At 53.1% G+C, this 562,621-nt stretch overlaps 9 protein-coding genes across 31 annotated transcripts in view; 5 read left to right on the forward strand and 4 right to left on the reverse strand.

The window, feature by feature from the left end:
• Positions 1 to 7,241, reverse strand: part of SMTNL2 (smoothelin like 2) — a 16,547-nt gene extending 9,306 nt beyond the window's left edge. The window contains exons 1-2 of the mRNA XM_045986118.1: positions 6,755 to 7,241; positions 178 to 268 (exon numbers count right to left, since the gene is read on the reverse strand). Of these exons, the coding sequence (XP_045842074.1) occupies positions 178 to 268; positions 6,755 to 7,141 (478 nt within the window). The 5' untranslated portion in view covers positions 7,142 to 7,241. The remainder of the gene's footprint in view (positions 1 to 177; positions 269 to 6,754) is intronic.
• A 17,032-nt stretch (positions 7,242 to 24,273) lies between these two features.
• GGT6 (gamma-glutamyltransferase 6) lies at positions 24,274 to 30,284 on the forward strand. 7 transcript variants are annotated; one of them, XM_045986364.1, is made up of 5 exons: positions 24,274 to 25,080; positions 26,357 to 26,624; positions 27,160 to 27,362; positions 27,450 to 27,563; positions 27,798 to 30,284. In XM_045986364.1, the coding sequence occupies exons 2-5, from the start codon at positions 26,485 to 26,487 to the stop codon at positions 28,829 to 28,831; spliced, it is 1,491 nt and encodes a 496-aa protein (XP_045842320.1). In that variant the 5' UTR covers positions 24,274 to 25,080; positions 26,357 to 26,484; the 3' UTR covers positions 28,832 to 30,284. The 7 variants fall into 7 exon arrangements, with proteins under 7 accessions (XP_045842320.1, XP_045842321.1, XP_045842317.1 ...); XM_045986365.1 differs by having other exon boundaries at positions 26,412 to 26,624; XM_045986361.1 differs by lacking the exon at positions 24,274 to 25,080 and adding an exon at positions 25,087 to 25,491.
• Positions 30,285 to 30,514: 230 nt separating this feature from the next.
• MYBBP1A (MYB binding protein 1a) lies at positions 30,515 to 42,796 on the forward strand. Its single transcript, XM_045986356.1, has 26 exons — positions 30,515 to 30,741; positions 30,933 to 31,028; positions 31,672 to 31,755; positions 31,837 to 31,911; positions 31,998 to 32,105; positions 33,044 to 33,219; positions 33,303 to 33,470; positions 33,652 to 33,769; positions 34,788 to 35,083; positions 35,304 to 35,414; positions 35,890 to 36,015; positions 36,183 to 36,350; positions 36,440 to 36,545; positions 38,122 to 38,218; positions 38,292 to 38,443; positions 38,707 to 38,787; positions 38,860 to 39,009; positions 39,090 to 39,266; positions 39,341 to 39,498; positions 40,058 to 40,298; positions 40,465 to 40,590; positions 40,669 to 40,737; positions 41,149 to 41,262; positions 41,377 to 41,478; positions 41,737 to 41,873; positions 41,976 to 42,796. The coding sequence occupies exons 1-26, from the start codon at positions 30,544 to 30,546 to the stop codon at positions 42,526 to 42,528; spliced, it is 3,987 nt and encodes a 1,328-aa protein (XP_045842312.1). The 5' UTR covers positions 30,515 to 30,543; the 3' UTR covers positions 42,529 to 42,796.
• SPNS2 (sphingolipid transporter 2) lies at positions 42,662 to 72,456 on the reverse strand. Of its 5 annotated transcripts, none has more exons than XM_045986358.1 (13): positions 71,935 to 72,456; positions 60,515 to 60,580; positions 52,467 to 52,603; positions 48,829 to 48,980; positions 48,591 to 48,657; positions 47,713 to 47,855; positions 47,388 to 47,540; positions 47,108 to 47,297; positions 46,730 to 46,795; positions 45,189 to 45,287; positions 44,955 to 45,118; positions 44,342 to 44,533; positions 42,662 to 43,869 (listed from the first exon to the last, which is right to left on the reverse strand). In XM_045986358.1, the coding sequence occupies exons 1-13, from the start codon at positions 72,302 to 72,304 to the stop codon at positions 43,479 to 43,481; spliced, it is 2,190 nt and encodes a 729-aa protein (XP_045842314.1). In that variant the 5' UTR covers positions 72,305 to 72,456; the 3' UTR covers positions 42,662 to 43,478. The 5 variants fall into 5 exon arrangements, 4 of the variants coding, with proteins under 4 accessions (XP_045842314.1, XP_045842313.1, XP_045842315.1 ...); XM_045986360.1 differs by having other exon boundaries at positions 43,731 to 43,869; positions 44,342 to 44,388; XR_006815996.1 differs by having other exon boundaries at positions 43,768 to 43,869; positions 44,342 to 44,502; positions 71,935 to 72,441.
• A 6,343-nt stretch (positions 72,457 to 78,799) lies between these two features.
• Positions 78,800 to 112,499, reverse strand: SPNS3 (sphingolipid transporter 3 (putative)). 8 transcript variants are annotated; one of them, XM_045985949.1, is made up of 12 exons: positions 112,176 to 112,499; positions 109,227 to 109,292; positions 105,202 to 105,338; positions 104,578 to 104,729; positions 103,882 to 103,948; positions 103,123 to 103,271; positions 102,202 to 102,354; positions 98,943 to 99,132; positions 86,280 to 86,345; positions 81,504 to 81,602; positions 81,243 to 81,414; positions 78,800 to 80,361 (listed from the first exon to the last, which is right to left on the reverse strand). In XM_045985949.1, the coding sequence occupies exons 1-12, from the start codon at positions 112,354 to 112,356 to the stop codon at positions 80,288 to 80,290; spliced, it is 1,506 nt and encodes a 501-aa protein (XP_045841905.1). In that variant the 5' UTR covers positions 112,357 to 112,499; the 3' UTR covers positions 78,800 to 80,287. The 8 variants fall into 8 exon arrangements, 7 of the variants coding, with proteins under 7 accessions (XP_045841905.1, XP_045841911.1, XP_045841908.1 ...); XM_045985955.1 differs by lacking the exon at positions 112,176 to 112,499 and adding an exon at positions 107,904 to 108,162; XM_045985952.1 differs by lacking the exons at positions 109,227 to 109,292; positions 112,176 to 112,499 and adding an exon at positions 107,588 to 107,831.
• A 34,274-nt stretch (positions 112,500 to 146,773) lies between these two features.
• Positions 146,774 to 247,858, forward strand: UBE2G1 (ubiquitin conjugating enzyme E2 G1). The gene is made up of 6 exons (XM_045983815.1): positions 146,774 to 147,219; positions 216,507 to 216,609; positions 225,229 to 225,326; positions 230,732 to 230,910; positions 234,686 to 234,807; positions 244,866 to 247,858. The coding sequence occupies exons 1-5, from the start codon at positions 147,174 to 147,176 to the stop codon at positions 234,770 to 234,772; spliced, it is 513 nt and encodes a 170-aa protein (XP_045839771.1). The 5' UTR covers positions 146,774 to 147,173; the 3' UTR covers positions 234,773 to 234,807; positions 244,866 to 247,858.
• Positions 247,859 to 252,413: 4,555 nt separating this feature from the next.
• ANKFY1 (ankyrin repeat and FYVE domain containing 1) lies at positions 252,414 to 325,173 on the forward strand. Of its 3 annotated transcripts, none has more exons than XM_045985525.1 (25): positions 252,414 to 252,467; positions 268,655 to 268,847; positions 272,675 to 272,793; positions 286,476 to 286,611; positions 290,876 to 290,999; positions 291,956 to 292,105; positions 293,346 to 293,511; positions 299,171 to 299,375; positions 300,647 to 300,715; positions 300,930 to 301,129; positions 305,438 to 305,535; positions 307,132 to 307,360; positions 308,241 to 308,339; positions 308,544 to 308,697; positions 309,292 to 309,460; positions 310,188 to 310,306; positions 310,935 to 311,091; positions 311,573 to 311,773; positions 313,139 to 313,315; positions 317,766 to 317,913; positions 318,286 to 318,376; positions 318,641 to 318,765; positions 320,164 to 320,310; positions 321,388 to 321,478; positions 321,760 to 325,173. In XM_045985525.1, the coding sequence occupies exons 1-25, from the start codon at positions 252,458 to 252,460 to the stop codon at positions 321,890 to 321,892; spliced, it is 3,510 nt and encodes a 1,169-aa protein (XP_045841481.1). In that variant the 5' UTR covers positions 252,414 to 252,457; the 3' UTR covers positions 321,893 to 325,173. The 3 variants fall into 3 exon arrangements, with proteins under 3 accessions (XP_045841481.1, XP_045841482.1, XP_045841483.1); XM_045985526.1 differs by lacking the exon at positions 252,414 to 252,467 and adding an exon at positions 252,600 to 253,360; XM_045985527.1 differs by lacking the exons at positions 252,414 to 252,467; positions 268,655 to 268,847; positions 272,675 to 272,793 and adding an exon at positions 281,981 to 282,099.
• On the reverse strand, positions 325,174 to 336,871 carry LOC123929630 (neuferricin). 2 transcript variants are annotated; one of them, XM_045985528.1, is made up of 4 exons: positions 336,462 to 336,871; positions 332,261 to 332,401; positions 329,668 to 329,854; positions 325,174 to 328,355 (listed from the first exon to the last, which is right to left on the reverse strand). In XM_045985528.1, the coding sequence occupies exons 1-4, from the start codon at positions 336,709 to 336,711 to the stop codon at positions 328,139 to 328,141; spliced, it is 795 nt and encodes a 264-aa protein (XP_045841484.1). In that variant the 5' UTR covers positions 336,712 to 336,871; the 3' UTR covers positions 325,174 to 328,138. The 2 variants fall into 2 exon arrangements, with proteins under 2 accessions (XP_045841484.1, XP_045841485.1); XM_045985529.1 differs by lacking the exon at positions 332,261 to 332,401.
• A 295-nt stretch (positions 336,872 to 337,166) lies between these two features.
• ZZEF1 (zinc finger ZZ-type and EF-hand domain containing 1) lies at positions 337,167 to 435,676 on the forward strand. 3 transcript variants are annotated; one of them, XM_045985522.1, is made up of 55 exons: positions 337,167 to 337,637; positions 351,193 to 351,337; positions 354,670 to 354,864; positions 356,424 to 356,595; positions 358,141 to 358,340; positions 359,691 to 359,901; positions 363,238 to 363,354; positions 364,269 to 364,447; positions 365,922 to 366,020; positions 368,463 to 368,554; positions 369,085 to 369,233; positions 372,748 to 372,859; positions 373,811 to 374,026; positions 375,000 to 375,100; positions 375,550 to 375,719; positions 376,705 to 376,838; positions 379,606 to 379,676; positions 380,586 to 380,700; positions 382,795 to 382,954; positions 383,788 to 383,909; positions 384,006 to 384,128; positions 385,067 to 385,233; positions 385,313 to 385,394; positions 386,118 to 386,319; positions 387,455 to 387,603; positions 389,568 to 389,808; positions 392,171 to 392,250; positions 394,827 to 394,920; positions 395,386 to 395,854; positions 396,416 to 396,580; positions 399,541 to 399,660; positions 400,277 to 400,438; positions 401,840 to 401,969; positions 403,579 to 403,717; positions 405,059 to 405,224; positions 405,865 to 406,127; positions 406,944 to 407,104; positions 409,276 to 409,429; positions 410,732 to 410,871; positions 411,193 to 411,470; positions 412,277 to 412,451; positions 412,975 to 413,107; positions 416,548 to 416,741; positions 418,126 to 418,245; positions 419,539 to 419,727; positions 420,343 to 420,479; positions 421,627 to 421,762; positions 421,864 to 422,223; positions 423,889 to 424,032; positions 424,420 to 424,588; positions 424,762 to 424,860; positions 425,225 to 425,390; positions 430,151 to 430,304; positions 430,730 to 430,801; positions 432,357 to 435,676. In XM_045985522.1, the coding sequence occupies exons 1-55, from the start codon at positions 337,284 to 337,286 to the stop codon at positions 432,435 to 432,437; spliced, it is 8,928 nt and encodes a 2,975-aa protein (XP_045841478.1). In that variant the 5' UTR covers positions 337,167 to 337,283; the 3' UTR covers positions 432,438 to 435,676. The 3 variants fall into 3 exon arrangements, with proteins under 3 accessions (XP_045841478.1, XP_045841479.1, XP_045841480.1); XM_045985523.1 differs by having other exon boundaries at positions 420,379 to 420,479; XM_045985524.1 differs by lacking the exons at positions 424,762 to 424,860; positions 425,225 to 425,390; positions 430,151 to 430,304; positions 430,730 to 430,801; positions 432,357 to 435,676 and having other exon boundaries at positions 424,362 to 424,493.
• Positions 435,677 to 562,621: the final 126,945 nt, after the last annotated feature.

A 562,621-nucleotide genomic window follows, 5' to 3' on the forward strand; every position in this document is an offset into this window, starting at 1 on the left:
GCCTCCCGAGAGCGCCCGTTTCCCTGTGTGTTTAGAAAGTTCTGCTTCACCCTGAGCGAAGCTGCCCCTGACGGTCTCTCTAGCTGCTGGGGTCCAGGTTCAGGTGCCCTCCCATCCAAGCGCCGGCCGGGCACAGAGGCAATCTGCAGCCCCCCATCCTGTGCCGTCGGCCCCTACCTGCCCCTGGCTGGTGCCCATTCTCGATGACGTACGAATCCGAGGCCCTCTGCGTCTCTGGTTCGCCAGCTTCGTCCTGGTGGTCCAGGCTCTGCCGAGACACACGCCCAAGGAGGCCCCGTCAGGCAGGGCCCGCTGCCCTCCCCCCAGACCACCGTCTAAAGGCCCCCCTCATTCTGGGGCCGAACAACACACACGTTTGAGACAGAGCCCCCAGAAGATACCGCAGCGGGCCCGGATCCCACGGCAGGCTGGAGCGCACCCAGCCCCCACCGCGGAGCCCCTGGGGTCCAGCCAGGCAGACGTGCCCAGAGTGCCAGGGACAAAAGATGAGGAGCAAGGGTTCCGAGCTGTGTACAAGGTGGCCCAGTCTTCTCCAGACCGCTCCCCAGGCCCCGAGAGCTGGCACTCCAGGCCGGGCAGGCCCATTCGTGCCAGCCAGGCTTGCCAGCCAAGGGCTGCCAAACCCAGCAGCACAAGGTCCTCTGGGCCAACATTGGGCACAGCACACCGAGGACTTTCGTTAGACCCAGAGCTATGACATGTGCATGGAGCGGGGGGCCTGCCTGGTTCCTCGGGGCCCCTTCTTCCCCTCCGCACAGCAGCAGAGCCAACCCCAAGGGCCCGCAGGGGCCTGGTGTCCCAGCCGCACTACCGACCGCCATGCTGCTCGGCTCGGATCAGCCCCTCCGGGTCTCCGTTTCCCGGCTGGAGGCGGAGGCAGCGCCACGTGTCCCCTCTGAGCGTCCCACAGGCGTCAGGACCTTTTTCTGGGCCTGGTCCTTACACCAGCGTGCTTCTGCCTCCCACAGGCGCTAGCAGCCCTCGTTCGACAGAACCCAGGGGCTCGGAGAAGGGGCCGTCCACGGACACACGTGAGGACCCCCTGACATCTGTGGCTGGGGGGGAACATTCTCCACGGGGACCCTGCCCTTCTCACAGGGAGGGTCACGTGGAGGCCCAGACCCAGGGGTCGGCCTCGCAGGAAGGGGATCCAGGCCGACCACTACCAGGGCATCTGGAGAGGTTGGCCATCCCCTTCCCCGACACTTCCAGGCTGTCTTGTGGTCTGCAAGGTTCCCAGATGACTAACACAGCCCATCCCGGGCCCCGGACGGCTCAGCTGCTCCCACAACCAGGGCTAGCGGCGGCCACTCTGCCAGAGGGAGTCCGTTGGGGTCGAGCAGGTGGGGGAGCCAGGACCTCGAGCGCACACCACCCAGCCATCCTGACAGTCACGCCTCTGGCAAACTTCCTCCAGCCCAGCAGGTCGGGGAGGCCTTCCCAAGCCAAGTCTGGAGTAAACCCAGCAGACGAGGAGGGGAGGCCATTCCCAGCGGAGCAACTCATGTCTGCAGAAACAGGCTTCCGGGCACAGAGCATTCCGATCGAGCGGCAGGAGACACACCGCGCAGCCCTTGGTGCTGGCCCATGGGGAGGGGACACAGGCCCCGGCTGCAAAGGCAGGACCAGAGTTCTGTGGGGAGGGAGAGGAGGTGGAGGATGGGGAGGGGCGAGGCCTCTTCAAAGCTTGGGCTTTGGATCCTAGCAGAGGGTGTCCAGGAGGAAGAGGGGAGTGTCGGTGGGAACGCAAGGATCCGGGTCTAGGATACACAGAGGGTAAGGTGAGGCCTGGGGCAGCCGGGACACGAGGTCAGGAGACAGCTCGGTATCTGCGCCCGCAGCTGCAGAGGAAGGACAGAGGACCGGGGGAACAGGAGTCCTGCCTCCTGAGCACAGCAGAGGAACAGACGGCCCAGGGCGCACGGGGCCTGGGGTGGGGAGAAGTGGCATCTCAGAGGGGAGCAGCAGAAGCCAGGGGGAGGTGGGAGCATGGGAACCAAGGAGGCAGATGTGCCACAGCACCCATGGGTGGCCTGGGGTCAAGGAGAAGGTGGCGATGAGATCCAGACCCTTCCTGCTGGGTTCACGGAAGAAGAGCTCGCTGGTGAGTTCAGGGACTGAATCAGCTGGTTGGGGGAGAAGCTGGAGGAAACGCTGGTTGTGACGGGAGACCGGGCAGTTACACGGGCTCTTCCAGATGGATGCGGTGGGACAGGGGACCCTCTGCGGGTGGGGTCCCGCGGAAGTGAGAAAGGGTGAGAAAGGCCAGAATTCGGGTGACCCCTCAGCTCCTGACTCAGGAGGGCGGGGGAGGGGCCAGGCCCCCTCGCAGGTGCAGTGCAAAGGGGGGGGCACTTGGGAGCTCCTGCAGAGGCACCTGTGGGCTGATCTGAAGCCAGCAGCAGGGGGAGGAGAAACAACCCGTCCACCCTGAACCCCAGCCCCCACCCATCAGCAGGGCCAACTCTGCTCCGGGGTCTCCGTGTCCCCCCACCCACCCTACTCTGGTCCAACCGGTGCCACAGGTCCAGGTAGGAGCCTGGAGGGACAGGCTGATGGTGAAACCATTTCTTAGGAATGTGGGTCTTTACGGGGGGCCCCCAGACGCCTGCCCCTGCACGTCGCAGGTCCCCCACCCCTGTGAAGCCCCAGGGAACCGGCCGCCAACACCAGACAGGAAACGAGCTCTGGACCAACCAGATTCCCATCAAGGGGTCTCAGCTAGACTGCAGCCAGGGTGGGGGCTGAGCCCAGACCCCCTGGGTCCCCTGCCCTCCCTCGAGGAAAGGGCTGTGCTCTGCCCATGTCCCAGCCCAATGGACTCCTCGGAGCCTACCCTCCACCCCGTCATCACATGACCCAGAAGCCTAAATCCCCATCCGACTATAGGCAGTGGCGGAACAAAGGTTTGGGACCCAGGTCTCCCAACCCAACTCAAGACTCGCCACAAGTGCTCTGGCCTTCCAGAAAACAGAGGACAACTCAGCACGAACTTGTCCCCGGAGCCTGGGGCAGGACGGACCCCTGGCCCCCACTGGACCTTAGCCCAATCAGGGAGAGGAAACGGGGTAATGATGGAGTAGCCACCCCAGCAGGATCTCTGTGCACAGAGCCCTTAAACCAAGGAGCTGGGCTGGAGCGAGACCTTGCTGGGGTCCCCAAGCACACCCCGGGCCTCCAGCTGGCTCTTCCAGCATCGGGGGGCAGCCTGCCTCAGCCCCATGGGGGGCCCTGGGGATAGGAACTGGTCCTGCAGAGTTCCCCACCTGGGCTCTGTGTGATGGGGATGGAGGCCCCTGTCCGGGAATCCAGGGCTGAGGACATTCATGGTGGGGAGGGCTGCAGGGCAAGCGATTTCAGGGTCTCTGGGGACAGTCCTCTCCCTGGGAAGTTTGGAAACACTTTTGGGAGGGCGGGCACATTTCGGGTGTTCTCCGTTCTGCCTGACTCTCCACACCCTTAGCCCGCAGGCAGCCCTGGAGTGACCAGCGCCAGGACTGTGGCTCCCCCCCTCCCTCCCCCACATGTGGTTCTCAAGACTCCGTCCCAACGCAGGCCTCCCGAGAGCCGCGACCTCTGCTATCACACAGTGCGTCTGGGAGAGGAAGGCAGATAAGGGAGTCTGGTTTCTCTCGCAGGCGGGCCTGGACCGGAGCTCCTGGCAGCTATCCCTGTGGGCCTCCCCCGCCTCCACCACGAGAGAACGCAATGGCTCCGGCTCGGCCCAGGACACTTCCAGGGAACAACTCCGGCCTGGCCTCAGGCGGCTGCTGTCCACCGCAGGTCCCTGCCGGCCGATGTCACTGTTGAAGAACCCAGTCCACCCAGCACGAGGGGCCCACCCAACCTGCCCAGCCCCACCCCGCTTGGTTTAGATACAGAAAAAGTGAGGTCCACCTCCAAGGAGATGCTCCTGAGGCCTCAGAGTGGATGTGACCAAAGCAGCTCCCATCTGCTCCAGGGATTTGGGCTGCCTACGGGAAGTCCTCCCTGGTTGCTCCCACGCGTGTCCAGCCCTCTCCCTCCTGTCAGACCTTCCCTGGCTACAGCTCTGTCGTCTCACTACCTGGCAAGGTCAAGGTGTGTGCACTGGGAAGTGGATTAACCCACTCTCCCCCCATTAGGCTCAGGGTCCATTTCTAAGCTAAGTAGGACCCACCTCCAACTCTTACAAACCCCCAGTTTGAAGCAGCAGAAAGCCAAAGGCTCTCTAAATCTGGCTGATTACAGAGGGGTGGGGTAACCCCAGACTGCACGGCGCCCGACCCACTGCAGCCGTAACGGGACCCTCCCCCCCGGACACAGACACGGGGTGTGAGAGACAAGGGGCAGCCCCATGCCCAGACTGAAGCCGACTCCCCGTGCGGGCCCGAGCTGCTCATCCCCCCACGTGAGTGCACGTGAACGTGCACGCAGCTCCGCACAGCCCCTTTCGCTGCCAGAAACGGGTCCACGCTCGTGAGCCGTGGGGACCGGCGCTTCTGAAGCCAGGCAAGGGGGAGCTGTGCCCCCAGATGCGACCCCGCCCCTCCTCCACCAGGTATCAGTGATGTTCGTCTTTCTGAGGCCTGCAACCCACGTTCCAGCTGGGTGTCCATCCCCATCCCTGAAGAGCCACAGCGGCCCTGCTGGCCTGTGACCCCAGCCTAGAGATTTCGGGGGCCCTGGTATCTCCTGCACGTCACCCAGGGCTCCTGCTTGACCTTCTCCTTCTGCCCTGCAGCCCTCCCCCGCTGCCACCTTCAACGGCCAGCTCTGGCCTGGTGTCTCCCTGACGTCCAACCTCGACCACCCTTGGCACCCCAGATCCGTGACTCCACCTGCTCTGGGACAGCGTCCCCTAGATGTCCCACAGACCCTCCCACGCAGCATGACCCCACCAGAGCTGTGACCCAGCAGCTCCCCGGGCAAGCTCCTGTTTGTGCCCAAATGCCACCTCACCATGCGGACTCCCCCTTTCAGACCTTGCCCCAAGGCAGCCCCCGGGCCCCATGTCCCTACCCCTGCCCCCGTTCAGGCTGTCTTCTCTCCTGGGGCTGTCCCACCTTAACCCACCCTGTCTCCAGCCACCCTCTATCCTGCCATCCGTCCTTGCGGGAGCTTGCAGATGGCTAGTGGGAAGACCCTGTCCCTCTCTGCCCGGCACCCCTCACCCACCACCCCCATATCCAAGAGGACCAGCTCACCTCTGGCCGATTCCCACCGAGGCAGATGACCGGGGAGCCCCCCGACACGCGTATGAGCAAGCATGTGCAAATACACACTCATCCACGCATGACGCAGATGTTATTTTTCTGAAACCTCGGGCAGCTGCTTCCACGAGCGTGTATCAGAATACAACTTCAAAAACGGCCGATGACACAGTTTATTAGGCACGTGCAAGCTCACAGTGGTGACTGTATGCCACGGATGTGTCGTGTGTTGTGCTCACAGGACAGAATTAACTGTGTCTGTACTTGCAGACACTTTGCACAGAGCACTGGCCCGCCTGGGGGCTCTGCCACCCCCGAAGGTTGAGGAAGGTCTCGCCCCCAGGGACAAAGCCTGGTTCCCTTAGCCAGCACCCAGAGGGCCCTCACAATTCACCCTCCCCCTCTCACCCACATCAGGCTCCCCTCTGGCCAGGCAGTCCCTTTGGGTTTGCCGAGCCTGCGTGCACAGCCCCATCCCACCTCCACCTGCCCGAGCAGCGGCAAGCCCTGGGCCTCCGTCTGGCACACAGGCCTCCTGGGACACCCACTGGGCAGGCACATGGCTCTGGCCGCCCATACACAGTTGGCACTGCGCCATCTGGGGCCATCTCCCACCCAGCTGGGACCTCCTGGGGCAAACGCTGAGCTGATCCCTCTCTGCCTGGCCCCCCGAGGGGCAGCCCAGCCCACACAGGAGATTGACTGCATGAGGGATTGAGCCAAGGAGGGGCAGCAGGTGCAAAGGGCTCAGACCCAGACCCTGGAAACCCAACCCCAGAGCACATGCCTGAGCAGAGTGGAAAATCCCACCTAAGGGCCACTGCACACAGCATGGAAACATTCTAACCCGCCTCTCCTGGAGGCCCCGTGCTCAGGGAAGTGACGGGTCCACACAGGCTTCTATCACCGCACCCCACCCCACCCCCACGAACTCCCTGCTGGTCACTGACCCCAGGAAGCTAGGGACTGCTCAAGGCTGGTTTCCCCGGATCCCTTAACCCCCTACCAGTTCCCAAATGAGGTGGCCCCAGCCACATTGTGTCCTCCTCGCCTCTGGCTCACATACTCAAGGGGCCTGAGTTCTCAGTTTGAGTTAATTAATAACCTGAGCCGTCAGGCCTCAGTGAGCGGCAACGCGGGGGGCCGTGAATGGAGGTGGGGGTTGCTGACCATTCGGACTCGCCGGCGGCCAGCAGGCGATGTGGAAATGGTCGGGGGCCCTAACTCAGCTCCTAAGCCCTTAGCGTCACGGGACAAAGGGGAGAGGGAGACCGAACTCTGGGCAAGCCAGGGCCTGGTTCCAAAGAAAGGAGAGGGCCCGAGACAGGTGCAGCGGGCAGGCTTCTCCGGCCCTCTCCCACGGCGGAGCGGTGGCCGGACCCCCACACCGAGTCCCAGCGGCCAGCGGCCCGTGGCTCCCAGCCCAGCAGACGCGCGCGGGCGGGCGGGCGCACGCACTGGCGGCGGAGGGGCGGCCCCAGGGCGCGCAGCCCCAAGACTCCGGCGCCCGCGCACCGTAGCCGGCGCTCCCCGAGCCTCACCTGGCTGCGGCCGGACAGCGAGAAGGTGGCGTGGCTGGCAAAGCGTGCGGTGCCCAGGCGGGGCGCGCGGCCGGGGACGGCGGGCGGAGGGCTGGGCGTGCCCGGAGTGCCGGCCGCGGGGGACGGCCCCGTCCCCAGAGCCTCCACCTGCCGCGTCAGGCGCTCGAGCTGCGCCTGCAGCCGCTGGTTATCGCGCTGCAGGTCGGCCACAGTACGCGCCAGCGGGCCGGCCAGGCGCAGCGCCTCGGCAACGCGCCTCTCCACGCCGCGCTGCAGCCCCTGCATGTCCTCGTGCAGCGCCCGCACCGCGCCCTCCAGCGCCGCCTCGTAGCGGCCCAGCGCCTCCCGCACGGTGTGCGCCTCCTCGGCGTCTGGGCCCGGCTCCATGGCCGAGCGGAGCGCGCGGGGCGAGCGCCGGCCTAGCGGGGAGACAACGAGCTCCTCCGCCGCTGCGGGCCGCGACTGGCCACCCCCGGGCCGGGCTCGCCGGAGGGGCGGTGGGAGGGCGGGCGGAGGGCGGGGGGGCCGGGCGGGCCCGCGAGCCCCGGGACTGGGCGCCGCGCGGGGGCGGGGCCTCGGGGGCGGGCCCGGGGCGCGCGGGGCGGGGCGGGCGCGCGGGGCGGGGCGGGGCGGGGGGTCGCGGAGGCGCGGATCCCTGCCCTCCCGGCGCCGCAGTCCCTAGGGGCAGGGCCTCTGGCGGGTGGGGGCGGGGGGGTTGCGCTCCGATCCGAGACCATCCCCCTGTCGACCCCGGAGGAGCTGCGTGCGGCCTGGGCGAGGGGCGGCCGCCCCACCGGAAGAAGGCCTCGACCCCCAAGTGGACTTTACCCTGGAAACCCCAGACGCGGGTTCTGCGTTCCTTTCGGGCTCTCACCCGCAGAGTCTGGTCCCGCTGGGGGTGGGGACTCCTCCTCCCCTGCTCAGAGAGACCTGAGGGCAGCAGGAGCCCCCAGAACCGCCGTCCCGACCCTCGCCCTGTCGGGGTCCCTGCCCTCTCTGCGCTGCGGCAGGCCCTCCCCCGCACAGACTCACGTGGCTGAGCTCTGCCTGCCATCTCCTGTACCTGTTGTTAAGACCAGGAGCTGGAGACCCGCGGGAGGTCCCCTCCCAGCCCCACCCTGTGTGGCTCCACCTTTGTGTCCTCCTCGCCTCCGGTCAGAAGGGGCTCCAGGCTCCGCAGGGGGCCCCTAGTGGGGGATCCTAGTAGGGGATGCAGGAGGTGCTGAGGTCTGGCAGAGAGGAAAGGGAGCACTGAGGGTGAATCTCCAAATCCGGATGAGTGAGTTTTGGGCCCTGTCTCTCCATCAGTCTCAGTCACCGGCCAGGGTTCCCAGCACTGCTCCCTCTCAACACTGCTTTCCTGCCTAAACCCAGACATTCCTCCCTTCCACCTCCCCCACCCAACAAGCCTCCCGAGAGAGTGAAGAGTGCAGACAACTGTTGCTTCAGGAAGACCAGAGTGATGGTGGGCAAAGATCCTCCGAGTTCCCGTGTCATTGTCATCTGCTTCAAAATAAAAACGGGGTGGGGGGCGCCTGGGTGGCTCAGTGGGTTCAGCCTCTGCGTTCGGCTGGGGTCATGATCTCAGGGTCCTGGGATCACGCCCTGCGCCGTTGGGTTCTCTGCTCAGCAGGGAGCCTGCTTCCCCCCACCCCCAGCCTGCCTCTCTGCCTACTTGTGATCCTTGTCTGTCAAATAAATAAATAAATAAAATCTTTTTAAAAAAAATAATAAAATAAAAATGGGAACATCCCATTCTTTCCGCAAAAACCTTTGGGAAACTTTCCAGACTAGCCTTCTCCTTACTAGGCCAGGCCCACCTGAAGGAGGCCCAGTGGCTGGGCAGGTTCAGCTTGTTGCCTCAGGAACAAGAGGTCTGAAGGGCTTGTTCCTGCCATGTCAGGCTTCCCAGACTGTGGATCAGCCTGGCAGATGCTGAGCTGAGCACAGATACCACCCCCCCACCCTTGCTCCCCTCCACCATGGGACCCGAAGGAATGCTGGGTTACCTAATCCAAGGAGCCTTCCAGCAATTATTTCATGAGAAAGTCAAGTGCCAAAAGGCGTGCATGTTTTGTGTGTGTGTGTGTGTGTGTGTGTGTGTGTGAGAGAGAGAGAGAGATAGAAGTCGAGCATGTGTTCCAAGTAGCTGTCTGCACTGGGGTGAGTCAAACCGCTCCCTGCCTTCTTTCTCCGGGCAGAACCTTTGGGAGAGGCTAGGAGAGGCTGGGAGAGGCTGGGAGAGGCTGGGAGAGCCCCCCCTCCACCCCTCTGCCAACCTTCATGACCCCTGCAGGTCTGAGCATGGGAGCCCGAGGTTCAGGGACCCCGATCTGAGCCAGAAAAGCCCATTCCCTTCCCTTCCCATTCCTTCCTTTGAAGAAGCCCTTTCCCTTCTTCACCCATGGAAGAACCACGTGGTGAAGTCCTGGGGACACTGGCGAGAGTGACCTCCCGGGCCTGAGCCCGCAGCATCCATGGGGGTGGGCATGGGCAGGGGTCCACCCACCCTTTCCCACCTCCCACCACAGTGAGTTGTCTGCTGTCCCCATCCACCAGGAGAATATTTGGGAGGAACTGCTTAGGGGCACGGGAGGGCTCCCTCTGCCGCTGAAGTGGGGGACTCTGTCAAGGGCAGAGATGGGGCTCACTGTGAGTTCTGGGAAAGCAGACAGTCCAAGAAGCAAACTGTCCCCCCTTGGCCGCTCTCCCTCCGTAGTCACACCACTGAGTCAGTAGCTGGAGATGAGCCTGGGAGAGGAGAGCAGCACCAGGAGCAGGAAGAGGGGGCAGAACCCTCCTGCGCCCGCCGGGCTGGGACCACCCCTCCAGCCTCCGCACCCCGGGTCCGTGCTCACGGATGCTCGAATACATGTGCAGCTTCGCTCCTCAGGGGGCAGGGCCTCCATCTCAGCCGTCCATCCATCCCCACACCTGGGACGGCACTGGCCTTAGAACGTGCTCAGGAAGTCCTGGGTGACTCCTAGATGCCTGGGCAAAGGAGGCTCACCGGCGAGCCCGTGGGCTGCTAGGTGGCTGGACAGCAGAAGGAGGGAAGAGAGGTGTGGGGTATGGGGAGGTGTGGGGGTGCCATTCGCTGAGATGGGTCAGACGGTGCATTAGAGGGAGCGGTGAGCCCTGGGGACTCACAGAGGCCGCACGCAGCCCATCTCCAAGGTCACCTCGGCCTTTGCCCTAGGGAACCCTCCACGCCCCTGTGCCAAGAAGAGCTCAGGTTGGAGGGTCATGGGTCAGGGCAGATGCGCCTGCCACGCCCTCCGTGTAGACCTCAGCTCGCGGGGCAGGGCAGTTAACTGGCCTGGCTGTCCAGCTCCGTAGCCCAGAAGGTGCCAGAAAGCAGCCGCATCCCACAACGCTTGCTCCACAGCCACAGGTGCCAAAGGGGGCACGCTAACGAGGGCTCCTGGAGGTACACTCCAGGCCTGGGTCAATCCCCGGGCAGACATATCCCCCCACACTCCTTCTCCCAAATCTTCAATCCGCCTGGCCTCCGCCCTGGAAATGGCCGCCTTGTTGTGAGACCCGTAGGAGTGGGCACGCAGGGCATGTATGTACCCTGCCGGGCTCAGGGGCCAAGTACAGAGGGACTGGGTGGGGGCGTGCAGGAGCCCAGCCCCAGGGCAGGCAGCCTCGGAGTCTTGTGTCCGGCCGGGACCCTGGAGAGGGGCAGGTGGGGCTCTGCCCACAAGAAACAGCACCACTGGGGTTGGTTCTGGGGCCCTGAGGCCCCTGGGAGTTTGGGGGGGTCCCTGGGTCACTCCACCCAAGCCTCAGACTTCATGGCTCCATCCCAGGGGACACTCTGCAGCTGCCCGCCAGCATGGCCTGTTCATCTCTTCCCATGCACCGGAGGGCGCATCTGTGTACCTACCCCTGGGGGTGGTCTGCGGGAGCGGGGACATGTGGACGTCACGGGGTCTGTAGTGCTTGCTGCGAGGAGGGCACGTGTACCCGTTTGGAGGAGGGACCTTCATGCACGTGCTTGCAGGGCCGAGCGTGCCTTCCTACACACACCCCGTGTGTGCATCTGGGACATGTGCTGACACGGACACGGGGACATGTCCTGTGATGCCAATACCACGCAGGGGTGCGTGCGCGCCCGTCACGCGCTGCCCGAGCGGCCCCACACCCTACGCGTGTATCCCCATGTCCGCTGCAACCTACATGCTTGCTTCCTCCCTGTCCCTTTTCTCTCCACCTCCATCCGGTCCCTGGACGATGCACTCCCATCCAGCTCCGGCCCCGCCATTCACTCCTGCGGCCGAGTGGCTGGTGGAGCTGGCAGGGACAGACGCCGCAGAAGGTGCAGATCCCAGGACCCGTGGACTGCTGTGCTCTGCTGCGCAGAAGACGCCAAGGGCGGCCCTGGCTTGAGGACGTGGTGGTACGGGGCAGAGTGGGGTGGGCCTCTGGGTCCCGGTGGGAGAGGAACTTCCCACGGACCTCTGCTGGGGCTCAGGCTAGCCAGAGAAAAAAACAACACCCCCCCCCCCAGCCTCAGCGGCTGAGGTCCTCGCGCTGACCCAGGGGCTCTGCAGGGTGTGGACTGGAGACAGCTGCTTCCAGCCCAGATAAGGCCGTCGGGCTCACATTTTCCATTTCCAGGAGCCTCAGGCCCTAAGCCCTGGCCCTGTGGCCTGGGGAGGTCTCCATGGGCTCACCCTGGGAACTGCAGCCCCAAGAGGGGACACCGAGATCTGGGAAGAGCCAGCACCCCGCCACAGCTTGTCCCGGGCCCCTGGGCTCTGGGGTTAGGATCTCAGGGGCAGGGCAGCCCAGAGCCCTCACAGCTCACATCCTCCAGAAACCAGCTGGGGTGGGAGGAAGGAGAACTGCCCCCCCCACCGTGTGGCCCCACCCCTGCTCCCAGGAGTCCCGCTGCTCCTGCCAGGGAGGACCCCCTCATCCAGGGGCCAGCAGTTGTCTTTGGGGGCAGAACTGGGCCTCAGGCTCTGGGCTCCCTCTGCCTTCTCCCTGCCCCCTCCTCCCCTTCCCCCCAAAGGCCTGTCCCCTCCAGCCCTGCCTGGACGGCTCCCCTCCCCCTTCCCAGACTATTTATAGAGCCTGGCTCAGTGGCCTCCAGGGGAGAAGAGCCAGAGGTCCAGGGCTACGGCTCCTGGGGCCTTCCCAAGGGGCCCCCGCAGGCTGGGCAGTGTCTCCTTTCAGCCCAGCAAAAGGCCACTAGCTCCGAGTGAGTGGCGGGGGTGGGGAGGTCAGGCCTCGCTGGTGGGGGAGGGGGCCTACTGGAGCCTCCTGTAGCCACGCAGGCCTTGCTCAGGAGCTTGCTGGAGACATGGGAGGCCCCAGGGCCCACCAGCACCTTCTCACACCTCCCCTGCAAGCCCCAGAGTCACCTCGCTCTAACAAAACCGTCCCTCTGACCAAGGGTCCCCTCCACCAACAGGGAACGCCTTCTGGTGCTGTGGACGGCCCTTCCAGGACAAAACTCCTTCCGCACACGGGTCGCACTCCTCCCTCTCTCCGAAGCGCCCTTTCGGCTGTCCTGTCTACCACTCCTGCTCATTCCTCATTCTCCACGTCCTCAGAGCCCACCCAGATGATGCCTCCTCTGGGAACACTGCCCTGATGAGGTCTGTCCCCGGTCACCTCTGCTCCCCGCCCCGCTGTGCCCATTGGAACACATCCCTTCTCTCTGGCCCTGTCTCCGTCCTCCGATGTGCAGCTCATGTCTGTCTGGAGTGGAGATCTCTGTTTGGGGTGCAGGGCTGGAGGCTCCTAGAAAGGCAAGACCCCGCCTCACTCATGCTTCTGCCCCACCCCAGCTCCATCAGACACCACGGTCGCAAGAGTGAATGAGGGGCCGGAGCTGGGTGAAGGGGTACACGGACCCGGGACTGGACGGAGGTGGACAGAACAAGGGAGAGAAAGGAAGCAAGAGAAACCCGTCCTGTGTCCTCTGAGCCCCACGGGATGGGCTGGTGTCCCTGGGGCGGGAAGGCGGCAGGGGCAGCCCAGGCCAGGTCTCAGTGACACAGCGAGGCCTTGGGCAGCAGCCAGATCGGTCACCCTCATTCTTTCCAGATCAAAGTTCCCCAAGGGAACAGCCTGGAACCTGATACTGTCCCTGGGGGGGGGGGGGGGGGCTGGGCCAGCTGGCCCCACTCAGGAGGAGGGCGTGGAGAAGCAGGACACCTGTCCCCAGCCTCAGGGACAGCAGGCCAGCAGCCCGGGGAGGGGACCAGATGCACCAGACCATCACCAGCCCCACCCTCCCGTGAGGGCTCAGACTCCTGTGCCCCAGGCCTCCGAGGACTCCAGGCCCCTGGGGGCTCGGCGCCTCTCCCACCAGCCCTCCCCTGCAACCTCTCCCCTCTCCCAGGGCTCCCACCACGGACCCCCTCCAGGTGTATCTCTCTGACTCCTTGCGCCCTACGTCCGCATCTCTCTGGATCTCTGCCTCCCTGTGTCTTTCCATCCTCCAGAACGAGGGATGACCGTGGGGCGGCGTGTTAACCCTTGCTTCTCAGAACAGCAGTATTCACCTTCCTCTTCATTCTCCAGGTTTTCCCTGACGGCAGGGTGGGGCGGGAGAAGGGAAAGGGCAGAACTACCCACCCCCCGGCCAGGCCTCTACCACGTCCTAGGCTGCTACGTCCGTCTGTCCAAGTGGGCAGGGAGGAGGCGGGCCGAGCGGGTCTGGGAGGCCTGTGTCAGTGGACCGGGCCCTAGTCTACAGCTCGTCCATCCCCCTCCTCCTCCACCGTGGGACGTCCCGCCACAGTCAGAGTGTGACTTCACACCCAACATGTGCAAGTACACACACACACTCACACACGTGTGCACACTCACACACGCTCACAGTGCTTACACTCACACATAAAACACAAACAAGACACAATGCCCCCTCGGGCCAGCCCCTGCTCCAGTGAGGAGGAAAGGCGGGGGGGTCTCCCGGGCCCCCTTGCACTCCCCACCCCAAGCAGGGTGACAGCAGGCTGACACAGAGAGGGACAGAGCCCGCCCTGCAGCCAGGGAGCTCCAAGTCCAGCCGGGCGAGGGTCCCAGCAGCTGTCCCCACGCACGCGCGAGCACGGGCTGCTGCAGCAGGTGGACCCAGAGGGGGACCAAACAGCCCCGTTTGCGGGACAGCTGCTCTTCCCCGCAATGGCTCCAGTTCCTCCAGACCCTCTCAGCGTCCCCCAGCCCCCAGTCCCTGAGCCCCCCTCCTCCCAGTGCCCCCAGTTCCTCTGAGGACCTCGCAGCCTCTGCTCCCCCCCAGGCCCCCAGCTCCCATTCCCCTGTGACCAGACAGAACAAACCGTAGCCAGGCCGGTTAGGGTTCAGTGGTTTCTGTCTGGGGACATGACCGGGTTGCAGAGACAACAGCAGGACGGCTGTACAATGTTGGGAATGTGCTTACTGCCGCCCACCATACGCTTAAAAACGCTTAAAATGATCAACAATGTGTATGTTTTACCACAATTTGAAACATTTAACAGCTTTTTCCATCTACGCCGTCCTCCCTGCCCCACACTGGCTGAGCACCCTCCCTCCCCACTCCAGCCTCCCAGCCCCCCCATCCCTCTGATTTCCTCCATCCCTTCCAGGACCTCCAGCCCCCCAAGCCCTCCACCCACCCGAGTCGCTCCCCCTGGCACCATCCATTTCTTCCAGCCCCTACCAGCCCTCCAAGCGCACCCCACCCTTGCCCGCCATGTCCACCCCACCCAGGAGAACCTCTCGGCGACCCCTGCTCCAGGCCCTCTCCTTCTGTCAAAATTTTCCGGGCATCCCAGGAGCTGTTTTTCCTCTTGGGGCTTGTATGAGTTGGGAATCATGGCAGAAACCTGCCCGCTGTGTGGTAAACAGGTGTCACAGGATGTGAGACCCAGATGGGTCCCGTCCCAGCACTAAGACCTGAGGACAGGAGGTGCCTGTGCCTCCCAAGTTCCAGAGGAGGGGGGGCACCAAAGCCAGACCCTCATGGGAGGTGGTGAGAGCCAGACCCTGAGCTGACCCCCTCCCCCGCCTTGAGCTCACAGAAGAGGCTGACGAGGCTTAGAGCGGTTAGAAAGCACTAGAAGTATCAGTTCTCTGGGGAGACCTGTCTTGTGAGTCCAGCGACAGGGACGAGGCGGGGATGTGCTGGTTCCTCACCGTAGTCGAGGGACAGCAGCTTCACGGGGACCACGGGGAAAGTCAGTAACTGCTCCAGGTCCAGAAACGAGGGGCAACACAGAGAACACAGCTCATGCTTCAGACCTCCGCGAAGGAGGACCTCCTTTCTGCCTTGGAAGGGTTAACAGCCTCAGACACGGCCCGCTCCTACTGTAAGCAGTTCGAGAACACAGGAAGCATTCTGCCACATGAGAGCAACAGGCAGCTGGACGGAGGTCCCTGGGAGAAGAGAGATCCAGGTGCCGGCCCTTGCCTGCAGGCAGGCTGGGAGGGGCGGGTGCCCGGACACCGCCCCCTCTCATGGAGGGGAGCGGCTGGAGGTCACAGGCCAAGAGCAGAGGAGGAAGGGGACTCCAGAGAAAGAGCTCCGGGGGTCTGCAGAGCGTCTCCTGGAGGTTTGCTGAGCACTGACGTGCTTGTCCGTGGGAGGAAAGAACCACCACGAAGTAGCAGGCCAAGCCATGTGCGGGGCTTGCACGGGCGGCAGGAACAGTCCGGGGCACCAGCAGCCAGAATGCAGAGGCCGCACGGTACGGCGGGCACGGTTGGAGTCTCCAGAAGGTCATGCATTTCAGCCAAAGGAAGGGCAACCTACAGAACCGGAGAAAATGTTTGCAAGCCCCGTATCTATCTAATAAGGGGCTAATGTCCAAAATACATGAGGAACTCACAACTCAGTATCAAAGAAACAACCCAATTAAAAATGGACAAAGGACCCAAAGAGACATTTTTCCAAAGAAGATGTACAGGTGGCTGAGAGGCGCGCTAACCACGGATTATCAGAGAAACGCTCATCAAAGCCACAGGGAGATACCATGCACACCTCCTGGGAGGCCCATTCTCAGGAAGACACCGGGCAGATGTTGGCGCCGACGTGAGGAGGGGACCTCGAGCACTGCTGGTGGGCATGCCAAGGGCTGCAGCGGCTGTGGACACCGTGTGACTACGCACCCCATAGACAATGGGATGTTATTCAGCCTCGAGAAAGAAAATCCCTTGGGGCTCCTGGGTGGCTCAGTGGGCTAAAGCCTCTGCCTTCAGCTCAGGTCATGATCTCAGGGCCCTGGGATCAAGCCCCGCATCCGGCTCTCTGCTCAGCAGGAAGCCTGCTTCCCCTCTCTCTCTGCCTGCCTCTCTGCCTACTTGTGATCTCTGTCTGTCAAATAAATAAATAAAATCTTTTAAAAAAAAGGAAAGAAAGAAAGAAAATCCCGCCATTTGAGGATTCATGGCCAGGCGTGACACGACATGTCATAAGCCAGAGAAAAACGCATCCTGCATGGTCTCCCACGTGGGGGTTTTGGCGGGGGGGCGGGAGGTCAAACTCGCAGAAACAGAGAGTAGAAGGCTGGTGGCCAGACTGGAGTTGCGGGAAATGGGGAGAGGCCGGTCAGCGGGGACGAGCTTTCAGTTACAGCACGAGTAAGTTCTGAGGGTCTAACGTAGAGCACGTACGGCACAGTGACTGTAGCTTAAACTACAAAGCTGAATTGCGTCGTTGAAATTTGCTAAGAGAATAAATCTCAAGCTTTCTCACAAGTACAAGAAAGGTAATGATGTGAGGTGATGGGTGTGTTGATTAACTTTGTGGGAATTCTTTCACAATGTATATGTACATCAAATCAGCGCGTTGTGCACTTTATTTTTTTAATTAATTTTTTTTAGTAATCTCTATCCCCAGTGTGGGGCTCGAACTCACGACCCTGAGATCAAGACCAGAGCCACCCACTCACCCCCTCATGTTGGACACTTTAGATATGTTACTATTTTATTCGTAAATTATAGCTCAATAAAACCGCCAAAAAGAGGGGGAGGGAAGGGAAGGGAAAGAAAAGAGAAGAAAAACAAGAACCATGCATTAGTAGCATAGCTGACTTGTCCCAGAATAGAAGTTGCTTTAACAAAGCTTCCAAAGAAGCCGAAAGGATAAAACTGGCTCCAGGTTACTTAGCCAGGAGCCAGAACAAAATCCATTATTTTTTAAAGAAATACACCAGAATACAGCACTAAATAATGTAAAATCTAGAATATTCAGCACCTATTAGAACATTACCAGGCCTGCAACAGAATGGAAAAAGGTGACCCATAAGAAGGAGAAAAAACAATTATTAGACACAGACCCAGAAAAGACAGGGATGAGGGAATTAGTAGATAAAGACTTTAAAACAGCTGTTTAGACTCATAACCACCACTGAGGAAAATTTGGGCAGGATGAGGAGAGAAATGGAAGATTTACAAAAAAGACCAAAGTGGGACTTCTGGGGCATGAACGCACTACACCCAAAACGAAAATGCACCTGATGGGATTACAGTAGGATGAGACACCCCCAAAGAAAAAGTCAGGGGACCTGCAGAAAATGTGACGTAACCTGCCCCAAATGAGCCACCAGGAGAAAAGCCACGGGAAAAACTGGGAGCAGAGTTATGGTGCCGCGTCCAGCGGTCTCACATACATGTAGCTGGGAACCCGGGAGCAAAGGAGAACATTGTGGAACCGAGAACAGATATTTCAATACATCATGCTTTAACATTTTCCAAAGGAAATGATGACCATCAACCCATAGACCCAAGAATCTCAACGAAATCCAAGCAAAGGAACCAAGAAAACCACCCCAACCCACATCGTAATCAAATTGCTAGGGGGGAAAAGGCAATGTAAAATGAAAATCTCAAAAGTGCTCCAGGAGATCCCACTTGTCGCCAAGATGGAATGAATGACAAGGACTGAGTTTTCCCTCTTACCCCCATGCTCTAAAAATAGACAAAACTTGTGAAATAATAGTTTTCATAGCGGTGACGTCGGGAAGGTGGGGTCTGCCGTTGCCCCCGCTCATTGTTTTGGCTTCAGTGTCGTAAGGGTCTCAAGGAAGGGGCACATGTCAGGTCTGAAATAAGTGGAAGAAAATCATAAATATAAGAGCAGAATTTAATTAAGTGGAAAACAGAAGCATAATAAAGTCAATCATGCCAGAAATTAATCCAAAAGCTGATTCTTTGAAATGATTTACAACATGGGAGGGAGGGAGGGAGGGAGGGAGGGAAAGTCTAGGCAGACAGATCGGGGAAAGAAAACACACAAATTATCAGGAGTGTAACAGAGGACATTTCCACAGACCCTACAGGCTTCAAGAGGGTAATGAGGGGGATAGTGTGAACTATAAATTCGACTAAACGAAATGCATAAATCCTCCAAAGATACAAAGTGTCAAAACCCACTCAAAAAGAAGAGCCAACCCTTCTTAAAAGAAAACTCCAGGCACCAGTTACTTCACTGATGAAGTCTACCAGACATTTAAGAAAGAAATGCTCAAGGAAACATTTAGGAAATTTTTGAAAGAAAGGAGCTACCCCTGGCCTGTTTGTTCCTGATACTCAAAATAGATAAGAACCTCACACCAAGACTTGAACAAATCAAATCCAGTAACACATAACAAGATAATGCCTCATGACCGTCAAGGGTTTATGCCAGGAAGGCAAGCCTAGGTTAGCATTTGAAAATTAATCAGTATAATTCAAATTAATAGTGTGAACCAGAAGAACTATAGGGTTATCTCAGCAGATGCAGAAAAACCATTTGATGAAGTACAACATCCACTTTAAATGATTAATTTTTTTAAAAAAAACCCTTAGTAAACTAGGGACAGAATGGAACTTCCTCAACCCGGTAAAAAGCAGACAGGGGAACCTTACAACTAACACTGTTCTTGACCATAAAAGGCTAAAGGTGTCTCCTCTAAGATTAGGGGACGAAAGACCAGCGTATCGTGTCTCACTTCTCCCGCTGGAAACTGTGCTAGGGGCTTTTGTCAGTGCAACAGATAAGAAACAGAAGGCGTGTATACTAGATACAAAGTAAAACTCTTTGTTCCAGAAACGGAAGTGTCCACTTAGAAAATCTTCAGTGAAACTCAAAGAAACTGCTGTAACTAATAGACGAGCTTAGCGAGGTCTCAGGACACGAGATCAAGGTCAACACACAAAAATCAATCGGATTTCTTCACCCGAGCAAGACATCACTAGCAGGGCCCTGAGATGTTCTCTAAAATACCGTCTACAATGGCAGTCACACAGCAGAAAGTACCATTCGTGACAGCGGAAAACGGAAAGACGCACCTAAGGAAACGTACAGCAGGCTTGCACATGGGCAATCGTGAGGGACCGCGAGCCCAAGTGGAAAAAGTCCTAAGCAAATTGAGATAAACGGGCTCATGAATCGTAAGATGATTTTTGTCAGTTCAGTCCGGTTGGGCCTATCGAGCACTGCCACACCCGTCAAAGCCACTGCAGGCTTTCTTTCCAAAAACTGCGAAAACGATTCTAAATGCTAGCCGAGAATCCTTTTAAAAAAGAACAGCTACGCTGGTGGTCTCAGAATCTAGCTGATTTTGATACATAAGCTGCATCCGTCGAGATAGTGTGCTCAGTGTGTTTGGGAAAGATGGAGGTATGAACCGACCAGGGCTCGCTGCGGGCAAGAACGGAGTCCACACATCAGCTCACATGCGTGCAGTCCGTGGACTTGCAACGAGGGTTAGAAACGAGGAAGATGGCAGTTTTCTCCCCACCAGGGGCACTGGAATAATTGGATATCTACATGCAAAGGTAAAACGAACTTTGACCTGTACCTCATGCCATTCTCCCAAATTAATTCAAAATGAATCATAGACCTAACTAAAACTAGACCTAAAACTGGGGTACCTGCTGGCTCATTGGGTTAAGTGTCTGCCTTCGGGTCAGGTCATGATCCCAGTATGGTGAGATCGCGTCCTGCATCAGGCTCCCGGCTCAGCGGAAGCCTGCTTCTCCCTCTGCCTGCCCCTCCCCCTGCTCGCGAGCTGGCTTTCTCTCTCAAATAAATAAAATCTTCAAAGAAACTTTTAAAAGGAGGGATGAAAACATGCTCCCACAAAGACTTGCGTGGAAATGCTTGTAACAGCTGTCTTCATAATAATACAACATTGGAAACAACCCAATCCTCACCGATGAGCAAATACATTGTTGTCTATGGATACAGTGAACATCGCTCATCAATAAAAAAGTACGAGTACTTGCGACAACACGGGTGCCTCTCAAAGGCTCTCCCCTACGCGAAAGGCGTGAGAAATGGAAGAGGGTATATTGTATGGTTCCACTGGTTACAGGTCAATCCTCTAAACAGGAGGCCTGGTAAAGACAATCGCAGAGGGACAGAAGTTAGCTCGGTGGTTCCGAGGGCCAGGGGTAAAAGGCAGGCCGAGGGGCACAAGGAAACTTTTTGGGTGATACAGACGTCCTGTGTCTTGGTTGTGGTGTTGTTAAATACATTAAATCTGTGAATTTTACCTTCTATGCATTATACCCCCCAAAATCTGATTTTCAAAATGGGATGCATGGCCGACTTGCTAGCCACCGGCGGTGTTGCGGGCGAAGTGAAGACGGTTCGCCGCCCAGACACCAAGAGCCCCAGGTCCGCGGGGAGAAGGGCCGGTGTCTGTGGGGCTCCCAGGGACAGGTGCACAGACCGAACCCGGGCGCCCCGGAGCCTACAACCGCGCGCCCCCTGGCGGGAGGCCGGATCCTAACAGCCAGGTGGGAGGCGCCTGCCGCAGAGAGCGCAGGAGGCTGGGCCACCTGCAGGCTGGGCCACCTGCGCGAGCCCAGGGGGTGCGAGTGAGGGGCGGGGGGCGGGGGGCCTGCAGAGAGCCTGCAGAACAGGCCCGCTCTAGATGAGTCAGCCTCGCACGCACACCAAGCCCGGGAGAGGCCGTGTGCCAGCTCAGACGGTGCGGCTGGGAGACCTTGCTTGCCCCCTCCCCTACTCCACCCCAGAAGAAACAGCAGTCTAGTGGGTGAGGAGGAGGGTCTCAGGGTGCAGGGCTGGGCGGGCAGGTCTGGAAGGAGTGGGACGCACATACACACACACTGTCTCATGCACAGGGGCACACATGCCCACACACACGCTTGTCCCCCCTGTTGCCAGAGACCTACCCAAAACAGACTGAGAAGGTGTAAAGAAGAAGATTTTAACCTTGGAGATGAACTTTTCAGTTTTGTTTTGTTTGGGGAGGCATTGCGCTGTTTCTGCATTTTTCATTGCGGTCAAATATCCCTGACATTGGGGGCACCTGGGTGGCTCAGTGGGTTGAGCCTCTGCCTTCCGCTCAGGTCATGATCTCCGGGTCCTGGGATCGAGCCCTGCATCGGGCTCTCTGCTCAGTGGGAAGCCTGCTCCCCCTCCCCCTCCCCCCCCCCGCCTCTCTGCCTACTTGTGATCTCTCTCTCTCTCTCTGTCAAATAAATAAATTTAAAAAATATATATACCCGACATCGAATTTACCGCTGCTGGCCCTTGTTAACGGTTCAACCCTGTGGCAGCAAGTTCACTCACACCAGCGTGCGTCTGTCTCCAGAAACTTCTTCACCCCTGACCGCAGCCCCCCACCCCTGGCAACTGCTGTCCTTGTCTCCATGCCTTTGGCCATCCTGTACTACTTTCTTTTTTTTTTTTTTAAGATTTTATTTATTTGACAGAGAGAGTTCACAAGTAGGCAGAGAGGCAGACAGAGAGAGAGGGGGAAGCAAGCTCCCCGCTGAGCAGAGAGCCCGATGCGGGGCTCGATCCCAGGACCCTGAGACCATGACCTGAGCCGAAGGCAGAGGCTTAACCCACTGAGCCACCCAGGCACCCTGTATGGCTTTCTTAATTGCAGTTACTGAAATGAGACTTTCGTGACTTGGAGTGACCTGGGAACTGTTTGCGAGAGAGACGGTCCAGAAAATGCACAGGCTCGTCCTGTGTTCAGTTCGGGGTGGTCATGGACCGTCCTCGCAGAGCAAGCTGCTCTTTCTTCTCAAGATCTATTGATTCCAATAATGGCCTTTTGAACCACTTGTCTCTTCTCACCTGTGTTTTAAGTTCCTGCTGTTATGTTCTAAATTCACCAATAAAGAGTGAGCACTGGGCCCCATCCTCAACCCCCAAAGAAGCAGAACCTCCGACCCCCTCACCGTGTGGGCCAGGTGTGCTATGTAATTTCCAGGTCCTATAGGTAGTAGACCTCTGTTTCTGCAAAGCTTCTTTTTTTTTTTAAGATTTTATTTATTTATTTGAAAGAGAGAATGAGCAGTGGGAATGGGCAGAGACAGAGAAAGGGAGGAAGAAGACTCCCTACAGAACAGGAAGCCCAATGCAGGGCTCGATCCCAGGACCCAGAGATCAGAACCTGAACTGAAGGCAGACACTTTCCCGACTGAGCCCCCAGGTGCCCCTGTTTGTGCAGTTTCCTGGTGGTTCTGGGAGATGTCTCACAGTTACAGTAAGATTCACAAAGGCCGTTCCAGCCACAGCATTGCTGGGTGACAGCCCGAGACCAACACCAAAGATCATCGTAGTCCCCCTTCCGACTCATGGACCACGGCGGCATTCAGAAATGATTAGCTTAGCACCAGCATTTAATAACCCCAGAAAGACGTGATTATTTCATTTTCCAGGTGCACGATTCCGGCGGCAAACGGCATACACTCATTCTAACGCTGCCTCCTCCCTGTCCCGGCGTTCTTGACTTGCTCAAAACCGTTTTCAGGGGTTCCTGCAACTGGAATCACCTGGAGTGATTTTTTTTTAAAAGATTTTATTTATTTATTTGAGGGAGAATGAGTGAGAGAGAGCATGAGAGAGGAGAAGGTCAGAGGGAGACGCAGACTCCCCAAGGAGCTGGGAGCCCGATGTGGGACTCGATCCTGGAAGTCCGGGATCATGACCTGAGCCGAAGGCAGTCACTCAACCTACTGAGCCACCCAGGTGCCCTGGTGTGATTTTTTATACCGATACTCCGGTCACCTCGCACAGAGTCACCTGCCAGGAAAAGCCGGTTTTTCTACCCTGACATTTCATCCCCTCCCAGTCTATAACCCGGGTCGAATCCCAACGTGTCCCGTGGGCTGATTACACAGCCAACCTGAAGAAACGTGTGTGCACACACGCACACACGCAGCCACGCATGCCTACGCACGCACACGCATGCAGGCACCCCGCAGGCCTGAGCTGGAGCTATGCTGAGTAGGAAAGCCTTGCCTGGAGCCTGAGGAGCCAGAAGGATTGCTGACCGCTGACCCCACACCCTTCCTTGCTGTGGGGACGCGTTCTGGGCAGAGCCACCAGACTGTGGGGGAAGGTGCGTGGTCGACTGGGGGACCACCCGGCCTCAGGCAAGATACCCACCGAGTAATGGGTCTGGGAGGGTCTAAGTCCGACAGCACTTGCCGGGTGGGCCCTGCAAAGCCTCATGATGACACAGCTCCCTGGCAGAGACAGTGACTCAGCTGGTGTCTGATGGCAGTGGGAGCGGGGAGACCAGGGTCCTGGTTTGTTTTTTTTTAAGATGGAGTGTGAGGAACACAGGCGACATAGGGACGTGTTGAATCTCTGGACGCTCCGCCGGACACTACCGTTACACTGTGTGTTTTGACTAACTGGAATTTAAGTTAAAACCTTAAAAATAATAGAGGACGCACCTGGACGGCTCAGTGGGTAAAGCTTCTGACTCGTGATTTCGGCTCAGGTCATGATCTCAGGGTCATGAGATCGAGCTCGGCTCAGAGCCTGCTTAAGTTTTGCTCTCTCTCCCTCTGTCCCTCCCCCCACAGGCAAGGTGCACACTCGTGCCCTTGATCTCTCTCCCTCTCAAAAAAAAAAAAATAGTGATTCCCGTTGCAAAACTCACTGGAGGGCCAGATAAGGCAGCTGTTGTCAGTTGTGGCTACACGTTGGAAACACCTGGGAAGCCTTGTAACCGTATCTTTTAAATGCTCACCTAAAGATTCTGACTTAACTATTTAATGGGTCTGCCTGGGTTTTAGGAGCTTTTTAAGCTCACCAGGTGATTGGGATGTGCACCCACGACTAAGAGAAGGAGTGAGTGCACCTTCGGTCTGATCACCGGAGGTGAGCCACCTGCAGGTGTGCGTGTGTGGTTGCTGGTGTGACTCCTGCAGACCGCTGTAGCCTGGGGAGATAGAAGCCCTACGGCGGAGGGGTGAAGAGCTTCCTGGACCCAGTTCCCGCGGGGGTGGGGGCAGGTATTCCCACACCAGCAGGTTCCCCTGCCTCCACTCGTTTCCGATCCTGTGTACCCAGAGACAGGGTCAGAGTCCATGGGGTAAGACCGCTCCCTACCCTGCTTCAGACCTGCGTAGCAAGTGAGTTGTTCCCTGTACTTTTTTTTAAAGATTTCATTTATACGACAGAGAGAGACACAGAGAGAGAGGGAACACAAGCAGGGGGATTGGGAGAGAGAGATGCAGGTTCCCCGCGGAGCAAGAGAGCCCAATGTGGGGCTCGATCCCAGGACCCCAGGATCATGGCCTGAGCCGAAAACAGATGCTTACCTGACTGAGTCTCCCAGGTGCCCTGTTCCCTGTACTTCTGAGCAAATGGCTATGGATCAGAGGTTCCCACGACTGCCTCCTCAGGTCAGACAACTTGACGAGAGGGGCTCACAGAGCTCAGAGAAACCCTTATTCCTGGGATCGTCCTTTATTACAAAAGCCCCACTCTACCAGCCAGCACCCCCACATGCCCACGGACCGCAAGTTCTCCGAGCCCTGTCCTGGATATTGTGGAGGCTTCACGACAAAGCACGACTCATCAAATCCTCCACCGCTGGTGAGAGATGCAGCCTCCAGCCCGTCCGCGTAGGTCCCCAGCAGTCAGGGGTGGGGCTGGGAGTTCTCCCGGCCAGGCCACTGACTCCCCTCATTAACAAGCGAAAGTCACCTACAGGTCTCTCAGCATTTAGGAGATGGCAAGGGATTAGGAGCTCTGTGGGCAAACAGGATGACGAAACCTAAATCCTGACCTATAAATCACAGGCCCGGGAAGGAACCCACAGCTCTGGAAGGTCCAGCGTGTATCAGGCTTTCAGCAAATCTCCTTGTTTGAGTCTGAGGACAGATGTTGCCCATCCTGTTTTATGGAAGTGGAGTCAGGACTCCCAGAGGCTACACCACGTGCCTGGCCACGTGGTGAGTCCGTGGCGGAAACTGGCTGAGATCCAGGTCTCCTGAAGCCAATGCCACTCCCCAGCCCTGCCGAGAGGATGGGCTGCCTCAGACCGTGGCGCCGCCCAGCCTGACCACCAGGTGTTCCCGGAGCCCGTCGTAGCCTCTAAGTGGAGCGTGGCTAAGAGGTAACTGTGGGGTGCGGTGCTGTCCGGGCCCAGGGCTGCAGGAGCAAGAGAGGGTGCAGGAGGACCCAGGCAGGGGGAGTCTAGGTCCCAAAGAGCTCGTCAGGCCAAAGATCCCGTCTGCTGAGCGAAGGAAGCGACACTGGGAGCCCGAGGGCCGGCTGCAGGTGGCAGGACACGGGGGCGCCACGGACTTCCACGGTCCCCGGCAGCCTTTTCCTAGGAAGGAAGGACAACCTTCACCCTGAGATTATAGGCTTCCCTTAGTTTACGAAAGGAGAGCAGGTCTTCGAGATCACTCCCACACACATGCTGGGCAAAAGGGAAAGGACGCAGGCCTCTGCCACAGTCTACACATGGCTCGTTCGTTTTTGATCCGTCTGAGAAATCAGAAACCCCGGACACCCGCCGAACGTGAGTGCAGGGGGACATGGGAGGCAGGGAAGTGGAGGCCGCAGGTGTTCATGGCTTTCTGTGGGTCAGTGCTACGCAAAGTGTGGCCCGGGATCACCTGGGAAAGCCGATTCCCGGTGCCTCCCGCAGACCTACAGAGTCAGAACGCGGACGGCACAAGCTCCCTGAGTGATTCCGATGCACTCAGAGGGAGACGGGAACCACTGGGGAAATCAGGAAGCTGCGGGAGAGGAGGGGCCAGTGAGGCTGTGGGGCCCTGGGCCAGGCAGAGCCAGAAGCGGGGGCAGGGATGGCTTTGCCCTTGCAGTGGGGAGGAGAGAACCCAGTGGGAGCGGGTTTGCAGTCGGGGCTGGCCGCGAGACTGTGTGATGCGGGAAGCAGGGTCTGGCTGTGAGGCTGGGGCTGGGGTGTGACATGGTCCCATGGAGATGGGTCAGCACAGAGCAGGTGCAGGGAACTCGGGCCAGGCTGTGAGCCCAGGAGATCTGCCATGCCACCTGTTGGCAAGAGCCTCAGGACACACCATGGAGTCCCCTTTCCCACCCTCCAGGGCGGCTCCCTGGACCAAGAAGGCCAGGCTCCCCCACATGGCCCACACCGGCACCTGGTTCCCGGCTGAGCCCTGACCCAAGCCACACTAAGTCCCGAACAGGCTGGGGCATCTGGGATCTGCATCCCCGGAAGGCAGGGGACCCACGGGAATGCTGGCTGGGTCTCGGGCCACGGCTGTGGTCCCCGGGGCTGGGCTCCTCCTGCCTCCCTGAGCGGTACCCCCTCTCAGGCCCCCCAGCCCTGAGAGTCCCCAGGCCTGTGCCCTGATGGGGCAGTCTCAAACGCAGCCTCCCTGGCCCCATGCCCTGCCCAGACCTGTTCTAGATTCCACACCACCCTTCCCCAAGGCAGCCTCCACCTCCCACCAGCCAGGCGCAGGCAAGGCCAGGATTCAGCGGGAAGGCCGGCAGGCGGCAGAGCCGGTGTGGGCACCGCGGGGCCATGGAACCGGAGGCAAGGCCCGTGCTCTACCGACAGCTGCTGCTCTGGGACCCCAGCTTGGGGTCTGAGGACGACGAGAACGATGAGGAGACCTCTGAGTTGGTCGTTTCCAATTCCTGGAGGCTTCACAACTCCTTGGGGTGAGTCAAGGAGAGGTCTGGGCACCCGGCCCCTCAGGCCTGAGGCTGGGAAGTCCCTCCCTCTGGAGCCCCTAACATGGGGGCGGAGGGCAGATACCCCCATGCTTGGCTCGACTTGGCTCCAGGAACTTTCTGGGTGAATGGGGAGAAGCCAGGCTGAAGCCCCAGACCAGGTCTCCACCGGCGAGTCTGAGGTCTGTGCTCGGATCAGCCCCAGTCAGCCATGCCCGCTGCTCTGTCAGAGGGCCCCACCCCAACCCCCTGTGCAGGAGGCACCTGCTGGGCAGGCTGGGGTCTGGCCACACCTGGCTGGGCCCTGCTCCTCAAGCCAGACGAGCCCCCCCAGGCCTCCCTCCTGCCGGTCTCAGTCCAGAGACTCCCTCCCTGGCTGGCCTGTGTCCCCGAGCCCCTTCCAGTTACCATGTCTCCTCTATGCGGTACCAGGAGGTCTTTCTGGAAAATAGCCCCTCGGCTCCCTCAGAACTCTGGGTCGTGCTCTGGTCCCAGGCCTGACACAGGACACCCTTCTCGGCAGGAACGAGGTCGGCGGGCTGCCTGGGGCCTGGGCCCGCCTCGGTGCTGCCCTGCTGCTGCTGGTCATTGGCTTCTCCCTGGCCGCAAGGCAACTCTACATCAGGGGTGACCCTACAGGAAGCCAGGGCCCGGCAGCCCCCCGGCCCGGCGGGCACTCCCACGCCCCCGGTGTGTACCACCACGGTGCCATCATCAGCCCTGCAGGTCAGAGCCAGGAGCCGCTTGGGGGAGGGCAGGGCCCAGGGCACTGGTCGCCGGCCACGCCCCAAGACAGTGTGTTCCTGGCCGTAGCCACGTGCTCCCACCTGGGCCGAGAGCTGCTCGTCGCCGGGGGCAACGTCGTGGACGCGGGAGTGGGAGCAGCTTTGTGTCTGGCGGTGGTGCACCCTCACACCACGGGGCTAGGTCAGTGCCCTGCGGCCCCAGGCCTGCTCCGGAATCTGTACCTTGGGTCCTGACACCCCAGGCCGCTCAGTGGCAGGACCTAGGCTGTGAGCCCTGCTCCCTGGTGCATGTGGTCTTGACCCTGGGCCTAGTTACTGACCCCTGTCTCCAGGCCCAACCTCAGGCTAAGGTAGCAACCCCCCCCACCCGGGGGCACCGAGCGAGCCTGACCCCATGGCCCTCTGTCTCCTCCAGGTGCCACGTTCTGGGCCCTCTTCCACAACAGCTCCTCGGGCAGCCCAACTGCCCTGACGCCGGGCCCCGCGCAGCCCCTGGCCCCCGGCCTGAGGCTGCCGTCCGCCCTGCCCAGCCTGCACCTGCTGCACGCGCGCTTCGGCCGCCTGCCGTGGCCACGGCTGCTGGGGGGCCCCGCCTCGCTGGCTCAAGACGGCTTCCTGGTGGACACAGCCCTGGCCACAGCTCTGGCAGCCCGGGGCACAAAGGGCCTCTGTCCACTACTGTGCCATGCCAATGGGACCCCCCTGGGCCCCGGGGCCCGAGCCACCAACCCCAAACTCGCAGCCGTGCTGCGCCAAGCGGCTCAAGCCCCAGCCCCGGACCTGGCTGGGGACGCCCTACTGAGCCTGCTGGTCGGAGACCTGGGGCTGCGGGGGCCCCAGTCCAGGCCCACGCCCACCCTGGAGCCCGCGGTGCAGCGAGCCATACCCCAAGGCGTCCTGTCCACCACCCCCGGCCCCTCAGCCTGCCCGGAGCTGCTGGCGATGGAAGGGGCAGCCCTGGGCTCAGGAGAGCCCGGCCCCGAACCCTGCCCGGTGCGCTCACCAGCTCCCGCGGGCCCTGCGGGCAGTGTCCTGGCCACTGTAGACAGCGGTGGCTCGGTGCTGCTCCTCACCTCCTCACTCGGCAGCCCCTTTGGCTCCGGACTCCTGTCCCCGAGCACTGGGGTTCTCCTTAGTGACCTGGTGGCTAAGCCTACAGCCAGTGCCTGGGCCTGCCCCCTCCTCCTCCAGGGAAGCTCGGATGACACAGAGGCTGACATGTTAGGGCTGGTGGCTTCGGGAACTCCTGCAGTGGCCGGGGTTGTGACTCGTGCCCTGCTCAGTCACCTGGCTGGGCCCCAGACCCAGGCCCAGCACCAGCGACGGCAGGGACCAACACTGAGCACTAGCGTTTGTGGCCAAGGGACCCTGCTCCAGGTGGCTGTCCACGCAGAGCATGCCCATGTCTCCAGTGTCCCTAGTAGCTGCTGCACCGTCCAGGGGTTCTAAGTGGGGGATGTGTCTAGCCGGGGGTGGGAGGCAGGAGCAGAACAGACCCAGCAATGAGGACGTGCATAGCAAGCGTGCCTAATTACGGGCTCGCTGCTAGCTCAGGCCCACAACGTCTGGCCCGGTCAGTACCCTGGACTCCAGATCGGGTTCTTTTTCAGCTAAGGAGACTGAGGGTATTGGGGAAAGAGCCCCAGACTCCAGTTCAGATCCAGCTCTGAGAAGGACAGGTACTAGGGTGCCAAGCCCCTGCCTTGGCTCCAGACCCTGTGGGCAGGGCAGGCAGAGCCTGGGGTCCCGCCCGCCTCTCTGTCTCCCCCTTCAGGCCACCCTCTGCCGATGTCTCTCAACTGAGCTGCAAACAAAATAAAGATCAAATCTCCCGGAGGCCTGCACCACCCCACTTCCCAGTTTCCCATCGGCCTGTGAGGTGCTCGGTGTCATGGCCTCCTCGTTGGGCATCATCGCAGACCTGCCCCGGACAGGCAGAGCCTGGGCCACAGTCTTCCAGCTTCCCCTAACCCTGTCCGCCTTCTGCTCCTGGGGCACCACAGACAAAAGGTAAACGTTTGCATCTCACTTCCTAAAACAGCAGAACAAAGAAGGGGATGAGAGGAGGGGCCCCAGGGGCCTGGGGTCAAAGGGAGCTGGAGCTGAGGATGTGGGCCTTAAGGGGTGGGTGTTGGCCCTGACATTGCCAGCCTCCCATGCCCCCCCAGGGCTGGGGTCCCCAGGGATGACAACCCTCCAGAGACAGCCATTGCGCGCAGGGTGACCCGCTGTGCTCCTCCTGCCGGCCCTTGCCAAGTCACCCTGCTTTCCTGGAACTCATTCCCCCAGCCCAGTGAAGGGTACCCCCGGCTACCCTGCTATGTCCGCCCTGTCAGTCCTTCTCCCCCACACCCATCACCCCCGACCAGCTCCGGACCAGCGGGACTCCCACGGGCTGGCTCCATCCACCCCACCAGGGGCCCCTCCTGCTTTTCCGCTGCGATCCTGCGACCCCCGCCCCACGCGGGCCGAGTGATCTTTTCAAGGCCTGCCCGCGCACAAAACCCTCCGACGTCCCCACTGCGCTCAGGCTGAAGTCTGAGGGGCTCCCGGGTGGCTCGGTGAGCCAAGCATCCCGCCTTGGTTTCCGCTTCGGCCGTGGCCTCGGGGTCCTGGGATCGACGCCGGCGGCACTCCGCAGGCTCCCTGGGGACCCTGCTTGAGACGTTCTCCCTTCTCCCTCTGCCCGTAAAATAAATAAGTAAATCTTTAAAGTGAGTCAATAGGGGCGCCGGGGTGGCTCTGGCAGTGAGGCGTCTGCCTTCGGATGGGGTCTTGAACCCGGGTCCTGGGATGGAAGCCCCCCCCCGCCAACATCAGGCTCCCCGCTCAGTGCGGAGCCCGCTTTTCCCTCTCTTCTCGCTACCTCTGTCGCTATCTTGGTCGCTCTCAAATAAATAAAATCCTTTCAAAAAAAGTAATAAAATTAAATAAACCCCGGGGCGAGCGCACCAGCCCCACGAGCCCAAGCCCCGCCCAAACTCCCCGCCCTCAGACGGCTCTGCGGGCCCCCTGCGCGACAAGGCCCCGCCCCCGGCCAGCGAGCCCCGCCCCCTGGTCCGCGAGCCCCCGCCCCCGCGGCCCGCCTAGCGCGCACGCGCCGCGACCTGACCCGGAAGAGGCCGTCTTCAGAGCCCACGTGTTCGCGGCGCGAGGAAGACATGGAGTGTCGGGTCCCTGCCGGGTCTGCGTCCCCCGGGGGGGCGGCCACTAGCGGCCCGCGGCCGACAGACCGGGAGGGGCTGCTGCAGCAGAGCCGCGAGTTCTTGGACTTCTTCTGGGACATCGCGAAGCCCGAGCAGGAGACGCGGCTGGAAGCCACGGAGAAGCTGCTGGGGTACCTGCGCGCGAGGCCCCAGGTGCGCCGGCGGGCGGGGGGCGCCCGGCTGACAGGGCAGGGGCTGGTGGCGCGCGGCGGACAGGGCAGGGGTAGGGCAGGGGCGGGGGGCTGCGCGGCGGCGGGCAGGGGCAGGGCAGGGGCGCGCGGCGGGGGTGGCGGTGCGCCCCGCAGGACCCCCGTACTCACTGCCGGCCGCGCTCGCTCCGGCAGGGACCCGAGAGGACGTACGCCCTGAAGCGCCTCATCACCGGGCTCGGGGTCGGCCGAGAGACCGCCCGGCCCTGCTATAGTCTGGCCCTGGCGCAGGTGAGCGGCGGGTCCGTAAGGGGTAGAGCCGGGCGCTCGGGGCGCTGGGGAGTGGGGAGGGCGGGCGTCCGAGCCGAGCGCCGTCCCCGCGCGGAAGTGGGGAAACCGAGCGGGGCCTGTGCCCAGGGACGCCCAGGCGGGTGGGCCGAGGGTTGAGCAGTTTTTTTTTCTGGGGACGTGGGTGGACCAGCCTCTCTCTGGGGGTCCCTGACCGGGCAGAGTGAGCTCTGGGGTGGGTTACCGTCCCTTGGCGAGGTTCGGCGCGCTCTTCCCTCCAGGGGCACGGAGGGGCTTAGAGGCCTCCGCGGAGGCATGTGGGCAGCCGAGAGGGCGTTCCAGACCCAATCCCTTAGCAACCTCGCTGGGGGTGGCTCAGAGCAGGCTGTGGAGAGGGGCTAACGGAGTCTCAGCCAGTGGAGCTGTTTTCTGAAGCCTCATGGGCCCGGGGCGGGGAGGCGAGCCTGAGCTCCCTCCAGCAGCCATGTTCACTGAACACCAGCACTGCTTGGGGTGGGCACCCAGAGGCCCCGGGGGCCTTGCGCCAGAAGTCGAAGGGAGACTTGGAAGGAGCCTGGGGTCTCTCGGGTGGGGCTGGATCTCCCCTCCCTGAACCGCTTGCCCTCCTGCTGGAAACCCCCGGCAGCTGCTGCAGTCCTTCGAAGACATCCCCTTGTGCAGCGTCCTGCAGCAGATCCAGGAGAAGCACGACTTGCAGAAAGTTAAGAAGGTGAGAGCAGCCTGGGGGAGATGGACAGCCCCAGGCTGGGGTTCCTGGGCCTTTTTCACTGATGTCTGAACTCCTTTCTAGGCAATGATGAGACCTGCTCTTTTTGCAAACCTCTTTGGGGTGCTAGCTCTCTTTCAGTCCGGCAGGCTGGTGAAGGTGAGAGCTTTGGGGGCAGGGGGCATGTGGGCGGGCTGGAGTGTGGCGTGCCCTGCTCATAACCGTGTTCCCTCTCTGGGCACCAGGACTCCGAGGCGCTGATGAAGTCCATAAAGCTGCTGCAGAGCCTGGCCCAGCACCACAACCACCTGCAGGAGCAGCCCCAGAAGGCCCTGGTGGACATTCTCTCCGAGGTACGGGCTTCCCGCCGTGGGGCCCCAGGTGGAGAGGCTGAGAGTGGAAGCCTGGACACCACAGAGCAGCGGTGTCCCCGGGGAGGCGTTTAATCTAGCAGATCTGGAGTGACGTTTCCACACATGATCGGTGCGGAAGTTGCAGAGGCTCCTTACGTTCTTCTCCTGTCCGGTCCCTCGTGTATCTTGTTCTCGGAGCCATCTCCGCTCAGGACTGCGCTCCGAGAGCTCAGCTGCTGTCAGTTGGACGGCGCCGTTCTAGAGCAGCACCTGCCACATGGCAAGCGAATTAAACATGTTTGCTATTTTTGTTTTGGGCAGAGCTGACCCCCAGGGCCCCGTGGCCCTGCTGGGGAAAGGGAGGTGGGCCAGCACCTAGAACCCTTAGCTTTGGAGGAAGAGGCAGGGGCATGAACTCAAGTCCCAGCTCTCCACTCGGCGTAGCTCGTACAGGAAATGAACTCACCCTCGGGGCCCCTGGGAGGCTCAGTGGGTTCGGCACCTGCCTTCAGCTTGGGGTCCTGGGATCAAGCCCCATGTCGGGCTCCTTGCCCAGTGGGGAGCCTGCTGCTGCCTCTGCGGCTCCCCCGACGCATGCCTGCTCTCGCAGTTGCTCTCTTTGATAAGTAGATATTTAAAACGAGCTAGTCCTGAATCAACAAAAAGAGGGGTAGTTAAGAGAGTAGTTAGTCAGCATCGGTGGGGCAGTTGTTAAAAACCCAAGGCCCCAGGATTGGCCGTGGAGTGAGCTCCGTAACAAACAGCTTCTCAGGGTTCTGGTGCCTAGCAGGGTGGGGACGGCTGTCCCACCTCAGGTGGCACTGTGGGGGGCCTCACAGAAGCCTAGCAGGTGCAACAGGGCCACGGGGCTCACCTCAGGGGAAGTGGCACAGGTGCTGGACGGCGCGACCCTCCCCCAACCTGTGTCCCCACACCAGGTCCCAGAAGCCACGTTGCAGGTGATCCTGCCTAAAGTCCTCAAGGCGGACTTGAATTCAGTCCTGGGCTCCCCCGAGCACCTGGAGCTCTTCCTCTTGGCCCAGCAGAAGGTGCCGGAGAAGCTCAAAGAGCTGACGGGACCAGTCAACCTGTTCTCAGATGAGAACATCCCCAGGTGTGAGGGCGGGGAGGATGGGCCCCCCGGGGACCTGCTACCTGGTGGGCTGGCGCCCCCTGAGTCCCTCCGCCCCTCCCCAGACTGGTGAACGTCCTGAAGACGGCAGCTGCCTCCGTGAAGAAGGAGCGCAAGCTGCCCGCCGTGGCTCTGGACCTTCTCCGCCTATCACTGCGGGAGGGCAAGTTCCCGCGGTTCTGGAAGGAGGTGGTGGAGCAGGGCCTCCTGAAGAAGCAGTTCTGGCCGGCCAGGTGCGTGGGGGCCCAGCTCAGCGTTGGGGGGGGACCAGGTGCGTGGGGCCCAGCTCGGGGTGGGGGTGGGGGATGGCCAGGTGTGCGGGGCCCCAGTTCGGGGGCGGGCCGGGCTCGGGCCCCAGCTCCGCCGGACTCGGAGGGCGCCGCAGGGCTCTGAGCGGGCTCCTTGCGCCCCCAGCTACCTGTGCTTCCGCCTGCTGGGCGCGGCCCTGCCCCTGCTGTCCGAGGAGCAGCTGCCCCTGGTGATGCAGGGAGACCTGATCCGGCATTTTGGGGAGCACATGGTCACCGCTAAGGTGGGTATCCTCCCCCCCCCCCAGCACTGCCAGGAGGGCGGGTGCCTCGGGGGTCAGCCAGCTTCTTGGGAAGAGGGTTGCTCTTGGCTGCGGCGTCCCCAGTCTCCTGCCTTGGCAGTCCTGCTGGGGAAACGGGGGCCCCTTCCCTCTGGGTGAGGTGAGCCACCTGGCTGTCCCCACCCTTCCCTTCTGAGTGGACTTTGGTGGGGTCAGTCCTTCCAGCCTTAGGCCCCTCAGCGCAGGTGTGTGTGGCCAGCGGCCCGCCCAGACCTCCCGACCCCCACCTGGCGCTCCAGTGAGGGGAGCCGTCCTGGTCCGTGACTGTCGAGTGCCGTGTGCGGCCCCATGCCGCGTCCACACTGGGCGGGAGAGACCTGTGCTTGTTAGGAGTTGAGGCTTGGGAGCCGGGTTGCCCCCTGGCCCCAGCCTGCCTCGCCTCTGTGAGCCCGGCGTCTTCGGCAGAGCCTCCACGAAGATGACGGGTCACGTCCCCTGGAGCGCTCACGGCGGGCGCCTGGGCATAGGGTGCGGCCACCCCCCTGTTCTGGCTGCGGCGGGGGCAGGGCAGCCGCACCGACAGCTCCACATCCCACAGGCACCATTTGGATCCCTGTGGCTTTGAAAAGTTAGTGGCTACTCTTCTTCATCTGTGAGATGACAGAAGGGGCCCTCAGTGAGGGGTTGTCATGAAGATGACACTTGCAGCTACACAAAGTCACGTGGTGGGCGCGTGGCATGGTGACACATCCAGGAGCTGGACAAGGGGGCTGATGCCCCAGCCGGGACCCTGCTCCGCCCTCCCTGAGCCGGGAACCCAGCCTGTCCTGGGGGGAGTGGGGGTTGGCGGCCCACTGTGATGCGCAGTGGGCGTGCTGGGGTTGCGGGGCGGGGGCGGCGTGGTCTGGCCCTGGACGACATAGGGCTTTGCCAGGCCTCGGTGTCACCTGTTGGAGAACAGGGTGGTGGGACCGTTGGACCCTCCTGGCAGGTGACCCCGGTGTTGGCCTGACTCTCACAGCTCCCAAACCAGTTCAAGTTCGCTCCGGAGATGAACGAGTACGTGGCTGCCTTCCTGGAGGGCTGCCGGGATGACCCCGAGCGGCAGTTGGCCGTGGTGGTGGCCTTCACCCGCATTACCAACCAGGGCCTCCCTGTCCTGCCCACATTCTGGAGGGTTGTGCGGTCCCTGAGTCCCCGTGCCCTCAAGGGCTACGTGGCCTGGCTACAGACCACGTTTCTCCGGCCCGACCTGGACTCCCTGGTGGACTTCAGCACCAGCAACCAGAAGAAAGCCCAGGACACTTCGCTGCACGGGTGAGTGGGCATGCGGAGCTGGGGGATGGGGAGCTGGGCCGCGTTCCCACTGGATGGCTGCCCCGGGAAGGGAGGGGAAGGGAGGGCCGAGCTGCCACTCTCCCTGAAGGCCCGAGTTTCCTTGTGTGTTCCCGTGCTGGTGGCCGGGCTGGGAGAGCTCTGCGTTTCCGTCTCCGAGGTGGGCAGAGTGGTACGGAACCAGTAACCCGGCTCCCCGCAGGCCCGAGCGAGCTGTGTTCCGGCTGCGCAAGTGGGTCATCCTTCGCCTGGTCAGCATCGTGGACGCCTTGCACGCGGAGAAGGAGGACGACTTGATTGAAGAGGTGGCCAGGTGGGACAGGCTCTGCCCGCAGCCCCCTCGTAGGAGCCCTGAGGTCGGGTTGCCAGGGGGAGTAGGCCATTCTTGCCCCTTAGGCAGAAGGCGGTTTAGGGAAAAACCCCAGGAGCCCCTGAAAGGAAAGGTTAGGGTTAGCCGTGGGCCCTGCAGACACCTGCGGGGCTAGGGAGGCCCCAGCACTGGGTTCGCCTCTGCCAGGTGCTCTCAGCCCTCACCACGCGGCCAGGGGGCGGAGGAGGGGGGCGGCAGCCTGCGTCTGCAGAGGCCATGGTGTGCTCTGATGTGGCGGCCTCATGTGTGGCCTGCTTCCGAGGGACAGACTCCAGTTTCGCCGCGGTTAGGCCAAGTGCGGCTTGGCTGGAGATCGGACTTGGGAAATGTTGCTTGTGCCACTACCTGTCCCTGGGCCCTGGGTGATGCCATCCTGGGCGGGGGCTGCTGAGACCCGTGGCGCTCCTGCCTTCCCCAGGTTTTGTTTCTTCCACTCGTTCTTTGAAACAAAGAAGCCCACGTCCCAGATCCCGGAGACAGAGCAGCGGTTCTCCTTCGCTCTGGAGAGCCGGACCCGGGAGGTGGTCAGCAGCGCCTTCTTCAGGTGGGCCGTGGGCAGCCTTGGAGCGGGCGGGACGAGCTCGCTTGCTTCCTTGGTTCTCAGCCGGGAGCACGTGGAGGCCCAGTGAGCTCCAGCGGGGCGGGGTGTGGGCGTGCTGGGAGGCGGCTGTGTCCGCGGCCTGGCCGGTGACCCCAGCCCCGCTCTCCCAGCCTGCTGCAGACCATCAGCACCCAGTTCAGGCAGGTGCCAGCGCAGACCCCAGACGGGCAGCCCTGGACCCACCGGCTGGTACAGTTCGCAGACTTGCTCTTGAACCACGGCCGCAACGTGACCCCCCTGACGCCCTTTACCACGCAGCAGCGCCAGGCCTGGGACCGGTGAGGGGCTGTGGTTTCCAGGGGGCAGGTGGGACGCCCCAGGGCCCAGGAGGCAGCAGAGGCCTGAGAGCCTGCCTGTGTCACCGCAGGATGCTGCAGACGCTGAAGGAGCTGGAGGCCTGCTCTGCAGAGACCAAGGCCAAGGCCAGTGCTTTCCAGCACCTGCTCTTCCTCGTGGGCATCTACCTCTTCAAGGTACGGCGGCCTGGAGGGGAGCGGGCCGCGGCCTGGGGGCTCTGCGAGTCGAGACTGGCAGTGTGGGCCCTGGTGGGGTTACAGTCCAAGGAAGAGCCGCTCCGTCCACTTTCTGGGCCTCCGTCGTGTGCCGAGCTGCCCGTGCAGCATTTCTTACTCCCCCAGTTTTGCAGCAGGTGCCGCCTCGTTTGCCGGGTGGGGCGGCCAGAGCTCCCGGCCGAGTAACCTGGCGCAGGCCACACAGCCGTGGCCTGGGATGGGCCCTCGGGTCTGACTGCGCTCTCCCGACGGACCCCCAGACTTGCCTGCCCGCGCAGAGGTGGGAGGTGTGTCAGAGGACACGCGGCCTTCCGGGACGGGCCTGCTCCCTCAGCGCTTGCGGAGGCCGTAGTCCACAGTCTGTGAGGAGCGAGGCCCTGACCTCCCCCCAAACCTCACCCATTGGCAGCCGCCGTGGCAGATGGGGGTTAGCACGTGTCCCTGTGGCTTCCCAGTGTGGGGCTCTGTGCCCCATGGTCGTGGCCTGCACGTCTGTGTCCCCACGCCGATGACGGCGTCTCTCGATATCTCCGTCCTCTCCACCCAGAAGCTCTTAGTGAAGCTGGGGCTCAACCCTCGGGGTTTGTCCTGGCTCCTCCGGAGGCCCGCCTCCCCTCAGGCTGCGGGACGGTCTCGCGCTTTCTGGCGCTGCCTTCTGCCCGTTGGGCCAGTGTCAGGGTCGCGGTCTGTGCTTCCAGACAGACACCCGAGCCCGGCCTGCAGGCGGGTTGTGTGTGCGCGTGTGTCGGTCTCTGAGGTGTGGGTGTACGCATCTGTGGTGTGTGCGCGTGCTGGTCTCCACATGTCCGTGCGTGTGGCCTGTGTCGTTTTGCGTCTGCACCTGTCTGTGTGTGGGGTGTGTGGCCTGTGTGTGTGCGTGCAGCGTGTATCGGTCTGTGTCTCTAGCGGTCTGTGCCGAGGGTGTGTGTGTGGGCTCTGTGCACGTCCGTGTGAGGTGTGTGTGGGCTCTGTGTGTGTCGGTCTGTGCACAGCACGTGTCTGCATGTGTGTGCACACATGGGGCCTCAGTGTCCCTTCGGGTCCTGGCGTCGGCCTCTGATGGCAGCCGGGTGGCAGTGGGCACAGGATGCCCTTGGCAGCTGCCCCCCAACTGGGCGCTCAGCTCACCCCGGAACTGCGTGTGCAGCCGTCCTGGATGAAGGGTGTGGGGCGCAGACGGCCCAGCCCAGCCGCACTCTGCCACCCCGGTCAGGCATGGAAGCTGCGTGCTGTGCTGGGACGGGCCCCACAGGGGGCTTCGGCTCCCCCAACTCCTGGGCAGGGCAACTTCTGGGCTAACCCCGGCACAGTGGGGGCGAAGTGGCCTGGAATCTGCTCCAGTTAACGGTCCTGGTGCTCTGTAGGGACATCGCAGTCAGCGTGGGGGGACATTTTAGCGTCATCGGGCTCCCAGGCCCCACAGTGGCCTGTTGGGTGCTGAGGCCGTGGGTACCTGGGCTGCTCAGTCCTGGCTGGGAGGGTCTTAGAGGGGCCAGGAGTGGGGCCTGCCCTTGATCCTGTCCTCGCCCTGCCCCAGTCCCCCGCGGAGAGCTGCGAGCTGCTGGCAGACATCCAGACCTGTATCCAGAAGAGCCTGGGAGAGAAGCCCCGCCGGACTCGCTCCAAGGCTGCCAGTGGGTCACTGCCCCCGGGGCTGGGCGGGTGGGCACGTCCTCACGGACCCAGCTAAGCCTCTCCCGCCTGCAGCCCCCCAGGAGCCGCCGTGGGTGGAGGTGCTGGTGGAGATCCTGCTGGCCCTGCTGGCCCAGCCCAGCCACCTGATGCGCCAGGTGGCCCGGACCGTGTTCAGCCACGTGTGCGTCCACCTGACCCCACGGGCTCTGCAGCTGATCCTGGATGTAAGCCGGGGCGTGTGGGGAAGTGGGGTCTGGGACAGGGCTTGCCACAGGACGAGGGCCCCCTCGTCGTTGCCGTAACGTGCAGAGCGGTTGGGAGTCTCGCCAGACAGTGCTGTGCTCCCTGCCCCCCAGGGTGTGCCCTCCTCTCCGGGTTCCATTCTCCTCCCTGAGATGGGGGCCTCTGGGCTGAGACTGGACGGGGCCTGGTGTGGGGGGCGGTGTCTGCGGCGACAGGTTTGTCAGCCGTCGGGGAATCTGTTCAGGTGCTGAATCCTGAGAAGAGCCCGGACGAGGACAACGTGGTGGTCACGGACGATTCCGAGAAGCAGTCGGAGAGCGGGGAGGTACGTGGCAGGAGGGGTGGGCAGGCGGAGGTGGGGCGAGCAATGGGAGGTGTAACGCAGGGGATCCCGCAGGACAAGAGCTCAGACAGTGAGGACGATAGACCCTCGGCCAGCGAGGACGACAGTGACGACGAGGACAGCAACGAGGAGGACCGGGACGGGGACGTGGACCAGGGCTTCCGGGAGCAGCTCATGGCCGTGCTGCAGGCAGGGAAGGCACTGGTGAGCAGTGGCGGGGGGGTGAAGGGGGGGGGGGCGCCTGCAGCCAGCGGCCAGCTGCTCAGCGGGCGTCTGTCCCTCAGGGTGCGGTGGACGGAGAGGATGACGACGATGAGGAGCTGGGGGACGAGGCCATGATGGCCCTGGACCAGAACCTCGCCAGCCTCTTCGCCGAGCAGAAGCTGCGCATCCAGGCCCGGAAGGATGAGAAAAACAAGCTGCGGAAGGAGAAGGTGCTCCGGAGAGACTTCCAGATCCGGGTGAGTGCGAGAGCCGCCGGCAGTGCTATGCCCCCGCACGCCCCGCCCCCGCTGACCTGTCCCCGTGGCCGCAGGTCCTGGACCTGATCGAGGTGCTGGTGACTAAGCAGCCCGAGAACCCGCTGGTGCTGGAGCTGCTGGAGCCGCTGCTGGACGTGATCCGCCGCAGCATGCGCACCAGCAGCTCCAAGCAGGAGCAGGACTTGCTGCACAAGACGGCCCGCATCTTCACGTGAGTGCGCGGCCGCGGGCGGGGCTGGCGGGCGCAGAGGCTCAGAACCAGAGCCTGGCGGGGGTCCCCGCAGGAAAGCAGGGTGTGGGTCTGTCGGCCCCAGCATGGACGGGGCCGGACCTGAGGGCCCGAGCGAGCTTCACGGAGAGGCTGGCGAGGCAGGACGGACCTCGACACCCCCCACCCCCGCATGTCCTTGCCAGCCCCAGGTCGCTTTTGCTCAGCGGGCTGTCCCCACTACCTGTCGGGGTTGAGTTTGTGGATGACCTGGTCCTCATGCCCTGAGCACCGCGGACCCGAGTCTCAGGGCCCAGAAGCCTCTGTCCTAGGGGAGGCAGGTTTGCCCGTGCTGCAGGCTCAGCCCCTGACGCTGGTTTCTCCTCTCGCTCACCCTCAGCAGAGCTGCAGGTGGCCCCGAGCCCATCCCTGCCGCCGCGGTCAGACCCCTGCCCTCTGTGCCCTCCCCGCCTGTGAACTGGGACGCGTGGGGGGGGCAGGCTCTGCTCGGTGGGGTGGGGGGGGTGTGGTGACCGGCTCCTCCACCCCTCCCCCGCCGCAGACACCACCTGTGCCGCTCCCGGCACTACTGCCACGACGTGGGCCGCGGCGTGGGGGCTCTGTACGCACAGGTGGAGCGGCTGGTGCAGCAGGCAGGCCGCCAGGCCGACGCCTCCCTCTCCCTCTACTACTTCAACGCGGCCCTCTACCTGCTCCGCGTGCTCAAGGGCAACAGTGCTGCCGCCGCCACCTGCAAGCCCCAGAAGAAGGAGAAAGCCGGCCCCAAGCCCAGGGGCCCCGAGGTGAGCAGGCCCCGGCCCAGGAAGGCTCAGCCGCTGGAGCGTGGCTGTGGGGTCACGGAGGGGAAGTGGAGGCCGTGACTCCCGGGAGCCGCCTCCCAGCACCCTGAGGACGGCTGTGCCCGTCACTTTCTCCGGCATCACGCAGCTGCTCTCCCCCGTGGCGCAGGTTAGTGGCGGCTTGGATCTGAGCCTCGTGACCCCGATCTTCTCCTCAGCGCTGACCTCCTTCTTGACCAAGCGCAACAGCCCGCTGACCGTGCCTATGTTCCTCAGCCTCTTCTCCCGGCATCCGGTGAGTGTCGGGGCCGGCCCACCCCCGGGACCCCTGCGCGGCCCGGCCCAGCTCATTGTCCTGTCCTGCCGTCCGTAGGTTCTCTGTAAGAGCCTGCTTCCCATCGTGATCCAGCACGTGACAGGCCAGGCACGGCCCCGCCATCAGGTAGGCCTGTTCCGGGACCCCAGCCCTGGACCCCAGTCCCAGGCCTGTCAAAGTTACCCGTGTGACCGTCTCCGCCCGGGTGTTTGGGAGGCCCTGGAGGTGCTCTGGCGAGGGCACAGGATCACTGTCAGGAGGAAGAGCTTCACCCCCTGCTGCTGCCACCCCCCATGTGGCCTGAACCCCGAGCTCCTTGACGTGTGCACTCAGATGTGGCCGTCCCCCAGGGCTGGGCTGACGGGCAGGCTGCAGGAGGGCACCGAGCTGATGTGTGGGCCGGGCACTGTCCCCGCCGCCCCTGGCCTTGGCTCCTGCACCTGCCTGGGGAGAGTGCTGGGCCCAGGTGGTGGCCGCTCCTGGGGCCTGTGGAGTCCACCCATGGCTCGCTGAGGCCCCCATCCCGCCCCCAACCAGGCCCAAGCCTGTGTGCTGCTGCAGAAGGCCTTGCCCACACGGGAGCTGCGGCTGTGCTTTGAGGACCCCGAGTGGGAGCAGCTGGTCAGCCAGATCCTGGTGAAGGTCACGGAGGTGAGGGCTGCGGGCCTCACCGCGTTCCTGCTGGGGTGGGTCGCTGGGGCTGGGCTGCCCTGTTGGGGCCTTTCCCCCCTTGGGGCTCTGGTATTGAGCCAGCATTTCCCCTAGAACCTGCGGACATTGGGGGAGGCGCAGAGCAAGTCGGAGCAGCAGCAGGAGCTGTCCTCCCTGGGGCTGCTCAACACCCTCCTCAGGACCGTCCATCAGGAGGTGGGTGGCGCACCGAGGTGGCGACGGAGCCCGGGCTGGGCCGAGGGGCGCCTGCCCCACAGGAGGATGGTAGGGAGGGCCGCACCTGCAGAGGGAAGTGCTCGTGGGCTGGGCGGCAGCTGGGGAGGTCAGTCCCCCAGTCCAGCCCAGGACGGGATCCTTAGCAAGGATGCTGGTGGTGGGAGAATGTGGGACCCAGAGCCTGGCAGGGGCCCTGTCTCTGGTCCCTGCGGCAGCCACGGTGTCCCTTGCCCGCAGAATCTGACCGTGGACCTGACCGGCGTGCTGGGCGTGCTGCAGAGCCAGCAGCAGAGGCTGCAGCCAGGGGGGCGCTCGGCCGGCTGCAGCCGCCTCTGCGACCTCTACTGGCAGGCCATGAAGGCCCTCGGAGTCCAGTAGGTCCTGGGGGGGCCTGGCGACTCCCTCGGGCGGGGAGCATGGTGGGGAGGACCACACCTCTCACTGGGCACGCCCTTACTTTGCATCCTGTCTCCAAGGCGCCCCAAGTCAGAGAAGAAGGAGGCCAGGGAAGTCCCCAGGGTCACGCAGAGCCCCCTTAGTACGAAGAGGAAGAAAAAGGGGTTCTTGCCGGAAACCAAGAAGCGCAAGAAGCGAAAGTCGGAAGGTGCGGTGCCGGCGGAGGAGGCCAAGCCCATGGCCTCCGGGAGCGATCAGCCCCCCAGCACAGGCAAGAAAAAGAGGAAGAAGAGGAAGGCCCAGGGGCCCACCCAGACCAATGGGACACCTGCCACCAAGAGGCCAGCCCCAGATGCCACGAGTCCCAGTGCTCCTGCCAAGACCCCAAAGCTGCAAGAGAAAAAGCAGAGGCCCTCCCAGGTGAATGGAGCCAGGCCTGTGTCCCCCGCGGTGCCCACCGGCAGAAAGCAGCCTCAGAAGGATCTGCCCGAGAAGGGGGTGTCCGGCAAGTTGCCGCAGTCTGCGCTGCCGCGGAAGAAGGCCAGGTTGTCTCTGGCCAGCAGGAGCCCCAGCCTGCTCCAGAGCGGGGCCAAGAGAAAGAAAGCGTCCCTCAAGAAGGCCAGGAAGCCCTGAGCTCCGTGACCCCTGCATTTGCCCCGCAGCAAGTACCGGCACTGGAAGGACTCCCGTGTCCGCTGTCCCCGCGTGCCCCTGCTGTCCCCATGCGCCCCCCGCCCCAGGTGGCTGTGCCCTGGGAGCCAGTATGGCATGATTTAAATAGGTTTATTCCTTCATTTACAAGAGGAACATATTTGGCTTCTCTCTTAAGACTCTGAGATTCACGATCAGCAGCTCTGAAAAATAAAGGAGCAGTTTGGCTTCCGGAAGGAAGAGGAGGCAACACTTGGACGTGGTTCTTGTACAACAAGAAAACATCACTGGGGCCCCCCGTCGGGGCCGAGCTGGTCTTGGGGGTCCCACCCCCATAGGTGCCCCAGAGCTTGGTAAGGAGCGGGGTGCCGCTAGCTTGCACACGCACAAGCCACGCCAGCTAACTACAGGGCAGCGCGTCGCCGGGGCCGGCCACCTCGATTCTAGCCAGTGTGCGGAGCGCGTGGGGCAGGGTAGGGCGAGCTCCGCCAGCGGGCAGGTATGGGGGCCGTGGTAGGGCCCCCGAGCACTGCGGCAGCCAGCCTGGGGTGCGGGCCTCACTCCTGGCCCTTTCCTGGGACAGGAAGCCTCATGGGGTGGCTACTTCCTCCAGCAGCTAGCACCCTGGGCCCTGCCGCTGGGGTGGGGGGCGTGTGGCTCCCACACCCAGGCCTGGGGCACAGGTCAGGTGCAGTGGCCTCCAGGGCCTTCAGCCCTGGAGATGCCGGCTCCCCGGCCGTTGGCCCCACCGGGGTTCCTGCAGACAGCAGAGACCAGTGTCCTTTGCAGGGACAAGCCAGGCTGGGAAGCGCCCAGCCACGGGCACGCGGCTCTGCCCGCTGGAGTCCATCGTCCCCGAGGTCAGAGTGGCCCCCGTGTCCCCAAGCATGAGGTTGGACCCTCCTCTCCACAGTCCCGGAGCCGCTAGGCCTTCAGAGACGCCACGCAGGGAAATCCAGTCGTCCGGCCCCGGGGTCTGGGGATGGCAGAGGCTTGCCCGGGATCCTGTAAGGCAGGGACAGGCCAGGCTCTCCCCATAAGCCCATTGGAGGCTGTCTTCGTCCCGGGCCCCAGGGGGTCTGCAGCCCGGCCTCGGGGCTGGGAGTCTGTGCAGTTGTGTGGCTCCCCCACACACATCCTTCCACGCTCGCTGAGGACACGGCCTCTCGGAGCCACGGCCACTCCACAGCCCCAGACCAGAGAGGGTGGGTGCCCAGCCTTGGGTCACACACAAAGCTTCGAGACAGCCCAGTAGGGCCGGGGTGCCGTGGGACACCTCCCAAGGAGGGTGTCAGTGAGGGGTCTTCATGGTCCCAGAGGCACCTAGAAAGAGGGTCCAGGTCACAGGGAGCTTTGGAAGGGGCCAGTCCAGACTGTCCCTTTCGTCTTCCTGCTCTTTGAAGAAATGGGCTTGTCCCTGGGCTTTGGGGGCATCAAGGGGATGAGGGGGAGGGCTGCTGGGAAAAGCATCCCCCAGAGGCCGGGCTCAGAGGAAGGTCAGCTTAGGACCTGGCACGCTTCTTGAGGGCTGGGGAGCACAGTCCCGGATGGAGTAGGGGTTCCCGCCAGTCCCAGCCCCGACCTCTGCCCTCATCCCTTCTGAGGAAGGAAGTGGGAGCCTGCCTGCCCCCCTGACCCAGCAAGTCAGCGCGGGCCACATTTCAAGAGGAAGATGGCCATGGTCCTGGAGTTGGTAGGAGGTGCCTCGGGAGAAGCTGCTCCTGCTTCTGGAACATTCCCTGGGGCCCCCACCCCACCCCTCCTGCCGGGAGCTGCTCAGCCCGCCTGCACTCACGGCCTCAGACTTTGACAGATGCAGGCGGCATCACCAGCTGGTTCACCCTGGGGGAGAGACGGGCGGGGGTCAAGGTGGTGGATCAGCGGCGGCCGGGCCCGGGCACTGCTCTGGCACATCGCATCTCGGGGGCCGGCTGGCCGGACGTGCCGGGCAGGGACCTCGTCAGCCCCAGGGGAAGGTGGGAGAGCCCAAGGGTGGGGAGAGGAGATAGAGGAGCAAAGAGGAGAGAAGAAAGAAGTCAGAAAACCAGAGGAGGATGCGGACCAACTACTCAGCCCCCCTCCCTGAAAGCCTGTCCCCAGCCTGGGCGTGCGAGCCGTCCACAGCCCCTCCTGCAGGCTGGACAGACAGGGATCCCTCTGGCAATCCTGGGGGGCCAGGGGACCTGCTAGCTATCCCCCTCCCACAAGCCTGGGCAGTCGGGACCCACATGTGCCAGCTGTCCCCAACCCACCCCCCAGCCCTGCAAGCCCGGGCAGCCAAGGGACCCTCCTGAAAGCCTGGGTGGCTAGGGGACATGCATGGGCCAGCTGTCCCCCTCCCGCAAGCCTGGGCCACAAGGGGACCCCATGTGTCCCCCGCCAGCAGGTGCCCGACCCCGCCCACTCACTGCTGCTCAGCCTTGGCGCGGTCGCCGAGGAAGAAGAGGGCTGTGGCGAGGAAGAACATGCCGCCCAGGACCACCACGAAGGGGCAGAGCATGAGCGCATAGCCCAGGCTCAGGAACTCCCAGAGTGGGGAGTCCTTGGTGCTCTGGCGGATCAGGTCCGAGATCTGTGGGGGCGGGAGCGGGTCAGGGGGCGCCTTCCACCTCATGAGGCCGCCCCCAGCCGCCGGTACTCACAAAGCCGATGAGGTAGGGGCTCCCGGCGTCCCCCAGCAGGTGGGAGGTGAAGCTCTGCAGGGCGACAGCCGTGGCTCGTCTCGTGGGGATGACCACATACTGCAAAGAGGCCACAAGTCAGATGCCAGAGGGCACAGCGACCAGCCGCGTCCCTTGGGTCCCCATACTCCTAGGGTCCCTGGGAACAGGCTGCCTGAGGTTTTGCCCTGGGTGTGTGGCCGGGAACCTATGCGGGGGTCACAGGAAACGGAGGCCTGGCACACGGACGACACGGGGGCTGCGGCACTGGGGCTGCGGCACTGGGGCTGGAATCCATAAGCCGAAGACCATGCTGGTTCCCCTCCACGAGGACATGGCAAGGCCCAGGCTGGTCTGCCTGGGGCGGCCCTCACCCCGATTCCCCGCTGCCCCCAGAGCCAGGAGCCCCCCCAGGCTAGGTAGGTCCTCCGAAGCCTCAGAGCAGCGGTGGGGGGGCAGCCCACGGGTCTCCTCCTTACAGGGCTGGGGGAGGGGCAGCTGGATCCGATGGGACTGCGTGGCCCCGTTTCCAGCAGTGATCAGTCATGCAACTGTGACAATAAAATGGGACAGGATTTCCCTGGGACCCAGACCCTGCCAGCAGCTGGGGCTGCCCCCGGGGGCAAAGGCAGGCACGGGAGTCCCACCCAGCACCACAGACTTGCTCCTCCCTTCACTCTCCTGGCTCCACGTGAGCCCAGGGCTGTCAGGCACCCCCAATCCTACCCATGGATGGAGGGGTGGCCCCCCAGTGAAGCAGGGTGGGCTTCCTGGAGGAGAAAAGCCAGTAGGAGGCCCCCACGCCAGGCCAACTCTGATCCCCTGGGCTGTCCCATAGTGTGGCCCAGACCCCAAGTGACATCCCTCTCCCGCCTCCCAGGGAGGCCTGCCCTGCTGGCTCTCTCCCCACAGCAGGCCCTGCGCTCCCTTCTCCCAGCCCCTCTTGGCCCTGAGCAGGGAGGATGTCCCCCCAAGCCTCCCCACCACAGTGCCTGCTGCCAGTTATTGGGGCCACACCCCCTCCCGGTTCCTCCCAGGGGCACAGCCCCTGCCGCTGCTCAGACGGCCCTTTGTCCCTGGCTGGCTGGTCGGGCGCCCATTGTTGGCCTGTGAACACCGCCTCTGTCCACCCAGCCCAGCCGCGGGCTCTCAGGCAGGCGCCCCCGGGACCCAGGCTGGGCTGGGAGAGCAGGACCCCTGGAGCTCGGACCGGGTGGGGGGGGTACACACTGGCAGGCTGCACCCCTCAGGCCAGCCTGGCAGTGCCAGCCTCCCAGCCACGCGGAGCCTGCCGACACCCCTCCCCCATCCGGCCCCAGCCTATCCCTCTGCTCTCCCAGGGCTCGGCTTTCAGGCCCCGAAGCCTGGTCCCTTCCCTGCCTCCAGGCCCACCTCCCCAGCTTGCCTGGCCTTCTGTCCATCCCCCACAGGCCTGCCAGCCTTCAACCTCTTCACCACCCCCTCCAGCTGCCCCAGGAGTCCAGAAGCCTGGCTTGGCGCAAGGGAACCCCGGCCGGCCTCACCATGAGGATGTCCGCGGTGATGGCCCAGTTAGAAAAGAGCAGTGTCTCCCCAACAAAGATGCAGATCTGTCCAGGAGAGACCACAGCGGCTATCAGGGCCCTCCACCTGGGGGCTGGCAGGGAGCCCCCCAGGCTTCCCACCCCTCCCCGGGGCCTACATGTCAGGGCACTCAGGCTCCCAGGACTCTGCAGAATACAGAGGGACCTCAAGGCAGGCTGGCAGCTCGAAAAGACACCCAGGGCCCTGGACAGAGCAGGGGGAAGGGCGGGCAGTCGACGAGGGCCTCCCCGTGGGAAGGAGCCCCACAAGCCAGACTGCACTTCCCACACCCTCGGCCCACCCCCACCCCCCATGCGGGCGCCCCCCGCCGCACTCACGTAGGCGCCCACGATGCTGCTCTTGGCCGCCACAAAGATGAGGCAGATGAAGATGGCGGAGCCCAGCATGCCCACCGCGCACACCAGCGGGTCGGCCCTCTGGGTCCGCAGGCGACACCAGCGCGTGGCTCCCGCGCCCGTGAGCACTCCCAGAAAGCCAGTGAAGCAGGTGATGGCCCCGAAGATGAGGCTGCGGGGACAGAGGGCAGGGGGCCTGGGTCGGTGCGGGCGGCGAGCCGGGGCAGGAGGACCGCCGCCCGCGCCCCCGGCCCGGCCCCACCTGTCCTTGGCCCCGCACGGGGGGCTGCTGCACGTCTCCGCGGTCTTCTGCACGACCTGCGCGCGGTGCAGGTACAGCGGGATCCACATGCCCAGGGCTCCGGTGGCGAAGGACACGGCCGACGTGGCCAGGGAGGAGAAGACGTAGCTGCGACTGGAGAGGGGCAGGGGCAGCGGCACTGAGCGAGGCCCCCGAGCCTGTCCCTGCTGTCCCCATGCACTCAGGCTGCAGGGGTGAGGGGCACTGGCCCGTGGGCAGCCTGGCAGGGAGGGTCCTCCGCCCACCCAGGGCCCCTGCCCGCCAGAGCCCTCCCGGCTGCACTCACTTGCGGATCAGGGCTTTCATGTCACGGAGCCACGAGCTGTGCACCCTGACCTGCCCCCCGAGCTGGTCGGCGTGGCCTCTCTTGGTTGCTGGGACCAGGATGAGGATGAGCGTGCCTGTGATCATGCCCACAATGGGCGATACCTGGTGGGACGGGAGCACGAGCTGGGACCCCAGGCCCCTGGGCGTCATCTCTCCACTGAGCTCCCCGGGGGCTCCCGCTGGGCTGTCCAGGGGAGAAGGAGGATGGACGGACGGAGAACGAACAGACTGCGGGATGAGTTAAAGGGTGGAAGACAGAAAGACGGATGGTGGACAGGACAAGGACCGACATGCAGAGGGACCGACTCTGGAGCCAGGAAGAGGGTGGGGGCCCGGGTGTGTTCCCGCTGCTGATCAGGAGGTGCCCACGCCGTCATCCCCGAGGGCAGCCGAGGTCGGGAGCAGAGCCTCTGGGACACCCGCCCCCACCCGCTGGACAGGCCCATCCCCACCCCCCACATGCGCCCCCATCAAGAAATTCCACGGAGGCTGCTTCCTTCCTGCTTTTGAGGAAAAAACACTTTGTCTTAAGCTTCCGTTCCTCCGCTGGACGGGGCATCTCTGTTTCCTCTGATCGCGCCGTCCTGGGGCCTTTGCCGACTTGCCTGAACCCTCGCTCGGGGCAGGAAGGGACTCCAGACCCCGGGGGCCCCCACCCCGGTAACCCGGGGCTGGGCTGGAACGGGATGCGCCCTCGCAGACCCAGAGCGTGCAGACACGCGGGAGGCCATCCCTTGTCCTGTCCGAAAGGGCCCGGCTCCCCCACGCCCCCAGTATGCTGGTCTCAGGGGGCGAGTCCCTGGGGACCCTAGGCGGGGGCTGCGGCGGTGTCCTTACCCGGAGGGCCCAGTGCCAGTCTCCGGCTGCCTGCTTGACGCTGGAGCCCGTGATGTAACCCAGGCCGCTGCAGAGGAGACGGCACGGTCAGGCCGCAGGGGGAGGTGAGGGGTGCCCACCGGTGTGTGAGGCAGCATCCACCCCCCACCCCGGCCCCCTGCTGGCGTGGCCCAGAGGACGGCCGCCACGTGGCTGGGTCATGGAGTCCCAGCCTCGGGGAGAGGGGAGGGGCCCTCACCTGCCCAGCGGGATGGCGAAGTAGAAGACGGACAGCATGAGCGTGCGCGTGTTCTTGGTGAAGAGGTCGCCGATGATGGTGGGCGCGATGGTGGAGTAGCTGGCTTCTCCCAGGCCCACCAGCCCCCGGGACAGGACCAGCAGCCAGAAGTGCTGCAGGAGGGCAGACAACGTGGGCTCCCCTCCGTGTCCAGGCCGGGGCAGCAGGCAGCGGCTGAGCCGGGCCCCAGCTGCTCTGGCCGGGATGGCTGCAGGGAGACGGCCACGCGTGTGGCCCAGACGGACTCCCGGTGTCTGCCCTGCCTCCCCCGCAAGGGCAAGACCTCCTGCCTGGGCCCTGCCCCACCTCGGGAGCCACACGGCCCCCCTCACCCCCAAGCCAGGCAGCCGGTGGGCTCCGTGCTCACCCCCCCCACACACACACAGATCAAAGAGCGAAGCCCAGCTGAGCCGGGCAGGGAGGGGCCGTGCCAGCTGCCAGGGGTCCTCCCCTTTGATGTGGACCCAGCCCCTCCGTCCCCCCGGCGGCCCAGGGCCTGAGAACCCAGCCCGGTCATCTTTCCCCGGCCCCACCCTGACCACCCATCCGGCCGGCTTCGCCCACACGCTGCCCTCCTCCGGGTCTCCCGCTTCCCTCCCTCCATCCGGGCCCGCCCCCTGCAGCGCCAGACGCCCGTCCAGCCCCGCGCCTTGCCTCCGTCTCTGTGTCCCCCACACCCTCGGCGCAGCCTGTCTCTCCGGGGCTCCGCGGCCCGGTGCCTTCGCCTACTTTGCTGCTGGCTTGTCCTGATGTCCACGAACATGTAGGGATCGTGCGTTTGGACCCTTGACGACATGCGTGGCGAGCGTCGTGTGTCACCTTCCTTCTACTCTGATCGCGGGGTCTATGTGACCCGATGCTCTCTGGCCCGGCAATGGCCCCCGCTGGCCTCTGGACTGCGCACCTCGCTCGGGAAGGCCTGCCCCGCCCGAGACCATGACAGTGCTCCCTACTGCGCCGTCTGCTGGGTCTCAGAGATCTCCTCATTGCCCTTGGCTCCGGAGCGCAGGGGCCATCCCACGTCCCCCCAGAAACCCGTGACACAGCACTCCATTCGCGCCACGGCCCCACCTCGTCCCCACGCACCGGACACCGAACGGCCCGTGTCCCCCGTGTGCATTCAAAACACGCACCTCAAAGCGTCCGTCCCATGCCCCTGCCCCACACTTCGCCTGCCCTCCTTCACGCACTCCGGAGGCCCGTTCGCTCGGCTTGACGCAGAGGCGCTTCACGGTCCCGCTGCCGAGTCTCTCTCCGGGAACGCACCTGCTTCGTCCTGCGTGTCCCCCTCCTGCTCCAGCCCCTCACGAGCGCCGTGCCGCGCCGTGTCCATGGGCCGGGGTTGCTCTCCCGGGCACGCAGGCGGCTGGGGCGCACGTGGCAGGCTCCGCGGAATCCTGGCGCTTTGCTCTCCGGAGGGGCCCCGTCACCGCACCCGTGGCAGCTTTGATCACACTTGGTAGCGGCCGCCTTCCTCACTGCTGCCCATCGGAGGGGTGTGAAACGGCATCTCATTGTCGCGGCGATTTGCATTTCCCCGGGGACGGGAGTCAGGCACAAGCTCCTCCTGGAGTGGCGGCCTTCTCCACCCTCTGCCCGCTGTCCTGCCAGGTTCTTCGACCTTCTCACGCGGATTTATGGTTCTGGACTTTTACACTCTGCTTTCCACTCTATTTTCATCTGTCTGGACTGATTTTGCGAGACGGTCTCCCTTCCATCCAGACGGACTGGCAGCGTGGCCCGAGCCGCGTGTGGCGCACCTGTCCCCGACCCTGGGCCCCCGCGGGAGGGCGTCTCTGTCGGCCCACTGTGTGGGTTAGCATAGCGCACCGTGGGGACCGACGGGGCGAGCCCCTTCCACGGTCACTTCTCACTGGGTTCTTGGCTGTTCCTGGGTGTTTCTTCTGCCAAATCAACTTCAGAATCACACCACCAAGGCCATGGAGAACCCCCATGGGGCTCGGACCGGGAGTGCAGGAGTCCACAAACTGGGGTGACCCGTCTGTCCACCTCCGCCCACCCTCCTGCACCCCCAGAGCTGCCGGCACGGCGGTCCCAGACTCACGGCTTCATCCCAGAAGTGGCGCGGTGGGTCAGAGGACCAGGGCCCTGGCCCTGGCTCCAAAGGCCCCCAGGAAGCATCTGGTCCATGCCCCATTTTTGACTGTGACCCATAGCCCACCAGTACCTGATCCTCCTCCAAGAAGCTGGACCCCAAACCTGCTGGATTTCTGCCTCTTCTCTAGCCTCTCCCCAGTCCGTATCCATGTGACTCACCCCTGCCCTCAGGACAGAGACCAGACCCTCTAATGAGGCATCCGAGGTTCTCCATGACCTGGTCCCTGCCTTCCTTTCCGGCCAAAACACTCTCCTTGTTTGGGGACCTGCCCACACACCCCACCATTACTGCTGCCGTGGGTTTGTGCCCTCTGCCTATCCCACCCACCAAAAAGCCTCACCTCCCTGCCTGCCTTTCCAGCTCAAATCCCACCTCCTCCAGGAAGCCTTCCCTGGCCCCATGGATTTCCAGGGACTACTGTCTCCTCGGTGAGAACTCTCAGCCCTTTGCACATCATGAAGGCTGTGAATGTGGGGCCCCACCCCGTCTTCTCACACCCAGCCTGCGTGCTCCCGAGGACAGGGAACGGGTCTTCTCCTTTATGCCCGAAGCTGAAAGCTCCTGGAAGACAGACCCTGGTTCTCTCCTTCCTCTGTCCTCCTCCATGGCAACCGCCACGCTCGTGTCCTTCCTCTGCTGGAACACGCCTAGTGATGGGAACTCACTCCCTTGCAGAGCAGCGTGTCTCCCTCACGGAAGAGAGGACAGAAACTACTGTTTGCTGAACCCGCCATGTTCCAGGCTCTGGGCGCAACGAAACTTCAAGCTGAGAATTCCTTCCATTCCGCAGATGCAGAGACTGAAGCTCTCCAGGTCACAGGGCTGAAGGGACCACGGGGTCGGGACATTCAGACTCAGGACCGTGGCAGCTGGTGGAGAAACATCTTTCTTATGTGGAGGTGATGCCGGACGCCCTTGAACTCTGACCCGAGCAGTCAGATGGTTACTGGTCAAAGCAAACTATGTACGGGATGCCTGGTGGGTCAGTCAGTAGAGCACATGTTTCCTGGCCTCGGGGTCATGAGCTTGAGCCCCAACTTGGGCACAGAATTTACTTAAAAAAAAAAAAAAAAGTGAACTGTGCAAGGCACAGAGAGGTGCAGTGACTCACCTGGAGTCACACAGCAAGATGATGGCAGAGCTCGGACTAGAACCAGAGGGCCCTGACTCCTAGACCGGAAGGTTCTGCTGTCCCTTGCCTCCTCCCTGAATCAGAGGCAGCTCGGAAAGAGGAGGCCACGCAGGGCTCCAGGTCCCCCGGCTCTGGCCAGCACGGGGAAGGCCGTGTCTGCATGACCCGCTTACAAAAGTACCCGAGACCCCTCAGCCCACTGCACTTGGAAGACAGAGGCCTGGGGCTCCAGCAGAGGCTGCCACCCCCGTCCAGAAGAAGACAGTCAAGGAGAGGCGGCGGCCCTGGAGGGAGCAGGCATGCAGGGGGACTGCGGGGACGCCGGGAAGGAAGCCCGACAGGCCTCACCTGCTGGGGGATGAAGGAGCTGGAGAAGGTGACTGCGGACCAGAAGAAGATGCCACAGCTGAGGATCACCTTCCTGTTGAAGCGGTCCCCCAGGTAGCCGAAGACGGGGGCGGCCACCATGAAGCTGCAGATGAACACTGCACGGGAGAGGGAGAGCATGACGGGGTGCGCGTGGCTGCAGCCAAGCCTGGGGTCCGGGGCCCAGAAGGGGTGGGGGGGTCCTACAGCCCCACTCGGTCCAGTGGGCAGCCCTCGCGGAACTCGCCAAACAGTGAAGATGGATTTGTTGAGTGTGGTACGTTCCAGGAGCCGTGCCGGGAGCTCACCACCCGGCATCACGGGTGTGCCCCAGCCCATCGCGCCTCGCAGAGGTGGGGAAACAAGACTCTCCCAGGGCCCCACTGGCAGCCAAAGTCCCGTACGCTTTGATCCCGACTCCGGAGCCTGCTCCTTGCACCTCCCACACTGCTGCCCTTATTAGCCTTGGGAAAGAGGGTCGGAGAGGGGAAGGGACCTGCAGGTCACAAAGCAGGGTACAAGCGGGCCTGGAGCCCCAGTCTCTCACCCTCACTCCCAGCGGGCTGTAGATGCTACCCTGACCTCCACAAACACGGCCTTTGTTCATTCACTCATCCTTCCATTCAATGAAACAGACAAAAATTCCCGCCCTCTTCAGCAGGAGAAACCGAAGATCAAACAAAAACTGGTGTGTCAGATGGTGACAAGTGCCAAGGAGGGTAACGGGGCAGAAACAGGAGACGGGAAATATGTGTCTGAGAGACAAAGCAGGGGCTACAACTTCAAACAGAAGGGTCAGAGGAGGGGACACTTCAGCACAGTCCTGGAGGAGGTAAGAAAACAAATCATGTAAACACTGGGGCAAGAACAGCAAGTGCAAAGGCCCTGGGGCAGGAGTATGCTTCGTACATCTGAAGAACAGGGAAGAGGCCAGAGTGGCTGGAGCAGAGGGATGGGGGTATGGGGGGAGAGGCCAGATGGAGCAGGGCCTCGCAGCCCAATGTGGTGACTGTGGTTTCCACGGCTGAGAAGGAGAACACTGGGGGATGCGGAGCAGGGCAGCGACGCGACCTGGTTTTACTCTTCCAGAACAAGAGAGCAGCGGCGTCTCCAAGGACTCCGTGGGGACGCCGCTGCCAGCACCGGGCTGGGCCTTGGGGCCCCAGGTGGGACAAAGAGGCCCAGCCGGGCAACATAGACCCTAGGGGCCAGGGGTCAAGGCCGCTCCTCCACGCCTCCCCCAGTAGACCGTCCCACAGCTGATGGGCAGATGGCCAGACAAAAGCCAGGGGTGGGCAGATGAGGTGGCCAGTTGGCCGGGCTCTGACCACCAGGCCAAGTGTGCAAGCAGGCTTGGTGTCTCCCTCAGACCTGATCTGGGCAGAGGCAGGCGGGAAGAAGAGAAAGAGGGCGGCGGGAAGGAGGGACGAGGAGATCGCGGGGATAGGGCTGGGTTGGGGGAAGGGGACAGTCTCCCCCTCGTCCTGGTGAGCAGGATGGTGAGCGTGTGGCTGCTGGGGACAGAGCCAGCATCGAGGGCCATGGGTCTGGGCACCAGAGACCGTCCATGGGCCCAGAGTCCGCTATTCCTTCCCAGCTGGGTGACCATGGACAGGCCTCCACCTCTCTGTTCAGGGCCATACTGGTGGCTTTCCAAAACAGTGGGGGTGTGGCGGGGGCCCCGACGGGTGGGGCTTGCCAGCTGGCGTGGTGCAGAGACGCCCACCACGGCTGGGCTGACCTCAGGCTGCCGGAGTCGGGGGAGGCATGCACCACACGCTTCCTTCCGCCGAGCGGGGCAAGGGCGGGCCACAGCCTCACCAACACGGGGACTGCAGGAGGCTGCAAAGCGGGGAGGGAGGGAGGGGTCTGGGTATCTGCTACGTCAGTTCTGAACGCAGGATGCTGAACCCTGGGTCTGCACGATTTAGCCACTCCTGGTGGCAGTGTGCAACCACCGGCTCACACAACTCCTGAAACTCCAACAGCAGCCTCTCACGTGCCAGCCTCCTCTTCTGTAAAACAGAGATAAAACTGCAACCCCGGGGTTGCTCAGAGAGCGGGGTAAGATAGCACCCGAGGAGCCTGAAGCCACGCCCCGCACAGGGCCCTCAGCCTCGGTCGACACTGGGCCCTTGTTTAGGTTCGTCAACACAGAAATTACTTCCTCATATCTAGAAAAAGAATTTTCCTGCTGGGCCTGCCTCCCAGGACCTGCCTGAGATCAGACCAGGATGTGGGCCTCGTCAGGACTCACACATATTAGGGGAGGAGAAGGAACCGTTCCCTCTGTGCCTGTCTGCCCTGGGAGCCGGGGGGGCGGGGGGTAGGCAAAAAGAATCAGATCAAGAGTGGCCCCTGTCCATGGGTTGCCCTGTTGGAAACCAGTGAGGAGGGCAAGGATCGTGAGGAGAGGCTTCGTGGAGGTGGTGACACCAGAGGAGGGCTCTGAAGGGTGCATAGGAGTTTACCAGGATGATAATACTTCAAATAAAGACTATTCTTACTTCACCAGTCTTAGAAGCAATACCGCAGGAAGGTGAAGGTGGCAGGGTGCTTCCCGTTACCAAGAACCTCGCTTCCCATTAGCGGGCCCGAGCACACGCCTTGGACCTAAACACCAGTGACCTCACTGCCCCTGACGCTTCTCTTCACCCCACAGGAAGGTACAGAGGCCAAAAGGAGTGAGGTCATACAGCTCAATGGCGGCCAAGCCAGAGGTTAAATCCCATTTGTCTAACCCCAGGGTCCTCGCTCTGAATCACACTACAGGCCACAGCGCCGGGAAGGGGGACTGCAGGAAGGTGGGCCAGGCCAGAGCAGGGGAAGGTGCTGGAGGAGCCCGTGGACAACCATGACATGTCTGCTCTTCCCCTTCGAGGAGAGGGTGGACGGACCCAAGGGGAGAGCTGCCCTGGGCCATCCCCACCCACCGCCTGCCATAGAGCAGACCTTGGGCTATCTGCCGGCCCGTCTGAGAGGATGGCCGCCCTGTCCTCACAGCCCAGCCCCAGCCGAGCTCCACTGTGTCACCCTGTTCTAGAGCTGGGCCACTGACAGGAGGAAGAACTCGCCCAAAAGGACACAGTGACCCTCCTGAGCCTGCATCCTCGGGGACAAGGGTGTCTGTGGTCAGGAGGGACAGATCCGTCCATCTCTGCAGCCCTCCCCTCTGCTCGGGACAGACAAGAGAGGGGACCCGTCTGGGCCCTCAGGGCGGCATGGGGTTCTGAACACAACCAGGGCAGGGAGAGGAGGGAAACCGCGGCCGGCAGGAGGACCGGCAGAGGACCTGGTCCGTGGAGGGTGTGCAGAGGCTTCTGGCCAGCGGCCACGGGCCGGGGTGAAGCTGGCGGGGCCAGGAGTGTCCCCTGCCCACCACCCCCCGCCCCGCCACCTTCGCTGGAGGAGAGCTTTCTGCGCAGCCAGGCGGCCCCACCCGGTCTCAGCGGGACGGCTTTCCCAGCAGCTCCCACACGAGGACATCCTGTGGTCCGGGTGTGGGGAAGCCCTCGGCAGCTCACGTGTGCTGAGCCCACAGGACGGGGACAATGGGGCCCGTGGGCAGGGAGCCAGGACAGAGGGGGCAGGGCCTCCCTGTGGGACGGGTGGTGCCCCTGCCATGCAGGGCCAGGGAGAGCTCCGGGAGGGGCAGCCCAGGCCCCTGACCTTCTCTGCAGGCCCACACCCAGAGCCCGGGACCACGCTGCTGAGGATTCGGAGCCCCTCTGACCCCACCTGTAGGGCTGCCGAGTCCTTCTCAGGGTGCGCTTGGCCCTGCTGAACTCCAGAAGATGGTCCTGGGGCCAGAGCAGCTGAGGTCTGAGCTGGGGGACCCCGGGCTTCCCCACAGTGGCCCTGGAGCTCGGGTCCAGCCCCCACCGCAGCCTCAGCTGAACGAGGCTATTTTTACAAAGTTCAAATCTGGCCCAACTGTTATTTGGGGAGACTTGCCATCCTCCATCTCCTGTGGGCAGGGGAAGTCACTCAGGCCGGCTCTGCCCACAGGACGTGGCGGATGGAGGCCCAGGCAGCCGGACGACAGGGAGGACCCAGGACAGCTGGCCCCATCACCGCGCAGACTTCCTGCGGAGAGAATGGGAACCACTCCTCCCTCCCGCCGCTCAGGATAGACACTCTGGGCTGGCCCCTCAGGCCTCAGGAAGATGGGTTCTTGGGCCTCCTTGGGAAAGGACCGGGCCGGGGGCAGCCTTGCTGGATGAAGTGGGGAGGGAAAAAGGCCAGAAGGAGACAGCCCCAAGGCAGAGCTGCTGTCTGGTTTCAGTCTGAGCTGGCTCTTCCTCTGTCCCCCGTCCCCACTCTACCCCGACCCCATCCTGGAACATCCTCGTGACCACTCCAACCACAACCCTGGGCTGCCTCCCCTCTCCCATCCACCCCCACACCCAGCCCCAGAGAGAACATCCCGACGCCTCCATCGGACAGGGACCTGCCTATCCCAAAGCCTTCTCTGGCCCCCTACTACCCCAGGACAAGAGCCAGATTCCTTTTGTGACATGACCCTGCCCTCTGCCCAGCCTTCCCTCCCTCCGCTCCCCCACAGTCCAGTCCCTGGAGCCTGAGGCCCGCTCCCCTCCCCCGACTGGCTGCCTTCCAGAGACCCGTCTTCTGATTTGCGAATTTTCTCTTTGACTGGGTCTAATTGCTCCAGTGTTAAATTTCAGTGCCTACCTTTTCACTTCCAGAATTCTGAGCTGAGGTCTTGGAAGGAGCTCCCCGTTCCTCCTCACTAAGGTGCTGCCCCTGTCTTTTAAGTTCGACTCTTTCTGTGCAACCTTGGAAACGGAGCTCACGCAGCTTAGAAGCCCTGAAGGCAGACCTAGTGCCTGTACTTTGCTCAGGGATCAGTTTCCCCATTTTCCAGCCTTGGCTGGCCACCTCCTTGCTGGCTCTGCTCATTTTCTGTTTGACTCTGTCCTTGGCAGGCACTGCCATCTACCTTCCCCAGGGAGCAGCTGGGTCTGTCTCTGGGGGGTCCTACGTGTGGAAGGACCTGGACCCGTCTGGCCCACAGATGTGTGCCCTCACAGACACACTGCCATTGGCCTGGGGGCGCAGCCAGACATCAGGGAGCTTGCCCTGGGCTCTGGGGGGAGACCAAGTCACCCACGTGACACCGGGAGCCAAGGCTGCATGGGCCAATCCTCAGAGCCGGGGAGCCCTGGAGCCGGGGTCCTGGACAGGCAGATAGTCCCATGCATCTGGGCGAGGGCTCTGTGGAGCTTCCTGGTGCCGCTCTCCCTGCTTTTGATGTGTATTTAAAATTCTTCATCGTAAAATGTTTACACTAAAAACACCGTCACAAGCTCCAGCAAAAGATCCCGGCCGCCGGGTGCTCTGGCCCACTTGGCTTCCACACCAGCTCCCACCCTGTTTTCGGGTCCAGGTCTCTGCGTTGGCCTGGGAATCCCCCTGCTCGCTTGGGCTTACAGGCTCAGCTACGTAAGGTAAACATTTCCCGGGCGTATTTCATCCAGCTCAGAGTGGGGGAAGGAAGGTGACTGGACGTCCCACACCCCGAGCAAAAGCCCACTCACCCTGCCGAGCCCCACTCGCATGTCCCCTCCTCCGGGAAGGCCTGCCCACCTGCCCCCAGGCAGAGCTTGCTGCCCCCTTGCTCTGTCCGCATCCCACCCCCAGGCCCCAAGGTGCTCCCTATGCCTGGTGGCGACTGGACATGTTTTCTGTTTCCACTGGAAAGCGGGGACAGAGCCTGGGACAGAGCCCAGCCCAGGGCCTGGCCAGCAGTGGGCTGGGCTGCAGCTGCCCCTCAGGGTGTAGGCTGTGCAGGCTCCTGGTTTCCCAGGGTGGCATGAGCTGTAATCATAGAGGCTGAGCTGCTGCTCCTGCCGGGACTCGGGGCCCGGCTCCCACCTGGCAGCCCTCTGCCCGGGGATTGCCAAAAGCAGGCTCTTCCCAAGCCAGTTCTCAAGATTGGGTCCCGGGGAAACGGCAGGGGCAGGCCCAGGCCTGACCCCCAGCTCCCCTCACTCCGTCTCCGAGCACAGCAGCCCCCGGGGCCCACAGACAAGCAGCAGACTCTGCTTGCGGCCGCGCCCTTGGATCTGGGTGCCTCCACCCGGCTCAGACCTTATCAGGGGCTCAGGGAAGAGACAGGTGCCCGGAGCCCAGGCCTGGTAGCTGATTGGCCTGGTTGCCCACTGAGTCACATCCTGGTCTAGCTTGCCTGGCTTCTAGGCTCCGTGGGCCTGCCCGGTCGCACCGCGGGGCGGGTGTTAAGGCAAAGGTCATGGGGGTACAGACTCTGAGAGACCACCACCCAGAGAGCAGGATGACAGAAGCTCAGACACTGGGGACAAGACCCAGACAAGCCAGTGGCCACCTGTGTGCCCTCCGCACGTGGAGAGTGTGGCACACACAGGGTCCCTATCCCAGGCCCGCAAGTCCTCATGGCTCCTCTCGGCCTCTGCCCCTTCGTCGGGGACATAAAGCTGCAAAGAGAGCTTCTGGGGGTAGCAGCCAGAGACAAGGACGCTGCTGGCTGTTTGTCCCCCTCCAGCCAGGTCCCCAGGGGCCAGTGGGGGCCACCGTGACTTCCCTCTCTCGGCCAGGGAGGTGGCCAAGGGCACATGGCAACAGGCCCTCCCCGGAAGGCTGTGCGGGCCTCAACCTCACCGGTTGGGCTTGAGTGCAGGGAGCCAGGGCAGACCTGGCTCCTGGTCGGTTGGCAAGGCCAAGGCCAGGAGGGGAGGAGACTCGGCCCCGGTCCCCTGGGACTCGGGGGCCACAGAGCGAGGGGCTGGAAAGCTGGGCTGTCTCCTGCCTTCGCACCCCCATCCCCACTACATCTGGCCAAAACACTCCCTTCCAGCCTGAGTGGTGGTTACTGTGGGCTCAGAGCCCGGGAGGCGGGCTGCACCTGTCCTGGGGGTGGCTGGCTGGCTCTGGCCCAGCTGGGAGGCCTGGCAAGAGGGAAGGGCCGGGGACAGGTGTGGGCTCATGTCCTCAGTGCAGTGCTGTGGGCAGTGGTGGGGATTGGCTGCCCTTAGGGCGCCGGACCCCACAGCCCTGCCCCTCACTCAGCTGTCTGTTGGGCTGAGCCCTGTAACCACCAGGCCTTCCCTTTGTGCCCCGAGGACCCTACCTGGGAACGGGCCCAGGCTGCAGGGCCTGGCTGAGTGGTGATGCTCTGGGGGCTCATGGAGGCCACGGAGGCCTGGCACAGCCCTCCCTGGAATGCCACCGAGACAGGTCAGGCAGGTTCCTGGACAGGCCGGCTCCCTCCACCCCGCCCTCCCTAGGGAGCCCGGGCCGGGCAAGGGGTTCACACTCTGGAATGCACACCACGGACTTCCTCCCACACATCTGACCACGACTCCAGGGCCAAAGGGAACTGGAGCCAAAGGAACTGGGCCCTCAGCCACACGGCCAGCTTGGGGTACTGGGTGGGTCAGGCAGGGGCAAAGGACACACGGGCCCAGATAGGCAGGGACAACGGCTCATGGCCTGCCACACTGCCCCAGCCCAAGGGCCGGAGGACATCAGGCCCAGAACTCACCCGGGAGCCAGGCTCTCAGGCCCCTGCCTGGGACTGGCCAAGGGGATTTCCTGCTTTTACATCTGGGAGAGGATTCCCAGCCCAATGGGCAATGGAAGCGGTCAGGGGGTGGGGATGGGGGGAGGGGGTGTGCTGTGGAGACACAGTCACCAAGGCTCCCCTGACACCGTCCTGCGCAACAACCTAACGAAGTCGCTCCAGCAGCCTCAGGCTGGGCCCTGGACCACCGGCTCCCGAGGAGGCCCCAGACCCCAAAGGAAGGGTCACCTCCAGGGCCCCAGACCTGGGCCACACCCCTGTATGTCCCCCCCTCAGACTATTCTTTGTCTGTTTTACAAGAAAGAGGGAGAGGCTCGGAGAGGCTGTCTTCTAGGAGCCTCGGCCGTGAGATGTGGACACGAAGCACACGTTCCTTCCCGAGAGTCAGAGAGAGGCCAGCAGGGAAGGGTCCAGCGGGTATGCTGGGCCTGGCAGGGGGTGGAGGCCTCACCTGACTGCAGCAAGCCGGCACCGCGGTCCTTGACCCCGAAGTGCTGCTGGATGTCCAGTAGGACGCCTGTGAGGGGAAGACAGAGGGTGCTTACACGTCACGTCTGGCCTCCCCACTCCCCCTGAGTCTGCGCCCGGCCCTCTGACCCCAACCCGGCTCCCACCTGCCAGCCTGGAACTCTAGCCCGCCTGTGGCCCTGCCCTCAGGGGAGGCCACAAAGCCCCCGACAGTCACTAAGGAGGCCTTCCAGCCGAGGAGCAGGCAGAGGGGTCCAGGCCGCCCTCACACCTGCTCCCCTGAACATGCACATGCCCGCCCGGCTGTCCTCGGGGTGATCCCCAGCACCCCCACTCTCCCGATACCAGAGCTGAGGCGTGGAGGGAAGAGGGCGGGACTCCAGGCTTCTTGGGGGGAAGGGGACCCCTCGAGGCCATGCCGGCCCTTCTCCCAAGTCCCAGCCATTTCTACTCTCCCACGAGGACTCGACGTGTCGGGGGCGAGCGGCGGTGCAGGGGCACAAGCAGGAGAGCTACCGTCAGCAGCAGCCGCGGGCGGACAGCCACGGCCGCACGGGCCAGCCAGCACCTGGATGCCACTCCCTCTCCCAGCACTCCAACGGGCTCCTGAGCCAGGAGACCCCCAGCCCTGCTTCTCACGGAGGACCCCCGGGGGCTGGCCCCCTACACATGTGCACGGAGAAGGAACAGGGAGAAAAGAGGAGAAGCCCCCACGCCGAGATGACTGGGCCTGCCTCCAGGAGACCACTGGCCCTCACCACGATGATAGTGAGGACGACGGAGCCCACCTCCGTGCCGTAACCGGTTTCGGGGTTCAGGCCCCACGTGACCCTATGAGCCTGGTCCACAAGGCCAGGACTCTCCCCCACCCCCAGACAGACAGGGAAACCGAAGCAGGGGGTGCTCAGCCCCACGCCCCAAGTCACACAGCAGCGAAGTGGGCAGAGCCGCAGCCCCGGGCCTGACGGAGGCGCCCGCTGGCGGCTGTCCCCCCAAGAGCCATTTCCTGGGATGCAGCCTGACAGCCGAGAAACACTGGCCACCTCCTTGTGAACGCCTAGTGGATTTGCCGTAATTACCCATAATGAAGAGGCTGTGTGAGGCCAGTTAATGACTTAATGACCCAGGCGGGCTGTGGCCATGCCCCGAAGGCGGAGGCCGGGGGCCTGTCTGGGGCCTGCGGACAGCGGGGCGGGGCTGGGCTACCAAGGTGGCCCCACCTTGGGTGACCACCTGCGCTCACCTCCCAGCCCCACAGCCTGTTCGTGCCCACTCCCCACCCTCTCTCAAGCTGCCAGCCTCTCCCGTGGCTCCCCAGTGGCTCAGACAAGGACCCTTCACCAGGCCACAGGCTGCAGGTTCAGCCCCTCCAACCCCACGCCAGCCACACTCCTCGAAATACCACCGCCCCATGCCACGCCGTGGCCCCCAGGCTCTCCGCAGCCCCCTGACCGCCCACCCATCCGCATCCACCCTGGGGACTGTGCTGTTCTGGCCGCTCCTTCAAGACTAGTTCAGACGCCTCCTCTGTTGGGAAGTCTTCCCGGTTTCTCCCCTCCCGTCACCCTCAATAAGTCAGGTGCCCCATGCGCCCCTGCCCGCTCTTGCTTTAGCCCTCGTCACACTCGGATTAGCGAGTTCTATGAGGAAGGCGCCTAGGGACATGGATACGAGTTCTCTGGGTTCGCCGCTGCTAGGAGCTAAGGGCCACCAGGTGTGGTCCCCACTAAGGTCTGAGCACCGTGAGAGGCTCTGGACGTGCTCCTTCTAACCCGCTGCTACCTGCATTTCCGACCCCGTGCTGCAGTCACATGAGTCACCGGGCACGTAAGGGTCCGAGAACAGACGGGAGACCAGGTCTGTTAGCAAACACTGGAGCGTGTCCTTCGGCCTCTGCATGTCCCTTGCTCTCATTGGCCCCCGGCCCAGGGCGCGGCATCTAGCCAACCCACACAGCCATTTGCGGACAGAGACAGTGGGTGAGTGGACGCTCCATGCCCCCCTCCGGCAGGAGCTGCTGCAGAGCGGTGTGGAGGGGGGGGGGAATGACAGGTCATCTGCAGCCCCCAGAGGAGACACGTCACAAGTTCCGTGTGCTTACGGACAGGAGCAGTGGGGGGGGTCACAGGAGGGTAGGCCTCTCCCTGGGCCCCTGCAAGACGAGGGCAGGGGGCCACCCTGGGGGAGGCAGGCCATAGCAAGATGGTCATCATGAAGACGGCATATGTCCCCAGCAAATCAAAACACCCCTGCATCTTCCCTGGGGCACGTCCTGCCTAGCCCCCTGACTAACCATGCCTCACCCCTGCAGCTCTCCAAGTCCCAGAGTTTGCCTCTGCCTCCAGGAAGCCTCCCCTAACCACCTCTGATGCACAGGGCTCCTAGGAAGGGGGAAGGACACTTTTCCACATCTAGATGGACATCCTGGGAACTGCTGGGCAGCCAGAGCCCAAGACAAAGGAGTCCAGCACTCCAGGGCCTGGGCTTCTGTCCACAGCCTGAGCTCCAGGAAGAACCCTCCCTGGGAACAGGGCCTCATGGAAGCTGTAAGGGGCCATTTTCCCTCTTAGTGGCCAGGAAGGGGCTACGGCCACAGGCGGGTGAGATCCGCTGGCCGCTGGCTCGGGAAGCATGTGTCACAGCGGCCCGCCGGTCGTCTCGGATTTTCCTCTGGGCCCCAGCCTGGCTCAGGCCCACACACCCCTCCCTTCTTCCCACCGCAGCCTTATTTTTAGCCTCTTTCCTGGAGGCTGAGGTTTGGTGGGGTCACAGGACGGGCCTCCCGCCCAGGAGCAGCCTCCTTGGCCCAGGCCAAGCCCCTCTACCAGCCTGGGGCATGCCAAGTGGGGCCCCCAGGCACCCCACAGCCACAGCTGCCAGTCCAGCCTCTCCCAACCCACAGTCAGGATCATCTCACAGGGGCATCCTCCCTGGCCCAAGGAAATGCACTCACCCACTGACCCCCAGTTACACTCCTCCCAACCACCAAGGGTCTCGCCTCTTATCCAAAGCCAACCGTCCCTCCTGCCCCCTGGGGATGCTGCCCTGGGGCACCCCTGGCCTGGGCCTCCCTTCTGCCTCCTGCACGGCAGCCCCTAGTCTTGGGCTGGTGGTGGAAACGGTACTGACTTGCTCCCTCTGCCAGCCGCTCCTCTCTCTCCCTCCTTCATAGCTGAGTTGGTACAAAAGTCCCCCCTCCCCCCAACTCAGAGTCCTCCTCTCCATGTCTCCCCCGAAACCAGCCTTCCTGGTGGCTTGGCCCCACCCTCCTCCCCATCCCCAGAGTGGCCTGTGGCGCTCCCCAGCCCAGAGCCCCCTCACCCCTGCAGCCCCATAAGTGACCCCCGAGAGTCCCCTTCTTCTGCACCCGGCACCCTTCCGGGGCTCCAGCACCCCTCTGCAGCCTGACCTCGCCTGCACTGCCCATCTCCGCCTGAATCTGGGCTCAGGAGTGGACACTAGGGCCCGGCGGCCGCCAGCTCTGGCAAGAGCAGAGTTACCCACGAGTTCCTCTCCATTCACTGGCCCGACCCCAGGATCAGTAACGCTGCCCACCACGGTGCTCCCCGGGTTAGCCGAGGGTGATGGCTGCCTCTTGCCTCCCCAGTGAAGCCCAGACTTCCAGCACGGGAGGCCGCATGGCCCAGGTCCGCACAACCATCAGTTTAGAGGGGAGACCCCGGGACTCACCAACCCGCTGCCAGGGAGACTGGAAGCCACTGGCCAGGCCGGTCCAAGGCCCCTGTGAGATGTGCGTCCCAGCCTTCAGGCCTCTGAGCCTTGATGACAGCTGGGCCCTCCTCCTGGGTTGCGGGTGTCTGCCTCCACCCGTGTCCAGGGCCCAGACCCAAGGTCACGTCTCCCAATTGCCCCCCCGACTCCCTCCTCTGATGCTCTTGTTGAAGAGTTGGCGCAAGAGCTGGTCACAGATATTCATGGTGTCACCCCCCCACCACCACTGCTGGTCCCCAGGAGACCGCAGAGAAGCCAGTTCCAGATCCTGACCTGCTGCAATCACGGAGGCCTCCCCAATACCAAGGTAGAAGAGGAAATCACACTGACCTTGGGAGCCCCCAGCCCAGATCAGCCTTGGATACAAGGCTGGGACCACATGACCCTGAGGTCCCTTCCCGCCTCGTCAGCCAGGGCTGGGCACGCCCCCAAACACAGACGCCCACACCCCACATTCACCCTGCATTTTTCAGAGCAGCAGACAACTTAGCCGAATTCCCAAGAGCACAGCCTCCAGAGGCCGACCATCTGGGTTAAAAATCTTGGCTTCTCCACTTACCCTGCTGTGTGACCTCAGACAAGTTACTTAACCTCTCTGTGTCTGTATCCTCCTCTGTGATAGGTCTTAATTCTAAGATCTGAGTCACCTGGTTGTGAGGCTTCCATGCATTAATCTGTACGAAGTGCTTAGAACATAGCCTGGCACATAATAGGTCATCAGTAAGTTATGAAATGTCCTCAGGGACGGGCGCCTCGGCCATGACCAAAGAGCAGGGCAAAGTCCCCCCTCATGGTTCTTTTCTCCAAAAAGGGGCAGATGGCAGGAAAGATGGGGGCCAGGGCTGGGAAGGAATGGCCCACGCCTGCCATTGGCTGGTCCGTCTCAGAGGGACTGAGTCGCCTGTGGAGAGCTCAGAGCTGGCGGCTCTGGGAGGATCACCGCCCCTCCAATGCTCAGCCAGAGCTCCCGCCCCGGTAATTATCAGAGCCCGACGGCCTGGCTCTGCTGACCTGGCTCTGGACGGCTAGGGCTGCGAGCCACAGGCGGGCCCTGCGGGCACCGCCCCCCCCCCCCCCCCCCCGCCCCAAGGCTGTCCCTGAGCCGGACCGGCTTTCATGCACAGTCGCTTCTAACCTGCCTCCAGAGCTTCCGTGGGGCCACATCCTGCCTCCATCTCCTGGGGAGGAACTGAGGGACCTCCGGGAGCATCTGGCCGGTGCTCTGAGCCTCGGACCGCCCCTCAGACAGCTCCCCAGGACCCCCCAATCCCTGCTGCCTCCACGCTTGTCATATACACACGCACGTCCACTGACCTCTACCCCATGTCACCGGATAGATCCGTGACATTCTGTCAGAACAGCTCGGCAGTCCTCTCTACAGGGACCATGAGGCCGAGGCCCCCAGTCCCTGGCTGACAAGGCAGGAAGGGACCTCAGGGTCAGCCCCGCAGAGAAGCCCCTCCTCTGCCCTAGAGGACCCAGACCCCAAGCGTGTGGCCCGAAAGAGCCCGCAGCTGCAGTAGCCCCTTCCCGTGGGTGCTAGGAAGGAGCACCCCTCCCACCGCCCAGACCCCCGGTGCTCAGGGCCCTCCCCACTCCCACCGAGTCTCCGTGCCCGGAGTGGGCAGGGACAGGCAGCCTGGCCTCTGTCCCGAGGTTCTAGTCTATCATTTGGGGCCAGCTTTCCTGGAACCGATTTGGCCTTAGTAATTTGGGGGCTCTGCACAGCCACTCCTTCCCTGACACGCCCCCACCACTGCCCGTGGCCCGGCTCAGGGACTGTTCCAAGACCACCGGGGCCACACTTATCCTGACCCACAGATCCTGGATGAGGTCGGGGCGTAGGGGGGAGATAAAGCCTCAGTGGCTGAGACCCACGGTGGCTCCTACCTCTCAGACGCCAGATGGACATTCAGAAGGGAACGTGGGGTAGAGTCTGCCAGGCCAGGCGGGAGCCGGCCAGTGTCCCTCACCTCACCCAACGCCCCTCTCCACCTCCATACCAACTGCCCACATGGTTGCTGGAAACAGGGAGTGACCCAGCAACAGCAGCGTCCCAGACACAGCCCATGATCCTTGCTTCCTGGGAGCCTGTTGGGCAAACCCGCTCTGGACGGTGACGGGACCATGATGAGCACACGGAGCTGGCCGTCAGCAGGGCGCGGCCCTAGTCCGGTCCCCACGGTAGCGGAGGGACCCCTGTGAGGCGACGCCCTCCCAGCCTCCACGCTGCTCACTTCTTGTCCAACGTAGGTGCTCTGCCCCTCACCCAGCTACCCTCAGGGCTCCTGTCACCAGCCTCCCCGCCGCCAGGAGAGGGCCAGGCCCTCACCGTGTGGCCCAGGACCAGCCTGCAGAGGAGACCCGAGAGTCACCTCCGGAACATACAGAAGCCAATCTGCCCCAAGTGGGGCAATGAGACCCCTCCCCTAGGGCTGGGGGGGCAGATGGCCTCCCCCAGGCCATGTCCCCCCGGTCCCTCCCATTCACGCAGGGCCCACAGCCTGCTGTATGCCATGGTAGGGAAAGAAGTGCCTCAGTGGCCCCAGCACCAGGACCCGGCCTTAGCAGGGTCATCCGAACCTACCAGGGCCCCCAGCCTAGAACCGGTGGGCGTGAGGTGGGACTGGGTCTCACAACCACGGCACCTGGCCGCACCTTGGCCAGCCCCCATGCAGATGACTGGGGTTGGCCCCTCAAAATGGGACAGATGTGAAGGCTGTGGTTGGAAGCTGGGAAGCCTTCCGGAAGGAGGCCAAGGCACCATGGAGACCCCCCAGGGGAGACTGGGCTCAGCTGCTAGCAGCCACTGGGGAACTGGCCTGGTTGTCCTGGGGAAGGAGGGCACAGGCAGAGCTGCCGGGGGGGGGGGGCGGGGGGGTGCAGGCAGCAGGGACCACGTGCCTCACACTACCCTTGGGAGCAAGACCCTAACCACAGAAAGGGAGGGACAGAACCATCAATGGTGCACCCAGGGCTCAGAGAGGGTCAGGCTCTGCCTTAGGTGACACAGCCGGTCTGACACAGCCAGGAACAGGAAGCTGGCTGGGGGGACAGGGACAGTCAGGGCCACACAGGGAGCCTGAGGACCCAGCCAGGGCCCTCGTCACCTCCCTTGCTCTCATCTCCTCTGCCACAGGGCTTCAGGCCCTCACCCCCAGGCAGAAACCCAAGCCGCTTCCTATCCGGGGAAGGACGGGAGCCCCTCCTCTCTGACCGTAACCTGCAGCCCTCCTACTCCTCACAAAGCAGGAAACAGAGGCAGAGCTGGCCGGTAATGCCCTGGGTCCCAGACCAAGAAGCATGTTTCAAGGCATGTCCTCTGACAGGCCAGGGGCGCAGCCGGAAGGTGTGGAGACGGGCACTGGTGGTGAGTCATTTGGCCCTGGCGGTCCGGGCCGGCCCGGCCGCTCACCTGCCTGCTGGCCTGCCAGACAGGCCCTCTGGAATGTGGCCCTGGGACACCGCGCCCGGCAGAAGTTGCCGCTGACGTGGCCGTGCCACCCAAGGGGATGAGGCCCCCCGAAGTGTGGACCATCTCTAACCATGAAGTTAGCCACAGAGTGGGGAGCCTGACCTGGCTTCCACCCAGCCAAGTGACCCCGGACAAGGCCCTGGGCCTCTGCCTCCCCATCTGTCAGCCCCGGACAGACTCAGCCAGGCTGACCGTAGCCAGAAGCCCAGGCTGGCAGCGCCCCCCACGCCATCCCACCCCCAGCTCAGGTGTCCTCCCAGGCCCAAGGGCCCTCCTGGGTTTGTGCTGGGGAGCAGCTGCTGTGGGCCACAGTCACGGCTTCTTCGCCAGAAAAGGGCTCCCCCAGGGCAGGGCTCTGCCTCTCCTCGACAGCCCCTACTCTGCCCCAGTTCCAGCGTCCCGTCCACCACAGGCTGGGTCAGAGGCAAAGAAAACAGGGTCTGAGGTTGGGGCAAAACAGGTTGAAGTTGGGGCAGGGCCTCCGCTCCCCACAGCCACTCTCCGGCGGTGCACAAGGCCTGCGCCAGCGCCTCCGGCTGGGCCTGTCTCCAGGAGCCCAGTGATGCCTCCTACACCCTTGGCTCTGCTTCCATTTCACAGGTGGAAGAGGGGGAGCCCAGAGGCAGCCCTGGCACCAGGACACAGAGCTGGAGAGAGGGACCCCAAGACCCTCGCTAGACGGGTCCCTCTTCCTCCTGAGCTATGAGCCACGACCGGACTCAGAGTGGAGAGTAGGGGCCACGAGGCCAGTACGGGTCCCAGGAGCAGAGCCAGGTGCCCGAAGGGGGCCTCACGCTGCCTCTGTCAAATTGAGCTGCAGTGCCCCTGCTTGGAGGGCCCTTGCCCTGGCCGGAAGCAGGGGCCGTGCATGCCCACCGCCACCAAGAAGATGCTGCCCCAGGAGAGGGTGGGGTCCTGGTCCCGCTTGTCTCGCCCTGCGAGCTTTAATAGGTGCCTGTCCCCACGCTGTGCACACAGCAGATGGACCGAAGCATCTAGAGGTGACTGCTGGGCTACGTCGACTTTACTCAGCTGAAGCCACCCCAAAAGAAAGGCCAGGGCTGGGCCCTCCTCACCTGCTTCTGAGGCCTGCTGCCCTCAGGGGGTTCTCATGGGGAGGAAGAGAGGCCGTAATTAGCTGGGAATGTGGGGACAGAGCCAGATGCTGCCGCAGTTCCCAGGATGGAGACCGGCCTGCTGAAGAAGGGAGGGGTTCTCAAAGGGACCTGGAAGGGACTGCGCCACACAAACATGGGCAGGGCGCAGGGCCGGCCCGGCGGGTGCAGAGGCCCGGCGGGGACGGCACTGACCGGGTGCAGCTCTCCTGGGGGGTCTGCTCAGCCCAGGTGCTTAATTAAGAACATCCTCCTGGACTCCCCCAACCCAGGAGATGGAGAGGAGGACGCGGCAACCCGAAGGCTCAGGGGACACCCCCAAGGTCACCCAGCTGGGAAGCTGAAGAGCCTGACTCCAACTCTGGCATCGAAGATGGAGTCCGTGCCACCCACTGCGGTGACCCAGCACCGTGGCGACCCAGCACCGTGGCCCCTGAAACGTGGCCAGACCCTCCTGACGTGCGCTGCAACTGTAGGTCACATGCCAGGTTCCAAAAGTCAGTATGAGGAAAAGAGCAAGCTGTCCCATGAATAGCTTTTATATGGATGACATGGTGACACTTTTAGATAGATCAGGTTGAATAAAATACATTAATTCACTTATTTCTTCTTACTTTTCTGATGTGGCACCTAGGAATATTTAAATTATGTATGTGGCTTGCATGATATTTCTTCTGGACAGAGCTGGCCCCTACCGTAAAGACAGAAAGGCACAAGACAGCTTTAAAGAGAGAGATGGAAACCCTCCGTTCTTTGATGAGGAGGCCAGGGACACGTGGGGGAGGTTCTCAGGGCCAGGTGTGGGCCGAATGTCAAAGACCACTGAGCCATTCAGGGCTCGCCTCCCCTCCCGTGTCCCAGCCGGGCAGCCAGCAACAGGTGGACTCGGGCCTACGATGAGCCCTCCCTGCCCTGCCCTCCCCCACCAAACACATCACACTGTACCAGTTGTCATAGAGACAGGAATCTTCCTACAAACTGAACTCAGGGCAGGGGCGTGGGGGGAGTCTGCCATAAAGAGAGGGAGAGGGAGCCAGGCTTATCCGGAGAGGAAATCTGTGTATGTTGTTGGGTGTTGGGGGAGGGGCCGGCTGGGACAGGGAGGGACAGGCAGCCCAGGCCTGCTGTTTGCACAGGGTTTTCCGGGCCTTCCTCCCCATGGCCCCTGAGCTGCCATTCTCCATCCCCCCCTTACCCATTCACTCGAAATTTCCTATCTCGTGCTCCCATGCTGACTCTGGGACCCGAGGAGGGCTGGGCAGATAAGCTCCACAGCTCCCTGATCCCACCCCCTCCCCTTGGTCCCTGGCAGAGTCAGTGTCCCTGAGAACACCAGGGAGGGGTGGTCTGGGGCCGGAAAAAAACAAGCTGTAAAGTGTCACAATGCCAGAAGCAGCTCCGTTCAGCGTCCAGCAGGAACTGGGAAGTCTCCCCCCAGGCCAAGGCTTACTGGGAGGCCGAGTGCCAGCCTCATCCGACCTCCCGGGCCATCTTGGACATGGGGGGCACGGGGGCCTCAGTCTCATCTGTATTCAGAAGTCCCCAGTGTTCTCTGACTTCTCCCCACTTTAGGGGGACACCTAAGCTCCCAGGTCCCAGCAGCATGTCTGGAGTATTCTTGCTGAGCAGACCAAAGAGCCTCCCGGGCACGGCCCAGCTCAGGATCTGGTGCTACGGGCACCCGCTTCCAGCTCCCTGGAATGGGAGAGAACGGAGCACCAGGGGGTTCTGAGCGTGGGGGGTAGGGGAGGATCTCCCATCAGAGCTCTTCCCTTTAACTTAACACAAAACCCCACTCAACAGAGGAGACTGAGGCCAGGAGAAGGGAAGGGGACCGAGGGCCACACGGTTTACACCAGGACTCTCCTCTCCCCCAACCTACAAAGTTCTCTTCACAGTCTGTCCAAAATTCCTCCTCCTATCTCTCTCTCTCTTTTTTTCTTTTGGTTGTTCCAGATTTTGCTAGGCTGTGCTTGGGCTGGTTCTGGGCCCAGGTGCCATGTGTAGTCACCGCTGTTCTCCTGCGGGGAGCCCCCGAGCCGGCTGGCCAGAGTGCTTTCCTCTCAAGGTTACACCATTCTCACCTAGAGGCAGCTCAGTCCACGGAAGGGCCCTACTTGCAGAGCCCTGAGAACCGGGAAGGGGGAGTGAGCAGCCAGAACCCCAGAAACCCATCTATACCCCCAGTGATCAACCACCTCACCAACAGGAAACAGACCTAAACACTGAGACTAGCCCAAGGTCACACACCAAGCACCTGAGGGGCAAATCTGGGACTAGAAACTAGCAGGGTTATCGACCCCCACCCCGTCCCCAAGGCGGGTTCCCAGAGACGCTCCCACAGGACGCGGCAGCCCCCTCTCCAGCCCCAGCGGCCTGTGCCCTACCCCAGGCCCCAAGCGCCACAGAGCAGGGGGAGGCGTCTTCAGGCCTGTAGCCAGGGCCAGCTGCAAACCGCATCCTGGGTCCCCAGGCGCCGAGGACCCGCCCCGCCCCTCCCTCCGCTCCCCGCAGCCCCGAGCCTTTGTCAACCACGCGCTCACACACAGATCCGCGCCGCCCGCGCGCACACACCCGGTCCCCACTGGCGCACACCCGCAAGGGGCGCGCGCACTCGCCGCTCGCACGCAGGGGAGTGGAGGGGGCGGAGGAAGGAAGGAGCTGACCCGCTAGGGCCCGACAGACCGCCCGGGCTGGGGGAAGGGGAAGAGAGGCCGGGGAACCTGCGGCTGGGGCGGGAGGGGCGCGGAGGCGAGAACATAGAGACAGGCAGAGGAGACTCTCTCGGAGAAGAGGACAACGGATGGGACGTCAAGGGCTGGCGAGGACGCGCGGGCTACTCCGGGGATGGGGACTCCTTTGGCCCCTGGCTCGGCGGGGCGGGGCGGGGTGGGGGGAGCGAGGAGTCGGTCCGCGGACTGGACCTGTGATTGCCCCAGTTGTGCCAGAGCCCTGAGCCCTCAGAAACCCCACGTAAGGCTCGAATACTGGGACCCTGGGACCAAAGGCTTCCCGGGGTGCCTCCAGGCGGGGGTCCTGGTTCTCCCTCCGGTTCCGCGGGGTGGGGGGGCACCCGCTCACCTGCTACGGTGTACCTGTCCAGGTAGTTGAGCACGTTGCCCAGGCTGAGGATGGCGGCAGCTGCCCCCCGTCCGCGGCCCAGGCTGGCTGGTTTAGGCTGCTGAACGCCGGGGCCCTTGGCAGCGGCTGCGCAGCCTGGGGTGCCGGGGGCGCCGGGGGGTCCGGACGGGGCCCGCCTCACGCTGCCCGACAGCGTCTGCACCTCGTCGTCGGCGGCCGCGACTCCAGCGGCGCCCACGCCCCGCGCCCCGCAGCAGCCGCCACCTCCAGCCCCTCGCGGCGCCCCCCGGCGCCGGCGCCGCCGCTCCGCGTCCGCCTCCTCCTCCTCCGCGCCGCCCGCCGCCGCCGAGGCGCATTCCAGGCACATCATGCCGGCCGCGGCGGCGGGGGGCGCGGGGGGCGCGGGGCCCAGCCCGGGCCCCCTCAGGGCGTGCGTGCGCCGCGGAGCCGCCGCTGCACCATCCCGGCCGGCCCGTCGGCTCCTGCGCTCCGGCCCGGCTGCGCGCGGCCCGCGTCCCCCGATGCGCCGCCGCCGCCGCCGCCGCCGGAGCGCTGACAGCTGCGGCCCGGCCCCGCCCACCGCGCGGCGCCCAATCGACGCGCGGCTCGGCCCGGCCCCGCCCCGCACGTGCTGCCCGGGACCGCCGACGGGGGCGCACTGCGCCGCGCGGACGCTGGGCCAGGGCGGGCCGGGGCTCGCCCACTCCCGCGCGCGGCGTCGGAGGAGCGGCGAGAGGGTCTCGGGCGGTGGGCGGTGGGCGGGGCGCCTGCAGCCTCGCGGCCCCCGCCCTGATGGAGTCGGCCTGGGGAGAGCCCGGCCGCGTGCCTGGCGCGGGGTTGGCGGGGGCCTGGCTGGGCGCAGACCGCTGTTTGCCCACCGCCCCGGGGAAACCGCGCTCCAGCTCCCGACCTCTGCCTCGTCCCACTCCCGCGTGCGCGCCGGGAACCTCCCCGAGCCCCCCGCGCCCGACAGGCAGCCCTGGCAAGGGCAGCCGGGCTCCCACGGGGCCTCCCCGAGCTGCGGACTCCCAGCTGCGCACCGAAGGGACGAACCCCGGAAGGAAGACCCCGGGCAGACCCTCAGTTCTTTCTGGGTGTCCGTCTCTCCCGCAGGTAGAGAGGAGGACAGAGTTCAGTCTGCAAGTCTGAGTGGTCGCCGCCCGCTGTGGAGGAGGCCAAGTCCTGCTCCCGGGGAGAGTGGTGTTCAGGGCCACGACCCATCTCGGAGGAGCTGTGGTTCTGTGTCCCACCCCCAGACCCAGCCCCTCCATCTGTTGAAGGCTTTGGCTAAAGTTAAAATCCCATGTCAAGTGCTGAGGGCAGAATGTCAGCACCACACAGAGCCTGGAGCCCCAGAAGTACCCCATGTTTCACAGATAGGTCCCTGCGTCCAGAAAAGACCCCATCACGGACATCCAGCTAGCTGGTGGCCTGGTGGGTGCTGACCCCGCGCTCTGATACCACCCTCATGCGTTGGGAGGGTCCCCACTGAGGTCTGTTCTGGACCCCGTGTCCACAGGCAGGTGCGGGTCCCACGAAAGTGTTGGCCACGGTGAGTCACAGCATACCTAAGAGGTGAGGCAGCACGAGGTACCCTCTTCCTGCTGAGAACGGAGTTAACCCCAGGCTGGTGGTGGTTCTTGGCGCCTTTGAGGTGTGTTCTAAATCCTGCAAAGTGACTAAAAATACGCTTCGGTGTGTTGGGTGTGGATGACTGTCACGGGAGGGCCAGGAAACAGACTCCATTCTGAAAGTTCCTTGCTGCCTCTTTCCAGCTTGAAGCCGGATAAGGGAAATTCTGCTGGGCGCTCTGGGACGACAGGGGCTCAACAGGCCAGCACAGACTGAGGAGCTCCGCGGGGCTGGGACTGGGTCCTGGCAATGTCCCCTCCTAACTATGGGGTGGTGCCAGCGAGGGGACAGCATCCAGTTGTGGGGCTGTACCCAGCTGCGAAGGAGACACAATCACAGCTCAAAGCCCAACCCCAATCCCCCTTCCCTCTCACCCAAAGTCCTCCTCCTTCCAGCCATAGCCTGCCCCCGGGGAGATGGTTTAAGCTCTTGACCAGAAAGGGGAGCACTTCCTTTCCAGCCCCCATAGGCCAAGAGCAGGGGAAGAGGTCAAAGTTTCAAGCCTTTCAAGTTTGGGGCTCCTCTGAGCAGCTCTTCTTACTGTGTGGGGTTTCCTGAGGTTTTAACTCCAAGACACTCTCTAGAGCAAGTATCTGGGGGGATCCTGGGCTGCCAAGGGCAGGATGACAGAGAGGACAAGACTGGCTGTGTGGCCCCGGGCAAGTCACTGCAGTCTCCTGAGAGCCTCTGGCAGTATCGATGCACCACCAGCCAGATGACTTGCAGAGCCCTTTTCTCCAGTGCCAGTGAAGAGACTGAGCCCCAGGGAAGAGAAGGGGTGTATCCAAGGTCACACGCCTGGTGAGCAAAGGGACTTGCACGGAACCCAGGTATGCCTGCCCCAGATGCAATGCGTCCTCTGCTGCCTCACGATGCTGCTCTGAGCTCCACCAGGCCCCTCCCCTGATCTCAGGGATGGCTAAAGGCCTTCCATGTTTGTGCATGATGCCTGGGCCACACCAGGTTTCCTGACCGAGGAACTGGACTTTTCAGAGCCTTTAACGGAGGGCGTACACTGTGAGTCTCCCAGGGGGAGGTGTAGGCTGCCGTGTCCCCATGACCCACAGAGCATCCGGTATGGTGTCTCGAGCTTTGCAGAGCATCCTTGGAAACACCAGCTTCCCCAAAGCTGATAAAGGGGATCTCAGTCCCCTCTGCCCACCCCCCAGGGCTCAGGCCTGTCTCTTCCCTTCTCAAGGGGGCACCCTCACCCTCGGCAGGCTCTCAGCAATCACCCACGTGCCCTGGACACCCCAACCTCCATCTCTAGATGTGGCCTCATCCGCACCCCCTCCCCCACCACCCAGATCTCCACAGCTTCCTGAACTCAGCACAATCAGAACTGAACTCACCATCGCTCCCTTAAGCTGTACCATCCCGGTATCACTTATCTCTTGCCAAATAGCACCATCCTCCTCGTTGTCACTGCAGAGGGCACCCAGGGCCATGGGGGACTCCTTCTGCCTCGACAACCGCCTCTGGGGCCTGTCCACTTTTTGTCTTCCAAACCCCAGTGTCCCGTTGTTCACTGACCCAACTCAACATCTTACCATTTGCAACCCAACACCAACTGCCCCAACACCCCCCTCCAGTCTTTCCTCCTTACTTTTTGCCAATAACTTTCTAAATCACACATGGGACCTCATCACTACCTTGCACACCACCTTTCCACGGCTCCCTACTGCCCCTAGGGTAAAAACATCTAAGTTCCTTAACACAATCTCCAAGACCCATCAGAACCTTCATGACCCATGCCGATCTCCAGCCTCAGATCCTCCTGGCCAGCTCTCAGACTTACCCCTGAACTCATGGATATCTCACTTTCCGGAGCCTGGAAGCTTACAGGAATTGGGGTGCGTGCACATAGTCTCTGGTCTCCCCTCAACGCAATGCCATTCAGGACCACGGAGAGCGTCACCTGGGAGCCCCCTCCCCCTGCCCTTAGACAGGCTCTGCTTCCGGGCTCTACCCAGCTCACTCCTCTCCCTTTCTGTCAAAAACCCAGCATAGGGGCGGCTGGGTGGCTCAGTGGATTAAGCCACTGCCTTCGGCTCAGGTCATGATCTCAGGGTCCTGGGATCGAGCCCCACGTCGGGCTCTCTGCTCCGCAGGGAGCCTGCTTCCTCCTCTCTCTCTGCCTGCCTCTCTGCCTAGTTGTGATTTCTCTCTGTTAAATAAATAAAATATTAAAAAAAAAAACCAGCATAAATCAGGACTTCCTCCAGGAAGGCCTCCTTGACCCACCTGGTAAATGTCCTCCTCTGGGCTACTTGAGTAACCTGTGTATGCTTCCTTCCCACCAAACTCGTTGTGTTGATTATGTTTGTACAAAAGTCTACTCCCCACCCCAACACACCTCACCCCACCCCCCAACTGTGAGCCTCAGGGGCCGTACCCCATCTGATTCCTCCCCACAGCCCAGTGCAGAGGAGGTGCTTGGAGCATGTTTGTTGATTGAATGAGTAAATGACATTTAGCAGGTGCGCAGGAAGGGTGTGTTGATTTGCATCGAGTCCCTGTTGCTCTGAGTGACTCAGACAACCACCCAGATTCCTCTCCTGGCCCCTCTGGAGGAGGCATTTTCTCCCTGACTGACTCCACCCTCCATCAGCGTCCATATGCCGTTTGCCTCCACCCTCTGATTACCTTTCCCACAGGTCAGCACCCAGCCCCAGGGAGATGGCAGCCCCTCTCGGCTCCCGCCGTTGCCATGCAGGGGACTCGTCCAGGCTGCTCCATCCCCCAGCCTGGGCCTGCCTCGCGAGTTATGCTCAGAATGCTCTGTCCCTGCCTCTCTCTCCTTCTCAGAACAGATGGCTGAGTCCCCATGAACACAGAAGTCCCTGTTCTGTCATTTGAACATTTTTAATGCTTTCTAAATGATCGAAGCTTCAGTCTCCTCTGATCCGGGACTCCGACTGTCAGAAACAAAGGATCCCACAAAGGACCCTGAGCCCAGCTTCTTCCCGGTCCCGGTCCCGCCAAAGGTGCATCTGAGAGGGGGCCCGTGGCCTGCCCAAGATGGTTATGACGGACACCATCTCTGCTAGTGTTTGTTTCTTTTTGCTGCTGTTTTGTTTTGATATTCAGAGTCTCTCCTCACTTCCCGGCAGCACCCTGGTTTCCTGGACTTACCGGAGCTAAAAATCAAGGAATGCCCAAGGGTCCCACTGGACTCTCTCGCCCCAGGCTTTAAATCTTGAGTGGGGTGGCAAGAAAACGGGGAAGCTCGCCTGGCACTTTGGGGAAGGTCCCCTGTAAGAGGACACCCCTGATCTCAGGGCTGGCTAAAGGCCTTGCACGTTTGTGCATGATGCCCGGACCACACCAGGTTTCCTGACCGAGGGGCTGGACTTTTCAGAGCCTTTAACGGAGGGCGTACACTGAACCCGGCCTCCTGAATCTGGACTGTGCCCCTTAATTCTCTGAGCTCCAAATAGGCTTCCAGCAAATCCCTCCCTTGCCCCGTGTGGCCACCGGCTCCTTCTGCACACAGCCCCCCAGCCCCAGCGGACAGAGTCGCACAGAAGGGGCACACTTTCCTGTGTTACGGGGAAAGCTTGGCGCCAGCGCCCCCCCCCCAGCACCCCCCTGCCTGCCAGCTCTGTATCGAGAGACTGCATTCAACCCAACCCTCCACATTCCCACTCAGATGGGGAGGAAAGGCGGGCGCTCCAGGGGATGGGACAGACACACCCGTGTCCGGAGTTGCAGGGACACCATCTCAAGGGTTGGTGTGACCATCTCAAGGCCCGCGCCCCACCCTCCAGGCCTGCGGTCCATGTGGAAGAGCGGACCTACCGCCGACCCTCCCCTGCTGGCCCACAGACACAGAGAAGACCACACGCACACACCTGCGTGCCGTGATGACACCTGGGAGCTGGAAAGCACATGTTGTTCGGCACGAGCCGTGAACTCGCGGAGGGAGTGGGTCAAGGTTGAGGGCCTGGGCCTGCTGACCGAACACGCCCATGAACAAGGCTATCAAGAGTCTCCAAGCCTCCGGGATTACTCATAATTGTCCTTTAGGCCAGACAGGTGTGGTGGGTTGACCACTCCTCCGCTCGGCCTGAGCAGCTGGGCACCTGTGGCCCCGGGGCGGTAAGGCCTGAGTGACCGCCCGGTGAGACAGGAGTGTGGGAGTGTGAGCAGCTGGCCAGGACAGCCAGCAGAGCAGGCCCGGTCTCTCCCTCCCAGAGGCCACCAGCCCAGGCCCCCGCCCTGCCCCCAAACTTGAGATGAGAACACCCTAAACTCCAAGCGGGGCATTCTGTCCAGCTCAGTCCCAGCCAGCACCACCCTGCCCAACCCAGTGACCCAAACCCTGGGATGCACTGAGTCAGAGGAACCCCGGGTTCAGGACTCGAGTCCCAGCTCCCAGCCACTCTCTCCTGCCCCCAAAGCACACACAGCCCCACAGGACCACAGCAGCCTTCTGCCTTCCCCGCCCCGTACCTCTGCCGGGCCCACCCTCTCCTGGGGGGTGCCCTTTCCCCACACCTTCTCCTGCTGTTGACCAGCTCCCCCCCCAACCTGCGCAGAGGCTCTCAGGGCACAGAACCCCTTCCTCTGCCCACAGGGGTGGTGTGCCTCACCTGGCCTGGCATTTCCCTGCCTGTGTTGGACTGTGAGATCTAGGGGCAGGGTCGGATCAGAGTCTCTGCCCACCACCTGTTTCCGATCATCCTCCCCAGCCGCTGGACGCTGGGGTGCGGGAGGTAGGGTGACCATTCTGACTCTTGGGAGCCTCTCAGGGGTCCTTTCCAGGGTGCAGGGTGGAAGGGTCAGACCTTGGAGCAGGGCTTCTGCGGGCCTTGGCTCAGCCCGTAAGAATCACACAATGGGGGCTGGAAAAGCCACACTCAACATCCCTCTTGACACACAGCTGGGAGTGTGAGGCACAGGAAGTGTCCCAGGTCACAGCCGGTGCTGCCCAGTGGGTCCTTGGCATCCTGCCCGCCCCCCAGACTGGGCGTCTCCTCAGCAGAAACCGAGTCTGACCGAGGGGCTCACACGTTTGGTCTTCATCTGTTTCCGCACAGAGCTCCTAAAACCCTTGGAATTTCCTCAATGCTGAGAGACCTAAAGGTGCCTTTTGTTTGCTAATGAGGAGGCATTTGGGCCCCACGTAAGGGGGGCTGGTGGCCGGGAGAACTCCCTGTCCCACCCCCTGACCTCTGGCGACAGACGGCGAATGGGCTGGAGGTTGAATCAATCACCAAAAGCCAATGGGTTAATCAATGGTGTCTGAGTAATGAAGCGTCCATGAAAGCCAACAGCAACAGGGTGGCACGTGGGGATGCGCGTGGGTGGGCTCCTGGAGGGGGCGCGGCAGCTCTGCCCCTGCCCCGAAGTGCGTCCTGGCCCTCGCTTCCCCCGGCTGCTCCTGAGTGGCGCCTTTTAGTATACACCGGTAACTGGCGAGGAAATCGCCTGGGCTCCGTGAGCCGCTCTAGCCGATTAAAAGAACCTAAGGGGGGCCTGGGGGCCTTGGGTTTTTGCCCCTGGCCACTCAGGGCTACAGTTGACGACGGGCACCCGTGCTTGGCCAGTCCAGTGGGCGGGGCAGGGGGAGCAGCCCTGTAGGACTGAGCCCTTCCAGGGTGGACTCTGACCCGTCTCCGGGCACACAGGGTCAGAAACGAGTTGGGGGTAGGAGAAAACTGCTTGGAGATGTGGGATCCCCTGCGTACAGTGTGACTGGGTGCAGGCTGTTCCTCACAAGCTCAGGGGCAGCCCATTTTGTGAGCTCCAAGGGTGAAACTTTGGGTGAGGGGCTGGTCAGCCTCAGGGTAGCCACTCCTGAGGGTTAGGGCTAAGGATGGGGGCTGAGCCGGAGGGTCTGGTGCCCAGAGCTCACCCCCCAGCAGTAGGGGCAGGGAGGTGAGCACGGAGCCAGCAAGGGTCAGGAGGGGTGCGTGAGTCTGGTGCCGGGAGGCAGGCCTCTGCTGGCCAGGCCCCGGGGGAGGGGGAGAGACGCTCCTTCTCCTGGGGCAGGAAGAACACGCCTCCCCAGGGCTGCCGGCCTGGAAGCTGCTGGGCTCCTGCTGCGCCCAGCTGCTCTGAGCCCAGCAGCAAGCACAAGTCCCCACAGAGCCAGCCGGGCCCACACGCTGTGCCCCGGAGACGGAGCAGGAGCTGGTGGGGGGGGGCGGTGATGCGAGCACCTCTCCACCCCGACCTGGTCCCAGGGCAGCTGAGTCCGTGCAGGGTCCAACGTGCCTCCCCTGGGGGTTTGAAGCACCAGAGTGGAACCCTTCCTCCGAGACTCCCAGATGACCCCCTTTCTGTTCAGAGGGTGACCGAGGCAAAGGGGTGTCCTGTGCCCTGCTGACCCGCAGAGGGAGTGGTCCTGGCTGGGGAGCCGCCCTCCTCTTCCTCTCCTGCCCCCACTCCCAGTAGAGACACCTGGAGGCTCTGAATAACTCGGTTGTTCAGAAATCCATGGGCTTTGTGCTGGCCACGCTTGAATCAGAGCCCAGGGAACCAGGCACACGGCCCCAGGCTGGAGCGGCCCAGGCCTCCCGCGGAGGGCGCGGACAGCTCAATCCACAGCCCACAGGCTCGGCCAGCGCCCCGGCCGGGTGTGAAGCTGCAGCAGGTGCGGCTCAGCCAGGGTCCTGGAGCCTGGGCCAGACAGGCACTGGGGCACAGAGGCTGCGGGGCCGTAGGGATGGGTGCAGCAGGGGGAATGGGACCTCTTCGCCGGGGCGTGGGGGCCTCAGAGGTCCTTGGCGACGGAGCCTGTGCCAGAAAGCAGGGCTTGGCTCTCGGTGTCCTTGCTGTCAGGGGTCCCTGTGGGAAGGACGAGGAAGCAGAAGGTGCCTTGGGACCAGGCGAGGAAACCCCTCACTCCTGCTTTCAGAACGCGCTCAAGATGCATCTCCTCTCACCTTCAAGGCCACCCCCAAGGTCCCAGCCCCACTGCTTCCCCTGATGACACAGAGTGTCCTGCGATCCCCTGTTTCCACGCTGACTCCCCAGTCTGTTCTGCACACAGCAACTACAGTTGTGCTTTCACACAAGAAATAAAACACCTCGGGGCCTGTCTACAGGAAACGACACAGGGGCTCCCTCTCAAAGCAAAGGCCATAGTCCCTACAAGGCCCCCAGCTGCCTGCTCTGGCCCCATCCCTACCACTGTCCCTCTCACTCTCACTCCCTCTCCAGCCACACTAGCCTCCCTGTCAGGCCTCAGACATGTCAGCCACAGGCTCACCTCAGGGCCTTTGCACTGGCTGTTTGTCTGCCGGGAGCCCCTTCCCCCCAGAAAGGTGCATGGCTCCCTGCCTCACCTCCTCCAAGCCTCTGCTCCCAGGTCACCTGTGCATCGAGGACCTTTAGGACAACCTTTCAAGAGCTGGAAGCCGCCCCCACGTGTTCCCCCTCCTGCCCTGGTCTACTTTACCCCTCTCTGTACATAGCACTGATCACCCTGAACGTACCCTGTCTTCCGCTCTTCCTGTCTGTGTCTCGTCTATCTCCCTGCCCTAGAGCACCCTGGGTGTTCACCCCCCGCATCTGGCACATAGCTGGGGGGACGGGGGACGGGTGGTTAATGGCCACTTTTGAACGAACGTACAAATTAACAAGTGAGATTGCTCAGGGCGGCCTGTGCCGCTTGCTCCCGTGAGGCGCAGCCCCGAGCCTGGCAGGGGGATGAGGGCTGGGGGTACCTGTGCCAGGCTGCCGGGCCTGGGCCTGGTCCATCTCCAGCCGCAGCGCGGTCAGCAGGAAGCAGCCGCCCCCCAGGGCTATGATGAAGGCGCAGCCCAGGAAGCTGTGCTGGAGGCTGAGGAAGGACTGCAGGTAGGAGTCGGGCCGCGCGGCCCTCAGGGTGCCGGAGATCTGCAGAGACAGGCTGCGTCTACCCGCCTGCCCGCCGGCCTGCCGGCCTGCAGCGGCTGCCCCCGCCCCCGCTGGGAACCCCCCCTTACAAGTCCAGTGAGGTAAGGGCTGCCGGCGTCTCCCAGGACGTGGCCCACTGTGATCTGAAGCGCCTCGGCTGTCCCCCGGCACCGGGGCACCACCACGGACTGCAAAACACAGGGGCGTTGGGGGAGCTCTGGAGGAGGGCAGGGCACAGGAGCCCCTCTGTCCCGCCTCCTGCTCCCACCTGGACTGTCTGGGAGCTGCGGCAGGCTGGCCAAGCCAGTGGGACCGCAGGGAGTCAGCGACGCCCTACTACCGGGACATGAGGCCCCTTCGAGGGCTGGGGATGCCATGGCCCGGGATGAGGCCCCACACCTCCAGGGCTTGCTCCGGGGCTGGCAGGGACCAGGCCGGGCTGGGACTCAAGGGACGGGGCCTCCCGGCTCAGGTCGAGGAGGCAGGAGTGCAGGCCCGCATGAACGTGCATGGGTGCCCGGGCGGGGCCCAGAAGGCTGGGCCCTTCTCCCGGGAAGTTCAAGCCACATTGGGCAGACACCAAAGACGGCCTTGTTGGAGAGACCCCCACGCAACCCCTGGAAGAGGGTATGAATTCTGGAACAGAGTGAGCTCCAATCCCAGACCCCCCACTCACGAGCTGTGTGACCTCAGGGTCTGCATCCCCAAACAGGGGTAATTAGAGGACCTACGGGGGGGGGGGGGGACACAGGTTCGTTACCATTCTTCCTGTGGACAGCAGACGGAAATAATGCTCCGACCCCAGAACACTTCCAGACCCTTCTGCCTGGCCCCCGAAATCTGCCTTCCGAGATATCGGGGGCCTGCCCTACAGCCCCTGTGTGTACCCCGACTGAACACGCACCCCCCACCCTACCCTCCCCCTACCCCCACACTGTGGGCAGCAAGGCCCCTGTCCGCCTTCTCTCATGCTCCCTGGAGCACGGCAAGGCGCCAGGCTCAGAGGGGACCCGCCGAAAGTCAGCCAAGCAGACGAGCCCAGTAGAACCCAGCCGGAAGCCAGGGGAGGGGTTCAAGCAGCAGCCACACAGTTCCAACGGGAAGTACTCCCCCCAGAGCCCCTTCCCCAAGACCTAGGTGTCTGTAACCTGAGCCCAGGAGAGAAAATGGAGCACATGTGACGTGGATGAAACGTCTCCTGTCTGCGTCTTACAGATCTTCCACACGCCTACATCCACTCAGCCACGCCAAGAGGGAGGCAGGATGATGATCCCTGTGTCACAGATGAGGGAACTCTCCCCGGCGAGCGTGGGTCACCCCTCCAGGGTCACCCTGCCAGCAAACAGCCGGGCCCACTCCTCCAGGATCTGGCCGTCCACCGCTTTGCTGTTACGAGCAAGGAGGAGCCTGTCCTGTGATATCTGTGCATTGTGGGACGCTTGGAAGACAGAGAAAAGGACAAGCTCAGCTTCCACGCGGCTGAGGCAGAGGGAGGGAGATGGGCGATGCCGGGGGCCCTGGACCAGACACTGAGCCACTCTGTCCAGGCAGCCAGAGAAGCTGGACCTGCCCCCCTGTACCGGGACCTGCCGTTAGGCCAGAGAAGTTGCTGAGCTCAGCTTTGCAACAGCCCCTCATGCCTCCTTCTTGCCCATAATTAGGGGATTATGCGCCACTGGCCTGGAGGGTGGGCCTCAGGGAAGTCCATGCCAGTGGCTTGGACCCTCAGTCAGGTCCCTTCCACGCCCTTGGGAAGTGCTGGGCCCAGACCAGCCCCTGCTGTCGGGGGCAGGAGCGGTGTGTCCCCAACCTGTTCTGTCCTGTTGCTGCCAAATGATGCCGGTGGGGTGGGGGGAGCAGGCAAATCTGACAATTTTAGAAGGACAAGCTTTGGTTCCTAAAACTGCAGGCCCACTCTATTCTGAGATAAAGCACCTCTGTTTCTGACTCTCCTTTCTCAGAAGAGCTGTTCCCTTTGTAGCCTGGGGCATAACCCACACCGGCCAAGGGCCCACAGGACATCAGAGCGGCAACCACCAGGTACGCACTCCCTGGCAGCCTGCCTCCTGTGTTCCCCACTCAGCCCTCACGGCCAGCTGCGCTGGGGAGGGTGGGATGGGGGGTGTGCAGAACAGGGAGGCACTGAGAGTACCGGGATGCAGGAAGAACGGGACGGTGATGCCCTCAGGGGGCTGGGGAAACTGGCTGAGGAGGACCCCAGAGGACAGACCTGACCTGAGAGAGATGGTGAGTTCCACTTCTGCTCTACTCCCTGCTGCTGGCCAGGGGAGCCTAGCTCCAGGCCCCCCTCCTGGGCCTTGTGAGAGAGCTGGAGACGCCATCAGTCAGGAGCGCAGGGAGCTCAGCCTGGGGGGACACGACCCCCGCCTCCCAGGGAGCAGTACCCTCCAGAGAGGGGCTGCTGGAGGTGGGTGAGGGAGCCAGACCCTTTCCCTCATGAGCCTTTAGGAGGCAGGGGCTCTTGGGGCTCAGGGGGTGAGCCTCCCGTCAGAGGGGTGTGGGATCAAGGACGGACCCTGCAGGGGGTTCATGGACTGGGGAGCCGGCTGTGTCAGAGCGGTGTTCTCCCCGGGTGCTCTGATGAGCGTCCCTATCAGGAGCACGTGGAACGTTCGCGTCCTGAGGAGGCAGAATTTGTAACGAGCTCCCCACACCTGGTTCCTACGCTCACTGAGGTACCACAGCCCCAGCCCAGCCAGTCCCTGAGATCTCTGCCCCAGGGAGAACCTGGGTCTCCTTGCGCACCGGAGGGCCGGAGAGCAGGCTATGTCATGGGCTGATGGCGAGCGACCCCCGGGATAGGCAGGACAGGCAGCTGGCTGGCAGGCGCGGGGCCTCCTGCCCTCCTGTGCAGGCTTCTAGTCCGGATCCCACCCCGCTAGACCCCTCTCGCGGTCCCACCCTCCCTGCCCCTGAGGGTCCCCCTGCCTGAGTGCTGGAAAACAGCTTCCTCTGATCCCCCGGGCTCCAGCTACCCCCCAAACCCCCCTCCATGCCCAGCTGCTTGCACTCCGGGCCTCTGTCACCTTCCACACCTGCCCCTCCGCGGCACACGGCCCGCCCCCCACAGCCTGTCCCCCACCTGCCTTTGGCCCAAGAGCACTCCCTCCTGGAGCCTCCCCACTTTCTCTGAGCTCCAAGGACTGCAAAGACCAGTCAGCTCAGACTCCCACGGGGTCTAAAAGCGACCTTTCGCCAAGGGGCTTCCAGAAGGGGGGGACAGAAAGCTTTCCTGGGGTGGAGAGACTGGCTGCCTCCAAGCCCGGGGAGGACCGCAGGGAGCACAGGCCCCTGGGCAGCTCCAGACAGCTCCCCAGCAGAGCCAGCCGGGTCAGGCCACGGCTGGCTGGCCCTGACCCCCCCCCACCCCCGCACCTCCCCTCCCCTGCCCCCAGCATCCGCACAGCCCTGCAAAGGTCCTGGAGGTTAATCATTCCTGCAAACACAGACATCAGATGGGGAGGAGGGACACGGGTGCCGTCCTCGCATATCTGTGGGGCTGCTGTGTGGAAAGCGGGTGGCACCGTGGGGGGTAGAGGAAGCTGCAGGGGTTGGTTCCTGAGATGCCAGTGGGGGGGTAGCTAAGCTCCCATGCCTGAAATGGGCAGCCCAGGCTAGATGTTGGCCGGCACGTTCCCGTGTACGGAGAGCTCTCCTGAAGGCCACCCGGCTGACCCTACCAGGCTGGTCATGAACATTTCTCTTCACAGACGAGGAAACCGAGGCCCAAGGCCATTCGTCGTGGCCAAGTCTGGGCAGGAGCCCAGGTCCTCTGCCTGGAGGGAGGAGCAGAAAAGACCGACCAGCCCTGCAGCTGATACCCACCCCCCCACCGGGCGTCAAAGGGCAACGCTGTCTGCACCGGCTGAGCCTGGGCTATGGAATGGGGAGCAGAACGTCTAGGCGGGGAGTGACCCTCTCCATCAACAGCAGTAATCAAGCAGGCCTGCATGGCCCTTTCAGACTCAGCTTTGAGGGCACAGGAGTCCTTGGGGAGCCAGCAGACGGACGGGGCAGAGCCCTGGCTGGGGCCCTTGTCACATCACACCCACAATAACCCACGAGTATCTCACCCCATTGTCCATATGGGGAAACTGAGGCCCGAGACACAGAGTGGCTTGCCCACGTCACGCGCGGCTAGGAAATGGCAGAGGTGAGGCTGAAGTCCAGGTGTGGACCAGGCCCCAGCCCCGGCTGCCTCAGGACTGCGGTCAGCCCATCGCCAGGCTCCCTGGCTCCCCTGGGTGTGGGCTGCACTATGCCAGCCCCCCAGGAGGCAGGAGGAGGCCCAGGTCTAGGGCCCTGAACAAAGCTCACCAGCGTCCAAAATCCTCCCCTGATGGCTCCTAGCGGGAGGCGGGAGGCTGGACAGGGAAGCTGCACGGAGAGCACGGGGCTCGGTGAGGGCCTCGCCGCACTCTGGGCAGAGCGGCGTCACGTGCTGGACTGGTACCAGCCGCATTACAGGCCGAGCCAGACCCACCCCCCAGCTCAGTGGCTATCACCCTGAAGTCCCCCGTCCCCATCCACACACCCAGAGCCCAGGCCAAAGAGCTGGCTTGCTGAGAAGTGCGGTCAAGGAAGAGGGAGGGCTGGAGACCCAGCCTGGGCTCCTGTTCTGGCACGATACCTTCACATGCTTTGTGACCCTGGTCTGGGCACCTGCCCTCTCTGAGCCTCCACCTGCTCACTGGCAAAAATGGAGGCCATGGTCAGTAGATATGTTTGAGAGTACCAGGATGACCTCGGTCCCCTACCCCACGGTCTCGGAAGGTCCTCCCAGCCCTGAGCCAGACTCCAGCCCCCTCCCCTCAAGAGGCCCCGGGACCAGCCCCCACACCTACCAGCAGAATGTCAGCAACCACTGCCCAGTTGCAGGACAGAAGCAGCTCCCCAAGGGCCAGGAACACCTGTGGACAAGGACCGCAGTCACCAACCCCTCCCTGCATTGGCTCTTCCTGCCTGCACAGAGACAGGGGCTGGCGAGATTAGTGGGGGAAGAGAGGCCTGACCCCATCTGCGGTCCCAGCGGCCTCCAGGGTGGGCCGACACTCCCGTCTGGGCGGGCTGCCCACCAGGACCCAGAGGACAGGGCCGGGCCCCGAGACTTGATGAACGGCCCCCTGGCCCAGGCCTTGAGGTCCGTCCTGGGGCCCAGCAGGAGGGGGCCAGGACTTCTAGGCCCCGTCCTGCACCACCAGCCCCACCGCAGGGTCTGCCAGTGACCGAGACAGGGGGGTGGCCACTGTGGGCCTGTCTTGCCCAGCCCCTTAAGTCCCCTGCCCCATGCCAGGGGATTAGGACAGCCCTCATTCCACTCACTCAGGAAGAGCTTAATGAAGCAGCAAGAGGGGGGGGAAAGTCATTTCTCAGAGCTTCCAAGAGCTTATTGCTGGAGCAGAATTAGTCATTCCTGGAGTCACGGGGCTGTACCCGGGGCAAACCGCGCTCTGGTTCCCGGAGGCCAGCGAACGCCCAGGGCAGAGGAAGTGCAGGAGGCTGGCTCACGCCTCCCACACCCCAGGCACGTCCACCGCCCACCCCCTCGGCCACCTCCATCGGCCAGGGTCACTACACCCTGCTCCTAGGCCTGCACACCAAGCCCCTTTCTGGAGAACCTCCCTCCTGCCTCTGGCCTTCTGCAAGGGGAAACTGGCAGAGGGGAGCCAGAGGGAAGCCCAGGACAGGGCAGCCTTGCGGGGAGGTGACACTGAGCAGAGCCCAGAAGAAGGGGCAGGAGCCCCCAGGAGGCAAGCATCTGGAATACGGACCCCCGTGCTGGGGGACCCCCGAGCTGGGGGCAGCAGAGCAAGCTCCCTCCGTGCAACCAACCCCCGTCTCCACCCAGACCGAGGAACTCTGTAGCCCGGGGCCGGGCACCCACAGGCTGGGGATCGGGAAGTTGCTGGGGCAGGTCTCAGACACACATTTCAGCCTGACGGGGTCCCACCCAGGCCTCCTGCGGCCACATGAAAGCCAGCCCACTCTCATGGCCCTCCCCGAGCCACCTGGACGGCCGGCCGTCCTGTCCTCACACCCCACACCCTGGGCAGGGTGCCCGTGTCTCTCCCCAGCTCCCCCACACCCGCAAGACTGAAATATGCCTTCTCCTTCCTCCAGCTGGAGCAGGGTGGAGCCCGACCCCAGAATAGAGCCTGCGGAGGGAGGCCGCGGCCGCAAGCCACCAGGGGTGCCAGGTTTCCTGAGACACACCTGGAAACCGCCCGGCCACCCAACCACCCAGTGCGGCTTGGCAGGGCAAAGGTGGGGAGTGGGGAGCGGCTGCCTCCTGGCCTCGTAATTACACAGGCTCCCCAGGCGCCAGGAGGGCTCGCGCATGAAGGGGCGGCTGCGGCCCCACCTGCCTTGCCCAGCGACCCTGGGAGGTCACCACTTTCTGGGCCTTGCTACCCCCGACCTGGAGGGCAGTGGGCTTCCCTCGGCTTGTGCCCCTGTGTTCCCTGTGGGCTGCGTGCAAACGGGGTCTTGGAGCTTAGGGGCTCCCGTGGCCAACTCAGACTCTAGTGGACACCCCAACCTAAGGGCACCAGTCTGGCTGGCTGTCCAGCCCCAGGACCTCCTGGACACCCTCCTGTGCCCAGAGGGCCCCGGGTGCCTCTCACCAGCCGGTCCTGAGCTCTGTCTCTCCTCCCATCTGCCGCACCCCATACTCACCCTGTGCGGCCGCGCCAGCCAGGACAGACCCCAGCACAGGCTGCCCCCAGCAGCCTGCCGTGGCTGCCTCTCGTCTGGGAAAGACTGCTGCATGCGGTCACCGGAGCTGGACGCAGGGTGGGGGTCCTCCAGGCTTGCCGTCCGCTCTGCTCCCTAACGTCGCTCAGATCGGCCCCCCTCCCGCCGCGGCTGACCTGCTCCAGGCCTCCCTGTCCTCCTCCCGGTTCCCAGGCCCCACCATGTCTCCAGACCCCGGCCCCCAAGGGGACTGGCAAAAGGGAAATCTGACCGTGCCCTTGTGCCTGTGCAGCGCCCCGCACCCGACTCATGTCCCCGGGAGAGAGGGCCTGGCCACGCTGCCTGGAGACCCCCAGCCCCTGGCTTCCCTGTTTCAGACCCAAGGGGACTCCCTAGAGCTGGAGCAGTGATGATGAATGTCCCGGCCTTAGTCACCCCGGCCAGAGACACCCGCTCACACCCGTACCTGCCGTGACTCACACACATGTTCTCACACACGCTGCAGCCACACGAGTGTGCACAGACGCATGTGTGTGCAAGACCTCACCGTGTGCACACCGCATTTGCACACGTACGCGGACACGCATGACCCGGGACACACAACTCACACCGCAAGCATGCGCTGTGTAGCCAACAGCAATGACTCAGAGCATTGCTGCACGTGGCGTGTGCCGGCCAGACAGCGGCATCCAAGCCGGCCAGACAGTGGCGTCCGTGCCGGGACGGGCCTGGGAACAAGTGAGCGGGTCCGTGTGTGTTCTGGTGGCCTCATGGACGTGCACACCTCTCCTCGTGCACACACAGGTGGGCTTGGGGAGGGAGCAGGAGGGAAGGCAGAATGCCTGCGGGGAGGGGGTGCTCAGCCCGGAGGCAGGGAGGGGCTGTCATCCCGCAGCGGCGGTAACTGAACTCTGAACTGCACAGATCCTAGGCCTCGCCAGGAAGGGGGATAGCAAGCAAGCACCCCCCACGGGCTCCGAAGACTGGGACAGAGCTCAGACCCAAGCTTCCCCTCCCTCAGATCAGCTCCATGCCCCGTGCGGCTAAGCTGGGCAGGACAGGCCCTGGCACACGCTGGCCGCCAGCAAGCTGCCGGGCTGGCTGGCACACTCTGCCCCTGGGCCTGCCAACCGGTAATTGCAGGGACTGGCTTCAGGGCGCGAGGGCCCTGCTCGGTTCCTGGGGGGCCGGCGGCCTGGGAGGCTGGCAGGCGGGGAGTGAGGCCGTGAGCAGGCTGGGTTCTGCCATCCTCCCAGAAGACTCAGCAGACTGTGGCCCTCTAGGTGGGCATTGCTGCCCGTCCAAGAAGAGACAACTGCTAGATCCTGGTGGGGGGTGAGGCACGGCCCTCAGAGGAAGGGCGAGTGGTCCCTCTTGATCTCTCTGAGCAGCCCCTGGCAAGGCTGGCTACTCCAGCTCAAGATGCAAGACAACGAAAAGCCCCCCAGGACTGGGTTGTTGGACGGCCCCCCAGAGCTGGGGCACGTGCACAGCCCAGCTGCCAGGCCACCCCAGTGGCCAGAGGCTCCTCAGTCGCCCCTGATCACAGCTGTAGTGGCCACACATGGTGGCTGAGCCTGCCAGCTCCTCCGGGTGCCCCGTGGGCAGCGGCAGGACAGATCGCCCCATCCTGGGTCCTTGCTCTGGAGTCCTCAGGGCTGAGGAGGGTGGCATCCCCTACCAGAGGTTGAGGCCGTGGTGACCGCTGAGCGGGCACCTGGAGGGAGGCAGAGACTCCGAGTTTGGATCTCGTTCAGGCTGGAAGGGGCCTTACCCATCGTCTGGGGCAACTTCCGGGCACAGACAGAGGGCTGGACGGCACCACTGACTTCCCTTCCCCGCAGAAGGAAGAAGGAGCGAGTCGGAAACAAACTGTTTTTCACCCAAGAACAAAACCTAATGACACAAACATGGCATACTGCCAGCCGAGGGAAGAGAGAGACAGACAGTTCTAGAAGGCAGAACTTCTCCGCTCAGCCTCCCCGAAGGCCCCACTGCTGGGGGTGTAGACTGAGTGGGGGTCCTTCGTTCCCACTCCTAACTGGACTGCTGGGGAGAAGCGGGGAGAAGCGGAGAAGGTGAGTGACGACCCCGTTACGGAGTCTGTTCCAGGCCAGAGGGGCTCACCGGGAAGGTAGGTAGAAGGACTCTGTGCGCACCAGAGCTTTGATCTACCTCCCAGAGGGCTGCCGGGGCCAGGCATCAAACGAGGACTCCCAATGCCTTTCCAGAACCCCAGGGAAGCCTGGGACCTGACCAGAACCTGACCAGAACCCCAGGGAAACCTGGGATTTGACCAGAACCTGACCGGAACCTGACCGGAACCTGACCAGAACCCCAGAGAAGCCTGGGAGAGCCACTCGGTGGGGTCAGAGCAAGCTCAGCATCACAGCAGAGCCCATGCCCGAGCTCGGCACAGAGGATGGAGAGGAATGAGAAGGGCAGAGGAGACCAGGACTCCCTTATCAAAGGATAAGCACCCGGATGGCGCCTTCCCAGCCCACATATTTGAAGGCATGAGCTGCCGAGAAACAGAGGCCCCCATGGCAAGCACCAGCAGCCAGGAACTGAGGCCCAAGGCCCACGGCACACAAGGGTCTACGAGCTGCCGACAACCACCGCGGGAGCCTGGACGTGGGTCCCTGCCCCATCGGGCCTTCAGATGACACCGCGGACCCTGGGCCAGCACCCACCTCGGCCTGGGTGAGACCGTGACGTGGAGGGCCCGCCGGGTCCGGCCCAGCCCCTCACCCCAGAGGCTCGGAGACAGCACGTGTATTGTGTTAAATGGCTGAGTTCGGGGTGATTTGCTGCACAACACGAGATAACTCATTCACTGACTGAGACACTGAATTTCAAGAATAAATAATGAAATCTTCGGGTATCCAGCTGGAAAAAAGACCCAACATGTAGGACTTTTTAACACATTAGGGTAACTAGGGGCACCTGGGTGGCTCCGTCGGTTAAGAGTCTGACTCTTGGTTTGGGTTCAGGTCATGTCTCGTGGGTCGTGAGATGGAGCCCGCGTGGGGGTCCATGCTCAGTGGTGTCTGCTTGATATTCTCTCCCCTGCCCCCACTCACGCTTACGCTCTCTCTCAAATAAATAAAATCTTTTTAAAAATTTAGGCTAACTTTATCCTCCGCAGCAATATTTGAGCCAAAACACAAGAGAAGAAATGCAAAGTGACGGGGAAGGAAACTGACCCGAGGGTATTAGAGCCAGGCGGTGCCACTCAAGGAAGAGTCGACGAGAACACGGCCTCACAGACAGACAGACAAACAGACCCAAGCAGCAGTCTCTCTGGTACAGACGACCTCAGCCCCAACACCGCCAGGTAGGAGCTGAAAGTGAAAATAGTTACAGAACACGAACCGGGAGCTCAGGAGGGAAGACGGGTGGCGGACACGAAGGCAGGTGTCCTCTCCCAACGCTGAGATGCACCAGTTAGTCCAGAATCTTAAAAGTCATTTGATCTTGAACAATCCCTTCTACTTCGCTTCAATTTCTTCAGGTAAATTCATGTAAGTTTACTAAAGGATGAGTCCGTTTACAGGAAATATCCAGCATGAACAGATCTCTGCAGACGGAAAGTGGACTAGGGTACCCAGGGCTGGGGGAGGGGTAGCTTGGGGAAATGGGGAGGGACGGATTAACAGAATGAACCTTCCTTTCTGGGTGGTAAAGTGTTCCAAGCTGGATGTGACGATCGCTCAGCTCTGAATGCACCGGAGCCGGTGAGGGCCCGGGGGGACAGGCCATGTCTGGTGTTGAAATTACCCTCCTACGTGCCCCGGTTTAACAAAATCCTGAGGGAAATATGAACTGTGTACGTCTGCAGAAACACGGGGAGTGACGGTCCCCTAGCCGATGAACGGGGCCCAGGTGCTGAGCGGCGGCAATTCTGGGGACAAGAACATGGGCCACTGCTACGTTCCTTGCTGTGCTTTTCCACGTTGGCGTTCGTGTTTCCAGCTCCCCGTGCAGGAAGACAGGAATGGGGTGCAGTGTGGCAGGCTGAGCTGTCCGCCCCACTGCAGACCTGGTGGTGGAACGGGGGGCACCCACGGCCCGGCCTGGAGCGCTCAGAGTCCCGCCATGGCCTCTGGCCCTGTGCACGCGCACCCCTCGCCACCCGCTCAGCCTTGCGGCAGCCCCTGACCACCAACACCTCCCTCCTGAGGCTCAGACTCACGCCCAGATGTCTGCAGCGAATGTCTGAGGAGGCATCTCGAATTCTACACTTCGAAACTCGAATTCTTAATCCCACCCCATCGGAAACAAAGCTCTGCTCCTCCCTCGATGTCCCGGGTCGGCCTCTGACGGCGTGCAGCACCCCCGGGGTCACCCTGCTCCTCCCCCAGCCCCCCAATTCCCAAGGCACAGGGAAATCCTGTTGATTCTACTTCCAAAACGTATCAGAATCCAACCTTGTCTCCACACGGCCTCCCCCCGCCCCGGGCCCGCGCCACCGCCAGCCCATGCCTGTCTTACCCGCAAGCCTCCTGCCTGGTTTCCCTGTTTCTGACTTTGTCCGTTCTCGTTCTACCGACAACGTGGCCTCCAGGGAGACCCCGTCAAATCCCGAGGAAGTCCGCGGCCACCACGTCATCGTGCTTCTTGGTGCCCGCACCCTGCCAGTCACGGTGGACCCCACCAGCCTGCACCTCGCTCCCACCGATGAGCTATGACAGCAGCGGTGCTTCTCTCCCAGCCCAGGCCTCGGGCGCTGTGGCGCCTCCGTCTGCCCCTCCCTGGAGTGCTGACCTGAGACGGTCCCGCGGGAAAGCAGTCTACACAGCAGAGGACATGTCCACTCACAGAAGGAAGGAGCCCCCGCCCACAGACAGATGGGAGGCAGACGGACGTTCCAGCCCACCGTCTTCCAGGCCCAGGCGGCCACGCGAGGGCGGGTGGAAGCTGCCAAGCCACCCAAGCGTAAGAAGTAACAAATCACTGTTTCGGGGGCGACTTGTTACGCGGCAACAGGTCCCTGCTACAAACCCACAAGATAGACCAGTGCGTGTCTGCGCAGTGACTCCCCACGTCTCCCAAACTTGAGGCCATGGTCATCCACGGATAGGGCTCTGCACCCATGGCTGCTGCCTCTGACCTTACCTCCTCTGCTATTCCCCAGCTCGCCCCTTCCAACCACGTTTCCTTAAGCCCACCGGCCGTGACTTCCCCCGAGGGCCCCTTCGCCAGCCACTCCCTCCGCACTGCACCCTGACATCCACCCGGCCCTGCCCCTCACTCTGCCAGTGAGTGTCCATCTCGGCAAGTCCTCGCTGACCACCTGGCCCAGCCCCAGTCCCTCCTCCTGTCTTCCTTCCCTGCTCTGTCGTCCTCCATAGAACACATCCCCATCCAGTGTACCACTCACTGGACGTGTTTAATGTTCCACCTACATATTTTTGCCTGTTTTGTTCAGTGTGGGATCCCCAGGGCCCGAGACAGTGCCCGGCACGCAGGAGGGGCTTGGGGAGTGTCTGGTGAGTGAGTGATTCTGCTCGTTCCCCACCACCTCGCCCAGCTGAGCTCTGCGCCGTGATCCCCTCGGGGCCCTGCAGGGGCGGGAGGCTGAAGACCCCACGCCAGAGTTTCCCACCTGTGAGGCCAGAGGAGCAGATGGGACTAGGAGCCGTATGAGGGTGGCCCACACCTGTGGGGCTTCAGAGCTGCGCGCCCAGAGGACCCCAGATAGTTACCCCGACATGGCTGCTGAACATGTCCCCTGCTCCATCAGCAGCCCCATCAAAAGACTGACTGTCCCCTTGATTCTGAGCAAGCAGCCGTGGCCCCAGCGAAACGCACTATGTGGACAAAGTCTTGCTGTGGGACTTTCCAGGACGGGTCAGAAAGGCAGCATGGCGTCACCAGGCCCTCACGGGATGCCGGAACTTGGGGGCCTGCCGCCGTGTTGTGAGGAAGCCCTGGCCAAGTGCAGAGGACCCGGACAGCTGGTCCGACTCCCAACCCTGCGCCATGCTGCCCCGTTCACCTCAAGAGAGAAAGAGATAGGTTATCCCCACCCCAACCCACCCAGACTGCAGACTTATGAGCAAAACAAGTGTTTCTGTTGTTTTAAACCACTTGGTTTCCTCACGTGCCCCTAGCCACTGGCACAGGCACGGAAGTTCATCAAGCTCCTTGGGGAATCCAAGAGGTCAGGACGGGCACCCTACGGGCACCAGAGAACCGGGGCTCAGCAAAGCCCAGCCCTCACCCCAGCTCACACAGCTGGCTATGCCGTCGCGGGAACACCATGCGTCTGTCCCCGAAGGCTCAGTGCCCACGGGCACCCGTCCCCTGACCCCTGCCCCTCCGTCTAGACCACGAAGCCCACCCGAGGAGGCATGGCCGACATTCAGGCCGTCCTCCAGCCACAGCGGTGGCGATGCTGGCACCGGTGAACCCCTTCTCCTCCGAAGGACAGGAGCTCTGGGAAGGCGGCCAGGGAAGGGGGTGTGAGCCAAGACCTGCTGTGTGTGTCTGGATCCTGGTTAACAGCCGCGAAGCCCACTTCCCCTGCCAAGGGGCCGGGGCGGAGGGGCGAGAGGCAAGGCTCTGCGGAGGTGGGCCCTGGGCGTGGGTCCCCCCGGGAGGGTCCCAGACCAGACATCATGAGCTCGGGGACCCTCTCTCCCTGGAAACCCAGCGCAACGTTGCCCCGATCCATCCTCGCCAAGCAGCGGGCCAGACAGTCTCCTCAGCCATGCACACCCGTGCCAGCCCCATCCGGCATGACGGCATGGGCACACAGAGACGCACACACACGAGGCCATGCGTGTCCACACATGCGTCTACAGACCGGAATATGTCCGTCCTGCAACGCACGCTCACATGCACACACGTGCCCGCATTTCCAAGCGCCCTTCCCAGGAAGCCAGCTCTGTCTCCCCGGACAGTCGGAGACGGTGCAGGAAGAATTGATCTGGTTCCTGGGAGCTGGAAACTGAGGGGATGCACGGCCGATGGACGGATGGATGGAAGAGACGCAAGTGACTCTTCTTCTGAACACAAGGCAATCCCTCAGCCGTCTTTGGACACCCTTTCTGACACTGACCCTGGACGTCCCCCAAACCTGCTGACAGGCCTTCTGGTGGGCCGCAGCCCGTCCCTGCCCATTAAGGTTTTAGGGATGACATTGTGTCTCATGGCTCCAGACTCCACGTCTAACTCTCCATCAGCACCGCCCCTGGGACTCCTGTCTCCAGCTGCTGCGTCCTCCAAACCCAGCATGCCTGCCCATGGCCTTCTCCCAGGAGGTGAGTCCCTGCCCCTCCTCATCCTCCCACACTCCCCACACTCCTCACGGAGTCATCAGGGAATTTCTCCAAAGTTCCTTGGGATCCACGGACTTCTCTCGCCTCCGTGGGGTGGCTGTGGCCCACGCCTTGCCACCTCGGCTGGGTCGGGGCCATGGTCTAGCGCTGCCCACGCCTGTGTCCACAGAAGCCAGACTGATCTTTACTAAACGTGGGCCAATAACAGAAGAACAACAGAGAATATCACGAAAACCAAAGCGGGCAGCAAACGGACCCCGACCAGAAAGAAAGGACAGACATGCGTCAATAAAACCAGGAGGGAGAGGTGCATGCCTGCTGACCTCACAGACGCCTCGGGTCTGGAAGGGGTTACCACGGACAAGTCAGACACCGACACAAAGGTACAAACACTTAGAAAGCCACCAACTATTGAGAATGACAAAGAAATAAGAAGCTTAATTGATCTATCACAAGCAACGCCGAGTCAGTCATCACAAGACGTCCCACTGGCAATGGCCCAGACCCGACGGCTTCGCTGGTGACTCCTGACAACGTCTAAAGATGAATTAACGCAAATCGTTCCCAAACTCTTCCCGAAAATGGACTTGCCGGGGCTTTCCACAGGGTCGTCCCCCTGATGCCAGCACCACAGATCATGAGGAAACTGCAGGCCACTGTCCCTCGTGGACACAGACGAGGTCCCAGCCACACGGCCCCAAGCCCATGTCAGGGGCACCAGCCAGTGACGGTAACACAACCGAGACATGGTCCACGCCGGGAAGACAAGATGGGCTACCACTCAACAGTGGTGAGTGCCCCGTATTGATAAAGGAGAAGCCGCCCAGTCACTTGGACAGACCATGCCCCCCCTGCCCCGTGCAAATGCCCCTCACTGCCAGTCAAAGCCGGTCCCACCGTTGCATCCAGGCCCCATGCGACCCCATCCTCCTGTCCTCCTGTCCATCCCACCACACTGAGCAGAGGGTCCTCGTGGTTCCCCAGGCCCAGCAGGTGCGTGGCTGCCTCAGGACCCTAGTGACCCCCCAGGCCCCCTTCATGTCCTGCAGGAGGCCTCAGGTCCTCAGCCAGCACTGCCTCCAGGGGAGCCCACCCCCGACGCTCCCATCTCACCGGTCTTCCTTATCTATGCACGCGCCCTCGGAAATACCGCGACATCGCTCGTGTGACTCACCTGCCCGCTGCCTCCCTCTGGGAGGACGTAACCCCCAGCAGCCATGCTGATTTCGTGTCACCCACTGCCCTGACTGCGACACTCAAACCAGCACGCCCCTCACACGCATTTGTTGAGTGAATGAATGATGTGAATTCCTGGTGCTGTGTCCCGGGCCCAGCGCTGAGGAGGATGGGAACCGCCCTGGGCCCCCTGGGGCTGGGAGAGGGGTCAGAGCCTGATCAAGAGACGCTGAGAGCCCCGGGAGCCGAGCAAGGGTGGGGCCCGGTGGTCAGCAGAGGCTCCGTGGACGGATGGGGCAGGGAGGGAGCCACGAGGGGCCTGCAGGGGGGACTGGGCCACGAAGGCCATCCCGGAGTCCACTGGGGGCTTTGGGAGCCAGCAGGAGGAACTAGACCCGGTTCCAGAGGCCCCAGGGAGCCTGGGAAGGTCCGCGGTGTCCCTGGCCACGTGGGAAAAAGAGACCATGACCGTGGTAGGTGAGCAGCGAGGCCAGCAGCCCAGGAAGGCGGCTCCTGGCACAGGGCCCAGAGAAAGACAGAAGGCATGCGCCGTGCCAGGCGGAGGGCACGGGCAGAGGAGCGGAGCGCAGGCCCAGACGTGTGAGGGTTCTGTGACCCGCGCCGGATCTCGAGCCAGAACATCCATCAGACGTCGGAGGCACAGACGGAAGCACGGAGAGGGCCTCTGCTCAGGAGGTCCAGAAGGTTCTGCTCTCCTCCTGGAAGGCTGGGGCCTGGCCTAGGGGGGCTCTATGCTGTCGGTACCACGGCCGGGCCTAAGCATGAGCCCCAGGAAGGAGTGGCGTCCCGGCACCCGAGGGAGGAGGGACTCATCCCGGGCCAGCCCGCCGACCTGCCCCGCAGCCCCTCGCCCCCATGCCAGGCCTTGAGAATCTCTCCAGCTGGCCCTGTCAGCCACGGCGCAGTGTCATCTCCAGACGAGCCGTCCAGCTCTGGAGAGGCGCCAGGCTGCAGAGGGGGAGACAGCTGTGTCCCCTGAATGCAGCCAAGGAGCAGTCTCCAGAGTCAGCCAGGACCACGGCAGAAGCGGGCCTGGCAGGGGTCCGGGCCCCAGCCGCTGCCGGAACAGGCCCGTGGTGGGCCTCCATCTGCCTTCAAGATCGGGCCCACGCAGCCCCCGGCAGCCGGGATGCTGCTCCCACTCAGGCTCCCGCTCTCTCCACCAGGACACCAGTGCCCGTCCAGGCTCTGCTCCTCCCCCCTCGGGGACCACGAGATCAGTACAGCGTCTGAGGGCTGAGTCTCCTCCTGTGTCCCACTGTCTGTGCTGTTGTCTCTGGGCCTCAGTCTTCCAATCTGTGAGCGGCGGGGAGAAGCCCATCCCTGCAGGGCGCTGTGAGGGCCACGTGGGGACACGCACAGAACGCGAGCCGATGGGACCTGTCTATTCCCGGGGACTCAGTCGAAGCCCACCCACGGCTGGACACGGGTGAGCAGTGCCCACACCGAGAGACGCGCCAGTCCCCGCGTCAGGCTCAGGGAGAAGCGTGCCGTCCCCCTCCCCGACCCGGGTGCTGCGGGGCGTGCATCTGAGGAGTGAGGACGCGGGTGAGGGACTCTGGGTGGCCCAACCGCAGACAGAGGACGCCAGCGACACACCCACCCTCCCGCGCCAGACGGCACCGCAAGGGCACCCCAGCACGTCGCCCGGGAGCATCAGGATGACAGGGCCGGGCACGTCCCGAGCGCGTCCTGAGCGCAGGCAGGGGTCCAACATACGCCATAGAGGGGAGATGGGCCTGAGGGTCCCGAGAGGGGAGCCCTGCAGGGTCCAGGCAGGAGCGGCCAGAAGGGAGGCCCCCGTGGAGAGAAGCAGGGGAAGCCGTGCCAAGACAGAGGCGACCGTGTCACCTGCACCGAGAACCAGACGATGCAAATAGCAGGGCTCCAAGACCCACTGGGGCCCCTGCACACAGAGCCAGCAGCATCCGGGCCCCAGCAGAGCAACCCCAGACCCCGGCGGAGGCCGGGAGGTATGAGCAGTGTGAGGCAGTGACGGAACATGGGTTCGTGTCAGACCCTCCCACAGGGGCGCTGGCCCCAGCCACGGCCCATGCGGGCCTCATGCCCCGCCCCACACCCTCTGTGTCCTCGAGCGCCCAGCATGTCTGAGCCGTCAGTCCCAGTCAGGGCCACTCAGGCTTGAAGCCCAGCTCTGCTCCTTCCCAGCTCTGCTGCCCTCGGTAAAGCTCCGTTGACCCGTCTGTGAAATGGGGGAGTCAGACGCTCCCTGGGCAGCTCCAGAGGTGGAGGCCAGGCACAGAAAGAGCCCCCGTGAACAGGGGTGACCCACTCCCCACGCCCCGCACCGCACCAGGGGCCCCCACTTACGTAGGAGGCCAGGAGAGTGACCCGGGCCAGGATGAGAGCCAGGAAGAGGCAGGGGCCGGCAGCAAGCAGGCTGTAGGCGCAGATGAGGGGCTCGGCCCGTGGGTTGACTTTCTTGTACCTCCTCGCAGCCTCCGCTCCCAGGACAACCCCAATGATGCCGGTCACCACAGTGAGTATCCCAAAAATCAGGCTGAGGACAAAGAATAGAGCAGGGTCCGTGAGCCAGGCGGGGTTGGCCCTGTCCTGGGGGTTGGCCCCCAGTGCAGGACCGGGTACCTGTGGGGAATGTGGCTGTGGGCCCCTCCCTCTCCCTCCAAACCAAGGATCCGGGGTCCTCAGGGTCCTGATCAGGGGCCCACATACTCCCCTTCCCTCATCCCCATTCCTGCCTCATCCTGGGGATGTCACCGGCCACGGGGGCGACCAGCCCACCATCCCCACCTCCCGGGAGATTCTCCAACTGCCCACCATCCCAAAGCTCCCCCCTCAGAAATCTCAGCCCCCCCACTCTGGCCCCAACAGGCTCACCTACTCACTCCGCACACAGATGGGAATGGAGGCAGGGGAGTGTTTGTTTGTTGAGCGCCTAGGATACACCCGGTCCTCATCGAGCTTTGCACACACCCTCCCGAATCCCACTGTTCCACGCAGCCTTGGCAGAGCTCTACAGCTGCCCCCTCCTGCCGCACTCCCTTTCCCACCCACTGCCCCCTCCAGCTGCACTTGGCTCCCTGCACCCGCCTGGGGAGAGCCGGCCCCCCAGAACAGACTCCCCACGGGTCCCCAGAGCCTGTGTTCCAAAATACAGATCTCCCAACCCCCACTGGAAACCGTACACTGGCTCTCAGATACCCGCCGGATTTGTGCCATGTGACGCACGTGGTCCTTCCTTCACGGTCTCATCCTGGTTGACCTCAACCCTGTGCCCCCAGCTCCAGCCTCTTCTGTTCCCAGATGAGTTTCTGCCCCCACTTCAGACTTTTACTCCTCCATTGGGTTAAAGCCTCTGCCTTCGGCTCAGGGTCCTGGGATCGAGCCCCGCATCGGGCTCTCTGGTCAGCGGGGAGCCTACTTCCTCCTCTCTCTCTGCCTGCCTCTCTGCCTACTTGTGATCTCTGTCAAATAAATAAATAAAATCTTTAAAAAAAAAAAAAAGGCAAGTTCTATGCTGACCCTCTGCACAACAGGCCTGGCAAAGCAGCAGTCTAGCTCCTACTTCCATGCCCCAGGGGCGAGGAGCTCACTACCCCCACACAGCCCCTTCCCTGCGCACCAGCTCTGAGTTGTGGGAGTTCTCCCAGGGCCAGAGCTGGAATCCTGTGTCCTGGAGCTTCCTGAGCTTCTGTGCCCTCACCCTGGGGCAGACCCCAACCCCGGAGGAGGGACCAACAGCTGAGGTGGGTGTGGAACCCCAGCACTGGGACTTCTACCTGCTCTGTGAGGGGCTGAATAGTGCTCCCCACAATGACTAGGTCCTAACCTCCAGAACCTGTGCGACACAGACTTCCGCGCAAAACAGACTTTGTCTATGGGATTTTGTTAAGGTTCTGGGATGGGGGATTATCCTCCATACTCGAGGGTCCCTACAGGCTACCACCAGCATCTCTGTAAGAGGGAAGCTGAAGGAGACTTGAGACATAGAGGACAAGGCAACAGGACCACGGCCACAGAGACTGGGGATGTGGCCACCTGCCAGGGCGCACCAGTAGCCCCCAAAGGAGAAGAGGCAGGAGGACCGTCCCTGGAGGCTTAGAGGGGGTGCGGCCTCTCGGAGATCAGCTCTGCCCGGGTGAAACCCCTCCAGAGGCCAGGCCTTGGGACCTTGGAGAACAATTCTGTTGCTCTAAGCACACACCTGTGCCACTTGCCACTGGGGCCTAGGACTTCGCTGGCCACACAGGGTCCATGGAGGAGCCTAGACAGAGGACGAGGTCGATGCTGAGAAAGGGAAACTGACTTGCTCCAGGATGCAGAGCCAGAGAGCGTCAGACGAGAGCATGAGTTCTGTCTGTCCCCACCCCCAATGTGTCCAGGCCGCTGCAGGACCCCCGACGTGTCCAGGACGCTGTGGGGCTTTGAGGCCCCCGTCTCCGTCCCCGGGAGAGAGCGAGCTAGTGGTAGAGCTGAGACCAACAGCACAATCTCGCAGGCTGCCTTCCTGCGCTCTGTCCCCGGGGCTCCACATGAGCACCTGCCCTATCCCGGGCCACGACGCTCAAGACCCCAGCAGTCACGGGAGGCTCCAGTGGCTCCAGGATGGGGCACTGGGAGCACCGGCTTCAGAGTCAGACAGGTCTGAGGCTTGGTCTGCGGCCTGGATGGCTCATTAACCTTTCTGACCTCCCATCTCCTCGCTCCATAACACGGGAGCAACAGGTTTTGTCATAAACGCTCAGAGGGCCTTCCAGGTAAATGCTCTCCATTCCAGCCTGAACTAACAAAAAGGCTTAAGTGACGACGGGAAAAGGGAAGGGAGCTCCGGGCGGGCCAGCTTGGGCCAAGGCACAGATGCACAGGAGTCATGGGGCATTCTAGAAATCACGTAACGCTCCTTCGGGCTCCAGTGGGGGAGATGGAGACAGCGGGGAGGCCGGGGAGCAGGAGGGAGACACAGGTGTCAGGGGGGTACACACCATGTCCCTGAGCCTTGAGGAGCTCGGCCCCTGGGGACTGAGAAGCCAAGCGGAGATGAGGAGGAGGAGGAGAAAGGGAGTGACAGGGGCCGGGGCTGAGCTGGAGAGATGTTGGCCTGGGCACAGCATGGGACAGGTGGGGACAGGAGGACCCTACCCTCCGGGCGGCTTCTTCCCCCACGCCAACATTCTGGCAGCTTTCCTGGGACTCTCGGGGCCCCAGATGAGGCAGAGAACACGTGAGTGCTCGTGCAAACTGCCCAGCCCCAGAAGGGATGCGGCACCCCCGGACCTCGATTTGCTATCTGCGAACCGGGAAGGCCTCACGCGGCGGGTCCCATCATCCCACAGGCCCCACAGAAGCCTCACTCCCCTACCAAGTGCCTCCCGGACCCCCACGGCAGCCCAAGAGCAGGAGAACTAGAGCCCAGAGGAGACGAGGCCTGTGGCCCCCCAGAGCCCTCAGACCTCAGCCGGAGCAGATCCGGGCCTGCTGTGCCACTGAGGTCCCGAGTCCTGGTTTCTGCACGGAGACGCTGAGCTCGGGGCCTCAGAGAGGCCTGAGCACTTGCCCGCCAGGAGCCCCCTGACCTGGGCGGCACCTGGCACTCCTGAAGGCCCCTCACCTGTCCTGGCTGTTGCACGGATCCTGGAGGCAGGGAGGCTGCAGTCCGTGCACCACACGGGCCTCGAACAGAAACTTGGGGGCCCAGAAGCCCAGGGCTCCAGTCACAAAGGCTATGGCCGTTACCCCAAGGGTCGACCACACAAAACTCCAGCTGCAAGAGAAAGTGCCCTGGCTGAGACCCCTGGGAGAGGGCTGGGGCTGCGGGCTGGCGGCTCCTGTCACGCGCCACCCCACCCCAGGGACACGCTGGCCCTCCGGGTGCTCCGGATCCTCATGGCTCACCCTGAGCCCTGCACTCCCCCTCCACGCATTCCTTCTCCCCGGTCCTTCCTCCCCGGTTTCTGTGGGACCAGCTCTCCCCCTCCCAGAAGGACCCAAGCCAAGAGCATATTCTCCAGGAAGCTGTCCCCGCTGCCCCCACCTTCCTCCAAGTACCCTCCACCGGCTGCATGGCTCTGTATCAAAGAGAGCTGGTCCTGTCCGCGCCCCACATTCCAGTAAATCAGGAGGCTTGGGTGTGCGGCTGACTCCTGTCTGCCTCCCCGCCCATGCCTGGAACACGGATGGACGCACTCCCACGAGGCCTGCAGGGGTGAGTGATGAACTCCCAGCATCCCCCCGCCAGCCCTGGGAGAATTGTGTCCATTGAATAAAGGAAGGGAGTAAGGTTCCAAGTCTCAGGTCACTCGGGGATAAGGCAGCGACCGAGCCAGCGTCCAGGCTCGCATCGCCTCCTTCCTAGCCCCTACTGTCACACAGCAGGGCAAGAAGGGGGCCTCCATGTGAGGGAGGGGCATCTCCATTGGTGAGCTTGGAGGAGGGAGAAGGCTGTGAGCCTTGGGCCTCCCTGGAGCCCGGGCGAGGCCGGGCGGGGCTGCTGGGCAGACGGGGGTTTTCACAGACGCGTGGGGACACTCACTTTCTCCCCAGGTATCTGACATCCTCACACCAGCTGCTCCTCGGGTCCCCCATGGCTGCCTCTTCCTGCTTCTCGGCAGCTCCCCTGGGTGGGTCTGGAACCAGCACGATAAGCAGGATCAAGGCCACAGCTTCCAGGCAAGGCATGACCTGGGCATGGGAGGGCCCGGAAAGCTCAGGACCACACAAACACGCCCAGGACCCCGGAGCTCCTGCCGGTGACCAGCCACGTGGCCCAGGGTCTGGGGGGGCTCTGTGCCGTGGGGGCGGGGCAGGGGCTCACTTCTTGGCTGCTGGTTATACAGAAAGCTTGACATTTCCTCACCCCTAGGAGCACAGCCTCTCTGCGGAGTAGTGTCCCCTTAGGACTCCCTTTAATGTGTCCAGTAGACACGACTCCCTCGGGGCTCATGAGCCCGATCAGGAGGACTCACCACCTGCACCCGCCAGGTCTGTGCTGCCCCAGGCTGTTTCCACCCTTGGCTGTCCCTCCCCGAGACCCCACGATGCAGCACGTACGCCCCCCCGACCCACGTTATAAGCCGCTTGCTTGAGCTCACACCGCTAGCAAACCCAGCAGCCAGCATCTGAACCCAGGGCCGTGACCTCCACAGCCATGTTCCATCGAATGTCTGAAGCTGCCAAGGTCTGATCCCTCCCATGGCGCCAGCGACCATGCCAAGTGGCTAAGGCCACTGGAGGCTGGAAAGTCCCTGCCGGCCCAGGGGGATCGGAGGGAAGAAGAGGAGGCTGGACTCACTCGGAAGGCCCAACGCCAGCTCCCAGTCAGCTGCAGCACCGCTGACCCCAGCACGTAGCCCAGACCACTGCGATAGAGGGGCAAGGAGGATAGGCAGTGAGGGTGGGGGGCAGGTTCAAGCCGGCAAGGCCAGCCTGAGCTGGGGCCCCCACCCAAGGAGCTGCTGCTGCTCACAGCCCTGTCACGGGAAAAGTGAGCCACGTGAGGCCCAGATGTCCACTGCCCTTGGTCAAGTCACTGGTGACCTCTGGCTCCAGGCCCATCCCCTGCACCACTGCCCAGTGCGGCCCTATCTGAAGACCCAAGGCTCAGCCCTGCCTGAGTCAGGCGATTCCAGGAAACCTGGATTAGAGCTCAGAGGTCAGATTGCAAATCCCACTCCCACCTACACAAACCCACCCCCACCCTCACCAGCCCATGGGTGCCTGGCCCAGCCCCACATGCACTCCAAGCGGGCCTTCCCCAGTGTCCTAGGGTAAAGGGAACACCTGTATTATCTCTAACCCTTAAGACAGCCCAGCAGCCTGTGTCCTCGCCCCATTTACAGATGAGAAAACTGAGGCCCAGAGAAGTAAAGGGACATGGCAAGGAAGGGGGAGGGCTGGGATTCAGATTCTATCCCCAGTCCAGCTTCTGTCCTGGCTCCTGTGGGCCTCAGTTTACCACCTAAGGAAGTGGGTCCTGGGTGGTACCAACCTTCCAACGGGGATAAAGATGTAGAAGACGGCCAGCACCCGGGTCCGCTGGTCCCTCACAAAGAGGTCGCCCAGGACGGTGGGCGCGATGGTGGAGAAGCTGGCGGAGCCTATGCCCACGACCCCCCGGGACAGGAAGAAGAGCCAGGAATACTGGGCAAGCAGACACAAGACCCCAGTGAGTCCCCGGATCACCCATGGGGGGAGGGACCAGAGTGTGAACACGGGCCCCCAGGGGAGGAGGGGACCGGGCTAATGACCCCTGGCTAGCCTCCCCGCAGGGCCGGATCCCCAGCATCACACGGGCGCCCCCTGCTGATGCCTGCTGCCACCGCCGGCCCCATGCCCTGGAAGCCTTTCTTCTGAGCATCAACCTTCGCCCCGCAGGCCAGTTCCCGTGGGCAGTAGCGGTCACCCGCACACGCTCCCCACAGGCAGCAGCGGACGTGCAGGAGAGGAAGGCTCCCATGGACAGCATCTAAGGGGGTCCTCCCTAGGCCCTGGAGGGCGCCCCTGCCGCCAGCCCCGAGCATGGAATGGACGGAGACCAGAGTATCCGCCTTTCCAAGGGAGAAACCAGGCGGGGGCAGGTCCCCAGGGGCCTGGCAGGGGTGCGGGCACCTACCTGGGGGGAGATGAAGGAGCTGGAGAGGCCTGCCCCCGACCAGAGCAGGATCCCAATACTCAGCGTGGCTTTGCGGTTGTGGCGGTCGCCCAGGTAGCCGAACACCGGCGCAGACAGCAGCAGGCAGCAGATGAAGGCTGGAGGGGACGGGCAGGGCCGCATGCATCCCCCGCTGCGGCGGGCGGCGCGGGCCTGCTGGCCCCCACGAGGCACTGCGGCAGTGGGCGGGGGCCAGGAGGAGAAAAAGTACCCCAACCCCGCGACCTCCACCTAACCTATGACCCAACGCCCAGAGTCAGGGGACTGGGAAGGGGAGTGGAGGGGCCGGGTGGGCTCAGTGCACCGCTCTGAGCAGCCCCCCAAGTGCCCTGGAGGCTGTGGCCCGGAGTGAGGGCGGACGCGGCCACGGGTCCGATTTGGAACGGGTCGGATTTGGCTGCCGCACCCCTGCTGGGGCGGTGGGGGCGGCGGGAGGCGAGGGCGGTCTGCCCGGGGCTCGGCCACCAGAAGGGTTTCGTGGGGTCGGCGGCGGGTCCCGGACCGCGTCGGTGGTGCTGCCCACTCGGTGAAGCGGACCCCCCGACCCGCGGCGGGACGAGCGAGCCCGGCGGCTGCCCCGCGAGCGCGAAGGAGCTGCAGCGCGTGTGAGGGACTCGCCGCGCACGGGGACCCTCGCGGCTTGGGTCCCCTCTCGGCAGGTGCCGCGGCCGGCCTGGACCCGCCTCCGCCGAGGCCCCGCCCACACCCGGCCCCATTCGCTGAGCGCAGACGATTGACGCGGCCTGAGCCGAATGAGCGCCAGCCCCGCCCCACGCGGCCCCCGCCCCGCCCCTCCCCGGGCGGCTCCAGTATCCCGCGGAGCCGCACAAGGTTGCAGAAATTGGGCCAGTTTTGACCTACGAAACCTGGCTATTTAATACGGTTCGACCGAATATCCCACAGAGAGTGGTCCTCGGTGTCCGTGGCGTATAGAATTTAACAGCGTCGGCCAACGCGGCCGTATCCGTGTCCGCGGGCGCAGAAGCGCGGGCCATGACCGGGCTGGCACCTGATGCATCGGCCGCACTGTTTTTGCTCCTTTGACGGTTGAAAAGCGGACAGTGTCTCGCTGGTGTTTCAGTCCGCATCGTCCCTATGTCAGTGAAGCTGAGCAGGTTCCCGAGCTCACATCATCTGCCGTTTGGAGTTACCATGCAGATCGTGGGGCTAGACGACCTGGGCTCTCACCCTGAACCAGAGACAAGCCTAATCCTAACCCTAACCTTAACCCTAACCTGTGGGCCTGTGGGCAAGCTCCTTACCTCTTCTGTCCCCCTCCAGTTAGTGATAGGAAATGGTACCTGTGCCTCTCACAGAAGGTTACGAAGAAAATGAAGCGAAACGAAGCGTCGGACAGGCAGCGCCTAGCTTTAGGTGACCGCCTCCTAACTGTCGCCCATCGTGGTCACTAACTGTGTTTGTGGTGTCAACTGCCATCGCACGGAAGAGTGTAGCTTCCGAGGACTCAAACCTATCACTCTTCCTCTGGCTGGGGTTGTTTGTCTTCCTAAGGTGTATCTTCTCTCCCCGAAGGTTGTAAAAATATTTCCCTGAATCCTCTAATAGTTTTATGAGGTCTGGGGCAGGGATCCTTTATAGATATAAACAGCTTCACCCCGCAGACGCCCTGAGATGGAGAAACCTGCCCTAGGGGGAAAGCACCCTCACACAGGTGCACTCCCCGGCTCCTGGCAGCCCCTGGCAGCTCCAGATTCTGTGACTTGGGAGACAAAATGGAAGGAGTGAAGCAGCAGGGGTGAACAGGAGGGCTCTACAGGCAGCTGCCAGGATTCGAATCCTGGCTGTGCGACCTTCAGCAAGCCCACAGCCTCTCTGTGGCTCAGGTTTGTCATGGGGAGAATGGGCACGACCATAACAAGAATCCCTACCCTGTGGAGTTGTTGTGAAGGGTGAATAGGTCGGTCTCACAGGGCACTTGAGATGGTGTCTGCCACGTGGTGAAGGCCACATCAGTGTTGGTTTAGATATCACCCATCAATGGACCAACCCCAGGAGCCTCCTGTCCCATTGGGAGGGGAGGGTCGGTCGGCCGCTGACCCCACCCTCCGCCCCATCTTACAGCTGAGCCACGCCCTCTCAGTCAGGGGCTTCCTGCGCTCTTCGCCCTGTAGACAAGCAGCGGCAGGGGGCTTGGGGTCTTGCATGGGGTCTTACACCATGGCCGGGGAAGGTGAAGACTCCCCCGAGGTCACGGGAGAGAGAGAGCCTGGTCGTCAGGCCTCCAGCCCCCCTGCTCTCTCCACACACCTCTCGGGGCCGCTCCTGCAGCGCTGACCCTCCCGTCACCCACTGCACATGCCGGGCACGAGCACAACCCACCCCACACCTGCGCACACGTGCACGTGCTTCTCTCTCCACGGCATCTCACTTGTGGGGGCCTCGTGGTGACAACCCTGCTCACCAAGCAGGGGGTGGACCAGGGACGGCGGGTCGTGACTCAACGGCCATCATCTGTTTAATCTAGAAGGTTGTGGGGACTGAGCCCAGAGGGTCTCGCTTTGCTCCTCAAAGGTCAGCACCCACTGCTAGCCTCAGCCTCGAGACAAGAGCGGTTGGAAAACACACGTGGTCTAAAGCCAAGGTCTGCTGGCTCTTTGCCCCAGGGCCTTAAGAGAGAAATTTCTGGAACTATGTACCCTTACCCATGTGTTCAGCCGGCGTTTAAAACATTCTTGCCATAAGTTTAAATAGTTGCAAAGGATGTGATGTCCACCACTATTGTATTTTTTGACTATATTCCCATCCAGATCCGTGGGGCTGCGGGTCACATTGGGAAGTGTGATGTGATCACTGACCGCATCCGATCCCTGATGGGAAAAGGCTGCTGTCTCTGCACATTGGCTCCAAAGGGCAAAACCAGTCCTTATTTGCCAGATCAAGCCAACAAATCAGGCTGACTGCCTGTCAGAAAGATGTTAAAATGCTGGCTTTATCGTTGCTAATTGAAATAAATGTGTTGACACCCATCCGTGAGACATCTCCCTTCTGAACTGTAAATCCTGGATAAATTGGCTGTCGCGCCAGCAGGACAGCCAGATAAGGCTTGGCACTGGGCCGCGGGCGTGTGGCCTGGAGGAAGCCTCCCCAGTGAGTTTCTTCTGACACGCTCTCTGCCTGGCTTCCACGGCCTGCCCCGCAGAAGCCGAGCATCCATGGCGATCCCCTCTGTCTGGCACCCCGGGGGCTTTTCCACCCCAGGGCAGGGCACCAAAGAAACACTCAGTATAGGGAAGATGGATGGTCTCTGCTTGAACAGAGGTGGGAAGGAAGAACCAGAGACTTTTTCTCAGATGGGTCCATTTTAGGAAAGAAAAACACAAGCTTGAGGGTCTGTAACTGGATTCTTTCAAAACTCTGGTCGTGTGGACCCCAGAAAGTGTTTGCGCCCCCCAGGGGCCCCACACCCCAGCGTAAGAGACTTGTTCTGAGGTGTTGGGGTTGCAGACTGTTACGGGAGGGGAGCACAGGAAGGAATCATGCGTGGGCTAGTTACGTGTTTGTGTGTGAACTTGGAATGGGAGGTGTCACTGCTCCCTGCTCCTGGGCCTCATATGAACCCATGTGGCAAATACAGACCTCTGTCTGTCCGTCCGTCTGTGTTCTGCAGGCCAGAACTTTCAGGTCCGTGGAGGAAAGCCCACAGCAGGATTGCCCAGCCCCAGCCAGTCTCTGGCGCCGCGCTGAGCCGGGCAGGGCTGAGTGACCTGTCAGCACGGCCTGAGAGGCTCTCCAGCCCCATGCCCCTGCTCCTTCAGCAGCACCGGCGCTCAAACCTGAGACGGCTGCTCAGGTGCCAGGGCTCAGCCCACCTTCTCCATCCTCCCACCCACGCTGGCCCTCATAGCCAATCCCACGCGTCCTCAGTGCCCCTCCTCTGTGTCAGGGGTGTGTGGCGGGGCTCAGCCTGACCCCTGCTCCAGCATGAGCCCCGGGGCCCAGCTCCAGAGCAAGGACTCAGTCCTTACCTGTCTGAAGCAGACCGGCATTGCTATCGCTGATCTGAAAAAAGTTCTGTACGTCCAGCAGCATCCCTGTGGACAGATGGACAGCACTCAGGATGTGGGAAGGGGTCCCCTGGGCCTCTAAGGGCAGCTGGCCCCACCTGTGGGATGGGGCGCCAGCTGACCAGCACAGCACAGAGTGTGGCCCACTGTTCTCGTCCCCTCTCTCCCACGCACATGCAAGCACACACACGTGCAGATGGGGGGACTGGCGCCCAGAGAGACAGACACACATCAACACACATACAGGAACACATACCCCAGAGGCCCAAACGTTCATGCATGAGCACCCACCCTGGGACAGAGAGGCAGACACGCAGATCCACATCCGTCCACACATGGGCATGCACGGAGAAATACACTCACAGGGGCACAGATACACACGCACACACAAACACACACACAGAGTCTGCATGCCACAGGCCTGCTTGCATTTGCACGCATGCGGGGCTGCTGTTCACATCCTCCTCCAAGGGGCCGGCGGCTCCCTGTTGCTGCACAGTGTGCAGCTCACTTAGACTACAGTGTTAATGACTAGGCAGCCCCACTCGGGTACAAACTCCAGACATTCCTGGATGTACATACCTGCGTGAGCACGGACACGCCAAGACACACATGCCCTGGGCTGCACGTGCGCACACACAAGCATGTGCTTCCAGAGGCATGAGCAGAGAGACGGTGCCCCCGAGAGCTTCAGAGACAGGTCCCACTTGGGTCCAACCTCACCCCAACTCCCTGAGGGAGACAGGCCCTTGCTGCACACCAGCCGGGCCTCGAAAGCCCTTCCAAGTTCCCCCCAGGCCGCAGAGCGAGCAAATAGGCCCTGTTCCCCGAGAGCCCCTCAGCCTCGGGCAGCACTTCAGCAGGGTTATTCAGAGCGGAGGCGCCTGCTTAGCTGAGCTGGGAGGCTCAGGCCCCAGCGTCAGGAAGCCGTTAGCAATCCTTGTGGTCATTCGGTTGCGAGCCGGCACCCAAGCTGGAGCCTGCAGGTGTCTGCAGGTCCTCTCGGAGGCGGGGGCCGTAGGGTCCCCACGGGGCTCCAGCCACGCCCACGGCTGTGCTGTGGGCATCCCAGCCCGAGGCAGGCCCCTTTGCCCACAAATGGGGTCTGCAGAAATGCCCGGGCCGTGGGGAGGAAAGCGCCACACCCGCACCTCCAAGACCTGTCAAGCAGGGCCGAGAAGCAGAGAAACCAAGTACAAGATTCTTGTTGAGACGTTTGCTTTGGGCCCAAATGCCGCAGCATGCAGCCGTCCCAGCCTGTCCGTGCTTCCTTCCTTTTTAATATCGTTAATCACACGAATAAGACATATTCGCTGGAGAGAATAAAGCATTAACACTGAGACGCAAAGTGAAGAGTCGGTCACAGTCCGGCTCCTTCCTCGGGGGAAAGGCCATGCCCTGAGTTGTATCTGCTCCTGGGCTCCTCCTAGCCCTCTGGGGCCGGGAGTGGACCCAGCCTCCTCCTCCCCTCAGACCGTCCTCTGCCCTGAAGAGCTGCTCCCCACAAGGCATTGGAGCTGCAGGGAAAACCGCCCGCCCAGGGGTCCCTGCCGCTCACTCTGAGTGGTTTCACTTCTCCGGGCCTCTTCGTCCCAGCAAGTGACCTCAGCCCTGCTTTCCACCCGGCGGGAGGAAGCCCCAACAGGAAGGGCCTCCGCCGGTGGGATTCGGGGCCTCCCCAGCCTACAGGGCCACCGGGCCTCTCTGCCCCTCCAGGCTCAGCTTGGGCCCTCGCCCCACACACCTCCACACCCACTCGGGCCTCTATCAAACCCACTGCAGCAGCCCAGAACTGGAGCCCCGGGCTTGTTCTGCCTGCACCGATCTCATTCCAGTCTTCCCACCCCCAAAATTGTCTGTGGCCCCCCATTGCCTCAACAGAAGGCCCACAATCCCAGCATGGCACCCAGGAAGCCTGTGATCTGGCCCCAAGACCGTTTCGAGCCATCCCTACTGTCTCCCCTCCGGCCACCTTGCCAGAGCACACCCCCTGCTCCTTCACCTTGGCCCACGCTGACCTCTCACCCAGCACCCTCCCCTCACCCCACCTCCTGCCTCCAACGTTCTCAGCTTCAGACCCACCCAAATGCCCCCCGTTCTGAGTTCGGCCAGAACACTCAGTTGCCGTCCCAGGGCCACCCGGCAAACATCCAGCCTGCTCAGTCCTGTGCACACCCTCCAAGCTCCCCAGAGACTGACCCGCGTCTGCAGCTCGCATCCTGCTTGCTCGGTCCCTGCCTAGTGGGCTGAGCCTGTGTCTGGTGCGCCGGGGTCCTGGCCTCAGGGCTGCTGCGGTTGACCCCATACAGCCCCCCCAGCCCGGCCTGGGCTTCCCTTGGCCCCACAACGTGGGCATTCCCAAGCTCTGGAACCAATGGACAGACTCTCCCTGGGTCTCCATGCTCACAGGGTTGTTCAGTCGGTCTTGAGTGACTCAGTGACGAAGAGAGAAAAGGGGGTTACGTCTTGACTGAAGGCATGAATGAGTGAGTTGGGTGAATGTGACTGAGAAGAGCAGGTGGGCGCCTCGGGGCCTCCAGGAAGGAGGTCGGAATGTGCGAGGCCCACACATAGCCCCCGGTTCCAGAGGCACGCGGCCACAGCCTCCCTCAGCGTCCCACCCGAACCTCCGGGCCTCCCCCCGAGGGAGCGGCCCTCCCTGCGGCCCTCACAGCCCCACTGTGTGCACACGCCCGGGTGGGGGCTGGGCTAGGACCTCCAAGCCCCTCCACCCCGTTGGGGCTTGTCTGGAACCCCTCCAGGGCTGAGAAGGGCAGGGCTGCCCTGCACGAGGGGACGGTCTGCAGGACGTGGGGCCCCGTGGGCGTGCGGTGCTGGCCGGGGGCGGGGCAGCCATGAGCCGGCGGCCACAGGTGCTTCCCAGGGTGCCATCCGCCAGGGCCCCCTCACCTGCGATGATGAACCAGTTCATGTAGTTGAGCAGGTTGGCGTAGCAGAGGACTGCGGCGGCCGCACGAGCTCTCCCGCGGGACAGGCTCCAGGGGCCGGACACCGTCCGGGGGGCCCAAGCACCTGCGCCCGAGGCCCCAGGCTGCCTGCCCGGCCTGGGCACCCGGCTCTCCGCCGACATGCTGCCAGCTGTGCCAGCCTGAGTTCCTGTCCCGGGAGGTGTCAGGGCAGAGGCACACGGGTTCTGCACCGAGTCACTTCCTGTGGGTCCCGGCCTCCCGACCTCAGAGCAGCTGCCCTAACTGCTCAGCATCTTATCGCAGGTTCCTGCCGAGCCCGCCCCCGGCTGGCCCCCGAGGTTTCACCAGCTCCAGCTCTGAGGCCCGCAGGGGGGCCTATACTGGGTGGCCGGACATGACGGTCCCCTTGACCTAGACTGTGGCTTCGGCGGCTGCAGTGAGGAAGAGAAGCTTCATGCGACAGGAAATGAGCTGAGTCTTCAGAGCCCTAGTCTCCAAAAGAGGTTCGAGAGCTGCCCGCACAGGGCAGGACGTGAGCCGGGCCGAACCGGGAAGGCTGGGTGCTGGCCGGGAGAGCGGCACCCGGCTGGGAGTGAGGTCGGCACCTGCTCTGCTCTGGAGCCCCACAGCGGGGAGCAGAGGCATGGTGGAGGGTTCATGGTGGAGAGCACAACGGGTTCAAAATCCAGGGGGTGGTTTGGAAGAGGGGCTGGGTACGTACTGGCACAGTCTCCAAGGGTCTGTTTACAGGATGTTTATTGGGGCCGTAACCGTGTGGTAGAGGAACCAGGCAATGTCCAGACCAAACATCTGCCAAGAGCAGAGGGTGTATGGGTCTCCCCCGGAGGCTCCAAGCCAGCCCCATGTCACCGAGGCAGGGTTCCCGTCAGCAATCCAATGAGGAAACGTCAGACACACCCAAACTGCAGGACACGGTATTGTTTTTACTAGACTGTGTTCTAGGGAAGCTTTAGGACCACAGCAAGACTGAGCAGCCTGCTGGTTCTCTCACACATACCCGCTGCCCCCCCACACCCATGGTCTCCCTTGCTGTCAACACCCCCACCACGGGCATGTTGTGATGACTGATGAGCCTATGCTCACCCGTCATTGTAAGCCAACGCCCATCACGTACATCAGGGTTCGGTCTTGATGGTGCAAGTTCTGGGGGTTAGACCAGGGTCTGAGGTCTATCCGTCTTCAGAGTACCGCGCAGGGAAGTTCCACTGCCCTAAAAGTCCTCTGCGTGCTGTCCACGTCCCTGCCCGCCCCTCGCAAGGACTCCTGTTTGGACCGCCCCGTAGCTGTGTCTTCCAGGAAGCCACAGGGTCAGAATCAACAGAGGGAGCCCCTTCAGACTGCCTTGTTCACTCAGCGACACGCATTGACGGGGCTTCCGTGTCGTGTCATGGCTTGAGTCACTAACGTTCATGCTGCATAACACGCCATTGTCTGGATGGACCATGTTTTATTTATCTGCTCATCTGCTAAAGGACATGTTGCTGGACAGCAGGTTCTTTTGGTTGTAAACAAAGCCGTCCAGACCATCTGTGTGCGAGCGCTTGCGTGCGCTCTGGGTTCCACTCCCTTGGGTCAATACCAAGGTCACAACTGCTAGACTACACGGTGCCGGTGTGGAACACGATCTTTTCAGAAGGGACTGTGTTCACTGTTTAAGATTTATTTATTTCCTTGAGAGAGAGCGTGCACATGGGGGTGGGGAGGGGCAGAGGGAGAGAGAATCCCAAGCACACTGCCTGCCAAGCAGGAAGCCCAGCACGGGGCTCAATCCCACGACCCTGCAATGAGGACCGGAGCTGAAATCAAGAGTCAGACACTTAACCAACTAAACCACCCAGATGTCCCTTGAAGGAAGGGTATTATCCAAAATACCAAAGTCCTCAAGAACTCAGGAAGACCAAGGGCTTGTTTAGATTAAAGGAGATGGAAAGCTGTGATAAGTTAGTGCAACAGGGTGTCCAGATCGGGTCCGGCACTGGAGGGAATCGCGTGTTACTGGATCAGCTGATAAGACCAGATGCAGACGGTAGACCCGGACGAAAGATGCCAGCATGGTCGCACTGAAGTTGATGACGGTGACGTGGTTATGTAGATGAAGACCTTATGCCAAAGTGTATAAGGGTAATGACCGCCATGTCTGCAACTGGCCCTCAAGTCACTCAGGGGAAAAAAGGTAGAGACTGCACGAGAACTGATGGGGCAAGATGTGAGGAGGAGAGGAGTTTGGGTAAAGATGGCGTGGGTTTTCCGTACCATATTGTAATTTTTCTATAAGCCAGAGATCATTTCCCAATAAACAAAGCACAAAATGACGAACAACCCAATTAGAAACAGACAGCAGACTTGGGTAGATATTTCCGCAAGGATGTATGAAGGGCCAACGTGCGTGTGAAGAGATGCTCACGATTGCTCGGCCCTAAGGAAAGGCCAGTCAGCACCACAACGAAGGTGGACATCCTTTGAGCAGTTCCCAGGTGGGCTCTGCATTGGGTCTGGAAATGTTCTCACTGGAATAGTGTAATGGAAGATGCTTTGTCTCTTTAAAAACAAAAACAAAAACCCAACGAGAAACCCACTCACACACACTAAGATGACTGGGAGTAAAATTTTTTTCATTTAAAAAAAAAGCAACAGCTTTGGTGTGGATGTGTGGGTAAATTAAAACCCTCATACATTGCTGGTGGGAACGGAAAATGGTTTGGCCTCCATGGAAAACACCGTAGTGGTTCTCCAAAAGGTCAAACTTAGAATTACCCCCACGACCAGCAATTCTGCTCCTAGGTGTATACCCAGAAGGGTTGAAGACAGGGACTCAGGCAAGTATGTGCCCATAAGTGTCCACAGAAGCACTACTTGCCATTGCCCAAAGGCGGAAACGGCCCAAAAGCCCCCCAGCTGGTAAATAGGCAAAATGGCCAGCCCTCTCGGGTCCCCTCCCTCTTCTGGAGTTTGTACTCTATCTTTCAATCAAATTCACTATCACTCGATAAACTTTGCTGCCTACCAAGAGCAAACAAACAAAAAACAGGCAAACCAAATGCAGGTTGTGCATGCAATGAAATATTGTCCAGGCACAAAAAGGGATGGGGTCCTGATCCTCACGGCTGCACGCTGACCATCGAAACACTATGCTAAATGACAGAAATCACGCACCAGGGTCACAGGCTGTGTGATTCCATTTATGCAAAATATTCTGGATGGTTAAGGCCAGACACAGAAAGCAGACTCGTGGTTGCCAGGGACTAGGAGGAGCAGGAAATGCTCGGTGGGTTCGGGGTCTCATCTAGGACGATGGGATGTGTCGGAACCGGACAGAGGTTGTGGTGTCACAACACTGAAAAGACCGAATGCCACTGGATCCACTGGACCGTATGCTCTGAAATGTTTAAAGTCTTCACATTATGTGAAGGTCACCGCAACTTTTTGAAACGCACTAAAGCAAGCCAAGAAAAAGCCAGTCTGGAGACACGTCAGGAACGTGAGCTTTAGGGCGCCTGGGGGGCTCAGTGGGTTAAGCCGCTGCCTTCAGCTCAGGTCATGATCTCAGGGTCCTGGGATCGAGTCCCACATCGGGCTCTCTGCTTAGCGGAGAGCCTGCTTCCCTTCCTCTCTCTCTGCCTGCCTCTCTTGTGATTTCTCTCTGTCAAATAAATAAATAAAATCTTAAAAAAAAAAAAAAAGAACGTGAGCTTTGCAGGTCCACCAGCCAGGGCTCAAGTTCCAACTTTGCTTCTTCCAAGCCGTGCCTAGGGCAAGGCCACAACCCCTCTGAGCCTCAGGGTCCTCACAGGGATAGTCACGCAATGAACCATCGAACCATCGGGGTCAAGTGCGTGGAGCTTTCCCCACTGGCCCAGTGTGGGGCGGGGAGCTCATAGGAGGCATCTGGGGGCTGGCCTTTACTACTGCAGGTCAGGGACGCTCCCACAGCCCCGGGGGTGGGGGTGGTCTTGGCACAGCACGGGGAAGCTCAGAATCAGGCCCTGGAACAAGAGCACGTGCAGCTCCAGGACTGAGGGCCTGCCCACGGGGCTAGGTCACCGGGCGTCCCTTGGGTCCACATAGTGCAGGCTCCTCACCCGCGATCTGGGTCCTGCCAGCACCCATCCCTGCTCCTGCGGCTGTGTGGTTGCTATGCCGTAGACAAGGTCATCCTTGAAAACTGCCTAGAACTCGGCCTGGTGTTGAGGAAGTGCTAGGAGTGGCTGTCCAGTAAAGTGGGGTTTCCCTGGCTTGGGTAGTGGGGACATCGATCCCGGACCCACCATTGGCTGAGGGACAGGCCGAGCTACATCCTCAGGTAGAGCGAGTGAGACCAGACCTGGCGCGTGCATGCAGGTGCCCGCGTCCTGCCAACGACGCGAGAGCTTTGCACGTGATGAGTATGAGACAGAACTGCTGGCGGTCACCGCTCTGCAGGGCCAGAACACCAGCCCACCCTGGGCTTCCTAGCTCCCAGGATGCGTCCCATCAGGCAGGCAGGGCTCAGCCAGGAGGGCAGAGGGTAGGCTCTGACCAAGGACATGGAGGGTCCGGAGGAGGCTGTGCCCAGGGGCGTCCTGGCAGCAAAGCTCGGGGCCAGCAGGACAACACAGTCTCGGATGTTCGGGTGTGGAGCCCGGGCACCCACACTGCTTGGACAGCCCCCCAAGGTCCACTCGGCTTCCGGGTTGGTGTCCATCTATCTGTCGGTGGGACTATCTGTCTGTGCTCCCTGAGGGGTCCGGGGAGCAGACCTGCTCATTCCTCTAGGATTCACCAAGGAGATGGGGTCACCATCGGGTCTCGCATGCCGGAGCCAGGACACCGCAGTCCTTCTCAGGAGCAGAAACAGGGGCACAGGGGCAGGAAGCACTGTTTTCGACGGGCGGGGAAGACAGCCCCCGTCCCAGGAAGGAGCTGGATGGACCCGTGCCGGCTGCCGAGCCCCCACGGCGTGGCCGTCCCCTCCCACCCACCACGAGATGTCTGGCCTGCGGCATCTGCGGGTTCTCCTAAGTAAGGTGTGACATGTTCAAAATCACTTTCCCTGAAAAGCCCGTGGGCAAGAGAAGGGCCTCAAGCAAATGCCCACAGCACCGGTCACAGCAGCTGAAGGCCAGAAACAGCCCAAATGTCCCTCAGCGAGCGAACGGGTCGGCAGGATGCGGCCCATCCGTACAGCAGGACAGGACTCAGCCCTAAGAACGAAGGGCCTTCTGATACCCGCCACAGCACGGATACGGGACATGCCCAGTGACACACGCCGGTCCCAGAGTGCAAGTTCTGTGTGGTTTCACGCATCCTGATGTGTGGACAGATTAGACGGGCATGCCAGGGCCGAGGGGTCGGGGGGCCGGGGGTCAGTATGAACAGGGACAGAGTGTCCATTTGGGGAGACGGGAGGTCCTGGAGATGAGCCGTGGTGCAGGCCGTACAAGGGGAATGGGCTTGGTGCCCCCGAACTGGACATGGACAGACGGTGAACACGGTACATTTTGTGGGATGTGTGTTTTACCACAATTAGAAAGAGTAAATGTGATCACACTATCAAGAAAGGGGCAACTTTCTGGGCTCCGGGTTTCAGGGGACTTGTAACGGACAACCATTCACCTAACGTGGGTCTGCGACGACCTCACATGGCCTCGGGGTACGGCAGCAAAGGGTCGGTCAGAGGGTACAAAAGGTGTGTGCAGAATGACCTTGCCAAGGTAAGCATAACAAAAATAAATACAAAGCAACCTTGGCAGTTGGCTGGCTTTTCCCCGTGCACTGGACTAACACGGTTCATTTGAGAGTATCTTGAACAGAGGCCCTTCCGGAGGGGGTCCTGAGAGAGTTCAAATGCGGGTCCCTTTAAAAAAAATGAAGGTGATGTCCAGCTTCACACACTAGAGACGACAGAAAATCACCTGGGAATCACTCCTCGGAAACTCCCAGAGTCGCTCTCAGAGGACAGACCAGGAAGGGCGCGTGGGTCCCAAGGCACAGCCCACCCAGCAACAGCAACATGAGGACAGGAACTGCCTCCTGGGGGGGGGGGAGCAGGAGGGCTCGGGGTTGGTGAACCCCACAGCACCGGGACAGCATCGGAGATTCTGGGCTTTGCCCCCTTCCTCCCTGAGATCATTATGGTGTTGGCCTTTGGGTACCTTTCTGCGTTTGCATAACAAATTACCCCCAAAACTCTGGACTTTAAAGAACCAAGTTGTTTATTTGTCATTACCTTCCACGGTTTCTGGATTCAGAATTTGGGGCAGCTTGCTGGGCATCCAGCAGGGAGGGGTCAGTGCCTGCAGGCTGGACTGGAGCTGGAGGGCCCACCTCCGAGATGGGTCCCTCACACGCTGGCACATTGGTTCTGGGCTCTGCTGGGCTCCGCAGCAGCGTCCGAGTGTCCTCCCAGGGAGGGGACTGGACCTCCTCTGAGTGAGCAATCCAAAGGGGATGGCACAGAAACATCAGTGTCTTTGTGGACCCGACTTGGGGGCCCGTATTCTGCTGTACCCCATCAGTCACACAGGCCAGCCAGGTTCACTGCAGGAGGGGATGGCAGGGGAGTCATCACCGGACCTGTAGTTCACTGGACAGCAGTTTGCAGGCTGGCGACACACGAGAAGGAAGGTTCCTCCCCAACTGTGCTCACGTGTGTTGATCACGGAGGAAACCGCCCCTGCAAATGCCCCATGGTGCACTCCCTCGGGACCCACGGGTAGGGCTGGCTCCCGGGAGGCTGCCCCTAATGAGGGAGGCCAGGAGGGCAGGTGTCCACTGGGTGCGCAAGCGTCTCCCATGACTGGCCGGCCCCAGCAGTGCCCAGCTGGCAGTCACCTTCCCGAAGAGGAGTGTGACTGGAGGGCGCGACCAGCTCCCGCGGTGGACCCCCACCACGTCTGGGTCTGAGAGGCAGCAGGTGCTGGAAACTGTCCTAACCCGGAGCTCCTGAAGCTAGCAGGAGGTGCGCGGGAAAGAGAGAGAGCTGCACGCTCGGGGCCTCCAGCCCGGGGCGCCCCTCACTGGGCATAGGGCGGTTTCAAAGGGCCCCAGAGCATCCTTTCCTGGGGAAGAGCGGCCCGGGCTTCCACAGTGACACCCTGTGGCCGCAAGTGGGAACCGCAGGCACGAGGCCCCGCGGGGCATGCGGGAGGGCCTCTGAGCTTCTGAGCTTCCGGGTCACTGGAGGCGGCTTGCTAATAGGACATGAGCGAGCATGGGCTACTACAGGGAACTAAGTGTCCCTCCCGTGTGGTCGCACACCACATGGTGGAACCGGCCACGTGGATAGCATATACACACTGGGACAGTGCAGAGCGATACACCCAAAAGGGGTCACCGGGCCGTCCCACTCAGAGAATTACAGGGCGTAGTTTTCCTATCTTCTCTCTCCTTCTTTCGTTACGGGCCAGTAACTCTACGGCAGACACTGCGGGCGCGCTTCCCCTGGGCTGGGCCTGCAGCCGCCGGGGGACTGGCTGTGACGGTGGGACTAGGAAGCTGGGCGTGGAGCCGGCGCGAGCCCCTATCTGGCTCCAAGCCATTCTCTACCCTCCGTGCACACCTACCTGCTCACCGCCTCCGCATGCACCAGATTTCTGGAGTAGCAGAGAAGAAAGGAGAAATCAGTGACGTGCGGGTGTTTACAATCACACACAGAAGTTACGCGGGGACAAAACAAGCCGCACAGGTCTGTGCCCCACACCTGTGGCTGCCGGCCTCACGGCCGCGGGGGTCCCAGGGCGAAGCTGCACTCACAAAGCCACGACTTGGTGCCTGCTGAGGCCCCTCTTCACGTGGGCTCTGCGGACTGGGTAGCTGTTCTGGACATTCCTCCTACTGGTTGTGTTTCCAAACCCCGCTCAGAGGTCGCCTCCTCCAGGAAGCCCGCAGGCTTAGCTGAGTGCTTACTTTTATCATGATACTTGCTGCTCATTCCTGGGCGCTTCTGTCTCCTGCACGGGTGAACGAACCCTTTAAGGGAGAGGTCATGGGTGAGCCCTTTCTGCCTCAGCTGGGGGCCTTGACCAGAGCAGGAAGACAGACAGCTGGACAGCCTGTCTGAATGAGTGAATGAGACGCGCTTCTCAGGCCAGCGGCCTGGGAGCCAGAGCCGACCCCACGTCAGAACGGTGTTTCTGCCGCTCCAGCCTTCACCAGTAAGAGCCAGAACTCTTGGTTTCGAAAGCGTGACCCAACACACTCTTGGGACCTGCTGAGGGAGTCTGGCTTGTGCACGGTGCTCTCCGCTGGGCACACCAGGGGGCTCCCTGTGGGTGGGGGGGGGATGGGGAGCAGGGGGACAGCCCGAGGGCACAGGGCTTGTTTTGGAGGTAACAAAAAGTCCTAAAATTGGCCGGGGTCAGGGCTGCATGCACCTGCACAGATCAAAAGAACAAAACAAGCCACACCTGAATTGCACATTTTAAATAAAGGCATTGAATGGCATGTGGATGGTATTTCAATAAAGTCATTGAAACGTCAACAATATGTTCTCACAGCTTCTGTGGGCCAGGAAGTCGGAAGCACTTCTTGCCCACGTCCTTAGTGGGCCTCCTGGTCATGCCTCATCTACCTGAGACATTGACTCCCGCCTCTTTCCACCCTCCCTGCTCCCGGGGCCTCAGCACAGCTCTAACCATCTCCCGATGCCTCCACCTGGATGTCCGCCAGGCATCGCAAATGCATGGCCCAAACAGACTTCCTGGTTCCTCCCCTTGAGATGCCCTCCCTGGCCTTCTCGCATCTATCGTGGCCCGGTCATCCACGTGGGGCACAGGTCATGTGAGGGAGTCCCTCCCTTCACGCACACATCCAGGCCTTCAGCAAATCTGGCCAACTTGCCTCTAGAACACGGTTGAATCCATCCCGTCTTCCCTCTCCATCGTGGCCAGCCTTGTCCTGGGCCCCCTCCTCTCTCGCCTGTGCCACTGCGGCAGGAAGCTGACTGCCCCCCACCCCTCTGGGTCCACATGCTGTCCCACAGCCCTTGATCTTTGTAAAGTCCCTCCCCTGCTTAGAACACCTTCTCCCCAGGCCTTGCACTGTGGGTGGAGTAAAAGCCCGTTACTGTGTCCTTGACCTGCTGTCTGGGCCTCACATCTCCTCATCCCTCCGCTTGCTCTCTGGGTTAGAGATACACGGCGTTCTCTGTTCCTCAAAGCTCAACGCCATTTCAGGGACTTCAACCGCCCCCTCCCCCTGGAGGGCTGCTCTGGGAGATCTCTGCACCCCAGGCTTCTCCTTACTCAGAGCTCAGCTTCAGTGTCACCTCCTCCAAGAAGCCTTCCCTGACCGCTCCACTTAAGGACGTCACCCGGTCCCTCTCCGTCCCAGCTCCGGATCACGGTCCAACGGTTTTCTTGTTCATTTGCTCGTGTTTCTCCTCTGCTGTCCGTCTCAGTAGCCGCGGTACACCAGTGCAGCGCACCGCCCCCCGGCCGCGTTCATTCGCGTTCCTGTGAAGGAAGGAAGGAGCTGCTGCGTGGTTCTAGGTGGGTCAGGGCTCCTCTCTGAACCCTCTCTAGGAAACCAAGTCCTGTGCCTGGGATAAGCTCTTTGCTTCTGAGGATCCGTCGGCCTTTAAGGCAATTCGGCGCTGGGTGGCCCGAGACCACCAGGTGTCGCCAAACACCAAGGCGAAACCCGCATTCTCGGGCGACCAAGCCACGGGGGCCCAAGTCTCCGCGGGCAGCGTGCCCCTGAGAGGGTCTCCAGGGACACTCCAGTCAGTACATGCCTTCTGGGGCAACCCTTAAGTGGGGGATCTCCAGCGACACGGCCAGCCGGGCAAAGGCCCCGGGGCTGAACTCTGGGTTGTCCCTGGGCCTCAGTCCTCCCGTCTGCCCCGTCGGGGGAAACTTACCGTACAGGTTCTTCTGGCGCAGACCCCTCCTCCATGGCAGCATCGGGGCTGGAGGCAGGAGGGTAGGAAAGGAGAAGCGGATCCCCTTTTCCTCCATCTGTCCCATGGGACGGGGCCGTGTCCTTCCCTGGGCGCGTTCCTGGCACCCACGCCTTGCACGGGAAGCTTCTTCCAACAGGGCGACATGGCGCAGTTTTGTCACACCCTTGATGAGGTGGGGGCCATCACAGCTGGAGGAATTCCTCTCCTAAGAGCTAGGGACGTCCCGGAGTGGGGGAGGGGGAGGGAAATGTCTTCTTCTACACAAGTGAATGTCAAAATCATCGTGAGCTCAGGGCTCCACCAAAATAGGCCATCAGCCGGACTTGCATAGACCGGAGTTTGCAGAGCCCTGGTTTGGAGGAAACACCATATCAGGTCACTCGGGGCTCCCGGAAGAGGGACAAGTGCCCCCTCCGGAGAGGCAGGTCCACCCTTCAGATAAAACACACAAAACTGGTCGGCCAGCGGCCGTGCGCAGAAGCAGGGGGATCAGTGTGGGTTCTGAGAGACAGACCCAGAGCCAGTGGCGGCGGGAAAGCCTGTGGCTTCAGGGCGACACACCCCGAGATCCTGGTCCTTAGTGAGAATGACCTTCACCACACACACTGAAGGGGCTGTTCTCTCCAGCAGGTTACACCTCTCCCCAGGACCCTTGTCCTGATCCCATCCAGCCCCAGAAGAGAAGGGGCGGCTTTTCAGGTGCACATTTGGACGTAGGGCTAAGGATAGTCATAGAACACAGTCTCCGGGGCCCTGTCGAACACCGGAGGACAAGTAGGGAGGGCTCCTTCCCCCAGGAGGGGCCACACAGGCAGAACGAGGTCAAGATGAGCCGACATACAGACCCTTACATGGGGTTCGGCTTTATTGATATAACTCACAAACCACACTATTTCACTCAAATTTCTTTAAAGATTTTACTTATTTATTTGAGAGAGAGAGAGATCACGAGTGGGAGGGGCAGGGGGAGTGGGAGAGGGAAAAGCAGTTTCCCTGCCAAGCAGGAAGCCCGATGTGGGGCTTGATTCCAGGACCCTGGGATCACGGCCTGAGCTGAAGGCCAAGGCTTAAAGACTGAGCCCCCGGGCACCCCTCAGTGAGGATTTTCTGTTTACTCTCAACCTTCCTTATCCTTGTTCTAGGTGTTTCTCTGGTAAACAGCATGAACCTTGCCTCTTTCAATCCAATCTGACAGTCAGTCTGGCCAAGTCGATGCTGTTGCAACGATGGTGGCTCCGGCCGGTCAGAGGGGCCGGCAGTCTGCCCCATGCTGGACGGGAGGAGGGACGAGGGATGGCCATTACCAGCCGTGAGTCTGGGCCCGCCTTTGCCTGCTGTGTGCTTGTGCCGAGCCGGCGTAAGGACCCTCTCCTGTTTCTCAGAGCGAGCGAGCACGGCTCTGCTGGGTGAGGTCACTCACGGTCACACAGCCAGCGCACGGTGTTGCTGGGGCTCCCCTTGGGCTCTGCCGCATCCCCGCACCCTGCAAGGGCAGTCAGGAGCCCCCCCAGAGCAGGCAGAAGTTCGGCTGGGCCAGGAGGATCAGACCATGGCAGAGAAAGAAGCAGGTTTCCCAGTGAAGGGAAGAGCCCCAACGGAGTGCCACGGTGAATCAAGGTCAAAAGAGTGGGGCCCCATTCCATGTCACACAGCACCCACAGGCACAGCAGGGGCTGCTCCCCAGTCTGTCCCCCTCCTGCATTTCTGCTGTCTGTGACGTGCACAGCAGGGTCCGACTGAGCGCTTCCAAGCAGATCTGGGAAATACCAGATTCTGTTCCTGTTTTCTGGTGTGTGTCGGGGGCTGCTTCACACCCCACTAAGTGGGGAGGGGTGTCTCAGAGCGTTTGCCAATGGCTGTTGTGTGAACACTCCCACACCACAAACTGTCCCCGTCACCAAACACAGACGTGGGGAGAGAAGCCCGCGATCCACTCCCACCACCCCGCTGACCCGTCCTGGAGAAGTCTGCCCAATGGAGGGAGGCCCTGTGTTTCCCAGGGGGGACAGAGAGTCCATGCCCCTCGTGCTCCCCCTCCACCTCCAGGAAGACCTTCCGGTTCGGGCGTGTCAGGGTTAGAGAGATTGAGGCTCAGAACTTGCCCCGTGAGTGCAACCAACACACCTTATGGGACTGTCCACCTGTAACTGCGACGCCTGCACGGCCCCATCCACGTCCACCTGCGATGCGGGCACAGCCCACCGGTGTCTGTCCGTACCTGTGCACACTGATCTGGATGTGCATGAGCACACTCACGTGTTTGCGGCGATTCTTGAGCTTGAAGCACTTCGGTAACTGGTGATTTTTTTTAAATGTGATGCTTTACAAAAAATACCCACGTGTGATAGATATTCCCACCACAGTGTCCTCAGCTGTTCATCACAAACAGCTTCTCTCTGTCGTGGGTCTTCTGAGCCCCTTCCGGGCTCTGTCCCCAGGAGCACTTTGTCCAGCATGGGTCACACACATGGCCTGAGACAACCTAGAAACCAGCTGGTGGGGGCGGGTGCTGGGTCAGGTGGCGGTCCATGGGATAGAGCTAAATCCTCAGGTAGGTGGGAATCATAGTCAGGGAGGGCAGCGAGTGGGAGGAAGCTGGAAGCTGGGGCAGGGAGCAGGCTGTCTGCAGAGGGCAGGCGCGGTCAGGGCAGAGTGAGTGGCCGGGCCAGGGGCTCTGGAAGAGGACGTCCAAGAGCCGTGCAGGACCGTTCACCCCGTATGCACACTTAGCGCCACTGCACAGAGGCTTGTGGGAGGCAGGGCTCGGACGGACACATCTGAATCAGCCAAGGGACCAGTGTCCGCCAGCTACCAGCTGACTCCATCACTCAAAACAGATGGCATTTTCTTGGCTCCAAATACGTGTGCTGGTAGGCAGAGCCCCGGCGAGAGGCTTGATTCTAGTTGGCCGGGGAGAGACAGTTTCCAGAGGTGAGTGGGGCTGCTGTGCGTCTTGTTGTCTCCAAATGCAGGCCAGTCTCTGCACTCGCCTTGTCCCCACGATGCCCTCCTCTCTCCTGCCTTCCCCCCATCCCTGCCCTTTCCCTGCTCACTGTGTCCATTACTGGCCCACATTCTCCCAGAGGACTGCTGGCCACTAGGTTCCTGTGTGTAACAGGGAGTGTCTGTGTGCACATGCGATGTATGCCCAAGCCATGGGTGTGCCTGCCCGTGCCTGTGCACTCACGTGTGCCTGCCTGGGTGTGTGTGAGCACCGCTGCGCGTGCCTACCCCATGCCTGAATCCTCCCTGCCTCACGCTGCTTTGCTGGTCTCTGTGTATCACTTACCTGCATGTCAACATGACAGCCTCTCACGGCTGCAAGGTCCCTTGGAAGGAACTTCATTCAATCCTACGGCTGCTTCTCGGAGGGTCCTTATGATATTTGGGTGGGGACCGTTCTCCCTGAATGGGACCAACTTCCAACCCACTGCCCTAGTGTCCCTGGTCCCAAACGTCTAGCCGGCACATTAGTGGCACCCCATGTCACTGTGGTGACCAGAAATGGCCTCACACATCTCCAGTGTCTCGTGGAGGCAGGACAGTAGGTCTCCAGGTGAGGACAATACAGGCTTTGTCTGTCGCTGCATTTTCTCCTTGGAATTTCTGGAAAGGTCTGGCCTCTGTCTGAAAGTCCCAGGGATCATCGCTGGTGGCCTCCTGAAGCCACTTGCCTCATCTACAGACAGCAGCACCTGAGAGAAAGCCCCCCTCACTAGTCCCAGCTCCTCGCTGTGGGGACACCAAGCCAGCCCTAGAAGCAGGAACTGCTGCATGCTCAACCCGGCCAACCCGAGCTGCCTGGCATGTCTGGGAGGCTGGTGGGACTCCCAGAGCTCCCAGAGCTCCCAGAGTGGAGGATAAGCCTGTCTGACCCGCCAGAAAACTGCAGAAACCAAGCACCAAGAATTCTGAGCTTGGCCAGGAGGCAGCTCTCAGGCGTGAGGGTTCTGGGTCCAGGTGTCCGCAGGTACTGAAGGCTGGCCTTGCCGGCCTCCTGCTCCTCCGCTCAGGTGAGGGGAGCCCTGCAGCCAGCGACAGGTGGCGGAGCGCTGTGTAGCACGGGGTGGTGAGGGCGGGGTGGGGGGCGCCCAGGGAGCCGGTGATGTGCGCTGTGTGTGTCCCTCGGGGGCCCTGTGCCCTCTGTTGTCTTGGGTGTCACTGAGGAAGACAGGTGCAGGTTACGGAGTGGGCTGTGTGCGGAGGCTTCCCTGCATGGTGTGGGGGGTCCCAGCTCCGTCCCCGACCATCCTGCACAGCAGTCCAGTAGCTCCACAGAGCTTGGGGCAACCCTCATAAATGAGCCCCAAAAGGCCTGGTCTCACAGAGGGCCCCACTTCGCCCGGGGCAGAACCTGATGGAAGCCCTTGACCCTTCCGTAAGTGCCATTCCTGATCAGAGCACCGGGACGGTTTTAAGTAGACTTTACTGAGATGAAGACTTCCTCTGGAAGTTTGAGCTACGCGCACCACTAGCCTTCCTTCTGCTGAACAGGCTAATGATGCTTCCCCAGGTTTTAAAAGTCCAGTCTAATGATGAGATGATTATCTCATTTTTTTTCCATATTAAAAAATTCTAGGGGTGCCTGGGTGGCTCAGTCGTTGAGCGTCTGCCTTTGGCTCAGGTCATGATCCCAGGGTCCTGGGATTGAGCCCCGCATGGGGCTCCCTACCCAACGGGAAGTCTGCTTCTCCCTGTCCTACTCCTCTGCTCTGTTCCCTCTCTCGATGTGTCTCTTTGTCAAATAAATAAATAAACAAAATCTTTAAAAAAAGTTCTACTCAGAGGACATCCTATGACTGAGTCTTTCCAAAGCATCTCCCTTTGCGGCAGCTTTGAAATGAAACTGGAGCCTGTGGTCGTCCCATGTTCTCGCGCACCTTCCCGCAGGCCGCGCGGACAGAGCTGGGCAAGACGGAAGAGTTACGGAACAGAGATTGCGTGGAAAGACGGCCCACAGCCGCGTGGCTTTAGTCGCTCGGCTCAGGTTTCCAGGTTCCTGGGGGCCTGAAACACACCCGGGCCCCTCCCAGCAGCCCGTTAAAAGGAGAAGCAAAACTCAAAACGCGGCAACTCAGCACCCTCCGCCAGCTGCAGGTGAGACATTGAGGTAAAGCACCTGAGAATAAGGTTCGGTTTACTCAAGTCTCGTTTTGACTGATTTCTCAGGCTTTCCCACGCATCCTGACATGCGGTGAAGTGTCGCCCACTGGGGATGGCCCACTGGGGTGTCCCAGGTGCAGCCACAACCCTGCCCTTTGCGGGTGGCCGGGAGGCTGTAGCCCCAGAGTGTTGCAAGGGGGTAGGAGAAGGGACGGGGCAGGCCTGGGTCTCTACCTCCGGCGGGTGTGGATCCAGGGAGGGGCCTGGTCTCTACCCCTGCAGCAGGGCTGGGGGGAGGAGGTGCAGGGCTCTACCCCAGGAGCTCAATGGGGGTGCATCTCTTCCCCCAGGGAGTTCGGATGGGGGAGAGGGAGGGGTCTACCCCAGGAACTCAGATCAGGGGGAGGGGGCAGGGTCTCTACCCAGAGGGGCTGGCTTCCCAAATCACCTCGAGTGCCCAGCTCCACCGCCTGTCCGCTCCTCTCGGGGCCTCAGATGGTTCGCCCTCTCCTCCGGCCTCTGGGACTGCTGGAAACCTGGCCCCGAGGCCCCAGTCCAAGTGGGTGCTTGCCAGGAGCTTGGATTCTGGAGAGGAGGGCCGAGGTCTGGCATGCCTCCCTGAAAGGGTGTGAAACCCCCACGCAGTGCAGTCATGGGACCACATGCCCACCAGGAGGTGAAGCCCCGGGTGCTCCCATGGGGTGACGGTTCTACTAAAGGACGAGGCCTGGGAGTGGTCAGGTGGTGGGGCTGCCCCCACCCGCTGGGGGAGGCCTGGCACGGTTGCCAGAGTCAGCACACTTCAGAAAAGGACACCCAATTGAATCTGAATGTCAGAGAAGCAACTTTTTAAGAAGTATAAGTATGTCCCATGCATGATTTGGGCTGTACTTACACTGAAAGATCATTCATTCTCTGACACGGAAATTGATCTGTCAACCCTGACAGGGAGACTAAGGTGCCCATCGTGGGTGCTCCAATTTGGGATTGGGAACTGTGGGGGAGAGGGACGGCCAAAAGAAACAGGGGCCAAAGTCAGAGAAGTATCTAGAACACAGAGATCTGCAAAGTGCGACGGCCTCCAGGTCTGGTTGGCCACCTCTGCTCTCAGGCCAGCAGCAAACACACTCTAGGTGGATTGTGACTGGAGCCTGAGGTCAGTGCAGCCCTGCCTCCCCATCCCCCGCCCGCCCCCCACTTCCTCCTCCGGGTGGTCTGGCCACCAGGTCAGCAGCCCACCCCCCAGTCCACACTTCCCTGAGCCAGAGGGACAGGAAGAGCTGCCACGGAAGGACCGAGACCAGGGTGTGAGTCAGGAGTTATGTGAGCTCCGTGCTCGCTGTCCTGCAGGAAACCAGGAGCAGGACACACCCTGGAGATGAGTTAACCTGCTCTGGCCAGACCGGCCAAGTCAACCATCCCTCAGACGGCCATGTGACCACTGTAGTCCGGCGGCCACGAGGAGGACATTCACCCACAAACATTTCCTCGTGTCCTCCGTCCATCCTACAAGCGAACTCCGACTCGTCTTCCACCCTCCCTCCCTTTCCCGTGCCTGTCTCTCTCCCTCCTCTGTTTCCCCCATCAGTTCTGCGTGGCCATCTCTGATGTGTCTTGGGGTCTGTGTCCCCGGCGCCCCCAGGCTTGGCTCACCTGAACCACTGCTGCCTCCTCTCCACCCCACACCTGCCCCAGCTCCACTTTCCATAAAAGCAGGTCTCCTCCTGCCACTCCCCTGCTGCAAATCCCTCCTCCGCATCTCAGGCCAAGTCCCAGCCCTCGGGGACAGAAAAGCAGGACAAACCAGGGTGCCTGGATAAAGCACTGGATAAAGCAAGTCTCTTCAGTCACCAGGAGAAACTGTTACTCATCCCAGGTGCGGGGGCGGGGAAGCTAGCCCTGAGGAGCGCTGAGCCGACCAGGCTGCTCAGCCACCTTGCCTCCGCTGGGGTGAGGGGTGAGGGGAGCATGGGCGGCGCAGTCTGGGGTGGGGGCCAGACCCCATTCCGTGTACAAACCTGTCCTCTGGCTTTCTATCTCAGACGCTCAGCCTCATTCATAATATAAGCAATGTAGATGAACACTACAAGGTACCATTGTTCACCTGTCAGATTGGCTAAATGGAAACAAACAAAGGTGAATGCTGGTCAGCACAGGTGTGTGAAAACAGGCAGGACCCCCCAGAATTAGAGGGGAGTTCCCGGTACAACCCCCTTGGAGGGCAAATGGTGATTTCGGTCTGAAGATTAAATAAACCGACTCTGTCCAATTCCAATTCCACGTTCCAGAAGGTCAACCCCCAGGTATACAGGTGCCCAAAGACACATACAGTCGGCCCCAGGATCTCCACGGAACCACTGGCCTCAAGCTCAGAGCCTAAATAGGAGGCTAGTTAAATAAACCGTCTCCAGCCATACAATTAAATATTATGCGTTATTATAAAGAATGAGGCGGGAGGTACTACAGTTAAATGATACGATCAAGATTTGTTATGAGAAAAACCAAAGCACAGAGCAGACAGCACAGCACCCAAAGTTTGTGCTTTTTTCCCCCTAGATTTTATGCATTTATGTGAGAAAAAGAGAGCACAAATGGGGGCTGAGGAGGGACGGGGGAGACGGAGAAGCAGACGCCCTGCAGAGCAGGGAGCCCAACACGGGGCTCTATCCCGGGACCCCACTGGCAGCTCAGCCTCACCCCAGGGCGCCGCAGGGGAGGACGAGGCCTGGAGCTCCACAGCCAGCCTGGGCGCACCCGCAGGTTCCAGTCACGCAGTGGTACTGCCAGGATCGCGATGCCCCGGGAATCATGACCGTGTTCCTTACGTCCTGAAACCCTATGCCAAGACTGACCCAGAACAGCTCTCGGTAAATTCCCGCTTTACGAAAGACCCAGATTTAGTCTGAGCAAGTGGACATTGTCACGGCCGCAGAGGATGGATTCGGGCTTGTGGCTCCTGACAGAGATGCAAGAGAAGTGAACGTGTCCGTGAGAAATGGAGCTTGCATTGCAGAGAAGAAGGACATGAGTGAATGAAACGTTGGACCCCCTTTCCTCCCTGACAGGAGAGTCGGAAGATGCTAGCGGTGTCTGGAAGTGGGAGCACGTTTTGGCCTTATTGTTGCCTTTGACAGAGTAATTGTGTTTAGACTTGTATTTAAATTGTCTTAAAAATCTTAAAAAAAAAAAAAAAAAAAAAAGGAGGGCCGCCTGGGGGGCTCCATCGCTAAGCATCTGCCTTCACCTCAGGTCGTGATCCCAGGGTCCTGGGATCGAGTTCTGCATCGGGCTCCCTGCTACACGGGGAGCCTGCTTCTCCCTCTCCCACTCCCCCTGCTGTGTTCCCTCTCTCGCTGTCTCTGTCAAATGAATAAATAGGTAAATAAATCAAACGATCTTTAAATTGTTTTTCCCTCTGAAACTAAATCTATAAACCCACCAAAATAAAATAGAATAAAATTTAAAAAGTCAAAAAAAAGGTTTTTTTTAACTTAACTGTCAGAGTCGGTCTAACACACACACAAAGTATCCAGTCTCCCTGTAGGGTAAGTAAGAAACAGCCTGGGTCCCAGGCCATCCTGAGAGGTAGCCACGGGAGAGCGAGTTCCTTTCTTGTGTCTTTTGAATTTTGTGAAATGCTATCAAACTCACCAACATATTAGAAATTCAGTTTCATCGATGTGTCTGTCAAAAAATTTAAAAAGTAGGTCACTTTTTTCTGAGAGCTTGCCATGACAGAAGCTGGAGAGCGTCAGATACCCCTCGGCCTGGGGCAGGCCCGGCCTCTCCCAGACCCCGGTTCCCATCTGCAGAGCAGGAGTTTGGGCCCAGAGGATTCCCACCCTACTCCTCAATCTGACAGTAAGTACTGGGGGTGCAGAATGGCCTTGAGGAGACCTGGCTGCCTACCCCTGAGGGACAGGGCCCTCCTCTGGCTCTGAGCAGGGGGTCCCCTGTCTTCCCACCTGGAGAAGCCTGCCCTCTCCTGCAGAAGCCAGTTCCCCAGGGCCCGGTGGTACCTTCCCTGCCGCCACCTCTCGGCCCACCTGCCTCTCCCGCCAGGCCCTGGGCTGGCCCCGGGAGGAGCTGAAGACAGCAGCCTAACAGGTTCTGTGGGGCAGAGGGAAGGCGCAGCCTTCTCCTTTGACTGAGGTCCCGGCCTCCCTATGGAGCCCTCCCTACAGGATTAGGCTCTGCCTCCTTTGCAGGTCGGCCCTGGCCTGGCCCTCCCTAGCTCCTCCCTGAGCCATGCGCAGGAGGCCACTCTCCCGACCCACCCAGCTCCTTCCTCTAACAGAGGATGTCTGTGGAGGGAGCTGGGGGCCTGAGCTGCGGCATGCACTCTCCAACCCGGGGAGGCAGGACGGAGAAACCCCCCCCACCCCAGCTTCAGACTTCTCTCCGAGGCCCCACCTCCCTCCACAGGCCCCTGCCAGGGCCAGCCCTGGGCTTTGCTTTTCTTTCATTGATGGGAACCAGAGGGAGATCACAATAAAAATTAGAGGAGTCAAAGCCAGACGTGTTTTCTTGCCCTGCATTCTGTCTCTTTTCTGCCTGGTTTTAGAATCGGAGCACCTGTGTTTCTGTCCTAGGTCGGCCCTAGCTCCTTGGCAAAGTCCCTGTCCGGGGGCTTGGGTGGGCTGCACACTCAGACATTCCTGCTGAGTCTGCTCCCAGAAGCCGGGGTCCGAAGGGAGCAAGGAGGAGGCTGGGGAAATGTCTTGGCACTGAGAGCATGGGTGTTCCAGAGCTGGTGGGTGACTACAGCGTGATTATTTACCACAGTTTACATTTGAGCAAACCCAGGCTTAGAGAGACTAAACCACCTACCCGTGGTTAGCCTCGCCCTGCGGCCGGGGCCGTGTCCTCACAGCTTGAGTCACAGAAGGCGCGAGGGATGGAGAAAGCGGCCCCCTCGCTGGCCCCTGTTCCATTCCGACGTTGCCCTCTCTGTGACCAGCAGGAAAACCCTGTTGCTGTCAGCGACGGGCAAGTCCACAGTCCCCAAGCACCTGCCGAATGAACCACAGAAGTTAAAGGTGAGTCACAGATCTCTGCCCCATGACAGTGGGACTATCACAGCTTTCTTTTAATCAAAATAGAGACCAGAAAATAAAGAAAATCGGCCTGTGTGCCTCCTGATGGAAATCCCCAATACCACATAGGAAGAGGTCTCAGAACAAACTTGAGCCCCAATTCGAGCAAATCTGTAGCTCTGACCACCACGTTAGGGAGAACCGGGGGAACGGGAGAATGTGTGAAATGATACATGATGACATGATTGGGGAGATTCAGACCTCAGGAAGTTTCACAGGAACAAATGACCCCATTTCGTCAACAAGCAACTTGCAAGGAAAGACAAAAAGCAAGGGAGGGCATCCTATCCACTAAAGAAGACTTGAGAGACATGGGAACAGCCGAAAGAGATGGACCTTATTTCGATCATAACTCAGCAGACTATAAACTAAAAGTTTACAGTTTTACTCTGTGTTATTAAGATTTTATTTATTCATCTGGCAGAGAAAGCCCATGCGCACAAGCGGGGAGAGGGGCAGAGGAGGGGGGAGAAGCAGGCCCCCTGCTGAGGAGGGAGTTCACGTGGACTCAATCCTGGGAGCCCGTGATCACAGCTTGAGCCGAAGGCAGATGCTTCACTGACGGAGGCCCCTAGGGCGCCCCAAGAGTATAGAGTTTTAAGAGGTAGCAGTGACAAACCATGGCCAGGAATAATGATAATGAGACGGTTGGGATATGGGAGCACTGACTGGTGGTGGTGAGCAGCTGTGATTTGGGGTGTGATGACGGTGTTGCGCTTGTAAAACAGAGTCCTTCTGTTTCGGAGATGCTGAAGGCTGTCGGTGAAATGAGTGTTCGGGTTTGGCTCCGAGGTAGCTTGAGGTGGAGAGAGGAGCAGGCGGCGGGGATGCAGACGAAACGAGGCTTGGCTGTGAGCGGAGAGTTGCCAAACCCACCTGTCCACGGGTGCGCCAGGGCCGTCACTCCACGTGTTTACTCGTGCGTGCGGGATTTTCCACCGTCAGAAGCTGCGGGTAGCAGAGAAGTTGGTGGTGTAGACAGTGGAGCGTCCTCGACGCTCACACCCAGCCTGACACTGAAGCCCTGTCTCTGCCTGAAGGAGCCGAACTAAGGGAAAGGAGGAGTCAAGTGGGCACGGACCTGCCCTGCCCGCAGCCTGACGGGCCAGGGCCAGGCCGGAGAGGTGTGCCAGCTCTCGGGCTGGGAGCTGGGGGCATGGTAATGTGGGGCTCCCCCCAAGCACGCCGCGGGGGCTATAGGCAGCTGCCACACTGCCTTCCGGAGAAGAAAGAGAGAGGGATGCAGGCAGGGAGAAAGGGGTTCGTGCTCTGATCATGGAATTGTATCAGCCTACACCAGCCACAGGAAAGCCCCACAAGGCAGCCAGGGGCGGCAATGCCTTTCTTGGGGGGCAGTGTCTTCTCACATCAAGTGGCAAATGGCAGGTCGGTCTGAGTTCTCGGGGCCTGGCTTTCTTCAGGACTCACAGCACCCAAAGGGGAAGAATTTGGTCTGGAGTTAGGGCGGTCCTCATGGCCTCCGGCCTCTGCGCTGTCCTCGTTTGCACACCCTGAACGACGACGCAAAAATCAGTGCAGGAGTGAGTAAGCGTGATTGTCTGAAAGGCTGAGAGTGTGGAACTGGGTCGGGAATACAGGGGGGTTATCTCTCAGCTTCCTCCCAACCCCCCCAAGTAAATGACTTTGAAAGTGGGCTCTGTGGTTTAGAAATGCCAAGTCTGGCGGTCGCAAGCCCTCGGTTGGAATGTTGAAGAAATCAGCTCACGGCTCTTCTAGTCATCAAACTTGTGCGTGTGTGTGTGTGTGTTTACCACTGCAAAGAATGGGCCTCGGCATTCCTTAGAACAGCTGATTTTATGTCCATCTTGTGCCTGGCTTGGGGGAGGCACGGAGAGGGCTCACACAAAAGACCAGGCTTGTGCAGGGCCTTGGGGGACCAAGCCTGCGAGGAATGTCCGAGCCCAGCCCTGTGCAGAGTCTCACCTTTGTTTTCACACTTAACATGCACAGTCATCCTTCGAGCCTGCATTCCCTCTCCTGAGATGAGAAGATGCAGCTGGCAGGCAGGGAGAAAGGGGGGTTGGTGCTGCAGGGCCGTGGCCCCCCACAAGGGCAGCTTTGCAGCGAAAGCCCCAGCATGTGCCGAATGGACAGAAGCCCGGAGCCCCCGGGGACCCCCTCTGCTGGTGGGGGGAGCCGCACCTTGGGCTTCGGCGGTCTGTGCAGACTTCAGGAGTCGGGGTGGTTTTTCTAGATCACATAGGACAGACGTTCCTGCTCACTGCAATGTCGGGGCCAACGCCCTGAGCCACGGCCCCTGGCTCCAGTCCCTCTTCCGCCTTCAGAGTTGGAACGTCAGGCCTCTGTAAGGCGTTGGCTCCTGTCGTCTGCTTCTAGAGCCAGTCTCTCCTGCCATGACCCACGTGGCAGGTACCGTCGCCCAAGGTCCCCGTGTGCTGCTGGCCGCAGGTCTGGTCATGCAAAGGCATGAAGCTGGCTAGTAACCACCAGGCAATTGGTCAAAGGAACCCATGCTGGGAGATTCACCGAGGGAGAAACATTTTCCGCATTCATTCATGCAACTTGTGTCCAAGGAGTGAGAACTGGGCGTCGTTCCAGGCCTTGGGGATCCGTGGTCAGCAGGAAGGAGGGTATGTCTGTGCCTGTTGTGTCTGTGCCTGTGGAGTCTTCCCTCTGTCTCATGCCCAACGCCCCCGAATGACCACCAGTTGTAACTAACAGCACTCCTTGGGATGCCCTTAGAACAAAAGAGGACTTTAATGAAAGTATTTGGTCGCTTGCTGGATGTCTGGATGGCCAGATGGTCCTGATGGGAGGCCACTGATGTGGGATGTGCTATCACGCAGTGGCCACTGGCCACATGGATCCCCGAACCGTAGCCAGTCTGAATGGAGGTGTACTCTGTGCACTGAGTACACACTGAATTTCAAAGATTTAGTGTAGGAAAGAAAATAAATTATCTCGCAGTTACTTTTTAATATTGATAATATGTTGAAATAATGTTTAGGATATGTGGGCTTTAATCAAATATGCTATTAAAATGATCTCACCTTGGGACGCCTGGGTGGCTCAGTTGGTTGAGCCGCTGCCTTCAGCTCAGAGCCGGCTTCTCCCTCTGCCTCTGCCTGCCACTCTGCCTGCCTGTGCTCGCTCTCTCTGACAAATAAATAAATAAAATTTTTTTAAAAAATTTAAAAAAAAATGATCTCACCTTTTAAATTTTTTTAAAGATTTTATTTATTTGACAGAGAAAGACACAGCGAGAGAGGGAACACAAGCAGGGGTAGCAGGAGAGGGAGAAGCAAGGGGCTGCTTCTCCCTCTCCTGCTACCCCTGCTTGCCCAAGAAGGGAGCCCAATGCGGGACTCGATCCCAGGATCCTGGGATCATGCCTTGAGGGGAGGGCAGACGCTCAACAACCCAGCCACCCAGGCTCCCCTCACCTTTAAAACTTTATTTAACGCGTCTACTAAATAACTGAAAATTACTCCCGCGGCCCGCCCTACGTTCCTGCCGCACACCGCTTCTCCAGAAACCGGGAGAACATGCCAGTGGCAGAGCTGGGCCGCCCCCAGGCAGGAGCAGTGTCCATCCAGCCCTGGCATCTCTCTGCCCAGCAGCTCACGCAGCCGCTCTGAGCTCAGACCTCGGGCCCTCTCGTCTCTGAGAGCCTCGCCAGCCCTGCTCATAGAGGGGGTCCTGTGAGGCCAAGGGCACCTTCCTCCTGGCTCCGTCTCCTGAGTTCAGCTCTGGTGGGGGCCAGATCCAACCCATGGGTCCTGGGCTGCAGAGGAGGTCAGGCGGGCAGGTCCCAGCAGCGACCTTTGGGAGGCAGGAAATCCCCAACTTAGAAGAAGAAGTGGGTTCAGAAGATGTCGGGGCTACCCAGAAAACAAATCCCGTTACAGACGCCATCCGCTTTCTGGCACATGTTTGCAGCATGCGGACCACGAGGTCGTGAAGTTCCCAGTCATGCCGTGCGCACACACATGGGAAGAACCTGGTCTGGGGACACCTGGAGGCTCGGTCCGGAAAGCATCCGGCTCGCTCTTGATCTCAGCTCCGGTCTCGAGCTCAGGGTTGTGACTCTGAAGCCCCTTCTGGGCACCGATCAATCAGTCAATTCTTGTCAGGGCTTCCCCATCAGCCTGGAAGAACACTGGGATCAGAACAGGCTCCTCTGATGTGTTTGTGTCTGCAGTGACGGGGCGTCCCACGAGTCACGCTCACGCTTGTCACAGTGGTCCCCAGGCGTCCCAACTCCCCGTCTCCTCTGTGTCTGCATCTGGGCAGGGGAGCACTGTGGAGGAAAGTCTCCCATCGGGGCGCCCGGCACCTTCACTCGTGTCGCCAAGGTCGGCCGCGCTCCCAGGCTGCCTGGCCGTCCAGGCTTCCTTGCTCCCCAGCCAGCCGTCGCTACTGTTCTCTGTTTCTTAGTCCACCAGCACCCTGTCCCCATCTCGGCCACAGGGTCCTGCCTCCACCCCACACTGACCACCACCTGCTTGCACTTCGGCTCCCTCTGCCCGGTTTCGAAGGAAGATGTCGTCCCCTTCCACTGCGCACTTCTGGGGCGCCCTGGGCAGCCCCTTGCCCTCCTGTTCCCTCCTTCACGGGTGCCTTCCCGTCGACACGTGGCCCACTCTCAGGTCCCTCACCCTGAAAGACAGCACAACCCAAACCCAACAACAAATGCTTCTCTGCTGGCCCCAGCGTCCAGCCGCGGCCCAGCTGTCTTTCAGCGCCTTGACAGCCATCTTTCTGGAAAAGGTCGGCTGTGCTCGCTCTGAGCGCTGGCCCAGTTCCCAGCGGGCCCGCTAGGGCCAGCGCCACCTTCCCTGCTGCTATGACCGCCAAACACTGAGACGGGTGAGGGGCTCAGGCTTTCTGGAAGTGACATCGGAGCACACGGTGCATGTGCTCCAGGAGGACGGCAGTGAACCCGAGCGCAGCTGACTCCCCATGCTGCTGTGCCTCTCTGCCTCCTCAGGAGCTTGGGAGCCCCTTCCCGTCCCGAGGGACCGTCAGTGTCCCTGTGAGGACGCCGGGAGGGCGTGAGGGTGACCAGGCTGCTCTGGAGCCCGTGGGAAGCTTGGAGCCCCGGCAAACACCTTCTCTGGGGGCCCGGAGGCCTCACCCTCGGCACCTTCTGGAGGCACATGGGTTCCTTCCCAGTTTATACGTGGGAGAGCTGAGGGATGAAGAAACTAATGACCCTTTAGGGGGAACCACAGACGTCTCCGTGTGGACTGCTACTTCGCCACGACCAAACAAGCAGGGGGTTTGCCGCTCAAGCCTGGGAGAGCACCTGGGAGGGGGGACGGTGGGAGGATGGGTAACTGAGGACAGTCCCCTCTTCTTCAGGCCACGCACACAGATTTTCCCCAGCTGCTGCCCTGCCTCTTTTCCCTTTCATAGTCCAACTTCTGAACCAGAAGAGACTCCTCCAAACTTCCCACTGCAAAGAGAGTGCCGTGACCTTCTGACCACGTCCCCTGCCCTCCTTTCTTGGGCCCCGGCCCCAAGCCTTCTTCATGCCATACACCACTGGCCCCGCGACTTCTCGCTGCTGCCTCCTCGTAGATGTCACCACCTCAGAAAAGTCCTCCATGACTGCCTTGGCTAGGGTCATCTCCAGGCAGCCTTCCGTGATATCCCATCTTACTTTCCTGACAGCGCTTGTCAGTAGCCGCAGGGATCTTTGGCTGACTGATCTACTCACTGTGAAGCCCCAGTAGAACATGAACTCTGGCTGACTTTATTTTATTTATTTTTGCTGTAGAGAGCGAGCACGAGTGTGAGCGTGGGCAAGTGGGGTGGGGAGGGGCGGAGGGCTGTGGAGGAAGCATCCCAAGCAGACTCCACACTCCATGCAGAGCCTGACGCGGGACTCAACCCCACGTCTCTGACAACATGACGGGAGCCGGAACCAAGAATCGGATGGTCCACTGACTGCCCCACCCAGGCACCCTAGTGCTTTCTCTTTTCTTGGTCAAGGTTGCCGGAGTCTTGTTGACTTCGTCAGCACCGTCTGTTGGCCTTGTTATCTGTCTTTACTGGTTTTCCTGTTGCTTCCCTTTTCTGTCTCATACTCTCGGTTCTGACATGTTTCCCATTTCTTTGCATATATTTTTATAACAGCTTTATTAAGGTCTAACTTCCATGATTTCATACAATTCACCAGGAAAAGTATGCCTAACCCAAGGGTTGTTAGTGTGGTCACAGACTCGTACAGCTATCGCCACAATCTATTTTAAGACAATGTCATCTTTCTAGAAAGAATTCTGTGCCCATTAGCTGTTTCTCTCCATACCCACCCTCCGACCCCATCCTGAGGCAATGACTCATTTACATTCTGTTTCTATGGATTTGCTTATTCCGGGCATTTCATGTGAACAGAATCATCTGTGTCTGGCCTCTTTTAGTTAGAGCAATGTCTTCCAGGTTCATGCCTGCTGGGGTGTGTATCAATGCTTTGTCCTTTTTTACGGCTGTATAATATTCCAGTGCAGGTCTTATCCACTCATTAGGTGATGGACATTTGAATTGTTTCCACCTTTTCACTGTTACGAGTAATGATGCCATGAACATTCCATGTTTTCATTTCTCTTGGGCTATGCCTAGGAGTGGAGCTGCTGAGTTGTATGGAAATTCTATACTGAACCTTCTGAGTCTCAGCCTGTTTTCCACCGTGGCTGCACTATTTCACACTTATTTTTTAATTTTTTATAAAGATTTTATTTATTTATTTGACAGGGATCACAAGTAGGCAGAGAGGCAGGCAGAGAGAGAGAGAAGCAGGCTCCCCGCTGAGCAGACAGCCTGACATGGGGCTCGATCCCAGGACCCTGAGATCATGACCTGAGCCGAAGGCAGAGGCTTAACCCACTGAACCACCCAGGTGCCCCCATTTCACACTTCTGCTGACCACCTATGAAGGTTCCAGTCTCCCCATATCCTCGGGAACACTCGTTAGTACTTTTCTACTCATCGGGGGATGTAAGGCATCCCGTTTCCCTGAAGGCTAGCAATGTGGAGGTCCTTTTAAAGGGCTTATTGGCCATTAGTCGGTCTCCTGGGGAGAAATGTGGTTCAGATCTTTTGCTCATTTTAAATTGGTTATTTGTCTTTTTATTGATTTGTAAGAGCTGTTGACATATTCTAAACAGGAGTCCTTGAATGGATATGTGATTTTTGAAGCTTTTCTCACTTGCCTGGGGTTCTCTTCTCACTTTCTTGCTGGTGTCCTGTGAAGCCAAAGTTTTCAGTTTGGGTAAGTCCAATGTATCGGCTCTTTCTTTTGTTGCTTGTGGCGTCTAGGAAAACACGGCCTCATCTTAGGTCACAAAGATCTCCCTCAGTGTTTTCTAGTTTCAGCCCTTGTCTTTACACACCTGATCCATTTCGAGGTCATTTTCGCATGTGGCGTGAGGTAGGGGTCCTGCTGTACATGTTTTGTATGTGGGCTGTCCAGTGGCCTCAGTGCCATTCTTGGGGCTTTCTTTGCTTTTCTGACTTTTCCAGTAGATGCTTAGCTTGCAAAGTGTTCCGTCTTCTTTCCTGATAAAAGCCTGTACAGTTATAGGGTTAGCTTTAAGGACTGTTTACTTGCTAATCTCAAAAAAAATGAACCAGACTAACAACCCAAGAGAGGTTTCTTCTGCAGCTTTAAGAACACATCACCACACCACTCCGTGCCACGCTACGCCAGATTTAATAAGCATTGGCCTAGATTAATTTTGAAAGATTATCCTGTTATTAATTTAATGGAGTCGACTTATTCACTCAACAGATATTTGCCGAGTGCCCACCACGCAGCATCGTTGCTTTGAGTTCTGAGGACAGAGAAGGAAACTGCTGTCATAAGGCTTATAGACACGTGAACAGGAAAAACACCACGATATGCACGACAGTGCTGGGGCAGGAGATGGTGTACGCGCTGGACATGGGAAGCAGAAAGTAAGATTACTTTTGAGGTTGAGAAAGGAGGGAATTGCTTCCTTCAACAACCTGAATAATGAATTAGCAGGAGTCCTCCAGGGGCCTATCAGGAGAGAATATTCTGGGCCATTGCTGTAGCAAAGGTGCCAAAAACAAACACACAAAGAAACAAATAAAAAAACTCAAACAGCTTGACCTTTTGGAGGACGGAGAAAAGTGCAGTCAGGGGTGGAGAGTGTTCACAAGAGGCTAAGGAGAAGAGATTCAGGACGGAGCTGGAGCCTCACGGGAGGGCAGACCGTGTCTGGGAGCTTCACACAGGGCCTCTGTGGCGCTTCCAGTGGGAATGAGACAACAGCAGGTTTGCATTGTGGATGTTTCTCTGTGGCTACAGAGACTAGATGAGGGGAGAGAGTGTCAAGACCAGTGGCCAGGAGACCCTCACCCAGGCCCTTGGCAGTGGCCACAGGCTTGGATCCAGGAGTGTCCACAAGAATAGGAAGGAGGGAACATTTAGGCCTCGGTAGTCGGTCAGCTGTAGGGGGAGAGGGAGGCGCCAAGGCTGACCCTCTGGTGTCTGACCCAGGTGAGTGGGCACCAATGCTCGTGACGGAGCAGGTCTGGAGAGGAGGCACTGAGCTTCCGTCGCATGGTCAGAGGTGCGCGCGGGCGCCCCTCATGTAAGGACCGTGTCCTCACCCTCTCAAGGGAAGGCTGTTTCACTGATTTTGTGTTGGTCCCCGTGCCGGCAGGCCTAGCCTCTGCTGCCCCCATTGCTGCTTTCCAGACATTTCTCCTTTTTTTTCCCCTGACCCTGAGCTCTTTCGAAGCCAATGCCATCTGGTGGGTCCACTGCCAGTCCTGATGGACCCATTCGCCAGTGACTTTAGCTCCTGCCTCGCAGCCATCCTCTCCATCCCACTGCAGTCATTTTCCTTGGGGACTTCATGACCCACAGGAATGACCTATCCAGGACTCCTGCCTGTCACCTCCTTGACCGCCGCCCCCCGCCCACCAGCCAGCCTGTCCCACCTTCACATGACATAGCCTCGATTCCATAAACAGGTCACAACTGAATTCTGGATTCCAAGCCACGCACTACGACTGACATTTCCTGTCCTCCCAGCTCGTTTGGTCTGGTGACTATGCCACGCAGTTCTTCAACCTCATCAAGACTCTATTGTTTGTATCACTTCTCTGCTACCGATCAGCTCCTTCCAGTTTCCATATTCCTCTCTATACAGACAAGACACAGTCGCTTTCTTCACACACCCTTGATGCACTCGCCTGTCTCCATCTCTCTCCACTTACAGACTGGGCACCCAGGGATCGTCCTTCTCCACGTGCACCCGACCAGCTGAACATCACCAGAAAAAATATTACTGAGCTGGATCTACGAGCTTTCATTTCCTGACCACAAACTGCGTGTAAGCCCTCAGCACCGAGACCCGTGGCCTCTCACCTCATTCAGCCTTTAGCCCACGGCGCTCGGTGTGCTCCACCAAGCTTCTCCCGTCCAGGCAAGCAACCGGAGCCTGGGTTCAAGGTTCAGTGTACGCGTCTCGGCCCACATCCTTCTCAGCAGCATGTGACAGCTGACCATTCCTTCCTCCCAGGAACATGTCCTCCCATCTCAGGTTTCCTCCTTTTGTCCACTTTCTCAGCCTCCACTGCCCATTCCTCCTCCTCTACCTGACCTCAGAGGGCTGGGTGCTCAGATGGCTGGGCCCATTTTTAGGCTTAAGGAAAAAAAAATCTTATCACACTTTCACGTTCTCCCTGGAAAGTCTATGCTGCTTTCTCCAAACGTGTCATCTTTTTTTTTTTTAAGATTTTATTTATTTATTTGACAGAGATCACAAGTAGACAGAGAGGCAGGCAGAGAGAGAGAGAGGGAAGCAGGCTCCCTGCTGAGCAGAGAGCCCGATGCGGGGCTTGATCCCAGGACCCTGAGATCATGACCTGAGCCGAAGGCAGCGGCTTAACCCACTGAGCCACCCAGGCACCCCCTCCAAATGTGTTATCTTGTAGCTTTGGCCTCGTCTCTCTCTTCTCTGCAGTCCAGGTGTAGGTATGTGTCTGCTAATTCAACACCTCTGCTTGGATGCCTAATAAACAGCTAAAAAAGATGTCCTCCAAGTAGATAACCCCACACCAAAACCCATTTTCCCTTCTGCCTTTTTCAAACCAGCTCAGTTATTCCAGGAGTCATAAACCTAGGAATCGTTTTTCCCATTTACCTACATTCAATCTGCCAGCAAGCCCTTCCTTCTTACTCCCAGGATGTATCTCAAATCCATTCCCTATCCCCTTTCTCACACCTGTCACCATCCCCACTCCTGTCCTGGCTTGAGCCATCCCATTTTTCGTCTCATCTTGTGCAGTAGGCTTCCAATGGGTCTTCCAGAAAACTCTTCTCTTTTCTATAAGCACCAAGGGAGAGTTTGGCCATGTAAATTAGATCACACCCCTGCCAAGGCTTCCACCACAACTGAGCTAAAATCCAGACTCTCTGCTGGTCAGCAAGGCCCCCTGCAAGATGGTCCCTGCCCGCCTCTCCTGGGGCCCTCCTCAGTGGGCTCCCGTGGACCCAGCCCACCCATGCTGAGCTTTCTAGCCTTTAGACAAGCTGACCTATTACCTCTCTCAGGGCCTAAACAGTAGCTGCTTCCCCTGCCTGGAATCCTCAAATCCTGTCTCCTATTTGGAATGCAGATCTCAGTCCAAATACCTTCTCTTGGGAGAGGCCTTCCCTGACTACCTTATCTAGTATAGACCCTTTTTCTTGAGTCATTCACTCACCCTATTTCTTTCCATCAAATCCCTGATTGCAATCCAAAGCTGAATTCTTTCATATTTGTTTAGGTTTTTTAACTGACTGTTCTCTCCTACTGGTTACTAGTGCCATGACAGTAGGGATCTGAGCTGATGTGCCTAGTTTATTCCCAGACCTTGTCTTAAAAATCACCATATTTATTATTTTATTTATTTATTTTTTAAAAAAGATTTTATTTATTTATTTGACAGAGAGAGAGAGATCACAAGTAGGCAGAGAGGCAGGCAGAGAGCGAGGGGGGAAGCAGGGTCCCGGCTGAGCAGAGAGCCCGATGCGGGGCTCGATCCCTGGACCGAGATCATGACCTGAGCCGAAGGTAGAGGCTTAACCCACTGAGCCACCCAGGCACCCCCATATTTATTACTTTAATTAAATATTTGATTAATTAATTTATTTATTTTAGAGAGAGAGCGCGCATGAGAGGAAAGAGTAGAGGGAGGAGAGAATCCCAAGCAGACTCCACGCTGAGAACAGAGCCTGACACGGGCTCAACCTCACGACCCAGACATCGTGACCTGAGTGGGAATCAAGAGTCAGGCACTCAGCCCACTGAGCCACCAGGTTCCCCTAAAACCCACCTTTAGCTTATAGCAGGTGCTCAATAAACACTTGCGAAGTAAGTGAATACAACATTAGGTGAATGTGCCAATAGCAGCTTCTGGTGAAAGATCTGCAGAGGAGATAAAGATTTGGGGATTATTATAAGAATAAACCTAAATTAGCAAGGTATGGCAGGGAACTTCCTTAATCTGTTCAAAGGATCTACTAAAAAAAAAAACCCAAAAAAAAACCAACACCAAAAACCAAACTGCAACGTGAGACTTAATAACGAAACACTGAAACAGTCCCTTTAAAAATGGAAGAAGACAAGGGCGCTCACTACCATGTCTTCTAGGCAACTCTGCTGGAGATCCAAGCCTGCATGGAGAGGCAACAAAGAGAAACAATGTTTCAAAAGAAAGACATAGAAATGACATTATTTGGACACATATTATTTTTGTAGAAAATCAAAATAATCTATAGATAAGTGATTAGAGCTTAGTGAGGTTTCTGGATCAACATACAAATATCAATTGCTTTTTACTTTTTAAAAAAGATTTTATTTATGTATTTGACAAACAGAGAGATCACAAGTAGGCAGAGAGGCAGGCAGAGAGAGAGGGAGGCAGGCACCCTGCTGAGCAGAGAGCCTGACTCAGGGCTCGATCCCAGGATGCTGAGATCATGACCTGAGCTGAAGGCAGAAGCTTAACCCAGTGACCCACCCAGGCCCCCCTCAATTGCTTTTCTTTTTAAAAAAAGATTTTATTTGTTTCTTTGAGAGAGAAAGAGCATGAGCAGGGGAGAGGGGCAGAGGGAGAGGGAGAAGCAGGTTCCCTGATGAGCAGGGAGCCCAAAGCAAGGCTCAATCCCAGGACCCCAGGATTATGACCTGGGCCAATGGCAGAAGCTTAACTGACTGAGCCACCCAGGCACCTATGAATTGCTTTTTATTTATTTTTTTTAAAAAAGATTTTATTTATTTATTTGACAAAGATCACAACTAGGCAGAGAGGCAGGCAGAGAGAGAGGAGGAAACAGGCTCCCTGCTGAGCAGGGAGCCCGACGTGGGGCTCCATCCTAAGACCCTGGGCTCATGACCTGAGCCGAAGGCAGAGGCTTTAACCCACTGAGCCACCCAGGCGCCCCATTAATTGCTTTTTAAAATAATTTTTTATACTCCAGGTAAATGCAGATATCTCATTATCCTATGTTCATCTCTACATGTAAATGAAACCAGCATTATTTCACTGCAAAATTCACTGTGAGCACAATTACAAAAAGAGAGCACCCTATAAACATACCAAGGTGTGCTATCACCATACCTTAAAACACCAGATGTAATAAAAGAATGCAACAAATATCCAAGAAAAAAAATAGGCCATCTACAATGCAAGAAGAGTTAACAGCATCGCTGAATGCTAAAAGACAATGGACCAATAATTTCATATTTCTGAAAAAAAAATGATTTTAAACATAAAATTCTATACCCAGCTAAGCTGGCATTAAGTTTTAGATGTTTAAAACTTTGACATTTTTGGACATAGAAGGACTTAGAAAATTTGCCCCATATATACGTCTCAGAATGATCTGATAATACGCTCCAGAAAAACGAAAGAACACACAAAGAAGAATTATGCTTGAGATATGGGATGATGTAGATGGAGCCCAGGAGAGTGGTCCGGGGGAACCCTAGAAGATGTCCTGATGGCAGGCATGGCTCAAGACAACCAGGCCTGATAAGAGGGGTGTGTACAGCCTTCATGGAAGGAGATTTCTAAGAAAAAGGGCTTGATGGAATACAATAACGGGGGGGGGGTGGAATGGGGAAGGTAAGGATATTGATTATACTCCAGACACTGCAAGGAAAACACGGTATCATCAGAAACTCTAGGCCAAAAAAAAAAAAAAGTCTGTGTTAAGGAACAAATGCAATTATAATTCATTACAGTCAACATTTACAAAGTCACAACAGTTGTACACATTTCTCTTGACCTAACAACTACTAACATGAAAACTCTGATTGATATAATGTGACAATTTAATATTAGGAGAATGACTGCTGGAAGGTAACATAAAGTTAAACCGCCATCGGATGCAGCAGCAGGGCAGAGGATCGAAAGCGGCCACGTCAGGAACAGCATTAACGTGGACTATGTGGAATAAAGGAACGTAGCTCCCGGAAGGGGCTTTGAGCCGGACCGGGTCGGCAGGGGCAGCGGGACTTCGGGGCGGGGAGGGCATCTCCAAGAGCCGGAACGCAGCGACGAACTCCGCGTACCGACTGCTCCGATAAACCAAAGTTCGTTTTAAAAGGGAGACGTCCGGTGCAGATGGCAGGGCTGTCGTTCAGCGGGAGCGGGGGCAGCTGCAGGGCCCCCAGGGGCCTGGTTTCTTCCAGCCGGGGGGGGGGGGAGTGGGGTGGGGTGGGGTGATGGGCGCCCTCCGGAGCCCCGCCCGAGCGATCCCTGACCGGTGCCGTCCTCGCCGCCTCCACGCAGCCACCCTCGAGCGCTCTGGGGGCCCGTCCCTACCCCGGAGCAGCCGCGGGCGCGTCCGGCCTCACACGCCGGGGTCTGCGGGGTCGCTTCGCATTCGCGGCGCGCGGGGCGGGGCGCGGGCTCCCGGGGGGCTCTTCGGGCGCTCCGGGGCGGGACGCACCTCCCCGCGCCCGCGGCAGCGTCGGGCGGCTTGGACCGGCGTCCGCGGAGGGAACGGGTGCGCGCCGGCGCTCTAGCGGTTTCCGGCCCGGGCGGCGCTGCTGGGAGAGGGGGCGTCCCCTGCACCCCGTTTGTAACCGCCTGGGCCGGAGGTGGCCCCTCCGCGCTGCCCCTGCCCGGGGGTCGCGGCGTGTTTCCGGTCGGCGCGCAGCCCTGGGCCCCCGGAGTCTCCGCGCCTTCTGTAACGTGAACTAGCAGCTCGCAGAAGCCCTTTTGGGGTCCACTTAAAACGGGGCACACCGGGGCCAAGCTCGGCTCGACCGACCGATCTGCCGCCGCCCCCGTCGGCCCCGGCGGTCCAGCTCACCTGCTGCCATCCGGGCGGCGACGTCCGGGCGCTCCGGGACCTCCCCGTCATGGCGTCCGCGGGGCGTCGCCCCGCCCGACCTGCTCAAGATGGCGGCGGCCGGGCGGTGGCGCGCGGGGGGCGGGGTTCCGCCGCTGGGGGCGGGGCCGGGCCGCCGAGGGGTCGGGCTTGCAGGCGGGCCGAGCCGAGGTGGGCAGCCCCAGAGCGCCTGCGCGGAGCGGCCCTGCGTGCAGTGAGGCAGTGGCGGGGGGAAGGCACCGGCGGGGCCGACGGGCGGGCTGAGGAGGGAAGCGGGCGAGCGGAGTCTCAGTGCGCGCCGCGGCCGCCCGGGCGCCCTCCCCTTCCGGGCGTGAGGCGCCGTGCGGAGCCGAGCCGAGTGGACCCGCGCCGGCAGCGAGGCGCTGCTCCCGCCGCCCCGGCCCGGCCTTCCCCGGCTCCGGCGCTCTCGTCGCGGGGGCCCGCGCTCCTCAGCACCCCCGGCTCCCGGCGCCGCCACAGCCCGCCCTCGGTCCCCCGGAAGCCCCGGCGCCGGCCCGGGCCCTCGGCGGGAGGATGACGGAGCTGCAGTCGGCGCTGCTGCTGCGGAGACAGCTGGCAGGTGAGCGCGGGCTGGCGGCTGGGCGCCGGCCGGGCCGGGCCGCGGGGAGCGGCAGCCGCCGAGTGCTCCCTCCTCCGGGGCGGGCGGGCCGCGGGTGAGCCCGGGGCGCCCGTCCGGCCGGGCCCGGAGCTGGGCCGGCGTCGGGAGGGGGGTCGGGGGCGGGGACGCAGCCCCGCCGCGGGCACAGGGCCCGGTGCCCGCCCCCTCCCCCACCGCCCGGTGGGACGTTGCGGGGGAGGGGCTGCGGGTGCCCGGAGGGGCGGGCCCGGGGGCTCAGGTGCGGCCGGCGTGGGAGGGGGGTCGCCCGGGGAGGGTCGGGGGGGTCGTCTGGGCCCGCGGGCCGCGGGGGGCCGGGCCGGGGCGGGCGGGGCCCGGGCGGCCGAGGGGAGGCGGCCGGGCCGCGGAGGGGAGGCGCGCAAAACTTCTGGCCGGCCGCGCGGCGCCGCGGAGTTGGGGCGGACAACAAAAGCGCCGGCCTGGGCGGCCGCGGCGCGCGGGGCTCGGCGGGCGGGCGGGTGCGGGAGGCCGCCCGGCCTGCCTCCGCCTGGCACGGCTCCCGCCGCCCGCCTCGCTCGCCCGCCCGCCGGGGAGGGTGGGAGCGGGCCGGCCCCGGGCTTTGTGCCGCGAGCGCCGCGGCCCCCCCGCGCCGGCCTGCTGAGCCCCGGGGGCCGCGGCGCTCTCGGGCCGGGCTGGGGCGGCGGCCGGGGCGGCCTCCCGGCGGGGCCCGCAGCCCCCTCCCCCACGGTCCCGGCCTCGGCCGTTTGCGGCTTCCAGGTGGACTTTTTAGGGGGTTGGCTCCGACTCTGCCAGGACGGTGCGAGCGGGGCATGCGCACTGGGGCGGGCGTGCGCGGGGGGTGCGCGGGCTCACAATGCCGCCACACGTGCTGCGGGTGTGGGGAGCGGCCGAGCGGCGGCCGGCCGGGCGGAGGGGGCGCTCCCGGACCCCCCCGGAGCCCCCCAGCGCCCCGGGACCGTCGCCGCGGCCTCAGTCACCCCGTGGCCTCCAGAAGAAGACTGTCGGGGGCTGGTGCAGACCGTGTCAGGGTTAGGGTTATTATTAGACCATGAGCCAGCAGGTTTGGACCGGGAGCAAAGTTGTGGGTGCGCACGGGGACGACTCCAGGAGAACGGGGCAGCTCTGCGGGGACGCGGTGGAGCAAGCGCCCTGCCGCACCTCCAGTCTTTGTAGATGTGTTGTTTCTTCGTCTGTTTGGTGTCGGAGGGAGGATCGGGGTGTGCTTCTTTTTCGTGGGGGGTCCTTCCTAAGGGTCTTTTAGTGCGCGAAAACTGGGTGTGTTAAGACAGGTTCCGGCTCCCGCCTGGCGGGGAGCACATGCACTTTAAAAGGGGTACGAGAAGCCAGGCAGTTGCCAGGAGAGTAAGTGTGACCAGCAGTGTCCGCAGAGGAACGTTCCTGCCCAGCGCTAGATGTCGGTGCCCTCTCGGTTCAGTGTTGCACTTTTTGGCAAGACGAATCCCAAATGTTGATAAAATATTTTCCAAAGTTCTTCATTCGTTGTTGACTCTTTTTTAAGATTTTATTGTTAAGTAATCCGTAGGCCTCGCATGGGACCCAAACCCGCAACCCGGAGATCAGGACTCCCGCACGCTCCGCGGACGGAGCCAGCCGTGCCCCGCTGGTGGACTTTGTGATAAGGCCCCTTAACACATGCTTTAAGGTCAGAGGGGAGAATGTATGGTGTGTCACTTTCCAAGCCTTCTTATAAAGTTACTGAACTGCTGATGAGTTTTTCTTGTCTTCTTGATCAGAAACAATGGACTCTTCCTAATGTCTTCAACATTTGGAGGGTTTTAATTAACACGGACAGAACAGTATGCCCAGGCACTGTATTAAGTGAAACGTCAGAATATCACGTTCTCTGGAAAGACGTGAGAACGACTCTCTAACGTCAAGGCCCTGTTGTGTGTTGTCAGTAGGGCGCCGTTTGAGCTGGTGGCTCTTCAGATGTCGTTTGGAAACAGGAAAGAACGGTCATCTCCTAAAGTCATTGAGCGTGAACTTTGAAAGGCCTAGTCATAAATGCTTTAAAGTCCTGAAACGTGTTGAGTGGAGTTTAGAAGAGGAACCTGGAAGCCGTTCTTGCTGCTGGGATCTCCGAAGTTTAAGCAGCAGTGGTCGTGCTGGTTGGTTAGCTTCAGGAGGCCGACCTGTCAGGGTTGGACTTCATCACGCATTACTTGAGGGGACAGTTTACTCTGTGTCTGTTTGGTTGGAAACTGGCGTGAGGCGCCTGGTTCCCTTGGTTGCAGACCTTCTCCGACTCAGGACTCCTGACGTTTGGGGCAGATACTGTGCGGTACAGCATGCTTAGCAGCGTTCTTGGCCTCTACTCACCAGGTGCCAGTGGTAGTACACCCCTTCAGTTGTGACAGCCAGACCTGTCTCGTTGCCAGTGTCCCCTGAGGGATTAAAACCAACCCAGGTTGAAAAATCCCTGGTTTAGGGTTGTTTGGTTAAGATCATTGTGGCTGTTGTGAAGCAAGTGAGATCACCTGACAGGCGCTCGAAATCAGATAGGCCGTGTGTTTCTTTGTGGGTATTCTTAGACTCTGGCTCCTTCATGGGTTCAGCAGCCGTGCATGCTCCTCAACACTGAGAAATCTGACCCGTCACAGGTACTTCAGAGTTGTTTTATTTCTTGAGAAGGTATTATGTGCACTGGTTAAAAATACAGAGCACAAAATGGTACAGTCTTTCCACTCCCCTGGAGGGCCCTAGGTTCTGTGCTTGGACACAGCCATCACTGGTATTCCTGTGTGCCTTTTCAGAGACATTCTTGAATCACTTTCATGTGTATGTACTTTCCTGAGGACTAGCGGGTACTGGGCACTCTGTGGCCCACTTCACCTAGATTATCTCGTTTAATCCTCCTGATAAGGAAATAGTGGCTTCCAGAGGTTGAGTCACGTGCTCAGTCAAGGGGCAGGAAGTAAGTGCCTGGTACGGATGCATTCAAATTGCGGGCCATCTTATTTTGCAGACTTTTTTGTTTGCATTTATTTACTTACTATTTATTTGTTTTATTTTTGTCTTTGTTGTTTTTAATTGGCTGTATTGCCTCCCAGGGAACAGTAATTACCACAAACATGAAATAGTATTTTATAAATTTTAATATTCAGAGTTAATTTATCCAGTAGCTACCAGAATGATTGTGGAAATGTTCCTATCTTAGTAAAATGTGTTGTACAAAACACTACACATTAAAATTTAAGTGGTCTTCCTTCCTAAAGTAGTGGTGAGAAAACATTGTAGCCATTGTGTGCTTAAGGCCAACAGTCTGCAGAATCAGGGAGTTAAAGTCATAAGCGGAAAGTAGGGCTGAGCTTTTGATGTTGGTGGTTAGCTATGAGAAAAATTTTGGCCTAGTTGGACTTGGAACCATTATTTTTTTTTAAAGTAGGCTCCACACCCAGCAGCCTGGAGCCGGTTGTGAGGCTTGAACTCATGACCCTGAGATTGAGAGCCAGCGCTTAACCAACTGAGCCACCCAGGCGCCCTTTGGACTGGTTGGACTTGCTCTCTACTCTTACTGTACTCAATTTTATGATATGGCAAGCATTTATAAGGAATACGAGGAAGTTTTTGCCTCCTCTTCCCCCCCTTTTTAAGATCACTTGAGGTTTGTTTTTTTTTTTAAATTTTATTTATTTGACAGAGAGAGATCACAAGTAGATAGAGAGGCAGGCAGAGAGAGAGAGAGAGAGGGAGGCAGGCTCCCTGCTGAGCAGAGAGCCCGATGCAGGACTCGATCCCAGGACCCCGAGATCATGACCTGAGCCGAAGGCAGCGGCATAACCCACTGAGCCACCCAGGCGCCCGAGGTTTGCTTTTTTTAAAACATTGGGGGAATAGATTTTTAAGAGTTAGGGTCTTGTAGGCACCTGTCATTCCAGAACTAGGAAGAATTTTTTTATACAGTAACAATGAAATAATTATGCATCTTTTGCTGTAGAAATTTTGATTGTGTATTTTAAAGTAATCCGGAAAACTCCCAAATCTTCATCTCCTTGACTATCCTTATACAGTAAGTTGTTGGGTTGAGTTTGTTAAGTGTGTTTCTTAGGCTTGATGTGCAGTGGAATCACTTGGGGAAACACAGATTCCTGGTCTCATGCCCAAAGAGTCTACATATCTTGATGCTCAGGATAATCCACTTTTGAAAGGAGTTCTGTAGGTGGCTGTGAAGCCAGGGGTTCAGAGCCGTACTGTGGTGGGTCCCCTGAGCTCTTTTCCCCTGCCATGCTCCCTGCCGTTCCTGGTTTGGTGCTGTGCTGTTTCATTAGCAGCCCTGGGCTTGGTAGGACATTCAAAGAATACACTTACAAGGAGGTGTTTGAAAGATTTAATATTTCTTGGCCTTTCTAGAATATATTGGCATTCTGACATACAATTTCATTAACGATTTAAAACAAGCAGAAATTGACAGGAATACTCTAGTGGTGGAAGATTCTGGGTGATGAACACGATGTTTTATACACACGCACACACACACAGACAGACACACATACACATTTTTAAGTTGGCTCTGTGTCCAGTGTGGAGCCCAGGACAAGGTTTGAACTTGCAACCCCAAGATCAAGACGAGAGCTGATTCCAGACTTGGATGCTCCGCCAGCTGAGACACCCAGGTGCCCCTCAGTGGATTTTTTTTAAAAGATGTTACTTATTTTAGAGAGAGTGCGCATGCACACTTGAGATTGTGCACAGCAACGGGTGAAGGACGAGGTAGGGGGGCGGAGGGGGGAGAGAAGCAAACTCCCCACTAGGGGCGGAGCTTGACATGGTCCATCCCAGGACCCGGGAGATCCTGATCTGAGCCAAGAGGAGGACTTGGTTACTTAACCAATTGAACTGCTCAGTAACCCCCCTATAATAGATGCTGTTAATATATATATATATTTAAGATTTAAAAAATATGTTTCGGGAATCTCTACACCCAGCGTGGGGTTCAGACTCAGTCCCGAGATCAGGAAGCTCTACCAACGGAATCCATTAAGGTGCCTCCTAGTTATTAATATTCTTTTTTTTTTTTTTTTTTTTTTAAAGATTTTATTTATTTGACAGAGAGAAATCACAAGAGAGCCAGGCAGAGAGAAAGGAAGGGAAGCAGGCTCTCCACTGGGCAGAGAGCCCGATGCGGGACTCGATCCCAGGACCCTGAGATCATGACCTGAGCCGAAGGCAGCAGCTTAACCCACTGAGCCACCCAGGCGCCCCAATATTCTTAATAGTTGTTTAACTCATATGGAAGAAAATGTTTAAAAATATGGAAATGAAGGGGAAGTCTAAAAGTAAATTTATATTGCATCATACTCCTTAATGTTTAACAGTCTGGGAATTTTTATGTCCAGAAGTGAATTCCTCTATTACGGAAATAGTGGAGCTGTTACATCTTTTACGCTGTCAGAAAAAAAGCGTAAGTGAAACAGAGTGATTGAGGAGGGGTGTTGTATCATTTACCACATCCCCTGTAGTGCAGGAATTGCGTGTGTGACGTGTGGTGGCCCAGACTTTCAGCCTCATTTTGCTGTGTGCGCGCACATCGAGTCATTATGCTGTATGCCTTAAAAGTACAGTGTTAGATGTCCATTGCATCTCAGTGAAACTGGGGGACAGTCTGCCTTAATTTTTTTTTTTAAAGATTTTATTTATTTGAGAGGGAAAGAGTGAATGAGAGAGTGCAGGCAGAGGAGGGAGAGGGTTAAGCCCACTCGCTGCTGCATCCCAGGACCCCAGGATCATGACCTGAGCCAAATGCAGATGCTTAAACCGACTGGGCCACCCAGACACCCCAGTGGGGCAAAGTCTTAATATTTCAGTGAGTAAGTGAATTTTCTTAGCATTAGGGAGTCAATGATTTTTAAGTAATAATTTCTGTCATTCAGTGACTATTTTTGATAATGCAGTGAAATTTAGTTTTTTTTAAACAATAGTAGTTTAATTTTCTATAAACTACCTCAGAATGAAACATACTCCATTAGTCTTTTGTAATGGATGATCTCACTTCCTGAAGTGTTGCTGAGCATATTAAAAGTTGAAGTAAATTCTGCGATCTGTAGCTGTTAGTGTAATAGTCCCTGCGTTTGCTGTAACATACCACCAGAGTCTGTGGTTTTATTATGTAGTTTCTGTGTAAATACACCTTGTGTTTGGCGATGCTTGTGAACGCGGTCCTGAAGTGAAGATGCGTTGAGCATTAGTAGAGCGGTGTCCCGTGTGGGGAAACCTGGAAATCCGTTGACTGTCACTGTGTTGCTGCTTTTGGATTTCCTTTTCTCAGGTGGAGTATTTGTTTACATTATCAGCGCGAGTTTCAGTCCTTGGATTATTGGGTTTTGGGTCCTTCAGTCCAAGTTCTTCTTCCTCTTCTGTTTTCTTTGGAGGGGATACACTACTTTTATGGTTAACTGTAGTGTGAATGTTTTCTTGCTTCAAGCAGGCAAATGCCAAGTGTTTTTTTGTTTTAACAGACCCAGTTTCATTCAGGATTAAAAATTTTGCCTTTCTTAATTATTGAGAAATATTTTTGCTAGAATTTGAAACGTGAAATAATGACTCCAAGGTTCTGTTTAATACCATGTTTGTAGGAAATAACTTCTCAGAGAAAAGGCATAGAATATGCATATGGAAACAGTCTGACAAGGTAAACATGGTCTGTTATATCTGGTTGATGGCATTGTCCAGGTACAGTAAAGTACAGACAGGAAAAAGCAAACATTTTGCAAATTATGGTAATGAACAGATGAGAGTATAAGAATCAAACGCCTCTTTAGGAAATAAGATACGTGCATGTTAAAATATAGCATTATAAATTTTTTCCCCTAATGTACGCTGGTAGTATTAGCCTTTTTGAGGAAAGTCAGAGATTTTTATCAGTGCTGTTCCCTTGTCCGATTCTGGCACTCTGAGAAAGGGCTGGGGAAGATACAGTATCTTTCTGTTGTTGCTCTAGAGACTTATACCTCTTTTTATGGTGTGCAGTTCTAGAAGGTATGTGAAAAGTTAAGTTTGGTAAGAGGAAATTTTCCTTTTACTTATGCTTTCTGTGAGCACCTAGTAACTTAGAAAAGCTACATTTGCTCCTCCTTGACCTCTCTCCAACTTTCTTGTCCATATTCCCATTGGTTAGGGTCTGTTAAAAAAAGTGTAAACAACAAAGAACCCATTTAAATTTTTACCTGGCAGTAAAAGTTTTTAAAGCTGTTTTTGGTTTAATCTTATAAAGTAAGCATTGCTTTTAAAGAACAGTAAATCACATTTAGGATTTTTTCCTAAATGTCCATCATGTTAGGAGGCACCGTGTGGATTTGCTTTTGAGTGTGCTCACATTTTAACTGTGCGTGTAGTCATTTTCTTACTCTTACGTCTTATGTACGTATTAGAGTTTCGGTTTCAAGACAGTGGGGTGCTAGGTGGAGAGTTTCCATGCACAGCATTGAAAGCACGATCTTTAAGAGGACTGTTGGTGGGTTGTCTGGGTGGCTCAGTTGGTTAAGGGTCTGCCTTTGGCTCAGGTCATGATCCTGGGGTCCTGGGATGGAGCCCTGCTCAGCGGGGGGAATCTGCTTCTCCCTCCGCCGCCCCACCCCTCTCTCTGACAAATAAAGTCTTTTTTTTTTTTTTTTTTTTTAAAGAGGAATATTGGTAAACTGGGCATCACCAACCTGAAAAAACTTACGTTTGTGAGAGACAAATGAGAAGGTGAGCTACAGACGGTAAGAATGTATTTGCACATTAAGTGTCTGGCAAGGGTTGCTGAAGAGTATGTAAAGAACTCTCCAAAGTCAGCAACAAAGAACAGTCCTTTTAGAAAATGAGCAAGAGGAGTGAACAGGCATTTCAGGTGGCACATAGGCCGATGAGAAGATGGTTCACGTTATTAGACTTAGGGAAGTGCACGTTTAAACCACAGTAAGTTGTCACTACATACCTACTAGAGTAGCTAAAATTTAAAAAAAAAAGAAAAGAAACACCGATTGCTGTCCAGTGGGTGCAGAGGAACTTGGTCTCCTACGTTTGTTTTTGGGGTGGGGGGATGTGAAACAGAAAGGCCGCTGGGGAAGACCGTTTGCAGCTTCTTGTACAACTGAGCGCCCGTGAGGTGCGCGTTTGGGCATTTAGAGAAATGAAACTACGTCCTTGTAAAAACCTGTGGGCGGTCGTGCTGGCTTTAGCAGAGCTGAAGCTGCAGGTGGCTCAGTAGCCTTCGGGGGTGACTAGCCCGTGGTGCGTCTGTCCCGTGGAGCCCGCGTCCCAGCAGGCAGAGAAACACGACTGGTGACGAAACACGACTGGTGACGAAACACGCGGGACGCTCTAGGGGGAGTTCCGCCGGGTCAAGGAGAGCTCATCTCACAAGGTTACAATACTGAGTGATTCCATTTACATTAAATGCTTTTTATTGTGGGAAAAAAAAAACCCGAATTGGCCATCTTAACTGTTTTTAAGTGTCCACTTCGGTAGTGTTAAGTACATTCACACTGTTGTGGAACCAGATCTCCACAACTTTTTTATCTTGAAAAACCGAAGCTGTTCACCCATTGAACAACTGTTCTTTCCCTTCCCTCTTGCCCCTCGCTCGTAACCATTTTACTTTCTGTTTCTGGGAATTTAAGAACTTCACCTCCTGTCAGTGGGATCTTACAGTACTGGTGTTTCCTGGCTGGCTTGTTCACTTACCGTGACACCCTAGAGGGTCATCCGAGCTGTAGCCTCAGACACGGGGTCCTTCCGTTTTAAAGCTACATTGTGTTCCGTCTCACGCGTCTGCCTCGTGGTGTTTCTCCATTCATGCGTAGGCGTGCCGCTGGCTCACCTCCACCTCTGTCCTCTTGTGGTTATTGCTCCTGTGAACATGGGTGTGCAAATACCTCTTTGAGATCCTGCTTTCAGTTTTTTGGGATATAAATCCAGAAGGGTGATTGCTGGATCATACGGTAGTTCTGGGTGGTTTTTGTTTTTTTTTTAAGTAGACTTTATTTTTATAATAGTTCAGGTTCACAGCAAAATTGAGCAAACACTCCAGAGATTTCTCGTACACTCTCTGCCCCCCACATGTGCCGTGCCCCTCCCCTAATGATCAGTGTGCGCCCGGTGAGGGGCGCCTATGTCACAGTTGTTGAACTTACATTGAGTGGTTCCGTTTTTAATGTTTTTGAGGAACCGCCATATTTTCCCTCGTGGTAACACTGTTTTACGTTTCCGCCACAGTGCACAAGGGTTCCAGATTCTCCACATCCTCGCCGACACTTGTTATTACCCCATCTGTCTGTCTTGAACGGTGGCCGTCCTGACGGCGTTAATGGTCTCTTACAGTTTCGATTTGCATTTCTCTGATGGCTTGTGGTGGTTGAGCAACTTTTCATGTGCTCGTTGGTCCTTTGAATAATCATCTTTGGAGAAATGTCTATTCAAGTCTTTACCCATTTTTAACCAGGTTATCTGATTTTTTGTCAAGTTGTATGAGTTCTTTATGTACTCAGGATATTAGCCCTTTTTAGGAAATAAATAGGATTTGCGAGTATTCTCCCATTCCGTAGGTTGTCTTTCACTCTGGACTGTGTCCTTTGGCATACGAAGGTCTTCGAGTTGGGGGCTCCATTTGTCTGTTTCTGCTTGTATTGTCTGTGCCTTCCGTGCTATAGGCAGGAGACCGTCGCCACACCCAGTGCCATCAGGTGCTTCTCTGCGCTCTTCCAGTGGTTCCTAGTTTCAGGTCTTACGCGAGATCGTCTGTCCATCTCATACCGGTTCACTTCGATCTTCTGCACGTGGATATCCAGGTTTCTCATCACCATTCTTTGAAGAGATAGCGCTTTCCCACACTAAGTGGTCTTGATACCTGTATGGCATTCTTGAAATGATGCAATTATGGAGCTGGAGAACGGATTGCTGGTGGTGTTCAGGGATTAGGGACGATAGTGGTGTGTGGCTGTAGGGTGGTGGGAATCTGAGGGATCTTGGTGGTATCTTGTAGTGGTTACACAGATCTCAAATGTGATAAAATTGCATAGAGCTGCAGAAACACTGAGTGTGAAATCTCCATACAGGGTGTGGGTTGTATCCATGCCAGTTTCTTCCGTTTGATCCACCAAGTGATGTAGAATGTTAGCCCTGGGGAGAAACTGGGTAAAGGGTAGAGGAGGCCTTTCTGTGTTGTGTTTTCCGTTGTCCTGTAGATCTGTACTTCAGAATAAAGAGTTTTTAAAATGTCACTTGTCGCCAAAGCATTTTTATCAATGTTTTTTCATGAGAACTCCCATTTTAAACTTACTATTCATAGTTGCAAGCAACAGTATAATTGCTGCATTAACACTTTGAGAGAGCGGGAAGTTGAAAGAGAAATCTACAGTTTGAGATAGAAATTCCATCTTAATTTTAAATAACCCTTACTTAAACATCTTGTGCTGCCATTTGGAAAATGGAAGAAAGGTATCCGAGTTGATTTATGGAGCGCCTTTGTGCAGTTGTGCTCAGAAATGATGGGGGACGCGAAGATGAAGTGCGAACCCTCCCTTGAGGCGCGGTGTTTCCTAGAGGTTGATGGATGTGTAAACCCAAAGGGTGGAAGGAAGAGAGATTAATGGGGGAGGGGTGCACAGTGAGGTCGGGGAAGGTTTCCTAGGAAAAGAGCTATATTTGGATGCATTAAAATCAGGATGTCCCTTCTCTTAAGAGCGTTGGGTTATATACTTCTAAGAAAATCTTTTGTTTATTGTAAAGAAAATAGTAATTAGAATTGATTGATGGGCTGCAATTTAAAGTTGACAGATTTAAAACAAATAGGTGTTTCTGAGAGACAGCGAACCCTGTTGACAATTTCCAAGAAAAAAGAGTCTGAACACAGCTTTCAAGGGATGGCAGCAATTTGTAATTTAAAACAGCTTTAAAGGACCTAAGCCTGCTCACTTCACTGCCGTAGAAACTTATTTAAGAGAGAGAGGAGGGCGGGAAGGAAGCAGATCATTGAGTGTTCCTCACACACTCTTCCTGATCCCAGGACTTTCCACTGGTGGTCACATTCAGGTCTCACAGCAAATGTGTGAAATACATGTTACCACCTTTTTGAGATAAGGAAATTGAGGTTTATAGTCTATCTGGGAATTTCCCCAAGCTAGCCCTGATGGACCTGGCCGGCAGAAACAGGTCTGTCTGCTGATGAAACCTGAGCTCTTCCCGGAGTAGTAGTTTCTTAAGACTCTGGACAATTTAAGAAAAGTGGACGCACACAGTTTTGGTATAATTTCAGAGTATTCTGATCTCTTGAGTGAAGTTCATTTGTATATACGCTCTGTATATATGTGGGCATACGTATATAGAATGCTGTGTCTTAACATCATTCAGCAAGTTGCGTGACCCATTTGAATGCAGTATTTTTCTTAGGTTCCAGAAACTTGTATTCTGTAGAAAATCCTGTGAGAGCTGCTTTGAGGTATCGGAGAATGTCAGGGAATGCTTACTCCTGCCTGTCCAGTTGGTAGAAGGCTTTGAGGAGTGGGTGGCATTTGACTTTAAAAGCATATGTAAAATTTGATAACACATAAATGAGAAAGTATTTAACATTGAGGGAAAAGAGCAAGCAAGACAGAAGGTTTGTACTGAAAACAATTCAGTGTGGTTGGAGCATATGATAAACTCATCTAGTGGGAAAATAGTATCTGGAAAGGCTGGTATTTGTGGAAAATTTTTAAAATGTTGAAAGTTTTTATTCTGTTTGAGGAGGGGAGAAGTGATGTGGTCAAAGTGAGTTGGACCAATGCTGCTCAAATGATCTGTGATGAAAGACCAGCTCTAAGGAAAATTCTCATTTATTTGTAATAATTGTGAAAAACAATAAAGACGAGTTATTAGAGAAATTAAATTAAAAAGACATAAATTTGAGCCCAGCCTTTGTAATACTAGCTTCATGTGAAGTGCCTCCCATTGCTTGTATGAGCTTCTGGATCCTTCCTCTAGCTTCCCGTGTCACAGACCAGGAATCAGCCCACTGTGAACGGCGCAGGCTTTGAGTGCGATGGCTGTGGACAGGACGCGGGGTGGCACTGGGACTGCGTTCTGTCCATGAGGTGGGAGGTTTTCAGTCCGATGTGAGTGAGGGCTGTGTTGCGTTCGTGTTGGGTCCGCAGCATTCGATAGCCCTGTACATTGCGCGGCGCGCGTCAGGAGAGCCGGGCCCTTATCCCCAGTGTGTGTTTCCCTCGGCCCGCACTGGGCACAGAGATGCTCGCTTTTGTCTGGTAGCTGCCCACACAGATGCCTAGAAGGGTCACTGAAACGTAGCAGGCAACCAAGTAGTAGGTATTGGATGGATTAGAGCAGAATACTTGCTTTTGTGTTCCCTGAGGACTCAAGGGCATGTGAACTAAATCTTGAGGGTAGAAAGTAAACCAAGATCCTTCCACTGAATAAATGTTTAGTTCCTTCTCTGTGCTTGGCTGTAGGGATACACTATACGATCCCTGGCTCCCCTTTCTAGTGGGGAAGGCAAAGTTTTATAGACAAACATTGTTAATAATTAGAAGTGGCTCTTCCAGCACATTTGTGTAGACATTGGTGCCCTTTCGACAAGTGTAGCTTTGACCAAAGGACTCTTGGATCTTCTGTGTCTCAACAGGGTTCAGATTTTTTCTCTCAAAGCGATTTCTTTAATGGGCAGTTCTATCTACTATGGCCATAGTTTTCATAACTTTCTTTTTTGGGGGAAGATTTTATTTTATTTATTTGTTAGAGAGAGAGAGAGAGAGAGAATGAGCATGCGCAAGCACAAGCAGGCAGAGAAGCAGGCTCCCCGCTGAGCAGAGAGCCCGATGTGGGGCTCGATCCCAGGACCCTGAGATCATGACCTGAGCTGAAGGCAGCAGCTTAACCCACTGAGCCCCCCAGGCATCCCTAGTTTTCACAACTCTTAATAATTTATGAATTGCCAGAAAAATTAAAGGTTATACCCACCCCTCCCAAGCCTTTGGCTGTTCTTTATCTTTTTTTTTTTTTTTTTTAATGTTTTCAAAGATTTTTCTCTGGTGTTCTACCTTAGCTACCTAGGCGTTCTGCCCAGGTGGCTGACCACATTTTCCAGAAGAGGAAACTAACTAGGTTTGACTAACGTACAGTAGCAAAACCAAGACAACTAGATTCCATTAATCTCCGAGCTTATCTTTTTTTTTTTTTTTTTTTTTATTCTCCGAGCTTATCTTGAGCAGTATTTGAATTAGATCAACGTGGAGATAATAACAGTGAGTTGATTCAGCTATCCCTTTCTGCTTAAGTCCCAGGGTGTCTCTGCAGTCATATGTCCCTTTGGTTTTTTACTCTTCTCAGGGTGAGTCAGATGTATTTGAATAAATCATAGGTAACCTGAATCAAGATAGTCTAGAGGAAAATGTCATATGTATTTTTTTAAAAATATTTTATTTATTTGACAGCGAGAAATCACAACTAGGCAGAGAGGCAGGCAGAGAGAAAGGAGGAAGCAGGCTCCCTGCAGAGCAGAGAGCCCCATGCGGGGCTCAATCCCAGAGCCCTGGGATCATGACCTGAGCCGAAGGCAGAGGCTTTAACCCACTGAGCCACCCAGGTGCCCTGTCATATGTATGTTTTAAAAGAACTTTGCTTCTTAAAAATGAACATGATTATTGTAGATTTCAGGAAAAAAGAAGTATGTGATAGAAATATCAGCCATCCCTTTAAAGCTTCTGTTAACATTTGATTATTTTTCTTTTTGTTGTATTTTGCCTTTATAGTAAAATGAAATTCTGGAAGGAAGGATCTTTAGTGTTAAGAATTTTAGCGGAAATCATATTCTTTGGAGTTGAGTTCATTGATGTTCCTTTTACATGCTTGATTACTGTTAAGAAACCTAGCCCAAGATCAAGAAGTTGTTTTTCCAAATTTATTTAGCAAGTAAGTGGCAGCAGTAGGTTTCAAACCCAGGTTGCCTTATTACTAAGACTACTGCTTTTTAACGTAATAGCACATTGTGTGTTAAATTCTGAAATCCTGGTGACTTTCGGGATGCAAATTACTATTGCTCATGGCCTCACCTGATATTTTGGGTTAGTTCCTCATCTTTTGTGTTGGGGGATTCTAAAACTAAAATGTCTATTTCAGGCTTATGTAGAGAGGGATGTCGTGAGACTTTCCTTACCCTCTTTTACTCTAGGTAAATAGAGGATTTTATATATTTACTTACTTAGCTGTGCACGGCATAGTTTATGTTGTCATTAGACGTCAGGACTTTAGGACGTGCTGACGTCTTTTTTCAAACTGCTGTGAACATTGATGGTGTGGTGGTTCCCCCGGGAGGCACTGTATTTTTCAGTGTCATCTCTGGTTATTTCTACATCTGTCCCTTAGGATTATACCCTTGCTGCTGCTTCTGCCTTTAGCATTTGCTTGGTGGAAACAGAACAAAACTGTCGTCCAGTTCGGTTTCTGTTTAGCTCTTGCATGTGCCGTGGTGGTCTGGGTGAGTCCCGTGTTTCCTGCTGTTCTCTTAGGGGTCTGAGGCATGTGGTTCGTGGCTGGCAGGGAGGGAGCACCACTCTGATAGGCTTTTTTCTTCTTTCTCTAAACTTTTAATTTTAGAACAGTTTCAGATTTATAGAAAACTTGCAAGGACAGTACAGAGAGTGGCTGTGCGCTCTGTAGCCGGGCCCCCACTGCTGACGTCTTGCGTGAGTGAGGTCCATTCGATGAAGTGAGCAGACCAGCGCTTACACGGTGTTATTACCTAAAGTCTGCGCTTGGGTTTCTCCTGGTTTTTGCCTGCCGTCCATTTCTCTGCTCCAGGAGCCCGCCCGGGACACCGCCCCGCATCTAGCTGGCATTCTTCCTAGTCTTCTAGGAAGTAGCTCGGTGCTGGGAGTTTTCTGTTCTCAGAGTGTTGTTTTTTGTGGAATTTTTTGAGGAATACTAGTTAGATATATTGTAGAATGTCCCTCAAATTGTTTTTTTCTAATGTTTTTCTCATGATTAGACTGGGGTAGTGGGTTTTAGGAAAGAAAGCTGTGGAGATGCAGTGCACTTCCTGTCACATCAGCCTGGTGGCCCACGGCGACCACACGACAGCAGTGGTTGTGTGAACCTTGGTCACTTGGTTAAGGCAGTGTTGGTCAGGTTTGTCACTGTAAAGTTAGTTCTCCACCTTTCGTACCCTTTTGTTTGTAAGCTGCTAAGTCCAGCCCACACTCATGGGGGAAGGAGGACAAGACCCCCCACCTCATGTCAGGGAGAATATTTACTTAATGTTATTGGAACTCTTCTCTCAGGAAGACTTGTCATGGTGTGCGGTCGCAGAGGCTGGCTAATCCTGGATCTGCAGGGCAGCTGGGAGCTCCGGGGAAGCCTTGGTGTTGCAGCTGGGCTCCGAGGGCAGCGGGCCGGCCGAACTCCCTCGTGGGGGATGTCAGCCTTCGAAAACATTAAGTAAGGCCTTCAACCGTCTGGATGAGGCCCACTCACCTTATGGAGGGGATCATCTTTACTCAAAGTTTACTGATGAAGGGCGCCTGGGTGGCTCAGTCGGTTGAGCCTCTGCCTTTGGCTCAGATCGCGATCTCAGGTTCCTGGAATTGAGCCCCGCATCGGGCTCCCTGTTCACCAGGGACCCTGCTTCTCCCTCTCCCACTGCTGCTTCCCCTCCTTATGCTGTCAGATAAATGAGTAAAATCTTTAAAAAATAAAAAATTTATTGATTTAAATTGTGATCTTGCCTGAAAACTGCCTTTACAGAAACACCTGCAGTAATGTTTGATCAAATATCCGTGGCCTGGTCAAGTTGTCACGTAAAATGAACTGTCACGTGTTTTGTTTCTGGTGTCATTTATTTTGTTCTCACATTTTTCCAGTGTTGGTCATTGAGAGTTCTTTCAGATTGTCTGGTGTTCCTCTGACATGCATTCATTTTTTAAAATATTTGAGCACTTCTTCTTTCCTGATGACTCTAGAATGCATCAGACCTGTCTTGTATTTTCTCCAGCCCAGCCTGAGAATCAGCTGTTTTTCCAAGAATGTGAAACGTATCTAGAAACCAAGGTCTGGGCGTTGGAGGCACTTGTTTCTCCTGGAGGGTCCTTCCTTCGTAGGGGGAGGTGGGCCCTCTGTGCCTACACTCACCTGGCTGTGTGCATATCTGCAGTGTTTCCATCGTCTGTGTCTCCCTCAGGCCACACCTAGCCTCCTCCTTGGTTCTGACTCCAAGAAGATGCCAGGGTGCCGGCTGTCCCTTCTGGCCTTCCTTCTGGGTTTTCTGTAGCTCTCCTCTCTGACGCTGAGAAGCCAAGCCCCACCACTTCTGTGAAAGTAGTTCCAGAATTGCTAACTATACCCTTGTGGGAAACAGATTCCCCACTAGAACTTAGCATTAATGCACAGTTCTTGTCCTTCTGTTTCCGGTTTATAGAGTCGGAACCTTGATATCCCATGTTACTCAGGTCTTCCCCTTTCCCTGCCACCCCTTCAGTGAGGTTTTGTCACGTGTTGGTGATACAGTTAGAGTCATTTGTCACAGTCTCCATTCTGTCCGTGTTGATTTTTCGAATTGATTTTGCATATATCACAGTTTATTCTTTGAGATGTACATTTCTGTGGGTGTGACAAGGGCGTCGAGTCTCCTGTCCACCCCTGCCGGACCCTGAGACTAGTTGTATTACCTGAAATTCCCCCAGATGTCCCCATTGCAGTCACTCCTCGCTCCACCAGGCCTGGCAAACACTGATCTGTTTTCTGTCTCTGTAGTTGGCCTTTTCCAGAATATCATATGCAGCTTTTAGGGTCTAGCTCCTTTGATGTAGCGGTGTACATTTTAAATTTGTTCATGCGGGTGCGTGAATTGGTAGCCTGTTCCTTTTTATCAATGAGTGTCGTTCCCTTGTATACCCTCCTGCTGTGTGTAATCCTTCGGACCAGTCCATTTCCATGCTGAAGGCTCTGGTGGTGTTTCCAGTTTTTAGGGACTATGAATGAAGCTGCTGCAAACATTTGTGTACACGTTTTTGTGTGCACATAGGTTTTCCGTTCATTTGCATAAATTCCGAGGAGTATGATTAATGATTGTATGGTAAAACTATGTTTAACTTGGTAAGAAACTGCCAAATTGTCTTCTAAAGTCGCTGTACCCCACATTTTATTTTAAATACGTACTGCTCCCCCCCCCCCCTTTTTTGGTAAGATTTTACTTATTTATTTGAGAGAGAGCACAAGCAGGGGAATGGAAGAGGAAGAAGCAGGCTGTCCTGGCTGAGCAGGGAGCCCAATGTGGGACTTGATTCCAGGACCCTGAGATCATGACCTGAACCAAAGGCAGACGCTTAACGACTGAGCCACCCAGGACCCCTAAACACATACCATCTTAATGCTTTGTTCTTAATCTTGATTTTTCACCCAATACAGTGTAGCCATCTTTTTTTTGGGTGGGGGAGATAATTTTAAAAATTTTTTTTAAAGATTGATTTATGTTAGAGTGCATGTGTGGGAGAATGTGGTGGTGGGCGGGAGGGCAGAGGGAGAGAGACTCCCAGGCAAACTCTGACCAGTGCGGAGGTGGACCCAGGGCCTGACCCTGAGATCAGGACTGGAGCTGAAATCAAGAGTCAGACACGGAACCGGCTGAGTCACCCAGGCGCCCCAGTGGAGCTTTCCTCATGGACTTGCGCATAGAGAACTTACTTTGTTCTTGGACACTTGCACTGTGTTCCACTGTATGGCTAAAACATAATGCACTTTTCATTAAAACAGTTCTTTAAATTATGAAAGTATTGCATGTTCCTGGCAAAAACTATGAGTTCTACAGAAGAGAATAGACTGAAATGTCTGATCTCCTCCTTGCTCCGATCTCTAGAAGGGACTTCAGAGTTGACTTGCATGGTTACCAGTGTGATTTATGTGGAGGGGGAAGATTTGAACGTAGTAGCATCCTTCCCTAATTCTTACTGTATGCTTGTAGCTCTTGTGCGGATTGTCTTTATTACTGTTAATGAAGTGATTCATCAGCCTTACCTAGGAGTCCCTGCTGGGAAAGATACAGAAAGAAGCTGTCCCTGGTTATCTTCCTCCTACAGATTTTGTTAACTGATTTTATTATTTTTATATCGTCAGGGTTTATAACACTTACATTCTCTTTTATAACTGAAAGACTCTTCTGGGCTTATTGAGTCTCAGAAAAGGAAAACGAGAAAATAGCATTTATGTGATTATGTTAATGTATTCACTGTAATACCAAATAATGATTTTGGGTCTAAAGAGGGGTTGTGCACTCTTGTCAGTGAAACTCTGTTAGGGGGATTTGAACTCCCCACCCAAGTCTCCCTCCTTGTGCTCTGGCTTGTGCCGCTCCTCCTCTAGCTCACTGTCCTCGCTTTAGTATTTCTTCCTTTATTTTTTATTTTTTAGAGCTGGAGAAAGAGGTGCCTGGGGGGACGGGGTGGTCACAGAGAGAGACTCTTCAGCTGGCTACACGCCCGGCGCGGTGCCTGATGCGGGGCTCGATCCACAACCCTGAGACCCTGACCTGAGCTGACGAGGGCAGTCTGACGCTCTACTGACTGAGCCTCCCAGGTGTCCCCTGGTAGTTCTTAGTTTTATAAAGCGTGTGTGGGTGGCAAATTGTGAGTCCTTGCACGTTCGAAGATGGCTTTGTTTTGTCCTGCCGTGCGACTGACGGGTTTTCTGGGAGTTCTGGCTTCAGCCTCTTTTCCCCACAGAATGGGGCCGTCCTTGCTCCGTTGTCTGTGGTGCCCAGAGCTCGTGAGCACACAGCCAGTCTCCTGTTTCTTCCTGTGCGGTACTGTTGTCAGGTTCCAAAGATTCCTTTATGCGTAGACTTGTACAATTTTACCCATGTGTGTCTCATAAGTATTCACTGTTTTAGACTCTCAGTGGGCTCTTCTGGGTTGTGGGCTTAGGTCTGTGTTCAGCTCAGAAATGTCCTTTTGCTCTCTTGTTGTCTTTGCATTCTCCAGCAGAACCCATTCTTTGGAACTTCTACTAGTCAGGTGTTGGAGCTCCTTAATCTTGTTTCTTTGCCTCTTTATTTTCATATCGTTCATTTTCTATCTTTTGTTAGTATATTTTGGAGATTTTCTCTACTTTTCCCCCCATGTTAATAACTTGGTTTTGTCATTTAGTTTGGCCAGTAATTTTTTTCATTTGGCAATTATATTTCTAATATCCAAGAACAACTTCTCTCCTTTTCCCCCTCCAGAAGTTTATTTTTTAAACAGATTTATTGAGGTATAATTTGCATGCCGTAAAATCTTCTTGGTGTAGATGTAGAATTCTGTGCTTTTAGTACATTTAGAGTTGGAACCGTCATCACAGTGTAATTTTAGAATGTTTCTACCACCACAGAAGGAGCTCTTGTGCCTGTGAGTGGTCACCTTCCCAGCCCCAGTCAACGACTGATTTACTTTTTGTCCCGTGAACTTGCCTTTTCTGGACATTCCGTGTAAATGAGATAATACATTATGTGTTCTTCTGTGTATGGCTTCTTTCCCTTGGCGTATTGTTTTTACGGTTGATCCGTGCTGTGGGGTATTACAGCTGTTGTTCGAGCATCAGTGTTGAAAGCACTATCCTGCTCTGAATTATCTTCAGACTTTTGTTGAAAATCTGTTGACTGACCTATGGTGCAGATCTCTTTGGGGCCTGTATTCTGGACGTTGGTCTATGTGCCTGTCCTTCAGCCACTGTCGTAGTTTCTTAAATATCTTTGTGTATTAAATCTTGAAATCGTGTGGTGGAAGCCTTCCAACTTTGTTTTTCTTTGTGGGGATTGTTTTGGCATGTTGAAGTCTTTTTAGGTCAGTTTGATGATTTCCACAGAAGAGCCTTGCCGTGATTTTGAGGGGAGTCGAGTGAGCAGCTAGGTGAATTTGGAGAAAGTTAACAGTTTGATTCTTCGTCCTGTGAACGTGGCTTATTTGTCCATTTATTTAGGTCTTTTTACATTTTAGCAAAGTTTGTCGTTTTCTGTGTGTAGATCTTATACCTGATTCATTGAACATATCCATCCAAATTTCATCTTTTTAATGTTGCCATTAGTTAAATTATCTAAAATTTTATTTTCCAATTATTTATTGCTTGTATATAGAAATAAAACAGGGGCGCCTGGGTGGCTCGGTTAAGTGTCTGACTCTTGATTTAGGCTCAGGTCATGATCTCACGGGGTTCTGAGATCAAGCCCCACGTTAGGCTCTGTGCTGCGTGCGGCACCAAGTTGAGATTCTCTCCTCTTGTATTTTGACCATGTGTTGTGCAGCCTTGCTAAATTGAGTTAGCTTTTTTACATATTCTGTAGGGGTTTCCGCATATGTGATGGTCTGCAAATCAACACGGTTTTACTTCTTTGATTTGTGTGCCTTTTATTATTTCTTCTTCTTCTTCTTCTTCTTTTTAAACTTATTTTGAGAGAGAGAGCATGAGTTAGGAGGAGAGGAAGAAGTAGACTCCCGCTGAGCAGGGAGCCTGAGGCGGGGCTCGATCCCAGGACCCTGGGATCATGACCTGAGCCGAAGGTGGAGGCTTAACAGACTGGGTCACCCAGGCGCCCCTCTTTTTCTTGTTACCCTGGCTGTGATCTGCAGGGCAGTGTTGCAAGTACAAGTAATGTCATTTCTCCTTGATGTCATCTTTCTGAAGCTGGCTAGCAGTCCTTGTACTCTGTTCTTGAACTCTTAGCTCCAGGGCTCGGGGTGGGTCAGTTCTGTATTTCTCTGGTGGTCTAACTCCTTCTTTTAGCCCTTCTAGTGATTTTGTAAGCACCCAATTCCTCATTGAATTCCTTCTCCTTAAAGCACCTAGTCTATTTCCTGTTTTCTGCCCTGAACTTTGACTGGTACACTTTACTTTACCATGTGGATCATTCTTAGGGTCCTTGGGAGACTGTTTCTGTATGGGTCAAGTAATGATGAACATTGGATAGCAGAAATGATTATGTTCTGGTCAGTGTTCTTTTTAATGGCTCCTTCATGATCTGATAGCGCTTTTGAGTGAATTACATGGAAGCTTTTTCTGTAGAGAGAATGGGAAGGCAGTCTTATGATGGAGATAGATTATCTAAGCGTGGTTTAAATAAATAACAGTGGCCCTGCCACTTAATTATAAGTTGCTTCTTTCAGTCCCTGGGTGCCCTTTCTACAAATAGTTTAATTTGGAGAGGACAGGAAAAGGTAACTGCTCAAAGCCAGACATTCTCTGAATGCTTTATTATTTATTTTGAAGTGTTCAGGGTGGCATTTGGGTATGACTGCCTTGACCATGTTCTCAGCTAGGTGCCTGAGCCATATTTTGTGAGACAGAAGTTTGCTCATTTGTGTGTCAGAAGGGAGATCATAACATTTCTAGGCAAACTGCCTTTTCACCAGAGGTGGTCTTGTTCTTCGGGCAAATGTTTTGAGTGCTGACTTCAAATACAGTTGACCCTTGAGCAGTGTTAGTGTTCGCGGTGCCCACTCCGTTCACAGCTGGAAATCTCTATGGGACTTTCGACTCTCCCAAACCTTACCTAGTAGTAGCCTGTTGTTAACTGGAAGCCTTACCAATAACTCAAAGACTCGATTAACACATGTTTTGTATGTTGTGTGTATTATGTATTATATTCTGATAGCAAAGTGAGCTAAAGAAAATGTTACTGAGCAAACCATAAGAGAAAATACATTTACAGAACTGTATTTCTCCCTGTCTCCCAAAAACTTTCCAAATACATTTATTGAAAAAAATCCGTGCGTAAGTGGATGTGTGCAGTTCAAACCTGTGTTGTTGGAGAGTCAGCTGTGCTGTCGGGCTGGGGACCCTGGAGAAACGGCTCTTATAAGAAGTTTGTCTGTTGAGCAGGGAAGACGGTCACGTTTGTAATTGGCCGTAAAATATGGGGGTTGTGTTTTATGGAGGAGTTGGGAAGCGTCCCTATGGAGAAGACAGCCAAGCTAAGACTGAAGGTTAGTAGGAACTCGCCAGACCTTTGAAAAGGGTCAGAACAGGCCAAAAGCCTAACGAGCTTGGCAATAGCTTGTTGCCCAGAATAGAATTTTAGTTCCACGTTAAACCACAAGAGGTCCAGAGTGGTTGGGGGTGATGGTGGCAGTCTGGGAGCAGTGTTGAGCCATTGTAAGTGACCACTGAGAGGACGTCTGCTCTCCCCTGGGTCACTCTCTGTTGTCCACGTGGGCTCTGCGTGACTGCAATCAAGGTCTCCAGCCAGCGTGAGCGGTCGCGACCCGCTGCTGCCATATTCTGCGCGGCCTGGCCTAGACTGTCTTGGAGGATTGACTAAAGGCTCTGTAGGTCGCCCCTTCTTCTGGAGGTCTTGGGTGGACATTGCAGTCTGTAATCCCTTGAAATTATAGTCAGAATTGTGCCTTGGGTGAAGGGAGGGGAGGACCTGTCCCTTTAATTAGATTCTCACCGGGTCTTGAGACCACCTCCCAACTGACCCCTAACTGTCCCCACCCCCGACTCCTGCTGGGGTCCCCTTAAGGGCCTCGTCAGGCTGTGGAGAGCTGCACACCTGCCCCGTAGAGAGGGGTCTTGACTGATCCGTACTTTGGATGCCGTCACTGCCGTCTGCCACTCAGGGAGCTGTGCTGTTGGCAGCCCCCGGCATTCGCATGGGTGTTATGAAGGCGGTGCGTTGCAGTGTCCTTTCTAAGGAGACCTTCAGGAGTAGATTCATTTTTTTTTTTTTTTTTTTTTTTTTGCTAGCAATGCAAATAACTGTTTAAATATTACATAATTTTTTTTTAAAGATTTCTTGTTTATTTATTGTTAGAGAGCACGAGCAGGCAGAGTCCCAGGCAGAGGCAGAGAGAGAAGTGGGCTCCCTGCTGGACAAGGAGCCCGATGCGGGACTCGATCCCAGGACCCCGGGATCATGACCCGAGCCGAAGGCAGCAGCTTAACTGACTGAGCCACCCAGGCGTCCCTAAATATTATATAATTGTTTTAAATAAAGATTTTATTTATTTATTTGATAGAGAAAGCACATGCACACAGGAGCAGGGGGAGCGGCAGGCAGAGGGAGAGGGAGAAGCAGGCTCCCCGCAGAGCAGGGAGCCGGATGTGGGGCTCGACCTGAGTCGAAGGCAGACCATTAACAGACTGAGCCACCTGGGGCCTCCCCTCTTTTAAAAATATTGTAGTTATTTACTTGAGAGAGAGAGAGAGAGAGAAAGAAGGACGGAAGGAAGGAGGAGGGAGAGTCATATGCATTAGAAAAAATATATTTATTTGAGAGAGAGAATATGAGGGAGGGGAGGGGTGTAGGGAGACAGAGAAGCAGGCTTTCTGCTGAGCAGGGAGCCCAATGCGGGGCTCCATCTCAGGACCCTTTGCATGATCCGAGCTGAAGGCAGACGCTTAACCACCTGAGCCACCCAGGTGCCCTGTCCTAAGCATTTTTATAATGTCAGTATTTCTGATTCCATTAAATGTCCTTCGTGGTTTCTCTTTCTCCTCTGTTTCTAACTTATTTTGTATTTTATGTATCTCTATAAAGCATATTCTACTTGGGGGGCAGGATAGGATGCTTAAAAAAGGAAAAACCCCTCTGTGTTCAGAGGTTTCCTCTTTGTTACATATTCCTTTCCCTATGTAACACATACTTTTTACTTAAGACTGTTCTGTTCTTTTTCCCATCTCGGGTTAGTAAAACAAACACACCCTTTATGGTAAAGGACCAGTAGTGTAAATGTTTTTGCTGCTTGGACGTCTTCTCCAACACCCTGACCCTTGCGAAATAGTTTTTCAAGGCCGTTGGCATTGAGAACATGTCTAGATTAGGGCCCGACCTATTTTTAGTGAACTTTTACCCTCTCTGCTCAAATATTTTCTTTATCCTTAAGGCATATCTCATTTTGTACTTGTTTTTATGGGGCTGTTTGCCCTTGCCTCTTCGTGTGGGATTAACTGGTCAGTCCGTTATTAGTATCCTATTTTGTGATTCCTGTCCTCTCCTTCCTCAGTCCAGTATAGTCTTCGTAGTGATCCTGTTAAGACACGTGGCAGAATGGTTCCTGGCAGCCAGTGGAAGATGGGACGTGTGTACCGCTGAACAGTTACAACCGTGGTGGCGGGTGATTGGCTCGTATTAGTCCTGATGGACATTCTGCCAGCTTGCCTCAGAGTTCCTGAACTTGTTCGATCAAATTCCAAAAAATAATCACTTGAAGACTTTATTGTATATACTAAATGTGTACGAATCACAGAAATTGAATAACCATTAAGTTTGTTGATAAAATCAGGACTTAGACAGTTTCTACAGTTGGGGAGGAAGTTTGCTTAAATAGTAGTTAGTAGTTATTTGTCTTTAAAAAAAATGGGCAGTATGAGGTCAGGGAGACCTAGCTTAGCAGTAGGCCGCTTGTGAGGAGGAGAGATGTGATCAGTAGGATCATACATGATCAATACATGATCGCTTTTTATGTTAGAATGGGCTAAGTCCCAGTGGCTTAAAACACAGGGGTTGATTTCTCATGGGCTCAGGTCAGCACAGGTCTCTTCTCCCTGGGCTTTCTCGTACGGTGCGGTGAGCATCACAGATGCAGCCAGAGAAGGACTCTGTTTGGTTGGCGGGGGTGGGGGGAAAGGGGGCAGCAGCGGGTAGAGGGTGAAGCAGGCCCCAAGCTGAGCAGGGAGCCCGATGCAGGACTCAATCCCAGGACCCTCATACCATGCCCCGAGCCGGAGGCAGACAGACGCTCAACCAGGGAGCCCCTGAGCTCTGCCCGGGCTCCGTCTGGCGACCCTGAGACCACAACCTGAGCAGCAACAGGAGCCCGACGCTCAGCTACTCAGCCTGGGGATCCCCAGCCGCCCCAGGCAGTCTTTAGTCTTGAACTTCTGCCGCCGTGTCTGCTTCCTCATCAGTACCTTCTTCTCAGGCATCTTTGTCCCTTTCCGCTGGTGACCCCTCCTCTCGTTGCCTTTGGAAGTGTGAGCTGTGTCTTACCTGCTTTGTGGGTGGTGGAAGCTCTCTGACTGTCCAGTCGCTGTCTTGAGGATTACTTTGGCTTCAGTCTGGATGCAGTGCTGATACTCACCCCTGACTACCCCGACACCTGACACTCCTGGGCCAGGGTGAAGAGGGTGGGCGCCTGCAGCCTTCTCTCAGTAGGTGGGAAGTACACCTTCCGATGAGCGTTAAGTTGGTCTTCACATTAATGGCAGGAGATGATATCTGTATCTTAAGGAAATTGTAGTCGTTCTTATAAAGAAGAGAGATTGTAAGTGGCGTCGCAGCTCTGCGTACTATTTGTTGAGACATCAAGAGCGGATGTTACTGTCCCGTTAGCGGTCCTGCTGCGCCGTCATGACTTCCTTAATGTTTTGTATTCAGGTTATGTGAAATACCATCCCTTTTTTGATTTTGGCGTCGTACCCGAGGTTGTTTTCTTAGACACGGTTTGCTGTGTTTTTCCTCCCCCTTCTCCGTGTGAGTCTCTGGAGTCTGTTCTATTTTTACTCATGGGCCTGCATACTTAGGCGGTCTCTGATTTCATGCTCTGCAGATCAACGAGAGATCTCTTGGAAGGCGAGAATTGGGTAATAGGTGACTGTTAGGGTAAACAGTTCTTAGTAAGTTGGTAAACATTCATTGAATCAGGTGCTTTCAGTAACAACAGTTTTTTTTTACCAAATGTCTCATGGTACTGTGACTAAAGATAATTCCAGAATAAATGCAATAGTTGTTTTTTTCTGGGAGTGGTTGCTAGAAGTGATTTTTTTTTTTTTGAGGGGGGAGTATTTTTGAAGCTTTATATTCTCTATGTTTAATTTTTTAGCTCTTTTTTAAGGGACCACTGAAAGTAAAATATATATGAAATATTTACAAATTACTGGAAGCCAGGACTGTTGAATTAAAAAATGTCTTGTAGACCAAACCACATCTTCATTATGAAATGAAAGTGAAACAGTACTGTTTAAAATTCAAATGCAGCAACATTTATTCTTTTCAGGGCCTTAGAACCTGCTTGGGGCTGGGTTGAATTATTTGATTACTTATCCTTTTGTTAACATTGCAGAGAAACCTAATGACGCCCTTTTCCCCCTCAAAGTGATGCACATTAAGTTGCTTGTTTAGGGGATTGAGGCTTGCATTTCTGGCTGTCTGATGTTAATCATTCCACTGGTTCCTTCTGGGTGTCTGGCCTAAGAGGACATCATATCAGACTTTAATTAGGAGTCCATTTACTTTGCAAAGCTGATGTAAAATTTTCAGATAATTTTGTTTTCAAGATAAAGTTTGATCTTTTATTTCTTAAACACATGAATGCATATAGTAAACAAAACTTGTTTGAATCGGAGGAAATTTCTAAAGGCAGCTAGAACACTTAATTCAGCATTTTCCCACACTTGAACTCTTACCACTTCTTAAATTCTGGTTTGTCTGTATATTCAATTTGCTCTTTGACATTGGTGTGCTCAGTCCTTTAGTTTTTTTTTTTTTTTTAAGTTATGTTATTTTTTTCGCCCTGAGTTTTGCGTGCTCCCCTCTCCCCTTTTTTCCTTAATCTGTGTGAGACAGCCATAGTGGATGTGGGCAGATAGCCACATGGAGCTTTGTTTGTTGGATAGGCAGTGGTGCTCATGTCAACGCTGGAGCGGTGTGGAGAAGGAGGACAGGAGATTGCAGGAGAAAGGCCCACTGGGTGTGGGAACATACTTATTTCTGGTTCTCATTACATAAAACCATAGAGAAATGGGTAATTTGTCTGGGATTGGAAATGTTCAGAACATCCTGTCTTATGTACCGGAAATCAGGAAAGCTATCGGAGGTTGATGGGCAGACAGCTCTATCGCTGGGCAGGGTTCCCATTGGACAGGTTGGTCCACGGGACATTTTGGGTGGATAAAATGAGTACTAACCATGGATTAAACGTAGTGTGTTACAGTCTGTGACTTCATAATCCTAATGCCAGTGACAGCAGCAACAGCTGTAACAGCAAAACACCTTAACGGTCACCTTGGAAGATGTGGCACCAGTGTACTCCAGGGTAAGAGTAAAGAATCAAGTATTCATCTTCCAGGACTGTCCTGTGTAACCTGGTAGTTGACAAGAGAAGTTTTTGTTTGTAATAGTAACCCAGCTAATGGAGACGTGAACGAATCAGAGTATCTCCGTGTCGCAGCCAACGAAATTGACGAAGGCAGGGATCGCTGACAACTGTGGAAGCCGGTAGGCCTCCTGCACCCACCGGTCATAGAAAGAGGGACCAGCCAAGACATGTGTCCCGATGGGATGCAGTGGCACCCTGTGCAGTTTTCTTGTAAAAAACCTGACTCTGAACCTAATCAGGCTTTTAAGATTTGCCAATTTATAGGAAATACAAGGTACAGAAGAACATGAAGACCCCGTCGGAGGATGCACTTGTAAAATCCAGAAGTAAACTCGATAGGACAGGGGTCTTGGTTTCGACAAATGAGTGACAAGAAAAGAAGACAGTTCAGGGAACCTATAAATTAAAGACACATATTTACATGGGGGTCTTGTTTGGTTGGATCCTGGTTCTAACCAACTAATTTTAAATTAGCCTTAAGGAGCAAAAGGGGAAATTTGAGCGCAGATAGGTGGTGCTAAGGTTGGAACTCTGTCTCGGGGTACGATAATATGGGGTCGTGTTTTAGAACTTGCCCTGAAATATTGGCAGAAGGAACTGGGACGTCTGGTGCGCCTTTTACGCTGCGGCTGCAGCCACGAGTGCCCGGCTTCAGAAGAGGCTGACCACCAGTGCCAGTGGGTGCCGGTAGATCCGGAAACTGATGAGCGATGAGCTGCCCACCCAGAAGCCTGTGACTGTCCCTTCCCGACTCTCTGCTGGAACTGCTTTGGGCGTTGGTCAGCGGAAAGGGCCTGGAGTGCTCAGATGCCTGAGAAGGGGGCCTGGCCGAGGAGGAGGAGAGCTCTGTGCCCGCGAGTCTGAGAAGGTCGGCCACCGCGTGGGTCAAAGCCCGTACCTGAGAGAAGCGTAATGTGTGCAGAAGGAGCAGATTCTCAGGGGACGCACCCCCAAGCTGAAGGCAGACAAGGCCTGCCTGAACCCCGGGCTGAGCAGGCTGGGGCCCACGGGTGTAAAACCAAGGATGTGCATGGGCCCTCTGGAGAGCTGCTGCAGGCCAAGAGGGAGGAGACCAGTGACACTTCGTGCAAGGAGGGACCCAGAAGTAGAGCTCCTTCGGCCGTTGGTCAGGTTGGTTACTCAGTAACCCCCCCGCCCCCCAGTGAAGTAGGACAGCTGGAATTTACTCTGAAATCTGGGTTGATGGTTAGGGTTAGAGTACAGGGAAACGAGGTGGGCCACACGCCGGTGACCCCTGCGCGGTCGGTACACGCTATGCCATTTTATTATTCTACTTTTCTACTGAAAAGCTGCCAAGTTTTAAAAGTCCTATATGTTGATGCTTGATCCTATCTGAATTGCATCAAATTCAGGTGTGTGAGGAGAATTTGTGATCTCAATTGTTAAATTTTTTTTCTTGAGCGATGTAGTCAGACTAAGACCAGTTGAACTTTTGGGTGATGGTATTTATAGTTTGAGTTATCTGTGAAACTGACATTCATGCCTTATTTTTTCAAATGTAGGGTTACTCTAGTTTGTCATCAATCCCTGTTTGTCTGATGGTATACATTTTGCTAGGGTATACCCAAAACTACAGGAAAAAATATGGTGTAAATGTTCCTGAACTGTAGGGTTATCAGAAGATTCAGGAAAAACCGTGAGTATTGAATTAAGCATGGATGTATTACACAGTTAAAATGAAACCTTCCCCTAACATTTAAGATAAAAAAGAGAGTTAAAAGAAATTTAGGTTATTAACACTATGAGGTTATTTGTGTTCTCTGTAGTTAGAGGTTTTTGTTTTGTTTTGTTTTTTAAGGATTTTATATATTTATTTGACAGATCACAAGTAGGCAGGCAGGCAGGGCTGGATGGGGGGGAAGCAGGCTCCCCGCCGAGCAGAGAGCCTGACGTGGGGCTCGATCCCAGGACCCTGAGATCATGACCTGAGCTGAACCGAAGGCAGAGGCTTAACCTCACTGAGCCACCCAGGCGCCTATGTAGTTAGAGTTTTTTATTTTGTCATCTTCCTCATTTATTCATGGGTCTTCTGGTTGGGCAAAGGATTTTTTTTTTTTAAATATTAGGATTACAATTATTTCCGAGGACCTTTTATTCAGACATTTGCTTGATGACTGGAGCAAGCTGCGTTAAGAACCTTTTCTCATATTTTCGACTGGGCTTCGTGGCTGTACATTCTTTGAGGGACAGACTGGTAGGTCGTGTGCTCAGTGTCCATAGGAGTGACTAGCTGTTTTTCACTGTTTGTTTTCGTGTCACACTGTTGACTCCTCACAGTCACTTGCTTTAACGGTGAGGATAACCTTGACTCTGCCTTCAGTCTGCGGAGGCCATAGTGCTCTTTCAGAAACCTGCTGGGGCACCAGTGCATTCGTATGCCTCAGGCTTTTTCTTTTGGCTAAAGTTTTTCCTGCTTTTTTCCAGAGATGTCCCTGGGGCTTTGGTCCCCAGAGTTTGTATCTGCTGCAACCAAAGAGAAATTTACGAGTAGTTATTTTTTTTCCCCTTTCTGGAAAAACGGTTTGAAGAAGAGTACAGTAAAATCTCATACCCTTATACAGGGAAAGGGGCTTGATGTTGTTTGAAAATTTCATAACTTTTAAGCCATAGGATCATGTAAAAATTATATAACATTTAAAATGCTGACATACTGGGGCACCTGGGTGGCTCAGTGGGTTAAAAGCCTCTGCCTTCGGCGCAGGTCATGATCTCAGGGTCCTGGGATCGAGCCCCATTGGGTTCTCTGCTCAATGGGAAGCCTGCTTCTCCCTCTCTCTCTGCCTGCCTCTCTGCCTACTTGTGATCTCTGTCAAATAAATAAATAAAATCTTTAAAAAAATAAAAAATAAAATGCTGACATACCATAAGTTTAATTCTGTAGCCATTTAACAAACGTTTGGGTACCTTTTTCTCTCGTAGTAATACTTACGATAACAGCACATGAAAGTCTTGCTGGTGCAGCATTTACACTTAGTGTGCGAAGGAGATAATAAACTAATAATCAAGTGACAAATGTGGTGTGTTGGACTGTGGTAAGTACCCTGGCAAGAAAAGGCGGAGAGGGAATGAACAGGTTGGGGGGCGTGGTGGTGTCTGGCGCTCTCTCTGGCCTGTGGACCCCGGGTGGCCCTCTGAGGTGGGAAGACAGCCTGGCAGGGTGCTGGGGCAGGGGGAAGCGGCGGCTTTGGCTCTCACTCAGAGGTAAGACAAGCCAGTAGAAGTTCTTCAGCGTGGGGTGCCGGATGGCACAGTCGGTGAAGCATCCAGCTCTTGGTTTCTGCTCGGATCCTCATGTCAGGGTCCTGGGATCTGAGCCTCGTCGGGCGGGGCTCTGTGCGTAGTGGGGAATCTGCTTGAGATCCCCTCTCCCACTGCTGCTCTGGGGCATGCCTGCTAGCTCACTGGCAAATAAATCTAAAAAAAGGGTGGGGGGTGGGGGGGCGCGGTCTGACTCCTGTTTGAGCAGGCTTCTCCTTGACGTGTGGTGTGAGATGTGGGCTGCGGGAGGACCGGTGTGGGGTTTCTGCACTAGGTCGGTCACAGTGCTGCGTTGGCTGGGACCAGGATGGTGGCAGTGTGTGTGTGTGGGGGGTGATGAGTAGTTGAATTCTTTGTTTTCTGAACAGAGCTTCAGGGTGTACTGGTGTGGATGAGATGTCCTTCGGAGTGGTGCACGTGTGAGACTGTGTCAGGGCACCTGGGGGTTGTTGGCCTGAGCCGCTGAGGGGATGGACGTGGCAGTGAGGTGGGAAGACGGTGGAACCAGGACATGACCAGGGGCTCAGTTTTGAATGGCCCATTAGACGCTGATGCAGAGGAGTCATGTAGGCAGCTTATCAGATAGGACCAGGAGTTCTGGGGTGCTGGGATGGCTCAGTCATTGGGCATCTACCTTTGGCTCAGGTCGTGGTCCCAAGGGCCTGGGATTGAGCCCCTTGTGGTTGGGCTCCCTGCTCCGCGGAAAACCTGCTTGTCCCTCTCCCACTCCACCTGCTTGTGTTCCCTCTGTCATTCTCTGTCAAATAAATAAATAAATCATTAAAAAAAAAAGTTCAGTGACAAGGTTTGGCTCAGAGATGTAACTGGGAAGTTGTTATGTGATTGTATGTCAACCGAGAGGCTGGATGGGATCAGAGAGGAGAGTGTTAAGGAGGAAGTTGGGGGCACACCAGTGTTTAGTGGTCAGAGAAATGAGCAGAAAGTCGTGAAGGGGGTGTATGAGGAGGAGTGGTCAGGGAGGTAAGTGGAAAACCAGAATGTGGTAGCCTATACGCCAACCAAAGAAAGTTTCAAGGAGAGAGGGAGGTGACCTCCATCCAACAAGAGGTCAGGTACGATAAGGACTGATAGAGGATCACAGGAGGTGAATGCTGACTTTGAGAAGGACGGTTTTGGGGGTGTGGTTGGGGCAGATGTCACATCAATGGGAGCTTGAGGGAATGGGAGGGAGGGATCAGGAGCATGGATACAAAGGAGCCCTCCTAAAAGCGCCCATCTCCAAAGTTGGGCTGTGAAGCGGGGGCAGAGAAATGGGACAGTAACCGAAACGTGCTTGGGCTTCCTGTTTTTTTGTAAAGGCTGGAGAAATGATAGCGTGTTTGTCGATGGAATTGAATTCAGTAGAGAAGGGAGCATTGATGACAGAGGGGAAGGTAGGAATTTCTGGAGCGGAGCAGTGTCTTTGAGTGGGGGAAATGAGGTAGGATTTCATGACAGCCCGGGTGGGAAGCCTGCGCGAGGAGCATGGGCAGGTGAGTCCACCCAGAACAACACAGAGAAGGTGGTGGGGTAATAGATGAGGGTATGGGCAGGAATTCGGGGAGGAGTGTAGTCAGTTTCAGTACTTACCCTCTGGGATTTTTGTGAGGACTGACCAGGTTAGTCCTTCCCAGAGGGATCAGGAGTGAACAGACTCCAGGGAGCTGTAAGCCGTTTGTATATGAGGCTGTGGAGGGGGTCAGTTTGTCTATAAAGTTACAGTTATTTCCTTAAATCTCTGCTTGACCCTCTGGGAATACTGCCCTTTCACTCCAGCCAGGGGATCGGACAGTGATTTCTGGTTATGCCCTGGTTTCCTGCAGAGGAGCCCCCGGAGGTGCAGCTACTCAGAGCAGATGAACCTAGAAAAACACGGTTTCCATCCGTTGAATCAGAACCATTGTAGTTTATGTGGGTGGTTTTGAAGGTTTTTTTTAAAATAAGTGAATGAAAGTTCCTTTAACCCAACTGTAACATTGTATAGTAGGAAACAATTCTTTTTCTACTTGGGTTAGGGTAGAGGTAGCAGGGAAATCCCCCTGTACGCTTGGGAATTGTATTGGCAGCTTTAGGACCAGCTGTGAAGCTGGGAGAGTGGGACCTGGGGAGACTTGGAACTCTGCTTGGACTCTCACTGGCTTTAGGTAATATTCTTATTTTGAAAATGAGAATACTTAAAATCTGTAAGTACATGAGTGTGATTTTAGGGTGACAAGGAGGATGTGAGGGTGAAAAGGGAGATAACCCACATCTGGTTGGAGACATCCAGAACTTCTGTGAGAGATGGTGTTGCTCTGACGGAGAAAAGATCTTGGATCCCAGGTTCTGACTGGGTTATTGGGTAAGAAGTGGTAAGACGGGAGCGGGTGGGTTCGCTAGGACAAGACCTAGGACGGCTGGAAACCTTTAGGAGGCTTTTCAGTGATCTGGGAGCACTGGAAACCAGAGGGGGACAGTTAAAGAGGACTTGATTGGAACCAAACGTTGGTGATTGAAAAGAATTTAAAGTTTGCTGTGTGGAATGCCTTCGGACCTAAGTTATTTTCATGTAATTATGTTTTCTGGCACCCCTCCACTGAGTTTTCATTTGAAAACAATGTTCTAAAGTACAAAATATGTGTTTAGACATGGATGCTATAGTCTGTTTACCAGCCAGGGGAGGTGACATTCCCAAAGGAAGGTAAGCGTTGGAATGCTGTGGGCTTCTGTCGGAGGAGGGGACCGCCTTTAGTGAGAAGGCTTCATGGAGGAGGCGATGCTGTGGCGGCTGGAACTAGACAGTGGAGGTGTTGGAGAGGACGTCTCTGTGACCATTCCGTTATTGGTAGGAAAGAGTCTGGATGTGGTAGACATTGTTCAGGTGAAAATGAAATCCTAATGAACTTCTCAGAACATGGCTTCCTCCCCCCAAGCACTGGCATCCCCCCAGCGAATGCTTTGGAAGCTTGTGGGTAGGCGGGTGGGAAAGAGTAGAGGGTGAGGAGTGAGACAAGTAAACGCTGGTAGTTATCAGCCATGTAAATAAATTGCTCTGTAATTGTGAGAGAGAATATGCTCCCAAAGCATAGGAACATAGAAATGGAAAAAGCTATAAGCACAGGAAAACAACTTACTGTGTTCTTAGTTTATAAAACTAAAGTGAATTTTATTAAAAATTGCAATAACACAGGCAAAGTCTAATTTTCTTGTTTTTTTTTTTAAGATTTTATTTATTTGACAGATAGAGAGATCACAAGTAGGCAGAGAGGCAGACAGAGAGAGAGGGGGAAGCAGGCTCCCCGCCGAGCAGAGAGCCCGATGTGGGGCTTGATCCCAGGACCCTGAGATCATGACCTGAGCCGAAGGCAGCGGCTTAACCCACTGAGCCACCCAGATGCCCCAACTTAAAAATAAAATTTCTTGAAATAAATTTCTTACAAATAAATAAGCACAAGGACCCACTCGAAAAACAGACAAGGACAGGAAGTCTATTATGGAAGATCACACAAGGCTTTGAAGAATGTTGAAAGTGCCGGGACTTCACTCACTCACTCACGGAGGCGGGGTTCAAGCTACTTGAGATTCTCTCTTTGCCCCCATCAGGAGCCGTACCATTTAGTGGCAAGGAGCCTGCCCCTCCTCCGGTCCCTCCCCCACCGCGAGTCCCCCACTCTTCCGACCGTCACGACATAGCCCATGAGGAAGAGCATCCCTGTGCAAAAGAAACTGACAGATGGAAAACAGGAAGAAGTGCAACTCAGACTGGGAGAAGAAAACATTAAAAAACAGTCAGGACGCTCTTGAATATTCGGTTTGTCAACAGGAACAGAACTCCATGAAAAAGGAAAGAAACTCTTTGAAGATAAAACGGAAGAAATCTAGTGGAGAGTGCAACAGATAGGCAGCTGTAAGGAAGGGAGCACAGAGTTTTTAGGAAGAGTGAGTAAGTATTTGTGAGTATCATGTGAGTATAGTGGATGAGAAACTTTTTAGAAACTTGGAAGGGGTGGTGCATTAGGAGAATTCAAATGGCATTTTTCTCAATCGTGTCAGTGTTTCTCTAAAATAAGAACCTAAAAATTGGGTGTAAACAAAAAGGTAAAAAATCAAGTCCAATAATGCCAACTTGCTGTATATAAAAATGTATCAATCGGTGTTTCCGTTTATTGCTTGTTGGCCGGTGTCTTTGCCAGTTGTGGTTAAAATGGAGAATCTCTTCCCAATCTTTTTTTTTTTTTAGTGTCATGTTAGTCACTATATAGTTCGTCATCAGTTTTTGATGTCGTGTTCCGTGATTCACTGTTTGTGTGGAATACCCAGAGCTCCATGCAACCCGTGCCCCCGTCGATACCCATCACTTGGCTCACCCATCCCCTAAGCCCCTCCCCTGAAAGCCCCAGTTTCTTTCCCAGAGTCCACAGTCTCTCATGGTTCGTGTCCCCCGCTGATATCCACCCTTCATTTTCCCTTCCTTCTCCTAATGTCCTCCATGCTGTTCCTTTTGTGCCACAAATAACTGAAACCATATGATAATTGACTCTCTCTGCTTGATTGACTTCACTCAGCATCATCTCCTCCAGTCCCGTCCATGTTGATCACTTCCCAGTCTTAAGATATAAGTGATTTCCTTGTGTTTTTAAAAGACAGGTTAACATGCATCTATCGGACATGGGTACAGACTGCTCTGTGCAGATGTTCGGTTTAATTTCTCATTGATTTGTCAGTGCTCTTTACCTGTTTAGGTATTAACCCTGTCGTGCGTGTTTCCTCCTCAGTTTGTCTTTTGGGTTCTTCCCCCCCCCCTTTTTTTTTTAAGATTTTATTTATTTATTTGACAGAGAGAGAAATCACAAGTAGGCAGAGAGGCAGGCAGAGAGAGGGGAAGGGAAGCAGGCTCCCTGCTGAGCAGAGAGCCCGATGTGGGGCTCCATCCCACGGCCCTGGGATCAAGACCTGAGCCGAAGGCAGAGGCTTTAACCCACTGAGCCACACAGGTGCCCTGCTTCTCCCCCTTTTTAAACCTTTCAGAAATTCAGTTTTTGTGTCATCAAGATTCATTCTTATCATTTGTTGCTTCAGGGTTTTCTTTTTAAGATTTAAGGCTCTTCCTAAACCAGGATCATAGAAATGTTCCCACCCTATCCTCCCATATATGTTCGTTTGTACTTTTATGGTTTTGGTTTGTATGTTTACATTTTTTGTATTTGGACTTTTTTGTTGTAAGATTTAGGTAGAGACGGGCTTTTTCCTCAGATGAACCAGCTGTCCTAACACAGTTTTGACTAACCCATTTTTCCCTCTCCTGATTTGAAATGCTGTCATTCCTTATGTACCAAAAATTCAAACCAGTGCTTTTGTCCCTTATCACTTGGGAAGTTCAATTTTGAAATTTTGATTGAAAAGTCAACTTTTTCTGTCTATAAGCTTTTAGGATTTGGTGTTCTGAAATTTGTGTGTGTGTGTGTCTTCCTAGTATGAGCTTTTGCATTAAATGTCCTGGGCACTTTGAAGGCCCTGCTATAAACTTGGGTTTTTCAGTTCTCACAAAATTGTGTGTGTAACCCCTTTTCTGTTTCCTGTGTTACCTCTTTCTGGAACTTCTTTTAATAAGGTTACCTTGATTGGACACTGTGGGGAGGTTAAGCAGGAGATGAGTGGGACACTGTGGGGAGGTTAAGCAGGAGATGAGTGGGAGATGAGGTCAGACAGCTGAAAAGGAAGGCGTGTGTCCGGTTCTCTTGTGCCTTGTGGGCCCTGGTAAGGACCAGGACTGGCACTTGGGTAGAGAGCCATGGAGGGTGTCATTCCGTTGGCCAGCCGCCATCTGACTCCTACTGGAATAGTGTCATTCTGACACAAAGACTCACCTCTCAGCCTTACTGAAGACGTACTTGGAGTAGTAGTTGGATTGCACTTTTCCCACAGCTAGAAAAGTTTGCCCCCAAATGCTTAAAAATTCAAATGGTACAATAGTTGTACATTTTTTTAGATCAGACTTAAAAATATTTTTGTGTATTTTAAATAAGTAAATTTTTAGTGCAGTGTTCTGTTCTTTTTTTTGTGTGTGTACTTTTTTAAAAAAGATTTTTATTTATTTATTTGACAAGACAGGGATCACAAGTAGGCAGAGAGGCAGGCAGAGAGAGAGGGAGGTAGGCTCCCTGCTGAGCAGAGAGCCTGATGCGGGGCTCGATCCCGGGGACCCTGAGATCATGACCTGAGCTGAAGGCAGAGGCTTTAACCCACTGAGCCACCCAGTCGCCCCCAGTGCTTTATTCTTGAATAGCTTATGTGAGCGGTTAATACTGGACTGCATGTTTAACATCGATTTTAATAAGTTTAAATTTTTTAAAATTTAAACCCTTTTTTGCATTGAGATTATTTTTACAAATTTAAAAGCTGTTAAAAATACTGACCACTATTTAAAATGCGAATGTTAATACCGGTCTTCAGATGTTAAGGAAGGAATGCTGGCATCTATTGGCTCTGGGATCACACACCCTGGAATCACCTTGCCAAATTCCCTTCACCGCCACACCCTCCCTTTCCCCCACACGCAGTCTGGATGCAGTGAGTGGTACTGGATTTAGAGATTAATTAAGGGAGATTTGACATCTTTGCCATATTGAATTATGTTTCCAGGGACAAAATCTGACTTCCTACACATCATGTCTTTAGTGGGCATTTTATTTGTTTGCTTATTCACTTATTTCAAAGTGCACCCTGCGTTCTCTTTAGACTGCAGTTCCTACTGGGGACAGGGTCTCAGTGTATTTTGATTAGTTAGTAGTTATGTTTAGGAAACCTGTTAATTTGCTTAATTTTTTGAATGGCCGCTTTGTTAATAGTCTTTATTTGGTTTGTTCAGTTTTCCTAACTGTACAGTAATCATACGCAGATCTCTTTAATTATTTTTTTAACCTGTGTCCATTACCCAGTTATTCTAAAACAGTGTTAAATATTTATATTATTTTTTATTAATAGTACACTAACTTCTGTATTTTTTCTTTTCTCAAGGAACATCCATTTTATTATTCATCTTCATTTCTTGCTTTCTGAGGTAGTTGTCATGGCAGGTGACCTTGTTTTATCTTGCTGTCTGACTTTAATGAGAAAACTTGTGATTTCCTCCTTAGTGGTGTGATGCGCTATGTGTGTATACGAAATCCTTAGTGAATACACACATATTTGCAGCTTAATGTATACTGGGTGGTGTGTCTTTCCCAATGACGTTGTATTGGTACTATATCTGTTTCTGTTTTATTGGGGTTCTCTTCCATTTAGTGTCATAAAATAGATCATGTATACTGCATTTTATGGAGGATTTTCAATAACAGTGAGAATAAATACCTTTTCTCCTTGGCCTTGATGTGATGTCTGCTGGAAGATTGAGCCTTTCTTGAATCTGTGGAAGATTGACACCTTTGAAATTTGTTGGGTTATATTGACTAATATTTTATTTTAGAGAGAGGTGAAGTGCCTAGTCTCTGAGGCCTCATCGTTTGGGTTCAACCTCAGCCTCACCATTACCGAAGCTCTCTTAGGTCGGCCTCCTCACTGTGAAGTGGAGAAGTCAGCGGCAGCTCGAGGCGGGGGGTGCTCGTCAGCCGGTCGGAATGAGCAGTGGTGTTGGGATGTGCTCTTCTTGGCTGTACCCTTCTTCCTTGTGGTCTGGCCAGTCAAGGAGTCATGCATGGTCCAAAAAAGAGGGCCTTCAGGGCTGTGCTCCCACAGAGCCAAGCTCTGGCTTCCTCCCATTGGATAGGCTGCGCGTCTTCTCTACCTGCTGCTAAATGTTTTGGCCCTCCAGCTTGCAAGGTCGTTTGCGGACAGAGTGAGTGTGTTACGTACCCTGCTCCTCTGACGGGCGTCCAGAACACAGCAAATACTATGCGGGAGTGTTTGCTCTTACTGTTTTGGGTTTTTGTCAGTAGTATTTTCTCTGCCGTGCATGCATGATTGGCTTCACGAAATTGGAGACTTTGTGTTCTGGATATGGTTTAATAAAGGTCAGTAACTTCAGGCAGTAGAATCGAATTCACTGTGAAAATGTGTGGGGCAGCTGTCCGCAGTAGCTGGGAAGGGACGGACCTCGTACTCACCCTTGTGGGGGTTACTGAGTGTCTGTCCAGTAGGATCAAGTGGAACTAGAGAGCACTCTGGGTTTTCCCTGAAAACCACCTACTTCGGCTGTGTCACAACATTCAGTAGCTTCACATTTGCTGGAGACTTCTTCTTCTTCTTCTTTTTTTTAGGATTTAATTCATTTATTTGACAGAGAGAGGGGGAAAGTGTGCATGCGCAAATGGCTCAAGCAGCAGGGGGAACTGCAGGGAGGGGCAAGCAGGCTCCCCGCTGAGCAGAGAGCCTGAAGCAGGGCTCCATTCCAGGAACCTGAGACTATGACCCGAGCTGGAGGCAGAGGCTTAACCCACTGAGCCTCCCAGGAGGCCTTCCTGGAAACTTACCTCATACTAATTTTGGCTTCCTCAGTTTCATCTAACTCCTTCTTTATCAGCCCTACTTTCACATGATTGTTTTTTTAGTCCTGCTAATACAGTTTATCTGTTTATTTTTGTTATTTTCAAAATGTAGCTTCTAGGTTTTAGAATTGAATCTGTTAGCTTCTGTTTTCTGAGTAACTTCGTGTTTAATGCCTTTATTCTGATTTTTATTTAATTGTATTTATTTTCTATCCTTGAGAGCTTAATACATTTAATTTTAATTCTTGACTAGGTTGCTAGTATTTAGTCTTGGATCTTCTTCTGGGGATAGCTTTATTTGTGTACCAAAGGCTTTTATCTAGGTGGTTTTTATAATAGGTAATCTGTATTAATTTTGATTTCTTTTTTTTTTTTAAGATTTTTATTTATTTGACAGAGATCACAAGTAGGCAGAGAGGCAAGGCAGAGAGGGAGGGGGAAGTAGGCTCCCCACTGAGCAGAGAACCCTATGCGTGGCTCAGTCCCAGGACCCTGAGCTGAAGGCAGAGGCTTGACCCACTGAGTTCCCCAGGTGCCCCTCCCTCTTTTTTTTTTTTTTTAATAGGTAAGCTCTGTGCCCAGGTTGGGGCTTTAACTCAGCACTCCGTGAGACCAAGAGTTGCGTGCTCTCCTGACTGGGCCAGCCAGGTGCCCCTGGATTCCATCTTTAAATGGAGTAACTGAGGGCGAGGTAGCTCATAAGTGGTCGAGTCTCCTTCACCACGTGGAGTAGTTTGATGGCTAAATTCTGAGGCGTTGTGGCCTAAATCAGTGATCTGCTCTCCTCCTGCTGTGTGGTCAGCCATTTTATTATTTTTGTCTTTCGGTCTTTTAGAACTGAAATGGTGATTGCCTCTATGTCTACCCAGTTTTCTTGAAGTTTTGGCTCCGAATATGTATACTTTGAAGGTTTTGTTATATATTGTTTTATAAACGTATCTTCCTTATAGACCGATCTGGATCAGTATAAAAAGCAACCCTGTTCTGCCACCTTTCATGTTTACTTGGAATTGAGGTTTCAGGAGCTTGTTGATACTGGCCTGGTATACTTGTGTCTTCCCTTCATTTCTAACCTCCCAGAGTCTGGTTTTTATGTTTGTCCGTGGAAACCCCCTCCTGTTGGCTGAACGTCAGGCTTTGTGGGCCTGTGTGGGAGGCCTCGTGTTCATTTGCATTAAGGTCGTGTGTTTGGTTTTGCTTCTGTAATGCTCTTTTCTTCATTTCTGCTTGTTTGTTTTTTTTCTCTGTTTTCGAATGAAAGCATTTGATTTATTTACTTTTTAAAAGAGAGTGCATGTGCAGGCCTGGGCAGGGTAGAGGCAGGGGGAGGGAGAGAATTGCACGCAGACTCCCTGTTGTGCACAGAGCTGGGGCTCCGTCCCAGGACCTGTCCCAGGACCCCAAAGTCACGACTTGATCCAAAGGCAGACACTTACCTAGTGAGCCACCTGGGCACCCCTCTTTTTCCTTCTTAGGGTACATTGTTTATTTTCTTACTTGCTGTCCCCATCTCATTTTGGAAGTTACATATCCTATTTCCTATTTCATGATGTCTGAGGTACCCTTGATGGTAAGGGGCCTCGTTACTCTGATAGCTGCTACGCCCGTTAGATAGGTGCTGCCTAAGAAACCGGGACGTGCTGGTGACTAGAACTCATGGGCTGCATCCAGGTGCGCCACAGGTAAAAACAATCAGACGGTTTGGTGATCGTTTTGCCGTTATTTATAAAGTTGTAGCTTTAATATACTATCTTCTGTGTTTCTCCAGTAGGTGTCTGTTTGAGGAATGCTTGTTTGTTTAGAAGTGTCTGTCTGGCTTTCACAAGTGACCTGATATTTTGGCCGATTGTAGAATTTTTGAGTTACATTACCTTCCCTTAGTGGCCGGTAAACATTATTCCGTTGTCTTCTGGCATCTGGGGTTATTAGTCCAGAGAAAGGTAGGGCCAGCCCAACTTTTTCCCCCGTTGTAGGTGACTGCTTCTGCCCCGTTGGGAGGGTTCTTTCTCTGTCCTTGAAGTGCAGTAACTTCTCCAGGACGTCCGTCTGGGTGGGATTCCCTGGTATGGTTTCCTGTTCCGCGTCAGCCACGTCAGTCTGCTCCGGACCGCCTCCTTCCACAGTGGCTGCTGGGCTCTCCTTCCGACTCTTCTTCCCTCGGAGAACAGCACTTCTGTGCTCGTTTATCTCCCCGGTCTGCCCCTCGTTTTGTTGTTTGTCGAAATGCTCCCTGTGCCCTTTTCTGTTGTGTTCTGTGTCCTGCTTGAGATAGTCTCCTTCCACAGCGCTGTTCTCGCCACCGTGGGGTCTGCCGCTTCCCTTAGTGGCGGTTCTCACGCGGCCCGAGGCTTCGGCAGACTGGCGGGTGCATGTGTGAGCGTCTGCGAGCAGCCCCTTCAGTGTGTCTCGTTTCTCTCCCCCTTTGGAAAAAGCCTTTATTACTTCTTGTGATAAAACAGGTAAAACCACATTGTTTTTGAGAAGATGGGTAAAACCAGTTACAAAGCAGCTAACATCAAAATTTATTCTCCAAGGGCACGGAACAAGTGTTTTCATAGATTGTCTTATCAGGTCATGCTGTTAGATGGCTTTTATTAATGGCACGAAATAGGGAAAAGCCATTATTCACGTGTGGGCTTAAAGGTGCTTCTTTTTGCAATCGGGTAAGCTTCCTTTGTACACGGTAGAAATCTGTTTCTGCTGTGTGTGCTTTTGTGGATGAGTTCAAGACTTTTTTTTCTGTTCTTTCCTATTAATCATTAAATCTATTGTTTTTTTTTTTTTTCTTTTTCCACTCAGTGAGCTGTAAACTAGGAAAAAACCTCATAGAAATCATGCCTCACAGGGCTGTCATCCACGCGGGTTTGTCCTTCTGCCGACTTGCTTTGGTTTTATTCTGAAGAAAGGGAGGTGATCAGCACTATGCCCTTGACCTTCCTTCCGAGTTGAAGGGCACAGTGAAACTGTGTGGAGATTGTGGTTCCTCAGAATGAGACTATGGCTTCTACACAAGACGTGTGTGCTTCAGAGTATCTTAGCTCTGCAGTGACTGGGTTCTCCCGAGGTTCTGTTTGTCCATTTGTCGTTACCCGTGGCCAGCACACCGGCATTCTTGATGTCACTGTGTGTGTAAGCAGTGTAGACGCGCCTTAGGTGTGGCCTGCGGTGTGGCCCAGCAACATACTCAGTATTGTGGAAAGCCTGAATTTCCTACTCCAGAGTCTCAATTATAGCTTATCTTTGTAATTAAAATGATCTGTGTCTTAAGGTTTCCAGACACACACTTAAGTTGAGAGCTTGTTTGCCTGTAACACAGTGTCTTCCTGAGATCTATGGGTGTTTAACTCCCCCATTAATGGCCAGAGACTTAAGGGCGCGCGATGCCAGGCCTGGAGCTCGGCCCGGTCGGACTGCTGGGGCCCCGTCAGTAAGCAGACACCCGTGCCCTTTCAGAGCCGTGCTCCGTGGGGGTGGAGGAGGTGCGCAGAGTTGGGCAAGTGCTGTGGGGGGGGGCATATGAAACAGGGAGAAGGGATGAAAGCGGGAGCGTGTGCAAGTGTGGGGGGTGTGCTTCAAACTCGGCCGACACTGAAGGACAGAGCAGTTAGCCAAAGCCCAAGGAAGGGGGTAGGAGGTTGACAGGACATGCTGGCAGGTTCTGAAAGTCCAGGGCCTAGGCCACCCTGGGCTGGCCTGATCCAGACTCACCTGTGCCACGAGATCCCGCTGGCTGCCTGGTCGAGGACACACTCAGTCACCCCCCCCACACACGTGAGTGAGCATTCCAGACCGAAATGAAAGCTTCACCAACAGTATCTCTGTTTCACTGTTCTTTGCATTAGGAAGAGGGTGTTGCTGGTGCCCCCTGCCCTGCAGATCTATTTTGTGACCTCATGACTCGTGGTTGTGAAACACCTGCAGAGTGCCGTGTGGCCTCTGCTGCCGTGGGAGGGAAGCTGTGGGGCTGTAAGAAGAGAGGGGGAGGGGTGCGACGAAAAAGAGTAAGAACTTCAAGTCAACATGATGCCCATGCTTCGCTTAAACTGCAGTTAAATGTGGGGTGTCCAGAGGCTTGCTAACGAGGAGCCCCACTCCCAGAGGCAGGCAGCCACTTCTGAAACCCCTTTTTGGTACAGATGACGTGGGGCTCCTCGTTTGTATGTAATAGGCTTGTGTTTATTTTTGTTTGCCAACTTCAGACTTTGTTGAGTTGTTGCTGTGACAAATGTTTTCAGTCCCACTTCTCACTGCTGACCTTCCTCACTGGCGCTGGGCACTCGCGGAGTGAGCGCGGGCCGCTCTGGGGCTTGGCCGAGAAGGTGAACCACCCTCCCACCCCCCACCACCGGCAGCTGCTGGCGCTGGGGGTGCCCCGCCCTGTGTCCTGCACTGGGCCTGACCCTCTCACCTCCTCCCGTCTGTTCCCGCCGTTGGGAGCCATGGACAGTCTCCTTGTTTTAAACAGAGCGGTTTCACCCACGTGGTTGTTTTAACGTTTCTTCAGAGGAATTTCACTACTGGGAAGGAGAGGAAGTGAGCACGTGGGCTCACATGGGCCCTGTGAACGGGATAGAGACTGGAAGTGGCCACAGCTTTTTATCTGTGTTCTGATACGTGCAGTGTGTGCTTGTTAGCAGTCGGGGATAATATTTATAGTATTTGGTCTTTTTAAAACAGATTTTAAACATTTCCGTGTCATTAAATGCTCTTTCGAAGTACTTTAAATAGATGCGTAGCAATTTTCCATGTTCTATTACCAGAATATTCCCCAAACTTTGACTTGGAGGTTGTTTTGATTCATACATAATTACAGATTATTTAAATGATAGCTTATGCTTCTGTGGAGATTCCTTACGGACAGCATTCGCATGTTCTCTTGGGTTACTTTCTCTTGGGATAAGTATTTAGGCGTGCTGGCCATTGCGTCAGAGAGGAACAGTTCCTGAGGGTCCCTTTTCTCTCGGTTCTGAGCTGCGGCTGGCACACAGCATGGTGCGCAGGTGAGGTGCGGCAGCACGACGCGCGAGTATCGTGAGCCTTTGTCACCGCACGGTCACAGAGCGGAAAGTTGTTCCTCTTCCCCTCTGATGAGAACTTTCAGGGGTCACTGCCCCCGTAGCTCTACGGGACGGCACGCTGTGCGCCGTGGCCGTGACGTTGGACCTTATCTCGTAACCGGAAGTTTGTCCGTTTTGAGGTTCTTCATGAGTATCCCATTTGCCTTCTGGGAAGGTTGTGCTAATTTATATTCTCACCGTCATTGCCTTCAAGTTCACGTCTTCCTGTGTTCTCACTCACGTCAGGGGCTTCTCAAAATGTCTGATTCCGCCGGTAAAAAGACTGTTTTAATAATTGTTGAGAGAGCTGGAACTTTTCATGATGGTTCTGAGTTTTGTGTGTGTGTGTGTGTTTTGGAGGTTTGTGAGAGCACTTGCTTGTCTCTCGGTTGTGGCTGCTGTGACAGGGAGTTTTTGTTTTTGTTTTGTTTTGTTTTTTAACTTGTCCAGTTTCTTGGGCTTTCCTGTGTTTTCTTTTTCTTTAACACTTAGAATGTTTCCTCCTGGGGTGCCTGGCTGGCTCAGTGGGTTAAGCCTTTGCCTTCCCTTAGGTCATGGTCTCAGAGTTCTGGGATCAGGCCCATCAGGCTCTCTGCTCAGCAGGGAGCCTGCTTCCCTCTCTCTCTGCCTGCCTCTCTGCCTACTTGTGATCTCTGTCTGTCAAATAAATAAATAAAATCTTTAAAAAAAATGTTTCCTATTTCTAAGATCAGATAAGACTTTGGAAAATCTGAAGGTCGCTTGGAAACGGGAAGTTGGGGGAGAAACTTGACAGCAGTTTCTTAAACACAGCTGGCCTTTGGCTTGTGTTGAGAAAAATCCATCCTGGTCGTTTAATTTTGGTTTGTAGCTGTCTTGTTTTGTGCTAGAGAGGCGCTAAATTAGTTGAGGCTTTATAAAAGTACTTTGTAATGTGTAAAGCTTTTTAGATGTTTGAGGAGTTATTACTGCTAGAAGCTTGGAGCTCTGGGTCCTCTGGCCAGACTAGTCTTCCACTCAGAGGGCGTGGTACGTGAGCTTTTTCTCAGGAGTCGTGGAGTGTCACCAGGGGATTTGTCACTATCTGGCATAATTCCGTTAGGAACTTCTGGTGATAGATTAGTCCTTTGGGGGGGATTAACATATTTAATTTTAGACTAACAGGACTTGTACTGATACTTTAAGGTATTTATATGTAGCAACATGTTATAAAAATGTTTAAAAATTACCTTTTAAGAAGTCTACATGGTAGTAGGCCGTGTAGCACAGTGAGCTAATACTGGGAAGTGAGAAATTGGTTTTCGAACTGGCTGCAGGAGAGAGATCAGTATTATGTTGAGGTGATCTGTCGTTTGAGGTCATTGGAATCCTTAACTATTAGAAGAATGCCCTGAAATTTCAAGATACTAAAATCTTTAAGATTCCTATGTCTGAGAAAGTTCCTATGTTGATTGTAAAGAGAAAAATCTGTGTAATTGAACACAATTACTTATGCTTTTGGTGTATTTTTTTCTCCCACCTTTTTTTTCCCCCTCAAAGATTTTATTTATTTATTTGACACAGAGAGAGAGGTCATAAGTAGGCAGAGCAGCTGGCAGAAATAGAGGGGGAAGAGGCTCCCTGCTGAGCAGAGAGCCCGATGTGGGGCTCGATCCCAGGATCCTGAGATCATGACCTGAGCTGAAGGCAGAGGATTAACCCACTGAGCCACCCAGGCACCCCTCTCCCGCCTTTTTAATATGCATTTGTTTGGATATTTCATAATCATATGTGTTGCCCTCCTTACTGAAGAGCGCCTGTGCGGCTGTGCCACTGTCTTCACTGTTCGTGTTGATTTTGTTTGCATGTGTTGTGATTGTGTGTTGCCCGTGCGGCTGTGCTGTTGTCTTCAGTGTTAGTGGGGATGCAGCACAAGAGCCCATCACATCATTTCTCATTTAGACTTTTTTTGTAAATGTTTTGATTCCAGCTTTTCATGTAGGTGCTTAGGTTTCCTGTGTGCATTTCAGTAACTCTGAAAGGATTTCAGAGTTGTGTCCTGGGTTCTCGGCACTCTGCCTTGTGATGTGCCGCACCGCCTTCCATCCCTCTGGTCATCAGGACACAAGGCCGGCAATTCAGGCCAAGGCTTAGGCCTTACTGAGATGTTCGTCCGTTTGAAATTCATGATGCCCATTTGCCCCCCGGAGAAGGGAGAGTTTGGTACGCATGAGGCACTGAAGTGCTTCTGCAAAAATATTCGGTGTGTCGCTTCATTGAGGAGTGTAAAATGCTAGCAGCTTATACACGTACTTAAAAATGTTAGTTTGTGGAAAGTATTTCTAGTTTTGTTTGTTTTTTTTAAACCAACACTGGCTCATCTTCTTGTTCTGGTCTGCATCCGGGAGATCCAGACTAGCCGTTGATTTTCTAGTCTAGGCTGGGACTTCCCGTTCGGTAGAAGTGATGGCCCTCATCCTGGTGGGATCTGATGTGTCCTCGAAACGCCAGCAATCTGGGGTCCATGCAGGTTGCTTCTGCCTTCTGAGCCTTTCGCAGCGATGGTGAGGGTGCTGGCTTCCTGGTACCTCGGGGACGCCGGTGGACCTGTCACCTGCGGAGAACAGAGGAGAACACTGCCCCTTAGGACGTGGGAGGAGAAGGGCAGGTGTATTTCAGAGGCACGTTGGGTCTCGTGTGTGTGTGGCTGGAGCGGCTGCCCAGCGGGTGGCATTGAGTGATCTGGAGTCCCGGGACTGGTGACTGATGTGCGGGCCGGTCCACTCCCGGGCTGGCGAGGGAGCACGAGCAGGGGCGCCCACGGTCAGTGCCTCATCATCTGCCACACGAGGCAGCGGGATGGCCCTGGCCTTCCTTTTGGCAGGCTCCCCACTGATCTGACTTGAACTTTGGGCTTTTATTGTTGCGATGAAATACACAAAACAGAACTTCTCCTGTCACCCCAAGCGTGTCGTTCACTGGCCGTAAGCACACTCCACGGCTGTCTCCGTCATCTTACGCTGAGAGTCTGTACCTCTGGTCCCCCCTGAGCCCTGTGTAGCCCCCATTCTGTTTTCTGTCTCCGTTGGACTGCTCTGGGTACCCCATTTCGGGTCACAGTATGTGTCCTGTGTCGGACGCGGCGTGTTCTCAAGGCTTGTGTGTATTCTAGCGTGTGTCGATTGCTTTTCAAAGGCAGCGTAATATTCCACATGCCGTTTGGCTGTTGTGAGCAACGCGGCGTGAACACTGGCACCACTGTGTGTCGGAGCGCCTGCTTTTCATCTGCGGGGCGGATCGCCAGCGGTGTCGTCACTGGGCCGCAGGGCGACTCTCCTCGGAGCACTGTGAGCGGCTGCTTGCTTGGCATTCCCGCCGGTGGTGCGCAGGGCTGTGCACTGTCCTCCATCCTGTGGTGTCTTGTTTTGTTCTTGTCTACTTGGTCTATTTTTCTTTAAATAATAGGCATCCTAATCAGTGTGAAGGGGCATCTTCCGGGAGTCTGATTTGGTTTTCCCGGGTGGTGAGTGATGTTGGGCGTCTTGTCCAGGGCTCACTGGCTGTCTGTGATCTGCTTTGGAGAAGTGCCCGTGCAGACCCTCCGTCGTCTTTTGAACTGGGTTGTTCGTGTGTGAGTGCGAATGAACTTGCTGCCCTGGGGGTCAGTCCTTTGTCGGGATGGGCACATCTCTCCCATCCCGTGGGGAGCCTTTGACACACAGGGTTTTCGTTTTGATGAAGTCTCATTTACCCTTTCTCCTTTTGGTGTCATAAAAAAAAAATCCTTGCCAAATCTGATATCTTGTGTTTTCTTCAGACAGTTTCATAGCTTTCATCGTTCTGTGCAGGTCTTTGATTCACCGCGATTTCTCAATTTGGGTGCTGTAGGGGTCGGCATCACTGATTGAAGACACGGTCCTTCCCGGCTGAGTGCTGTTGGTCTCGGTGGCGAGAATCATGTGACCGTGTATGTGAGGGTTTGTTGTGGGGCTTTTATGCTAATCCATTGACTTGTGTGTCCTTTCTTGTCACTGCTACACTGTTTCGATTATTTTTTTTTTAATTTTTAAGATTTTATTTATTTATTTGACAGACAGAGATCACAAGTAGACAGAGAGACAGGCAGAGAGAGAGGAGAGAGGAGGAACCAGGCTGCCTGCCAAGCAGAGAGCCCGATGCGGGGCTCGATCCCAGGACCCTGGGACCATACCTGAGCCGAAGGCAGAGGCTTTAACCCACTGAGCCACCCAGGTGCCCCCACTGTTTCGATTATTGTAGCTTCGTAGGAAGCTTTGAAATCAGAAAATAGGAATCTTTATCTTTGTTATTTTTCAAGATTGTTTTGGCCACTTTGGAGTCCCTTGATATTCTCTATGAATATTAGGATGGGTTTTCTTTGCAAAAAATGTCTTTTGAGATTCTGATAAGGATTTTATTGAATCTGTACATCTCTTTGGGTGGACTTTTGCATATTTGAAGAAAAAATGTGGTTGTTTAAGGGTCTCATTTTAAAAAAAAAAATATTTTTTCGGTCTCTTTCAAGTGTTTGTCCTTACTGTTAGGCTGTGTGTTCACATGCAGAGAGCGTGCATGTGGCACGTGGTTTAGAGAGCCGTAGATAAGGCAGCGCGTAGCTGCCTCTCAGGTGCCCACGTGGTTGTGTGACGCATCAGAGCCGCGGAAGCAGAGTCTGGGTAGTCAGCTGAGGTCCAGAAACAGGAGCCCGTCCCTCAGGATGCGCCAGGAGGAGCACTGTAGGAGGCGGACGTCCACCTGGGGGCCTGGGGTCGCAGGAGGACGGCACCGCCTGGAGCCTGGATCTCCATCGGAGAGCGCTGCCCTGGGCCCCAGGTGCCCGTGTGAAGTTGTCGTCTGCGGGCCAGGGCTCCAAGGGCCAGGGCTCCAAGGGCCGGGGCTGGGAGCAGAGGCGTCGGGAAGCAGGGCCTGCCGCGGCGCCGTAAAGGAGAGCTGGTCGTATCCCCCGTTTGCCAGCTGCCTGCGCCGGTGACGGCCCTCCGAGCCCGCACTCTGCGCATTGGTCAGGTGGGCCCGGGCGTCCGTTGGAACTCCCTGGGTTGAAATGTGATCTTGGCAAATGGCGATGGTAGGTGCTTAATACAGATGTTCTCCGCACCAACAAGCGTGGCCTGGGATGGTGGGTGCTTAATACAGATGTTCTCCGCACCAACAAGCGCTGTCTGGGATGGTAGGTTGTAGGTAATACAGATGTTTTCCGCATCAACAAACGCGGTCTGGGATGGTAGGTACTTAATACAGATGTTCTCCGGACCAACAAGTGTGATCTGGGATGTGTGTTTACGTGGTTCTTACTTCAAGTGTATGGTTTCTGCCGAAGCGTTCGCGTGTGCTCTGGATTCCCTTTGCCCTAGATTTGCGCTCTCCTTGAGCACGTACAGTAGTTTTGGGTTCTAACAGTAAACCCAAATTAATCTGTAGAGCCAGATTGTGGCAAACTCAGTAATGCAAAGTGCCGGGGAGCACAGATGAGAGCGTTAACTTACAGTCCTGGTCTGGCATGTGGACAGGGCATTGGATATTGTTTGGGAGGAGTTCAGCAGTTGCCAGCAGGAGCACCCCTGTGGGTGTGCTCGGGGGTGCAGAGGGCATATAATAAGAGGTAAATGGAAAACTTCACCTTTTGAAGTTGGATCACAGAGGACCAGAATTATGTCTGAGAAAGAAGAATAGGGTGGCAGTTTGCAGGTGGGGTTGCTGGGAAAGACCGTGGAGGCTGGTTGGAGAGAGGTTGACCATCGGAGGTCGGCCATGGGGAGCCGGCTCCAGGGGTAGGCGACTGAGGAGAGGAGAGGGAGTGACGTCAAGATAAGTGGAAGAATGGTTTTGGAGGGGCTGTGAGTTTAGGTTGAGCTCTGGTAGGACTGTCCAAACCTGTGAAAGGTAGACTTGGAAGTAATTGCCTACACAAGGTGCAACTTGAAGCCTTCCTTGTGTGCGTGCGCCCAGAGGACAAGGGCAGACGATGGGATCTTGTTGGAGGGCAGATGGAGGGAAAGCAGGGGTGAAGTGAAGGAGGACAGTCATTGGAGCCTGAGGCAGGGAAGGCTGGACGGGAAGGGAGATGCGGAGGGAGGCATCATCCCTAAACCTAGGTGGTGTGCCCAGCTCCGTGGTTGGGGAAGCACAGGGCACGAGGCGAGCAGGATGGGGCTTTGTCTAAGGAAGCTGGCGCACTCCCAGGGAGAGAGGGGTTACACATCTGGAAGGGTACAGTTTCGTGGTAAGACGTCTGTTCACGGGGTTTTGCAGCCGTCGCCGTCCCCAGAAAGGTGTTCGAGTATTCCCTACTCGACTCCTGACGTAAAGGGCTGTTCGAGTGTATGCTGGCTTGATGAGTTGTTGGGCTGTTGGTTCTTCCTCTCTCTTACTCAGACAGTGGCATATGGGGATTCTTGAAATGCCTAAATGTGTGCATGTGTCCCCAGCCCACGCCGGACCTGCCTTGGCTCCGTTCTCTGATGCGGGCTCCGTTCTCTGATGCGGCCGCGCTTTCCTTCCCGGGACGCATTGCCACTTGCTGTACGTCGTACTCGCCTGCGTGCGTTTCTGGGCAGATGGACAGGGCGCAGGACTCTTCTCTCACGGGCAGAGGGAGCAATGGCTTCCTGCTCGTTGCTGTGTCTCAGTGCCTAGCACATCCTCAGGGACATTTCTGAATAGATGAGTTAGTTTAGGCAAGATGACATCAGCTGTTAAAAGGGAGAGCAAAGGGGGGAAGTGGATACAGGCAGAGTATTCACTAGAATTAGCTTTTAATAAAAATACATACCAAGCAATTCTGTGTACTTACTGCTGGTATAAACTGGCTGTTAGTATTCTCACAGCCAAAATTCAGAGGCAGGTTTGGTAAGTTAACACAGTTCATGGAATAGATAAGATAAAAAAAATAAGCCGTTTGCTCCAAAGAAGCCTACACATTGCCGAGCTCAGAGAATTGTTTCTCTTGAATGCCTTCCCTCATAAGGAAGGTGCTATTTGAATATGATAAATAACACCCTCAAGAAACATCCTTCCAGTAAATACAGAGGACAGCTTTCAGTATGGGTGGAAAACAGTTGGGATAGTTTTATCATGTTTTAGGATTAAACCTGGACTAATGATGTTAACAGTAGCAATGATGGAAGGAGAAAGACGCTAGAGACCTTTTGGAAGGAAGGAACATCAAGAGTGGGTGACCAGAGGGTCTTTTTAAAAAAATATTTTATTTATTTATTTGAGAGAGCATGCAAGCGAGAGCACACACAGAGGGAGAGGGAGAAGCAGGCTCCCCACTGAACAGGGAACCCCCATGCGGGTGGGGGACTCAGTCCCAGGACCCTGGGGTCATGATCTGAGCTGAAGGCAGATACTTAACCCACTGAGCCACCCAGGTACCTCTAGGGGGTCTTCATTTACGGTGAGAGGACTGGTCATAAATGGAAGGGGGGCGATCAGAGAGTAAATCCTGACCCTGCATGGTTCAGGAAACGGGGCTTGGGCGGTGGTGAGAAGGGAGAGAATGTGTAGGATGAAAATAGACTCAGTACCCCTCCTGCTGTGAAAATTGCTTTATTTTTAGATTATAAAAATGCTCATAATGCTTTTTAAAAAGTGCCCCTCCCATTTTTTTCAAAAATACTAAAAAGCAGGGTGCCTGGGTGGCTGAGTTGCTTACGTGTCTGACTCCGGCTCGGGTCATGATGTCAGGTCCTGGGATGGAGTCCCAAGTCAGGCTCCCTGCTCCTCCAGGACCTGCATCCTCTCTTCCCTCCCACTGCTTGTGCTCACTTGCTTGCTCTCTGAAAAATAAATAAATAAAAATAATTTTTAAAAAGTACTAAAAAGCTATATATACCAAAAAACATTTTGCAACATCTTCTCAATTATTTTATTTTTTTCAGAAGATTTTATTTATTTGAGAGAGACAGCTGGGAGGGGTAGAGGAGAAGGACAAGCGGACACCGCACTGAGCATGGAGCCCGTCGTGGGGCCGATCCCGGGATGGGGAGACCACGGCTTGAGCCGAAATCAGAAGTTAGGCGCTCAGCCCACAGAGCCACCCAGGCTGCCCTCCAGCATTGTGTTGTCAGAGTGACACTGCCAGGGGCCTCGGGCGGCCTCTCTGTCAGCTTTTCTGTGTGTGACCTTGTTAGCCTTGCGGAACGAAAACGTAAAATGGCTTTCATTTCCAAAAAGGGCCGGTTTAGAGATGAGCAGTTTGCTTTCTGCTGTGACCGTGTCTGTTACCAGTTCTTGCGGTCACTAGGGACTGTGTTGTGCCTCTCTCTCCGCAAAGGCTGTGTGACCAGTGACACTGAATGCACGTGGTCTTGCGCCGGCACTGAGCCTCTGAGACCATCCAGGACCTGCTCTGCTACGTGACTTTCCTGCTGAGTCTCTCTCTCCACCGTCTTCACACCTTTGAAGACTCTGAACGCCCATCGCTGTGCCCGCATGGTGCTCGGTAGTAGCCGTGCCGACTCTGGTTGGAAATGCATTGTGCAGGGGTCTCCCTGCCCCTCAGAGCAGCACTGTGCCATGCCGGCCAGCCACATCTCCTCCGTTGTTACTTCTGCACAGAAAGTCTTACGTGTGGCAGAGGGAGGTGTGGTCACAGTCAAGCTGTTGTCCTTGGTTTTGTTGGAAGGGCTGTGCTCCTCTGGGCCTCTTGCTGGCGCTCACCTGCATCTTCCCAGGACGTCCCGGTTTCTAGAAGCTGTGTTTGGCTCATGTGCAGATCACTATAACTCACGGGGGGCCTGGCAGGTCAGGGTGTGTCACACTCCCTGCATCGCTGGCGGTGCAGCAGGCTTCTCTCCCTTCGCTGGTGTGACTACAGTAGTTAAAAAGCACACACAAATGGTGACTAGAATTAGAAGAACATCAGCTGTCGGTGCTACCTTAGGAAAGGGTTTGAAGAGGAGTTTAAGGTGGGATGGGGAAGGGGCACCAAAAAATGAATCGATGCATATAGTATGTTTCCTGAATGAATTAATGAATAAAATAGGAATTAGTACATTTATACATGTAAGTACATGTAACGTATATGCATATATAAGCGCGCACACACACACACACACACACACACACGGCATAAGTCAGCGCAGCTGTGCACCCTGCCGTCTCCGCCCGGTCACACCTGGTTACTCTCCTCTTCTGAAGAAGTCTTGGCCGGGCTGCTGCTTAGGTGGTCTCTCTATGGCAAGGACCGGGGGGTTGGGCCTGCTTCAGAGAACCAAGAGTCAGCATTGCGTTTGAGACACATTTGTGATGTACTGTGTATCACCCACCCTAGTTTTTACTTTGTGTGTTACCTTTTCTGGTATTTGTTATAGCAGTCCTCTTACACAGGCACCAAAAGTGCATTAAAACTTGGTTGTGTGTTAGTAATTTTTTAAAAAGATTTTTATTTATTTATTTGAGAGAGAGAGTGAGAGAGAGCATGAGAGGGGAGAAGGTCAGAGAGCGAGGCAGACGCCCTGCTGAGCAGGGAGCCCAATGCAAGATTCAATGTGGGACTCGATCCTGGGACTCTAGGATCATGACCTGAGCCCAAGGCAGCCGCCCAACCAACTGAGCCACCCAGGCACCTGAATTCATTCTTTCTTTCTTTCATTTTTAAAGTAAGCTCTAGGCCCAACGTGAGGCTTGAACTCACAAACCTGAGATCAAGAGTCACATGTTCCACCAGCTGAGCCAGCCAGGTCCCCTTAGTAATTTTTTCCTTATCATTCATTTCTGCGTAGACAAAGCTGTTTCGTATCTTGCTTAGTCCAGCTAGAGAATTTTAAAAAAATCAAAACTTAAATTATTTTGGTAAAGTTTATATTATGTGTAAATGTATAATGTGTTAAAAGTTTTGGACTTGCTCCTCTCTTCCCCAGTGGACAATTTTATAAATTCCCAAAGAGCCTGTTATGTTGTGTTGACCTAATTATTCTATTATTCATCTCACTTTAGTTACTCCATCATAAAAATTATGAGGTTTCCTATTTCATTTGAGCCCATTATAACCCTGAGACCAAAATCTGACAGCATGGAAACACCCTGGGCCAGAGGGGTGGGCAGAAAGAGTGAGGGGGAATGGGAAGGCCAGGCTTCCAGGTGCGGCCGGAGTAAGCCCTGGGAGTGAAAGGCACAGCATAGGGAATAGGGTACGCGGTGCTGTGACAGTGTCATGTGGCAGCCACATGTGTGGTGACCGTCATCGAATCACTGAGCTGTACATCTGAAGCTAAGGTAACATTGTGTGTCAGCTAGACTCAAAACATTCTAGACCAATCCCAGTATAGATGCCAGCGTCCTCAGTAAACTCTTAGCAAATGGAAACCTGCAGGACAGTAAACCGCCAGTGGGGTTCTCCTGAGGAGTGTGGTGTCTTCCTGTGAGCCTGGAGCCCTAACGTGGGTGCGTCAGAGGGGCTGCGGGCCTGGGGACTGTGTGGGGCAGTGACCGTACGCGTGCATGTCAGAAGGCGTTTGAAAAGATCCAGCTTTCAGCCTTTACATTTTAAAAACCAAACGGCAACTACAACAAAAAGCAATTTAGAGCCGTAGGAAAAGAATGAAATGCTTTAATGTGTGAATAATAGTTGTTGAAAACCAGCAGTAATTATAGGTATAATCAGAAGTCAGGAATAGTAAAAAGGTGTATATTGCCATTGTTCATATTTTTATTAATGTTCTAGCCAATACAGCAAAACAAGACAAAAAGCAAGACACGAATAATGGAAACGAATCAAATGATGTGTTACCAAAGGCAGATCTCCTTTAAAAATCCAGGAAAATCGGGGCACCTGTGTGGCTCAGTGGGTTAAAGCCTCTGCTTTCGGCTCAGGTCCTGATCGGGATCGAGCTCCAATTTGGGATCTCTGCTTAGCAGGGAGCCTGCTTCCTCCTCTCTCTCTCTCTCTGCCTGCCTCTCTGCCTACTTGTGATCTGTCTGTCAAATAAATAATTAAAATCTTAAAAAATAAAAAGATTAAAAAAAAAACTCCAGGAAAATCAACCGAAAGTTAGAAAGGAGGGCTAAGATGGGCGTCTGAATGCATATTTAAAATTTATGGTTTTATTTAATAAATGAATTAAGAAAAATGAAAAGCATAAAAAAGGTAAGTGACAGGAATAGCATGTTATTTATTTGTAGTTTGTGTATAAAATTCCCCTCACTTAGGTAAGTTAACCCTAATTGAACAGTGGCTGGTTTTTGTTTACTAGATCAGAATGCAGAGTATTGTTTGGGGCTGCAGTGCATCTGAGCAGTTCTAGGTAGGGACTTTACCAGACAGAATTCAGCAGAACTACAGGAACACGTCTTCAATCCTGGGTTGCATTCAGCATCTGTGGGGACCATTGGCTTAAACAAATGCGTGCATTTGTTCCACTTTGTTCACCGCCGCCACGACTGTGAGAGGACTTCCTGCTTGAGCTCTGGCCGGGCCTGGTGCAGAGCTTCGCCGACGGTTGGGAACTCTGTCTGATCAGGCTGGTCACTCTGATCTACAGTGTCTCACACACAGCTTTTTTTCCCGCCGCGTGAAGCATTAGAGACCGAGCAACAGAGCTGGACTCGCCTTGCGTTGGCATCTCAGGCTGTTTGCAAGTGTTGGCTTCCAGCTTCAGGGAACGAGGACAGTTTGCTGGGAGCACCAGGTGCCTTTGGCCCTATATCCCGCACCTTCTGTCGAGTCCGAGTGTAGAGTTCATCCGGGAAGTTGGGTGGGGTGGAGGGGATGGCTGGCGCATCAGCGGGTGTGTCCTCACCTTTCTCCAGGGGCCTAGGCTGCTGCGTCTCATTTCTTTGTGGTTGTTCCCTTATGTCCTTTTAAAGCCGTGAATGCAGTGAAGCCAGAGCACTGGTCGGCAGAGGGCAGAGAGCTGCTGCTGGCGTCGGTTCCAGCGCCTGGAGAGCTGCCGGCTTTCTGTGGAGGTGGTCAGCGGCCAGCTGCCCCAAGCTCAGTACCTGTCCCTGTTTCCCCTTTTCTTTTAACTTATTTTATTTCTGTTTTATTTTTTATATGATAGTGTATTTCCATTTCTTTCCTTAGGGTAGGGACCTGCTGTTCCCCCCAGCTGGAAATAGTCCACATGTCTGTCACACATTGTATCTGGGCTTTGCAGAACACGTGTCTTAGGTCATTACAGACACGCTGAAAAGCGGGTGGAGACTTAAAGCACATGTGTGCACTCACCCATCAGCTTTTATCTCCTGACTTTTTTTTTTAAGATTTTATTTATTTATTTGACAGAGATCACAAGTAGGCAGAGGCAGGCAGAGAGAGATGGGGGAGAAGCAGGCTCCCCGCTGAGCAGAGAGCCCGATTCGGGGCTCGATCCCAGGACCTTGAGATCATGACCTGAGCCAAAGGCAGAGGCTTAACCCACTGAGCTGCCGCCCACTCCCAACTACTTTAAAAAGATTCATCCCTACCATTAAGTTTTTCCTTTCTCCCCTTTGCCTGAAATATACTTTTTCCAGTTATAAAAACAAGTATTACAGAAAATTTAGGGGTTTAATTTTTAGTAGTTTATTTGGAACCCTTTCTAGGTGCCCTGTAGCCAACTTAGGGGTGTGTGTGTGTATGTGTGTGTGTGTGTACGTACAACACAACAAATGATGGAATAGGTGGGGGTTTTCCAGTTTCTTGGTAGATACGCAAGGGGAGGGAAGTGCTGTTTCAGACGGGTGCGAAGCTGAGTGGTGAGTGAGGGCCTGATCACCTTCCCATCCAGGGTTCACCAGTAGGTGGACCTAGATGCTGGAGAAAGGATGGCTTACTTCATAAACTGCTGGAACAACTGACTGGTCCCGTTTACTTCATAAACTGCCAGAACAACTGACTGGTCCCATTTGCGATTGGTAGATGGGAGCCGGGTCCATAGCTCTATGTTTGCCTGAACTCTAAAAGGATCATGATAGTTACCGAGTGTTTATCATGGGCCGAGTACAAGATTAGACACTGGACGTGTGTGAGTTGATTCCTCAAACATGAAGTGGACACTGCTGTCCTCGTTTGGCAGATTTGGAACCGGACTGTGCCCAGACCATTAGCCAGTAGTTGAAATAAAACAAAAGATAAGACTGTTAGAAGAAAGCAGTCCAGAATATTTTAGTCTGGGTGGACAGAGGGGGTTTTCTATGCATGACAAACTAAGGAATCATGTAGATTGTTTTGTTGTTGTTGTTGTTTTAATGTGCATTCCTTGAATTTCTGCTTAGCAAAAAAATGAAAATTTACGAAGCTAAAACAAATCAAGAGAATTTTAAAATAAAATGGCAGTTATCCAGGGCCATAGTGTTTAAAAGGCTCATCCACATCAGTGAGAAGCGGATGACTTAATGTTTTTAAAAACGGCAAAAAACACAAGTAGGTAGTACATGTAAGAGATAGAAATCGTCAGTGGTCCGTGGTCAGCGTTAGCAGTGCTGCAGGGAAGTGGGTGCCCCCCGCGTTCCCACAGACATGATTGAAGGCAGACTTTTCACGGATAATGTGCATGTTCCTTTGACCCACCATTCAACTTACAGGAGTCCAGATTCTGGGTTTACTCCTCAGATGCACAAGGACAGTACAAAGATGTTCTATGGCAGTTTTTATACTTGAAAAAAATGGGGGGAACCAAGTAGCTGATGTTTGTGCTGTGCCTGTGTGACGCACAAGTGACACACAGGTAAAGTGATTCTGTTTTCTGAGCATAAGGTGTTCAAAACCGGAAAGAGTGTGTCTAGCAAATTGTTAGCGGTGTCTGTTTTGAAGGATGAGCAGGGAGAGTGATGATTGCTTACACTTTATTTTCCTGTGCTATTTTAGAATAAATGGCTTTTTAAAAAAATATATAATTAAGAGAACCGAAGCATAAAGGAAGTTGAGAGAACCCACCACTGAACAGTAAGCATTGTCCGCGTTCGGCAGGGTCCGCTGCAGACCCTCGCAGTGCGTGTGCCGGGGGTGTACGGAGCTAGAGTAGGTGCCAGTTAAAAATCGCCCGTCGGTTGCGTTTGCTTGAACGAAACAGAAGCAGCTGGAAGGTGCTGCCGGAGGCAGCCCTGAAGCGGGAGAGACGGTCATCACTGCAGCGTGACTGTCTCCTGTCTTCTGTTTGTCTTGTTTTTTAGGTTAGCCTGTTTTTACATGAGCAGCAGTTAGAATGTACTTCTAACAGCTTGTCGCCAGTCACAGCGGCTCAGTTTCACTTCCGCATTGGCACGGAGTCAGGAAGTGCGCTGGCCGTTTGGTCCAGCTTTCCTGTGCAGCCTTCTGTGTTTTCGTTCGTTTCCCAGCAGTTACGTCAGGAAGGCCCCTTCCCTTGCAAGTCCTGCCTTCACAGGGCTTGGGGACACTCACCGGCCATCGGACCCTGGCCGCCTCCGGTTTCGTGCTTTTCGTGGCCCGCTTGCCCTCAGACTTGCGTGGCCCCTCATCCCGTGCTGTGCACGACCTGTCGTCCACCCCCAGCCCGGCGCCCGCGACACTGCCGCCTGCCACTCAGTTCGTCTCCCGGCGCTCCGTGCCGTGCGCCCCGGGCTGGGCTTGTGCTGGACTGTGCGGTGTGTGGTCTGTCTGTGCGTTTTGTTCCTGATTACAGGAGAGTTTTATGTGCGTATTGGTGACATTTTTGAATTCTAATCCCTTCAGGAATACCAAATCTCCCTTTATTGTCTTCACTCCATTCAAGTGTGTAATCAGTCGTTCACCTTCTTAAAGTTAGGGCCATCATTTGTTTTATTATAGCTTCTAAGAAGCTTTTTTTTTTTTTTTTTAAGATTTTATTTATTTGACAGAGAGAGATCACAAGTAGGCAGAGCAGCAGGCAGAGGGAGAGGGAGAAGCAGGCTCCCCACTAAGCAGGGAGCCTGCTGCAGGGCTCCATCCCCGGACCCTGAGACCATGACCCGAGCCGAAGGCAGCTGCTTTACCGACTGAGCTACCCAGGTGCCGCAATTTCTAGGAAATATTTGTCCTTTCCAATATGACAGTAATCGTATCTTTGTTTTTTCTTCTTCTGTTTCTTTACGTTGTTCCTGCTTGCCTTGGATGTCTCTGTTGCTTTAAAATTAATGTCATCTTTCAGGTCTTTTTTAAAAAGATCATTTCATAGTAATTTCTTTGAGATTCTTTTTCTGAAGTTTTCCTGAAAAAAATTTTTTTAAAGATTTTATTTATTTGACAGAGATGACAAGTAGGCAGAGAGGCAGGTGGTGGTGGGGAAGCAGACTCCCCGCTGAGCAGAGGTCCCGATGCGGGGCTCGATCCCAGGACCCTGGGATCATGACCTGAGCCGAAGGTGGAGGCTTAACCTACTGAAGCTACCCAGGCGCCCCGTTTTCCTGAATTTTTATATCTGTTATTAGGTGGTTAAGGTGAACTCGGGATAGCGATTCGAACCCCTCATTCTTGTGCGGAGATATTTTTCTTTTCTTTTTTTTTTGGTGAGTCTCTTGATGCAGTTGGTGGTAACAAGGCATGGTGAGGAGAGGTGGACTTCACTTTGAGGTTGCTGAGACCACGGGGCAGGCGAATACAAAAGAAAGCAGATGTATTGATAATGAGAAATAGAGTAACTTTGTTTCATTGTGCAAAAACAAGTAGATAAGGAGATAAGACCTGTTAGAGATTAAAACCAAACCTGGTTTTGAAAATTTTATATCTAGAATTTAGTTTGAGCAATCCTTAAGAAAATTGGGCTGAAGTAAAGTGATTGATGACTCACCCGTATTGGCAGCAGTAGGAACAGACTCTCCCCACTCACCTGCCCTGAGCCGAGTGGGTGGAGGTCAGGCGCTGCCATCCCTGCTGGGAATAGCCTGTATCTCTCTCTCCCACCCCCCCTTCCTTGAGTTGGGTGCTTGAGGGTGGAAGACAGCGCAGACCATTGCTGTGCCGTATTGGGGTGGGGGGGGGCGGAAAGGGACAGAGTCCACCGGGGATGTAAGCTCAAAAAATGCCGCTTTCAAAGGAGAAATAGGTGCCTTTAGGTGGAAGGGACAGGACTTGGACTAGAATGAAGTATAGATAAAGAAGGAGATTTGCCTCAGCCAAATTGGTGGGAGGGCAGGAGTGACACCAGGTGTAGGGAACAGAAGAAATGCTGGTAGGGCCTCTCTTCCCTGTTGCTTACTTCTGCTTACTTATCTCCGTTTTGGCTTTGCTTTCGCATACCGCCTTTCTCCTTGAGATTGCAACTCTGGGTTTTGACAGCTCTGGATTGGGACTCCCTTTCTTTAATTCCAGTTTGAAAAATCTCCCAGAAGATCTCATTCTCCTGGCTTGAGTCTGCGTTCCTGGGTGTGGAGGCCGTGCGCGACGGCTCCTGCTAGAGACGCCTGGTGGCCGTGGTGGGTTCGCTGCGGGTGTGTAGTGTCTCCTCGGACTTCAGCACTCTGGTGGACACGGGTTACTCTTGGGGTGGCCTGCAGCCTAGTGAGCAGGTGACTAAGCCTGTGCTCTAAGGCGGGCGGTGTGTGGCTGACACAGGCTGGCGGGGCTGTCCGGGTTGCACCCCGCTTCACTGATGGGAGGGCGAGCTCTGGAAGAGTGAGTGAGTGAGGGGGGCGGGTGAGGAACGGTGCGTTATGAGGACAAGGCTAGGGACACCGCTGACATTCCCATGCAGGTCCGACTGACATAAACACCGCATGATATTGACGAACTGATGAGAAACTTGGAGGAAACTAATGTTTTCTCTGTTAATTTTGGTGAGTTGATTTGTGGCGATTTTAATGTTTTAGATTATAATGGTAATTTATTCTTATAATAAGGTCAACATTGTTTTAATAAACCATCTTGATACTTAGGAGGAATAATTAGTGTCTGGATAAAAAGTTCTTTTTGTAATTTCAGAAGTTCAAAAAGAATCCCGCGTAAGAATAGTCACTTTACAGAAGTGCACCCGTAGCCTGGCTGTGCGCTACGTAAATAAGCTCGGCAGGGACGCACATAGCCTGGGGCAGGAGACCACAGCCACCCAGATGCCACGCAAATCTGTGCTGGGCTACGAATACCAGTGTGTGTTGGCTTTGTAGCAGGTGCCGTGCTCTTGGCAGGGCGCACTTACAGTTAAAGCAGCTTATTTCCCTAAGAGTCAAGTGCAAAGTGGTACATAGTCGGGTCTTTGAACTTGTTTGTCCCAGGCCTGCCGTATCTGCTGAGGCTCAGTAATGGTTGGTTTCCATGTGATCAATGAAAAACAGTAGAGCCCGTTAATCAGACCTTTTTAGTATTTTTCTGGCTTCGACGAATGTCAGACATAAAGTAACAGCAGAGTAGCCTAATGGGCATCAGGAGTCTCCGTGGGCTCCCCTAACCCCAGCTGTCCATCGAGAGCAGCCGTTTCCCCCGTCGCGTAGGGTTTTGGGGCTTGTCACAAGTATCATATGTCACTGACCATTTGTCTGCATCTCTAACAACTGGGGTGCGAACACCAGCAGACGGCCTTACCGCATTGTAAAGAATCAACGATTGTTTCATGTTATTATGGACGTGAACGATATTTTCATGTTATTAAGGTTGCAGTAATTACTAGTATCTTGCTAGTAATACGTGGTCAGCCTTCTCATGCTCACTTGTGTCGCACATTCCTTTTGAAGTCTGAGCTCAGTCCTCTCTTGTTCCCACGTGATGTCCTTATTGAGGGCTCCAGGCCATGCCCTTTAGGATTTTCCGGGCTGTCTGTAACCACATTTCTCTGTGTGTTCCTGAAATTGGTCATTGTGTCCGGGGCGTGGACAGGCTCAGCGTAGTGAGGCAAGGTCACTTCCTGAATGGAGGTTTGGTCATCAGGAGATTCATAGTGGCTGCTTGTCTTCCTTCTTAAAGTGCCTGCACTAAAGTGATAGCATGGCAGTGCATCCATTTTTCATTTTTTAACTGGGCTATTTCTGTAGAGAGCTATCTTATTTGATCAAATTTTAATTACTGTTTGATTACTTGGTAGTATAATTTTGTATAGAAAAGGAAGAATAAATCTTGAATCTTTTGCTGTTGTAAATCGGTTTAACAGGACTGGCTGGCTCAGTCAGTCAAGTGTCTGCCTTCGGCTTAGGTCATGATCTCGGTTCCTGGGGTCGAGTCCTGCATCAGCTCTCTGCTTGGTGGGGAGTCTGCTTCTCCCTCTACCTGCTGTCCCCCCTGCTTGTGCTCTGTCTTTGACAAATAAATAAATAAAATCTTTTTAAAAAATGGGTTTTACAACAAACAACAACAGATAATTAGCATCCAGACATGGTGGAACCAATAGGTGGGTTGCTTTTGATCCCATTGTTCTTTCTAGACTGTTCATCAGTACTGGCTTCATTGATACCCAGATTGTCCCATATGTGACCAGTGGCGACCTAAGTTGGATGAGTCCTTTTAAGAAGACCATGGTATTATTTGACAGCTTCCTTTTTAATTGGTATGTATGAAATGAGCCTAGAACCCATCCTGCCCCAGACTTGTGCTCAGTCGTTTCTCTGAAGATCCTTGGGCCCTGTAAGTAGAAAATCCTGTTGGGATTCATATTCTGGGCACTAGGGATGCTCACTTCTACAGGGCTGGTCATTTTTCCTCCACCTTTTCAGTGGACAGAGCTCACAATTTTTAAAGATGTATCATGGATTCTTACTGACACTTGTGATTCACATTCAAAACTATAGTTCTTAGTTTTCATATGCTTTCCCCATTCCCATTCTCTTCTGGCCTCACCCCGAGTAACGACTCTCGCAGGAGTGCGTTCATGCATTATTGTCCACTTCTTACCCGTCTGCAGATGATTGTTCTCAAGGACATCTTCTGTAGACCACTTTGGCCCGCAGCAATTTCCAGATTGACTGCAGACCTGCATAACGCTCATCTAACAATGACGTGACACTCCAGGATTTACTGAGTTTTAAACTTGAAGTAGTGGGCGCCTGACTGGCTCAGTTGGCTGGGTGTCTGCCTTCGGCTCGGGTCGTGATCCCAGAGTCCCGGGATCGAGTCCTGCACTGGGTTCCCAGCTCTGTGGGGAGTCTGCTGCTCCCTCTGACCTTCTACCCTCTCATGCTTTCTCTTACTCACTCTCTCAAATAAATAAAATCTTAAAAAAAAAAAAATGAGGTAGTGGGGCGCCTGGGTGGCTCAGTGGGAAAAGCCTCTGCCTTTGGCTCAGGTCACGGACTCAGGGTTCTGGGATTGAGTCCCACATCGTGCTCTCTGCTCCGCGGGGAGCCTGCTTCCCCCTCCCTCTCTCTGCCTGCCTCTCTGCCTACTTGTGCTCTCTCTCTCTCTGTCAAATAAATAAAATCTTTTTAAAAAAAGAAAAAGAGGTTTCAAATAAAAAAAATCGAAGTAGGACACACAAAAAAAGAGTGTAAATATTTTGTGTAGCTGCCATTATGAGTACTACTGAAGCCCCTTTTTATGCCTCCTTCCAGATACTACTCATTCCCTTTCTGAAAGAAAAAGAAAAAAGACGGTCTTGTCCTGATTTCAAATACTAGTCATTATTAGTTTTGCCTGTTTTAGAACTTTAAAATTTTGCTTTAGCAGTCATGATTTGTGGGAAAGAGAGCTCTTTCTAAGCTGAAGTTGTGTCCAGGTATGTTTGGAAAGCTGCATGTCCGTGTCTGTCCCACGGAAAGCGTCTTTGCGGTCCTTATGGAGTATAGGCAGAGGCGGGGGTGTGGCTGTGCGTGCGTGTCTTCAGCAGGCCCGGACTCTGTTTGCGGTGTCCACTCCTCCAGGCACTCGGACCGTGCGTGTCTCCCCTCTCCTCTGTATTCGGGCCGTGAGCTTTCACTCTTTACGTTGCAGATAGTCTCTCCTGGTCTCTCCTTTGTGTTAAAGCTTTATTCTGGATTTAAAATGTTCTGTGCAATATCATCTGAGTGTTGCGTTTTGGCTGTTGGAGGTGGTGTAGGAAGGCCACCTCCAACCCGTTATGAAAAAGAATTCTCTGTTTTCTTTTCATTAAGTTTTATTGGTTAATTACGTCTTGCAGTGCATCTAGGTTTGAACGTAGTGTGAAGTACCCTTGTCAACATTTAGGTGTCAGTAGGATGCTTGAACATTTTTCTTTGTCCTTTTCCATGAAAAAACGTGGAATTCCGTCTTCGTATGGCTGCTACACTTCTCCGTCCACAGACTTCTAGAAAAGGGTTCGCCTTGTGTTTTTTCCCCTCACCTTTTCGTCAGCTCAGTGTTGCCTAGGTGGCCCATGACTTTCCGTCACCCTGAGACTCCTCGTGCCTGGGGCATCCCTGGGCTGCTTCCTCCCGCACCCGGCGGACTGGGTTCAGACCTCCCTTTTCCGGAGGACTCTCTGTTTATTAGTCGGCCATTTTCTCCTTTGGCTTCTTCGATAATTTTTCCTTGGGTTACTTCCTACTTCACTTCCTACTTCCTACTTCCTACTTCACTGTCTTCCCGTTCTTTGTCACTTCTGTGGCTTTTTTTAAAATCCCCCCAATACCAGAATTCTCTAGACTTCAGTTGGATCTTCTGTAAAGGCTTCACACTCAGTGCTTGTCCTTGGGTGATGCCATCAGTCTTATGACTGGAGTCATCAGTAGTGTTCTGATAACCCTCCAGGTCCCTCTCTTTAGCTGAGAGTTAAAAACAAAAAAACAAAAAACAGTGTATTTATGCCCATAGATTTTTTTTTTAAGATTATTTATTTATTTATTTGACAGAGATCACAAGTAGGCAGAGAGGCAGGCAGAGAGAGAGGGAAGGAAGCAGGTTCCCCGCTGAGCAGAGAGCCCGATGTGGGACTCGATCCCAGGACCCTGAGATCATGACCCTAGCCGAAGGCAGAGGCCTTAACCCATTGAGCCACCCAGGTGCCCCATGTGCATAGGTTTTTGAAACTAAACCTGTCATCAGGGGCATCTGGATGGCTCAGTCAGTTAAGTATCCGACTCTTGGTTTCAGCTCAGGTCATGATCTCAGGGTCATAAGACTGAGCCCTGCGTTGGGCTCCGTGCTGTGTGGGACCTACTTTAGCTTCTCTCGGCCTCTATCGTCCCATCACCCTGCCCCACCCTGCTCTCAGCTCGTGCTCTTTCTCTCCTGAACACTAAACCTATCATCCTTCCTTTCCCTCACCCCTCACATCGGCACAGCTTCCTGATGCTGGCAGGCTGCTGTGTCGGAAATCCAACGTGATCCAGCAGGATGGGGAAGCGGCGTATCGAAGGGATACGGAGAGGTGTGCAGGTGCACCCGGAGCGAGTGTCCGGGAGACTCAGAGAGGAAAGGAGAGCCCTGTCTTTGGGCCTGGGGTTTTTATTGAGGATTGTGCGTCCAGGAACAGGTTAGAACAAAGACAAGGCCCGGGTGTTACTCCTTAGAGCTGGGGGGCCCTGGTGTCCAGCTGCTTAGTGCCCGTGGTCTGGAGTATATGTACGATGTTTCATCTGCTCAGTTTCACCTGGTTGTCCCTTAGGTGTTATCTGTCCTAGAGAAATCCCTAACTCCTGTCCCTTACAAGGAGGACACACGCTGTCTGCGCTCTGAGGCCTGTGTCCCCGTGGTGGGGGCACATCCGGGCAAGAATCGAGGTGGGAGCAGGAGCAGCAAACAGGTAGGCAGAGCCGCTCGGTTTCCCTGTCCCCTCCTGTGTGTCCTGTTCCGGAGAAGGAGCAGACATCTACCCTGTTGCGCTGCAGAGAAACCTGTGAGTTACTGTTAAAACTTGGTATGAAATTGAAATGACAGAGAAGCAGGTGTTTTAAAGTGTACAGTGTACACAGTGTTTTCACAGTGTTGGGCGAACCGCTGTCTCTTCAGTTTCTAGACCTTTTTCATCACCACAGAGACACCTGCCACGGCCATGTCCCGTCTCCCCCACCTGCTGGCAGCTCTGTTCTGCTTTCTGTCTCTGCACTCACCGTTCCTGGGGGTGTCCCGTTGATGGGGCCCTACGGTGCGTGACCTTAGAGGTCTGCTGCTTTCACTCCGCCCGGTGTTGGGGACCATCTGGGTCGTACTGTGCAGCGGCTGCTCGTTGCTCTTTGTGGCTGAGTTGCAGTGGCTGGTGCACACTCCCTGTCGTTTGTTGCCATAGACGTTTGGGTCGTTTGCATCTTGGGCCGTTGCCGTTGCAGGAAATGCTGGTACAGACACATTTTCGTGGAGCTTTTATGTGGACATGTCTCCATTTTTCTGGGGGATACACCCAGGAGTGAATTACTAGGGTAGACGGTAACTTTGTGTTTAACTTTTTGAGGACATCTGTGTCATTTTAACCCTCACATCGCCAAGTTTGGTTGATTGATTCTTTCTCCTAAATGTCCCTGTTTTCCGTCATGATTCCCAGGGGCATCCTACTAAAGGTACGCTTTCCAGGGTTACCTTGATGGCTTCCTTTTTGGTTTCTTGGTTGTCACTATGGCCTTACTCTGTGTCATCTTCCATGCTCTGCAAGGTTTGTTTTTGAAAATGTGAATCTCATGGTCATCTCACTGTTTTATTTATTTAAAAAAATATTTTATTTATTTATTTATTTGACAGACAGAGATCACAAGCAGCCAGAGAGGCAGGCAGAGAGAGAAGGAGGGGAAGCAGGCTCTCCGCCGAGCAGAGAGCCCGATGTGGGGCTTGATCCCAGGACCCTGGGATCATGACCCGAGCTGAAGGCAGAGGCTTTAACCCACTGAGCCACCCAGGCGCCCCCCCCCCCCACTGTTTTAAAGACAAAACAAGACACAAACCCTTCAAAGGCTTGTCATTGCCCCCTGGATACAGGGCTATAAAGACCCTTTGCTGCCCTGCTTCTGACCTCCTGCCGCTCTCGGCCGCGTTCAAAGCAGTTCCTGATGTCCGTGCTTCAAGTTCTTGCGTAGGCTCCCCGTCTGACCCTCGCAGCAGCCACCCATATCCTCTTATTTCCAATGTCTCTTGTCTTTCTAGAAGCCCCTTTCTGTCTCTTCCTGGTTAGGAGGTGCCCTTCCTCGTGCCTCTGCAGAGTTCTGTGCTGCTGTTGGCCCGTTTACCGTTCATGGGGCTCACCTGTTTACTTCCATGGGAATCGTGCTGAGACGCCACAGGATTCGAGTGTCCGGTGGATTGTGGACTGGAAGTGTCATTACTGGGAAGTTAACAGAAGGCAAAAGATCATTATTTGGTCAATTATTTAGGGACGACCCCATGGGAAAGGGAAGCATTTGTGCAGGTGTGGCATCAGGGTGTCAGATACCAATGGGTGCAGGCCCTGGGGGACCCCTGCTAGGGGCAGAAACCGCACCGGAGGTGAGGTAGCGGACATCTTCAGCGTGGGTGTGCTCGCTCCTATAGAAGAGCAAGGAGGGCATGTGCGGGAGAGTTTTACAAGGTGTGATGTATTGACAAAGGGGAGAAGCAGTGATGTACTTTATGGGACACATGAGGGAATTCTCTACGGTAATTTTGACCATATATGCTAATTTCAGAACTTACCTACCTTCATTTATAGAACCCGACTGGAATTCTGTTGGAATTATGCAGCAAGACTGATTTTCTGGATAAGTTCTAGAATCTCCCACAAGACTTGAATACAGTGTTGAAGAAAACGGTCTGAGAAATGTGATCAAATGAAATATGATTTTTTCTCTAGAAAAAACATTGCTGCCCGTCCCTGCAGTGGTGTGTGCTGCGTCCTGCCCCGGGGACTAGACTCAGGGCACCTCCCTGCATGCGAGCCCCAGCGGCCGACGCTGCTTAGGGAATGTTTACGCGCAGAAACAAAATGCGGTTCCTATCTTCATGTCTTTCCATTTTCAGTATCTTTTTAAAAATGTCTTAGACTAAGCTATTTAAAAGTAAAAGTAAAAATACATTTCTTGCATTTTGAAATAGTGTAATGATTTAAAACGTTAGGTCTGTGTTCCTTTTAGGCAAAAATTTAGACTTCTAAAAAATCTTCAACTTTTGAGAAAAGCCATTTGTATTTAAAGGCAAATTTAAAGGCCAAGTGCCTTTAAGCGATTGTCTTTAAGCTCTGTGTTTCACTGGCATGTTGGGATGTTAACTCCCAGTTGTTGAAATCACAACACCTCTTTATCCCTCAGAGAATTAAGATCTTCTCTGTTCAGTCCTCTGTCAGAGCACTCTGGGCTGCATCACGCTGATGTTCATCATCAGACGCTTGAGGCTGATGGCAGGGCGGGCATGAGAATCACACACCACCGAGGCCTCTGGCGCACTCTTCCCCGGCCGCTCTCTCCAGTGCTTGGCCCCCACTGCTTCCCGTCTGACCTCCCTGTTGCTGATTTCTGTGTCTAGTATGTGTGCTTGGTTACTGCAGTGTTAGTGTTACTACTTCTCAGGAGTGTATGTGGTTTAATATGTATCAGATCTTCTAATTTAAATGCGTACAATTCACTGAGTGTCAATTGTGCCTCATTACACAGCTGTTTAGAAAAATCTGTTCATAATACCCACATCAGTAGGTCGTTATTACGCGCTTGTTTCTAGGAACCGGCAGATGGCACTCCTGACCTGATCCAGCAAGCTCCCTTGTTGGCCTGGGTCTCTCCCCCCCAGTCCCCCGCCCACCGTCCCTCCCCCCATGTTGCCACCACCTCACTGGCCCTCTGCTTCCATCATTTTCCATCCGTGCCAGAGCACCCTCTCTCTGGAAGAGAAAACGGTCGTGGTACCACTGCCATTCCTATAGGCTCTAGCTGTTGTTATCTTCCTCTTCCTTCTCCCCCTTCCCCTCCCTCCCCCTCCTCTTCCTACTCCTCTGTCTTCTTCTTCAAAACCCATTTATTTATTAAGTATTCTGTACACCCCATGTGGGGCTCGAACCCAGGCCCCTGAGATCAAGATGGAGCCAGCTGGGCGCATCTCTGGTTGTTACTGTTAAGCCAGTCCTGTGTGCTGGGAGCTTGGCTGGCATCGGGGTCAGCACACATGGGCAAGTTCTGGGGATTCTGCTCTCGTGCGGAGTCTGCTGAGCCCCACCTGAACACCAGCTGTAGCTGTGTGTCCCAAAGGTGACAGAGGGCTTGTCACATGGATGTGCGCTGGCATAAATGAAGGTTGGCTAAGCTCGGCGAATTCCCGCAGGAGGGTATTAGGGCCTCGGCTGGTGATTCTGAGAGTGTGCCTTGAAGACCACGGTGGAAGAATGACGGGGCTGCTGGTTGGGGTTGGTCGCGGGCACAGTCTGCGAGGGGTGTGCCTGAGTATCTCGGTCCGAATGAGCTCCGCAGCTCCCCTGCCACCGCAGGGTTCCCTGGGATGCTAAGGGCCCAGCCGGAAACACGGTGCAAGGGGGAGGGGTCCGAACGTGATTTGCAGGGTTTGCTACCCCACTGGGGCCCTCTGGTGCAGAAACGGGAATGTTCCGGCCATCAGGTGGCATTTTGCTTCTAGATCCGGATATATTTGCTGAACAGTTCGCACTTTATAACATGTATATTCAGGTTCTGTAATTTATCTGTTGGGTGAAAATTATATGCATAAAAGTTTTGATCAATAAATTTTTTTTTTTCCACAGAACTCAACAAAAATCCAGTGGAAGGCTTTTCAGCAGGTTTAATAGATGACAATGATCTTTACCGGTGGGAAGTCCTTATCATTGGTCCCCCTGACACACTTTAGTAAGTACCACGGAACAGACACTAAAGTAGCTCTCTTAATTAATTCAGATGGAAACTACTTTGGCAAACTGAAGTGAAATTATTTTTTAAAGCAGGCGAAATGGCTGTGTTTAGGTGAAATCATTTGTGCTAATGATCATGTCTAGAGTTTTTGTGTTCTTGAAATTCCAGTGTCTAAAACCTATTGCTTTCTTAAATATATGCTAGTTTCAAAAATTCAGATATTCTTAATACCTAGAATAAATTTATTACAGAAAAGCTATTTTTAAGGTGAACGTATATATAATGTGTTTTTTGCTTGTTTCTTGGTTATTGGGTTAATTTTGGCAGGATGGGGTTAGAAGGAAAGTCTTTATTGAAATGTTTCTCCTCTGCAAAGGGAACGTTGTCATTTCAAAGAGCCGTCTTTGCCACTGCCAGCTCGTCGTCAATCTAATTAAAGCACAGTGTCACACCTGGGAGACTCATACGGAACACGGTTTCGCACGACATGTCTGTAGGCCGAGACTCGCAAGGTCATCGCGCTTGAATCGGGTCCCCACAGAGCTCTGATGAGAACTGATGTTTACCTTCTCCCAGGTCGTAACCGTGATGGTCACAGCTAATCTCTCTGAGTTAGCCCTCATTACCGATGCAGAGTCAGACAACAGGGTGCAGTGGAGTACAAGAGCGAGAGAGAGCGGCGCGATGTCTTCAGCGTCCTGTCCCATGGTTTAGATTCAAAGGCCACAGCCTTATTTCCTGCTCTGGAGTTTTGCAGACTGACTGAAACGTAGGAATAGTCAGTGTTCTAGAAGGTGGGTCGTGCCCACCTGTGTTAGTGACTTGTGTCACTCCATATTGGTTCTGGAAGCAGCAGCGTGGCACAGAATGCAGTGACCTTCTCACTCACCGCTGGGCCCCACAGTGGAGGGGCGATGTGTAGCAGAGTTTCTCGGGCACTAGACTTGCTTCCTCAGCTCTGGTCCTCCGTGGCGCTAAGCAGGCAAGGATTCGCTTACAGTAGTTTCATCTTAGGTGTTCAGAGATGGGGAACCCCTGCCCGCCACCCCCCTGTGCCCAATCATACTTAACCTGACGGAAAAGAAAATTCCAGCTACTTGGTACCAGGGCAGGCTGCCACGGGACATACAGGGCGAGCTGTGGTGTAGACTTTGGTTTTTTGTCATCTGGAAAGGTGATTCATATTTTGTCATGATTGTTTCCAATCAGAATTTTTTTCTGATATATTTCTCAGTGCCATGTTTGTATTGCTGATTGTTGAAAACTAAAAGAACTCAATTTGGTCATTCCATGATGTTAGTTTGGGTAGATAACAGTAGCCATTGAAAACTGTCTTTGAGGCATCCCCCCACAACCTTAATGTAATTATTTGAAAGCAAATTTCTCACAAATTTTGCACTTAAAACTGTACAAATAACCTGGTTTATAAGCCTGATGAAGTTCAGGTGTTCAAGCTAAACACATTGCGTGAAGGTTTACTTGGGAAACACAGCGACAGTCCAGTGACAGAATCTTGTTACCCCTGCTGTTCAGGGGATAATGGGAGGAATTCTTCTGAACTGCTGACTGTCTGGAGGGTTAGTTGGGCTTCCAGGCTGCGCTCCGTCTCTAAGGGCCTCCCAGAACTCTCATACTTTGTTGTGCCGTGGTGGCACATCTCCCCTGTATTTAATGTGTACCTTCACTGTTACCAGAGAGAACCACATTTCAGCACTCACTGTACTGACAGTCCATTCTTTCTGCCAACTGAGAACTTATTTGTGGCCCCCAGTATATCTTTACAAAGTGCCAGCTGCCAGTGTGAGATGTGGGTGGCAGAAACCTTTGTGGCGGGCCCTCTGGAGTGTGGGCTTCCCAAGGAGACAGCTGGCAGCCACTTCCACAGTCCTTCCAATGGGACAGCTGGGAGGGAGCTGAACTCCGTGCCACGCGCACGGTGAACGCCTTGTGAGTAATGAGGCCTTATGGCAGTTGGCAGACGTTGTAACCGTCGTCCGGAATAACCTGGACATGATTCCTTCTTGTTAAGATCTCTGAAATCCAAGTGTGATGGAAGTTATGGGAATGGTTTTTTTGTTTTTAAAGATTTTATTTATTGACAGACAGAGATCACAAGTAGGCAGAGAGGCAGGCAGTGAGAGAGGAGGAAGCAGGCTCCCCACTGAGCAGAGAGCCCGATGCGGGGCTGGATCCCAGGACCCTGGGATCATGACCTGAGCTGAAGGCAGAGGCTTTAACCCACTGAACCACCCAGACGCCCTGAGATTGTTTTTTTAAAGCTCTCAAAACAAGAGGTTTAAGATTTGTTGTTTTACTGAGTCTAGGCCATCCCTTGGGCAATTTTCTACTTAGAATGGTTGAAAAATAGAGCATCACACCAGCACTCCACTGCTCATTCGTCTCATTCAGCCGTTTTCTAGCAGTCCCTGCCTGCAGAAAGCAGACACTTTCGTCACTGCGCAGTCAGTTGACTGCTGATGGCCGTGGTGGAGAGGGGCGCTCACTGTGGGTGTGGCAGATTTGGGATGGATCAGCCTTGTGCCAGAGGAGGACCCATCTGAAGTGGGAACTAAAGAGTTAGGAGGCTTTTGGCTGCAAGCAACACTTCTTCCTAGTGTGGTGTGTGTCGTGTGCAGCAGGAGCTCTGCGGCTGACTGGCTTTTGCCTCCTGTGTGGCAGTCTCACTCACTGCCACCCAGTGTAACTGGGTAAGATGAATGAAGTGGCCGCAGTTGGGAGAGATCAGTTCTGCAGTGGAAGGGATTTGGAACTGGTATCAGCGAGGTCAGAGTGAACCGGACAGGTGTTCTGGCAGAGGTGGGGAGACGTGGGCGCAGTGACCGAGCTGCAGCGTTTCCCAGGGGAGCTCTGGGTCATGGTGTGGCTGAGGAGTGAGGGGAGCACACAGAATGCCAGGAAATGAGGTTGGGCAGGGAGTGGAGGGCTACTCAAAGTTCATAAACACTGCTGAAGAGTTTGGGTCAGTCTTTGGTCCTGAGGACAGAGCACAACCATTGAGAACAGGAGTCACCAGTTAGGGTTCTGGCATACAACCCAAGTACCCTAACTTTGGGATCATGGATTTCACTTTCCTTCACCTTACTTGCATTTTATTTCTGCAACAAAAATCTGCTCTTAACACTGTTATCCTGGAAGTTTGTCTCTAGTGAAAAAGATGGGCTGGGAGCTGGGGGTGCCTGTGGGGAAGGCGCCTCACAGCGTTTGCTCTGGGGGGAGGAGGAGAGTGCGTGCTGGGAGGGGGGCTCCGAGGGTGCTGGATAAGGAGAGGAAAGTGTGTTTGGAAGTAAGCTCCCTGAAGGTGCCAGGAATCCAGTATTTCATGGTGTGCGTTGGCTTAACAGGAAGGAAGTTGCTGGTGTTCTGGTACTCTGGCGGTGTGGAGAGGGCGAGGCCGTGTTGCAGTTGGTGGAGTGGTCTTCTGGGCGTGGGCACGCAGACCTCAGGTGTGAGTGTGAGTTAAAGTGAGTGTGGGCTTAGATGGAACCCAGATCCAGCTGATGAAGTCACCACTTAGTAGTTAGGCCATTTCTGTAGTGGTAGCAAGAATTACTCATGTGCACACCTTCTTGGAAAGCTGTTGTGTCCTTTCTGGAGTGTCGTTAGCCTTCATGTAGTCACTAGAGGGCACTGTGCCCTCTTCCCGTTCAGGTGATCAGGAACCCCGGTATTCCAGCATTCCTGGGACACAGAGCCTGGCTACGAGCCTCAGTGAGTGCAGCCGGTTCGTTTGTCGCTACATGGCGTTGAGGTTCGTGACTGCTCTGCCCAGTCATCCGTGGAGAACGGACTCCCTCGGCTCTCTGCCTGCGGAAGCCGAAACTGGTCTGCGTGGCCGCTGCATCCAGCCTGCGATGACTGGGCAGTGTCCACGGACCAGACATTTCGGGCAAGAGCAGCAGCACGTTTTCCAAGGAAGTTCAGGACACTCGGATACCACCATGTCATTAGAAATTTCTAAATTCTTCGTGAATGGTGAATGCGCACTTTCTTCTATTGCTTCTCCTTCTCTCATCTCAACGGCCAGTATGTTCGGGAAGTGTGGTTTCCTTTATCCCTCACCGCTGGCCAGGGTGTGGGAAACTGGAGAATATGAAGATTGTATGCATTTCGTTGTATTGCCCTTCCTTGAGTGCATGTTGAAGATGTAGAGTTGCTTCCCCAGACTGTGGGAATTAAATCACAGAGTCCCTTTACAGTCGTGCTTCCGACGTGGGCGCATGGGCCCTGCGCTGTCTGGCGAGCGCTACTGCGCATGCAGGCCGCAGCGTCAACACCACGGCCCTTCCCGTTCGGCTTTAGAACATGGGCTGGGGGCCCCGCGCAGCTCCCCGACCCCACCACCTGTCTTAGTTGTGGGACTTTGAACGATGGCTTCAGCTGGGTCTTAGCAGCTTTGCATTTAGGGCAGAAACCCTGTGCCAGAAAGGGTTAGGGATGTTTGGTGTCCTGCACGTAGTAGCAGAACGACTGGAAGCCACCAGACGCCTCACGAATGTGGTAGTACATGGAGAAACACGCCAGATGAGGCAGACAAGAAGCAGGGATCACCAGGAACATTTCCGTAAGAACAGTATCAAGCAGCAGTTCAGATGGCAGCGTACGGCGTGCATCGAAGTCGAGTAAATGCGGCAGAAGGGTAGTCTCTGGCAGCATGGAATGACAGGATCTGGTCCGGGTAAGATTTTCGCAGTTTACTATAAAAATAGTGAGGCTCATGGAAGAAAGTTGAACCAGGCTTAGCTTTCTCAGTCTCTTCAAATATGACCCTTTTTGGTTTCACTGCTCTTTACCATCCTGCTGGTAGGTGTGGGATTCGTATGTGTGATGAGGAGACCGTGTGTGTAATGGGCGTATTTTCAGTTCCCAGATGCTTTGTCATAGGTCGTCATTTGATTCATCACAGTGCCGTCTTTGCATGTTTGAAACACAGTGACTGTGTGGCGTGTTAACGTTTGGGTGATGGTGTCCCCGTCCGAAACACAGTGACTGTGTGGCGTGTTAATGTTCGGGTGGCGGTGTCCCCATGCTGGGGGTTCGCGCCCCTCTTCGTTGATTTGGCTCTTCATAGGCAGTTTGCTCCCACAGGCCGGTACCCCGGAGCTCGGTGTCAGGGGAACAGGCAGGATGGCCCAGCTGAGAGAGAAGGAGCCCACCCATAGGAGCAAAACTGTAAGGAATAACGTGCTTGGTCCAGAGTGGGGAGGGCGCTGCGGACAGAGGGCAGACCATGTGCTTTTACACCTTTCGAGATGCATCTGTTAAGAAAATTTGATGCTTTAAAGATTGAAGTTAATTTAAGAGACGGAGGCAGTTTTTCATGACAGGATTCCAGTTGGCTACTAGAAGTGGGTCTGACCGGCCAAGACGAGGGACTGAGGAAGGTGATTTCCCACGAAGGAGTAGCCTTCCCAGTGGATGGAGTACGAGGGCCTGTGGACGGCTCTCTGGAGGTCCTTTCACACAGATTCTTAGCTGTTTTCTGTGTTTGTGGCTTTTTTCCACCACAGCCCGTAATCATAAAGCATTCCACATCGTGACCCGATGGACGCCACGGGTGTATGTCATAGTGAGTAGAATGCGTGTAGATGACGTAAGCCAGGCTAACCACTTGTGATAGCACCTTGTTTTCTCTTGGATTTTTTTTTTTTTTATAATTTCAAATTTGACAGAGGTCACAAGCAGGCAGAGAGGCAAGCAGAGAGAGAGGAGGAAGCAGGCTTCCCGCTGAGCAGAGAGCACGATGTGGGGCTCGATCCCAGGACCCTGAGATCATGACCTGAGCTGAAGGCAGAGGCTTTAACCCACTAAGCCCCCCAGGTGCCCCTCTACGGGATTTTTATTTGTTAAAAAGACTGGTTAGTGATTCACCCCCAGTTTGAAAATGGAGTCCACACAATTAATAGTCCCCGGGCCCGTCAGGAATTAACCCGTATAGTCGGGGTAGCAGGGGTGACAGGTGATGTAGTGCGTCCCTCTCAGAGCCTCTCCAGTAAATCACTGTGTAAGTTACGAAACGGAGGCCATATGGCAGGGATAAAGTTTGTCCGTTTTCTTCCTTTTTACCCCTGGACATCTGTACCACATTCGGTCTCTCCTTTTTCCAGTGCAAAAGGAAAAGATATTCTTTTTCTTGGTGAGGCCCCTTGCTCTCCTTACTTCTTTCCTCTTCTGATGGCTCAGTTCTGCTTTTTCTAGTGTCTCTAGTCTTTCTGCCAGCATCTTCCCATCTCCTTGTAAACAGATTAGGGTTTTTCCCCTCCTTTTTAAAGCCTTCCACTTGTGCTCTTTCGCCATCTAGTTACCCTGTTCCTTAAACTGTCAGACTTTTCAGATTGTCTTGCTCGTCATGCTTGTCCTTGACACCCCATTCTCTCGTTGACCCTCTGTGGCCTCCTGTTGCTTTTACCACGATTATGTTACCACGATTACCCTACGTGCTGGGAGCGCATTAGCCTTCCCTAGGTATTGAGAGGTATTTGGTATTAATGATCTGCCTCTGTTTTTAAGTCCCTCTCCCCCGAAATCCTTTATGCTCAGAAAAAGGCAATAAAAACTAATACTTGCTTTTGGTTAGAATTTTGTCTGTGTTGAAATGCACAAAGCAGAAAGGAAAAGATCCTCGTAATCCTGCGCGCCAGAAAAAAACCACTGCTGTGTACTGGGGTTGTGTTTGCAGGAGGTTTTTCTCTCTGTGTTGTGTAGAAGCACTCCCCCATTTTCCCTTCGTAAGGACAAATGGGCTTATCCTATAGACACGTGGCTGTTTAAACATTTAGTACTAGATCACCCAGACCATTCCAGTGGCTGTCAGTGGTATTTTGCTTGATAATTTCTTCTGCTGCCAAAATGGTAAGTGCTCAAAACCAGGAATCTCTAATGTCTTCTCTGTTGTATTATTTTACATAAAAGAGTTCCTCATACAGGTAGGTCATCAGTGTTCTTTGTTCAGTGAATGAAAGTCATTCGAGGAGCTAGAATTGTCTTTCTTACTGATCTGAAACAAACACCCTCGCATGGCCCCACTCTGAAGGAGCACACACGGAGCAGTATGAGAACCAGATGTGCAAATAGGTGTTGGGGTAAAGAAATGGAGGGTGTCAGTGTGGCGGGGGCACCGCAGAGAGTTCGGACTGGGTAATCCAGTGACGTCTCAAGAGGTAACGTTGAAGCTGACTCTCTCGCTATAAGATCTTACTCCTGTGAGCCAGTGAGCAAGCAGAGCAGGGGAGGAGCAGTGGGAGAGGGAGAAGCAGATTCCCTGCTGAGCAGGGAGCCTGACGTGGGGCTCCATCCCAGGACCCCAGAATCATCTGAGCCAAAGGCCGATGCTTAACTGACTCTGGGGAGCCACTCAGGCGCCCCAAAGCCAAATTATACATGAGGACAAGGGGAGAAGGGCATTTCAGGCTTAGGAAATGGTTAGTACTGACGTAATGCAGGAACTCAGTCATATGCCCCATGAGGCTGACTTGATCTCATTGGTGTTTGCTGTTGACACAGTATGACTCGTACTGCTTTGACAGTTTTTCACGTACAGTTCCTAAGTGGCACTGACCTAAGACTGCACGAATACAGCAGTTATTGGCCATATGTGCTGTTAAATTAAATAAAATTAATTTTATTTATTTATTTATAAATAAAAATAATTAATTTAATTAAAATTAAATTAATTTAATTAAATAAAATTCAAGGGCACCTGGGTGGTGCATTTGGTTGAGTGACTGGCTCTTTGTTTTGGCTCAGGTCATGATCTCAGGGTCATGAGATCGAGTCCCACACTGGGCTCTGTGCTCAGTGGGGAGTCTGCTTGAGATTCTCTCTCTCCCCCTTCCTCTTCCCTGCACAAGCACTCTCTCTTTCTCTCGGTCTCAAATAAATAAATACATCTTTTTAAAAAATTTAAAAATTGAGTTCCTCAGTTGTACCAGGCCCTATTTCAAGGGCCTTGTGGCTACCACCTTGGACAGTGTGACTCAGGATGTCTTCAGTACGCAGAAAGCTGCATTGGACGGCACTACTTTGGAAAGTCACTGAAACACAGACTCCTTGACTTTGTATCTCGTTCACTGCTAGTATCTGACGTGTAGAGGCTGAAGAAATATTTGTTAAATGATGAGCTGAATAAATGAATGGATGAGTGGAAGGTCAGCACCTCTTTCCACACAGGGAACAAACAAAATGTGTGTAAGTTCTGAGTGAAAAAGAGCTTAATGTGCTGGAAGAACAGCGAGAAGATGGGCTGGAATGGGGGGAAAGGTGGTGGTTGGAGGTCAGCAGGGAGAGCTGACGGGCAAGGCTAAGCCTCTGGATTTTGATGTCAGTGCCATGGGACGGGATAAAGGTTGTCAGCACAGCAGTCATGTAACCTTGTATGGACACCCGTTTGCAGCCAACTGTTTCTTTCATTTTCCTGGCTGGGTGGGAGTCCGGTAAGGTAGCAGGTGTCAGTGTGTGAGTCGGCAGTCTGCTTGAGATCCAGGTTATTAATTCAGTTCATCTGTAGTGTCAATGCCTGCACATGGCTTCATGTTTGTCTGATCATTGTCCTTTGATACGCGGGAACTTACAGGCAAGAACTTGTTGTTTTTCTTCCAGTGAAGGTGGTGTTTTTAAGGCTCATCTCACTTTCCCAAAAGATTATCCCCTCCGGCCTCCTAAAATGAAATTCATTACGGAGATCTGGCACCCAAATGGTAAGTTTATCAAGTTTTACTTTTATGTTTGCTAATGGGGTGGCCTATCACTGAGGTTTTCAAGGTCAGTAAGAAAGATGTAGTTCAGGTGGCGTTCACTCTGTTCATTACGCACATGGCCTTGTATTAGTTTAGAACAGCAGGAGGAATAGAGATCCTATAAAAATATTTATTACTTAGTTTTCAACTCTTTTTGAGAATCCTGATGTTCCAAACTAGAGGCAAGTTACTGGGAGATACTTGACGTGAGCACAGCTCTGGTAATTGAGATAATTTCCAAGGTATTAGGTGACTCACTGGTATTACAGAGAGCATAGGAGTAACCACACCTGGTTTTAAAATTTATATTTCTCATTTTCATTCTTAGACCATGGGCAGCTCCTAACTTTTTTCCTAGACTAGCTGCTAAGCAGGGAACGTCCTGCCCACCTCATAAGTGACCAGCAGGGTCAGACGAGATGCGCACTGTGTGTTGGAAGCTCTGGAAAGCGCCCAGTCCCGCTGTGCCTGAAATGTGGGGACGCTGAATATTTTTGCCCAAAGAGGTGTCCCCATTTAAAACCCGCTTTATGAGGCAGAGGTTAGGCTGCATCAATGTGTTGATACGCAGCCTCCCCGAACTTCTGGCCTTGTTTTGTGTGCTGGAGCCGGCGCGTGTTTCCTCGCTGAGTGCGTTGACCTTCGGTTTCGTGAGGAGAGCTGTGACCTTCTGACTTGGCGCTGTGCTGCGGTCTGCATCTCTAGGCCGCATCGCCGGGAGGAGTTCCTGTCAGCGTCCCAGCGAACACCTGTGCTGGGGGAGGGCGCGCGCGGGCGTGAAGGCTCTGCCACCGGGTGTGGGCGTAGTGGGGCCCAGAGGCCTGTGGAACGCGCAGGTCTTGGGAGATGGACTGGTGACGGGACAGCCACTGGGGACGGGGCCCCCGCGGTGCACCGGGTCCGCTGGCGGGTGTCCCAGGGAGGGACACCGGTTGTTCCTCCTGTGGCAGCACCGAGGCAGGCAGGCGTCTCCCGCAGGCGGCTGGTGCGGACCGTGACTCTGGGGTGCGGATGCCCAAGCGGCCCCGTCTGCCCCGGGCTGCGGAGCCGCTCTCTGCCGAGGCGTCGGCCGTCTGTGCGGCCGCGGCTACTGGAGGAGTGGACGTGAGCGCCGGGCGGCCGCTGGCCATGGGGGAGGCCGTTGTGGGGGCCCAGTGCTGGCGGCCCGGCTGCTGCGTCAGGACAGCGGCTGACACGGGGTGTGTGGTCCGGTCGGGGCGACGTTCACGCTTCAGGCCCGAGGGGAGCGGAGGCGAGCGGCCAGTGACAGAAAGGCCCGACTGCAGAGAGGGCGGGGGTGTCTGTGGTCCGCTGCGGGGACACCGGTTCTGGAGCTGCGGCCTCTTCCAGGCCGTGCCGGGCCACCAAGAGGCACTGCTGCCACGTGGCCGTCAGTTGCAGCGCGGCGGGCCGGAGCGCATCTGGAGGGTGTGGCTGGCGAGCAGAGTTCGCGCGGCGGGCGGCCCCTGCCTGAACTGTGCTCTGAAGCCCGGCAGTCGGTCGTGACTGTGTCTCCTGCCGGGAGCCGCCTCCAGGGAGTGCCGGGCGGGAAGGCCGGCTTGGACGGCAGCAGGTCTGCAGCGGGTCTCCTGGCGCCGCAGTGGGAGGCTCTTCTCCGGCTCCCTGCGGGCAGGCTGGGGAGGCCGTGAGGGCGGAGCGTGGCGCAGGACAGCCCGCCCGCCGGCGCCCTGCAGCACCAGCGCGACCTACCAGGTCACTCGGCCCCGCAGACAAGCGCCCGGAATCACGCGTCGGCGGGGACGCACAAGGCTCCTGTGCTCTTGGCGGGGGCCGCAGCCGCTGCGCCAAGCCGAGAAGCCGCAGCGTTGGACACGCGCCCGCAGAGCGCCGGCCTGGAGCTGTCCTGGCAGCGGCGTTCCCACGCCCAGCGGCGCGGATAGCGGGGTGCGTCACCGCACGAGGAAACCCGCTCCCCTCAGCCGCACGTTCTGGAGCGCGGCGCCATCGCTCGCGGAGCCAGTCCCAGGAGCCCAGCGGGGCGCGATGCCCGGGCAGACCTGGAGCGAGAGGAGGTCGGGTCTTGCCGCTGCGGCTCGAGAAAGGGCGCGGAGTCCGGGGACAGAGCGCTGACACGAACGCGCCTTCTCTCCCGCCGACGTGCGCTTCGGGGTGGATCGCGGTGACGGTTCGCTGTTCTGTGGGCACGCGGGAAGCCGGGGTCGTACGCCTCTATCCCGGCAAGGCGGCCCAGAACGGGTTCTGAGGTGCAACTAGCTGTGTGTGGCTTACTTGTGCTCCGTTTTCTTTTCTTTTTCATTTTTTAAAAACATTTTATTTATTTGACAGAGAGAGATCACAAGTAGCAGAGAGGCAGGCAGAGAGAGAGGAGGAAGCAGGCTCCCCCCTGAGCAGAGAGCCTGATGCGGGACTCGATCCCAGGACCCTGAGATCATGACCTGAGCCGAAGGCAGAGGCTTCACTCATGGAGCCCCCAGCGCCACGAGTTTTCTCGAGGAATCCTTGCAGTGTCTGCTTTGTGGGTGAACGTGAGGGTAGGGCCTTGGCAGTGACCCACGTCAGGGTGATGGCGGCGTGTCTGAGGTCACCGTGCACCGCACCCTCACCGCACCACGTGGTCCCGGTCAGGACAGCCCAGCAGAGGGGCTGGGGAGCACCTTGACGGGAGGAACGAGTTCTCTCCCACGAGAAAGCTGGCGAATGCTGCCCAGCGGGAGCACCCGGAGCGCCAGACTAAGGACGGCGGGCGCGTGAGGTCGGTTGAAGCCCGCCAAGAAGTGGTCGCGGAGGCCAAGGGCGCCGTCCTCGCGGGGTCCGTCGTTGTGACCCAGGAAGGGAGGCGCGGTGAGCATCCCGGAGAGGGTTGTGCAGACCGGTTCCTGAGCAGTGGTGGCGTCCGGTTGGGGGGAGAGAGCGGACACCGTGTTGTGGGCATCTGGAGGGGCTGGGGTCAGTTGGTTTCTGTTGTTTCCGACGCACAGTGCGCAGCTTCGGGGTCCCTGGGAGGGGACCCGTGGTTTGCGGAGTGGAGGCGCGGCCAGCTGCGTGTGGGGCGGGGATGTAGAAGACGGGATTGGAACTCCGAGTGGAGTAGACACTTGCGAGCGACTTAAAAGAAACAGTATTCGTTATCTGCTGGGTGTTTGGGTCAAGAATGAGAAAATTTCACATGCAGCACACCGGTCCTGAGGAGTAAAGATAAATGTTGCAACTGAATGCAGCGTAGGGCCGGCAAGTGAGCCTCCTGTCAGTGAGGGTGTCAGTGAGGGCGGGGAGAAGACCACTGTTGGGGCCGTAGAGTAGCGGGCGAAAGTTACATGTGGAAAATTAAGGAAGCAGTTTGGCAAGAAAAAAAGCGAGACGTTTGAGTCTATAAATGAGTAAAGAATAAGAACGGACATGGCACCAGAGAAAATACACATATTTCCTATACTTAGAGAAATTTCACCCCCAAAAGCATTTAGAAAAACCAGATTATTTTTCACCTTTTTATTTAAAGACTTATTTATTTTAGTGGGAGAGGGAGAGACTCTCCAACAGAACGCCCACTGAGCCCAAAGCCCAACACAAGGCTCGATCTCACGACCCTGAGGTCATAACCTGAGCTGAAACCAAGAGTTGGATGCTTAACCCACAGAGCCACCCAGATGCCCCACCCGTATTTCCCATTTTAAACTGTAATTTGGTAATAGGCCTGAAGCCTAAGAACCTTTCATTTAAAAAAATTATGTTTAAAATGAAAGGACTCAACGTTAAACATTCAAAGATGCTAGATTATGACAGTAATTTCCAATGAAGGAAAATGGATCTTACATTGATTATGATAGAGTTTTATAGAAACATTTAATACCATGTTTTCAAAGAAAATGACTTGGAAAAAATCCTCTTTAGGTAAAGCTTGAGAAGGTTATCCAAAGAAGATGGTAACAGCATCTCGTGTTGGACGTCGCAGTGTGCTCACAGCCTGTTAGTTTTCTTGCCTCTCGATATACTGACTGCACGCAGCAGATTTTACTGGGGGGGGGGGGGGCTGTGGGGGTGGGAAGAGGAGCCCAGATGAGCCTGCAGTGCACAGGGCTGTCACTGTCTGCACTTGCATGCCCGTGTGCCCAGCACACACTCGGGAAGGGTTTGTCAGGGAGCAGCAGTGTGCACAGACCCCGGCTCGGCTTCCCGGAAATTTTTAACAGCCGGGGAAGTGCCCAAGTCAGGAGATGAAAAATAACCTTGAGAATGATACTGATCACAAATCTGGGGCGCGTGGGGGCTCAGTCGGCTGGGGATCTGCTTTCAGCTCCGGTCATGCTCCCAGCATCCTGGGATGGAGCTCCACAGGGAGCCTGCTTCTCCCTCTCCCTCTGTCTGCCCCTCCCCCTGCTTGTGCACGCTCTCTCGTTTGCTCGCTCTCTGCTAAATAATAACATAAAATGTTTTTTAAAAATCTGCTAGACTTTAGGTAGGAAGTTAGGAATAAAACAGACATACATATTGCCATTGATTATTTATGGGATTTGGACATTTGATTGAAAGACTTTTTACACCAAAATTTCTTTACTTTTCTGTCTTCTCTTACATTTTCTAAGTAAGCATACTTTATTTTACTATTATTTTGTATTTTGCAGTGGAGCAAACTTCACCATAAGAGATTTGTGCTGATTCTGGTAGTTTGAGCAATAAGGAGTGTTTGTGTGATGAAAGTGAGCTGGTGGAGTTGAAGCTCACCTTTGTTTTGACCGGCAATTAATTTGTGACTGGATTTTAAATCCTAGTTTTATGGAAAAGATGCCTCCTGAATTTCATTTATGTTGATGTATTTTTACTGGCAATATAACATGTTCCTTTTGTAAATTGAGTGCACTTCTTTCCCTGAAAATGTAAGTTTGCCTTTCTGTGATTTGAAAAGTACATTATGAGGTTACTTGTCATTGTTTGCTTAGGAGAGTCTCTGGATATTTGACTATTGCCCACTTAGATCTGTGAGTTAGTGGGGAGTCTAGGCCATCATTACACAGAGACTCAGTTCTGGTGTTTGGATGGTGCACTTTATGTACAAAGAGCAGGTTCGTTGTCTTCACTGCATGTAAATGCTAGATTCCGTCTGTGGGCCGGCTATCTTGGAGTCCTGCACAAGTGGGGAAGACCACGTCTGTGTCTGTTGGCTCCAACACGTGCGTCCTGTTGGTAAAACCTGTGGTCTTCCTGAAGCGTGAACAGGGTCCATTTTGGAAATCGTCTTCTGTATATATTCAGTGTTTTTTGAAGGACTGTGGGAGCCAGGGCCACGTCTGTAATAGGTACTTTATGTGTAACCATGTTATTTGAAATACTTTTTTTTGTTTTGTTATTTTAAGTACTTTAAACAGGACTCTTACTCTCTAATTTTGCAGTTGATAAAAATGGTGATGTATGCATTTCCATTCTTCATGAGCCCGGGGAAGATAAATACGGTTATGAAAAGCCAGAGGAACGCTGGCTCCCTATTCACACTGTGGAAACCATCATGATTAGTGTCATTTCAATGCTGGCAGACCCTAACGGAGACTCTCCTGCTAACGTTGATGCTGCGGTAAGGTGGTCACGCCCGGATCTCCCCTGCCCTTCTGCTACACTTGATGAGGACAGTGTGTGTGTGTTCGCGCGTGTGTGCGTATGTGTCTGTCTGTCTGCAGATCGATTTACATACAGTTAAGTTTCTCCTCAATCTGTAAAAAAACGGTTACAGATGTAACTGAGCTTTACCCCTAAATACTCGAACCTCATCTTTTAGGAATGAGGACCCTGTCTTTCATAGCTATAAATACTCTTCCCTGAGATTTCACCGGTTGTGGAGATGTTATGTTTTCCCCTAACCTTTTTCATGAGTCTTTCGATGCCCTAACTCTCCACGTGTACGTACTTCCGTGGCCTCTCCTGAGAGCAAGGGTATCCTTCCTTGTAACCGTAGCACAAGTCTGCCTCCGATAGTACTGTCCCATGCACGGGTGTGTGCTCCAGTATTGTTCCTCGTACCTGGTTTCTTGTTTTCTTTTTTTTAAATCCAGAATCTGGAAACCCACATTTCATTTTATTTTCATGTAGGTTTTTTTTTTTTTAAGATTTTATTTATTTGACAGAGAAATTACAAGTAGGCAGAGGAAGAGAGGGGGAAGCAGGGGAAGCAGGCTCCCCGCCGAGCAGAGAGCCCGAATCGGGGCTCGATCCCAGGACCCTGAGATCCCGACCTGAATCCAAGGCAGAGGTTTAACCCACTGAGCCACCCAGGCGCCCCTTGTGTTCGTTTTATTAGTCTCCTTTACTCTGAATAGTCTAGGGCCTCAGCTTTCTCTTCTCCTTTAAAAAGCCTTTCATTCTAATTCTCATTCTTAGAACTTTTGTTAGTATGTATCAAAGCCAGGAGATGAAATTCACTTTGCTGCTTGCCTAACTGTTAGGCTATGACTAACCCTGGGGTAAGGTCGTATTTATTAGTCTATGTGGGAAAACACTAGTTCACGTGGGAAAACACTAGTTCGATAAACTCTTTTTAAATGTATGCCTTTGATTTTTTAATTTAGTGATCAAATTGAAGTAAAAAATTGACAGAAAGCCATCCTAGCCTCTTACTTAGTAGAATGTCAGTCTGATCACTGTCAGAGACGTTGAGGGAGAAGGCATCCTGGGGAGTCATTTTGAGTGAGAACTGATTTTTGTTCACTTTGATTCGTGCTCAGCTATAACTCTTTGCAATAAGATCAGAACTGACAAACTGTATCTTAATCTTCATGAAGGTTAAAGTTAAGGATCAATTCAGAGCAAGTATCTGGGAAATGACTGCAGAAGTCACTCCGTCTTCCAAGCAGTTGGGTCTTGGAACCACAGGCCTCCTGAGAAAGGGCCGTCCTGGCCTGATGCTATGTGAAGCTGAGCCGTGCAGGCGGGACTCAGATCTGCACACCACAGGCCATGCAGCGCCGGTCCTGTTGTCGTTAGAAAGCCGTCACTGCCCTTGCTGGCATAACCAGTCATCTCCAAGTTAAGCCATGGTTTCATTTACCTTTCACGCTTGCATTGTACACCTTGCCATATTTTCATAGGTTTTCTGACCTCTCAGTCCCTGAAAGCTACTCCAGGAAACCGGCATTTTTCTTGGTGATCCCTCTCCTGGACCCCTCCATCTGTGGGCTCTGGGGTAGGTTGGCTCAGCCGCTGTGCAGCTGCCTTCCTTGGACGTGCCCTTCCTGCTCTTCCGTTTCCGGATCCCAGTTCCTTTTCTGGGTTGACTTCTTCCTGTTTTTGTACCTCATCTGAGAGTCGAGCTACAGGAAGGCTGGGTGGAAATGAAGACCTGGGTCCTTGCCTGTCTGGAAGGGTTTATGCTGCTCTTACCCTTCAGTGACAGTTTGTAGAATTCTGGAGGAGGAATACAGAATTCTCAGAATTCATCTTTTCACATTTATTGTTGCTGATGAGGAAGTTGATGCGTGGCTGACTCCTCTGCATTTATGGGTGACCTTTACTTTCTTCCTCTGTTTTCCCTGCTCCCTTCAGATTCTTTTTTCTTTTATTTTTTAAATTTATTTATTTATTTTTTAATATTTTATTTATTTGACAGAGAGAAATCACAACTAGGCAGGGAGGCAGGTTCAGATTCTTTTTCTGATTCTTGGTCTTCGGAACTTCATGTTGTGTAGAGTTTAAGATTTTTTCATTTCTATACAGTATCCCCCCTTCTCTGTGAGGGGTGTGTTCCGAGACCCCTGGCAGATGCCTGAAAGCAGTGATCAGTACCAAACCCTATCTGCATTAGGATTTCTCCTATAGGTACATATATGATGAAGTCTAGTTTATGAGTTGGGCTCAGTGAGAGGTTTACAGCCGTAACTGGTAATAAAATAGGGCAGTTAGGGTGGTGCACTGTGATGAAAGTCGTGGAACCATGGGGCTCTCAGTACCTTGGTGTCCTGCACGCGCCCTCCTTGTGAGGGTGGGATGGGGTCACGTGCCCGCGGGGCGAGCGACTCAGTCAGCAGTGCGGTCTGAGGCTGCTGTTGACTTGCCGTTACATCCGATGAGGGACTGTCTGCTCCTGAACAGCCTGGGGTGGGCCGGGAGACAGCTGAGCCCACAGGGGCGTAGCCACGGCTGGGTGGTGGGGGGCCTCCTGGGGTCAGCGTGTACTCGCAGGGCTTCAGCTCACGTGCAGTATTCTCTCCTCCTTGTTTTTCATCAGGTTCTTAATGGAGTGTGTTCTCGCTGCTTCTCTGGTGTGCAGCTGCTGCCTACACTGACTCTTGTGTTCTGTTTCATCTCCGCTGCTGCTGATTCTAGTCCCTGGTGGATGCTCATTTTGGCGGTGTTACTCTTAATTTGAAGTAGCTTGTTCTTTTCTGCATTGATTATCTTTTTTGTAAAATCTTGTCACTGTTTGATGAAGTTAATAGTTCTATCTTGTGGGAGTTCTAATTAAATTTTTCAAAGTTAAATTCTGGTCATTCTCTGAGGCCAGTGTTTTCTTTTGTGTTTCTTTTGTATTTTGAAGACTGTGCTAGAACCCGTGGGCTTTCTGCACAGTGCCGCGCGTGTGACCCCAGACGACCGGACGCACAGGTCCAGGAGAGCACGTGCACGCACAGAGCGCCTGCTCGGCTCAGGTGTGAGGGCCCGAGCCCGTCTGAGCCCCAGGCTGAGAGGAAATTCTGTCCTCTGCTCCACACTAGTGGCCCTGTGCCAAGAGCTCTTCACATATGTGTGCATCTGTGCATCGTAACGGTCATCACGGTTTCAGAAGAGTGTTAGACTTCTGGATTTAGGCAGTAGGAGAATGCTGAACTGTTGAGCTGGGTCTCTGTGTCTAGTCCTGCATCTCGGTGATGGTCTAAACTCTGCCTGCTGTTCGGTGGGCCCTGCCCCTCCTTTGCTCTGGTTCCACAGAGACCTCTGTCTTCTGCTGCATGCTTCATGCCCCTGCCGTCTGCTTTTGGTCTTCCGGAAGAAATTTAGCCTTTTGTGTCGGCTCTAATTTCTGGAGCCTCCGGAGGGAGCCCGCAGCCCTTCCCGGGGCCTGAAGAGCTAACATGTAAGGCGCGACCGCCTTTTCCAGTAATGAAAACCATCTGTGTTCTTCATGGACTTCTTTCTTTAGGAGAATCATGCCTGCACAGGTGACTTGCGTGAGTGATTTCTGCTCTTACGTCGCAGCAGAGTCTGGCAAAAGTATTTGACTGCTTTTTCCGACTTACCAGCTTTTCAGTGTTTTAAGAACATGCATGTTGCCAAAGTGATACATTCAAAATTAAAGCTAGTATTTGAGATTTTAAGAAGAGCTTGGATAAAGTCACTTCATGTTACTTTTGTATCTACAGAAAGAGTGGAGGGAAGACAGAAATGGAGAATTCAAAAGGAAAGTTGCCCGCTGTGTAAGAAAAAGCCAAGAGACTGCTTTCGAGTGACATTTGTTCAACAGCTATAACTTCATTATTTCAGGGTGAGTTCATTTTAAAATCCTACTCTTTGCCTTGTGATAAGTGGCATATACGTTTTTTGGGAATTGTGTGATTTGGATATTTGAATTGCCTTATTTCACTAGCTTCATTTTTTAGTGGGAGTGTCCAGTGGTCTGTTGTTTTCTCAACAGAAACCGTGTAGCCCACCTGCGTTTTGCTCCAACAGACTCTGCATCTTCATCTAGGTGGTTGTGTTACACTGGCTGGCATGGGTCGTGGTCTCTGTGTTTTCACTGATGGTGAGAGGAAAGTGCCTATTTCAGTGTGGTTTATAGCAAAGGATGATGTGAATTTTCATTTCCTAATTTTTTTTTAAAGGAAGATCGTATTTTGTAATGAACTGGCAAGACCATTAAACATCTATCTTCCGTGTTTTCTTAATTTTTTTTTAAGCTTTTACTCATTTATTTGAGAGACAGGCAGAGAGAGAGAGAGAGCAAGCGAGCACAGAGGCAGAGGGAGAAGCAGACTCCCCATTGAGCAGGGAGCCCGATGGGGGACTTGATCCCAGGATCATGGGATTATGACCTGAGCCAAGGCAGATGCTTAACCCACTGAGCCACCCAGACGCCACTACCTTCCGTGTTTTCGTTGGTCTTTATCTCCCTGTTTATTACTAATAGGGCCAGTAGGACAGTTCTCTCTTGTGTCGTACACTCTCGGGTTGTATACCATGTCTGGAGGCTTTTATTGCGCCTGGTAGGGAGTCCAGGATAGATGAGGATGCTTTGGGGACCACTGACCAAATGTGTGACATTTTAGTTATTTGGTTTCTTTTCTTCCATTTTTTCTTTTTTTTTTTAAATGTTGGGGTGATAAAATTATTTAGGACTTGGAGCATGTAAAGGATCACGAGTTATCCTGGACCTGCCGCCTGTTTTAGCCTGTGTTCCCCTCTGCCCCAGCCTCTCTCCCACGCCCAGTTCTGTGCTTACCATGGTTTTCTGCTGTCTTTCATCCATTTGGTCCATCCTAAAGAGCGTGCCCTCGGCCTCTGAACGCCGTGTGTGGAGCTGCTGTGTGCACGCTGCTCCGAGACTTGTCCTGTCACTGGTCTGTGTTAGGTCTGGTTGTAACATCTGTTGTCACTGTCACGTGGGACCTCAGTCGCTGAGTCACCATCTTGCCCTCACTGCTGACTGCGGTTATCTTCCGGTGTGGGGAGAGGTCTCTCATCTGCGTGTCCGCTTTGTGTCTGCTGCCAGAGCAGGCGCGGCGGACTTGTTTCTTGGTGCACATTCGTGAGGAGAGCTCTCCGGCTGTGTGCATGGGGGTGGGGTTACTGAGTTCGGGTCTGTGCACGTCACTTTGAGTGAATAAACGCCAAGTTGTCACCAGAATTCTGCATCTATTTTCACTCCTTTTTGCAAGGATAAGGTTTCCATTTACTCCGGAGCCACCCCTGCATTCTCTGAAGTTTTCTGTCTAGAAGCGGCTGGGTGAGCCCTTGCTCTGATGGGTGTGGCCGGCGCTCCTGACTGTCATTTCATGTGTTCGGCTCTTTGCGAAATTCCTGTTCTTTGGGCTGTTCTGTTAGCTCTGGACTTGTCCCCTGGTCAGTTCCCTTTGTGGAACCTCGGGATGAACAGAGACTTTTTGAGAGAGAGTGTGTGCAGGGAAGCCAGGGGAGGGGCAGAGGGAGAGGGAGAGAGTCTCAAGCAGATGGCACAGTGCACAGAGCCCGATACAAGGCTCATCATGACTCTGAGCTCATGACCTGAGCCGATGTCCAGAAGCACGCGCTCAACCGAACCACCCAGATGCCCCGATGAATGGAGATTCTTAATCTTAATGCAGCAGCATTAGACCTCTCCTGCACAGAGCTAGGTTTTGTGTTCTAGCTTCTCTGACACCAGAAGACTCGCGTTGCCTCTTGTCTGGTGAAGGTTTTTATGGTTTTCCTGTCGGTATCTGTGTTGAAGCTCTGAAATTGCTGGGCGTGCGGGGCGCGGCTGTGCCCGTGCCCCAGGTGGAAACAGCGGGCCACGTCCATTGTGGGCAGGTTCTGTCACCCCTGACGCTCAGGGTCGGCTGTCCTAGGAGATTCCATTTCCAGGTGAGTGTTCATCTGTTTCGGACCTGAATGTGTTCTGTGAGTTGGCCTGTCTTATCCCTAAACTAGCTTCACATTGTTTTAATTTTTATTATTTCTGTGATGACTATATCAAATGCAAAGGTACAAATCAGAAGAAAGACTGAGTCTGCCTACCACTTGTCCTATTTCCGTGTTTGAGATCCCTGGTTTCTAATCTCCTCATAATAACTGGAAACGCTGACCGTCAGCCCTCCTTTCTGTTATGACCAAGGATAGCAGTGACCCGCAGCCTTCACATTGCTTTCCAGTAGCTGTTCTTGTCCAGCCTGCTTACGTTTTGTTAGTAATCCTGTCCTTGTGTCCTTACCTCACCCTTCCCTCCCATCTACTCCATGGTCCCTGCTTCCTGCCGTTCTTCCTGGACCGCGTCTCAGTCTGCCAGGACTGCGGGCGTTCCTGCCGGTCCTTCGTCCGGGTGCTTGTCCTGGATGTCCCACCGTGCCTGTCGTTCTCCCTGCTCCTTGCATTGGTGCTTGCGTGCCTGTGGCCACATACTATGGGTTTCTTCCCACATGGTCTCCCCGTCAGAGATGGGCTGGATGGCGACAGAACTGCAGATACTGAAGCCCAAGTACACGCGTGATTCCAGCTCATAAACTACTTAATAGATTTAAGAAATAACCAAGAATTTTATTATATTTACCTTGGTAGTATATTTCAGATTAGTCAAATACATACTAATGAGGGGCCACGGACAAATTTTGTAAGGAATTTTATACTTTCCTTTGCTGGCGAGATTACCGTTCATTTATGTCTGCTCATAGCACACATGTGTTTGGGCGCCTGGGTGGCTCAGTGGGTTAACCCTCTGCCTTCGGCTCAGGTCATGATCTCAGGGTCCTGGGATCGAGCCCCACATCGGGCTCTCTGCTCAGCAGGGAGCCTGCTTCCTCCTGTCTCTCTCTCTCTGCCTGCCTCTCTGCCTACTTGTGATCTCTGTCTCTGTGTCAAATAAATAAATAAATCTTAAAAAAACCCAAACCACACACGTGTTCATAATTACCAACAGTGACATCCACTCATCAGAAAGATGGAGGCAGGAAATAACGTTGATTCAAAATACCTGATGGTGTAGCACAGGTTGAGTGAAAATACGATACACTGTGAATGAGGGCACTGGACTGAGAGCCTCCCGCGAGAGAGGAAGGAAGCAGTACTGGCAAATCTTGACCGACGCAGGCCAGTAGCAGAACATCTGCCTGTGTCGCCTGTCCGCCAGATACATTGTGATGGCTCTGTGTTGCCGCAGAGGTCCTGGCAGCCAGAGTCCTTGATAGAGCAGAATTTTAACTAAAGTTAATATACCAGTTGTGTGAATGATCACTGTAGTTACTATTTAAGCTCAGGCTTTTGTGTAAAAAGGATTATCCTTGAAGTGTGTGTGTCTATCGTTGGTAAGAACTGAATAAAGGAGTTAGTATCTTGTCAGTTCGAAGCTCACCAGGAGGACCATTTGGCTCACCTCTGGGCAGTGACGGACATTCCTTGGGAAACACTGATCAATGCATATTAATGCAGACCTGTCCGACCAGCATGCAAGTCCCCAGCCCTGTTGTGTGTTAGACGTTCCTAGTTGTTTCCCTCGTTGTTCCTGTAGCTCTCCTCTCTCTGGGATGCATCTCCCCATCATTCGGGGAGGGTTTGAGTGGCCGGGAGGGAACTAGTTTTCACACCCGGGCCCTGGCACACATCTCCTCATTCTGCCACGTCTCAGTCCCCTCCTCTCATGAAGCAGTTGCTCTTCCAACAGATGCTCCCCCCGCTCCAAGCCTGACAGCACTCAGGGCCCTAACTCGCAGTCATGGACAAGTGTTTTCTTACTCCTCTTGTTCCCATGTTCCCACAGTAAACCCCTGAGCCCAGTCATCTCTGGATTAACTGAGAGTGAAACCATTTGAAAATCGGACTTTAAAAAAATTTGCATCAAAATCTATGACTTAACTCAGGCCTTCTAAAGATTATTTATTTATTTATTTGACAGAGATCACAAGTAGGCAGAGAGGCAGGCAGAGAGAGGTGGGGGGAAGCAGGCTCCCCGCTTGAGCAGAGAGCCCGATGTGAGGCCCGATCCCAGGACCCTGAGATCATGACCTGAGCCGAAGGCAGAGGCTTAACCCACTGAGCCACCCAGGCGCCCCAACTCGGGCCTTCTAAAAGCAGGTCTGTGTGGTGCTCCCCCCACTCCCACGCATGGAGCGTGGTTCGCTGCTGTCAGACTCAGGTGCCTGCGTGACCCTCTTGTGCCCTTGTCCTTATGTCACTGTCCCGTGGGAGGCTATGTCGCAAGAACCTGGGGCCTGGCCTCAGGCATGGCCGGGCAGGCCTTGCCACTCAGACTGTTCATAAAGCCTGGTTCTCTTGGTGGCTCGTCAGTGTGCGGTTTCTGCGTGTCCTTGGCAGCTTCCGTCGTGCCATAGACTGTAGATGTGAAATATAACTCCTGCGATGAAGCAAAAGTAGATTTAAAATTGTTCTTAAAAAATCTACGTCCAGACCCACGACTTGTGCTTTTTACAGATGGAAGTATCACCACTCAAGAACTTGATGCAGACGTTATTTCACTTTCTAAAAAATGTGGGTTTGCCCTCTTCCAACTTCTTACTGGCCCTGGTGCAACAACAGACCCTCCTCCTGACGGAAGCGCTTTTCTCGCTCTCCAGTCCCTCCGTCAGGCCCTGTGTCTAGGAGTTTGATTCCTTGGGTGTCTCCTAGAACTGGGGTCCTGTAGTATGTGTCTCTTTATTGCACTTTTTCTTTGTATTTATACCTCGTCCTCCATAAAGACCTGAACAGCCTCAGGCGCGTGATGGGAGGAAGAGAAGACAGAGGGGAGGAGTGAACCTCCCATCCCTCGGATGAGCAGTGGGACCACATCTGGGCCACCAGACGGCAAGACTTTGTCCACTGCTCTGCCTTAAGGCCAGAGGGATTGTTGTAGCTCTCTAGCGCTGTGTTCCAAATTACCTAAAATCCTCTGGCTTAAAACAGTATTTTTTAAAAAAGATTTTATTTGAGAGAAAGTGAAAAGAACAAGTGTGGGGGGGTGCGTGTTCTCTCCACTAGTTAGTCGAGACCGGGTGTGGAGTAAGAGATGGTCCCAAGCTGACTGCGTCCTTGGTGGGTTTCATACCACGTCTCACCCAGGCTTCCAGCCATCACAGCTCCTGCCGTGTTGAGTCTTTCTGACCTCCTGTGTGGCTGCAAGACTGTGGAGGAAACACTTGGCCCAATCCACTGCAGGGCTTTTGGAGCGCGGCCCCCCTTACCAGCAGGTAGCCTCACCTTGTTAGCCGTCTCCAGTAAGGCAGCAGATTAAGTACGAAAAACACAGCTATTGTAGAACAAAATAAGGGAGAATAGCAAGGTAGGGAAGGACTTGTTAGGCACAGCAAACACCTGAAAAGAAAAATCAACAGATCTGCGTCAAAACTGAAAACTTAAATATTATGACAACAATAAACTTTTAGAAACAATGGTCTGGGCAAAGACCACCGTCCATCTGACGTTCTGGATTCGTGTCTAGAACCTACACCAGCTCAGACAAATCGGTGAAAAACAAGCAGTACAAAGCACAATCAGCTGCCTCGGTACTCAATAGACCCAGGAAGAAAGCTAATTGTTACGCGTGTGAAAAATAACTGCGTTTGTAATCAGAAACAAGAGGGTACAGGGAGGTAATATCACATGGACTGGATTGTCAGAAATCAAAATGTCCGAGAAACCCAAGTGCTGGTGAGGATCTGGGGAAGCGGCTTCCTTGAGGTCAGGTGAGAGTGCAGGCGCGTCGGCGTTGGAGAGCAGGTCGGCGATGCACGCACGGTCAGTGTAAACCGTGCACCCACCCGGTGAGGTCGGGTGTGGTGGGAGACGGGCTGGCCCGGGTGTGCAGACACACACGTGCGCCACGGGCCGTGCTGTGTGTCATCGTCACAAGGCCTGTCAGCGGCGTGCTCAGCTGACACCGATGAAGCGGAGAATTACAGCAGCTAGCTGCGTGCGTGGTACGGACTTAGCTGTAGGCCACTGGGTGGTTCGGTCTCAGGAAACAGTCTCGAGTAGGAGAAGTAATTTGCAAAAAAGAAAAAGCAGCATCGAGTAAGGTGCTGTTCGCGTAAGTTGAAAGTACAACGCACTTGCTCTGCGGTAAAGAGCTTTCTTAGAGCAGGGACTTGAGGAAACACACGAAAGTCGCAAAGTTCGCCGTGGCACTTAACTTTGGGAGGAGGAGTGCGCTGGGAGCAGGGCTTTGCCTTGTCCCCTTAACATTTGGCTTGTTTTCTGTCCTGCCCTCAGGAGACTAAACTGACCGGGACATTGGGGACAGCGTGTTGGCCCCAGTGGCTTCACACAGTGTTGGTTCTTAATCTGTTTAACTTGACACTGTTGACCGTCCCTCTGGAAGTGTTTTCCGTCCTCACGCATGGGAGCTAGGGCTCTGCCCTGGTGCCTTCTTGGCCCGACTGCTCCCTGCCTGCCTCTTCATCCTGGCCCTCTTCTGTCCTCACTCCCGTCCCCAGCCGCAGGGACAAAGCCGGCATGACAACACTCTGGAGATGGAAGCTTGTCCGTGTGAGGAAGTCAGTCCTGGCATGGCCCCAGTTCTGTTCCCAGATGGGACCCCTGACACATGGTAGCTTCATCTTCAGAGATGTGACTCCTCCTGACACTCACGTATGCCTCGGGCGTGTAATAACGTCTCGTCCGTGTCTGGCGTGTAATAACGTCTCATCCGTGTTGGGTGTGTAATAACATCTCATTGGTGTCTGGCGTGTAATAACGTCTCATCCGTGTTGGGTGTGTAATAACATCTCATTGTTGTCTGGCGTGTAATAACGTCTCATCCGTGTCGGGCGTGTAATAACATCTCGTCCGTGTCGGGCGTGTAATAATGACTCGTCCATGTCGGGCGTGTAATAACGTCTCGTCCGTGTCGGGCGTATAACAACATGGGCAGAGACAGAGTACGTTTTAAAAATGTAATATGGTTTTCTGATACTTTGCTAGTTCATTATGATTTATGTGTATCAGTGTGCTAACATAGGTCTGCTTTTTAACAGTGGTGTATCATTAAGGGTGAAGGTCCGTATCTTGAAATGGGAGCTAACACCAAGAACAGCTGGCCCTGAGCACGTGTCCATTCTCATGAACGAATATTGGTTCCTTTCCTTCCACTTGCACAGGTGTTGTTGTCTTGAGAGAGCGTGGCATATATGGCGCACGGCTGCCATGGGAGGGTCCTGCTGAGATGGGAGGGCCCTGGAGTAGACAAGACGTTCATGTAGAAGGGCCACGTGTCGGGGCAGAAGGAAGAAACAGAAACCTGTGGGCTGGCTGGTCACAGGAGGGGAGCCAGACTGTGTGAGGTACTTTGGGCCTCAGAAAGGAAGTGGCTTTGGGTGGTCACGAGGGCCCTGGCAGGAAGCAGAGGGGCGCCGGGGTCCTCTGTAGAAGGTAGTGGGAAGCTCCCCCTTACACAGGGACTGCTCTCGGTGAAGAATGTTTGGGATTACTGGAACATTTATTCCTGAGTGTGGAATTCCTTGATTTATTATCCTTAACATCAGAAGTGTTTTTTATTTGGAAGCATGCTCGCCTGGTTTGTACTTTTTTAGACTTTAAAAAAAATTAAGTTGTGTAGCCGCATAGGAAATTCATTTGATTCTACTTTTAGAAATAAAGACCAAGGTACCGATGACCTGTAGAGGTGAACCATCTTCAGATTTGTAGGGACTAATAGGAAGTTTTGAGATTAAAAAAAAAATAAAGTTATTTCATAAAGACATACAATTGATGTAATTTCAATTAATAGAAAATGTGTGTGATTTTAGTAACAGGTCGATGTGGTTGGAGATAGGACAATGCACAATGTCAGTGACGTCGGAGGTCAGCAGCATCTGTTTAAATGGATAGGGTGTGGCCAGGAGAGCGAGGAGCGAGTCTCACATTTATCTTTTTAGAGAAAAGCCCTCAGACTTGCTTTTTCTGTACTGCGCCTTTTGTTCCTTAGGGGAAAATGGATTTTTCTGTTCCTGCTGAAAAAGTTAATGCTATTTAAAACTGGGTTGCTTGATTTTAGGTGTTTAATGACTTTGAGCAGTCAGTCCCCTCTGGAGTATTTTCTTTTTAAAACCTTACACAGACACAGTTCTAAATGACTGTTTCAGAGCCCTGAACTTTTGTGTTCGAGTCCTGGGGGAATGATTAGCGTCTCTGTCCCCAGCTCTCCTTTAGCCTTGAGAGGTTAAATGGCCAGGGAGTGGTTTGGGTGTAGTTGATCGAGTCCTTGGGAAAACATGCAAGTAACATCACCTAAAAACTACATGACGCCTGTTCTGTGATGGTGTTTCTTCATTTCAGTAACGTCTTTCCATCTTCCAACAGAACATCTGTGCACACTTTGTGTGTCTTTGTGCCAGTGGAAGATCCCGCTTCTGGGGACGGTGATACGCACGTTTCTGGTGCGCTGCCAGCTTTGCCAGGGCCGAACGTGTCAGCTGGCACAGCCCCTTTGGAAGGAAATTGAGCAGTCGTTCTGCCTCGCAGGCGCTATTTTTGTGCCCAAGTCAGGGAAATGGGCATATGCAGGGCCATGCATGGACAGGCCTGCTGCTTGGTTTCTGCCTACAGCAGAGCTCTGATATGGTTGAACTTGGGTGTTGATAAATTAGTTCAGGACATTGGAAGACACACTCTGGTGTGACTTAAATTTTTGTCCTAACTCTGAGTATACCTGACTTCTTTGTTAGGAACTTATTACGTCCTTGGAGTCTCCAGCCACCTTCTCTTCAGGTTCTTGGTGCCCAGCAGCCTGCTTGGCAGACAGAACAGGTATATGAGTTTCTGGAACACCTGGACCTGAGAGAAGAAGACTGACGCTTTCCTCCCTGCTCCCCTCCCCTGCTGCTCTGTGTGCTCAGAGCACACAGTAGTACAGGAGCAGCTCTGAATGGAAGTCCAATCATTAACTTAGACTTTTTTTCTTAACTTGGACCTAGTTTTTCTCAGTTTTTGAGCAGGAAACCCTGCCCTTATTAGCGGTGTCACCTCATCTCAGTTTCCCTGTGCAATAGGGGGAAGTTCCTTCCTGTGGTGCCTCTGAACACTGCACGAGAGAAGTTTGTTTTTAGGTAGACGGGGTTCTTGACGTCTGGGCTGGCTGAGGGCATAAGACTGGCCAGATGCAACGTAGTGGAAGTACCTGTACTTGGAGTAGACGGTCTGTCATGGGCGGCCTCACATGGAAAATGGGTTTGGACTGAACCTATGGGGTTGGATAAAATTCAACAAGTTGGGAAATGTGGCAGTCTTTTTTTTTTTTTTTAATATTTTATTTATTTATTTGACAGACAGAGATCACAAGTAGGTAGAGAGGCAGAGAGAGAGGAGGAAGCAGGTTCTTTGCGGAGCAGAGACCTGATGCGGGGCTCAATCAGAGGACGCTGGGATCATGACCTGAGCCAAAGGCAGAGGCTTAACCCACTGAGCCACCCAGGTGCTCAAGACTGAAATGCGGCAGTCTTACGTTGTTTCTCTGAATATCCTTAAATACTTAATAAATTTCCCAATCGCACAACTTGTTTCTGTGTTTGACTCTAGATCCAATGTAAGTTGAAAGACATTTGGGATATCGAAAATGATGTAAAGTAGGGAAGTGCAATAGAACCGTCTACGCTGACAGGTAGAAATACTGTACTTTCGTACCGTCCAGCGTAGTAGTCACTAGCTATATTGAGCACTTGAACTAAATTGTAAATTTTATTTATGTAATTTAAAACTGAAATAAAATGGCCCTACATGGCTGCCATGTTGGATGAGCACAAAAGTGAGCTTAACATGAAATTAAGAGCTTGTTTCTGAAGAACTAGAACAGAAATAAAAATGTCTGACCGGTTGATTCTTTTGTGATCTGTAAATTCATTATGTAATGCTGTTATTTCGTTGTAGGTCTCCAATTGAGAAACATGGCACTGTTTTCCTGCACTCTACCCACCTATTGCTGGACTTCTGTTGTAACAAGTTGGCGGACACTGGCTGGAGCTGGGCTGCAGTAGAACAAGCCAGTACCCGTGCTGACGAGAGCCTAACAAGTGCCAACTTACAGGGGATTGCGCAGTTTGAATTCTCATGAACTGTTTTAGCCTTCAGGAAGACTTGTAAAGACCTGTACATAGCACAACATGATCCGGATAATATATATACCATTCATGTACATCCACCAATACACCTTGTACCAAATAATGCTCTCTTGTAGTAGGACAAGAATCGTGTAAATTCTCAAAGATTTTAGCAGGTTTTCTTTCCCTATTCATTGTTTCTTATCAGTTTTAAAAGACTCCTTAAAGCATGTCAGATGAAAAACAATTAGGATTAAAAGTTTCCATTTAATTTCCTTTAAACCATTGAGGCTTCATTAAACTCTTTTCACTTACTAAACTTTTGTATCTTCTTTGTTTTGACACACTCCCCTTTGCTTTTCTCTCTTCTCTCTGCCGGACAGTTTTCAAGTCATTTAGTTCCAATACTGAAATACTTACTAAGCAACTACTTGATTTTTAACGATGACTTCAGAGCAGTGGTCATCACTAGGTGCTTGTCGTTTTGTGCTCTGGTTGCACCGTCTCTTGGATCCGGTGTAACAATACCACATTTTGGCTGTTGAGAGCTCTTGAACTCCGTCATCCCTGAGAACTACAGAGAGTTGGTTCAGAATTCAACTTACTGAAATTTGCCCCAGACAGAACAAATTCTGGTTGGTTTGGCTTTTGCCTTCCCGTTGGTCCCTGGGCATTCAGTTTGGATGGATTAGTGTGCACGGCTGCAGGCTTTCTGCTTAACTCGTGAGTTTACTCTTACAGATGCTGGGGACCCCCCACCCCTTTCTCCACGGTCCTCCGCGTTTCTTTCTTCTATATTGCAGATTTTTCTCATTTATTGTACAAAGAAATGGCGATGTATATTTTCATGTAATTTGATTTTGGAATTCTGTCACCTTATGTAGTGAGTTCTTCCAAAATATAATTTTTTTCCAATAATCGTCAAGTTGTTGACTTTTATTGTATTGAATGAAGGTTATAATACTGAATGCCAGAGAAGTGCAGTTTAGAAAAATCTCAGGTTGATTCCTTATGCAAACAGACTTAATACTTGAAAATCCCACGCCATGGCAGTGTATGTACTGGGCTCTATCTAGGTTCTTATGTGGGTCTCAAAGCATTACAGGGTGTGAATGCTTTGCTCTCTGATACATCGATTCTGTCACTGACACAGTGCACTTGGATTTTATTCACGTTTGAGCATAAGCGTACTTCATATCATGTCTTCTAAAGCAGCTTCAGGAAGTGATGGAGTGAACGTGTGCAGTGTGGCCCAGGTTCCCCGTGTTGGGTGTGAGGTTGGGGCTGGGAAGTGTAGTAGTTGGCGGGTAAGGGACAGAAACGGAAGCAGTGCCCGATGGGACACGATTCTGTGAGGATCGGCGCATCTCTGGCCTGTGGGGCTCCGAGAGACGCTCTGGCAGAGAGTGAAGGGTCCCTACAAGTCGCCCATCCCTGTGGACTCTGCATGTCCTTTAAGCGGAAGTAAAATGGTTGAGGATGTAGACGCAGCAGAGAGCGATTTTTTCTGAATCCCATCTGTTCTGCACTCTGAAGCATCGTAGAGACCCATCAATGTGTAATGACTGAATGTGAAAAGTGTTTGATCCATTGGAGCTGATTTTCTTCAAGAACTTCATTTTGTGACTTTTCTTATTCAGAGGCTATAAAACTTGCTGCCCAGAGTGCTGGTGCTGCACAGCCTCCTGGGATTTGAATGCAGTCCCTTTTACTCTCAAATCAGAAATTTCACATGGTTGCAGGTGGCGGAACGGAGTCTGAATTTTGCTCTCCTCTTGCTGTGATCCTGCTCGTGGTCTGTTGGGTTCGAACCTGGGGTTTGACTCCTCAGGGAGCAGCCAGTGACCTACTCACTCAGGGACAACTCTCACTGAACCCTAAGTGCCACTTTCATGCAGGTACTTCGGTGTGACCGTGTGTGTTTTGGGGCTAGATCTAGGGGAGTGGAAGGGCAAGCCAGGAACCAGTGCCCCTCCCTTCACGCTCCTTTCCACCTGGCGCCCTGGCGTGCTGCATGTGGACACATGGGCCTCAGGAGGTGGTGTGGCCTGTTCTCTGCCAGGGGCGTCTCCTGTGCCTTTCCCCGTGTTCATCTGACAGTGAACTTGACACCTCCATGTTTGATACTCAACCACTCTCAGGTGGCACTGATCCAGGTGGCTTTTGTCCCACCAGTGTCTCATCATTAGTGTGAGGCGAGTCCTCTCTGCTTTAGGAAAGGATTTTTCTCCCTAACTCTGTGCCAACTATCAACAACATCTACACAGTCTTATGGGTTTTAGAACTGTTGGCTGTTTCCTAAATTGATTCCAAGTTCTTGTAAAGGCTTATAGATCTCAGTCTGTGCTCATAATGGGACGGATGATCTCAGTGGCTTTCTGGCCTCTCTTCTGTGAGTTTAAAATCCATGCGAGATTGGTTTCCTTGTCATCACAAGGCAGTCTCTTTGCGAGGCGATGCCACGAGTTCTCTGATCACTTGGGTGTCCTGGTATCTTCAATGGCCTTCATTCTCGGGTGTGGTATTTTATTCCGTGTGCTCACTCACCCTCTACAGATCTGCACATTTTGGGTTGTGGTGCCTGTGTATCTATCTTTGCCCGTCTGGTCTCCAGTTGGTGGAACTACCTTCTTTGTACCTGCCACCACCGCTCAGCATCTTTGAAATTTGACACAATGTTGCTTCATTCCAGCTGTTTTTAGTTCTGTAACTTGTTGATTGTATTTAACTATGTGAGTTCTGTTGTGATGTTTGCTGTATTGTAAAGCCCCTGCGCCATGTGGTGGGTGCTCTGTAAATCAATAAATGATGACTTAGAGGCTGTATCACGAGCTATTTTGGTTTTAGGATGCAGGTCTCAAAAGCAACTTTGTGGGATTATTCCTAAACAGCACATGATACCAAAAGGTCCACCGGGGAGTCTTGAAAAAGAATTCTTCAAACTGCATTTAAAGAAGGAACCAGGGGGTGGGAAGTTGATTTCCAACCTGATGTAACAGTCTTAAAACTTCTAGTAGGGGACCAAGCACTCTTCCTCACCAGCGCTGTGTGCCTGCTGACTTAGGGCGTTTTGAGGGATTTCCTCTTTAGCTGGAACTGGCTCTACCGCAGACATAATGAGCCAGAAGGCCAAGAACCAGACTCGGAAGGGAAGTGGGAGAGACTGCAGGCACCATCTCAAGCGCCACCGACCCTCCTCTGTACAGACCGGCAGATGCGGCCTGGATACCTGCCCAGGGTCACTGAGTCAGGGACAAAAAGAGGCAAGACAGTACTTTTTCCTTCCTCCCTTCTTTCTTTTCTCTCCCTTAACAGGATGCCGCCGTCCAGCCTTCCACCCTGCACCCTCACACATAGCTCCTTCACAGCTGGGAGGGGGTGTTCGCTGGGACCTGCGCTGCCTGTGGCTGTGAAGGCCGCCTCCTTACAGAGAGAAGAACGAAAAGGCAGATCTCTAATCAGAACTGAGTTAGAGACAAGAAAGTCCTTGAGAGCGGACTGGAGGTCATTTTCAAAATCTAATTTTCCTGATAAATACATTTGGAATAAATTATAAAAGAGGCCAGATGATGTCCCTGAACCTTAGATGCCAGTTTTGTGCACAGTCATCTGCCCAGGGTTTTAGCAACAAGCGGCTTCAAGTGCAAAGAAACAGTGTTGGACTAGGTCTGCTGTGTGCAAGGCTCTGGGCTTGAAGGAGGGGCCCCCTGATTTCCCCCCCTCACGCTCAGAGAGGCCTTCCCAGAAGCCTGCAAACCCCAGCAGGAATACAGTTTGCAGAGCAAATTATTTCCAGGATAAGGTATTTTTGGCTATTCAGTTTCAGATACGTGTAACGTGAATGCCAGGGTAGGGTTAGGGTTTTGGTTTTGTTTTGTTTCATTGGACCAGCATGTCCCACAGAGCCGTAGTGAGAGGAGAAAAGATTGTGAATCCTATTCACACTGGCAGAATAAATCACAGGAGAAGGAAAGACTTTCACAAAGAAGCAGACAGCTCTTAAACTGAGGGTCTACGCAAAAGTCCTAGGCAAGACCCTTGATTTTTCTCCCTTCCCAGCAGTATCCTGTTAGGAATAAGCATCATTGTGCTGTGTGTTCACAGCGGCATCTCCTTCATTCCTAAGGAGCGCCAGAAATCCCATTCCTATTTCTCAAGCTTCTGCTTTGCGGCAGGCTTGCGCGGGTGTGTCTCCTAAGGGACCCAGCCCCTTGCTTACAAGGATCTTCCAAAGTAACGCTTTCTCACACGGAAACACGTGCAGGTCAGTGTCAAAACCGTAGCGCGAGTACGTTTCACGGCTGGAATTCTGTTCCACGACCTCCACGCCTTGCATCAGGTCACCGACCACGCGCACGTTAAGGCCGATACTCGAGTCCAATTCCGTGGACCCTGAGAGATCCCGTCCCTTCCCCTTTCTACCGCGACAGGGCGCTGCTCCCCCAGGAAGAGCCTGATCCCACGTGCCCTTAAGGCCTCAGCATTTCCCGTTCACGAGCCTCCTGTTCCCTGTCCCGGATAACTCCACACTCTTCGCCTGAGCAAAAGCTGAGCCAGGTCTACGGTGAGCCTGGTTCCAGGGCTGAGTTTTCAGACTGTCCCTCTCTCCGGTCGTTCCAATGTTGGGAGCACCCTGGAGCCTGGGGGCAGTTGGAGTTCGTCCACCCAGTGCTAGCGCGGCGTTGTGTCCCGGGTTCTCGCCACTAAGGCCTCTCCGTGGCTCAGGGCTTTCAAGCCTATTAGGAATCCAGAAGGAGGACAGAAGACAAAGGCCCAGGATCAGGGTCTATTCCGGGTCCTCCTAAGAGGTCCGCGCATGCAGCGTGGAGGGTTTCCCCAGGGAGGCCGTGAGGAGGGGGTACTCCAGCCCCTGAGTGGGTTTCCATTCGGCTGTGGGCGTCTAGTCCCAGCCAGCTGGAAGGGCCCAAATCTGTTTCTTCCCGCACGTGTGTTGCTGTCCCTGGTTTTCGTCACATTCTCACACGGGTCCTGACCCTCCGAATCCTTAAGAGCGTGCTGAGACAGTGGTGGAGTCGTGATGGGAGCACGAGCTTGCAGGCCCCTGCCCGCACCAACACAGCACATCAGCTGCCGAGCCGGACTTGCACCCAGTTCTCCTGACTGCCGGTGTGGCTCACTCAGAGGCAGCCGCGCCTCGAACACCGAGCACTCACCGTGTCACGTGCCAGGCTGATGCTGGTGAGACCGGGGAAGTGGTCTTTCGCCAAACAGGCATCAGCTATGATTCCATATCCCAGACACTCCCCTCATTTCTTGGCCAGGACCCAGCATGTGTCTGGAGGGCGCGCTCAAATGGCCACGGCTGCTTGTGGCCTAAGGGGACAGGCTTTCCAGGCCACACCGATGATCCCAGTGGCTCAGTGTGTGGCACGCCTCCAAAGCACTCTTCACAGACGAAGAAGCTGGGCACTCTGGTCTGGCTCGCACGCCCCGCAAGTCCTCCCCTAACCCTTGGTGGTCTAAGTGCTCCTTGCTCGGCCCCGCGCGGCCACCTGCCCTGGCCCACGTCCCGCCCACCTTCAGTATCCCCCCGCAGCTGGAGCAGCATCTCCCTGAGCACGCCACTGTCCTGACGCGCCTCCACACCCTCTCCGCTTCCATCTCCCGCGTGTCCCTGGGCCAGAATTCCTCCCTCTCCCTCAGAACGTACTGCAGATCCCTTCTCGACTCCCCCTTCCTACCCTCTGGTGCTTACCTTTGATAGCACCCAGGGCTTCTCCAGCTCGGGACCCCTCTGCTGTTCTCAGACTTCCATACCTCCCTTGGCTCGTCTCCCAGCCACCGCGTCCCCTGCGGTCCCCATGCTTCCAAAGATGCGGCCGCCACCGTTCTCTCGCTTCTACTTTGGCTACAGATCTGTCTGGAAAGGTCTCTGCTATTGGGTCCTATTACTCCTTAACCCTGTTTTTTGCTGTGGGAGGTCCCCAGAGTCACTGAAGGTTTGGCTCCTGGCTTAGGGTCTCCCTGCTTCCCTACCTCTCAGTCCCAATAGTCCATTTTCCCGGCTTCTTACTGTTCGCTGGGGCAGGTGTGTTGCACTCCCTGTCCTGGACCTTATCACTTCCCAGGGCTACCGAGCTTGGAGCTGCCCTTTGCCACCTGGCACACGGGCCTCCCCACCGACCCTCGACAGGACAGGGACCTGGATTTCACGACCCTACCCCCTGGCCCTATCGGTCTGCACCTGTCCGCTCCACCTGTCTGGCAGGGAATCCCAAGGCTGGGCCAGCATCGTCATCCGTGCTCTCAGCCTACGGGGGGTTCTGCTCGGAAAGCACCCCGTCCACACGCACAGGAGGCACGCAGCGCGGGCCCTTCAGGCCAGATCTTGCGTCTCTCTCTGGTCCGTGAACTCATGTCATCGTCTGGTCTCCTGACACCTCTCAGCCCATTTGGGTCCCCTTCCTTAGGCTTTAAACGACTAAGCAACGGCCTCTGGTCCCTGGTGGGGTCCACAGAGGGATCCTGGGGTGTGCGCTGAGGTCCACTTGGGGTCATCGGTTGGGTCCACTGTAGGATCTGTGGAGGGGCCATTGGTATGCGGTGTGGTAGGATGCATAGTGGGGTCCGCAAGGGTGGGGTCCAGGGTGGGGTGTGCAAAGGTTCTACCGTGGGGTCATTGGTGGAGTCCAAGGAGGGGTGCATGGTAGAGTGCCTAATGAGGTGCGCGGTGGGGTTCACGGAGGGTGCATAGTGGGACGTGCAGTGGGGTGCATCGTGGGGTGTGTGGTGTAGTCCGTGGAGGGGTGCACAGTGGGGTGCACGGTGGGGTCCGCGGAGGGGTGTGCGGTGGTGTGCGCGGTGAAGTACGCGGTGGTCTCTGCGGTTAGGTCCGAGAAGGGGTGCGCCGTGGGGTCCGCTGAGGGGTGCGTGGTGGAGTGCGCTCTGGGGTCCGTGGAGGGGTGCAGAGTGGGGCGCGCGGTGGAGTCCGGGGAGGGGTGCATAGTGGGGTGCGCGGTGGGGTCCAGGGAGGGGTGCATAGTGGGGTGCATCGTGGGGTGCGCGGGGGTCCGGGGAGGGGTGCACAGTGGGGCGCATGGTGAGTCCCCGTTCCAGTCGTCGCCTCTGCCGCTACCTCAGCTGCCCGGCAAGACACGAGCCGTGAGAGCAGCGTGCCCGCCCCCGCCCGTCCCCCGGCCGGCTCAGTGCAAGCACTAGTGTCGCTCGCCGCGTCCACCCAGCAGGGCCCCGCGGAGCCTCGGCCGCGACCGAGGCCGTCAACGAACTGCGGCCCCGGCCTCGAAAACACCACCGGAAGAGAGGCTGCCGCGCGCCGCCCGCGCCCGCCTCCCCGCGCGCCCCCGCCCCCTCCGAGACTCTCGCGAGACCTGCGGCCGCCCGGGCGCGCCGCCCCGTGAGCGCCGCGCACTTCTCGCGAGGCTGCGGCAGGGCCGGCCCGACATGGCGGAAGGTAGGCTGTGCGGGGGGCGCGCGGGACGGCGCAGGGCGGAGCGGGCGCTGCGGAAGCCCGGCCGGGCGTGGTCGCACCGGGCGCCGCGGGTGTCGGGGGCGCGCGGCGGGTGTCGGGGGCGCGCGGCGGGCCGGGGTTCTGGGCGCGGCTCCCGGGGCGACGCCCCTCGGGCGTCCCCGACCCCGCGGGCCGCGGCGGCTGCGGAGCCGGGTCCGGACCGTGCGGCGGGGCGCGGCCGTGGGCGTGAGCGGGGCGCCCTTGGGGACCGGCCGCGCCGGCGGGGTCGCCCGCTGCTCGGAAACCGAAACCGCTGTCCGGCACGTCCGGCCTCCGGGACGCTGCCCCCAGGGCGGCGGGGGTGCGGGCGCGGCCGGGGTCGCCCTCGTCCGGCCCTCGCGCTCTCCCGGGGCGCCGTTCGGGACCCCGCGGGCGGAGGCGCTGAGGTCTCTCGGGCCCTGCCCCCCGCGCGCCGCGGGCAGGCGTCCGCGCTGTGGAGGCGGGTTGTGCGGGGGGAGAGCGGGCAGGCGGCGGCGCGGGGTCCTTCGGGGGCCTGCGGGGTCCGCCTCTGTGCCGCCCCGCTGTTGCGGGAAACGCGCCTGCTGTGACCCGGTGCCCTTCGAGCGGCCGCAGGGCGCTGGTCACGACCTGCCCCGTCGCTCTGGAGCCCAGCGGGGCCTGAGCCCGTCGTGGCTTGGGTCTTGGGTCGAGGCGGCCCCGACGGCGCGCAGGCCTCCCGCCCCGGCTTGGGCTCGGGGACTAGCCGGTGAAGCCGGCCTGCCTTGCCCTGCGCGGACGCGGGTCTGATGCCGAGGTCCCGGGCACGACCGGCGTCGGCACCCCGCTTTCGCCTCGGTCCTCCCCGCGTTAGACGCCCTGGACGGGGGCGCGCAGAGGCGAGTAAAAGGGACGGAAGCAGCAGCTCGTTTTGGGGCAGATCGCGGCCGGCAGCCCGCGCGGCGGCGCTTGGTGCCGGAGCAGCGAGGAAGGGCGGGAGGGAGGGGAGCAGGGGGCCCTCCCGGGAGGCCCGGGGTCTAGCCCTGTGCGCTGGAACGGGCGCAAGTGACCCGGCTGGGAACGGCGCTGCGGCCGGCGGTCGCTTAGCACTTTTGCTCCGCACCTGCTTGCCCCGCGGTCAGCTTGCAGGCGGGAGGACCTTGCGCAGGCTGTGAGCAGCGACCAGCGAGCCGTGCTTTGGGTGCGTGGACACGCGCAGCCCGGGGCCCGGGCGCCTGCAACGACACCTCCTGGAGGGTTCCGCCGCCAAGGGGTCATGAATGAGCGCGCCCCCCGGGGATGTTCCCGCCGGGCGGCTTTTCTGCGCCCGTTCTGTGTTTCAGTTTCCCGTCCCGCGGTTTCAGGTTTGGGGAAACTGTGTTGCCAAACGTCGGGAAGCCTTGAGTGGGGCGGGGAGGCTGCTGGGGGGAGGAAGGCAAGGGTAGCGGGAAGTCGTGCTGCCGGTGTTGTAGTCCGTTTGTCAGGGCCGCTCCGCCGGTTCTGAAATCCCCGCGGACAGACAGACCACATGCGGAAAGCTGGGCCCGGGAGCAGCGGGACCGTCTGTGAGCGTGCACTGTGCGGACCGGCTGCTGGTGGTTCTGCGTGCGGTGCCAGGGCGCGAGGGTGTGGGAAGTAGTGCCTGGGAGTACGGTGGAGCCTGAAGAGACCTGTGCGCAGGTCCTCTCTTAGGGACTCCTTTAGAACTCAGCCTTTTCTTCTTCCCGTGTGTTCGCGGCTGGTGGTCTGACTCTGAATTAGTTTGTTTCTACCCTACATGTGCAGCTCTCCTACTAATTTAAAATTGCTTCATCACTCAAAAAAGTCCTTCCTACTTGGACTTCCTGCTTTTCCCTTTCTCCTTGCTTTTGCTTCCTCACCACCCACTTTTACAGTTCCAGTGTTCCCTCTGTGACACGGATGAGATCACGTCTCCTTTACTCTTCTCAGCACGCTCACCCCGCACACACACTCTCCGCTCCTGTGGGTCTCGTGATCTTAAAAAAACATTCCAAAGCCTTCCAGGGACCCACAGGTCCCAGCGGGGTCTGGCCCCTGCTTAACCGTGCAGCCCTGTCGCCTGCTTCTCTCCCCTCTCTGTGCTTTTTTTTTTCTAAATTTATTTATTTGACAGACAGAGATCACAAGTAGGCAGAGAGGCAGGTGGGGGGGGGGAGCAGGCTCCCCGCTGATCAGAGAGCCCAATGTGGGGCTCTATCCCAGGACCCTGGGATCACGACCCGAGCCGAAGGCAGAGGCTTTAACCCACTGAGCCACACAGGCATGTGCGCCCCCCCCCCCCCCCCCCCCCCCCCCCGTGCGGTCTCCATGCTCTTGCTGCACTGACTTCCTTGCTGTCCCACATGCGCTCCCAGCCCGTCCACCTCTCCATCTGTCCCTGCGGTGCCTTGGCCTGGAACAGTCACAGTCTCTCCTTGCCGCTAAGTGGCTTATTTGAGTGTCTGTTTAGTTCTCACCACATTTAGAGATGTTCCTAATTATTCTTTAAATTCCTTTTTTGTACTGTAAACCCCATGAGGGTGGAGACTTCCATTTTGTTCAGTGCTGTGTACCCCAGCTTGGAATCATATGTATGGTTGAAGGGATGGCTGAGTTTATTGAGCGTCATTTACCAGACATGCAGCAGAGTAGCCTGAATACACCCTCAGTCTCTGGTCGGGTGTGCTGGCGGGACCGGCTGTTCTGAATAACGTTAGGCTCCTGCGATTCCCCAGCCTACTTTTTGTCCTGCCGGTTTTTGGTCTTAGCAATCCAAGTAGAGTGCTTGAGAGCTCTTCTGCATTTAGATGAGGATTTGAACCCTAGTCCCGAGAAAGCTGTTAGCCCGGCGAGCCAGTTAATTGCTCTCTGTCTTAGTTTCCTCAGCTTTAGAAGAGGGGGTCCTCTCTGTCTCAGATGTGGCTGAGGGGGGTCAGAAGAAATGGTGCACGAAGAACACTGCCGGTGCAGTGCCCGGCGTTCTGATCCTGGCCTGTGCTCTTTTCTTCGTCCCCTCTTCAGCTCTGCTCTCCTTCCCTTCCTCAGTAAAATGAAGGTGAAAACTGGAAAAGATGTAATGGGTTACTAAACAGAAAATTGATCATGAACTTTTATTAGCTTACTGGAATTTGGTGAGGAAAAGACTTTGGACAATTCAAATACTAGGTGAGTACATTTCGTATTCTGGACAATCACTGGCTGATACAGTAGCCACTGGCCCCATATGGCTACTACTTTCCTTTAAATTAAGTAAAATTAAAAATTCAGTTCTGGGGCGCCTGGGTGGCTCAGTGGGTTAAAGCTTTTGCCTTCAGCTCAGTTCATGATCCCAGGGTCCTGGGATCGAGCCCTGCATTGGGCTCCCTGCTCTGGGGGGAGCCTGCTCCTCTCCCCACTCTCCTACCCCCGCCTGCCTCTCTGCCTTCTTGTGATCTCTGTCTGTCAAATAAATAAAATAAAAAATAATTCAGTTCCGTGGTCACAGTCGCTCAGTTTCAGTGTACTCACCTCAGTTTCAGTTGCTTTGTAGCTGTGTGCTTGGTGGTCCCCTTCCTAGCACACAGCCCAGATGGACAACACTTGCTTGCATCATAGCAGAAAGTGCTTTGTCAGTACAGGCTGGTAGAAGGAGGGAAAGAGGAAAGTTTGCTCTCTTTTCAGTTTTCAGATTTATTCCTTTCCTTATTATTCTACTCATTCAGTGAGTATCTGTCCCACTCTTTGTTTTGGTCTTGTTTGTTCTTTCTTTCTTTCATCAACATCTAAGGTATCATTTGTTTCAGGGGGACGGGTCTGGGATTCATCATGTCCCAGGCTTTTGACAATTATGCATTCCCTGGAGATCTCCTGACCACTGTCCTTTCATGAGCCTTGCTTCCTTTTTTCTGCCATTCCCTTTTTCCACTTCTGTCACCTGTGGCACCTGTTCACTTCCTCCTTGGGGATTTTCTTCTCCCCCCACGAAGAGAGAAGGTTTACCAGTTCACTGCAGTGACTACGGATATGTGGGAAGAGAGCTGCAGGGTTCCGTCACTGGCAAGGCAAGTGAGAATACCCAAGGGTTAGACTCCTGTTTAGTCGGAGTAGGTCAAGGGTCTGGGGTATTTAAGCTCTGCCTTGTGAGGCAGAGGATGGATGAGCGTGGAGTGGGAAGAGGGAGAAGCGGTGCCAGACCTCGAGCGTCTTCACAGGAGCGTCTGCAGTGTGGGAGGGAGGTGAAAAGCATGTGTAGGAAACTATTGTAAGGCAGAAGGTGAAAAACGCTAGAAGTTACTTTGAAAATCCAGATGGGAAGAGATTTTCTAGGAAAGTGGTAGGGAGTATGTTTTGGGTAGTCAGGGAAGGTCTTTGCTGCAGGAAATAGTGTTTGACCTGTGATTAGGAAAACAGACCTCTCTTGGACATGGGGGGATGGTAGTGAGAAGAGGTCACTTCTTGATGGAAGGAATAGCGGGATACGAGGTTGGAAAGTATGTTAAGGGACAGATAATGAACGGATTGATAAGGTGTTTGGATTTTACGCTGTGGACTGTGGAGTGAGGCTGCTGAGTGATACCCACCGAGGTAGTGACGGACTAGAATTGTTGGTGGCACGTGGGCAGGACTGCAGTGCAGAGGACAGATCTGGGGGACTGTCACAGTTGGGGATGAGTTTTTTGGTAAGGAGCTTTGGGCTGGTGACCGATAGGAGCAGGACTTGCAGAAGGTATGGAAGAGGGGACTTTGGAAACTTGTTTGCATGTTGACAGGAGATAGCAAAGATGACTCAGGGTTCTGCATCTGGATGACTCAGATAATGGCTGGGAGGAGGAGGAACAGATTCGAGAACAACTGTCTCGACCTCCTTTGTGGGTGTACTTTGCCGTGTCCAGTGGTTGTGTCTTAGCGAGCGCAGTTGGAAGCATTTCCAGTCAGACTGGCCTGTGGGTAAAAATTAGCCAGTTAACTAATATTTATTGATTATCTCTTATGAAACCAGCCCTATGATAGGGCTACACAGAGTGAGGTTTGGAAGGATGTTTGTCATGCCACTGACTTACAGACAAGACTTCACAGAGTTGGACTCCCTTCAGGAAAGTGTCTTTCATTTCTGTCAAGTGGAAGCTGCTGTGCCAGGGGTGACAGAGTGACCAAGACAGTCTCAGCCTTGATGGGACCTTGGAGCAGACAGAAGGGCACAGTTTCTCAGAAAAGAATGTGTATTGTGCTTTATGGTCACAGATTTTCTCTTGCGTCGGTGATCGATGGCACCACTAATAAACACGCTCTCATGTCAGTGACCTGCACTCAGCCGCCAAACCTGTGGGTCCTGTGAAGCTGGCTCTTCTGTGTGTTCCTTTCTGTCTGCGTCTGTCCCGATTCAGACTGCAGCTCTCAGCATGGTGCAGTCGCCCGGGTTGCTTTTAAAAACCCAGGTTTGTGCATCACTCAGCTTCAGGGAAGAGCGGTGTATCCACAACACATTTTTTTTCAAACGGAGTCATTATTGGATAAAACATGGTCTTACTGAATCAGTTTTTTAAATTAGTCTGTTTATATATGCGTGTATGTAAATGTATAGCTGTGTATGTGCACACAGCTGTAGATATGCATAAGATAAGGTAGTGTTTCCTGCCTAAGGAAAGAGTCCTGGGTAGTGAGTTTATTTGTAACTAGTGTAATAGGATTTTTTAAAGCAAACTTGGGTGAAACAATGGCTTTTGTGCTTTGTCAAAACATTCAGGTTATGACAGTTACATTCGCTAGGTTTTTAAAAGGGCAAGAAGTCAGAATGTGAGGTATCTCTTAGCACCCTCATGTTTTTAATAATATCCGGAGAGTGAGAGAGAGGCAGGAGAGAGCAGTCCGACAGGGGTCCGGTGGCCCTGACTGACCCTTCGCGTGTTCCAGATGGTATTGACCTCCCCTTTCCCTTTTCCTTTCCAGGGGGATGTGTTGTGCACCTGAGTTCTCAATAGTGAATATACCCACTTATTTCATACTCTTTATTAAATGGTTGTCTTAGGGGCACGTGGGTGGCTCAGTCGGTTGAGCGTCTGCCTTTGGCTCAGGTCATGATCTCGGGGTCCTGGGATCAAGCCCTGCATGGGGCTTTCTGCTCAGTGGGGAGTTGGCTTCCCCCTCTCTGTCTGCCCCTCCCTGCTCATGCTCACCCGCATGTTCTCTCTCTGTGTTGGATAAATAAAATATATAAAAAATATAAAAAACAACGGTCATCCTACATTTAGCACTCTTGATTAATGAACGGACATGAACCACTGAGGAAAAAAATTCCCATCTGTACTGGGACAGGGTTAGAGAAGTCATAGCGGAGGTGAATCATCACCAGGGAGCTCTTTGTTGGTGCTGATGCCAGCAAGGAGGATAGTAGTTTCTGAGAAGTTGATGTTTGGATGAAACACTGTAATGTGGAAGAGCCTAACATATCCCCGAGACAGTATTTAGTCTTGTAGATCTCCAAATAAGGTGCTGTCACAGCTTTTACAGTTATTTTTTTCTTTTATCTCATGGACATGGTTAAAGCAGTAAAGATAAAGTCATTTAGTAAGTAACGCATTCTGTAAAGAACACTAATTCACAGTTAAAATTGGGGTTCGAGTACCAAAACTAGAGAAGTGTGAAGAAATTGAAACGTCAAGATTTTGTTCATCTAAAAAAACTTGATGAGTCCAGTTTGGGTTAGAAATTACGTTTAGGAGGGGAACGGGAAGAACACATTTAATTCCTGGTTAGTGAATTAACGGTAAACGTTTGCTGTCCTGATACTGGAGCCACATTTAGGCAGCATGGCGCTGTGGGACGAGCACGGACTTCGGCTTGAGGTCTTGAATCTTCGGTTGGTCTCCCGCTAACTGTGTGGTTTTAGACCATCCATTGAATCTAAGTGAATTCTGTTTTGTCAAGTGCTGTGCTGATTGGAATATGTTGGTTAGAATATGAGATAATGAGTTAACTGGTATAGGAGACATCAAAAAATACTAATTCCTCTTTTTTATTGCAAAGTGTTACAAGAAAGCCTACATTTTATTCACTGTGTAAAACTTTGTTGTTGACACTACTCAGCAAGAAGCTGCTAGGACTTTAAAATATTTTACTGTGTGTAGTCTTTCGTTTGTAAAGGAAAGCATATAGTTTTCTAGGGCTGCTGGAACACATATCCCTGAACTAGAAGGCTTCAAACAACAGAAATGTATTCCTCATGGTTCTGGAGGGCGGAAGTCTAAAATCAGTGTCACTGGGCTGAAAGGAGAGTGTCACTCCCGCTGGGAAGAGCCTAGCTTCCAGGGTGGTTGGCATTCCTCCGCTTGTCAGTCTTCAAGGCTGCGTCTTCGTATGGCCTTTCCTCTTTGTGTCCAAGCTCCCTCTGCCCGTCCTCCTAAGGATGTGTGTAATTGCTCGGGACCTGCCCGCCTCGGCTCTCTCATCACACCTGCAGAGCCCCCCCTCCCCTTGGCATGTAAAGGTGATATCCGCAGGTTGCAGGGATGAGGACATGAATATCGATGGGGGCATTTTCCAGTGTACCACGGTAGGCAGTGTCATGGAATTTGATCATCCGAGTCATCAGATTTCTAAAATTCTGTTTGTGTGCAGTTTCGGAATGCTGAGACCGTGCCGTGCAGTTCAGAGCACAGCCAGTGGATTACCAAGATAAATAAGATGTGTCCTGCCCTCAAGAGATGTCTTAGAGGAGCCAGAACACCTTGGTAGGAAGCTTATCCTTTTCTGGACAGTAGAGACTGGCTGAAGGCGTTCGGCTTGGTTAAGCCACGTTTCAGGAAGATGAGTGACGATGTGTGTGGAGTACAGTGATGAGGGAAGCAGGACACGGATGCTGGCTGCACGGGAGTGAGTCAGATGAGAAAATGCTGGTGCGATGGTGTTGAGAAAGAGGAAGATGTCAAGGTGTGTCCCAGAGGGAGTGTGCTGCGAGCTTTATTGAGGCATAATTGGCAAACAGTGAGATTCACCGTTTTCAGCCGACATTTGACAAATACTTAGAGTGGTGTAAGCGCCATGGCATTCATGACCTAGAACATCTCTGCAGTCTTCAGAAGTTCCCTTGAACTCCTTTGCAGTCCGTTCCATTCCTGCACCTCTGGCAGCCACCGATCTGCTCTCTGTCACTGTGGTTTGCCTGTTCTATAGTTTGGTGCGGGATTCTGCGTTATGTCGTCTGCGTTATGTCGTCGTTTGTGTCTGGCTTCCTGTCCTCAGCATGTTGCTTTTCAGGCAGCGTGTTGCCGTTGTCAGTAGTCGGATCCTTTTCACAGACGAGTAGCGTTCCACTGGATTTCTGCACTGGCGTTTGTGTGCATCCGCCGGCTGGAAACTCAAGTTGTTTCCTGTTTGTGTGCACGTGTTTCCACTCCTCTGGGTCAGTAGCTGGGAGTGGAGCCGCTGGGTCACAAGGCAGGTGTGTGGTTGACTTCAGAGCCATGGTCGGCCTCCTTTCCAGAATGTGCTGCTCCGCATCCTCCCTCTCCGCGTCCACGCCAGCACTTTCATTGTCGCTGTCCTGCGGGAGTGCCGGGGCAGGCCAGGGTGGCTTTAACTTGAATTTCTCCAACAACTAACGACACGCATCTCTTTATTCATGTACTTTATTTGCCATGCACTTACCTTCTTTGGTGAAATGTTCCCACTTGTGGCCCTTTTTTTATTGCATTGTATTGTTGTAGCGAGCTCTAAGAGTTCTTAATGTGGTCTGTAGAAACCTTTGCTGGAAATAACACTTTCTACACGTTTTCTCCTTGTCTGTGGCTTGCCTGTTCTTTTTCTTAGTGTTTAAAGAACAACTTCGGAAATTTGTAATGTCCAGTTTATCCATCTTTTTCTCTTAACTGATTCTTTTTTTTTTAATTTTTATTTTTTTAAAATTTATTTGACAGATGGAGATCACAAGTAGGCAGAGAGGCAAGCAGAGAGATGGGGGAAGCAGTCTCCCTGCTGAGCAGAGAGCCCAATGCAGGGCTGGATCCCAGGACCCTGGGATCATGACCTGAGCCGAAGGCAGAGGCTTTAACCCACTGAGCCCCAGGCGCCCCAGAAGGAAGAGTCTTATGCAGACCATTGCTGGTTCCTTTTCTGGCTGTCTCATGGCTTGCTGATTAAATATATGTAAGTCATTATTTTAAGCTAGTCATCGTGAAAGCAGGTTTTTGTGCAGCATTTTTCGTCACGACTGATGAGCTATCAGGAGGCTCATCGAGACGTCTGCCCTCAGACTGCGCTGGTGAAGAGCACATGGTGCCTCACGCAGACTGCCAGAGGTCTTCACTGATACTTAGCATGGCCGTGTTGGTGAAACGGTAGGTTTTATATGTTATAGAAACTTGCTTTTTCTAAAGCAAAGTTGGAGGAAGAGAAGGAGGGAACTTAGCTGACACCAGCCACTTGATGAAAAGGTAGATAGTAACCCTTTAAACCGGGCTCTGCGCTAAATGGTTTAATGTGACTTCATTCCTCCTTGGCAAAACCCTGGGATGTCACTGTAGTTCCCATTTCCACTGAGAACACTGCAGCACAGAGAGCAGTACCTGCCCGAGGTGACGCGGCTAGGAAGTGGGCAGCCCCGGCCAGCGAGGCTCGAGTCATGCTCTCGAGGACGAGCTTGTTACCTTCTGAAGGGTTGGAATCATAGCAGACACTTGCTGAGCACACACCGCAGGGCGGGTGCCCTTCTGAGGTCACTGTACGTGTTAGCACATTTACAGAGGAGAAAGAGGTATTCGGTGGCGGTGTCCCAGGTGTCCCCATAGAAGAGTGGGGCCGGAGTCGGATCCCAGTTGGCCTCGCTCCACAGCCTGCAGGTGCACCGCCTTCAACCCCGGGCTGCGCTGTGGGCTGTTTTCGATATTGCTCCAAATGGTGACCTCGTGCTTTTTCCTATGCGAACTCTTAACTGCTTGGGACACTTCAAGGGCACATTTGCACGGTTGCAGGCACACAGTATGCCCACTCAAGAACGTCTTGGCCGAGCGTGCTGTCAGCTCCGTGACAGAAGAGACAGTGTGACGATGGCAGCGTCAATGACAGGTGCACCTGTGACCTGAGTTTCCCTGCAGAGATGCTGTGGAGTGTCTGTGGTTTGGCAGATAAAAGCCCTAAATCACCCTGAAGCCCTTCCTTTATCTTCCATCTTCCCTGATGAGAATCTGCGTGTCCTGGTGGTGTCCAGCCCCTGGAATTCCGTGTCAGCAATTCTGGAGAGAGATTAGGGCTGTTGCAGTAGGTTTCGGAATTGGGATTCCAAAGAAATTTACAGGGATTCCTTGAGAAAATGATCAAAACCGAACTTTTGTGATCTCGTTTTAAGGGTTAGGTAGAGGAATCAGCGACTTTTTACTCGGGAAGGCAGATGTGCTCATGACGCAGTACCCAGATTCTTGTTCCCTCCTGCCGTGAGCGCCCTGGGGGTGCTGCGGCGGTGCCACGCTGTTTGCAAGGGGTGACGCTAGACTCCCTTCTTCAGAACTCTCCAAGAGGCAGGTCCTGATCTCCTGTAACGGTGCCTAGTAGGTGCTTCTGAACACTGCAGAGTGATTGTTTCAGTGAAACGGACGCGCACTGCTGTCTGGTAGCAGCTCTGGTGGAGCAGAAGGCCTAGGTTGGCTCGAGTGTGGAAGGTTCATTTTGCTCTGTGGAAGGAGCACCAGGGGTCTGTGGTGGCAGGCTGCCCCGTCAGAGGCGGGTGGGCTGCACCCGGAGCTGCCGGCTGGCACTAGCAAGGGCAGGTGGCCACCGGCCGTCCTTCTCATTTGGCTTAAGCAGAGGCGGGTGAGGGGCAGGCGTTTGCTAGTGAGCCTAGGCCTTGCCTGCTAACTATTTCTGTTTCTCAGAGTTGAGTATCACTTTGTTTGACAAACCTGTTGACTGATACAGTTTTAAGGGAGAATCTGACCAAGGAAGTAAAAGACTGAAGCCTTTTCCTTGTATTTTCTGGACCCAGTGTGCTGAGATAACGTACAGGCTTTATCTCAGTTGTTTGAGGTAAAACCCCACTTTCCTGGGACATAGTCCCTTGCTCTGGCTGAAGCCAGGTGGCTTCATGATCTATTTGTTTGTTAAAGATTTTATTTATTTGTTTGTTGGGGGTGGGGAGAGAGAGACTGTGTGCATCAGGCAGAGGGAGAAGCAGGCTCCCCTCCGAGCAAAGAGCCCGATGTGGGGCTCAGTCCCAGGACCGGGCTCGTGCCCTGCAGCTGAGCCCCCCGGGCCACCGGCTTCCTGGTCTGTTCGGGTCCCCTCAGAGCACGGTCTCTACCTGTAGCTTCGTAAGCAGAAACCCCACGTGCCGAGGTGGCCTTCTTTGCCTTGGCACCGGCACGGCACCGGCACTTCGTCCTTTCTGAGCGTGACTAGATGATGTCGGCGTCTTCCGACGGACCAGCGCATGAACGGAAGAAGGCTGCTCAGCGGCTCTTCCGTCTGCTCAGTCGTGTGCCCGGGGCAGCCGCCCTGCATGTGACTTGGGGAGCTGTGCTGGGCTGAGATTTTCCTCCTGGGCGCTGGTTCCCGTCCCTGCGGCCTTGCGAGTCGTCCGCCTTCCCCAGCCCGCCCCAGGTCTGCTGTGCGGGTCACGCCCCGTCCACTTCTGACAGCCCGAGCAGGTTCTCCAGCAGAGCCTGAGAGGAGGGGTGGGTGGCCGGGGGCCATGGATTCCGCCACTTTCTCTTCCCCTGGGGCATCATCTGCGAGTTGAACTAAAAGAGATGGTCTTTAGGTTCCTTTCAGTCAGAAGTTTTGTGATCTCTAGAAACCCTTATATTTGGGTATTAGAAAATTGTTTTCCCCAATCTTTAAAACACGTATAAAGCCATATGTTTGCTTATAAGTGCACATAGAATTAAGAGTCAAATATTGCAAGGCTTACAGCAAAAAATAAATGGTCCCACCGCTCAGTCCCGCATGCCACACCGCGCTCTTCTCTCTCTGGTGACCTCTGCGTGACAGTGCGCGTGCTGCCGTTTCCAGACTCTGACTTCTTACTGAGCGCGTTAGGGGTTGCCGCTCGGAGAGGTTTCTTCAAAGCACAGCCTCCCTCGCACCTCCCTGAGTGAGTAATACTGGCGCTTCCGAGTGCAAGAGGCTTTGCGGTTCGCCGTGGGCACTGTCAGCGCCGACTTGCGGTCCAAGGTGACGCGGCGTTCGAAGCGGCTCGTTGTGCGTTTCTCAGTATTTGCTCGTTTTCTTGGACTTTGATCACTTCACACTTCTCATAACATCCCTTTGATTTGCCAGGACTTTCATCGATCAGTTTTGGTTCCGAGGTCAATAATGCATTTGAATCCCATTCTGATTGTCAGGACTCAAAAAAAATTGTGTAAACTTTGTAACAGTTACAGCTGTGTATCTGGGAATCTATCGCTGTGGAACGCTGGCAGCGGAGGAGATGCTGGCGATCGTGAGGGCACACGTGAGCCACAGTACCGTTGTCACTCAGTCCTGCAGGAGCACTGGGAAGCAGCCCCTCGACCCCAGTTGATAGGTGAACTGAAGCTCAGAGAGATGAACTTGCCTCCGGACCCACGATTCAGACTCCTGTGAGTTTGGCTCCAAAACCCACTGTATCAGCTGTTTTCGTGTATATCAATTGTTTCCAACTTTTTTTTTTTTAAAGATTTTATTTATTTATTTGACAGAGAGAGAGAGAGAGAGAACACAAGCAGGGAGAGTGGGAGAGGGAGAAACAGGCTTCCTGCTGAGCAGAGAGCCCTATGTGAGGCTCCATCCCAGGATCCCAGGATCATGACCTGAGCTGAAGGCAGAGGCTTAACGACTGAGCCTCCCAGAGGCCCAAGTTTTCAACTCTTTAATTGCAGCATAAGATACATGCGGAAAAGAGCAAATCATAGTGTGTGTAGAACTCAGTGCACTCCCCAAACAGAATGTGCACTGACTACTCAGACAACAGGGGTGTTAGTGGCACCCCAGAGGCCCTCACTTTCCTCCCCGGTCCTGCCCTCCTGCTGTTCCTCCCCAGGTGGCTGCTGTCCCAACTGCTGATGCCGTACATTCATATGGCTCGGGTGGTCACAGGTTTGAACAGAGCGTATGTCCTTTCACACTTCCTGTTACACTTCTGGAAGTTCAGTCGTGGTTTTTCTTCCTGTTTCTTTCTGTACAGGAAAAAAAGTATAAATCTCCTACCTTATACAAAATGTGTTAATGCAGTGCTTTGTGCTACAGACTTCTCCCTTTGAGGTCAGTGATGAAAATCCTTGGCGTGTCAGTCAGACCCGCTGTGAAGGGCGCTCCAAACCCAGTGACCCCGTCGAGAGTAGGAGCGTGACTGAGCCCTTGCTAAGGGCTTCCGTGTACCTGTAGATGCTGTGTGTTGATATTTTTAAATACCGTAGGAGGATCATTATCGGTCCTGTTCTCCTTTACTTCGCTGGTGGCTTTGAGAGCGATGTTTTGTTGAAATATGTGTGGGCCAAATGATGGCCGTCCTAGTAGATGTGGGAAGAAAACAGTTCGTTATCTGTATTTGTGTTTGTACAGATTTCTCCTAAAATACTGTTTTCTGCTTATGAAAGCAGAGCATGTTTGTTACAGAATCCCTGAGATGTGTGGAGCCTTGCAGTAACCAACCCCCCCCCCCCCGAGATCTGCTGATATTTAGTGGTATTTGTCATTGTACTTACCACGTATGTGAATATTTATAATAAAATTAGAATTACAAAATATATTTAGTTTCACTGCCTGCTTTTTTCTGTTAATATATTATTTATCTCTGAATACATACAGACTATTACATATTTCTTAGAAAGTGTTCGTTGCGTAATAACTTCACAACCAAGTATCATACTTAGTTTATTCAACCTTTCTTGTGCTTTGAACCAGTTTTTGATTGTTTCCATGTTTGTAAAGAATTAGCTATTGGACAGCAGGGGGTGGGGGAGGGATGAAGATGGGGAGAGGCCAGGAATCCTCTCTTATAAAACCGGATTGTCCTTGTTCAGCTGAATTGACCGACTGTTTAGTGATCCTTTGTGTATCCGACCCTGTGCCGGGATCTGAGATGTGGATGTGAATTCTTTCACGTTGGACAGCACATACGATGAGTGAGGGCCTGAACTGAGTCATTGTGGGTGTGCGGATACAGAAGACAGAAGGATTCCCAGAGAATTTTATGTGGGAAAAAGCCCTGACTTTTATAGGGTTGGGGTCCTATGAGTGAGAGAGAGACATTTAAGATGACTCCCACATTTTCTCTTCACATAACTGGGCTAGACGGTGGCATCATTTATTAGTTTAGGGACCATACAGAGGCAGAGCACATTTGCTCAGAGTTTTGTCCTGGGCATAGGGAGCTTGAGGTGCCCATGGCCCACTAGAGAGCAGTGTCTTTTAGGCAGATGGCGAGATGAAGCTAAGAACAGAAATCCGGACCACAGAGATGTGTCCCTGGATCGTCGGCACTGGGGTTGTGGCCCAGCTGCAGAGTCTGACCAGTGGAGCTGCCTTGGGAGGACAGACAGCTGCGAAGAGGCAGGGATAGAACTCTGGGGAGCATCAGTGGTCCACGGTGGGAGGCACACAGGGAGGCATGGGGAAAACGGAGAACCAGATTTGGAAAGAGGGTGGCATCATGGTTGCTGGAAAAAAAAAAATCTTCAAATGCAGTGTAGTAGGAGAACCATCCAGTGTCTGTTGGACTGGCAGTTCGGTCATTGTAGAGAGGCGTTTCAAGGGGATGGTGGGGACACAGGAGGGAGTGACGGGAGAGTAGGGTGAGGAAGGGGTGTATGGTAGCCAGATGTGCAAGGGCACAGGGGGTCAGGTGAGCTGTGGAAGGAGGGTTTTGCTTTACTAGGGTCTTGAGCAGGTGTATGTGCTGAGGAAAAGGACCCAGTTGGAAGAGATGGAAGTTGCTGAGAAGGGAGGTTGATGCCAAAGCAAAGGGCCTGAGCAGGGTCCGGAGGCTAGGTGGAGGGATTGCTGCTTGCGTAGGAGGGAGGTCCTTGCCCTGAGGAAGCACCGGGTGGCTGGGAGGAATTGCTGGTGCGGCCAGAGTTGTTGACAGCTCAGTTTTCTCAAGACACGGAGAGTGAGGCAGGTTGCGTGGGACGTGGGCTTGAGGGCAGTGTCAGGATTTGCAGTGTCTGAAGGGGTGGGAAGGGGGAAAGGGGCCAAGTCCCAGAGGCAGGAGCAGCAAGTGGTCGGAGATCCGGCTCCCTGGCCGTGATCTGTGTAAGCACTTGTGAGCACGGTGCCATGAGCCCCAGCAAGGCTCTGGAGCATGGGGAATGGAGAAGGGAGGTTTTGTGACCATGGACTTCCCCAGGGAAGTCTTCCCTGGTGTCCTAAGTTACACTTAGTGTGGATTCTCACACCTCTGCTCTTTCCTTCTCGTGCGCCTAGAACTGTTCTGTGTTTGATGGTTACCATTGTTATTGTAACCCTAAAAGTTTGCTTTCCCCAGCAAACCGAAAGCTCCGAGGAAAGAGACATCTGAACTTGCTTATCATTGTGCAGTGTCTAGGACCTAGTAGACGCTCAGCAAATGTTTGTTGAATTTGAGAACCAGCCTTTTTAATCTGGCCCAGCATGCCTGTGGACGTGACTTGCTTTCATTGGAACCATCATTGGCTGCTTCTTTCCTGAAGGGGGGAGGTCAGGTGGCGTGGCATGGTGGGTGACAGACCACAGGCGTGAGAGTGCGGAGGCGCTTACCAGTGCCCCTGCCCACCAGCTGCAGGTCCACCTGCTAAGTCTTAGTGTCTCTTTGCCCAGCATCGTCACCCGGGCTGTCCGGCTGGTGATTGTGCCGACCTCACGGGGTGTTTCTGAAGCTTGGGGAGAAAGAGTTTGCGTGGCACATGGAGGAATCAGTTTTCACTCCCAGTGGCTTGAGAAGACAGTCCTGGGTGATTTTGGTAATCTTTCCTTGAGACTCGGGGCTTTATGATGAAGGATTTGCAGGGCAGGAGCCTTGAACATTTTCCGTGTGTCTGTTCCTTGTCATTTCTTGAGTATCGATCGTTAGAGAAACTCCTGGACCACGAAGGTCTTTCTGGCCCAGTGATGCCGTGGCAGCCGTTAACAGAGCCGTTACGGGTATCGTCAGGAGTATCACTAAGAAAGGAGTGTCACCAAGAAACCGTCCTTTCGTGGTGGTCCTGTCTGTGGGGTGCTGTCTGCGCCACACCTGCCATAGTAAAGCTGCGGCTTTGTCTCCCTCGCAGAGGAGGTGGCCAAGTTGGAGAAGCACTTGATGCTTCTCCGACAGGAGTACGTGAAGCTGCAGAAGACGCTGGCGGAGACGGAGAAGAGATGCGCGCTTCTGGCTGCACAAGTGGACAAGGAGAGCAGCAGTGAGTCCTTCATCAGCCGCCTGCTGGGCATCGTGGCCGACCTCTACGAGCAGGAGCAGTACAGGTGAGCCGCGCCGCCGGCCGCCCCGTAACCGCTCGCTCTCTCTTTCTCCCCGGGCTTTTCCTCTCTAAGCAGGATGCCGGCAGCCCTGTAGTCCCTGGAGTGTAGGCTCTTCGGGGCAAGATTTTGTTTCTTTTATTTCCTGCTTATTTTTAGCACAGAGCGTAGGGAGTCGTGGTGATCGCATCGACGAGGTAGACAGGAAGTAGCTCACGTGTCCGGGGATTCAGGGGGAAAGGTCCCTTCCTTTTGGGATGACCCAGGAAGGGGTCTTGGCGCAAGCGGGCAGGCTAGCATGATCGAGGACGGCGCCTGGAGCCGCACAGCCTGTGTTAGCGGCTCAGCGGGCACCTGCTGGCTGTGTGGTCTGAAGCTGTAGGACGCGCTTCAACTCCTCACCCATGAAGTGGGGATTCTGTAGCCTCCTGCTGTGTTCCTGTGAGGACTAAATAAGTCCGTGTTTGAAGTACTTAGATCGATGTCAGGCACATAGTAGCTGTTGTTGCTGAGATTCGAGGTGAATGTTCGAGGCCGGGCAGGGTTCGGGAGATGAAGACAGCCATGTTACCAGCGGGGAGTCTGAGAGCAGGCCGAGATGTGGGAACCTGCAGAGCGCGCAGGGGACGGGAGGGACCGTCTTGGGGTACATGTCCCTGGAGGGGACGCTGGGAGAGGCAGGAAAGGTAGGGGGATTTGAATTGGGCGGCCAAGGGGGGACATTGGGACTTGATCCTCTGGGCAGTGTGGGATAGTGTTTCGAGCTGTTGGACTGTTACCGTCAAAGTGGTGTTTCAGGGAGGGGAACCTGCTGGCATTGTGTAGGCAGCACCGTGCAGAGAAGGGAGCCCCACAGCGAACGGGCTGTTGTGCGTTGTCCAGACCAGAGAGGAAGGAGGGCTGAGTCGGGACGGTGGCAGTGGGTATGGAGAAGAGACATGGGCATGGACGTGCACGCAAGGGAGTTCAGCTACAGAGGAGACGGGCAGTCAGGCTAGCTAAGCCTTAGTACAGTCCCAAAATAAATGATGACATTTAAGATAGATCAAAATCTGGGTGCGCCTAGGTGGCTCGGATGGTGAAACATCTGCCTTCGGCTCGGGTCATAATCCCAGGGTCCTGGAATCAAGCCCTGCGTCAGGCTCCCTGCTCGACCAGGAGTCTGTTCTCCCTCTGCCCCTACCCCTGCTCAAGCGCTCTCACTTTCTTGTTCACACGTGCTCTCTCTCTCTCTCTCGTTAAAAAAAAGATCAAAATCTAGAACTGCTGTCTTTCAACTTAATTATTTATAAAAGAAAGAAAAATTTAATACCCCAAACAGAGGAAGTACATACTCGGAGTAAAGGGCAGCCTTTTAAATTGTGAAGTGTACTTGTGAAGTGTAGTTCATCGTCTCTCGTGTTCCCCTCTTTTTTCCGTGGACCAGTGGAAACTGGTCCCCTGGTGTGGGAAGCCTGACCTGCTTCTGTTGTGGGCACTTCTTCTCCAGTCCCTGAGAGCTCCCATCGTTGGTTCACGTTCTCTGTCACTTCTCCATCACGTGAGTCCAATGTACCGCGGCCGCTCCGGGTGGCCGTGGCAGGGAGCCGGGCGCACAGTGCGGGTGCTGCGGCTGCAGTGGGCCTCCCCTGCGCGTCCGAAGCCCGTCCCTCACCCGGTGCAGCCTGGAGATCAGTGGGCACAGGGCCTTCCGGGAGGACTTGGGCTTCGGACATGGAGGACCTGAAGTTGGAAGATCACTTTCTAAAGCAGACGGTCCTTTAGCAAAACAAGGAGAGACCCACCACGGAGCTTTGTCCGCAATATGCATTCTGTTGAAGAATTTAACTAGTATTTGTATGTGCATCTCAGTAACTAGAGTAATTGAAGAGTGGGTGTTAAAGGGTTTTTAAATTGAGAAATGCGGAAGAAATTGGTCACTTTAATTTTACTTCAGTTCAGGAGAAGGCTTTTGTCCCTTCAAATAGTTAAAAGTGATGGTAATACATCATTCTTCTAGCGATCAAGCTTACGGGGTTCTCTTGGTGTTAGAGAAACTAGCAGGAAGCTCTTTATTTATGCTTTCTCTCCAGTAACAACATCCTAGTATGCGTATTTTACAGGGAAAAGCTCTTCGACTGGGATGGAAATTTTAAAGATTTCTATTTGAGAGAGAGAATGTACAAGCGGGAGGAGGGGCAGAGGGAGAGGGAGAAGCAGACTCCCCACTGAGCAGAGAGCCTGATGCGGGACTCGATCCCAGGATAGACGCTTCACCGACTGAGCCACTCAGGTGCCCCTAGAATGAAAATTTAAAAACATTACTAGCCTCCTAATTGTTTCTGCGTAGAGTTCTCAGAAACTTATCCAGTCTTCCATTTTTGAATTGTATTTGTAGAAATTGTTATTATTAGAAATTATTAGTGAGGTCCTTGTCTGTATTTCCATTTCCCCTGTTTGGCCTGACATTCATGAATATGTAGAAACATTCCTTTTTATGATTTTGTGACTAGAAGTCAGTCAGTGGCTGAAACAGGAAACAATAAATCTTCATTTAAGTTCCTACAATTTAATACTTTATACATAAATTCAGAGTTTAAAAATCATTTGTATTTTATGAACAGCTTCCTGTTTTCATTGAGTTTTAGAAATTTAACAAAGGATATGATTTGTTGTATTTTAAGTAAAATATTTGTTTCTTTTTACTGATTGATTAATAATGGTCTGCTGTTTTGAGTAGTTTGTAGTAATTGGAAATACCGAGTATCCTTCACTCTTCTGATCTAGCGTGATTAGCGGCTGCTCGGTCTTCAGAGGAGCCGGAACTGCTCACAGGCCTGCGGCCTGGATGGTGTGTTCATGGATACACCGCGTGTGCATCCACACTAACACAGAAACCATATTCTCCTTGGGCTCCTTTAAGTGGATGCATTAATTCATGTCATAGTTTTTTTTCTTTTTGTTGTAGTGACTTTTGTGTCTTTAGCTTGTGAAGGTTTCCAAGCCCACACATTTTGAAGGGGCGTATGAAAACAGAAGAACTTGTACGTACACAGGATGGTTTTAATTAATGACTCCGGATTAGTGCTGCCAGCAAAGCCATGTGGCACATGGCTGTGTCGGCCCAGTGGGTCATCTGGAGGTTTTTGTTAAATGCCCAGACACTTTCCTCCCTCAGCATTTGACATTTCAGAGTCAAATATAAATATTTGAATATTTGAAAAGCTCTTTTCACAGTAATGGTTTGTCATAAATATGGAAGTGTGTTCAAAAAAAATATTTCTCCCACCCCATTTCTTTCTAAATGGTTGAGCAGAACGCGTCCCATAGTAGGTCGGAGTGTTTCTGTCAAGAATGGGAGTGTAGACGTTGGTTTCACGTTCCGGACGGCTTGGTCACAGCCAGTTTGTAGTGTTCTGCATCCCCTTGCTTGACCGTCGGTGGGTCCAGTGTGCAGCTCCGTGGTCCCAGAGCCTGTGTCACGGTCTCCACGTTTTCCTTCTCTCCCTGATGATCCACCTTCGTGTAGTCTGCATGAAACCTCTTCTAGGTTTCATGTGAATATTAATCATCCTGTCTAACCAGTAGGTCTGCCACCTTCAGAGTCCCATAGGGAAAAGCAGAACGTCCCATGTGAACCACTGCTGGAAGCTGTCAGTACAGCGTGTGAGGCGACGTGTGTCATACACACGGCCCATTAGATTCAGTGCTGGCGCAGGGCCATACCTGCGCTGGTTCTTCTTTTCCAGGTAGACGGGGATCAGTCCATGCGTGTTCCTGTCATTTCTGAGTCCTTGCTGTACCTCGTCGTGGTGACGTTTCTCTTTATGTCTGTGTGTGTTTTTCTTCCCCAGTGATCTGAAGATAAAGGTTGGGGACAGGCACATCCGCGCTCACAAGTTTGTGCTGGCGGCCCGCAGCGACAGCTGGAGTCTGGCTACTTTGTCTTCCACCGAGGAGCTGGACCTGTCAGGTGAGCCTCTGACCTGCCTGTGGGGGACGTGTTAGTGCTTCAGTGGAAGTGGGAAACTTTCTTACTGCTTGGTGGTGACCACGAGCCGGTTGAGTAATGAGTGAAGTCAGCGGGTCGAACACAGCACGTCTGTGTGATCCCTGACCGTAAGTCCCACATCCGTGGAGACCGGCAATATTCTTGTGTCTGTACAAGATAGATGTCTGTCCAGAAGCTCTTTTCCTATAATGTTATAAATATGGGAGCATGTGTAGAAGGAAGCGTTTGCTTCTACTTCTAGAAAACGTCTGGGTGTTCAGTTGCTCAAGATTCCATCCTAGTTGCCAGGGGCTCTTCCTGCCGTGTGGGACTGAACGCGGAAGCAGGGTTCCTCCCAAGGATGGAGTCGTCGTCCTCTAGTGGTGAAGGGCGACCACCAGACTTCAGAATTGGTTTGATGTTTGATGTATGACTAAATTGTTTTGTGCCCTGTTGTGTTGTGTAGAATTTGGGTAAATAGGGTGGTAAGTAGACTTTAGAAGAACCACTTCCAAAAGTTTGCTTCAGAATTGCATTTTCATTTAGAACTTAACCTGCTCTTTTAAAACCGAATTTTAAATTTAATTCTTTTATGAACAGTCATGAGAATTATAACACATGGTAAGGCTGCTCCCAGGCAGTGGGGTAATGAGTTAGTTGCAGATTTTATTTATTATCTGTGTGAAAATGCTGCAGAATTACGTCTTGCTGCAAAAGGTTTGCCAGTTCAGAAGGTGCTGTTTTCCATGTGCGGTGCTGGGAGCACTGAAACGATTACAGCCGTGTCTTGCCCATGGAGAAGCGGGTTACGCAGGTCGTATCGGCCCAGGGCTCCGCCGACGCCAGTGCAGCGGCTTCATGTCGCCGGCGCAGACAACCCACGTAGGCTGATGGCCAAGCGGTGCTGTGGAGCCTGGGTCGGTGTTCACCGCAGGCCAAGCGGTGCTGTGGAGCCTGGGTCGGTGTTCACTGCAGGGGCTCGGCAGGGCAGACGGTGGATGCTTTTCCACTGTGAGTGAACCCCGTTTCTTGAGGATCGTTTCTAGGGTTTAACCTGCGACTTGTAGTTCAGAGTTGCAGACACAATTATCTACGTGTGGATACACTTGTGTGTGCGACTGCTTGGGAAACAGCGCACTGCTGTGCAACAGAAGTCTCCGAGCACAGCTTTCCCTGGAGGCCATATATCTTCAACCCCCGTACGGCAGAACAGTGGGGAACTTTTAAAGCCCATTCACAAGGGGCATGAGAGGGTCTCAATTTCAGTGGCTGACCAGATAGTTTACAAAGACTAGAATCTAAAGATGATAAGACACGGGAAAAAGTCTTCCAAGAAAAAGGTTCGGAACGCGTCGTCATTTTCGGCTGTCTGTTAAAACGTTATCACAAATTGATGGTCCCAGTGGTCTGAGGCCCATGGAATTGGTACTCTCGCCCATGGCCAGTCATACTATGAATGGCTCTGAGCGTCTGAGAAAGCAGAGAGCTGAGCTATACAGGGGTCTTCCTTGGGACTGCATTGTAGGACTGTCCGGTGGATTCTGCCGTAGGTAATTCAGCAGCGAAGGTAGTATCAGAGTTTCTTGTGTAATTGTGAAATATTGAATGCAATCAAAATGAGTAAGAATGGAGAACAAGCAAAACCACTTAAGAACACAGGCACTTGCAGTAAGGTATAAAAGGCCTAATTCAAACATTAAAAATTTGGTTTTACTTTTTTAGAACATCATTAACATTTAAGAGCAGCTTTAACTCAGTGACTGACTGCAAGACTGCATCACTGTGAATCAGAAGATGAGGAAATATTTAGTTTAAGAAAGTATCATGTTGGGGCGCCTGGTCAGCTCAGTGGGTTAAGCCTCTGCCTTTGTTTCGGGTCATGATCCGGGGTCGTGGGATTGAGCCCCACGTCTGGCTTTCTTCTCAGCGGGGAGCCTGCTTCCTCCTCTCTCTCTGCCTGCCTCTCTGCCTACTTGTGATCTCTGTCTGTCAAATAAATAAAACCTTAAAAAAAAAAAAGAAATACCATGTTTATGCCTCTAAATGTCCTTGGAGCCCCTGCTGTTGTACGTCCCGAGCGTGGTCTGAGCCCGGCTGTGCTGTCAGCGGTCAGAAGTGATCCACAGTGGAGCAGACGTCCTCTGGCTTTGGTGGGCGAGGCTCTTGCCAAGGTGGCCGACGGTGGAGCCTGTGGCATCGTCACTTTATATGATTTATCCCTGAAATTTGTCCCGGGGCTAAGTTCAGGGAGGTGAGGCGAAGGTCGACCCGTTCCCGGCTGCTGTGTGTTTGGCCTGGCCGTCCTGCTGCGTCGCCTAGAGCGGCGCGGGTGTGGCTGCCCAGACTGGGTTGTAGCCCCCACATGTATGTCTCCGGAGCCGTGTGTGTGTTACACGACATGCGCTACCCCCACGTGGCCGACCAGCGGTAGGAGGGAGGTTGGAAATCGGCTCTTGTGAACAAGTGCATGAACAGCGCAGAGGCGACGTTTTAGCTGGTTGAACTTTTCCACGCTAATGGAGTGGATAACATCATTCCTTGAGGATGTGGGTGTCTTTCTCAGAGCTGTTCCCTCCGCTACACGGACTGGGGTGCTTCGGGTGCTGGGGATGCAGCCGTGACCAAGATTTAAATTCCTGTTTGCATGGAACTTACATTCTCGGATTGGTTTTCCAAGTTCCACGTTTTCTTTTGAAGCTCTTGTGTAACGGGTACTCCTTCAAACTCAGAATAAGCACAACTTTGTGCTCATCGTTGTACGTATTTCGGCCTGTGTTGGTGGAGAAGCAGCAGGGCATTGAAGGTGCAGGTTTAAACCGCGCATGCATAGATGAGCGTTTCCCTAACCCTCACGCTGCTCAGAGAGTACGGTGTGTCGTGTCTGGTCCGGTGCGCAGGTCTGACTGTGGGAACGTGTCCGACCCAAACTGAGGGACATTCCACAGCGTCACCAGCCGGTGTCACCCAAGGCCATGAGGGTCATGAAAGACCAGGCGAGAATCGGTCAGATCCGAGGTCGAGGGCACGGTGAGTGGCAGTGTGGCTTCTGGACCGTCGAGAGGACGTTAATGGGGAGACGGGCGGCATTCGGGAAGGTCTGCAGTTAGATGCTGCCACTGGGTCAGTCCCAATACCCTGGCTTGGCTTGTTGTCCTGTGGCGGTGTGAGCGTTACAGAGGAGGGTGAGGGAGGCGTGTCTGGGAACTCTGTAACCTTCTTGTAAGTCTGAATTGTTCTGAAGCACAAAGATGAAGGACATATAAACATGCTTTTTATTTTTTTATTGTTTGAACCCTAAAGATACGTTTGTTGAGATACTGAGTGGCCACCTGGCAAGAGAGAGAGTCTCAGTCTCTCCAGGCCTGTGGAAGAGCTTCTTGGGAAGCGAAACTGCTTGCCTCAGGCGGAGTGACTGGCTTCTCGCCCTCTGAGAGGCTCCACATGCGGGACAGGGCGCCCGGACGTGGGGCTCCGCGGTGCTTTCTTCAGCAACTGCGTGCCGTGAGGCGTCCGGCTTCCCTGGGCTGAGTCCTGGTCCTGTCAGGCTTTTCCCAGACCCAGAGGGCCCCGTCCTCCCTCCTGTGGCGCAGGGTTGGAAGAGCGGAACCCGCCCCGGAGGCTTCCCTGGGCCTGGGGAGCGAGCGCAGCGCACTCGTGGGCGGCCGCTGGGCTGCCGTTAAGGCAAACCCAGCCAGACGGGATCTGTCTGCGCCGTGTCAAGTGCTCGCTCCAGGTGGCTCCGCCCGGGTGTCCCTTCATGCTGTGTCCTCCGGCTGTGGCCGCGGGAGTCTGGAAGGATGCCCGTCAGCTTTTGGTACCCTCCTGCCATCGCGGGGCCCCAGTCCCGTCCTCCGCGCTGGCTGACTGAGCTCCGTGTGACTGGCGGTGTAGAAGTGACAACAGGGGGACACCTGGGGGCTCAGTTGGTGAAGCGTCTGCCTGCGGCTCAGGTCGTGTCCCAGGGTCCCGGGATCAAGCCCCGCGTGGGGGGGGGTCTCTGCTCCGCTGGAGCCCGCTTCTCCCTCTGCCTGCCGCTCCCCTGCTCGTGCGCGCGCTCTCTCTTTCTGACAAATAAAATCCTAAAAAAAAGAAGTGGCAGCAGTTGCTTCGGAGACAGGTTTGCCGACGCGTGGCGACTTCCTCCCCGGTCCTCTTCGGAGCAGCCAGCTGCCGCGTCCTGCAGTGTCCTGCGGCCGTCAGCCTTGTGGGCTGCTGCTGGCGGCCCCCACCCCGCGCCAGAGAGTGCCCGGGAGCCTCAGAAGGTCTGTCCCTTCTGTGGTGACGGCCGCACTCTCTCCTGGTGTTGCTCTTGTGCTTTTCTCACACTGGCTGTGTTGACTTTGTGTTTTTATGGAAGATGGTCTTCTACTGCCTGCAGCAGCCGCGGTCTAGTGGATCATGGCCTCGGGGACCAGGCTCTGCGCCCGTATCCCCGCACTCGTGTCTGGAAGGGCGTTTTCAGGCGAGTTCGTTTCTTGCCTCCCTTTCCACGGATGAGGAGACTGTGAGGTTCCTGTGGAACCGCAGTCACTCGAAGCACTCCCTGCTTGCACAGTCAGAAGGATGCAACCTGGGGTGGGAACCCAGCCCTTTTGGCTGCAAAATCCGCACCATTAACCACAGTGTCATGCAGCCTCTGGCTTTGGGTCTCTTTTGTTTCCAACGTCATTGAGGTGCAAAGGAAGTGAAATAAATTGCGGATAGTAGAAGTGTACAGTTTGATCACTTTTGACCTAATTGTGAAACCACTGCCACGTGGACTGACAAACACTTTCACCTCCTTAAAATTTGCCTCCCATGCCTTTGTAACCCATCCCTTTTCCATCCACATCCCAGGCACCCAGTGACTGACTTCGTTCCTTATAGGTCAGCTTGCATTTTCTGAATTTGTGTGAGGACGGACTCACGGAGTGTGCATTGCGTGTTGTGGCTTCATTCATGCAGCGTATGGATTGTGACGTCCGCCTACGGTCTCTCTGCCACGGTTTCAGGCCCCGTTCCCTGTCCCTGCTGAGTGGCATCCGCGTGTGCGTGTGCTGCAAGCTGCGGTTTCGGGGACCTGCGGGTGGATGCTGGGTTGGTACAAAGAGCCTGTGTGCTCGACTGGATGTGTCTGCGTGTCTGTGGGGTGAGTACTTAGGGGTGGCTAAGTTTAGTGTTGGGACCTCCTGAAACTGGATGAGGTGGAGGTAGCCTGCACACCCCATGAGCAGTGTGCGGAGGAGCTCCGGGGCTCCAGAACCTTCCTGACCTCGTAGGCACGTCACCATACGAAGGGATGTGGGGTCTGGTGTGGCGCTGAGGACCAGTCACGGTAAGCATTGTCTCGTGTTCTTGGTCATTTGTGTGGCTTCTTTGGGACGTGCGGGTTCACATCTTTTGCCCTTTGAAAAATTGGGTTGTCTTCTCAGTTTGGGGTTGTAAGCATTCTGTATAAATCTGGATGCAGGTTGCTTGTCTGAAAGCAAGGACTCTGCCTTGCTCCTGGTTGCAGAGGGAGGCAGTGAGGTCTTTCATCACTTTACACCGCTTTTGATTGTAGGGTTTTCATAGACGTGCTTTACCAACTTGAGGATTCCTAGTGTTTTGAGATGTTCTAGGATGTGGTTTTGAGTTCTGTCACTTTTCTCTGTCTACTAAAATGATTCTTCAGTTTTTATTCTCCTTTATGCTGTTAATATAGTGAATTACGTAGATTTTTTCCAATGTCAAACTAGCTTTGTGTTCCTGGTCTAAATGCCACATGGTTACTGTGCATTGTCATCTAAGTTGTGGACTTTACAGTTGCTGTTGTTGTTGTTTTTTTAAAGATTTAATTTACTTGTTTGAGAGAGAGAGAGAAACAGCATGAGAAGGGAGAGGGTAAGAGGGAGAAGCAGGCTTCCCGCTGAGCCAGGAGCCCGATGTGGGCCTCCATCCCAGGACTCCAGGATCATGACCTGAGCTGAAGGCAGTCGCTTAACCAGTTGAGCCACCCAGGCGCCCCTGGACTTTGCAGTTTTATTATCCAGTTGTTTGTTTATTTATGTAAGATTTTGTTTATTTATTATTTATCAGAGAGAGAGCACAAGCAGGGGGAGCTGCAGGCAGAGGGAGAGGCAGACTCCACACCGAGCAGAGAGCCCGATGCGGGACTTGATCCCAGGACCCTGAGATCATGACCTGAGCTGAAGGCAGAACTTAACTGACTGAGCCACCCAGGTGCCCCGGATTATTTATTTTTGATCTTCTGTTTTAAGACAAGGGCTTAAAGTCCCATGTTTCGTCTTTCCCTCTGAGCACTGCTCTAGCTGCATCTTGCAGACTGTGGCATGTTGTCATTTAGGTCCGGTATGTTCTGATTTTCTTTGTGATTTCTTTGACCCGTGAATGATTTGGAAGCATGTTTCTCAGTTTCCACATGTTTGGGGTTTTCCTAGATACTCTGTCACAGCTAATTTCTTTTCTTTTCTTTTCTTTTTTTCGAATGAGAGAGAGCAAGCCATGCACATGATGGAGGGTGGGAGGGACAGTGGGACAGGGAGAGAGAATCTTAAGCAGGTTCCACACCAAGCACAGAGCCTGATGGGGCTCTGGATCTCACGACCCTGAAATCGTGACCTGAGCCGAAACTGACTGAGACACCCAGGCGCCCAGGACTAATTTCTAATTTAATTCCTTTATTATCAAAGGACATGCTTTTTGTGACTTTGATCGTTTTAGATTTATTGAGACTTGTTCTGCCGCTCCGCGTATGGTCTGTCTTGGTGAGCGTAAGTGCACTTGAGAAGAAAGGGTGTTCTGTGGTTGGAGATGGCGCTTCTTACGTGTCTTTTAGGTCAAGGTGTTTGGTGATGGTGTTCGGACATTCTGTGTGTTTTCTTCTTCTCTTGTGTTCAGTTCTGTCAATGCCTTGAAGGTGGGTGTTAATATCTCCTGTAGTTTGGGGATTGTCAGTGTCTCCCTTCAGTTCCGTTCATTTTCACTTCATGGGTTTTGGGTCTTGTCATTATACATTATACACTTATTATGACTTCCTGATGAAGTGTGGCTTTTATCATTTTGAAATGCTGAAGTTTATTTCTGCTGGTGCTCTAGGTCTCGAAGTCTGTTTCTGACGGGAGATCGTCCCTGCGGCCTCCCGCGCTTACTGTTTGTCTTTGTTTGCTGTCACCTGATGTGTATCTTGCTGTTCAGACGTGGCCCCTGTGGGCAGCACACACGGAGGTCTCGCTGTGCTGTCTCTTCTGTCTCTGCTGTCTCTGCTGTCTCGGCGGAAGACTCACACCGCCAGCATTTAATGTGGTTACGTCTGTAACGAAGGTACCGTTCTGTTTTCTGTTTGACCCAGGTTTTATCTCTTTTTTCTGGGCTTCTCTCTTTCTTGCTTCTTTTGGATAATTTGGATATTTAGTATTCCATTTGGAGTTTTTAAAAGACTTACTTATTTTTAGTGACAGAGCGTGCACGTGCACAGGTGGGAGGGCAGAGGGAGAAGGAGAGAGTCTTCAGCAGACCCCACCCTGGGTGCGGGTTCCGCTGGGTCTCAGGAGCTGAGGTGACTTCACAAGCTGGAACCAGGAGTCGGCAGCTCACAGACTGTGCCACGCAGGTGCCCCCCGCCCCGTATCTCTCTAAGAATTGGTTTATTTGCAGAGAGAACTCCCTGCAGATTTACTGACTGCTTGCTGCACTCTCTTCGTGCCATGTTCAGTGGTGGGTTGCGGGCAGAGTTCAGCGGTGTTTTGGGCTCGAATTCCCTGTTCTGGGAGCTGTACTGTGCGCCATGGGGTACTTACCCACCAGACGCCGAGAGCATGCCCCGTTCCGCCGCCCAGAAGCACTGCTGGACGCCGTGAGGGCTCGCTTGGGAGGCAGGATGGGCCCTGGCTGAGAACTGCCGTGGGGATCATACACGTGCCACCCACTTTGTGCAGAGGGTCCGCAGTGTGTCCGTCACTGCCGTCTGTCTGTACTCGGTAGCCGTGTCAGTCTGGCCCGTTCCCGCTTCCACCACGGCCCTTTGGGGTAGAGCCTCACACGCGTTCGTGGGTGTCCCCAGAAAATCCCACCCACACGGCTGCTCGCGCCTCCGCAAACTGAACAGTGTTCAAAAGTCCTTCACGTTTACTCAGATATTTCTCTTTCTTTACTTCTTCCTTAATTTGTCAAAATGCGCGCTTCCCTCTCATATCCTCCCTTCTTCCCGAAGAACGTCCTCCAGCGTTTCTCGTCGACCAACTGTGAGTGACAGACTCCTTTCCCTCCTTGGAGGGCATCTTATTTCACCTTCACGTCTACAGGATACTTTCCCTCGATACAGACACTGGAGCTGGCAGCTCTCTTTTCTGAAGGAACTTTAAAAATGTCGTTCAACTTTGTTCTGGCCTCTGTGCTTTCTTCTGAGAAATCTACAGTCATGGCGATCTTTTGCCTGTATGTAATGGTCCTTTCTCTCTAGTTGCTTTCAAGTCTTTTATTTTATTTTTTAATTTAAAAAAAAAAAAACTTTTTTTTTTTAAAATATTTTATTTATTTGACAGAGAGAAATCACAACTAGGCAGAGAGGCAGACAGAGAGAGGAAGAAGCAGGCTCCCTGCAGAACAGACAGCCTGACGCAGGGCTCGATCCCAGGACCCTGGGATCATGACCTGAGCCGAAGGCAGAGGCTTTAACCAACTGAGCCACCCAGGCGCCCCTAATTTTTAATCATAGTAAAATATGTGTAACATAAAATTTACCGTCTTCAGCATTTTAAATTGTTGACTAGTGTTGTGTTCACACTGCCGTCAGGTAATCTCCATAACTCTTTAATTTTGCTACACTGAGACTCCTTACCCATGAAACAACTCCCGTTTCTCCCCGTATCTGGTTCCTGACAGCTACCATTCTGCCTTCTGTTCCTATGAACTCGACGACCTTCATTCCCTCGTGTAAGTAGAATCACACAGAATCTGCCCTTTTGTGTTTGGCTTATTTCACTTCACGCTCGGTCCTTAGGGTTCATCCATGTAGCAGGTGTCAGAATTTCCTCCCCCCAGCCCTTGCTTTTGTTTGTTTGTTTGTTTGTTTAAGATTGATTTATTTGGCAGGGGAGGGACAGAGGAAGAGGGGGAGAGAGAATCTCAAGCAGACTCTGCACCAAGGGCAGAGCCCGGCATGGGTCCAGGTCCAGACTGGAAGCAAAATCAAGGGTCAGACGCTGAGCCGGCTGTTCCACCAGGTGCCCAGCATCGCCTTCCTGTTGAAGGCCGACTGATAGGCCACCGTCTGCATAAACCGCACCGCGTGTATTCATTCCCCCACCGGTGGGTACTTGGGTTGCTTCTACCTTGGCTGTTGTGAGTGATGCTTCTGTGGACGTGGGTGTGCAATAGCTCTTCAGGATCCTGCTTTCAGTTTTTTGGGTACATACCTAGAAGCGGAATTGCTGGGTCACATAATAATTCCATTTTTCATTTTTTGAGGAACTCTCATACTGTTTTCCATAGGGACTGTACCATTTTACATTTCCACGACCAGTGTACAAGGGCTCCACTTTCTTCACACCCTCACCAAACTTGTGATTTTCTGTTTGTCTGATAGTCGCTCTTGTAGTGGGTGTGAAGTGATCAGGACTGTCTTTAGGGTTAGTTTGTAGCAGTTTGATTATTAGGTGTTTAGGTGTAGATTTTATTCTCGCTTGGAGTTATGTGATCTTAAATCTAAAACTTCATGTCTGTCACCAGATCTGGAATGTTCTTGACAGTCATTTCTTCAAATATTTTTCTTTCTTGATGCCTTTATTCTGTATCCCTCCCTTTTTTAAAGATTTTATTAATTTAATTGACAGAGATCACAAGTAGGCAGAGAGGGAGGAGGAAGCAGGCTCCCTGCTGAGCAGAGAGCCCGATGCGGTACTCGATCCCAGGACCCTGAGATCATGACCTGAGCCGAAGGCAGAGGCTTTAACCCCACTGAGCCACCCAGGCATCTCTATTCTCTCCTTTTCAGACTCCAGTGACACAGATGCTGGACCTTTGTTTCTACTCCACAACTCTCCCTGAAGCTCTTGTTTCCAATCTTGTTTTTCTCTCTGTTCTTCAGATAGGATTATTTCTGTTGGTCTGTCCTTGTTGACTTTTCTGCTGCTGTTTTCTTTCTGCTGTTGAGCCCATTGAGTTTTTAGTATACAACATACTATACAATATATAATACGTACAATATACAATATATTGTGTTCTTCACTCTGTAATTTCCATTTGTTCCTGTTTTAGTTTATATGCTGAAAATTTCTAAAATTTTACATATGTTTTCCTTTTCTTTCTGGAGCATATTTACAACAGATGCTTTCATGTGTTTGATAAATTCAGCATCTGGTCATCTTGGGGTTAAAATATGTTGTCATTTGCCTTGAGAAATGGCCATATTTTCCTGATTTTTTTCAACATCAGTGAATTTGGATTATATGGTGGATTATGTTTTGTAGACTCTGGGTCCTGTATCATCCTCTGGAAAATACTGGATCTCTTCAGATTCAGACTGAAGGTTGTTTCCCCTTCTGTGGGTAGTGGTTCGAACATCCCTGCAGCTTTTGAAGCTGGGCTGGGGCTCCTCCACACCCGAGTAGCTCCGAGGTGAGCGTGAGCCCATGCAGGCTCATTCAGGATGCGTGAAGAAGTCTCCCTTGCTCTTCAGCTACCCCGGACCCCCCTTCTGGGTACCCATGTACAGGAAGGTGGAGTTTTTGCTAGAGGATGAGGCGTATTTGTGGTCAGCATACCAGTGTGGATCCCTGACTGGGGTCTGTCCTCAGGCTGAAGCCATACGGGAAAAAATGGGGCAACTCAGCCAGGACCATTCCTTCTTCGAGTTCTCCCTCTACAATTCAGCTACTGTTTTGTACTTTTTAGAATCCCCAGGTGGTTGTTTTTGGTGCTCTGTCTAGATTTTTTAGCTGTAATTAGTTGAAATGGGATGGGTCGTCACCCTGTTGGGGCAGAACTAGAACGACTGTCCTTTTGTTCACTTTTGACAAAAGGATGATTTAGAAGTATGGTTTGGGCTTTATTTTTATTTCCTGGAAGTTCTAGTTAAGGGTGCATCCTTGAAATGAATAAAGAGCTGCTTTTACTGATAAAAGATGCCATCTGTCACAGTCTTCTAATTTTATGAATCAAAAACTTCTGTGTACAGTAAATGAAGAAAACATTGTTGGAAACTTGAAGAGAGGTGAGTTAAACCAGAGTCATAGTAGGATATTCAAAATACTTTCCCAGTTTTTAAGATTAAATACGGGATTTAAATAACGAAATTGATTTCCTCAGTCTGCTTCATTTAATGGCTAATTGCCCACCGATAAATTTATTCCCATTCCTTCCACATGTCTTATAAAACATTTTTTTTAAAAATCAAAACAACAACCAAAAACCTGGCCACATAGAAAAATCGCAAGTTTTCTACACAGCGCAGCTCTGCGCATCCTGGACTGCTGTGAGGTCAAGTTGGGTGTCTTCGTCTTTTGATCCCTGCAGTCATGGAGTTTTACCAGCTTGTGTGCTGGGCCTGCTGGGGGGTGGCTGCCTCTCGCCGTAGGGACACCACACAGGTTGTGGAGGCCAACCGGCTTCGTTTCTCAGAGTCCACTCCTTCGTGTCTCCTCCTGGTTTACAGGCTCTGGAATTGGAGATCCACTGGTGTGAGTAATTTGGTAGCAAGAGACTGCATGGTTCGCCTAAGAGCACACCCTCCTACTGGCTCAGTGCTCTCTGCCCAGCCGGTACCCATGACTGCTCAGTCTCATAATGAATTTATTTTCAGTGTAGTTTGGAGATGAAAGGAGGAGTCAAGGCAGGAGTGGGAATGCTTGGAGATGACATGAACTTCACTGCATCTGAAATTTTGAGGGCTCCCAGGAGATCCCTGCTCATCATGATTTTTAAGAAAATTATTTAGGTTTTGGGGCATCTGGGTGGCTCAGTGGGTTAAGCCTCTGCCTTCGGCTCAGGTCATGATCTCAGGATCCTGGGGTCAAGCCCCGCATCGGGCTCTCTGCTTGGCAGGGAGCCTGCTTCCCTCTCCTTCTGCCTGCGTCTCTGCCTACTTGTGATCTCTGTCAAATAAATAAAATCTTAAAAAATAAAATTATTTAGGTTTTGGCTTATCTGTTGTCAAGTTTATTGATTTGGATAATTGAGGGAGGATTGTTAAAGGAAACCTGCCAGATTTTAAAACGGAATCAGTTTTGCCTGGTGGCTCATTTGGTCAAGCAGCTGACTCTTAATTTCAGTTCAAGTCATGATCCCGGGGTCCTGGGATCAAGCCCTACATCATGCTCCACACTGGGTATGAAGCCTGCTTCACAGTCTCTTGTTTCCTTCTCCCTCTATCCCTCCTCCTCTTAAAAAAAAACAAAAAACAGGGAAATAAAAAATAAGCCCAAAGAAAAATTAGTTATAGATACTAGTAGGGTTAATATTTTAGCATATATGTCCTTCCAGTGTCTAAACAGACAGATAGACAGGTCCCTTGTGTGGCTTATTCGGTGGAGCTTGTGGTTCTTGGCCTTGGATTCATGACTTTGAGCCCCACGTTGAATGTAGAGATTACTGGGAAAAAAGCAAGCAAACTAGACTGATGGTTGGTCTGTTTTTGGCCTTTCCACCCTGAAAGTCCTCAGCGTTGTCCGGTCTTAGAAGCTAAACAAGGTTGGACCTGGTTACTATTTGGATGGGAGACAGACACTGAGCTCTGTGCGTGCACGCGCGTGTGTGTGTACACACATGTGAGTACACACACACACAGATCTCAAAAAAAATGAGATAATTAAAACATGCATTTTTAGCCTTTTCTTTGTAAAACCTGCTATATAGTTTGTATCTGTTTAGGTTGATTATTCAGATCTATCTAAGTAATTTTAATTGATGCAGAATTTTCCAGTGTGAGTATATACTATATTATTAGCTTACCAGTATTGGACTTAAGATTTTTGTTCCAGTTTTTGTTGCTGAAAACAATACTGTCTGTATGATGACTAACATAACACAAAAACAAAAGCAAAAAAGCAATACTCTTGACTGTCTTAGTATATATATTTCTCTGTATTTGCTCCATTATTAGGCTAATAATCTACATGTGTAATTGCCGTGTAAAAGGTTACGTACTTTGTAGGAATCTTTGAGAGACAAAAAAAATGTCTTCTAGTTTTGTGTTTGTTTACGGAACATTTTTAGTTATCTTCGTGAATTACCATTCGTATCTGTTGCCCATTTTCCCATTAGTTGTCCATGTTTTTATGCTTATTTGTAAGGTCTTTTCATTGGAATGTAAACTTACGTATATTCAAAATATTTTCACCCAATTTATTTGATTTCCATCTTTTTTTTTTTTTTTTTAAGAGAGAGGGGTAGGGAAGGGGATGGGGAGAGGGAGAGACAGAATCTTAGGCAGGCCCCACGCCGGCGTGGGCTCGCTGGCACGACTCTGGGATCCTGACCCGAGCTGGACTCCGGAATCGGATGCAGAACTGCCTGCCCCGGCCCCACTGGACTCGCTTCCTCGGTAGTTCAGTGTCTGCACTTAGGGCGTTTGTGAGACTTGGTCTGGGTCAGACACCGCCCAGGGTGCTTCGCTGCTGTTCCTGGTGCCACATGGCGCCGCTGCCAGACCGGGAGCCTCGTTCTCAGCGTCTCTCTTTCCCCACCAGATGCCGACCCTGCGGTGACGAGGGCGATGCTGCGCTGGGTGTACACGGATGAGCTGGAGTTCCAGGAAGACGACGCGTTCCTGACGGAGCTGATGAAGCTGGCGAACCGGTTTCAGCTGCAGCTCCTCAGGGAGAGGCAAGTCGCGGCCGTCCCCAGCGCCCCTCCGGCCGGTGGCTGGGCTTAGCCCGAGCCGCGCGCTGCTGCTGACGGAGGGGACTGTGCCGCGGCGGGGACAGGGCTTTCCCTCCCTTGCTTGGTGTGATTTGGCCAGAGCTTTTCGGTTTTCTCTTTCCTTTCACTGATTTTTTTAAAAACCCGGGATTACATGTTTGTGAGCTGGTAAATGAGTATGAGCCGCTTCGGATGACGTGCCCAGACCCCAGCTTTCCCTCCAGTGCCGCTTCCTGGGACAGTCGTCCTGCTTTGTGGTGTGACACACGTCCTTGGGGAAGTCCTCGGTCAGATTCTTCTCGTTAGAAACTCGTTTGTGCGGCTCGCGGACAGCGTTCCCGAGTTCTTCCTTCATTGGTTACTGCTTTCTGGGTCCCACGGAGGCAGCCTGCTGGGTTTTGTTAATACTGCGTTTTCTCTGTTGCTCCCCCAAGTCGGCCGTCCAGAGAAAGAGAAAGCAAATTGTCACTGTATGATGTCGTGCAGATGCCCTTTGGTTTCTGCGGGGGGTGCGGCTGGCCGTCTGTGGGCAGCGCGGCTGCGGGATGTCTTTCACGTCACTTGGTGATCTTTTGTATCCCCTCGGGTGCCGCAGGGTGAGTGAAGGGTGGTTTCAGCCCCTGCTGTGCTGCCCTCATAGGGCCTGGAGCTGCTTCCTGTCTCCACCGTGGGGCGGGTGCAGTGTGTGCACATCCCAGACAGCGTAGGGCTCTGTCCGGGGGAAGTGCTGCTCCTGTGGGTATGTCGGGATGTCGGCGGTTTGGGAATGCTCCACCAGTTGGATGAAAGGGAAATTTTCAGTAAGTATTATCAGAAAGATACTTTTTTAAAAGAAGAACTAATAGTAAATGCTAAAAATTCACAGTTACGATAATAGTTGTTTTCCTGCTTATAAAATACAAGCTCAGTGTATGGCACTTGGAAAACATTGAATAATATAGAGAAAAAACCCTAAGTCACCTAATTCAACCAGCTAATGTTTTGTTGTTTCTCCTGTCAGTACTCCTATTCTCACACATGGGAGTGATAATGAAACTAGATAGAGTTCATGAGATGCTTAATTCTTGCTTGATTTTGTACTTTTTTTTTTTAAAGATTTTATTTATTTATTTGACCGAGAGAGAGAGATCACAAGTAGGCAGAGAGGCAGGCAGAGGCAGAGGGGGAAGCAGGCTCCCTGCTGAGCAGAGAGCCCGATGCAGGGCTCGATCCTAGGACCCTGAGATCATGACCTGAGCCGAAGGGAGAGGCTTAACCCACTGAGCCACTCAGGCACCCCTTGATTTTGTACTTTGAAAATTGTTTTTGTACATCTATATCCTTTTAGTGCTTTAAAATTAAAAACATGTATTAACAACAGAATTCCTTCAGAGGAATGTTAGTCTGTCCTGCTACTGTTGAAAGAGATGATAAGAACTAAGAATCTGAATTTTTAAATAAGATAACATGATCTTCCGCGTAACCGTAATGTGAATGTAGACTGATGTTCCGTAATGATGTCGGTTACTAGTTACGCACTTGCCAGAGACTGAACGGCACCCTGGGAACCCCAGAGTGCGGTGAAAGTGAAGTGTCTGCCACTCGTAACAAAACATCTGTCTTCAGGAAACACATTTCAGTATCTTGGTATGAGTGTCAGTCAGCAGCAGAAAGGAGAAGGGGATTTGTCTGTACAAGTGCTGTGTAAGGGGTTCTGCAGACACGGGTCAGTGGTCCCTGGGGTAGGACGGTGGGACGGTCGCACCTGGGTGTCTGGCGCTGTACACTTGAGACGTGTCACTGCGTCAGCAGAGGACTTCTCTCCCCGAATGCTCTGATCTCATAGCCCTTCACGGTCACTTGGTGCACCATGGCTCAGAAGTAAGTACTGGTGTTCGTTACAGTTACTTTCTGAGGTGCCCTTTGATTGACAAGTGCCCTGTGGGCGGAGCTTCCGTACACCACGGCACCTGTGCTGCTTAGAAACGAAGAACTTAGGCATCCCTCTCGGAATGCAGTGGGTGCCCGCGCTGACGGCTGGATGGGGAAAGGTCAGCAAGATTGTCACCGGGAGCTCATTCTTCTCAGGGCCTTGTTATGACGCCTCCTTCCTTCCCCATCTCCCTCCCTTGTGCACCGCCTTCCTCCACCTCAGTGAGCTGCTCAGAGGGAGACTTATCTGCTGGCTCGCACATGTTCTCACTGCAGTACGAAACCAGCCTGTGTGATAAACGCTGATGCTGCCTTGAGAAGGCCCCCAACCCGACAGGCACAGCAGCCATGCACGCATGCTGTGCGGGGCTCTTAGCTCCCTTTGTCTTGAAAAATGCGTGGAGATCCTCTGTTACTGTGTGCAGCAGGAGGCGAGAGGCACGGGGGTTCCATGGACCTCCGTCCAGGTCTTTCTTCCCGCACAGTGCAGTGCTCTCAGTGCCGTTCTGCCCCCGTGATCAGAAGAGGGTTTCTGTGGGAGCTGCAGGACAGACGAAGCCACGGTAGGCTGCCAGGCCTCTGTGATGCCTTTGGAGGGGAGCATCACTTGTAAGCAGATGTGCGGGCAGCGGTGGAAGGATGGTGCCGCTGGCCTCCTTCCCCCCAGTCCCAGTCCTGCAGAGGCTCCCCGCGGCCTCCAGGAGTTTGGGGTCGGCTTCCCAGTGTTGCATCTCCTGGGCCAGGGTGTGTGTCAGCTTTGTGCCAACAGGAGCCTGCTGGCCTGCGTGACACATTGGGTGCTTTCTTATTAGTGGATGTGAGAGCCTCGTGGTGGTGGTGCTTGGTAGCAGGCTGTTTGGACGTCTGTGCAGCCAGTGTTTCTGTCTGGCGTACTCTGTAAATCAAGTGAGGGACGAATGTGTCATACACGTGGGCGTACTGCTCGTACTGTAGTTGCACTGCAGGTGTAGTGGGGGTGCACCGTGTGTGTCCTGCGGGTGTAGTGTGTGTGTACTGCGTGTACCGTGTGTACTCTGGGCGTAGTGTGTGTGCACTGTGGCTGTAGTGTGTGTGTGTTGCAGGTGTAGTGTGTGTATACTGCAGGCATAGTGTGTGTGTACTGCGGGCGTAGTGTTGTGTACTGTGGGTGTAGTGTGTGTGTGTTGCGGGCATTGTGTGTGTACTGCGGCTGTAGTGTGTACTGCAGGCGTAATGTGTGTGTACTGCAGGCATAGTGTATGTACTGTGGGTGTAGTGTGTACTGCGGGCGTAATGTGTGTGCTGTGGGCGTAGTGTGTGTGTACTGCGGCTGTAGTGTGTGTGCTGTAGGTGTAGTGTGTGTATACTGCGGGCGTAGTGTGTGTGTATTGTGGGCGTAGTGTGTGTGTACTGCGGGCATAGTGCGTGTGCTGCAGGTGTAGTGTGTGTGTGCTGTGGGCGTAGTGTGTGTGTGCTGTGGGCTTAGCGTTTGTATACTGCGGGCGTAGCATGTGTGTGCTGCGGGCGTAGTGTGTGTACTGTGGGTGTAGTGTGTATATACTGCGGGCGTAGTGTGTGTGTATTGGCGTAGTGTGTGTGTACTGCGGGCATAGTGTGTGTGCTGCACGTGTAGTGTGTGTGTGCTGTGGGCGTAGTGTGTGTGTGCTGTGGGCTTAGCGTTTGTATACTGCGGGCGTAGCATGTGTGTGCTGCGGGCGTAGTGTGTTTATACTGGGTGTGTACTGTGGGTTCACTGTGTACTGCGTGTATCCTGTGGGTGTACCGCGGGTTCATTCTGGGTGTAATGGGTGAAACTCAGTTGTCTCTCCACATCCTCTAGTGGGCATTTACAAGTCAGCTTTATTGAGTGATAATTCCCAAACCATACAGTTCGCCATGGGAGGACTTTTCGGGGTGTGGATTTATTGAGGCGTGCGTAGAGCCTCCTCTCGGAAGCTGCTTTGAAGCTTCGCCGGTGGAAACCGCACACGTGTCCTATGCAGTTACACATTAAAGGAGTGAATTTGACCCGTAATGTGTTTGGTTTTGTAGGTGCATGTATGTGATTACTGGGGTTCGGGGAATCACGTGTAAGTCAGTCGGGGTTATGTTTCACGTGTCTATTTAGAGGTTATTTTGATTCTGACCAGAATGGCCCGGGTGATATGATGCTAGTCTTGAACTTTTAGCTCAGCCGTGAATTCACCCCGACTCCCCTGCCTGCTCACACGTTAGCGTCACTGGGTTAGACCACCGGTACTCCGCTCACGGCCTCGGTTTGCTCATTTATGAATCTGTTCGTCCTGAAGACTCCGTTCACCGTTAATTTCTCTCGCAGATGTGAGAAGAGCGTCATGTCTCTGGTGAACGTCAGGAACTGTATCCGCTTCTATCAGACTGCAGAGGAGCTGGGCGCCGGCACGCTCATGAACTATTGTGCAGAAATTATCGCCAGCCACTGGGTGAGTGCGAGGCGGAGGGGTGTGAGCACAGCACCCGCGTGGTAAGCCGGAGACCTGGGCTCGGGCCTGCTTCTGCGGAACGGTCCTCTCTGCCTCCTGCTTACGTTAGGTGACCAGAGAGATTCTTCTGGGCTCTGACGTCTCCTGATTGCAGAGTAGAAAGGCAGGAGGTAATTCAGGTTAAGAAACAGGCTTGGAACGAAGCGACTCCTGCCTGTGTCCTCTGTCCGCAGAAGCTGCCTGCAGACCTCGGGCGCTCGGCAGTGCTGTTTCCGGGCGGCTCCGGCTCTGCAGCGCGGGGGGAGCGTCCTTAAGTTTCGGTTTGCCCTGCCTCGGAAGTGTTCGTCCTAGAAAACGGTTTTGGCATTTCTCTGTTGTGTGCTTTGCGTTTTTAAAAGAATCATGCCTAGGGCTGTGTTTTATGAGCAAGTTTCTGCACATCATTCTGTGCTTAATGGTATTGTGAAGAAAGGTGTCTAAAATAATTGGGTTGTAAAGAATTGAGACAGGAGTGGTGCTCTTTCTGCTAAGATAGAAATTTAGAGGTTTGCGGTAATGGAGACCGCCTGTGATCCGTGGGGACTCACCTCTAGAAATTCTGATGAACTCTGCAGCTCTCATCTTTGTAGGGGTAAGGACGGCATTGCCCCTGAAGGCCTCCTGGCAGCGTCCTGGGTGGGGGTCAGGGTTGCTGTCCTGTGTCTGGAAGGCATGGCGAGGTGCAGTGGATGGTTCTGGCCCCGGGTCCCAGCTTGGACACTTACTCCCTGTGCGAACCAGAGCAGGAATTCCCGAGCCCCTTCGTACTGTCCGTCCTTCTGTGTCATCCGGAGAGGGGGAATGCTACGCCCTCACAAAGAAGGGACAGACATGTTCTGAGGGCTTCTTCATGAATGTCTGTTGTTGCTACTGCTGACATGTTGGGTCTGCTCTGCTTTCCACTGTCCTGCCCTCAGGACGATCTGCGGAAGGAGGACTTCAGTAGCATGGGCGCCCAGCTGCTGTACAAGATGATCAAGTCCAAGACCGAGTACCCGTTGCACAAGGCGATCAGGGTAGAGAGAGAGGATGTGGTCTTCCTGTATCTGATCGAGATGGACTCACAGGTACTGTCGTGCTTTTGCCCAAACCGAACCTGCTTGTTTTTCTCTAAAATGTCCCTCACTCCTCCAGGCCGTCACTGGCACGGTCTCTCATGTACCTGTGTCCGTGCCATCTGAGCTTTTCCTCTGATGCTCCTGAAAACCCTTCCAGCCTTGGCCCGTTGGCCGTTTCCAACACGGCTTTCATGTGTGTAGGTCATTGCTGGAGCAGTACCTGACTTCCAGGTGCCAAAACCTGCTTTAGTTTTCTTTTGCTGCTGTAAGAAATTGCCACAAACCTAGGGGCTGAAACCTGAAGGGCGGACGGGTCATCTTGCAGTGTTTTCGGTTGGGAGTCCAGTGCCGGCCCATCTCCGTTTCGGGAGGCGGCAGGGTGGGGTCCTTCCTGGAGGCTGACGGAGAGAATCCCTTTCCTGATCGTTCAGTGTGGTGGCAGAGTTTACTTCCTTGTGGTTATAGGACAAGTGTCCCCATTTTCTTGCTGATTCTCAGCCAGGGGCTCTTCCGGGCCTCCTGAAGCCACCACATTCCTTCCTCTTCTGGCCAGGGACGGTGTGTCACGTCCTCGCATCCCGTCTCTCTGACCTGCTCTTCTGCTTCCCTCTGTCCCTTCTAAGGACACGTGTGACCAGCTGGGTCTCTCCTGGGTAACCCAGGATGCATTCCCTCAAGGTCCTTAACCTTAATGACATCTGCAAAATCTCTTTTGCTGAGGATCGTGGCACAGGCTCCAGGGACTAGGACAGCGACATCTTCAGGGGCTATCACTCTGCTGACCGCACCGCCCAGCGAAGAAATGCATTGCTCCTAACAGAGGGGAGCATAGCGTGCCTTGTCCTGGGTGTCTGGTGTCCAGGGAGTCATCAGGCTGTGTGGGGAATTTGATACTAAGCCACAGTCTTTTATGAAAATGTTAGCTGTTCGCCGTCGGGCTGCGACCCTCAGCCCTGCCTTTGTGCTCCCACAGCAGTGTCTCCATTTCCGTTTTGGTCCTGTACTGTCTTCCTTGGTGTTTGTGTCTGCTCTGGGATCCCTGTTAATTCTTTGTTCCCTGGGAGGCTTGTGCCCTGAGGAGGCCTGAGAGAAGTTCGTGAATTTATTGGGACCTGGAGAGTATACAGTGTTAGAGCACTAAATTGGGTATTTATATAAAAAGATGGTATGTTAGAGTCCAACTGGGAGAGATTAAAATCAGTTGTATTCACTACTGGCTGGGTGCTCATTTACAAATTTGTGTGTGCAGCTCCCTGGAAAGCTGAATGAAGTGGACCATAACGGAGACCTGGCTCTAGATCTCGCCCTGTCACGACGACTGGAGAGTATCGCCACCACGCTGGTTAGCCACAAGGCTGATGTGGACATGCTCGACAGGAACGGCTGGAGCTTGTTGCATAAAGGAATCCAGAGGGGTAGGAAGAAGCGGTATACCTTGTCTTCTTCTCTGCGAGTGGTTTTATTTTCATCTGGGTCATTCTCGAAGGTTCTCTGACCCTGTGGCACACATTGTGAAAAGCCTTTTCAGGCTGCACATGATGAGAATCTGTGGTCGGCGGGTAGGTGGACCCAGGGCCCGCACCATGTTCTTAGGCTCTTGTGGGGGTCAGCAGTGCCCCTGGACGAAGGACCAGGGAGAGGGCACCTCCAGAAGGACCTTGAAGCTGTCCGCTGCGGACGTGCATCACTCTCTCGAGGGCTTGTGGCAGGAGGACTTTACTTGTATCAGAGACTGTGAGAGGGAAAGGATCAAAACCACGCACGTCTAGACATGTTCTTGGCTTCAGAATTTTCTCTTGGACGGGTTAGACTTCTATCCTGGCAGAGTGATGCAGCTTCATTTTGTTTTCAGAAGGTTCTGGAATTGTAGCTGTATTGGGAGTATGTTGTTCATAGTGGGAAGAATATGGAAGTGATAGAATTAAGGTCAAAACACTTTACTCTTAATGCTACAGGGGAAAAAAGTGCTAGTCTTTTTTGTTTTATTTTTCCCGTGGCCTTATTGATTCTTAAGTCCCAAACGGTCCTGCTTGCGTCTGCTTCGCAGTAGTCGTATCTGACAGGGTGAGAAGTGGTCTGGAGGCAGCGTTCCAGCACAGAGTGACAGCTTTCCCGACTGCCAGAAGCTTCGACTTGTAGATGACCTGGGTGAAGCACTTGGCCACAGCCACTCTTCCGTTTACGTGCGGACAGCAGAGACAGAATGTACTGATCTCCGCACATCCGAGTCCTGTGCATTCACCCCTGCGGTCATGTGACCATCATGACCGCGCTCTGGTATCATGCTCTTTCCGTGCCGTTACACCATCGTTCTTACGTTTGCTGTTCTCATTCATACGCGTATTCTGTTGCTCACAAGTTGCTCCTGGCTGGTGTAATGTAGTCACTTCAAATATGGGCCTGTTGCAGCTGTGGCTTTGCTCTTTTTGGGCAAAGGTTTTAGTAAAAATATCCCTCAGAACGATGTGTCAGAGTGTTAAGCTTGTTGGCTGGCGGAGAGGAAAATGTTGCTCATCAGCGGAAGGAGCTCCTCGGAGAGGATGTCAGCGCCGAGAGCAGACGCGTTTCCCGGGCGGCGCTCCGCACTGTGTGCAGCCGTTGGGCACTTGGCGCAGCCGTTGGGCACTTGGCGCACCGGGCGCGTGTGCAGTGGGGAAGGTTCCCACCACATGGGGAATTATGTTTCCCATACTGTGTGGTGTCTGAGATGTTTGTTTTGGAAACAAATACACTTGTTACTAAAAAAAAAATCCCAGAATTCTGTTTCTTTTCTCTTAGGGAGTTAAATTCTTATGTGTGTTGAAAAAACATCTTTGATGAGTTATTAAATATTTTGGTGATTGCTTAGTTATGAGAGTTGCCAAGAACTGGCAATGCCTTTCTGATGCTTGTTTTCAGGCGCTTTAATCTTCCTCTCTGAATTGGTCCGTTGCCTGAGAGCCTGTGCACGCCAGTACGGCTAGCATCGTCTTGATGCCGCCAGCGTGGAGAGCGGGGCTCGGCGTGGTGGGCTGAACGCTGGCGCCGGAGCTTGGGTGGGCTGGGGTTCTGATCCAGACTCGTGTGCCTGCTTGGGGGCCTCTGACCCGTCACTCAGTTGCCACTGGGTCTCCTCTCCCTCTTGCGCGGAGTGGGGATCCTTGTCGTTTTCCAGTGTCGGCAGCATGTGCAGCACGGTGACTGCCAGGTGGTGGGGGCAGCCCCTGGCCGCTAAGCCACCGTCAGCTCCAGTCCCCATAGTCCTTCTGTAGCCTGCGCCATCAGGCTGTGGACCTTCCGAAATGACTTCATTGAGTAGCGTACTTCATTTTAGCTGTCGGCCTTACTTGAAGTTCATTGTCATTTGAGCAAAGATCTCTGTTTTGAGAGATACGGGCCTGGTTCTGGGTGCCCACCGGAATCTGTGCTGGTCAGTTCCGTGAAGAATGACACGGGCAGCCGGTGTCTGTGGGCGAGTCCGCGGGAGGCAGACAGGTGGCTGGAGGTGAGAAGGTGACTGCTCGCTGCTCGTGGTCTGTTCACAGACGGCGCCACTGCCTGGGGCGGCACGGGGCCGGCTGCATTCGTGGCGAACGTCACTGGGTTCCCAGAACACAGCCGTGCTCCGGAAGCTGCACAAAAGGAAGAGCTCCATGTGGAGTTTAGGTTTGATGTTGCTGCTGTCAGGGATATGCTGATGTGGACGAGTCATGCTGGTGAGGCCTCGTGCACCTGCTGTGCTGCCGGATGAGGACGATAGAGTGACCGACTTCCAAGTACCAGATAGTCTCGCTGTGATTGTTGTTGGTTTTGTCAAGATTGTATTTACGTCTTTGACAGAGAGCGCGCGAGAGAGGGAGTACAAGCAGGGGAGTGGGAGAGGGAGAAGCAGGCTTCCTGCAGAGCAGAGAGCCTGACTCCGGGATCGATCCCAGGACCCTGGGGCCATGACCTGAGCCCAAGGCAGCCACGTAATGACTAAGCCCCCCAGGTGTCCCCTATTGTAATTGTTCTTGGTAGAAATCTCTGTAAGATGTGTTAGAAGTTTTCTCCCTGACAGAAACTTCATAAATGGTGTTTTTGGTATTTTCCGTTCTCTCCCTTTGCTCTGCTCTCTGATGGCCGTCGTCTTTTCCCCCTGGACTGTGCACCCACGGGTTTTCCTTTAATGGAAACCGTCCCCAGTTTTCAGTGTCCAGGAACTCTGAGATAGCTTCTTGTGTGGGGTGCATGTGTTTATGTGCGTATGTATGTATAAGTAAGAAGAAAGGCTTTGGCTCTTGTTAATCAAGTAAATCTAATCTAAAAGCTCTAAGTCTTTTAAGAGGGCTTAGGACAGACAGTTCTGTTTCACTGTCCCTCTGCCATCCCAGTGCCAGTGGTTGGGTGTCCTGGACCCTCGCTTCTGTGGGCCGTCTCGCCAGCTTGACCTGCTTTGTTCAGTGTGTCGAGGCTCCTCTGCACGCTCTCTTGTTTCGGGGTTACTGTGTTTCCCTCTTAGTCTGGAATGTGTGAAACCCGAGCCCCTCCCCCAGCATCACGCACCTCATCTTCTCATCTTGAGGCCTTTGTCCCAGCAATCCTAAGTTTTCTTTCCAAATGCAAGTGGCGTTCTCTGGGATATTGTATTCTCTTGCTAGTGTTTGTATGTATTCTCTTAGACGGAGTCTTTGGGGGGCTGGTGTGTACCGCTCCGTGTACACGTGTATGAATAGCAAAGGCCCCCAGCGCAGCCTCCGACCCTTGCGTTACTGTCGTGCTCAGAGTGCTGCCGATGGCCTGGTGCGCAGCAGTCTGAGTTTTGGTCCTTTGCTCATGATGTCGGTAAAGAATGCTCTTTCCCCCAGATCCCGGGAAAAAACTGGGGGCTAAAGAAGGGGCTGGTTAGAGAAATCTTAAGTTGCCTGAAGTCATAATTGATAGAATCAGAGCCAGTCTGTTAAGTGGGACCTCGTCGCCTTGACCAGTCAATCCGTTTTCTTCCCAGACATTCTGCTGGTGCCTGTTTTACATAAGATGGCGCAGGCACAAAGTTAGATCAGACGCGGATTAGTCAGCAGCTGATTGGCCGCCCGCGTACCTCCATGTCAGGGCTGACATTCTCTGGCAAGATGGTCCCTTGGAGGAAAGTACAGAGCCCATGTCAGGCTCCGCGCTCAGTAGGGAGTTTCCTGAAGATTCTGTCTCTCCCTCTCCTGCTGCCCCATCCCCTGCTTGCACACGTGTGTGTGTGCGCACTGTCTCTCAAATAAATAAATAAAATCTTTTAAAAAATGAGCACAGGAATACAGATAAGACTTGAGAACTTTGCCACTCTTGAAACCCTAAGCCTTATTCTACACGTTGAGACTGCAGGGTATAGTTGAAAATGAATGATATTGCAAGATATAGAAGAAAACTTGGCATAAGTGACTTCGAAAAGAGAAAATTGTCATCTGGAGGTTGGGATTAAAAGAGTGTGGGTCTGTCTCCAGCACTCACAGGATTGGGAACAGATGAGCGTGTCTGGATGCAGAGACGAGAACGATCAGCCGTGCAAAGGACACCGGCGTCTGTGATGTGTGTAGCCGAGTGGTTCTGCAGCACCTTCGGCCGCTGGGCGTCCACCCCCAGACTCCGCACGTGTGGCGTAGGAAGTCCATTGTCACGGCAGGCGCTCTGCTTTCGGGGACGCTGCGCACTGAAGAAGGGTGTGATTTGCAGGAAATTTATCCCGTAGACATTGGTGAAGCGGGGACAGAATCCACAGAAAGTGTCCCTGAATCCCGCTGGGACGACTTAGCCAAGTCCTGTGTCACACCCACCAGTTACACCTCCCCTGGCAGGGGAAGGATGTTTGCTCTGGAGGACGTCCCTGCAGTGAGCTCCTCGGGGGCCCCCTGGAGGTCCCTCCTGCTGGGCAGAGTGCCTCGAAGCCAGCGCCCTGCCTTTGTAACTGGGTGGTTTCTTTGTTCACAGTTCGGTAGCTTAGGGAGCTTTGCTGCCCTGGCCTTCTTGTCTTAACTTTTCTTTTCTTTAGGATTTTATTTACTTATTTATTTGAGTGAGAGAGAAGCACAGGTGGGAGGGGTGCTAAAGGGAGAGGCCAACTCATCACTGAGCTGGGAGCCCCGTGGGCTGTGTGTCTAGTGAGTGCTTTTGCATGCTTTGAGTTGTAAATGGAACCAAATCCAGGAAGATTGAATTTTAAGTGATCGTAGAGCAAATTTAATTGCTCAGTCCCTGTCAACCTCCAGGTTAACTTGACAGGCGTACTTTAACTGCTTTTCCACAAATATTTTTAATTTGAAATCATCAGATTGCTTGGCTCTAAGTTCAGCCGTGCATTTGCAGAACTGTACACCTTTAGTACCTTCTGGTAAACTTAATTCTTGGTAGTTTCCGTGTTTCCTCGTACAGAGCACCGTGAATAGACAGCAGTTTAAGCTGCCAGAGTTACTGGATCTCATGTCCGTTATTCAGAATTAGTTTGGTGTCTGTACGCGGTCCCAGGCAGACTCTTGAACCTGTAAATGCTCCAAGACCTAGGGCAGTGGAGGGGACTTCGGAGGAAGCTTCGTTTTGGCAGCCACTTAGTTTACCTTGTGGAGTTTTTGTAGAGCGCTGTGTGCAGATCTTGGTTCAGATGCTCAGTTGGAAACTTGTTGTCAAGACCGTCATGTCTGTGCATAGTAGGTGGCGAACATGTCAGGGCCATCCTCCGGTCAGGAACCTGGGTATGAGCGCAGTAGATTGGTGGCAGGAGTGGACCATGGTCAGGAAATGAGAGGGGCATGGATTGTGCTGGGGAGGAATCTCGAAGCTGTCCGTGAGAGCACAGAAGCCTGCTGTGCTTGGGTAGTGCCCTGGAGGTGAGGGGCAGGGCAGAGGACAGCAGCGAATCAGAATTGAATGAAGCCTTTGGAGTTCAAGGTTCTGATTTCCGATCTTGAGGACAGGTTTCCACTTAGAGGTGTCCCAGAGGTTCTGCCAAGAACTGTTGCCCGTTGTCCCTTCTCTCGTCTGCAGTTTTTCTGACTTTCCGAGGAAGCATTGGCCAGAATAGGCCGATAGGTCTTGTCTCTCTCACCGTTGTCTCTGTTGTTTCTTTTCCAGGAGATCTCTTCGCTGCCACCTTCCTCATTAAGAATGGGGCCCTTGTCAATGCTGCTACGTTGGGTGCCCAGGAGACACCGTTGCACCTTGTGGCATTGTGTAGTGCAAAGAAACACTCGGCAGCTGCGATGTCTGAGATGGCCCAGATCGCAGAGGCCCTTCTGCAGGCCGGCGCCAACCCCAACATGCAGGACAGCAAGGGCAGGTGAGCGCCGTGTCCGCAGCGGTGTTTTCTGGGGCACACTTCGGCACACAACTACACAGCTAGCAGTCGGGCTCACCACTTAGTCTGCTTTGTTGGACCGATGAGAGGCACGACGAACCCAGAGGCGTTTGGAGAAATATTTCCGTGCTCGGAACTGAGGTCCGTGGACTTGTAAGCAGTTTGTGTCTTGTTCAGGGGCTCACCGGTCCAGCTCCTCCAAGGGCACTTCGTCCCAGCGTCCTCGTCAGAGCTGATGGGGAACTGTGAAGGGGAGGCGCACCCTGTCTGAAGGCGGTCTGTGGTGTTTCCGTGCGGTCTGGGTATGGAGAAGTCCTCTGGGTTAGACCCGGTTCTCGCTGCGGGTAACGACGCCGGCTCCTGTCGGCTTTCCGCAGCACGTCTGACAGCTGTTGTCCTGTTCCTCTGTCCTCTGTCCAGCAGTGCCTTGTGGGGGATCCCCTGTGGTTCTGAGTCCACGGGAGGGCTGCCTCCCATTGGGGCGGCAGTGTGGGAGGACAGAAGCGACCTCCAGCAAGTGGGACCCACTCTCTAGTCACGGCTCAGTATTTTATACCTTGGAAGAGCCTCTCACAAATGGAGGATGGAGCTCTGTGCAGTTGTCGGAGTGGGAGGATAGCTGTGTGTGGAGGGATCCCGCAGCGAGGAAAGATGGGTCTCTGTGACCCCGCTGTCATGTCACGGTTACTTTATTTCCCCAAGTAATTGCTTCCTGTCCCTCTTCTGTTGACTGTGACTTCCTCCAGCTGCAGCACCCGCTGGTGGCGTGTGCCTCTGAGATGGTTGCTGGGGGGGTGGGGGTGGGCTTCAGGACCCGTGAGGGCTGAATAAAGGCCGTGAAGGGCAGTTAGAAGCGCCTCCTTCAGTCCCTGCCTGTTGGCACGTGGTGTCTGAGCATAACCCAGAGTTATAGGAAGAAAAACGTCCGCTTGTGGACTCGTGGAGGGTCGGTGGGGAGAACGGACGCTCACGTGTAGAGACTGCTATTTCCGAACTCGAGTAGCTACTCAGTGAGCGTCAGCCGTTGACTGGAGGAAACCTTACAGATCTCCCTTCTGTGGGTTCCTGTCCTCGGCCCCTGGCTAGATGGAGCCCTAGAAGCAACTCCATTTTCATTCTCGAAGACTCGGTTGTGATTTTGGACAGCTGTTTTCCAGGGCACAGAGAGCTGCTGTTGCAGAAATGCGGGGTTCTCGTGGGTCGTCCTGAGCCGCGCCTGTTTTGCGCTGACCCCTCTTCTCTCTCGTCCCTAGGACGCCCCTGCATGTGTGCATCACAGCCAGGAACGAGCACGTCTTCAGCCAGCTGCTGCAGTGCGAGCGGTACGCACGGGGAGCGGCGGGAGAGCAGCCGGGAGGGCGGGAGGCTGCGAGAAAAGTAATTCTTGTACAGTGTCTTCCAGTGTTACGAAGTTTAGTAAGTAAGAGCCAGACGAACAGTGGTCATGCAGAGTATGCAGAAAGGGAAGGTGAGGCTGTGGCCGCTCCTGGTCTGCTGCGGACTGTGTGAACCGTTCGCGTGGCTTCCTTACTTCAGGCTGGATCTGGAGCTGAAGGACCACGAGGGCAGCACTGCCCTGTGGCTCGCCGTGCAGTACGTCACCATGTCCCCCGACCACTCCGTGAACCCCTTCGAAGACCTCCCGGTGGTGAACGGGACCTCCTTTGACGAAAACAGCTTCGCGGCTCGACTCATCCAGCGCGGCAGCAACACCAACGCCCCGGACGCTGTTACAGGTGATGCAGGGGTGCCCCCGCACTGGGGCCCAGGAAACACCACGTCCGCATTTGTACCAAAAAGTTAGAAACCAAACGGCGTGGTCTTACGAGAGATCATCTGCGCTTTTCACTGTAGTAACAGCCCGAGGCTTCTTTTTTTCTTTTCTTTTCTTTTTTTTTTGACGTCAGGCTTCTAGCAGTTTAGCCGTACTCTGGTCTGTGAGGCAGAAACACGTTTGCTGGGTGTGGGGGGTGTCTTTGCAGGGCTCCAGAGCTGCTTTTACACCCTTAAAAACCGTATCTCTCAGAATTTTGGTTTTGCTGGGTTATAGCTGTAATGCTTAACATTTTAGAAATTAAAACTGAGAAGTTTGTAAAAGCTGTATTAGTTTAAAAAATAACAAACCGTTCTATGTTTAAGATGGCAATTTTTTTTTTATGAAGAATGGTGTTTAAAACAAAATGAGGCAGGAGAGTGACTGGTTTCCTGTGTCTGCATCTGTAGTCAGCGTTTTGGGACAAGTAGTTTCGGTGAGAGCGTGGGAAGGAAACGCGCCCTCACGCGCGGACGTAGCTGGAGGAGGGCGGCGCACTCGGAGCCCTCTTGGGGCAGGTGGGCGTGCTTCCTGGGGTCTGCAGCGAGCAGAGCGCCCGGGCGGTAGCTGAAAGTCCGTCGTAGCATGGGGCCTGGAAGCGTGCCCACCAGCTGCTCGTACTCTGGGATGCCAGAACCCGCGGCCCGTCTGCCTGCGAGCGGCTCCGCTCCAGACGTGGTTCCGTAACATCGTGACTTGGTCATTCGGAAAGTGCTGGTTCGCGGAGTTATGGCGTCTTCAAATGCGTGTGTATCTCAGAATGACGTGTCTAGTGTCGCCGCTGATCGCATCAGAGAAGACTGTTGTCTTCCGGTACCGATAAGCGGTCAGACCTGTGGTTTTTGGTTAAAGTTTCCCAAATTCTGATATTCACTTGAAAGATCCACATTTTGTCATCCGGCACAAATACTGCCGGTTGTCGTTAGAGAGAGAGGCTCGCATTTGTGTTCCTTCTCAGGAGAGCGTCTGTCGGCTGCTTGGTTTGGGGAGCCGCGGCCGTGAGTCCGGCCCCCTTGCCGGAGCCGCTGTGGGGCGCGCTGCGCCGCGGCTGTGGGTTTCCGCGCGCTGCTCACTTCCTCGCGCAGACGCGTCTCCTCTTTCATGTGAGTATGTGTTTATCCTGTGCTTTTCTGCTCAGACTTTCACTGTTTTCTGAATGAATATCCTTTTATTGGCTTGTCCCTCTTACAAAGGAAATGTCATACGGTTCTGAAAGGAGAGGTACTTGCTGAAATTTAAGAAATTTAGTAATTTCTACTGCTTTATCAAGAACCCACCCCTTTCTTGGCTGGTGTGTGGTGGTCAAGAGCAATGCAGGGACTGCAGGTTCGTGCTAGGGCCGCTGTCACTCAGCTCAGGCCTCAGCGTGACCTGTCAGCCATACCGGTGAGCATGGGGACGAGCAAACATCCCGTGGTGGTGTTATGGTAACAACTTTGACATCACGGGCCCCTGAGAGACTCAGGAACCCCCAGGAATCCAGCGACCACACTTGCAAAGCCACTGTTTTAGGGCGGATATTTCCTTGATCTGACTTAGTAAGATGTGTGGATATTTGAGGAAGGGTCCCTTTGTGATTGGTGTTGCTATGTGTGAAGCGTGGGTGGGCACCACTGAGGAGGGGGGTGGGCCCAGAAAAGGGGGGTGTGGAAAGAAGTTAATAACTTAAATACAAATGAGGGGCGCCTGGGTGGCTCAGTGGGTTAAGCCGCTGCCTTCGGCTCGGGTCATGATCTCAGGGTCCTGGGATCGGGTCCCACGTCAGGCTCTCTGCTCAGCGGGGAGCCTGCTTCCCTCTCTCTCTCTCTCTCTCTCTCTCTGCCTGCCTCTCCATCTACTTGTGATCTCTCTCTGTCAAATAAATAAATAAAATCTTAAGAAAAATAAATAAATAAAAATAAATAAATACAAATGAAAGTAGATCACCCCTCGGGTGACATGAAAGCTGAAGGCACCACACCAGGGGATCAGGAAAGTCTCTGGAAAGGAGATTGTTACTAAATTACTCTTAATTTATAAAGGCGTATTGGTTATTGGCCGTAATTTTATGGTTTCTAATGTAATCATATTATATGAGCATCACATTATATAAGAAATTGGTTCCTTGATGTTTAGGACTTGACCGTGGGGTTGATTTTTAAGATTAATTTATTTGAGAAAGAGAATGGGGGAGAGAGAAGAAGCAGGGGGAGTGGCAGGCAGAGGGAGAAACAGGCTCCATCCCACGACCCCGGGATCATGGCCTGAGCGGAAGGCAGACTCCCGACTGACTGAGCCCCCTGGGCGCCCTGCAGATCCGGTTTTACCAAAGCTTAACACGTACTTGACAGGGACCGCGTTATGTCCGTGTGGCGCGCACGCCTGTGCTCACGTCCCTGCACTACGCGTGCTGCTCTGCCACGCACTCTCCCACGTCACTGGCCGTGGGGCTGCTCGGCTTGCCGGTGAGGGAGGAGGATTACAGTCCTGCACTGTGGGTGTGGATCTGTCCATCTCTCGCTGGCCGTCAGCTTTACTCTGTATACTTCAAGTTTCAGTGCAAGTTCAGGATGACCATTTTTCCTTGTTCCGGTCGTCCTTATGCATGGAATGGGTTCAACGCCCTGTTTCTCAGCATAACACTTTGGCAGGTGGAGGTCGGCGTTGTTTGACAGGGAGGGCTGTGCTCATGTCTTGTGTGCCCCAGAGTGACTGCAGAAGTGAGGACGGGACCGTCATTAGGGCTCACTTAAATTACAGTGGCTCTCTGCTAGGGATGCGGTCACGGTCCTGGAGGGGAAAGGGGAAGGGGCATGAAAAAGCATTTGTCCTTTCTTTAGTTCTTTCTTTTTTAAGTAGTTAATGTGCGATTACTGGTTTCTGGAGTAGAAATCAGTAATAAATCACTTAGGTTTCCGGTGCTCATCACATCAAATGCCTTCTTAATGCCCATCCCCCATCTATCCCCTCCCCCACCCACCTCCTGTGGCAACCCTTTTTGTTGTCTGTCATTAAGAGTCTCTTATGCTTTGTTTCCCTTCCTCCTTTTCTCTTCCCCTTTTCCCTGTGTTCATCTGTTTTTTTCCGTTAAATTCCACGAGTGAGATCATAATTGCATTTGTCTTTCTGTGATGACTTATTTCACGCAGCATAGTATAGTCTAGGTCCATCCATGTCATTGCAAATGGCAAAATTTCATTCTTTTTGATGGTTGAGTACTCCAGTGTGTGTGTGTCTGCGTGTGCGTGTGTAAATACGTACCACGTCTTCTCTGTCCATTCATCTGTCTGTGGCCATCTCTCCCCAGTTTGGCTCTTGTGGACGTTGCTGTTATGAACATTGGGGTGCACGTGCCCCTTCGGATCCCTGTGTCTGTATCTTTGGGGGTAAACACCCAGTAGTGTGATGGCTAGGTCGTAGGGCCGCTCTGTTTTCACCTTTCTGGGGACTGTCCATGCTGCTTCCAGAGTGGCCACGCCAGCTCCCGTTCCCTCCCGTAGCGCACGAGGTTCCCGTTTCTCCCCACCCTTGCCGACACCTGTCGCTTCTTGTGTTGCTGATTTTAGCTGCAGCCCGTTTCTTTATCGTTTTAGTCCTGGTGTGCAGTTTGTGTTCTCAGATAGCATAGCTGCAGCGCACAGGATTTTGCGTTTATCTGAACCGGAAACGGATGTTAGTGGAAAGGGAAACGCTGCTTTGGGGCTAGAACTATTCTACGAGGGAAGGAAGAAAAAAGATGTTTTTTCCCCTAAGATTTTTATTTAGAAAACAGTGCTAAAAGCAGAACATTTCTAAGCCACTTAAGGCCCTGGGGTCAGATGTAGAGGGCATTTTCTGGTGGAACTGAGCGCACGTTGTGCTGCATGTGGCCGTTCTAGGTGCACAGGTGCTCAGACGACCGTTGCCTTTCCTGCGCCCCAGCAGCATCTTAGCCGCACCGGTTCCACAAGGCTGGGGTGCTGTTGGCATCCAGCTGCCATGTGGTGTGCAGAACAGACCCCTCACAACAGAGTCCCCTGGCCCCGGGCAGCGTCCAGTGGCAGACTCTGGAGGAGTGAATGTCTCCTGACTCCCAGACCAAGTCTTGGTTCCACCGAGACATGGGCCTGTCCAGGGTTTGCGTCTACATGCAGAGAGGGCCCGTGTGGGTGTGACGTGGGTGTGGGGTGTGGGCTTGCCTGTCGTGAAAAGGTGGGCGAGGAGGGGCTCGTCCTTGTGCAGGTGGAAAACGCGTGTGCTCCCTGTGTCCCAGGGAATTGCTTACTGCAGCGGGCGGCTGAAGCAGGGAACGAGGCAGCGGCTCTCTTCCTGGCGACCAGTGGCGCCCAGGCCAACCACAGGAACAAGTGGGTAAGTGTGCCGGGCAGCCGGGGGGCGGTGTGGGTCCGTGCCAGAAAGGCAGTGGTGGATGTGGGGGGAAATTAGCTCTTTTCTCAGTTTTTGTCTGAATAATACATGCACTTGGTTAGAAAACCAGACTGAAACGGGTAAAGTTTTGTCCCCAGATACGGGGTGCGAGAGACTGGTGCTTACTGACTCTGGTGGGATCATGAGGGTCACTGAGCATTCCCAGTGCCAGTGTGGAGGGGAGGGGGCTGGAGCAGAAGATGGTCCCACAGAGAAGGACACTGTTGTGAGGCCCTCCACACCGCGACACCTTTTGATGGGGAAGGGTTCGGGAGCAGGGGACCAAGTCCTGTGACACAGGGACACAGGACAGTCCGTGAGGCCCTCCTCACCGCAAAACCGTTCGATGGGGAAGGGCATGGGGGTGGGGGCTGAGTCTGGTGACACAGGGACACAGGACTGTCCGTGAGGCCCTCCTCGCTGTGACACAGGTCGATGAGAAAGGATGCGGGGGCGGGTGGCCGAGTCCTGGGACACAGGGACACAGGGGGACACAGGATGGCCCGTGAGGCCCTCCTCCACTGTAACACCGGTGGATGGGGTAGGGCGCGGGGGTGGGGGGCCGAGTCTGGTGACACAGGGACACCGCAATGGCAGGTGCACATACAGTGCCTGAGCCTGGAAAACTGAGAGGCGGCAACAGGAACACGTTAGTTAGAAATACGGAGGTTGCAGAAAATCAGCTGAGAGGTCAAAGTGGAAATTTCTTTCCAGGGAAAAAGGAAGTGGGATGTTGCTGTGTCTCACAAGGAGCCTTGTCGGGTCTTGACTCTAGACCGATGAGGTGTATTCTCCGAGAGAGTAAGGAGCAGGCCGGCGTGTTCGATTTGAGTCCGTCTGTTTGAGTGGCAGGATGCTGTGTGTGTACGTCTGGGTGCCTGTCCTTCTGTGACTGTTCTGTCCCTGGAAGGACGCGGGACTCTGGCACCGGAGTTTCCTTGGGGAGAGAGGTGGGTGGTGGGGGCAGGGCCGGGAGGAAACTTGCCGTCGTGTGTTCTTGTGCCTCTTGAGTAGCGAGGCGAGTGTGTGGGTTGGCATTTTAAAGTGTTTTTAATGTCAGAAAGTAGGGGAAGGAGGACTTGATCCGAGCTCAAGACGGGGTTGATGGGAGCCGGGCAGAGAGCCCAGTGGGGGTGGGGCAGAAGGGGCGCGGCGACCCCTCGATAGTCCTGTCCCCGCGGGGCCGCAGTTGAGGCTCTGCCCGCCTCCCCGGGGCTGGCTTCCGCGGCATGTCGGGCTTGTGTAGTCGTAACTGTGTGAAGGGCGGTTAGGAACGCTGCCAGACACATACGAGAGGACGAGCCAGGGCGTTTGGAGGGCTCTTGGCCGACGTTAAAGGAACAGAGGCTGATGGCACAGGGAAGGGAGGGACAGACCCACAGGTGTGGGGCATGTCACTGTCAGCTGGTGACAGGATGAGCCGAGGGTGGCGACTGCCCCCGGGAACCCAGGTTTTGGCACACACGCTGTTGTCGGCGCTCCGGGACGGGCACTCCCCTCCTGAGCGTGCTCTGAGGTGTGCCGTTTGCTTGTGTTCAGGGAGAAACCCCGTTGCACACAGCCTGCCGCCGCGGCCTGGCCGGCCTCACCGCGGAGCTGCTGCAGCAGGGCGCCAACCCGAACTTGCAGACGCAGGAAGCCCCGCCGCCGTCGAGGGAGGCCGCGTCCGCCAGCAGCCCCACAGACGGCATCTACCTGCAGACCCCGCTGCACATGGCCATCGCCTATAATCATCCCGACGTGGTGTCTGTCATCCTGGAGCAGAAAGGTGGGCGGTGGGGCCTGCCTGCACCTTCGAGCAGCAGCTCCAAGTCGTGAGTTGTGGAGTCGATGCTGCTTCCGCTGGGGAGTCTTCTCGCCCAGATCCTTCCAGGTCGAGCGAGACGAGCGTGTTTTCTCTGGCTCTGACCGCTGTCGCCCCGCGTATAGCCTTTAGGACAGGGCTTGCCCATTCCACGCCACCTGTCGAGTTATGGCTTTAGAACCGGGGACTGCCTCTCATGTGGATGTTTTCCCAAAGCCCTGCGTCGGCGTGAGCAGTGTCCGAGGACCCTGCGGCCCCAAGTCCTGCTCGGGCCGGCTGTCCTGCCTCAGCCTCCCTGACAGGAGCACCGTGGGAGGAGTGGGAAGGAGGGCCAAGGGCAGCCTCTGCCGTGGGGAGGCCCACTTCCCCAGAAAGGCATGCTTGGGTGCTCCCCTTTCCTGGCCTGGCACTTGTCTTCCTCTTGCCCTGTCCCTGTGACGGTCAGTGTGCCTCCGCTGTGTGCCTCTGGAAGGGAGTGAGGCTGTAGGTAGAGGCACATTCTGGGGGTCCTCACAGGAGTGTTGCGGTGGTGGGAATTCCGTGCCAGGCTGCGGTTTTGACCCTCTCTTCAGCAGTCAGGTATCGTGTGTGTCCATAGTGGGTTTGTTTTCCTTCTGTGAAGATTCACTATTTTAAGCCTTAAAAACTTACTTTTTCCCCTAAGCTCTGCTCCAAAATACCAGGCTCCCAGGCTTCCACCCCCCACAAGAAGAATCGTGAACTCTCTGTGTAGAGGTGATTCTGTTCTAGCCAGTCAGTTAGTTGGAAGCTAAGTAGCTCTTATGCTCTTGAATGTGGTCCATGGATGGTGAAATCAAGTGTGTGTTTCCTTTAAAAATTTTAGCTAATGCTCTTCATGCCACCAACAACTTGCAAATCATTCCGGACTTCAGCCTCAAGGACTCCCGAGACCAGACGGTGCTGGGCCTGGCATTGTGGACTGGTAAGGGATGCCGGAGGCTGTTGGCGTCCAGACGGACCTGCGTCCCAGGGGTGGGGGGAAGGGAGGGGCTGCGCGCACCACGGGGTTTGGGTTAAGCCTGTAACACCCCGTGGAAGCTGCCGGCTTTGAGACGTCGAAGGGGCGTGGGTGTGTTGCGGCGAGATGTTGGGCGCGTGGGGCAGTCGGGGCCTGTTTGCGTCCCAGGCATGCACACGATCGCAGCACAGCTGCTGGGCTCCGGGGCTGGCATCAACGACACCATGGCGGACGGGCAGACCTTGCTGCACATGGCCATGCAGCGGCAGGACAGCAGGAGCGCGCTCTTCCTCCTGGAGCACCAGGCGGACATAAACATCAGGTGGGCGGCGCCGCGCTCTCCCGGCAGGACCTGCTCCCAGCACACTGGGCCCCGGGGGCGGTGGAGGGGAACCCTCCAGGACCAGGCCGCAGTACCGCACAGAGCTCGCTGAAAGGACAGTCCAGAAGCCGTTGTTTAGAGAGCGATCTCGTGCTCCACGAAGAACATTCTAGCCAATGAGCTGTCCGAAGGCTTGGGGGAGAAATGCAGAGTTCAGTTTCTAGTGTTCCCGTATTTCCAGAGGAGTTTATCTTTATCTCCAGTGTCAGGAGACCCGGAATGGCTGAGGAGAGGGAGCGTTCGGTCAAGTGCGCAGACGTGGGGGCAGGTTACCGAGCTGCTGCAGGAAGCAGCTGTGCGCCCGAGTGCACACCAGCACACGCGGGCACTGCGTTACCTTCTGGGGGCACTAGGGTGACTTGGCTGTATTTTTTAAAAAGGCAGAAGGGACAGAGGCTGCTGACGGGTTAAAGTGCTCTGAGGGAGTGTTGGTTCGTGTGAGTGACGTGTCTTTCGGCCTCTGGAATGCGCTGGGGCATGCGTTATCTTTGGGCTCTGGCTACAAATGTTGGCTTTGGGTGCATGTCCTCGCAGGACTCAGGATGGGGAGACGGCCCTTCAGCTGGCCATCAGAAACCAGCTTCCGCTCGTGGTGGACGCCATCTGCACCCGGGGCGCGGACATGTCCGTGCCGGATGAGAAGGGGAACCCCCCGCTGTGGCTTGCCTTGGCAAACGGTCTGGAGGACATCGCATCCACCCTGGTGAGACAAGCTCAGCTCCAGCCTCCGTTTCCGCGTGGGGGTGTTTGTGTCCGAGACTGATTTGGGGTCTATACCTAGCAGTCGCGAGGAACAAGAGAGCTGCCAGCAGCCAGTCAGGTCAGGGATGAGCAGTGGAAAGGCCTGTTCGAGAACTTGCAGTTCAGCGTGATCTTTCCAGCACTTTCTCTTAGGCTGTCTTTACCAGGACCGCCAAGACGCCAGAGAGCTGGGGTGCCTCCTTGGAAGGCCTTCGGTGTGGGCTGCCCTCACTGATACCATGGTGGCAAGTGCCCAGAGCTCTGGTTTGTCTCCCTTACTCAGAGGACAGGCCCCAGGAAGTCCTCACCGAGCTTTCTGATGTGCCTGGTCCCTGCCAGGAGTGCACTGTGCAGCCGGGGCCTCACGTAGCTGGTGGCGACATTCCCTGTGAGTTTCAGGCATGTCCCTGAGGCCAGGGGAGTGCGTCTGTTTCCTGTCCTCCTGGGACACGGCTCCCAAGAGCAATGATAAAGTTGTCTTTCTGTCTTTCTTGTGTTTCCCAAATCCATCCCACAGGACCTGGCACAAAGCAGATTTTAACCTGTGTTCTACAGATCAGTATCATTAGTAGCAAATTGTCAGCTATATCTTGCCTGAAAACAGTGAATCTGATGGTATACCTAGAGCTCAGAGCGGGTAATAGAGTGACTTTGCTGGGCAGTGTTTGAGTCACCTGTGTTTTCTGCAGGTCAGACACGGCTGTGATGCCACGTGCTGGGGCCCGGGGCCCGGGGGGTGCCTGCAGACGCTCCTGCACAGGGCCATCGATGAGAACAACGAGTCTACCGCCTGCTTCCTTATTCGCAGGTCTGAGAACCCCCAGTGTCTCTCGTGTCCTCTTCCTCAGCTGTGGTCTTGGCGTGCCTTGGCGGGTCTGACGTCCCCGGTGAAGGCTGTAGGAGGGCCCCTGCTGTATAAAGTCAGCCAGTGAAGGCACTTGACCCGCTTCTGAGGAGAAGGGCTTGTGTGCCCACCTCGCAGTCTCGAAGCTGAGACTTCCTGCTCTGAGGGCCCTAGAGGCTCCCGTAGTCCCGTCAGGCAAGTTCACACAGTGCAGGCAGGAGGCTGGGGCGATGAAAACCAGATGGCCCCTCTGGGGACCCCCCCGTGCCCCTGCCCGCTGAAGGTGCATGAGCCCTAGCAGGCCCAGGGCACGCTCGGGGTGCAGCGTGCACGGCTGGGACCTTTAGAGCAGTGGTTCTCAAGATGATGACCACACACACATCCCTGGGGGGCCTTTGAAGAGTTCTGATGTCCAGGCTGCCCCCAAGACCAAAGGAAAATCGGTGGGGTCAGACCCGGACGTTGGGTTGTGACTGAGACAGCTGTCCTGGCCGCGGCAGCAGCGCGTTGGGCGGGTAAGGCTGCTGCTGTGCACTTGCCGGTGAGACTCTGGCCGGGTTGGGAGCCTGGTCATGTCCCCCCTCGCTTTCAGTGGCTGCGACGTGAACAGTCCCAGGCAGCCCGGTCCAAACGGAGAAGGGGAGGAGGAGGCCAGAGACGGGCAGACCCCCTTGCATCTGGCTGCCTCCTGGGGGCTGGAGGAGACGGTACAGTGTCTTCTGGAATTTGGTGCCAGCGTAAACACACAGGTATGGAGAATTTCTCTTTCCAGGGAGAGGGATGCTGACGGCAGAATTAGGGAGTAATCTCTTACCTGCCAGGGGCCTTGCAGACTCTGGGTCCTGGGCCTCGGCTTGGCCGTTAGTGGGGCTCAGGGACAGGTGGATGAAGTGACTTCCCCTGGGTCACACAGTCTGCCCCGTAAATTGTAAGACTTTCAGGTGAAGATTCTCCCACTTTGTGCCTTTGTCCTTTCTGCAGGGTGAGGAATGTTTCTTCAGTCCGCTTCTCTTTGCCTCTTACCTCTGTTGGCTGTCCATCTCTGCCAGGAATTTGTCCGAGACTCAAGCTGAGCACTGTGCTCAGATGTCCCGGAGCTCCGTGGAGCACCCGAGTCATATTCCTTGGTGCTTGTCAGTGTCCTGGCCCGTGAGGACGTAGGCTGCCTGCCGCCGAGCGGGCAGTGGTCTCAGGCGAGGCTGACTGTTGGTTCATCTTCTGTCCCTGCAGGACGCGGAAGGGAGAGCGCCTGTACACGTGGCCATCAGCAACCAGCACAGCGTCATCATTCAGTTGCTGATCTCCCACCCCGACATCCACTTGAGCGTCCGCGACAGACAGGGGCTGACCCCTTTCGCCTGCGCCATGACTTACAAGAATAACCGGGCAGCGGAGGCCATCCTCAAGCGGGAGTCTGGGGCTGCCGAGCAGGTGAGGGACCCACACCCAACACTGCGCCCAGTGCCCGAGCTCGGGGGACCCGCGACGCGGAGACTAACCGATGTCCCCAGCCAAACAGGTCTCTTGTCCATGAAGACACCTGTGCTGAAAGTGCTGTCCCCCTTCCTGAAGTCCAGCCGTTCCGGCAGATTGTTGGTGCTGGCGGAGAGCGGGGTGCTCTGCCCCGTGTCAGCCCCACGCTGGTGCCTCGCGCACAGGGAGGCGGGCGTGGCCAGGCCCCGGCAGGGGCATAGTTCTGCGGTGTGCCTTGATGGTGTCCTCTTGTGCCTCTGCTTGGTCTCCGTGTCCCAGTGATGAAGGTCTCTGGAGCTGTGAACTGAACAGCAGGAGCGGCTGGCGTCGGGGCAGCTCTCTGGGGAGAGCGCCTTGGAGGAGCGGGGCTCCGTCCGGGCCGCAGGCTCGTGCCCGGCCTTCTCTGTGCTGCTTCAGCAGCTGCTCGGGGCGGCTGGCGAAGGGCTGGCCGCAGGGCGTCTGGGCGGGACTGGGGTCCCCATCGGGGTTCACGAGTAGCCGCCTAGGGCTGTGACATGGGGACGTGGCAGCTGAACAGAGTGACATCCTGTCGCGGCAGACGAGCCCCGCTCGGGTGCTCAGGCTGCCCCAGCCTGGTGGCTTCGTGTTGGCGTGCGGGCGGGCGGGCTGCGGGCGCTGCTGCAAGGTCGGGAGCAGGCAGCCCCTCATGTTTCCTCACATACAAGGGAGACGGGCACGGTGGACCGGAGTCCTTTGTAGAAACACCGCCTGGGACAGCAGCATGTGCTGTGTGTGTGACTGTGTGTGCGTGCGCTGCCCCCTCACTTCTCACCGAGCACTCGGGGACACGATGGCTTTCATAGCCACAACTTCTCTCTGGCCCGTTGCACGGAACTCCGGTCTGCAGCAGGCTGGCGGCTGCCTCCCCGCTGCGTACTCTTACCCTATAGCCCGATGGAGGAGGAACCTTATGCAACTGCTTGGGGTCGGGCTGCTGTTGCCGCTGCGGTGGGGGGTCCTGGGGGCTGGTCTGAGCCAAGCAGGGGACCCCACAGCTAGTCTCTGCATTCTCCTTTCTCCCCTAGCGCCCCCTTCCTTTTCCCATCCGCAGGTCATCTCTTTCTCAGTTTTCCAAATCAGCTTCTGCTGCCGGAGGGTGCCAGGGCCTCGCACACGTGGTCAGGTGCCCATGTGCAGGGAGGATGTGTTGTGGCGGGGTGCGGGACACGTGCAGTGTGTCGTCTCTCGGGAGGGAGCCTCCTGGACCGGAGGGGCTGGCCACACGTCGCCTCTGGCCGGTGCTCAGGAGGCTCCCTTACGAGGGGAGCCCACTAATGTTTTGGCTCCTTCTTCTTGCCTTAGGTGGATAACAAGGGCCGGAATTTTCTTCATGTGGCAGTTCAGAACTCTGATATCGAGAGCGTCCTGTTCCTGATCAGCGTGCAGGCGAATGTGAACTCCAGAGTCCAGGATGCCTCCAAGCTGACCCCTTTGCACCTTGCTGTCCAAGCGGGCTCGGAGATCATCGTCCGCAACTTGGTAAGTGCCGCGATCAGTGCCTGGGACCTGCGGGCCGGGTCGTGCCGCGTGCAGGAGCTCTCATCGGTGCTGTTCTGGCGCGTTTTCTGAAGCGTTGGCATGAATTTGGGGAGCTAAGCCAGTGCCCTTGGGGGAGCCCTGTGTCAGTGGCAGTGCGTCCTGAGAGCCCAGCCGGTGCCGTGTGCAGGTGCTGGTGTGACGCCTTGAGGGAAAGCAGGATCCGGGGCAGGCCCGGCCACAAGGGCAGGGAGGCCCGCGTCTGCACCGGCGCCAGGCATGTGCTCTCGGGGCCGCTGGCACACGCTTGTGTGCTCTCCTCAGTATGTCACATTATGGTAGTTTCCGGGGTACGTCACAATGGTTCAGTATTCGTGTGGGGTGCAGAGTGACCGCCACGGCAAGTCTAGTTAACATCTGTCACACACGGGTACCCACGCTTTCTTCCGATGAGAACTTTTAAGATTTACTCCTCGCAATTTCAGGTACGCGGTGTCGTGCTGTGCGTTACTGCCCCAGAACTTAACGTGTTTTACTTGTTTTTCTTTTTAAGGTTTATTTATTTGAAAGAGAGAAAGTAAGCATGCACAAGCAGGGGCAGCAGCAGAGGGAGAGGGGGAAGCAGGCTCCCCACTGAACAGGGAGCCCCATGCGGTACTCGATCCCAGGACCCTGAGATCATGACCTGAGCCTAAGGCAGATGCTTAACTGACTGAACCCCCCAGGCGCTCCGGCCTTATGTATTTGTAACTGGAAGATTGTACCTTTTGACTCCCTTCACCCATTTTAGCACCCCACACCCCCCCTCTGAAAACCAGCAGTCTGTTCTCTATCCTGTGAGTTTGGGTTTTTGATTTTTAGATTCTCCATGTAAGTGGGGTCATGTGGTGTTTGTCTTCTCTGCCTTATTTCATGGAGCCTAATGCCTTCAGGGTGCACCCGTTTTGTTACAAAAAGCACGAGCTCGTTGTCTCTGGCTGAGTAGTGCCCATCGTGTGTGCACGCTGCGTCATTCCCTGTCCGTCCGTCATGCACCCTGGGGCCGCTTCCTGTCTTGGCTTTGCCTGTAAGGCTGTGGCGGACGGGGGTGCAGGTAACACCCAGTGTTTGTCCCGCAGCCCAGGAAGCGCATGCGCGCTGGAGCCCTCCCCAGGGCTGCGGTGTGTGGCGTGCGGGCGCGGCTGTGGGCCCAGCCGGTGCTGGTCGGGCCGCCCGTGCCTCTGCGCGGGCCCAAGCTGTGCAGGGTGTCACAGGCGCCCGTGTAGGAGAAGGCGGGTCCCCGACTCGCAGGTGGCTGCCTCTGCTGTCTGTGGAGAACTCAAGGAGGCCAAGAGCAGGTCCAGACTATCAAGAGTTCCCATGCTGGTTGTGCTGGTTGGTTTGTGTGATACTAAAGGCATTTTAAAGCTTTTTGACAGTGTGTACAAGAAACTTGCTCCTTTATCTTTTTTTTTTTTATTAAATAGTGATTTTCCTTTCGACGAATACCCAGTAGTGAAATTACCGGGTCACATGGTGTTTCCGTTTCTCGTATTGAGGAACATCCTCGTATTTGAGGAATGTCTGTGCTGTTCTCCGGAGCGGCTGCGGCAGCCTGCATGCCCGCCCGCCGCGCACAAGAGTCCCCGTTCTCCGCTCCCTCGCCGGCCCCTGCTGTCTCCCGCGCTGCTGATCTTAGCCCTTCTGGCCAGGGTGAGGTGGGGTCCCATCGTGATTTTGGTTTGCTTTTCCCCAATGCCGAGTGATGCGGCGCGTATTTTCCTGTGTCTGCTGGCCGTCTGGACATCTTCTCTGTGGCACTGTCGGGTCCTTCTGCCTGTTTTTACACTGTTCACTTACTTACTGGGTGTTGAGCTGCGGTGAGTTCTGCCTGTAGTTTGGATGTTGGCGCCTCACCAGACGTGTGACTTGCGCATACGTTCTTTCGGTAGGTGACACCTTTTCATTCTGTTGATGATTTCCTTTGCTGTGCAGGAGTTTTTTAGTTTCTGGCCCAGCTTATTTATTTTCGATTTTGGAGTCAGATCCCGAAATCACTGCCAAGATTGACGTCAAGGAGCTGACCACTCCTTAATTCTCAAGACCACCCAGAGAGGTGTAGGAAAGTTTTCACATCTTACAAAGCAGAAAATGTAAGCTCAGAAGTTTCCCTCGAGATTATGAGGTGGTCAGTAGGTGACTGGGATTTTAGCCATTTCTGTTCAGCTGCAAACCCTGTCTTTCCTAGTGTGACACAGTGCCACCCAGGCCGCGGCGCGGTCTGAGCAAGGACGTGGAGACTAGAGTCGTGTGGGCGCTTTCACTAGGAAGGTTCGGCTGGAATTTGGGGAGGGTGTTGGAGCTGTGGTTGGAAGGGCAGGTAGGGTCCAGATTGGAGGGTGTGACACGGCAGACCTAGAACTGTGAGCAGCCTTTACCCTTTGGTGCGGAGAAGTCAAGCAAGTGTGTGAGCTGAGAGCACGTGCAGGTGAAGGGCTTCGTGTCCCCTGGCCGGACCCTGAACCTCCCATCAGACCCAGTACCTGCTGCCCGACTAGCCAGGAGGGCACTTGATTGGCGTTCAGTGTCCCGCCTTCTTTCTTTCTTTCCTTTCCTTTCTCCTTCCCTTCTTCTCTTCTCTTCACACAGTATGAGCTTTGAGCTCACAGCCCTGAAACCAGGAGTCACGTGCTTGACCAGCTAAGCCAACTGGGCACCCCTGTCCCATTTTTGTTTTTGAAAAAGACTTTTTCGAAAATATGACTTGTTATGTGTTGGAGCTGAGGGAGCAGGTACCTCTGCAGTGGGCTGTGGGGGGCAGTTCCGTGAGGTGGGCTGGAGAATGATGATGGGGTCTGGTAGCACCAGGCCCAGACTGGGTGTGGGGACCGGCCACGGAGGCATAGGTGGGCCGCAGAGTCGCAGACAGTCTCAGGCCATGTGTCCTTCCATCTGAGAGCTGGGACAGGTTAGAGGGCCACGGCCCCTTCACCAATGTCGAGCTGCTGCCTCCCTGAAATAGGTGGTGGGAGGGCCTAGAAACAGCTGAACAAACCGTGGCTGTCGGATTCACGTTGGAGCCTGTTCGCATCTAAGAGTGCCTTCACCCAGACCTCTCCCCTCCCCAGTTAACCATCCTTGAGATTAGCTCTGAACCCCAGCACACGCAGCACTTGTGGCCATGGATCCGCCTCTGAATGTCCTCCCGGACCTGTGCGTGCTCGCCCTGAGCGCCCAGAGGTCGCGGAGGCTGGGACTTGGAAGGCAGGGTCCGAACCAGAGCCACGAGGCAGAGTGTCCACACCCGCTGGGAGCCGGCCTGGCTTCCGGCTGCGGGGCAGGCACCATGGACTCTAGCCGCAGCTTGGAAGTCTGTCCAAAAAAGAATGAGTGGACAGGATATTGTCGAAAGGTCCTTCCTGCTTTTGCTTCTGTAATTCTTTGGGTTAATTTCTTTCTTTTAAAAAATGACATAGGAGGGGTGCCTGGGTGACTCAGTGGGTTAAATAAAGCCTCTGCCTCAGCTCATGTCATGGTCTCAGGGTCCTGGGATCGAGCCCCGCATCAGGCTGTCTGCTTAGTGGGGAGCCTGCTTCCCCCCACCCCACCCCTGCCTGCCTCCCTGCCTACTTGTGATCTCTGTCTGTCAAGTAAATAAATAAAATCTTTTAAAAAAAGATGACATAGGAGGGGCACCCAGCTGGTTCAGTCAGTGGTGCGTGTGACTCTTGATCTCGAGGTTGTAAGTTCAAGCCCTATGTTTGATGTGAAGATTATTTAAAATCTTAATAACAACAGAAAATAATATAAACAGAGTATATGCTTATTGTGGAAAACTGCAAAGCATGTAAGGATGTTGAAGCAGGTCACATCTCCCTTATACCCCTAACACCTCTGAGTTTGGTCTACGTGCTTTTACACACCTTCAGTGTGTGTGTGTCTGTCTGTCTCTGCAGATGGGATCCTTCTGTCATCCTGTCTTCTAACTGGCCTTTGTTTGACTTCCTGTATCTTAGATGTCCTTCCGTGTGAAACCACAAATCTTTATCATCTTACTGGGTGCTGTTCTGTTGTTTGGCTGTTCTGTAATTTTCGTAACTGAATCCTTCTTGTGGTCTGGTTTTGCTGCTGTGAGCAGTGGACATCCTTACGCAGTACGGTGAATGTCACTGTCATCCTGTGTGGTCTGTAGCGCAGAGTCTTAGAAGTCTTTGTGTCCTAAGAAGTCCTTAGGACACAGAAGTCTTTTTGTGTCCTAAGGAATGGCTTCTTCACATACCGATAATTGTTGCTTTCTGCTTGCGGCGGGTTTCGCTGGCTTCTACCTCCCCCGGAGCCTGTGCGAGGCCCATGCGGTCCCAGCGTTGCGGGCCGGGTGGGTACGTGGATGTCCGGAGATGGGCGGGCTTGCCGCGGTCGGCAGGACCTGTGCCGGTTGCGGTGGAGAGGCTGCTCAGGTAACCAGCCCGCACAGCTTCTTGCAGGAGCCAGAGTGAATGAGCTGACGAAGCATCGCCAGACGGCCCTCCATCTCGCCGCCCAGCAGGACCTGCCCACCATCTGCTCTGTCCTCCTGGAGAACACAGTGGACTTTGCTGCTGTGGATGAGAATGGAAATAACGGTGGGTGCCCTCCGCAGTGCCCCTAGTCTGGAGGTCGAGGTGCCCCGCATCCCGGCCTGCCCTCCTCAGGGAGGCTGGTTTCCACAGCAGCAGAGCTGTGGCAGGGAGGGCTCTGGGCTGGGCTCCCATGGACTGTTCCGGGCAGCTTCCTCCCAAGCCCTGCAGCGGTTTCTGGTGAAACCCTGAAGTCTTCGCTCTGGGCGACCACAGAAGCAGAGAGCGCGGTCTGCCGGGGCTGCGTGCACGACTCTGTCCTGCGGGGGCAGTGAGGCCGGGCAGCTGTGGCTGCGTCTTGTTCTGAGGGACGTTGTGAAGAGGCCATGTTTCCCATGCGGGTCCTGGGCTTGCCCAGTAAGAGGGTTTACCCTACAGCTCTGCATCTCGCGGTCATGCACGGTCGGCTCAACAACATCCGGGTCCTCCTGACCGAGTGCACCGTGGACGCCGAAGCCTTCAACCTGCGGTGAGTGTGTGTGGTCGGAGCAGAGGCCTGGGCTCCACACCACCTGGCCTGCCCTCACCGCCGTGGTCCCCGTGCCTCGCAGGTCCTCGCTGTAGAACTAACTGGCCAGTAGCGCACTTGACCGACTTTGGTACCTCAGAGTACCTCTACTTTGTAGAGAAACTTTGACGACCTAGTCAGTGTTCTTAAATTTATCCAGCGTTACGGGGGTCAGAAGATTACATCTTTTGTGCATGACCCCGCTTTCCCCACTTGCTCTGTCAGCGGCCAGTCGCCACTGCACATCCTGGGACAGTACGGCAGAGAGAATGCAGCAACCATCTTCGAGCTGTTCCTGGAGTGCATGCCCGAGTACCCCCTGGATAAGCCAGATGCGGAAGGGAACACGGGTACGTCAGCGTGCGTGGCCGCCGTCCCTGCTCCCTGGGCTCCCGCCTCCCGGAAGGGCAGGAGCCCGGGCGCACATGTCATCCTTGGAGGGTACCTGCCTGCGCATCGAGGGGGGCTCTCGGAGCGTCTGTCCCTGGAGCCCCCGTGGCGTTCTGCAGTGCCTGATTTGGGACACGTGCATGTCGGAAGAGTCTGGAGAACTCCCAAGCCACACTCCCATCCGCACGCCTGCCTGCCTGTGTTTCCTGTCCTCCTCTGCCCTTTGTCTGGCCCTGCACGCACTTCCAGAGTGGGGTGTGCTGCGGTGTGTGTTGATGGGCTTCAGAAACGTGGCCCATTATGCACACAGGGGCAGGAGTCTCATGGAGGCCCTCCCGTGCTGCTGCTCCGGCTGCCCACGGTCATGGCGCTAACTCGTGTGGCTGTCCCCGCCTTTCTGAGGGACTCTTGCATGTAGATGCTTGTGCAGTGTCCGCAGCCCCCCTGTTGGTGCAGGCAGCGTGTCCCCATTTTTCGAGTCGGGAAACAGGTGAAACCAGCCTGGGCTCCCAGAGCCCTGCGCTGCTGCCTCCTTCCCATTCTCCCTCCCACCAAACAGCGCCGCCTCGGCCTTTGGCAGCAGCGTGGCGTCCGAGGAGCGTCTGGAACCTTAGACGGGTGCACGTATCCTGTCTGTTCTTGGCCTTGGCATGTGAACGTGTTGTGCTGAGCCTGGGTCTGAGGGAGTCGGCTGCAGGAGTGGGCTGTGGGCCCGGCACCCGCTGCTGTGTGCCGCTGCCTGGGAACCGGAAACGGGCAGGCGGGCACGTCTCCTCAGGCTTCAAGTGCACACACCTGGTTCCCACTGCCTCGCTCTGTTCTCGGTGGTGCCACTGGGTGCTTTTGTGACCTCTCTCTGCCTCATCCCTCATTTGAAATCATTGCCCCCGTCCACCTGCACCGTTGAGAGGACGAAGTGATGGGTGGAGTGCAGGGTGTTAGTGAGGGAAGCGACGGGCCAGCAGAGGGCTGGCGCCTGCATGGGAGGCCTCCCTGGGGTGGAGGGTGAGCCCGAGCTGACTTTTCTCTCTACGTGTTCAAGTGTTTGGGTGTCATGTAACTAGGGCTTTGGCCCCCTGCGCGCGTGCCAGAGTGGGGTAGCTGAGACAGGGGCCTGCCTTCCGGGCCTCTTCCCGCATCTGGTCTCTGCTCACATCTCTGGAGCGGCGCGCTCACCGGGCTCCGGAGCGGCCCTGCACGCCCCGGGCTCCTGGCCCTGGACTGGACAAAGCTGCGTCCCCTGTGGAGGTTTCCCAGAGTGTCCGCAGGGCCTTTGCTGACATGCGCGCTGCCGGGGCCTGTGCTCCCCTCGGCCGTTCCCGGGTAGGAAGGAGCCCTGCTGCTGTTTCGTTTTCCAGTGCTGCTCTTGGCCTACATGAAAGGGAATGCCAACTTGTGCCGTGCCATTGTCCGCTCTGGGGCTCGCCTTGGGGTCAACAATAACCAGGGAGTCAACATTTTCAACTACCAGGTCGCCACGAAGCAGCTTCTGTTCAGACTGTTGGGTGAGTGGCTCCTTCCTGCTCCTCCAAGGCAGATGGTCCCTGTAGGTCGTCTAGATGTCCTGGTGACCTCTGAACCCCAGAATGCGCCCGTGCGTTCCTGGCCCTGTATGCAGCTTCCTGTGAGGGCCGTGATGGGAGAGGGGCTGTGAGCAGTCTCTTCCCAGAGTGCTCTGGGGCCCCATCCACCCCTGGCGCCCCGATCCCCCCAGAGATCCGTGAGCTCCCGGGTCACCCGTGCACGGGTCCAGCAGTCCCTGCACATCTGCGTCCAGGCTCTCCGTGTCCTCTGGGACAGCCTTCTGCTTCCGCCCCCACCAACCCCACCCACCCCGTTCCTTCTGTGGCCAGGAGAGCGGCGCTCTGCTTGGTCTCATATTTGCCAGCGTCACCCCATCCCTGTTGAGGTGGCAGCGGCGCCGGGTGACCTGTCCAGCGTCCCCGAGTGGTCCACAGCAGAGCCGGTGCCCACGCACAGTGCGTCTCGCTCCCGGCGAACCTGCCGTTTGTAGCGCACGTGGGCCGCCTTCTCAGAGCTCAGGGCAGGAGCCGCCCGGGCGCCAGTGTGGAAGGTGCTGGGCGGTGACCAGCCTCGTGCCGTTCCTGCTGTGAGCTCAGGCTGCGTGCATGGGCAGGGCGCTCTGGGCAGCGGAGAGCTGGCGTTCAGCCTAGAGACGAGTCACGGTTCTGTTACGTGTGCTGGTCACTCCTGGCCCAAATGCTCCGCAGCCGACACCAAGCCCTCGGCCACTCTTGCCTCCTCCCGGCCCCTGTCGCCTGTGGTGCTTGCTCTAGGTCCATCCCTTCCCCGCTGGCCCCTTGCCGTGGGGCCCCTGCTGGTCTTCCCGGCCTGCGGTCTCTCTCCCACTGTGCCTCCCGCTCTGGCTGCCCCCGACCGCCTGGGTCCCCCGCAGACGCTGTGCTTTCACAGCGGTGAGCACTGCCCTTCCTGCCTGGCAAGTGCTGGGGCTCCAGAGCCTTCCCCCGTGTTGCTCCTGTGCCCACGTCACTGCGACGGCCCCCAGGTCGCCTGGCACGGTCACTCTGATGGGGACGGGGCCTCTCCGCCCATCCTTGCAGACATGCTGTCCAAGGAGCCTCCATGGTGCGACGGGTCCACCTGTTACGAGTGTGCCGCCAAGTTTGGAGTCACGACTCGCAAGCATCACTGGTAAGACCCCAAGGTCGCCCTCCAGAGGGGCGGTGGCTCTCCTGTCCCTCCCTGCTTCTGCCTTTCTCTGCAAGAAGCCATGGACTTGCCACAGCCCCGCGCTGGCGATGCCACCGTGGCTGGTGCGCGCAGGAGGGTGGGGGCTTGGCTGTGCCAAGAGCCGAGGGGCTGGGCCCGTGAGGACGAGCCTTCCCCGCCGGTGCTGTAATGTGTGTGCGGGGCTGGTGGCACCACCGTGGCCGCTGGAGGCCCCCTCACGCCCCCTTGCTTTGCTTCCACAGCCGCCACTGCGGACGCCTTCTTTGCCATAAATGCTCGACCAAGGAGATTCCTATTATAAAGTTTGATCTGAACAAGCCCGTGAGGGTTTGCAACATTTGCTTTGATGTACTGACTCTGGGGGGGGTCTCTTAAGGATCCCCCAGGCCACATCCCGGTCGCCTCGCCGGCAGCTGCTCTGCTCAAGAGCCTGACCCACCCAGAGCAGGGGCTGGCTGTCCCGTCTTCCTGCGGAACAGACTGAACGATGAAGGACCCTGGGGGGATTGACCCCATTACAAGGATTCCACTGGGTTGTCCGTGCGTCCGACTGTGATCGAGGCCACTGGACGACTCGGTGGACCAGGCCGTGTCGTCTCAGCGGCACCTGTGACAAGAGTTGGACCCCATTCTGCTTGCAACGTACAGGGACACTCGGAAAACCCCTCCCCTCCCGGTAGCTTAGTGTCGGTGTGGAGCAATCCCGTGGTCTTCCCGCGCCGGTGGCTGGGCGGGTGGGGCCCCGCGATTCGGGGGGGGGGGGGGGCGGCTGGCGGCCTGATGAGTGCTGCCTTCGCGCTGGGTAAGTGGCAGCACAGTGTTTCCTCAAAGATTATAGGATCCTCTTGCCCCAAAGCTTGTTTTTTAAACCTAAGCTGGTATTTTTAGTGAGCTGCCCCTTTAAAAAGGTAAAATCTTTCTAAACAGGGTTCAGAGATGAGAGCTGAAAAATCGTGGCCTTAACCGACAGCTTTACCTGGGTTCAGGAGTGCAGCGTCTGGTTCTCTCGTGCACGGAGGCCTCGCTCTGCCATTGAGGTGCGCTGGCGGAGACGCACTGTGTGTTGCACGTCATGTAGAGCTGCTCCGGGGGGTTCGACATCCGCACCTGTACTCAGAGCCCAACTCACACACGCACGCGCTAGTGACTCTGACGGTCGGCCCTGATGGGGCCACGGCGCACACGGGGCTGCCGGGCACCCCCGGGAGGCAGCGGGTCACCCGGGCCCAGCGGTGGGGTGTTGGGGGGGATTGTGTGGCCTCAGGCCGGCAGGCACAGAGGCTTGCAGTTCCCAGCAGCCCGTCCAGCGGGTGCGAGCAGGTTTGGAACACGCTGGCTCGTCCGTGGAATGAAGCCCCCGAGCTTTGGGGGCCTTCGTCGCTGCTAGTTGCTAACCCTGTGGCGCTGAAAAGCTCCTTTTGAAGGTTTGGCCAGTTTTTGAAAAAAATGCACATTTAGAGAAACTTCTACCACTGCTTTAAAGGAAGAAACTCTGAGATGAACACGTGTGCCATGAGTTACTCTCAGAGCTTAGCAGCCTCAGTCGTAACGCCGACTTTTCAGACCGTGAGCAACCACTACACTGTTTTTGCGCTAATGAAGTGTGGGTGTACGTGTAAAGGGACTAAATATCTCGGCGACAGCTTGCTCTTCTTGGTTTGTTTTTTGGACGGTGGTCTGTCATCTCTGTTGCTGTAGATTATACAGTTTGTTGCCTAAATGTGTGTGTAAAACAAGCTGATTAGCCAGAGTGCTACTTTTTAATATTTCTGTCATTTATGAGATATATACGCTTTCTATGTTAACATGAGCTTGTGCACAATGTTTAAAAGAATCAGAAGAGTCCCCTGGTCCTCTAAAGTCTGTGACGCGTTTCCTGTAGAACGTCTGCAGAGGAACAACTAGTCTTGGCAGACACTTGCCCACATGAGGCCCGTGGTCAGCTGAGCAGGGCCACGAGGAAGTAGGGCTTCCGTGAGGTAGCCTGGTTCTTTAGCTGGAAAGTAAGATAATTATGCTTCAGATGTGAGTCGAGGCAGTTGGTTCTTTCGTGCTCGCTCTTCCCTCATTCAGCATGGAGCGTGGAGGATGGGAAGCCCATCAGGGATTGGGCTGACGTCCCGCTCCTGCCGTGAACCAGTTTTAGCCGTCTTGCCTCTCATTGCACTTAAGTCCTCAAGTCCTGTCTCAAATATGCCGAGGCCAGCTCCTCTTTGTTCCGGTCCGGGGATGGCAGAGGTGCCGGCGGCCCCGGAGCGGGCGAGCGTTTTGGGAGTTCCGCATGGCTTTGCTGTGTCCTTGCACGTGTGGCGGGACCACGGGGTGCTCGCTGGGCTGCACGCGGCGGGTTCCGTGGTGGCTGCCTGTGGGGTTCCTGCGTCCCCGCCCCTGCTGGCACTGGCCACGCTGCACGACTGCAGGGCTGTGCCCGCGTCACTTCAGCCCGCAGCCCAGCTGCTAGCGGCCGCATCTCACTTGCAGTCCTTGAGAGTTGCTGGTTGCCCCGAGGTCCTGCATGCGCGTCTGCGTGCTGCTGCGCCGCGTCAGCTTGGCTGGCCTCCTGCCCGGCGCCAGGCCTGCTGCACAGCGACCTCTGCCTCTGCCCGTGTGCGCGCCCACGGCCTCACCTAACTGGCTGCGACCCCCAGCGTGGGAACTGGCCACCCAACTTAAGTGCCTACACTTGGGACTTTTCCGGTTCTGGTGATCCGGGGTGGTGTCTGGGTGGACGATGGGGCAAAGCCAGTGCTGCGTCCGGGGTCTGCAGCCTGTGTGGTGTCACCCCGCCGCGCGTGCTCTGACAGTGGGGTCTCTGCGCCTGCTGGCCCTCTACCTCATCCTCGAGTCACTGTGGCCGTGCCTGCGTAGAGGCCAGCAGCCCGGCGGGTCAGCTACCGCTGTGCACGCGCCCCCGCCTGGCCCGCCGCCTGGGACCGCGCCGGCCTGGTCCTTAGGCGCAAAGTGGGGGGGCGCGCCTCAGGAGGGGCCGCGTGAGGCTTAGACCCGAGGGGCGCTCCGGGCCCCCAGGCGACAGTGGTACCATGCAGGTTAGTGGGACGCAGTCCCGACGGGCACCGAAGGTCTTCCGGGACCAGGACTGCTCCCCTCATGACGGGCCCCTCCGTGGGGGCGGGGGCCGGGAAGCCGTGCTATCATTGAATGCAGTGATCACGAGGAGCCAGTGCTTGGCCAGATGCAAACTGAACACTGAAGCAGCCCCCCAAAGTCGTCACACAGCCTTAAAGATGTTCTCTGGAAGATCGTGCCCACGCTGACCTGTCGCACTCGGCAGACGGGGTTTTGTAGCGGGGAGACCCGACTTGGCACCCGCTGGGCTTCGTAGCTGGTCCTCTTGTGGCAGAGGCCTGCGGCTGGCTGTTGCCGTGATAGCTCTGCGACGGCGGGGGGAAGGGTGGTCGCGGGGCAGGAGCAGGAGGCCCGCGTTTGGGGGGATCCCTTGGGCTTCCTGCCACACAGGTGGTGCTCCGTGGCGGATGGCGGCCTTGGGGTGGGACCAGGAAGGTGCGGATCAGTGGCATTCCCTTGGAGTCTGCGTCATGGAATGTATTTTTCAAATACAGATACCACATTTTCTGTAACCATTCCTTACAATAAAATGAGGTAAAATTGTGCATTTAAAATGGAAACTTCAGCAAGACATTTGTAGTCACTTTTTAATGCGGAAATACCAATAAGCATTAAAAATGGATTTTTAATTTCTGACATGTGAACCCACTTCTTGAGTAGCTCACCCACTAGGAAGGTTGGAATTTCCAGCACTTTTCAGAAGCATGTTGGTAGCCGTGGTCCCACAGCAGCTGTGCTAGGCCTGAGCGGCCAGCCACCTGGACAAGCGCAGGGCCGACGTCAGCCCAGGCAGCCATGCTTCCAGGCAGGGTTCTGCTGGCCCTGGTCTAGCGGGCGGATTCTGAGAACACTAGGGGAAGTTCGGGGACCAGAGCTGAGGGGCTCACGGAGCCCCTGAATGGATCCTGCAACTCTTGCCGCGCCCCAGGCCCTCGCGAGTGCTGGGCTCACACGTTCTCTTCCCTGGTCTTCCATCTTCCAGCCTGTTCCCCTGGGGTCAGACCCACCATGGAGAGCTCATTCTCTGCTGGCTTCTCTCACGGCTGACAGGCACAGTCAAGTACCTCCAGGGCACGAGCCCGCATAACCCTCACAGCCGCCCTGGAGGGGAAGGCTAGTCGGAAGGTGTGTGAACCCACGAGAACCAGGCGGCACAGACCCCGGCGCTGCCCAGTGTGGGGAGAGCACTGGCTCTCTGTTCTGCTGTTCCTGATGCACGGACAGTACTGGCAAGTTCCCTGACTTCTGGGTCTTAGTGCCTGCATCCGTGGAGTGGCAGTGGTGACCACAGTCCTACCTGGCTCACAGTGCCCCTGAGAGAGGTCATCAGAAATGGGTGATGTGCCCACCTCTGATGCAAGGACACAAGGTCCCCTCCACTGGGAGCTGATGGGGGCTCAGGGTTTGCTTCATCTTACTCTGAGGGGCACGACGGATTTTGGGGGTCTTCTAGGTCCCAGAGCTAAACAAGTTGGGGGTGGACAACGGTCTGGAATGGCTCCCTCTGGGGGGGGGGGGGGCAGTCCTGCCCCAGAGGGTGGGACGCAGACATGGGGGAACCGCTCAGCTCTGCTCTGCGGCCTCCCAGGGCGGGCAGACAGGTTGAAGGACAGATGAAGCCCCCGCCCAGGATCATCTCCCTCAGGAGCCGTCTTCCCCGCCAGAGCTGCCCTGGGGGCCTGCCTCCTCCACCAAGCTCTGCCCCGGGGCCACCTCTGGAAGGAGAGCTGCTGCCCCAGGAAGCACCAGGCTTCATCGCAGTGAGCCCAGCTCGCTGCCCCACACGAGGAGCAGGAGCACTTCAAGGTCGAGTCCGTGGCAGTGGCGAAGAGGAAGTGAGCCGCCTGCAGTTGGGGTAGCAGGTGCCTGGGGCCCTCCCTAGCCGCACTCGGCTGGGATGACCGGGCGGGGTGGGTGTCTCATTCCCCACGTTTCCATTTCCAGTTTGTTTTGGGAGAGTCTGCACGTCTCTGGGCCAGCCCCCACTGGCCCTTGTTCCCATCCCGAGGATGGCCACTGGGGCTCTAGTGGGCCTCCAGCTGCCCACCTACCCTCCATGAGGTGCGCCTCCCGGCCCCCCCACCCCCCCCACGGCACCCAGGTGCCTGAAAGGATAGAGCGGTATGGAAGGACACACACAGCACTGAGTCGGGGCAAGAACCTGGAAAACGAGGCTCCGCTCCACTGCTCGGTGCTGCCCATCTGTGCACTTACCCCGGGCTGGGTACCGGAGGTACAGGACACCAGGCTGGGGAGCCCTCGGTCCCCGTGCAGGGAGAGCGGCCAATAGGAAACTCAGAATGTCATCTCAGAACAAGGCTGCCACAGACACAAAACCCAGCTGGCAGGCCAGGGTGCGCACATGGCGGGAGGTCACTGAAGGTGTGGGGGGGGGCGCCCCGGCCCTCCAGGGTAACTGCTCACAGTAGCGCAGAGGGCAGTGTGGGAGGGAGGACACGGATGCTCGCCGCATCCAGGCAAGAAAGGACAGCTGGGAGCTGGGGAGGCTGCTGGGGTCGTCACGTGGTGTGACAAGGGGTCTATGGCCACAGAGACATCAGGTGACCCAATTCTAGAAACGTGGGGTCAGGGTGCCTGGGAGCGCTCCAGGGAACCGCCAACCTAACGCAGCTGAAGTGGGAAGACCTGGGGGTGCGCTCATGGGCCCAGAGGGGCGCCTGGGCGAGGAAGGGGATCAGGCCAGAGCCAAGGGAGGGTTTCTCAGAGGTCCTCAAGCGTGGCCAGTCCAGGACCGGCGTGGCTGAGGGGTGAGGAGGGCAGAATCCAGGCTGCCACACAGCGGGGCGGGGGCCGAGGGGCGTGGGCTGCGAGCACAAGCTGGAGCTCACGGGTTCAGCGGTGGCCAGAGGCGCATCAGAGCCGGAGGAGAGTTTCCTTTGGGAGGGAAGAGCGGCAAGGTGGGAGGGGTTGGGGGCGCAGGCGCGGTCCCCAGGAAGAAGCTCCGGTTGGTCGGTTGGCGTGGGGGTGATGGCCAGCCCTAGAGGGGAGTGGCGGCACGGTGCAAAGCCACTTTCTCATCAAAAAGCAGGCTTCCCCCACCTAATTCTGAACGTTTAAGACAAAGATCGTCCTCTCTTCAGGCTGTCGCTTGGGGGCCTCTGGATCTGCTGCCCCCTCTGGGATCGGCCCGCCCCGTTTCGCCCACGTCTCCAACTAGACGTGGCTCCGCTCAGGGTGGAGGTAAGGTCGGGGCTCGGATTAGCCGGGGCGACCCAGGGCTTCTCTGGACGCGTCTGCCCATCTCTGAGGTGCAGGGGAGTGATGCTGTCCCTCCTTGGCCAGTGCCCCCAGGACCCTGACTGGGGGCGGGGGGGAGGCCTGGCAGGCCCGTTAGTTTTGAGTGGGTCAGATCTGGGTGCACACCTGTCCGAGGGTTCTGAAGGGTGGTGAGCGGGTCACAAGCAGGCTGACCAGGAACGAGCAGGTTGGCGTGCTCTGGCCTCAGCCATGGGAGCGTCAGCGTTCAGACCCAGGCAGGGTTCTCTGTGGCTCCCCGCCATCTGGGGCACCGGCTCACGGTGGGAAGGAGCAGCTGACGGCCAGGGGTGGGCAGCCCGTGTACTCGCCCAGGCCGGGGTGGTCCAAGTCCCCACGGTTTGTGTGCGCGGGGAGGCCAGGTGCCTGGCCGCTGGGGGGTCCAGTTGTTCTCACACACACACAGTGGGGCTCCTTGGCTCCTGGCTTGTACAGCTTCCGGGGGACCCCGACCCAGTCTCTGCTCACGCCTCCGCTGAGGACAGAACAAAAACAATGGCTTAGCAGCAGGAACTCGTGAGTCTCTGGGGGTGGGGAGCGGGGGAGGCCACCTGGTGTGTTCCCAAGGTGGGGGTCTGCGGCGTGCATCCCCTGACCTTCCTGCTTTCCTGACTTCCTCCAGCGTCCCCTGCCATGGGCAGAGTCCGCCACCCTGTCCCGGTGCTCCCGGCCCTGCCCTGCACCTTCCCAGGCTGCCCACGGCTAACACGCGGAGAAGGCTCGCCCCCGCTGGCCTGTGAGCGGCACCCTACTGCCTCTCGCCCTCCCTCCCCACCCTCCCCCACACCCAGTTCCTGTCTGAACTCAGGCCTCCTTTGTCGCTTCTGCAGGGAAGTAAAACAACAGACGGGGCTAAGGCAGAGGGGCAGGGTGGGCTCACTGGAGGGACGGCAGTGACGCCGGCAGACAGGCCCTCGGGTGGGCAGGCCAGGTTCCTTGAGCCCCTCTATGGAGAGCAGGCCCTGTCTCTTCAGAACCAGAGAGCAGCTTTCCTCGCGACTCTTCGGCCCGCTCCCTGAGCTACGGTGGAGGAAGCGGGACAGATACAGGGCCTGGCCTGGGGAGAGCCAGCAGCCAGGGCTGTTGGCTCTTGTCACACAGGGGATCCGCCTCCGGGAGAGCAAGGGGCCTCCGCACCGATGTGCACAGCTTACACCTCAGGGAGGCGCAGCCCGACCCCTCTCGGGAAGCGCTGGGCTCGCACTCGAGGCCCTTCAATCTTGCTCTGTGGCGAGGGGGCCGGGGTCCGTCTTCTGCACCAGAGTTTAGGGGCCTGATGATTCAGGCAGAAAACACTGTTTTCTCCTTCAGCTCCCCAACAAGCCTGGACTAAACCCTGGGGCATCTGTCCACTGGGCTCCGCTTGCCGATCTTTGCGGGAAAGGGCTTCTCAGAGACACTCGGCAGTTGCCATGTTTCTAGAACACGGCTCGGGGCATCGAGCCACAGCCAACCCCACCTCCTTGTCCCCATGTGCCACAGGCAGCCCCGATTTGTGTGGACCAGGAGCGACAGAGGCCTTGGATGGGTCGCCAGGACAAAGTGGCTCTACCTGGACCTTCTTATCCCCAGGCCGGGTCTCTGGGCAGTTCATGCAAACCACAAACACACCCGGGTCCCCCCCCAACCTCCCCTGGTTGCCAGGGACCCCAGAAGCCTCAGACACGGAGGCACTGTTGAGACCCGCTCCCCAGAGCACCTATGCTCTGGAAGAGCCCGCCTGGGTGGGCAGCCGGGCTACGGCGTCACCGAGCCTAACAGGACGAGCCGCACAGACTTCCATGTACCTCTCCGGGGAGCACCAGAGCCGGCTGCCCCTGCTAGAGCTCCACTCGGCGTTGCACGGTGGGAATGTCTGCTTCTCTTCCAGCGCCCGCTGGCCTGCCTCTGCGCCTTGGGCGATCATGGCCTCCACGCGGCTCAGTGCGGGGGTGGGGAGGCCGTCCTCTCCGTAGAACCTTCCTGTCACCCTTCCTGCAGGGACGGGAGAGCCAAGGTCAGGGTCGCGGAGGGAGGGACACAGCACCTCGCGCCCACGGTGAAGCCCAAGCCCCCAGGGTTTCGGGCTCCGGACTGAGAACCCTTGATGTCTGACAAGACCCCGCAGAGGTGGGCCTCCAGCCGCGGGCTCCCCACATGGGGGCCACCGACCCTTCCCACGGGCAGACGGCACTTTCCCGGGGGCAGAGCCGCATGTGACTCCTTCCTTGGTGCTCCACAGTGCCGGAGGCACGCGGGACATGTTCCATCGACACACAAGGGACCAGCTCCTTGCGTCTAGCGCTCTGCTCACCCACCGTCCACTCCAGCAGGCCTCTCTGGGGTCGGCTCTAAAGGGGCCACAAAGCACCCCCACAACACTACTCAGTCCATTTTATTTACACGCAGCCCTATCTGGAATCGTGTGGCCGGTTTACTTGTTCAAGAGTCTATCCCCCACCCCCAGCGAGGCCCCAGCGCTCAAAACAGCCCAGTGCAGGGCACTCGTGTTCCGCGCTTGTTAGGCCACATGGGGATCAGGGCGCTAGTCCCAGCCTGTAGCCCGAATCGGTCTAGCGGAAACCTCTTCTGGAGGATCTCTGTGTGCCTGGTGACAAAACAGTCATGCTAGGTTTTAGCCATGAGACCCCCAGAGCGGCAGGAGTCCTAGAGGTAACAGAGAAAGAGTTAGAGAAGCCGTGTCCTGAGAATGGGGTCACGGCTGGCGAGGGCTCCCAGCCAACACCGTATGCAGAACACAGAGACTCATCTGCCTCTCGTGTGCCTGAGGCTGGGTCCTGGCTGCGGAGTCGCCCTCCCGCCCTGACTGTCATGCGTGCGCGGGTAGTAAGCCTCCTCCCCTGTCGGGGCTCTTCCAGGCCTGTGCGATCCTGCCCCCACCCGCCTCCTGCAGAACGAGCCAACAGCTGCAGGACCCGCACTCAGCTCCTCCCGGGTCCGGTCCCCATCACTTATCCACGGCAGGCATTCAAATACACACCGACCCCCGTGCGGAGCCCTCCCAACTGCCCGCCTGCATGCACGCTAACCCTGGCCAACCACGGCGGAGCTCCCCAAACGCCAGGATGACACGCCTGGTCAGGCCGCCTGTGCCCACTCTCAGAGCTCTATTCTTACTCTTTGTGTTAGGACTCCCTTTCCTGACTAACCTGGTAGTATTTCAAGCAACTTACCGGGGAAAAGGGAGAAGCCAGCCTCCTGGAGGTCTCCAGAGTGCCCAGTCACTCCAGCGCACACATGGCTGTGGCTGCAGGAATGACCTGGGACAGCCGGCTGGAAACACAGAAGGGGGTGTGCAGGCCTGGAAGACAGGAGCCAACCGAGTGTGCGCGCTGGGGGACTGGACACACAGAGGACCGTGCAGGTTCTGGGCAGCTGGATGTGGATGGAGCAGAGTAGTTGTACCAAGGCCAAGGTTCTCCAAAATGGAACCCAGGTGGTCAAGACACAGCAGCCGTCAGAGGCATTAGGGGCAGAGGAAGCGCATGTCCCGCTGAGACCGTGGGGCTGGTGAGGGGCACTGACGTTCCGCAGGAAGTCAGCTGCGACCACCTGAGCTCCGGAGAGGGAAGAGGGCCCAACAGCCCAATCTTCAGTGTTTACAAAGCACTCCAGTGTTTAGACTCTAACATGTCTTTAGGACACTGTTAGGTATCTGTTTTGAACATGACTCTGTCCTTGCTTGCTCCTTGCTGGTGACCCATGTAGTGCTGGGCACAACTGGTTCAACGAATACTTGGGAGGCAGCTCCTTCCGGATGGACACAGACTTAAGGCTGGGTTCCTGGCAGGGCTAAATAAAAGTGTTTGTCAAAACCACCCACAAGCGTAGGCTTCAAGCCTTCCTGACTGGGTGCGGAAGCCCCATGCCTGGGACCCAGCCAGGCTCCCGGAGCTGGTTGTCTGAGGTGCTGCAGGCAACCCCCGGCATGGGGGCCACAGAGGCCAAAGCAAACGGCCGGGCCATCTTCTCCCAAGATCACAAGGGAGGGAAACAAGTGTCCCGGACACTGCCTACTGAGACTCACGGCCACACTAAGAACCAGAGTTTAAGAGGAAAATGTCATGGGTATTGTGTGGATTTTAACCTTGGTCCAATCTCCAAAGAACTCTAAGTCTTTTAAAAAACTGCAGAACGGGGCACCTGGGTGGCTCAGTTGTTGAACATCTGCCTTTGGCTCAGGTCATAATCCCAGGGTCCTGGGATCGAGCCTGTATCAGGCTCCCTGCTCCACGGGAAGCCTGCTTCCTCCTCTCCTACTCCCCTGCTTGTGTTCCTTCTCTGGCTGTGTCTCTCTGTCAAATAAATAAAATCCTAAAAAAAAAAAACCTGTGGGACAGCTGAATGGAATTTGTGGAAATGACCCGTGGGATTACCTACCAACGAATTTGTAATTCTTCTCATAGAATGAAAGCCAATTTTGAAGGGTCAGCACCTCCGAAAACGATAAGTCAGCTATGTCGTCCACCAGGCCCGCTTCGGAGTAGTCCCCAGTCACAAATGCCCTGGATGCGTCTCGGCCTGCAGGTGACAGGTTTCCAAACAGATGACCTTGTTGGTCACAGGCACCGTTACCAACTCAAGAACCCATCTTCTGAGAAACATGTGGGAGCCCGTACTCCTGATCTCCAAAAACAGCTACCCCCCTCGCTGGCGCAGATGCTCCTGGATCTGCAACACGCTGTGGCGCTTACCCCCAGCGTCGTGTCCTCTCAGCAGCGCTCGGCCCAGCTGATCGTGCCCTTCGGCTTCCACGACAGGACCCTCCTGGCCTCCCCCTCCCTCGTGGGCTTGTCTTCCACCAGCTTTCGGGCTCGGTTCTTGCCCACCTCCTTTGCTCTAACTGCACCCCCCTGCCCCCAACAATCGCCTGTGGTTCCAAAACCACCTCTAGGCCAGCGGTTGCCAGGTTGGTATCTTCGGCTCAGACTTCTGAGCTCCAGAGTGGTACATCCCATCATCTAGTCAACAACACCTAGATGTTCCACAAACATCACAAGTTCAAAATGTCCACCCTCCACTCATCAGCACCCCAGCCCCAGGAAACCTGCATGTCTTCTAGAATTTCATAGCTCAGGAACTATCAACCAGATACTCAGTCCAGAAATGCAGTCTGCGACAGGGACACCTCCTTTAGCCCTCAAATCCCAGCAGTCCCCGAGTCCTTCAGTTTCCCAAGTAGCCGCCATCAGTCTGCCTTTCCGCATCTGCCACGAAGCAGGCCCAGCCCACCACTGTCCCTCATCCAAACTACTACAGTAAACCCCCAGCGGCTCTCCGTACGCTCTCTCCATACAACACGGAGACTGCTATTTTAAACATGAACTGGTGTCATTCTCTTGCTGAAAAATCCTCAGTGCCTTCCTCTGGTGCTGGAATAATGTCCAGATCCCTCAGCAGGTTACTCAGGGCCCTACGGCACTGGCCGGCAGCCTTGCCTTGCCACAAGTCAAGGGGGACTGAGTGTCACCTGAAAAATGTCGACGTGCCATCTGGTGTGCCTTGAGCTTCCCTACTGAGCTTAAACCCAGGGTCACTTGATAGAATGGAGCGCTGAGTCCAATCCGAAGTTCCAAATTGTCCCATTTCAAAATGTCTGCGCATCTCAGTATGTTCTATAGAAATGGGGCCCTTGAACGCTATGCAGCAAGGAGAACTCTTAAAAGATGGTGTCTAGGGCCAAGAATGATGATAGCCATTTACGGCCAACATCCAAGAGCTAATACTGGCTTTGTGACTCAGCAAGCACTGGACAGAAGTGTGTGTGGCTAGTGGCGGCGCAGGGCTTATAGTGAGGTCCAGCCAAGGCATTGTCATCTGAATGATTACAGCAGAAATGCTAGCCAATTCTTTTGGGCTGGAAAAAAAATGTATCTAAAATCTGTATTTTCATTAAAAAATATGTATTTTCTACAGTTAGGAAAATCTTTAATGTGCTTACTCTGATTTACATATCTAATAAAAAAGATATTCCCTGACAGCTGGAAAAATGGGTCAGTGATAATATTAACCACACGCTGTGCTCCTCTTCCTCACCCTCCTCCACTCTTACGTTAGGGCCTCCAGTAACACAAGTATTTCTTCCTCGTGACACCTGTCACAAAAATAATTCATCGACTGTTGATGTAGTAACTATCTACTGTCTGCCTTTTCTATTGGTCTGCAAGTTTTATCACGGCAGAGAACACACCAACGCAGGACTGATTCCCCGGTGTCTGGCGGTGCCTTCTCTTTAGTAATTGTCAGTAAGCCCCGGCTGAATGAAACCCATGCACTGACGGTCAGTTTTCAGTACGTCCATTCTCACTAATTACTTTCAGTAATTCAAACGGGGAAAGAATCGTGTTTCCAACCAATGGTGCTTGGAGAACTGGATAGCGACACGCAGAGAATGAAAATGGACCGCTACCTCATAACATATTTAAAATTAACTCCGAACAGATCAATGGCATGAATGTATGAGCTCAACCTGTAAAACTCTTAGAAGAAAACACAGGCGTAAATGTTTGTGCCCTTTGGTTAGGTGATGGTTTCTTAGCTAGGGCACCAAAACCACAAGCTAACAAAGAAAAAAAAAAAAAAACTTGACCAAAATTTTTAAATTTTGTGCATTAAAGCACACTATAAAGAAAGTGAAAAGACAATCTATGGCAGGGGAGAAAATATTGACAAACCACGGATCTGGTCAAGGTCTAGTATCCAAAGTACATAAGGAACTCTCACAGCTCAATAATAAAAAGGCAACCCAATTAAAAAGCGGGAAAGGATTTGAACAGACATGTCTTCACGGAAGACACACAAATGGTCAACAAGCACATCAAAAGATGCTCCAGGTCACAGTTATCAGTAATCAAAGTAATTGACCAAGTAATCAAAACCGCAGTGGGCTACCACACCAAACCCATTGAACGATATAATCGAAAAGACGGCCACTTCGGCAAGAGTGCGGAGAAACTGGAACGCTACTACACTGATGGCGGAGTACAGCCACTTTAGGAAATAATCCCGCAGTGTCTCAAAAAGCCAAACACAAGAGTTGCTACATGAGAACTGAAAACACGCGTCCAAACAGAAATGTGCACACGGATGTTCACAGCAGTGTTTTCATAGCAGGCAAAAAATGGAAACAACCCAAAGGTCCAGCAAATGGTGGTGAAATATACAAAACGTGGCATACGCATACAACGGAACATGACCTGGCCATAAAGTGGAATGCAGGACTGACTGGCGACAATACAGCCCGGATGAACTTTGCAAACGCCACTAAGCGCAGGAAGCCAGACATGCGTGTGGCTCTCCAAACACGCAGATCGGGAAGAGGGAAGCCCGCAGCGGTTGCCAGGGGCTGGGGGCAGAGGGACTGGGCAGTGACTGGTGACGGATACAGGGTTTCTTTCAGGAGTGACAGAAACTCGTGGAATTAGATGGGGCTGATGTTTGCACAACCTTCTGACTACACGGAAACGTAGGGAATTATATGCTTTAAAAAGGTGGGTTTTACGTTGTGTGAATTACACCTTAACAGACAATGATACCGACCCTGGCGGCTGGAATGCACCTCTCTGCCTCCCTGCTGGGCTGTGCGGGTGGTGGGAGCACGGGCTTCTGGACCCTCAGCACCTGGCCCAAGGTGGGCGGTGGCGGGGTCAGGGCGTGGATGCTGAGTGAACGACGGGCACAGACGAACTCGGCAGACGCTAGAGCGTGGCGCAAACAGCAGCGACCCCGGGAATGAAAGGGTTCACACTCCCGCTTGTGCACCCTGCCACGCAGCTGCAACTAGCCCTGACCGGGTTGTGCGGGGCCCCACAGACTGCCTTCAGCCCGTAGGGGAGCGAGCCCTGACCCTAGGCCCAGCTCCTGGCTAGATCACTGTGCCGCTCGGGTCAGTTCCTTCCTTGCTGGGCCGTTTGAGGAGCCTGGCAACGTGGGCTGACCCGAATTCCTTCTCTGTCCAAGTTCTCCCTGGAGCCGGGTAGTGCCTCGTACTTAGGGGACAGAGGTAGCGTCCCAACACCAGCCGCCACACCTGTATGTTCCTTTTCAACCCCCTCCCCGGCTGGTGGTCCTGGTCCAGAGCCTGTCAGCTTATCAGCTCCGACGCCCGCGGCCGGAGGACACGGACAGGAGACCTTCCACCGACCAGCCCCCGGGGCCTGCCACGCGCGCAGCTTCCCAGATCTGAGCGTCTGCAAGGGCGACCAGCCCCTCTGGCTCCGGCCTCAGCATCGCCAGCGGACACGAGAGCGTCCGTCCTAAAGCAAGGACGAGTCCCACTCAGGGCAGCGTTTTTGGGGAGACCTGGGGAGCGCTAAAGGAAGGTGACTTGGGACAGGCACATCCTCAAGAGACGACTAGGGTCGGGAGCGGGCCTCGGAGGGCGGGGACGCGGCGTCCTTCCCGGCGGCGCCCGAGCCCCGCGGCGCGGCCCCAGCGGCAGGCGGGAGGCCCGTCTCTCCAGCCGACGTCGCGGAGGGCGCTCGGAAAAGGCAGGGCGGGGCGCGCCGGGCTGGCGAGAGACCCCGGAGGGCCCGAGCCGCGGAGCGGGGCGCCCGTCAGCCCGAGGGCCGGCCGCTGGTACCTGCAAAGCCGCTATAGTGGGCCCCAGGCTCGTAGTGCCTCCGGCCGGAGGACACGTCGTAGACACGGCCCAGCAACGCCAGGTAGAGGCCCGGGTCCCCGGGGCCGCCGCGGTAGCGGGCCAGCTCCTCGGGGACGAAGAGGCGAAGGCCCGCGCGGCCGCTCCACCAGCACAGCCACCGTGCTGCCGCCGCCGCCGCCGCCGCCGCAGCCAGGCCCAGCAAGAGCCCACGCCCGCCGCGCCGCAGCATTGGCACGGCAGCGGCCTCCACGCCCGCCACGGCCAAGATGGCGGCGACGCAGGCGTGACGTCCCCGGCCTACGTCACCGACGCGACGGCCTCGCGCCCCCGCCCGCGCGCCCCAGGGGACAACGGGGGACTGAAGGGACACCGGCTTGGGAGAAAGACCACTCTCCGGCTCCACTCCCTGGCTTCACTTTTTTTTCAGCGTAGGGAGTGAACGTGGAGAGAGACGGAGTCTGCGACCGGCGAAGGCCCGGCCTCGCCGGTTCCCGCCCCCAAAAGAGATGGCGGCACAGAAGGCGGCGGGATGACGTAGACGTTAGGACCGACTGGCCCTCTGGGAACTCGGGGTCCCACCCGCCGCCGCAGCCCTCCTCCCTCGCTGTCTTACGGCATCTGCCTGAGTCCGCCTGACGGCGCCTTTGCGACGGCAGTCCTCGCTTGACGGAGAGGAAGCCGGAAGTCGCCGCCGCCGTCGTCCCCTCCCCGTCCCCGCCCGCCGGGTGCCGCCGGAGGTTGACAGGTCGAGGCGGGGAGGCGGCGGCGGCGGCATAGCCGGACGCCCGACACGGAGACTCCATGGGGAACGCTCCGAGTCACAGCAGTGAAGACGAAGCGGCTGCCGCCGGGGGCGAGGGCTGGGGCCCGCACCAGAGCTGGGCGGCCGAGTCGGGCACGGTCGCCGGCTCGGGCTCCGCGGCTCCGGCGCTGCCGCCCGCCGCGGCGCTGCTGGAGCCGGCCCGACTGCGAGAGGCGGCGGCGGCGCTGCGGCCCGCGCCGCCCTGCGAGTCTCTGGTGTCCAGGCATCACGGCGCGCTGCTGCGCTGGCTGGAGGAGCGGCTGGGCCGCGGCGAGGAGTCCGTCACCCTGGAGCAGTTCCGGGAGCTGCTGGAGGCTCGCGGCGCAGGCTGCTCTGGCGAGCAGTTCGAGGAGGTGAGGACCGGCCGGCGACGGCGGGGCGGGGGGCGGGGCGGTGGCTCTCTACGGGCCGGGCGGGACCCCGTGGGGTCCGCGGGCTCCGAGGACCGGAGCTTGCTGCGCTGGCGTCCTCTACTCGCGGGACACGGCTGCGAGTCTCTACGCTCTCCCAGCGGTGCGGAAAGCCTAGACGGGGCCGTCCTTGGTTTGAGGAACTGGACAAGCCCAGGTGTCTTCGCAGGGCGTTGCAGTGCTGACGTTTGTGCTGCTGCCCGACCGCCTGCGGGGTCTTCTTATCGGGCTCCGGGACGGAGGCCTGGGGATCGAGGGAGTGGCGGTGAAAGCCACTGTGTTGCACCGGCCGGGGGATTTTCCAGAGCGCCCTCAGAATCCGGCGTGGGCGCCCAGCGAGTGTGGGAGCAGGACGACAGGGCCTGGAGAGCTCGCCTTCTGAAACTACCAGTTCCAAAATGCACACTTGTTTTGGGTAGTCCGGGAGCCCCGTTTTAGACTCATTGAAACCTCCAGGTAACCTGAAGCTGACGGGCGGGTGTCACGCTTCCTGCCAGGACTTGTAATGACAGAGTTTTGGGCATAGTCACCAACATCATCTCTGTTGCATCATGAGCAGCAAATTGATACGGAAACAAAATATTCTTTTCTCAGAAGGGATGTTAGGAATTATTTGTACTGTTTCATTTTACAGTAAAAAGAGAGCTGCTCCAGGGTCTCCCACTGACTCGTTGGCAGCCCGAGACTTAGCACTCAGCTCTCTTGATTTGTTTGCTTCTTTGTCTTAGATCCCACCGCCTCCTTCTTGGAAACCCATTTCTTTAACTCCAGAGTGTTAGAGCAAATAGATGCTTAATTTGTGGAAGTGAGTAAGCCACGTAGAATCTTCAGCGCCCGTGAAGGGTGAACTGACAGGTGCTTGTAATGCCATTAGAAAGTGATGTGCGCTTCACAAACCGAGGCTTTTAAAATATTTTAAGAACGTTTTCCTGTATATAGTCAGAATTTAAGTAATAGAGTTTGTATGTTTCTTATATTTTCTTTAAAAAGATATCTGTAAGACATCCCAGTTCTTGAAAATGGGGTCATACTCATTAGTGAAGGGTCTCCATATGTATTTTTTCTTTTTTTTTTTTAAGATTTTATTTATTTATGTCAGAGAGAGTGAGCAGAGACAGAATGGCAGGCAGAGGCAGAGGGAGAAGCAGCCTCCCTGCCGAGCAAGGAGCCGGATGCGGGACTCGATCCCAGGACTCTGGGATCATGACCTGAGCCGAAGGCAGCCGCTTAACCAACTGAACCACCCAGATGTCCCTATGTATTGTTTCTTAATTCCAAGAGTCCGTGTAATACTTTCGTCTCTAGCTCTAACTGTACTGAGAGAAAATGAAGTTGTTTTGGGAAGTGCTGTGTAGATGTGTTGAAGGAGTTGGCACATTTCAGAATTGTCCAGAAGGCAATGGAAGGAAACAGTATTTACATGGGAAATGTCTGACAGAAATAGAGCTACAAGCAGAGTTGATAGGAATCCCATAATGTGAGGCCAAGAGTCCGTTTTGACAGTGTTTTATTTATTCACTTAGAGAGAGAGGGAGAGTGAGAGAGCACAAGCAGAGGGGAGGGGCAGAGGGAGAAGCAGACTCCCCTCAGAGCAGGGAGACCTATGCAGGACTCCATCCTGGGACCCTGAGATCATGATTTGAGCCAGAGTCAGACGCTTAACCGACTGAGCCACCCAGGCGCCCAAGGCCAAGAAGTCCTTAAGGTGTAGTCCAGAAATCACGCAGGGGCTCTGATATTATTCACTGAGCAAATCTTTGTTGGGCATACACTGAGTACCGGGCACTTGGATGACAGTGGACAAAGCAGAGTCTTGCTCTTAAACACTCTTCAGTGTGTTGTACTGAAGGGGACTCACGCGAACCCAGCAGTTATAGGCGTAGTGAGTATCAGCCAAAGGAAAGTGTAAGGAAAAATATACCAAGAGTATTTAACCTCACCTAGGAAGTCAAGGGAGATTTACCCGGAAAGTCGCATTTCAGCTCAGATCCGAAGGGTGATAGATAACACGGGAGGAGCGGAGGGTTAGCAGGGAGAGAAAATCCCACGCACACGTCCAAGTCCAGAGAGTGGAGAATCTGGAAGAAAGGTGTGATGTATTAGGCTTAGACAAAACTGCTGCAAGGGACAGAAAGGTCAGTGCATCAGTGGTTTAAATGGTAAACAAGCTTGGGCGCCTGCCTTCAGCTCGGGTCGTGATCCCAGGGTCCTGGGATGCAGCCCCACGGTGGGCTCCCTGCTCAGCGGAGGAGTCTCCTTCTCTCTCTCCCATTCCTCCTGCTTGTGTTCCCTCTCTCACTATTTCTCTCTGTCAAATAAATAAATAAAATTAAAAAAATAGTAAACCAGCTTCTGGGCGCCTGGCTGGCTCAGTTGGTTAAGCGACTGCCTTCAGCTCGGGTCATGATCCCAGTGTCCTGCTTCTCCCTCTTCCTGTGCCTGCCCCTCTGCCCACTTATGCTCTCTCTCTGTCAGGTAAATCAATAAAATCTTCAGAAGAAATAGTGAACAAGCCTCTTATGAAAAAGTCCAGGTGGGCGGTCCAGGTTTGACTTGGCCCTTTCAGTCGTTCCCCGGGGACCTGGCTCCATCCTTCTTGTGCTGTCCTCCTCCACAGGCACCTTGCACCGGGTGACCGGAATGATTCCTTCAGCTGTCGCTTTGTGCATTACAGCCTCAGGAGAAGGAAATGGGAGGAGAGGGCCACACTGCCTTTCTTAAGGGCAGAGGTCACCTCCCGTTGGCTCAAGCCCAGCGACAGGGCCCCACTGAGCTGCAGGGGAGGCAGGGAACGACTTTTATTCCATGGCCATGGATTTAGCTGAAGAACGAGGACATGATTACTGAGAAAGAGGAGAACAGATACTGGGTTCCAGTTAGTGGTGTGACGCAGGTAGCTAGATCCCGGAACGCAAAGGAGGAGAACGAAGCTGGAGGAGTGGGCAGGAGTCAGGTCCTGGGGAGACCTTTGCAGCCTCTGTCATCTAGGAGTTTGGGAACCGGAGCTTTAAGCCAGATCCATGGTGCTGTGGCTGCCTTCCAGGGAGCCGGTTGGAGAGGGGCTCGCAGGGTCTAAGCAGGTCAGTTAAGAAGCTATTATGTCAGTTCAGGTAAGAGACTGGGTGGCTTGGGCTGGGGTGGTGGCAGCTAAAATGGCACCAACAGTTTTTTTTTTTAAGGTTTTATTTTTTTATTTGACAGAGATCACAAGCAGTCAGAGAGGTAGGCAGAGAGAGAGAGGGGGAAGCAGGCTCCCCGCCGAGCAGAGAGCCCGATGCGGGGCTGGATCCCAGGACCCTGGGATCATGACCTGAGCCGAAGGCAGAGGCCTTAACCCACTGAGCCACCCAGGCGCCCCGGCACCAACAATTTTGAGAGCGATTTAGGAAGTAAAATAAGCAGTCCTTGAGACCTATGTGTGGGTAGAGAATTAGAAGGGGAAAGGAATTCAGGATGGCTCCAACATTACTGGAAAGGTGATAGGGCTGTTTCTTGAGAATAGAAACCTTTTTAGGAAGGGAAGATCTGGAGAGACCAGATGAGTTTGGTTTGGCTATGCTGAGGTTACTGTGTCCATGGGCAGCGACGTGGAGGTGTGGCAGCCTGGGAGTCGGAGAGAACAATGCTTGAGACACAGTCATCTGTTCGCTGGGGTTCTGTGAGAAAGTAGCCCATTGGTTCCTCCCACTGTGAAGTGTGTGTGTGTGTGTGCTCCATGAGAACCTGAGTCCCTTAGTCCGTGGACTGTTGAACATCGTTAAATCCGAGGTCGTTGAGCCACCGTGACTAAAGAGATACGTGGGAAGAAAAACCTGAGTGGTTGTCCCTTCTCCACTGTGAAACACAGAGTCATTGTAGTCACACGTGTGGCAGAAACAAACCTTAAGGACTCAGAAGCCCAGCAGTAAGACCTGGTGACTTGGGAAATGTTGCAAGGTCGTATTTTCCTTCTGTAAAAATCCCTGGGGCCACCTAGAGCTGTGTCGTGGGGTCTTAAGTACCCATACTGTGAACTCACAAACTACATGCTGGGAGTTTCCTTCACACCTGCAGGGCTCTCTCCCCTCACTGCCTACAGTGTGTGCGGAGACTTAGTGTCTAGTGATTCGGGCCAGCTGTGCAAGGCTGGTGGCTGACCCCAGCCCCACAGCGAGGACGAGACTGAAGGCCCTGTAGCGTTCAGGGACTCAAGTAGGATGGGAAAGTGAGTTCTGCTGCCGACACTCCAGTGGAGTCCTCTGACTCCAGGCCTTCCTCCTCTAAGGACCTGGTTCTCTGGGATTCTTTTTCCTTAGTCTCTCTTTTTTTTTTTTTTTTTTTGGTCTCAATTCTTTAATTTTCCTCTGCATGCTAAGGGAGACCTAGCAAGAATAATTCCAGTTTGAGAAAAAGCATTGTGTATTTTTCTTGAAGCCTGTTCCCCTTTGTTAGGTCTGGTGTGGAGACGGTTAGGGGCGTGGCCTAGTCCTAAAGTCTGGTGACTTGCCCTTGCTGCTGGTTAGCGCTTGTTGCTGAAGAGAGCAGCTCTGTCTTTCTCCACGTGAAGGCTTAGCCAGGGTTTAAAAAGCCATTGGGAATAACTCGCAGTGGTTGTCCTATCTGTAAGCATGGAGTAATTATACGGGGAAATGTCCAAGAAGATAAACATTAGCCATGGTTGTGATTCCGTGCTCTAAAGCAAGTCTGCCCTTGGATGTCAGTAAGCGGATGTTTGTGTCCTAGTTAATTTTAACATAAGCTTGTGATGATGTGTTGTGATACTTTAAGGGTTTAAGGGAGATGATAATAAAACGTCTTCATAGTAGCAACTAAAACGATGGTGTGTGTTTTTCCCTCCTTTCATTTTATGACACCCAGCACGATGGAGCAGGTCCCCGTTGGTATACAGTATTACCATAACGCTAAGTGTTTCCAAGTTTCATATGCTGGTTCTTGGGCTCCAGATCGGCGTTCCCATCCGTGTCCCCCCGGGCATCTTGCCTTCACGTTCCCATGACGTAGTTGCTTGAGGTGGTACCCTAAAGAAGTTGCTGGACTTGTACTGTATTGTAGATCAAAGTCTGAAGCTTTATCATTTTATAGCGGGACATACCTTCCTTGTGCTAGGTGTGGTCCATGGGGAAGGACTCTGGTTTGGTCGTAGGGAGCAGTATCTACTTGACCTTTATGCAGGTGAGGAGGAGAGTTAAAATTAAATCCCTGTTTGACAGCAGAGATTAGCGATTCCGTGTTTGTACTCTCAGTACGCTATGCCTCCAGAGACGTGTAGAGTCTTGGGCAGGAAAAGGTGCTGAACACAGGATGATGGCAGATGGCTCTCAGATGGGAATTTGAGAGAACTAGGTCTTATTCTGTTAATTTGCTGTGCTGGCTCTGATGCTTCGTCTGTGAAACCCACTGGGCTGCGCAGTGTGAGGGCAGGACTGTCGCCGTCCCTTGCCCTCTTGCCTCCGCGCGGCTGTGTCGCCGGGCCAGTGCCAGGCCAGCCGCAGGGCCTGCAGGTTGGGTGAGCAGCCTGAAGACGTTTCGTCCTCATTCTCTGGCCCTGTGCTCTATATCCAGTCTGTAACCGTGGAGGAGTCGGGTATTTTTTGATGTTTGAGGGAACAGTTAAATAGAGTTTTTAGGGAAAACTAGAAAAGAGTCTTAGTGTTTGGTTCAGAGGAAATTTAGAGGAAAAATGCCATTTGTCATTATTGTGTCAAAGGGTTTTTTTAAAGATTTTATTTATTTATTTGACAGAGAGAGATCACAAGTAGACAGAGAGGCAGACAGAGAGAGTGAGAGGGAAGCAGGCTCCCTGCTGAGCAGAGAGCCCGATGCGGGACTCGATCCCAGGACCCTGAGATCATGACCTGAGCCGAAGGCAGCAGCTTAAACCACTGAGCCACCCAGGCGCCCCTGTGTCAAAGGTTTTAATCATCTGGTTTAGAATGGCTCTGAGCCCAAGAACTATGCAAATAGAATTATGCGGATGTAATTCTCCACCCTTTGAAGACACAGTGTGAGAGACTCCTGTCTGCAGTAAGGATGAAGCAGGCGCAGACATCGCTCGCCTGCAGCTCAGGGCCTGCAGAGACTCCCCACTGCCTGAGAGTCAAATACATATTCCTCAGAAGGGCCTAGAACCCCCGGGCTGGCCTGTCTCCCTGTCTGACCTCCTCTGCCTCTGTTTCCCTGTTTGAGCCCTGTGCCCAAGCCAGTGGGACACCTGCCTTGTCCTGTGTGTGGACCTTGTTTCTCTCAGTTCTTCAAGATTCCCTGCCTTGGCAGCATCACCTGGTCAGGACCAAACCTTTCTCGTGCCGTAATTCTGAATAATTCGGTTTGGGCCCTCGTTGCCTGTTCTATACACATCGCTTGGCACATAGAGGGCACCGCCTGGTCTCGTCCTGCCATTTGGCTGTGAAGTCCCCTGCCCAGCTGCCTGCTCTGCTCTGGCCCAGCAAGCGAGGGCCATGGATGGTGATGAGGCGGTGGGGGAGAGAAGGGCTCTGGGTGAGTTGGGGGTTATTTTGACCCTGTGTACTTCGCTGTGCCGGGGATGATGGTATTGGCTTCTTGTGGGGAAGAAGAGCTATAGAGGAAAGGCCACAGCCTTGTTTTACCTTTCCCTGATTTCCAACACACTGCTTCATCCTGTGATGTAGAAACTTCAGTGGCTCCCCGTTGATTTTAGAATCAAATGGTAGGCTAGGCTTTAGGTCTGTGCACCTTTCCACTCTGAGCTCCCGGAGCGTTTTAGCCGGCCGGGCCCGTTCGCAGTTTCTCCTGCACACGGGAATTTTGTCCTTGCCTCCCTTTACCCCTGCAGCTCTTTGCTTCACCCTAAGCCCATTTCACTTTCAGGGACCACAGAGGAGCCTTTAACAGTAGCATGGAGTTTGGGAAAGACTTCACCAAACCAGGGCCTGAGAGGCTAGAAGAATTTGCCAGGCAGAGGAAGGAGGGGATACAGTGGAAAGGTGTAACACAGGGGCGCCTGCGGGGCTCCGTCGTTTGAGCATCTGACTCTTGCTTTCGGTTCAGGTCGTGATTGCTGCAGAGTCGTGTGGGGCTCTGTGCTCAGTGTGGAGCCTGCTTGGGATTCTCTCTTCTCCTTCTCCCTCAGCCCTTCCTCCCCCCAGCCTGCTCACGTGTGTGCTCTCGCAATGCAGACAAATTGGGGTGAAAGAGTGTGGCAGACTTTGGGAATGGTGCTCCTTTGGGCTCTAGTCTACCGTCTGAGTTGGGAGGGACCTTGCATTGCATGCAGCCTCTCCCCTCCCGTTGCCCGGGAAAGGAGTCCCTTCTGTAATACCCTGGACAGCTGCGCTTATGGTAGCAGTGAGCTCACTGTTTCATAAGTCTGCCTGTCCCACTGCTCCTCTTCAGCCTGAGTTTCTGGGGTCCGGGGTCAGACCGCACATGGGAAAGTCTGGATTCCACCATCCGCAGGCTGTGTGATTATTCACACAGCCTCTCTGTGCCCAGCTGTCCCCCGTGAAGGGCGAGCATGGTGCTAGTCCTTACCTTGTACAGTTAGCGTGAGGAGTCAATGAACTCGTCCACGTGGAAGCCCTAGAACAGCTCCTGGCACGCCCCTCCTGCCCTGAGTGGTGTTTTTCTCTGTTCTAGCTCTGCACCAGGAGTGTTCACTCTGACTCCTGACAGCCCTTCCAGTGCGTGGACACCGTGCAGCGCGGTCTCACAGATGGGTAAACTGAGGCCTTAAGTGGAGAGGCGAGACTCTGGGCCAGCAAGTGGTAGAGCTGGGACCCGATCCAGACCTCTCACATGGCTTGTTTCTCCTAGGTTGAACCAGGGTGCAGCCTTTGTAGGAAGCCCGATGATTGCGTTCTGCTGCTCTGTGCCCCGTTCTGGTCTGTGAGGGGTTTGATACGTTCTCGTGTGTACCGTGGTCTTGATCCCACACGTGGTTAAGGACCTTAAGCTGAAATGGTTTGAGCGCCGTCCTGTGTTACGCTGCTTCTCTCGCATGTCGCGCCCGAGGGCCTGCCCACCGAGGCAGTGGTTACGATGTGGGTGGCGAAGCACGCAAGTGGGCTTGTTGGCGGAGGCCTGAGGCCAGAGAGGAGGAGGGAGATGTAGCACAGCAGGTTGCTGTCTGCGTGGAGGTGGTGTCAGCTCCGCGGAGATGGGCGGCCGTGCTCTGTTTCCAGAGAGCAGGAGGTCGTCGACTTGCTTCCCTTTGCACAGTTAGGGCCAGACCTACTGTATTCAGTCGGGTTTGAGCCCCGCCCCCACCCAAGGCTGCGGAGCTGCAAACTGTTGGGACTCTCTTTAGTGAGGGCTAACTTGCATATTAAACATGAAACAGAATATAATGCAATAGAAGATATCAGGTACATTGTATCCAGTAAGAGAAAGTTCTACATTGTTTCACGAGGCATGTTAGCATTATAGGTCCTGGGGCATGGCACGAAATATATTTCTTTTTATTTTGTTTTGTTTTATTTTATTTTTGACAGAGAGAGCACCAGCACACAAGGGCACACACAAGAGCCGGAGGTGTGGCAGAGGGAGAGGGAGAATTGGGCTTCTCCCTAGGGCTGGATCGCAGGACCCGGGGATCAGGACGTGAGCGGAAGGCAGATACTTAACTGACTGAACCATGCCCCCCCAAATGTATTTCTTTCTTTCTTTAAAAAAAAAAAAAAAAGATTTCATTTATTTATTTGAGTGACAGAGATAGTGAGATAGAGCACAAATAGAGGAGAGGGGGAGGGTCAGAGGAAGAAGCAGGCTCCCCATGGAGCAGAGAGCCCGACTTGGGGTGACGTTGGGCAACATGGGGCTTATCCCAGGACCGCTGGGATTGGGACCTGTGCCAAAGGCAGAGGCTTAACCACCTGAGCCACCCAGGCGCCCGGAGAGAGAGAATCTTAAGCAGACTCCACGCTGAGTGCAAAGCCCTATGTGGGGCTTAGTCACATGACTGAGATCATGACCTGAGCCAAAATCAAGAGTGGGCTGCTTAACTGACTGAGCCCCCCAGGCGCCCCCCCTGCTTGGCATTCTCCCTCTCCCCCTCTTCCCACTTGTCCCCTCTGTCTCTAAATAAAATAAATAAATCTTAAAAACAACAACAGCAGGGGCACCTGGGTGACTCAGTGGGTTTAGCTTCTGCCTTCAGCTCAGGTCACGATCTCAGGGTCCTGGGATTGAACCCCATGTTGGGTTCTCTGCTCAGCGAGGAGCCTGCTTCCTCCTCTCTCTCTGCCTGCTTCTTTGCCTACTTGTGATCTCTGTCAAATAAATATATAAAATCCTTAAAAACAAAAACAAACAATAACAGTAAGCCACCGTGGGCCATCCTGTAGCTCCCTTCTGCAGCCTGCTGTTCTGTCTGTGGTCCTCACCCTTCTGTGTGGGTTCCCCTCGGTCTCCTCTCGTACCCAGGCCACGTTCCCATTTTCCCGTGGTCCCAGAAATCTTGTAGGGTTGATGTATTCACTGTGTGAGACGTTCACTTAGGAGGAAGTATTACGCTACTTAAAAATGTCGTGAAACCACTCATCCAGTCTGTCCTGTGCTTGAAGTGGGCCCTCAAAATTGTTGATTTTCCTCATCGCTCGCATGGCACAGAGCCCGTGTGACGCGTGCTAAAAGCCGTGGCCCCCGCACTCCCAGCCGGCGTGGCCCACGGGCACGTGTCACCCTTGGCTGCTGCAGCTGGCTCTGGAGCGGGTTTCCTGCGCGTCCCTGGGCGACGCAGGTACGTGGCTCCGTCAGTTTTCAGTCACACGCCTCATCCGTCTCCTTCCTGCCGCGGAAGGGGAGGCCTTCGCTGACCTTTGCCCTCCCGTCTGTGCCCGCGTGTGCACGTCTCCTGTCCCCCCAGCGGATTCTTTCGTCTTGGTGTGTCGGGGAGAACAGGCGTGTCTGTCTGTATGTGGCAGAGCCGTGCAGCACCCCACGACTGTGACCCCTTTCTCGTACAGCGTTGTGTTTTCCCTGAGGTTGACGACTGAGCCGCCGCTGTTCTTGTGCGTGATCTTCCGTCACTAATGCGACTGCAGGTTTCCGGCCCGTGCCCGCCTCTCTTGCAGCCCACCGGCTCCACTCAGGCCCACGGCAGCTCCGAGAGGCTCATCTCAAGAGCCCCCGATCAGCTTCGTTCTGGACCTGGTGTTCTTTAGGTTGTCAGCATCTCCAGCAACCGGGGCCTCATTCTCTCTCTCGGTTGGACCCCAGTCTTCCCCTTTCTTGGCGCTTTCCGTGTTTGGGCACCCGCAGCCTCCAGGAGCTTTCCGAGTGAGGGAGCGTTAACCGGCTCCTGTTCTGAGAGCCTTGCAGGGTGAGAACGTCTTTTCCACTCCTGTGGAGCGGGCGGTATTTTGACTGCATGTTAATTTCTGGGTGAGAGCGAGTCCCCCCAGGATGCTGAAGGCCCTGCTCCTGTGCCAGCTTCCCTTGTAACTGCTGAATCAGCCCTGATTCCCGACCTCTGACACGGACGTTGTGTCTTCCCCGTGGAAGCAGGAACTTCTCTTTCCCCTCCATCTTACGAAATCTGACCACAGTGTGCTTTTAGTCCCTGGGGGGGTGTTCAGCCTCTGCGGTGTCAACAGTCATGTCCTTCGGCTGCACGAATTTATCTTGGATCCTAAGAATGGTTATTTCTCTCCCATTTCTGTGTTTCCTTCGCTGCCACTCACAGTGTTTGGATATTGCATTCCTGGATTGGTCTCCGGGTGGTTTTCCTCTTGCCTTGCCCGGTTCCCATGACTTCATCTTTGTGCTCTACTGTCTGGGCACTCTAGTCAATTTATCTTCCCAAACCCGCTGAGAGATTTTCATTTTGCTGTGATATTTTAACTTTCAGGAGCTTACGAACGTGTTCTGAACAGACTGTTTTCAGTAGGAGTCTCTTGGTCTTCGGTGGCAGTGCAGGGTCCCGTTTTTATTAGATGGTGTTGGTGGCAGCTCCCCGACTCAGAATATACCCAAACCCACGAGGTCGTACACTTTAAATGGTCAGTTTTGTGGTATGTGAATTATACATCAGTAAGCTGGTATTAAAAATAGCTCTTAGGGGCACCTGTGTGGCTCAGTGGGTTAAAGCCGCTGCCTTTGGCTCGGGTCATGATCTCAGGGTCCTGGGATCGAGCCCCACATCGGGCTCTCTGCTCAGCAGGGAGCCTGCTTCCCCCTCTCTCTCTGCCTGCCTCTCTGCCTACTTGTGATCTCTCTCTGTCAAATAAATAAAATCTTTAAAAAAAAATAGCTTTTAAAATATTTCTCTGAAGATATGAACGATAATCTTTTTCACATTTTCTTCTCCTTTTCCTTTCTTTTCTTCAAGTTGCTGTTTCTGTGTTTCCTGTTAGGCCTTTCCTCAAATGTCCAGTGGTCCAGGAAGGGGGCCTAAAGGGCTTGGCGCTCTGTGCATCTGGTTGGTGACACTGAGCCTCGGCGTATGGTGAAGAGGTTGGGCCCTTCCGTGGGGAGCCGTCTGGTACCAGTGTCTCCAGGTCTGTCCTCAGGGGCTTGTCTGGTGCCCCAGAGAAGACCCGCCAGTCTCTTGGCTGGAGGGTTGGCATCTCTGTCGGGCCGCTAGCGTTCTGGGAGCCCTGGAGCAGGGGTGGGTCTTCCACCCCTAACTCTGTGGGCTCTAGTTCCTCCTCCAGAGACTGTACCACCGTCTCTGATGGAATCAACCCCCAGGCTTCTGAGTGGAGGGAGGGTCTGTGGATGTCCTATGTTTGTTTGTTTGTTTAATGGAAAATTTTAAACATAAGAAAGTCGAGGTAAGCTGAGAATGATCTCTTACATTTCAGTTCCAGCACGTACAGCTCCAGGCCAATTTTATTTCACCTACCCCCCACCACTTTCTTCTCCAAATTATTGTTAGTATTTTTTCAAGATTTGATTTATATATTTGTCAGGGAGAGAGAGACAGACAGAGAGCACAAACAGAAGGAGCAGCAGGCTCCCGCCGAGCAGGGAGCCCAATGCAGGGCTTGATTCCCGGACCCCGGGATCGTGACCTGAGCTGAAGGCAGATGCCTAACCGACTGAGCCATCTAGGCTCCCTTAACGTCTTTTTTAAAAGAAATTCATTAATTTTATTTTTTCGGTCTAATTTCTGTCTCATGACCTTCATTTTCACTGGCCCTTCTTGTGACAGCCCATGCCAGGCACGTGTTCCTCACCCTGCAGGCCTGTGCCCCGGCGCCCGTCCTCACAGGCCGTATCTTCTCTCTGCCACGGTCTGTGTCCGCTGACCCCTTCTGTGTCATTTCCTTTGGGTGTGGAGTGAGACCCAGCCTAGCTTCCTGACTGGGCCCAATCAGACAAGAACAGGGTGATAGTTTCCCTCCTTCTGGACGTTGTTCTTTGAGTAGTGTAGCCTTTGGTCCCGTTATGTTTTTGGATAATCCTGTTGGGTTGAGGAAATGCCAAGAGAATGCTGCGTCCTTCCCTCACACGTTGCCTGAAGCTCTGTCCGGCCGCCTGCACGTCCAGCCCCGGCTCGTGGACCTGAGCGTCGGGGTTTGCCGTGTCCCTAACGAGCACTGTGCTTGTGCCAGTCTTGAAGCCTTGGTGGGACATCTCCTTGCTCCACAAACGAGGGGAATCGGGAAAGGGCAGGCGTTCTGGGGGAGAGGGAGGATTACTTCGAGAAGAGGGTGGGAGACTGCCGAAGTGCTCCCTGGTGAGGGATGTCTGTGAGCGAGCGGGTCGGCAGGAAGAGACAAACCGCTGCTACAGGAGGGACTGGGATCTGGGCGACGCGGCAGCCGCCAGGTGAGGAGAGTCCTGTAGAACATGAGGGGGGCCGTGAGGGGGCCAGCCTGGGGCGCAGGGGAGGCGGCCAGTGTGCATTCGAGAGCATTCTGATGTGCTTCCCGCATATTGGCCGCTGTTCCGATGCCACTTGGTCCAGACGGCGGCCTGGGAGTTTGGAGCCCTGCGCGCCATCTTTCCGATTGAGGCGCTCGGGCTTCTGGAGGTAAAGAGATGTGTGGATGGTCACACAGCTGCTTAGTGACAGACTGGGGTTCAGACCGAATCCCACTCTGTACCCGGTTCCCCGGGCGGCCCCACGCCAGAGGGAACGAGCTTGACTGTGGCTAGAGGGCAGACACGGTTGGGACGGAGGCAAATACCCTGTTAGGTCCCGTATCTGAGGAGTGTTTGGAAGGAGTGTTTGGGGTAGCAGCTCGCTCACCCCGAGCTGCTGCCCCCAGCCGGGTCCCTGGTGCGAGCTCTCGGTCCGCTCTGTCGCCCGCTGGAAGACGCCACGCCGCCGGCTTTCCCACGTTATTTGGGGGAAGGAGACCGGCCTCCGGAGAGACGAGATGACGAAATTGTGTGCGGGGCAGCGGCTGTGTGCTTGTGCTTGGCCTCTGCGGAGCGCAGCGCGTCACTGTCCTAAATCTGTTCTCCGGAGGCTGGGAACGGACCCTGTGCCGCGCTCCCGCCCGCGCACGCAGCCGCGAGGTGTGGGTTCAGGAGCAGCCGCGATCACGGCGCGTCTCTTACATTGCAGGCCTTTGCCCAGTTCGATGCGGAGGGCGATGGCACCGTGGACGCCGAGAGCATGCTGGAGGCCCTCAAGCATTCCAGCGGCGCTAACCTCCAAGGCGAGCTGAGCCACACCATTCGGCAGCTGCAGGCCTGCTCCCTCGTCCCAGGTAAGGCCGGAGTGTGCTCACGCAGCCCGGTGAGCTCTGCCGGCCTCCGGCCGTAACCGCGCAGGGCAAGGGCCCTGTGTGGCGTGTGGGCTTCTCCGGCTGTCCCGGGAGGCGCGCCAACCGACTCACTCCCCTGTCGTCGTCTCCTTGCGTCCCCAGTACCGTGACGCTTGGGCAGCTCTGCTGTTTTCATGAACTTCTGTCATGAGAGGCTCTCTCTGTTTCACTCCCTCAAGAGGCTGTCCCTGGCCCCTGCATTTGTCTTTTGCCTCATGCCATCACTGTAATTAATTAATTACCCACTTGTCTGTAAGTGTCCGTCTTTCCTCCAGTACTGTGCGCTCCATGAGGACGGTGGCCTTTTCTTTCTGCCGTGTCCTCACATTAACACATCTTTGGTATATGGTAGGCACCCAGTGGGTTTTTTTGTTTGTTTCGTTTTATTAGACAGCTGTCACTCTGAAATTTAAGTGATGATACAAGTGGTGTACAAATTAAGCAATACTTCTACATTATATCTATGAAAAACTCGTGTTTTTGTCTAGTTTCTTCTGGGGACTCAGAAGACAGAATCCGAGTTAAATTATCCTCCTTTCTTGCCAGTGAGAAAACAATTGAGTTTTTGGAAGGAAAGAACTTCGCATGTCCTCCTTTCAGCCTCAGCTTGTCCCAGGACTTCCGTCTCGCCTTCGGTGTCCTGTTGCTCAGCACGGAGCCTGGCGCAGCAGCGGTGGGGCAGGTGGACCTGGGCGATGCGTGACTGAGTCCGCAGGCCCTCGACCTCTCTGGCCTCACGCGGGCGCTGTGCTGCGCTGGGGAAGGGCGATGGCTGTGAACTCGTGGGGAGTGCAGACTGCCCTTCCTCCTCGACCTGTCTGGAATTACATCATCTTTGCAGAGCGTCCTAGGGAGTCCACACATGCAAACTCCTCCTCTCAGGGCAGTAGAAATGATGCTTTGGATCATGTTCAGCTAAATTGTATCTCGGCATTTACGTATGACTCCCACTTCCACGTTACCAGCCCGTGGGAAGCAGCGGGAACTCTGTGTGGACACCTCAAAGAGATGTGTGGGAGGGGAGGGGAAGGCTGGAGACCAGGGAGCCCACCCAAGAGGAAACTCCCTGCACTGTGGGTCCTGGCGACTGGAGAGAGAAATGTGGGGTTCGGATCCCGAGGTGCCTGTGTACCAGAGTTGTGACTGGAACGTTCTAGCCAAAATTTTCTGTCCCCCCATAGGTTAAAGAAATTGTTTTATCACGGTCCTAGCACGAACCTTGGTAAGCTGGGCTAGCCTGTCCCCAGGGATTGGTTTCCTTGTCCCTCTTTCTGAGATTGGGACTTGTCCCTTTGTCACCCCATTGTGCTGGTGTTCAGTGCTTGCCGGACTTGTGTGACCTCCCACAGGCAGAGTCTGTTTTCTCACGGGCGTCCCGAGCACACGGGGCGCCGTCCGCCATGCCTTCACGTGACAGCGGTGCTGCTGTGGGGTCTGCCAGTGGGAGGAGAGCTGCGTGAGGAGGCTGAGGGGTGCCACGGCTTCTGAGTCACGGGGGCATGGACCCGGTGTCTCCAGGCTGTGCTGGGGGTGCTTCCGGCACACGGCTTCTCCTCAGCCTCCTGTTCTGTCTTGAAAATCAATGCGAAGTCTCCTTCTCAAGTACAACCTGTTTGTTTCACGTGTAATTCCTCCGGGTGCTGCTTTGATGGGTGTTGGCTTCGTGGAAGTTCATCCCAGTGCACTTACGCTGCAGGTGCTTTTCGTTATGTCCGTTATGACTCGTTAGAAAACAAACAGAAAAGACGTCCCGCAAGTCTACAAGTGTGTCTGAGCTCCAGGAAAAGCCGCGGCGCGGCTCCTCTCCTCTTTCAGGCTGGCTTATGGGCACCTTGGTTGCAGGAACATGTGTTGTAGGTTATGACGGACCACGAGGGGAGTTTAAACAGAGAGACGTGGTGTGTTTGGTGTTTTCGTAGGGTTAGGCGGGGTAATGCCAGACCAAGGGCAGCCAGGAGAGCCCGTCAGGAACTCTGGGTGGGTCGGCACGAGCAGGAGGTGTTGAGCCCAAGGTCTGGGCAGTGCCCGAGGGCCGGACAGAGCAGGTAGACCCCAGGGAGCTGCAGTGGAGAGGACGAGGGGGCATGGGAAGGGCACTGGGGGCAGAGCCTTGTGCCTTGTGAGATGCCCCCCGGGAAGTACGTTCAGGGTGGTGGCTGCGTCGTCATTATCGTGTCTCCTGTAGCTTAGTGTAAAAGCAGTGACACTTTGACTTCCTAACGCGATAAACTTGATGCCTAGTCCACACTCAGTAGGCAGAATTACGTAAAGACTCATAGTTGGTGTCTCGGTGCTTGCACTTTTATTTTTTTATTTTTTTCAATTTTATTTTTTTTTTCAATAGTTTATCCATTTGACAGACAGAAATCACAACTAGGCAGAGAGGCAGGCAGAGAGAGAGGAGGAAGCAGGCTCCCCGCGGAGCAGAGAGCCCGATGCGGGGCTCGATCCCAGGACCCTGGGATCACGACCTGAGCCGAAGGCAGAGGCTTTAACCCACTGAACCACCCAGGCACCCCAGTGCTTACACTTTTAAAGCTTGGATTGAAGCAAATGTAGTGTAAGTCTTCTAAAATTCCACTAAACTAAACTAAAATTTTTTTTCAAGATTTTATTTTGAGAGGCACCTGGGTGCCTCAGTGCGTTAAACCCGCGGCCTTTGGCTCAGGTCATGGTCTCAGGGTCCTGGGATCAGGCCCTGCATCGGGCTCTCTGCTCGGCAGGGAGCCAGCTTCCTCCTCTGTCTCTGCCTGCCTCTCTGCCTACTTGTGATCTCTGTCAAATAAATAAATACAATCTTTAAAAAAAATAGATTTTATTTTGAAGTAACCTCAACAACCCAACGTGGGGCTTGGACTCAGAGTCCTTGGATCAAGGGGCTCATAGTCCACCAAATGAGCCAGCCAGGTGCCCCAAAATGAACGCTTAAATTGAGGTTACCACTGGTTCATTTCTTTTCTTGTCTTTTTTCTTTTTTTCCTTAAGAAGGCTCCATGGCCAGCATGGAGCCCAATGCAGGCCTTGAACTCATGACCCCGAGGTCAAGACCTGAGCTGAGATCCTCAGGAGTCAGCCACTTAAGTGACCGAGCCACCCAGACACACCCAGACACACCATTTGTTTATAGATTTTTAAATGATTAAAGCTGAAAATGTGCGAAGATTCTTAACGGCTGCTTTTAATTCAACCAATTCAGGAGGCCACCAGGACGGGAGCGTGGGAACACTGCTATGGCGGGTTCCTGTAAACACCAGACATGGGTTTTGTCTTCCCAGGTTTCATCGACATCTTCTCAGAGTCCAAGGAGGGGCTGGGTGCGCACGCGTCCCTGATCCTGCGCTTCCTGCACCGCAACCGGCTCTCCGGCACGGCCGTGCCCTGCCCCATGTTGGACCACTGTGCCAACGTGTGTGCCATGAGGGCCTCTGTTCTCAAGGAGTCCTTGGACCAGCTGCTCCAGAGGGAGAAGGGTGCGTGGATACGTCCGCTGGGGGCTCCTGAACACGGTCTGTGGGTTGTAGGAGCTAGCACTCTCCCTGCCTTTGGCTCTGGAAACTAGCCTGCCTGCCTGTCCTCCTTCCCTCCCTCCCTCTCTCCTTCCCTCCCTCCCTCCCTCTCTCCTTCCCTCCCTCCCTCCCTCCTTCCCTCGCTCTCTCCCTCCTTCCCTCCCTCCCTCTCTCCTTCTCTCCCTCTCTCTCCTTCCCTCCCCCCTCCCTCCTTTCCTCCTTCCTTCTCTCCTTCCCTTCCTCCTTCCTTCCTTCCTTCCCACAGCTGGCTTCTCTTCATTCAGGTCTCTGCTCAGATGTGACTTAGGGAGGCCTTCCCTCATTACCCATCTAATTAACACGCCCATTCCCCACGTCTGGTCACCATCACCTTTGTGGGTTTAATGGTCTAAATGGCACTACTTGAAGTTGTAAAATTATCATTTCTCTCTGTGTCTGCCTTGTTCATGTCATTATCCTTAGCACTTGGAGCTGGGCCACATAGTAGGTACTTTGTGAGTCGTTGAGTCCCTGAGGAGAGCCACTACACGCGGTGTGGACTCACTCAGAAGTTGGAAGTGTCAACAGACTGGTCCGTGGAACTTAGTAGAGTCCGGAAACAGACCCGTGTGTGTGGGAGGAGAGTACCAGAGAGTCGGCGTTACAAATGGTGGAAAGGCGAATTAGTCACCAAGTGGGGTCAGGGCAACTGGCCAGCCATTTGGAGAGAAAAATGAAACCAGACGCTTATTACCCCATTCCATTCACAGAAACAAATTTCAGTTGGATTGAAAAATCCCACTGTAAAGAGACTTGAAGTGTGGAAGAGAGTAGCCACACCCTGCCCAGCTCCTGGCACAGGGACCTCGCCAAGCAGGACGTGAGACTCCGAAACCATTGGAGATGAAGAAGTTAGATTTTATGAAAGTTCTGTAGAACAGAAACTCAAAGCAGAGTCAAAAGTCTAATGGTGTTCTAGGGAACAAAAATGTGTTTTCTAACATGTGATGACAGACTGCATTTTTTACTAACTCAGAGTTTGGGCCCTTAATAACTCTCTGTGCCTTGGTTTCCTCATCTCTGGACTGAATTAGTACATAGAAGACGTCTAGAGGAGTGCCTGGCTCACAGTACGCAGCACCTGTCCTGTGTGTGTATGCGTCCTATAACCTACAAACCGGTGAGAAGGCTTGCGACCCGGCAGAAAGTAGATGAAGGTAGGACCGGGCCACTCTCCAAAATGCAAGTGGCTTACTAAGTCTCCCACATATTTAAAGAAATGCCCATTCAAACTGTAAGAAACCATTTTCTTCTCTTAGTGTGGCTTGCAAATATATCAGTGATTTAAGTATTTTACCATAGTGAGCTCACAGAGGAACCCTCGGACACTTCTGCTTTATAAAGTTTCTTTGGAAGGAGATTTTAAGGACTATTTATTTTTCCAGGGCCAAACTATCAAGGGTATTTATGTTAGATATTTTAAATGGCCTTTTTTCCCCCTTTGTGAAAGAGATGTCACGTGATAGCATCTGGTTTCCCTGCAGAGAGTCCTGGAGATCTAACTGGAAGCCCGGAGATGGATAAACTCAAGTCAGTAGCAAAGTGTTACGCCTACATAGAAACCTCGTCGAACCCTGCTGACATCGACAAGATGACAAATGGAGAAACGTCGTCGTACTGGCAGTCGGATGGCAGCGCCCGCTCGCACTGGATCCGGTGGGTGCCAGTGCAGGAGTCGTTCAGAGTGCCAGCGGCTCCTGCTTGCTCTCTCTCACCCCGTCAGCGTGCTCACAGATCACTTTGTGTATTTTGGAGTATTTTCTACTTAACTGCTTGGTTGTTTTCATATTGTAAATGACTGTGGAGATGCTTTAAGAATCAAGCAAAAAGGGGGTGCCTGGGCAGCTCAGTGGGTTAGGCCTCTGCCTTCAGCTCGGGTGGTGATCTTAGGGTCCTGGGATTGAGCCCGCCATCGGGCTCTCTGCTCAGCAGGGAGCCTGCTTCCTCTTTCTCTGCCTGCCTCTCTGCCTACCTGTGATCTCTGTAAATAAAATCTTTAAAAAAAAAAAAAAAGGAAAAGGAATTGCATAAAATCATACTACCTGGTTCATGTATTCATAAACATGGATAATTCCTTTACTTGGCATTTTAAGGGAGAAATAGTATTTGCATGATACTTGATCATACTGATCTCAGATCTTTTTCACTAGTTTCCCAGGACGATTAATTACCACAGAGGGCAAGTACTTCTCTTGTGTCAGATGTGATTTTACTTCTTTTTTCTTTTTAAGATTTTATTCATTTATTTGACAGAGGGAGAGAGATCACAAGTAGGCAGAGAGGCAGGCAGAGAGAGGAAGGGAAGCAGAGAGCCCATGTGGGGCTTGATCCCAGGACCCTGAGATCATGACCTGAACCGAAAGCAGAGGCTTTAACCCACTGAGCCACCCAGACGCCCCAGATGTGATTTTACTCCTTAAGCTCCATTCTGTGCATTAAGAAAATCTGTCTGCTACTATCTTTTTTTTTTTTTTTTTAAAGATTTTCATTTATTTATTTGACAGAGAGAGAGAGATCACAAGTAGGCAGAGAGGCAGGCAGAGAGAGAGGAGGAAGCAGGCTCCCCGCGGAGCAGAGAGCCCGATGCGGGGCTCGATCCCAGGACCCTGAGATCATGACCTGAGCCGAAGGCAGCGGCTTAATCCACTGAGCCACCCAGGCACCCCTGTCTGCTACTATCTTGACCAGTTTGGCAGAGGAGGAGGGAAGGGGATGAGCAAAAGCCCTGGGGTAGAACTGGGGGCGGTGACCTGGTATTTCTGGAAGTTCTGAAGCTGCCTTCTACAGTTTCTCCGGCCTCTTCAGAGGATGGGCTAATTTCAGTTGGTGGAGATAGAAATAATTGTCTCGTTCTCTCATGGAGAGTATCTGTGACCTTTTGCCATCTAATTTATAGAAACTCAATATATTGAGTTCTTTGGATGAGGTTTAGAATTTGCCTCTTGGAGGTACAGCAGTTTTTTTAGGGTGTTCCTAGTACACTTTCCTGACTACTGATAGCTTAGAAGGAAATGTAAGATTAACCTTGAACTGGAAGAAATTTGAGAGACAGAAAGGTCGGAAGGACTTTTCTAGTTGGCCGTTTTTAGGAGAGGTGGTCTTTGACAATATCAAATACAAGACCGTGGAGATGGGACTCCTGGATGCTGGCAGTTTCGATCCGTATAAACACTTGTCGTTTGTGCTCCCTACGTTTTCCAGCTTAAAAATGAAGCCGGACGTTGTGCTTCGACACTTGTCCATCGCGGTGGCCGCCACTGACCAGAGCTACATGCCGCAGCAGGTGACAGTAGCCGTGGGGAGGAGTGCCAGCGATCTGCAGGACGTCCGCGACGTGCACATTCCCAGTAATGTCACCGGCTACGTGACGCTGCTGGAGAACGCCAACATCAGTCAGCTCTGTGAGTCCACCACGAGGCAGCCTCCTGCCTGCTGTTCGGGGGGTTGGGGGGCAAGGAAGGGGCCCTTGTCAACGGGAAGGCCTCTGCAGTGGGGAGACTGTCAGGTTTTGTTTGGAGCTTGGATTTGCTTCTTGTCGCGCACACGGAGTAGCCATTATGTCATCTGTGCGCTGTTGTAGAAAGTTACGGAAACCCTTCTAAAGTAAAAAGACGCGATTCTTGTTTCCTTACTGGAAAATCAGAAAAATGTAGATAAACAGAAACTACTCAAACTCCCACTACCCAGGGGTTGTCACTGTGAATGTTAGTGTGGTCCTTCCAGATCTTTACTTGTTAGTGTGTGTGTGTGTACACGTGCGTGCACGCACACACACACATCTTCAAATGTAGGGTTGTGCATACGTATTCACAAAATGTAATTTATTTATATACGTATTACAAAACGGTGATATTCTTTCCATGCCGTTTTGTAGATTTTTTAGCACGTTGTCACACCGTGTGTTCTTGCACACCTTTGTTTAGCGATGTAAAAACTTGCCTTAACTTTAACCAGCCCTTTACTCCTGGACATTTAGCTTATTTCCTTACTTCACACCTGGCATTTTGGAAATAATCACAATTCTGTGATTTTTTTCCAGGCTTTTTTCATTCAGGGAGCTGGGATGCTTCATGTTTTGTCTCATTTCTCCTAATGCTTTCCTGGGTCAAAGGAAGTGTTCTCACTTTGCTCAGAGGAACTGAGGCCTGGGGAGGTAGAGTCTTTGTGTCTTGTCCCCAGGCGAAACAGTGGTTCAGCTTCTGGAGTAGATGCTTTCTGTCTCACACTGTGACGCTCCTTTCTCTCAGTTGTGTCCTTTTTAGCTTGTCACCTTCTCCTCTCCAACCCAAATAAGACATTGTGACAGCTCTCACAAGTGAGTCGTGCCTGTGTTGTCATCTGTTTGGACTTGATTATTAAAAGTAAATTCTCACAACAGCTGTGAGACAGCGACTCTTTAAATCGAAATTTCAGAACCCTAGCACAAGTTCTAGAAATTTTCTTACCATGCATTGAATCAGGATTTAAAAAATGATCTTTGTGTTAATTCTCAGGATGCATAAATTCCTATGAAACTTTGTGGTGGACAGGGTTAAGTCACCCCTAAGTTTACCTTCATTTTGTCGATGCTTTTCTGACAAGTTTATTGTATGCCAGCTGCATTGTACACATTATTTATTTCCGGCATCAGAGTATATCTCAAAATTTTCTTTTCAAAATGTGAATTACTATTTTGCTTTTAGTTGGGAGCCTAGCATTTGCAGAACTGAAGACGTTAATCCAATACTGAATTTGTTGTTTGCGCTTGACAGATGTCCAGATTAACATAAAACGTTGTCTTAGCGATGGATGTGACACTAGAATTCATGGTCTGAGGGCTGTTGGCTTTCAGAGAGTTAAGAAGTCTGGGGTCTCGGTGTCAGATGCTTCTGCAATCTGGTACTGGTCTCTGCTGACCTCTCTGGTGACGGCGTCCATGGAGACAAACCCTGCCTTTGTCCAGACGGTGCTGCACAACACGCAGTAAGTCACCCTCTCTGCTTTCCCGCCTGTCCAGGTGCCCTCACTGTTCCCTCCCCCTGCAGAGCCCCGGGTGCCCTGGTGTTTCCTGTCTGTGCTTTTGCCTCTAGCCTGGGGAGGGGGTCTTGCGTGTTGTGCTGTTCCTCCCCCACGGGGGAATGGTTGCTCACGTTCAGGGAGCACTTTGGAGCAGGTACAGCCCCTTCAGATGCTGGGCATTACTTCCCTCCTCCTGTTGTGAAGCAGACACGTAAGACTTAGCCCCGTGTCGCAGACGAGGGCTGTGATGCTCCTCGTGGCACACCGCTGGGCTGGGCGGGGATGTGCCAGTGTGAACCCAGGCCTTGGAACTCCAGGAACTCAAGGAAACCTTCTCCAAGATACTTAGCAAATTCATCTGTAAATGTAGATCACCTTCAAAAATAAAAATTAAAAAAGCAAAAGTAAATTAAAATTAAAAATAACATTAAAAATTTAAAATTAAATTAAAATTTAAATTAAAAAAAATTAAAAATTAAATAAGAAGCCTGACAGGGCAGAAAGACCTAGTTGGAACAGACAAGGCAGGAAGCAGTGAGCTATAGCTTTCGAAGCGAGGAAGTCCCTGTATCGTGTTGAAGTTCGGTCATGGAGAGAGCAATTACCATAGTGGTCCTCCGGACATCTTCGAGAGTGAGGCTTTCAGCCAGGAGCTCTGCGGGCAGTGCCGCATGGGAAGTCATGTTTGTCCATACTCTGTCTTGCTTCCTGCTTAAAAGCTTTTTTCAAAAATCAATGAGAAACTCAGAAATACCACAAGTACGACGCAAACAACTCTCATTTCCTTCTGAGCCCGTTGACGGTATTCTGCACTCCTGGTGCCCCGTTGTCCCCAAGACTCGAGTGCGTGTTTCCTCTGCAAGAAGGTTTGCTGCAGCCAGCAGGGTCAAGAAATTCTCAGTGATGCGCAGTGCTGCCTTCTGCTCCTTGGGTCCTGTTTCGGTCCTGTAAGCTGTCCCTGTACCATCCGGTGTAGCCGAAGGACCCAGGCTGTGCTTGGCGTTTGCCCCGTCTGCTTCGTCTCCTTCAGTGTAGACCGGTTCCTCCGTCTTTCTTGACCGTTAGGACTTCGACAGTTTGACATCTGGAGTTACAGGGTTAGTTGTCTCTAGGAACATCGTTCGGTTTTGGTTTATCTGATGTTGCCTGATGATTCGGTCTGTCAGGTTTGTGTCTTTGGCGGGAGCATCACAGAAGCGATGGTCTGTTCTCCTGCACCCCGTCTGGGGTGCGGAATGTTAGCGTGTCCTCTTACTAGTGCTGCTCTTGTCAGCTTTGATCCCTTGAAGCAAGGGGCGTCTGCCAGAGTTTCCACCGTAGCGGGGTTATTTGTCATGGCGATTAGTAAGCATCTCGTGAGGAGGTGCTTCAAGACTGTAAGTGTCCCCTCCGTCCTCAGACTTTGTATCGGTGTGGACTCATGACGCCGTGTTAGTCACGGGCTTGTAACGTCACAGTGTTGACGTGTAGTTGGCTCGGATTTGGCCAGTGGGAACCCCTTTGGTCTGGCTCTGTGTCCTTTTGACGGTCCTCGGCCATGTGGTACACTTCCTCACTTTCTTTGAGAACAGGATGCTGCGGACCCGCCTTGAACGCTCCCTGCCCCAGTCCTGGATCCCCTGCTGTCCTGGGGAGCCGCCGGCCTGTTGGGCGGGGAATGGGAGTTCGACACGAAACACACGGGCCCCTGGCTCTTCGCAGGCCCCCTGAGCAGACCCCACGGGAAAGAGCACCTTTGTACATAAGTAGTGTGCACGTGTGTGTGTACGTGACACACATTCACACCCGTGGTCATTTCTGTATCTGTGGTGCTGAGACCTCTAGGCTTTGCTTTGACCCTCCCACCTCTAATCCTGCACGCAGTATTGGACAGTGTTGGCGGACAGTGGCAGTGCACGTTCTCGGTTTCCTCTCTCTGCGTTTGAGCCTCCCTTCTCCGATAATGACAGAACTGCCGCCCATCCTCCCTACTCACCCATGTAACCTGCCTCCATCTCCCTTCCCCGAACCCCGCAGTCGCTGTGGCCATCCTTGGGCATGTGCCCTGCTTATTGGGTCCCCTCGCCCAGCACCAGGTGCCTTCCTCAGTGCTCACCTTCCCTGCCAGGCCGTCCCTTTGTGCTCATACCTTTCTCACGCCACTCGGTGCCCTCCCCTCAGACACACACGATTGCCTGCCTTGTACAGCCCTCCTTTATGGACTGACTTCTCAGGAAGGGACAGAAGAAGAGCTTTCTACCTTAATTTTGTAAAGATAGGCCAAGTTTGTTGAGGAGTGGATATATTTAAAGTTTATATTTCTAAACAGTTGTAATTATTAATCTGCAGTTATGTTTTCACTCCTAATGTTTAAATATCAGGGATTTAAAACTACTGTAAGTTTTTTTGAAGAAAATCCACGAGGAAAAATAAAACGAATATTATGAAACAAAAATGTTGTATCAGTAGCAATAAGTCTGGTAAATCGCTGTATGCTCACGTGCGTTGGGCCTCCCGGAGCAGCTGCCTTTCCGTGCGGCTGCGCGGGTCCTGGCAGAGCGGGGAGGAGCGTGAGAGAGAGGGATGCTGACACCGCGTCGGCCTTGCCACGCTGTCTGTGTGTCGGGGTGGGAGGAGTACCGTTGAGGGATTCTCGTGACTGGTACCTTGAGCGGACTGCCGGCTGTCGCGTCTTGACTTCCTTTTTGCGTGCCTTCATGTTGTTCGGGGAGTGCTCCCTCAGGAGAACTTTTGGGGGATTCGGAGGGATCCGCGTAAGAGCAGGTGAGAGAAGAGAAGCCCGGAAGCAGACATTAAGGTAGAAAGGCGGGAAACGCAGGGAGGAGCAGAAGCCCTGACAGGTGCTCCTGTTCAGGAGGGAAGAGAATCGGTGGCCTGTCTTGAGGTGCCACTGATCTTAAGAGGGGACATATGACATGAGCTTTTTACTGGGCCAAAGACTGCTCTGCCTCCAGGGTCACGTTTTCTAGGAACTCTGGGGCTTCTTTCCGTCAGGGATGCATGTCTTCTGCCCACCCTGCATGAAATGAAGATGAGATCCCGAAGGCTGGGCTAAGTCTCTGTGGAGGGAGATGGACTCTTAAAAGAGAGAATAAATAAAAAAGAAGGAAACTCCTCGGACTGACTTGGCACTGTGACTCCTGGGGGAGAGGCTGGTTTGACGTGTCCCAGGCTCTCGGCGGGGACACTGTGTTCGTGAGGGACTGGTGCAAGCAGGCGTCTAACGGTTTGGTGTTCATCGAGCAGCATTGAGTCAGGGTTTTGCCTGGTTGGTTCTGACTTTCTGTCTCACACTTGCAGGAAGGCACTGCAGCACATGCCTCCGCTTTCCCTCTCACCAGGATCTACGGATTTCTCAACTTTCCTGTCTCCCAACGTTCTAGAAGAAGTGGACAGCTTCCTCATAAGGATAACTAGGTAAAGTCAAGGTTGATGAGATGGGGCTTGTAGGGGGTGGAGGGTCTATATGCTTGTTAAGTCTTTAAAAACATTTTTTTAAATCTTCTACAGATCAGCACTAAACATGGCTCGTGTTTAGTGACTGAAGTCAAGGTGAAACCATGGTTCAGCCCTCTGAGCTCCATTATGTAGCCACACCACCTGACCTCAGGGGGTGGGGTGGGGGGACCTCTGACGCAGCCGGAACGGGTGTCTCAGAGACCCCAGTGCAGAAGCTGTCAGCTTCCTGGGAGCCCCAGCCCGTGGCCTCTCCGGGCGCCCGCGTGCCTCTCTGCACAGGGACAAGCCATGGTCTGTGGGCCTGGGTGAGGCTCCTTAGCCTGGCTTGCCAGACGTGCTGCTTGCTCTGGGGATGGCTCTGTTCTGTGTCCACCGTGCCCTATGTTGGGGCACAGGCCTGGTCCCGAGACCCCGGGGCAATGTCAGGAGTTTCAGTGCGATGTGTTTAATGAGTGGGAGAAGCGTGGAGTCCGTCTGGCGCAGGTTGCTCGTGCCCGGGGGAGTGAGCCCTCGAGCCCCTGGCCCCTGGCATTGTTAGCAGCAGGGCCTTACGGTAGCGGCTCCTTCGCTTGTGGTGTCTGTGTTTGCTTTATAAAGCTGGACTGGTTGAAACTGATGGCGTTAGCATTGTTTACTAGTTACAGGTTAATAACGGCACAGAAGGGAGGATTTAATGTCCTCGTCCTCTGGGTTGATTTTATTTTCCTATAGGTTATCTTGAGGATTTTGAGCAAATACTTGTATTTGTGACCCACGTAGAGAAAGCATCGGATAGGTGGTTCTCACTGATGGTGGTCAGTTACGTGGGCGTGGCGCTGCCTGGATTTCCTTGCGTCTTTAAGAAGTGAGACGTTCTTCCTCTTTGTTTCCAGCTGCTGCTCGACTCCCGAGGTGGAGCTAACCCTTCTGGCCTTTGCACTGGCAAGAGGAAGTGTTGCCAAAGTGCTGAGCTCTTTGTGCGCCATCAGTGAGCATCTGGACACGCAGTATGATGCCTCGTCTCTCATCGCCTCCATGGCATCCGTCAGGCAGAGCCTGCTGCTTAAATACGGTAAATGAGCGGGGTGCGACAGACGGGCCCTGACACCGTCGCTAACCTGGCATCTCCTTATCTCCTTGGGCGGTTCGCACTGACCCCGTGATTCTGGGCCGAACGTATCCTCTCCTCTGGGGGCCAGCAGGGAGAAGGGGGCTGTGGGCTCCTTGACGGCAGCATCAGAAGAGGGCCTGAGTGTCCCCTAGGCTGTACTTCCAGGATTTGCTGGCCAGACCACTCGGGCTCTGTGGTCCGTCGGTCACCAGCCATCCTGGATGAGGTGCAGGGGCATCTCTCTGCACAGACCGGAGGTTGGGAAGTTGGAGTCCCTCCCTTCTGGGGAGGGGGGGACACCTGACCCAGACACGGCACTAAGCATCCTGGTGTGAGACTGCTCCCTGCACGGGCTGCATGCCCGACCCCGCTTTCCTGCCTGGGCCGGGCCACCATCCCCCTTAGCACTTTCCCGCTGACTCAGGATGGGCCCCCAACCCTCGTCAGCTTGTATGTGAGGGACAGCTCTTGTGCCATCCCGGCCTCTGGCGCCGACGTGTCTGTCCAGAGTACAGTATTGGGTCCCGTCTCCTTCTGCCCCCTCCTTCTAGGGGCAGACTGTGTTGTTTCTGCCACGATATTGGTACCTTTGCCTAACCAACTTAATGATTCATTTTATGTTTAGTATTTAAGGTCAGCTAATTGACGACTTGTAAATCCAGTTTGCCGCCTAAATTTGAAAAGGTCACTTTTTGGTGGGGTAGGGAGCCCATAACAGGCACGGCTAGATGGGAGGGGTCCATAGTGTTTGGAAGATATCCTCCAGGAGAGTTACCAGTTCAGATTAGCAGCTGTTTGGGCAGGAATACTGGAGAGGGGAGGGACGCGGGACGGTATGTTTGTACAGGCAGTGTTGTGGATTGGGTTATAGGTTAATGGGTATTTGTCATAGTATTAGTAACACGAAGGAAGAAGGAAAAGCTTTCAAGTCGTTGTAGCAAACGGTACTTTCTAAAAATCTTGAAACTTTTAAAATTTATCTGCAGGTATATTAAAGAAAGAAGATCTAAGACCCTAAGATACTATATATATATTTGAATGCAATTGTAAAAAAATAAAAATAAAAATAAGCGCGCAGCTGTAATAAATCAGTTGTTGGCTCCAGAACATGGTTTCGGGGCTCCCTCTCCCAGACATGTTGAATGTGTGGCATCAGTCTCTGTCTTACAGTGCGTTTTGTTTCTGAGGAGTGGTTACTCTGGAGTCCTCTGCTCGGACTCACGTAGGGACATAAAACTGTGCTTGGTCTGATCAGAAGAGCAGAGAAGAATGGTGTCCGCGTCTCTGTTTCAGCTGGAAGCACATGCGTTCCAGCAGGTGTGTTTCCCGTCGGCCGCGCTGCCCACCTGCTTTCCAGTCCCACGGACGTGCCTGCTAGTTTTACTTTTTGTGCTGCGCCAGCTTAAGGCTCTCGTTCTCTCTTCACTTCGACCAGGTAAACCTCTTCAGCTGATCCTTCAGGCGTGTGATGTCAAAGGGAAAGAAGAGAAGTCAGGGCCGGAAAACCTCCTCATGGAGCCATGGACCAGAGATGGTGAGTGGTCGGTCCGTGCGCGTGTGGGGAGTGGGGAGGCCACCGCGCACTCGGGCGCGCAGGGCCTTGGGCTGCACAGCAGGTGGGCCCGCGTGGCCCTGGATCTTGAATCATCTGCCTGCTCTCCTTATCGCAGCCTTGTCCTCCGCTGGGTGTGGGTCACCCCTGATGACTGCTGAGTGCTGGAGAGCTCTCAGTTCTGGAAAGCAGGGACTCTTCCTTTTGGAAGATAAAAAGTTACTGCTTTTAAATTCAGATTATCTTTCTGTGGTGTTACCCTAAAGCAGTAAGAAACGCAGCAGATCCGAGGTGGGATACTGCTGGAAAGGAGGGTATTTCTTAGCGGAACGCCTCTGGATCGGGTGTGTCTGGAGGAACCTCCCTGCTTGTGGGCTGTCGGCTTGGTAACTGCCGAGGCACTGTCCTGTGCAGTGGCGGGCCCTTTCCCTCATCGGGGGTCTGTCTCTTCCTCCTCCGTCTTGCTGGCCGGCCGGTGCGTCTCCTGCACGCGCCGCCTTGCGCTCGCTGCCCTGCTTTGGACGTTGCCAATGCAGCCCAGGAAGGGGAGTCTTCTGGCCATTACCAAGCACTGGCCGGGCTTGCCCAGCCTTGGATTTGCTTTCCCCTTGGCCTTCCTCACAGGGGTGCAGGCTGCATTTGTTCTCGGCGGTCACCTCTTCTCTTTCGTGTCCCCTGCGTTTGTGTTTCTCCCCGAGGTACCTCCTCTGCCTGCGGACTTCGCCTGCCGTAGATTGTCACGCAGGTCACTCTCGCTGCGGTCCTCTCCATGCAGCGTGGCCTCTGCGGGGACATTTCCTCCCTGCGTCCCTCACCTGTCCCACTGAGGACCGCTAAGGGCCACGCAGGCCACGCACTGCCTGCCACGGTGCGGGGCACGGGGGGAGCGCTCTTCATGGGGAGGCTTCGCGTTCCCCAAGTGCTGGGAGGTGCCCGTTCCGGAAAGGCGTGTCTGGCCGCCGAGGGAGCCCGCACTTGGCCCTCCAGAGCACCAGCGGTCCTGTCTGCTGCTCGCCGGGATCGCCGGTGCTGCCCGGAGACTGACGGCGTACGTTTGTCCAGTTTTGCAGCTCCGCGACTGGTTATCCTCTTCGCTGTCCTTTTGAGAGAATGAGCCGGGGGAAATGGTACCCAAACAGACAGAGTGTGAGGGCATCCCAGGAGCCGCTGCGTGTGTTTTACCAAGGACGGGAAGAGCCAGTTCTGTGTTTACCTTTCAGGCTTCTTGTGTTTATTTTGGCCTTTAGAGAACCCTTCGGGTGCATGTTGGTGGCAGGGCCGCTAAAAGAGAGTCTGGTTCTCTTGAGGCCGTTATGGCTTCAGCGGCTGCAGGCCAGGGCCGGCGGCCGCCCACATCTGCACACGTGGTCCCTGTCGAGTGGCCGGGTCCTGCCGCAGCTGCTCTGCTGTGAGTCCATGTTCCTGCGCGTTTCATGTTCTTGGTTTCGGTGACATGTCCCGCGTGTTGCCGTGTGGAGGTTCCACTTCAGACAGTTCTGCTAGACAGTTCTGCTGACGGAGTTCAGTGCGAGGGACGCAGGCGAGGTCTTCGGTCTCGTGCGGGCGGGCCGGTCACGGGCGTTCATGGCTCCAGGACAGCGGCATGGGCACATGTGTGAGTTCTGTCACCTGCAGGGACACGGAAGAGAAAGGCAGCCGGGGTCTAGCAGCAGACCTTTTTGTGAGTTACTGAAGGATAATTAACACCAACGAAAGAGGTAAACCATGACTTTCATATAAATGAAAGCCGAACAGTTACACTTTTATTCATGTCATTGATTCGTGAGGGCCCAGTAAGGTGTTACGAACAGTTCACAGGAGAATTCATACGATACGTACAGACCAACAAGAATGCCAGTAGGAGTCCACAGAGAGACACAAAACTGACCGACACTCGAGTGTGGTTCTTGGAGCCATGAGGTCGCTCACAGACAGTGAGCGCTGGAGGGAGCCCGCAGAGTGTGCCCACGGAACACCCGTTTCAGAGTCTCGCACAGGCTTTCCTGACACTGTTCCAGAAGCCTCATCATCCCTCTGTCATGCTCCAGGCCCGCGTCCTCTGTCAGCAGTCGGGTGTCAGGCACGGTTTTAGGAATGGCACAAAAAGATAACTGGTTGTCCGGTCTTTTGTCTGTTCGAATTTAAGTCACAGTCTTTATCAACTTTGTTCCTTGATTGCTACCTCAGAGCAGGGCTGCTGGTGTGGTCGAGGAGATCGTCCCTAGCCACAGTCTGTTACCTGGGCCTTGGCAGTGAGCTTGCACCCGTGCGGAGGGGAAATCCCTTTTTGCTTTTTATGAAACTACCAGGCAGACTAGTTCCCCGCCACCACACGCAAAGGATCTGGTGTGCTTGGTTGGTCTTAGTTCTTAGGGTTATGACAGATGAGTCGGCCGTCCTCACTTGAGTGTCTCCCTTTCGCAGGGTTTCTTACAGAGACTGGGAAGACCAGAGCAAGTACCATTTTTTCTACAGGAACTGAATCTGCGTTCCAAGTTACACAGATCAGAATTATGGTAATTCTCATATTCCCTTCTTTAAGCAACGTTACTGCTGTTTTTTTTTTTTTTTTTTTTTTTTTTTTATTTGACAGAGAGAAATCACAACTAGGCAGAGAAGCAGGCAGAGAGAGAGGAGGAAGCAGGCTCCCCACGGAGCAGAGAGCCCGATGTGGGGCTCGATCCCAGGACCCTGGGATCATGACCTGAGCCGAAGGCAGAGGCTTTAACCCACTGAGCCACCCAGGCGCCCCCGTTACTGCTGTTTTTAAAGACAGAGTCTATGTCCCTGGTTTTCATTGCACGTGTGGTGATCGTTCTGTGCCAGGCCTGCAGCAGAGAGCTGGGACACAGAAATGAGGAGATCTTTGTCTGGGGACGTGTGACTAGAAGGCATTGCTTCCTAGGAAGCGGCTCTTTTGTTTTCCCGACTTAATGAATTCAAAATAGCGTTTTGCTGGTTTGAATTTGCTTCAGGCTCTATGAATTTAACTGTATTACTTGGAAACACAGCAGCCACGGGACTTTTGTACCTTCCGTGTTTTTAGGTTCGACGTGGTGGCATAGGTGCCCAGTGTGGGTTGGTGTTTGCCTATAACTCCTCTTCTGATAAATTCCACGCAGAAGAACACTTCAAGAGGTTTGAAAAATATGACAAATGGAAGCTTCAGGAATTCAGGCAATTTGTAAAAAGCAGGTAAGGAACAGAATAAAAATCTTTGTAGTTAATAAGGCCATATGCATTTTCTTATGGCAAAATATGCTCACGTCTCTAGAGACAGGTGCCCCTAGCCCGTCCCCAGTGCCGTGAGCACTCACTGATTCCTGGTAGCACCCATGAAGACGTGTTTTAAGATATGCCCCAAGCTCCCTCCTCCTAAGCATGCTTTCACTGGAGGTATTTTAAGCACCCACTCTGCACGGGGCCTGATGCTCGCCACAGAAGAGATGCAGCGAACAAGTGGGTACACTTGCTGCTCTGTGGCGCTCACTGTCCACTCAGACCAGCAACGTTGCAGTGTGGTCAGCACTGGGCAAGGGGGGGCTCTGGGAGGAAAGACCCTGGAGGGAGTGTTGTTTGTGTTAAGAGCTAAGGAGGGTATACAGTTGAAGGGGAGATCCTGAGCCCTTGTAGGTGAGCTGCGGCAGGCTCGGGGGCGCGCAAGTGCCTGAAGTCACTGCGAGGGGGAGAGTGCTGGGACGTGGAACTAGAGGTCTGGGAAGTGGCCCGCTCACTAAAGGTCTTTGTGTCTCTGGCTCAGGACGAGAACTGTATCCTTTAAGCAAGGTTGGGTGGCCAGCGTAGTATTGAGCTTAGAGGAGGAGAACAAGGCAGCCAGATGTGTGTTTTACAAGTGCTGGTCTGGCTCATGCTATGTGCAGTGTGGCTGGGGGAGAGCCAGCATAGAGGCAGCCCGGAAAGGGAGGAGGCGGCCAGAGGCCTAGGACCCTCGGCCAGAGCAGCACGGGCAGTGGTGGAGAGCCAGTAACTGAAGGAGAGACTACCAGACGGTAACTGAGAGCAGAGCAGAGAAGGAAGGGTGGTGGAGGCTTTGGGGAGGCCTGGGGTTTTTGGCTGGGCCAGGTGGGGACACTGGGAGGGCCCTTCTCTGATAGAAACTAGCTTGGGAAACCAGTCTGTGGGAAGCTGATGAGCTCAGTGTTGGGCCTGTTGGATTTGAGGTCTAGAAGACTTGGTGATACTTGGCAGCTCCTTGGGTGAGCGCATTGGAGCCGGACAAGGTACTGAAGATACCAGCAGGAGAGATGTTTGAAGGATAATTGAAGGGAGTTAGGTTGTTCTGGAAGAGGATATGGGCTGGGAAGAGAAGAGAGACGTTGTAAATCAGCATGCTGAGAGGCACCAGCACTGAGAGGGCCACAGAGTAAAAAAGAAGCTGAGAAACAGCCAGCAGGGCAGTAGGAAGGCCCCCGTGTGTCATCTTGAAGCCGAGGGGGTGACGGTAAAGGAAGTAGGGAGTGGGCAGGGGGAGCGGGTGTTACCCAGGCTCGTTTGGATCAAGTCTGCAAGTGGACCTGTCGGATTCAGCCCCAGAGCTCACTGGTGATCCTTGGGCAGCGTGGTCTCCCGCGTTCACAGTAGCGGGTTAAAACTCACTGAGCAGAACCCCGGACTTGCTGATTGTGCTGCTGTCTCCGGGGACGGGAGCTGGAGTTAACAGTGGCCTTCATCCAGCAGCCAGTTCTGTGCTGCCGTGGCCCGGCACCCGGTGCCATGCCACTGAGCTTGGCTGTGCACACGCCTCCCCGGTTCTGCTTCAGTAGTTCTGGGCGGAGACCCTTACCCAGAGTTGGGAGCTCTCAGGTGATTGCTGTTCCCCACATGTGGACCACACCAAGTAGCACAGGTCTGGAGTAGTTCCCTCTCTGCTGGGCGCCCGCTGGGGGCCCTCAGTCTCCAGGACGCTCCTCCCAGTGGAGAGCCCTCTGCGCTTCCGCCGAAGGTCAGGGAAGATCGGCCGAAATCTGTGTCTGTGATTGCAGCCTTGCACGTGAACTGGAACAAATCTCTTTCGTTCCTGGAGTCTCCCTCCCCACCGTATACGTATGCCTTCTTAAAAGATCCTTTTTTTCCTAAAAAAGATTTTATTTATTTATTTGAGAGAGAGAGAGATAGTGAGAGGGAGCAGGAGCAGCAGGCAGAGGGAGAAGCAGGCTTTCTGTTGAGCACAGAGCCTGATGGGGGCTCCATCCCAGGACCCCAGGATTATGACCTGAGCGGAAGGCAGGTAATCAACCCACTGAGCGCCCCCTGGCGCCCCTAAAAGATCCTCTTTTTTTTTTTTTTTGATGGTAACTAGAGATTACACTCGTTTTTAAGCAGCTCTGCCCCATTCTTGGGACGTATTATGATGAGTTTTTTCTCCTAACCCTGTTAAATAAGATCTTTCACATTTTATGTAGGATTTTCTTCTAACCAGCTGTAGGTCTCTTCACTCCTCACTTAGTGGTTCTGGCGTGAGCTACTCTGAAATCCTGATTTGCTTGGCCTGCATGTTACCAGTGTCTCTCCAGTTTCAAAATCAAGAGGTTAATGTATATGTGTCTGTCTTCTCCCATTTTTTTCTGTCTTCTGTCCTTCTGTCCGGTCATGGGTCAGTCGGCACGCTCCCGAGCCAGCTGACTGGTGCTGTCCATGCTCAGGAGGACAGACACTCAGTTCTCTTTTCTGCCCTCTGTCTGCTGTGGGACATAGTCAACAAGGTTGCCTCTCTGTGCTCTCGGATGCCTGGCCAGCGGTCTTTCCCTCTCCAGGACTTTCTCAAAGGCTGCCGCAGAGCGAATTCAGAAATCCTCAAACATGGTGTTGATGAAACTTGTTGACATGGTTTTGGGTTAAGGCAGAATACTTTCTGTCCTCTTGGTTTTAGGGTTAATTATGTCATGAGAGACCGATGCCAAGAAAGTCTTTTCTCCCCATTACGGAACCTACTCTGGATCCTTAGTCTCCTCCCTCTTGCCACAAATGCCCGTTTGTGCTTGTCTGCACAGAATGCTCACATGCTGCTAGCTGTACCGCAGACTAGGTCGTGGGAAGTTCCAGGAGTGTTACTTGAAAGACTGCCTTTTCCTCCTTGGGTTATTGACTTCCTGAAAAGGGAGTACAGTTCAAGTGTCTAGTTTTTTAGAAGTAGCTGGAGTTGTCCTTCTTTACCCTTGAGGCTGAGACACTTTCCTGGAAGCACCTTTTCAGGAACAGGAAAAAATGAGGAGGCTGACGTTGTCCCTTTTTGGAGCTTCAGGATCTGAAAGTTCCCTGGCTCTTCCCCTTCAGTTGTCGCAAGTGCACTGAACCTCAGGCTGGGTGTAAGCAGGTGGCCACAGCTGGGGAAAGAACGGAACCTGTCTCTCCTTGGGATCTTTCCAGAAGCTCTGTTGGTGGCTGTTGTCTCATTTCTGAGTCGCTCCTAAGAGATGCCTTGGTTTCCTGTCTCATTCTTCAGACATGTTATCTGGAGAAGCAGACTTTCTCTTTAGTTCCCAGATTCTGTTTGGAGCTGATGCTCATTCCCATGTTAGCGCTGAGGAGGCTGAGGTGGAATGGCCAGCAGCCACTTCCACACCCGGGCCCCGACTGCTTGCGGCAGGCCCGGCTTCCCAGTTCCATGCCACGCGGATGGCGCCTGAGTCGTTAGGCCCCTGAGAATTTAGGAAGAGGATGGTATTTTGTGATTCCCGTGTGTTCGCAGGGCTGGTTGCCCCTCTGAGGAGCTCGGAGAGGATGACCCCGTTGGCTGGTTTGAGCTGGAAGAAGAGTGGGATGAAGCGGACGTGAAGTTGCGGCAGTGCAGAGTTGCCCAGGTAAGCCGCGTGGGGCTGGCGTGGCCCGCTCCCGGCTCCCGGCTCCGGCTCCGGCCCTGCCTGCGGCGTGGCTGGAGCCTGGGGCCCGTGATGGAGGCCATCCAGGGACACACAGGGCTGTGGCCGCCAGGGGGACGTGCACCTCCCCAGGCCTCAGGCCATCGGGGCAGGCTTCCCAGGAAAGGGGGTGCGCGGCCGAGTGCTGGAAGCCTGTGACGCCGTCGCCCGCAGCCCAGCTAGGCCGTGGGGGGCAGGGCGGGGTCCAGGGGGGGTCACCCCGGCCCAAGGGCACGAGTGCTGTGCCTCTGTGGCTGGGAGGGCAGTCACTTCTGTCTGGCCACGTTTCTCTCAGCCTTCGTGTCAGCCTCGGTGAGCAGTTTCGGTGAGGGAAGCAGGAGCTGCCCTCGGTTGGAGGGAGGAGATGCTCAGGAAGGGCTTCCGCGTGGGGTCGTGGTGTCTGGACAGCGCAGGCTGAGCAGCTTCTGCTGCGAGAAACGGAGAGTCGGCCTGGCAGACGGCCTGTTGGGCGGCTCTGGCCTCGAGCAGATGGTGCTGGGCCCTGGGCTGTGGGTCGTCTGGGTTAGTTGGGGGCTTTGAGAGGGTTCGTCAGGGCACGTGCTGACCGCTCTCACCGTTGGCCTGATTTCTCTCCCACAACGACTGGGCCATGCAGCAGATGCGCATCTCGGATTCATCGTGTCTTACCCCGTGTTTGCCTGGAACAGGGCTACTGCCGCTTCTCTTACTGCGACCCTTCCCAAAACCTGACTCGAGTCAGCACAAGTGTTTTTCTTCCTCTTTGTCGAGATGTTGGGCTTCCATTTTGGGCCCCCATGCTAGGCAGAGTGGGACCTAACATCATTAAAGTCATGGGGACTGTCCCAGAAAGGCCTGTATCTCCGTTTGAGTCCGGCTTCTGAGTTCTTCTCCTGAATGTCCCCGTCCTTCTAGTACCTGATGGTGAAGTTCCTCTGCACGCGTCAGGACTCGGCGGAGCGCTTGGGTGTGCAAGGCCTCAGCATCAGTGGGTACCTGCGGCCCGTGAGCGCGGAAGCGGAGCAGCCCGCCATCTGCACCCACTGCAGGAAGGACGGAGAGGACAGCGTCTGTGGGGCCACCCTGCTGCTCAGGACACTTCAGTTCACTCAGCAGCTCGCCCATGACCTGGTACCTCGTTCCTGTGGGGCACATTAATGGTGGCGTTGAGGGAGGCGCACGACACCGGTGAAAGCTGGCCACGGCGAGCCATGCAGGGGCACGAGTGCTGCGGGCATAGTGGCGCTGGGATGGCTTGGGGAGAGCCGGGGCGGGAGGCACTGGGCATCCATGGTGTCAGTCACCGGAGGACCGTGTGGTCGTCACAGTGAGGCTTCCCGGAATAGACCCACAGACTTGAAGACCCCTGCGTGGTGGCTGGTGGTAGTCTGGGGACACTGAGTAAGCTTGTGAGATTTCCATCTCCCTTAAGTCCTGGGAGGGTTATTTCTGAGGTCCAGGTGATTGTGTTTGCTCCCTGACGGTACCAGGATGTCAGGGTTTGAAACCCTCTGTGGTCCTGACACTGACTCATACAGTCATTGATAAAAACACAGTGACTGCTCGCTCTGGGGAAGACTCTCGCCATCACCATAGAGAACACACGACTCGGCTCAGGGATCGGTGGGGCCTCTCGCCCTCCCATGGCGGGGTGGGGGTGTTGCTGAGACCCAGTTTAACTCCGGTCTGTTTGGTCTTTGCTACTCAAGCTCTCCTGTCCCAGCAGGAAACATAAACGGGGAGGGAAGGTGGGGTGCTGCAGAGCCTCAGGGGCGCTGGGGCAGGATCAGTGTGGGCGGGGGTCCAAGCACACTGCTGTGTTGTCTCGCTGGTGCCCTGGTGTGGTGTGTGTGGAGTCGGGAGTCTCCGTGTGGTGCATGTGCGCCTGTGCACGTCTGTTCCCACCTCTGTGCACACACGCACGCACGTCCTGTAGAAAGTGCCACACCGGAAACGGCTGTTCACGCGGTTCCGGGCTGGGGAGTGTCCATGTCAGCCATGTGGGAATCCTACGCCCGCTCCCATCAAATGGTAAATGAGCCATCACAGTGTTTCTCTAAATGCATTTTCAATGTTATTTTTTCTGGTTTTTATAATTTTTCAGGTGCAGCAGAAGGAAAGTGGCTTAAAATATAAATCTTTTCTGGACTTCGCGGGTCTTGATCTGCAAATCTTCTGGAATTTTTACAGTAAATTAAAGCAAAAGTAGGTCAGATTTTGTTATAAGGTGATAATCATATAAATAAAACTGGAAAAGCTACTTTTTATATTCCAAATAGTCCTTTTTTCTTCTAAGATTCTTTGACTTCTCCCTGGTTTATACTGTTCTCGTTTGAGAGAACTGGTTATCATTAAAGACAGCGCCTCACGTTTCTGTAACATACTTTGGGCATTGTTTCTGCAAACATTTTGTCAGGTCAAGCATTGTGGCGTGCCCTCATTTTATAGGTGGAAAAGTAGGGTCGAAAAACGCGTGTCCTTGGCCCACTGTGGGCAGGTTCGGGCGGAGTGTGAGGTTCTTTTCATTCTGCCTCTTTTCCTCTCAAGCCTTCTTTTTACTGGGCCTGCTCTGTAGACTAGAGTCCTTTTTAGACAGCTTAGGAGGGAAAAAGCAACCTGCCGTTTAATGCTCTGACACACTTGCCTTTCTGTAGCCCGAGGGAAGAATGCATCTGTGCCCAAACCCTGCTTCTGCGTCTCCTCCAGAGCTGCTTCTCCATGCTGCAGAGGGACAGGCCGGCCGCCTGCCCGGAGGCAAAGGCTCCCCAGCAGAGCCCTGCAGGGGCCGCGGCCGCCAAGGAGCTCCACACACATTTATGCGCCGGTAGGGATTCAGTTGGCCTTTACTTTTTTTTCTTATTTTTTTTTAAAAAAAGATTTTATTTGTCTATTTAACAGAGAGAGAGCAGGAGAGCAGAAGTAGGGGGAGGGGCAGAGGGAGAAGGAGAGGCAGACTCCCACAGAGCAGGGAGCCAGGGAGCCTGATGTGGGGCCCCATCCCAGGACCCTAGGATCATGACCTGAGCCGAAGGCAGACGCTGAACCCATTGAGCCCCACAGGCGCCCCTGGGCTTTTCTTGAGTGTGACCCCGTGCTGGTAGCCTGCCAGGCCTCTTGCTGTAAGAACAGGGACTCTGTGCTCATGCAAGCCCAGGAGAGGGGTCACTGCTTGGAAAAATGAGGGTTTCCTTGGATTTTCTTTTGATTCGTTATTTTGAGTTCAGAATTTAGTCTCTCCTCAGTGAGTCTTCCTCCTGGTTTCTTTTTTCTCTCTCTCTCTTTTTATTTAAAGATTTTATTTATTTATTTGACACAGAGAGAGAGAGTATGAGAGAGGGAACACAAGCACAGGGAGGGGAGAGGGGGAAGCAGGCTCCCCGCAGAGCAGGGAACCCGATGTGGGGCTCGATCGCAGGACCCTGGCATCATGACCTGAGCTGAAAGCAAACACTTAACAGCTGAGCCACCCAGGCGCCCCTTCCTCCTGGTTTCTGACCACAGGCGTGTCACACTGATAGTGATGACTGTCATGCTCTTCAGTCCTCACTGTAGTGAAGTTACTGGGATGGGAGGGAGGGGAGAGAGTAAACACGTGGCCACGTGGAATGACTGTCAAGGCTTTGCCTGGTTGCGGCTCCGAAGGGCAGGGAAATAATGAAATGAAAACTGGTACATATAACCCTTCTGTTGGTGCAGTGCGTTTCCTTATGCTGGCGGGGTGGCGAGTCCGTGGGCTGGTGAGCGCGGGTACTGGTGTTGTAACCGGGGTGGGGGATGTGATAGCTGATGCCATTGTTCATTCCCGGCAGTGGTGGACAGGGTGGACGGAGACTCTGCACCCGTGGAAATGTTAAAACAGGAAGTCAGGAATACCCTTCTCCACGGGGCTGCCGTCTTCTTCCCTGACCGACAGAGCCGGCGGGACCGTCTCTTCGCCATGATGGTAATCGCTGCCGTCGGGAGTCTGGAGGGAGGGCAGTTAGGGTTCCCTCTTTCCTTTGTGCGTCCCTCGGTTTCGGTGTTCCGGGTGTGCATCTGCTGCAGACCCTAACCCAGCTGCCTGCGGGCCCCGCACCACCCCTGCCCTTAAGGAGGGGATGGCTCACATAGCCTGCTGTCTCACAAAGCGGGGTATTGTCTCCATCCTCTTCAGGATTTCCCTGCCAAGCATTCTTTTTAACCGTTGTCGCTTCTTGTTGTGGGGACATCTAAAACAAACACAAAACTAGAGGAAATATGATAGCCCCTGCCCCGACCTTACGTGCCCCCCAGGTTGGGCAGTTGTAAACTGGGGCTCATCTTGTTTCATTGGTGATCTGCCTCGTCCACTCTCTCCCTGCCCTTCCCCCCGTGTGATTTCAGAGGAAATCCCTGACCTGTTCCCCTTGCACTCCGACGTCAGGAGTGGCCGCTGCAAAGTGCTCTCTGGGTTTATGAGCAGTATGTTATCAAGTGGAATATCCCGTATAAAGATCCAGATTTTTAATTCTGAAGGTGGTATTTCTGTGGGAAAATGAGTGTGATACAGGGGGAAACAGATTGACGACAATGTAAGAAAAAAAAATTCCTCTCTCTGGTCAGGCTCTGTGGTCAGCACGGGCTCTGCTCATCCCTCTCTCTGCCCATTCCCTCCAGGTGCACATGCATGGGCGGGTGCTCTCTCTCTCTCAAAGTATTAAAAAAAAAAAAAACAAAAAACTTAAAAAAATTTCTCTGAGCAATGCTGAACACATGTAGGTCAGAGAACTCCAGAGTTCCCAGTGCTCCAGAAGTGGCACGACACACAGAAACATAAAAGAGTGGCAAGGAAGCAGACTTACAGGCCAGGCTTTCTTGTAAACATTGTAAGAAAAGCCTAACGAAACATTTGTAAACCAGTCTGGTAAAATCCAAAGTCCTGACTGGGAGTTACCCTAGGAATACGAGGGTAGTTTAATGTTAGAAAATTAGTAAATGAGGGCAGAGGAAAAAGTTATGTCAGTAAATACAGAAAACATTTAAGTAAGATTAAATTCTGATGATGATTAAAACTATAAAACCATTAGCAAACTCAGAGCAGAAAGAAACTCCCCCAACCTTGCGGAGGGCATGTGCCCCAGACTTTTAACAATGTGCTGAATGGTGGACCCTAGAAGCATCCCTTTCAGAATGAGAAGGAAGACACGGACGCTCACTGGCTGCTGCTACTCTGGGAGGTTGTCAGAGTTTCTGGCCAGTGCGGTAGGACAAGGAAGAGAGATTTTAAATATCAAAATCGGAAAGGATAAGATAAATAATTCTTTATAGGTGATACAATTATAGATTGTTTTTTATTGTCTGTAGACAAGCAAGTAGTAGAATTATTGCTAGGAGTTTGATGAAGAAAATAGATCCAGCATTTTAAAAAAGCATTTTTTTTAATCTTTTCCAAGATTTTATTTATTTTAACTGACAGAGATAGATCATAAGCAGGCAGAGAGGCAGGCAGAGAGGGAAACAGGCTTCCTGCTGAGCAAGGAGCCTGATGCGGGGCTCGATCCTAGGACCCTGAGATCATGACCTGAGCTGAAGGCAGAGGCTTTAACCCACTGAGCCACCCAGTGCCCCTAAAATTTATAAATGCAGCAGCTAATTAACAAATGTAATCAAGTCTTTATGGTACGCGTTGAAAGAAAGAAAGGAGGGAACAAAAGCACCAAATGTGGTCTCTGGTGCCAGGGGATTACAGTCCAGTTGGGGACACCGGCCACAGGGAAAAGCTGCAGAGCGTTATGGGGCCAAGTGCTAGGGTCAGGTGACTGCGGATGATTTCCGGGATGAGGCAGGATCTTCCATTGTTTTCATCTGTCTGCAAAATTTGCACGTCAGCCTGAAGGATCAGTTTCCACCCAGACTCATGACCTTGGATAGCATCCACTGGCCTGACCCGCTGGACTGTGGGCAGGACTCCCATCTTCCTTGTTGACCAGCAGCATTTGCCAGGCCGCTTGCAGTGATTTGCTTTGCTCGCGTGTGTCCTGCACATAGAAGTGGCAGATGACACGTGACCTCTTGAATGGCATTGCTATCCGTTTGCAGCCCCGTCACTTTCCCTTTGTCCGTCCCCACTGACGGCGGTGGTGGGGCTCCGTTTTCCCTTCTCACGCTGGCAAACGGAAGGCGCATCTTGCGTCTCCCACCCTCCTGAGCCAGGCAGGGCCCCGGGTCTTCACTGCTCTGGAGATCGCCTCTGGCACTTTGCCTGACGGTCGATGTTCAGCACATTTATTGCATTAAGAAAGGGACCCTAAAGGGGCCCCGTAGCCTCGTCAGGAGACGTGATTCCTACAACTGCGACTTTAGGTTGCTCTGGCTTATGTTGAGAAAGCTTAGATCCGATTTCAGAGCCGAGAGAAAACTCAAGAGAAATGCGCTGTTCCTGCTCTTTCCTCTTGTGATGTTGTGCCCGGGGGTGAGAAGTGCCCCGTAGCCACACGTTTGCATCGTGAGTTCCTGCGGGGAAGCCTGGCCACGGGAGCTCCAGCAGTGCCCCGCAGCGAGCCTGCCATCTTTGGTTGCGACGGGGAGCCGGCTCCTGCCAGCACCGGGCCAGGCCTAGGGGGACGCCGTGGAGCGTGTGCCAGCACTGGCTTTGCTTGTGCTTGGGAACGGGGCAGGGGCACTCCGTGCTGCCCCGGGCTCTGGAATGTCGTAGAACAGGTGTCCTGACCGCGCACTTCTTTGTTTTCTAGAAGCATGTCACTGAGCAGGAGCACAAGCAGTCCCTGCAGCTCACGTTCCGTTCGCTGTGCGCATATTTTAGGTGAGTTCCTGGCGCTTTCCGCCCTCTGTAGTTCCCGTGTTCACAAGGTTTGCTTTAGCTCTCCATCCCCTCTACTCAGCCTGATTTCTGGAGGGAGATGCCACCGGTCAGAGGAATGGGTCAAGTGGTGGTGGGGCGATGACCGTGTCAGGAGTTTGAGCCACGGCCCAGTCCTCCTGAGACCGTTGGGGACAGCACCCACTGAGGAGCTCCACGCGCTCCCGTTTCTCAGTGATGCTGAGGTTAAAGACGCCGACTGAAGCCACAGGAGCTGGGCATCCTGTACGCAGGTCTGAGAACCCAGAAGCACAGAATGGGAGTCGAGCAAGGGCAGTGTGCCGGGAGGGGACGACTCGGAGATCTGTGCGTGCTTGGCTAGCGGAGCAGCTAGTGGCCCTGTAGGCAGCCCTCCTGGAGGCCCAGGCTCTTGAAGAAGGGAGGGGAATGAGTGGCCCAAGCTCCTGTTGACGTGTGAGGCCATATCTAGAGTGGGGGCAGACTCAGAGGCCTCCGAGTGGTCTACATTCGAGGATCGGGGCAACGAAAGAGCCTCGGAGCTCGTGTGGGGAGCTTCTGAAGACGCGGATGTGCAGCCTGGACTGTGCAATGAGCCCCGTGACATCGGGGTCTTTCTTGGTGGTGGTCACGGTGATGGAGTCATCAGACTGACTTCTCAGACTTTCTTCTCAGGATTTGAGGTGTACGGGCCTGAGCTTACTCAGGACATGGGGGACAGACAGCAGCCCAGACAGACCCAGCGGGGCCCTGCCTTTTTCCTGACCCAGACTCCTCCACAACCCACAGAACTGGCACTTGAAATCCTGCGTCCTTTTCTGGGAACTTTTAAGACAAAAGCATGAACATGCTGTGCCTGAAACAAGGTGTCATGACAGACTTGTGTCCTTTCAGTGATAAGGATCCAGGTGGCCTCCTGCTCTTGCCTGAGAAGGGTGACGTGGCTGACCTGAACAACACTGAAGTACTAGCGGTCACAAGCACCCTCCTGTCTGTCGCTGCCCGAGAGGTAACTGGTGGCTGCTCCCCTCCCCTCACACCCGGCGATCGCTGCCCCCATTGGCCCGTCCCCTTTACCTCCCCTCACCTTGTGACCCAGCGATGGTGGGCACCACCCCCGATGGCCTCGTTCACGGTGTGGTGTGGCTTTGTCCTGGGGCTGTTCCAGGTGGGCCCAGCACTCCCCAGCCTGCCGTGGCTCCTGATCCCCGGCTCCTGGGGCCAGTCCCGTGCTAGTCAGTGAGCCATCCATGTGTGGATGTGCTCGTTGAGACTTCCCTTGCCAAGGAGGAAGGGGTCTTTGCCATGTCCCCTGGGGTGCGGTCCGTGAGCCCAGCACTTAGGCCTGTGTCTGTGGAGGGAGTTCCGTGGAAAACTGCTTTAGTTTTTTTAAAACTTAAGATGCCTTGGGAAACGCACATGCTAATCAAGTCTGACAAGATAGTGTCTCTTGTGTGTGCTAGGGATACTTTCAAATTTTCACTTTTTTTTTTTTAACATGAAGGATTCTGTTTCTCATGGTATCGTCCACCTGTCAGGTGGGGTGTTTGGACAGAAATTTGGGTTTCTAGGTCCCAGCCCAGGCTCCTGGCTTCGAACCTCTTGGGACAGGATTATGAGTCTGTGTGACACCACACACCGTGGGACTCTGACGTGGCAGGACCCCGTGACTAGGGGACCAAGGACGGCTCTCTGGACAGAACATTGACTGGGGTGTGGGGGATGAAGTGGGCCAGGCCAGACCGCACGCCGGAAGCGTGGAGTGACGGAGACTTGATGGTAGTGTCTTCCATGGCCGCACTTGGAGTGTCTTTCCGCCCATTACGTGGGTTCTCCTGTCATTGCTCCGCTGTTTTGGGTCGCTGCCAGAGTCACAGTTCCATCCGCTCCTGGCTGCTCTGCGCGCAGGGACACAGCTTCGAGAGTGCCAGGTTCTCATTAGCTGGGATCACCCCGTGGGCTGGCCCTGTGCACACCTAGTATGACTTCCAGTCCAGGGTCGTCTCTGTCCCGCTGGGATGCTCGCATCCTCTGTCGCTGCTGTCACGTTCATGTTCTCTGGCTGCCTCCTGCCTTCTGTCTCATTTCCAGACTGTCTGGCCCATCTCTGTCTTCCCTGGAGCCCCTCCTCCAGCCGGCTGCTCATCGATATTTGCTCTGAGCCCTGGCGGCCGCGCCCCACTCCCATCTGTCTCTGTTTCTGCCATCGCCTGCGCTCATGCTTGTGCAGAAGGCCAGGGACTAGATGGGGAGGGCCAGTATTTGAAGAGGAGAAGGGCCGGGGGTGGACTTGGAACATGTGACTTCGTGGTAGGACTTGAGATGGCGGGAGCTCCTGGACACTCGGGCGCGGAGTCAGTGCTGGGACTGGTGCGGCCCCTGAGGGACAGCCGGGAGCTGAACTGCCCACCACACCACACGCCTTCCCCCGCAGAGGCAGCCGCCCTTGTGAGGTGTACACTGATCTTTCCTGTCTGGCTTTTCCTGTGCAGCAGGCTTGTTCGGTCTGGTCCTGTGGTGCACATCCGTCAATCATAGCATTTCTGAGGCTCGTCCATGTGGACGTGCACAATGCCATTGATCTCTTATCGCTGGTGTGGGGGACTTCCCTTGGGAACCTGCCACTATGTATCCCGGTTACTTTGGAGGACCAGTGGGGTTGTTTCTAGGTGGGGGCAACTCCATGGAGATTGTGGGACGGACATAGCTTGTGGTATCTTTGTGCAGGAATTTACCCTTTGAGGTCAGGTGAGAACAGAGCTGATGGCTGGAGAGTCACCGAGGGGCGGAAAATGACTTTTCAGGTGGGATAGGTGTGGTGGCAGGCTTAGGGGAAGGGCCCAGGGAGAAACGGGGTTTGCAGGTGTAAGAGAGAGGGGGTCGCCGGTAGGATGAGACCCCGAAGGGGCAGAAGGGGAGGCTGCTCACAGTGAAAACCATGCGGGAAGCCTCTGGAAAGCGGGAGGGTGAGAGAGGGGCTTTCACCTGCTTTTTCTCTTGGTCACATTTGAAACACGGACAGCTCTGAGCTGGGGACGACTGCCGTGCCCGGGTGTCTGTGCCCGCCCCCACCGTGAACACATTTTCTGTCTGCTTCTCGCAGTGTGAACTGCTGGTGCTCACGGGCGCCCGAGGGGAAGCCGGGTCCGTGCTGCTGTCCCTGTTCTGGGCCGTCCAGGGCAGCCTGCTCTCGTGGTGCTTCCTGCAGCTGAAGAGCGCCGACCCCGTGGCCAGAGGCCGTGCCGCCGACCTGCTGGAGCAGTGTGAGTGCCAGCCGCGCCGTCCCGAACCCGCCAGAACACAGAGCTGCTTGGGCATTGCCGCTCTCTTTGGAGCCTCGTGCGCGGAGTGCCCAGAGGGTTTTCTCTCCTGGGTGGCAGATTAGTCTGTCTCTGGGTGGTGGTTCCTTCTTCATCTAGGGTTCTGTGGCCTGTCTTTTTGCTCAGAGTGCTGTGAGTGTGTGGTGTGCCCAGTGTGCCCCCTGTGGGGCCCTCCGTCACGCGGCGCTCTGAGGTGACACCACTCTGTACACCAGAGCCGGTCATCCGGGCTTTCGTCGAGGTACCAAAACGGGAGAGGCTTGAACTTGTAAAGTCTCAGGTGTATGGGACCACTGCTGTGGTATTTGCACACCCTGAAAATGCTCTTGTTCATGTCCCAGAAACCCGCAGACAGTGATGTGACCTTCCCCGGGTTCTGAGAAATGTGCGTGTGGCACGTGGATTCCCAGCAGTGTGACAGGATTGCTGACGGGGCCCAGGGCTGGCTCCTGCGGCTCGGCCCAAGGTCTGGCCTCCTGAGATGGACCCGTTGTGAGCAGAGTGAGACTTCAGGCCGGCCGCTGGGCTGCTCAGCCGAGGTCCACCTCATCCCAAAGTAGCGAAAGACCGAAATCTGCCTTTCAGAGCCATCCTTGCCTGAGATCTGCACTGCCTTTCCTCCCAGAAGAAATCATACTGTGGCACTCGGTGGCCTTTCTGATGTGGAATTCTTGTCACCGCATCTGCGACCCTCTCCAGCTTTGTCCTTCGTGAAGACCGAGCAAGGGACGTGGGTTCCGCACACGATACTAACTGCTGTCTCTATGTTTTGGCAGATGTGAGGCAGTTTCTGGCAAGCATGAGAGTGATTTTGGAGTCCCTCTTGTCACAGCACAGTGGAAAAACCATTGTAGAAAAATTATGTAACTCGGTGTTTTCGATGGCAGCTCGTCAACTGGTAAGACATAGTGAGGGTCTTTGGAAAGGGGGTTTTGTGAGCTGCAGCCCCAGCAGAGTCCAAGGAGGGTGCTGAGGGCCTCGTCGATCTCCTCAGGTCATCTTCCTGCTGGACTTCTGTGCATTGGACATCCCCCACTGCACGCTGCTGCGGGAGTTCAGCACGCTGACCGGGCTGCTGAGGCGGCTCTGCGCCGACCCGGAAGGGCCGCTCGATAAGGTAACCGGGGCGGGCGCTGGTGCTCGCGCTGCAGCCCTCTGAGAGTGCCGGGACTGCTGGGGGGACCCACCGCCAAAGGCCTCCCCCCCCCACGTGGTATCAGTGGTTCGCAGATGAGGGTGCGTGGAGGCCCGGGGACTGGGCATGGCCCACAGCGCCAGGAGGCTGTATGTGGGCGGTCCGCTCTCACAGCCCGGAGCTCATGTGAAACCCGGTAGGCGAATGACCAGATTGGAGTCCAGAAGAGACACGACGTGTTGAAAGGCAGATTCGAAGGTTGGGTGTTTAACAGAATTTTCTCCCTGTTTAACTTTATGGGACACAACGATTTTCACTTTCTTCTTTGAGTCCCAACTCTGTGGGAATAGAAAGGGCATACATTATAAAGCTTTTTTTTTTTTTTTTTAAGATTTTATTTATTTATTTGACAGAGATCACAAGTAGACAGAGAGGCAGGCAGAGAGAGGAGGAAGCAGGCTCCCCGCCGAGCAGAGAGCCCGATGCCGGGGCTCGATCCCAGAACCCTGGGATCATGACCTGAGCCAAAGGCAGAGGCTTAACCCACTGAGCCACCCAGGCGCCCCTATAAAGCTTATTTTAAAGGTGAAAAAGCAAAGACTAAAAATGGAGAGAGAAGAGAGGACGGGCTCAGATTTGCCGAGGTCCCAAATTCAGTGTTTCTTCTCACTGGAAATTCATGCGAGTAGTGACTTGCAAGAAAACAGGCTATTTTTGTACTGAAAATGCCATGTGTCCTCTGCTGAGGGCTAGACGCACGCTGACCTGTCTGCAGGTGGAACATGGGGCTCTCTGTAGCTCTCTGTAACCATGTGTGTCCGGTGCCTGGGCTGTCCGTCTGGGGCCCGGATGCACAGCTTTCTGTGTAGCGGGACACAGAGTGACTGGCGCTTGCTTTCTTGACTCATTTGTGTGTGTAGCTCGATGCAGAGACGTGGCAGCAGGAGTGTCCCGTGGTGTTACATACCTGGACAAAGGAGTCTGCCCACAACTATGAAAACAACTGCCACGAGGTGTCTGTCTTCGTGAGCCCGGGGGCAACCTACTTTGAGGTGGAATTTGACGAGCGGTGTGAGACGGAGAAAAGGTAAGACTCCGTGGTCTTCTCCTAAGCAATAGCAGGTTAAAATGAGAGAAGGAGAGTGATGGAGATTATACGTTCCCAGGTATGATTATCTGGAATTCACTGACGCCAGAGGAGGAAAAACACGCTATGACACCAAGGTCGGCACCGAGAAGTGGCCCAAGGTGAGTGGTGCTCCCAGAAGGAGTGACGTGCATGCTTCTGCTCCGATTCCCTCCTGGTCAGCCCCTGGCGGTCTGGAAGGGAAGCACTTCCTCCGCACCTCTGTGAAGGGAAGGGCTCTGCAGAGCTGGCAGTGACAGCCGGCCACCTACCCTGTAGATCGGGGTGCTTCAGCACCCAGCCTGCCTGTTGGTTTGATGGGTCATTTCTAGCTGCTTGGGTGCTGCAGAGACTGGACGGCCCGGGAGATCTCCTAACTCACAGTCTGGTTCTTCACAGCACAGTTTGCCACCCCCTGGTTTCTGTCACATTGTCTGGTGTGTGTGGGGCTGGGGGTCCAGGAAGGCCCAGAGCCCGTGGTGAAAGCTGGCAGTGCCCTCCAGAGGACTGCGTGGTCTCTGGGACAGGCGAAGTGCTGCTTCCCCCCATTGGCGTGCTCTCTGGTGGTCTCAGTGGGGAGCACGAGTACCGTTTCTGGATAAGCAGGCAGTGGGCAGATGGGCGTCCGAGGTCTAGAAACCTACCACCGTTGCTTCTTCCCGTGGCGCAGTCGTAGACTTTGTGTTTCAGCCGCCCCTCCAGTCACCTGGGCAGGCGTGGTGAGACAGGAGGGCCAGGATGGACACCGACGCTGGATGCGAGTGTCTGAGTCCTGAAGAATCTTTGCCCCAAAGGGGTATTTTCTCAACTGTGTTTGACCTCGTGGCTTTTGTGCTTGTGTCTAGAAAGTGACCTTTAAGGCCGGACCCCGGCTGCAGTTCCTCTTCCACTCTGACAGCAGCAACAATGAGTGGGGCTACAAGTTCACCGTCACCGCCTACGGCCTGCCTGATGTGGCTGTGTCCTGGGCGCTAGACTTGCAGCTGCTCGTTTCCCGGCTGATGGGACGCCTGGCCGCCCAGTGCATGGCGCTCAAGTCCGTGCACCGTGAGTCCCTTGCGCGTCGGCTCCACACAAGGGCGGGTGTGGGTGTGACGGCGTCCGTCCTCGCGGGCCTGCAGACCACACCAGGCCGTGGCCAGGGCCCGCTCGCTGCTGGGCCATCAGGTGCTTCGATGTGGACTTAGGAGCACGTCCTAGCAGGACAGAGGATGCCTGGGCTAGAGAGCAGCCTTGGCAGCTTCTTGTTTGTGAAACTTGAAAGGCAGAAATAGAGTAAATTGGGGCGCCTGGGTAGCTCAGTGGGTTAAAGCCTCTGCCTTTGGCTCGGGTCATGATCTCAGGGTCCTGGGATCAAGCCCCGCATCGGGCTCTCTGCTCCGCGGGGAGCCTGCTTCCTCCTCTCTCTGCCTGCCTCTCTGTCTACTTGTGATCTCTCTCTGTGTCAAATAAATAAATCTTTAAAAAAAAAAATAGAGTAAATTAGCCGTGTATCCTTTAACCACGTGAATATTTATGTTACATGCAGGAACGTGGACTTTGTCTTACAGGGATTTTTTTCAACTTAGTTATTAAATGCATCAAAGGAATGAGAATTACAGAATAAAACTTCCCAGTATGTTTTATTTCTGTTTCCTTTCTGGAGTTTTTCTGACCATCAAAGGAAACATCATAGAAGTTGTATAATGGGAAAGATCAAGGAGAAAAGTCATTCTTAGTTCTAACGCCCAGAGAGTACTGTTACTAACATGCTAACTAACGTGTTCCCGTCTAGAGTTTTTCTCTTGTCTGTTCATAAACACACCTGGGTGGGTATTTGTTTTGTTTTTCAAACTTAAGTTTGCACATTGTGAACACTTCCCCCATTAGACACTTGGGTGTGGTCTCTGGCTCTTCCCTGGCTGTGGTCTCAGCTCACATCACCTCCTGCCCTGGCAGGTTTGCAGAGGTGCCTGCGAGCGAGGCTGCCCATGGCAGGGCCACGCCCCAGGGTGCCCTCGTGGTGGGGGTGCATCTGGGGTGCGTGTCCGTCACGTGGCACAGCTCCGTGCTGGGAAATGGGGGTGGGTCCCCGGCACGTCCACAGAATACCCCCGTGGTCGAAACCTTCTCTTGGCCAGCCCCAGGCTCTTGGTGTTGCGGGGATGACACAGCGTTCTCACCGGCCTCCTTCTCTTTGCAGCGTTCGGGAGCGACATGGTGGTGCCTCCCGCAAAAATGGCGTCAGTCCTGAACTCCCCGCTGTGGAAACCTGTCTTCAGGCATCAGCTGAGTCCAGAGTTGGGATTAGCAGCGAGCTGGCCCACTCCCCCGCACCAGGATAGTAAGGAGGTATTTACTTGCAGCGCCTTTCTGCTGGGAACCGAGTATTTGCTGATAGCTGCTGCTTCTGCCTTGATCCCTGGTGTTGGCATCCTCGCCCCGCTCAGCCGTTAGCGGCCCGACAGCGGGGGCCATCCCTTTTTCACGTGGTGTCCACTCCGAGGGCCCCGGGGGCCGGCGAGTCACGTGGTCGGTGCTCGGGAACTCTGGCCGAGTCCCTGCACGAGCCGGTGGATTGTGTCTCTGCAGCCGCTGAGTCAGACGTCAGAGTCAGCGGTTTGTGCGAGCTCTGTGCTGTCCGTGGAAGGGCGGCCCGTTACCTGCACTTGCGATGACTCCCAAGCTGGGCCCGTCTGCCCCTCGTCTCTTCACCATCCCCCTTGCCTCCGTCTCTGCTCTGGTGCTCTACCTCCCTCCCCTGCCCGCGTCACTGAGTGGGCAGCTGAGAATCCCGGGGCTCTTCCTCGGCCTTCCCCTGACCTCCATCAGACTGGGCTCCTTCAGAGCCTGTCTTCCACCGGCTCCGTGACAGCCCGCTGTCCTCTCCTGGCCTCCAGCTGCGGCCCTGCCTCCTCGGTGGGCCTCGCCTCTTCTTCCTTCCCTATGGTGGAGGAGTTTTGGCTTTCTCCACTTCCCCGCAGCCCACCAAGACCATCCCGTCTTGTCTCTGTGGCCATCACATCTGTGCACAACCTCCCCAAACATCAGTCCATAGTCCTGGTGCTTCTCCGGGCTCCACTCCTGTGTCCCTGTCCTTCCGTTAGGTGGTTCCGTATCAGTGTCCCAGCTCCACTCGGGGGTGGACGTGCCCCTCCCCTGGCTGCTCGCTGCTGTCACTGTCATTCTTGTTTCCCTTGGCATGGAGCCATGGCTTGCTGTCTTGTTTTCAGGTCTCCCTCCCAGTCCACCACCAGTCCCATGGATTGTCCTGGGGTGTTCAGCTCCTCCCACCTCCTCCGTCTGCATCTTTCTCCAGGCCTCATCCTGCACATGCCCTGGCACACTGGGACCTACCAGGGTTTTTTGTTTTTTTAAAAAAGATTTTATTTATTTATTTATTAAAGAGAGAGAGAGCGAGAGCAAGCGAGTGCGTGCGCACAAGCAGGCAGAGTGGCAGGCAGAGGCAGAAAGAGAAGCAGGCTCCCTGCTCAGCAGAGAGCCCAATGCGGGACTCGATCCCAGGACCCTGGGATCCTGACCAGAGCCAAAGGCAGGTGTCCCTACCAGGGTTTTTTAGCCACTGAATTACGTTATTATTCCACGGCTGGACACCATTATTGGCTCCTGTTGCCCATAGGGTGGACTCCAAGCTCCTCATAGGGCCAGTCAAGGCTCTGTGCAGGCTCCTCTGATGGCAGGTCTCTGCCCCTCGGCAGCTCCCCAGCTGAGACTTCACTTCTGCTGACTTTGTTCCTCAGGGGCCAGAGGAATCTTCAGGGTCCAGTCCAGAGCCCACACCTGCCAGGAGGCTTCTCTTCTCACCCCAGCCTGCCGGGAGCTCTTCTCGGGGCTCTCAGCACTGGGTGCCCCTTCCTGGCAATTGGCACTCGATCACCTTTCCGTCCGTGGTGGCGCTTGTGTTCGTGTGTTCAGGGTTTTATTTGTTTACCTTGTTTTTATTTATTTTTTATTTTTTTTTAAAGATTGTATTTATTTATTTGACAGAGAACACAAGTAGGCAGAGCAGCAGGCAGAGAGAGAGAGGAGGGAGCAGGCTCCCCGCTGAGCAGAGAGCCCGATGCGGGGCTCGATCCCATGCGGGGTTCGATCATGACCTGAGCTGAAGACAGAGGCTTTAACCCACTGAGCCACCCAGGCGCCCCTGTTTACCTTGTTTTTAAAGCCGTGTCTCTGATCTGTGCAGTGGCGTGAAGCTTCCTGTTCTGTCCTACTTCATTCTGGTCGGTGTTGGGTGGACTTGGTCGTGTGAAGGGCTGCGTTCAACACGATGTGTTCTTGTTGTTTTGTTCCAGGTCAAGAATATCCCCGACGATCCCTGCCACCACTTTCTTCTTGAGTTTGCACAGTCAGACCCTGCCCAGAACTTCTGTGGGCCATTTTCAGAACTTTTCAAAGGATTCATACAGGCATGTAGAAAACAGGCCCCAAAGACAGATATAGTTGCTGGTTCCACTATTGATCAAGCTGTGAACGCCACCTTTGCTGCTCTGGTGTGTCGTACTCCAGGCTTGTATGAGAAGCTGCAGAAATATGGTAACTTATATTACAGGGAATATCTCTGATCTGAAGGCCAGTTGCTAAGCTTTAAGAAAGCCTATCTTACGGGAACATTTCTAAGCATTTTGAAGTACAAACGTGTTTCTACAATCTGGTTAAGCCCCGCTCTGCCAGTCAGAAGATCCGTGACCCATTTATAGTTAGACACCTGTCACGTGTACAAGTAGCCTTGAGTTCCTAATCAGAAGGTCACTTCTTTCTCCAAAATCCTTGTGGAAAACTGCCAAGAAGTTTAAGGGAAGGAGGCCCTAACTTGGGTTATAGTCTCGGGCAAGAGCTCGAAGTCGTGCAGCTTCAGGTTCGTCAGACAAGCTCTCTGCACGTTTGTCCCCTTATCCGTAAACTCGGGAGTCGGGAGCGCCAACGTCCTGAGAAATGCTGGTCAGACCCCGAGCTGTGTGGGTAATTCAGGGTGCTGATGACCAAGGAGGGAAATGTATTTACTCTTGTCTTCAGACTTAAAGCATCTGTAGCTTTTGGAGGCCTCCTGATTGGTAGCCCGCTCTTCGCCATCTCTGTTCCTTGTGCCCCCCCCCCCCCAACCCAGTGCTGGCTGTGTCCTGTGTGTGTAGCCACAGGGACCCGCGGGAGGGAGCCACAGGGACAGCCACAGGGACCCGCGGGAGGGAGGGGCTCTCTCCCCCATAATCTGTCAAGGGAAAAGCATTTCAGGCCCTCCATAAAGAGGAGCTAGGCCTTTCCCCAGCACTTCGGCTGCGTGTGTGTTGCTTTCACGGTGCACACGAGCTGAGCAGGAACCGTGCTTCCCCGTTAGAGCAGGCCCTGGACGGCTGCTGCTCTTAGTCCTCCGAGGAACGATCGCGGCTGCCCTGTACGGCCCGGTTCTTCAGACCTCACGGTGCAGGGTTTATTTCCTGACTCTGGAACATCGCCGTTAATCCTTTCTCAGTTCTTACTGTTTCCCTGAAGAAGCTGCTCAAATATGTGAAACCTCCGTTGCCACGTGAGTGGTTTGTGAAAACAGGTGTCCTGCGGGAGACTATCTCTGCTAGGGGTGGGGGACTAGGTGACCTGCCAGGTTTAAAAAAAAATGCGGTATGTTTTCGCAATCAAATGGTAGTAAGAGAGCTGGACAGTCTTGTTTGCCTGTGGGAACTCTCAGTGGACAAAAGGCTCGAACTAAAAGCTGAGAAACAGAGGTTCTGGCTGACGGCAGGCTCCCCAGCTCCTTTTCAGATGGTGCTTAGACAGCATGTCCCTGATTTCAGGAGAGGCACAGTCTGATGGGACTAGAAACACTCCCCTGATACAGGTCATTTCCGGAACAACCTTGCCCTGGGTTGGAGGTGCAGCTGGTTTCTGTTCTCTGGGCGCTGTTCCTGGGTCCTGCTGGGCAGGCAAGCTCCTTGAAGGAGGGGCCTTGTCTCACTCAACTGCTCATCTTTGTCTAAAAATGGCCTGCCTTTTTGCATTAGAGATATGTGGGTAGAGTTTTTCAACTGGGTGGTAAGCTGCCCAAGGGCAGAGCCAGGTCTTTTGTTCTCTGCACCATGTTCCCGGTGTTCCCAGTGCCAGAGGAGCCCGATGATGCAGCCCACGTGTGCCCCGAGCCCTCGGCTATCGGCCAGCTCCGGGACAGCCCCTCGCTGTTCTGGTCTGTGATCCTCTGGTTCTTACAAGCCAAGAAAGGAGCAGCCTCCTAGGTCTTTTAAACCGACAACTTCTTTGTGATTTTTCTAATTATGAAAATATTATCGGTTCATGTGGAAACTTACAAAGTACAGGAAACCTTAAAATATCAGTTATAATCTCACCAGTTCAAGAAGACATCTGTTAACATTTTTCTGTGTATCTCCCTGGCCCTTTTATCTAGGCATATTCATATGGCACGTGTATCTGTATATATTTATCATATATGTCGTGTATGTACACAGATTCCTAATAAGTATAGTCTTGTTAAGTAGGTAATTTTGTGCTTACACTATTTCAAAACCCGTTTTTTAAACTTAATTTATACCATGAACTTTTTTCGTGTTAGTAATTATTTTTACTTACTTTTAATACTTTTTATTTTACTTTTAATATTTTTGGTATTTTACTTTCATATGTTTATTTTAAATATTGTACTCAAGTTAATAATATGTCCATTGCAGATGTTGTTCACTAAAAAAATGACTTTGTGGTAACACAGAGAACCCACTCCTGGTGTTATGGGTTAAATGCCCGCCCCTCCCCCACACCCGCTTACCCGCAAGGTCTGAGCATCAGGAGAAAGACCTTTTTCTGTGTGAGGACAGTTAGAAGCTACTTTGTGCTTAACGCTGCAGTACCGAATTGAGTTGACTGAGTATAATCTCGTCGTCTCTCCTTTCCCCAGTAAAAAGTGGGGGCAGCACGGCCCTGAGCGAGGAGTTTGCCCAGGTCTATTGCTTGGCAGACGGCATTCGAATATGGATGGTAAGATTTTCTTTGCATGCGGTTTGTATGTGCTGTGAATTTCCCACTGATGAAGTTCTAGATTATAGGCGAGGTTCAGTGGGATGAGGTCCGGAGCCAATGACCAGGAAAGGATTCTTGAGCCATCTTTGGTGCAGAATGGTGGTTGATTAAACCACAGGGATGGGACCCGTGGGCAGGAAGAGCTGCTGCCCTGGGTTGTGAGGGGTGGCTCTTCTGTACCATGGGGGTGGGGAGGTAAGGAAAGGGAGGTTTCAATAGAATGATCATATGCTAAAGAGGACCTACGAGATACCAGATGCCCGAGGCCTGGCCAATGTCAAGGTAGTTCTGCCCTCCAGCAAGGAACTAACATGAAGATGGGTGGGAGATTCCTAAAGAATGTCACAGATGTCCCACCCAGGAGTGGAGGGTGTTGCAAGGTGTCAGCCTTCTATTCCTTGTCACCACCATGGGTTCACGCAGTTAAGGGAAGCAGCTCTCCAGTCTGTTTGTTTTTACTAAAGCTCAGTGACGTGAAAAGCGCTAAAAAAAATAATGTAGAATCCTTCAAGTCCTTGTGCAGTGAGTGCTGAGTGTGTCCATGAGCCCCGGACAGCCTCAGTAATCCCAGGGCCGCTCAGTGGGGCTTCTTGGCCTGGGCGGCCACTGGAGGCCGCGCCCCACAGGGAGCTTCCCACACTGGAGAACGGTGGTTCCCTGGCCTCATGCGTGGCAGCAGCGTCTGTGAGTGGGAGGACGGACAGAGAGACTGTATGTTGTGTCACTACATACCACGACACTGCGGCGTGCGATGACTGCATGATGCGGCTGTGCGGTGAGTGACGTTAGCCGGCTCGTGTGTCAGCTGACCCGTGGTGATGGGCAGAAACCGGTCCTAGAGGAGCCCACGAAAACATCACGTCTCATGTAGTTTACACATGACCCAAATCTGTGTCCTGTTAGGTACATCAATTGGCGGTAAAATTCTTCCAAGTCCTGGAAGTGATGACTGTCAAACTCAGGAGAATAATTGTCAGTTTTGTTGAGCGTGTAGCTGAGTCCCTGCGTTGTCATCATGCCCCATGTACTCAGTCGTCTTCGTCCTGTGTGGTACCTGGGAGGAGCCATTAGGTCACGGCCAGGACGGGCAGTGAGACTGAGAGCGGGAGACCAGCCAGTTCTTTGATTAGCATGGCGACTGCCCCAGGGTGTCGAGTGGGCAGGTTCTCTGGCTGGGCAGGTTCTGTGGCTGTGGCTGGTGTGAGTGCTCCGCAGTGTGGCAGGGTCCAGGACCCTTCCCACGTTCCCGGCTTGGGGACTTGCTGGGCAATGGAAGCATGAGCCAGACTGGGGAGAATGGCCTGCAGTTGGGAGTGGGCAGTGGGGAGGCGGTGAATTTGTTCTGGGACATGCTGAGTGTGGGGACACTCAGGTGGCTTGAGACACTGAGTTGGAGGAGTCCGTGAACCTCAAACCATCTAGCAGGCATGTCAGACCAGAGATGCAGGTAGCTTCAAATCATTGGTGCCAGGATTTGTCTAATGCATGAGATTACCCAGGAACCAGAAGGGCTCGGCAAGGCTCCACAGCGGTTAGAACGTAGTGATGCCCGTGACATGCTGAATAGGTAGAATGGAGACAAAATGAACAGATCCTCTCCAGAGAAACTAAAAGGTGTTGTCTTCTGGATGATGCGAGGAGGGTCGCGACAGTGTGCTGAGGGAAACCAAGGCAGCAGTAGCAGCATAAGAAAACGAGTGATAAAGTCGCTACCATGTGCGCTCGAAGGGGAAGGGTTGGACAGTTGACGTGTCTCTGGTATAGTGTAGGACAGACTGCCGACGGCTGGACAACATGCCAGCCTCTCTGCCAGACGTGGCCGTCTGCCTGGGCTGTCAGCACCATGGCCTGCGCTGCCCTCGGGGCACCGTTCTCTGCCTGGCCGGTTCAGCATCACTTAGAAGCGTCCCCGCACAGGGTAGCACGGAGATTGAGTTTTGGTCCAACTTGTGCAGGAACCTGGGTGTGTAGCCTTAGCAAGCCCTTCACTTTCTCTAGCCTGCACCGCCTTGTCTGTGCTGGGCCGGCTTCGGGCAAGGGCCCCGCTCCAGCGCTGTACATTCTGCTTGAGGAGTTTGTTTATTTGCGAGAGAGAGAAGGAGAGAGCATGCGCAGGCACAAGCACGGGGCAGGGGAGGAGCAGAGGGAGAGGAGAAGTGCACTTGTGCTGAGCACGGAGCCTGATGCAGCTCTCTGGACCCCGAGAACACGACCTGAGTGGAAATCAAGAGTTGGACACTTAACCAACTGAGCCAGTCGTGTGCCCCACGACTCTTAAAGTAGTGGGATCAGGGGTCCGTCCGCCCGCCCAAACAGCGTGCAGTTGAAGAGAAGGCAGTGCTGCGGATACACCGTTAGCTTCCAAGCCTGGGTTGCTTCCGGGACCAACAGAAACAGCTGTGCCCTCCAGAGTCGGACGACGACGGTGCGGTTGTCTGTGGTGGCATGCTGGGTGCGTGTGATACAGCTTGATGCGACTGCCCCTGCAGCCCTGCCCGGACGCTGTAACCGTGTGGCTCTCACTGTCCCCACAGCTGGAGATGAAGCAGAAGTCCCTGATGGCGCTGGGGGATGAGGCAGAAGGAAGGCGCGGGTCGGAAGCTGCTGAGGTGAACCCCGAGGGCCTGGGTGAGTTGCTCAGCCTTCTGCAGACGCGTACTGGGAAGCTGGGGACCCGTCTGCGAGATGATTGTGCTTATTTATTTGAGCGAGAGAAAGTGGGCGAGCGAAAGAGAGAAGGAGTAAGGGGAGAGGCAGACTCCCCGCTGGGCAGGGAGCCCGACGCGAGGCTTGATTCCAGGACCCTGGGACCGTGACCCGAGCCAAAGGCAGACGCTTCACCAACTGAGCTACCCAGGCGCCCTTGCTAATTTTCTAAAAAGTTATTGTTATATATGTATATATTTTTGAGAGGGAGTGAGAGAGAACAAGAGAGCATGAGAACAGGGTGAGGGGCAGAGGGAGATGTATGTCTATTAATGGAGGTATTTCTTGTCCGAAATCGTAGAGTTTAAGGAGATTATTTTCTGTCCAAAAGTAAATAAGTTGAATTTTGACTTTTTTCCCATTACCTTCCTTGCTTTCTGCATTCAGCAAAAGAGTGTATTCAGAAGAGTCTCCTGTTACTAAGATTTTTGCCCGTGGGAGTGAGTTCAAAGGAAAGCTGTGACGGGCTGGTGGCTGCAGATGAAACAGATCACCTCCAGCCACGGGACAGGCGTCCGAGGACGAGCTCTGTGGTCGAGGAGCATTTCCAGGCTTCCATGTCGCCCGTGGAAGTGGGCATCCCTGCTGCGGGCGATGGGGGGCCTGGCTCGGAAGTGCAGCCGAAGCTGCCACCCAGCAGCGGGCCCACTGCTGCCGACCTGTCCTCTGCCGCCACCGAAGAGCCCTCGTCACCTTCCGCCCCCGCCCGGCGGCCTCCCTTTGCCCGAGGACGACTCCGGCTGCTCTCCTTCCGGTCCGTGGAGGAGGCCAGGCCAGCGCCCACTGTGAAGGAGAAGTACCCCGTGCTGAAGGACGTGCTGGACTTCGTTAAGGACCAGTCCCTCTCCCACGACAGGTGAGCCGCCATTCCTCCCGGTGCCCAGGTCAGGGCGGGCTCCTGTGCACACCGGAGGACCTGGAGGGCGGACCAAGATCTGTGGCAGTGCGTGACAGACAAAACTGGGTGACTACGCTTGGCTTTTAAAGAAGCATTTTGTCACTGAAGATTTGTACATTATGAGAGCTCAATAATGTACATGAAGATTTAAAAAAAAGGAGCATTGGTTTCGGTAGCTGTCATTTATTAAATGTGTCTCATGTTAATCCTGGGAGAAACTTAGGATTTGAGATTTTCTGACAAATTAGCGGCGGGCTTGCATCTCTGGAAGGATTGCATGTCTTCATGATTTCCCGCTCTAAGAATTAAAGCTTTGTCTCTGCGGGGCAGTAAAAACGCCAGAGTTCATTTCTAACTAGTGAGCGTGTGAGTGGGGGGGGGGGTCGGGCTTCGGGTTGGGCTGCGAGCTGGCTGAGCAGGGGCCGACAGGGCCCGGCCCCCCTCTGGACCGGCGCTCCTGCCATTACCCTCCTGCCGCTCGCGCTCTCTTGCTGTCCCTGACTCGACCTCTGTCTTCAGCGTCGTGAAGGTTCTTGCCTTGAGGAAGGCCCAGGCGCAGAGTGTCCTCGAGGTCCTGAGGATCATTCAGTACTGCTCGGAGTCCCTCGGACAGCCCCACTGCTTCCACCCGCCGTACGTGCTCTTCCTGCTGGAGCTGCTGACCTGCCAGAAGGAGTTTACCAAGTGAGTAACCCGCCCCTGCACCCTCGTGCAAGGAAGACAAGCACAAGTCGCTCTAAGGAAGTCCGAGTCATCTTTCATGAGTAACTGTTATTTCCGGGGGGGATGTAAATTCTTGGTTTTGGTCAGTCCTCTCGCCCTAAGGAGAAATGGGTTCTTTCTGTAGTAAGCAATACCAGAAACCTGTTTATTCCTCCTGGTGAGTTTATCAGCATTTTTTACCAGGGAGGACCGTGTTCGCTGTGTCCGCACGCCCGCCCGCTGGCTTCCGGAGGCTGTGAGTGAGATCGGATTTCTGTTCACAGTGAGGACATTAATCTGAGCACCTCACAAGGCGGTTCCGGCAGCCAGTCAGCCGCTGTTGCCGGAGTGTTGACGCCAGGCCCCGATCTAGAGATGGGGGTGCAGCCGTGGATGAGGCAGACAAGAGTCGTCTTCTAATGGCGCTTTTGTCCTTTCTTTTGTTTTAAGATTTTATTTTTTGAGAGAAAGAGAGTGTGCGTTTACACGCAAGTTGGGGAGCAGCGGGCAGAGGCAGAGGGAGAAGCAGACTCCCTCACCGAGCAGAGAGCCTGATGGGAGGCCCGATCCCAGGACCCGGGGATCCTGAGCTGAAAGCAGACACTTAATGCACTGAGCCCCCCCAGGTGCCCCTACTGGAGCTTGTATTGTGTTGAGGAGAGACAGATGATACAGGACATGCGTCCATTCCTGCGTCTGCTTACTGTAGCCATCCCAGGCACGACGTCTTCATGCACAGTGATGTAGTCTGGGGTTCAGGGAATGGCGCTGAGAAGTCAGCCTGCGAACCAGGAGATGAGTGACCAGTGAGCTCAGAGGGAGGCCCACTAAAGGCCGAAGGAGCAGCGCAGAGGCCCTAGGGCAAGGGCTTGGCCCCAGGAACAGCGCAAAAACCGGTGTGCCTGAGCAGGAGGGACGGCAGGAGAGCAGCAGAGGAAGTGATTCAGGGCTCAGAGGATGCCCCGCTTTGTAGGGCAGGGTTTCAGGGGTTCGGATTTTGTACTGGGCTGTAGGTGGGAGAACCCTGGGGAGTCCCAGGCCCAGGAGGAGCCCACTGTCTTTTACATTTATGCAAGTCACATCTGGCCACTCCGGGGGAAGGTGTGGACAGACGCAGAGCAGTCGGGAGACGGTGCAGTCGGCCGGGCGGGAGGCGGCAGGCTCCGGAGTCTGCAGTGGTCCTGGAGATGGAGAGAAGGGAGGGCACTCGGGATCTGCTCTGGAGACGGAGCTGCCGGGATGCACCCGTGGATGGGGTGTGGAGAATGAGCAGAAGGGACTGCAGTGGGGCAGCTGCTGGGTGTTGGCTCCGCAGTTGGTGGATCATGGTGGATTTTACTGAGGGAAAGAGAATGGAAGAAACAGATTGGGGTGAGAAATCAAATGTTGCTTTGGCGTGTTATGTTTGACCTGCTTTTCTCACATCCAAATAAAGGTACCCAGCGCGTCGAGGTAAGGGTCTGAGGTTCTAGAAAGAAGCCAGGGCTGGGGCTAGAGTAGGGATGCTGTCAGCACGAAGATGGTGTGTATAGCCATGAGACTGGACGACCAAGAAAGGTGCAGAGTCGAATAAGAATGGGCTCGGGACTGAGCCCGAGGGGCACCTCTTCATTCAGAGCTCAGGCAGAGGAGGAGGGGTCAGCTAAGGAGGTTGAGCAGGAGAGGCCATCCGGAGGGAAACCCAGGGCATGATGGGGTCTTCGAAGCCAAGAGAAGAATGTGTCCGTCGCGTACGATGCGGATGTGGGAGCCCGGGGGCCGAAAGCCTGGCTGGACTGGGTTGAGAGGAAAACTGGGTGGGGGGGTCCAAGGGAGGGAGAGGCCACGACCATTTCAAGAACCTTGGCCTTAAAGGGGAGCAGAGGAAAAGGCAGAATTTCAGGGGACACGGGCTCCACTGAGGGTTTTAGGATAAGGCGCCGGCGTGTTTCCTACGCTGGCGGGCCGGCATCCATCCTGATCGCACTGGACGCTGGAGGAGAGGGTCCGTCACACGGCAGGGTCTGCCGCAGAGGGTCGGTTTGGGCAGAGCCGGGGAGGCCGTGCGGGAGCCACGCGGTGCTGATGGACGCGTGGGCCGGTCGGGTGGTGCCAGGATGGGGACACTGTGGTCTTTTTGTCCTCGTCCTCAGCCGGGCATGAAGGGTTAGGGGAAGCCGTGGCAGTTTGAGGATAGGCACGAGGGGTTGAAGTCGTAGTGCGAGGCGAGAAGGCCAGTCTGACTGGCCGTTGGCGTGTGGCTCAGAGCCTCATGGTCCCAAGCGGAGAGTGGCACTCGTCAGCCTGGCGCGCGGTGCCCCCGCTACGCCACGCTGTTCTGAGGGCGCCACGAGCTCTCTCAGGCCAGTCTGTGGAGGGAGAGGTGGCGGGGAGTTGGCCATCGCCCGGGAGAGAGGACGGTGAGGGCCGCTGGGTCTTAGCGGGGCTGCCGCGCGTGTGAGGGCTCCTGGGGGTGGAGGGTGCTGCTGTGGAGTCGGGGGCAGAGCAGGCTGCTCTCGGGTCCGGGTCTCAGGAGTCCTGCCGTCCCTGTGGCGATAAGCTCAGAGGAGTGCCCGTCCGGCTGGAGGGACAGTGGCAGACACACCTGGGCATCGTTCCCGCGGACCCTGAAGGCTCCCAGGGCATGAGCGTCAAGGTGGAAGGGGCCGCGGGCTTGGTGCTGGGGTCATCGGCTCGGGGGGGCGAGGCCAAGGGGCCTGGCTGAGATGAGCAGCGAAGGAAGGTACGGAGGCGGCCCGATGAATGACGGAGGAGAAATGCTCACTTTCCTGCGCCCTGGGCCCGGTGGGCGACTCCTCGACTCCTCGCTGCCGCGCAGTTGCCCCCCGAGCCCTGGGCTTGCGGCGCATTTGTCCGTGGCATGCTCGGTGCAGGGAGGGCGTCCCGACCGCGTGGGCGCTGCCAGCCGGCAGAGACGTGACCCTGCTCCCCTCTGTGTGCAGCTACTTCGCACACTTGGAGGGCTGCGGCGCGCGTCTGCACAAGGAGGTTCGTGACACTTACTACCAGTTCGTCCTGCTGCTGGTGGAAGCGGTGAAAGGGTTTCGCAGCATAAACGACAGGTACTGTACCGTGTTAGCGCGTCTCGAGAACACGTGCGCTTGGTGTTTGCTGACTTTAGAAGTGCACGTCCGGGGTGAGAGGGTGGACACATGGTGAGAAGGCAAGCAGTGATCTGGACGTCGCCCCCTAGCACTGGCTGCATGCGCAGACGTACTCGGACACGTCCCAGCCCTTTTCCTGTGTGCTCTGTCCTTTCTCAAGGGGACGGTTCCTGCTTTGCGTAAGCACAGAGGACCTGTCCTTTTCAGCTTCTCGCGCATTGCACGCACCTTTAAGACGGGTGTGAAGCTGTTCCCCGGCACCATCCCGCGCAGCCGATTTGGGTAGGAGCCTGAAATCAGGCGGTCGTCTTCTCTGTCTGCGCCGAAGGAACGACCTGTGCTAATTTGGGGCCGGTTGCTTACCGGACATGATTTTTACGCTCTTTGACCATAAAGTGCCCTGCGGCAGGTGTGGCGGAAACCTCGCGTCGTGCTTCCGGGACTCTTGCCCTTGGAGGAGGGCTTGTGGGGAGTGTGCACTCACCTGGAGACACACCGGATTCCCACTTGCCTTCTGCGTCATCCCGGCTGGGGACCGCGACTTTGGTAACACTCAGCTTCCTGGGGTCCTTAGGTCCTTGCTGCCTGCCTTGTCCTGTGTGCAGACGGCCCTGCTGCATTTTCTGGATATGGGCTGGGAACCCGGCGATCTCGCCTTCTTCGTGGACATTCAGTTGCCGCATCTGCTCATGAAGATGTCACAAGAAAATATAAGCGTTCATGACAGTGTGATCAGGTAAGAACCCAGTCCCACACCCCGCAGTGCCCGGAGCAGAGGGGTTCAGGGCCCGGATGCTGGCGTTAGCCTCCCCGTAGTGCATCCAGCCTCTGCCATAGCCCAGCTGGAGGACCTTGGGCCGCTCATTTGAGCCCACCGTGCCTCCGTTTCCTCCTTCTTAGGCCTGGAGGATAGTACTGGTACCTACCTCCTGGGATTGCTGTGAAGGGTAAATGAATTGTGTTTCTCAGGGTTGGTAACAGTGCCTGGTGCATGGAAGTGTGTGGAGGTGGTGGTAGTGGGATCGTGAGGACAAGGATCCTCTACATTTTTGGAGACCCTAGTCTACCTTGCTGAATCAGAGAATCCTTTTCTTTATTTTTAGGTTCTGTGTATATGGGGTTTTAGTCATTGTAACCTCTTGCACATTATAAGAACTTAAGATGAGAAAAAATAGCATGTGGGTTTTCTTTCCTTTCCACTTGAAATGCGCGTCTCTCCACCCTGCTCGAGTCCACTTACGTGTCAGCCACTCGTGTGCGTGGAGAAGGACGAACGAGACAGAGGAAGGAAGGCATGGGGAGAGAACCAGAAGTTAGTGACTCAGTGTTGGCATAGGCTTCACTTTCTCAGACATTCTGGGCATCCTGGAAGCCGAGCTAGACCTGCACCTGTCTCCTTATGTCCCAGATGCTGGCATCGCCCTCTGTGCGCGGACACAGCCAGGGTGGGTGTGCAAGCCTGCGCCTGGGCCCAGTAGTCCTGGAGGACCCCCCAGCCACCCCTTGTTCCTCAGCGCCCAGCCCCCAGCTGAGTGCAAGGAGGCCTGGCGGCAGTCTGTTGGGGACGCAGGAGTCAACAAGTGTGTGTTTGTTGGTTGGTACATAGTTTGCATTTGTGGTTGAGCAGATCTTTTCACATTTAAAATTCTGGTTGCTACAACGAACTATGAACCGGAATCATGGGAATTCGTGACTTTGCATCTGAAAGGAGCCCCTGAGATGATCTGTATGAAGCTGTTTGGAATGAGACTGAGGGCCAGGGCTGAGTGCGCGGTCTGGGCTGAAGAGCAGCCAGTGGGCGAGCCGGTCCCTGGGGCCCCCGGCTCCCTGGCATGTGGAGACTGCCTGTCACTGAGGTTCACTAGGATGCGTGGATGTGGGGGAATTACACCCCGTAGGTACAGCCTTTCAGACTCTAGTTCCTCAGCCATTGTAGTCTGCTCTGGAAAGGGCGTCTCCCTCTTACTGGAATGTTCTGTCAGCAGCCCCACAGATCCTCTGAACCAAACGCACATCCTCCCCCCAGAGGTTCGGAAATGTTCCATCTGTGAGACCCGTAGGGCACAGAGTGTGTTACCCAGGTCTCCCTAGATTATTGGGAGAGATGCCCTTTTCGCTCTTTGTATCCTCCTTTCAGCCAGTGGAGTGAAGACGACGAGCTTGCTGACGCCAAGCAGAATTCAGAATGGATGGACGAGTGTCAGGACGGCATGTTCGAGGCCTGGTATGAAAAAATAGCCCAGGAAGAGCCGGAGAAGCAGAGGAAAGTAAGCCCTCTCAGTGCGATGATCGGAAGTGACTGGGAGTGTGGAGAGGAGCGTCTGCGGGGGGGTTGCCAGTGGGCGGTGTCCCGGGGAGCTCCGGTGGCAGTGCGCAGCCTGGAAGGCAGCTGTCTCCGACTCTGCTCTGGAGACTGGGGTGGGGTGGGGGGTCTGAACCCCAGACTGGCCAGACTCCGAGCGTGCGGCTCCCTCCTGTAGAGCTGGACTCTCCGAGCGTGGGCTCGTGGTGCTGAAGTGTGACAGGAGGCACCGGCATATTAATTTATGGTGAGAGAGAGAGTTGCCGAAGGCCCGGGCTCCAGCGTCCTCAGGCAGCACGCTCTCTTCCTGTAGGCGAGTAACGTGGAGCCCCGTGTCCGTCCCAGGCTGTGCGCAGAGCATGGGAGCCGCCACGTGCACACACAGCCCTAGTCCCATGGCTCAGACGCTCAGAGGCACCAGGCGGATAGCCTGCCATGTCTGTCCCCACACGAGGTGTTGCCCCAACACCACCATATGGTGCATCTCCTGCCTCAGAGTCATTCCTTTTGTTAGCATCGCAGGCCTCCTGTGTGCCAGCGACTTGGCTCACGGAGCACCTCTGTGGTGCTCAGGTGGGGCGTTTTCCTCTCTGGTGCGTTAGCGTCTCCCCTGGGGCTGATGGGGCCTGTCTGCTTGGTCGGCTACGGTCCGGCCGCTTACTGAGTCGTTGCGCATCTTCCGGGCTGTGAAGAGGACCTGTACCTAGGCCTGCCGCTACCTTCCATGAAGCTTGCTTGCTCAGGGTGGCACCCTTGCTGTCCCCCCAAAAGGTTTCCCCTTTAAGCGCCAGTGAAAACAGCGCTCTTGAGGCAGTGTCTCTGCATCTTTGAACACTGCCCTGTCCGGCCGAGTGTCCGAGCTAGAGATCTGGGTGTTGCTCTCGAGCACTGCTTTCTGCGACCCTGTGTCTGCTCCACGTTCACTCCGTCCCCAAGGTGCCACTCCTCTGCCTCCATCGTGCCTCTCAGGCATGCCCGCCTTTCTCTGCCATCTCACCCACAGTGCTGTGTCACCCTGAGCCCGTCATGGGGCCGCTGTGACAGCCGCTTTCATGGCCGATCTCCCCAAATGTGGTCTTGCCTCCTTCAGTCCATTCTCCATCAGTAGCCAGAGGAACTTTCTAGAACGCTCAGAGTGATCACGTGATCCAGTTTTCCCCTGCTCCGTGCTGCCTTCTACACCCAGGACCTGAGTTACTGCCAGTGCTAGGAGCCACCGTCCTGGCCTCTCGTTTCCTCCTGTAGACCTTGCTACGGGTTTTGTCTGGTGTGCCCACCGCCCTTACCCTCCCCCAGTGGTGCCTGTCTGCCCTCAGGTCTCAACCTGGAGTCATGTCCGGGACCTTCCTGACCACTGCTGGTGCCTCGCAGGGTTTTCTCAGCCCCTGACTCTGTCCACCAGAGCAGCTGCCCCCCTGCGTGATCACTCGAGGGGATTCCGGCGTTGACACCAGGCGCCACCCTCTTCTCACCCTGGCCCGGGGCTATGCGGAGGGGTGGTGAGGTGTGAGGTGACTGGTGGGCGGTGGCCCCGTCCGAGCATCTTGGCTAACGGCCTGCGTTTCACCCTACAGATGCACATGTTCATTGCTCGCTACTGTGACCTGCTCAATGTGGACATCTCGTGTGATGGCTGTGATGAGATTGCGCCCTGGCATCGCTACCGATGTCTGCAGTGCAGTGACATGGACCTCTGCAAGACCTGCTTCCTAGGTGTGCGCCACGCCCAAGGGACCCCTCGGGCTGGGCGTCGGGACCGGGACCGTGTGTTTGTTCCCCTGCTGCTTGGGGAAGTACTGGCGGGCTGCTTTCCGCCTGCCGCGGAGGAGTCCCAGGTCCCCGCGCTGGTGTCTGACATGCCTCCGCCCACCACCCTGCTGGGCATGGGGCTCGTGCACAAACGGGCACCAAAGGGCCCTTCAGCTGAGTTCCGGAGGGTGGTTCTCTCCGGACCAGGCAGAGCGTACAAGGAGTCCGAGGCCCTGCACAAAAGCAGACCTCGGAACTTCTGACTAATCTTGGCGTGTTGGTGCTGAGGTGTGGCAGGTAGACAGTTGTGAGTGGCTGAGTGCTGTGTGTGCGTGGCCCGGTCGGGAAAGATCCGGCGCCTGTCTGGGCAGTGCCCCAGGACAAGGGTGTGCATGCTGGGTTACAGAGGAGGGATGCGGAGTGTTCTAGAAAAGTTTGGGAGAGGTAACCATCGCCGTGGAGGGAAGCCATGATGTGGATTGGTCCCTGAAGAAAGTCAGAGCTGGGTGGTGCGAAGGCCATGCATCCCCTTCTGGCACAGAGCCCGTCCGGGGACAGAGGCGTGAGCATCGCTGGTGTGTCCAGGTCAAAGTGCTCAGACCACCAGGGCCCGCAGCTGGGCTTTGGGGCAGTTGGCTGAGGCCTTTGAGCGGACCTGTACGCAGTGGGGTGGTGACATCCTCAGAGATCCGCTGCAGGAAGGAGGCTCTGGCCTCCCAGGAGCTCCCTCAGGGAGTCGGTCACAGCAGCGACCAGGTTCTTGGCGGCCGGAGCAGAGGTGGGCCCGGTGCAAGGAGTGGGCAGCAAGCGCGGAGCCCTGTTGGGCTGGGACCACACGGGGCACAAGCACGGTTCCTCCCTCACGGGGTTGGAGGTAATGGAGTCTGCTTTCCTCTGTGATTCTGGAATGGAGATGTGAGAGCAAAAGCCTGGTCACTCCTCAGTGCTGGTTGAGAGGAACACACAGCAGATGCCTGATGTTTGTCAGAGTTCGGGTTGCACGGGAGGCAGCTCACTGATGGGCACGCGGACTTGTTTCTGCCAGACGGTGGTCATGCTGGGAACTGGTGGTGCGTCCCGTCACACTCTGTGTGGCGCTGGGAGAGGGCGGTGGCCCATGCTACCATGGCTGAGCAGTTGTGTGCTCGGAGCCCTTGGGCAGAGTGCCCTGGTATCCAGACGGTGCCTGTGGCCCCTGACGTCCTGAGCGGTAACCTGGCGGAGCCCTGCCTCTGGGTCGTGTTTGGAAGTGAGCACCGCTGGGAACTCTGTGCCCGGCCACCTCAGCCTCATGTTCTTTTCTAGGCGGGGTGAAGCCCGAGGGCCACGGAGACGACCACGAGATGGTCAGCATGGAGTTCACCTGTGACCACTGCCAGGGTTTGATCATCGGCCGGAGGATGAACTGTAATGTGTGTGATGACTTTGATCTCTGCTACGGGTGCTACGCGGCAAAGAAATACTCCTATGGGTATGCTCTCGTGACTTCCGGCCACAGGACGCTTTCTGGGTGTGCGTGCTTGTTTATATGTGTGCATGTGTGTGTGTGCGCGCGTGTGTGTGTGGTGAAAGCCTTTTGGCTCTGACAGATTTCAGACGTACCCACAGGTCAGGAGATGAGGACCCGGAACCCCCGTATAGTCGTTACCCAGACCCAACAGCTGGGAAGATTTTGTTCTGCATGATTAGCATGTTCTTTTTTTTCTCTTTGCTAAAGTGCTTTAAAGCAAATTGCAGACCTGCGGTCATTTCCCTTGTACATACTGCGTGGCCACCTCTAAAAGCGATGAGCATTTTCTCACATTACCAAAGTGGTTTTGTCACACTGGGAGAATTCCACCGTGAGGAATCCCCCCGCCCACACCGGTTTCCGTAGACGGTGTTTTGCCTGGCGGTGGCGGGGGAGGGGGGTGTGAAACCCTGCAGTGCTACATCCGGTGTTTGTGTTGGTTCATTCCTCTGGGGTGAGGGCTCACACCTGTGTTGAGATGTTCAGTTCTCCTAGCCTCGGAGGTCCCCGCGCCCTGTGGGACCACGCACACTGCCCGAGGCCCCCTTTCTTCACACCCTCACGGAGGCTAGTCGGCCACAAACACGTCTTGCCTTTGCAGCCACTTGCCCACGCACAGCGTCACGGCCCACCCGATGGTTACCATCCGCATCAGCGACCGGCAGAGGCTCATCCAGCCGTACGTCCACAACTACGCCTGGCTGCTGTTCGCCGCCCTGGCCCTCTACAGCGCGCACCTGGCCAGCGCAGAGGACGCGGCGGGGGAGAGGCTGGGCCCCCGGGAGCGCAGCAGTGCCAGCGCCCTGCGCAGCCAGTGCCTGCAGCTCGCTGGGGACTGTCTGATGCAGGCCCACCAGGGAAGAGGTACTGTCATCCCGCGCGGGACCAGCCGGCCCTGCTGCTCGTGCCGGAGGGAGACGCCGCGCCCGCTGTCGGGCGGCCTGGCCCGCTCCCGCAGCAGGTGCTCCCCTGCCTCCGACGCCAGATGCCCGCCTGCGTCTGAGACGCGCTGTGGCGCTGAAATGCATTCAGTTTCTCTAAGATAGTCACGTGATGGTCAAAAAGAAAAAGTAATAACTAAAGCTCTTAACGTCTGTGGATGAGGAATTTGGTATTTGAGCCTGGCGGTCTTAGCTTTGCCAGAAGAACGTCGTTTTCACCTGGAGTGCAGATCTGTTCCACGTAACTGCGTTCTCTGTGAGAGCGGTGTGGAACTGGAGTTGTTTGGCGAAATACCGCAACGGCTCTGACTTTCCCGGGGGAGCGTAGTGTGCACGCGGCACTTTGGAGGTGTTTGAGTCCCTCTCAGAGTACGGGGCTCCCTGTTCCAGGACGGTGGGGACATGAGGCCCGTGTGGGGCCACGCATGGGCGGTGCTAGAGCTCCCAGGCTCGCCAGTGGGGATGTAGACATGAAATTGTTGTTAGGGTTTCTGAGTGGACAGTCCTCTTGTGTCCTGGGCTCCTGCTGCTCCCAAAGCACGCACGTTCCTCGCTCCTCAGACGTCCGGTGCCTGATGCCAGGAGCCAAGGAGATGTGGATAGCCAGGGAGGGTCCTACTGGGAGTGCGTTGGTTTGCTTTGTGGAGAACCCAGCCATCTCTCTGTATAGGGATTTACAGCATTTTCACGAAATGAGCTCATTCTAAAATTTGTAACTGCTCTCTCGTTGCCCACATAGGTCTGAAAACTCTGTGTCTTCTTGGTATACTGCCGGATGGGGAATCTGGTCCAGACCGCCGGGCCCCGCCCGTCGCTGTGCCCAGCCGCGCACCGGAGGAGGACAGAGCCACCCGCGCTGAGGAGGACCCGTTGCGCACAGGCCCTTCAGTGCACTGCCGTGTAAGTCTCCATGCGTTACTGCGCAGGATGGGGAACCGTGTGCAGGGTGGGCGGAGCAGAGAGGCTAAGGCCACGGACTCTTGGCCTGGACCATGGGCTCCAGTCCCTGCTCTGTCAGGTCCTTGGCACATGACTGCCGTCCTTTCACTCCGCTTTCCCATCTGTGAGGTGGGCTGAACACTGGTACCTGTTCCGTGAGGTGTCGTGTTCCACAGCGAGCGTCTGTGCGTAAAGTGCTTAAACAGTGTCTGTAGTACGTTCCCCGCCAGTGTTGACTGTTCCTGTTACCGCCTTCCGGTGGGATTACAGGAAGGAAGGTCCTGTGCCTCAGGAGATAAGTTTCTGGCCCATGGTGCACACTGTATATGCGAAGCTTTTATTTTCTCAGAGAGAGAGAGTGCGTGCGTGGGGGTTGGGAGAAGTGGGAGAGGGAGACAGAATCCCAGGCAGACTCCATGCCTAGCGCTGAGTCTGATGTGGGGCTTGATCTCACAACCCTGAGATCATGACCTGCGCTGAGACCTAAAGCCAGATGCTTAACTGGCTGAGACCCCAGGTGCCCCGGAGCTCTTCTTATAGTGGGCAGCAGACAGGTAATCCTGAGTGCTTTCTGCCTACCCAGCAGACACGGTGGTTTGCATGCTCCTGCAGAAGTGGAAGGAAAGCCTTCCTGCATTCGGGTGCCGCCTGCGGGTGCAGTCGTAAAGTCGGCTTTGTGCTAGAGCGCAGCGTGGCTTCTGTGAGGCCGCCTCCGAGGGTTGAGGTGGTGCTGCGGGCGCCCCTGCCTTGGCCCGAGGAGTGGCCCGTGTTTCCGTCCCCTGTCCTTGTGACGTTCGCTAGTTCATGGATCCCCTGTCTGGTGCTGGTGGCTCACCGGGGTCCTGTTGTGCTTAGGGGAAGACAAAGGCAGAGATGGCTGGCGACAACTGGAGACTTGTGCCAGCCTCGCTCAGCCAGAGAGGCAGCACTGGCCTCGACCTGGTCCTGCCTGCTGCCATTCGGATCACAAAACCCCTTGTCTGGGCGGCACTCTAACCACCCACACACGGTGGTGGCAGGGAGGACATTGTCAGCAGGGGCAGCCATCGCCCCTGAGCCTGGACGCAGTGCCGCCGCCCTCCGAACCCCTAGCATATGTGCCACCCGGGAGCACTCTACTCCCCACGTGTCATCAGCTCACACCCCAGCGACCGGGGTGGCTTGTCTTGCTCCGTGGGTTGAAAGCTCAGTCTGTAGTGCACACGACTCTTGATCTCGGGCTTGTGGGCTCAAACTCCATGTTGGCATAGAGCTTACTTAAGAATAAAATCTGGGGCGCCTGGGGGGCTCAGTCGTTAAGCGTCTGCCTTTGGCTCAAGTCAGGACTCCAGGGTCCTGGGGTCGAGCCCTGCATCGGGCTTCCTGCTCAGCGGAGATCCTGCTTCTCCCTCTCCCACTCCCCCTGCTTGTGCTCTCTCTCTCTCTCACTCTCTCTCTCTTTGTCTTAAATGAATAAAAAAATAAAAAATAAAATCTTTAAAATTTGCTACTTTTCGGGAAGTATTTTGATGCTGAAACTGTCCCATATTTGGCCAGTGGAAGCTTCTGCCTGGCTTCTGTGTCCTGATCTGCCTTTTCCTTTGAGCATTTCCTCAGTTATTGTTGCAGAAAGAGGTTTCAGGCTCATCGTAGAGACTTTCCCTGGCCCAATTACTGTCATCCTGCCAACCTGGGCAGCTCACTGCCCACTCTTGAGCCCAGGAAAGCTTCCCCACTCCAGCAGGAATCCCTTTAACAAAGCTCTTTGCCAAAAGAAAGCTCCCACAGGTGTGGGCCAGCTCAGTGAGCTAGAAAGAGCTCCACACCTTTGCTGTTTTCTTCTTCCCGAGAGAACTTTCCGTACGTGGCTTCTGAAGGCTAAGTGGAAGATGGTAGAGGATTGTCTCGGGGCTGTGGGTGACGGGACTGCAGACTCTGCCGCAGGGGCATTTCGAGATGCCTGGAGGATGGATGCAGTGACTACTGTCTTAGTAGAGCATAGATTTGTCATCCGAAATGAGGGACATTATCTTGTGGAATTTAAAAGTGATTTAGTCTATAAAGACTGGCCAATGATTATATAAATTGTATCACAGCAGTAATGAGCCAACTTTTGCAGAAGAAACCTAAATTCCTTTACCTTTTGTTTCCAGGGCAAGAGAGATGGTCCAGAGGAAGTCGGGCCTTTAGACAGCAAGCAGGGAAGTAAGGCAGACGAAGAAGGCGTGTCATCAGCGAAGGGTCTTCCGTGCCAGACTCTGGCTTCAGAATCACCTGCGGATGGAGGCACAGCTCCCGGGCATCCAGGTGGAAACTCGCATCATGACCTCGATCTCTTTTGTCTTAGATCGCATCCAGACCCATCCCTGAGCGGTCTGTAGCACACAGCCTGAAATCGGCTTACAGTCGCGAGAAATCGCGGTTTCTCAGCTTTGTATCCAACGGTAGTGTTCATGCTTCTTTGAAAGTCACCTTTCCTTCACTTTGCCTGCTTTCCCACCGCATTATTCCCCAGTTTTCTGAGGGCCTTCTGTGTGCCAAGCACCGTGCTGGGCTGTGGGAGTGCGACAGGGACCAAGTCAGACTGACAGACGTGTAGCTCCTGCCCTCACGGAGCCTGCAGTCTGTGTGTGTGGAGGGGGGGTGTGTAGACCAAGCTGGGGTGGAACGCGACTCTGTCCACGGGAGAGGAGTGGGTGGGTGCAGGTGGCGACGGTGTCTGACGGGAACGGACGGCATCCCCAGAACGCCTTGTGAAGGTTGGGCTGCGAGGGACTTAGCTGCGCCAGGATCCGCTGTGGGAAGGGCTTTCTGGGCAGAGGGAACAGCATGAGTGAAGATCCCAGAGTGGGATCTTCCAGGCAAACACAGGGGAGAGTCCATTCGCAGGCACGCAGGGATGGCGCCCTGGGGGGCGCTGGGGCGCTGCTCTGGGGGCCCAGAGCACCCTGTCTGGGGCTAGCGGTGGTGCGCTCAGAGCTGTGTTTCATGGAGATGGAGGAGCCCAGAGAGGGAGGTGCTAGAGAGTGTCCTCATCAGGGCAGCCTGGGAGGCAGCGTCTGTCCCAGCCACCCGATCCGTGAGGGAGGCAGGGCCAAGCACCCGGCCTCCTGCCCCGTGTGTGCGGCCTGCTCTCAGAAGGGACCGATGGCCTTCTGTGTGGCGCGTGTTCTGCCTTCTGGACGGCATTTTGGTCGCCCTGGGCAGGCCCGGTCCGCTCTGGTCCACGCCAGCCTTGGTGTCCTGGTCCGGATGGACTCGGTTCCTCCCTCGGGTGTGCTCCGGACCCCTGCTGTGCTCCAGCTGTGGCTGTGGGTGCTTCGGGCCTGCACCCAGAAGCGGGGCACATCATGGAAACGAGCGGGTGGTTGTGTGAGAGCTGAAGGTGGCCGGAGCGCTGAAGAACAGGTCGGGGGGAGGGGTGAGTTGGGGGCGGGGCAGGGCTCCGCGTTCACCTCCGTTGGTCAAAGTCACCCTCCTGGAGCAGGGCAGGTTCATCAAGGCACCGGGCGTTCTCCGGCAGCACGGGGACTGGACCGCAGTTGACTTGCCTGTTTGCTCATGCAGAGAAGCTGGCAACGTCTGGAGGTGTGATGTTTTCCTTCACAGATGCTGAAAATGCGGGCGTGTTGTCTCAGAAGCCCGTCGAGGAGAAAGCGGTTCCCGCAAGCCCCGAGCAGGTGTTTGCTGAGTGCTCCCAGAAGAGGATTCTGGGGTTACTAGCGGCCATGTTACCTCCCTTAAAGTTGGTACGACACAAATGGTATTTTCTTTTTTGGAAGAGGATGGTGGTATTTGTGGAAAAATGTGGTTTTTGGAAAGCCGTGTACTGAAACCACGTGTTCATATCACCTGTGTGTCCCTGAGAGAAGTATAACCAGTGAGAGGTTGGGTCAGAAGGTGATGCCTGGAGTGTCTGTTTCCACCCAATTGTGCGTGGCTGTCGATGAAGGACACTGTGTGGGCCCTTCGGCCTTGTCCAGGTGTACCGGGACGTGGACGGACGTGGCGTTGACCGGGGTGCTCCTGTGGACCCCGTGGTGAGCTGGCATCTCTCCCTCTCTCGGCAGGACCCCACGGTGCCTGCGATGCCTCTGGAGCGCGTCCTCCCACTCATGTTCCAGGTTGTCATCTCAAATGCAGGCCACCTGAATGAGACCTACCACCTCACGCTGGGGCTCCTCGGCCAGCTGATCGCCCGCCTCTCACCAGCAGAGGTGGATGCCGCGGTAGTGACGGTCCTCTCTGCCGAGCACGCCCTGTTTGCCTCAGGGGACAGTTCAGTCGTGCCCGATGGCTGGAAGACCACCCACCTGCTCTTCAGCTTAGGGGCGGTGTGTCTGGACAGGTAGCGCCCGCGCTCTGTCCCCCCGTGGTATTCATTGCTTTAAGCCCCTGGTCTGGCTACTGATGGAGTTCAGTGTGCTATTGTGTGGGCCGCTCTTGGGAGAACAGCATTCGTTTTACTAGCAAAGGTGTCAGCTGACACTGAAATTATCCGTAAAACCCACCTTACAACAGCTGTGTGGTCCGGCACTATCTGCTGCTTGAACTCCCGACGATGTGCATTCTGAGGGTTTTTTCCTGGCAGCAGTAAGCGTAGGCTTTGGGGTAGAAGAAATTAGGGCTATTTTTGGTATAAAGTAACATGATCAGAATACCAAATTTGAAAAACAAAAGTGGAGAAAAATGTCTGCAGCATCTTTTTTTTTTTTTTTAAGATTTTATTTATTTGAGAGAGTGAGAGTGTGTAAGCGGGGTAATGGGAGATGGCCCAGCAGACTCCACGCTGAGCGTGCAGCCTGACGTGGGGCTGACCCCAGGACCCCAGAATCCTGACCAACGGAGCTGTCCGGGTGTCCCCGGCTGCACCTGGTGCTGTTTTAATGTGTTTCCCTCCAGGCTTTTTTCTGTGCGGCAAACATGAGTGTGCACAAGTGTGCACGTATGTGTGACCCTTTATACAGATTTTGTTTTCAGCCCTAACTGTATGCTGAGTGTGGAGGTCCCCGAGGCGTCATTCTGATAGTTGACAGATGAGTGGTTGCGTGGCTCTGGGGCGCCGCTGTGTGTGGCTCGCAGTGCAGTGAGCAGGGTCTGCTGGGGTGAGCGTGAGCCGCAGCCCTGCCGCCTCACAGAGCTGTTGCCTTCCAGCCGCGTGGGCTTGGACTGGGCGTGCTCCATGGCGGAGATCCTGCGCTCACTCAGCAGTACGCCCCGGTGGCGGGACGTCATCGCCACCTTCACAGACCACTGCGTCAAGCAGCTGCCTTTCCAGCTGAAGCACACCAACATCTTCACCCTCCTGGTGCTGGTCGGCTTCCCGCAGGTACACGGCTCCGAGGCCAGGCCGCACCTCCCTGTCCCCATCGCCTCCCTGCCCTCCGTACGCACAGCGGGGGCTCGGCATGGGTCTCTGGGAGGGGGTTTTCCTTCACCACATCGCTTGCATTTACAGTACTAGTGTATTTCCAAGACCGTGGGATGGTTTGTTTGACTGCGTTCTTAGCAGTTTTAGCTGTTCGTTTTATCAGCCGGTAGTTTGAGTAACAGGTCCCTAAGTTACTGAGTCACACACGACTCGAGAGTGCCCTTGCTCCCCAGTTGGCATTCATCTCGCTCTCATTTCTGAGCCTTGTGTCTCACGGTTGGGACGGAGAGGACCGTGAGAACATGGCTTCCTCCGGCAAGCGTGTAAACCGCCAGTGCGCCGGGCCCTGGACTCAGGAGTGCCCATCCTTGCACACTGTTGAAGTTGGAAGCACAAGCAGAGGGGGCTGGGCTCATGTCCGCCAGAGGGTCCGGTCAGGGGTCTGCGCGCTCCTAAGTTGCCTTCCTGGTCTCTGTTCTAGGTCCTCTGTGTGGGGACCCGCTGTGTGTATATGGATAACGCCAATGAGCCACATAACGTCATCATCCTGAAGCACTTCACAGAGAAGAACAGGGCTGTGATCGTCGACGTCAAAACCCGGAAGAGGAAAACAGGTCCTAAGCCTCATTATTATTTCTAAGAACTGGAGGAAACTGTCAGATCTCTGTGTGGCCCTGCGTGTGTTGTTTTAAAAAAACAAGTTGGAATGGCCTGAGCTGCTTTTCCGTCATCTCTAAAGTGATGCGGTGGGATTAGGGTAAATTGGAAGGCCCCGGCCATGCCTCAGTTTGTATACATGGCTCCCAGGTTCTGGGTGCACCTTTAGGGTCTGAACAGTTAGTGTTGTCGTGGGCTGGTGGTTTGTTTTCTGAAGGGCCATCTAAGTATACGCTGGAGTCATCAGCTACATGCGTGCAAAATGACTCGGAGTAATTGTGCTGCCATTCCTGTCACTTTCATCATGCTTGATCAGCAGAACAGCGAAAGTACATCTAAGTACCAACCCCAGAAGCGCCTGGAGGAGGTCACCATACGTGTCCCATTCTGCTTCTGAAACCCTGTGCTTTCTCGTTTAGCGTCAGCGTTAGGCTCCGTCTGTGCCACGGTTGTGTGTGCCGTGAGGGACCATCAAGGGTCTCCTTTCCCTCTTGGTCTTTTCTCTTTGCTGCACTTCAACACTCCGCTGTTTCAGACCAGACTGTTTCTCCACGGAATTATCCCGGCACCTTTGTTGGAGACTAGTTGACCCACGTTTTTGTGTGTGTGTGTGTGTGTGTGTGTGTGTGTGTGTGTGTGTGTATTTATGGGTTCTGTTATATTAGATTAATCTGTATATTTGTCCTTACTCGAATACCACATTCTCTGACCATTATAGATTCCTGCTAAGTCTCCAAATCAGGTTCTCTTCCGCCAGCGCTGTTTTGGCTAGTCTGGATCCTCTGCCTTTCTGTGTAAATTTTAGAACCAGCTTGTCAGTTCCTATGGAACTCAGAACCACTGAGTCTGCATGTCTGTTTGGGGAGAAGTGACATCTTAACACGACCCGTGAGCACTGTGTATGTCTCCCTTCATTTAGGGATTAACTTGAGGTCTCTGATTCCTCTTCATTTGGCGTGGGGTAGCAGCTGCTTTCTCTCGTTCCTGGATTTGGTACCTTGTGTCTTCTCTCGTTTGTCTCCTAGAACGTCTCTGAAGAGACTCAATCAGTGTATTTTTTTTTTTTTTTGTAGATTTTAGTTATGTATTTAAGATAGAGTGAGAAAGAGAGAGAGTGAGTTGGGGGCAGAGAGAGAGGGAGAAGCAGGCTTCCCGCTGAGCAGGGAGCCTGATGTGGGCCTCGGTCCCAGGATCCTGGGATCGTGACCTGAGCTGAAGGCAGCCGCTTCACCAACTGAGCCCCCCAGGTGCCCCTGTATGCTCTCACTTTAACCTGTAAGTGTCTGTACATTTAAAGTGGGTTTCTTTTCGACCGCACGTCGTGGAATTTTCTTTTTTAATCCAGGCTGACGATCTCTGCTTTTTCATTGAGATGTTTAGGCTATTTACCTTTAATGCAGTTATCAAGGTAATGTAATTTAAATCTGCTATCTTCCTGATTGTTTTCTATTTGCTTCATTTGTTGTTCCTTTTTTTCTACTGCTTTTGGATTGAAGTTTTGTTTTGTTTTTATGACTCCATTTATTTCTGCAGTTGATTTTTAACTTTATCTCTTAATTTTTTAGTGGTTGCTTTAGGGTTTATAATATTCACCTTTAACTCGTCATTGTCTACCTTCAAACAGTATTCTATCACTTAACATACAGTGAGGGAACATAGATTTCATATTTCTGTCCCCCCATCCTTATGCTATTACTGTCACACATTTTACTTCTACGTGTTATAAATCTCAAAATATTACATTATTTATTTCTGCTTTAAAAAGTCAGATATTTTGGGCCCCCTGGGGTGTTGTAGTGGGTTAAGCATCTGACTCTTAGTTTGGGCTCAGGTCATGGTCTCAGGGTCATGGGATCGAGCCCTGTGTTGGGCTCCGTGCTCAGCAGGAAGTCTGCTTATACACTCTCTCTCCCTCCTCTTCGCCCCACCCCCGGCTTGTCTGCGCGCACACACTTTCTCGCTCACTCTCAAATCCTTAAAAAAAAACTCTTGTTTAAAAAATAAAAAATAATACAAATAAGAAGATACTTTAAGAAAGGTTTTAAAGTGAGAAAGCGGCATCTCTTCCTTTGCTCTCATACATACCGTTCCTGGTCGTCTTTCTTCCTGTGCCTAAGTGCAGGTGTCGTCCCGCTACCATCTTGCTTCAGCCCGAAGAACGCCAGAACGTGTCTTGCGTCACAGGCCTCCTGCTAGAGGCTCTGGTCGGTGTGTCCTACCAGACCAAAAAAGATATTTATTTTGACTTTATCTTTGAAAGATGACTTTGCCGCATACAAAATTCTAGGCCAAGAGTCTCTTCTTTGAGTCCTTTAAGGTTTTTGATCCATTTTCTTCTGGTTTACATGGTTACAGCTGTAGGGTTTGCTGTCGTTCTCTGTTGTCTTCAAATGCGTTTTTTTCCCTCTGACTGCGTCTAAGAGCTACTCCTTAGTCACGTAGTCACTTAGGGTTAGCATTTTGTTTAGGGTTTGCCTCGGCATGAGTTTCTCGTTTCTTCTTCTTGGGGTTGTTGAGCTCCTTGGTCTGTGGATTTACGGTTTCCATCAGATTCAGAAACATTTGAGCAACTGTCTTCAGATAGTCGTTTTGCCCCTAGCAGGACGCGTGCGCCAGCACCCAGTAGGATGCCAGGCGCGGGGAGCCAGGAGGTCCCCAGGCCTCTGTGAGCTCTGGGAGTCGTTTGTCTCCCACCCTTGGGCGGTGCGCTCCCATGCGTGCGGCTCCCGCGCTGCCGGAGGCTCGCCACGAAGCTCGTGCAGCTGTCTGGCGCGGCCCCCCCAGCCTCTGTGTCCCTGTGCCTCTCCCTTCGTGACATTCTCCCTAAATTCTAGCTGCCTTGACTTCCCCAGACTCACCTTTTTTCTCATCAGTTCACTGAGGCTACTTCTGATTCTGGTCCCCCTTCTGCTCCTGGAAGTGGTCTCGGGAAAGCCAGGCTGTTGGAGGGGTCCTCTGACTCTTGTCCCTTCTGTCAGGGTCATAGTCTGCACTGCCAGCCGCCTCCTGTCTGCAAACCACGGTCTCATGTGCGTTTCAGTGTCCGGTTGCTTGAGACGGGAGCCAGTCCCGTCCGTCTCAGCTTGCTTGGGAGCGGAAGCTCTGCCTGCGTGCCGGTTAAGAAGTGTCTGTAGCACTTGGAGACGGCTGGTTTGCGCACAGCCGCAGGGATATGAATTGTGTCTCTGGTTGCCTGGTGGCTGGGTAGCCCAGCACCACTTCAGCACTCACCTGCAAACCGGCCGGAGGGGTCACAGCCGAGGCTGAAGCGGGGCCGTCTGTGTTGGGGTCTGCGGCTCTTTCTTCAGGAAGGCGCGCCACGGGGGAAGAGACGGGGCCGCCGGGAGCATTAACTGTACTCCATGCCTTTGTCTTCCCGCCTGACCGCACGCCGCAGTGAAGGACTACCAGCTGGTGCAGAAGGGGCAGGAGTGCAGCGGCTCTCAGGCGCAGCTGAGCCAGTACGCCCAGCACTTGGCCTTCATCGCCAGTCACCTTCTGCAGACCAGTGTGGACAGCCACTGTCCTGAGGCCGTGGAAGCGACCTGGGTCCTGTCCCTGGCCCTCAAAGGACTCTACAAAACGCTGAAGGTAACGGGGACCTTCCACTTGCTGGTGAGCCACGGTGATGGGACGTCTGTGGGGCTCGTACTATAGGCAGATGCCGTCTGGTCGCGATGGACGGCTAACCAAAGGCTCTGGATTGTTTTCGGGAGTGGTGAGGTCTTGCACAAGGATAACTAAGGAAGAAACAGAATTTTCCCAGTAGTTGGCTCTTTGTATTTTTTTAGTACTATTTCAGGGAACCACATGTTTGCCTGATGGCATGTGACCTTGGAAGGTGGGAGGAAACTGGATGGGACAGTTTTGCACTTCCCTCTGAGCCAGGGCAAGAGGGAGGGGAGGACGGAGGGGCCCAGCTTGCTAGGGGACTTGGAGTGACAGGCTTGACGGTTGGGGCGGGAGGAGCTGGGTGACGATAGCTGGCGCGCAGACCAGAAGCCGTGACCTGTGGGGAAGATAGTTCTTCTGCTAGCTGAGGGGCCTGATGGGAGGAAAGGGATCACTTTTAGGACGATGTTCCCCACAGAAGTAGCCTTGAAAGAAGGGTTTCCTTGTAAAAGTTGGTGACTCCCTGGACTTGGGCAGAGCTGCCCAGGAGGCCACAGGAGGACTGAGGCAGCACAACGGGCCCGCACGGATGGCCGCTCTGGGCCCGCCCTGAGTGCTCTCGGTGAGGGGACCGAGGCCACGCAGCTGCTGTTTGTTGCCTCCGAGGCACTTACCACAGTCTGTTCTTGTTTTAGTTGTTCAGTTTTAGTAGCAAAGAGAAAACAGACTCCCCGAGGGCACAGGCCATTTCTGTCTTGGAGTCCCTGTTTTCGTGACTGTCGGTTGAGCACCAGGAGCCACGTGGAACTCCGTGGCGCTGACCTCGAGAGGTGGGGCTTGCAGTCTGGCCTCCCAGAGAGCCACACGGGCCCGCGTGTCACACGGGTCTGCCGAGTCAGAAATCGCCTGAGGAGGTGAAGTATGAGGTGTAGATGAGTGGGCAGGGCAGGCGGGGAGAGCCTCGGGAGCCGGGCCCAGGGCAGGCGAGGCTGTCAGCGACAGCAAGAGCCCCTCTGGGCCTTCAGGATCCTGCGGCAGAGGGGTGCGAGGCCAGAGAAGCGGGCAGGCCATCTGCAACGCCCCGTCTGCCAGGAGTCGCTGGGGAGGGTCGTTCATGTAGAACAAAGCCCACAGGTGTCCTGACCTCCAGAACGGCTTGCCAGGCCTGGGTTGGGGAGTGGACGGGCTCAGGCTGGGGCTGAGGTTCGCGGTGTCATCCTTCCTGCGACTCTGGAATTTTCCCCACGCGGTGACCTTGGGCCACAGGCTGAGACTGGGCTCCGAAAGAGCCTTGCTTCTCCCCGCGGGGCCGGTGCCTTCTGCCTGGGAGGCGGCCGTGGGTCATTGCCCTTCTGTTTGGCAGGCTCACGGTTTCAAAGAGACTCACACGACCTTCCTTCAGACGGATTTGCTGAAGCTGCTGGTGAAAAAGTGCAGCAAAGGGACCGGTTTCAGTAAAACGTGGCTCCTGCGGGACCTGGAGGTACGGGTGTGCTGCCCACGGCAGGCCTCCTGCTCGGGAGCGACCCCTTGGAGTAGCCGCACCGGCTCTGCCCTGAGCTCGCCCTTTCTGGGCAGGTGTTGGAACTGTATCTTGGGTTTGCGTCCCCTGCTGGAAACAGGGATATGACAGCTGTCCTCCCCGTCAGGGAGAGGATGAATTTGCTGTTTGTTCAGAGAACACTGGAGGACAAATAGTTAATGGAAACACACGGCTGACCGTTACGTCACAGTGATAAAATGTGTCCTGGAATTATTATTTCCCTTTGACATTCCTTTGAGCTCAAATCTGTTTCTGAGTTTGTCCTGGGTTATGTTTATTTGATGTAGGATTTTAGTCCATCATTTTCATCTACCGCATCCCTTCTGGGCCGCAGATTTTTCTCGGTGGGATTGCTGAGGTTCCGTGTCAAGTGCGTGGACCGCGTGCTGGCCTTGGGTCCAGGAGAGGCTGTTAAGCGTGCAGGGAGGGCAGCCAGCCGCGCTGTGTCACACGGAGGCTGGTGTGCGAAGAGCCCGTCCTCTGGCGTCCCGCGAGGGCTTGGCCAGCTTTCAGGAAACGGTGCTAAAATATAGCACGGGAAAGCCCGGAGAGCATCTGGGCTCTCGTTCTGAGGAAAACCTTTTACATTTTAAAGTAAAATTTAATTTTTTTAATCATTCAGATAATAGAACTACAGTGCAGAAAACGTGAAATATAGAAAAGGAAGAAAACTTCAGATTCTGCCCCATGAACACAACCACCATTAGTATTTTCTGTACAGCCTTATTCTGGTTGTTTCCGTCGGTGTCGCTGGCACACGTGTAAACGCAGATGGCACCGTGCATCAGACGCCATGGGCCTGTGCGGCGGCTGCTTCCCTGAGTCACTGGGTGGTTTTGTGACCCCAGCGTAACGGCTGCCAGGGACACATGAAGGTGGATGTCCGCTTCATCGAGCGTAATGGGCTTGACATTTCTCCTGAAAGGGAGCTACTGGCTGGGCACAGTCAGCAGACGTTGTTCTGGCTCCTTTCACCCCATCAGAACGTGTTGTCCCAGTGATCCCAGCCTAGGTCGTCCGCGCCAAGGCGGGTGTGTTAGCATGTCTTCGATTACAGGCAAATGGAGCACGTTCTCATGTTTTTTGTTACTAATTTTACTTTCTTTTTGAGAATGCTTGCATCTGTTAAAAGAGTTAGGTCGAATACCTTGTACCATTTGAGGGTTAAAGGTCAGTGTGACGTTCTCATCCACGGAACCCGCAGCCCCGTCCTGCCTGGTTTTCTGTCTGTAGATTCTGTCCATCATGCTGTACTCCTCGAAGAAGGAGAGCCACACCTCGGCCGAGCACACAGCCCTGGAGCGAGACGAGCGAGGGGACCCCGAGGAGGAGGTGGAGGGCATGGTCAGCAGCCCCGCCGAGCCGGAGCAGAAGCTGGACCCTCTGGAGAGCCTGGACGAGCCTACCCGAATATGTTTCTTGGTGAGTTCTGGGGCAGTGCTGAAACCTCGGGGTGCGTTCTCTTCGGCTCGCACCGAGTTTTTGCCTCCATGTGAAAATGCCTCAGTCTGACGCGCTGAGAGGTCATTTCCTAAAGACTCAGTCTGAACTGTGCAGAATCGATCCAGAATGGAGACATTCTCACGGCCGTCGTTTTAAAGTTCTCTGGCCCTACAGCACTGGATTGTCTCTCCCATGACACGAACACAAGCAGTTTTGCTCATCACTCAAGCCCTTCGCTGCTGGGCGTCCCCCGTGACTTCTGAGATGCATTCTCTGATGTCCCCTGGGGATACTCGCTTCCTGGAACACGGACTGCAGGGAGGAGAGGCAGAGAGTGGGACGGGGGTCAGAAGAGCAGGCGCGTGTCTGGGCCGCGGTGCCGGTGGCCGGAGTTGCGAGCGTGGCAGTGGCTCCGGCGGTGGGTGGCGGTGTGGACTGTTAGCATGGCGTGTGGCTGCCGGCACTGCCGTGCTGTGTGTTTTCCTGTGAATTCATGATCACAGAGCAGATTCCGCAGTCCGTCTCTTAGGGTTTATGATTCAGAAATTACACCCTGTGGTAACTTAAGAAAATGACCCTTTTATCCCTTTTGAGCCCTGTCTCTCCTGTGCTTCCTCCCGTGGCCTCCAGATGGCGCACGACGCACTCCGTGCCCCGCTGCATGTCCTCCGGGCCATCTACGAGCTGCAGATGAAAAGGACCGACTCCTTCTTTCTGGAGGTTCAGAAGAGGTGAGGGGCGCAGAGCTGCGGCGGACGTGCGGCCAGCGGGGGAGCGTGGGGGGAGAGCATGGGGGCCCGACAGGGCCGTGATGGCCTCCTGCCAGCAAGCGCTGGGCAAAGACTTGGGCCAGGCCCGCCCTTGGACCTGGTTCTCAGTTCTTTGTGCAGCGCTGTGAACACTGGCCCTGCCCCGCTACCTGCGTCCTCTCTGAGCCGTGCTGCATGTCCCTCTGGGAGTGGACATTGAGCGGACGCCAAGGCTTCTCCCATACATCATCCTGGGGCCCTGCAGCCAGAGTGCTGTTTGCACGTTATCTTCGTGGATTTCCCCAAGGGTTATCACCAAGTTAACAACACTCCCTCCTCTGGGCTGGGAAGCTCTGGGCCCAGCTCCCGAACGTTGTGGACCGTCACCGGCCACAGCTCATCTCCCCCCTCTGTCATATGCTTGTTTTGACTTCTTCTAACTTACATGCAGTTCCAATTCAACTTTTCTTTGAAAAACTGTTTTTCTGTACTTCTCGTACATTGCCTCAAATCCTTTGTGAAATGAAGGAGGGCACAGTCTAAGCGGCTGTGACTAAGACACCCAGAAACATCGGGTCAAGGAAGATAGAATTGTTTCTCCTCTCGGGACAGTCCGGGGTGGGTAGGCAGCTCTGCTCTGTGAAGGACCCTGTCTCCCCAAGGGTATTGTCTTCCTGCGCGTTGTCACCCATACCCCTGGCCCTGTGTTCCAGCCCGGGGAGCGGAGGAAAGTGGAGGGAGGAGGACACCCTCAGCCCAGCTGCTTGAGAGAAGGTTCACTGGCCTCCTGTGGCCGAGGACCTAGTTGCATCACGCTGTCTAGCTGAGGAGGGGCTGGGGGCCCTGTCACCAGCCGGGCAGCTGGGTATCCCGCTGAGGCTTCTGGGAGCTCTTTTTCTGAGATCCCGAGGGACAGTTGGCGTCCTCTGCCTCCAGGGTGTATGTGCACGTCTGGGTGTGCGAGTCAGTGAGTGCTGCGCGTCTGGGTTGCAGACTGCGGGGTGATAATGTCATCGCAGAGCAGTAACAGGACAGCAGTGCAGATCGGCCTTTCCGCCAGGCTTCACTGCGGGCCGAACTCTTCGCTTTCTGTGATGTGTGTGCCCAGCTTTGTGCCCCTTCTCCCCAGGTTCGACGGGGACGAGCTCACCACAGATGAAAGGATTCAGACCCTGGCTCAGAGGTGGCAGCCCAGTGGGGGTCTGAGGCTGGAGGAGCAGAGTGCCAAAGCCGTGGACACAGACATGATTATCTTACCATGCTTGGTGGGTGGCCTTCACCTTGAATGAGAAACGCCTGCCCCTGGACCCTGCCCCTACCCTGTGCTGAGGGGCGGGCCATGGTAACGGTGGTCTTGGGTTTGCAGGCCCGGCCCGCGCGCTGTGAACAGGCCACGGCCGAGTCGAACCCCGTAAGCCAGAAGCTCATCGCCAGCACGGAGAGCGAGCTGCGGCAGAGCTACGCCAAGCAGCGGCGCAGCAAGAGTGCCGCCCTCCTGCACAAGGAGCTGAACGGCAAGAGCAAGCGGGCCGCCCGCGACTACCTGTTCCGCGTCAACGAGGCCACGGCCGTGCTCTATGCCCGCCATGTGCTGGCCTCCTTGCTCGCCGAGTGGCCAGGCCATGTGCCAGTGAGTGAGGACACCCTGGAGCTTAGCGGCCCGGCCCACATGACCTACATCCTGGACATGTTCATGCAGCTGGAAGAGAAGCATCAGTGGGAAAAGGTGATTGTTAGCAGGCTGGGCTGGGCACCCGCCCACGTCATTCCTCCTCGGCCCCTGCCCCCACGCTTGAACCTGCTTCCTCCCACGGGGGCCTCCCTGGAGGGGGCCACCTGTGGCGGCATGCGGCTCCCCGGCATGTGAGGGCAGCAGAGACCAGGCGGGGGTGCGGCGTACCTGGTGCGCAGAGGGTGCTTGACACTGTTGTCCCCGGAGCCTGACTGCGCTTGGCCTGGCCTGTCTCTTCTCATCTAGTGCCAGTTCCAGGGGACACGGGGAATTATGGCTGATTGGCCTGTTCCTGTGGTACAGGGAGCTTCCAGGGGGTTTGGGACTCATTTCTGGAGTGTCTGCCCCGGGGTGTTGCTCCTGTCACAGCGTGGCCGGAGGGTGTTGTCTTGTGGAGGTGCAGTCAGAGGCCCCGACCTCCAGAAGGCAGCCCTGGGCTCTGCAGCCCAACCCCACATTCTACTTCTGCTTTTCCAGGCCTCTGGTTCTGTTCTTTTTTTCTTTTTAAGATCTTATTTATTTATTTGACAGACAGAGACCACAAGTAGGCAGAGAGGCAGGCAGAGAGAGAGAGAGAGAGAGAGAGAGCTCCCTGCTGAGCAGAGAGCCCGATGCGGGGCTTGATCCCAGGACCCTGGGATCACGACCCGAGCTGAAGGCGGAGGCTTTAACCCACTGAGCCACCCAGGCGCCCCTGGTTCTATTCTTAAGTCAAATCTCCAACGTCATCTTTGAGAATAGGGACGGGGTGGCGATTCCCAGGGTGAATGCACCCAGAGGAGCCACACAGCAGAACACAGCCAGGTCTGGGCGGGGTGGGGGGGGCGGGGAAGCCATGGGCGCCGCCTCCCGCTGAGCTACCATGTTTCGTCACCCCCTTCCAGCTTCCAAGGGCGAAGATCTTGAGTCACATTTACTGCCGCCTTTTTCATCTCTGTCCCCTTGGCACCCCACACACGGTGTACCCTCCTGCACGCTCATGCACACATACGCACACACGGTGCACACACACATGCACACGCACACGGTGCACACGAGCACACACACACAAGCACACGGTGTCTCCGCACACACACGCATGCACAGACCCATGGTGCACACTCATACAGGCACACACATGCACACGGTGTCCCCTCACACACACACGCAGGCCCTTCAGGGGGACTCCTCAGGAAGCGAGTTCACTTCTCATCCCTCGTTTGCCTGTGAGAACACCCCTAGTCTCCGAGTCCCCTGGTCTGCTCCCAGCCGCGCAGCCTTGGAGTAGCTGGCCACTTTGCTGCAGCCGTTCCCCGTGTGGAAGTGCCTCCCCCATCCTTGCCCCACGGAGCCCTCGGCTCCATGCCTCCTTGGCCCACGTCCCCTTGTCCGGTCCTTGTTTCTCTGTGCATCCCTCCCCTGCTTGGCTCGGGACTCTAAGGGCCCAGGACCACCTCTGATGGGTTCTGGTGGCTTCTCGGCACACCCAGAAGTGGGGTTTCCAGGGCAGACAGGCAGAGGCGTTCCGGTCCCCGTGGTGAGAGGTGGCTGGAGGAGTGGGCTTCAGGGGTGGGGCCGGGACCAGGGGGAAGCCAGTGCCTTTGTGGGTCTCGGGTTGGAACGGATGTGTCCTTCCTCCTGCCCCTGGGCTCTGACGCTCCATGCCTCACATCCTGCCAGATTCTGCGGAAGGTGCTCCAGGGCTGCCGGGGGAGCATGCTGGGGACCATGGCCCTGGCTGCCTGCCAGTTCATGGAGGAGCCCGGCATGGAGGTGCAAGTCAGGGAGTCGAAACACCCCTATAACAATAACACCAACTTCGAGGTACGTCCGGGGTGCCCGGCAGGGCTGCTGAGAACCTCCTCTGCGCCCATGGTGGCTGACTCCCCCGCGCCGCCCTCACTCTAAGCGGCCGTCTGTCTCCCCAGAATCTGGGAGTCCCCGTACCCCAGTCTTCCAACCTTGGGGGAGGAGTTCACTTCTCCTGCGGTGAGGTCCTTGCAGGGGATCCCCGGCATCTTGGACAGTGGGTCTGCGTGGGGGCCTGGGCTCGGTCCTGGCCGCACTGGCTCCCGATGACGTGGCCACGCCGTGGAGGCCCCCGCCCTTCGTCTCATCACCCAGGCGTGTGCTCCCCATCCCCCTTGTCTTAGAGGTGCTGGACGGGGCACCAGAGGAGCCCTCAGGAATGACGGAAGTGTCCCTCCCCAGGACAAAGTCCACATCCCTGGTGCCATCTACCTGTCGGTCAAATTCGACCCGCAGTGCAGCACAGAGGAGGGCTGCGACGAGCTGGCCATGGCCAGCAGTAGCGACTTCCAGCAGGACCGACACACCTTCAGTGGGTCGCAGCAGAAGTGGAAGGATTTTGAACTCCCAGGTAGTGACCGTGTCCTCGCTCCTTTGGACTCTCCATGCAGAGCATTGAATCTCAGTCCTAGGAAGAGGGACGTTGTGGGAGGGCGTCACCCCGGGTTCAGCCTTCTTCCTCAGGAGTGTGGGACTTCCTGTGGCTGCCACATCCTGAGCTGTTTCTGATTCTTGTGTGGCCAGGAGACACTCTGTACTACCGCTTCACCTCGGACATGAGCAACACGGAGTGGGGCTACAAATTCACTGTGACGGCGGGACACCTGGGGCGATTCCAGACAGGTGCGTGCGCTCGTCTCGCTGTCCTCAGGCTCTTCTGGGCGGGACCCTCTGTGGTCACTGATGTTTGGTAAAACCAAGGCGGGCACTTTTCTCTGCGACTTGCACACATGTCGCTGAGTGTGCTGGGGCAGCCAGTGGTCGGCGTGAGTGGACAGATGGAAGAGCCACCTATGGGGCCTGCAGATGACACTTCTGAGATTTCACAGGGCATGTTGCAAAAAGGAGAAAATGAAATGTCCCGTGTTGCTCTTATAAAAGGCATCATTTAGGCAACATTTGAGTGGTCATAGTCGTTTTGGTCTGCTTATGAAAACTGAAGCAGCTCCTGTTTCTAAAATGTCTGTGTTTTTTGGGTGTGGGCCAGGGTTCGAGATTTTGAAGCAGATGCTGTCGGAAGAAAGAGTTGTGCCGCACCTGCCCCTGGCCAAAATTTGGGAGTGGCTGGTGGGTGTGGCTTGTCGCCAGACTGGGCATCAGCGGTTGAAAGCCGTCCACCTGCTCCTGAGGATTATCCGATGCAGCACCCACAGGTGAGCTGCCCTCCGCGGGTCCTGTGCGGGGGGTCCGCGCTGTGAGGACCTCCTCCCACGCTGGGGCTCGTCACTTCTCTGTCCCTGCTGTCTGATGGAAAGAAGCTTCTGATTTTAATAGCTTCCGGCTGTTCACCAATCTTTTTGTTTTTTTTTTTTTTACAATAGTGCTTTTGTTGTCCTGTTTAGGAAGTGTTCGCTGTGCTCTGTCTAGGGGTCGCGACATTATTTCCTGTGTTCTCCAAGCTCGTTGTCTCCGTCACATCTAGCCGCACGGAATGCCTTCCGTGCATGATGTCCAGTGTCGGGTTGGGATTAGGCAAAGACCCCCTTTCCCTCACATCACTCTAGCGGGTCACCTTTGTCCCCAGGAAGGTGTCCACATACCCGTGTATCTGTGTCTGGTCTCCTCCGTAGCCCCGGTCTGTTTGTTTCCTCCTGCTCGGGCCACATTAGTGCTATATCGCTGACAAAATTGTAATATATCTGAAGCATAGAAGGGGGTGGTTTCACGGGTGTCCACGCTGTGAAAGGCCCCCCGTGAGGTCAGTCAACGCACCGAACACCTCACGTGGTTACCTCTGTCATGTGGGATGGCCCCGGGGTCTCCCCTCTTGCTGAAACTGGCTTTTCAGCAAATCTCTGTTAAATGATGCAGCACTGGACGCCACTGTCAACTGTCATCACCACGCTGTGTGTTAGACCCTCAGACCTCATTCACCTCCCAGCTGGAGCTTTTGCTCTCTGACCGGCCTCTCCCCCCTCCCTCACCCCCTGGCCCTGGCGACTACCATTCCTTCTGCTCTCTGTGTTGAGGAGTTTGATTGGTTGGTTTTGGTTTCCACGTGGGGGAAAGATCACCCGGGGTTTGTCTTTCTTGGGCTTATTCTACCGAGCCTAACGCCGTCTAGGCCCATCCGAGTTGTTGCGGACGGTGGGGTCTCCTTCATCTCATGGCTGAAGAACGGTCTGTTGTCCGTGTAGGTGCACCATGTTGGCTGTATCCACTCTCCTCTCAGGAGACACTGTGTGTTTCCATACCTTGGCTGTTGAGAACGTTTGTGTGCAGGTATCTTTGAGGTAATGATTCGTGGGCTTTGGCTGTAAACCCAGCAGTGGGATTGCTGGATCGTTCAGTAGTTGTGGTTTTAATGACTTGAGGAGCCACCATCTTGGTCTCCACAGTGGCTGTAGCCGCGTGCGTCCCCACCAGTGACGCACCAGGGTTCTCCTTTCTCCGTGTCCTCGCTAACAGCTGCCGCCACCTGTCTTTTTGATGATAGCCGCCCTCACGTGCGAAGCAATATCTCGTTCTGGCTTCAATTTGCATTTTCCTGATGATGAGTGATGTGAGCCCCTATCTTCTCATGTGTCTCTTGGCCATCTGCACATCTTCTTTGCGAAAATGTCTGTTCAGGTCCTTTGACCATATTTTAATTGGGTTCTTTGGGTTCCTTTGAAATCGAGTTGTATGAGTTCCTTGTGTGTTTTGTATATTAACCCCTTATTGGATGTGGTTTACGAGTACTTTCTCCCATTCCGTAGATCGCCTTTTCGTTTGTTGATGGTTTCCTTTGCTTTGCAGAAGCTTTTTAGTTTGATGTAGTCCCACTTACTCTTGCTTTTGTGTCAAATTTAAAAAACTTGTTGCCAAGATCAATGCCAAGGAGCTTAGCCCTTATGTTTTCTTGTAGGAGTTTTGCAGTTGGAGGTCTCTTATTCAAGTCTTTAATCAATTTTGAATTGATTTTGTGTGTGGTGTAAGGGAGGGATCCACCCTCGTGCTTTTGCCTGTGGCTGTCCGGCTTGTCCCACACGTTTGGTGAGGAGACTGTCCTTTCCTAATTGCATATTCTTGGCACCTTTGTCAGAATTAATGGGCTGTATACGCCTGCATGTACTTCTGGGCTCCCTGTCCTGTTCATCAGTCTTTCTGCCTGTTTTTACTCTGGTGCCGTACGGTTTGGATGACTGTAGCTCTGCATTAGGGTTAGAAATCCGAGCGTGAGGCCTCCAGGTTTGCTCTGATGATTGGTTCGGGTACTCAGTGCCTCCTGTAGTTCCACAGGGACTTTACGGCTGTTTTCCTGTTTCTGTGAAATGCCATGGGGATTTGTATGGGGCTCCGTGAACGCTGTGGGCGTATCTTGCTGTGGGCGGCAGCCATTGCACCGGTCTTCTTCCGGCCATGACCACAGATCATCCTCTACACTTACCTGTGTTTTCTCTAGCTTCTCTCATCAGCCCCACAGTTTGCCGTGGACAGACCGTTTTTTACCTCTTTGTTAATATTTATTTCTAAATGTTTTATTCTTTTTTAACCCATTGTAAATGGGTTTGTTTCCTGATTCTCCTTCTGGTAGTTCGTTGCTGTGTGTAGAAGTGCAGCCGGTCTTTCCGCCTCGGCTGTGCCCTGCGACTTCACTGCAGCTTCTAGTGCTGATGTTGCTTCTGTGGAGCCTGTGGGGTCTCTGGCGAGGCTGTCGTCTGCACACGGTCTGTTGTACGTCTGTTCCAATGCAGATGCCCTCTCGGGTCTGTTTCCTGCCTGTTCGCTCCGGCCAGAACTTCCGGTACCTCGGAGTGTCCCTGAGCCACGTGCTGCTGTCCACACACATGGGCACACGCCTCCTCTTGCCAGATGGGGTTTTGGCTCTTTGTGGCACTGAGCCCCCAACCCACAGCCGTGAAGTCCTGGTGCCTGTCCCCCGCAGCCCTCGTGGCCCTGCTCTGAGGCACGTCTCACAGGGTTCCGTGTAGGCAGCCTGCACAACGCTCCCTTCGGTTTATCCCGAGGTGGTTGATGGTTTTGATGCTGTTGTAACTGTTGCTTTAGAATTCTTATTTCTTACTGTTTCTGCTCACATATAATTAATTTCTGTGTATTTCCTTTGTGTGCAGGGACCGTGCTCTGTTTGTTAACTTTAAGAGTGTGCGTGTGGATTATTCAGAGCACAGTCAGTCATGCTCTCAACAAAGAAGGGGTTTTAGTTCTTCCTCTCGGTCCTTAGAAGCTCCACCCACTTCTGCTCCTCAGCTTGGAGGGCAGGTGTTGGCAACCAAGCCACACGCGTCCTCCGCGCACTCACAGCCCTGCCTGTCGGGATTCAGTGTCCCTCTCCAGCATGTCCTTTTTGAGAGAGCGAGGGAGAGGGAGCATGTGGGTGGGGGCAGGGGCGGGTGGCAGAGGGCTCCGGAGCAGCCTCCACGCCCAGTGCAGAGCCTGAAGGGGGCGCTCCACCTTGCAGCCCCGGAATCATGACCGGAGCCAAAATCAGGAGTCAGATGCTTGTGCGGCTGAGCCACTCAGCCCTGCCCCAGACACCCCAGACAACCCCCGACAACCCCAGGGTCCCAGTCAGAGTGGACAGATGATGCCGCAGCAGCAGGGCCTCTGTGTAGTCTGACAGAGAGGGGCTCTCCGAGCCAGGGGGGCAGTTGGTCCGCAGCTGGAGGCGTGGTGGGGGGTAAGCGGACTGTGGTTGCTGTTGTCACTGAGTCCCCGTGTGTGGAGGTCGCTTTGCCCGCAGGGGCTCAGTTCTGTTCCTGTGAGAGCCGCTTGCACTGAGAAGTGCCCGGTTGAGTGAGAGGTTTGAAACGGTCTTCAGACGGCAGGGCCCTTCCTGGCCACGTTGTGGGGGTGCTCTCACTGTCGCTGGCCTTCCTCAGTCCTGGGGCGAGACTGCACAGGCAGAGGGGAAGGCAGCCCTGGGGCGGGGTGGGGGTATGAGCCACGCGGGTGCATGGACGTCCCTCCCCCAGTGGTGACCCGGAAGGTCCACTGCAGAGCTGTCTCCAGAAATCAAACCGTGCGTTCCCCTTGCTCCGCTTCAGGAAGACTTACTCTTCTGGGAGAAAGTCGGACGTCAAAGAGAAAAGGCAAAATTTAAGCTTATGAGTGCGTAAAGTCATGTAGTGAGGCCCAGAATGTTATTTGCTTCATTAACTTTTCTTCTCTGAAGGAGGTTGAAGTAGAATGAAAAGCACATCTTACCCCTGAGTCAGAAACGTCAGTCTCTCACCTGAGGCCCCTGGAATTACAAGGGCTCTGGCAGGGCTCCCTCGTTAGCACATTTCTTGTGTTTTATGAGCCTAAGATTGGGATATTGGTTACCACCGTCTTTTAAATCTTCTCTTGTTCTCTGTTGAAGCAACAAACACAGAAAATCTAGGAAATTTGGGGCGCCTGGGTGGCTCAGTTAGTGGCATGTCTGCCTTCAGCTCAGCTCATGATCCCAGGGTCCCAGGATCGCGTCCCATGTCCAGCTCCCTGCTCGGCAGGGACCCTGCTTCTCCCTCCCCTCTGCTTGCCGCTCCTTCTGCTCGTGCGCGCGCTCCCTCTCTCTCTCTCCACCTCTCAAATAAACAAAATCTTAAAAAAAAAAGAAAATCCAGGGAACCGACAGGGACAGCCGTGGAAAACATTTCTGTGTTTGCTCACCGTTGCTTTTGACACGGGCACACGATACTGCACACGCAGTTGGGTTTAGTTTTCTTTTGTACGCGCGGTTTCACGTGTTGCTTTTTTCCACGTAATGTCCATCTCGAGGGTTTCCTGCCACCGTTGGAGGTTCTTCACGGCGCCCACTTTAAAGACGGGCGTGATTGACGTGGTGGCTCCAGCGTCTCCCGCTTCCTGGGGCTCTGCCCCTTTCCCTCTCTGCCGCTGGGGAATATTTTGGGGGACGGTAGTGACTTTGCTGGATGTGGGGGAGTCGGTCACCTGGCTTCTGTCTCCCATCCGCCACCGCCCCCCGCAGTGACCTCTGTGACCTTGCGCTGCTGAAGCCGCTGTGGCAGCTCTTCACACACATGGAGTACAGCCGGCTGGAGGACGTGTCGCAGCCCGGCATCCTGCTGCCGCTGCACCGCGCGCTCACCGAGCTGTTCTTTGTCACCGAGAACCGAGCCCAGGTGAGGGCCTGCTGGTGCTTCCTCTGCTGCCCGGGGTGGGGGTGTGGCCTGAAGTCCCAGGTCCTCACCTCTGCGTGACCTCCCCCGGAAGACCTAGAGCCCGAGAGGGAGGAAGTCCTTTCTGTTAGTCCTTGACAGTAGGGAATTATGGAAAATGAAATGGGTGGGTTCTTCTTCCTCCACGAGCAGAGTGGAGGAAGCGGAAAGGCCCTTCAGAATTCCTTAGCTTACCGTCATTTTCTCATGAGGAAACGGACCCAGAGAGCCCTTGCAACCAGGCGTGGGTTCCTCCCAGTCCAGCCCCATCCGCCACTCCGGAGGGAGGGCCTCCGGTGAGGTGCCCGGAGGAGCGAGACTTTGTGGCTGCAGGCGGGTGTCCCCTGGGTGCTAGTCTGGTGACGCTGTGTCTCTTCGCTCTCCCCCAGGAGCTCGGCCTGCTGCAGGATTACCTGCTGGCCTTAACCACGGACGACCACCTTCTCCGCTGCGCGGCACAGGTACTCTCTCCCCACCGGAGCCAGCCGGCCCTGGCCCCCTGGCCCCCAGGGTCCACACGGAGCTCTGTCCCCGCCCCGTCGCTTCCCTCTGCGTCTGAGAGTGTTGGGCCCATTCGTCGGAGCCACTCATGTAAGACCGTGGGCCTGGAGAGGCCAGCAAGATGCCAGCCAGAATTTGTGTCTGAAACCAAAACAGCCGGTGCCTTAACTCGAGCGCTGGGCTGAGGGCTCCATAGTTCGATTTCAGGCACTTTCAGATGTGGCTTTCTCCCATGGCAGGAGAGCCCCTGAGGTTTGGGCCCAGGGTTCTTCACACTTCGAAATTACTGAGGACCCCCAAAAACTTATGTTGGTGGATTCTACATAAATACCAGCTCGTTTTAAGAAATGACAAACTCACTCCATGTTAATGTGAATAACACATTCTGTGAGAAACAGCTGTGTTTTCCAAAATACAATCATTCTTGAGGCAGATGGCGGTGATTTGCGTCTGCCTGGGCTGGCGCCCCAGCTGCCTCTGGGGGTCTCCGCGGTGCCCTTGGGAGCGTGAAGGGGAGAAGGCAGAATAATGTCCTAGCATCACTGCGACGGTGTTTGTCATGGCGCAGACTCCCTGAGAGGGTCTCGGGAACCCCACGCCCAGACCACACGTTGACAGCCTTAGACTCACAGCGCCCTCGTGTACCCTCGAGCCTGTGGTCCAGCCCTCTGGTGCCGGGCAGATGGACACTGCGCTCAGACAAGCGGGAGGTTCACCCAGGGTCACACGGAGTAGGATAGGTTGCTGGCACGTTTGCTCGTGAACATGTGGTCCTCTCGCCGGGAAGAAGCAGGAATCCCCCTTCAACTAAGACGTGTTCGCACGCAGTCTCCAGAGACCTGCAGGCAGAGTAGAAACCCCCTCTGCTCCTCACAGACCCCTGCCCGCCCTGCCACCACTGCCCCTGGTTTCCTGACACACAGCGACAACCTGAGACATGACCTGTGGCCACATGGGCTCCGTGTCGTGTACCCGTGGGTGCCTCCCTCTCGCCTGTCCCCATGTTCCGTCTCCTCGCCTGTGGCTCGTGCTGAGCCTCCCCACGGCCTGTCCTCTGTGCTGGACCAGTACTCTGCCTCCTCCTCCCCTAGCCGCTCCCCTTCTTGCTGCGCTGAGCTCGCACCGCAGCCTCGGCCTAGCTCCGGGGTACCCCCTCCCAGCACCCTCCCATGCTTGGCCTAGCACTGTTTGTTTCTCCCCTTCTGCTCCTCTGTGCTCTTCCCTTTCTCTGAAGAGCTTGCCCAGACGCCCTGTGGCCCGTGTCCTCCGGCCCCCTGAACCCACCAGCATCGCACCTGCCCCTCTCTCGGGGCAGTAGTCATGTTTCTGCCCTGTTTTCAGCTCTCGTGGAGTCTTGAGCGACTCTGTCTCTCACTCTGGGCTGGTACCCCGGGTGAGGCCACCGCATCTGGCTGCCGTCTGCCCCTGCTCCCCCGCCGACCCCCGGAGCTCAGCCGAGGGTCTTGTCCAGTCCACACTTAACGAATGAGGACATGACTGGTTCTCCCTCCACAGGCTCTGCAGAACATTGCTGCCATCAGCCTGGCCATCAACTACCCGAACAAGGCGACTCGCCTCTGGAACGTCGAGTGCTAGCCTTTGCTGTGGCGTGCACAGAACGGGGGCGTCTGTCCACAAGCGCTCGGCGCAGACATCTGAACTCATTCAGGAAAACACCCGGCCCCCCTTGAGCTCCCACTTCCACTCCGAGCAGGATGCCAAGCAGCCTGCGTCCGGGCCGCGGCCGCGTCCCACGCTTGCGCCTGCACGACCACGGCACGTGGGAGCGAGTGCAGCCTGGCTGCTCTGAGGGTCAGCCCAGGAAGGTCTGAAGGAGCCTCTCTGGAAAGGTTCTGTCTCTGGGACTGCTGCACTTGGCCTTCCCGGGAAGCCAATCGGCCCCGAGCTGCCTTCCTCAGCAGGGCCTCGAGCGGCGGCCTGGCCTGGGAACTCTTCTCGCTTTCTTGCTTCTGGAGACTGGGCAGCCCCAACCAAAGCCGGGGAGAGCTCGTCCTGGCCACCTGCTGGTGCCCACGCGTGCACATGGCTGTCTCACGGAAGTCCTCAGTGAGCACGTGTCCGTGGTCACAGCCGGTGGGCCGCCCGTGGGCATCGCTCTCGCTCTGACTCCCCGCACGTCTGCGTTTCGTTGTTTTCTCCTGTTTCAGTTTCCGCCTGACGTTCTCAGAACCACGTGACTCCCTTGCGAGGCCTCCAGGGGGCCCGATGGAACAGTCATCCAGGGGACACGCTGCTCATGGGAAAGCTTCTGTACTTAAAGACTCGAAGTGTTATCAGATGGATCTTATTTTAGAAGTAAAAAAAAAAAACAAAAAACAACCAAACCAAAAACCAAACAGAGAATATATGATGATTTTTATTTCTTCTCCATGGTCCCGGTAGTCCATCGCATTGACCTCTGGGACTCTGTGTGCTTGCCTGGCTGTCGGTCCGCTGTCACGGCATCTGTTTGAGCGAATGCCATTTCCGTTCTCCTTTTCAGGATGGCGGTCTCGCCCTGAAGTACGGAAGACTCTCCTTCCAAAGCCAGGCTTTGGAGCGTGAGGCTGGGAGGGCACGTGGGCCGTGTACGAGCTTTCGTATTTGTTGACCTGAAGAGTGCCTCAGGCCATTTCAGGACAGCGCGTGGGCCAGAGTGCATCCCCCGACATGGGACCCACAGAAGGCTCCTCACAGCCAGGGCCACGCTGAGCGGGTCGGCACCGGCATGTGACCGCTGTCTGCGGGCGCCTGGGTGGGACGGGCCCAAGGCTGCAGGTCTCAGGGGGGTCTTCCTGCAGAAGCACTTCTGCGTCAGCGGGACGAGGGGCGGCGGCTCCTGCAGCCAGCCCTAGAGCTCAGTTCTCAGGTCCCCAAGCTGCATGAGGAGCCGTCCTAGGAGGGGCCGTCTAAAGGAGACGGGGTGGGGGGTAGGTCCTGAGACTTGGTGACCTCAGGCCTGAGGCTCTGGGCCCACTCTGGTCCCCCACAGTGTTGGGATGCAAGCAGGCGGGCACTGTGGCGGGGTAGAAACCCTTTCTCGTCTTCCACTCTGCCTGCCGCCCCAGAGAAGTCCCCACGTCCGTACCGCCCAGACCCGGCTGGTCTCGCAGGGCAGAGGGAGGTCACAGAGCCGGTGGTGGGGCCCCGGCTCTGCCGAGGGGGGGCCCAGAAGGCACACAGGACCGTGCGTCACCGCTTCACCTCGCTGCCATCCACAGCCCTCGTGACCTGGACTGCCTGACCAGGCCAGACTGGCAGGGCGGGGCACGCCCCCCACAGGTGGGGCCTGTGGACCACCAACTTGGCTCTCTGTCCCCGGGCGGCCGAATTGTAAACGCCGGCCTCTGTCCACTGCTGTCTGCTTTCGCCCTGGCTGTTCTGGTCTCTCTGCCCACCCTGCACAGAGCGAGCCTGGATCCCGCTTGGCAGCTGCTGCTATTCCCTGCTCGCCGCCCCACGCCGGCAGCCCTGCATCGCACCCACCTTGGCTCCCTGCCGCCCCAAGGAGCCGACGCCTCCAAGACCAGCCTCCCTTTGATCCTTCCCGGAGGCAGACTTGCCAGGCAGGAGCTAAAAACGGCGAGAATAAAGGTGTCGCGAAAACATGTGCCTGATCCATAAAGAGATTCTGACCCAAACCCTATAGATTGTACAAACGGACACCGCTCGCTCTGGGAGGGGTGACTTGTTTTCATCACCGTTTTTAATTTGTTTTCTTACGGGTTTACGATTTTGAATTTTTCTTATTTGTTTGAAAGAAAGAATTTTGATTATATCAAGCTGAGTGAGTTCAGCCTGTAAAAAGGATGTTAAGTTGTGGGTAAATATGCAAATGAAGAGAAATATATTGTACAAATTCTATATAAAAACAGTACAGCTGTGTGTGGGGTGTTTTCCTCCTTGCCTTGCCTTTTCCTCTCTCTCCCAAGCCCAAGGGGCCGGAATCGCTGGGATCATGAGGCCTCGGAGTTGGCGGGAATCCTGGACGGGGACTGCGTCGCTCCTGCACCGCCAGCTGCTGGGAGGTCTGCCGCCACGTGGTGTCCCCCAGGTCGTCCTCACCGGCCAGACGTGGCCCCAGGCCCTCACAGGGATGCAGGGCTCCGGTCCCGGCTGCTGCTCCTCCCAGCCCGCCTCTGTCTAAATGTGGGGCCACCGCCTGCCCGTCCTGGGGTCTTGGCTCCCCTGCCCCCCCACCCCCGCCAGTCTTGCTGGCGTCTCTAGTTTGCCACTCACTGTTCTCCCTCCTCTCCGGGAGCCCACTTCTGGGAATTAGGGAGACATTCCAGTGGGGGCTGGACCTCACGGACCTTCAGGGCCCATTTGCCACAGCCGGAAGCATCTGACACGTCTTCGCAGAGCCCCGCACAGCCTTGGGGAATCGGGGCAGTGGCCAGGACCCAGCGGTCAGCCCTCTGCATCCCCTGAGGCCAGAGCGAGGCTCGGCAGAACGGGGTGCCCCCTGCCCCTGCGGCCCCCATCTTGGCTCTCTCCTTCCTCACCGTGTCACTTCGCTCTGAGAAGTCGGTCCAGAGCCCTCCTGAGCCCCACGCTGTGCTACGGTTGGACGCGGAGAGCAGGAGCAGAGGCGCTGAAGGTCACGCTGAAGGTCATCCTGACAGCAACCCAGGAGTGAAGAGCCCAAGGCCTCAGAGGCGATTTGAAGTCGAGCCTTTAGAGCGAAGGGAAACAACCAGCCGCCTCCTGTGATCCAGTCACGCTGGCCACGTCCCCTCATTTCTGTTTGCCAGGAACTCAGGGCAGGAAAAAATATTTCAGCACAATTTTCCCCACTTTTAAACTGTATCATAAAAAATATATCAGAAACCCGAGGATATGTCTTGTTCTTTTTCACCTTTGCCAGGCATACCTTCCCTTACTGTCCCTGTTTCTGGCCAACAGAAGCCTAGAAAGGTCAGGGTCTAGAACTCAGATGTCGGGGGGAAGATTTGGGGCATCTCCGCTTTGGGCAAGGTACCAGTACATGAGGAAAAGCTTAGAAATTTGTTCCTCTAAGTGCCACTAGAAGAAAGAGACCTTAATTTAGAAGCAGGCACACTAAGGAATCTGCAAGAAGACCCCGAGAGACTCTTAACTGTGAGAAACCCATTGAAGGGGGCTGGGAGAGGGTGGGGGCTGGGTAACTGGGTGACAGGCACGGAGGGGGCACGTGATGTGATGAGCACTGGGTGTTACACGCAACGGATTAATCACGATCTCTACCTCTGAAACGAATGATACACTCTATGTTAAGTAATTGAATTTAAATAAAACAAGTAAAAAAAAGAACCTGCTAGAAAGATATATAAAAATAATGACCATTTTTATGGAATGTTGGCAAAATCCAAATTGAATAGAAAGGGATATGCTCTCATTTTTCTGTCTCAAAGCCCGGAATGTAAAGAAAAGAGCATGCCAAACTTGGAATGTAGGTTTGCAAAGTGTTAAAAAAATGACTGATTTGGGGGGAAGACAACACATTTAAAATTCTCCAGTAAATCCCTCCCAGTTGAAAAAAATAATAATTTTTTCAAGGTCTATTTGTGTGGATACCCCAGTTTTTTTTTTTAAGATTTTATTTATTTGACAGACAGAGATCACAAGTAGGCAGAGAGGCAGGAAGAGAGAGGGGGAAGCAGGCTTCCTGCTGAGCAGAGACCCCGATGTGGGGCCCGATCCCAGGACCCTGAGATCATGACCCGAGCCGAAGGCAGAGGCTCAACCCACTGAGCCACCCAGGCATCCCGAGTTGTTGGGTTTTTTTTAATCAAGTATTATTATTTTTTTATTTTTTAATTTATTTGACAGAGAGAAATCACAACTAGGCAGAGAGGTAGGCAGAGAGAGAGAGGAGGAAGCAGGCTCCCTGCTGAGCAGAGAGCCTGATGGGCTCGATTCCAGGACCCTGGGATCATGACCTGAGCCGAAGGCAGAGGCTCAACCCACTGAGCCACCCAGGCATCCCGAGTTGTTGGTTTTTTTTTTTAATCAAGTATTACTGACGGTTTAGTTTTCGGTGTACAGTGTAGTATTCGATTTCTACTAGTCAATAGTTCTATTTCTCAGAACTCTCCAAGAGAGGTGCACTCTTAACGGCATTGTGGCTTGAAAGCAGCCACAGACCGTCCATGACTAATGTTCCAGACACACTGGATTGAGAGAATACGGGGGGAGGTCCCATTTGGCCCAAAGTTGCCCACACCCCAGATCTGCAACATGATGGGTGATGGGGTGAGGGCTCTTCCTTTCCAGTGGCAGAGTGGGAAGACGCTGGATCTCTCCTGCCTGACCCTGGATCCTGCACTGGAAAGGATACAAAGCAGATAATAAGACTGACCAACAGTCAAGGCCTCAGGATCCTCCCCTGCCCCCGAAGTTTCTCTGTCAACCTCGAGCTTCCACAACACGCTTGTCTGTGGTTGAATTCCATGTAGGTATTCTTTGGCTGAGTAAGGCCCTGTTACCAGGCGGTATATCGTGCGGAGTACATACCACACAGGTGGTCCTCTTGTTCAGGCCAAGACTATGAGCACATTGGGGGTGCTCCTGACGTAGCAGAGGATCTAGCATGTGGGGGCTTCAGGACGAGTCCGCTTCAGCCCTCAGCAATGGTAGGGAGCACCTGGCTTTCCTGTGGCACTGGCATGGGCCTGGCCTAGGCCACTTCTGCAGTCATGATGGAAAAGCCCCTGGCCTGGGTGGCCCACCCCATCCTTGGCTCTGCAGGCTGAGACCCGAGGTTCCTCCCACCTCATTGGCTGGGACCAGGTGACCTGCCCATGGATGAGTGGAGCCGTGGAGATTGGCACACGTTGTTAGGACCTCTGTTGTAATGACTTTTCTGTTGGCCGTGGTGGCAAGATCTTCTGGAACACATCTGTTTAAAAAAAAAGAATATTAATTTCTGATAGTAACTGGGTCCAAGGTGCTGCCTTAGCACCTAGCACCTCAGTCCCAGGACCTCGGTGCTACTGTACTTCTCTGTAGAAACAATGGCTGCGAATGAGCAAAGTGGATGGAAACGGGTCTTCAGTGCACAAGGGAAGGGTGTGTGTGTGTGTGTGTGTGTGTGTAGGGGGTTTGGGATAATAGCTCTGGCCAAGCCCTATCTCCGATTTACCTAGGTTCAAGAAGGTGCGGGGAATCCATGGTGTTTCACTGTCCATCATTTTGCAGATGAAGAACATGATTTTGCCTGGAGTTTGGCAAGACTCGTTCCAAGTATTCTCTAGCTGGTGTGTGGTCGGGGAGAGCAGTGCCCTCTATCCGCTAGGATGGGCGTGAGAGGCTGAGCGCTCTCAAGAAGGTGTCTGGCTTTCGCAGGGCTCACCGTGAGCCTCCACACAGGACTGACAGGACAGTTCGCAGTTTTGTTCTGAGGATGGCGTCTTGGAAGAATGCGGTGCCCCGTGTGATCCCGGGAAGAGGACAGACCTGGGGTCCACTGTAGAGCTATTTTGTGGGAGTGGGGGTGATCTGCAGCCTCCGCTTCATGAGGTCCTTTATCGAGTTCTGGTGCTTTCTGCGGCTGTGTGCTAATGGCTGCGATTTCCAAGGGGTGGGATTTTTTTGGCTTCGCTGTAAGACTTGGTCCACCAGGAGTGGGCAAGTCCCCTTCCGCTGCTGAGACGTGAGTCTCTAGCGGCTGGAGTGTGTATTACAAGCCTAGAGGTCAATGGCGAGTGGTTACAGTGGTCAGCCGGCTATTGTTATTGATGATTTTTATGGGTGAATTCCATAGGATGAGAGGTTAGATCTCATGGTTAGGGATCCTCATTAAGTGCGCATCAAGGGTGCTTGTTCTGAGGTTCATATTTGATATCGTTTTATTGCTTCTAACATCCCTCCCCGTCCTCGGTATTCCAATGAGCAGTGCATTACAATGTTGCTGCATTTTACCCGTGTGTTGATGCGGATTTGAGGGAGGAAAATGTTGTCAGTGATTCTACAAATTGTACACTGCAACATCCAAATAATAAAATTTTATTTTTGACACAAAGTAGGAAGTATTCTGCTGTGATTCCTACTTTAAAGCAGGGGAGGGGCCCTCTTTCAGTACTGGTAATGAGGACCGTAGGCCTTCCTAGGGAACGTTATCAGATTCTATTGGAGACTTGGTCTTTATTATCGTGGAAGAATCCGGAGTTGACCAGTTATTCATCTCCTGTTTCATTTTCCATGAACAGCTCCACAATATTTGGTTTCACCTCTACCAATGTGAAATCAGCCCAACTTTGGCAACGGCTCACCCTTCTCTGCCAAGGGTATGTTTGAGCCAAGACAAAAGCTGGTTCTGGGTGACTGGGAGACCCTAGGACCAGAATGCTGTCAGTAGGGAGTTACTGGGATCCTAAATTCCAAACCAGCTCCGGACGCCCAGACGAAATACATTCCAGATTTAGAAACTTCGAATAGAAATTTTGGGTCCATGATGACAACTGAAGAAAATGTGTCGTGCCTAAACCTAACCTTAACCCCTAACTTTAACACTGAAACCGAACGTGACCTTAAAGCCCAAACTGGAACCCTGAATCTTAAACCTGAAACGGAACCCGAAGCCTGGACTCTGAAACTGAGCCCTGGATCCAAGCCTTGAACCAGGAACCCAAACCCTAAACCAGAACTCTGAGCCATGAACCTTGAACCCAAATCCCAGCATGAACCCAACCCCAAATTTGACCTTGGACTTTATCCCCTAAGCCCTGAGTCTTAGACCCTAAATCATCAACCTAAAGCCCTAAACTCTAACTATTCCCTTGTCCCTCACTGTAAATCCTCACCCTGACCCTAAACCCAAAGCCTGATCTAGAACTCTGACTGGAACCTGACCGTGAACCCAGACCCAAACCCTTCACCACACTGTTGATGCATGCACCACAGATGGATATTTGCAGCTTCTACCTCTCGGTTCTGTGAACACTGTTTGGGTTGGGGGCTGGGGTTAGGGTCTTGGATTGGGTCAGGGCCAGGATTGAGAGCAAGTTGAGGTCAGAGTGTGGGTTTGGTCCTGTTCGGTGCCACCGTTTGGGTCAGGGACTGTTGTCATTCCACACTGTTTCCAATTCATTGCTCCTCAGCTATTTTTGGAGGAGTTGGGGCATCTTGGGCTCCATATTGCTGCAGTTTCCAGAATGAAGTGGCTCCAGCGGGACCCCGGGTGGGGGGCGGGGGAGCAGGTGCTTCCGCTGAAGGGGGAGCTCCCCAGCCCTGCACTGCCCTCCACCGCCTGCAAAGGCGCCGGACCCCAGCTTTGGCCCGAGCCTGGCCCGAGCCTGGACCGGTGCCGGCCTCCTCCGACCCGCTGTGGAGGCTTCTGGAGGTCGTGCGGCCGCGTCCACGCTGACAGGACCCGCTGTGGAGGACGTGGGGCCGCGTGCACGCTGACAGGGGTCCGGCCCCCTCAGGCCCCGCGGCGGGAGGAGAAGGTGAGCAGAAGCCGCCGGAGCCGGGACAGCCGAGGGGGCGCGTGGTCTGAGGACCCCCGGAGGAAGGGCGCGCTGTGTAGACGGCGGGGCTTCCGCGGTTTTGTGTGCGGCGCGGCGGCTCCCCGGGGCTGAGCGCGGGGCTGTGGCCCCCCCACCCCCGCCCCGGCTCGGATGCGCCCCGGGTCCCTGCTGTGTCCGTGCGTCGCGGACGCGGCTCCTGCGGCTCCGCAGACGGTCCGGCCGCCCCCTCGGGGCTCGCGCTCTCCCCGCCCCTTCCGCCTGGGCCCCGCGGGTCCTTCCCGCGTCCACACCCGCCGCGGGGCGGGCCGGAGTCCGGGCGTCCGGAGCGCCGGCGGACCGTGTAGACGGCGGCGGGGACGGCGGGTGTTTCCCGAGCCCCGAGCGTCCCCGTCCCCGCGCGTCCCCTCCGTGTCCGTCGCCAGCGGCGGCGGCTGTGACAGGACCGGCCTGTCCCCTCCCGGGTCGGGGCTCCCCGTGCCTCGATCTTGCGGACGCGGCGGCGGACGCGGCTGCCCCGAGGTTCTCTGCGCCGGTCGCTCCGGGCCGCGGCGGGATGGGGACGGCGACTCCCTGCGGGTCGTGAACTGCCGCTTCCCCGCCGGCCGGGACGGGGGCGTCTCTCCCTCGGCTGCTTCGGACGCGGGTCCGGGACGGACGGTCGCTCCCGGGACGGACCCGAAGCGCCAGCCGCCCCTGCCCGCTGCCGCTCCGGTTTGCCGGCCGCTGTCCCGAGGCCCGACCCGCTTCCTCCCGGCTCCGACCGCGCTGCGGGGGCGCCGCGGGGACCTGGGACCCCGAGTCCCGCTCGTCTGCCCCCGAGACTCGGCCGACTCAGACCTCCCATGAGTCTCCGGCCCGCCGTGGCCTCCTGCGAGAGCGAGTGGCCGGTCCACGCGGGGGACCTGGACCCGGCGGGCTCGGCCTCCCTCCCGGAGTCCGACGTCGTCTTTGCTCCTGTGACGTGGTGCCACGTGGGTGCTGGGAAGCATCGCGTCCTCTGCGGTGACCTCGGATCTGCGGGACCATGTGGCCGCGCCAGAGACGCAGCATCCCCGCATGCAGACCCCCCGCTGTCGCTTCCGAACCACGTCTGCCGCGTCGCACGGGCTGCTACAGGGCGTTTGACCCCAAACAGGGACACGGTCCCGTGGAACCCCCACGGAACCCCAAGTGAGGAAACCCTGACGGCACCCGCAGTGGCCCCCAGACCGCAGGCCACCTCAGCAGCTGCGCCTGCCGCACCCTCCGAGACGTCTTCTCCGGTCTCTCCGGTTTTCTCCTTCTGGAGCCACTCCCGAGAGTCCCCTGTTTGCACGATCCAGATGGGTTTAAGGGGCGCAGAGGGCTCCAGTCTGAGCGGCATTTCCACAGGGTTATGTCACTGGGGCCGTTTTCGGGGTCCACGCACATGGTGACATGTGTCATCCGTCGTGTTTTCACAGCGACTAAACATGACAACACGGACTGCTTCAGACACAGCAGGTGGCAGTTCCACAGCCTTGGCCGAGGTCACGTGCTGCACGTCATTCTCCAGAACGTTCTCCTCCCGCAGGGGGACTGTGTGCACGAGACACCGACTCCCTGTTCCCTTCACTCTGCACCGCAGCCCATCGGACTGTGTGTCCCAGACACCTCCTCCGAGGGGGTCCTGGTGTCTGTCCTTCCAGATACCTCCTCCAAGTGGCGTCCTGGTGTCTGTCCTTCTGTGAGCACCAGCGTCCGTTCCTCTGAGACAGAGAAGCAGGCTTCCTGCTGAGCAGGGCGCCCAATCCAGGGCTTGATCCCAGGACCCTAGGGCCGTGACCCGAGCTGAAGGCAGATGCCTAATGACTGAGCCACCCAGGCGCCCCTTAAGATGACACTTTTAAAAGTAAACTCTCTCCTAATGATGACTTGAGCTCTGCCTCAGTGGGAGAATCAGCAGAACCTGTAAGATCTTATTTGGAATTGACATTCCCTATTGTAATTGTGTTCCTGTTTATTTTTAAATTTTCTTTTTGTTTCACTGGAAAGGAAAGATGGTGCTCAGTTTTAAATGTTAAAAGTGTACAAGTTGCTTTGATACAATAAAACTAAATGTGTACCAAAAAAATGAATACCAGTGTTTTACTGGGGACCTTGTCAGCAGGATACCCTGTAGCCTTCAAGGGAGGACCCTGTGGGTGGTGGAGACAGGTCTGCGGGGTCAGTGACAGCCCACTCAAAGCAAAGTGGGGCAGATAGCTGGCCCTGCTGCTTCTTGCAGTCTGTTGGGCATAGAAACAAGGGCTGTGTCCCAAGGTGGCCCACTCCTGGCAGGTGGGGACAGGACCTGTGGGTTTGCCCTGGAGCTCAGCAAGGGGCAGGGGCTGCATGGGCTTCCAACCTCCTAAGCCTTAGGCTCCCCTTTGTAAGATGGGGAGCTGATGGCCCCCATCTCTGGGAGCAGAAGGTAGGGAGGCCCCATGAACAGACTTGCTCAGGACAGTCTGGGAGAGTGGCTGTTGCTTAAAGCAGCCCAGGGCCTGCCCCCTTGAAGAAGGTACACACGTGCACAGCCCCCAGCTCTGGGGTCCAACAGCCAGCCTCTGGCAATGACCTTCCTCCCACCCTGTCTCCTGTCCCTGTGGCTATGTGGTCTTCCTGGAGCCATTCCTGCAGATGGCGGAGAAGCCCTTCATGGTGGGACACAGGGTCGCCTACTAGGTCTTCACCAATCCGCCAGCTTCTGGGCCCCCTGTACCACTCTGGGAGGACCAGAGGGCGGTGGTCCTCATGCTGGACATAGGGCTCCTTACTAGGTCTTCACTGTCCAGCTGGCTGCTGGGCTGTGTGTCCTCCAGGAGGGCTGGAGGGTGGTGGTCCTCAAGGTCCGCAGTGGCCCGCAGTGGCAGGTTGTGTCCGTGCAGCACGTGGCAATGGTCAGCCGCTTCTGTGAGAGCACGTCCTCCGCGAGGTGGACGACTCGGTGTGCAGGCGTAGACCTGAAGTTCTGTGACCACAGGGGTGTGGAGATCCTGTCCCCCCTCTTTGGCACCCCGTACCCCAGTTTCTACCAGGCAGCCTACAAGGACTTCAGCTCCGGATGCCAGCTGCAGTCCCAGGCCCACATCCCCAGGGATCAGGGCAACATTGACTACATGGGGGCCTTTTTTCGGGTATTGGTGGTCGAGGTTCACTGACTGACCTTGGCCTGTCACCGTGGGATGGAGGTTGACCGGGTTAATGGGCTGGAAGCTATGTGGCACAACAAGAGCCGGTGCTTGAACAGGTGCCTGCTGGACCACAAACTCACCAAGATGCTATCCCTGGAGGACCCGTGGGACCCACGGGTGCTGGCTGTCCCCTGGAGGACCCATGGGACCTGCGGGTGCTGGGCTGTCCCTGGAGGACCCATGGGACCTGCAGCAGCTGGACTGTCCCCTGGAGGACCTGTGGGACCTGTGGCTGCTGGGCTGGCCCTGGGTCATGAAGAAGCTGAGTCGTGGCTGTGCACAAGGATCACCATGACACCTGGATCTCATGAGGATCTGCCGACCAGTGGAGCCCTCAGAGTGGGTTCCTTCTTCTGTCGCCTCGAGGGAGACCGTGAAGCCCAGACGTCCAGGGACCCCAGCCGCACCCACACACGGGCAGCCTGCCCGTGTTCCTCTCTTTGTGGTCACTACATTTCGATAACCTCTGGGTCATTTGTAGCTGTGAAATGCTCCTGTTTTATGTCCGATGTTTTTCTGTGTCAATGCTGAGCAATCATCTTTAAAAAGAACAATGAGCAAAAAGGTTTTCTCCCTGGTTCTAGACAGACACAGCTTGGTGGGGCTGGGAGCAGCCCTGCAGCAGCCATGGTGCCAGAATGGGCCCTGGCCGGGACTTCCCTTCCAGTCCCTGCACTTGGCTGGGGCCATGGGGCTTCAGGGTGAGGGGTGCGCCGGGCCACCTTTCAGACCCCCAGTCCCCTGACCATGAGAGAGGACTTGCTCATGGCGGCTAGCTTGGTCTCCAGGACCATGGAGCCCTCTGGGTTATATGTGGTTCCTGCCTTGGTTTTATTTATTTATTTATTAAAATCAAAATTCATTAGCCAACATATAGTACGTCATTAGTTTTTGACGTAATGTTCAATGATTCGTTAGTTGCATATAACACTCAGTGCTCATCACGTCACGTGCCCTCCTTAATACCCATCACTCGGTTACCCCATCCCCCCACCCCCTCTCTTCGGTAACTCTCAGTTTGGTTCCCGGAGTCCAGAGTCTTTCATGGTTTGTCTCCCTCTGTTATTTCTTCCCATTCAGGTTTCCCTCCCTGTTCTGTGATCCTCTGTGCTACTCCTTATGTTCCACATATGAGGGAAACCACACAACTGTGTTTCTCTGATGGAGTTATTTCACTCAGCATAATCCCCTCCACTTCCATCCATGTTGATGCATATGGTATTCATCCTTTCTGAAGGCTGAGTCACATTCTGTTGTATACATGGACCACATCTTTATTCATCTGTCCGTCGAAGGACATCTCAGCTCCTTGCACGGTTTAGGTATTGTGGACATTGCTGCTATGAACGTTGGGGTGCATGTACATCTGTATCTTTTGCATAAATACCCAGTAGTGCAATTGCTCAGTTATAGGGTAGCTCTATTTTTAATGTCTTGGGGTACCTCCGTACTGTTTTCCAAAGTGGCTGTACCAGCTTGCACTCCCACCAACAGTGTTAGAGGGTTCCCCTTCTCCACATCCTCGCCAACATTTGTTGTTCCCTGTCTTATTAACTTTTCCATTCTAACTGGTGAAGGTGATATCTCATTGTGGTTTTGATTTGTATTTCCTTGATGTCAAGTTATGTGGAGCATTTTTTTCACGTTTCTTTTGGCCTTTTGTATGTCTTCTTTGGAGAAGTGTCTGTTCATGTCTTCTGCCCATTTCTTGGTTGGATTATTTGTTTTTGGGTGTTGAGTTTGAGAAGTTCTTTATAGATCTTTGATACTAGCCTTTCATCTGACATGTTGTTTGCAAATATCTTCTCCCATTTAGTTTTGTGGACTGTTTCCTTTGTTGTGCAGAAAATTTCATCTTGAGGCCGTCCCAATAGTTCATTTGTGCCTTCGTTTCCCTTGCCCTTGGAGACATGTCTAGCAAGAAGTTGCTGTGTCCAAGGTCAAAGAGGTTGCTGCCTGTGTTCTCTTCTAGGATTTTGAGGGATTCCTGTCTCACACTGAGGTCTTGGATATCCATTTTGAGTTTATCTTCGTGTGTGGTATAAGGAAATGGTTCAGCTTCATTCTTCTGCATGTGGCGGTCCAATGTTCCCAGCACCATGTATTAAAGAGACTGCCCCTTTTCCATCAGATATTCTTTCTTGCTTTGTGGAAGATTAGTTGACCAGAGAGTTGAGGGTCCATTTCTGGGTTCTCCATTCTGTTCCATTTACCTATATGTCAGTTTTCGTGCCGGTACCATACTGTCTTGATGACCACAGCTTTGTAACACAGCTCGAGTCACCTGCTTTGGTTCTAAATGGCTATTTCTGTGCTGGCGTTTGTGAAATGCGGACACTCACTCCGTCTGGACGCACGTCCCATTGCTGGAGGGTTTGCACTTGTCCCTTCATCTGCCTGCGCTGTGTCTTAACATTCACTGAATTCCTACTGTAAGCTCAAGTCACCCAACAAGAGGCAGAACATGAGAGAGCGAACTAAGATACAGGATCCCTTGCTCCATGGCCCGACCTCCTGACTCACATCTTTTCTACTGTGTAATAGATACACAACTGATATCATTAGGCACATTCCAGGCTACAGTTCAGTGGCAATAAGTACATTCACTGTTCTGCGCCTGCTGCCTCCATCCAATGCCATAACTTTGTCATCATCCCAAACTGAACCTCTACTCACTAGACCCTAACCCCGCATTCCCCTCCTCAGCCCTGGCGCCCAGCAGCTCTTCCATCTCTATGAATCAGTGTTCTCCATCCCTCACAAGTGGGGTCCTCCAGTGTCAGTCCTTTAGGGACTGGCTTATTTCACGTAGCACAATGTCCTCAAGTTATGTCTCCATCAGCCTGGACCTGACCCATCTTTCCCCCAAAGGAGTGGCTCAGCCCTCACAGGCCTAAGCTGAGCACCCTCAAGTCCCTCTGCTCCCTTCATCTTCCTTCTCAGCCTGAAGATGATCCCAGCCAATCTGCTGGTCTTTGAAGACCAGTTCAGTCCAGATGTCAGACACACACCCCAGGGGCCTCGGGCCTCACCTACCCCATCTGTCCACGTCAGGTGCCTGAACCCCCCACCAGCTGGCCACCTGCTTCTCCCACAGCTGTCCCCATCTCAGAAGAGGGAGACACCAGGTCCAGACCCTTGGAGTCCTCTGTGACTTCTTGCTTGCCACCAACTCTCCCAGTAGTTAGGTGACCAAAGCATTTAAGGATCTATGTGAGTCTCCGCTAGGGCCATGGATGCCAGTTGGTGCAAACAGAAACCAAGCAGAATCACTGGCAGAAAGGCCGAGTGATGAGGAGTTTTAGGGAAGAAGGGCCTGGAAGCTCTGGCTGTCCCTGCCTGAGCTTCGGATGCTCCTCCGTGCCTCCTGTGCCTCTGGGGTCTTCCTGGAACCCGGCCTGGCTGTCTTCGGAGAGCTCGTCCAGTGGCACCTTCACTTTCTGGGAGGGGGATTTGCTGGAATCCGCAGTGGGTCCTGCTGCCACACCTGGTTCGCTTTTAGGAGGCCCATCACTGGGCCGTCTGGGGACCCAAGACTGTGGGACTTTGGCCTGAGGGATTCTGAGCAGGGCTGGTGGAATGGGAGGGTTGCACGGCCCAGAGGCAGGTTCCCAGAAAGCTGTCTGGGGTCCCTGTCATCCTACTGATTTTGAATCCAAGTCCTGAGATCCCTAAAATGCCAGCAGAAAAACTGGGCCAGAAAAACCCATGTTTTTGTGCACCGAGCACCACCTAAACTATTGGCCCTTTCTTGTCTCTTGAACCGAGTGCAAAGGATTGGGAGTGGGGGCTACAGCAGAGGTCCTGGGCCAGACTTTGTGTCTGGGGGACAAAGGCCGTCCAGACAACCTTGTGTTGAGCCCAAGGAGGGGGCCTGTGTGGAGACCCCAGCTGCAGACACTGCTGTCCGCTGATGCCCCCTCAGCCTGCCCCAGGGCATTTGCTGCTGGGGGAGCACCTGCCCCCTCCTCTCTGCGGGGGGCTCTTTCCTGTACCAGTGGTGCCTCCTCCCCTGCTGGTCACTGCCAGCTCGCAGCCTGGGAGGGTGGATCCCCCAACAACCTCCAGTCCTGGGAGCAGAGCCAGTGTGGGTGGGACAGGGTCTCCCAGCAGGCCTGAGCGCCAGGCCTGCAGGATTCTCACTCTCCTGTGGGCTCCCTATGCCATGTTCTCCCTTAGGCTCCTGGGCCCAAGTCGTCCTCTGCTTGGGGACCACCCTTGGCCCAGGCTCCACATGCTGGGACTGGGAGCAGTTTGTCTGGACCTTCTGGACGTGTGCTTCCATGCCCATGACATGGGCACAGGGTGGCTTCCCACACTCATCAGAGGAGACCCAGCACAGGAAGATGGAGACCACGGCAAGGGAGATGCCAAGTGACCCCAGAGGGACTGCCCAGGCCTTGCACAAAGCACTGAGCTCATGGGACCCTGCATGGGATGCAGGCACCAGGCCATGGGGCACAAGAGGTCTGGGCAGGAGAGGCCCTGGAGGGGGTAGGGGGTGGGGAGGCCAAGGGAGGATCCCAGAAAAAGCAGGAGACGTGGAAGGTGACAAGACAGAGCTTCCCTGGGAGGTTGATGGAGCCAGAGGCTCACAGAGACCCTTGGGAAAGCTCAGAGGCTCTGGAGATGTTGGCTGAAATGCCGTCATTTGGTCAACAAAGCTGTGTCACAAAGCTCCAGTCAACACGGGATGATTTATTCTTTGTTGCTTCTAGGAATCAGGGTGTATGGACCATTAGAACTCGCATTGCAGTGTATGGACCATTAGAACTCGCATTGCAGTGTAGGGACCATTAGAACTTGCATTGCAGGAAGTCTAGGATATACTTACGTTTTGTCACTTTTCAGGACTAGATTCTCTTGAGGAAGTGCTAAGCATGGGTCTCTCCATCCTTTTCTTTGTGCAACTGGCCTCTGTTCTCAGGAGCAGATTCCTGGGGCTCATCACCGCTGCTAGCCCTGAGGACTGCCCCCTGTCACCTCCCACAATGGACGTGACCACATGAGCGTGATGAAGCTCCGGTGCTCAGTACAGAGCAGGGACCGCAGATCCTCTGCTGAATGAGGGAGGAGGGAAGGGAGGATAGAAGGGAGGGACGATGAGAGTGAGGGAGGGAGGATGGGAGGGAAGGTAGGACGATGCGAAGGAGTGTGAGAGGGGCAGGAGGGAGCATAGGAAGGAGGTAGGGAGAGAAAGGAGGGAGGGGGTTGGGAGGGAGGCAGGGAGGGAGGATTGGAGGGAGAATGGAAGGGAGGGAGCAGAATGGAGTAGGGGAGGGGAGAGAGGGGTGGAGGGGAAGGGGAGAAGTGGGGAATGAATGATGGGGTGAATAAATCATGTACAGAGTGAGGGAGTGAAACCACAGAGCGGTCCATACATCAGGAGCCATTATTTGGGGTGAAGTCCAAGGGCATCACAGCCTGGGCCCTGGATGGAGGCTCAGGGCACGTTCAACTGTCCTCCCAGTGCTGACCTTCCTTCTTCTTGGTCCTCTGTCATCCTGGATCCTCTCCAACTCCTCCTCAAACAATTCTGAATGTCCCCAGGAGCAGGGTGGCAGGAGTGAGGTCTGAGGAGGGGCTTACCATACCCTGTGCCCCAGACATTCTGGAACAGTAGCTAGGATATTCGGTCATGAGGACTGAGGCCATGGATGCCATCGATCTCCTTGGGCATGAGCCTTGTTGCATTCCCTGCTGTCTCCACCGCTGCTGGTCTGACTACTACTGAAAACACACCTGTGAACCACCGAGCCAGAGTTTCTGGGGGTGAGTCCCAGGCTGAGCCCTGCTAGGTGAGAGGTGCACCTGTGGCCTGGGACGGGTGCCGCTCACTGTGGTCCCAGACAGGGGTGCCTGTCACCCTTCTCTCCAGGGCAACTGCGTTAGACCTCTGCTTCCTCACGTTCTCGCCAGGGCTGCTGGTCCCCAGACCAGACGCCTGCCAGTCTGAGGGTGACCAGCACTGCCTGCCCAGGGTTTCCTTTGCCTGAGTCCTTCCCCGGGAGCTCCTGCAACTCCTGACACATACTCCATGTGTGCCTAGCCTCCCCCTTGAACTTGCACGTGTTTAGTCTCTGTCCCTGTCTCTGTCCCTGTGGGACCCAGTGACTTGGAGCATGGACTGGAGCAGACCCACGGGAAACTTTTCTCTGGCCTAGGGTTGGGAGCGATGCATTTGCCCTCTGCGGTGTGTTTTCCAGCTTTCTGCATTTCCCTGGTTTCTGTGTGGGCCACAGGAGGAAACAGCCGTGTCCCGTCTGGGGACCGACTGTGGTGTCCCAGCAGGAACAGGGGCCTTGGCACCAAGATTGTGCCCAGAATTCCTAAAGGGGTCCCTCTGATGACATCTCCTCTGTAATCCATTGGGCGTTTCAACATCAAGCAAGGGCAATTCTAGGTCAAACAGAGAACAAAACAAAAACGAGTGCCCTTTGAGAGTAGGTGCAGACACAAAGGCACCTACTGAGGGATTCCACTTCCAGAAACCTCCAGAACACGTGCAGGAATAGAAAGAGAAAGCAGCTTAGGGGCTGCGAGGGGCCAGGCTGGGGGAGCCACGGGCAGGGAGGGCTTGGGCTCAGGGTCTCCTTTGGGGAAGGAGCTATCCTGCAGCGATGTTCCGGGCTGTGGTGGCGCAGCGTTGCGAATGTACTTCATGCTCATGACGTGTTCAAGGGAAAGCAGGTACTTTTATTGAGAATAAATAATACACAGCATAGAGCAGAGGGAAGGCGACGATAACGGTGACTACATGGAGGAGAGGAAGAACACAGGGGGAGGGGATGAAACATTCTGGGGGGGTGTCGGGGTCAGGGCATGGAACGGAGGGTAATTTTACGGGGACATCTCCCCGCAGAGTTGTGGGCTCTGGGTGCGGGTCTGGGAGCCCCGCAGGAGCAGGTGTCAGGGCAGGGGCTGGGATCAGGGCAGGGACAGGGTCAGCAGTCGTGGCCAGCGCAGGATCCAGAGCAGGAGCTGGGGCACAGACAGGAGCAGGAGCACAGGCAAGGGCAGGGGAAGGAGCAGGAGCCAGAGATAGGGGCTGGGGCATAGGCAGGGGCAGGGGAAGGGGCAGTGGTCCTGGCAGGGACAGGGGAAGGGCCGGGGGCAGTTGAAGGGGAAGAAGCAGGGGCAGGGTCTGGGAATGGGGCGGGAACAGGGGCGCAGGCAGGGGAAGGGGAGGCCGTCTTGGCAGGGGCAGGGGCAGGGTCAAGAACAGGGGTAGGACCTGGGTCTGGGGCAGGTGCACGGGCAGGGGCCCTGGCAGGGAAAGGAGAAGGGACAGGGGCAGGGGCAGGGGCAGGAGCTGGGACAAGTGCAGTGGTGATGACTGCTTCTGGGTCAAGGGCAGGAGCTGGGTCTGGGGCAGGAACAGGGGCACAGGCAGGGGAAGGGGAGGCTGTCCTGGCAGGGGCACGGGAAGGGGCAAGGGAAGGGGCAGGAACAGGGGTAGGACCTGGGTCTGGGGCAGGGGCAGGGGCAGTGGCCCTGGCAGGGAGAGGAGAAGCGATAGGGGCAGGGGCAGGAGCTGGGGCAAGTGCAGGGGTGATGACTGGTGCAGGGTCAAGGGCAGGAGTTGGGTCTGGGGCAGGAACAGGGGCCCCGTGAGGGCCGGGGGAAGGGGTGGGACCAAGGGAGGATCTGGGTCAGGGGCCAGAACAGGAGCACAGACAGGAGCAGGGGACATGGGAGTGGCTCTGGCAGGGGCAGGGGCAGGGGAAAGGGGAGCGGCAGGAGCAGGACCGGGGGCAGGAGCAGGATCCGGCTCTCCCTGAACAGCATCAGCAGCTCCGTGGGCAGGCGCCTGGTCACCTGTCGGCTCCCGGTCTCCTGCCGAAGTCGCTCCAGTCACCATCTCCCCCTCCCGAGTTGCTGAAGTTGGGCGTGGGCCTAGCTCCTCAGCTGGAGTAGCTGTGAGAGGAGAGAAGGTCACCCGCGGGCCTGCCTCTCCCTGTGGCTTTGCAGAGACAGAGCACAGCCCAGGGCCTCCCGGAGAAGCCGCAACCACGAAGGAACCCTCACCGGGACATCTCCCCGATGGCAGTCCACCCCCTGGGTGCTCTGAGCCAAGTCGCGGCTCCTGGCCCCACACCAGCCTGTGGGGGCTACTCCCCGTGGGGCCCAGCACCGACCCCTCCCCACACAGCCACAGGCGCCCCATCCCAGCCTTCTCACCCTCGGACTTGGCCTCCGTGGGCTCCGTGTCCAGGACCGCAGTCCAATGGAGTAGCGGGGGCAGTGGTCTGGCAGGTCCCAGAGGCCTTCCCAGGACCGGGGACTCCAGGGTCAGGGAGGAGTGCGTGTCTTCCCGCCTCCTTCCTATTTCATCCGTGGCCTGCCAAGACAGAGACGGGGAGCGTGCAAGAGGCCTCAGAGCCCTGCCCGGCCATAGCCACCGTCCTCCTGCCCAGTCCCCCAGCTTCTCCCAGATCACACGCAGACCTGTGTGTGCACAGCCCCACATCTGGGTCAGGGACCCGTCCCTGCAGGGTCTCAGGATAAACCCTGGGCAGAAGAGTGCAGCCCCCACACCCCATCCCACCTAGCCAGCCTGAACCTGGGGGGTGACCATGACTGCCCACCAGGCATCTGACCCCTCATCAGCCTGCTCCTGCTCGGGGCGTCTCCACCCCGGATGAGCTCTCTGTAGACACACACACACACACACACACACACACACACACACACACACACGCGGGGAGGAGGCCTGGGGTGACACGGTGGATCAGAAGGTGTGGGGCTGGCTGAGTCTGAGCCTCCCGGTGTCACCTTTTGATTCTTCTTGCCAAAGGGCCAGAGGCGTCGGGGAGCCCTGCCAGGACCTCCGCAGCGAGGGGCCGTGTCGGGCGGGCGAGCTCTCCTCTGCCCGCCTCCTCTGGACTTCGGTATGCAACAGAGGAACATGTCGCTTCTGTCGGGACCTCCGAAGAAATGAGCTGGGCAGGGGGGTTTTCTCTGGAGTGTGGGTGCCTGGATACGTGGGTTCCAAATCCGTTGGGCTCTGTCGTCAGGGAAATGAGGTCACCACTGCCTGGGGGCTCCTTACCCGACTTCCTCCTCACACCAGAGCTCCCTGAGGGCGCCCCTCCCCCAGCTGCTCAAGGCTCACCCTCCACCCCATGCCCTGTCTGTGCGGTGACCCCCACACAGCCTACCCACAGCCCCCGGGAGGCCTGGGTGCAGCTGTGGTCCCCGCTGTGAGGGCCCAGAGCTGGCTTCAGTCCGGGCTCCTGCTCCTGCCCAGGACTGGGACCCCGGACACACCCCGTGGCTCCCAGGGCCTCCCCAGTCTCCCCGTGTGCACATCGGGGTGTTCTGGCTTCTCCTTCGGTGGATGCCATCAGGAAGGGACCTCTCCATACGTTCCGTACCCGCTCTCCCAGGAGGCTGGTGCACACACTTGGCCATGCACGGGCGAGCCAGGGGCTGGGCGGGGGCATGGAACACAGCCCAGAGGGGCCTGGATCTGCTCTGGGATCCAGGCAAAGCCACCCTCCTCCTGCCTGGGTCCCATCAGCTGTAGCAAGGTGGTAGTGCGTGGATTCTGACCTTGGTGACACAGACTTCCAGGGGCTCCCATTAGGTTGAGGTCCAAGGGCCTCGTCTGCGCCCATGTGCTGGGCAGCCCCCACAGTGGTTCCCGGGCATTCCCGAATCCGTCCTCCCAGGGTGGATGGCCTGTGGGACTGAGAAGGGGAGAAAATGTTTGGCTGTCATTTCCCAGCTGATGGAGGAAAGTCTGTGACTTTTCCTGGTTCCCTCCCTCCTGTGTTCAGTGTCTGTCTCTGTCTTTGTCTTTGTCTCTGTCTCTGTTTTTGTGTGTCTCACAGGAGCAGGATCTGTGGGCTCCCGGGTGATGGGAGAAACCTCAGAAGTCTCCCTTGTCCCTGTTTCCCTCTCCTGGGCAGGTGCTTGGTTCCTTGCTAAGGCCTTCTCCCCCTGAGCAGAGCACTGACTCTGGAACCTCTTCCAAACGGGGACCCTGAGGCTGCAACAAGGAGGGTCCTGACCTTGGTCCCCAGACCGGGGTTTTGTGCTCTGCCACATTCTGCAAGCCCACCGTGTCAGCCCCCCAAGCCTCCAGGCTGTCCTCTGCTCAGAAGGACCTCGAGAGAGTACAAAGCATTTTCCCAAGACTGGGAGCACAGTGGGTCAGGGAGAGAGATTCAAGGCCAACAGGCTCTTCTACAAGCCTGTGGGAGCCTAGGGACACCCTGTCTCTACGGCCCCATTGATAGAAGAGTAAGGGGAGGCCTTTGGAGTTGTAGCCCTGTCCACACTGGGGGGGGGTACCTCTTCCTACTTCCAGTAGTCCAGGGTGGTGATGGACACCAGGCCCCAGACCCTGTCCTCACCCAGTGCCCTGGCATCCCCCCTGGGCCCCTTGGGGACCCCTCGACCATCAACCTGTCCTGTCTCCCCTCCCCATACTATGGATCTCGGTCCTTGCCAGGTGTCCTGATGCCCCTGACCCCATGGCCCAGCTGTGTCCAACCTCTTTCTTCTTTCTCCCCTGTCACCCACTCGTTCCCAAGGTGTACTCCCCTTCTGACCCCTAGCTGGGCAGTCAGAGCAATGTGTGTGTGTGTGTGTGTGTGTGTGTGTGCGTGTGCGTGTGTGCGTGTGCGTGTGTGTGTGTGTGTGTGTGCAAGCATGTAGGCCTCTACCTGTCTGGGGATGCCCGAGGTCATCTCCACCCACATGGGACGGGGTGGGTAGCTCTCCCCAAGGATCTGAGGGGCTCTCACCCTCAAAGCCAACCTCATGGGAGGGTCGGGGCTGGCCCAGGGCTGGATGGAAGCTCTGTTCCTTGGACTCTGTACCTGTCTTTTGTCCTGGGCCAGTCCCTGCCTCTCTTGCCCCCAGGTTCCCAACTGTCCCTGAGAGTTGGACATGGAAATGCTTGAACTTGGCCATTCCTCCAGGGGCAGGTGGAGGTAGAGGAAAGGTGCACGAGGCACACAGACCTCCATTCCGAGAGGGCCAGGTGTGCCCAGGAGACCTGCACACAGCACCTGTACCATGACGCCTTGCGGTGGATGTGTACGCGACCCGTGGCGCTGTCCCTGACTGGTCCCCCATGTTCCCTCACCACTGCCAAGTGCTCTGCGGCCCCGAAGTCCACTGAGCACCAGAACCATGCCTGTCCCGGGAAGCAAGCCTCAGAGTGCAAGGCCAGGCGGGTTGGACATCTGGGGACGCGAAGGTCACCGAGTACCCCCCACCCAGCTGGCCTGGATTCAGACTCACTCCCAGGGTCCCGCTAAATGTGGGGTTGAGCCAGAGGACTTGGAGACATCAATGGAGGCCAAGTCAGGGCGGGAGATCAGTGGGCCCCTTCGACTTCTCCTCTCTCCCTCTGCTTGGTCTTCCTGGCTGTACCCTGGGACAGAGGTCCAGCCTGTCCTTGGATTTAGCCCTGGCTTGAGTCAGTGGGTGGGAAGGAGGACAGGGAAGGTTAGGGTTTGGGTTAGGGGTTTGGGTTAGGGTGAGGGTTACAGTTAGGGTTAGGGTTAGGGTTAGAGGCTTAGGGTTAGAGGCTTAGGGTTAGAGTTAGAGGGTCAGGCTTAGGGTCAGGGTCAGGCTCAGGGTCAGGGTCAGGGTTAGGTTTAGGATAGGGTTGATTTGGAGACATCAATGGGGGCTGACTCAGGGCAGGGAGAAGACCAGTCCGCCCCTTCCAGTTCTCCTCTCCTCCTTTTGCTTTGTCCTCCTGGTAGTATTCTGGGACAGAGGTCTAGCCTGTCCCTGGATTCCACCCTAGCTAGAGTTAAAGGGGTGGGAAGGAGGACAGGGAGGAGTGGGCCACCACCAGGTTGCCCAAGTGTGAGAGTGTTGTTACCGTAATTAGGGACCCTGTGGACATTCATGGATCTCAGCACTGTTTGGACATAAACTGTGTCCCCACGACTCGGCCCCTGCCCCATCCTTCACCCTCCACGAGGGTTCGCATTTCCCCCAGCTCAGACCTTGTCTGCAGCCAGTCCTCCCTCCAGCCCCAGGAAATTCTGCTGCTCCAGGAGGCTTAAAACTCATTTCAAGTTGGAACCGAGCCAGCCCTGTGGGGCCTGGTTTTAGGTCCTGGAGTCCCACAATGAGGAGAGGCTATGTGGGGCAGGAGCAAGGAGAGGGAAGAATGGACTCTCCCCGGGGGCCATGGCTCCCTGGTCTGCTCAGACCCCATTGTGTGCTGGCCCCTAGGGCACCCAGACTCCAGCTCCCAGGCGGGCTCTTGGAGGGAGACCAGAGTGTGGCTCCTGCTAGCTCCGACTGTCACTCTGTCCTATAGCTACAGCCTGTCCCGCCAGCTGGACTCCCTCTCCTAGTTGGTCAGCAACACCCTCAGAGCCAAGAAGAATGACCCATCATCCAGCTCAGGGGCCAGTGTGTGGCCGGGCAGGCAGGGGAGAGCTCGCTCTGGGCTCAGAGAGCCCCTGGCTGGGCTAATGGTGGCTCGGGAGGCCAGGCCTTCCAGGCCCTCTGCTGACCAGCCCTGTGACTGGAGCCATTTGCCTCCCCTCTCTGGGCCTCACTCTCTGCCTCTGTGCAATGCGGTGATCTTGAATGATCACTCCTGTGGCAGGAACATATGGGATGCTGGTGATTGACCTATGGTGAGCACAGAGCCTGGATGCAGGGTGCTGTGGGGCATGGAGCACAGTGTTGCCAGGGAGCACCCCTCCTCCCAAAGCCATTCAGCCCTTCCACGCAGCCACCAGGCCCCTGGGAGACCACAGTCCTGACACCAGGTCCCTATGTGTGGCTCTTCCTCAGCAGTGGGACAGGGTGGGGACCCTGGGACACGGGAGCAGCTCCTCACTCTGAGGGTAGGAGAGCAAGGAAGACTTTTCCTGGGGTCCCCCAAGGCCATGTAAGGGGGGGTGGCTGTCCCCAAGCAGGACATTTGAAATTCTGTTTCTGTTAGAACCTGAGCACTGGGGTTTGGTTCTTTCATTTGCTGGGCTGACAAGACACATACGCTGTCCATGACTCCTCCTCGAATGAAGAGCTCGCGCAGGGTCCTGGGAGTCCTGGACTTGGGAAGGGGGAGGGGCCAGTCCTCTCTCTGGCTCCTGAAGAAGACCCCTCCTCTCAAAGACAGGATTGTTTCTAGTCATGATCCTGGGCCAGGATGGGAGACAGCCCCTTATGGCTCCTGACTCTGGGATTGACCATAGAGTTGAGGATCCATTTTTGGGTTCTCTTTTCTGTCCCATTGATTTATGTGACTGTTTTTGTGCTGGTTTTGATGCTCAAAGCTTTGTAATATAGCTTGAAGTCGGGCATCGTGATGTGATGATCCCAGCTTTGGTTTTCTTTTTCAACCTTTCCCTGGCTATGTGGAGTCTGGAGCCTTTTCTGGTTCCTGTTTGTTCCAGCTCTTTGAAAAATGCCAATGGTATTTTGATAGGGATGACATTGAACCTGTAGATTGCCCTGGGCAGCATAGATATTTTGACAATGTTTATTCTTCCAACCCATGAGCATGGAATGTTTTTCCAACTCTTTTTTTTAAATTAATTTATTTATTTGACAGAGAGAAATTACAAGTAGGCAGAGAGGCAGGCAGAGAGAGAGGAGGAAGCAGGCTCCTTGCCAAGCAGAGAGCCCGACGCGGGATTCAATTCCAGGACCCTGAGATCATGACCTGGGCTGAAGGCAGAGGCTTTAACCCACTGAGCCACCCAGGTGCCCTGTTTTTCCAACTCTTTGTGTCTTCCTCAATTCCTTTCATAAGTGTTCTGTAGTTTCTAGAATATACAGCCTTTACCTCTTTGGTTAGGTTTATTCCTAGGTATCTTATGGTTTTTGGCACTGTTGTAAATGGAATTGAGTCCCTAATTTCTCTTTCTACAGTTACATTGTTAGTGTATAGAAAAGCAACTGATTTCTGTGCATTGATTTTGTATCCTGTCACTTGACTGAATTGCTGAATGAGTTCTAGTAATATGGGGGTGGAGTCTTTTGGGTTTTCTACATATAATGTCATGTCATCTGTGAAGAGAGAGAGTTTGACTTCTTCTTTGTCCATTTGAATGCTTTCTATTTCTTGTTGTTTTCTGATTGCTGATGCTAGGACTTCTAGTACTATGTTGAAAAATAGTGGCGAGAATGGGCATTTTTGTTGTGTTCCTGAGCTTAAGGGAAAAGCTCTCAGCTTTTCCCCATTGAGAATGACATTCGCCATGGGCTTTTCATGGGTGGTTTTTATGAAATTGAGGAATGTTCCTCTATCCCTACACTCTGCAGAGTTTTAATCAGGAAAGGATGCTGTATTTTGTCAGATGATTTTTTTGCATCAATTGAGAGGATCACATGGTTCTTGCCTTTTTTTTTTTTTTTTTATTAATGTGCTCTATCATGTGGTTGATTTGCAAATACTGAACCAGTCTTGCATCCCAGGGATAAAGCTGGCCGTGATGGATAATCCTATTAATGTATTATGGGATCCTTTTGGCTAGGACCTTGTTGAGTATTTTGGCATCCATTTTCATCAGGGATATTGGTCTGTTATTCTCCTTTTTGATGGGGTCTTTGTCTGGTTTTGCGATCAAGGTAATGCTGGCCTCACAGAATGAGTTTGGAAGTTTTCCTTCTGTTTCTATTTTTTTTTTTCAAACAGCTTCAGAAGAATAGGTCTTATTTCTTCTGTAAATGTTCAGTAGAATTCCTGTGGGAATCCATTTGGCCCTGGGCGCTTGTTTTTTGGGAGGTTTTTGATTACTGCTTCAATTTTGTCAGTGATTTTTTGGTCTCTACAGATTGTCCACTTCTTCTGTTTCAGTCTTGGTAGTTTATAAGTTTCCAGGAAGGCATCCATTTCTTCTAGGTTGCTTAATTTGTTGGCATATAATTGCTGATAATAATTTCTAATAATTGTTTCTCTTTCCTTGGTGTTAGTTGTGATCTCTTCTCTTTCATTCATGATTTTATTAATTTGGGTCCTTTCCCTTTTCTTTTGGATAAGTCTGGCCAGAGGTTTATCGATCTTATGAATTCTTTCAAAGAACCAGCTTCTAGTTTCTTTGATCTGCTCTACTGTTTTTCCGGTTTCTGTTTCATTGATCTCTGCTCTAATCTTTATTATGTCTCTTCCCCTGCTTGGGTTAGGCTTTATTTGCTGTTCTTTCCTCAGTCCCTTAGGTGTGAGGTTAGCTTGTGCATTTAGGATTTTTTTCTACCTTTTTGAGTGAGGCTTGGATGGCTATTTCCCCCTTAGGACTGCCTTTGCAGTATCCCATAGGTTTTGAACCGACGTGTTCTCATTCTCACGAATTAGCTTAATTCCATGAATTAAGTTCTTCTTTAATTTTCTGGTTGACCCAAACACTTTTAGCAGGATGGTCTCTATCTTCCAAGTATTTGAATTTCTTCCAAAGTTTTTCTTGTGATTACATTCCAGTTTCAAAGCCTTGTGGTCTGAAATTATGCAGGGAATAATCTTGATCTTTCAGTATTGGTTGAGACCTGAATTGTGACCGAGTATGTGGTCTATTCTGGAGAAAGTTCCATGTGCATTTGAGAAGAACGAGTATTCTGTTGTTTTAGGTTCTGAGTTTCTGTTGTTTCAGCTTCGATGATCTGCCTATTGCTGAGAATGGAGTGGTGAGGTCTTTTAATTATCAATATGATTATTTTGGTTAACAGTTGACTTATGTAGTTGGCTGCTTCCATATTGGAGGCACAGATATTTACTATTGTTAGATCTTCTTGTTGGATAAACCCTTTAAGTATGATATAGTGTCTCTCTGCATCTCTTACTATAGTCTTTAGCTTAAAATCTAATTTGTCTGATATAAGAATTGCTATGGCTATTTTCTTTTGAGGTCTGTTGGCATGAAAAATGGTTCTCCATCCCCTCACTTTCAGTCTAGATGTACCTTTAGGTTCGAAATGAGTCTTTCATAGATGGGTCATGACCCATAGATGGATGGGTCATATCTTTTTATCCAATCTGCAACCCTGTGCCATTTTATGGGAGCATTTAGGCCATTCATGTTGAAAGTGAGTATTAAAAGTTAGGATTTTAGTGCCATCATAGTGCCTGTGAACTTGTTTCTACAGACTGTAAATTCCTGGTCGATATTACTCTTGGGGTCTTTCTTTTATAGAATCCCCCTTAATATTTCTTGCAGGGCTGCCTTGGTGGTCACAAAATTTTTTCAGTTTCTGTTGGCCCTGGAAGGTCCTTGTCTCCATCTATTCTGAACGACAGCCTTGCTGGATAAATTATCCTTGGCTGCATGTTCTTAATACCTGGATATGTCTTATCTGCCCTTTCTGACTTCCCATGTCTCTGTGGACAGGTCTGACATTATTCTGATGTCCCTCCCTCCATACATAAGACATCTCTCTCCCTGGCTGCTTTCTGGATTGCCTCCTTGGTTCTAAGATTGGCAAGTTTTCCATTTTTAATTTTAATAGTGTATTTATAGACGATTTTTTTTACACCATCATATTATCTGTGAAATGTCACTATTATCCCCTCAATTCTTATTATTTTTGTTTCTCTTATCTTATAACATTTGGTGGATTCTCCAATGCAGTGTTGTCTAGAATAGCATTGTTTGAAGTTTTTAATATACTTTCTCAATGTCTGATGGAAAAAGCAGACAAAACATTGGAAACAAATGTGACCTCATTGACATCTATGGAACACTGCATAATAAGTGCAGAATACATTATTTTCCAGTGGTCCTAGAAGATTTACCCAAATAGACAATATTTGGGCCATGAATCAAGTCTACATATTCTAAAGCCTGAAATTAACTAGATTATATTCTTAGACCACAGGGTAATTGAGCCATAGTCATAATGAAAAGAAAACCAGGAAGTCCCTCAAGGTTTAAAAATTAAATATAACTTTGCTACATATCCTAAGGGTCAGAGAGGGAATCGCCGTGGAAATTCTCAACCCTTCCTACATCGGAGCTTGCAGACAATGACATTCTATCTGTGAAGAGCACTATAAATAAGGTAGACAGGTGTTGAACCTTAAGTCAGAGTTCTGCCTGCCCCAGCCTCATCTGGGAGCCTTGGCCTGTGGTCCCCTCCAGCTGCCCTTTCTGGTGGCCCTGAGCTAAGAGGGACAACATGGCCATACGGAAATGGGAAGCTCCCCACTCCCAGTGAGGACAGTGCTTCCTGCCCAAGCTGCCTTTTCTGGTGGCCCTGAGCTAAGGGGGACAACATGGTCATATGGAGATGGGAAGCTGCACAGGCCTAGTGAGGCTGGTGTTATTGTATTGTCCTCACTAGTCCAACAACGTGATTTGTGAGTGAAGTACGACACAGTAGCAGCTTCTTGACCTTCCTTAAGGTTTGAAAATAATATTGTGAGTCATCTATTAGGAATATGGTTTCTTGGGGCGCCTGGGTGGCTCCATGGGTTAAGCCTCTGCCTTCGGCTCAGGTGATCTCAGGGTCCTGGGATGGAGCGCCGCATCAGCTTCTCTGCTCAGCGGGAAGCCTGATTACCCCTCTGCCTCTGCCTGCCTCTCTGCCTACTTGTGATTTCTGTCTGTCAAATAAATAAATAAAATCTTAAAAAAAAAAAGGAATATGGTTTCTTTTTCCTGGAAAAGAATTTTCCACAAATAGAATATATTTTATCTATTAGAAACATGTGCTCTTTTTTTCTGGAAAAGAAATAGACCCAAATAGTAATCACGGCTTCCTGAGCACCTGCTCTTAAGAACCATCACACTGGCTCTTTGTGGAATTCTCCCTCATAAGCTTCTAAATTATGATGAAGATATTATTAGGCACACTTTCTAGGTGGTTAGACAGGAGTTCAGAAATGACCCAAGTCACAGAGTATTTTAACGTCAGAAATCTAAGTAGCATCCCCAAATTGACTCCAAATCCCTTGTTACTCCTTACATGTTACCACTTCCCTCTTATTCTGATCTTCTTGATCTGGAAACATGTCAAGTCTCAGGATTTCTTGTTGTGTGGCTAACCGAAACAGATTCAGCTGGCTTTTATAACCTCTGCCCATGATGATCGTTAAGATAATTATTTCAGTGGAGGACCTCTGAGTAAGATACTTAAAATCCTTAAGAATAGAAACATTATCATATTTTTCTGATATTAAAGTCACTGAAAAGAACTACCTTTTTAAAATTAATTCAGGCTCTGGTATGTTCAGAATATGCTGTAAGACAGATCTGAGATAGTATTTAAAAACACTCAGCTCGGTCTCTTTACAAAGGAAAACAATGCTTGTAAGCAGAGCTGAACTATTCCCTTACCGACAGTGACTTCTTTTGCAGCCATTGTAATGTTTATGTGGTATGACTATGACTTACATTAGTCAAAATCTGCACAGAAAGAACTAAGACAGTGTATTCAAACTTCAGGGGGACTTCATGTTTAAGTTAGTGCTGTGACAATGAGCTACTCTGTTTTTTGTTTTGTTTGTTTTTTTTTAAAGATTTTATTTATTATTTGATGGAGAGATCACAAGTGGGCAGAGAAGCAGGCAGAGGGAGAAGCAGGCTCTCCGCAGAGCAGAGAGCCCGATGTGGGGCTCGATCCCAGGACCCTGGGATCATGACCTGAGCTGAAGACAGAGGCTTTAGCCCACTGAGCCACCCAGGCACCCCATGAGCTACTCTGTTTTATTCTGTTGTCCAAGGGAATGGTACCAGACATCTCTAAGCTGTCAGGAGGTTCTAGAATTCTGACTTCTGTAGGCATCATTTTCATCTCTTGGTAGTATTGTTTTTTTTTTTTTTAAGATTTTATTCATTTATTTGACAGAGAGAGAGAGATCACAAGTAGGCAGAGAGGCAGGCAGAGAGAGAGAGGGAAGCAGGCTCCCTGCTGAGCAGAGAGCCCGATGCGGGGCTTGATCCCAGGACCCTGAGATCATGACCTGAGCCAAAGGCAGTGGCTTAATCCACTGAGCCACCCAGGTGCCCCTCTTGGTAGTATTGTTAAAGGAGCTTTTGTCTCAAGTTTCTCTCATTAGAATGACAATGGAAGTTTTTATCTTTTACCATCAATGGGCCCAGATCCTGGGGTCCCAGGGAAGCTAAGCTTTCACATTTTACCAAGCTCAAAATGACTGGGAAAAACCTCAGAGCATGGGCCCTATTTCTGCCCCAAGCACATGTTATACTTCTGCTTGGAGAAGAAAAAGAGAACCAAGAAATGCCATTGCAAACATAAAGATAAGAAAACCAAAAGAACCTCTCCTGCTCCAGTAAGATGAAAGTCATACTGACTTGCACATACTGAAAACGTAAGAAAAAGTCTGTAACTTTCTGGAATGTTCTTCCTCATGATGTGTAACTCTGTATGTAAAACAATATATAGAATGAATATAGAAACCTGTCCCAGATGTTCCTCCCGCAGAGCACTCCCTTCCTTGTGAAGATTGTGTCTCCCAGGCAGCTGTCTTGACTTGGGTTTGAATAAAACTCTCTTCCTTTCTCTCTAAATGTTTAAAAGAGGGGCGCCTGGGTGGCTCAGTGGGTTAAGCCACTGCCTTCGGCTCAGGTCATGATCTCAGGGTCCTGGGATCAAGCCCCGCATCGGGCTCTCTGCTCAGCAGGGAGCCTGCTTCCCTCTCTCTCTCTGCCTGCCTCTCTGCCTACTTGTGATCTCTCTCTCTGTCAAATAAATAAATAGAATCTTTAAAGAAATAAAATGTTGAAAAGAGTTTGTTCCTTTCGTGTCGACAATAATAGTATGTTTTCTTTTTAAGTGAAAAACCATGTTCCTCGTTCACACCTCCAGCAGCACAGAAGGGTGGCTGTTCTTGTTCATCCTGAAGCTTCCCTGCAGAACCAAGCATATGTGTGTATTTTCCAGCACAAATGGGTTTATCCTAGAAGGATGCTCAGAAGGTCTGAGAAGCACTCTCCACTCCATAGGTGAGACCAGAAGGTGAAGATTCTCCCACTTAAAGCATTACTTATTGGGTCTTAAAACTGCCTTGGAAATGTAGGAAACCATTGCATTTCCTTTTAAAAAATTTATTTATTTATTTATTTGACAGAGATCACAAGCAGGCAGAGAGGCAGGCAGAGAGAGTGGAGGAAGCAGGCTCCCCGCTGAGCCAAGAGCCCGACTGGGGGTGGTGGTGGTGACCCTGGGGTCATGACCTGAGCTGAAGGCAGAGGCTTTAACCCACCGAGCCACCCAGGCGCCCCAACCCTTGCATTTCCTAAAGCCCAAGCCTGGGAAGGTTTGAGAGCAGGTGACCTTGCCAGGAGCCAGGAATAGCTCTGCAGGCAGGGCTGGTGCAGGAAGGCATGGGGCAGGGGTCTGAGGGTGGTCTGCAGCAGGGGGTCCCCAGAAGGGGCCGGTTGTATGGGGGAACGGGGGGGGGGGGGGGAGGGGGGCTGCCCATGACCCGCCCATTCCTGCCGGCGGAGCTAGGTGTTTGAGCGAGGAGGCCCCGCCTCCGGGAGTCTGAGCAAAAGCTGGGCGGTGTGGGTGTAAGGGCGGGTCTGCGGGTACATGGAGGTGCGGCATCCAATAGGCTCAGGGCACCACCCTCCTCGACTGATGAGCACCTGAGGGTGGAGCTAAGTCTTCTGTGCGCAGACCCAGAGCTGCCTTAGGGTGCAGAGTGGTGGCAGGCAAAGGGGCGCTGGGAGAGTTCCTGGGCAGGGGTCCTGGCTCCGTGAATGTGGGCTGTGTGCTGGGGTGGGGGGTCCTGGGGACAGCGTCCTCGAAGGGCACATTGAGCAAGTTCATCGTGGGGACTCAGATGGATTTTCCTTTTCCCTTGAAATTCTCTTCTGCCCGATGTCCATCAACTGGCCCTCTCCCCTAGCCTCTGAACTGCAGGGCGCTCACTCACCCAAGCTTTTGTGGGATGGGTCGCAGACATTTCAGGGTCTTCCGTGTTCCCCAGGAAGAGTGCATGTAAAGAGAGCACACAGTCCCCAACTTCAGTGGGTGCCCCATTCCCTGGCCCAGTGCAGCAATGGACCTTGAGCAGCACCCTGAGTTCAGCAGGGTGTCCCCTGTTCCCTAGCCCCCACAGGTGTGGCGCTAACAAGCCCTAGAACAGTTCCCCACCTTCAGCATTTTGTGCCCTGTCTGTGGGGCTGGTGGTCATGGGCTGTCAGGGTTGTGCACGAGAGTCCTCCAGATGCCTGCCCCCGGCACAGGTGTGGTGCTAACAAGCCCCAGAGCCATCCCCCGATTTTAGCATTGTGCCCCGTGTCCCAGGGGATGGTGGTAATGGGGTGTCAGGATCCTGCAAGAACGTCCTTGAGTTGGGGGCCTGGAAGCTGGAGGAAACCAGACCCCACTCAAGTGGCATGAGGAACAGGTGAGTTGAGGTGTTCCTTTGGAAGGATAATTTCATTTTTCCAAAACAGAGAAAGTCATTGGTTTGCTTTAGAATGTTAATAATTACTACTTAAGAAACAAGTATGTGTTTCCAAAAAAAGGAAGGAAAAAGAAAGAAAAAGAAAAGGAAAGAAAGAAAAAAGCAGAGAAACAAGTATGTGTTTTCCCCTCTCCCAGGAACCGAAGCAGGTGCGCCGGCCGTAGGTCAGAGGTGCCTTCTTATCCGCAGCTGACAACAGTCCTCCAATCTGGCTCCATGAGACCCGAAGGTTTGAATAACAGCGACTGAGTCAGTCAGGCAGCTCATCACAGGACGCCAGCGTTCTGAGAAAGCAGCAGGTACATTGGGAGCAATGTCACTTACCTGGCAGGACTGGAGGTAAACCTTCTTTTTAACCGAAAACCTTCTGGGCTTTTCTCTTTTCTCTAGTTGAGCCACGAAGTCAAACTGAAGCAGCTGTCCGCGTTCTGGATTCGGTGCGAGAGTTCCTTAGTGTCCCTGCAGGTAGAACAGCGCAGGGAATGCCATTTTCTTGTTCATTTACTGCTTACAAAATGTCATCTGCACACCTGCTTCCTAGGAAGTCACTTGTATCAGAGAAGGAAGATGAGATTTGCCCCTAGTGTGTTTTTAGCACACAATTGGATCCTTCATCTAACAGCGTTTATTCCCTTGGGCCGGGGGGATGGTCGAATGCCACCATCTAGAGTTCGGTGACTTTCTGCGGCCAGATAGAGACTTGGATGGTGTCTTGTCATTCACTTTCCTGTGCTGTACGGAAGAGGCCAGTTTTCATTTCATTTCAGTTCCATACTGAAATCTCAGCTCCCGCCATTAGGTTCCAAGGCCACAGAACACACCAGTCTCCTTGAAGTTCTAGTTGCACATGGGGCCCTCACGTGTGAGACTGAGACCGAATCTGGGTGGCTGCAGCAGGTTCTTTCCTGAAAACTGTGCAGCAAACCTGGTTTGTGATGACGTCCCAGGAAAGAGGACAGGTGCGCCATTCTGCCCCAGCACAGGGGGATGCCGGACCTCAATCGCAGGTGGCTGGTGCAGGGAGGAGAGATGTCTGTTTCCCAGGACCTTGGCCAGAGGGAGATGTGGACCCTGGGATGCTGCTCTGCTCAGCTTTCCCAGGTGAGCACATCAGGCAAGGGGAGGAAGTGTGTGGGTGCCCCTGGAATCAAGGAAGGTGTCTGGTTCCAGGTTTCAGGTGCAAGTGGATTCCTCTTAAGGCTCAGTTTCCTGGTGGTCTTCAGGGTGCCATAGGGGCACCCATTGTCCTGGGTCCTGGCTGTGCAAGAGCTCTGGTTACCTTTACCCCCAGCGCTCTGGACTAGAAAATCAGAGGGAGTCCGTGGTGAAACCCTCCGAGCAGTACTCCATTTCCCCCTTGCCGAGATGGCCTGGTGACTCTGATAACTCCTCTGGAAATAGAAAGGAGACAGGGCTGGGGTGCTGAAGGGGAGGGGGCGGTGGTGCTTGCTATTCACATAGCAGCCAGGTGGGTCTTCACTAGGAAGGTGATGCTTGAGTCAAGTTTGAAAGAAGGTGAGTGATACCACACCAAGAGCCTTATAAACACAAGGGAAAGCTTATACAAAAAGCTGCTGGGGCAGGAGCATACCAGGTATGTCCAGGAGCAGCAGAAGGCCCCGTAGGCACAGGAGACAGCTTAGGACCTGACCTCAGGGAGGTGACATGTGGGTGACAGAAAGCCATTGCAGGGCTGTGACCCCATGGGACCCTGTTTCACGGGGCCATCCTGGCTACAGTGTTGAGAACAGATGACACAGGGTTGAGGATGGGCAAGGGAGGTCAATGATGAAGGTTTTCCGGGAACTCAGGCAAGAGATGGGCTCCAGTGTGGACCAGAGAGGTGGCTGGGAAGGGTTAGTGCTATTCCCGGTACCTCCTGAAGATGGAGCTCACGGGGCTTGCTGATGGGTTCCATATGGGGAATGGGAGAAAGGAGGAATTGAGGTAAGTCTGAGCTCTTGTGGATTGTCCCCAGGAAGGCGAAGGAGGAGGTTTCTGGGGGTAGGAGGTAGTCCGTGTTCCACCTGCTGAGGAAGGTGCCTCTCACAGTGGACCTGCTGATGTTCGTGTCTGGGAGAACTCTGAACTTCTACCCCCCTCAGCTACTTTCAAGTACAAGTCTTCCCCACTTTCCTCAATGTTCATGGTGAGACACTTGGCTTTCTGGAAAGACCTACATTATTACTCAGCTCCAGTTTCAGGAATAAACCTAAAGAGGATTTCTCTCTGACACAAAAAAAGTCAAAAAGTGGGCATTGCGTTTAGTATCTGTTTTGTGAGGAACCCTGACCAGCTCCTTCCTGGGCGCTGCTCTCCACGTCCCGCTACTGGCGCTTTGAATCGTGTCTGTGAGCATCTGCGGTGCTTTCTCTCCATTTAGTTCAGGCATCTGTAGGATGTTGTGTCCTGAGGCCCAAGAAGAGCCCAAGAGAAGGAACTTTTGGTGTCTGAGCATGCTCACTCACTTTTCTGTAGAAGTGAATGGTCATTCCTTTTTCCGTTTACACCATTTCTGTTGTGAAAGGTTTCCTAGGAACACTGTACTTTCGAGTAGTGGGGGAGACTGTACCCCATCCTGCAGGGTTAGCTTTCATCTCCGTGCTACAGAACATTCCAGGACTTGTGGATTTTGTCAAACATGGCACCTTTGACTACCTTCACCTGTTTGCCCCCACCATCCCCGAATCTGGCAACCACCCATCCGTTCTCATTATCGATGTGTTCCGTATTTTTTTTCCATGTGGAATGCCCCTGAGAGCTTCTGGTGTGTGTCTTTCTGTGTCTGAGTTACTTAGCATAAGCCTCCCAAGGTCGATGTTTCCATGGCCAGTTATTGTGAATAATGTCGCCATGAACGTGGGAGTGTATCTCTCTTTTGGAAGGAGTGTTTTCTTTCCTTTCCTTTCCCTCCCCCCGCCTCTTTCTTTCTTTCTCTCCCTTCCTTCCTTCCGCTCTTACAGTTTATTTGTTGGGAAAATATTTTTCCTATCAGAATATATGCATTGTGGACTTCATTGGCGACATCTTCATACTCGTCGTTAGGACTTTTTTCTGACATCTGTGTTTTTGTAAATGAGTGGCTAGATCTATAGCTTTCACCAGGTTGAATATTTGGGCAGAACTACGTAAGTAGTATTCTGTTCTACAGCCAGACACCAGGTTGTGTCTGATTGTCTTCTTTTGTGACGTTCTCAGTTGTGATGATGGATATCTATGTTTCCTTTTCTTTTCTAGATGTCTATGGATATCTATTAAAGTGAATTTAATTTTTCCTAAAAGCGTGGATTCTAAACAGTCCTTTTACAATATATATTTATCTAAAACAACTGTTGGGGTCTGTTATCAAAGGAACGAGACTGAGACAAAGTGAAAGTTATGCAAAGTCTTATTCTATGCCAAGCATTAGAAGTCAGACTGACCGGCCAGAGCCGCCTCTGAAGAGAGAGACCCCCTCCCTATCTCACAGGCTGGTTTTACAGGGCATAACTACAGACCCAAGGTACGTGGTTTCTATTGTTAAGGCATTTACTCCCAGAATCGATACCCGGAACCATACCAGGAACTACTGGGGCGTTTATTCCCGGGATGAAGTCCGTGGATGGAAACAACCATATGGCTACTTGGCAATATGGAGTTGCTCTGGCTAAGCAGGCCCTAAGAGTTAAACAGGTTTTAACATTAAATTGGCCCTAACACAGCATGTTTAAAATTGCATTTATTGGAAGGAAGCATTGGAATAGGACAAAAATATTAATTCCCATTCAGAGTTAATAATTCTATCAGAGCTAAGTTGAAATATCCCTTTAATATATGAATGAATAAAGTGTGCCAAAAGTACTATGATAATCAGTTTCCAAGCTGTGTGTTGTGTTCCATGGACCTGTGTGTCTGCTTTTATGCCAGTCCCACACTGTTTTGATGACAATGGCTTTGTAATCCACCTTGAAATTGGAATGTGGTGACTCGAGGTCACTTGGTCGCTTGTTTGCTTGCTTGCCTGCTTGCTTGTTTTCTTTCTATCAGTGAGATTATTTATTTACCTTTACTTAGTTTGCATTTGTATTCTAAATGTTTTTCTTTCTCTTTTTTATTATGATCATATAATGTGTTATTTGTTTCAGGGGTCCCGGTTTGAGATTCTTCTGTTTTACACAGCACACAGTGCTCACCACAGCAATACCCTCCTCATGCCCAACGCCAGCCACCCCGTTCCCCTACCCTCCTCCCCTTCGGGGGCACGAAGGTTTCTCTCACTCTGAGGGTTTTCCCCAGCTCCAAAAGGCATGGTTTGCTCCTGGGTGGCAGTTGGACTCATGGGGTGTGACTCAGGGTTCCCCAGTTGTAGAGCTCAAGGGACAGGTCCCTGGGGAAGGAACACAGAAAACACAACTGAGGGTTAGGTCCAGTGCCGAGGGAAATAACAGGCCCGAACCACCAGCACTGGGGTGGGAACACTAGAGGGTGAGAAGCAGAAGGCCTTGGCATCGCATGTGGGTGACTTGTAGAAGGCATTCTCGAAGGATTTGGGCCACAACCACTTGGGTCCCTGGGCCAGGCCAGGTGCTGCAGTTAGCGAGTTCCCTGGGGATTTTCCAGACAATTCTCACAAGCCTTCTGCCCAAATAGATTTCGATTTGGGCAGAAGCCTTGTGAGAACTGGCTGGCGTTGGGTGGCGATTCGGGCCACACTCTCACCTGTGGTCTAGAGCCCTTTCTTGCTCGGTGTGTGTCGATACCCTGGGAAAGGAGCCATGACCACAGGGCTCCGTCGAAGACCCCAGCACAGGGGAGCTTTCTGGGGGCAGAGTTGGGGAAGGGGTTCAGGCTTGAGTCAGCCTCCCAGATTTCGGCTCAGTGTGGCTCTGCCAAAGGGGGATGGCCTTGGGGTGGGGGGGGGCTTGCAGGTGTCTCCCACTCTGAGGGTTTTCTGCAGCTCCGAATGGCAGGGTTTCCTCTTAGGTGGCAGGGGGACTCATGGGGTGTGTTTCAGGGTTCCCCAGTTGAGGGCTTGAGGGACAAGACCCTGGGTAAGGAAGACTAAAAAACCAAGGGAGGGTTAGGGCCCAGGCCTAGGGGGATGGCAGGATCCATCTGCCGGCGCCAGGGAGGGTACCCCAGGAGGCTGAGTAGCAGGAGGAATTGGCCTCACATGACCTTGACTCATTGAGGGCTTTCTCACAGGATCTGAGCTGTGACAACTTGGGATCCTGGGCCAGGCCCAGGCGGAGGCCCTGCAGACATGTGTCACAGGAAGCGAGTTCACTGGGGTTTTCTGGCCAATTCTCATGAGTGTTCTGCCCAAATCGATATCAGTTTGGGCGGAAAGCTCGTGAGAATTGGCCGGCATTGGGTGGTCATTCGGAACGCACTCTCACCCGTGGACTAGAGCGATTTCTTGCTCAGTGCGTGTCGCTGCCATCCAGAAAACCGGCCGTGACTACACTGCCCACCTGAGGGCTCGTGGGCAGGGGAGCTTTCTGGGAGCAGAGTTGAGGGAGGGGTTATGGCTGGGCGTCAGCCTCTGAATTTTTGGCCTGGTGTGGCGCCAAATGTTGGGGATGGCCTCAGTGGGGGCATGAAGTTTTCTCTTGCTCTGAGGGTTTTCCACAGCTCTGAAAAGAACCCCTGTGGAAGGAACACTGAAAACACAACTGAAGGTTAGGTGAAGCGCCTAGGGGCATAGCATGGCCGAACCGCCAGCACTGGGGTGGGAACACTAGAGGGTGAGAAGCATGAGGCCTTGTCCTGGAGCGTGTGTGACTCATTGAGGGCGTTCTTGGAGAGCTCGAGGTACAGGGTCCTGGGGAAAGACATCTGAAAATCCAACTCAGGGTTAGGTATAGCACCTAGGGTCACATTATGCCTGATCTGCTGGCGCTGAGGTGGGCTCCCCTCAGGGCTGAGTGGAGGGCGTCTGTCCAGCACTGTGGCAGAATCCGGCTTTATGGCTGGGGGCCGCTGGTGGTTGGGGTGGCTTTAGGGGGGCATGCCCGTTTCTCCTGCTCTGAGGGTTTTTGCTCAGCTCCGATGGGCACGGTTTCCTCCTGGGTGGCAGCCAGAGTCCTGGGGTGTGGCTCAGGTGTCCCCAGTCTGGAGGGCTTGGGGGCCAGTTCTCTGGGAATGGAAGCTGGAAAAGCCAACATAGGGTTAGGGTTAGGGCCTAGGGGCATGGCAGACCCAATCTGCCAGTGCTGAGGTGGGTTCCCTGATGGGCTGAGTTGAGAATGGGGGCCAACCGGCACGTCAGGGTCTGGGTTTTGATGTCGTGTGGGCCATCTGCGGTGAGGGTGGCCTCAGGAATGCATGTGGGGCTCTCGTGGTCTGAGGGTTCTGGGCAGCTCTGAACCGAAGGGTTTCCTCCTGGATGGCAGGCGGAGTCCTTAGGTGTGGCTCAGGGCTTCCCGATCCGGATGGCTTGTTGGCCAGGTCTCTGGGCATGGAAGCCTGAAAACACAAACTAGGGTTTGGGTTAGGGCTTAGGGGTATCCAGGCCTGATCTGCCAGCGCTGAGACGCTCACAGGGGTCAGGAAGCATGTCAGGCTGTGAGTTTGTGACTGGGGGGGCCGTTGAGGTTGGGGGGGTCCTCAGGGAGGCATACGGGTTGTTCCATTCCTAGGTTTCTACATAGCTTCGAATGGAGAGGTTTCCTCCTGGGTGGCAGGCGGACTCGTGGGGTGTGGCTTAGAGGTCCCAATCTGGAGGGACAGTGCCAGCGTGGCTGTAGACCTGTGGAGGGTTTGGGAGCTGCATTAGGAGTCTGGGGAAGGCTCTGCAGCCGATTCACGCCACTGGAGGGCGTGGTGAGCTGTGGTGCTAGAGAGCATGGTAGACGTGGCAATGCTGCTTGCAACCACTGGAGGCAGTGGCGAGCTGCCGTGGGAAACACCAGAAGAGGAGGCTGCGCAGCCTGCCGGCTCTGAGAGCAGCGGGGAGGAGGTGCGCGAGAGACCCGGAGACGTGAGGTACTGCAGCTTGTTTTGACACCCCAGGACGGAGTGTTGAGCTGAAGACTCTGTTTCCCCAGGCTCAAGAGTGGTGATAAGAAGGGCTGGAGCCGGGCCCCCACTCAGTCAGCACTGTGCCCCGTTGGCCCAGGCCGGATGGGAATGTGGTGTCAGGATCGCTCAGGAGGGTCCTCCCCGTGGGGGTCTGGAGCCGGGGAACCAAATTCAACCCATGGTGCCTTTGGAACCGAGGAGTTGCGTGTCTGTTTGGAAGAGTCTATTTGCTTCTCCAGAAAGGACAAGGGCATTGGCCGGCTTTAGAAGGAAGTGAATGACCACTTAAGAAACAAGCGCGTGTCTCTCCTTCCCGCAGGAATCGGAGCAGGTGTACAGGCTTTGGTGGGAGGTGCCTGCTTCTCGGCACCTGACAACCCTTCTTCGCTCTGGCTCCACGAGACCTGAGGTTTGGAAATGAGCGTCTGAGTCAGTCAGGCAGCTTGTCCCAGGACGTCAGTGTTCAGAGAGAACAGCAGGCCCGTGGGGCACAGTGGCACATCGACGCCAGCACGGGAGGTAGAACTTCTCTTTCCCCCCAAACATCCCGGGTGTTCTCTCATCTCCAGCGGAGCCCCAAAGTCACACGAACGCAGCTGTCAGCCATGCAGAGTGGGTGTTAGGGTTCCCGAGTTTCCTTGCAGGGAGCCCCTGGCAGGGGATCTCATTTTCTTGGTTTATTTCTGGCTCACAGAGGTATTTGGAACGTCTCTTTCTGAGGCCATCCCTCGGATTGGAAAGTGAAGATGAAATGGACTCGTTGTGTGTTTGGGACCCAGAATGCGTTCCTTCCTCGAACAGTGTTGATGCCATGGGTCCTCGGCTGTGGTGGAATGGCCGGCATCTAGAGTGAGGTGGCTGTCTGCGGTCAGAGAGAGTCTTGGAGGATGGCTTCTCCTTTATCCAAGGTGATGGGTCTTAATGGATTCGTCCTTTGTATCCAAAGAGTTCCGATGAGGGCAGAGGGAACATTCAAAAGGATTCCAAGGAGCCTTGGACGATTGAAAAGGGAAGCTTGACTTTCTAGTTTCACTCAGCAGACCATCTAGAGAGTTGGCCATGGCATCCTTTCTCTGCAGTTTCGTGGGTGGTGAAGTCAGAAGGAGAGTCTTTGGGAATTCCCCTGGATAGAGGCATTCCGATGGCTTCCCAGGGCATGGCGTCAGGAACCCTGGGGTGAATTTCTGGGACTGCTTGCCAGGCGCTGAGTCATGTTATTCCCCAGGTTTTCTGTTTCCTCCTCAGGAAATTGCCGGCGGAACACTCCTGCACTGTCGGTGGGCATGCGGGTTGTTGCAGCCACTCTGGAAAAGAGCATGGTGCTTCCTCCAAAAGCTAAGAACTGAAAAACCCTAGGATCCAGCAGTTGCCCTCCTAGGTATTTCCCTAAAGGCACAAAAATGCACATTCAATGGGGTACAAGCACCGTGATATTCACATCAGCATTATCAACCATGCAAAACGATGGAGGGAGTCCCAATGTCCATTCACTGATGAGTGATACACACACACACACACACATATATATATACATACATATATATATGTATATATGTATATGTATATATGTATATATGTATATATGTGTGTGTGTGTGTGTATCACTCATCAGTGAATATATATCATATATATATATATATATACACATCATATATATATATATGAATGTAGGTACCTAATCTCCCACATATTCTTAAAGAAATAGCCAGGTTCAGAAAGAATGAAATCTTACCATTTGCAAGGATGTGGATGGATCTAGAGTAGATTTAGCTAAGCAAAATCAGTAAGAAAAGACGGGTAGCCTATAATTTGACTTCTATGGAATTTCAGAAAGGAAACATGAACATAGTGAGGGGAAAAAGGTCAACGAGGAAAGAGACTCCAACTTAGAGCACCAACCGAGGGCAGTGAGAGAGCAGGGGTGTGGAGGAGAAGGGTTAAATGGGTGATGGAAATTAGGGAGGGTACTTGTTGTGATGAGCTCTGGGTGCTCTATGCACGCGAGGAATCACAAAATCCTACTCCTGAAGCAAAGGAATGAACAGTGCATGGAAACCAATTGGAATGGAAGTGAAGGAAGGAAAGAAGGAGACCATGTTCTACTTCATGAGGAGTGAGGTAAAAATGGAGGGATTTTTGCTCTCCTGTTCTGTCGATGATCATTTTCAAACACACCGTGGTATGATACACTAGCTTGTTTGCAAAAGGAGCCCTCCGAAATCTGCCAGGAAAGATTCATATGTCAGAGCATGTCCATGTTCCATGGATATGTTCCTTCCAGTTTGCCCAGGTACAAAGGTAAGTGGAGAGAAATAGGGCAGAAGAGGAAAGGAGGTGTTAAAAACAGTCAGGAGGTCGCTTTCCCCCTTCATCAAGAAAGCCTTGGGCTGGTGTCAGTTGAGAAGAAGGAGAGGGGATCCCAGAGCTTTGTGGCAGGCAGAGGAGTTCCAGGTCTGCCTAGAGCTGACAGGAGTCCCTGAGGAGAGCTGAGGTAGGGGTGTGGCAGGCCCAAAATGCTGCTGTGGAGGTGGGTTCCCTGAGGAGCCGAGTTGAGGATGGGGGTCAGGCACTGCATCAGGCTCTGGGGGGCTGCATAACATTGGGGTGTACTCATGGGGACACACAGATTTCTCCACCTCTGACAGCTCTGAGCAGCTCCAAATGGACTGGCTTCCTGCTGGGCATCAGGCGGATTCTTAAGGTGTGACTCCAGGGCTCCCAAGCCAGACGTCTGGGGGACAGGCCCGTGTAGAAGGAAGCCAGAACATCAGGGAAATACAAATCAAAACCACAATGAGATATCACCTCACACCAGTCAGAATGGCTAAAATTAACAAGTCAGGAAATGACAGATGCTGGCGAGGATGCGGAGAAAGGGGAACCCTCCTCCACTGTTGGTGGGAATGCAAGCTGGTGCAACCACTCTGGAAAACAGCATGGAGTTCCTCAAAATGTTGAAAATAGAGCTACCCCATGACCCAGCAATTGCACTACTGGGTACTTACCCTAAAGATACAAACTCAGTGATCCGAAGGGGCACGTGCACCCAAATGTTTATAGCAGCAATGTCCACAATAGCCAAACTATGGAAAGAACCTAGATGTCTATCAACAGATGAATGGATAAAGAAGATGTGGTATATATACACAATGGAATACTATGCAGCCATCAAAAGAAATGAAATCTTGCCATTTGCGTCGACATGGATGGAACTAGAGGGCATCATGCTTAGTGAAATAAGTCAGTCAGAGAAAGGCAACTATCATATGATCTCCCTGATATGAGGACATGGAGATGCAACATGGGGGGTTAGGGGGATAGGAGAATAAATGAAACAAGATGGGATTGGAAGGGAGACAAATCATAAATGACTCTTAATCTCACAAAACAAGCTGGGGGTTGCTGGGGGGAGGTGGGGTTGGGAGAGGGGGAGGGGGTTATGGACATTGGGGAGGGTATGTGCTATGGTGAGTGCTGTGAAGTGTGTAAACCTGGTGATTCACAGACCTGTACCCCTGGGGATAAAAATACATTATATGTTTATAAAAAAAAAATTGGAAGGGGAGGCGAACCATAAGAGACTATGGACTCTGAAAAACAACCTGAGGGTTTTGAAGGGTCGGGGGTGGGAGGTTGGGGGAACAGGTGGTGGGTAATAGGGAGGGCATGTATTGCATGGAGCACTGGGTGTTGTGCAAAAACAATGAATACTGTTACGTTAAAAAAAATAAAGAAAAAAATACATCTTTATAGTAAAAAAAAAAAAAAAAAAAAAAAAAGGAAGCCAGAAAATGCAACTTAGGGTTAGGGATATGGCCTTGGGGAATGGCAGCTCCAATCAGCCGGCACTGATGCGGGTTCACCGTGGAGTTGAGTGTATCTCTCGCTCGAAGGCTTTTACGCAGCTCCAAAACGCACCGTTTGCACAGGGCTGGCAGGGGGACACGTGCCATGGGACTCAGGGTTCCCCAGTTGGAGGCCCCGAGGGAAAGGACCCTGGACACGGAAGGCTGTGAAAGCTGGCGAGGGTTTGAGCCCAGGCCTCAGGCAGGCCCAGCCCCATCTGCCAGCGCGAGGGAGGGGAACCCCTGGAGGCTGATGAGCAGGAGGCGTCGGACTTGGGTGCACCTGACTCACGGAGGGCTTTCTGGCATGGTTCGGACGCGACCACTCAGGAGCCTGGTCCAGGCACCGGGGGCTGCCCTGCAGACATGCGGCGCCCGAAGCAAGTTCGCCGGGCGTTTTCTGGCCAATTCTCATGAGCGTTCTGCCCAAATCAGGATCGATTTGGAAAGCATGCTCGTGAGAATTGGCTGGCGTTGGGCAGCCCTGCGGACCACCCAGTTCCCCGTGGCCAAGGGCCCTTTCTCACTCGGGACATGTCGCAGTCTCCTGGAAAATGCGCCAAGACGACGCGGCCCACCCAGGGGCCCCGGAGCAGTGGAGCTTTCCTGGAGCAGTGTTGAGGGAGTGGTCGTGGCCGGGCTTCTGCCTCCAACTTTTCAGGCGGCTGTGGCACTCAAGGATGGGGCTGACCTCAGTGGGGGCACGAAGGTTTCTCTTGCTCTGAGGCTTGTCCGAAGCACCGAATGGCACTGTTTGCGCCGGGCTGGTAGGGGCGCTCGTGGCGTGGAACACAGGGTTGCCCAGTTGGAGGCCCCGAGGGACAGGACACTGGAAACGGAAGGCTGAGGAAGCAGGCAAGGCTTCGTGCGCAGGTTACGGGGCAGCCCGGCCCCATCTGCCAGCACCAGGGAGGGGACCCCCGGAGGCTGAGGAGAATTAGGCATTGGCTTCGCCTGCACCTGACTCTCGGAGGGCTTTCTGGCGGTGTTCAGACGAGACCACTCGGGATCCCCGGACAGGCCCAGGGGCAGCCCTGCAGACGTGCGGAGCCCGATGCGAGTTCGCTGGGCATTTTCCGGCCAAATTTTACTAGCGTTCTTCCAAATAGGGATCGATTTGGGCAGAACGCTCGTGAGAATTGGCCGGCATTGGGCAGCCCTGCGAACAGCCCTGTTCCCCGTGACCGAGGGCCCTTTCTTGCTCAGGGCATGTCGCAGCCACGTGGAAAACGCGCCAAGACGACGCAGCCCACCCAGGGGCCCGGCGCAGGGGAGCTTTACTGGAGAAGAGTTGAGGGAGGGGTGGTGGCTGGGCGTCCGCCTCTGACGTTTCGGGTGGCTGGGGCACCTGAGGATGAGGTTAACCTCTGTGGGGGAAAGAAATTTTCTTCTCTCCGAGGCTTGTCCGAGGTGCTGAAAGGCACCGTTTGCGCCGGGTTGGTAAAGGCACTCGTGTCGTGGGACTCAGTGTTCCCCTGTTGGAAGCCCCGAGGGAAAGGACCCTGGAAACGAAAGGTTGAGCAAGAAGGTGAGGGTTCATGCCCAGGCCTCGGGGCAGGCCCGGCCCCATTGGACAGCGCCTTGGAGGGTGCCACCAGAGGCTGAGGAGCAGGTGGCATCAGCCTCGCTGGAACCTGACTCCTGGAGGGCTTTCTGGCGGGGTTCGGACGAGACCACTCGGGATGCCAGGCCAGGCCCAGGGGGCGGCCCGGCAGAGGTGCAGCACCCGAAGCGAGTTCGCCGGGCATTTTCAGGCCAATTGTCACGAGCGTTCTGCCCAAATCGGCATCAATTAGGGCAGAACGCTCATGAGAATTGGCCAGCATTTGGGCAGCCCTGCAGACCGCCCTGTTCCCCGTGGCTGCCCTTTCTCGCCTTGGGCATGTCGTGGCCACCCGGAAAATGCGCCGAGATGACGCTGCCCACCCACAGGCCCAGGGGCAGAGGAGCTTTCCCGGAGCAGAGTTGAGGGAGGGTTTTTGGGTGGGCGTCGTCCTCCGACGTTTCGGGCAGCTGGGTCGCCCAAGGATGGGGCTGGCCTCTGTGGGGGAATGAATGTATCTCTGGCTCGAAGGCTTGTATGTGGCTCTGAAAGGTACCTTTGGCACCAGTGTGGTCAGGGGACTCTTTGCGCGTGACTCAGTGTTTCCCAGTTGGAGGCCCCAAGGGACAGGCTCCTGGAAATGGAAGGCTGATAAAGCAGGTGAGGGCTCATGCCTGGCCTCGTGGCAGGCCCGGCCCCATCTGACAGCGCCAGGGAGGGGACCCCCGGAGGCTGAGGTGCAGGAGGCGCTGTCCTCGCCTGCGCCTGACTCTCAGAGGTCTTTCTGGCGGGGGTATGACGCGCTAGGGATCCCCGACCAGGTCCTCGGGGCGGCCCTGCAGACGTGCGGCGCCCGAAGCAAGTTCGCCGGGTGTTTTCTGGCCAATTCTCATGAGCGTTCTGCCCAAACCGGGATCGATTTGGACCGAACGCCTGTGAGAATTGGCCAGCCTTGGGCAGCCCTGGGGACTGCCCTGTTCCCCGTGGCCAAGGGCCCTTTCTAGCCCAGAGATTGTCGTATCCACCTGGAAAACGTTCTGAGAAGACGCTGGGGAGTTTTCCCAGAGCAGAGTTGAGGGAGGGGTGGTGGCCGGGCGTCGTTCTCTGACTTTTCGGGTGCTGGGGCGCCCAGGGATATAGCTGGCCTCTGGGGGGGAACGAATGTATCTCTCCCTTGAAGGCTTGTTCGCAGTCCAAAAGGCACCGTTGGCACCGGCATGGTCGGGGGACTCGTGGCGCAGGACTCAGGTTTCCCCAGGTGGAGGCTCCGAGGGACAGGACCCGGGACATGGAAGGCTGAGAAAGCAGGCGAGGGTTCGTGCCCCGGACTCTGTGCAGGCCCGGCCCCATCTGCCAGCGCCAGGGAGGGGAGCCCCGGAGGCTGAGGAGCAGGAGGCGTCGGCCTCGCCTGCGCCTGACTCTCAGAGGGCTTTCTGGCGGGGTTCGAACGCGACCCCTGGGGATCCCGGACCAGGCCCAGCGGGCGGCCCTGCAGATGTGCAGCGCCCAAAGCGAGTTCGACGGGCAATTTCCGGCCGACTCTCAAGAGGGTTCTGCCCAAATAAGGATCGATTTGCGTAGAACGCTCATGAGAATTGGCCGGCGTTGGGCAGCCCCATGGGCCGCCCTGTTCCCCGTGGACAAGGGCCCTTTCTCGCCCGGGGATTGTCGTATCCACCTGGAAAATGCACCGAGTCGACGCGGCCCACCCAGGGGCCCTGGGGCAGGGGTGCTTTCCTGGAGCAGAGTTGAGGGAGGGGTGGTGGCCGGTGTCGTCCTCTGACTTTTTGGGCGGCTGGGGTGCCCAAGGTGGGTCTGGCCTCTGGGGAAGAACGAATTTTCTCTCTCTCTCGACAGCTTGTATGCAGCTCGTAAGTACACCGTTGGTGCCGGCTGGTCGGGGGACTCGTGGCGCGGGACTCAGGGTTCCCCAGTTGGAGGCCCCGATGGACAGGACCCTGGAAACTGAAGGCTGAGAAAGCAGGCGAGTGTTCATGCCAGGGCCTCGGGGCAGGCCCAGCCCCAACTGCCAGCGCCAGGGAGGGAACCCCCTGAGGCTGAGGAGCAGGAAGTTTCGGCCTCTACTGCGCCTGACTCTTGGATGGCCTTCTGGCCGGGTTCTGGCGTGACCCCTGGGGTTCCTGGGCCAGGCCCAGGGGGCAGACCTATGGATGTGCGGTGCCCGAAGCAAGTTTGCCGGGCGTTTTCCGGCTGATTCTCACGAACTTACTGCCTGAATCGGGATCGATATGGGCCGAACCCTCATGAGAATTGGCCGGCGTTGGGCAGCCCTGGGGACCGCCCTGTTCCCCATGGTCAAGGGCCCATTCTCACCCGGGGCATGTCGTGGCCACCTGGAAAACGTGCCGAGATGATGTGGCCCACCCGGGGGCCCCGGTGCAGGTTAGCTTTCCTGGAGCAGGGTTGAGGGAGGGGTGGTCGGGGGTCGTCCTCCGACTTTTTGGGCGGCTGGGGCGCCCGGGGACGGGACTGGCCTCTGTGGGGGAACGAATGTATCTCTCACTTGAAGGCTTGTACGCAGTTGTGAAAGGCACCGTTGGTGCCGGCATGGTCGGGGGACTCGTGGCGTGGGACTCAGGGTTCCCCAGGTGGAGGCCCCGAAGGACAGGACCCTGGAAACGGATGGCTGAGAAAGCAGGCGAAGGTTTGGGCCTGGTCCTCGGGGCAGACCCAGCCCCATCTGCCAGCGCCAGGGAGGGGACCCCCAGAGGCTGAGGAGTAGCAGGTTTCGGCCTCACCTGCGCATGACTCTCAGAGGGCTTTCTGGCGGGGTTCAGACGTGACCCCTGGGTTTCCTGGGCCAGGCCCAGGGGCGGCCCTGCTGACGTGCGGCAACCGAAGCGAATTCCCTGGGTGTTTTCAGGCCGAATCTCAGGAGCGTTCTGCCCTAATAGGGATAGATTTGGGCAGAATGCTCGTGAGAATTGGCTGGCATTGGGCAGCCCTCGGGACCGCCCTGTTCCCCTTTCTTGCCCGGGGCATGTCACAGCCACCCGCAAAACGCACTGAGACGACGCGGCCGAGTCGGGGGCCCCGGAGCAGAGTTGAGGGAGGTGTGGTGCCCAGGCGTTGTCCTCCAACTTTTCAGGTGGCTGGGGCGCTGAGGGATGGGGCTGGCCTCTGGGGGGGAACGAATGTATCTCGAATTAATCATCAATGGCCAACAATTTGATCAACCGTGCCTTTGTAATAGGACCTCCATAACAACTCTAAATAATGAAGTCACAATGTTTCGGGTTTGTGGGTACCCCAGCTGCCAAGGAGTGTGGGGTGGCACACCCCAATTCCACAGGGATAGAAGCACTTGAAACCCTTCTGGACCTCACCCTATGTGGCCCTTCCTTGGGCTATTTCTTTGTATCTTTACAGTAAGTCAGTAAGTGTGAATAAAGTGCTTCCCTGAGTTCCGTGCGCCATTCTTGCAAATTATCAAACCCAAGGAGGGGGTCATGGGGTCAAGGGAACCCCTGACTTATAGGTGGTGAGTCAGCAGGTGGTCCAGTTGTGCAACTGGCATTGAAAATGGGGGCAAACTGGTGGGATTGAGCCCTTGTGAGATCTGATACTAACTCCGGGTAGCTAGTGTCTGAATTGAATTAAATTATAGTGCATCCTGCCGGTGTCTGGAGATTTGGAGAATTGTTCCCTGTTTATGGAAAAAACACAAGCATTTCATGTCAGACATATGCTGAGTAAGAACCAAACTAAACAAAAACAGATGAATGAAATGTTCTGTGAGTAGAAACAGATCAGAGCAGTAAAGGGTCGAGGGTCTTAAGATACAACATAAAGGATTTTTGTTTGGTACAGAGACATGTGATTTAGATGTAGCATGGGAGCAAATTACTCTGGATTCTAACTAATTATCTTCAAGAATGTTCTTGGAGATCTTTGCTTTGACCAAATAAGACATGCTCCAACCTAAAGACAGAGGCAGGGATTAAATGAACCCAACCAATGCAAAGTTTCCACAATCTTAAGTCCTATTACTTTTAAAAATTTTAATCTATACCTATGGTTAAATGCTAATTTACAAGATAAAATTGTCAGTCAGTTCTTTTTCTCCTCAGCAGGTCTCACAGTGTTACGTGTGGATGGATCCACTCCATTATTCTTGACGGGGGTGCCTGCACTCAGTAAGAGAAGTCCTTATGTCTAAATGGAGTTTCAAGACACACTCCTTTGAAGCTTCTGAATATATATTCACGGCCAAAATAAATTTCTTATTTTTGAAAGAATTCATCAAATGCTAAAATTTCTAACACTTGACATTTTCAAGTCTGTTACTTTTTTTAAGAGCAGTTTTAGATATAATAGATTTATATTGAGTTTAAGTAAAATGCTATCTTCCTTACCAAACTCAAAAAATGTGTTCACTGGGTCTTCTGTGGGGTGTCACAAGAAATATTTCTGTGTCTTTAAAATTAATTTTTCCCTCTTTTCTCCCCATGAACCCATCCTCTATGATAATAAGTCTGGAATATGTTCGTTCTGTTTAGGGGGTACGAATGTAGCACTGACAAGCCATCCTCTGGTCCCAGGGCAACGATGTTGCTTGGCCCGGCTTCTCCTTTGGATTGTCTAATTTCCCTGCTTGACAACAGTGGTTCATTTTGCAATTCATGGTCACATTCAGCCTAATCTCTTTGTGCTCATCTCGTTATGTAAATATTGAAATCTGCAGAAATGACCCTCTGCGGCCTTTTGTGAATAAACTGGCAAAGAGCAGAGTAGATTTATTTTAGTCAAGCGATCCTGAAACCCATCACTTCCAGGAAGAGAAAAAGGGGCTGCAAACATTCCAGCTGTCCGTGGAACAGGAGCTCTCAGGGTCCACCATGCTCACACTCTTAATCGTACCACAGCAAGCCTGTGCATGGTCCAGGCAGAGGGGGCCTCCCCCTTGGAAAGCCAGCTCACTTACTATAAAATTCTTCCTTCACAACTAAAGAGTAGGCTCCCTGTATAGGTTTCATCTTGGGTCTAACCTATGGTTGGGCTGATTTTGAAGCTGGCTTCCTTCATCTCCCGGCTGACTTTGGTCTCTGGTCCTCATGGCGTAAGCTTTGTCGTTGGCTGCTGGGATCCCCTAGGCTTGTCTTCTCTGCCTCACTGTGGGCCCTCATGGGACTTCTAAGCTTGCTGAAACTGATTTGTCAGTTCCCAGAACCCCAGTCATTCTCCTGTCCTGTCTTTCCACTCCCTCCCACTGCTTCCCCAGCTCGGTGGTCATCATGCAAACTTTCCGAACACGAGCCCTACCTTGGCTGGACTCTTCAGACGCCAGGGAGAAAACACAGGACAACACTGTCAGACCTCTAAGTCCCGGGAACAAACAGGAAAACTGTCTGGACTATCCCACCATGGCTGGAATTAGGAAGGCTAGCTGGAAACTTGCTTAAAGAGGTCTCCTAGACTCGCCTCCTCTAGCTGTGGGTTTTACTTACATATCTACTTACTTACTTAGAACTCCTGACAATCAGTACCGATAAAGAAATCTGTTTGAATTACCATCCTGGAACCTCAAGAGCCACTTTTGAAGAAAAGGCCTCTGAGGTGGACCAGAAATGACAAAGGTGATGGAGGGGGCGAGTTTGCTTTTTCACCGGATGATTTTAGCTCTGAAAAGAAAAAGAAAATGAAAATTATTGAACAGCTCTGGTCTTACCCTATATCGTTATATATAAACTGTAACAAACTACCCATATAAACTCAGTGTATATATAGACACATACATAATGTGACTATGTCTTCTATGGATTATTATGTACAGTTCCTACTTGTAGATGACCGTACGTTGGACTAACAGCTGTGGAATGCATGCATGCTCAGGGGTGCACACACACACACACACACACACATGCCAACATATACAGACAGCTTTGAATTTACGGTGGTTCAACTTAACAGTTTTTTGACTTTGATGGTATGAAAGTGATGCGCATTCAGGAGAAGCTGTACTTGGAATTCTGAATCCGGATCTTGTCAGGCTAGCGATATGCGACACGCAGTAGGCAGACCCTCCCCTGGGACGGTGGGCAGTGGCAGCCGAGACTCCCGGGTCAACAGCTCACACACTGACAAGCATTCTGCACCCCAGCGACTATGCCGCTTGTCACTTTCTGTACAGTATTTAATACATTACACTAGACTGTCGACACTTTATTACAAACTAGGCTTTGTGTTCAATGATTTTGCACAACTGTAGGCTAATGTCAGTGCGCCAAGCACGTTTACGGTGGGAGAGACTACGCTAGGGTGTCTGGGAGTTTAGGTGCGTTAAAATGTGTTTTGATTTATGGTATTTTCAACTCATGATGAGTGTGTTAGGACACAACCCCAAGGTAAGTAGAGGAAGAGCCTTATATACTGTATCAGTTAACCAGTAATCGCAGGCTGCATTTACGTACACACACGCGCACACACACACACACACACACACACACACACACACACACGAAGTTAGTCAGAGACTTCACTGGGCATTCTTTACTTTCTACTCATCATCGCTCCCTTCTTTTTTGACAGAATCCTAATTAGCTTCTCCAGCCCGCTGAAGCCATGTTGCTACAAACGTCTCCATCCCTTGGTGCAGGGGTAAGACTTATTTTGTCTCGGTGGGGGGGCAGCTCCTTTCCTTTGCCCACAGTTGACTCTGGCATCCAAGCGGAAGGTGGGCAGCACAGAGCGCTCGTCTGAACACGGCTAGTAGCCTCAAGGCGGTGCTGCCTGACGCTGCTCGCAACAAGAATGCTCAAGAAGACAAACTGGCAAAGCCAAGAGACTCACTGTGGGGGCACTGGGCAGGTGTCCGTCACACTTCCGGTTAACAGAAGTATTTCCTTTTCTGTTTACGTGGCTGTGAGGCAAGGTTTCAGGGATATGGACCCCGGAGCGCCTTCATGGGTACGTGTGTCTTACTAAGTTCCTCCTCCTACCTCAGCCTTTACCTGTCATACCTGCAGAGCCATCCTTTAATATAAACACTTGCCATTTCATTTTCATTTTTATTTCTATTTTTAAAGATTTTATTTATTTATTTGACAGACAGAGATCACAAGTAGGCGGAGAGGCAGGCAGAGAGAGAGGAGGAAGCAGACTCCCTGCTGAGCAGAGAGCCCGATGCGGGGCTCGATCCCAGAACCCCGGGATCATGACCCGAGCCGAAGGCAGAGGCTTTAACCCACTGAGCCACCCAGGTGCCCCTCATTTTCATTTTTAAAATGATTCCCCACCCAGTTCCCTGGGAGAAGACAACTAAGAACGTTTAGCATGACATACACTGCTCTTTCCGACATTTACATGTTATTGATCTCCCCAGGAAAACTTTGCTATTTGCTGGGTACTTGGACTTGTGGTGACCTTATTTTTTTTTTAATTTTTTTAAGGTTTTGTTTATTTATTTGAGAGAGGGAGAGAGATAGAAAGCACAGGAGATTGGGGAGGGCCAGAGGGCCTTGCTGAGCAGGGAGCCTGACAGGGAGCTCAATCCCTGAACTCCTGGATCATGACCTGAGCTGAAGGCAGACGCTTAACTGACTGAGCCTCCCAGGTGCTCCCCACTTGGGGCAACTTTAAAACGTGGGCCATCTCAAACCCCGCCACCCAAATCCATCCTCTTCTTCATCTGCCTGATTGCATGAACTCACTCTTCCCCTCCAGACCTGACTTCCCTTGTAGGCTGTCAGTGCTACTCCCTCCCCATCCTTCTCTCCTGTGACCATTCCAATTTGACAAGCAAGGTGCCCCCAAAATACTCATTCTTTCTGCCTTGAGCACGCATCATATCACAGCGCGGCAAAATGATGTTTGCGTATTTACTTCTCTTCCTAAGTGTGAACTCCTGGTGGGGAAGAATGATATTTTTCTTTTTCCCCTTAGGTCTGGCATATAGAATTGGCTCATTATTTTTGTTGATTTGTATTATACGGGAGTCCTTTTTGGCATTCATTTAATCAGTGGGGGGAAAAAAAAGCCTGGATGGCTCAGCGGGTTGAGCCTCTGCCTTCGGCTCGGGTCATGATCTCAGGGTCCTGGGATCGAGTCCCGCATCGGGCTCTCTGCTTGGCGGGGAGCCTGCTTCCCCCTCTCTCTCTGCCTGCTGCTCTGCCTGTTTGTGACCTCTCTTTGTTAAAAAAAAAAAACAAAAAACAAAAAACAAAAAACAAAAAAAACCAAAACCAAAACAAAACAAAAAGCAATTCCTGAAGGCTATCAACTTGTATCTAAGAGGATAATGCTGAAAGAGTTGAAAGAATAAAATTTAGTGTCCACTTTAATAGGAATGTGGGGGAGGGGGATGTGGGACATAACAGGGCTTTCTGTACTTGACAAAGCAGGAAGCTACTAGAGTGCTTCTTAGATGTTTATGCAAAGCAGGTATTTTTAGAGGATTTCTTGCCACCCCACCTGATTTGTCTGCTTTTGAAGTGAAGTGTTTAGTATGCTTTGGTTGTAAGGTCAGCAACCAGCATCTAGGCAAGATGATTTTCTTTTCTTTCCGTTCTTTTTTTCTCCTCTTCTTGAGGATCAATGATCTACCTTTAAAAAGTGGTTGCTTAAGATATTGTGTAGTTTGATATTTTTATATTTAGAATAAAAGCTCATGACAATATTCGCAGAGGTAGCCAGTGCTAACATATTTAGGAAGTCTTTTTCAAGACGTACATACATTGTCTGCTCTGCGGTTGCAGTCTTCTGTAAAGACTAACCCTCAGGTGTACTCAAGACTTCCCTTGCACTTAATTCATTTGGCACTGGCATGATACAAGTACTATTTGGAAATTAAAGGTAAGACAAAATAAAGTCACCAGAGGGAGGATAGTAGATTTAAAGTCAGAAAGCAGCTTTTCTAGCTTTACCAGCTGTGTTAGAATTCATAAATCTGCCTTTTCTACATCATAAAGGTGCTTGCAAAGATCAGATGATATATAACGTGAAATTACTTTGCATAATAAAATATTCAAATCAAAGTAGAACTTTTCACCCACAGTGAAATACTTAGAACATGCCATGTCATATACATTTGTGTGGTTACTTGATGAATATGTCTTTAAAATGGGGACACTACCGAACAGACTAAGAGCAGAGCCTGCCTGGTTCTTCTACTTACTGGTGAAAGAGATCGGAGTCAGCTGCACAAAATTTCTGTGGTCCAGTTTCCTCATCTGTGACACGTTCTGCAAGGCCACTGTGAAGACAAAATGAGTCCATGCGACAAAGGGCTTGGAACAACGGCCGTGCACATCAAGTGTCAGTCGGGAATACTAACAGCTGTTTCTGCCACCAGGCAGGAGGCTCCAAGAGATCAGGAATCGTGTCGGTCTAGTTTGTCTCTGGGTCCCGATAGCACTTAGCCCAGCACCGATACCTCAAAGATATTCAGAACCGGTCTGAAGAAAGGCATGGATGGAACTGAGGGGTTTCATATAATGGCTTCCTCCTGCTGAAGAGTACGGCGGGCAGCACTTGGGACATAGCACAAGAAAGCAGCAGAACATAGGGAGGGAGGGGCATTAGCCCCATGACTTGCAGAGAAATCAAAGCTCTCGGCGGCGGACACCCAGCAGGTAGCTCACACTGTACTTTGTCTTGATAAAGTGACACTATTAGTCCCCTGACCTTCATGCTCTGTTTCCTCTCCTCATGAGTCCTTCCTTTCCCACAGATATCCCCATTCTTTCCCCAGACATCTTCACTATTGTCCCCCTGCAGCCTGCTCTCTTCAGAAGATCTAAGACTCCTGTATCCTTTTGAGAACTTCAGATACTGCGTTACTCTGCCCTAGAAGTACCTGCAGTGTTAGCTCTACCTTCCATTATGGAAAGAAAAACAAAAGCCAGGAAGGATCCTCGCTCTCATGTTAATACACAGAAGGCATCAAGAGGAGGTGGTAGAATTAGCTCGCCACCCTGGAAAAATTTCTTTTTCTCCCGAAATTCATTCAGCCGACTCTTCCCCACTTTCATACAGGTGATCCCAGATATAGACACAGACTGGCCGGTCAGATTTAACAGCAGACCACGTTTTATGCTCTAAACTCCTATTTCAATGGAGACTCCGCAGAAATGGAGAAAGGAAATATGTTTACGAAGGTCATAATCACCTTTGGATGACTGCTGAGGCCACAGATCTTTATAACATTTATTATCTGTTTGTTCCTTACGCAATTTCCAGTACCACGTAGTACAACTGGGGAAACTGAGTAACAGATTAATTGATTGGCTTCAGGTAAATTCATGATGTGACTCTGAACACTAGTGCTCCAATCCTTGTATTTCCCCATGTCACTTTCCAGGCTATATTCCAGCTCCTCCCTGCAGAAGCTGCTCTCCCCACAGGGGTGAGGTCCTCCCGCCGACAGACACCCTCTTCTCCCAGAGGTGCCACAATTCCCTGCTCTGTTCGAGGAGGCTAAGAGGTAGCATTTTGGTTTTCTATGGCTCTAACCAGGAATGTGCAGAACACATTAAAATCAAAGAAAACTTTCATAAAAATCAATACCTACTCAGTTCAGGAAAATTCTCAACTAGTAATAGATTCTACCCCATCACATGTGGTCAATAAACGCTGGTCAAATAATGAAATGTCTGCAAGTCCTTCCACCAGTGACCAGCATACAAATATGGACAAGGAAGCATTCGCCAGAAATGGACTTAATGGGAGAAAAGGAGAGCACAGTCTTCTGTTTTTGAGATCTCTTGGCCTTGGGGGCATTTTTAATGCCTTAGATCTCTCACTGTCTTGTACTCATTCACAATACCTGTGTAGTTCAGGAGTGAGCTCTGGGACAATCATCAGCTAGGTGACGGAGAAGCTAGGTGGACCGGGGAAATGGTGTGTCAGTGTCTGAATATGAGAGAGAAGACACATAAGAGGAAAATGGGTCAGACACCTCCCAGGTGATGTTCCAAGCTATGCCTTCTTCAGGGTAACACAAGTGTTCAGAAGCTAGCCTGAAAAATCACTCTCTCATGCAATGACACCCGTTTACCAAGTGTTTGTCGAGGGCCTGTTGTGGCCCCAGAGATACATACACCAAGTGGACACAAATTTCTGATGTGAACGACCTTACATTTCCATACAATCTACGGAGTCTTAGATGAATAGTGTAGTAAACTAGTAAAAGGAAAAAAGCGATGCAAGGGTTTCTCCTGCAGATGGGTTAGAGCTGGTATTGGTTTACTCCTAATTTCCTATGCAAACCTTCCGCTGTAAAGGGAGAAGAGTCTTTCCCTAAATGGTCAGGGCAGCAGACATCTTTAGAATGGTATTGAGAACAGAAAAGGACTAACACCTCAAGATCTGCATGCGGTACCATCAGATAACTTGGTACGTGCTACAGGGAAGGCCTCATTAAAAAGTGGACGTCCCAGCTACTGAGTACTATGCTCTAGATCCTCTGCTAAGTACTTCGTGTGCATTAACTTACTTCATACCCACAAGGCACCACACAACCCTCAGATCCCAGAGCAGGGAGCTTGGGCATGAGAAGGGAGGTGCCTTGCCCAGGACTGCTACAGAGGCATGGAGCTGGAAACTTGACCAAGGGTCCACAACAGAGCCAAACGCTAAACCTCTGTTGCAGGGTTTGAGGGGATAATCTTTGTTGTTGTTGTTGTTGCGTGCATTTTCCATGACTTGCTTATAACTGAAAAGCCTTTCCTTGGTTGACCTGCTGACAAGGAGACCATTAAGTAAATTCATCAGCTATGCCTTTGGTGTTGTGGTTGTCAAAAAAATATCCCAATTACTTACCTATGAGCCATTTCCATCCTCAAAGGATCGTGATTCTGTGATTTCACATTAGAGGCATCTCTATCCTCAAAGTCGTCTTCCTGTGTTAATCAGACAAATCTTGATCTTCCTGACATTAAATGATTCAGCAGGTATAAGTGTTTAATTGGCCGACACCAAAGGAAGAAGTTTCGGGAGACTCTCATCCTCTTAACACCAGACTGACTTCAGTTAGCAAGTCTGTTTTCCTTTTTTTTTTTTTTTAAGAAAAATACCTCTCAGAATAAACAAAGTGTTTTCTTTGTTAGCTTTTTTCAATTTTTTTTTTTTTTTAAGAGGATGGGATTAAACTAGCCTGTGCCTTAGAAATAAAATTGCCATCATGAGGCAGTTCTGACTTGATCTCCTTTCTGGAGAAATTTCCTCACATTCAAAATATTTTAGTTGCATATTCGTTCTGCATTCAGTACCAGATATTTTATCGGTAGCTGCTCTGACCCAAACACTCACACCCCCACCCCCCCGCATGCACAGAAAATTTTCTGAACACTGTATTTTCAATTACCTGGAACTAATATCTCTTGCTTTCATCATGAAAGACTGTTTTCATATAAAAATACTTCACCATGGAATTTTCACTCGTGTATGTCTCAGCTCAGAAAATTATTCTGGTCATTTCTTCTGTTAATTAAAAAGTTAATAATGCTGACTTCCAACCGAAGGTTGTTTAGAATGCCACTTTTTGGTTTATTTTTTTTTCAGATTATTAAAAGTGGGTTTTTTTTGGTTATTTATATTTTCAGCTATTTTTCATTTGTGTAAGATCTGACTATTGACTCAGTTATCCTGACCTGAATCTCTTGACCTTTACATTTGTGATTTTTTATTAAAAGTAGCAAATTTTAAAACTCTTTTAAGTTGAAATCATCACAAACTCACAGGGAGGTGCAAACATAGTAACAGAGACCCGCACTGTCCTCACTCAGCAACCGCTGATGGCAACAACCCAAAGAAGCAGAATTTAACATTTCATATTACCCATCACTTTCACACTCTAGAAATTCGCTCCTGTTTCCTGACTGTGATGCAAGTTATAAATATAGCACCTGAGGACTTCTGTATGAATGCAACATTGTAATAGGCATATTTTTAGAGCTATATAATTAAATAACATATTTTTAAAGCTACATAATTAAAATATGTCCTCCAGTTCTTCCAAATATAACTCTAATTAAGCTTATGGAAGTTATAGACACCCAAGGCTTTTAGATATACCAGACACGTTAAAAAGTATAGCGCTTTTATTCTGAAAAGCAGCTTCTACATTGATGAACTTACTTATTACTTGAGAGGCTGCTTGTACCTGGCTTTGGCTAAGTCCGTCTAACATGGAGACCACTGCCGCTTGAGGAGCGTCTTTTGCGAGACTGATTCCATTTAATACAGAGTAGTTGTGGACAAAGATATGATGGAGTAATTATGCATAATTGCAATCAGAAAGGTTACTAGCAGTTATCATGGAAAACGTGATTCAGTAATGTGGTTAAGTTCAGAGATTTGCTATAAAAGAAAAAGAAAAAGAAAAAGAAACAGAAAATATAAGTGGTATTCACCAGAGAGACTGGCAAGGTAATTCTCATCATTGTTCCAGGATGTTCTTGGTCCAAACACATGGTAGTTTGCTGGCTGAGCACAGGCTCTGGACAGGGGCGGGACTGGAGTGCCTTAACCTTTTCTGTTAGCTGGGAGGACTCGGGAAAGATGTTTAACCTCTCCAAGTTTTATTGTTCTCATCTGGAAAATGGGACCTGCTATTGGACTTTTTCATTTCATGGCTGCATACTTCTCTCCAAACTCATCAAGTTGAAATCAGCAAATATAAATCAGGTGTTTATATATATATCAACCATACCTCACTAAAATGACTTTTAAGAAGAACTAATGGGGACTCCTGGGGGGCTCAGTCGGTTAAGTGTCTGGCTTCAGCTCAGGTTATGACCCTGGGATCTTGGGATTGAGCCCCACATGGGACTCCCTGTTCAGCATGGAGTTTGCTTCACCTTCTGTCCCTTCTCCCTGCTCATACTCTCTCTCACTCTCTCTCAAATAAGTAAATAAATCATTAAGAAAAATAAAAATGAAAGGGAATTAATGCATAGGTTTATGGTAAGCATAGAATGGCCTAGTGAAAAACATATTTAGTGCGGTCGTTGATGTGCATTATGTTCCTAACCAAGACGGCTGTTATTATCAGGAGCCTCAACATCTTTTAAGCCAAATGCTCTTTCTAATCTGGAGTTTGGTCTCGAGGGGCCCTTGACATTAACTCTAAGAGGGTTTTGCTTGCTACGGATTTATTTTTTTAAATATTTTATTTATTTATTAGACAGACAGAGATCACAAGTAGGCAGAGAGGCAGGCAGAGAGAGAGAGAGGAGGAAGCAGGCTCCCTGCTGAGCAGAGACCCTGATGTGGGGCTTGATCCCAGGACCCTGAGATCATGACCTGAGCGGAAGGCAGAGGCTTTAACCCATTGAGCCACCCAGGTGCCCCCGTTTATTTTTTTTTAAGATTTTATTTATTTATGTGACAAAGAGAGATCAGAGAGGCAGGCAGAGAAAGAGGGATATGTCTGCCTGGTCCTAATGTGGGTCCCCCGGGTGTCCTCAGTGGCACCACGCCCTCTTCTCCCACATTCTTTATTTCACTCCTTTCACTCTGATTGGGCTTCACAATGTGGCTGCGAAGAGATTTTGAGGGAATGGCTGGTCCCCGGGGGCATTTTAAATCTACTGGATTACCCAAATTACCCTTAAACCAGAGACCGAATCTCTACTATTTGTATGTTTCCTATCTCCACCTTTGGTCCGAGTTACAGTGCTTTCTCTAGTCCCAGATGGGAGTGAACGTTATGTCTCCTTGGAAATAGCTGTGGATATTTTCTAATAATCACTCTGAAGTACATGTTTTATGTTGTAAGTTAGAAAATAAAATCAGGGGGGCAAAAAGTTAGACTAACTGGAATAAGAAATACCTGTTACTCTCAATTTTTTTCCCCAATTTTGGTAACATTACATTTGAATTAAGTATCTAATTTTTCTTTATTTTTTGACAGTGCACTTTGAAGAAAATACCATCTGTCACATTCTTCCACTCCTACACGCAAGCAGATGTATTTAAAATTTGGACATTTTCAGGGCACCTGGGGGGCTCAGTCAGTTGAGCATCTGCCTTCCACTTGATGCCAGGGTCCTGGGATCCAGCATCACACTGGGCTCTTTGCTCAGCGGGGAGTCTGCTTCTCCTTCTCATTCTCCCTTTGTGCGTTCTCCCTCTCTCTCTCAAATAAATAAAATATTTAGAAAAAAAAATAAAATGTGGAGATTTTCTTACATAACCAGAATGTAATTACGTTAATAAAGTTAACAATAATTTCTTGTTGCCCATGCCAGTCACATTTTTTTGAGACTTCTAATATTACGCAGTTTTCACATGGGTGTTTCTGAATCCAGGTGCAAAGAAAGCTACCACAACACTAAGGCATTTTCTTTTTAATAAGAGAAGAACTTGGACATAAACAAAAACTAATAGAAAACTGGCAATACCCACGTGTGCTAGGAGCTTTCTGAGTTAGATGGATTTACAAGAAACCTCACACTGTAATATGGAACTCGGCCAGGAGGGGGAGGAAGCACCTGAGAGCTCTGTTCCCACCATTTCTACCAGGGTGGCATTCACTACATGAGGGAGGGACACAGATCACCTTTTGGAGACAAAGCTCTCAAGAACTTAATACCGCAATTCCTGTTGGTTAAAATTCTAAAAATAAAAAAAAAAAACAAGAGAATTTAAAAATATGTATATATATAGAAAATGACCAGAAATTGATCAGCAAGAAAATTATTCATATTTGGGCCTCCTGAGTTTGTCAGACATCATGCAAAGGTGGTAGAAATAAGACTAAAACGGAGTAGAAAAGATAATGTCCAGTCAAGTGATCGATACCAATGACCGTGTTGTGCTTTAGCAATTTTGTTTAAAAGTCAGGAAATGACATGCATCCCCTACTTGCTCACAATTGCTTCCTGTCTATCTAACAAAGTAGATGGAAGTTATTTGGAAATGCAAATAATGCATGGCAAGCATTCAACTCTTGGTATTTTCATTCATTCATCAGACAATTATGAAGCCCTAAAGACTCATCAGTCACTGGGTTAGGCATATGGAAGGAACTAAAAGATGAATAAGACAACTTTTCCAATACAACTAATACTTAATATTTGAAGGAGGGGGAGGAGATCTGTTTTACGGTGTGATATTGATTTGCTAGGTCACGGCTTGTGGAACTTCTGCCAAACTTTCCTCTTCTATAAATTGGAAAAGTTGTATTTTCATGTAAGGTGACATCGTTAGAGTGTATATACTTTTTGTTAAAAGAGCAGATAACCCTCTAACACTTAACAAGTTGACCATTTAAAGTACTAACACAAGAAATTATTAAAATACATACTCAAATAAAAATGAAGAATGTTTATTCTATGAAGAACTTGCAATGATTATATGCATGTCAATGTTCTGTGCATTTTGGAAAATATGATCTCCATCAGGACCATGCAAACAGAATTTTGTTAACTAAGTTATACTTCATGCAGTAATGTGTTTCTAGTATTTTCTGCATTTCAGAAATGTCAATTACTTTAAGGTTATGAACTCTCTTTGATCACCTGTTAAGAACTAATTCATTATTTGCTCCATCATTTCCAGAACTAACCAAAGCATTTTTTTAAAGATTTGATTTATTTGAGAAAGAGTGAAAGTGAGAGAGATCACAGAGGGAGAGAGAGATGCAGACTCCCCGCTGAGCAGATAGCCCCATGTGGGGCTCAATCCCAGAACCCTAGGATCATGACCTGAGAACTGGAGGCAGATGGTTAACTGCCTCCCAGGAGCCCCTAGAACTAATCAAAGTGTTTTTAAAGTCAGCAGAAAACAAAATATTAGAGAATATTAGAGTCTTCAATGATGATGTTGCCTTTACCTTGACAAGTGACTAGCTTCTGAAACTCTTGAGAAGAACAAATCATGGTCATCAAAATCTTAATGGTTGTTCAATTACCTAGTTGCTAGAATGAAAAAAGAAAAGTTCTATTAAAATATTTGCCTAAGATTTTTAGATTATTTTTTGAAAGACAATCTAACTTTGTTTTGTTTTGCTTTGCTTTCTTGATCTCTAACAGTGAAACCTGGCGTATTTGGCCTATTTTCTAGGTTGACTACATTTGAAATCCTAGAACTTTTCGTTAGCACCACATTTTGAGACTATGCAACAATAAAAGTTGTTTTAAAACAATCATGTGGTAATCAACAAGGAAAGGAATATTACTTGAAGATGGTTTCATAAATGACATATAATTTCAGTAATCAGGGCAGAGAAAGCACTAATATTATCCAAGTCAAGGTCTGTAACTCCTTAAACAATAGCTTGATTGTCAAGTATCTGTATGTAGGTCATGTTTCACTGGTTAATAACTCATCAAAACCTACCTGAAACCCAATCATTGAGACAACTAACAGGTACTTTGATTCTACCTTGTCACGTTCAAAGAAATGAGAATAACTTGGGGCACCTGGGTGGCTCAGTGGGTAAGTCTTTGCCTTCGGCTCAGGTCATGATATCAGGGTCCTGGGATCGAGCCCTACATCGGGCTCTCTGCTCAGCAGGGAGCCTGCTTCCTCCATCTCTTTCTGCCTGCCTCTCTGCTTACTAGTGATCTCTCTGTCTGTCAAATAAATAAATACAATCTGAAAAAAAAAAAAGAAATGAGAATAATTAATGGTAGAAATTTATACAAAGAATAAAATACCACTATAATATTTTTCCCTCCAAGAGAGTTATTGTTATGCGTTCTGCAAATAAAAGGTGATCAGTAATTATTTATTGTAAGCCCGACAAGAATTGGAGTTATTTTTATTCAGTGTTGAATGTCTTGGGGCTAGAACAATATCTAGTCTATCGTGTAGGTGTTGTATTAACATTTCTAAAGATCAATGAATTTGGGGGGAAATGAGTATGTTGCTGATAGTTGAGATGGACAGAATTCATGTATGTTGAGAAATCTTTTGGTTGGCAGAACTGCTAGGATTGTGGATGGGTACTTGGAGGAGAAAGAGAAATAAAAAGGAATGAAAGAAGACACCGCATATACAATTTTTTGTGACAAGGTAGGTTGATGGGCACACTTACTGAAAGAGAATAGTCATCCAAGAGCAAAAGATAATTATGGAGTAACAGGCAAGGGTCCCACAGGAAGGTTTTGACTGACGTTAAAAACTTGAGTTTGATGCCCGCAAATAGCACGTTTCCCCAAAAGAATTGATGGGATCTCCTAAGAGTGAAGGTGAGTAAAGAGAGAAAGAGAGAGAACTCTTCAAGCTGATGGCTTGGGTGTACTGGGACTAAGAAAAGCAGACTGAGGTGGAATAGCCAGGACCAAGAAACACCAAACCCATCTCTCACATGCATTGTCCCCCAAACCATCCAAATATGGGGGAGAGAAAACTGATGGTGGCAATTCAGATGAGGTCTCAGCCGCAAAGTCCACCAAATAAATTTAAGTAAATGTAAATGCATCATCAACCAAGTTCTCTTTGAAAGCTGTTCTTTCAGATCTCTTAAAATAGTCAAGTCCCTATTGAGTATAGGGACTTGAAATGGAAATAGAACAGCTTCCAGGCATTTGAACTCTACCATAAGAAAGAAATCTCTTCATGTGGAGGTCTTTGCATGCAAAGTTCCCTGCAAGGGGAGAGGCAGGTTTGTATCTTGCCATGTGATGTTTTCCAGCTGATGCTCTTATCTATAACAGAATCAGCTGCAGCCCACCATCTCTATCAAATGCTCTCGCAGGAACAGTCGGCATAAGCATGGGAACCAGAAAACCCTGAGTCTCAGTTTCCACTTTTGTAAAACAGGGTTCCTTCCTCTGACCTTGCAGCACTCTGTGGTGGTTAAAATAGCTAGCCTTGTAATCAGTACTTCATAGACTCTCAGTACTATTCTAATAATGAATACTTCTAACTTTTTACATGGACATGTCACATGGTTAAAATAACCCAAGAATTGTCTTTAGGAATAAAACATGACTTCCCTTTAAGAGGGCCTGATGTCGTATAATATTTTTGAAACTTAAGGTAATTTCTTTCAATTGATTACACCTGGTTTAAAATAAAATATAATTTCTAGGTCTCTCTTACAATTTGATAATCTTGGTAGCTAAGTTTCTACAATTTATCTAGGAAAAATAGTTTATATAAGAATTTATTTCTTAAGTAGGCTCCATGCTCACTGCAGAGCCCAACGCAGGCCTTGAACTCATGACCTTGAGATAAAGAGCTGAGCTGAGAATAGATTTGGATGCTTAACTGAAGGAGTCACCTGGGTAACCTTCCGTTGGAATTTTACGGGCCTGGGTATTGGATCTCCCTATTTGATATCTACCTTCCACGTACAAAGATAAACATGAAGAAAACTACTCAGCATATCGCAGTGTGACTAGAAGGTCATCTAGATCCTGAATCAAAATTGAGGAAGTTCCTTACATCAGTAAACTAAGAAAAATCATTACATTTTCTCTGTCGGATTACTTAACTGAAAAGACCTGTGAATAGAATTCAAGAGGCATGCGAGCTTGAAGGGGAGAAATAATTACATACTTATTTTCACTAACCTTTAACTAAAATGGAGGACCTACCCCTTTCGGGTATGTAGACAGCAAACCAGCGAAATGCTAGCAGTAACTCTATGTTACTCATACACATCAAAGTTATTTTCATATTATTGTATAGATACTTCAAAAGGTTTACACTCATTATTGCCCTGAAACTAAGGTATTATTTCCAGGCTATTTATCTAAATTGAAACTTCAAAACCTGAGTGTTTATGGTAAGTTGGTGACAATATCTGCTTTAGACAAAAAAATACATACTTTGGTTACATATTCTCTTTGCAAGCAACGTTTCCTGTGCTAAGAGGTTTAACTATTTGACCATCCAGGTCCAATGTCACAAATACAAGAAAGACATCTCAGAGGGGATATCCCAGCCGGTGCTCCACCACCAAGAACTTCTAGGTCAAGTGCTGGGTCAGGTTTGTCCTACGTGCTCAGAGACCCCTAACTAAGTTCAAAGTTACACCTCCATGACAGTGACAGTTTGTCCCTCACCTTCCCGAATTATCAAAGTCTTACAGGGCAGAAGCCCCTCGCCCTAGCATGGACCATTCTAGAAATGTTGTGTGTGTATGTGTGTATTTACTATGGAAAAAAAGTCTATCTCTTTAATATTTGGAAAACCTTTCACTGGCTTTTGTGTAACAGGGTGTAATAAACTCATTTCCCCCCAACAACACTGAGAAGAGACCAGGGTAAGAGAGACAACAATTCCTGAGATGTGTGTATATACATACTTTTTGACGAAATAAGAGACAGTCACTGAAAAGGAAATGGCTATCATGTCTAGGATAGGAACTGATTCCATATTTCAAATTACATAAAGATATGCTTATCTAAATGTGGCCAAATTATGCATTGTCACATGATTATCCTCTGAAAACTGTTTTCCTCTTATTTTGCCAAAAACAATAAATAATTTAATGTATCTTTATACTGACGTTCAAGATCTGCTATAGATTTGAATATATACTCTTCGAAGAGAACAAGTTTGGTCACATTTTAAAGGGTGTCAGCTTGGGGCACCAGGGTAGCTCAGGGGGTTAATCCTCTGCCTTCGACTCAGGTCATGATCTCACAGTCCTGGGATCAAGCCCCAGCATTGGGCTCTCTGCTCAGCAGGGGCTCGCCCCCCCCCACCTCCCCCCCACCTGCCTCTGTCTACTTGTGATCTCTCTCTCTGTGCCATATAAATAAATAAATAATTTTTAAATGGTATCAGCTTTTATGTTATTGTTTTGTATTCACAAACTCACCATGAAACCTTTTCTTCTATATTAATAAACAAAATAAAATCAATACAGCTTGTACCATTAAATGTAAATTTTGTAAACAGTTTTTAAAAGCAGCAAATTTATTTTATTTTTGGCTTTTGGGATGTTGTTCCCTTAGTGCTAAAATCCTCTGTTCATTCCTCTGCAATGATCTACCTCCCTTCCCTGATGAGCCCACTTCCCGACTCCCTTTTCAGACTGACTTCAATCTGGTTTTTCTGTTAACTTACTGTAGATGTACATTGCTTCTGTCCTTTTACCCTGGCAGGTTTTATTATTAATGCAAAAATTCCCTTGGCACTTGGGTATTCTGCCTTTTTTCTTTCTTTCCAGGTTCAAATTCACTTTTATTGGTATTTAAATGCTTTGAAGGTATGCCTATCAGTTAAACTGCCAACTCTTTCAAGGAAAAACAAAAACAAAAACACTTTATCCCAAACCATTTTTCACTGTAGGAAATTTATCAAAAGATGCCAACTGACCTCATTTTCTCAGTCTTTACAGAAGAGGCTGGAGTGGGGGGCCCTCTGTTCTGCACAGTCTCTGGATTGGTGCCACTTAAATACCTTTTCATTTATTTATTTATTTATTTATTTATTTATTTTCAGTGTAACAGTATTCATTGTTTTTGCACCACACCCAGTGCTCCATGCAATACATGCCCTCCCTATTACCCACCACTTGGTTCCCCAACCTCCCACCCCCCACCCCTTCAAAACCCTCAGGTTGGGCGCCTGGGTGGCTCAGTGGGTTAAGCCGCTGCCTTCGGCTCAGGTCATGATCTCGGGGTCCTGGAATCGAGTCCTGCATCGGCCTCTCTGCTCAGCAGGGAGCCTGCTTCCCCCTCTCTCTCTCTGCCTGCCTCTCTGTCTACTTGTGATCTCTCTCTCTGTCTGTCAAAAAAAAAACAAAAACAAAAACAAACCCTCAGGTTGTTTTTCAGGGTCCATAGTCTCTCATGGTTCATCTCCCCTTCCAGTTTCCCTCAACTCCCTCTCCTCTCCATCTCCCCATGTCCTCCGTGTTCTTTGTTATGCTCCACAAATAAGTGAAACCATATGATACTTGACTCTCTCTGCTTGACTTATTTCGCTCAGCATAATTTCTTCCAGTCCCGTCCATGTTGCTACAAAAGTTGGGTATTCGTCCTTTCTGATGGAGGCATAATACTCCATTGTGTATATGGACCACATCTTCCTTATCCATTCGTCCGTTGAAGGGCATCTTGGTTCCTTCCACAGTTTGGCGACCGTGGCCATTGCTGCTATGAACATTGGGGTACAGATGGCCCTTCTTTTCCCTACATCTGTATCTTTGGGGTAAATACCCAGCAGTGCAATTGCAGTGGTGGTGGGAATGCAAGTTGGTGCAGCCACTTTGGAGAACAGTGTGGAGATTCCTCAAGAAATTAAAAAACAGAGCTTCCCACTTAAATACTTTTTTTCTGGATAATTCGAGCACCACCATAAACAATTCCATAGGCAATATAATATTATTCCAGTCTGTGATGTTTGAATCTCTTTTAAAATATTGGTCAGTTGTCTATTTTAAAAAACATCAATTTTTTTTTAGCCAGAAAAGGGAAAAAAGGAATTTTAAGAAATATTTACATAAGAGAATTATGAATAATACTATATAAATATAGTACATATCATGTACAATATAGCACGTATATAATATACACCACTATATATAATATATGGCTATATATTCAACATCTGTGGAGGGAAGATCTGTTCCGACAGAAGTTAATATGTAACATCGCCTAAATAATTTCCACAGTTCCTACAGTTGAAATAAAATCCTTAATGTTCACCTACAAATGCCTTTAGAACAAAGAATTTCTAAGTTCTCAAGTGTGAAGACTGTATATTATTTCTGGTCAGTTCCTCATCGCAAGCCTTCCCATGTCTGCGTTTGTTAAGGATGCAAAAATTTGATGAGTTAAAATCCTGAAGACAGTATTTTTTTTTTTCTTGAGATAGAATAGAGTTTACCTCCCTCAGGAAGAAGACACGCATTTGCTATTAGTCAAATATGAACGAAAGGAAGCCACAAAGGAAACCTTTCTAAAGAGGCTGGAGTTTCTTTGGGCCCATGCTCACCTGCGCTCAGAGGTACGTGTCCCCCCAGGCATCTGCTGAATCCTAGTCATGTCATGTCAGCTGTTCTACAAACAGTACGAATCCAGTGTTTTACAGGCCTGAAATCTAAACCATGAATTTCTCCTGGGAGTTACTTTTCTTAGAGCACTCTGTAGGGACTTTAATCTCAAGTGGTCTACTATCAAAGTGTGACTTTGTGATTACTGCGTACCTGCACACCTGTTAGGCAACAAAATGGCCGAGTTTCCCAAACAGTTGCGTAAGGAATACATATTTCTCTAGAATATCTAACTCTATCGTACATCGAGTTAAATAAACAGAAAGCCACACTCAGCAAATTTTAAATAGACAAGACAGGACTGTTTTTTTTTTTAAAGATTTTATTTATTTATTTGACAGAGAGATCGCAAGTAGGCAGAGAGGCAGACAGAGAGAGAGAGAGAGAGAGGAGGAAGCAGGCTCCCTGCCGAGCAGAGAGCCCCATGCGGGACTCGATCCCAGGACCCTGAGATCATGACCTGAGCCGAAGGCAGCGGCTTAACCCACTGAGCCACCCAGGTGCCCCAAGACAGGATTGTTAACGACTCACCTTTCTCCAGAACTTACTCATCTTGTCCAAGGGAAACTTCGCTAAATTGTAAAAACCAGTCCGTTTGCCTTGGAAGCCTGGATCTACCACTGAGTAGATGTGGGGATCTTTGAAGTATCACGGACTTCTTTGGACTCAGTTTCTTCATCTGTAGAATAGGTACAAATGATGGTGCGTACCTTGAAGCATGGATCCAAAGGTTAAATGAGTTCATGTGCGTAAAGCCTTTGGAAGAGGGTCTGGAATACAGTGATTACTCTGTGAACCCCTGCTGTGTTGTTAGTGTTATCACTCAGTCTTGCCTGGAAACACGGGATCGGTTTCTGAAGCATCTCCCATGTCAAAGAGGACAAGCAGGTAGAAACTGCAGAGAAGGCAGGGAATCTTCATATGGGTTGTTACTTATTGTCCTTCAGTAGAAATATGGAAAAGATGAGGATACTTCGTAATACTGTGCTCAAGAACAATTTCACATTGGTGATCTGTTTCCATGGGAAAGAAACTCACACTTTAAGGTAGAGGTTAAGGCTTTAGCCCCATTGGGTTGGGTTATCCTCTATAACATTACTTCAACTACCGAACAAAAAACATTCACATGACCGCAACTGAGCATTATCCTTTAAAAATATATATCGTGTGTGGGTGTATATGTGTGCAAAATTTAATGCCTGTGTATAAATTTATAGAAGAAATTCAGTCTTACATTGTCATGGCAAAAAATTTTCCTTTTTACCCTAAATGAGTGGATGTAGTGTTCAAATTCTATAGTTTTTTTTAGTTAGGTCTTTAAGACAAATATCTTCCCAAAATAGCCAATGTCTTATTACTGATTTAGAGATGTAAAAAATGTAATCATGGATGCTTTAGTAATCCAAAACATTGAAAAAGATACATGATGGGATTATCTAATTCCCAGTTTGGCTCTAAAGGAAATAGCGACAGAGAAAAATCTCATGGCAACATGAGATTACAGCATCTTTTTACCCATGTGTAGTCCATATGCCGCGTATACATCCTCTGTAATTCCATCCACGTAGCAACTGCCATTGGCCCCACAATTTCTGAAGGCTGTATCATTTAAAAATTATCTATATATTGTCAAAATATTTAGAGATTTGAAGTATGTAATTCTCTGAGTGTTTAAAATCTAACTTAACATAAACCTGACATTTGGAAAATGTTAAATGCTAAAAAGAGTATCTAATTCATGCACTAACCAGTAATAAGCTAGCCTACACAATTTTCCCGCATTAAACAGTTTTGGAGAACTGAGTAATATATGGTAGAACTTGTCTAATTTCCACTAGAAAAAGAGAAAGAACAAGGTAGGGGAGCACCTGGGCAGCTCAGTCAGTTAACTGTCCGACTCTCGGTTTCAGCTCAGGACATGATCTCAGGGGTCTTGAGATCAAGCCCTGCACCGGGTTCTGTGCTCAGTGAGGAGTTTACTTGGGATTCTCTCCCTGAACGCCCCCACCTCCGCCCCTCTTCTCTCTCTCTCAAATAAATAAATAAATAAATAAATAAATAAATAAATAAATTTTTAAAAAAGAAGAAGAAAAATGTAAAAAAAATGCACCTTATACTTAGAAGATAGATGGGTGCTAAGATAAGTCATCTTTGTTTCAATAAAAGATAACCTCAACGATAGGATAAGGGGTGTGGGGGGGAGCAAGGATCACTCGGAACTTTTTGTTCCGAGCAAAGTGAAGGGCAGTGTTTCCATTAACTGAGATTGGAAAGACTGAGGAAAGAGTAAGTTGGGAGGGAAACAGAGTGATGGGAGTCGCTCATTTTAGCATGTCAAATCTGAAACGTTCCCTAGACGTCCGAGCAGAAATGTCCAGCAGGCGGTGCGGACACCTGATACTGGCATTCATCCGAGATGTTTGGGCTACAGGGATGCATTCAGGAGTCACTGCCCGCCACGGGGCTGGATTGGATCAGATAAGGACAAGGATCAGCAGAAAAGAGAGGAATGTCAGTGAGAAGAAGCGGTCTGGTGGTCAAAATGATGGGGTAACTGGACATGTGTTTGGGAAGAAGGTTAGAGTCGATCAAGCGAGACTGAGCATTATAGTTCTCTTCCTGGGGAGAACTGTAAGATGGAAATGGGCCAGGCATGGGAAGAGAACATCAGCACAAAAGTCCAGACAAGAACATCAGATACGAAGGTCTGCAGAGGGAGCAGGGCTTAGGTAGAGAGACTGAACAACTTTCTCCTAGGCGAGCCACTCTCTGAGCCTGCGTCTTCTTCCTGCAGATTCTAACTGAGCGGTGTGCAATTTCTCTTCTGATGTTCTCTCTCTTAGAAACTTCTAGCTTCGGGGCACCTGGGTGGCTCAGTCATTGAGCGTCTGCCCTGGGATCCTGCTCAGGGCTCTGGGATCAAGCCTGCATAGGGCTCCCTGCTTAGTGGGAAGCGTGCTTCTCCCTCTCCCACTCCCCCTGCTTGTGTTCCCTCTCTTGCTGTCTCTCTCTCTATCAAAAAATAAATAAAATCTTTAAAATAAAAAAAAGAAAAAAAGAAACTTCCACCCTGTGTGTATTAATAGCCTTTAGCTAAGTGGCAGTTCACACCTCCAGCTCACAACTTTTCACTGGGACACAAGGAAACAACTACTCCAATCCGTGAGGCCTCTGAGCCATCTTTAATTGACAGCATAAAGTCCCACTTTTAGACACACACATACACACACCCTCGGCTTTGAGGTGCCCACATCTAGCTTATAGAAACTAGTCATAGCAAAACTTCACCCCAACAACAGCCTTTTAGGTATGACCAAATTTCAGGATCAGACACCATTTTAGAAATTTCATGCCCCCTTACAAAACTCTGAGTTTTGAGTAACTTTTCTGAGATGCTTGGGTTTATATTTATTATTTCAATGTAAACCTACCAAAATCACACACAAAAAATATTATCAGGAAGTAAAGATGTCAGAGAATATTTCCACACAAGACTAGGCAACACAGATAAATCATATCGTGCCATGAAAAACTTACAAGAATACTCAAATTTCAGGGATCAAGTCACCAAAAAATAAAGATATAATGTCTAGGTTAGTATATCCTACTTATCGGTTATATTAGATTCAAATTTTCCTTTCACATTTGTATCTCCTTGCTCCTGTTGAAATACTATTGAGAGAAATTCCACCATCATATGTTATTCCAGAGATTTTTATATAAAAACAAGCATATAGATGTACCCATGTGTATGCAGAGGTCATGGATATACTTTTATTTTGCGTACATTAAATAGTCATGTCTACATTCTTAATTTTGTATTTTAGGCAACGAGACAGCCGCCAAAAGAAAAAAGTAAGAGCGTACCTTTTCAAAACTTAGAAATTTAGGAAGGGAGACATGATAATAAAATTCTCTCCCAATTTTCATGAGAACCACAAGATGATAATTTCTGTGTGTAGAAATGTAATCATCTTTGATTTTTTTAACTGGGGTCCAGTTTGTGTGACCAATGAAACCTGCTTAGACTGTCAGAGTTTCCTTTAAGGTTAACACACACACAAAAAGCCAATTCAGAAATTCAGTTAGCTGTTTTCTAAAATGAAATAGTAAGCCTTATTATTCTGACCTTAGCAGCTGTAAGCCAATAGAGTATCTCCCAGGTACTGAGACTTTCTTACAACCCTCAATAGGTCCTTTATCCATTGTCCACATCTAGAAAAGCAATAGTCCTTGGTTAAAAATTTTTTGCACCCTTACTGTAGGCTTCAGAAAAAAAATCCACTTTTAAGAGTGTCTTGAAAATAATTATGTGCTCCATGTTTGAGCATCTCTCCTCTCCAAAACACCTGGACCATTGTCTCTGTCGTCTCTCTCCCTTGTAAGACACTGTACTCTTCTTTCTGAAGCTGGAGAATGAGAAGTTTGTCCCTACCTTTGGACAGAACAGATCTAGACCTCAAAGGCATTTTTTAAAATGTTTCCTTAAATAATGTCCTAAAGTTGGCTTTTCTGTGTTTGGTCACACACCATTGAAAACAATGATGTTCTTACTTGTTCCAAATATTTTAAAAATGGTTTAAAGAATTTACAACTTACTTCCTTATTCCAACAAGCATTGCATTCATGATAGTGATATGTCTAACCTTAAGTAAAACTGTAAATTGACCTCTGACATCTGGAAGAACAAGCCTAAAACTGTTTTTAGTATTCGACAAATACTCCTTGCAGCTCTGCATTCAAACATGCACATATCAAAGTCATGGGGTGTGTGTAAAGCCTTCTTTGTCCCTTCAAAGAAACGATGTATTTCTTTATGGAGAAGTCCCGGCACAGATTTAGCCAGTTTCAAAGCCTACAGAAATCTAGCCTTCCATTCAAACCACATCCATACCAGGACCATTAGCTTTCTGGCAAACACTTGGATCACCAGTTCCTCTCCAATAGGACAGAAATATGAGCTCCCAGCGTCCCCACCTGTCCAGTTTTCTTGAGGTCAGTGAATGTCCCGACCTCACAAGCTCAGAGAGATGCCTCTTCCTGCCCCATGAAAGATCATTCCGAGGGTAACACTAAGAGCAGGGAGCCACTGTACCAACATTGGCCCTTTATGGTTTATGGTTATTACAAACCTTTTTTTTTGCTGAGTGATCACTCATTTAAACGAAGATTATTATCATTCCTCAACTCTGACTATGATGATGTTTTTAGACATCTCTTAACCACTTGTAAAATCAGAAAGCCACAGCACAGTTTGCAAGGGTTTGCAAGGCTTTGCAAGGGATCAGGAGTGAGAGGAGGAGGGTTCTTCTCTGTTACAGCTGTTACTGTAACCGTTACACTGTTACCGAATCCAGGGCATTTATTTGGTCTGGAACACATTCTTCCCAAATCTTCAGTGATTAAGTTTTGCTTCACTTACAGCTTTTCTAAAAGTCTTAAGGGGTTACTAGAAAACTTAGTTTGCCATCATCCAGAAGCCTCTACTTCATTAGATACTAATATTATTGTCTTACTGGCATTAAAATAGTAGTTACTTTTTGCCTTAATGGTAGACTAACACAACTTTGGGGTTTGGGGGAAATAATGCTAAAATTGTATAGCCCCTATTAAAGAGAAAAGCCTGACTGTGTCTTGGGTTGGAGGATTTTCAATCTCCCTTTATTCTCAGGGATAATTTCCAAACATGGAATCGAGTGGATCAGCAGAGACACAGAATAAGTTTCTGTGGAGATTGGTTATGAAACTCCTGTAGAGTCTAATCATTTTTTCTCATACTCATTCTTCCACCCACTAAATCATTACCTTCCTTAACGGTGATTAGAGCTAAGCCCCCAAGCTGGCAGAGTTGGATGGATTCGCACCTCTTTCTAATGACTATCATCTAAAGCACCGTTTTGGGAAATTGAGCTGCTCGCAGGGCTGTGGTCAGGGCAGAGAGAGAGAACTAAAGAGGGTTCACGGGATGTGCAGATGTAAAACAGACAAAAGGCTCAACTCCAGGGCCAGCATTCCAAATCCAGTCTCAAACGTGCAGTGCCTAATGCACATCCGTTTGCAGAACTTAATTCTGCATCTGAAAATCAACTGGTATCTTCAAGACTATCAGAGAAACTGATGAAGTAGATGAACATGTCAGTAATCACTCATTTCTTTGGGCTGAAATCAGATCCCATATCTGGGTCAGAAATTAATCACCACCTTCTTCTAGAGATCACTGACAAGTCTTGAATGCCGTGACAAAAGTGACTTCTAAATTTTTTAATAAACTATGGGGAAATGTCCACCTGTCCCGTCATGCAAATTACATGTGATTTTTATAAAATGTGGAAGCTAATACGTACTTGCTGCAGGGAAGGTGGATAATGGAGAAACGCTAACATTACTAATGATGCATTTCAGGAGAACTTATCGACTGCTTGCTCAAAGGGATTATTCTGGCAGGATAATCATAATAAACGAAAGTTTATTATTTCAAACAACGTTTAAAATTTTACAAACATCTTAAAAGACATGGTAGTGGAATTTGCTTCCTGGTAAGTAATTCCTTAAACAGCAGACCTATTCTAGGGGCGCCTGGGTGGCTCAGTTCCTTAAGGCTTTGACTCTTGGTATCCGCTCAGGTCATGATCTCACGGTCTGGGGATCGAGCCCTATGTGGGGCTCCGTACTGAGCAGGGATTCTGCTTCTCTGCCTCTCTCTCCCTCTGCTCCTCTCTACCCTCGCACATGCATGCACACTCTCTCCCTCTCGCTCAAATAAATAAATAAATCTTTAGAAAAAGCAGAGCTACTCGGAATTACCTCTCTCCTTGAAACAGCTGATTCAATGTGGCAGTTACCCAAAAGTGACAAGTGAACTCAGAACTAGCAATTATAATTGGAAGAGTAGTCTTCAATACATCAAAAGAGCAGAAGAAACAATAAAAAAGAAGCAAGAATAAAGTAATTGCAAGGAGATTTTGGAAATTTGGTCTAATTGAATATATGCCTATTTTATCTTCTAACACCTGTTTGCGTACCTCTAAAGGACTGAAAATAACATGACTATTAGAAAAAGTGGTGTGATATGTAAAAAAAATTCTTATTTTCTCTTTGTCCTTCATATCTTGCACCTGAAGACCAATTTCTAGATATTACAACTCAGTAAGAGTGACTTTTTCTCATATGACTGGGCCTTATCATAACCTTGGGCTGCAGAACTGATCAGGCTGGGAAAGCAGATGTGAGGGAAAATTCTAGCATGTGCTTTCTCTTTTAAATGAAATGCTAATTTGGGAATATTACTGCTTGACCTGATTGATACCAGGGCTGTGGGGACTAAACAGAAGTTTGTCAAGGGCTGTAGAATTTATTACTAAGTCTGCTCATTTACCAATCCATTATATTAATTTAAAGAAGGAAGAAATCTGTACCGTCTTGAGATCTGTGTTCAAACAAATCACTTTCTTACGGTCCCCATGGTTGGTTGGGAAGTTTGCTTAGTTTTTAGAGTGTAATCCTGCAGATCATGTAAAAAGATATAAAATGGGCTGCCCAGGTTCTGTTTCTTTGAAATGGCTTAATAGACCCAGATCCATCTAGCTTAAAGGATGGATGGGAGGGCCTGAAAACTGAACAAAACATCCTGTAGTGAGAATTATGGGGGTGATGGTCAGAAGAGCGGGCACCTAGGAGTCAAATGTGGAAAGGCAAACCAGAAAAAGGAGGTTGCAGGTGTGAGGACATCAGGGGAAATACTGGAGGGCTTAGACTGGATACAGTCAAGCATTTGCCCCCAGGCTTTGGCTGATGCTGGAAAGCAGGAGCCCTGAATAGAGGAGGAAATGGGCAAGCTAAACATAGATAAAGAAAAATGAAAAACAAAAAACAGAGGAGTGGAGATAGGAAAGCAAGAATAAAAGAAAGACTCATGATCTTTGTTCTTCAGCCAAGCTAGAGAGAGAGAGAGAGAGAGAGAGAGAGAGAGAGAGAGAGACTTCACAGTGAAAGGGAGCACACAGAACTTTTGAGATCTAGGAACAGAACCAAAATATCGTGTGGAAGCCATGACCACTGTAATGACCTCATGGTTGGGGGGACAGGGGGACAGTTGAGTAGCAGGAGATACACAGCAGAGCTAAGTACTAGTGTGAGTGCAGGGAGGAGAGGAAGGGTGGATTTCCAGTGGTGGGAGCTGTGTAAGAGCTGGGATGGACATTACAGGGAAGAGAGGGCTTCGGACCAAGAATGAAGGAGGGCACTGTGAGGTCCAGTGTGAAAATGAACAAGCAGGGCAGAGGGAGCTCACTGATGTTCGGCAGCTGTTAGGGAACGCAAATCACTCCGGACACTGGGCTCTTTATCTTAGGTATAAGGAGATGTTTCTGATTCTTATTCTTTGAAGAGAAAATGGACACATGCTTCGCAAAGAGTTTTAGGTGAAGAAGTGGGTTTAGGTGATATATATTCATCACCTAAGAAAGAGCACCCCTCAGTCCAAATCCAGAGTGCCTTTCTGAGGGCACGTGTTATTTACAGGACATTGTCTTTCCTTCAGAGATGAAGAATTTTTTATTTAAGTTGTGAAATGATGACATGAACCTGTTCTTGGTAATTACTCATAAAGTCACAGTTTCAGGGGATATAATTTCATTTAAGAGCAGATGGACTAAGACAGACTTACAACATTTGGAAAGCCCAACCAGGCCTGTCTGTGATCAGAGAAGCACTCTATAGCTAAGAACACATTCTCAAGATGGGAAATTTAATTTTAAAAAACCTAGGGGAACCAATCAGTTTAAGAAAACATCCATAATCTGAGAACTCAAAGAAGAGGGGCCGGCCCTACCTGCAAGATGCCAAGGGAACCACACATGCATCCAAAGTGCGAAAGTAACCACCAAAAACCCAACACAGCTAACGGCCATTATCTCTCGGCTGCAGAACGGAAAACACCGAGTTACTTTCATTACAAATCCTCTGATTGTGTGGAGAAGGGTGTGGTTTAATAAAATGGCCATGGGAAGTAACTCTGAAGATGTAGAATGAATTCACCACCTTTGAAGAGAAAAAGACTGGTATCATCCATAGAGTCAAATAATGAAAACCAGGCATAGAACAGAGGAAGGTGAGTAACAACTGAAAACAAACAAAACAACCAACCAACCAAAAATCTATTGAGAAAAGCTCCTATAGATAGTCAAAGGAAGGAGAGAATGCCAAGTGAGAGTAAGGTTTCAGCTCAAACCTCACAAATTTAGTTCATTTGTCAGGAAAAGAAGCAGATGCTCCCAGCACTGCATGGGGATGGGGGGTGGGGAGGGACGGGCTGGCGCTCACGGAGGCACCTCTGATAACCCTCTCAGGATTAAGAGAGAAAGAGGGTGAAAATAGGTACTAATGATGAAAAAACATGCAAAGGATAAAGAGAAAGTGAGTAACGCCAGACGTCCCAACTAAAAGCGTGTGAACAGCACGATAAGCAGTGAAGAAGGAAAGAGCTCTTGGAACGTGAACCGTGAGGCGCTGGGGAAGTTCTGCTCTCGATACAATCCAAAGAGCATAGATTTTTCAGACAGAGATTTGGGCTCAAGTTCTCCAATTCTGCTCATCTGTTGTCCAAAACTGGGCAAGAGCCTCCCATTTTTTCCACCTTGGTTTCGTTACTGGTGAAATGGAGGTCACTGTTTGCACCAGAAGATTCTCGTTAAACGTAGTCCCCCAGATGTTTGCAATGATTGATTTCATGAGCGTATCTGCTGTAATCACTTCTTATGAATCTGTCACTGTCCTACATGCTGAACATATAGAAATGGATGTGGACAACGTCAGTGCTTTCTTAGAACCTAAAAATCTCACAGGAGAGGCAGACCGACAAAGGCTTCATATGGAGGATGTAGAATGTACCGTAAGAATAAAACAAAATAAAATAAAATAAAAGGAGGAGCAGGGATGGTGCTGGTTTAGTTAACACTGCTAGGAATTTCCCGTAAATAATGTGGTAGAACATGTATCCTTGTGTGCATGGTTGTGCATTACTACGAGATACACCGTAGGTGAGGGGGTTTCGGTTATGACATATACTGATATGCCTGATGGTGCCGGAAAATGGTATACTTATATACCATCTGCATAGCAGGAATGATACATTTTTAGAATAAGGAAAAAATCTACTGGACAAAGTCATTATGGGGGAGTGGTGGGTAAAACACACTGACCCCCTCATAAGGTTATACCATAGCACCCTGACCAAGCGAGAGAAGGGGAACAAGTTATTCGTGGCTGTGTGGGGTGGGGACCAGGTGTGGTAAGACCACCTTTCCAGAAAGATCTGCTCTGTTTATTTGAGCCTCTCTGGACTCAGTCATAAAGGTAAGCACATCAAATGCAAGTGAGGCCAGGGTAAAGGTGTTTCTGCTATGTTGTTCTAAGCCACGTGGTTAAAGACACGAAACGAAGTTCGACAGAATATAATAAAATACCGCAAATATGTGAAATATTTGAGTAGAACTTGAAATTTGGGTTTCTAGTCAGACCTAAGTTTGAATTATGATTCTACCATCTCAGAGACAATAAGAAGCTCAAATAACCACTCTACATCATAGGGGATAGTTTGTCAGAACTACTCAGAGCAGTTCCAACAAAAATGTGGATTACTCGACAAAGGTTCTCGTGAGAAGTAGAAGTCACAGCAAGAATAAGAAAAAGCCATAGTCACAGGAACCCTTCTGGCTAGGGACTCTGACCGTGATTATCAAATACCAGCCCCGTAGCCTAAACGCAGTATTTATTTGCTTTTCTGTGAGTGCCACATGGAAAGTCCAGGACTGAGATGATGTTCTTCAAAGTAGTTAGAGACACAGTCTGCCAACTTTGCTCTGCCATTTTTAATGTCTGATTTCTGCTCTCCAGCAGCCACTACCTCTATTTTCTGGGTAGGACTCTGCAGAAAAGCTGGCAGAAAAATGGATTCCTGTCACTTAGTCTACTGTCTCAAAGAACTTTGCTAGAATCTCCACTCAACCACTAAAATTACTACAAGGTGGCCATCCCTAAAAGTGAAGGAGATTAAAACTGTGTTCTGCAATAGAACACATGACCACCAGGAACAAAGCCAGTGTTTGACTAGGAGAAAAAAAATGGAGGGATGGATGGTGTAGCCACCAGAGGGCTCAGCTACAGAGTATGAATAGACAGTACTCAAGACGTGCAATGGAAAAAGGATTTTGACATACTTGTAGAAAGGAGGACGATGCCAGAATGTTGGGAACTAACAGGAAAAGTAGACAAATGCTTGGGGGTGAAGTTTGCAAATCATAGGGGCTAGACATGTATGTTCTGCTGACAAGTCCTTCAGATTCACCCAAGGGAATCTTCGCTCCCTGAAATGGGTCATTTTGTCAGCATTCTATGAGGAAACGAGGAAAACTTAAGACTATTCAGCAGCATAGTTCAGATATGGTGGATAAAGTCTCGGTGTACTATTATATTTTATATTAGAAAAGAGATAAGAGCAATGGATCCGGAAGCTTCAAATCATATCTTTCTGAGTATGGCAAAAAAAAAAAGTGAACTTCTGAGGACATAATCCATTCAAAGTGGACAGAAGGTAGCACAAACAATATCCTAAGTAAAGAAACTAAATCATATTATTCAGGAAAGTCTTAAATGATGAAATTGAATTAATAGGAAGACTAAAGTATTTTTTAGAGGCAGCAGGATAATAACTAGAATCATGTAAATATCATAGAGAATGTTTTATACAAAGTAGCAGTTAAAGGCATTTTAGGGTTTCAGGGAAAGAAAGAACATCTCTCTCTTTAAAAAAATATTTATTTATTTATTTGGGAGGATAGAGAGAGATAGAGAAACAGAGAGAGAGTGCAGGAGGGAGAAAAAAATCTCAAGCAGACTCCGTGTTGCACACAGACCCTGAGATCATGACCCAAACAAAACCTAGAGTTGGATGCTTAACCAAATGAGCCACCCAGGTGCCCCCCCCAAAAAAAATATTTCTATATAAATAGTGTGAAAAGGTTAAAACACAGGATGAGGTAACATTAAAATAAGGTTAGTATAAAGTATTCTGGAAAAAATTAGTAATGTTTCTTTTTTTTTTTTTAAAGATTTTATTTATTTGACAGAGAGAAATCACAGAGAGGCAGGCAGAGAGAGAGGAAGGGAAGCAGGCTCTCCGCTGAGCAGAGAGCCCGATGCAGGACTCGATCCCAGGACCCTGAGATTATGACCTGAGCCGAAGGCAGCGGCTTAACCCACTGAGCCACCCAGGTGCCCCAAATTAGTAATGTTTCTAAGGAAAAGTGACCACATTGCAGTTATAAAGAATGTTAACTGATTTTGGAGATAAGAGAGATTCTGAAAGGTGTGCCTTCAGATCAGTGTGTAAAAGAAGGAAAACATGTGTCCTTTATCTCATAATATTTAAGCACTAGCTCGTTGCATGTCTTCAATGGTGAATAGTTGTGCATGGAAAATGGGGAGAGAAATATATCCGTGTACCTAAGCTGCTATACAGTAACATATTTCTAGTGAGATGTCATGGATATAAGAACAAATTTAAGAACTATGTCCAGCACTTGGGCCTCACTGAGAATCTAGTAAGAATTTGAAAATTAAGTAAAGGAAGTTGTTTCTGTAGGTTAAAATGAGATCAATGTAGAAAATTAAAGAATATGTGACTTACTTAAGGACCTTCAGCCCAACAGACCTGAAGGCAACTTGAAAAAAACAGGCAGTATCTAGATATGAACATGACGTTAGAACAAGTATTTATCCGGCATCTTTGTTAGCCGTAGAGGCACAGATAGAGTTCCATATGGAAAAGTTGTCAGTTTCCACCTGGACACTGCCCAGAGGCAAGGAGAGGTTTATGCTCTTGGACTCTACACCTGCCAATGGACTGAAGAGATTTTTCATGGGACATGAGTGCATCAGGCTGTCTTGGCATCATGCCCCTAGCTTGATTGTTCCAATTTGGCTTGACTTCTTTTGAGTCTATGATCAACAAATGACCTTCTAATGTTGCCTTATAGCAAAGCTCAAATAGAAGGAGAGATTAGAATGTATTAATTCCTTGTTCATAGAAATTCTCATGGATTAATTTTATCTTACTAACTGTAAGTTTGGTTCATGTTCATCTGCACTGAGATATATTTTTATAACATCCTACCTGATATAACCAAAATACAAAGTATATGAAATGATAATTTTCACATGCTGTGATTCAGGCAACAAGAACCATGATCCCTGGGAGGAGAATAAACCAAGTAGTCATGCCCTAAGCTTATTCCAGTTGACTGCTTCAAGAGAGTTTCCAGTCCACATGTCAGGGAAGGGATACCCAGGTGGGGCCATGCTGGTGCCCTGAGCTGAGGTAGTTCAAGGCAGCTAAGGGCTCTGGACAGAATACGAACGAGGAGGTACCTGTACAGAGAGGAAACTGCAGACATACACAGAGGGGTCCCCTAAAGTATTCAGCAGAGTACTGATCAGTGCATCGGAGAGAGGAAACTCCTGGAGGCTGGTGGGAAATTTTCCCAAAAGGACTACAGGTAACAAAGCTGGTATTCAGAAAGGGTCACAAATAGTGACTATTTCCACTAGCCAAATTATAAAACTTCAAGAGTATACATTGAGAAAAGTACTCAGAGGATTTTGCCTCAGTAATAAGGTATAACTAGTTTTAGACTAATCACTACCCAATAAATCTTAAAAGCAACACCTAAAAAGATTAAACAATTTGCAGGTAACATAACATCATTCCACAGCAAAACTCAAGAGTAGTTCTAGGAACGCAAAAGCATCTGATGCCACTTAAGTGAAGCTCACAACATCTACCAGTTTAGAGTTCTGTTCCCTGAAAACAACTTCACACGAAGGCAAATTAAAGACTTTTTAGACGTAGGAAAGCTGGAAAACACCAGTAAAGCTCCACGAATAAACATGTTAAAAAATATCCTACAAGCACAAGAAAATGATACCACAGGAAAATAGGGATCTACCCAAGGAAATAAACAGCATGACAGGATAACTTTATGATTAAATACATTAGAGGTTCATATTATTTATACATTTTTAAAAGAGAATTCACTGTGTAAAGAGAGTGATCATGATCTGTGGGGTTGATGAGGATTGTAAACATAAGCAGTTATATGACTGCAGAAGCATAATTACTGGGAAAAGTGAAAATATTCTGTTATAAAGTTCTTATTCTGAAACTGTGGTGGCATAACATCATCTGAAGGTAGCCTGTGATTTTATAAAGATGAATTCTAAAAACCCCAAAAGATCCACTAAAATATGAGAGTGTATGCCTTATAACCCAAAAAGGAGATAAACTGTATTGTTTTAAATGAGCTAGTGATTTCAAAGAAGACAGAAAAGGACAAAAATGGAAGCAAAGAGGGACAAATACAAAACAAATAGTATAATGACATTAAACTGAACCATAGCAACAATAGCATTAAGTGAAAGTGATCTAAATACCATAATTAAAAGGCAGAGACTCTCAGATTGCAGGAAGGGTGGGGGTAACCAAGATCCAGCTACATACTGCCTACAACAAACCTTAATTATTAAAAAGGAAATAGCAAAAGGATGTAAAAATATATCATAAGAAGATGAATTTTAATAAAAGCTGGTACCTATATTAATGAGACAGCACAGTTTTTAGAAAAAAAATAGTATTACTAGGAATAAAGGAGGTCATACAATAATGTTAAAAAGATTAAGTCATCCAAAAGAAAAAGAAGCCCTAAATAATAGAATGCTATGGTCTGAATATGTGTGCCCCCAAATTTCATGTTAAGGTGATGGCCTTTGGGAGGTGCTTAAGAGATGAAGGTAAAGTTCTTATGAATGAGATTTGTGTCTTATAAAAGAGAAACCTCTGGCTCCTTCCACCAAATGAGGACAGAGTGAGAAGGTATCAACTGTGAACCAGGAAGAGGGCTTTCACAGAACATGGCCGTGCTGGCATCTGGACCTTGGATTTCCCACCCTCCTGAACTGTGAGAAATAAACTTTTGTTTTTTATAAGCTACCCAGGCTATGGTATTTTTGTTATAGCAGCTCAACCAGACTAAGACACAGAGCTTCAAGATACATGTTGTAAAAACTGAGAGACCAAGAGAAATAAGCTAACCCAAATCTGTAACTGAGATTTCACTTTCTCTCTCACAATGACTGCTAGAACAAGACAAGTGAGGATCCAGAAAACTGGAAAAACATGACTGACATAACTGGTATTGATGGGACAGCCCAAGAGCAGAAGGAGCATACTTCTTAAGTTCACATACAACATATTTAAAGAGAAATCACGTTCTGGGCTATAAACCAAGGCTCAATATATTTATTTAAAAGGATTCAAATCATATGAAGTTCTCTGATGACAATGAAATTAAATGAGAAATCAATAGCATCTATGGAAAATTGCCATTTAAAAAATAAATAATAAGTTTCTAAGTAATTCATGGGTCAAAAGGGGAACTGAAGGGGAAATTAAAAGATATTTTAACTAAATTATAATAAAAATTCAGCATATGAAAATTTGTGAAATGCTGCTAAAGTGGGGCTTGGGGACAGGAATCATCTATAGAATCATCTATACAAGAAAAGAAAGCTCTCAAATTAACAACCCCAGTGAACACTTTAAGAAACTAGGAATTAGAGGCACCTGGGTGACTCAGTAAGTTAGGTGACCACCTTCGGCCCAGGTCTTGTGCTCTCTCTCGCTGTCAAATAGGTAAATAACATCTTAAAAAAAAGAAATGGCATTTTAAAAATTGAACTGACTAAATTTAAAAAAAAGGAAACAAGGAAGATGGGAGTAGAAGTCAAGATATAGAAAATAGAAAAACAATGGAAAAAGTCAACAATAACTATATTTTGTTGGTTAGAAACCAGTTACAGGTCCCAACCACTCTCAATGGAAGAAGTTCATATAAATGTAAGAATACCAGGAGGTGGACATTATGGTGATTACTTTACACTCTGTCTGACACAAATTCTAAATACATGTTGGACCTATACACTGAAAACTATAAAACATTGTGGAGAATGAAGTAATGAAGACATAAATAAATGGAAAAGTAGTCCATTTCCATAGGTTGGAAACCCAGTATTATTAATGTCAGATCTACTCACATTTATCAATTCAACCGTAATCAGATTTTTGTAAAAATGAAAAAAATGGAAAATTTTATAAAAAAGGACAAAATTATTATAAAATTCTTATAGAAATTAAAATATATCCAAAATATATTTTAAAAAGCACAAAACATGAAGTAATAACTTTATCTGATTTCAAGACCTATTTTAAATCCTCAGTAATTATGACAGTGTGGTACGGACATAATGCTGGATAATAAAGAAAGGAAACAGCACAGAGAACCAGAGATTGACACAAACATATAGAGACAACTGGTTTTTGACGACCAGTTGAAAACACAACTAAGAAAGAATATTCATCAATTAAAATGGCTAAAATTTCAACAAATCATGTGGCTAGGACAAATGTTTGGAAATGTACATGAATTGGATCTCTAATACAATGCTAGAGGGAATATAAAATTTAAAACTATTTTGAAAAACAATTTTACAGTTCCTTAAAAAATTAAGCACACACGGTGTACTGTTCAGCCATGCCATGGTTTGGTGAGTAGCCAAGGGAAAGGAGATCGCACGTCCACGCCATGACATGGACATGCAGTGAGTTCTGCATTCATGGGCATGGAAGTCTTGCTGGTAGTGCTCAAGCACTGGAAAGAAACAGAAGGGCTTTCAACAAATGCATGGTTACGCTGATTGTATACCACGGAATGGAGCCAAACTCAGCAACGAGTAGACTGAACACATGTAAATGAATCCCAACATAATTATATTTAGTGAAAGAAGCATACAAAAAAAGGGTGTACTGGGAGGTTTCATTTATAAAAATTCCAGGGCACGTCAACCAATTTAAAGGGACAGAAAATGAGTCAGTGACTCGGGCTGGGGAGGGGTAGGGATGAATTACCAAAACACTTGAGGAAACAGGGTGATGGATGTATTCATTGTCTTAATTGTGGTGCTGGTATCAAGAGCATCTCTGTATCTCAAAATTGATGCCACAGAACATGTGTTATATGTGAATTCACATATGAATAAAGCTGTGACAAGGAGTTGAAATACTCACTAAATAGATACCCGCTACTGATAACCTGAAAAACAGTCTTTTTCTGAGTCTGCAGACTGAGGCTTGAGTATTGGATTATGGCAAATTTTCAAATCCCACAAGAGACACCCTGGGTGTTGACAGATTCCTGGACATCTTTCTGGCATTATCCGCTCCCCTCTAAATCCTGGCTTTCGTGTGTAAGAGATGTTTTTTCTTTTCTTTTCTTTTTCTTGAACTTACATAAACTCTAGGAAGAAACTTGAAGGTGCTATATAACTAAGGCGTGGTGTTAATTAGACAAAGCCTGGTGCTTATTTATAGCCTGAAGACTGTCACTTCTGATCAGATTCTTCAACAAAAATAGCTAATTGGGTATAATGGGTCACATTTTCCTCCAGTGGTGTTTTCTTCTCCTTCCTGTTGCATTGTTTACAAATAGTGTTGTTAGGGTGATATCTATATTTTGAGTTGAACAATAGTCTAATATTGAATCACTTACTTCATAATATGCCAGATACATATATTTAGACTCCCCAAAGAGAAGATGCCATTACTTCATATTTATTTATATATTTTTAATTTTTTAATGGAAGCATTGTTGCCAGACAGCATTACCTTAGCCTCAGGAATACAATATAGTGATTCTGTAAGTCTACACATTATGCTCCATTCACCACATGTATAGCTACCATCCATCCCCATACAACACACTGCAACATAATTAACTATAGTCCGCATGCTGTATCCCACATCCCTGTGACTTTCTCATTTCATAACTAAAAGCCTGTATCTCCCACTCCTCTTTGCTCATTTTGTCCATCTGCCTCTGACAACTAACAATTTGTTCTCTGTATTGATGGGTTTGTTTCTGCTGGGGTTTGTTCTTTTTTCTTAGATTCCACATATAAGTGAAATCATAGGGTATTTGTCTTTTTCTGTCTGACTTATTTCACCTACTATAGTACCCTCTGTGTCCATCCATGTCGTCCCATATGGCAAGATCCTATTCTTTTTTATGGCTGAATAACATTCCAGAATGTGTGTGTGTGTGTTTCCCTTACCCATTCATCTATCCATGGACATTTGGGCTGCTTCTACATCTGGCTGTTGTAAATAAACTTCAGTGTGCCCATATCTTCAAATTGGTATTTTTGTTTTCTTTTGTTAAGTACAGTGGAATTTTTTGAGTCATGTAATATTTCTATTTTTAGTTTTTTGAGAAAACTATACTATTTTCAATAATGGCCACACCAATTTACACTCCCACCAACAGTGCACAAAAGCTCCTTTTTCTCCACATCCTCACTAAAATTTTTATTACTTATCTTTTTTACATTAGCCACTCTGATAGTGTAAAGTGATGGCTTGTGGGAATTTATCAAAATAAAAAACTTTTGTATAGCAAATAAAGCCATTAACAAAACAAAAATGCAACCTACTGAATGGGAGATGGTAATTGCAAATTACATAACTGATAATGGGTTAGTATCCAAAATACATAAAGAATTTATACAACACAACACCCCCTCAAAAAACCACACAAACAATCAAATTCAAAAATGGGCACAGGATCTGAATAAACATTTTTCCAAAGAAGACATACAGATGACAATCAGATATATAAAAAGGATGGTCAGTATCACTCATCATCAGGGAAATCCATATCAAAACCACAATGAGACATCGCCACGACCACACTTTATATTTCATTCAGAGAACCATATTTCCAAATGGAAAAAAAGATATATTTCACACATTCTACACAGCTTAATATCTGATTCTGCTAGGTTTCCAAATTGAGAAGCTTTGTTCTCAAGGTAATATAAACTTGCAACCTTTCAGAACATCAAGAAACCTCAAAATCTTGGATTTTCTGCACCTTCTATTAAGAAACAAAGAGAGTTTTGATGTTTTGAAGCTATTTTGTGACAAGTATCCATCAATTTGTGGAACTTTTAAGTTATAGATTGTCCGTGGAGTGATAGAGACTGGAGAGATGGTCACTAATCACCTGATGCCTGTTACAAGGACCGTCATCGATAAGACAAGAAATAGCAAATGTTGGTTATGGAGAAAGAGAACCCCCGTGAACTGTGGTGGGAGTGTAAACTGGCCACTAGGGAAAACCACTAATTAACTTAGTCAAAAAAACAGAGGGGGAAATGTATATACATATAGAATTAGACATAATTTTTTAAATGCGAATATAAGAAAAGCAAAAAACACAAATACAAGAAAATAAAAGCCTGCAGTTTTTTTCAATTTCTGCTTAAGAATTTGAAAACCTGGATGAAAATGATGATTTTTCAAGACATGTAAATTAATATTTTATGTTCCCGAGAAAACTATTAATGTCTAAGGTACTATTACTGTGGAAAAATTGAGGCCACTTAAAAAAAATCTATATTCTCCTCCCCTCCCCCCAAAAAAGCCCAGTAAGTTTCAGTCCATTTCATAGGTGACTTTAGCTCTTTTAAAGAGATCATTCCAAAGCTCCTTAATTTATTTCAGAGCATGGATTAGAGAAGGAAGAAGAGAAAGTTTTTGTCTGCAGCGCCATAATGTTGACACAATACCTGAGACCAAATTTCTAGGCTAGTAGCACTTATAATTCATAATGTAAATTTTAAAATGAAATACTAAAATATTCAGGAGAATAGAACCAATATCATAATATTTGTAACATGTTAAAATAATTCACAGTAACCTATAAAAAGGTAAAAATATCTCCTCAGGAGCTAAGAAAGCATTGGATAAAATCCACCATCTGACAAAACTCCTTAAAATGAATACTTTGTTGTTATGACATGATAATTGTGTGTCTGTGTGTGTTTGTGTGTTTCACCCTAAAACTAGTATGTTTAATAAGAAAACATTAGAAGCACAACCAATGAAAGTCAAAAGATAAGGATGCGCACGATTACATTAGTTATTCACCATTTTTCCTGAAATACTAATAGTGTGATGAGAATGAAGAAAACATGTTTATAAATTGTGGTTTTGTGAAGACTCTTGAGAGACTTTTCATTGTTGACTCCTTTGTGCTGATAATTCAGCATGTACTGCGTTATAAAAAATGTGAAAAAATCAACTTCACAAATGTAAAAAATTTATCTCTTCAAAGTATATTTTGGTTCTTGGAATCCATGTTACATAAACATTAGGCTCAACAATTGAGAGAAAAATTTGTGGAATCCCAATTTCTATATAAACGGTTAATACATTTTAATGATGAAAAAGCAGAGGATGCATTCCAAAGTATAAAATGTATTCCTTAGAATTAAATTGTTTTGTGTTAACATAAACTGTTTCACTCTCACTCTAATCTTACTTTCCTATCTACAAAGCTATAACATGAGACCATGTTTATATGAATACATAATCAGCTGAACTTCAAATACGAAACCAAAGCCACTGTAGAGCTTCTGTTTGAAGTTACAGATTCTCTTGTGACATTATTCCATTTTAGGAAAGAACTTTTAGATGCTTTTGGAGTTAATCATGCAATGAGCTGTCACACATGCATTTGTGGGATTGCCCAAATGACAGCGCACTCCTATTAGAAGGAACTTAGGTTATGTATCACCCCCTAAGTTGATACAACACATTGCCCCTACAGCCCATCTTGTACATATGTTCAGTTAAAAACTGTAAAACTCAAGGGACTTCACGAAGAAGTGATTATAGTTAAGATTGTTCTCACAGAAGACACGTGGGGGTGTGGGGAACTTGTAGAAGGTGACATTTCAAAGATATAAAGTATTATAAATACTTTATAATAAGCATGTTCTCTATACCTTTATAACTTGAGAAATGGACACTTGGTGAATCAGTAAGCATTCATATTTTCTGGAGGATCCCTATGCCCTCGAGGCCCTCATCAAAAGATAAGATTTCTGACCCAGATATTTTCTGATAAGGGGATTTTATAAAGATATTATAAAACCAAAACTAATAATAACAATAAAGCAGCATTCTATTCTTCTGTGACAGGGACAACTCTGCTCCTCAATTAATTTCTTTGTTGTCCCAGATTTCCTAGTCTCCTAAGAGTCAGGCTAGTCATGTGACGAGTCCTGGCCAATGTGTTGAGGACAGAAGGATGTTTCCCATCCATTTGGAAGCATAAGAGAACTCACAAACCACCGTCAGACCTGTTCTTTCTGGTCCAGCAAACCAGAAGCCACTGTTTTTAGGAGATGCCTCCAGAGCATGGGTCCAGTAGTGCAGCAATCCCTAGACCATGCACACTAGGCATGGAGAATGAGCACATCTCTTTCCACTCTGAAGGTTCCAGGGCTGTTTTCACATGGTTCCTTCTGATAGTACATGTCCCATGTTTGCTCCAGAGCCCTCTATGAAATGATTTCCTACAGTCCCTTCATGAGTCAGAGTCAGCAATGTCTTGCTAAACCATGACTCACTAAAGGAAACAGATACAATTAACTAATTACATGGTAGAATGGAATTTGATACTGCTCCAGTGATGGGTTGGGCCTCTTCCTCGAGAAACACCCGGATTATTCATCCCCGTTAAGTAGAGCTTGCCCCACTGGCACTTTTTCTTCCGTCTTTTCCTTAATGAACTCAATTTCCTCCATTATTTAGGAAGATTGCTGTAATATCTATGAACTAGTTGAAGCCTTGTGTTGTTGACTTGCTGAATTGTCTTAAGGCCCTGTGCCTTGAGAGATGTATCAAACACATTTATCCTAAGGTGCTCATATTGGGAAAAAACATTCCCAAACTCTGAAACAGTCTGGCTCAAAATAAGACATTTATTGTGTAAATACTCAAGGCTTCCACAAAATTAACTTCTTCGATCTCTGTGAGGGAAAATGTGCCACACTGAACTCAAGGCAAATGCTGGTCAGTAGAGTAGCAGATTATAATGGGCTGCAGGACGTGTCTCCTCAGAGTAATAATCTCTCAGGAGAGTGATCCCCATTGACCCAGGCAGGGCTGCCACTCTGAAATTTTGCTCCTCTGGCTACAGTGATTTCCCCAAGAATTGGGCATCTAATCCAACTCCGGCCCATCAGATTCTTTCCCTGGAACTGTGAGCCTCAGTGGATGTGAAGCTTATGGACCAGGACCTTCTAGAGACCATGGTTCCTGCTAAATTGCCTACAGCTGAAGAAAGACACTGAAACACATGTGAGGAGGGATGTGGAACCTGAAGTTCTGAGTGGCCCCAGGCCCATCCTGTGCAGACCTGAAGCTGCTCTGGTCACCGTGTTTCCATGTTTCTTAAGATGGCTTTTCTAGACCTTCATGTCTATGTTTTATGCTGTCTTTTGAGAGTTTCCCCTCTGTCGGCCTTTTTCTTTGTATTATTGTTTTTATTTCAAATTGGTTTCCAGTATTTAAATCCAGATTTCCTAGAAAATATGGGCCATATCAACAATTTGAAAATGGAGCAAGGGTTCTGGTGATGAGTTACTTGTCCTTCCAAGTATTTTTTAGGAGTAATTTGCACAGAAGTTGCTGATGCCATATGGTGGTTCCATAAGGAACCACCCAAGTTGGTTCCTTTTCAGCAACAGAATCATTAAGGAAGCAAGCCAAACTGAGCTAGCCAGCACCTTGGGGATTCTGCACCTTCTTATCTACCCACTGGAGCTACACTTTAGATGCAGCTTCCACTCTTGGGAGGAAACATGGCCCCAGTACTGGCTTCCTTCTGCCTCCTGTGCAGGGGAGCTGGGGAGTCTAGCTTCTATGCTTTGCATCTTTACTACTACCGCTTTCCCTACTTTGAAACCCACTGTTGTCCCTGGATATTAGTCTCCATGGACTGTCAAATAAAAAAGACAGCCTATCCTGCTCTACTTCTGTGTTCAGGCTACATCAGACCTCTTGGACTCCTTGTTCTCTGGGAAGAGATTTGAACCATAACAAAAGTGGTATCAGGGCTCTGAGAGCTCTTACCAGCCTGCAGCAGGGAGCAGAGACACGGAGAAGGTGGTAAAGCCAGTTGCAGATAGATACCTGATAGACAAGTACTGGGAAAGAAGACTGGGAATAAGACCGGAACAGGTGGCCCTCCTGATAAGACATGCTTCTGAATCTTTACAGAGAGATCACCGTGCGATAACAGATAATCTGCTGGATGCAAAAACACCTGATCTACAAATGGTACATTGTGTGACATATATTCATGACATGGCTTAAAGTTTAAAGTTAAAATTTTAAAGTTTAAGCTTAAAATATAAATACACACACAGAGAGAAATACATGACAGAGTGGAAGCTACAGATGTTTATCCAAATTTGACTTTGATTCATTTTTCATCTCTGAGATTTTAATATGTTCACTTTTATATTTTCACATGATACAGGAGCTTTAAGCATAATTAGTATGCTTGACTTATTTTAGGATAACACTGTATTTTTTCACAGGTAAATCCAACATTAAACAAAAAAAAATTCTAAAAGAACAAATAAAAGGGGGAAGGTAGCATGTCTCATGGTTAATGTGGTAGTCATGCCCTACTCCATTATCAGAACATTACAGTGTGAAGCTTGGTGTCATATTCTGGGAGTCTCATGGTAAGATAGATCTAGAGGATGTAAGAGAAGGTGTAGATGAGGGTTTGCTGAATATCCCCTCGTCCCTTCATTGAACGATCCTGGGATACAGGCATGAAAAGAAAATGCCTTGCATGTTCTCTATACTAGTTTACATCTCCCTGGTTTATTTCTTCACAGTTCTCTGTATTCCTTTATAACCTATAACAATACTAATTAATATTCTGCATAATTACCCATTTAACATTTGCCCCTTTTCCTATATTAAAGGATTTTTTTCTAAGATTTTATTTAAGAGAGGGAGAGAGAACAGGCAAACATAAGCAGGGGGAATGGCAGGCAGAAGGAGAGGGAGAAGCAGACTCCCTGCTGAGCAGAGAGACCATTGTGGGACTCAATCCCAGGACCCAGGGATCGTGACCTGAGCTGAAGGCAGACGCTTAACTGACTGAGCCACCCAGGAGCCCCTAAAAGATTGTTTTTAAAGATCATAGTTTTCTTCCATTCTGTTTGTTTATTTCCCCCATGCATGGTGAGACAGAGAGTAGATGCTCAATACCCATGTGTCTCAGGAACTTATTGGGAACAGAGGCAGACGCAGACAGCATACAGAGAAAACTCAAACAGGAATTGAGGGCTGACAGCAAACAGGTCAAATTTGCTTGGATGTATGAGTCCAAACACCATCTTGATAGTGCAGAAAAGCATACAGCTAGGATCAGCAAGTGAATGTCACAGAGAACGAGTCATTAGGAAGGAGAACTTTCTAACTCTGGGTTCATCCCCAGATGAAAGAACTCGTCAGAGACTATGATGAAGAAGACTGGTTCATGGAAACTGGAGATAATAGGCTGAATCAAGGCATGTCAGCATAAATAAGTTAATACTGCTTAACTATAGTGGACAAAATACATCAAAGCCTGAGAAAACGAGTGAATAGAAACAGAAACTTTTAAAAAGTCAAGAATTACAAACAGTGACTGTGGAGACCACTATCGATTTTGAAGGGATCAGACTTTGTACCAGAGAACGTGTGAGCCGCTGTGAGCGCCATCTACACTTGCAGATAGTTGGGAACTGGGTGACATTTCCAGGTTCCGTGCTCTGCTCTGTCATCTGCTAATTTCATGACTTAGATAAGTGATATGACCTTGCTATTTCCTTAACTTCAAAATGCAGAAATTGAGATGATCTTTCTGTGACTTCACATCTTATGATAAATAGTGGGACCAATACCTCAGCATTTCCCCCAGTACAACCAGAGCTGTGTTGGTGTTAGAGACAATGATGGGAAGAAGACTGAGAAAAGGGGAAGATAATGAAGAGGGATAAATGCTTGTGACAATCCCAGACATTATGGGATCATTGAGAAATGGTTCATTTTATTGGCTGTTTGAAGGTACAAACTGCACACTGTAGTAACACTTTCTCAGCATTTATTGAGATATGTTATTTATTTTTTTAGTAAAACTAATAAGACAAAGTGTGATTTTTCAGAACAGGCATTTCCATTGATTGGAACCTGTAGCTTCGATGTTGGTCACTGTTGATCAGTCAAAGTAAGGGGTTAGAAGTTATCAACAACTCGTGAAAATGCATACCAACAGCTTTCAGAGTTATGTAAATTTCCATATTTCTAAATAATAGGTTCACCTCCATTTGCCAATGCATTTATTTCCTTATCTATTTTTAATTGTAGTGAGACCACTTAACATGAGTTCTAGCCTCTCAACAAATTCTAAGTGCACAGTAGAGCGTGGGTTAATTACAGGCACAGTGTGGTACACTACTCTCTAGAACTTGTTCATCTTGTCTGAGGACACTTTACACCCAGGTAACAGCAAGCCTTCTTTCTGCCTTCCTCTAGCCCCTGGCAACCACCATTCCGGTTTCTGCTTCTATGGGTTTGACTTTTTTAGATACTTCCTACATGTGGAACGATGCAGTGTTTGTCCTTCTGTGACTGGCTTCTTTCACTTAGCAAAGCGTCCTCTAGGTTTACCCTTATTGCCATAAATGGCAAGATTACCTTTTTATAAGAGGAAAACTATTCCATTGTAAAAAATTCCATTGTCTCCATATCTCACATTCTATTTATTCATTTATCCTTTGATGGACATTTAGATTTTTTTGTGTATTTCATACTTTGGCTAGTATAAACTATGTTCCCATAAACATGGGAGCCCAGAAACTTCTTTGGGAACCTGATTTCAATTATTTTGAATATATACCCAGAAGTGGGATTACTGGGAAACTGGACATTCACATTCAAAAATAATAAAAGTGGACCCTTGGCTAACTTACACAAAAATCAACTCCAAATGGGCTGAGGAAGAACATGTAAGACCTGAAACTGAAAAACTATTAGAAGAAAATGGGAAAAGCTTCATGACTCTGGTGTAGGCAATTATTTCTTGGATGTGATACCGAATGTAGAAGCAACAAAGCAAAAACCGACAAGTAAATTACATCAAATTGAAAAGTTTCTGTCCAGGAAGGAAAATAATCAACAGTGAAAAGACAACCAATGGAATGTAAGAAAATATTTGTAAAACATTTATCTGATAAAGGAAAATTTCCAAAATATAGGAGGAACTCCTACAACTCAACTTAAAAAAAGAAAAAAAGAAACCCACAAACAATCTGATTAAAACTTGGACAAAGAGTCTGTACAGTCATTTCTGAAAAGGAGACAAACAAATAGCCAACAAGTTACAAAAAGATGGTCAATGTCACTCTTCATCAAGGAAATGCAAATCAAAACCACAATGAAATACCACCTCATTCTTGTTAGGATGATAATTGTAAAAGAAACAAAAGAAGTATTGGAGGGTTGAGAACACTTGTACACACTACTGGCTGGAATGTACATTGGTGCAACCATTATGGAAAACGGTAGGGATGTTCCTCAAAAAATTAAAAACAGAACTACTTTATGAGTGTCAGTGCATTTTAGATCATGCAAAGAGAGTGACATTTCTTCCCATATATCAGAAATCGTCAGCAGTGTGTGTGTGTGTGTGTTGATTTACCAATCCAGAACATATCACTGACAAGTGAGCATCGTGTGGAAGACACTATTTCTCTCACACACACGTGTGTATATGTGCATGTACACGTATACGTGGCTTCCATTATAGATGGAAGGAAAACAAAACCACTAAACTAAGAATTAAGTGACCTGGTTCTCACAACATCATTATTAGTTGTATCAAGTATGTGTATTCAGACCACTCATACAGAATAGACTTTATTAAATTCTCTTTTGGTGGGGCAACTGGGTGGCTCAGTGTGTTAGACCTCTGCCTTTGGCTCAGGCCGTGATCTCAGCGTCCTGGGATCGAGCCCTACATCGGGCTCTTTATTCAGCAGGGAACCTGCTTCCCCCTCTCTCTCTGCCTGCATTCTGCTTACTTGTGATCTCTCTCTCTCTCTCTGTGTCAAATAAATAAAATCTTAAAAAAATTCTCCTTTGGTATTACATGATTGGTTTCTATTAAGAAATTTAAAAATATAACCCTGTGAATCTCACTATTATGTTTATTATAAGGATGTTCCTGAAGCTAATTTTCATCATATTATATACAACTTATCCTACGAAGACCCAGGGGACATACTAGTTTCCTATAATTATTTTTTAAAGATTTTATTCATTTATTTGACAGATATCACAAGTAGGCAGAGAGGCAGGGTTTTGGGATCGAACCCCATGTCAGGCTCCCAAGCTCAGTGGGAAGTCTGCTTGAGATTCTTTCTCTCTCTGTCCCTACACTCCTGCCCCACAATAAATAAATAAACAAGTCTTTAAAAAATAAATATAGACTCCTAAGCAGGAAGTTGGAAGACTTTAAAATATGTCAATACTGGGCTGCCTGGGTGGCTCAGTGGGTTAAAGCCTCTGCCTTCGGCTCAGGTCATGATCTCAGGGTCCTGGGATCATGCCCCACATCAGGCTCTCTGCTCAGTAGGGAGCCTGCTTCCTCCTCTCTCTCTACCTGCCTCTCTGCCTACTTGTGATCTCTGTCTGTCAAATAAATAAATAAAATCTTTTAAAAAATAAATAAAATATGTCAATACTGTTTTCTATTTATGACATCTTTGAGATTGGTGGGAAGGGGTGAGGGTCAGAGTTTTCAGGAGAACGGAGAGTTTTTATTTGCCGCTATATAGAATAAAGGGAGAGGTGATTAAGGAACCATAGGATGACCTGGTAACTTTTCAGTCCTCAGTGGAGGTTGACAACTTTAAAGTTTTAGTGGTAGAGTATGCAAGAAAAAGTCTCTCTTGAAAAGCTCTTATGTAGGTGGGAGGAGACTTGGAGTTAGATTCCACTGAGACTGGTGTTTCTCCATGACATCTTTGGTAGAAGAAGACATCTTTGGTAGAAGAAGACAAGACAGGGAGGGAGGGAGGGAGGGAGGGAGCCGAAGATGCTGCAGCAGCATCACCCAGTCTGACGGCTCAATCTGGAGGAGAACGCTGACGGATATGAACAGAGGATGATGTGGACAGGCTTAAGGCATGAAGGAAAAATAAAAAGACATTAAAAAAGGAAAAATAAATGGTTCTGAGCACATAACCAGCTCTAAACCTATTATTTCACAAAGGGAGTAAGTCTAGTGTATGAGAGTTGGAATCAGAGCAGTGAAAGCAGGCAGCTGAAACCTTTGGTCCTTTGGGTTCCAGGACACAATTACAGTGTGTGTGTGGAGGCTACCCCACACCAACAAGCAGTTCAGGTGTCTGAGAATTCACCTCAATTCTGACACTATGTGGAGACAGAATCAGATTCCACAGGTCAAGGGCTCATTCCCACAAGCCTGCCTCCACTTCAGGTGCCAGTACACTCTCACGTGATCACCTGTACTCTGACTGATGGGCTATAAACCAGAAATTCCCACAACCCTTCCTTAGGTTCAACTAATTTGCTAGAGTGGCTTGCACAGATTACTAGTTCATCACAAAGGATATTAAAAGATGGGAATCAACAGCCACACGCAGAAGAAGGAAGGATGAGGCCCCAACAAAGGAGCTTCTCTCCCCGTGGAGTTTTCGACCTGGTACAGTAGCACATGGAAGGGTCCTGGCTTCTCGACCTGGAAGCTTTCTGAACCCCATTCTATTTGGACATTTATGGACACTTCATTACATAGGCATGATAGATGAAACCACCGGCCATTGCTAACCGATTCTGCTGCACTCACTCTCCCTTTCCCAGGAATCGGTTCCACCCTTATCTCTTCTACCCACCTGTTTGTTGACCTGACCAACCGTCCATCCTTGGTATTTTCCAGTATCACCTCATTGATACAGGCGTCCTCCCTCCCCCTTCCCCCCCACTGTCGTGGGAGGGGGCTTGTTATGATTACCGAGACAATCACCTTTAGGGCCCTGAAGGATTTCAGGAACTGGGGACAAAGAGACAAATATTAGAACAAGAGGAGCTCCCATTGCTCTTACCTCTCAGAGAATTCCCAAGTTCTGGGGAGCTGTGAGCCAGGAACCCTGGGAGAAAACCAAATACATGTAGAGATATATTCTGGTCATCTGAGTAAGTAAACTGAGAAAAAATAGACTCTAAATAATGTCCTCAAAGCTAGGATGGATCACAGGCTGAGATTGAAGTCCGAAAGTATCAGATCGAACCTGAACTTTTTCTTATTTCACAATCCTTAGACTGTTCACTCTACAAAAGCTACAGAAAATACCTGAATAGCCTTATACTTCACAAGACAGCTGTTCCTAAGAGTACATTCCCAGTTTAATTAGCAATATATATCTATATACATGCATATATATGTATGTGTGTATATATATAGCAAAGTGAAGCAGTGCTGGTTTTGCAATATTCTCCGTTTAGGCGATGATACATTCGGTATAATTTCCACCCAGGCTCAGTCACAGAGATTAATGTTGTTACTAAGGACACTGGGGAAAAGACCCCATATGATGAACAATTTTACTAACTGAAAATGATTTACATTATAATTTACTTTTTACATTTGAACAAATGAATCAAATTGCCAGTTTGACACTTATTAGCCTAGTATCAGTTTCTTGAGTTTTTAAATTTTTTTTAAAAATTTTAAAAGTTTTTTAAAGATTTTTATTTATCTATTGGACAGAGAGAGAGACAGCAAGAGAGGGAACACAAGCAGGGCAAGTGGGAGAAGGGGACGCAGGCTCCCCACTGAGCAGGGAGAGTGATGCTGGGCTGGATCCCAGGACCATGGGATCATGACCGAAGGCAGATGCTTGAGCCACCCAGGCACCCAGAGTTTGGTTTATTTTACTTATTTATACTATTTTTTTTTCATTTTCTTTTATCTTACTCTTTTTTAGTGCTTTTTAATTCATTTTTATTTAAACTCAATGAATTTAACATATAGTATTATTAGTTTCAGAGGTGAAGTTCAGGGATTCATCAGTTGTTTTATTCTATTTTGTTTCATTGTGGTAAGAACCTGTAGCAGGTTTTAAGTGTACAGTAGATAACTGTGAACTGTGAGCAGGATGCTGCACGCCAGGGACCTGGAATTTATTCTTCTGACATAACTGAGACTCTGCCCATTGGAGAGCAACTCCTCTTTCCTCTTCTCAGCCCCTGGCAACCAATTCTACCCTTAGTTTCTATGCGCTTGGCTGTTGTTGATACCTCATATAAGTGGAATCGTGCGGTGTTTGTCTTTTGGTCACTGACTTATTTCACTGAACCCTGCGGGTTCACCCATACTGATACAGACGGCAGGACTTCCTTCGACAGGTATCCAGGTGTCTGCACTCTGCTGGCTTCTGTTAGTGCCTAGAACTAGATCCTCTGGAGCCCCCTTATAGCTGGATTGTTGGGACCCCTGTCTAAGGAATTCCCCTCTAGGACTAAGCACAGGTGTGGGATTTTTCACCTGTTTACTCTTCGGTGAACCAGGAGGAGGCGCTGTGGAGACCAGCTGTGTGCTCAGTGTGACAGCTGCCCTTGCCACTGACCTGCGGGCAGCTGGAGTATGCTGGGGCTCAGTCCTGCTAGCACTCAGACAGAAGCTAGCCTTTTGGGCAACCCCAGAAAAGCTGGGACACTGGGCGTGTGGTACAATCTTTCCCTCCTCAAGAAGATGCTGGGGGCTGGGGTTCATCTCCTTCTCACTGTGCGCCGAGCTGGGGACCAGAGTGTGGGAACTGTCTGCAAAGGGGGGGGGGACAATGTGCCACCCCAAAATATGCCACTTTGTATACGATTGTTTGGAGTTTTTTGTTTTTTTTAAAGATTTAATTAATTAATTGAGTTTAATTAATTTAAAAAATTAAAATGATTTAATTAATAAATTAATTTAATTAATTAATTGAGTAATTTGTTTATTAATTTATTTGACAGAGAGACAGAGAGAGCACAAGCCAGCAGAATGGCAGGCAGAGGTAGAGGGAGAAGCAGACTCCCCCGCGGAGCAGGCAGCCTGACTTGGGGCTCCATCCCAGGACCCTAAGATCATGACCTGAGCTGAAAGCAGAATTTAACTGACTGAGCCACCCAGGCGCTCCTTATTTTGATGATTTTGAACTAAAGTGGTTAAGTGCAAGAAGAACACTCTGGCTTCTTTTGTCCTTCTGAAAGCAGAAAACAAATTCCCTACGGGAAAGGTACCCTCTTGTACCAGGAGGAAGAGAGACATCCTTATCACCAGAGATAGGGAATTTAGGGCTGAGAAGGCTGTGCAAACAAATCTTGTTCCTTCTTCATTAATTTACTACCCCAAGCCTAAACCCCTTTGTCTTGTCAATTCTCTACAAATTTATTGTCTCCTTGTCTAAAACACATGAAAGCTGCCTCTTTTGGTTACTTCCTTGAGTCTCATATTTCTATGAACTCTTGTCCGCATGAAATTAAATGTGATTTTTTCCTGTTAATCCGTTATGCTAATTTAATTATTATGCCAGCCAAGGAAACATAGAGGAGAAGAAGGGAAAAGCTTTCCTCCCCTACACTTGCATGCTAGTTCAAACCATCACCTGGCTCTGGACAGTCCCTTGCGGGAATGAGGGTATGGCAGCCCGCACAGCTCTCCAGGCAGGCAAGACAGAAGCTTCTCTTGGGAAAAAGCTAGAAAATCTGCAGCACTAAGTCAGTGCTCCTCTGTGACTCCTCAGGGCTTAGCTGGGCACTGAAGTTCCTTTCTCAGTTCCCTATAGCATGGTCGGTGGTGGTGATGGGTGCTCACACTTGCCCAGGAATCGGGGTGTTTCAACTAGATCCTGGATTTCTCACAAAGAGAACTGGTTTGTGTGTGTTGCTGCTAAACCCCAGTGTGTGGGGGGAAGGGAGGTAAGGAGAATCAGTTGAAGGCTTCCTATTCCAGTGTCCTGCTGAAGTCACTGTCACATAATTTGGACAAAATCAAGAAAATAGTATTTTCTTGAAATAGTTTGAGAAACCTACTGAGGATGTTATATTTATGTAGAGAATATGTACGAAGCACCTTCGTTCTTACTTAATCCCCTGGGAATAAATATACCTGTGTGAGAATTGTGACCATTGCTTAAAAGAAATAGAAAATAAGGAGTGGAAGGAAGTAGAATGGGAAAAGAGAAATCACAAAGGACTGAGGTCTTCACTCATGGAACTGAATCAATTTTGTAAATCCTGATCCACGATCTGTCCCTGCATGATCCTAAATTAATAAATTTATAATCATTATGATTATATATGATTATAAAATTATAATCATAATGGTGGTCTTTAACATTTTAAGTATTTTTTTCTTCTTGAACATTGTGCCTACCACCAGCACCAATCTACAGTCAACCAACTCTACCTCAAAGAGGAAAGAGGAAGAGTTCTGTGAGCTGCTAAAGGCTGTCCTGAACCTCACTTCTAGTCATTAAAAACTCAACACAATCTCTTCTTTGGGTTATTACTTGAATGGCATTTTTAAAGGTATGATTCACTTTGTGTCACTGCTTTTTATTTTCGAGGAAACCCTGATGACTGACAATTAAAAAAATGAGACTTGGTGTTCCGTGTCATGTATTTTTGTAATGATAGGATAAATTGTAAGTACATCATAAATAAATAAATAATCTTTGTATTTTCCAGAGGGGCAGTGAATTCATGCTTCCTCATAATGTCCTCTGAAAGTTACATGACTGAACAGACCCATGGTTCCAAAAGGCGAGGGGGTGGGGGAAATAAGGATGGGGATGAAGGAGTGCGCCCGGCCGGATGAGCCCTGGTTGATTACGGAAGTACTGAATCACTGTATTATACACCTGAAACTGATGTAATACTGTCTTTCAGTTATATGGGAATTAAAATTTAAAAATAAAAGAAAAACAAAAGTAAGACTTACAGACTCTTGGATGCTTTAGCCTGGTTTTCATCCCAGTAGGTTCCAGGCCAGCAGGTGCCTCAATCTCTTCCCTGGTAGAGTGAGGTCATGCCCATCTAGGCAAAAGAGGAAAATCAGATCAGCCACCACGGCTAAGAGAGAACTGCGACACTACCTTCACAGTGGCCCGTGGGGTACCCAGGGAGAGAACCCACTGCATGAGATTTAGTCCATTATTTATGTGGGTTTTGTAGGTCCATCTCAGGTCTGCCGTTTGAACTAGTTTCACATTTTGACACTGAACATTTAAAGGCAGCTGCTAATCCCCCTTTAAGGCATTCATTTCTTAAAACAAACATTTCTAGTTCATTTTACCATCGGATCATACATCATCATCACCTCGGTGTGTCCAGACCACAATTTCATTGGTGGTTCTCTAAGTGTTGATTTTGGCACCTAGATGCAACAACAGTTACTGAACTCTAAGTTTGGTGGCATTTAGGTCAAGTGGTTGACTTACACCGGCAGTGAGCTAAAAACCCAGAGGTGTCTTACTTAAACTCCCTGCCATGAAGCCAGATTTACCCTTTACTGCCTGCTTCTACTCATGCCCAGTTGGACAGGATGATGTGCAAACCATCTGAAACCAGCAGTGTGCCTCCTTAAAAGTGTTACCCAAACAGAAGAAGGGTTTAATGAATCAGATTTTAAAGGACTTACAACCAAGTGAAAGGAACAAAAGAAACCATTAGTCTACGCATGGGAGAGAAGTACAGTTCTTCTGTAAAGAAGTCATGTATATTTTCATGAGTTCCAGGAAGCCATTCTACCTCTCTCATATCCCAAATAAACCGATCTTCATCAATGTAATTCTAAACATGAAAACTATTAGAAGGTTTTTATATGATAAGATACAATGCAAAAGGTATTCTATCTTTTAAAATTAATGTTTGCAATGAATTGACTTTTGGGAATCCATGAAAGTATTTAATTTCTTAGACCAAATAACATGTATGCAAGCTAGGAATTCAAGGTAGAAATTTTATTACAAGTTTCTATTGTCATGTTTAAAATAAAAATTGCATAGATTTTGCTTATCTCACATATGTAAATAAATATAACACTAAATATTAATAATATAAACAGTATAATAATTATATAAAAATAATATATGAAGTATAATAATACAAATATATTAAATATTTAGATATAATTTATTTTTATTTTCTTTTTAATTTTTAAGAAGTTTTATTTATTTATTTGACAGAGAGAGAGAGTGCACAAGCAGACTGAGTAGCAGGCAAAGGGAGAGGGAGAATCAGGTTCCCCACTGAGCTAGAAGCCTGACTCAGCGTTCAATCCCAGGACCCTGGGATCATGACCTGAGCTGAAGGCAGACACCTAACCATACAAGCCACTCAGATGCCAAAAAGTATTCAGGTAAAATTTAAATCAGAGAGCATTACTAATGAAATGGCATGGGATATGATTTTTCTTCATTTCAGTTTAATATTAATAAAAACTCTGCCAGAAATTTTATATGCAAACAAACCTCCAAATCATACACATTAATTTACTTATTGCTTGAAAACCCTTCAGCATAAATAATCTAAGGTTTCTGCTGATGAACTCTTGATGACTATAAAGATGGTTCTAATTGGATAATAAAAGAGAGATACAATGGTACCAAGTAGCATAACTGAAAAGTAGAGGTTTTCTCTTTTTTAAAAGTGCAGTTCAAAAAGGAACCTCCAAAGCCTTGCATTTCTCGGCTTTATAAAATAACTATCCTTGAAAATCAACAACTGTAAACTTTCTCATAAGCTTCTTCTTATAAACAAAGTTTTGATTTCATGGTTTAAAAATAGTGCATTCTTCATTATGGCTAATTTGAAGGACATGGGATGGGGGAAAAGGAAGGAAGGAAGGAGGGAAAGAAAAGGGAGGGAAGAGAAGGTGGGAGGGAGAAAGGAAGGAAGGAAGGAAGGAAAAGAGAGAGAGAGAGAAAGAACCAGGAAGAACGAAAGGAGAAACAAAGAGGGAGCAGAAGGTAGGAAGGAAGGAAGGGAGGGGAAAGAAAGAGAAAGAGAGAGAGGAAGGAAGGAAGGAAGGAAAAGAGAGAGAGAGAGAAAGAACCAGGAAGAACGAAAGGAGAAACAAAGAGGGGGCAGAAGGTAGGAAGGAAGGAAGGGAGGGGAAAGAAAGAGAAAGAGAGAGAGGAAGGAAGGAAGGAAGGAAGGAAGGAAGGAAGGAAGGAAGGAAAAGAGAGAGAGAGAGAGAGAACCAGAAAGGAAGGAAGGAGATGCAAAGGGGAGGAGGAAGGTAGGAAGGAAGGAAGGAAAAGAGAGAGAGAGAGAGAGAAAGGAAGGAAGGAAGGGGGAGGAAAGGAAAGGAGGAAAGAAGGAAGGAAAGAAGGAAGGAAGGAAAAAGAAAACAAGTTCCCATAATTCCCATCCAACAATTCTTAGTAGCATTTGGGTGTTCCTGATTCCATGGATGCGTTGTCCACCAGTACATAGTGGCACTTGTGCGGACATGCAGGCGAGTATGGGAACTTGGCAGCGTTTCTCCTCACCCGCTGCTCAGTGCCTGGGGACCAGGGAGGGTGCTCTGCCTTAGGGAAGATCAGTGCCGCTGCCATAACGGTAACATATTCTAGCTGAAAACAAGAAAAGTAAAATTGCTCCAGAAAAAGGTGCTAACTTGGAAAAAAGTTAGAAAGGCGATATACAGATAAGAGAAGATTTTATGTCCTGGGACCGGCTGTCACTTTTAAAGGAGGAAGTAGTATCTTATTAGGGCATCCTGACCATTTCTTAATTAGAAAATCATGCTCTGGAGTTCGTGAGCTTCTGACTAGTTAACCTTTGTTAAATCCTCAGGGCACCATGTACTTGAAGATAATGTTTTGTTTTGTTTACATACGAAAGGCAGATATATCTGAAATAAATATCTGTACTTGCGGATGCCAAACCTAGTTATACAGTGTATGTAAGTGATTTGCAGAGACCTGCTGGAACAAATAAGAAAGTTGAGTAAGGTCACAAGGGTGAAATAAATGAGTATTCGACCCATAAACAATCAGAAAACAAGATATAATTTCATTTATATTAGCATCACACAATGTTACACATTTTAGACTAAATGTAATGGACTAAGTACAAGACCTCTCCCGAAATCAACAGAATATTTTTACACAGAGATGATAGGCGGGTCGGCAAGCCTCAGTACGGATTGGTTGTCACTTGTCTACAAATTAATAGGCAGATTCAAGGCAATCACAGTGAAAAACAGCAACAGGTTTGTACAGAAATTGGCAAGTTTATTCCTAAATTTATACAGAAATTCAAATGACCTAAAATAGTGAAAGCAATTAAAAAAAAGAAAAAAACAAATGTAGAGAATTTAAATATCCTGATTTGAAGACTTGTGAAGATTCCAGAAATCAGAAAGTGGTGCCCCGACTTACAGAAAGACGCAGATCAATGAAACAGATTACTGATTGAATAAATAAATTCACAGCATAGGGTAATTTTCATCAAGGAAAGAAAAGTCTTTTCAAAAAAATGGTGGGAGTTCAAATCAAGGCAAAATTGTTTCTAGACTAAAATATAAATGGTAGCTCTATTTTCAACTTTCTGAGGAACCTCCATATGGTTTTCCAGAGCGGCTGCTCCAGCTTGCACTCCAGCCGACAGTGGAGGAGGACTCCCCTTTCTCCCCATCCTCTCCGACATCTGTCCTTTCCTGACTGGCTCACTGTAGCCCTTCTTACTGGTGTGAGGTGGTCATCTCATTGTGGTTTTGATTTGTATTTCCCTGATCCTGAGTGATGTGTAGTATTTTTCTTTTCATACATCTGTTGGCCATCTGGATGTCATATTGGGCAAAATGTTTGTTCCTGTCTTCTGCCCATTTTTTGATTGGATTATTTGTTCTTTGGGTGTTGAGTTTGACATGTTCTTTATAAATTTTGGATACTAGCCCTTTATCTGATTTTTCATTTGCACATACCTTCTCCCATTCTGTCCCAGTGGTTTCCTTTGTTGTGCAAAAGCTTTTTTATCTGGATGAAGTCCCAGTGGTTCAGGTTTGCCTTTCCTTCCCTGCCTTTGGAGACGTGTCTAGAAAGAAGTTGCTGCAGTCGAGGTCACCGAGGTTGCTGCCTGTGTTCTGCTCCAGGATTGGGATGGATTCCTGTCTCCCATTTAGGGCTTTCATCCATTTTGAGTCATTTTTGTGTCTGCTGAAAGGAAATGGTCCAGTTTCATTCTTCTGCATGTGGCTGTCCAATTTTTCCAATACCATTTGTCAGAGAGACTATCTTTCTTTCCATTGGATAATCTTTCCTGCTTTGTTGAAGATTAGTTGACCTATTAATTATTATTATAATTATTATTTAATATTTTATTTATGTATTAGAGTGAGAGAACATGAGTGGTGGGAAGGAGAAGCAGACTTCCCGCTGAGCAGGGAGCCCAACTCGGGACTCAGTCCCAGGACCCTGGGATCATGACCTGAGTAGGAGGCTGATGCTCAACAGACCGGGCCACCCAGGTGCCCCACTGTTACATTTTTTGAATAGTTTCTCTATCCACAAAGGGTGTCCAATGGACTGAGAACCACAAAGGAAGGATGGGTTTTTGTCCACGGATATTTCTGAATCGTACTCATGAGACCGGCAGCGCTCACACTGGCTGAGAAGAGTCCAGGCAGCATGCCCCTGGTGAAATTTTCAGCTCCACTCTGGTGCCCAGAACCAGCCCAGTGTGGGCCGGGAGGTGCCTGGGAGAGCCCATCCTTCACCTGACGGATATCCCTGGCCTAGAGTCCCGTGGACAAATTTTCCAAGGCTCTGTCTGTGGCTGAGGTTGTATCTTTATGGCTGGTGCAGGCTGGCGAGCTCATCAAGACACATGAGCAGTTAATGGATGAATATACAGATGATTCTGGCTTTGTTATCTTGTGAAATCCATGTCAGTTTGCATTTAGCATTATAAACTATACTTCTTTGGCTGGTTTTAAAATTTTGTATCTATTACCTGAAAATTGCTTTCTTTTTTTCAAACACTTAAGACTTTTAGGAGAATATAACTATGTTATGGTGTATCTTGATTTTACACAGTAATCTTCCATTAAAAATATTTGAAAATGATAGAATAGTAATTAGTGATGCCTGCACTGTGCCTAAATTTCATCTAATTCCTCTCCAAAACTAAAACAATGTCTTTGCTCCTAAGAGTGGAATGAGGCTTCAGATGTCATCAAAGAAACATACGTGTTGTTTTTAAATTTTTAGGTTAATTTTACTATGGCAGGTTACTCCTTTCTGTTAAAGAGAGTATCTGAAGTTTTGGGTACTTATTTTTTCCCCAACATATAAGGCCAGTATACAACAAACAAACAAACAAACACCACACACACACACACACACACACACACACACACACACACAAATAAAATCCCCAGATCTTGGAACTGATAAAGATCTTGGAGAAAGTACCTGTGACCCAACACTCTGCACACAGACCCAGGCTGAGTTCTTCACAAGGGATTGAGTTCCCTGAGCTATGAATTCCATCCACGTTCACACAGAATATAGAGGAGACAGAACAGGAGGAGGAGGCAGGCTTTGAGGATGAACAGACAATCCAATGGTAAATAGAGAATCCATTCTCTCTCAGTTGTGTGTGCGTGATATGAATGCCAATGATCGTTCTCCCGAGTTACAGAATATTCACTTGTCTGGAAAGGAGAGTCTGAGATAACTCGAGGAATACTGGAGCTATTATAGTCTTGATGCCAAAATAAAATAGCAAAGAGAAAAGAACACGATAGGTTCAAGGCCTTTGGGAAATGATTGTGTTGATCAGATTTCATCTTCTCACAGCCTGGCACCTGTCTTTTCCTTCTAACGAATTCATCAGCTGAGAGAAGCTGTCTTGCAGGACATGCAAGTCATCCAGCAAGTAAGGATGAGGATCTAGCGTTTTCCACATGCAAGTGTTTCAGATTCAAAGTAGCTTTTGGTCTCTTGTACTGAGTGAGCAGATGGCTTGTCTTGATGACGTGCAAAAGTAAAAAGGATACAGTGGGTGCTGAAGAGCTGAGCTGCAGTCCTTTTCTAGCATTTCCAGATCCCTTGAGATCCTTGGGAGTATTTCCAGATATTATCAGCCTCTTCAAGCTCTTTTACGTTCAAGATGGCATTTTTTTAAGTAATCTCTATGCCCAATGTGGGGCTTGAACTCATGACTCCCAGATCAAGAGGCGCATGCTATACCCACTGAGCCAGCCAGGCACCCCTCAAGATGGCATTCTAGAATAACAGTGCTTTTAAATACTAAAATCTGTTTTGTCCTTCATGCCTCTGTGCATTTATTTTTCATCACACAATTTTCCAAGTTGAGATCAAATTCTCAGGGCTTTCACTGAAGACCTTTGACAGCAGAAGGGCCTTGCCAGAGTTTGTGGGGCCCACACAAAGCAGATCATAGTCTGGTCATGCAGGTGGTGGTCCCTTGCTCAAAGTGCTCTAAAACACTGATAATCCCTGTACAGAAACACTCAGTTATCTGGAGATCAGACACCTGGCAGTCTAAAGCATTGGGAGCAGCTCACAGTAAGGAAAAGGAGCATCTCTGGCTCCCAGTGAGTCAATCGTTTTTATCATAAAATTTTTATTATTTAATACTTTGTTAATGTATTACTTTATTATGTTTTAATGTAGTTTATCACTTATGTTATCATAATTCTTATAAATATGTATAATTACATACATACTATAAGCATGATATATCGATTATATAATTTCATACATATTAATGTTTATACATTGAATGATATGTAGGTGATTATAATTATTATTGATCATTATTGTAATTATTATGTATAGTACTAATCATAGTTGTTATGGAATATAGTTTCTCTATCCATAGAAGGTGTTCAGTTGTCTGAAGACAGCTTAGGAGAGGGATTCCAGTCTACAGAACATTCTAAATCTGCCAAGAAACCAGGCAGGGCTGGACCCACAAGCTCTGCAGAGGCCCTCCTGGAAAGCCAAGCCACATCTCTGCAGCGATCGGCCCCAGATAGCTTTTCTTGTTCTTGCTCCCAACTTAGCACACACACCCCCGGACTTGAGACCACGAGGGAAACAGATATGATCCTCGAATATGGTCTATGACATAGAACAGTCCTGTTCTGTCAGCTCCCGTCCTGCTCCCCCACCCCAACAACCTGTCATCGGACCTTCCCCTTTCACCACCCAGAAGCTTTCCTGCTCCTCTGCCTGCCTTTGACTTGATTCTCTGCCAAATGCAGGGGATGGAGATGCCCCCCGACTCACTGTCCTGCTGTCAGTAAGTAGTTCCCGTTCTGTCGTGGGTGATGTTTCTTTACCTCAGGATTCTCTCTCCCTCTCCCTTACCCTCTGTACCTTCCTCTATTCAAGAGCTCACACACGCAGTCTCTCTCAAATAAATAAATCCAGGACCCCTGGGTGGCTCAGTCAGGTAAGCATGTGCCTTCGGCTCAGGTCATGATCGTGGGGTCCCGGGATCAGACAGAGTTCCACATCGGGTCCCCTGCTCAGCAGGAGAGTCTGCTTCTCCCTCTCCCTCTGCCTGCTGCTCCCGCTGCATATGCTCTCTCTCCCTCTCTTAAATAAATACATAAATAAAATCTTTAAGAAAAATAAAAATTCACATGAAACTTCCAAGTTGTATTGTGGTTCTAAATCAGGACCCTAGGTCAGAAAGTAGCCAACTGAAAACAGTCATTGGCACTTATTGTGACTTAGGAGAGAACAGTTCTCCCTGTGGAGGCCAACCCAGACAGAGCCATGCATGCCTCCTGGAGCCCCTGCTTCAAACAGCCATGAAAACAGAGTAGTGGGCCCTGCAAGCAGCCCGTCAGAGAATCAACCGAGTGCCCTCGGGAAGATGCAGCGCAGGTATAGACACGACACAACAGGTGGACAACTATCTGCAAAACAGCAAGATGTCACAGCTGCATTAGAATTGTATTATCCCAAAGAACTGTTTAGAAGCCAGTGTTATCCAATAATACAGCCTGTAAGTGCGCAAAGGCGGAGACCGTGAATGTGGCTAAGAATCCGGAGTCTGTTAGTGGTTCCGATGAAAGAAAGACATTTGTGGATTCAGGAACTTCTGCCCTCCAGCAAAAAAAAGGGAAAAGTTTGATTTGTCATGGCATTATGAGGAGGCTGTGTCTGAAAAATCCTAACAACCACAACAATAATGCTGCCTCCTTCTGCAAGGGTCTGGTAAGTGTGGGATGGGGCACTGTCTTTCCGTGAAGGAGACAGGAAGCAAGTGTGAGAAAAGGTACATGGGTCTCACCCAGGCATCGTGGCAAAGCTATCTCTTGAGGTGCCATCCACTTCATGTTGGGAAATCTGAACTTCTAGGTCACCGCATGGTGTGCAGGTCCCACAGAATCTGGAGATTTCCTCAAATGTGCCACGTGACTCCAAGAGCCTCTTCCCTGGAGTTTGGCAGCACAGGGTTGGTTAGCAAGACCTGATATGGGCCTTTCCAAAGAGCTTGAAGAGATTTTTTTCTGGAGCTCTTTTCCAGTAGACAAGATCTCCAGGTTGCAAGATGGGATGCTTAAGGTCATCCCCTTAAATGCACTGGGAAACCACTCCTCTCCCAAAACATGGTTATTTTTAACATGAACACTTAAGCCTTTAAATATTGATTTCCATTCATTTTATTTACAAATTCCCTTTATTAATTTTCATAGCCTGAAATCCACATTGCCTGTGTGGACTGAGAAATCTAAGCCAAAATGTGAGTTTACTACATCTACTCCCATTGGAGGTACCGAGAGGAATACGTATACTCTACAGGAATATGCTTTAAAGCCAGGCATTAATATATTCCTATTGAAAAACTTTTGAGGAAATAATCAGAACCCATACAACAGTGCAGAATGTGAACCAAAGAAGAAAGTGGGGGAGGAGGAGGGGACTGGGGGCAGGGAGGGGAGGGACAACAGTGCAGAATGTGAACCAAAGAAGAAGGTGGGGGAGGAGGAGGGGACTGGGGGCAGGGAGGGGAGGGGAGGGGAGGGGTGGGAGAAGGAGAAGAAAAGCTTGCAAAGACCACATACTGCAAATTACAGGCTCTGTATATTTTCAAAAGAATGTATTGACATCAAGATGAAAGATTACCAAAAATGTCCAGACATTTGAAAGGAACCCAGGCGAAACTTCCAGAATTGACTAATGAAATAACTAAAATTACAAACTCAGCTAGAGGGCTAAGCAGATACAGAGGAATTAATTAACTAGGAGCCAGATTTGAAGGTACTCTCAACAATGCCACAAGGATTAGAACATGGAAAATGTGGAGAAAACTCTCCATGAAATTTCAAAGCGCTTAAAAGGTCCTCAAATGCACTTGCACGGCCTCCTAGATGGGAATCTCTCTTTTCTTCCTCTGTGACCTCATTTGGTATCATTTCCCCGTGACCCAGAAGCTTCATTCACTCTTGTGGAATATGCTGTGATGGTTCATTTTTTGTGTTGGCTTCGCTGGGCCACAAGGTACCCAATTGGATGAAACTTTGCTCTGGTCCTATGAGAGTGTTTCTGGATGAGACTAACACTTGAATCGGTTACTCAGTAAAACAGATTGCCACCCCAATGCTGCTGGGCCTCATCCAACTGGTTGAGCCAGAACAAAAAGGCTGAGTAAGGGAGACGCCCCTCTTTCTAACCCTCTGACTTTGAGCTGGGACATTGGTCTTCTCCTGCCTGGGCCATAACCGTGTGAGCCAGTTTCTAATAAATCCCTCTCTAGAGAGAGATTACATGGAGATGTAGGTATAAACAGTCAGTTGTTTCTCTGGAGAATGCCAACTAATACACATTCAATTCCTCCTCCTGACTTAGTTCCATTGATTTAACTCCTTCCTTTCTTTAGGAAATGAGGATCCCAGTTAGATGCCCTTTCTGACCTAAACAAATTTAGACCACACAGATCCGCAGGTCCCGCCCCAGTGAATGGAAACACCACTCTGTTGTCCAGATCGTGGATCTACATTGTCACAGCTCTGTCCTAGGGAGGCTTTGGGTAGTTTGCTATGTTCCCCCAGGGCCACGAGAAGCCCTTATTATTGCCAAGTGGGCTGCTAAGAGGCACATCCTGGGAGAAATAGAGCAGAACAACAAGTGGATGAACAAAAGAGCAGACCACTTGCAAATGAAAAATGAAATGAAATGAAAAACTGAAAGAAAAATGAAATGAAAAAATGCTTTTCAACCAATTCTCATTTAAATTAGGAAATCTGGGTTGCAATTCACATAAAATCAACAATTTAATATGGCAGATGGGTGTTTTGAAATTTTTCTTAGGAAGACAGGAGACCTGCACCAGGGAGTGTTAAAATCCCTTTTAACTGATGATTAAACAAAAAATTCAAATGATTTATTTGACCAAGAAACAGTGGATCTCAATCTAAACAAATCTCAAGGGAAAAAAAAAAAAGGACTGATAGAATGAGAGTGCAGATTTAGACATTAACTAAAATTGAGTAGAGAATATATGATGGATACAGAAATATCACTGAAACCCAGCGACTTGCCACATTCCTCATGTCTAAATATCCAGTCAAGTACTTCTACTTATGCTCAAGTCCCAGGCCATGCTGTGCTATGTGATACATCCCAGACCCATATTACCAGTCATCATGGCGGTAATTTCACTGTGGATATTAAACAGCTTCAAGATACTATTCAGGGCATTCCTCAGTATTCTTACAATCAGTTCCAAGAGTGAGTTCCACGTAAAGGATTAATGATATTCTGTCTGAGGTAAACTCCTTTGCTTGGATCAAAACACTGGTCTTGGCATTATAGGTGGAATGATGACACTTTTTATTGCTATAATCATTTTATGCTTAGTCCTCAGATGCTCACGGAAATCTTTCTGATGACTAACGGTACGACAACTTGCAAACGGATTTTGCTGCTTCTGCATTAACAAAAAGGAGGAAATGTAACCGTCCCTCAGAATGATAGACTGCTTAAAATATCACCAAGTGGTGATATTTTAATAAATAATATTTTAATAATAACAATTAAATTTATTAAAATAATAATATTTTAATAAATAAATGAGAAATGGTACTGGTCACGCAGCATGCTTGAGGATGACCTTGAGAAAACCTGTACTAGCAGCAGGCCTCCGGTGGAGAGGAGGATACACGTCCTTGGAGCCCAGCAGCTGGGGATGCCCTGGTCGCTCAGGGTGGAACATTGCCTGTTTCCCTTTTCCATTATCTCCCCGGCCTCATTAAAGCCTTCTGTTAGAATAATCCCTTTCTGTGCTCTTGCTCAACTATAAATTCCATGCTGCTGGGCCAGGCACACCCTACTCTGTTGACCTACAAGACTATGATCAACATAGGACTCCCATTCCTTCTGGTTGGCCTACAAGACCCATGACTAATGTATAACCTCCTCCTTTGTTGGTTGTTATCTTGTATCTAATAAATACGGGACTGAGGAGTTTTTTGGGGTGACAGTCCTTTCAGCTGTTGTCCTGCTCCCTCTTCAGGTGACTTGTTTGCACCTCATTCTTCTCCTGAGTGCCATCAGGAAGCAGCTCCCCAAATCCCGGCAGAGGGAAGAGATGCACTGAGGGAGGCCTGGTGCTTGTGTGAAGTGGGATGTCACTCAGCGCTCAGGGAGCTGTCACACCCTCACGGCAAAGCTGTCCTCCTTTGCCCTGAGCCTCAATCTTCGATGCCAGACCCATACTCTAGGCCAGGAGTGTCTTTACATTGCCCTAGGGCTGTGAAGCAAAAAGATTCCATGGGGTCCCCAGTGGGAGAGAAGTGGCGCTTCCAATAGGGAAGGGTGAGTCTCCCCCACTTGCCCTCCCCAGGCCAGTGTTCTCCCAGGCCCATCCCCGAAACTGAAAACCTACTCCCACTCTTCAAGGGTCCGTCCTTCTAGCCCTACCCGCTCTGCTGGGCCACGGGAACCTGGAAACGATGGCGTCTGGCTTCCCATGCCAGCACCCACTCGACTCCCAACTTTTGCACACTTGACCCACAGAAGAGACTCAGGAGAGCTATGCAGAGAAACTAGAACAAGGCTTTAATGAATGAATGAACACTACCTAAAAGTTCTGGGAAGAACATGGGGAGAAGGGAGGGGAAACCTGTGGCAGCGGCAACAGTCCCGGGAGCTGTGCGGGTCTTGAGGCCAAAGGGACACGGATCTCCGTGTACTGTCCCAAGGCCGATGGCTCCTGGGATCACACATGAGGCCTCAAGCCCTCATGTTCTTTCAAAATGGTGGGTCAGGGATTGGGAAGTTTCCCCAATGCTGGCTGGCTGGCTGGGAGCCTGGTTTTGCTCCAGGACCCGCTGGATTTGTCTCCCGTGCCACCCTATTCTTTACCGGTGTCACCTGGAAGGAAGCAACACCGGCTACTTCTCCAGGAAGCTACGGGCTCAGCCGAGCCTCCGCCTCTTGGGCCCCAAAGGAGTGGGCTGTGATGTGGAGGAAGATGGTTTGTTGCATGGTGCAGCTCGTTTGCGTCTCAAGCGCTGGGCAGGGGATGAGCTTGTCTTGGTGGCAAGGCTGCTCTGGGCCGTGCTGACCAGCGAGGTGGGTCCACTAGGAAGAGAGACCGGGACGCCCCCGCTCCCGCAGGCGGCCTTGCTGGCAGTGCTGTGGCCATCTGAGCTGGATGTCTGCTTGGTCAGGTGCCTGGGGATGTGACTGGAGGGAGGGGCACTCGGGGCTCCCGACACAGGGTGGTTCATCGTGCTGGCTCCCGCGGTCCCTGACAGGGTGTTCAGGCCCAGGCTTGCCCTGGAGCTCTGCGGGCCGCTTGGGGCGCTGCTCATTCCTGCTGTGATGCTGAGAGCCCCAAAGCTGGAGCACAGATCCGCAATATCAGCACCTCTCCCCAAACCTGGGGGTGCTGCCGAAAGCCCCACCCTGATGGGTACCGCCATTCTGCTGCCAGCTGTGGGGAGGGGCTGCTGGTTGTTGGGCCCAGCATGGGACACAACGCGGGGCACCTGGGGGGCAGCTGCCAAGCCAGGGGCAGCGGCCGCTCCAGGGGCGAGTACAGCAGGGGTGGTAGTTGAAACTGGCTGGGCACAGGCACGGGTGCCCTGGGAGGCAGATGCAGGTAAGGGAACCACATAACCCACCTGGGTGCCGCTGCCCAAGGATAGCTGGGCTAGAGCTGTGCTCAGGGCCTGGACTGGGTCTGGAACCTGAGCTGCCGGCCGTCCATGCTGGGGAGAGCTGTGAAGGGTGCTGGCTCCGGGCCACTGCCCACCCACAGCCCCGAATGCGGTCTGGGCAGTGGATCCCGGGTTGCCACTACCCCCGGGCAGTGCAGGCAGCCCTATGGGGACTGTGACTGAGGCCATGCTGTCCCTGGATGGCATCAAGGGGGCCTGGGTAGATGCACAGTTGCTCCCACTGCAGCCAGGGTGAGACCGCAAGAGGACAGGCTGCGAAGGTGGGGAGCTGTCCACGGGGGTGACCTGGGTGTCAGAGGCTGGCAGGGGAGCAGCCACTGCAGCAGACAGGGACAAGGCACTGGATGTCCAAGTTGGGCCAGAGCTGCAGGTGTCCTCTGTGTCCCCTCGAAGAGCATCTTGGATGCGCTGGAGAGCAGCTCTCTTTTCCCGGTCCAGGTCCTCAGCAGTCACTCGAAACCCCAGCTCAGGGGGTGACGGCAGCCTCAGAGGCTCCCCTCGCCTGTGTGGCAGCAGACAAACCTTGCGTTTTCGGGCTCTGGAACAGTCAGCTGGGGATGAGCTGTTCATCTGCGTTGCCTTCTGCCTGGTGGTGGTATCGGCATCCTTTTCCAGCTGGTTCTTCTTCTGGCAAAGTGCAGGCACTCCGGCAGGACACACGGGGCCCTCTTGGCTGACTTTTCTGGGGGACCTCGGGGGCTGCGAGGCCTGACTTGTGGCCAGACCCCTCCTCCTCTGCCCCAGGTGGAAGCCCCTGGTGGAACTGTAGGAACTCGTGATGGCATTTCGAGTGGGGCAGGAGCTCCTATGGGAGCTGGGGGACTTCTTTTTGCATGGGTCTTCTGAGCTCTCTTCCCGGGGGAGGGCTCTCAGCAGAGGCCCAGGCCTGGGCACAAAGGATGAGAGGCCTCCGTGGACCCCTAGGGGCCTAAATGCCCCCTGTGGAGCCCCAGTTACTTCAGGGTCCCTTCTGTGAGTCTCTCGGTGGACCATCCCTTTGCCGCTATCTTTGGGGTCTCTACACACGCTCTCCCCTGTGGAGACATTGTGGACATTCCTGGGTGCTGAGGGCAACAGCCCGGTGACGACCTGCTTCTGCACCACACAGGGGGTGACCGTGTCCACGATGGACTCGCAGCAGCGGCGGCAGGACACCTGTGATCCAGCAGCTGACAGCCTCGCCATCAGCCGGCAGCCCCATCTGCAGAAGGAGGCGGGGAGCCCCAGAAGAAAGCGCAGGATCTCCAGGATCATGGAGTACTTTAGGCAAGCTGCAAGCACTGAGCATAGTTGCCAACTCGCGGGGTACTTGGAGGACCGCCTGCAAGTGGACGCCGGGGCGTGGACCGCCGGGCGAGCCCTGGGCGCCAAGAGTAGTCTGCGGCCACAGTGAGCGGGATTGGGGTGGACCAGCCCTCCTGGCAGGTGCAGACCCCACAGAGACCGGGGCTGTGGAGAGGGGCACGGCCTGCTCAAGGAGGTGCCCATAGAGCAGTCAGGTAAGGCCAGATGCTGAGGATACCAAACTAGGCTCGCAGCACTCTCCTTCAGCTGCCAAGTCGCGGCAGAAGGCCTAGAGCACAATGCAGGGCCTGTTGCCAGGACACAGCTTTGGAACCTGGAACCTGAGGAATGAGCGCACGTGCAGGAACCCCTGTGCACGCGCACAGCTTCTGTTGGGCCGCCGCCCAGTGCATGAATCAGGCCTGCAGAGGTGCCTTGTAGGGGTCGACTCCCTTGTTCCCAACCCTCAGGGGGTTCACAGATCTCTCAGGCTTGAAGGCTGAACTGAGGAAGAGGAATGGGAATGCAGTGGGTGCCAGCCATGTCAACTGGCTGGGCCCCAAGCCGTCAGGGACAGGAGCTGGTCCCACAGCCGTGCCCCTGTGGACCCGTCAGGCGGGCATTGCAGGGCTACATGCATCCTCTCTTCCCTCGGCAAGTGATCGCATTTTCTTCTTCTCTGGGTGTCAGGCCCTTTGGTTCTGGGTGACATCCCGGACAGTGGACTCACAGTGTTGTGCGACTCTGGCCTCTAGGAGACGCTCTGAAGACCTTTAGGGTTCTTTCCCCATTTTGATTAATCAAGCAACAGAGTGAATGTCCAAGTGGGCTTTCCATCTTGCCTTTTGTCCACCATTCCTGTTCCAGTGCCCATGGCCTGCCCTTGCCATGCTCTTCATATACACTTTACACACCCACGTCTGCGGTTACAGCTACAGCTCAGTCTCTCCTCTACTCTCCCTAAGATCCCATGGACTGTTTTCCATTCACAGAACTTTCCTTACTTTCTGACAGCACCAGCACCCACTGTGGAGTCTCCTTGGACAATCCCCACAAGCACAAACTGAAACCCAAAGGGCAATTGTTTCTGGTAACACCCTCTCACAGAGACCCCAGGGTCGGTCCCCTGGCGCATGTGGGTCCACACGGCAACCAGGGGTAAGCCCCACGGTCAGCTACAGCTTCGATCCTGGTGGTCTCTGCGCTTTTCTCTCTTGCTGCTGCTGCCACTCAGAAGCGAATTCTCACCACTGCCTGTGGCAACTGCAAGAACTGCCAAGTTCTTGATGTCTGTCCATCCCTATCCCACTCAGAGGCACATTAAGAAGGAGGGAGTCTTCCCTGTTCCGTAGTTGGGGACACTGAGACACACAGAGGATTCACCGCCTGTCCCGGGTCACCCAGCTGATAGGCTGCTGCCAGCCTGAGTCCATGCTGAGAACTGGGTCCTAGAGGCTTGCAGGCCTAGCTAGAACTCAGGCCCTGACCTTCCCTCATCCGTATAGGTCTGAGAGCTTGCTGGAGAAGGGTGGTAAGGGGGAGAAGGTGCTGAGCAGTCCCCACACTGGGACTGGGGCCTGAGCGGGGCCCGTTCCCTGTACCCTGGCCCTGACCCCAACAGCTACATTTTCAGTGTGGCCCATAGGCCAGGTGGACCCCCGTCCCCCACAGGGCCGCCTTTTGCCACTCTCCCAGGAAGTACAGCTTGAGCTTTAAGGATGCTGGCCTGAGCATGCAAGAAAGGTGGCCTGGGGGCTGAGAGACGACGCTGACTGTCCTGGACGCAGTGGCAGGTGGTTGGGAAAGATGGGGCAGCAAGCAGACAGAGATGCAGAGAAGGGACAGCACTGCAGGAGGAGGTGGGAGGGGAGAGGAACAGAGGGGACTGACAACACACACACACACGCACACACACATACACTCACATGCACATGCACACACAGAGACACAGGGCAGGTAGGAAAGAGGGGAGGAGCAGCGACCCAGGGATACAGTAAGGCCATCTAGATCTTGCCCTTCCTCCTGGCTGCACGTCAGGACCCTAGTGGGCAGCTCACCCCCGCTGTGTCCTAGTCAGTCTCTTCCTCATCTGCATAGCACTTTGGTGGGACCCTGTTCCTGCTTGCACGAGTGGGTAGCATCTACTGTCCCCTGTGTCCAGGGCTGGCCTAGTACCAGAGCTTTCATCTGCTCAGGGCCCAACCCACACCACGGGCACACAGAGAAACTTTAAGCAATGACTGCTCCCGAGGCCACAGACATGCTGCTGGGGGCTCAGGAGGCTGAAAACTTGGCCTGGGAAGAGAATTTCTTTCCCTGGGGGTTTTCTGCTGAAAACGATTCCCCCCAGGCCAGGAGCCAGCTGTTTTCTTGGATAGTCTGTGGCCATGGAGCAGCAATAAGACCCCCTACCCCATGTGGGAAGCCTGGGAGGTGGGTTTCTGAAATCCTGAACTGTAATCCCATCGGTAATAGTCCAACAGTTTGCTTTGACCAAAGATCCTCTGTATTTGAACATGCTTTCCAATTTTTCATTAATGGGAGTCCCAACATAACACAGCTCACATATTTTTATATGTGGGTATAGATTTTTATCTATCCATAGAGAAAAATTATGAAATCCTTTGTTTTTGGAGGTACTCTCTCATACCTGAATTCATCTCTACACCCAGGGTGGGACTCAAACTCACAACCCTGAGACCAAGCATCACACACTCCACCTAATGAGCCATCTGGGCAGCTCATCATTTTGAAAGTCATTTCTAAAATTCTGCCTTAAAATTTTTTAAAGATTTTATTTACTTATTTGTCAGAGAGAGATGGAGAGCACAAGCAGGGTGGAGGGACCGAGGAAGAGGGAGGAGCAGACTCCCCTTTAAGTAGCGAGCCCAATGCGGGACTCCATTCCAGGATGCCGGCCTCATGACCTGAGAAGGCAGATGCTTAACACACTGAACCAGTCGGGTGTCCTGAAAATTCTGCTTTGAAATGTAACCTGGGCAATTATCAATTTATTTATTTTATTAGTAGTTTTATTATGAAGATGATTATTAATTTTTAATATTTTATTTGCAAATTACTTTTTTATTTTATTAATTTTATTTTTAAATTTATTTTATCATTTATTTTTATTTATTTATTTAAGATTTTTGCAATTTATTTGACACAGAGAGAGAGAGGTCACAAGTAGGCAAAGAGGCAGGCAGAGAGCAATGGCAGAGGATTAACCCCCTGAGCCACCCAGGAGCCCTGGATTCATTAACAAGTTACCTTATAATAAAAGGTCACCTTTTAGAGTACAGTCTGGAGGACAGTTTGATTTTTCGGTGGGGGAGCTGTTGGGGTCTTGGAAAATGACAGTGTCCTTAAGGAGCTCAGTCTGAAGTTGCTGTACCAGTTAACAATGGACAGGGTCCGATCGTAGAACTTAATGTTACCTCTATTATCACCTGTGACAATATAGCTGAAATGGAGAAAAACATCTGTTTGGGAACTAACCGTAGTAAGTACCATCTCCTGAACAGCTCATTTTGGGTCCAGCTCTGGACTCCAGGTGTTGTACAAATTTCACTTTAATACTGTCCTACGAGGCTGATTTTACATTTGTTCCACTTTACATCTGGGAAACTAAGGCTCAGAGAAGTTGAGAAATTTGACAAAGCCTGGGGTTGCCAGATTTAGCAAATAAAAAATGCAGGATGCCCAATGAAATTTGAATTTCAGTGAAACAAGCAGTAATCTTTCAGTAGAAGTATGTCCCAAATACCGCTGGGGACCGACTTACACACGGCAGCTCCATCAGGCCCGGTGGCTAGACTGTGCAGGGACCCAGGAGTACCTAATGCAAAGCACACGCTCTGTCTCGCTCTCCTCTCCCCGGCCTCTCCCATTAGCCACGTGCAGTGACGGTGGGCATTGATTGACACTCTCTGCCACGAGACCACAGAGGACACAAGAGTCTGTCCACCAGCCCTCTGAAATCACACTTGGCAAAACCACACAATCCACTGCCCTCAGAGCCATATAAAACCTTGTTTAATGGTCACAGCCAAAGGCAGTGTCCTGTGACAAAATGGCTTTTATTTCCAGTTCTCAGATCCATCCCAAATGTTTTTTTTTTTTTATAAGCTTCTGGCATAAGTCTAATCACGGGGGGGGGGCAGAATGGGGGATGAATTTCCTCTTATAGATGCAAAGTGATTAAATGCAGTTTCTGATTGATCAGCAAGGCAGGTGGGCAGCGTAATTGATGAGAACATCTTTCACTGCCCTCTGCTGGAAATAAATGGGAAAACAGGCCAAGTGTTTTCAAGATCCTTGGTGGGCTCCCTGGTCCTGGCTGGGTTTTATTTACCATGGAGAGTGGGGAGCACAGGACTGGTCTTTACTGGGCCCTAGCCCCCAACTAATTAAAGGCTGATTCACCATCAGTTGCAATTCTTCTACTGTATTTTCCACACCCCTGAGTGAGGACAATTTGCATTTCTCTTTATAAAGACATGCCAGGACCTCACCGCTCTCTGTATTAAAAGAAATGAAAAAAAAAAAAAAGCAGGGCTTTTGGAAAGCAGTTGGCACAGGGACTCCAAACACATGTGCATGGTCCCTGTCATGAGGCAGAGTCCTCCGTCCCTTTCGGGAACTTCTCAAGCATACAGATAACAACAATTTCGTCTAGAGCTCCCCTGTGCCAGACAAGGTGCTAGAGTTTTACGTGGCTTGTCTCACAAAAATTCTCATAAAATCACTCTGAGGGAGAGTGTCGTCATGCCCATTTTGCACGTGGAAAAATGGAGGCTCAGCCAAGTTATGTCCCTTGCCCTGAGTCCTTCAGCAAGGAAGGGATATGTCTGGATTGTGAACCCCTTTCTGTCTGAGACTAAAGCCTTTAATGACACTGTATGAGCCCCCACAGCCTCTTCAGTCAGCAAACTTTATAAAGTTCTGTTGTATTTCATCTTTTCATACTGGGTAAGTGTTTTGTAATCAGAAGAAACAATATAGTTATTTATGCCATTTCCTTAAAATTAAAGTACATACTATTTAGGGTGAAAATGACTCTAATTAGTGTGGAAGGAAAAAACCAAGTTTTTGTTTCACCAACACAAAGGGGTTCTTTAAAAGTAATACATGGCCATGATTTAAAAGAAAAAAAAAAAAAAGGCAAACCAGGGAGGAGTCAGGATGGCGGAGAAAAGTAGCCCACTGAGACAACATCAGATAGTAGGAGATCAGCAAGATAGCTTATCAAACCATCCCGAACACCTACAAGTCCAACAGGAGACTGAATAGAAGAAGAGCAACAATTCTAGAAACAGAAAATCAACCACTTTCTGAAAGGTAGGACCAGCGAAGAAGTGAAATCAAAGTGATGGGAAGATAGACCATGGCGGGGGCGGGGGGGGGGGGGGCGCTCCCAGCAAGAAGCAGGGCAATGGAGCACAAAATCAGAACTTTTAAAAGTCTGCTCCACTGAGGGACATCCCTCCAGAGGCTAAACCGGGATGAAGCCCATGCGAGGAGAGCGTGGCCTCAGGTCGCTCAGGCTCACAGAAGGATCGGGGCTGTCTGAGTGTTGCAGAGCTCATAGGTATTAGAGTGGGGAAGCCAGCTACAGAGACGGAGTCGGGGAGCGAGCTCTCAACTTGGGATTACCTTATCGTGATCCGTGGCACAGGCCATTTCTCTGTGAGCAGGGACCCCATAAGATCCGGGGAGACCCCCCTGGAAGAACTCAGGGATCGGAGGGGTTCAGAGACTCCAGGCAGGGTTGTGTGCCAGAGACAGAGAAGCTTGGTCACAGTTTGGAGGCCAGGGAGATGGGAGTGACTGAGCGCTTTTCTCCGAGGGCGCACAGAGGAGTGGGGCCCCAAGCACTCTGTTCCTCTGGGCCAGAGATTGGGAGGCCGCCATTTTCATTCCTGAGCTCTGGAACTCTACAGAAAGCATTCAGGGATAGTGAACCCCAGCGGATTACGTAGCCTGGCCCCTGGTAAGGGCGATGCATTTCCGCCTTGGGCAAAGACACTTGAGAATCACTATAATATGCCCCTCCCCCAGAAGGTCAATAAGAAATCCAGCCAAGACCAAGTTCACGTACCAAGAGAACAGCGGACTTCAGAGGAGGAGAAAGCAAAGCATGGAATTCATGGCTTTCTCCCCATGATTCTTTAGTCTTGCACAGTTAATAAATTTGTTAAATTTTATTTTTTTTCCGCTAAATTTTTTTTAATTTTACCCTTTCCTCTTTTAACATTTTTAACTAGTTTCTCTTAACAATACCTTTCGTAAAAAAAAACAAAAAACAAAAAACAAAAAACAAAAAACATTTTTTTGGAGGCTTCATTATTAAAGTCATATTTTATCCTTCATTGCATCTAACTTAATTTTTTGTTTACACATAGGGTTTTTTCTTCTAAATAAAATTTTGGGTTACAACTTCTTCTAATAGATCAAAATACACCCTATAACTAGCACAGGGCTTTGTTATAATCTCCAGCTTCAGCAAATTGTCTCCAATTTCTTATTCTTTATTCTCCCAACCAATTTATCCTTATCAATTCCTTTTATAGAAATTAAAAAATTTTCATCTTTATAATCATATTCCATCACTTCATTGTGTTTACCATTATATATTTTTTTCATTCTTTAAAATTTTGGGAGATACTTTCTTTAGTTTCTTCTAAGAGACCAAAATACTCCCAAAATTAAGTGGGAGACCCTATTCTATTCAACAGTCTAATATATATATATATATTTTTTTCTTTATTTGTTTACTTAAAAAATTTTTTTCTGAACTTCTTTTTACCCACTTTCTTCCCCCCATGATTTGGAGTCCCTTCTGATTTGGTTAAAGCACATTTTCCTGGGGTCTTGGCCACCCTTTGAGTATTTTATTCACTCCTTCATATATTCTTATCTGGATACAATGACAAGGCAGAAAAACTCACCACAAAAAAAAAGAACAAGAGGCAGTACCGAAGTCTAGGGACCTAATCAATACGGACATTGGTAATATGTCAGATCTAGAGTTCAGAATGATGATTCTCAAGGTGCTAGCCAGGCTTGAAAAAGGCATGGAAGATATTAGAGAAGCCCGGTCTGGAGAAATAAAAGCCCTTTCTGGAGAAATAAAAAAGAACTAAAATCTAACCAAGTTGAAATTTAAAAAAGCTGTTAATGACGTACAATAAAAAAATGGAGGCTCTCACTGTTAGGATAAATGAGGCCGAAGAGAGAATGAGTGATATAGAAGACCAAATGACAGAGAAGCTGAGCAAAAGAGAGAGAAACAACTACTGGACCACAAGGGGAGAAACTGAGAGATAAGAGATACTGTAAGATGAAACAACGTCAGAATAATTGGGATTCCAGAAGAAGAAAGAGAGAGGGGAGCAGAAGGTATATTGCAGAGAATTATTGCAGAGAATTTCCCTAATATGGCAAAGGGAAAAAGCATCAAAATCCAGGAGGTGCAGAGAACCCCCTCAAAATCAGTAAGAATAGGTCCACACCCTGTCATCTAATAGTAAAATTTACAAGTCTTAGCAACAAAGAGAAAATCCTTAAAGCATCACAGGACACGAAGTCTGTAACATACAATGGTAAAAATACTAGATTGGCAGCATACTTATCCACAAAGACGTGGCAGGCCAGAAAGAGCTGGCATGATATATTCAGAGTACTAAACGACAAAAACATGCAGCCAAGAATCCTATATCCAGCTAGGCTATCATTGAAAATAAAAGGAGAGATAAAAACTTTCCAGGACAAACAAAGAATTTGTAAACACCAAACCAGCTCTACAGAAAATATTGAAAGGGGTCCTCTAAGCAATGAGAGAGCCTAAAAATAGTAGACCAGAAAGGAACAGAGACAATATATAGTAATATTCACTGCAGAGGCAATACAATGGCACTAAATTCATATCTCTCAATAGTTACCCGGAATATAATGGGCTAAATGCCCAATCAAAAGACACAGGGCAGGGTATCAGAATGGATTAAAAAAAAACACCATAACCATCAATAGGTTGTCTATGAGAAAATCATTTTAGACCCAAAGTCACCTCCAGATTGAAAGTGAGGGGTGGAAAACAATTTACCATGCTAATGTTCAAAAAAGAAAGCTGGGGTGGCAATCCTTATATCATATCAATTAGATTTTAAGCCAAAGACTATAGTAAGAGATGAGGAAGGAGATTATATCATCCTCAAAGTGTCTGTCCAGGAAGGAGATCTAACAATTTCAAATATCTATGCCCCTATCATGGGAGCAGCCAACTATATAAACCAATTAAGAACAAAATCAAAGAAACACATCAATAATAATACAATAATAGTAGGGGACTTTAACACTCCATCATTGAAATGGGCAGATGATCCAAGAAAAAGATCAACAAGGAAATAAAGGCCTTAATGACACACTGGACCAGATAGACATCACAGATATCCTTAGAACATTCCATCCCAAAGCAACAGAATACACATTCTTCTCTAGTGCACATGGAACATTCTCCAGAATAGATCACATACTGGGTCATAAATCAGGTCTCAACTGGCATCAAAAGATTGGGATCACTCCCTGCATATTTTCAGACCACAATCCTCTGATGCTAGAACTCATTCATAAGAGGAAATTTGGGAAGAACCCGAATACATGGAGACTAAAGAGCATCCTTCTAAAGAATGACTGAGTCAACCAGGAAATTAAAAAAGAATTGAAAAAAATTATGGAAACAAATGATAATGAAAACACAATGATTCAAAATCTGTGGGACACAGCAAAGGCAGTCCTGAGAGGAAAATATATAGCAATACAAGCCCTTCTCAAGAAACAAGAAAGATCTCCAATGAACAACCTAACCCTACACCTTAAGGAGCTGGAGAAAGAACAGCAAAGGAAGCCTAAACCCATCCGGAGAAGAAAAATCACAAAGACAGAGCAGAAATCAATGAAATAGAAACCAGAAAAACAATGGAACAAGTCAAAGAAACTAGGAGCTGGTTCTTTGAAAGAATAATAAGATTGATAAAACCCTGGCCAGACTTATGAAAAAGAAAAGAGAAAGGACCCAAATTAAGTGAAATCATGAATGAAAGAGGAGAGATCACAACTAACACCATAGATATACAAAAAATAATAAGAACGTATTATGAGCAACTCTAAGCCAGCAAATTTGACAATCTGGAAGAAATGGATGCATTCCTAGAGACATATAAACTACCACAACTGAACCAGGAAGAAGTAATAAACTTGAACAAACCCATAACCAGTAAGGAGATTGAAACAGTCAAAAAAATCTCCAAAGAAACAAGAGGCCAGGGCCAGACACCTTCCCAGGGGAATTCTACCAAACATTTAAAGAAGAATTAATTCCTATTCTCCTGAAACTCTTCCAATAATAATAATAATAATAATAATAATAATAAAGGAAGGAAAACTTCCAAACTCAGTTTAGGAGGCCAGCATCACCTTGATCCCAAAACCAGACAAGGATTCCATCAAAAAAGAGAGTTACAGACCAATATCCTTGATAAACACAGATGCAAAAATTCTCACCAAAATACTAGCCAATAGGATCCAACAGTACATTAAAAGAATTGTTCACCACGGCCAGGTGGGATTTATTCTGGGGCTGCAAGGTCGGTTCAACATCTGCAAATCAACCAATGTGATACAATACATTAATAAAAGAAAGAACAAGAACCACAGGATACTCTCCATAGATGCTGAAAAAGCATTTGACAAAGTACAGCATCCCTTCCTGATCAAAACTTTTCAATGTGTAGGGATAGAGGGCACATACCTCAATATCATCAAAGCCATCTATGAAAAACCCACTGCCAATATCATTCTCAATGGAGAAAAACTGAAAGCTTTTCCTCTAAGGTCAGGACAACAGCAAGGATGTCTATTATCACCACTGCTATTCAAAATAGTACTAGAAGACCTAGCCTCAGCCATCAGACAACAAAAAGAAATTAAAGGAATTCAAATGAGCAAAGAAGAAGTCAAACTATCACTCTTTGTAGATGATATGATACGATATGTGGAAAACCCAAAAGACTCCACTCCAAATCTGCTAGAACTTATACAGGAATTCAGTAAAGTGTCAGGATATAAAATCAATGCACAGAAATTAGGTACATTTCTGTACACCAACAAGAAGACAGAAGAAAGAGAAATTAAGGAGTCAATCCCATTTACAATTGCACCCAAAACCATAGGATACCTAGGAATAAATCGGACCAAAGAGGCAAGAATCTATACTAAGAAAACGATAAAGAACTCTGGAAAGAAATTGAGGAAGACACAAGGAGATGGAAAAATGTTCCATGCTCATGGATTGGAGGAACAAATATTGTGAAAATGTCTATGCTACCTAAAGCAATCTACACATTTAATGCAATCCCTATAAAAATCCCATTCTTTTTTTTTTCAAAGAAATGGAACAAATAATCCTCAAATTTATATGGAACCAGAAAAGACCTCAAATAGCCTGAGGAATATTGAAAGAGAAAGCCAACGTTGGGGGCATCACAATTCCAGACTTCAAGCTCTGTTACAAACTGTCATCATCAAGACAGTATGGTACTGGCACAGAAAAAGACACATAGATTAATGGAACAGAATAGAGAGCCCGGAAATAGATCCTCAACTCTATGGTCAACTAATCTTTGACAAAGCAGGAAAGAATGTCCAATGGAAGAAAGATATCCTCTTCAATAAATTGTGCTGGAAAAATTGGACAGCCACGTGCAGAAAAATGAAACTGGACCATTTCCTTACACCACACATGAAAATAGATGAAAAATGAATGAAGGACCTCAATGTGAGAAAGGGATCCATCAAAATCCTTGAGGAGAACACAGGCAGCAACCTCTCCGACCTCAGCTGCAGCAACTTCTTCCTAGGAACATCGCCAAAGGCAAGGGAAGCAAGGGCAAAAATGAACTATTGGGATTTCATCAAGATCAAATTTTTTCCACAGCAAAGGAAACAGTTAACAAAACCAAAAGACAACTGACAGAATGGGAGAAGATATTTGCAAGCGACATATCAGATAAAGGGCTAGTCTCCAAAATCTATAAAGAGCTTAGCAAGCTCAACACCCAAAGAACAAATAATCCAATCAAGAAATGGGCAGAGGACATGAACAGACATTTTCGCAAAGAAGACATCCAGGTGGCCAACAGACACATGAAAAAAGTGATCCACATCATTCGGCATCAGGGAAATGCAAATCAAAACCACAATGAGATGGTACCTCACACCAGTCAGGATGGCTAAAATTAACAAGTCAGGAAATGACAGATGCTGGCGAGGATGCGGAGAAAGGGGAACCCTCCTCCACTGTTGGTGGGAATGCATGCTGGTGCAACCACTCTGGAAAACAGCATGGAGTTCCTCAAAAAGTTGAAAATAGAGCTACCCCATGATCCAGCAATTGCACTACTGGGTATTTACCCTAAAGATAGATATGTAGTGATCTGAAGGGGCACGTGCACCCAAATGTTTATAGCGACAATGTCCACAATAGCCAAACTATGGAAAGAACCTAGATGTCCATCAACAGCTGAATGGATAAAGAAGAGGTGGTATATATATATACAATGGGATACTATGCAGCCATCAAAAGAAATGAATTCTTGCAATTTGCAACGACATGGATGGAACTAGAGGGTATTATGCTTAGCGAAATAAATCCACTGGAGAAAGACAACTCTCATATGATCTCCCTGATATGAGGAAGTGGAGATGCAACGTTGGGGATTTGGGGGGTAGGAAAGGAATAAATGAAACAAGATGGGATCGGGAGGCAGACAAACCATAAGAGACTCTTAATCTCACAAAACAAACTGAGAGTTGCTGGGGGGAGGGGGGTAGGGAGAGGGTGGTGGGGTTTTGGACATTGGGGAGGGGATGTGCTACGGTGAGTCCTGTGAAGTGTGTAAACCTGGCGATTCACAGACCTGTACCCCTGGGGCTAATAATGCATTATATGTTTATAAAAATAAAAATTATTTAAAAAAGCAAACCAATTAGTACAAATGAGATCATAAGAAGAGGTGAAGCCACCCCCACCCTTGATCCCGCTTCTCTGTTCTTTTCCTCAGAGGCACCAAACATTCCCAGTTAATAAGGAATTTCTCCAGAAATATTCACTGCATATACAAAATATGTGTATACATCCAAAAGGGTTGTAATATACTTTGATAATCACTGATAGCTGCCTTTTTATTAAGTTAATTACAGATCAACTGTAATGAACACAGTGATCCGCTCTTTCTGAAAATGAACCAATTTACAAGGTTTGATTTGAGGAAAGCCCACAGAGGCGGAGGTAGGCTATGGTGGGCGGTGGATGTCCCAGACAACCAGCTTCCCTTCCATTGTCGTGGAAAGTATTTGTGTTAAATTCAAATGAAAGACTGACTGGCTAAATTTTCCCACGAGCTTGTTGAAGGTCTGCATTTCAGAAGACAGATTACACATTACGTTGGTGATAAATATAAAACAAGCATTTGTCAGTATGGCATATTTTATAATATTACATTGATTTACAGTAGGAAAAAAGACAAAATCAAAAAACCAATCACTAAGAAATCTCGTCCCCGTGAATTGCCATAGTGCAGGCTGTTCTGAACCTCTGAAGGTTTGCTAGGAGCAAGTGAAGGACTGTGTACGGGGTTCATGAAACTGTTTGCTTTAAGCAAATGAAAAAGTGTTTAACCACTTGTTTATACCTATTCAACTTCTCTTACCGAGGTTTCATAGATTGATAAAAGAAACTAATGTCTGTCTTGTGCAAAAGCATGCTCCAGTTGTAAGATATCACAAAATAATTATCCCAGTCTTATAACTATAAACTTTTCCCATAAACTATTTTCCCATCAGAAGAAATTAAGTACTATACACAGACATGCCCCTGACACCTCATGAAATCTGTGCTACATAAAAAAAAGCACGAGAGCCATCTGTTTTTTTTCTTTTTTGTATTTTTAAAGATTTTTTTTATTTATTTATTTGACAGAGAGAGATCCACAAGTAGATAGAGAGGCAGCCAGAGAGAGAGAGAGAGGGAAGCAGACTCCCTGCTGAGCAGAGAGCCTGATGCGGGACTCAATTCCAGGACCCCAAGATCATGACCTGAGCTGAAGGCAGCGGCTTAACCCACTGAGCCACCCAGGCGCCCGAGAGCCATCTTTCTTAGGCAGTGTCTTGGAGACGAATTCTAGAAAGAACCCAGAGTGGTGAGTGGAGCCCCACGATGAATGTACAGCGAATGAATCAAACAAAGAAATGCCTTCATTTGTCACGTGATACAGCAAGTTTGCTGCCCCCTTCTCTAAAGACACAGAGAAGACCCTAGGCTCACCTCTTCTGCCCTGAGCACAGGAGGGTCAGAAAAACAATCACTGGTCAAAGGAGGGCATCAAGTTCTCCCCAAGAGCTGCTCTACTTCCATACAAACATTGTCATGGCTTGTGGGTTGTGTATTTGCAAACTCACCTACTTGCTACAATTTATAACCCCAACATCAACCCTTGTGGCCCTTTCATGATGGTCTGCAGACATGTGCAAATACGGAGTGGCAAAAATCTGATTCTCCCTGTGCACACATTCCTAGCTGAGTCCAGTGAGGACATGCTCTGCCTTCTTATTCCAGCTTTCAAACTGTAAACAAGTGTCTTTCCAGGGTCTGCTTAGTGCCACGTGGGTCACGTTTTTGAGGTGCTTTTGTTGGTGAGGGCAGTATTTAAGCTAATGCAAACACGGTACTGAAAGGCAGTCTAGTGATGTACCTTCCAGAGAATATACCTGAGTTAGATAAATGTCATTCAGGCACGTGTTTCAGAGCTGCTGGCTGTGAGGCAGCGCTGATGCATCAACATTATGTATTAAATGCGATGTCTTCAAAAGAAAACACACAGAAGACAAGGTTATGTATCTATCTGTTGGGGAAACTTATGACCCAAGGCTGGCAGGAACGTAATCCTGTACTTCTCCTAGGAGCAATGATTTTGTACTCGCTGAGGTCTGCAGAGATTTTGTGCAACTTAACTGCCACACATAATGAGAATTGACTTTATTGTTTGATAACTTTGATTTATGAAAAAGAGGTTTGGACAGAATCATCTTTGTATTCATCCATCTCAAATTTTTTTTTTTTTTTTGCATGTCCTCTTAAAAATAAATTTCTATAAATCCTACCAAGAGTGAAGAAAGGAAGCAGAAGAAACACCATAAGGTGCTCACTGAGGGCAGATTACATGGGTGTCAAATGCAGAAATTGTGGCAGGAGACGAGCCCCGAGGTCCACCTCAGATGCGACAATGGCTCCAGGTGAGCAGGCAGGAAAGATAACCTGTTTCCTCCAACACCTGACGCACCACCTTTGTACTGGCTCTGAAACATCTCAATATCTAAGATCATGTTTTATTATTCTGAAAACCGGCTAGCCTAAAAATGAGCCACTCATGTTCAACTCTTTATTATATCACTCCGAAATAACTTTTCACTCCTTGTCGTATGCACACACATATTAGTAAAGCCATCACTTTTGGGGGGGTATTTTCTCAGGGTAGTCAAATTTCTCTTCCATAATATTTTATTTTGAACAATGGTTCCATTACTGTATTGACAATTCAATATAGTAAAGGACCCAAGTAAAAATGTCCAATGATTTGACCATGGTGTACTATCAAGACAAACAAAGAGTAGCCCGAAGTGACTAAGCTTACACATATTTACTCTCCACAGCATCTGGCATATAAAAATGCAGGAAGCATACTCACTTTTTCTGTTCAACGTGGGGCACTGTGAGCAAGTATACCTCCCTCTTCATACTGAGGGGTACAGAAAAAATAATCACCACTACAAAAAGACCTGTTTTCTAAAAGAAAGAACTAC

Source organism: Meles meles, chromosome 18 (genome assembly GCF_922984935.1).
Source record: "Meles meles chromosome 18, mMelMel3.1 paternal haplotype, whole genome shotgun sequence".
NCBI classification, from domain to species: Eukaryota; Metazoa; Chordata; class Mammalia; order Carnivora; family Mustelidae; genus Meles; species Meles meles.

Excerpts from the sequence above, each read along its gene's own strand:
- GGT6 (XM_045986364.1), top strand. The coding sequence starts at position 26,485 with ATGGAACCGGAGGCAAGGCCCGTGCTCTACCGACAGCTGCTGCTCTGG. Across the intron at positions 26,625-27,159 it reads AGGCTTCACAACTCCTTGGG|GAACGAGGTCGGCGGGCTGC; the intron begins GTGAGTCAAGGA and ends CCTTCTCGGCAG. Across the intron at positions 27,564-27,797 it reads CCCTCACACCACGGGGCTAG|GTGCCACGTTCTGGGCCCTC; the intron begins GTCAGTGCCCTG and ends TGTCTCCTCCAG.
- MYBBP1A (XM_045986356.1), top strand. The coding sequence starts at position 30,544 with ATGGAGTGTCGGGTCCCTGCCGGGTCTGCGTCCCCCGGGGGGGCGGCC. Across the intron at positions 31,912-31,997 it reads AGTCCGGCAGGCTGGTGAAG|GACTCCGAGGCGCTGATGAA; the intron begins GTGAGAGCTTTG and ends TCTGGGCACCAG. Across the intron at positions 38,788-38,859 it reads AGCAGTCGGAGAGCGGGGAG|GACAAGAGCTCAGACAGTGA; the intron begins GTACGTGGCAGG and ends GGGATCCCGCAG.
- SPNS2 (XM_045986358.1), bottom strand. The coding sequence starts at position 72,304 with ATGATGTGCCTGGAATGCGCCTCGGCGGCGGCGGGCGGCGCGGAGGAG. Across the intron at positions 52,604-60,514 it reads TGCCGGCTTGCTGCAGTCAG|TGTTCATCTGCAGCTTCATG; the intron begins GTGAGGCCTCCA and ends TCTCCCGTGCAG. Across the intron at positions 45,288-46,729 it reads TCACCGCGGACATCCTCATG|TATGTGGTCATCCCCACGAG; the intron begins GTGAGGCCGGCC and ends GCCTCTTTGCAG.
- SPNS3 (XM_045985949.1), bottom strand. The coding sequence starts at position 112,356 with ATGTCGGCGGAGAGCCGGGTGCCCAGGCCGGGCAGGCAGCCTGGGGCC. Across the intron at positions 109,293-112,175 it reads GAACTGGTTCATCATCGCAG|GGATGCTGCTGGACGTACAG; the intron begins GTGAGGGGGCCC and ends ATCTGTCCACAG. Across the intron at positions 105,339-109,226 it reads TGCCGGTCTGCTTCAGACAG|CCTTCATCTGCTGCCTGCTG; the intron begins GTAAGGACTGAG and ends CGTCCCCTCCAG.
- UBE2G1 (XM_045983815.1), top strand. The coding sequence starts at position 147,174 with ATGACGGAGCTGCAGTCGGCGCTGCTGCTGCGGAGACAGCTGGCAG. Across the intron at positions 147,220-216,506 it reads GCTGCGGAGACAGCTGGCAG|AACTCAACAAAAATCCAGTG; the intron begins GTGAGCGCGGGC and ends TTTTTTCCACAG. Across the intron at positions 230,911-234,685 it reads CTGCTAACGTTGATGCTGCG|AAAGAGTGGAGGGAAGACAG; the intron begins GTAAGGTGGTCA and ends TTGTATCTACAG.
- ANKFY1 (XM_045985525.1), top strand. Across the intron at positions 299,376-300,646 it reads ATGCAGGACAGCAAGGGCAG|GACGCCCCTGCATGTGTGCA; the intron begins GTGAGCGCCGTG and ends TCTCGTCCCTAG. Across the intron at positions 300,716-300,929 it reads CAGCTGCTGCAGTGCGAGCG|GCTGGATCTGGAGCTGAAGG; the intron begins GTACGCACGGGG and ends TCCTTACTTCAG.
- LOC123929630 (XM_045985528.1), bottom strand. The coding sequence starts at position 336,711 with ATGCTGCGGCGCGGCGGGCGTGGGCTCTTGCTGGGCCTGGCTGCGGCG. Across the intron at positions 332,402-336,461 it reads CCACTATAGCGGCTTTGCAG|GCCGAGACGCATCCAGGGCA; the intron begins GTACCAGCGGCC and ends TGTCACCTGCAG. Across the intron at positions 329,855-332,260 it reads GAAGAATTACAAATTCGTTG|GAAGGGTGACAGGAAGGTTC; the intron begins GTAGGTAATCCC and ends CCGTCCCTGCAG.
- ZZEF1 (XM_045985522.1), top strand. The coding sequence starts at position 337,284 with ATGGGGAACGCTCCGAGTCACAGCAGTGAAGACGAAGCGGCTGCCGCC. Across the intron at positions 369,234-372,747 it reads AGGCAATTTGTAAAAAGCAG|GGCTGGTTGCCCCTCTGAGG; the intron begins GTAAGGAACAGA and ends GTGTGTTCGCAG. Across the intron at positions 384,129-385,066 it reads CGGAAGGGCCGCTCGATAAG|CTCGATGCAGAGACGTGGCA; the intron begins GTAACCGGGGCG and ends TTGTGTGTGTAG.